The 517,089-nt window shown below is 39.1% G+C and overlaps 2 protein-coding genes, 1 non-coding gene and 3 pseudogenes across 3 annotated transcripts; 2 read left to right on the top strand and 4 right to left on the bottom strand.

Moving 5' to 3' along the window:
* The first annotated feature begins 84,070 nt into the window (after positions 1–84,070).
* Positions 84,071–443,626, top strand: STK3 (serine/threonine kinase 3). The gene is made up of 11 exons (XM_030795127.1): positions 84,071–84,272; positions 135,981–136,061; positions 143,415–143,543; positions 159,436–159,550; positions 195,470–195,634; positions 196,147–196,314; positions 288,632–288,769; positions 297,502–297,627; positions 340,776–340,968; positions 362,071–362,246; positions 442,256–443,626. The coding sequence occupies exons 1-11, from the start codon at positions 84,247–84,249 to the stop codon at positions 442,412–442,414; spliced, it is 1,476 nt and encodes a 491-aa protein (XP_030650987.1). The 5' UTR covers positions 84,071–84,246; the 3' UTR covers positions 442,415–443,626.
* On the bottom strand, positions 129,552–131,343 carry LOC105739673 (annotated as a pseudogene).
* Positions 257,431–258,015, bottom strand: LOC105739671 (annotated as a pseudogene).
* Positions 437,436–437,542, top strand: LOC115830774. Its single transcript, XR_004026313.1, has one exon. It is a non-coding gene; the product is annotated as a U6 spliceosomal RNA (small nuclear RNA).
* Positions 443,627–473,642: 30,016 nt separating the features above from the next.
* Positions 473,643–477,428, bottom strand: KCNS2 (potassium voltage-gated channel modifier subfamily S member 2). The gene is made up of 2 exons (XM_030795375.1): positions 477,111–477,428; positions 473,643–476,501 (listed from the first exon to the last, which is right to left on the bottom strand). Exon 2 carries the CDS (start codon positions 476,457–476,459, stop codon positions 475,026–475,028), a length of 1,434 nt encoding a protein of 477 aa, XP_030651235.1. The 5' UTR covers positions 476,460–476,501; positions 477,111–477,428; the 3' UTR covers positions 473,643–475,025.
* A 33,776-nt stretch (positions 477,429–511,204) lies between these two features.
* LOC115830763 lies at positions 511,205–511,357 on the bottom strand (annotated as a pseudogene).
* Between the last annotated feature and the right edge of the window lie 5,732 nt (positions 511,358–517,089).

The following is a 517,089-nucleotide window of genomic DNA, read 5'->3' as shown; positions in this document are numbered from 1 at the left end:
TGTGATCGTGGTACAGCATTAGCTGAAATTTAGCCTTGTTTTACTCCACTCCTCCCATTTTTAAATAATTTTTTGACAAATAAACATTTCTAACACTTAAGAAAAAAAGACATAAACATGAGCATAGTGGTCTGCATATAGAATATCTGGGACTCTAAACTCCCTAGTATTTAAAAGTATAATCACTGTCCTATTGTGTTTCTTATTTCTTTAGGCTGATAGGAAGATATCAGGGTTTTCCTGTGTGACAGATGATAAAAAACGTATTTTGAATGAAAGCTGCAGTAAATCTATAAACTATGATTTGGGGTCTTTGCTTAAGCATGAGATATTTGATGAGGACTTTATAATGCAACATTAGTTTTCATGCCTTCTGTCAAAAATAATTGCCTAAGGCCAGGCACAGTGGTTCGCATCTGTAATGCAGTGTTTGGAAGGCTGAGGCTAGAGGATCACTTGAACCCAGCAGTTGGGCTGCTATTGTGCCACTGCACTCCAGCCTGAGTGACAGAGCAAGGCCCCACTTAAAAAAAAAAAAAAAAGAAGAAGGAGAAGGAGAAGATGAAGAAGAACTGCCTAAATTGAAGTGGAAATATAAGCCTTTTCAGTTAAACATACTAAAAAATAGCATTTTCTTCTGGATTTTGGCTACTAAAAATAGCATTCTCTTCTGGGATTCATTAGAAAAAAATATCATCCCCATTGCTAAAAGTTTATTCAAGTTTTCTATCACTTGCCCATAAAAACCCAATTGTTTTTAAATATTTTCATCAGGACAACTTGGGACTGTATAATAGCCAAAGTTGCTCATATTCAGGTATATGTAATATAAGCAATTATGTGTTTTCATTCAGTGCATTCGATGTCATATCCTAGCCATTTCCCTGTGCTATAATGAAATTGTAGTAAACATAATTTTCATGGCCCCTTAGGGCATTAGAGTCACTGAAAGAAGACCCACATGGCTAGAACACACTGAAAGATGGAGATGCAGAAGGAGATGGTGCTAAAAAGGGGTTGGAGGCCAGAGTCTTTTAGGTTATGTTAGGGAATTTGGATTTCATCTTAAGTGAAAGGCAGGATAGTGGTGATTGAGAGGCTTGGGTTTTGGAGTCAGACTGAGTTCAAATCTTAACTCTACACTGTTCTAGTTGTCAGTTTGGGCAAATTAATTTCTCCAGTCCTCAGTTTCCTTATCTGTGAAATAGGATGGTAATCACAGGGTGGTGAAGACTAAGATAATGCACCTGTGTTATGCATGATAATCTCTGCAAAGTGCCTGACACATTGGCTATTATTAAGTGCAATGGGAAGCCATTGAAGTGTTTTTGTGTAGGATAGTGACATGACCCCATTTAGTATGTTTTTAAATGATCTCTGGTTTCCATATGGAGGGCTCAGGGTAATTAGCTAGCTGGTTATCAGAAGAGAAGGCTTGGGCCAGGACGGTGACAGTGGGAAGACACAAAAAATATTGTAGAGGAGGAATTGAGAGAGATTTGTGATCAGCTGGATGGGGTGGTGAGGGAAGAGGATGAGTCAAAGATGACTTCTAGGTCTCAGGTATGCTTGAACTACTGAGCAGATGGGAATCGCTGAGATTTACTAAGAGAGTAGCACTGAATGAAGGGACAATTTGGGGGAATGTGTATTGGGGTGTTAAGATCAAGAGTTTTGGAAATGTTAAGTTACAAAAGAGCTTAGAGACATTTAAGTGGAGATGTGTGTATCTATGGTATTGGACAAATAGCTCTAGAGCTCAGAAAAGTCTGAGCTGAAGATAAAAATTTAGGATTAGATATTTCAAATCATGGAAATGGATGAGGTCATCTAGGGAGATGGAAAGTTCATAAAGAGGACAAAACTTTGAGCCAACTTTGAGCTCTGACATTTAGATGTCAAGTAAAGGAGAAACGCCAGACAAAGGAGGGAGAGATGGAACATCCAGAAAAGCAGAAGAAAGCGCGGGAGAGGATGACATCATGGCAGCCAAGAGAATAGAGTGTTTCCAGAACCAGGGAGTGCTCAACTGTGTGGAATGTTTCTAGAGCCTTCCTGGGGCAGCAAAAAGCATCTTGTGTGTTGCAGGCAATGGAGTAAGGAAGTAGAGGGCACATGTGAAGTCTGTCCTTCTGAGGAGGGTTAGGATTGACCCTTTGTCTTCTTTACTGCCCATTCTTTCCCAGCTTGCCTATTAATGATTTATTTGACTCACAGTAGTTTCACATTTCTGTGTAGGGATCAGCTCTACTTTGAAGGCTAAGGATTTCAGACAACCGAGAAGCTCCCACAGAACACAGAAAGCTGCCCTGACCTCCCCAGCTGCCTCTATCCCAGGCCACAGAGGCTTCGGTCATCCCAAGGGAGCCAGTGTGGAATGAGGCTGCCTGAGGGAGCAGGTGGGCACAGCCCACACATCCCAGCAGTGACCAGATCTGCCCTGTGAGCTACGGGAGAATGGAATTTCAGCCTGGGAACCCCTGCTGCTCCTGTGGTTGCAAGAGTTGCAAGAAAAGGGCTAAGGCAGGCGTGGTGTGCAGTCAGAGAGCCTAGCAGAGCCTTCCAGCTCCCAGGCTTTCTTCTCTCTCTTTTTCTCTCCCCTTTCACCTCTCCCGCTCTTAAACCAATGTAACCTCTAAGCATATTTCTCTAAAGCCATTGATTAACAGAAAATGTGAAGTAATGCTGTTTGGATGGGGGAAGGAGAAGCCTCTAGTTAAGAATAGCTATAGTTAATAAAAGCTTATTGTGAATAGTAAAAGCATAGGGGCTTTACAAGTGTTACCTCACTTAATCTTCACAATAATCCTCTGATGTAGGAATCATTATCCCTATTTTACAAATAAGTAAACAGAGGCTTAGAGAGTCAAGAACTTTCCTAAAGTCATGTGGCGATAAGTGGTGGAGCTGAGATTTCTCTCACACAGGGCCCAAACTCATCCAAAGAAGAAAAAAAATTCCAGAATGGTTCACTGATTTTGTGATTAAAGATGCTAAGCATAAATAGGATGTAGCATAGTATTCATATTATTTATGATATTCATATTTATGATAATGCTAAGTGAAAAAATATAATATAAAATTATAGGCCAGGTGCGGTGGCTCATGCCTGTTATCCCAGCACTTTAGGAGGCCGAGGCAGGAGGATCACTTGAGGCCAGGAGTTTGAGACTAGCTTGGCCAACATGCTGAAATCCTGTCTCTACTAAAAATACAAAAATTAGCTTGGTGTCATGGCGTGCACCTGTAATCCCAGCACAGGGAGGCTGAGGCAGGAGAATTACTTGAACCCAGTGGGGGGAGGTTGCAGTGAGCCAAGATTGCACCACTGCACTCCAGCCTGGGTGACAGAGCAAGACCCTGTAAAAAAAAAAAAAAAAGAAAAAGAAAAAAGAATATAAAACTATAACAATCTTTAAAAAAAAAACACGTGGGAAAACAGCAGGAAAAAATATACAAAAAACTATGTGTAATGTATACATATATCAAAATATCACATTGTATACTGTAAATATACACAATTTTTGTCACTTATACCTCACTAAAGCTGGGGAGGGGAAACTATATATGTGTGACTGAATGTGGGGTGATTTCATATTATTCTACATTTTGTGCTTGTGGTAATGTTAAATTAGACTTCTTAAAAAAATGTTTTTAAAAAGCAGACTGGAGGCTGGGCATGGTGGCTCACGCCTGTAATCTCAGCACTTTGGGAAGCCGAGGCAGGCAGATCACTTGAGGTCAGGAGTTTGAGATCAGCCGGCTGGCCAACATGGTGAAACCCTGTCTCTACTAAAAAAACAAAAATTAGCCGGGTGTGGTGGCAGGCGCCTGTAATCTCAGCTACTCAGGAGGCTGAGGCAGGAGAATCACTTGAACCTGGGAGGTGGAGGGTGCAGTGAGCCAAGATCGCACCACTGCACTCCAGCCTGGGCGACAGAGGGAGACCTTGTCTCAAAAATAAATAAATAAATAGCAGACTGGAAATCAAGGAAACCAGTTTGTGGCCAGCAGGCCCTTTTGCGACTTCAGTATTTCATGTATAAATTTATATTACTAGCCAAGAGTTATTAAGCAATCACTATGTTCCAGGGATGTTTACAATAAAACAAAATGGAAATCTCCCTACAGTTTTCTAAGGGAGGTATTATTATAGCTATTCTATAAATGAGGAAATGAAGTCTCAGAGAGGATGAATAGGAAAGGCAGTAAGGAGCTTCAGACCTGGCTTTGAATCTTGGCTTCCCTCCTACACGTTAACTGGCTATGGGAAGGTTACTATCTCAGAGACTCAATAATTTCTACCTCCCAGGGTTCTCGTAAAGAGTAAATGTGATTATGCATATCATGCCCTTGGCACAGAATAAAGTACAGTTATCCCTCAGCATCCATGGGAAATTGGTCCCAGTACTCCCCATGGATACTAAAATCCAAGGATGCTCAAGTCCCTGATATAAAATGGTGTCATATTTGCATTTAACCTATGAATATCTTCCCATACTTTAAATCATCTCTAGATTACTTGTAATACCCAATATACTATAAATGCTATACAAATCACTGTTACTAATATAATGTATTGTTTAGGGAATCACAACAAGAAATAAAGTCTGTACATATTCAGTATAGATACAATTTTTTCCCAGATATTTTTGATCTGAGGTTGGTTGAATCCAGATATTGGAACCCATGGATAAGGAGGGCCTACTGTGCTTGATGAATGGTAACTGATATTAAGCACTTTGCAAAAAATTTTGCAAACCGGGGAAGGCAAAATAGGAATTCAATCCTAGGGCTGTATGAAAGCCAAGTCTAGGCTCCTTTCCCCATGAGGTGCTGCCTGGGTGATCCTATGGCATCTTCTGTGCTATCTTCCAGGTGTAACAGTAATGATCCTGACATTCTTAAATCTGCTTTTGAAATATAGTTAAAAACATAGTGCCATATTTTGTTTCTTTCTATTTATAAAAGTGTATCCGTTGCCAAAGGCCTTGGATTCAAGGGTCAGCCCCTGATTTCTCTGCTTAAGTGAGATGTGTGGGCTAGCACACTCCAACCCATTCTGGAAAGCACGCTTGTGTCTGGATCCTAGGAGAGGGGACTGGGGACTGGTCCACAGGCTGGAGATTTTGTTACTGGCTGTGGCTGAACACGTACCAGGCAGGCTGTGTTTGAATTAGCTACATGTCAGAAGGTTATAAAACACTTTTACTCCCTGTGTCCTCTTAAAAATATTTCTTTCATTTTAAATACTGGAGGAAGATTACATTATGTTTAAGATCTCTGGATCCCAAAAAGTCTTTAGGGGAGTTGGTTTTCTGCCATTTGTGTAGTTAGCCTCTTCTCTAGGTCTTCTTTCTGTATGCGTTTCTACTGTGCAGAAAGATTAAATTACTGCTAAGTGAATAATGTAATCTTTCATTCATGCTGCACATTTCTTAATGCTCTTTATAATGATTGTCAGTATTTGGTTAATTCTCATAAAACATTTTAGAGAGAGAAAAGAGTTTATGGAGCTGAAGGTTATGCCACACCTGCAGCCCCCTTTTCTGAGAATGATGACCCAAATCAGTTATTCCCCACATAAAGTGGCTCGATTATTCCCTGAGTGAAACTGACCCTGTCGTTTTGGCCCTAGCTGATTAGACCAGGGTGTCCTAGCCAAAGACAATCATGGGAAGCCAAGTATGCAGGAGGTTAAAAGCCTCAACAGAGTTTGTTGTGAAACTCTGCCTGACTGACAGTCTGTTTGACGGGAATAAATTGACGATGCTTTCACACAGAGAAGGGTAGTCACACTCTGTGGCAGGAAATGTTGTGCCAGTTCTCCATAAGGTCCGGCATCGGGCCATGGCTGGAAGTCCAGGAACCCAGAGTACAGCTAGGGACACGGAGGATGAACTCCACTCCCACAGACAACCTGGTAATCTGAGTGCTTCTTCTCCTAGCAAACCTGAAGAACATCCCTAATATTGACCCTCAGAAATAATATAATCAAGTTCCTTCTTACAGATGAGGAAAACCGAGGCCCAGAAGATAAAAGGACCACATGACTAGTTAGCAGTGCTCCTGGGGGAGAAGAGCTCTGATTTCTTGATTCCTAAAGTAGTTATTCAAGCTGTAGGGCCGTCTCGTGTTTTGATATGGTGTGGTGATCATATCAACATGCTTTAGAAGACACAAATTAATAATTGTCTTAACATTTATTCTTTATGTATGCATTTATTTAATACCTGCTAAGTGGCTACAGCTGAGCCAAAAATCCATGGGAAAGAAGAGAAAATACAAGCCTTAGCCTCCAGTCATTTATAATTGAACTGAGGAATCACACACATCAAACTCTTTTATAATTAAGTGCCAATGTGAATCCATAAAATGATGGAATAAGGGCTGTATTTACTGCAGAGGATAAAAAGACATTTTTGTTTTGTTTTGTTTTGTTTTGTTTGAGACGGAGTCTTGCTCTGTCACCCAGGCTGGAGTCCAGTGGCGCCATCTCGGCTCACTGCAAGCTCCGCCTCCCGGTTTCACGCCATTCTCCTGCCTCAGCCTCCGGAGTAGCTGGGACTACAGGCGTCCGCCACCACGCCCGGCTAATTTTTTTTTGTATTTTTAGTAGAGACGGGGTTTCACCGTGTTAGCCAGGATGGTCTCGATCTCCTGACTTTGTGATCCACCCACCTCGGCCTCCCAAAGTGCTGGGATTACAGGCGTGAGCCACCACGCCCGGCCAAAAAGACATTTCTTTTGCGTATTAAATAATAGGATTGATGGTGGTTGACCAATGTGATGCATGGAAACAACCTGTGGAGCTACCAAACTCAGAGGAAAGCGAGACTGATGGATTGGGATCGATTGGTCATGCCTGCTATGTGGATGCTGGGAGTGTGTGTTCCACGTTGTTTTCAGGTTTCTAGTGGAAGTGGATCCGTTTTGCATAGACACAGACATGGACACACAACTTTTCTTATTTCTTTCTTTCTCTTTTTCTTTTCTTTTCTTTATTTTATTTTTTTATTTTATTTTTGAGACAGGGTCTCTGTCGCCCAGGCTGAAGAGCAGTGACACTATCAGAGGTCACTGCAGCCTCCACCTATTGGGCTCAAGCTATCCTCCCACCTCAGCCTCCTGAGTAGCTGAGATTACAGGCATGAGTGACCACACCCAGCTAATTTTTGTATTTTTTGTAGAGACGGGGTTTCACCATGTTGCCCAGGCTGGTCTCAAACTCCTGACCTCAAGTGATCCAACAGCCTCTGCCTCCCAAAGTGCTGGGATTACAGGCATGAGCCATTGCACCTGGCCCACACATTTCTGATGCAAGTAATAACTCAGGCAAAGACTTGAGTGTGTATGTTTGAAGGGTAGTGGGGAGGCTGGACTTGGTCAAATCAAGAATGTGGGCAGATAACAGAGGCAGGTAATAGAATGACAAGTGGAAATTTTTAATTTTACCCTATGACAAGGCTGCTGTTTGTGAAACTATGTGAAATGAAGTCACCAGTTGAACTCTACCACTCCCCAGGAAGAGGGTGTGTTGGGACGTGAAGTAGGAATGGGGTTGAGGAGGGGATGAGATTCTGGGTGTCCCTCACTTCTACAGCACAGCACTAGTTTGTCTATTTAATACATTGTGACTTTGTATAATAACCTTTTTTGCTTTTGAACAAACAGTTTTTTGCTTTCATAAAGCAAGCTTGAAAATCACTGCTTTAAGCAATGGAGGGTCTCTGGAGAATTTTCTCTCATGAATTTGATGCTTTAGGAAGATTAATAGGGTACTAGTTTGTAGATTGGATATGAGAGGGGTGTTAGGGTACTGTTGCAATTTTCAAGTGTAAGGAGACAAAGCTCTGTTTTAGGATGAAGGCAGTTGTACCAGGGCAGAGATGATTAATAAAGAACTATTTCACGGGCAGGGCTAGGGAGGGAGAAGTAGTCCCCATCCAAGGATATAAATAATTTAAAATGAAATCATGCTCATCTCAGAAATTTGAACTCTATCAAATTAATTTATCATCTAGGCTATAAATCTTATGAAGGTAGAGAATTGTGCCTGTCTTATTTATCTGGTGCCTGGGACATAGTAGTATTCAATAAATATTTGTTCCCTAAACAAATAAACAAAAATCAGATGTAACCATTAGGATAATTTCTGCTGCAAGTAGAAGCCTTGACCTCAAATTGGCTTGAACAATAAGGATATTTATCATTTCACATACCTGAAAGATCAGAGATAGAGTAGGTTCCAAGATCAACACAATCAGCAGCTAAGTGATCATCAAGGACCCAGGTTCTCTCCCCCTCTCCACTCAGCACCCTTGGCATTCACTTCATCTTGAGGCTGATGCTTCTCATATTGGAGGATGGCTGCCTGTTGCCATCAAGCCATATGCTTCTTTGTTTAAGGACAGCAGCATAGAAAGGAAAACCTTTCCCCTAAACAGATCATGCATCCTTACTTCCCATTCCCATTCTCACCCAGTAATCAGTCAAAAGAATGCCTTGTCCTGATTGGCCAAGCTCAAATCCAGTCTAACCCTGGAGCTGGGACTAGAACCACTTCCTCTTCATACTGGAGGAGGGAGTGTTAGATACATGGACAAAATTTTAGTCTAGTAAAAAGAAATAAGGGCGACGGGTGCTGAGTTGTGTACATTTGTCAGTCAGTGTGTGGTTTGAGGACCAGCGGCCTCAACATCACCTTGGGCCTTGTTAGAGATGTGAAATCTTAGGGTTTACCTCAGGCCCATCAAACCAGAGTCTGTTTTAACAAGAGTCCCCAGGTAACTCATATGGAAATAACAGTTGAGAAATGTTGCGCCATACTATACACTTTAATCCCTTTGTGGCCCTTTACCTGGCACAGGGAGCAGATAAACATCTGTGTCTTCTTTCAGACTCAGGCGTGGAGAATGATCTTCAGTGCCATGGCTCCTGAGTTCCCATGCCATTTTGTTCCTACTTCTATTATTTATATTTATCCCATTGCATCATAGTTAGTTATTTAAAATATCTAGAATCCCCAAGCACCTCGCTTACTACTTGGTACTAAAAGGTACTCAGTGAGTTCCTATCCATTCATTCATTTATTCAACAGATTTTTATTGAACACCTTTGCTACCTGGTGCCATTCTAGATTCTGGGGACACAGCAGTGAACAAAGCAGTCAAAGACCTCTACTTCACAGAGTGTAAATTCCAATCAGAGGAGTAAGGTATTTTAAGTTACATTATTTGTTATATTAAGTATATACTTGTAGAGTGAATGAATTAATTCAACAAATATTTATTGAACACTTACTGTATGTCGGGCACTGTTAGAAGCACAGGGATGATATCTGTGAACAGAAGTCTCTGTCTTCAGTGGTGCTTACATTCTAGTAGGATTTGGGGACAGAATGAGAAATAACAAGTAGATAGGTAAATTATGTAGCATACTAGAAAACAATAAATGCTGGGAACAAACAGAGCACTTTAAGGGAGAATCAAGAATGCTGGGGCCATAGAGATGAAATTTTAAATGGAGTAGTCAAGATGGCCCTCATTGATGAGGTGACACTTTATGTTCTAGTGGGAGGAGTGAGTTTTCTGACATGTGACTAGGAGAATAATGATGTACTGGAAAAAGTTAGGATGTTGCAGCTGTGGCTCGGATTTTTTTTGGAGGAAGGTAAGATAACAAGGTAGTTTGGGCTTGTTGAATTGAAGTGATTGATGAACTATCCAAAGGAAAATGTCCTATAGACAATGAAATACGTGGGGGTGGATTCTGTTTATGAGGTCAAGGTGGATGTATTAGATTTAGGCATCATCAGGATGTAGAATTGGTTCACCAAGGAAAGAAGAGAGGGAAAAAAATTGGGGGCTCATGTCTGAGGCTTAGAAAATACCCCTTATCATGGGATAGAAGGAAGAAGATATTTTTGTATTGCCCAGAAACATCACTGGGTGATTGATTGAGGTCAGTAGTATAACAAACAAATAAACAAACCAGCGAACACATTTTACATCTTATCCTTCTACTATACTGATTATAGACAAAAGAGTATACTTGGGGAGGAAAATACATGAAGCATGGGCTGCTGAAACTTTAATACTTTTCCAAAAGGCTGTGATAAGCAAAACATTATTCATAACCATGAATAATTTGACCAAACTAGATAAGTTTGGTCAAATTGGCCAGGGTGACACAGACTGTCCAGTCCACTCTGCCTTGTTCTTGCAGCTTCTCCATGGCATCAGTCATTGAGCCAGCTGTGGGTGGAGCCACAGGCCAAGTGCGGGTACTTCACTGTCCAACCCATGCAGAGGAAACAACCTTTCTTGGTGGTAACCTTGGGGATGAAATCAGGGACAGAACTCAAGCTTTGGTTGCTTTTTTTTTAAGTTCTTTTTCCTTTTCCTTTCTCTTCCTTTCCTTTCCTTTCCTTTCTTTCCTTTCCTTTCCTTTCCTTTCTTTTCCTTTCCTTTCTTTCCTTTCTTTCCTCCCTCCCTCCCTCTCTCTTTCTGTCTCTTTGTCCTTTCTTTTTCTTTCTTTCCTTCCTTCTTTCTTTCTTTCTTTCATTCTTTCTTTCTTTCTCTTTCTTCACAAGTCTTGCTCTGTCACCCAGGCTGAAGTACAGTGGTGCAATCTTGCCTCACTGCAACCTCCACTTCCTCGGTTCAGGCAATTCTCCTGCCTCAGCCTCCTGAGTAGCTGGGACTACAGGCACGCACCACCATGCCTGGTTAATTTTTGTATTTTTAGTAGGGATAGGGGTTCATCATTTTGGCCAGGCTGGTCTCGAACTCCTGACCTCAAGTGATCCACCCACCTTGGCCTCCCAAAGTGCTGAGATTACAGGCATGAGCCACCGTGCCCAGCCGCTAGTTCCTTTTATCCAGAAAGGACCCCTATCTAAGCAATCCCAATAGTACCTGTTCTTACCTTCCTTCTCAGTGCCTTTCTTTCTTGGCTAACCATTGCCTTTATACTGTCCCCTGGTTTTCTAGAGCCAATTCTGCCTTTATTTCATTAACCCTCTCAAATATATTCTTAGAGAGCTGTAGTAAGAAAAATCACGCTGAAGTGTGAATTGCCAACGTTGTTAATAAAAGATAAGACATTTACTGGAATTCACTTGTTCATTTAGTCAACAAATATTTATTGAGTGACTACTATGAGACAAGTATTTGCTAGGTCCTGGAAATAAAGTAGTGAATAAGTAACAGTTCTGGCATTTGTGAAATACATAGTCCTAATTCGGAAAGAATTAGAGTCAGATGGATAAAGCTTATATAGTAAGAAAGTGCTAAAGTAGGGATAAATTTATGGTCATGCGGTCTTTGGGAACAAAGGTAGGAAAGGGGAGAGTGTTCCAAGCAAAGGGGACGATGTGTACAAAGGCCTGGAAGGAAAAATAAGGGACTAAGAAAAGGTGAGTGCACTGACGGGGAGGCAGTGGCATAGGAGAGCCCACAGTGGTCAGCAATAGCCAGAGCATAAGGCCTTGTAAACCCCATTAAAGAATCCGGACTTCATTCTGAGGGCCTTGAGGACCCAGCTAATGGTTTTAATCTGGGGACTGTCATAATCAGATCTGCATCTTAGAAAGATCACATTTGTTGCAGTTGCAGTGTGGAGAAAAAATTGGAGGCACACAGACAGGTCAGGAGGTAACCACAGTCATCCTGGCAGGAGTCGATAGTGACCTGAACTATGTACTGTCAGAGGGAATGAAGATAAAGGGACAGAGTCAAGAGCTAGGAAGGAGGAATTCATGATTGATTGAATGGGGTCCGAGAAGGAGAGAGAGGAGTCAAGGATGATTCCTAAGTCTCTGACTGGGATGGAAATACTCCCTAATGGTAGAAATGCAGGCATCCGTGACCTGGGTCTATAGCATAGATATTTTTTTGGGTGGAGTGCGTGCTTGTCACACTTAAAATCACATTATGCAAACAGCTGCCTACCCCAAATATTTACCTTTGAGGATGGCTCTGGCACTCATTTTTACTTACTGGCATAGGGAGTTCTTTTGTCATGCTAGGACTGGGAGTGTTTGTGGCCTGAGTACTTTCAGAGTCTAGTGAAGGACCACAGAGTATTTCCTAGAATTATTCAGGGTATTGGCAGTTTTCACCTAAATAGATGATGACTTGAGTCCAACCCCCAGCCCTCACATCATGTAGTTTCACTTTTATGCAATCTCTTTTCCCTCTAGATCCCATTCTTCCAGCCTCCTGTTTATAGTGGAAGCACTTGACAGCTGGAAGTCTTAACAGTGTGACATACCGAATTGAATCAGCTTTCTTTTACTACTGTTTATATCTGAGCACTGTCTCTCTCTCTCTCTCTCTCTCTCTCTCTCTCTCACACACACACACACACGCACACACACACAGTTTTATTTAAAGTCTGCACAACTTACAAAACTTTTAACAAAACCCTAGGCAACCTAAATTGCAATCCCTGCTATGTACATATCGAGAGTGCTATACCATAGATATTTAAATGTTATACATCTAAAAGAATCTACCTAGAAATCATGAATTATCATTAAATATGTTTTATAAAAGTTCTCATAATTTATAATGTAACAAAGGATGGTTAATGTTGCACATAAAGGGTGTTGGAGCCACAAATGAGAATACTTGACAAAGCAATGAGATTTAAAAAGAAAATAAGTGCACCTGGTCTGCCTTAAATGCTTTTTAAAAGACTCTTTCAGGAAAGTTCCTGCAAGTGAATTAAGTCTCTGTTTCTCCCGGGGCTGCCAGCACTTTCTTTGGCCAATACAACAGCTTCACCATGCGGTGCTGAGCTGCAAAAGGCATAGCACGTGGCTGTGGTCACTGCCCCAGCCCTGGCAGACTGACCTTCAGAGGCTCTTAGCTGGCACGTTTAACTGTTAGGAGGCCAGATTTTTCACTTGCGCAGCAATGTATAAGCCATTTGCTTTCAGCAGTTCCTGTTAACTGAGTAGAAGGCATTTGTAAGTCGGACAGCATGACCATCTTTCAAATTAGGCCTCTTAGTTACTGGCATTGATAACCATGCTCAAGGCTAAGACGATAAAATCATATCGTTCTTCAATTCAAGGACAAACACAATGCCAAGCTGACTGGTGTTTTAGAAGATGTATCTTTACCAAAATAATGGTTTATCAGTACATCTGTGCTTTCAGATAATGGATTGTCATGAACTCTGGCCTAAACTCCTAAAGGGTTTCATGTCTCTGGAATTAGAAAAAGATATAGTTTTATAGGTGTTTTCTTTTCTTCTTCAAGGGATTCTTGTTGCTGAATTATGTGTTCTACCAAGGCCTGTGGTGGAAGAGGGTAGGTTTGTGAATTAGAAAGGTCCAGTGAAAACTTCTATTTATGTGACCCCTGGTGGCTAGTGGGAGTGATTGGTAAGCCTAGACAATTTTTCTTAAAGGCTAATTTCCTTCTAATAACAGAGTAGCAGATTGACGCCTGGGTCTGGTTGGTGTTTCCTGAGATTCTAGTGTTGCTTGCTGTCACACACAAAAGGTACATAAAAAAGTAAATAAATGGGTCTACATTCATTAATGTATCCTCCAGATATTGTAATTAAAGGCTGTTGTGGCTGTCAGCTGCCCCATTTTGACTGCCTGTCTTAGGCTACAAAGACATGAACGAAAGCGAGGGTAGGAATTCCTGGGTTGGGGATTATAGTTTTACCAATGCAGAGAAAATGTAGAAGGCTGTGGAGAAATTGGGATGAATCAGAATCATGTTGGCTTCCTTGTTCCTTGCCAAGCCCAGGTGTCCCATTTTACTCCAGCAAGGGCCAGAGCACTGGAGTGGAAGCCAGGACAACTGGGTACTTTGTCCCAGCACAACCATGGACTCACTGGGAGATTGCACAAATTGATTCCCTCTAAGCCTACATTTCCTCAGTGGGAAAATGAAAATGCTGGACCAGGCAGTGCCAGTTTCTGGATCTTCCGGAACTAGAGGCTTTGCCTTTTAATCTTCCCCACACTGCTAGAGATGGCTGGGGTCTTCTCCTTAGACATACTGCTGGTTCAAAGCTTGCAGAAATCAGTAACCGTGTGCCTTCTTTCTTGGTAGGTTTGGAATTGACCATGTAGATAATCTCTGTCAGCAGTTCTTAAAGTGTAATTCAGAACCGGTGGAACTTGTTAGAAATGCATATTCTTCAGACCCCCTCCAAATCGGCTGAATCTGAGATTGTGGAGGTGCAGTTCAGCAATCTGTATTTTAACAAGCCCTGAATTCAGGTGATTCTGATGCATGCTAATATTTGAGACCGCTGATCTAAATGAAGTATAATGCATTCGTTGAGGGTAAAAAAAAACATTGGACTCTTGTTCTATTATACCTTGCTGATCTTGGTCACAGTTGGTATTTTTATCTTTTAAAACATGCCCAAGGACACTGGAGATAAGATGAAATTTGAAATGAGCTGAGTCAACTCTGTATGTCAAAAGGTTGTCACATTTAAACATTTCTGCTTTTCTGGTGGGGGACAATTACAGAGTGGTTTAAAATATAGCCCCAGGCCTGAGCAAAGAGAACTTTGGGAAATGTAGTTTATTTATTTATTATAGGAGTGCTTTGCAGGGGAGGGAGGTTTCTGGGAACTGTCTCCCTGGAGAGGTATGAAGTTTTCCAGGGCACCCTAGACTTGGCTGAAAGAGAGCCATTTCTGCTGTTGCTGGCAGCAGCTCTCTGTAAAAGCCCATGCATTTTATCTTTGCGTGTTTGTTTGTTCTGCCTGTTGAACACTGGCTCTCATACCATCTTGTTCTGTAATTCAAAACTGACTTTTTAATTAGGTCTGAAAAGGAATGGTTCCCAGGCAATTCCTTTACAAAACTGGTAAGGACAGTTGCATTTGCTTTGACTTGTTTTGATGTAATTTGTCTGAGAGGGCTGCAGGGTCGCTCTGTTTTAAGTTATATTGGGCTGGCCTCTCTCCTGTGTTTGTAGTGGGAGGGGAGGAGGGCTGAATTCTGCTCTTGGGAACTTTGTGGGGATGAGGAGAAGATCCTGGCAGACTTTTCTCTTTCATTTTTAGACAGTAAACTGAAATGGTTCATGTGTTTAAGTCCACCTGGCTCAAGTTTAGCTGTTTGGCCAGAGGAAAAGGCTTAACCAGCTAAATTACAGGGGCCATGGGGCCTGCCGAGAGAGCAGACTGGAAATGGTGACTGGTGTGCTAGTTCAAAATTTCCCTTTTCAGGTTCTATCTAACATAGACTGGAGACATTCTAGTTAGTTTGCATACTTGAAAACTGGGTTTCTAACCTAACTTCTCAGTAGAGAAAATTATTGCATTTTTGAATTCCTTTTTGCTTCAACATCTGGATGTTGGAAATCAGGAGGCCTGGAAATCAAGGATGCAGTAACTACCAGAGCAACCCCACTTTGTTTTGGTGGTTTACACTTTTATTTAAGATTTACTTTGGAGAAAATGTTCCACTGCTTTACAAAGTTTGAAAACCATTGATTTAGACTGGGGGTGTCCAGCCCAACCTTGGCCCTATAAATCAGGTTCTTCTACTCCCTTCTAGTCCACAGAGCAAGCCTCAGACACCGGAGGCCCTGAGACCACTCTTCCTCAGCCACTGTGCTATTTGATTTTTCCCAATAGCTCGGACTTTATTTATTTTAAGATTTTTTATTTTTGAGACAGAGTCTCACTCTGTCACCCAGGCTGGAGGGCAGTGGTGCGATCTCGGCTCACTGCATCCTCCGCCTCCCAGGTTCAAGTGATTCTCCTGCCTCAGCGTCCTGAGTAGCTGGGATTACAGGCACGCACCATCATGCCCGGATAATTTTTGTATTTGTAGCAGAGATAGGGTTTCACCATGTTGGCCAGGCTGGTCTCGAACTCCTGACCTCAAGTGATTCACTCACCTTGGCCTCCCAGAATGCTGGATTATAGGTGTGAGCCACTGTGCCTGACCCCCAATAGTTCAGACTTTAGATCCACCTCTAGCCCCACATTCAGCCATCCCTCTGCTTCCCCCCAGCATGTGAATACTTACTTGGGTCTCCAACTGTCTGGCATCTTGTCACATTGCTAAGCACCTGCTTCAGAGACAGAAAGGCCAGCGAATGTCTCGAGCCATATGTTCTCCATAGCTGCTTGGCTTTGTGGTACTTTGTCCAGGCCTACATAACAGGTCTTCTTAGTGGCGTTGTCCAGAACGGAGTCATCCCTGCTGACTGCTCCTTGCTCTGGGGTCATCTCTACTACTACAGTTTCACAGAAACCTACTATAAGTAGTTATCTCATGTACATCTATTTTCCAGTTTCTATATTTTTACAGTCATTTCAATTTCTGTGGTCTCATACTGGGGTGTGTGTGTCTGGTTGTATACTTTTATGTTTATAATCTTTTCTTTACTCCATTTAGTGGGATTTCAGGAGTAAATGAAGGCAAACATATATGCTGAATATTGTTTTACTAGAAATAACTTATATTGCATAACATAAGTTTTTATTCTGAAGCCATTATAGATTCATAGAAAGTCGCAAAAATACAGGTTGAGTATTAATTATCCAAAATGCTTAGGACCAGAAGTGTTTTGGATTTCGGATTTTTTCGGATTTTTTCAGATTTTGGAATATTTGCATTATACTTACCAGTTGAGCATCCCTAGTCAAAAAATCGAACTCCAAAATGATTCAATGAGTATTTTCTTTGAGCATCATTTCAGCACTCAGAAAATTTCAGATTTTGATTCAGGGGGGAAAATGGATGGTTGTTTCTGTACTGAACACGGACAGACTTTTTTTGGTCATTATTCCCTAAACAATACACTATAACAACTATTACATGGCATTTGCATTGTATTAGGTATTATAAGTAACCAAAAGATGATTTTTTTTTCTTTTTTTGAGGTGGAGTCTCACTCTGTTGCCCAGGCTGGAGTGCAATGGTATGATCTTGGCTCACTGCAACCTCCGCCTCCTGGTTCAAGCGATTCTCCTGCCTCAGCCTCCCAAGTAGCTGGGATTACAGGCACACACCACCATACCCGGCTAATCTTTGTATTTTTAGTAGAGATGGGGTTTCACCATGTTGGCCAGGCTGGTCTCAAACTGCTGACCTCAGGTAATCCACCCACTTTGGCCTCCCAAAGTGCTGGGATTACAGATATGAGCCACTGTGCCTGGCCCAAAAGATTATTTTAAGTATTCAGGAGGATGTGTGTAGGTTATATGCAAGTACTCCACCATTATGTATAAGGACTTAAGCATTTGCGGATTTGAGGGTGTCCTGGAACCAATCTCCTAGGGATAATGAGAAATGACTGTTTCTCTCTTTTTCTGAGCACAATATTTTTAAAGTTTTTACATTATAAAAGTAGTATAACGATGTTGAAATATCTAAAGAAAAAGTTAATACGTATTTCTTTACTCCCAGGGCAACCACTTGTAACAGTTAGCATGGGTGTGTCCTCATTTCATTCCATATTATCCTAATATTGCGTGTAAATAATTGGCCTAACTCATCCCTTACTGATGAGCATTTATATTGCTTAAATTGTTTTCCTCTTGTAAATACATTGCATTGAACATTTGTTTCAATAAATTTCAGATTTTGAGCATTTCAGATTTCAGGTTTTCAGATTAGTGTTGCTCAACCTGTCATGTGGAGGTTTCATGTATACTTCACCCAGATTCCACCAATGCCAAAATCTTACCCAACTCTAGTACAGGATCAGAATTAGGAAGTTGACATTGGTACAATTGACAGATCTTATTCAGATTTCACCAATCTTAGATGTAGTTGTGTGTGTGTATGTGTACATAGTTCTGTGCAATTTTATCTAGTGTAGACATGGGTAACCACCACTACAATCAAGATACAGGACTGTTCTACCATAAAGATTCATTATACTGCTACCTTATAGTCATGCCTTTCCCCCTCTTCTCACTCCCAACCTCTGGAAATCACTGATCTGTTCTCTATGTCTATCATTTGGTCATTTTAAGAATGTTATATAAGTGGAATCATACAATGTGTATTTGATATTGGCTTTTTTCCCACTTTGCATAATTCCCTTGAGATCCATTGGAGGTGTTGTGCATATCAATCACTTGTTCCTTTTCACTGCTGAGTTGTATTCCACGATATAGGTGTTCCACAGTCTAACCATTCACCCAACTGAAGGACACTTGAAATGTTTCCAATTTTTGGCTGTTACAAATAAATGCAATGCTTTTCTATTAAATAAAAACTGAAATCAGCCTGCTGCAGTAGCTTGCACCTGTAATCCCAGCACTTTGGGAGGCCGAGGCGGGCAGATCACCTGAGGTCGGGAGTTTGAGACCAGCCTGACCAACACGGAGAAACCCCGTCTCCACTAAAAATACAAAAAATTAGCCGGACCTGGTGGCGCATGCCTGTAATCCCAGCTACTCGGGAGGCTGAGGCAGGAGAATCTCTTGAACCTGGGAGGCAGAGGTTGCTGTGAGCCGAGATCACGCCATTTCACTCCAGCCTGGGCAACAAGAACGAAACTCTGTCTCAAACAAAACAAAACAACAAAACAAAACAAAACAAAACCAAAAACCTAAATCATAAAACTCTAAGAAATACCACAAATGTTGAATTTGACACCATCTTTGCACTTTTAAAAGAGAGGGTAAAGTTTGGCTTCCACATTGCTAGTCATTGGCAAGTCCTTGGTCTGAAGCCTCCTTTATTCACCGTGAAACATAAACTGTGCCCTCTTGAAATCAGTGCACATCTATGCTGGGGCAAGGAGGCAGGCCTGGTCTTGGTTCAGTTAATTACCCATTGATTTTATACTCCTGGTAAGACCAGACTCTGGTATGTTATGAGAAGTTTGTTCAAGTTCCTAAGGCCATTCTCCATAATAATGTGGCCAGTTACAATGAGTTATAGGTGATTTGGCTAACACATTCCTCATTGTTAACAGAGTAGTTCATTTGTTTTAGATTTATTTAATCTGTTTTACAACACCATGCCCAACCACACGGGGAACCTGGAAGATGGTATTGCAGTGTTCTTTGAGTTTTTAGGCAAAAACAATTCTCTTAACAATGGTTCCCAGCATCATAAAATGTTTTAAAGGAATTTATTCCTTTGTTTAATAAATATTCACTGAGGACATAATATGTGCTAAACACTATTTTAGATACTGGGAATATAATGGTGACCAAAGCAACCTGACATGATTACTCCCCTCATGAAGCTTATATTCTAATGGGGGAGACAAATTAATCAAATCAGAAGGAGAAATCTGAAGTTACAACTGGGATACATTCTATACAGGAGAGGTGCTATTAAATTGTATAATGACCTGATTATGTCCCAAAAGCCCTACCTCCTAATGCTGTCATCTTGGGGGTTCGCATTTCAACATATTGATTTTAAGTGGACATAAGCATTTAGTCCATTGCAATCCTGAACCAGGAAAAGAAAATTAATAGGACAGTTGACAAAATTTAAATAAGGTCTGTAGGTTAAGCTATTGTATTGTTAATTCCTTAGTCTTGATAAATTATGCTTATGTACCAAGTTGCATTTGGGGAATCTGGGAATTCTTCATACCATATTTACAATTTTGTAAAAACTCTGAGATTACCTCCAAATGGGGATTTTTTATTTAAAAAAATTAAAATGAAGATTAAAAAGGGAGCTCCCCGAGTAAGTGCCCAGAGCAATAAATAAAAATAGACTCACATCTTAGAATGTCATCGTGAAGTTTTAGAGCACCACGGATAAAGAAATATCCTGAAGACTTTCAGAGAGGGGAAAAAATAGATCACATATATAGGAATGAGAATCCTATGGGCACAAAACTTATCAATGGCATTACTGAAAACTATAAGTTACAGCAAAATAGTCTTGGTGGTAAGGGCTCAGTGACGTCATTCCTTATAGTAGCTAATAAGTGCTACCTTGGAAGATTTCCTTACTTGTCCACATTGGCTGTCCGAAGCTTACAGGATGTAGTAGTAGTACACCTTGGGGGAACTCCTGCTCTTCTCAGGATGACCCCCTTAATTGCTTCCTTTGCTCTCCCCTCCCTGTTCCCAACATGCTGAGGTCATCCCCGGCAACCCTATTTATATGTGACTGCCCCTCTGGCTTCAGTTGACTGAACTAAGGAGTGAATTTTTTATTCCAAATAGGCCATTCAATGTCCCTTCTTCAGGAATTTGGGAAAAGGATGGAGAGATCTCTCTGAGCTAGACTCTTCAGTGGAGGAAATGTTACAACTCATGGACAGTGGCATTACCATCTGCCTTAGGAACGGAGCAGCCTCTGTCTTCAAGAAAAAAGAATGGAGCACACAAGGAGGAGAAAACAGAAGCAAGACAGGTAAAGAAATGCCCGGTTGCAGTCCCTCCTCAGACCAGGCAGCAGTTTTGGTGTTGGGTTCCTTTAGATGTTTTTTGTCCTTAAAATAAATTTTTCTTTTTATTTATCTTAAATTGATGTGTTACTTGGAAACAAAGGACTTCAGTAATACAGAAGAGTGTTTGGATTTCCTTGCAGATATTTTAGCCCAAGAGAGTGATTTAGATAGTTTCGATGAAATTTTGTAATATGCTGTATTTTCCTTCTGGCAGGCCAGCCTAATCCATAAGTAATGTGATGAACGGTGGAGAATGACCTCATCAAGCCCCAATGAATGTACATTGTTGGGTGGTTTCCAAACTGAATGGTTAATCATCAGACTTGCCTGGCACTTTTTAAAAATGCAGATTCTGGACTCCCCTCTCACCCTTAGCTATGGAAGGAGAACAGTAGAGGGAAAACAGGAGAGAAATTAGTTTTGCGTAAGGGTGCCTGGATAGTTTTGAGAGATTCCATGTCAGATATTCAACTTTCTTTTAATATTTTCTCTTAAAAAAAAAACAAAAAAACAAAACAAAACAAAAAACCCTTGCTGATAACGTGCTTGTGCTTACCATAGGCCTTTTCTCACTTTACAAAGAAAGACCCATCACCATCCCAAATCAAGCTGGCCTTGGGTATGAGAACTCCCAGGACATCAAAGAGAAGGTTCCTACAAATGATGTGGTTCCCAGATAAGGCTTAGAAACTCTTATTTAGAAAACCTTATTTCTGAGAGTAAAACCAGCATTAGAAATGGCCATTTTGGTATTGAGATATTTGGTTGAGTGTGATGGTAGGAGTAATGATAATTGTTGTTTAACATCTTTCTTCTTTCATCTGAGTGGCCCTGTCCTAGTTGTTCCTCTAAATAAGGCAGCTGTTAAAGAACGCATTACCTGGTGAGTAAAAAAAGAGGATATTGGGCCAGGCATGGTGGCTCATGCCTCCAGCACTTTGGGAGGCCGAGGCAGACGGATCACTTGAGGTCAGGAGTTCGAGACCAGCCTGGCCAACATGGTGAAACCCCATCTCTACTAAAAATACAAAAACTAGCTGGGCATTGTGGCATGTGCCTATAATCCCAGCTACTTGGGAGGCTGAGGGCAGGAGAATGGCTTGAACTTGAACCTGGGAGGCAGAGGTTGCAGTAAGGCAAGACTACACCATTGCACTCCAGCCTGCACAACAGAGCGAGACTCTGCCTAAGAAAAAAAAAAAAGATATTGGTATGAAGGAGTAAATGTCAATATATTTAAATATATGTAAATATTGATTATTTTTTACCTCTTCAATTACTTATTCCTAAAATGTATCATTGTTTAGAAAGGAACCCATAAACATATACATCTACTACGTACCCACAAAAATTAAAAAAAAAATTTTAAAAAGGAAAGGGAAGCAACTATAAACACCCAAAGCAGTATAGGTGAATGATTCTATTTTAAATGTTTTTCATGACTACCCAATTTTTCAGGAATAAGCCATGGATAAATTTTTTATTTATTTTGGACTTGCTGTATATTATTACATAAAGAATATAGTTAAAATTGATTATCAAATCATCATGAAATATTTATTTCAAATATGGTCAATTCTCATCTTTAAAAATATTTTTTGAATGAAACAATTTTTTTTTTAGAAACAGGGTCTTGCTCCATCACTCAGGCTGGAGTGCAGTGGCATAATCCTAGCTCACTATGGCCTCAACCTCCTGACCTCAAGCTTCTAGCCTTCTCCCTCTTTGGCCTAATTCTCATTTTTATTTATTAAATTTTGCATATTTTCTTCTTTTGATTAATAAGAAATAAAGTGCTAGCTTCTGGTTTTTTTTTGCAATGCATACACTTTCATTAATTCATGGGGAAATTTTGATCATATATTTAAATAAAATTACAGAGTTTGATATTTTTTAAATTAACAGACTGTTTTTTAGAGCAGTTTTAGGTTTACAGAAAAAATGAGTGAAAAGTACAGAGTTCCCATATCTCTTCTTTTTTCTCCTCCTCCCAACATTTCCCTGATGATTAATATCTTGCATTAGTATGGTACATTTGTTATGATTGATAAGCCAATATTGATTCATTATTATTAACTAAAGTCTACAGTTCACATTAGGGTTAATTCTTTGTGTGGTACATTCTATGGGATTGGACAAATGTATAATGACATATACCCACCATAACAGTATCGGACAGAAGAGTTTTACTGCTCTGAAATGCTCCTGTGCTCCACCTGTTCATCCATCTCTCCCCTACAACTCCAGGAACAACTGACCTTCTACTGTCTCCATAGTTTTGCCTTTTCCAGAATGTCATACAGTTGGAATCATATAGTATGTAGCCTTTTGGGGTTGGCTTCTTTCACTTAGTAATATGAATTTAAGGTTCCTCTATGTCTTTTCGTGGCTTGATAACTCATTTCATGTTAGTGCTGAATAATATTCCATTGTATGGATGTACTACAGCCTGTCTATCCATTCACCTATTGAAGGAAATCATTGTCATGTTCAAGTTTTAGAAATTAGAACGAAGCTGCTATGTTTATTATTAACTAAATAATAATATGCTATATGTTATTGGCATAAATATGTTATTTATTAACCAAACATTCATATACAGGTTTTGGGGTAGACATAAGTTTGGGTGATACCGAGGAGCAGAACCATTGCTGCATAATTAAGAGTATGTTTAGTTTTGTAAAATACTGCCAAACCGACTTTCACACTGGCTCTATCATTTGCATTCTTACCAGCAATGAATTGAAGTTTCTGTTGCTCCACATCCTCATCAGCATTTTGTATTGTCAGTGTTTTCCATTATAGCTATTCAAATAGGTGTGTAGTAGTTTCTAATTTTTGTTTTAATTTGTAATTCCCTAATGACATATGATGTTGAACTTCTTTTCATATGCTTATTTTCCATCTGTATATCTTTTTTGGTGAAGTGAGATTTTTTCATGTCTTTTGCCCATCCTTTATCAGATGTGCAAATATTTTCTCCCAGTCTGTGGCTTGTCTTTTTATTTTCTTAATGGAGTTTGATTTGCATTCTTGGTTCTTATTCTTTCTCAAAAAATGAACACCAGAGTTTGATCAAAATAAATTTTTCAGAAGAATACTATGCCTTTTATGATACCTCTAACTTCACAAATAACCTAAAAGTTTAGTCACATATTCTATTACATTTTTACAAAGTATCAGGTTGGTGCAAAAAAGTTTTTGCTTTGTCGAAATTTGCCACTTGATATTGGAATACATTCTTAAATAAATGTGGTTATGTTATATATCATTTTAATGCATGTTTCTTACTCTTTTTTTGCTAATGAATTATTACTTGCATTTATTTTATTTATTTTTGAAATGGAATCTCCCTCTGTCACTCAGGGTAGAGGGCAGTGGTGCAATTTCGACTCACTGCAACCACTGCCTCCTAGGTTCAAGTGATTCTCCTGCCTCAGCCTCCCGAGTAGCTGGGATTACAGGCATATATCACCACGCCTGGCTAACTTTTGTATTTTTAGTAGAGACAGCGTTTTGCCATGTTAGCCAGGCTGGTCTTGAACTCCTGACCTCAGGTGTTCCACCCACCTTGGCCTCCCGAAGTGCTGGGATTACAGGCTGACCCACTGTGCCCAGCCTATTTTGTATTTATTTTTGGCTATGGAAATGATGTTAGAGAAAAACCACATTTAAGTGATTTTCTTATTCGAGTTCAAAATGGTTGAAACAGCAAATTGATTTATTATCTTGCTTAGCACGTTTGAATAACATGTTATAAAATTGATATATTAATTATCATGTTATCAATTTAATCTTTTTTAGTAATATTATATGGTACTTCCCTGAAGATATTTCTCAGTTGTTTTTAATAATGTTTTTGAGATATTAATTAATACATTAATTTGAATTGAAAAAGTCATTGCACACTGATTAATTTTTGAGAAAAAAAAGAAAAAGGCTTTGTATGAAAGTGAAATAAGGCTGATTGGATTGACATAGAGGATTAGCTCTTTAGGTTTTGTGGCAGGTATTTTCCAAGACTCAAATGTACTCTTTCCTCAGCTCCCAGTTTTGACAAAAGTATATGTAAAATGTGTTAAGAAGAGTTTACTGAAAAAAATTGAATTGGCAGAAGTGTAATGGAATTAAGATTGATATAGATATCCTAGTCCTGTCTAAATCCAGAGGATAAAACCTTATGCCTCAAAGTGAAAGAGTAACAGCTGTGGTCAGCCATCTGTATCCGTGGATTCAGCATCTGTGGATTCAACCAACCTCAGATCAAAAATATCCAGAAAAAAAGTTGTCTGTACTCAACATGTACAGACTTTTTGCTTTCTTGTCATTATTCCCCAAACAATATGGTATAACAACTATTTATGTAGCATTTACACTGTATTAGATGTTACAAGTAATCTACAGATGATTTAAAGTATACAGGAGGACGTGCATGGGTTATATGAAAATACTGTGCCATTTTATTTTAGGGACTTGAGTATCCGTGGATTTTGGTATCCAAGTGTGCATACACAAATACACCAATTTATGGCCGGGTGCTGTGGCTCACACCTGTAATCCCAGCTACTCGGGAGGCTGAGGCAGGAGAATTCCTTGAACCCAGGAGGCTGAGGTTGCAGTGAGCAGAAATCGCGCCACTGCACTACATTCTGGGCAAAAGAGCAAAACTCCATCTCAAAAAAAAAAAAAAAAAAAAGAAAGAAAGAAAAGAATTCTCTATCAATAGACTTTTTTGGTCAGGCGTGGCAGCTCACCCCTGTAATCCCAGCACTTTGGGAGTGTTATAAATAAAGTTTCAGTGCCACAAAAGAAATAGCACTTGAATATAAAATTTTCCTTTTAATTCTCAGCAAGGCAAGTTACTTCTAGAGAATGGTGCACCCTTACAGATGGAGCAATGGTGGGCGCGCACTTAGACAAGCAAGGGGAAGGTGTTCTTATCCCTGACGCAAGTGGCCCCTGCTGCTGTGTTGTTCCCCTATTGGCTAGGGTTAGACCGCACAGGCTAAACTAATTCCGATTAGCTAATTTAAAGAGAGTGACGGGGTGAGTGGTTTGGTGGGAAAAATGGTTATGACAGAGCAGGTAATCGGAATTTGTCAGTGTGGAGTAGGTAATCGGAATGAGTCAGGGTTGTGCAGGTGATTGAAATGAGTCAGGGTGGAGCAGTTAATCGAAAAAGATTGCTTTATGAGGAAGTTAAGTTTAAAAATAGAAGGCAAATAATTGAACATACTGACATATTGATTCTTTGAAAAGAAATTTAGAACTCATATCTAACAAAAGGCAGAGGCGGGTGGATCACTTGAGCCCAGGAGTTCGAGACCAGCCTGGCCAACATGGGGAAACCAGTTCCTACCAAAAATACAAAAATTAGCTGGGCATAGTGGCTCACAGCTGTAATCCCAGTTACTCAGGAGGCTGAGGCACGAGAATTGCTTGAGCCCAGGAGGCAGAGGTTGCAGTAAGCTGAGATCATACTACTGCACTCCAGCCTGGGTGACAGAGCAAGACTCAAAAAAAAAAAAAAAAAAAAGATTTTCTTTTGTTGTTGTTGTTGTTGTTGTTGTTGCAACAAATTTGGTTATGATTTGCTAACACCAGTTTGAGCAGGTCAGTTCACCCAAAACTCCGGGGCCAGTTTCTTTGTAAAATTAGACCAGTGACTATTTCTTTAGGTTTCCTCAATCTCTATAATTCTTTTATTTTATTATTGTCTTAAAAGTGCCTGGAAAACATTTTTAAAGTACTATATAATAATTATTTCAATATTTTTTTCAGTTTTTTTCCCCCACAAAACATGGAATGACTGGCCTGGGCGTGGTGGCTCACGCCTGTAATCCCAACACTTTGCGAGGCCAAGGCGGGCAGATCACCTGAGGTCGGGAGTTCGAGACCAGCCTGACCAACATGGAGAAACCCCGTCTCTACTAAAAATACAAAATTAGCCGGGCGTAGTGGCATATACCTGTAATCCCAGCTACTTGAGAGGCTGAGGCAGGAGAATCGCTTGAACCCGGGAGGCGGAGGTTGTGGTGAGCTGTGATCGTCCCATTGCACTCCAGCCTGGGCGACAAGAGTGAAACTCCATCTAAAAAAAAAAAACAAAACACACATGGAATGACTGAATTTATTAACATAGTATTACTGCTAATTTTTTTTAAGTGAGCCTAAGAGTGAAAAGTCTAAACAATCAGTCGAAGGCATTTGTTCCATCACCTTAAGCTTTGGAGTTTGAAAAGTAGACTGTACAGTCTCCTGAGCTAGAACAGAGACAATATGGAGGATGTCAGACTGCCCATTATTTTAAATTCCAGATTCACATAGAATTGTAAGTGCTGACCTAATACTGCTTTGTTATCAGAATGCCCGTTTGTATTGTCATTACATAGCCTAGATAAACCTTAAAAGACCTGTTTACTTTGAATCTTTAGTTATATGGTAATGCATGTTGTTTCCAAAACCTTTTGGAATAGATGTCATAGTTCAAAATCACAGTTATCTATCTATCTAATCATTCTAGCTAACAAAAATTACAAAGTGTGTAACAAATTCTTAGATAACCCTGCAAGGCTATGTTTTAATGGAATAACCAGGATCTTTTTGTTCTGGGCGGAACAAAATTTTCTTTATCTTTTCTGCAAGGAGTTGGCAGTTTACTCAAGGGCATTTCTAGCTTTTCAAAATGCAAATTTACAAGCACATTGCCTACATTTAAAACTACATATATTTGTCTGTTTTGATCTGCACAGCAGTTCTCAGCAATAGACAGGGTTGCTGCTGTTAGTCACATTTGGAGAAGCTGAAACAGAGAGACTGAGGCTTTCTCACTTCGCACAGCTTCTTAGAGATGATTAAGCAACAAGTTTATTGAGCTCTACTAGGAGCAAGTCATTGTTCCAGTCCTAGAAGTCAACTATAATATCCTGGCCTCAAGAGACTTCCCTTTAGACCTGGGCAGGAGAACAAAGCTTTGTGGAGCCGCAGTGTAGTGAGAGTGTTCCTGTGGTCCTTCCCAACACAAATGCCTCTCTGCCTCTCTTGCCTATGCATTTGGCTTATTATGGACATTCCTGGGCACTACTTGGCTTGCTAGCTTCTCAAATGGCAGACAGAGATCAGTGATTTCTGACTCTAGGGCAGGCTCAAAAGTCTGGAATTTAGGGACATTTCTCCTGAATACGATAACGTGGTGGCTGGATCCATTGAAAGATTAATTTCTCTTAGGTTTCTTACAGTAAGAAAACATGAAAACAATAAGTAGAATTTTTCTCTCTTGGTCTTTGACCCACTTCAAGCAGTCAAGTGAGCCTGCTTTTGTTCTCTGGTGTCATTAAAAGGCTTTTCCTTCCCCAACCTCTCAAGCCCTAGGTTCCTAAAGGTGCTGGATTATGCAAGAAGCAGAGGGACCCCAAAGACTGAAAGGGGCTAAGTGCAACAGCTGCTCCCATGTTGTACCCCAGAAGAGATTGGACATTTGATGGGAATGGGGAGCAGTGGTGCTGGGGGACCAGACTGAACACCAAGAACCACTGCCTTTGGTGCCACAGTGGAAGTTTCCTATGACTCTGCTTGGCACTAAGCATAATGGAGAGAATAGGGTCCTTCGTTTTTGAACAGACCCTGCAGGCTTGGTCAATAAGCATCTGCTACTGTGATGGCCTGAGAAATAAAGGCTCTTCTACGATTTCCTGGGTACCACATTATCCTACCCCTATCTCTACTGTTGGACTATCCAAAGGAGGAGGAGAAAACTCATACTAATCATTGTGATGATGATCTACCATGCATTGAGATATACCATATATATACGGTGTTAACTTAGCAGGACAATTTGTGAAAAATTTCACGTGGCAGAATAACGATTACAGAGTTAACTGTGTCTTGTGTTCAAGGTTGTAGGCTCATCAGCAAAGAATGAGAGGAATTTTTCCAGATCTCTTCCAACAAAGAAGCCTAGGCATTGTGTTCTGAAACCTGGATTTCTTTTAACCTCTGGGAAGAACGAAATGGTCTTTATTTATAAAGGTCTAAATCCCAAGTGGAAACTTAAAGGACTGAGCTTCTGGATTTTATTTGGCCTGAAAAATGTTTTAAGAGAATGTGACTTAGAAGCTTGTATTTAAAAAACAGAAGTTTTCATGTAAAAACTGAAATTTCCAGTACCCCTTTAAAAATCAGAAGATTTGGTAACATTCAGCCTAACTTCTCTGTGACAACAGGCGGTTGGGGATGAGCTGGAGCTCCAACTCAAGACAAGAATGTTCTTTCCAGTTTGCCACAGTACCCAAGATGCCTGAATGTCTTCTATGGTACCAATGTCCTTAAAGAATATTTCTGTCTGGCTTCTATAGATATTTGAGTTTTTGATCTCTGGTCTGGGTCTATTGATGGGAAAAGAGCTGAAAATTTCCACATAATTGAGGAAGATTGGCTCAATCTCAGAAGTGACTTCCCCAAATCTGGACAAGAGAATAGGATCTGGGACCTATCCACTGATGCTATATGGGTTTAAAGCCTTCTAATTATTTATTCAGGAAAATATGTAGTGCAAACACTCACTACGTAATGGATAGTTGTCATGTATTGATTCAAAATAAAAATTGGATCATATTGTTTACAACTTGTATTTTTAATTTACTGAATATATTTAAAAATCATAAACAAGGGCCAGTTGTGGTGGCTCATGCCTGTAATCCCAGCTGTTTGGGAGGCTAGGGTGAGGGGATTGCTTAAGGCCAGGAGTTTGAGACCAGCCTGGGCAACATAGTGAGACCCCATCTTTAAAAACAAAAATTAGCAGGATGTGATGGTGTGCACCTGTAGTCCCAGCTACTGGGGAGGCCGAGGTGAGAGGATTGCTTGAGACAAGGAGTTCAAGCCTGCAATGAACTATGATCTCACCACTACACTCCAGCCTGGGTGACAGAGGGAGACCTTGTCTCAAAAAAAAAAAAATTATAAACATTTTGATGGATAGCATATATAAATATACACACACACACACACACACACACATATGGGTTATAAAGGAAACAATGAAGCAAGACTATCCATTTGAGTTGGCCAATCTTGCTGTATTAGTTTCCTGCAGCTGCCGTAACAAATTATCACAAACTTGGTGGCTTAAAACAACAGGAGTTTATTCTTTCATAGTTTTGGAGGCCAGAAGGCTGACATAAGGGAGTTGGCAGAACATTCAAATTCAGGAAATACAGAGAACGCCACAAAGATAGTCCTTGAGAAGAGCAACTCCAAGACACCTAATTGTCAGATTCACCAAAGTTGAAACAAAGGAAAAAATGTTAAGGGCAGCCAGAGAGAAAGGTCGGGTTACCCACAAAGGGAAGCCCATCAGACTAACAGCGGATCTCTTGGCAGAAACTCTACAAGCCAGAAGAGAGCGGGGGCCAATATTCAACATTCTTAAAGGAGAGAATTTTCAACCCAGAATTTCATGTCCAGCCAAACTAAGCTTCATAAGTTAAGGAGAAATAAAATCCTTTACAGACAAGCAAATGCTGAGAGATTTTGTCACCACCAGGCCTGCCTTACAAGAGCCCCTGAAGGAAGCACTAAACATGGAAAGGAACAACTGGTACCAGCCACTGCAAAAACACGCCAGATTGTAAAGACCATTGATGCTAGGAAGAAACTGCATCAACTAATGGGCAAAATAACCAGCTAACATCATAATGACAGGATCAAATTCACACATAACAATATTAACCTCAAATGTAAATGGGCTAAATGCTCCACTTAAAAGACACAGACTGGCAAATTGGATAAAGAGTCAAGACCTATCAGTGTGCTATATTCAGGAGACCCATCTCACGTGCAGAGACATACATAGGCTCAAAATAAAGGGATGGAGGAAGATCTACCAAGCAAATGGAAAACAAAAAAAAAGCAGGGGTTGCCATCCTAGTCTCTGATAAAACAGACTTTAAACCAACAAAGATCAAAAGAGACAAACAAGGCCATTACATAATGGTAAAAGGTTCAATTCAACAAGAAGAGCTAACTATCCTAAATATATATGCATCCAATACAGGAGCACCCATATTTATAAAGCAAGTCCTTAGAAACCTACAGAGAGACTTAGACTCCCACACAATAATAATGGGAGATTTTAACACCCCACTGTCATCATTAGACAGATCAACGAGACAGAAAGTTAACAAGGATATCCAGGAATTGAACTCAGCTCTGCACCAAGCGGACCTAATAGACATCTACAGAACTCTCCACCCCAAATCAACAGAATATACATTCTTCTCAGCACCACATCATACTTAGTCCAAAACTGACCACATAGTTGGAAACAAAGCACTCCTCAGCAAATGTAAAAGAACAGAAATTATAACAAACTGTCTCTCAGACCACAGTGCAATCAAACTAGAACTCAGGATTAAGAAACTCACTCAAAACTGATCAACTACATGGAAACTGAACAACCTGCTCCTGAATGACTCCTGGGTACATAACGAAATGAAGGCAGAAATAAAGATGTTCTTTGAAACCAACGAGAACAAAGACACAACATACCAGAATCTCTGGAACACATTTAAAGCAGTGTGTAGAGGGAAATTTATAGCACTAAATACCCACCAGAGAAAGCAGGAAAGATCTAAAATTGACACCCTAACATCACAATTAAAAGAACTAGAGAAGCAAGAGCAAACACATTCAAAAGCTAGCAGAAGGCAAGAAATAACTAAGATCAGAGCAGAACTAAGGAGATAGAGACACAAAAAACCCTTCAAAAAAATCAATGAATATAGGAGCTGGTTTTTTGAAAAGATCAACAAAATAGATTGACCGCTAGCAAGACTAATAAAGAAGAAAAGAGAGAAGAATCAGATAGATGTGATAAAAAACAATAAAGGGGATATCACCACCAATCCCACAGAAACACAAACTACCATCAGAGAATACTACAAACACCTCTACACAAATAAACTAGAAAATCTAGAAGAAATGGATAAATTCCTGGACACATACACCCTCCCAAGACTAAACCAGGAAGAAGTTGAATCCCTGAATAGACCAATAACAGCTTCTGAAATTGAGGCAATAATTAATAGCCTACCAACCAAAAAAAGTCCAGGACCAGACGGATTCACAGCCAAATTCTACCAGAGGTACAAAGAGGAGCTGGTACCATTCCTTCTGAAACTATTCCAAACAACAGAAAAAGAGGGAATCCTCCCTAATTCATTTTATGAGGCCAACATCATCCTGATACCAAAGCCTGGCAGAGACACAACCAAAAAAGAGAATTTTAGACCGATATCCCTGATGAACATCGACATAAAAATCCTCAAAAAAATACTGGCAAACTGAATCCAGCAGCACATCAAAAAGCTTATACACCATGATCAAGTGGGCTTCATCCCTGAGATGCAAGGCTGGTTCAACATATGCAAATCAATAAACGTAATCCATCATATAAACAGAACCAAAGACAAAAACCACATGATTATCTCAATAGATGCAGAAAAGGCCTTTGAAAAATTCAACAGCCCTTTATGCTAAAAACTCTCAATAAACTAGGTATTGATGGGACGTATCTCAAAATAATAAGAGCTATCTATGACAAACCCACAACCAATATCATACTAATGGGCAAAAACTGGAGGCATTCCCTTTGAAAACAGGCACAAGTCAGGGATGCCCTCTCTCACCACTCCTATTCAACATAGTGTTGGAAGTTCTGGCCAGGGCAATCAGGCAAGAGAAAGAAATAAAGGGTATTCAATTAGGAAAAGAGGAAGTCAAATTGTCCCTGTTTGCAGATGACATGACTGTATATTTAGAAAACCCCATCGTCTCAGCCCAAAATCTCCTTAAGCTGATTAGCAACTTCAACAAAGTCTCAGGATACAAAATCAATGTGCAAAAATCACAAACATTCCTATACACAAATAACAGACAAACAGAGAGCCAAATCATGAGTGAACTACCATTCACAATTGCTTCAAAGAGAATAAAATACCTAGGAATCCAACTTACAAGGGATGTGAAGGACCTCTTCAAGGAGAACTACAAACCATGGCTCAATGAAATAAAAGAGGACACAAACAAATGGAAGAACATTCCATGCTCATGGATAGGAAGAATCAATATTGTGAAAATAGCCATATTGCCCAAGGTAATTTATAGATTCAATGCCATCCCCATCAAACTACCAATGACTTTCTTCACAGAATTGGAAAAAACTACTTTAAAGTTCATATGGAATCAAAAAAGAGCCCGCATTGCCAAGTCAATCCTAAGCAAAAAGAACAAAGCTGGAGGCATCACGCTACTTGACCTCAAACTATACTACAAGGCTACAGTAATCAAAACAGCATGGTACTGGTATCAAAACAGAGACATAGATCAATGGAACAGAATAGAGCCCTCGGAAATAATACCAGACATCTACAACCATCTGATCTTTGACAAACCTGACAAAAATAAGCAATGGGGAAAGGATTCCCTATTTAATAAATGGTGCTGGGAAAACTGGCTAGCCATACGTAGAAAGCTGAAACTGGATCCCTTCCTTACACCTTATACACAAATTAATTCAAGATGGATTAAAGACTTAAATGTTAGACCTAAAACCATAAAAACCCTAGAGGAAAACCTAGGCAATACCATTCAGGCCATAGGCATGGGCAAGGACTTCATGACTAAAACACTAAAAGCAGTGGCAACAAAAGCCGAAATTGACAAATGGGATCTAATTAAACTAAAGAGCTTCTGCACAGCAAAAGAAACTACCATCAGAGTGAACAGGCAACCTACAGAATGGGAGAACATTTTTAAAATCTACCCATCTGACAAAGGGCTAATATCCAGAATCTACAAAGAACTTAAACAAATTTATAAGAAAAAATCAAACAACCCCATCAAAAAGTGGGCAAAGGATATGAACAGACACTTCTCAAAAGAAGACATTTATGCAGCCAACAGACACATAAAAAATGCTCATCATCATTGGCCATTAGAGAAATGCAAATAAAAACCACAAGGAGATACCATCTCACACCAGTTAGAATGGCGGTTATTGAAAAGTCAGGAAACAACAGGTGCTGGAGAGGATGTGGAGAAATAGAAATGATTTTACACTGTTGGTGGGACTGTAAACTAGTTCAACCATTGTGGAAGACAGTGTGGCAATTTCTCAAGGATCTAGAACTAGAAATACCATTTGACCCAGCCATCCCATTACTGGGCATATACCCAAAGGATTATAAATCATGCTGCTATAAAGACACATGCACACGTATGTTTATTGCGGCACTATTCACAATAGCAAAGACTTGGAACCAACCCAAATGTCCATCAATGATAGACTGGATTAAGAAAATGTGGCACATATACACCATGGAATACTATGCAGCCATAAAAAGGATGAGTTCATGTCCTTTGTAGAGACATAGATTAAGCTAGAAACCATCATTCTGAGCAAACTTTCACAAGGATAGAAAACCAAACACCACATGTTCTCACTCATAGGTGGGAATCGAACAATGAGAACACTTGGACACAGGGTGGGGAACATCACACACCGGGCCTCTCATGGGGTTGGGGGAGAGGGGAGGGATAGCATTAGGAGATATACCTAATGTAAATGAGTTAACGGGTGCAGCACACCAACATGGCACATGTATACATACGTAACAAACCTGCACATTGTGCACATGTACCCTAGAACTTAAAGTATAATAATAATAATAAAAAGAAAAAATATATTATCCCAACGCAAAGAAAAAAAAGAAAATCTTCAAAGACAATGATACTCATTTCTATTTTCTTATAGTATTTCTGAAATGTATAATAAATCTGTATAAATGGATTAAAATTTAAAAAAAATAAAATAAAGGATTTGGCAGGACGGTGCTCTCTTTGAAGTCTCTAGTGGAAAATCCTCCCTTGCCTCTCCCAGCTTTTGGTGGCTCCAGGCAACCCTTAGCTGTGGCTGCATAACTCTAATCTCTACCTCTGTCTTCATATGGCCTTCCTTTCTGTGTTTCTCAAATCTCCTTCTGCCATTCTCTATAAGGACACCTATCATTGAATTTAAGGACTGCCCATATTATTCAGGATGATTACATCTAGAGATTCTTTTTTTTGTTTGTTTGTTTTATTTATTTATTTATTTATTTATTTATTTATTTATTTATTTTTTTGAGACGGAGTCTCGCTCTGTCGCCCAGGCCGGAGTGCAGTGGCGGGATCTCGGCTCACTGCAAGCTCCGCCTCCCGGGTTCACGCCATTCTCCTGCCTCAGCCTCTCTGAGTAGCTGGGACTACAGGCGCCCGCCACCATGCCCGGCTGATTTTTTGTGTTTTTAGTAGAGACGGGGTTTCACCGTGGTCTCGATCTCCTGACCTCGTGATCCACCCACCTCGGCCTCCCAAAGTGCTGGGATTACAAGCATGAGCGACCGCGCCCGGCTTATTTTTATTTTTTTTTGCACATTTTTTTTTTATTATTATACTTTAGGTTTTAGGGTACATGTGCACAATGTGCAGGTTTGTTACATATGTATCCATGTGCCATGTTGTTTTGCTGCACCCATTAACTCATCATTTAGCATTAGGTATATCTCCTAATGCTGTCCCTCCCCCCTCCCTGCAACCCACAACAGTCCCCAGAGTGTGATGTTCCCCTTCCTGTGTCCATGAGTTCTCATTGTTCAGTTCCTACCTATGAGTGAGAACATGCGGTGTTTGGTTTTTTGTCCTTGCGATAGTTTACTGAGAATGATGGTTTCCAGTTTCATCCATGTCCCTACATATACATCTAGAGATTCTTTATTATTTTATTTTATTTATTTTTTGAGACAGGGTCTCATTCTGTTGTCCAGGATGTAGTGCTGTGGCATAATTTCGGCTCACTGTAACCTCTCTCTCCTGGGCTCAAGGGATTCTCCTGCCTCAGCCTTCTGAATAACTGAGATTACAGGTGTGAGCCACCACACCCAGCTAACTTTTGCATTTTTGGTAGAGACTGGGTTTCACCATGTTGGCCAGGCTGGCCTCAAACTCCTGGGCTCGAGTGATCCACCAGCCTCAGCCTCCTAAAGTGCTGGGACTACAGGCAAGAGCCACCAGACCCAGCGTGAGATTCTTAATGATATCAGCAAAGACTCCTTTTCTATTTTCTCTTTCTCTCCTTCCTTCCTCCTTCCTTCCTTCCTTCCTCCTTCCTTCCTTCCTTCCTCCTTTCTTTCTTTTCTTTTCTTTTCTTTCTTTCTTTCTTCTCCTTCCTTCCTTGCTTTCTTTCTCTTTCTTTCTTTCTTTCTTCCTTTCCTTTCCTTTCCTTTCCTTTCCTTTCCTTCCCTCCCTCCCTCCCTCCCTTCCTTCCTTTCTCTCTCTCTCTCTCTTTCTTTCTTTCTTTTTTTTTTGAGTCAAGGTCTCACGCTGTCATACAAGCTGGAGTGCAATGGCATGATCACAGCTCACTACAGCCTTGACCTCGCAGGCTCAAGCTATCCTCCCACCTCAGCCTCTCGAGTAGCTGGGACCACAGGCATGCGCCACCACAGCTGGCTATTTTTTTTTTTTTTTAATTTTTAGTAGAGACGAGGTCTCACTATGTTGCCCAGGCTGGTCTCGAACTCCTGAGCTCAAGCCGTCCGCCGGCCTCGGCCTCCTAAAGTGCTGGGATTTATAGGCACGAGCCACTGCACTAGGTCCCTTTTTCTAAATAAGGTCACATTCACAGGTTCCAAGTGGACACATCTTTTTGGAGGCCACAATTTAACCCACTATGCTTGGTTAAATGATTTTCTTCTTAAAAATTATTTTTTAAAGGAGTGATTGATTTAAATTTCCAGGTCCTTTTATCACATGGCTACATGGTGGGCAGAACTGAGCTGTGGCAGAACCCACTTAGTGGCTCCTGCGGGGCTGGGGGATATACAGTAACAAATAGGCCACACACCTAAGAAACATGCACTGAGTGTTTAACTCCCTGAGCTTTGCTATCCAGAGGAAGTGGTGGTGAAATTGCAGCATTAAGGTTAATGATCTTTCTCCCCAGGTTGTGGGATTTGGATTACAAAACTCAACTGAGACTTCTTTGAGAATTGAATAGCTTCCACTCATGCACTGTCCAAGATTTCTGAAAAGTTGACTTCAATAAAAGGTATTTTATTTGGCAGACAATAAAGGGCTGTTTTTTTACAGTTTTATTTATTCTGCCTCCAGGATTATACATTGGAGGTGTAGGTGCGGTTGGCACTTGTTCCCTTTTGTATTTCAGGAGTCACCCTGACCATCTACAAGCTGGATTTTTTAAATTATTCAGATCCATGGAACATCCAGAGCCTTCACTGGTGATGAGGCTGTGTGTGGTGCTCAGGGACAGGCATCATTCTTTGAAATGGTAGGCAAGTCTCAGCAGAGCACCTAAAGAGGGTATTTCCTGTACTGTCAAAAGAGTTACCATAAATGGGAATGTTATAATAGCAGCTAAAGTTCACCAGGGGCTTATTATAGGCCTGGCACCATCCTAGGCCCTGGCATGTGCTGCATTTATTCTTTCATTTAAGCTTTGTAATAACCCTGTGAGGCATGTACTATTACTATCTCCATTTCACAAATGAGAAAACTGGGGCATGGAGAGGTTAAATTCTTGCCAAAGGTTGGTAAGCAATGAAGCTGAGATACAAACCAGTTAGGGTAGCTCCAGAGACTGTGCTCATAACCACTCTGTAATCTGCATCTTCTGATCCATTTCTGACAAAATTGTGCAGTGGGTGAAGCTGTCTCCAGCGTTTTTCCATGCCCTCTCTGCTTTGTTTTTTGCTTTCTGAGGAAGGGTAGTGTAGTAGAAAGCATATGGATGTTTTAGTCAATCTAACCCAGCTACATGAGCCTAGACAAGTTAGATAAACTTCCCGAGCCTCAGTATCTCCTTTTAAAAAAATTATTTTTTCGAGACAGGGTTTCACTCCTATCACTCAGGCTGGAGTGCAGTGGTGCGACCTTAGCTCACTGGAACCTCTGCCTCCCAGGCTCAAGTGATCCTCTTGCCCCAGCCTGCCATGGCTGGGACTACAGGCATGTGCCACCACGCCCAACTAATTTTTGTATTTTTTGTAGAGGCAGGGTTTCACCATGTTGCCCAGGCTGGTCTCCAACTCCTGGGCTCAAGCAATCTACCCGCCTAGCCTCCCAAAGTGCTAGGATTATAGAAGTGAGCCACTGCGCCGGGCCAGTTTCCCCATTTTAAAATGGTAATTATAATGACAACTTCATAGGATTGTCCTGTGGATGAAATAATATAATGTAGTGGATGTCATGGTGTGCTACCCAGATCACCCTTTCAGGATCAAGGCACTCTTCCCCTCCCTCCCCTCCTGCCAAGAGAGTTACCTGTTAACAGTTCACAACTGAGCCTCTTCCAGAAATTGCCTTCACCTGAAGGTACTGAGTCCAAAATTATGCCCCTCCCCAGGGGCATCTGGCATCTGATGACTTATCGTGTGTGGGAAGGGCAAGAAGGCCCACTCTCTTATTTCAACTTAGGACACCTCTGAAGGACCACCCCACTTCTAGCAGCTACTGGTAGGAGGATTGGTTGAAACCTCTATTGCAACTGTGCTATTCTTCCACTTTTTCCTCTGCCCAATCCTGCTTGCTTCAGTCCTCTCAGGCATTGCTGCTGAGATCACTTCCCAATGAACCTCTACATTCAAACCTCCATTTCAGAATCTGTTTCCTGGGGAGCCTGACTTACACCAGCTAATGTATACAGAACGTCTGACACATGATACACATTCAATAAACTCTGTCCAGCTTTCCTACTCACCTTCTATTCTTCCTACTGCAATGCCTCACCACCCCAAAGTGCTTGTGCCTTGGACTACCTGTTGTCTCAAAGAAATTTAGCAGCCCCACATCTTGCCACAGGGAAGCATCTTGTCAAAAGCTGGTTAGTCATGGGTCAATTAATGTCTCTATTCACCTGGGTTGAGGGGTTCATAACCTCCTAGACTACATTAAGCGGTCACAGGGTGAGAGCCTGATTCTAGAGGAGATCCAATTACACCACATAGGTAGCTGCCCACAGCCCTAGACATAAGGGGCTTTCAGAGAATGTTTGTTGTTGATGATGTAAGGCCACTACTGACCCTGCAAAATGAACACTCAGTTTGCAGATTCCAAATAGGTGGAATTCAAAAACTAGACACACTCTCTCAACAGTAGGTGCTTTGAGAACTTAAGAAAATTTGGAATTTCTGCTCCATCAGCAACATGCCTGAGAGATCTGAGCATGACGGTCTAAAAATTATAGGGTATAGATAGAGAAGAAAGCAGCAGCCACAGTGTGCAGGCAGCAACACACAGCAAGGCGGCACATGGTCCTGCATCCCAGGAATATTGCTTGCAGAGCCTCTGCCCACTCCAGACTAGAGGACCGTGTGGCCAGGAGGAAGAAACAGTCTGGGGCAGCCCCGTGTGTTGCCCTGTGGGCAGGCGACTGGCCTTGCAGAAAACCTAGTGGGCTATTTCACACAATGATCACTGCAGGGCACTAACAGGGCTTTGATACTCCACTGTGTTGCAAGGTAATATAGACTTAGATGGACTTTGATGTCCATAATGATACTCTATAGCCAATGGCATTGGCCTACTGCTATTTTAAAGGCACGTCGTATAACTTTATTAGAGAGTACCCCTGAGAAATGACCTGTGCTTTAAAAATAGCAAACTAGGCTGGACATGGTGGCTCATGCCTATAATCCTAGTACTTTGCGGGGCTAAGGTGGGAGGACAAAGACCAGCCTGGGCAACACAGCGAGACACCATCTCTAAAAATATTTTTAAAGATTAGCTGGGTGTGGTAGTGCACACCTGTAGTTCTAGCTACTTGGGAGGCTGAGGCAGGAGGATTGCTTAAGCCCAGGAGGTTGAGGCTGCAGTGAGATCATGCCATTGCACTCCAGCCTGGGCAACAGAGTGAGACCCTATCTTAAAAAAAAAAAAAGTAGTAAACTATATGGCCATTTTGGATTGCTTATGTTGGGAGGCTGAGAGGTATAAGGGAAGGAACACAAGCTCTGGCAAAATTAACCTGGTTTCAAACTGGGTCTGCTACACTCACCTAATTGTTAAGAAACTTTTTGTAGAGACATGTCTTGCTATGTTGCCCTGTCTGGTCTTGAACTCCTGGTCTCAAGTGGTCCTCCCACTTTGGCTTTCTAAAGCACTGGGATTACCGGTGTGAGCCACCACACCCGGCCTCTTCTTCTATAGTAATAAATGCTGTATGGCTTCTGTTGGTTGCCCTGCAAAAGACTCTATTTCTGATCCTTCCTGGCATCTAGGTGTGACCATGTGACAGGGTTCTATAAAGTGGGATGAGAGCTGAAGTGATACGTGCAACTTCTGGCCCATGTCCTAAAGAGAAAGGAGATTGCTTTTTCTACCTCTTCTTTCTTTCTGACTGAAATGTAGCTGTAATAGAAGGAGTAGAAGCAGCCAATATGGACCACAAAAAGCTGCTTGTTGAAGACGAAAGTAGTAATAGAATAGGCCAGAGTTTACGGTATTAGCCTTGGGCCCTTATGTTCAGAGTGTTATGTGACAGATATAAACTTCTATCTTATTTAAGCTACTGTTATTCTGACCTTTGATGTAGCAGATAAACAAGCATTTTACCTAAACTCTTAAATCTCAAAAAGTTTGCCTGTGATGTACATTTCTCATGAAGTTACCTGGGATATGCTCCACCAACACAGGGGAATCAACCGAGAAAAAGGATACGATGAGATTCAGGAAACAGAGGATTTAATACAAGGTAGAGACAATGGAAGTACTCAGGAATCTAGTTTAGTTATATGAAAACAGACATTTCCAATAGCTAGTGGCTTCAACAAGAAGAGATTTTCTCTCACCAAATGAAAGATCCAGAAGATAGCAGTTCCTGGTGGATATAGCTATTCTATAATGTCCTTAGAGATTTAGTCTTTTTCAAGTTTTGTATTCCACCATCCCCATGGTGTGCCTTTTATACTCAGGTTTACAAGTTGATTGCTGAAACTTCAGCCATCACTCCCATGTTTTAGACAGCAGGAAGGAGGAAGATTGATGACAAAATGGAATAAAATCCAGCTGATTGAGACCTTTTTTTTTTTTTTTCGAGAAGGAGTCTCGCGCTGTCGCCCAGGCTGGAGTTCAGTGGCGCAATCTCGGCTAGCTGCAAGCTCCGCCTCCCGGGCTCACGCCATTCTCCTGCCTCAGCCTCCCGAGTAGCTGGGACTACAGGCGCCCGCCACCACGCCCGGCTAATTTTTTTTTGTATTTTTAGTAGAGACGGGGTTTCACCGTGGTCTGGATCTCCTGACCTCGTGATCCGCCCACCTCGGCCTCCCAAAGTGCTGGGATTACAGGCGTGAGCCACCGCGCTCGGTCTGATTCAGACTTCTTTTAAGGAGCTCTCCTAGAAGTCCCACCCAACAACTTCTGTTTGCCATAAATTAGTCACATGCCTTATCTTATTTGCAAGGAAGGCTGGGAAATATAGTTTGCTACCCACAACAAAATCAAGGTGTGGTTAATAAGGAAGAAGGAAAGAATAAATATTACATAGTTAAATGGTTGTTTTTACCTTGTACTTTTTTCCCAAAATGTTTCCATTACTTGTGGATGGTGAGAACATGGATGGTAATGGGTTGTTTTCATTTAAAATTTTTTTGTATACTGGTTGTTTTATAGCAAATATGTATTATTTTTTAATCAACCACACAGAAATATAATAACCAACTTTATTAACTACCACATGCTAGGCGTGCTCTAAACAGTTTGTGTGGGGTGTGTGTGTGTGTGTGTGTGTGTGTTCATGAATTCCTCAAAGTAAATATTTGAGGTAGATGCTACTGTTATCTCTATTATATATGGGGAAACTGAGGTACATGGAGGTTAAGTGACTTGCCTAATATCACTCATTTAGCCAGTGGGAGAGCCAGTGTTGAAAACCAGGGAATCTAGCTGATAGTCTGCCTTCAGCTCAATGTTGTACTGCCCTTCCTAAAAGGAAATTAAACAAAGAAAATAAAACAAGAAGGCAAATGCTGCTCATATCAGTGATAACACCAGTCTCACTATTTTCACAAAGACAAGAGCTGCATCTCTATCATACTTCATATTATCTTGATGTTGTCTGTGTCAGGTAAGATCCTTGGCTGGGGGCCTCCTGCTCACACCATAAAAAAGGAACCATATCCTCCTGAAATCAAACATGTCTCCACCCAGAGGGCAGCAGGCTTGGGCTCCACTCACTTTTAAATATATTTGACATCCTTGGCAGTCCTGGCCATCATCAATACCACTTAACATATTTCCAAGGAGTCTGGTATGTTTGGGAGTGCCTCCTTGCCTCAGACTAAATTGGCCAATCCACCAAGTGAGTGCCTGAATCTCTACTAGGCTGGTTTGAACCTGTTGTGTGTACATTAAGAATGAAAAATACTAGACATCTGTCACTTCATCCAATTAAGTCCTACCTTGGTTTATTAATAGAACTAAGAGCCTCACCTAGGTCACCTGACTCCTTCTTCAGTAGATGCCATTTCAATAGATTTTGCAATCCCTCTGATACCAGCGTCCTCCTTTCTGCCTTCTCAGTTCTTCAAATGATTGCATTAACTAAAATCGCATGAGCTTGAAATTGCATTGACTGTGACTGGTGATATTTGAGAGTTCCAATGTCTCTAAAAAGCCCTGTTCAGTCTGGCATTGAGCCATCTCCAAATGAAAAACCCATTTTCCTGGCAAGAAACAATTGATGTGAACCTAGACTAACATGGTATTAAAAGGGCCAATGAATTTACATAGCTGAAGATTGTTTGCTGGAATCCCAGGTCAGGCAGTGTAAAAAATGTTTTCCCTTGTTGGATATACTGTGCATTGATTTGAGCTTAACTTGGTTTAAATTCTGGCAAGTGAGGTTGCTAGTTCTTATGTTTGGATTTTGTTATCAAAATCCTGGCAATAAATGATTTTAGCCCTATTATATTTTAACACCCTTGAAACCAATGTCTGTGTTAGCTTCCTGCATTAAGAAAGGAGAAAATGCATTACTCCAGAAGTTTCAGAGTTTCTCTTCTCAGAATCCCTTTTGGAATGAAGATAAATTTTATTTTTCACATATCTTTCCTCAATTCATTGCCTCGTAAGTAGTACCAGCTTCTCCTAATGACCTCACCTTCTTTCTGCCTTTTCTCCTTAGGGTCTGTGGACTCCCTATTCCCCACCCAGAGTGGGCCTCCAGGATTTGGGTGAATTGGGGCCACAGGTTTGAGTGGGAAAAAAGACCCCTGAACATTTACTGAATCTGGCAGGCACTTTCATTTAAATTATCCAATTAAATCTCTGTAACAAATCTCTCAGGCTGACATTCTTTCAGGTGAGGAAATTGGGACTTCAAATAATAAATTTTCTCTAGGTTCCACAATGAGGCAAGTCCATGAACAGTGTACCTGGTTCACAAGGCTGTGAATGCTGCCTCCTTAAAGCAATCTCTTTACTCTGTTCTGATTCAAAAGCTGCAAGTGCCTCATTACTATCTCTTGCCTTGTTATAAAGATGGAAGGACTATAATCATATATAATGTTCATACCAAGGTGCTGCCATTCTCTCGTAACAGAGACCTCTTGAAGACTAAATATCCAAATAAATGGGGCCTGGCGTGGGGCTCACGCCTGTAATCCCAGCACTTTGGGAGACCGAGATGGGCAGATTGCCTGAGCTCAGGAGTTTGCGACCAGCCTGGGCAACACTGTGAAACCCCGTCTCTACTAAAATACAAAAAATTAGCCGGGCATGATGGCGTGCGCCTGTAGTCCCAGCTACTCAGGAGCCTGAGGCAGGAGAATTGCTTGAACCTGGGAGGCGGAGATTGCAGTGAGCCGAGATAGCACCACTGCACCCCAGGCTGGGCAACAGAGCGAGACTCTGTCTAAAAAAAAAGTAAAAAATAATAATAATCCAAAGAAACAAAGCCCTAATAATACATTGCAAGGCGTGATATGTAAGTGATGTGTAAAGTGTTTCACCTCCCCAGACTGAGTCCTGAGAGATTTCTGGTGGAAAAGGAGATGGATTTGATTGACCTTTTAGGGATCATTCAAACCCTGCAGTGTAAGGAGCTTAGCCTTGCAGCCCCTGTCCCAGCCCTGGACAGTACCCTCTTTGCCCACTCTTGCAGCTGCTTCTGCTCCCACAGTACAGCTTATTCTTAGCCTAGTGTCCAGATTTTTTCTTTTTCTTTTGGGATAGAGTCTTGCTCTGTCCCCCAGGCTGGAGTGCAGTGGTGTGATCTTGGCTCACTGCAACCTCCAACCTCCTGGGTCCAAGCAATCCTCCCAACTCAGCCTCCCCAGTAGCCAGGACTACAGGCATGCACCACCACACCTGGCTAATTTTTTACTTAACTTTATTGTAGGGATGGGGTTTCACCATGTTGCTCAAGCTGGTCTCGAATTCCTGGACTCAAGGTGTCTGCCCACCTTGGCCTCCTAAAGTGTTGGGATGACAGGCATGAGCCACCGCATCCACCCTGTGTCCAGATTTTTGTGTGTTTGTCATATGCTGGTCCATAGTGTCCATAGTCCCTCTTCCTCAGCATTATGCTCCTAGTTCTTTCTGAAAATATAATTCATAACCTATGATCTTTCACTCCTGTTTCACATTTAAAATAAAATGGATCTCCCTTGTAAATCTGTGCAATCTGCGTGTTATCCTGTACTTACTGACATGTTCTCTTTTTTTCTGTTGGGCTATGAGGGTTGAGGGATCCACAAAAGGAAGAACAAGGTCTTCTTCCAGCCTTGTCTATCTGGCTTCTCCAGGCTTGCTGAGTGATAACTGGTCTTTCTTCTGATTTTCAAGCACACCAAGCTCCTTCCCACCTTAGGGCCTTCACACTTGCTGTTCCCTCTGCCTAGAAAGCTCTTCTTGGGCCTCTTCCCACAGCAGGTTCCTTCTAATCAACAGGTATCAGACGTCACCTCTCTGGGAGACTTGCTCTGATTCCATATAAGGGAACCACCAACCTCCAGCCACTCCATCACATCCATTTGTTTTGTTTTCTTCATAGCACTTTCCTATTTGATGTTATCACATCTATTTTGATCCTTTAAAAAAATCTGTCTTAACTTCATGAGAACAGGAACCTTTTCTTGTTCAATGCTACATCCCAGCACCTAGTAAAGTGGCTAGCACATAGTAGTAAATAAATATTGATTAATACATGAATGAATAGTGGTACTCAACACATGTTAGTTGAACTAACATGAATAAATAAATGACAGAATTTGGTTTCCCTTTCCTCTGAACACCCACAACCATACCTCTCAGCATAATTACCAACTCCTCCATATTGCAATAGTTTTATTTCTCTGAGTAGGCTTGGAGCTCAAGTAGGCAAGCACACTGTCTAATTTATCTACATATCCTTCCTAAACCCAGCAGAGTGCCTTTCACATTGTAACTTCTCAATAAACGTCCTTCCATTTTCTTGTGCCTATCAGAGCCCAAGAAATGCTGTCTGGGTTCTTACCAGTGATGTGGCCAACACACATTCTGTCCTTATACATAAGCATGGTCATGCTGTGTGATATGATTGCACAGGGTAGAAAAGCATGCCCTGCATGGCCAGCTCCTTCTATTCATGCTTCTGGGTCTCGGAGCCAAATGTGCTGAGAGGAGTCATGACAGCTATGTTGTTCATGGATAGGAAAATCAACAATGTCAGTTGCCTTGTTTCCAATAACCTTGTGCTGATTTTTTAAATGTCAACAGCTCATTGGGGTATCTTTAAAAAGCAGCCTCAGTGACGCCTAGATTCCTGTGCCCCATTGTGACTCAGCAGTCAAATCCATGTATAACTAGAGCTTGGATGATTTTCCCACTAAAGTGCTTGTTAACTTATATATAGGCCAAAATTGTCTGCTGTTTTCACTTTGCCTAGTTTATCCTTGTCATTTTGACATCTCACTCCCCATAAAAATGTAGTATCATTTTCAAATGTAGAGATTTTACTGTCTTTTCCAAAACACAATAAACCATTAAATTGGACTGACCCAGAATTGCTTCCTCAGGAAATACCACAATTTACACTTCTCCATTTAATAATGTCTCGGCCCTACTACCTTGATGTTAATTCTTTTCTCATAGTGAAACCCTAAGCTAACTCAACTAAGGAATAGCTATTGGTGTGAAAATTTTTCAAAGATTTTTCCAAAAATCAAATAAATTCATTATTTCTCCCCTTTCTCTGTAAATTTGTTTTCCTTCTGAAAGAATAGTCAAGAATGATTTATTCTTATAGACACTGAGTTAGCTTTCCTCTAACTGACATTCAGTAATCCTTAGTTCTTTTATTTATTCACATTGCTGCGAGTGTGCAGAGATCGCCTTTTTTTTTTTTTTTTCTTTTTTAGATGGAGTCTTGCTGTCTTGCTTTGTTGCCAGGCTGGAGTGCAGTGGCATTATCTCGGCTCACTGCAACCTCCGCTTCCCGGGTTCAAGCAGTTCTCCTGCCTCAGCCTCCCAAGTAGCTGGGACTACAGGCATGCACCACCATGCCCAGCTAATTTTTGTATTTTTAGTAGAGGCAGGATTTCACCATGTTGGCCAGGATGGTCTTGATCGCTTGACCTTTTGATCCACCCACCTTGGCCTCCCAAAGTGCTGGGATTACAGGTGTGAGTCACCGCACCTGGCCCAGGTATCTCCCTTTTAGAGGCTTGACCCCTCCCTCTATCCCTTCAGACAGGGAAAATAATGATTAAGTCTAGAAACTCAATTTTCAACCTTTTTTGGCTAAACATAAGACACAGGTACAAGAGAGCATTTAAAAAAAAATTACCAGATGGATGTGGTGATTCATGCCTGTAATCCTAGCACTTTGGGAGGCCAAGGTAGATGGATCCCGAGGTCAGGAGTTTTATATATATATATATACATATATATATATATATATATGTATATATATAATATACTCTCTCTCTCTCTTCTCTCTCTCTCTCTCTATATATATATATACAGAGATATATAAATATATATATATAGAGAGATATATAAATATATATATATATATACTGTAGCTGGGACTATAGGTGCATGCCGCCACATCCACCTAATTTTTGTATTTTTAGTGGAGAGTGGGTTTCGTCATGTTGGCCAGGCTGGTCTTGAACTCCTGATCTCAAGTGATCTGCTCACCTCGGCCTCCCAAGGACTGGGATTACAGGCATGAGCCACTGTGCCTGGCCCTACCTTATATTTTTAAAATTCATTTTATTACAGGATAAAAAATTGTTGTCCATTTGCACATCCAGCCATTGGTAAACATGTGAGAAAATTAGTTTAAAAAAATGAGCCTATCAAAATTATCATATTTTTCAATACCCAGTTAAATATTTCACACAGGCTTTTCTTTTCCTTTTCTCCTTTCTCCAGTTTTGCTTCTAACTGATTCTGTTATTATTCTCCTATCAAAATATTGTTACAGCTCTTTCATCAGCTTTTTTTAATCCTGTAATAAAATGATTTATATTTTTCTTTTCTTCTTATCCCCATCTCAATAATTCTGTATTTAGTTTAATTGCTTATAGCCAATAGTTGGTCTAGTAAATAATTTTAACTTGAAATACTCATTCAGCTTCTATTTTGTGGTCATTGATGTCACTCTCAGAAGTTTTAAATGGACTTTAATGCATTATTCTTTTTTTAAGAACTTGAAATGCTAGTAACTCTTAAAGAAGTTTAAACCTATTATTCACTAGCATACTTCTCTAAACAATGAGCAAATAAGCCATTTAATCTTTTTTTAAATTCTGCTCTTTTGATAGAAACTTAGTACTTTTGATTTGTTAATAAGGCAAATACATTCTCCTTTGAAAGACATGACAGGTGCTGTTCTTGTGCTTAGATTCATAACTAGAAATGCTAAGCTCCCAAGTAACAGTTTTTGAGAGGCTGGAGAATGCTCTTTTAACCTTCATTAATTGCAAAATAAACAGATCCATGAAGCTAAACCTTCAGGAATCTGCACTAGATGTTCAAAGCTTTTTAATGTTCTGAAAAGTCATCAAATACAACCCTTGGGTGGATTTGGTTATTGTTTGTTTGTTTTTAACAGCTTTATTGAGATATAATTCACATACCATACAATTCACCCTTTAAAGTGTGTGATTCGGTGGCCTTTAGTACTTTCACAAATATGGGCATTACCATAGTCAATTTTGAAACATGTTCATCTTGTTGAGAAGAAACCCCCTATTCTTTAGCTATCTGCTCTCTCACCGTCTTCCCCCTGTCCTCCCCTGCCCTAAGCAACTATTAATCCAGGTTTTTTCTTTATAGATTTCTCTATTCTGGACTTTTATATACGTGGAATCCTATGGTATGTAGTCTTTTGTGACTGGTTCCTTTCCCTTACTATAATGTTTTCAAGGTTCATCTATGTTATGGCAGTATATCAGTACTTTGTTCTGTTTTATGGTCCAGTAATATTCAATTACATAGATGTGCCACATTTCATTTATCTGTTCATTAGTTGATGGACATTGGATTGTTTCCACCTTTTGGCTGTTATAATAATGCTGCTACAAACATTTGAATACAAGTGTCTGTGTGGACAGATGTTTTTATTTCTCTTGGGCATATACCTAAGAGTGAAATCACTGGGTATTATGGTAATCTTATGTTTAATAGTTTGAGGAGCACCCAGACTGTTTTCCAAAGTGGTTGTACCATTTTATATTCCCACTAGTAGTGTGTGAGAGTTCTAATTTTTCCACATCTTTGCCAACACGTAATTGCTATTTGACTTTTTTATTCTAGCCATCCTACTGTGTGAAATGGTATCTCACTGTGGCTTCAATTTGCGTCTCCTTGATGACTAATGATGTCAACCATTTTTTCATGTGCTTATTGGCCATTTATTTGTATCTCTTTCTTGGTAAACATCCATTCAGACATTTTCTCATTTTAAAATTGTGTTATTTGGCTTTTTATTATTAAGTTGAAAGAATTCTTTTTTTTTTTTCTTTTGAGATGGAGTCTCACTCACTCTGTCACCCAGGCTGGAGTGCAATGACGTGATCTCAGCTCACAGCAACCTCCACCTCCCAGGTTCAGGCCTCAGCCTCCTGAGTAGCTATGGCATTACAGGCGCCTGCCATTACTGCATGGCTATTTTTTTTTTTTTTTTTTTTTTTGAGACAGAGTCTCTCTCTTGTCGCCCAGGCTGGAGTGCAGTGGTGTGATCTTGGTTCACTGCAGCCTCCGCCTCCTGGGTTCAAGTTTCTCCTCCCTCAGCCCCTTGAGTAGCTGGGATTACAGGCACCCGCCACCATGCCCAGCTAATTTTTGTACTTTTAATAGAGATGGAATTTTGCCATGTTGGCTAGGCTGGTCTCGAACTCCTGACCTCAGGTGATCCACCCGCCTCGGCCTCCCAAAGTGCTGGGATTACAGGCGTGAACCATCATGCCCGGCCTAATTTTTGTATTTTCAGTAGAGATGGGGTTTCACCATTTTGGCCAAGCTTGTCTCAGACTCCTGATCTCAAATAATCCCCCCACCTCAACCTCCCAAAGTGCTGGGATTACAGATGTGAGAGATGTGAGCCACTGCACCCAGCCTGAAAGCCTTCTTTATATAGTCTAGATACAAGCCCCTCAGCACAAAAGTTCTTAATGTTGACAATGTCTAATATATCTATTTTTTTCTTGTGTTGCTCTTGCTTTTGTTATCATATCTAAGAAACTATGGCTGAATCCAAGGTCATGAAAATATACCCCTATATTTTCCTCTAATAGTATATAGTTTTTGCTCTTCTATTATGTCACTAACCATTTTGAGTTAATTTTTAAAAATAGTGTGAGGTAAGGGTCCAGCTTCATTCTTTTGCATATGGCTATCCAGTGTCTCAGCACCATTTATTGAAAAGACTATTCTTGAATGATCTTGGTTCTTTTGTCAAAAATCAGTTGATTGACCCTAGATATATAAATTTATTTCTAGACTCTCTGATCCATATGTCTGTCCTTGTGCCAGTACCACACTGTCTTGATTACTGTTGCTTTGTAGTAAGTTTTGAAATTGAGAAGTATGAGTCTTCCTACTTTATTCTTCTTTTTCAAAATTGTTTTGGCTACCCTTGCAATTCCATATGAATTTAAGAATCAGCTTGTAGATTTGTTCAAAGCTGTCAGTTGAGATGATATTGGAATTGCATTGAATCTATAGATCAGTTTGGAGAGTATTAACATTTTGTTGTTGTTGTTGTTGTTTTGAGACAGCGTCTCACTCTGTCGCCCAGGCTGGAATGCAGTGGCGTAATCTCAGCTCACTGCAATCTCTGCCTACCAGGTCCAAGCAATTCTTGTGCCTCAGCCTCCCAAGTAGCTGGGATTACAGGCACATGCCACCATGCCTGGCTAATTTTTGTATTTTTAGTAGAGATGGGGTTTCGCCATATTTGCCAGGCTGGTCTCAAACTCTTGACCTCAAAGTGATCTGCCCACCTCGGCCTCCTAAAGTGCTAGGATTACAGGTATGAGCCATCGTGCCCAGTTTTGGAGAGTATTAACATGTTAACAATGTTAAGTCTTTTGATCCATGAACATGGGACATTTTTTTCATTTATTTAGATCTTCTTTAATTTCTTTACAGAATGTTTTTAGTTTTCAGAGTATAAGTTTTGTGCTTGTTTTGTTAAATTTATTGTAAATGAGTTTTTTATAATTTTATTTTTAAATGATCATTGCAAGTATATAAAAATACAATTAATTTTTGTATATTAATCTTGTATCCTGCAGCATTGCTGAATTTATTTGTTAACTGTAATTTTTTGTGGATTTCTAAGGATTTTCTATATGCAAGATTACATCATCTTTAAAAATAGTTTTAGGCTCGGCATGGTGGCTCATGCCTGTAATCTCAGCACTTTGGGAGGCAGAGTTGGGCAGATCACTTGAGGTCAGGAGTTCGAGATCAGCCTGGCCAACATGGTGAAACTCCATCTCTATTAAAAATATAAAAATTAGCTGGACATTATGGTGGGCACCTGTAATCCCAGCTACTTAGGAGGCTGAGACAGGAGGATCACTTGAACCCAGGAGGCAGAGGTTGCAGTGAGCCGAGATCGCGCCATTGCACTCCAGCCTGGGTGACAGAACAAGACTCTGTCTCAAAAATAAATAAATAAATAAATATAGTTTTACTTCTTCCTTTCCAATCTCAACGACTTTTATTTCTTTTTCTTGCCTAGTTACATTCATATTTATAAGAGATATTGGTCTATAGTTTTCTTGTGGTATGTTGGTGTGATTTTGATATCTAGGTAATATTGACCTCACAGAATGATTTGGGAAGTGTTCCTGTCTCTTCTGTTTTTGGAAGAGTTTGTGAAAAATTGGTATTCCTCATGGAATGTTTGGTAGAATTCAGTGCGGATGACATGTGGGCCTGGGTCTTTATGAGCATTACAAAAAATTACAAACTAATTATTCATTACTAATTCCTAATTCATCTTTCTGACATATAGTTCTATTCAGACTTTCTATTTCTTCTTAAGTCAGTTTCAGTAGTTTGTATCTTTCTTTTGGTTCCTGATTCTGTCTGAGCTTCCCCACTTCATTATCTCTAAGTGTTGGCAGATGTGATGAATCAGCACTAGGATTGTGGAGCACAAATGTGTGTGGCTAGATGCAAGACCTGGAAGGATTAAAAAGCAGTCAGGGGTCAGCAACCCATGGAGCAATAGAAGCCAGAATGTGCATTAGCAGAGAAGTCAGGACCAGCCATAAAATAGAGCCAGTGGGAGACTAGACTCAGAGGGAAAGTAAGAACCAGGAGGTGTGCAAAGCAAGGGAAGGAAAACAGCAATAGAAGAAAACACAGACCAAGGCTTAGGCAGACAGACCAGAGACCAGCAGTAAGAACAGAGCTCACTCCCTGGTACTGAACCAACTTCTGCCTCAACCCGAGACCTTTTCTGAACTGTGTTGAAGGCAGGAACCACTCCTGAGCTTGGTGCCATGGGACTCAAAGATACAGATATGTGGGACTCATCTGACAATATTAGGGAATGAAAGAGTGATAATTGAAATAATGTGAGAGCCCTATAAAGATCTATACAACCTGCTCAAGTCATACCCTATACCAAATTCTTTTAAGCATGAGAGCGATATCCTAGGAAAAATTAATTTAATATTAATATATATATAATTTCATATTCCTTAGAACTACACATGACTATACCAAACAATGCACAATTAGATTGACATTTTATATGTCCCAGAAAGAAGAAATTTTTTTTTTCACATTTTGGAATATAAAAGCTGAGCCTTTATTCCAAATTAATTCTCTTCCAAAAAGAATGGGTAACATAAATCTATTAAATAAATAAAAGAAGTAAAATGGAAAATATTTTTGATCACACATTTGATTAAAATATTTAGTATGATGTGTATCTGGAAAAAATGGTCCCTTGAGGAATACAAATTCCAAGTAACATGGGGTTTATTTTAAAGGGAGAAAGCCACAGCTATGCTAATAATCACTTTTAAGATTCTGTGGATAACATGAGACCCACAGTAGTATCTTACATAAACATGTAAGGAGATTTGAGAGAAACACAAAAATAAACTGTGAGAATTGCCCCTGCAAAGTTTTTTTCCACCCTCTAGCTTTTTTTAAAATCTCAAGGAAAAGATGAGAGTAGAAAAGATAAAGGAAATTAAATCGGAAGAGTGAATTGTCAACTATGTCCTTGAAGAACATATTAATAGATAGGTGTAGAGATAGATTGATTATTTGATTTATTATTAACTGGGTCAGGGTGTTTTTACTTGAAAGTCCCCAAAGCCGATATAAATTAGCTTAGCTCCAGGCTGGGCGCGGTGGCTCACGCCTGTAATCCCAGCACTTTGGTAGGCCGGGGTGGGTGGACCACCTGAGGTCAGGAGTTTGAGACCAGCCTGGGCAACACGGTGAAACCCCACCTCTACTAAAAATACAAAAATTAGCCAGGCATGGTGGTGGGCACCTGTAATCCCAGCTACTCGGGAGGCTGAGACAGGAGAATTGCTTGAACCTGGGAGGCGGAGGTTGCAGTGAGCCGAGATCGTGCCATTGCACTCCAACCTGGGCAACAAGAGCGAAACTCCATTAGGAAAAAAAAATTAGCTTAGCTCCAAAGGCAACTTGTTAGTTCATAGAATTGCAAAGTCTAAGAGATGTAGCTGAATGTCATACATCATTCTCTTGTCTTTCTGTCTCTTGGCTCTGCCTTCTTCTTCCTTTTTCTTTTTCATTTATTTATTTATTATTTAAGAGCAGATTTCACTCTGTTTCCAAGGCTGGCGTACAGTGATACAATCATAGCTCACTACAGCCTCGAACCTCTGGGCTCAAGAGATCCTCACACCTTAGCCTCTAGCTAAGTAACTAGAACTACAGGTTTGCATCACCATGCTTGACTGTTTAAAAAAAAATGTTTTTGTAAAGACAAAGTGTCTTCAAAAAAAATTTAAAAGCCTGATATGTGGACTAGGCTGGTCTCAAACTCCTGGCCTCAAGCGATTCTCCTGCCTCTACCTTCCACAGTGTTGGGATTATAGGCATAAGCCACCACGCTCAACCCCTGCTTTTTCTATTCCTCCTCATTCTCCTTTCCTCATCCTTCTCTGTCTTCTCCTTCTCCTCTTCTTTTTTTTAACCTCATGTTGCTTCATTCTAAAAATGGATTTTTCCGTGTAGTTGGGGAAGATAGTTTCTGACAAAAATGCAGTTTCATACTCCTTCGAGCTAATTGTTGATTACATTAAGGAACACACTTCAGGCCAGTAGAGCTGTAGTAACACAGAAGACAAGAGGCTCAGAGAATGGTCATATCTGAAGGCCCCTCTGACTCTGCAACCTCTGTCTTTTCAACCATGACCTTGCCACAAGAGCCTTTCTCTATACTAGTGTGGGCTCAAGGAACTTCCGCACATTGCCTAAAGATGAGAATGGCTTCAGTTCATTCGACATTCATCCACTAAACACATGCTCTTAAGCTCCTACTCTGTTTGGGCTCTGGAGTACAGAGAACAGTAAGATAGATGAGTCCCTGTCCTCATGGAAATTATACTTAAGTCAGGGCTGATGGTTGGGGGTGTTGCTTCCCTAGAATGGTGAAGGCCTCTTTGAGATGTGACATCTCAATGTGAGCACTGAGCTCAGATGCTCAAAGGTGAGGAGGTTTTAGCCATATGAAGATCACTTTCTAGGAGAGCAGAGAAAAATCTCCTAGGAGATGCCAGGTGAGCTTCTGACTTAATCACAAGAAGGAGCTGGGCATGTGAAGTTTACACACCTGCCACACTTTCACAATTGAGGCCCTCACCGTCTCTCACCATTGTGGCTGCAGTAACCTCTTGAACAATCTTCTTAATTCTGAAGGGCCCTGGAGCTGCCTGTCTAAAATGCGGCTCTGATCATGACACTCTCCTGTTTAAACCCTTCCACCGCCCCAGGTTAAACTCTGAACCCCCAGGCACACAGGTGCAGTGTGGTTGACGACCTGGCCCCTGTGGTCCTCACCAGCCTCATTCTTGCTGCCCACCATGCACTGCATGTCGCAGTCACACTGAAATCACTGGTGTTCCTCTTTCATGACAGGCCCTTTTACATCTTCATGCCTTCGTATATACTGCTCCATCACCTGAAATTCCCTTCCTTCTTTGGCCCTCGTTCCCTGTGTAATCAATACTCATTCTTGAAAGATGTCACCTCCTTTAGGAAACCTCTGACTACCCCCAAGCTGGGTTGGATGTCTGTGCTGTGCACTTGTAAGCCCCCTGAGCTTACCTTAATCATATCATCTTAATGTAATTTTCTGCTTCTTGGCTTCCTCCTCCATTAGACAGTAATCTCTCTGAAGACAGGGTCCTTGTCCTAGCCCAATACCCAGAGCAGAGGAGACTCATAGTAAACATTTAAATACAAGTGTAGTGGCATGTTGACTGTAGTCCCAGCTACTTAGGAAGCTGAGGAGGGAGGACTGCTTGAGTCCAGGAGTTCAAAGCTGTAGTGTGCTATCATTGTCCCTGTGAATAGCCACTGCACTACAGCCTGGGCAACATAGACAGACTCCATCTCTAAAAAAATTAATTAAATAAATAATAAATACATAAATCATTTTTTTAAATCTACACAGAAACCAAAGTGCAGAAGGTGAATTATAGACTTCATCTTGCAGAAAACTGAATAAATGATGTATAGGGCAAATTTGAGAAACATTTCATAGGAAACACATAAAAGTGATAAAGAGATAAAAATGAAAATTGTGAGATTGAATAATAGACACAGAAAGTGTTGAACAGCTGTTTCTTTTCTGTTTTGCAGGCATATTTTCCTTTCAGTAACCTCTCATGCCATATCTAGTGTGTATAGCAATCATTTGACCCCCTGATTCCTGCCACAGGAATGGGCCTGTAACCCAGGCTGACCACCCTATTCCTTTGGACCTGGAAATTGAACCAGGAGTAAAAATAATCCCCACCCCCACCTCCAAGGAGGGCCAGTTAGCAATTTATGAAGAGATTGATACGGACCTCTTTTGGTATCTGAAATTATGAGCTTCTAAGAGCACTTTTGTTGTCAAGCAGAGCAAGCTTACCTGAGAATTAAGCCAAAGCAGAAAAAGGATTGCTGAAAAGTAGAAAGCTGGCATCTGTCTCTATTCAGTTTGAACCCTTGCATCCAGCTATATCTGAAGTCAGGTCTCCCAAACTTCCCAGTTAGACCTAACTGTCTGGTTTACTTGCAATCATAAGATAAATATTGGTAACTAGCAGTGGAGTACAGCAAGTCTTAAGCCCTAACGTGAAGAACTGGGTGAGTTGAGGTATGTAAGTGGGAATAAGGATTCTTCTGTCCCCATCTAAGATCTGAACACTTGGATTATAGGTTAACCACACATGTTATGTTTGAGAAATCTGATCATGTGCCTTCTACAGCTAGTGCTTTAGTGACTTGTAGAAAATATCCAGATGTTGGAATAAGTTGATTTTTTTTACGCTTTTAATAATTTCTTTCTTTTTTTTTTTTTTTTTTTTGAGACAGAGTCTCGCTCTGTCACCCAAGCTGGAGTGCAGTGGTGTGATCTCGGCTCACTGCAAGCTCTGCCTCCCGGGTTCACACCATTCTCCTGCCTCAGCCTCCTGAGTAGCTGGGACTACAGGCGCCCACCACCACGCCCAGCTAATTTTTTGTATTTTTAGTAGAGACGGGGTTTCACCGTGTTAGCCAGGATGGTCTCAAACTCCTGACCTCGTGATCTGCCCACCTCGGCCTCCCAAAGGGCTAGGATTACAGGCTTGAGCCACTGCGTCCGGCCGCTTTTAATAATTTCAAGAAAATTACAGCCTTCATCAAGCAGTTAAACATACTATTGGCATATGGCTCAGCAATTCCACTCCTAGGTATTCCACAAGAAATGCAAACATGTGTCCACATCAAAACTTGTACATGAATGTTTATAGCAATATTATCATAATAGCCAAGAGTAAGAAACAACCAAATGTCCACCAACTAATGAATGGATAAAGAAAATGTAGTACATCCACACAAAGGAATATTGTCCAGCAATAAAAGGAGAAGTTCTGATACATGCTACCACAAGGATGAACCTTGACAACGTTATGCTAAATGAAAGAAGCCAGTCACAAAGCACCACATTTTATATGATTCCATTTATATGAAATGTCCAGAATAGGTAAATCTGTAGAGATGGAAAGTAGATTAGGCTGGGCGTGGTGGCTCACACCTGTAATCCCAGCACTTTGAGAGGCCGAGGCTGGCAGATCACCTGAGGTCGGGAGTTTGAGACCAGCCTTACCAACATGGAGAAGCCCCATCTCTACTAAAAATACAAAATTAGCCAGGCATGGTGGCGCATACCTGTAATCCCAGCAACTTGAGAGGCTCAGGCGGGAGAATCGCTTGAACCCAGGAAGCGGAGTTTGCAGGGAGCGCTGAGAAGGCGCCATTGTACTCCAGCCTGGGCAACAAGAGCGAAACTCCATCTCAAAAAAAAAAAAGAAAGAAAAAAGTATATTAATAGTTGCCAGGGACTGGGAGGGATGAGGGAATTGAGAGGTGAGTGCTAGGTTTCTTTGGAGTGATAAAAATGTTCTAAAATGGATTGTGGTGAGGGATGCACAACTATGTGAAGATATTAAAAAGTCATTGAACTAAGATATTAAAAAGTCATTGAACTTTACACTTTAAATGAGTGAATTGTATGGCATGGAAATTATATCTCTATAAAACTGTTTTTTTAAACAAGAAGTCTTTAACCTAAACAGCATGCTGAAGGGGAATGACATATAGCTCTGTGGAGAGGCCCTTTCTGTCTGTAACCAGCAAGGTATCTGAGATACCTGTAGGATAACTAAGAAGCAGCTGATCATGTGCATTTGGAGAAGTCTAAGGACACTATTCCCTACTTGAACCTGGAGCTAAAGTTAGTGAGAGGTAAGGCAGGCAGGTGGGAATTGCAGAAGATAAAACTGGCTGGGGTTAAGTAAGCACATAATTAGGAAGAAATATTTTTAAAAGTAAAAACAAACCAAAACAAACAACTTTTTTTTTTAAAACAGGGAAAAAGACTGGCTGTGGTAGAAGCTTGACCCCCAGGCCTCCTCCAGACACCTCCTGCTGTTACTTCTCAGCACTACAAAGGTGAGAGTAATTCTGCTACTAAAGACAACCACTGGGATGTGGTTTGAGAAAGACTACTGGATCTTGGGGTGTTGGGTCACAGCCAGGAACAATACAGTTAAACCAAGAGCAAGGCGTATGGGCACAGCATCAAGGTCTGTGGCAAAGAGAAAAAGCCATTGGGCTGTGTGTTCAGGTTCAAAAATCAGGGCCTGGCAGATCTTTGGCTTTGGTTACTAGCTCATGGAGTTGACAGTGCAAGATTCACCCTACTGCTAGGGCAGACTCCTTTTTCTTTTAGCAGCACAGGTATATGCTACAGAGTGGTGGCCACTGGAAATTGGCTCTCAGTTTTCAAATAAGAGGTTTTGTTGTGGTCTCCTGATTTACTTCATATATTGCAAAACTGAGTATTCAGGCCAGAGCACAGTGGCTATGCACAGACGCAATCATAGCGCGCTGCAACCTCAAACTCCTGGCTTTAAACAGTTCTCTCACCTCAGCCTCCTGAGTAGCTGGGACTACAGGTACTCACCACTGTGCCCAGCCTATATTTTTAATTTATCCATTGGTTATTAAATGAAGAGTCATATCTAGACCTAAAATTCTGGGACTTTAGAGCACAATATGGTGACTAGATGAGTTTTGAGGTTTCTTCTTTTGGGGAGAAAGTGAGTGTGCTTTCATTTGTGGAAGAAAAATTTGCATTGTCATGGAGGGGCACTTTTTAAAGTATATGAAAATGTGTGTGTGTGTGTGTGTGTGTGTGTGTGTAGGATCCTGAATAGTTTAGGAATGAAATGGACATCAACTCTATCTTTGTGGTTTCAGCACCTTTTGTGTTTGGGAACAGTCTCTCCACATCTAGCGGACATATGGTACATGGCCCTCAATACCCTGATTGGTCTTGGATACATCATATAATAAAACCAATTAGAATCTTTTCATTGTGTGGAATTTATATGGCTTTGGGGAAGGAAAGCCCTTTCTCCTTGTGATATTTCAAGCACTAAGTAACCTATAAGCTTGGAGCTACTGGGAACCAGTTTTGCTGCCATTTTCAAATAATCTGCCAGAAAACAAAGCTAACCCAGAGGAAAGTAAGGACCAAGGGGGGCAAAGACTTATGTATGTTTTGTTCACGGAGGCATCCCAGCACGTAGAACAGTGTCTGGAACATAGTAGGTGCTTAATAAATGTTAGTTAAATGAATAAAATCAGAACTGAAAAATAGGAAGAGAGAATGCTGGTGACATGGTTTGAACTTTTGCTTCCATTTGTTTCTAGAGTCAGCTCTATTTCTTGGCCTTCCCAGGGACATGGGTGAACAAATTTATTTTATTCTAGTGAGTGTGGCAGACACTGTCAGTTGGTTCACTCAATACTGCTCCAACCCCATACTAATGAGACTTTGTGTACATCAGAGGCTGGAAGATGGACGTCTACATTACCCATATACCTTTGCAGTGAAGATTTCTGCATGGGATGTAGCATCCATCAGATAGATGCATCTAAATGAGATTTGGAAGAGGGTTATAGGTCCTATGAGGTGGCTATTCCGGCAGCACAGTGGCAGAGGCATTTTGGTGCTTTTGCAGCAGCTGTCAGAAGCTCTGATGTCTTGTCAGTTCCTAGCTCTGTGCAACCAGCAGTGACAGCAGCAACTTCCCACTCTGGCAACTTTCTTGACCACGGCTTAAAGGCAGCCTGGTCTTTAAGTCAGTAGTGGTGCAGCAGCAGTGGTAGCAGCAACTTTGCTGAGGTAGATTTCAGTGTAGCTCTAGGAGTTCCTGAAAGTCCAGCCTCCTGTTACAAGTCTTCCAATCATTCTGCAGCAAGTTAATACGCTTTAGTAAGTATCTCTCTGCTTAAACTGGCTTCAATGAATTCTTTGGTCCACAATTGAGTGCTGATCAATTTTAAGTTGATTTTCTGTCATTAGCAACTGCAAGAGTCCAGACTAACTTTGTAGAACTTATAAAGGTAAAAATAACAAAGGAAGCAGAAATAAGAAAACATATGAGAAAACTTCCAAGTGTATGAACATAGAAAAATGGTTATTTTCAGTGGAACAATATCAGATTGGCCTCAGGCTTCTGAGCAACACCAAATACCATAAAACAATAAAGCAATACCCATAGAAACTGAGGGTGGGAGTGCTGTCATGTGTGATGTCAAAAGAATGGCATTCTCAGTTATAAAAGGTCTCAGAATTAGACCATCTATGTGTTATGTCTGAAAAGTTTCTTAAAGATGAGCTCTATTACATTGAGAGACTCGTCAAAACTTAAGAATTTAAGAATGAGGAAGTTGTGGTAGAAAAGAACTGCTGACATGTAACAAAATCAAGTAAGCACGTAAGACATAAAATTGATAAATATATTATAAAACTGAATGCAAAACAAAAACTTTGTGAAATAAATATGTGGTTTAAAAAAATAAGTAGGTATAGCTAGTAGGGTTCTTGCAAGTAACAGAAATGAACTCTAAGTAAAAAAAGAAAGTTATTAGAGGGCTATGATGTAGCCATAGAATCAAAGCAAAAACTATAGAATAGGGTCTCAGAGAGGATAAGAACCAGAGCAAGTCCAGGGATCCAGAAGGAACTAAGTGACAATCTCAAGTCATTGCCACTGGGATGCTCTGCTCCAACCATTGTCAGTTTTTGTCACGTGAAAGCAAAGTGCTTCTGGTGTACTTTGCTTATTGGAAAGTAGAAAAAACACTTCCTAGCTCCAAAGCTGTATACCAGTGACTGAAGCTGTAGTATTTCGCCCCAGCACATATTTAGAAGAACAGCTGCAATTGGAATAACCATCTGATCATGCTAGCAATAATCATTGACATTCTTTAAGACTGTGTTGGGGCCGGGCACAGTGGCTCACACCTGTAATCCCAGCACTCTGGGAGGCTGAGGCAGGAGGATACCTTGAGCTCAGGAGTTGGAGACCAGCCTGGCCAACGTGGTGAAACCCCATCTCTACAAAAAGTACAAAAATTAGCTGAGCATGGTGGTATGGGCCTGTAATCCCAGCTACTGGGGAGGCTGAGGTGGGAGGATGGCTTGAGCCCAAGAGGTAGAGGTTACAGTGAACCGAGTTTGCACCAAGGCACTTCTGCTTGGGCAACAGAGCCAAACCCTGTCTCAAAACACACACACAAACACACACACACACATACACACACACAACCAAGCTGTGTTGGGATATTTTCAGCCCCCTTGCAGGCTATGTTCTCTTCTATTTCCTTTCTTCTCATCTTATTGGCTAGAATGACATCATATTCCCATATCTGAACCAATTATTGCAAAGATAATGAAATTATTTAGATTTGGACATAGTCTAATTAAGATTTATTCTCACGTAATGGGAAGGAGTTTGGTTTCCTTGAAGCCCATGGCTGTTTTGTAATTTTAAAGTAAAAAAGGTAGGACTGGGCATAGTGGCTCATGTCTGTAATCCCAGCACTTTGGGAGGCCAAGTGGGAGGATCGCTTGAGCCCAGGAGTTCAAGTCCAGCCTAGCCAACAAAATGGGACTGCGTCTCTTTAAAAAATGAATTAATTAAGCCAGGTGCAGTGGCACATTCGTCCTAGCTACTCAGGAGGCCCTGGTGGGAGAATCACTTAAACCCAGGAGTTCAAGGCTATGGTTGTGCCACTGCACTCCAGCCTGGGTGACAGAACAGACCCTGTCTCTAAAATAAAATAAAATTTAAAAAGACATTTTGCTTAGCAAGTAAAAATAGCTATTGGATAGGTCACAAACAGTGGCATTAGTATCTGAAATTCTCCCAGGGATATATTCTTGCCTTTGATTTACCATTTTAACAGGGAGAGGAAACCCCAGGGTCTTCCATTTGGTTCTTCCTATTGCAATAATTCTTACTTCATAGGAAAAAAGTCTGGGGACTTTTGCCACTTGTGGATAATGTTTATCAAACACAGTAACTGAAAAAATCCACAGAATGAGTGAGTTTAAAATTTGTTCCAGTCAAAGTAACCCAGGCACATCCTCACTCTGACAGGTAATTCTTGGTGATTTATGTGTGCCAGAACTAGCTAGTAGCCCAGAGCAGGTATCTAAGGGTTTCCAAAAAGCCTTATTTTCTCTCATCCTAAAACACAGTTACCCTATTAAATTCCCATTAGGACTGTCTAGGAGTAATAGTCAAAGACAGGGAACCTTTGCTGTTATAACACTACCTAGACTTCCATTCAAGCAAGTGCTATGAATTTGTTAATTCAGCTCTGGAAATTGTATGAGGAGTCACGCCTCTCTACTGTCTTGCCTGATTTGCCTTATCCAATCCAGTTAGACACCCAACTGCTTGAGCCAGCACTTTAGATGCAGCACTTCTGGTAAGTGCATCCTTATCGACAAATTCAGCCCAATCTAAAATTGTGTTTCACTTTTCTTGGTTGAGTGCTTTTAAAATATATTCCCACAAAAATTTCACCAATAGTTTGTTTATTTAATGTAGCAAATCCCTGCAACCCATGCAGTGTAAAAATCTTCTCTTAGCAAAAGGACGGTTCTGGCCAAATATCCCAGGCAGATGTTGTCGTCTACTCTTGTCCTTTATGTGCTTGCTGCAGGTTCTTGCTCTGTCACCCAGGTTGGAGTTTAGTGGTGCAATCACAGCTCACTGCAGCCTTGATCTTCCAGGCTGAAGCCATCCTCCCGCTTCGGCCTCCTGAGTAGCTAGGACACAGGTATATGCCACCATGCCTGGCTAATTTTTTAAATTTTTTTGTAGAGAGGGGATCTCACTATGTTGACCAGCCTGGGCAGCATAGTGAGACCTCCTCTCATACTCTCTAATAGTGAGAACTCCTCAGCTCAAGCAATCTTCCCATCTTGGCCTTCCAAAAGTGCTAAGATTATAGGCATGAGCCAACATGCCCAGCTCAAAATAAGTGCTTTAAATAGAGCAGGTAAATTATTATAAAGCATGGTGAACAATTAAGATAATGATTACAAAGGCTCCTAACATGGAAATGGCTTATGATATAATGTTAATTGAAAATGGCAAGATTTAATTAAAAGTTTAATCAAAATATTCAAAACAATTGTGTTTTGTATGCATACCTATTGATGTACATATACCTATTGATATTATATTATTTTACTCACCTTACTACTTTCTATATTTCATAGGTTTTCTTGAATGAAGATGTCTCAGTCCATTCAGGCTGCTATAACAAAATGCCATAAACAAGAGAAACTTATTTCTCACAGTTCTGGAGGCTGGGAAATCCAAGATCAGGGCAGATTCAGTGTCTGGTGAGGGCTCACTTTCTGGTTCATCAGTAATGCCTTCTAGCTGTGGTCTCACATGGTGAAAGGGGTGAGGGGCCTCTGTTACAAGGGCACCCTCTGTCATGGGCAACCTGGTGAAACCCTGTCTCTACCAAAAAACAAACAAACAAAAAACCCAAAAAAATTAGCCAGTTGTGGTGATGGCACACGCCTGTGGTCCCACCTACTCTAGAGTTTCAGATGGAAGGATCGCTTGAGCCTGGGAGGCAGAGGTTGCAGTGAGGTGAGATGAGGCCACTGCACTCCAGCCTGGGAGACAGAGCAAGACCATCTCAAAAAACAAACACAGATATTTTCCAAAACAAAAGTAGCAATAATCTTTTTCTACTTCACTAAGTTTTATATTAAGCTTTGCAGCGTAGTTTACAACTTTTTTTTTTTTTTTTTGAGGCAGAGTCTTGCTCTGTTGCCCAGGCTGGAGGGCAGTGGCGCATCTCTTGGCTCACCACAACCTCCACCTCCTGGGTTCAAGCAATTCTCCTGCCTCAGCCTCCCGAGTAGCCAGGATTACAGGCATGCGCCACCACACCCAGCTAATTTTTGTATTATTAGTAGAGACAGAGTTTCACCATGTTGGTCAGGCTGTTCTCCAACTCCTGACTTCAAGTGATCTGCCCGCCTCGGCCTCCCAAAGTGCTGAGATTACAGGCATGAGACACCATGCCCAGCCTACAACTTGTCTTTCATAGGCTTCCTGAAGTCTTGAAGCAGCTATACAATTTCTTTCTTTTCTTTTTCTTTCTTTCTTTCTTTTTTTTTTTTTTTTTTGAGACAGGGTCTCACTGTCACTCAGGCAGGGAGCACAGTGGCATGTTCATGGCTCACTGTAGCCTTGATTTTCCAGGCTCAAGTGATCCTCTGTCCTCAGCTTCCCAAGTAGCAGAGACTACAGGCATACACCACCACACCTAGCTAATTTTTACATTTTCTGTAGACATTGGATCTCCCTGTGTTACCCCACTGGTCTCCAACTCCTGGACTCGAGCAATCCTCCCACCTTGGCATCCCAAAGTTTTGGGATTACAGGTATGAGCCACTTTGTCTGGATACAATTGTTAATCTTATGCTCTTCAAAGGGATAAATAGAAGTTGCTCCCAGTGTCAATTACATACTCCTTCTAATTTTATTTGTCTTCTCCTTCCCTCCTCTCCTCCCCATGATGACTTAAAAACATTGTTACTTTCATTTGCATTTTCCTGACTATTGGTGAGGTTGAACATCTTTTTATGTTTACTAACCATTTGTGTTTTGTCTATAAATTTATCAGTTTAGATTTTTGCCCATTTGTCTATTTAGTCTATCTTTTCCTAATTAGTTCCTTTTATCTGTTTATGTGTTCTACATATGAATTCTTTTTCATCTATTATATATATATTGCAAATATTTTTATTTCATTCTGTTGGATATCTATTTTAATTAACTTTAAAAAAAAATGTTTAGAGATGGGTCTTGCTATATTGTTGCTCAGGCTGGTTTCAAACTCCTGAGTTCAAGCGATTCTCCCACCTTAGCCTTCCCAGTAGCTGGGACTGTGGGTGTGTGCCATTGGGCCTGGCCTAAGGTAGGTATCTATTAACTGTGGTTATTGTCTTTCCTGTAATGGAAGTTTTCAATTTTTGTGTGTTTGTTTGTTTGAGACAGTCTTGCTGGAGTGCAGTGATACAATCACTGCAACCTACGCCTTCCGGGTTCAAGCAATTTTCCTGCATCAACCTCCTAAGTAGCTGGGATTATAGGCACAAGCCACCATGCCTGGCTTTGTATTTTTAGTAGAGACAGGGTTTCACCATGTTGTCCAGGCTGGTCTCCAACCCCTGACCTCAAGTGATCTGCCTGCCTCACCTCTCAAAATGCTGGGATTACAGGTGTGAGCCACTGCACCTGGCCTAGTCTTCAATTCTTATGTAGTCAAATCTGTTCAACTTTTCCTTTCCATTTTTTGAGTATTACATTTTGCTTATCAGGTCTTCTATCTCAAGTTTATAAAAATATTCCACTATACTCTACCAAAACTTTTATATTTAGGGATATTTATTTATTTATTTTTGAGAGAAGGCTTTGCTCTGTCACCCAGGCTGGAGTGCAGTGGTGCAATCACAGCTCGACGCAGTTTCTACCTCCTGAGCCAAAGTGATCCTCCCACCTCAGCCTCCCAAGTGGTTGAGACCACAGGCAGGCACTATCATGCCTTGCTTTTTTTAAATTTTTTTTTGTAGAGACAGAGTCTCCCTGTGTTGCCCAGGCTGGTCTCGAACTCCTGAGCTCAAGCAATCCTCCTGCGTTGGTTTCCCAAAGTGCTAGGATTACGGGCGTGAATTGCCGTGCCTGGCCTAATTTGTTTAAAATTTTTTAAATAAGATTTTAATTTTAGAATATTTTTATGTTTACAAAAATGTCATGAAGATAGTACAGAGAGTTCTCATATACCTCAAACCCAATCTCCCTTATTTATTAACGTCTTATATTAGCATGGTACATTTGTCACAATTAATGAACCAGTATTGACATTATTAACTGAACTCCATACATTGTTCATATTTCCTTAGTTTTTACCTAACGTGCTTTCTCTGTTCCAGGAGCCCCTGATACATTTGGGATACCCCATTATATTTAGTTCTAGTATTTCCTCGCCCTCCTCTGATCTATGAATGTTTCTCAGACTTCTCTTGTTTTTGATAATTAACCTAGAAGAGTTTTAGTCAGATATTTTATAGAATACTCCTCAACTGAGATTCATCCAATGTTTTTCTCATAACGAGGCTGGAGTTTTGTGTTTGTGGGAGGAAGATCACAGAGGTAAAAAGCCCTTCCCATCGTGTCTTTTTTTTTTTTTTTTAAGACAGGGTCTAGCTCTGTTGCCCAGGCTGGAATGCAGTAGTATGATCTCGGCTCACTGCATCCTCTGCTTCCTGGGTTCAAGCAGTTCTCCCACCTCAGCCTCCTTAGTAGCTGGGACTACAGGCACCAGCCACCATGCCCAGTTAATTTTTTTTTTTTTTTGGTATTTTTGGTAGAGATGAGGTTTTGCCATGTTGCCCAGGCTGACCGTCGTGTCATATTAAAGGTATCCATGATCAAATGACTTAACGCCATTGAGGTTAACCTTGATCACCTGACTGAGATAATGTTTCTCTATTAAAGTTATTCTCTTTCCTCCTTTTCATACTGTACTATGCAGAGGTATGAGGAAGTCACTACATATAGCCCACACTTAAGGAGTGAGAGTTATGCTCTACTTCCTTGAGAGTGGAATATCCCATTTCTCTGTTTTTAACAATTTGGATCTAAAACACATCTGGAATTTATTCTGATATATTGTCATAGTAGATATTAGGACTGTTTCTTCCTCCTCTCTTTTATGTAATAAGCATTTCTTTTGTTTGGGGTAGTTGGTTGAAATTGACAACATCCTTACCGCTGAAAGAGAGCCCTGCTGTTTTAGATCAAATGGAATTCCCATTCCTCTTTTTTTCTTTTTCTTTTTCTTTTTTTTCTTTTTGAGACGGAGTCTTGCTCTGTCACCCAGGCTGGAGTGCAGTGGCACCATCTCGGCTCACTGCAACCTCTGCCTCCTAGGTTCAAACGATTCTCCTGCCTCAGCCTCTGGAGTAGCTGGGATTACAGGCATGCACCATCATGACTGGCAAATTTTTGTCTTTTTAGTAGAGATGGGGTTTTGCCATGTTGGCCAGGCTGTTCTTGAACTTCTAACCTCAAGTGATCCACCCGCCTCAGCCTCCCGAAGTGCTGGGATTACAGGCGTGAGCCACCAGGCCCAGCCTCCATCCCTCTTTCCACACAGATTTATTCAGATAAGCCAATTATCGTTTCAGGCGTAAACCAAATCATTGCATGCTAGGGAATGGTCAAGCCGACAGTTTGAGCCAATGACAAGAAGAGAGGCTGTGGAAGCATTCTGAAAGAGGGGGTTTCTCCTTCTTATATAAAGGAGCTATCAAAATATAGTATTTTTCTCCTTTAGGGCAGTTTGGTGTAAGATTTGGAGCTTGGCAAATTCAGCAGGCGTTGAAGTCTTAGGAAGCAGCTGACACTGCCTAAGTCAGAATGAAGAGGCAGAAAAAGAAAACATAAAACAAGTGAATAAACAAAAACTCCAATGTCTTTCATGTCAGTACTGAGCCACCAACTCAAAGAAATTCCTAAAGTCTGCTCTATTTCAGGGTCTTTCAGTTAAATGGGCCCTTTGTTGAGTAAGGCAGTTTGGGCTGGATCATCAATTGCTTGCAGTATAAAGAAGCCTAACTGATGCAGAGTTATAGAAACACAGATCTAACTTTATTTTATGTATTCCAAAAAGTCACCTGTTTCATCTTAATTTATTGAGTGATCTGTTCTCTGTGATGTAAAATCTCACTTTATCATAAACAACATTTCCAGATAAAAATGGTTATGTTCTGGGCTTATTATTTATTATATATATTAATTTATCTATATCTAAGTTAATACCACTTTTTTTTTTTTTTTTTTTTGAGGGAGTCTCACTCCATTACCCAGGCTGGAGTGCATGGTAGCATGATCTTGGCTACTGCAGCCTCCGCCTCCCAGGCTCAAGCAATCTTCCCACTTTAGCCTCCTGAGTAGCTGGGACCACAGACGTGCGCCACCATGCCTAGCTAATTTTTTTTGTATTTTTGACGTAGACAAGGAGGCTTCACCATGTTGCCCAGGCTGGTCTCAAACTCCTGAGCTCAAGCAATCCACCTGCCTCGGCCTACCAAGTGCTGAGATTACAGGCATGAGCCACCGTGCCCAGCCAATACCACACTGTTTTAATTTCCATTGTTTTTTTTTTGGTTTTTGAGACAGGATCTCACTCTGTTACCCAGACTGGAGTGCAATGGTGTGATCATGGCTCACTGTAGCCTCAACCTCCCAGGCTCAAGCGATCCTCCCACCTCAGTTTCTTGAGTATCTGGGACTACAGGCGCATGCCACCACGTCCAGCTAATTTTTTGCATTTTTTTGTAGAGACTTGATTTCCCCATGTTGCCCAGGCTGTTTTCAGAATCCTGAGTTCGAACGGTCTGCCCGCCTCAGCCTCCCAAAGTGTTGGGATTATAGGTATAAGGCTGGCCAATTTCCATGGTTTTATTCCGTGTTTTGCCACCTGCTAGGGCAAGTCTCTCTTCATTGCTCATTTTTTTCAAAACCTCATTGGCTCTTTTTATGTATTTCTTTTTCCATTTGAACTTGAGAATTAACTTGTTAAATTCTGTAAAAGGTCCTTTTGAGACTTTAAAAAATTGCAGTTGACTAAATTCATAGATTAATTCAAGGAGAATTTAAAAATTTTAAATATTGAATCTTCTCATTTAGGAACATAGTATATCTTTTATTCAAGGCTTCTTGTATGCCCTTCACTATTTTTTTTAAATTCATATAGGTTTTGTATATTTTTCTTTTGGATTATTTCTATGTATTTTATGGAGCTTGCTATATTTGTGAATGCTGTCTTTTTCTTTCCCAATTTCTAGTTGATTATTGCTGATGAACTAGAACAGTGATTCTGAAAGTATGGTCTCTGGACCAGCAGCATCAACATTTCCTGAAAACTTAGAAATGAAGATTCTCCAAGTGATTTTAATGCATGCTAAAGTTAGAGCCACTGGATTAGAAAGATACTTTGTCTTTCCTGATTGTTGAAGTCCTATTTTTCTTATAGTTTGCAGTAGACAACCTTGTATTTTTTATTACTATTATTATTTTTATCTTTTTCCATTTTCCATAGAACCGTCAAGTCCAAACTTTTTATTTTTATTTTTTACATTTTTAAATTTTTTTATTTTTATTTTTTTGAGACCAGATGTCTCTTTTTTGCCCAGACTGGGGTGCAGTGGAGGTCACTGTAATCTCCAACCCCTGGGCTCAAGCAATCCTCTCACTTCAGCCTCCCAAAGCCATGGGGTTACAGGCATGAGCCACCATGCTAGACCCTGTACTTTTTTTTTCTGTTTTTAGAGTTCTTAAGGTGAAATGGTAGAATTGTTGAAATAGTTCCTGCTTTAAAGAACATCAGTTTTGCACACAGATAAAATAATGCTTTATTTTTGAAACAGCTTTGTTGAGATATAATTGACATACAATAAACTGTACATAATTCAAGTGCAGTTTATTGTACGTCAATCGTTTGATAAGTTTTGATTTATATACACATTTGTGAAGCCATCACCACAATCAAGACAATGAACATATCCATCCCTCCCAAAAGTTATCTCTTGGTACTCAGGCTCTGTGTAATCCTCTCTCTTTGAGTGTGGGCTGGACGTAGTGATTTGTTTCTACCTGATAGAACACAGAAAAAAATAATAGGATGCCACTTCTGTGATTAGGTTGCAAAAGACTGCGACTTTCATCTTGCTTGCTCTCCTGTCTTCTCTCCACTTGTTCACTTGGATGAAGCCAGCCTCTATGCTGAGTGCTGCCCTCCAGAGACGGCCACATGGCTGGGACCTGAGGGGCCTCTCAGAGGCCAACTGGTAGTAAGGAACAGAAGTCCTGAGTTCAGCACCCCTGAGGAACTGAATCTTGCCAACAACACCTGAATGAGCTTGGAAGTGGATCCTGTCCCAGTTAAATCTTGAGGTGACTATGGCCCTGGCCATCACCTTGACTAAAGCCCTGTGAGAGACACAGGGCTGGTGCCTCAACTGCAGCCTTTTGAGAGGCCCTGAACTGAAGGGTCCTGCTAAGTTGCACCTGGATTCCTGACAAAGAAAGAGCAAAAAGAAGGTTGTAATGGGGATGGATATTCCATAGTGTCAGGTTAGGGACCACACTTCATTATCTGTGTCTGGCAACTTAATGAATAAATATTGGTGAAAAGAATGTTTGAAAGGAACAAAAATATTGAAGTTTGAATATTCAGTCTTTCTCCCTTCTACTTCTCCCACCCACTGAAGGAAGGATCCTTCATTTCTTATCTCTCCATCTATGTTGGGTTAAGGAAGAGGTTAGTCTGGGCATGGTGGTTCATGCGGTAATCCTACCACTTGGAGGTAATAAGTGTTTGTTAAATGGTTAAATTTGGGGATAATTTGATATTCAGCAATAGCCAATTAATACAGATAGGAATTAATAAGTTATGTGTGTGTATATACATATATATATATATAATGTATGTACGTGTATATATATATACATTTTTTTCTTGAGACAGGTTGTCACTCTCTTGCCCCAGGCTGGAGTGCAGTGGTGTAATCATGCTCACTGCAGCCTCCACCTCCAGGGCTCTAGAGATCCTCCTGCCTTAGTCTCCTGAGTAGATGAGACTACAGACAGGTGCCACCACACCCAGGTAATTTTTGTATTTTTTGTAGAGAAAGGGTTTCACCATGTTGCCCAGGCTGGTCTTTTTTTTTTTTTTTTTTTTTTTTTTAACAGAGTCTCACTCTGTTGTCCAGGCTGGAGTGCAGTGGAGTGGTGCGTTCTTGGCTCACTGCAACCTCCACCTCCTGGGTTCAAGTGATTCTCATGCCTCAGCCTCCTGAATAGCTGGATTACTGATATGCACCACTATGCCCAGCTAATTTTTTGTATTTTTAGTAGAGATGGGGTTTCACCATGTTGGCCAGGCTGATCTTGAACTCCTGGCCTCAAGTGATCCACCTGCCTTAGCCTCCCAAAGTGCTGGGATTACAGGTGTTAGTCACGACACCCAGCCTATATTTTTAATGCCTTTACTCTTTATTTTTTTCAAAATAATTTCCATTTACTAAGCATAAATCTGTGGTGTTCAGACCCTTCTTTATTACTCTTTCTCCCCTTATTTGTGGCTAAATATAAAGAGATAGTTCAACAGTTCTTTGTCGATGGCATGTGATAACAACTGATTATATGGCAGAAAAATCTATTTTTTTACTTTTGAGTTGTTCAAAACCCTTGGATGGTGATTTATTAGCAAGGTGCCCCTGAGATAACTTTCCTAATACCTTTGACTTTGTTTCAAAGGAAATTTTAGAAGCCATAGTCATCTTACCCTCTTTCTCATAAAGACTGAGATTGAAATCATAGTTTAAATGCCTGAGGGAAATTAACCATGTAAAAGTATTCCATAGATAATTTTTTGTAAAATAATCACTTTATTAAGCAAAAAATTACCTTTTTTAAGGGAATCACTCCCTTTGGAAAGGAATTCCAAAGAAAGAGCAAAAAGAAGGTTGTAATGGGGATGGATATTCCATAGTGTAAGGTTAGGGACCACACTTCATTATCTGTGTCTGGCAACTTAATGAATAAATGTTGGTAAAACGAATGTTTGAAAGGAACAAAAATATTGAAGTTTGAATATTCAGTCTTTCTCCCTTCTATTTCTCCCACCCACTGAAGGAAGGATCCTTCATTTCTTATCTCTCCATCTATGTTGGGTTAAGGAAGAGGTTAGTCTGGGCATGATGGTTCATGCTGTAATCCTACCACTTGGGAGGCCGAGGCAGGAGGATCGCTTGAGCCCAGGGGTTCAAGACCAGCCTGGGCAACATAGTGGGAACCCCCGGTGCTACGAAAAATTTAAAAAATTAGCCAGGCCTAGTGGTGCACACCTGTAGCGCCAGCTACTCTGGAAGGCTGAGGCAAGAGGATTACCTGAGGCTGGGAATTTGAGGCTGCAGTGAGCTGAAATCACACCACTGGACTCCAGCCTGGGTGACAGAGTGAGACCTTGTCTCAAAAACCCCCCCAAAAAACAAACAAATAAAAAAGCCACACACACACACACACACACACAAAACAAACAAACAAACAAACAAAACAAAAACAAAGAAGAAGAAGGTTAAATTATTATCTTGTGTGTTGGGGGGAAGGTCTTGAAGTAATAGCCAAGGAAGGTAAATGGCCTCGATGGTAGGGTAGGGGCGGGATTGCGGGGGAGGGAGAGAAGGATGAGTATGAGAAAATGGAAGAACCTTGAGAGTTTGATGAGCAAGGGAGAAGTTATTTGGGCAGCTTTTCAGGAAAACTTTAGGGGAAAAGACCGGTAAAGAGGATTTTTGGGAAGTTTTGCTGTGTTAATATGCATACAATTCCTCCCTTGGCATTTCTGTGAGATTGTTAGTAAAAATTTTCATCTTTCCAAACTTTTTGCAATTGAATTTGAGCTTGCTTTGAATGTATCACATGCTCAGACTGGCCTTAGGGCAGCTGACTTTACTCCAGCTTCTCTCTGTCTACTAAGCATCTACCTCTCCTCTTTTTTCCCTCCTGCTCTAGGCCTCATTGCCCTGTTTTCCAACGGCATTAACTGATGCCACCACTACACATTTATCTGGGGGTATTCTTACTTCCCTAACTTTCCTCGCCTAGAAGTAAACAAGTCTTCTTTCTGCTTAGTTCAGTCAAGACACATTAGAAATTATTCATAGAGGCCACAGATGGGAATAAAAAGAAATTGAAAGATCAAAAATATATAAAGAAAAATGATTAAAGCAAGAAACATTAGTTTATAGAGTTTAGGTTTCTTATATATTTTTTAACTAATTAATTAATTTTGATGGAGTCTCATTCTGTCACCTAGGTTGGAGGGCAATGGCATGATCTTGGCCCACTGCAACCTCCGCCTCTAGGGTTCAAGCGATTCTTCTGCCTCAGCCTCTCGAGTAGCTAGTATACCAAAGGTATGCCCTACCACACCTGACTATTTTTTTTTTTTTTTTGTATTTTTAGTAGAGACACGGTTTCACCATGTTGACCAGGTTGGTCTCAAACTCCTACCCTCAAATGATCCACCCACCTTGGCCTCCCAAAGTGCTGGGATTATAGGTATGAGCCACCACACCAAGACTAATTTATTTATTTTTAGACAGGGTCTTGCTCTGTCACCCAGGCTGGAGTGGAGTGGTGCAAGCATAGCTCACTGCAGCCTCAAACTCCTGGGCTCAAGTGATCCTTCCATGTCAGCTTCTCAAGTAGCTAGGACTACAGGTGTGTGCACCATGCCCAGTTGACTTTTACATTTTTTTGGTGGAGATGGGGGTCTACATTATGTTGCCCAGGCTAGTCTTGAACTCCTGGCCTCAAGGGATCCTCCCATCTGGGCCTCCCAAAGCTCTGGGATTACAGATGTGAGTCACCATACCTGGACAAGTTTCCTTATATCAATGTAACTAAAGACTCACTATGAAAGGGCTTCATCTCATGGAGTCTATCAGATTCTTAGTGTTGGTTCTTTTCTCTTCCTTAGCTCTGTGGCTGGGTTTAGTGTCTTAGCCAATCATTGCTGTGTTTTGAGAGATCTTCAGCTTGTTCTGGAACTTAGGTTTGTACATAAAGGAAACGTTTTTTCTCCTTGTAACTACTGTATAAGGAGGGTGAATTTTATAAAATGGAAGCCATTTTTTCTTTTCTTTTTTTTTTTTTTTTTTTGCTGAGCTCCAGCCTGTTATCAGCCTGAACTACAGCACTTTTCTGAATGATAGAACTTAGTGATAGTTTATTACATACAGAATTGAATTGTTATTTTACTCTTTCATGAATATATACTCTATATTTTCAACTGAGCAGTTCTGAGACGGCAAGGGCCATATTTTCTATATTTTCTCTTCATAGGTCTTAGTTGTTGTGTTTATATAAAGTTAGTGTAGATCAATAGTTCTTAAAGTGTGATCCAGGTACCTCCAGGGGTATCTGAGACCCTGTCAAGGGGTACACAAGGTCAAAACTATTTAAAAACATGGTTTAAATATTATTTGCCTTTTTCAGTCTCCCTCTTTCATGAGTGTATGATGGAGTTTTCCAGATGCTACATGGATATGTAATGATATCATTGATCTGATGCCTAATGAAATGTGTGCTTGTGTATCTTGTGTTTTAAAATTTTCTCAGCTTTAATTTCTCAATATTGATAAACATAATCCACATAAACAAAAGCTCTTTAAGGTTCTCCATAGTTTTTAAAAGTGTAAAATGGTACCGAGACAAAAAAGTTTGAGACCTGCTGGTGTAAATAATTTATGTGTTGAACTGAAAGTGAAATCAATCTGATCTTATCTAAATCATTTTTCTGAGTTTATAGTGGGACCTGGGATTCCTTGCTATTACTCTCTGTATCAGTCAAGGTCCAATCTGATACAGAAACCACAAGAGATAGAGACCACAGTTATTTGAACAGAAAAAGTTTAATATAAAGAATTATTAACTATAACTGAGGGCTGGAGTAATAAGAGATTGGCTATTAAGAAGCAAAGACACCTCTAAAGAATATAGTTGCTATTGTTTGAATGTTTGTTTTCCTCCAAAATTCATATGTTGAAATCCTAACCCTGAAGATGCTAACTTTGGAGGTGGGGACTTTGGAGGTGATTAAGTCATGAGGGCTACCCTCATTAATCGAATTTGTACCCTTACAAAAGAGGTCTGAGGAAGCTGTTTGCCTCTTCTACCATGTGAAGACATGGGGGGAAAGATGGCTGTCTACGAATCAGGAAGCTGGCCCTCACCAGACACTGAATCTGCCAGGCCTTTGATCTTGGACCTCCCAGCCTCCAGAACTGTGAGAAATAAATTTCTCTTGTGGTTTTTTTTTTTCTCTTTTTCTGTTGAGACAGAGTCTTACTCTGTTGCCCAGGCTGGAGTGCAATAGTGCGATCTCGGCTCACTGCAACCTCTGCCTCCTGGGTTCAAGTGATTCTCCTGCCTCAGCCTCCCAAGTAGCTGGCATTACAGGTGCCCACCACTGCGCCTGGCTAATTTTTGTATCTTTGGTAGAGACAGGGTTTCACCATGTTGGGCAGGCTGGTCTCGAACTCCTGACTTCAGGTGATCCACCCGCCTCGGCCTCTCAAAGTGCTGGGGTTACACGCATGAACCACCGTGCCCAGCAAATTTCTCTTGTTTATAAGCCAACAGTTTATGACATTTTGTTATAGCGGCCTGAATTGACTAAGACAACAGGAATAACAGCTACTCCTCCCTGGGGCTGAGCTAGAGCACCCAAGGAAGAGGACCCCCAGGATTGAGATCCAGACCTTGCTGAAGAGGACACAGCTCTGTCTCACTGAATGGCAGAGAAGTTACTGTAGTGCCATGCTGATAGAACTTGCTGGAAATCTTCCCTCTGGAACTCTGCAGAAATCTTCCTCTTAGGTTTCTGGGAAAGCTGTTCACGGTGAGGTGTCTCAATGGGGGCATTCGGTAGCAAAACTGCCTGAGGGAGGAGTGGGGTGTGGTGGGAAGGAAACTGTTGGCCACTGGGTGCTGTCGCAGCTCTGCACTGCAGGAACCAAATGCTGATGAAGGTACATGTGTTGCAGGACCTGGCTGGACAATGTTGAAGTTGCCCATTTAGTAGGACCCAGAAAAGCAGCCCTGGGTGCAGGAGGCTGCAGAGGGAACATATGCCTACCAGGAAGGACACCTTTTTCTTTTGCAATGTCTCTCCAGTGCTGTGCACTGACAAAGTTTAACATCATGCCATCTGGTAAAGAAAAATTACTTAAAGGGCCTAGCTCTATTTTAACAGAGCAGTCAATGAAGGATGAATCTAGAGTTGAGAAAAAACAAAATAAAAAATGGCATACTCATTTTCTCTTATGAGAAAAGAAAAAGAGCTCAGAGTAGTAGTCTGAGCTATGTGAGGTATGCAAAATATATCAGGCCCAGAGAGTCATGAGTATGGAACTTCAGTCATGCCTCTTCCAACCCATGCCCAGGGGCAACTGTGTAAAAGCATTTTGTTCCTGACTAGCTGCCTCACCCACTATCTTTATGTTCCTGAACTTTGTGATACAAAGAAAAATGAATAGCCAATCAATAGCTTATGTTATTTCAATGTAAATTCCTGGTAACAATTTAGGAATTGCCTCTTCTTTTTTCCTTACACCCCACTTGTAACTGCTGTTCATCAGAAGGTCATTCTCAAGCTTTGGGCTGGAGTAAACTCTATACTTAATCATATTTTCTGAATCTCATCATTTAAGGTTGACATAATATATAGTTTATGAATCACTGTGTCTCTTTAAATTCCTTATATCTTACCCCGAAGGTGATGGCATTTGGAGGTGATTAAGTCATAAGGGCTACCCTCATGAATGGAATTAGTACCCTTACAAAAGAGGTCTGAGGAAGCTGTTTACCTCTTCTACCATGTGAAGACACAGGGGGGAAAATGGCTGTCTATGAATCAGGAAGTTGGTCTTCACCAGACACTGAATCTGCCAGGCCCTTGATCTTGGACCTCCTATCCTCCTTATGTTTTCTTCTTTGCGTGGAAATCCATTCATTTATCCAACAAACATTTATTCATTGATTATAATGTTCTGAGTACTTATGTGTAGCAGACATTGTAGTCTGTTGTCTAATTACAATTTCCCCATTTTTTCTAAATAATAGGATTCCAATTTTGTTCTGTTGACCTAAAGGAAGTAGTGGAGACAAAATTAATATAAGTAGAGAGTTTATTTGGGTCAAGTTGGAAGATTGCAACCTGGGAGCACAGATTCAAGTTGCCATGAATATGCACTCCAGTTAGCAGCAGTTACAAGTGGAATTTTAAAGGGAAAGAAGAGGCAGTTCCATTGCCAAGAATATATATTAAAATAACATAAGCTGTTGATTTGCTACACATTGTTCAACTATAAAGTGTGGGTTATGGTGTCTGGTGCTACATTATTAGGTACACTTATAGCTACTTGTGGCAATAGCAAGCAGTTTTAAGAGATGAATACATAGCTAAACAGGTGGTTGTGGGGGAGTAGAATGTGATTGCTGTCTCATTGGGCCTGATAATTTTTAAAGACTCACATCCCTCAGATAAAGGTTTTTTCTTTTCTCTGTTCTTCTCTGCATGGTTCTCTTTGACATAAACTTCAGGGAAGTCTAGTCCCAGCCTCAGCTCTAAGTCCACCTCCATGGGGTGAATCACAAATGGACTTAACAGGTTTTGGTTATCCCCTTTTCTTTGTCAGAGATGGGGCTATAAACCAAAAATAAAATCAACCCCCACCCCAACTGACTAAATGGACCCGCTGTTGGCCAAGGGATTCCAAAGAAACCTGAAAAACGAGTTCAGGTTATGAAGGAAATAGAGTTTAGGCACAACTGACCAGTGTTAACATTAAAATAGCAATCCTCAGATTGACAGAACAGACTATAGCAATAAGTATAGCAATAAGATACCAACTCCAAACTGCCTCTGGTCACATCACATGACAAATAACAGGCCCTAAAGGAAATCAAAGTATTTTTACCCCCAAATATATTTCTTTGAGATATTTTGGAATGGCCCTGCAAAGCTGTCTCTTGTGGGAAAAATTTACTTTCTCTAGAGAATCCTCTTCCCTTTTCATATCTTTCCCTGATCCAGGAGAGATTTAACTGGTAAATGTCTGATAAGAGACATTTACCATCTATTCCCTTTGAAGTCAGCTACCTGGAGGCTCCATCTACATAATATGAACTTTGGCTCCCATAACTCCCCTTAATTTAACTACAAGACTTTCTTTCTGCTGATTTGAACTCTTTAGGCAAAACTTAACTCTTTCAACCAATTGTCAATCAGAAAATCTTTGGATCCTCCTATGACCTGGAACCCTCTCCCTGCACCCCCCAACTTTGAGAAGCCTTTCCAGGCCAAACCAATATAAACTTTACATATATTGATTTATGGTTTTGCCTGTAGTTTCTTTCTCTCTAAAGTGTGTAAAATCAAGCGTAACCCAACCACCCCGGGCACATATTCTCAGGACCTCCTGAGGTCATTGTCCTTACATTTGGCTCAGAATCAACCTCTTCAAATATTTTACACAGTTTGGCATTTTTCATCAACATGTCTGTGACACATTTCTAGCCAGTAGGACATGTAGGGAAGTCTGCAGAGGGGCTTCTGGAATAGACTTTTCCTACCATCTTATAAAAGTTGTATTCAGAAATAAATAATTCTCTTCTGGTGCTGGGTATTGTCATGTCTCCATGTAAGGCCTGGAACATTGGTGGCCATCTTTGTCCTTTGAGGGGAGGGAGATAGTTTGAGGAGACAACTAGGTCTGCTGTGCACAGCAGAGCAGTGAGAAATAGAAATTAAATCCTAGGCCCCGCAGCCAACTGAATGGACCCCCCTAGGCCAAGGAGACCCCAGAGAAACCTTAAAAACTAAGTTCCCAGCCATGACAGGATAGGCTGTCAGACATACCTCATTATATTTCTTCCCTCGCTAATTGCCTTTAGACTTTCTTTCCTGAGTTAAACAGGAACTATTCCTTTTGAAAGACTTGCTGGACTCCTTTTTTTGTGGTTTTGACAATACAACCGACCAGCATTCCTTTCTGGTAAGTGACCACCATGGATTGGTTGTGGCTGATTTACAGAGGATGCACACAGGATGCCTCTGTGTCTTCGGTTTCACCTTTTGAAGTATACAGCTTAATTTTAATGCATGTAAATGTTAAGTCTCCACCCCAAAGTAAACATGGGACATATATAATATGCATGTTTGCTTATCGTGCATATGAGTGTCTGCCTTTGTGAATATATATATATATATATATATATTTTTTTTTTCACGAAAAGGAGGCACTGTAACCTATTGAATATGTACACTTAGCCAATCCGTCTCATTCTTCCTTCTTTAAAATGCCTGCTTCCGGTTTCTGACAGAGGCTATGCTTCCCAGATTGTGGGATGGCCAGCCTGCAGGCTGCAACCTTTTACAACAAATAAAGCTCTCCACTCCAAATTTATGAACCTTGTGATTCTTAAGTCGACAACAAGAAATGGAAGTAAATTGAAGAATTATTCAAACCTGGAAACACCTCCTTCTAGGCTTCTTGTTTTAAGAATCATTTTGAGTTGTTACTTGTAGCTAATAGTTATGCTAGACTCCTGACATGACAAATAGGAAGAAGATACTGTCCTTATTCCCAAGAGGCTCACAGTGTGGTCTGAGAAACAAGTTAAATAATAGTTTAAGATTGTTATGATAAAGGAGGACAGTGGTTAAATTCAAATGCAACATGCTAGTTTCAAACTAACTATAAAACTGAGTTAGAAAACAGAAACAGATCAAGAGAAAATGTTTTGTAAAGTTACCTCTTGAAGGAAAACATTTCCACATTTTCCTGCAAATAAAAACCTACACAATATATTTGATTAGTGATTTCTCTCTTCCCCAAACTGTTCCTTATTATAGCAGAAAAGATTAATTAACATTTGTTAATTGATATTATTTTTCCAACAAATATAAAAATGAGGCTGGGCATGGTGGCTCATACCTATAATCCCAGCACTATGGGAGGCTAAGGTGGGAGAATTGCTTGAGACCAGAGTTCGAGACCAGTCTGGGTAACATAGTGAGACCCCTGTTTCTACAAAACTCAAAAGTAAACTTAGCTGGGCATGGTGGTGGATGCCTGTAGTCCTGGCTACTTGGGAGGCTGAGGCAGGAGGATTCCTTGAGCCCAGGAGTTCAAGGTTGTAGTGGGCTTTGATTGTGCTACTGCACTCCAGCCTAAGAGAAATACAAAGTTGTAGTTTCAATGAATAGCTGCAACTAGTATGACCAGGAAAAATTTTTACCTTAATATTTTTCTATCTTAATATTTTTCTATCTTAATATTTTAAACATGATGGTGTACGTATTCAGTTACAAAGAATGTGTGCTTTTTGTTATTCAAAGGCACTGGATCTCAAATTGCAGATTTCTCTCCCATTTCTCTTAGAGCACTCAACTGAGAATTGTAATCAGCTGTTTGCTAGTATAATTAAAGTGTATATTTAATCTCGATTCCAAATGGAGCTGTTGGAAGCAGAAACAGATTACCTTTCTTTTTTTTTTTTTTTTTTTTGAGACAGAGCCTGGAGTGCAGTGGCACAATCTTGGCTCACTGCAAGCTCCACCTCCCGAGTTCACGCCCTTCTCCTGCCTCAGCCTCCCAAGTAGCTGGGAGGTGCTACCAGACAGGTGCCCGGCTAATTTTTTGTATTTTTAGTAGAGTCGGGGTTTCACCGTGTTAGCCAGGATGGTCTCGATCTCCTGACCTCATGATCCACCCGCCTCGGCCTCCCAAAGTGCTGGGATTACAGGAGTGAGCCACCACGCCTGGCCGATTACCTTACTTTCACAGTTAAGTGAAGCTGGGTGACCGTTATCTATATCTCAAATGTTCCTACAGCTTTCCTTTGTTCATGAATGCTGCTGCCTCTTATTTGCAGTTTGAATGGTGACTTCTATGCTTTCTTCCTGGAATCTTCAGGTTGGTTTTCCACAGACAAAGTAAAACAGAAGCTTGAAGCAGTTTTTTTTCTTCTTCTGAGTAATTCAGGAGAAAAACAATTCTTTTATTCAGTAACACGCAACACACCAGGCACAGTCCTGCCTCTAGGCCTTAGCACTTATTATTCCCTTGGCCTCACATTCTAACATTCCCTTGGCCTCACATTCATGCTGTCTGCATGGCACCGGCCTCCACTTCCTTAGTCACTCTCTCATTGAGGCCTTCCTTTGCCATCCTACCTGAATTTCATCCCTTCCCCTCCACTTTATTTTTACTTACTTTTTATTTTTTTGAGGCAGAGTTTTGCTCTGTTGCCCAGGCTGGGGTGCAGTAGCACGATCTCGGCTCACTGCAACCTCTGCCTCCCGAGTTCATGCAATTCTCCTGCCTCGACCTCCCGAGTAGCTGGGACTACAGGCGCCCACCACCACACCTGGCTAATTTTTGTATTTTTTTTTTCAGTAGAGACGGGGTTTCACCATGTTGGCCAAGCTGGTCTCAAACTGCTGACCTCAAGTGATCCGCCCACCTTGGCCTTCCAAAGTGTTGGGATTATAGGCATGAGCCACCACGTCCGGCCTCTTCCCATCCACTTTATATTCCCTTTTTCCATTTCACTTTTCTTCCTTACCAGTTTTCAATCTCTGACATGACCCATTAGGTACTTTTTTATCTTATTATGTTTCCCCAACCAGAATGTAAATCCCCTGAAGGCAGGGATTTTTGTCTATTTGTCTCTTTACTGATGAATATCCAGCACCTAGAACAGTGCCTGGCATACTTAAGTGCTCAATAAGTATTTGTTGACTGATCTACAGTGGAATGAGGCCCAGCTTTGGAGTCATAAAGGCCTGGATCAGAACACAGACATTCTGTTTATCCTAGGGTAACTCCTTTCACACTTTTGAACCTCAGTTTTCTCACCTATAAAATGGAAATAACTACTTCACAAAGTTGTTTTAAGGACTTAATGAGAAAATGGAGGCCAAGTGTCTGATCCTATTGGAGTCGTATGATAATTATTAGCCTTCTCCCTTTCCAAGTTGAGGAAAGACCTCAGAAATTTATTTTCTGATAGTATTCCTCCTCCTTCCACAATTCTTTATGGGCGTATCAGTCAAGATCATAAACCCTTTAGAAGGTACAATCAAATTAGTGTCAATTGAAAAGAGTTTAATTTACAAAGCATCAGTTGAGGATTGAGGTTAGGGGAACATAGGACATAGAGAAGAAACTCAGGGAATAGCAGAGAAGCCATGACACTTAGGCCCAAAGGGTCAAGGGGAAGGAGGAATAATTAGGTAGAGTAGTTTGCCTTGCAAAGAGCCATGATTCTCTGGAACACAGCTAGCCCTAGGTCACCTCACAGGAAGGGAACCAGGGCATCCAATAGTCTGACCTCACCCTCCTTTCTCCCTCAGATGATCTCTTGCTGGGTCTATCATCAGACCCAACCATAAGCCAAGGGGCTTCTGATGTCAGCCATACATATTAGCTCTCAGAGCAGAGGGCAGATGGAAAAGGATGGAGAATGAATCTGCAGGACCAAAAGGATGCTATCCAGCCCAGTGCCCTTACGATGTATCAGGCACTTGCTATGCAAGGTATAGAGAATAAAGATATGGCTCAACTTTCAATCAACTCAAAGTTGGGTTGGGATGACAGCCTAATAAACAGAACTTCAAAATAGTGTGATAAATTTCATACAAAAGCTAACACAGGGTGCTACAGACATATATACAAGACAGGTATCTCTTTCACAACTTAAATGTGACAGATAGTGGGTGATGGTGCTCGTGGTTTGACTGGGAAAGGCTCCCTGGAGATTACAGTTGGTAAAAAAATTCAGAGATCATTTATTTTCTTTCTTTCTTTCTTCCCTCCCTCCCTCCCTCTTCCTTCCTTCCTTCCTTCCTTCCTTCCTTCTTTCTTTCTTTCTTTCTTTCTTTCTTTTCTTTCTTTCTTTCTTTCTTTTCTTTTCTTTCTTTTTTTCTTTCTTTCTTCCTTTTGGAACAGGGTCTCACTCTATTGCTCAGGCTGGAGTGCAGTGGCTTGATCATGGCTCACTGAAGCCTACTAGTTGGGACTACAGGTGCATGCCACCATGCCCAGCTATTTCCTTTTTTTTTTTTAGAGATGGGGTTTCACCATGTTTCCCAGGCTGGTCTCGAACTCATGAGCTCAAGCTATCTGCCTGCCTTGGATTCCCAAAGTGCTGGGGTTGAACGTGTGAGCCACCTCGCCCAGCCTTCCTCAAGAGGTTTCTCTGATGAAACACAAAAAGATGGGAGTGAGCCTGGCACGGTGGCTCATGCCTGTAATCTCAGCACTTTGGGTAGCTGAGGTGGGTGGATTGCCTGAGGTCACGAGTTCAAGACCAGCTTGGCCAACATAGTGAAACCCTGTCTCTACTAAAAATATGAAAAATTAGCTGGGCGTGGTGGCGGGTGCCTGTAATCCCAGCTATTAGGGAGGCTGAGGCAGGATAATCTCTTGAACCAGGGAGGCGGAAGTTGCAGTGAGCTGAAATCACGGCATTGCACTCAAGCCTGGGCAACAAGAGTGAAAAAAAAAAACAAAAGATGGGAGTATGGCATGGAAGTGAAGATGAGAGTTGGGGGGGTTAGAGTGGAGTAATGTCAAAGATTCTTCTCAGCTTTAACATTTTAAATATTTAAGTTTTAAAATTGTTGTTGTCCTGTTATTTCTGAACAGTCAGACTGTGGATCTTTAATAAATGCAAACAAGTATAAAATTTTGTAGCCGGGCATTGTAGTCCTAGCTACTTGGGAGGCAGAGGTGGGAAGATTGCTTGAACCCGGGACGTTGAGGTTGCAGTGAGGCATGATCACACCACTGCACTCCAGCCTGGAGGACAGTGAGAACCTGTCTCAAAAAAACAATACAAAAAAAAACCCTTTTTCTTGTTCTCAGAATTAGAGTTTCAAAAATGAATGGTCTTAAAATAACTAAATTTAGGAAAGAATATAATGGTTTGAAAATAGTATAAGTTTATTACATAGTGAAACTTAAAATAATGCAAAAAGAGGACTAAACTAAACTTGTATTAGCTGCTAATAGTCAAGTTTAATTTGGGCAAATATTCACATTATTCAACACTCTCTTCAAATTCGTTTCCTTTATTTAACATTCTCTTCATATTTACTGTTCTAACCTCCAAGAAAATTCTATGTAACTCTACATCTTGACAATTTCTTTCTTTCTTTTTCTTTTTTGAGACAAGGTCTGCTCTGTCACCCAGGCTGGAGTGCAGTGGCGCGATCTCGGATCACTGCAACCTCTGCCTCCTGGGTTCAAGTGATTCTCTTGTCTCAGCCTCCCAAGTAGCTGGGAGTACAGGCGCATCACCACGCCCGGCTAACTTTTGTATTTTTAGTAGAGACGAGGTTTCACCATGTTGGCCAGGCTGGTCTTGAACTCCTGAGCTCAAGTTATCCGCCCATCTTGGCCTCCCAAAGTGTTGGGATTACAGGCGTGAGCCACCGCGCCCGGCCCATCTTGACAATTTCTGACAAAAACAGGTAAACTCATGTAGCAGCTGTATATTGTTATGTGAAACGTATCTATATATGGAATTTAAGGTTAAAAGTATACCCACAATATGGATGCATGCAGTGGTCAGATTACAATGGGATGAGGGCTGCTGGGATCAGGTTGGGGGAGAGGACCAAAGACGGGAGGAAACAAACTTTTCTTGAGTATTCTTCTTGGCACCATAATTTGTGACAGGCTTGCCAGGTTACCCAGTGGGACAGCTGCAAGGGCCCAGTGCAACTGCATTTGGTGCACCGAGAGATCTCACTGCACGAATTATTTTTTCGGTAATTAGATGTAATTATTGTGAAATGTAGCGAGGAGCTTGTCCACAATAAAAATCAAAGAAGAATTTCTAGAAGTATCCCTAGTACTGTGGCCTACACATGTCAAATAGCTGGGGGAAAACATAACCGATAATTATAAACAGAACTAGAGAGGGAAGCGTGGGCAGTGAGAAAGTAATACTTCAAACGGATTCACACGATGTTTGGATGTGTCGTTGGGAAAGCCGAAGAAATGAGTCAAATTGGATCAGGGCAAACCGTAGCGAGGGCAGGCGAGGGGCGGAGCTCTGGGCCAGCTCGGAGGGACTTGCCCTTCCCCAGCCTAGAGCGGCTCCGGCCTCGCCCCCTACCTCTAGCGGAACCTTCTCCTTTTCCCGGTCACGGGGCTCTGGGGCCAGCCAGGCCTTCGTCCCCGGCCCCGCCCACCCGCCGCGGCACCGGCCCCGCCCGCCATCCCAGGCCGCGGCAGGCTCCGCCCCCCCGCCGCGGCGCCCGGCTCCGCCCACCTTCTCTGGGCCGCCGCCGGAGGGGGGCGGCTGGCGGCTGGCGGCTGGCCGCCGGCGGCCGGGGGCGGGGCGGGAGGAGCCGCGCTCCCAAGCGGGAGGGAGATCCGCCGCGGAGTTACGGGAAAGTTGGTCCGAGTTCCCAGAGTTTCCCTCTGTGGTTCCCTAAGCTCGGCCGGCCGGTGCCCCGGCTCCTTTCCTCCTTTCGGCCTTCGCCGTCCACCAGGTCCCTCTCTCTGCCCCCGGCCGCCATGGAGCAGCCGCCGGCGCCTAAGAGGTAACGAATCGGGGAGCGGGAAGAAAGAGGGAAGCGGCGCCGGCGGCCGCAGGGCGGGGGTGGCTAGGCCAGGCCCTGCTGCGACCCTCTCCCCGCCCGCCGGGCCCCGAGCTGGGCGCGCCGAGGTCGGGAGGCGGGTCCGAGTGTCCCGCCGCGTCTGTCCACGGGCGAGGGGGCCTGAGGGGAGCGGGGGCCGGAGCCTCCCCTGCGGCCGGCGGGCCTGGCGCGTGGAAAGTCGGGTGGGCAGCGCCGGGCTCCCTGCGGCCTGACCTCCCGGGGCGGGTGGGGTGATCCCTCGTGGCAAGTTCACGAAGCCTGGAAGACTTAAGACCAGGGAATTATTGGTCTTCTTACAACCACGTAGACTTTTTTGTCAAATGTTTTTCATAATACTGCCTTTTGTTTTTTTTTGAGAAGGTGGTTTGCTTACGGCTTAAGGAATTAAATATTAATAGCTACACGGTCTGTAAAACATTGTGGATGTGCTGCTCTGACAGGTGTTCTTCCCCCTACCCCCTCAAGTTCAAAAGTATTTATGGATGCAAGACAGTGGGAAGTTTAAATTAGAACCCCCTCCCCCAATATAGTTTTGCATGTAAAAATAGTGCTACTTTGGTATGGTATTTACTGTTATTAATAGTTTATATTTAATCTTTGACACCTATGTTGGAAATGTGTGCATACAAGAGTGGGATGTGTTTGAGCTAATATTTGCAATGATCTTAGGAAGCCAAATCTAGGTTGTCCATTGACAGAAGTTCATAATATGCATTCCTCTCTCCCCAAGAATGAATTAACGAATTGTTTGATATTGCTAAAACATTTAACCTCAGTCTTTCATTTTTAACTTATAAAATAAGATAGTAATCTCTCAGATAGTGCTGTTGTGAAGATCAAAGAGTTCGTATGCTTTGACAGCTAAAGATCTTTAGATGAAAGGTGTGTTCAAGAACATGGGATAATTGAAAAGTTAGGAACTTTGGGAGCTATTGTGAATTGTGTGACTAGATATGTGAGCCTTGAAGCCTGGAAGCCATCTGTTCAGGTGAAAAAAGGGGGGGTCGTGAAGGCGTTTCCAAAAGGGACCTGCTGTCAGAGCCCTTGAACAAGTCAATTGATAGATTCTTTTCTAGCATTTTGTAAGTTACCTGCATTCTACTCATTGGGCACCGTTTTAATACAGTATAAGAGAATTGGGCACTTTTTTCTTTTCTGGAAGAACTGGAAGGAGCACCTCTGAGAAAACACGATAGGCCAGTTTGAACAACTCTGAATTGAAGTGCAGCTCTCTATTGATTAGCTGTACTGTAAGTTATCAGAGTTTCATTATAGGTGTAAGAGAATCCTTGCCCTTGTGAGACATTAGAGAACCTGGAGGAGTCAGGGGCAGGTGTAGGCAGTAATTCTGTGGTGATTTGTACTTTTCAAAGTGGTGTTTGCACATTTAACAGACTTATTTTTAGCTTATTCAGAGAGTCTTATTTTGAAGTAGTGAACAAAAATGCCGCAAAAGCATTTTTGAAGGCAAAAGCTACGTGACAGCAATCCCTTATATTTGAATGTCTCAACATTTTTTATAGAATTTCATATTCATAATATTTAATCACAGCAACCCTATGGAGTAGGTTGGATTATAGGCATTAATCCTAATTTATAGATGAGGATGTTGAGAGAGTTTTCCACATGGAAGGCTATGACAGGAATTACTGGCAGTTTTGCCCCTATTGATTATTATCTCCTAATAATGAAATATAGCTACTCGTTTTGAGGTCATCCTGTTTGCCAGGAAATTTAAGTATACATTATTTAAATCCTAAGAAATAGTAATCCTGGCTCTGCTACTTATTATGCTAGTTCTAAGTTTAATTTCTATGAAATGTATTGTGGGGATTAAATGAGGTGATACATAAAGCACTTGGGACAGAGCGAGACCCTGTCTCAAAAAAACAAAAACAAAACAAAAACAACAAAAGATAATGGGGACTAATTTAATAAATATTTATGTATCACAACTGAGCTTACGAAATAAAATTTGGCCAATATATTTGAAGCCCCTATGTGTTCAACAGTGTTAGTTGTTAACTGATGTTTTCCTTATTATATGAGGCTCAAAGAGGTTAAATAACTTGGTCAAGTGGAGAAGGTGCCAGAATTCTGCATCTGATTGGCTACAAAGGCTGTGCATCCTCTCGTTGTATACAATGATGGCTCTTTTTGAAACTCTCTTATCATTCCATGATGTAGTGGTCCTCTTTTTCTGTAATCTGGTCTCTGTTGCTTATTCTGCTCTTTTTTTAAAAATTTTATTATTATTATACTTTAAGTTTTAGGGTACATGTGCACGATGTGCAGGTTTGTTGCATATGTATACATGTGCCATGTTGGTGTGCTGCACCCATTAACTCGTCATTTAGCATTAGGTATATCTCCTACTGCTATCCCTCCCCCCTCCTCCCACCCCTTAATCCTTATAAAAGTGCCATTTTGCTTTTCTGCCTTGAATAACACTTCCTTAGTGCTGACTTTTACATGGCCTTATCAATGTCGTTGATGTTCAAGTATGACTAGAAGCTGCTGCTCAGTTGGCATTTTTTATTTTTTCAGGTAGGTCTTACTCTTTCATTATCCCATCTAGTTTGTCACTAGAGCCTATCAAATTTTCTATTAAAAAGTTGGTTGATTAATTTTTTCTCTTTTCTTTCTCAAGAGTACTACCCCATAAAACCCATTCCATGGTTGTATGACCCTCACTTTTGAATTGCAGCAGTACCTTCTAGCTGGACACTTTAGTCCAGTGGTTTTCAAAACTATTTTGTTTTGTTTTATTTTGTTTTGTTTTGAGATGGGAGTGGTACAATCTTGGCTCACTGCAACCTCCGCCATCCTGGTCCAAGCGATTCTCGTCCCTCAGCCTCCTGAGAGGCTGGGATTACAGGTGGGTTCCACCACGCCCAGCTCATTTTTGTGTTTTAGTAGAGACAGGGTTTCGCCACGTTGGCCAGGCTGGTCTCCAGCTCCAGACCTCAGGTGATTCACCTGCCTCGGCCACCCAAAGTGCTGGGATTACAGGCATGAACCACCGTGCCTGGGCCCCATTGTTCTTTATTTATGTTATAGGCTGTGGGTACTCCCAGCTTTACCTTTATTCACACTTGTCCTTTAGAAAAGTTTGTGTTACTTTTTGCCTGAAGAATAATCTTCCATCAAAGCCTACCTCATAAAGTATGTTTTCTGAGTACTTTGTAGCCTGAGATATTTCACTGAATTCCTAACAAGATACCCATTTGATTATATACCATCTTTTTATTCTTTTTTATTACAAAATTTTAGACATCCAAAAGATAAGGAGGGCCTACTGCGGTGGTGCACGCCTTGTAATCTCAGCACTTTGTGGGGCTGAGGTGGGAGGATTGCTTGAGCCCAGCAGTGGGAGGTTTCAGTGAGCTATGATTGTGCCACTGCACTCTAGCCTGGATGACAAAGTGAGACCCTGTCTGAAAGAAACAAAAATAAAAACAAAACAAAAAGAAAAAAGAGAACAGAGCCTAATTTAATAGATACTTAGGTATTACCACCCAGTTTAAGAAATATTAATAAAAATATTACCAATACATTTGAAGCCACCATGTGTATTTCTTCTCAATTACACTCCCCATCCCCCAAGAGGTAATTACTGCCATGAATTGGATATTTGTCCTTCCCATACATGCCTTTATATTTTTAGTATGTTACATATATATATGTGTGTGTGTATGTATGTGTGTGTGTGTATATATATTATGTATGTATGTACACATATCAGCACATAATGTTAGGCAAGGGTATTAGGGCGGGCCTTGTCACTGACTTTGAAATTTGCTTCTTCGGGCATCTTCTCCTCTGGGAGTTGGAGATTCCAGTGTGTAGCCAAGTTCAAGAATCATGACTCAGAGACCTAGGTGATTTTTAAGGCACCTCTCACCCTCATATTCATTGATTTGGTCTCTTAACAAGGTTTGTGTTAAACATAGGCAATAGATGTGGTCACCCATGTCACCGACTTGAGGTACCAGAGTAGTTTTTAGATTCCTTAGATTTTCTTAACATACCTGTCACTGAGGTCTTCAGAAGTCCTTTTTTTTCTTTTTAACTTTTTTTTTTTTTTTGAGATTGGGTCTCACTCTATCGCCCTGGCTGGAGTGCAGTGGCACAATCATGGCTCACTGCAGCCTTGACCTCCCTGGGCTCAGGTGATCCTCCCACCTCGGCCTCTTGATTAGCTGGGACCACAAGCACGCACCACTACACCTAATTTTTTTTTTTTTTATCTGTAGAGATGAGGTCTTGCCATGTTGCCCAAGCTGGCCAAAGTCGTTATTAAAAGGATTTCCCTCTGGGAAGGGAAATTCATTAAATCGTAGATCCCCAACCATTTTGGCGCCAGGGACCACTCTCGTGGGCAACAATTTTTGCACAGATGGTTTGATTGGGGGCAAAATGGTTTCAGGATGAAACTTCCACCTCAGATCATCAGGCATTAGTTAGATTCTCATAAGGAGCGTGCAACCTAGATTCCTTGCATGCACAGCACAATAGGGTTCGCACTCCTATGAGAATCTAATGCTACCACTGATCTGACAGGAGCCACAGCCCAGAGCAAGGGCAGTAATGCTTGCTCACAGCTCACCTCCTGCTGTGTTGCCTGGTTCCTAACAGGCCATGGACCAGTACTGGTCCACTGTACTGTACTGTAAAGGAGTTGGGGACTCCTTTATTAAATGATTATTAATTAGCATTTTGGTTAGATGGAATTTATTGGATTTTATTTAAAAAAAATTTTTTTTTTGAGATGGAATCTTGCTCTGTCGCCCAGGCCAGAGTACAGAGGCGCAATCTCGGCTCACTGCAAGCTCCACCTCCCAGGTTCACGCCATTATCCTGCCTCACCCTCTCGAGTAGCTGGGACTACAGGCGCCCGCTACCACGCCCGGCTAACTTTTTTGTATTTTTAGTAGAGACGGGGTTTCACCGTGTTAGCCAGGATGATCTCGATCTCCTGACCTCGTGATCCGCCTGCCTCGGCCTCCCAAAGTGCTGGGATTACAGGCTTGAGCCACCGCGCGCGGCCAAATTTATTGGATTTTTTATAGGGGAACTGCTAGCTGAGAGAAAAATGACCACATAATAGTCCAGCTTTGATAGGTAGAAAGGTAAATGGCCAGAAAACATGGGCTCTTCACCAGGTGGAACCTTCATAGAAGGGAGGTGGGTCTCTATGATAGACAGGTGGGCAGCATGAAAATATATTTAATACTTGTCAAAGAGAGGACAGAATATCACTGCTGGAGAGAGACACTTTACCAGATAGGCTTGTTCCTCAAATAGGTTATAGTGTTAGTAGTTATTTAAAATGTGTAATTCGTTGATTAAGGTATGGTTGGAGGACAGGTTAGCATTGAACAATGAAAACACTAAAAGGATAGTAAAAGAATAAGCTATTGAAGCATACTTACTCTCAAGACAGGTGAGTTCTTTAAGCTATAGTTGGATTCTGTGGCAATTTTTTATCATTATTTTTAATTGTGTGAAAGGGTAGTTTGGGGGAAATAAAATTGAAGGTTGAAGTCATATGTTAGGGTCCCTTCACGCAAATGGAAAGCTAGAAAACACTAATTTCGTAAGGGCAAATGAGTGTTTAGAAAATAGATTATTATGGAATGCAAAGCAAAGGGATCGGGTTGAGAATATAGAGGAGTTAAGTAGAAAGTACTCATGAATTCTTCAGCATGAAGAGCCCACATCAACTTGTAGCATCTGTAGCCGGGATCTCAGGCCAGGAATTAGGAATGGAGAGAGACAGCAGATAACTCTCAGCACTCATGAGTGGCAGTGGGTGAGACAAAGCAACACACCAGTTAAGTAGATGGTAGGAATATCACGAAGATATTGCAGGGAGAAGAGGGGTGGATGTCATTTTATGTGTATATTTCTAATTTATGTTTACTTGGAATGTTGGAAAGTAAAATTGTGTGTATATCAGAGAGATTGACTACCTGGAGTTGCCTTTGAGAAGATGAACTCTAAGAACTCTTAAAAAAAAACCCAGCAGACTCAGAGGATGGCCCTAGGGAAAATTTCCAATTTTAGAGGTAGGCAAGTGGACAAAATGTTCAAAGCAGTTAGTCCAAGGGGAAAAGAACCAAGCAAACAGGAGCGTCTCTGAATTAACAACTTGGTCCCTAAAGCATCTGCTGTCTTCCCTTTGGCTTTTCTTGGTTAATTTAGGGTGGCATTAACTTGATTAGGATTGCTTTAGGCCCTGCTGATGGGAACAGTAAGTTGGCTCTTCCTTCTTAGAGAGAGGGAGTGTGACAATAAAATTTGCAATAGTTCTGGTAAACAAACTTTTGTTGCACATCAACCAGAGAAACTCAGTCTTTAGTTGACTCTAGGAACACTTCAGGCCATCATATATTACGGGCTTTCAACATTAAAAAAAAAATCATTGATACAGAGACTCAGTACAGACCCACATATTTACATAAATGGGAGGTAGAGGTGGGACAATTGCTTGAGCCCAGGAGATTGAGGCTGCAATGAGCCATGATCGTGTGGATGCATTCCATCCTGGGCAACAGAGCAAGACCCTGTCTCAAAAACGTTCATTGTTTGCGTACATACTGTGAATATCGACATGAAGATTACTTTGTATTTCTGAAAGTACATCATAGGAGTATATCTTGAAAAATGACTCATAGCAAAATGAGAATTACAAAGTGTTAACATTAATGATAATTAGTTTAGGTAGTATTATTTTGAGTTCTGAATTATAGATTTATATAGTACCAGACATCTTAGTATAGAGGTGAATTGAGTAAATTTTTCAGATGTTTCTGCTATCTTGATACACACACACACACACACACACACACACACACATTTATAATTTATAATTGGCAGCTAATTTTCTTGACTCTTTGTTTATGGAACCAAGCCACATAGTCTCCTGTTCTCTGTTGTGTTGCTCTGTTCTGTTTTTTCTGAAAACTGGCTTGCTTTACTTACTGATCACTACTCATGGCAAAATTGGCATTCGGCCTTTACTTCATTCATTTCCTCATTTATTCATACATTCGGTAATTATTAATTGTTTTCCACATTCCAGATGCTCATTGGTGAGTGAAATAGGTGGGCTCTTTGCTCTCATATAACATACACTCTTGTTGGAGCTTGAGCTATGAAAGATATAAGTAGTGTGTAGAGAAAGATGGTGGAACCTGCTTAATAGGGCGGTTGGCAGAGGCTTCTCTGAGAAGGTGGTATTTAAGTTGTAACCTGACATTGAGAAGTTATCCACGTGAGTAGCAAGGGAAAAGTATTCCAGGCAGAGGGGAAAGCTATGAGAAGGCCTGGAGGTGGGAAAGAGCTTAATGTGTGGGAGGAATTGAAATGAGATCAATGTGCCTGGATTGGAGAAGAGGACAGTGGCTAGAGATGAGCTCAGAGAGATGGGCACGGATTCAATGATGCCGGCCATGGAAAGTAATTTGGATTTAAGTCAGAGCTCTGTGTGCTGTCATTAAAGGTTTTTAAGCAGGATTTTAAGCAGTTTATGTTTTTAAAAGATCCCTTTGGCTGCTTTGGGTAGAGTAGATTGTAGAGGGTTAAGAATAAACGAGAAACAAGTTAGGAAACTATTTGAATAGTTTGTGGTTTGAGATGGTAGAGTCAGTGGAGATAGAAGTTGAGAGATTTGTGATATTTTGGAGTTATAAATGAAGGACTTACTGATAGACTAGATGTGGGGAATGAGGAAAAAAAAAAGAATCAATCCTGGCTCCTATGTTTTGAGTTGAAACAACTTGGGGAATAAGGAAAGACTGGAAGAAGAACAGGTTTGGATATCTATAATCTCTTTCTTGGAATTTCATAATCCCAGGAAAGTGAATCTGATTGGCCTAAAATGTGATATTAAGTGGTTCCTTTAGAAGAGGAAGTGGGTAGGAAGGAAATGATGCACACTGATTTCTATTTTTTTTTTTTTTTTTTTTTGAGATGGAGTCTTGCTCTGTCGCCCAGGCTGAAATGCAATGGCACAATCTTGGCTCACGGCAACCTCTGCCTCATAGGTTCAAGCGATTCTCCTGCCTCAGCCTCCCAAGCCACTGGGACTGCAGGCGTGTGCCACCACACCCAGCTAATTTTTGTATTTTTAGTAGAGATGGGGTTTCACCATATTGGCCAGTCTGGTCTCGAACTACTGACCTCAGGTGATCTGCCCACCTCGGCTTCCCAAAGTGCTGGGATTACAGGCATGAGCCGCCATGCCCGGCCTGATTTCTATTTTTATCCTATTGTTTTCACTCAGAGTAGAGAATGGAAAACATATCTAGCCTTTTTTAGGTGTCGAAATGTTCGGGTGTGCAGGTAACCTGCTATTTAAAAAAAATCTTTTTATTGCAAAATAAAACATTAGTACAAAACACATGTATGGCTTGGTGAATTATTATAAGGCAGATACCTTTGTAATCACCCCTCAGGTTGAGAAATAGATCACAGTGGCCTTTCCTTATAAGTAATCATTTTCCTGACTTGTGTAGTAATAACCCAAATGCACATTGCTAGATACTGTAGGTTAGTCTTGATGATTAAGAAATAGTAAGTTTTGGCCAGACGCGGTGGCTCACACCTGTAATCCCAGCACTTTGGGAGGCCGAGGTGGGCAGATCACCTGAGGTCAGGAGATCAAGACCAGCCTGACCAACATGGCAAAACCCCATCTCTACTAAAAATACAAAAATTAGCTAGGCGTGGTGGCAGGCACCTGTAATCCCAGCTACTCGGGAGGCTGAGGCAGGAGAATCCCTTGAACCCAGGAGGTGGAGGTTGCAGTGAGCTGAGATTGCACCATTGCACTCCAGCCTGGGCAACAAGAGGGAAACACTGTCTCGGGGGGGAAAAAAAGTAGGTTGTGTTTTTTTTTTTTTTTTTTTTTTGAGACAGGATCTTGCCCTGTCACCTAGGCTGCAGTACAGTAGTACAATCTCAGCTCACTACAGCCTGACCCTCCTGGGCTCAAGGGATCCTCCTGCCTCAGTCTCCTGAGGAGCTGGGACTATAGGCATTGGCCACCATGCCCAGGTAATTTGTGTATTTGTAGACATGGAGTCTTGCCATGTTGCTCAGGCTGGTCTTGAACTCCTGGGCTTAAGTGGTCTTGCCTTGGCCTCCCAAAGTGTTGGGATTATAGGCATAAGCCACAGCACGCAGCCCAAAAAGCAGTTTTGATATGAGTTGTCACTTTTAATCTTTAGTTTAGTCCTCCATCCTTTTCCTTTTCCTGTTGGAGAACCCAGGTTGTTTGTACTAGTTTCCCAGAGTCTGGATTTTGCTGACTGCTTAATATAGGTCAATTCAACATGTTCCTTTGTCTTCTGTATTTTCTGCAAATGTGCAGCTGGATCCAGAGATGGAGCAGACTCAAGTTCAATCCCTTAGGCATTGTGATATGTGGGGTTTGGCAAGACCATGGGACTATCTTAATGTCTAATTGTCTTTCTTTTTTGTGATGTTAGTGACTGGGATGGTTAGTGGGTGTTGCAAAATAATGAAATTCTAAATACAGCATTTTGCTTTCATTTATTAATTGGAATGTTTTTATAAAAAGTAACTTCCCCCATCTTCTGTTTAGTTACCCAGTGGTATTGTTGATAAAGGAAAGACAGGATAAATGTTTGATTCTTTTATTTACGAGTTTTCAAGATAACGAATTAGTTCCCTGTCTTCCTCCAAAGGTGGCCATATTTTTTTCTTTTAAATGCCATTATGAGAAGATGGATTTAAACATACTTGATGGATTTAATCCATTGGAATCACTTTCATTGAAGAGCAAATTGTCTCATCTTTGGTTAGTGGGAGTCTCTTCAGGAGATAACATGACCCTAGCGGTTTTTGATAGTTTCCTTGTTGTCTGCTGTGATATTTGGGGCCCATCTTGTATATTTCTTGTCCTGGATCTGGAATCATCCATTTCTCCAAGAAGCCATGGTTTCTCTTAGTAAGAAGTATTTCAAGATCCTAACCTGGAGACTAATATCCTAATAACTAATATCCTGTTATTTTTAATAGCATTTTATTCATAGATAGGATAACTGATTTTTTCTTTCAAACTATGGGATATTCTGCCAAAAAATGTGATGGTACTGGTGGTTTTGAGCTCCTTTCTCTGGATAGTCTCTCCACTATACATTTATTTTCTAAGTTTGAGTCAGAAATTGGGCATATATAAATTCAAATTATGTGATATAGACTATTCAGAGCAGACTTTTATCTTTATGTTCTTCCTATTTGCTCTGGTTGCTCTTTGACCCACTATAATCCTAATACCCAGTCTCACTTTTTTCTCACCACTAAATATTTCAGATGACCTAGTGTCATTTTAAATGAAAAAGATAGAAAATAAGATAATCCAAGACAAATAACACCACTGTTGATAAGAGCAGATTTTAGGCTGGGTTCAGTAGCTCATGCACTAATCCCAGCACTGGGAGGCCAAGGCAGGCAGATTGCTTGAGCCTAGGAGTTCGAGACCAGCCTGGGCAACATGGCAAAACCTGGTCTCTACAAAAAAATTCAAAAATTAGCTGGGCATGGTGGTGCACACCTGTGGTCCCAGCCAGGAGGCTGAGGTGGGAGCATCACCTGAGCCTGGGACGTTGAGGTTCCAGTGAGTGAAGATCATGCCACTGCACCCCAGCCTGGGCTACAGAGTGAGACCCTGTCTCAAACTAAACTAAAAATAAAAAAATTAGCCAGGTGTGGTGTTTCACACCTGTAGTCCCAGCTACATGGGAGGCTGATGTGGAAGGATTGCCTGAGCCTGGGGGGTTGTGGCTGCAGCAGGCTGTGATTGTACCACTGCACTCCAGCTTGGGTGACCTGGTGAGACCCTGTTTCTACAAACAGAAAATTAGCTGGATGTGGTGGCGCATGCCTTTAGTTCCAGTGAGTTGGGAGGCTGAGGTTGGAGGATTGCTTGAGCCTAGGAGGTTGTGCTGCAGTGACTTGTAATTATACCACTTCATTCCAGCTTAGACTGCAGCTTGGGTGACAAAAAAAAAAAAAAAAAAAAAAAAAAAAAAAAAAAGTGCCGGGCGTGGGGGCTCATGGCTGTAATCCCAGAACTTTGGGAGGCTGAGGCAGGTGGATCACCTGAGGTCGGGAGTTTGAGATCAGCCTGACCAACGTGGTAAAACCCTGTCTCTACTAAAAATACAAAAAAAAAATTAGCCAGGTATGGTGGCACATACCTGTAGTCTCAGCTACTCGGGAGGCTGAGGCAGAATTGCTTAAACCCAGGAGGCGGAGGTTGCAGTGAGCCGAGATCATGCCACTGCACTCCTGCCTGGGCGACAGAGTGAGACTCCATCTCAAAAAAAAAGAAAAAAATCAATTAAAGATTCAGTTGCCTTTTTTTTTTTTTTTGATTTTTTGAGATGGAGTCTCGCTCTGTCGCCCAGGTTGGAGTGCAGTGGCGCAATCTCGGCTCACTGCAAGCTCCGCCTCCCAGGTTCACGCCATTCTCCTGCCTCAGCCTCTCCGAGTAGCTGGGACTACAGGCGCCCACCACCACGCCCGGCTAATTTTTTGTATTTTTAATAGAGACGGGGTTTCACCGTGGTCTCGATCTCCTGACCTCGTGATCCGCCCGCCTCGGCCTCCCAAAGTGCTGGGATTACAAGCGTGAGCCACCGCGCCCGGCCTCAGTTGCCTTTTTTAGTTCTCAAATCTAGCTATGGTTATTTCAGAATACTTACAATGAACTGGATTAAAATGTATGAGCCTTATAGGTGTCCATATTTCTAATAAAATTATTTCTAATTTTTATTTTACTAGAACATGAATATGTTAGGGAATTTTCAAATTTATTTTAATAGGACATGAATATGTTGAGCATTTTCAAATTTGTCTATATTTTCTGAATTTGTGATTTTTGAATAATTAGTAATTAAGAAAGTGAATGTAATAACATGTCTTAGGGATAGGGAGTATGTTGCAGTGTTTGTTAACTTTGTATAGGTTTGTTACAAGAAATGTAAAGGAATCATATCACTTTCCAGTTTATGATAAGTGGAGAAAATTTTTAGTTTATGATAAGTGGAGAAAATTCTTAGATAATAAAAATTAGAGTCCAAGGGTGAAGGAAGAAGAGAAAATTTCAGCTTCTTTTAAAACTCCTTGCCAGAAAATTATAGAGTACTTTTGGGCAAAGAGCCCAACTTAAGAGGAAATGGTATGATAGAGTTGAAAAACAAAACTTTCATTTAATTAAAAAAGCTCTTCTGTCTATTGCAGAGCATTTATTTTCTTAGGTGGTTTCAGGTCTTTATGGTGCCAATAATTAATTCAACCCCCATAAATTTAATACTGTTTTATAAAAGTAAATACACTATGAGATCATCAGATTACATCTATTTTGCTATCAAAACAGTGATACAAAGTGAAGCAATTAAGAGCTGGTGCTTTAGAGTCCGATAGATGTTGGCTCTAATCTCAGCTCTGCCATTTTCTGAAATGCAGTGGTGGGCAAGTTATTTAGCTTTTCTGTCTGAATATACTCATAAAATGGAAGTTATATACTGCCTTCTCCTTGAGTTTTGTGAAGATTAAATGAAATATTGATTGTAAAGCATTTGTCTCTGAAGACAGTTTCCAAACTGTTTAAAAAGTGTGCTGACATTGTCAGCATCTTTTGAAGAAACACATAACTTTCTTTTTTTTTTTATTATTATACTTTAAGTTCTAGGGTACATGTGCACAACGTGCAGGTTTGTTACATATGTATACATGCGCCATGTTGGTATCCTGCACCCATTAACTTATCATTTACATTAGGTATATCTCCTAATGCTATCCTTCCTCCTAATGCTATCCCTCCTCACTCCCCCCATCCTACAACAGGCCCTGGTGTGTGATGTTCCCCACCCAGTGTCCAAGTGTTCTCATTGTTCAATTCCCACCTATGAGTGAGAACATGCGGTGTTTGCTTTTCTGTCCTTGTGATAGTTTGCTCAGAATGGTGGTTTCCAGCTTCATCCATGTCCCTACAAAGGACATAAACTCATCCTTTTTTATGGCTGCATAGTATTCCATGGTGTATATGTGCCACATTTTCTTAATCCAGTCTGTCATTGATGGACATCTGGGTTGGTTCCAAGTCTTTGCTATTGTGAATTGTGCCACAGTAAACATATGTGTGCATGTCTTTATAGCAGCATGATTTATAAACTTTTGGGTATATACCCAGTAATGGGATGGCTGGGTCAAATGGTATTTCTAGTTCTAGATCCTTGAGGAATCGCCACGTTGTCTTCCACAATGGTTGAACTAGTTTACAGTCCCACCAACAGTGTAAAAGTGTTCTTATTTCTCCACATCCTCTCCAGCACATGTTGTTTCCTGACTTTTTAATGATTGCCATTCTAACTGGTGTGAGATGGTATCTCATTGTGGTTTTGATTTGCATTTCTGTGATGGCCAGTGATGATGAGCATTTTTTCATGAGAAACACATAACTTTCTAAGAGTGTAAAAAGACAATGTTCACTTCTAGTTCTAGTTGAATTTTTTAGGAAAAATCAACTTTATTACTTCAGAGCTAAACATTTGCTAAATATTTATAAAATGTTGAGCTTTTAAAAGGCAAAAGGGAGCAGGATTAAAAAAAAAAAAAATGGCCAGGCACAGTGGCTCACCTCTGTAATCCCACCACTTTGGTAGGTTGAGGTGGCCGGATCACTTGAGATCAGAAGTTCGAGAACAGCCTGGCCAACATGGTGAAACCCTGTCTCTACTACAAATACAAAAATTAGCTGGGTATGGTGTCCCATGCCTATAATCCCACCTACTTCAGAGGCTGAGGCAGGAGAATTGCTTGAACTTGGGAGGCAGAGGCTGCAGTGCCACTGCACTCCAGCCTGGGCTACAGACCAAGACTTCGTCTCAACAACAACAACAACAACAAAAACCTTTAATTTTACTAGTTTGAGGTAAAAATGTACTTCCTGTAGTTGATGTAGAAAAGATGTTTTATTTTGTGGATTCAAGATCAGACTCCATAATGTGTAATTTAGAAAATGCTTGTTATTTAATGCTAACTTTGAGACTTTGTGACATCGTTTAATAATGTTACATTGAAGGACTAAAGGATGAAAACCTTTCATGTGTTTTAAAGATGTATTTTTTTTTAACAGTATTCAAGATGAAACTGCTAGAGTAGAAGAGGTTTTTTTTTTTTTTATTAAATGGAACACTTAATTAATTTGCATAGCATCCTTGTGTAGGAACCATGATAATCTTCTCGGCATCATTAGTAGGACTTAATTTTAAATGAGATTTCACATATGAGATGAAGGATCATGCCTAGCACATAGCAGTAACACTTATGACTCATTAAGTAGCTGCTATTAGTAGTGATACAGCTACCAGCAGTGTGGTCATTAAAACCTATGCTTTAGTGGATAGGGAAATCTGCCAGAAGAGAAAAAGAGATTGACAGTTACAGAGCTGAAATCAGGTAGAAGGCACTTTATGAAGAAGAAATCTCTGTTCTCAGGCATGGAAGTTTTTTTCTCTTCTGCTGGGTTAGCACTCTTGCCAGTACCTCTTCTCCATGATTAGTTTCTTAAGAGATCTAGAGGGCAGATACCAATCGTATTAGTCTGTTTTGTGTTGCTAGTATAAAGGAATGCCTGAGACTGGGTAATTTATGAAGAAAGATTTACTTGGCTTATGGTTCTGCAGGTTGTACAAGCATGGCAGCAGCATCAGCTTAGTTTCTGATGACACTTCAGGAAGCTTTTATTCATGGCAGAAGGCATGGGGGAACAGATGTGTCACATGGAAAGAGAGAGGGACCAAGAGAGAAGAGGAGGTGCCAGGCTCTTTAAACAGCCAGCTTTCTTGTGAATTAATAGAGCGAGAACTCACTCATCGTCAGGGACAACACCAAGCCATTCATGAAGGATCCTCCCCTATTACCCAAACACCTCCTACTAGGCTCCACCTCCAACATTGGGAATCACATTTCAACATGAGATTTGGAGGGGACAAACATCGAAACTATATCACCAATTATTTTTGACGAGAGAGCTAAATCTGATTGTATAGAAAGCCTTCCTTTGTGTCTCTCTTTAAAAGCTTTTCACCAAAACAAATAACCCAAATAAAAAGTGGGCAAGGAATTTAAATAGAGATTTCTCCAAAGAAAATACATACATTGGCCAATAAGCACGTGAAAAGATGCTTGACATCACTAGTAATCAGGGAAGTGCAATCGAAACTACAACGAGATGCCACTTCATAGTCTTTAGGATGGCTAATGTTAAAAAAAAAAAAAAAACAGCAGAAAATCACAAGTGTTGGTGAGGATGTGAAGCAATTGGAGCCCTTGTGCACTGCTGGTAGGAGAGTGAAATAGTGCACCCACTGTGGGAAACAGTGTAGCAATTCCTCAAGAAATTATAAACATAGAATTACCATGTGACTCAGTAATTCCACTTCTGGGTATATACCTGATATGCTTTGGATCTGTATCCCTGCCCAAATCTCATGTCAAATTGTAATCTCCAGTGTTGGAGGTGGGACCTGGTGGGAGGTGATTGGATCATGAGGGCAGTTTCTCATGAATGGTTTAGCACCATCCCATACTGCTGGTCTTGTGATAGGGTTCTCATGAGATCTGGTTGTTTCTAAGTGTGTAGCACCTCCCCATCTGTCTCTCTTCCTCCTGCTCCGGCCACGTGGCCATGTGAAGTGCTACTCTCCGTTTGCCTTCCACCATGATTGGAAGCTTCCTGAGGCTTCCCCAAAAGCAGAGCAGAAGCTGCTATGCTTCCTGTATAGCCTGCAGAACCATGAGCCAATTAAACCTGTTTTCTTTATGCATTACCCAGTCTCAGGTATTTCTTTATAGCAGCGCCAGAATGGATTAATACAATATCCAAAAGAATTGAAAGCAGGGTCTCAAGATATTTGTGTGCCTATATTCATAGCAGCATTATGTACAACAGCCCAAAGGTGGAAGCAACTCATGTGTCCATCAGCGGATGAATGGATAAACAAAATGTGGTATATATATATGCAATGGAATATTATTCAGCCTTAAAAAGGGATAAAATTCTGATACATGTTACAACATAGATGAACCTTGAAAACATTATGCTAAGTGGAGCAAAGTACACACAAAAGGACAAATTTGTATGATTCCACTAGAATAGTCAAAGTCATAGAAACAGACAGAAAGTAGAATAGTGGTTACAAGGGACTATGGGGAAGTGGGAAATGGAAAGTTATTTAATGGGTATAGAGTTTTGGTTGGAGATGATAAAAAACGTTTTCTATACTTATAAGACTTCTGACACCAAATACATGGGATTTTCTCCCCACAGCTCTCAGCTCTCTGTCCTAGCATTTAATTCAATTTTGATACTATCTCCCTGGAGTTAGTGTCAGACACCACAGGTTAAGGACTGAGTTGTATAAGACTTCCACCACTTCAGATGCCAGTTGCAAGCCCCAGGCCTCTGGTACTTCTGACTTGGCTACAAATCAAGTTCAATCATTGGCTACAATGGTTCATTGAATGCAGGGAAACACTTTACTTACTATTACCAGTTTATTATAAAGGCACATAGGGTGAGGTCTGGAAGGGTCCCCAGTGCAGGAGCTTATGTCTCCATGGAGTTGGGGTGCATCACCCTTTCAGCATGTGGATGCGTTCATCGATCCAGAAGAAATTCTCTGAGTCTCATCATTTAGGGTTTTTATGGAGGCTTCACCCTGTAGGCATGATTGATTAAATTATTGGCCATTGGTGATTAGGTCAGTCTCTAGTCCTTCTCCCCTTCCTGGAGGTGGGGCTGAAAGTTCTGACTGTGTAATCACATGATTGGTTTCTTGGGTGACCAGCTTCCCTACCCACTCCCCTGCAGCTTTGTAGGGGCCTACCAAGAGTCATCTCATTAGCATAAGCTCAAATATGTTTGAAAGGGACTTATTATGAATAGCAAAAGATAATTCTTCCACCCCTATCATTCAGGAAATTCCAAAGGTTTTAGGGGCAGTGTGCCAGGAATTTCTTACTAGATCACCATATTATAGATGATGAAAAAGTTTGGGAAATGGGTAACAGTAATTGTTGCACAACAGCTGAATGTACGGATCACTGAATTGTACATGTTAAAATAGTAAACTTTATGTTGTGTATATTCTGCCACAAGAATAAAAAAAAGCCTTTAGCCAGTCATAAACAGCTCTCTCCTTTCTTCTGAGCTTTTCCTGAGTCTCTTCAAAACTGAAGAGACATCCTTAGCAGAAGTTACAACCTGTACACAAACTTGCAAACTGCTGTTCCAAGGTTGGAAACAGAGAAAAGAAAGAAAGAGGACCAAATATAGTCCCTTCATTTTTTCTGCGCTAAAGCCTTTTATGACTGACTGAGCTGTTTCATGTGTTTTGGTATTTGCAGACTTTTCAGAAACAGCTCCAGTCCTCTCACTTCACACTTTCTTTCCTGTTCTGCCCTCATGTTTTCATATAATTTAACGCAGATGCTTTCTGCTACTTCGTAGAGAAGATTGAAATACAGTGGCTGGTAGGAAAAGGTGCTGCCTTATATACTTTCATCTTAATTTCATTTGATTATTGTTCTACATAATTTTTGCTTCTGTCACAAGACAATTTCTTCTTCCTTTTGTCTGACCTTTGAACATGTCCCTTTTCATAGCTCTTAGGACTTTATTCCTGTAATCACACTTTTGCCCCCCAGTTTAAAAATCTGTTTCTACGAGTGTATTCTGTTTCAGCCTTCCAACATTCGCAGGCCTTGTTTATTAATGAAACTACTCTAGGTTGCAAATTAGTCATTGTTTTGGCAAGACCAGAAACTTTTTCTCTGTTCTTAAGATTCCTCATATCTGTTTCTTGACGTTTTCTCTGGCATTTTAATTCTCCTGTTCTCTGTTTCTCTGCTTTATGTTCGGTTATGAACTGATCTTCACAGTGCATAATTGACAGTGACTTTGCATTTTCTATCTTTTCCTCCTTTATTTATTTTGCATAGTTATTTCCTTGGTGAGTTTATCTACTCTAATGGCTTCAATTTGATTGAAATGACCCACAAATACTTTTGAGACTTGGAATTTTTGTACTCAGTCTTATTCACTATTTCCAGTCTCCTAAAGAACATTTGATTACTGGTCGGGTACAGTGGCTCACGCCTGTAATCCCAATACTTTGGGAGCCCGAGGTGGCTGGATCCCTTGAGGCCAGGAGTTTGAGACCAGCTTGGCCAACATGGCGGAACCCCATTCCTACTAAAAATACAAAAAATTAAACGAGCATGGTGGTGTGCTCCTGTAATCCCGGCTACTCGGGAGGCGGGGGCACGAGAATTGTTTGGACTCGGGAGACAGAGGTTGCAGTGAGCCAAGATCATGCCATTGCACTCCAGCCTGGGCAACAGAGTGAGACTCTGTCTCCAAAACAAAACAAAAACCCCCAAAACCAAAAACCCAAATATTTGATTCCTGTCTCCTTAAAGGCATTATGTTCAGAATTGAATCCTCACCTTCTACCTAATCTTTTTTTTTTTGAGACAGAGTCTTGCTGTGTTGCCCAGGCTGGAGTGCAGTGGCGCGATGTCAGCTCACTGCAAGCTCTACCTCCCGGGTTCACGGCATTCTCCTCCCTCAGCCTCCCGAGTGGCTGGGACTACAGGCACCCGCCACCATGCCCAGCTAATTTTTTGTATTTTTAGTAGAGACAGGGTTTCACTGTTAGCCAGGATGGTTTTGATCTCCTGACCTTGTGATCCTCCTGCCTTGGCCTCCCAAAGTGCTGGGATTACAGGCGTGAGCCACTGTGCTTGGCCCACCTAATCTTTACTAATTGGCGTCGTCACTTTTTCCAGTTCACATTTGGTGTGTGATTCTTTCCTCTGCTTGCTTTCCTGTATTATTTACTGTTACTTAGGTCTTTTAAGACTCAAGGTAGAGAAGTACATCGATTGTCTTCAGTAATAGAAGTTTATTGTGAGGATACGTGGGAAATGTGCATGGGGTAACATGCTCTCTCTGAGCTCCAGTGTTTTCTAATACTGGGTTGTGTAACAGGCTCCATTAACACAGGGACTAACAGCTTAGAGTCATTTGGAATAATGATTTGAGCTCCAGTGACCTTTGTCTTTGTTCAGTTAGCATGTATACTTTGCTGAAATCTAAGATTAATTGGGTCATTTTGCAACCATAAAATTTAGAATATCCCCATTGGCCCTTTCAGCCCTGGTAGGGATGCTTTTGGCCTTTGCATCGACTTCTAGCCATAAATGTGTATTTTTTATTGCTGTGGTAGCAAAACTGATTTAAGTTGAAGCAGGTCATGGTTAGCCATAAGCGTTTATATAGGAAGATAGATTTTTTTTTTCCCATAAAGGCACTGTTTTAAGTCACAGACATTTTGAGGTTCCTTTAGGTCTCCAGGAGTTAGCAAATTTGTTTTCATTTGTTTATTCATTTATTTATTAAAGTTATTTAAACAGTAGTGTGTGAGGTTCTGTGGTAGGTATTTAATGGAAATAGGCTAGATAAGACATGATCCATATCTTTGTGGAATTCGTATTCTAGCTCTAGTGATATTCTCATATAGTACATAATAATGAAAGGAATAATGAATCACTGTACTAAGTACTATAATAGAGGCAAGTGCCAAGTGCTGTGGGACCGTAGTAGACAGTGGGACTAGTTCTTTGTGTATGTGTGTGTGCTTGTGTGGATGGGTGGGGACAGTGGTAGAAGTGAGGAGGTGATTTCTTTAAACTTCCCAGAGAAGATTTTTGATTGTATGGAAGTGGTTAATTTTTACAGGCAGAGAGAAGGGGAAGATCATGTTGTAAGAGAAAATGGTGATACAGAGGTAGGGCCTGTATTATCTCATCATGAAGAGATAGCTGCTAGTCCCTTCTCAAATCAGTTATGAAGGTCTCCTACATTATCTTCATTCGTTCATTTTCCAACACAAAATTTGAATGCCTTTCCCATTCCTGTGTTCTACTGTCTATTTCTTGTGTAACATACAAGTGACTGCACACTATCTGCTTTTTATATTACAGTTATTATTATTTTTTGGAGACGGAGTTTTGCTCTTGTCGCCCAGGCTAGAGTGCAGTGGCATGATCTCGGCTCACTGCAACCTCTGCCTCCTGGGTTCAAGCGATTCTCCTGCCTTAGCCTCCCGAGTAGCTGGGATTACAGGCGCCACCAATGGCCATGCCTGGCTAATTTTTGTATTTTTAGTAGAGACGGGGTTTCACCATACTGGCCAGGCTCGAACTCCTGACCTCTGGTGATCCGCCCGTCTCGGCCTCCCAAAGTGCTGGGATTACAGGCGTGAGCCACCGCGCCCGGCCTATATTACAGTTATTGTGGGAGTTTTAAAATGTTATGTGAGAATTCAGGACCTTTAAGGAGTAGTTCACTCTGGCTAGGCTGTAGGAAACAGAAATGAGATGACTGAGAAGGTCTTAGGTTCCGCAGTTAGTTATGATTTTTGTCTTGCATGTAGTGAGAAATGATCTGCTTTTGAAATATCTCTTGAATTATTTCCCATCATTCTCACTATTTTTAGCTCAGATCTTTATCACCAGATTTTTGCAAGGAGCAAAACTACCCCCTAGTTTTGCACGTTTCCAGTTCTCTTATGAAATTTGGCTTATAGGACATTTAGAAGATTAGGAAGAAGTCCCTGGAGGAAGAATATCTTGGTTCATCTTATACGGTCAGCAGTGTTCCACCATTAGCATAACCGCCATAATTTAGCACTTCAGAATTTTATTCTCTGATTCTCTCATACCACATTTTCCTAATAACATAAATGAAATTGCTGTTGACCTAGACCAACCATTATGTAATATGGCATAGTGATTTGGAATTTAGGAAGCATAAAACAAGCTAAAAGTTCATCTGTTTAATATTTCTTGAGTGCATACATTGTATAGCACTGGGAGAAGAGAAACTACTGAATCCTATGCTCTAGAGGCTCATAGGTTAATGGCTGTAATAGTGTATTTCAAAGTAGAGATAACTAGTTGAGTTGAAGATAAGAAATTCCTGGGAACACTTCCAAAAGGATATCTACCTTGAAGAAGGTGACTATTGTGTTATACTTGATAGTAACTGATGCAACTGATACAGTCCACTTTCGTGTTTACTAGCATCCTAACAATGAGAGACACCATATTGTATCTGGGACAGGGTTTATTTGGTTTGATTCTGTTTTGCCATTTATTACCCAAGTGACTGAGGAAGTCATTTAAGTCTTAATGTTTTCTTATCTAAAAACTGAGAATATCGTAGTAACTACCAAAAAGGTTGTTATAGGGATTAAATAAGAAAATGCTTGTTTGGCCAGGTGTGGTGGCTCACGCATGTAATCCCAGTACTTTGGGAGGCTGAGGTGGGCGGGTCACTTGAGGCCAGAAGTTCGAGACTAGCCTGACCAACATGTTGAAACCCCATCTCTACTAAAAATACAAAAATTAGCCAGGCGTGGTGGTGCACACCTGTAATCCCAGCTACTTGGGAGGCTGAGGTGGGAGGATTGCTTGAACCTGGGAGGCGGAGGTTGCAGTGAGCAGAGATTGCACCACTACACTCCAGCCTAGGCAACAGAGTGAGACTCTGTCTCAAAAAAAAAAAAAAAAAGAAAGAAAATGCTTGTTTAAGTGTCAGCACAATGCCAAAACAAGAACCTAATAAATGTCAGCTACCTTTATTATTATGTTTCATTTAGCTTTTATTCATCTATCTTTCCCACTAGATTGGGAGCCTCTTGGTTATCAAGGGCTATAACTTAATTTTTTTTGTATTACCCTAGCAGGTAACTTATTGTCTACAAATTCAGTAAGTGTATATTGAATGAATATAATGGACTAATTTTTTAAAACTGATTTTATAATTTTTTGTACCCATTTTAAAGATTCATTTTAGAAGTATTAGCTTTCCTAAATATAGTAAGGCTATGTTATTGCTCAGCAGCAAAAAATTAAACGAGCAAAAAAATAAGACTGATTAATAGGTTATTGTTTTTACTATTTCTTTTCTTTTTTTTTTTATTTTTATTTTTGAGACGGAGTCTCGCTCTGTTGCCCAGGCTGGAGTGCAGTGGTGCGATCTTGGCTCACTGCAAGCTCTGCCTCCCGGGTTCATGTCATTCTCCTACCTTAGCCTCCCGAGTAGCTGGGACTGCAGGCACCCCCCCACCATGCCCGGCTAATTTTTTGTATTTTTAGTAGAGATGGGGTTTCACCATGTTAGCCAGGATGGTGCTCTTGATCTCCTGACCTCATGATCTGCCTGCCTTGGCCTCCCAAAGTGCTGGGATTACAGGCGTGAGCCACCATGCCCGGCCTGTTTTTACTATTTCTGATTGCCATGGCCAGTTTATTCATTCAAAATATAGAAGAGGCCTTTCTTTTTTCAGTGTATAAGATGATTTTATTGAATGCATTTCATGAAATAATTATTGAATCAGGCAAATAAATTTTAATTTTATTATGTGAGATACAATTTTAAAGGTTTTCCCCTAATAACAGAAAAAACTGAATGTTTATTTGAGAAACCTTATGAAACAAAAGCATAGAGAGAATCATACCCCAAGGGAAACCCTGTTATCTGGAATTCTAAAACCTTTACATGCAACAAGTATGTATTGTTCTTATTATGTTCCAGGTACAGTTTTTTTGTGCTGGGGATAAAGCAGTGAATGAAACAAAGTCTGTCAGTATTTGGTAGAAGTACACACATATGCAAACACGCACATACACACACAGATGCTCACATTTAAAAAATGAAAATGGTTCAATTCTGTACATATTATTTTGTAACCTGCCTTTTTTTCTCTTAGAAGTATATTGTGAATTCTTTTTATATCAATGAGTTTTCTACAACATGATTTTTAGTGGCTACTTGGTATCTCATGGAATGAATGTTCTATAACTAATATTTTATGTTTGGACATTCAATTTCCTTCTAAATTTTGTTATAAATAATTTACAATGAATACCCTTTTTTGTCTCTAATTATTTCTAAGAACAATTTAATTAGATTTAATTCCTATTGTTTACTCTTTAAAAATCTTTTTATTATGGAGAACTTTAAACATAGTTTAGCAAAGTAGAGAAGGTGAACCTATATGTATTCATTACCCAGTTTCAACAATTATTAATTCCTTGGCCAATCTTACATAATATATTCCCCTACATATACTGCATCCTTTATTATTTTGAAGTAATCTCAGATATATTCTTAACTTGTAGCATGCATCTCTAAATGATAAGAATATTAAATTATTACCATATTAGCATTATCTGTGGTATAATTTGAAATGTAACTTATTCTTGAAATTATAAAAAATTAGGAAGAATTTGGAGAAAATGGAGACTATTTTATGCAGAATCTCCACCTCCCCTCAAGATTTAGAAAACTTTGTATTGAGAGCTAGGAAAAAATTTTGACAGAATTATTTTTTCCTTTTTTATTTTTTTAAGAGACAGGGTCTTGCTGTGTAGTCCAGGCTGCAGTGCAGTGGCACAGTCATAGCTCACTATAACCTCATACTCCTGGGCTCAAGGGATTCTCCTGCTTCAGCCTCCTCAATAGCTAGGACTACAGGCATCCATTACTATGCCTGGCTAATTTTAAAATGTTTTGTAGAGACAGGATCTCGCTACGTTGCCCAGGCTAGTTTTGAATTCCTGGCCTTAAGCAGTCCTTCCACCTCGGCCTTCCAAAGTGCTGGAATTGCAGGTATGAGCCACTGTTTCTGGCTGGAAATTCTTACATTGAACAGGAAACAACAAAAATGAGATACAACAAGCTTACTGTTTTGAAGTGCTAGAGAATTTGGATGTCACTAAAAAAAAAAAAAGGCATATCCTAATGTGTCTGGAATTAGTGGGTTCTTGGTCTCACTGACTTAAGAATGAAGCCGTGGACCCTCGTGGTGAGTGTTACAGTTCTTAAAGATGGTGTGTCCGGAGTTTGTTCCCTCTGATGTTTGGAGTTTCATTCTTCTGGTGGGTTCGTGGTCTCGCTGACTTCAGGAGTGAAGCTGCAGACCTTTGCAGTGAGTGTTACAGCTCTTAAGGCAGCGTGTCTGGAGTTGTTCGTTCCTCCCGATGGGGTCATGGTCTCCCTGGCCTCAGGAGCTGCAGACCTTTGAGGTGAGTGTTACAGCTCATAAAGGCAGTGCAGACCCAAAGAGTGAGCAGCAGCAACATTTATTGCAAAGAGCGAAACAACAAAGCTTCCACAGTGTGGAAGGGGACCCGAGCAGGTTGCCGCTGCTGGCTTGGGCAGCCTGGTTTTATTCCCTTATCTGACCCCACCCACATCCTGCTGATTGGCCCATTTTACAGAGAGCTGATTGGTCCATTATATAGAGAGCTGATTAGTCCATTTTCACAGGGTGCTGATTGGTACGTTTACAATCCTTGAGCTAGACAAAGAGTGCTGATTGGTGTATTTACAATCCTCTAGCTAGACGTAAAAGTTCTTCAAGTCCCCACTAGATTAACTAGACACAGAGCACTGATGGGTGCATTTACAAACCTTGAGCTAGACACAGGGTGCTGATTGGTGCATTTACAAACCTTGAGCGAGACACAGAGTGCTGATTGGTGTGTTTACAAACCTTGAGCTAGACACAGAGTGCTGATTGATGCATATACAATCCTCCGGCTAGACATAAAAGTTCTCCAAGTCACCACCCGACTCAGGAGCCCAGCTGGCCTCACCTAGTGGATCCCATGCCAGGGCCATGGGTGGAGCTGCCCACCAGTCCCACGCTGTGCACTTGCACTCCTCAGCCCTTGGGCAGTCGATGGGACTGGGCGCTGCGGAGCAGGGGGCAGCGCCTGTCCTGGAGGCTCTGGCCGCATGGGAGCCCACCACGGGGGTGGAGCTCTGGCATGGTGGGCTGCAGGTCCCAAGCCCTGCCCTGTGGGGAGGTGGCTGAGGCCCGGCGAGAATTTGAGCTCGGCGCGGGAGGGCTGGCAGTGCTGGGGGACCCAGCATCCCCTTCGCAGCTGCTGGCCCGGGTGCTAAGCCCCTCACTGCCCGGGGCTGGCAGCATCAGCTGGCCACTCCGAGTGCGGGGCCCGCCGAGCCCACGCCTACCCAGAACTGGTGCTGACCTGTGAGTGCCGCGCGCAGCCCCGGTTCCCACCAACACCTCTCCCTCCACACCTTCCTGCAAGCAGAGGGAGCCGGCTCCGGCCTTGGCCATCCCAGAAAGGGGCTCCCACAGTGCAGCGGCAGGCTGAAGGGCTCCTCAAGCGTGGCCAGAGCAGACGCCGAGGCTGAGGAGGTGCTGAGAGCGAGTGAGGGCTGCTAGCACGTCATCACCTCTCAATCCCCCCTCTAAACAGGACACCCTAACTGCTGTTGGGAATTTGGCCGATGACCGCTCTAACTACTTCCTGCTGGATAGGGCCGATGAAGGGGCCCTGCAGTTGTAATGTCCTCCAGAGGGGAGCTCTCTAGGTCAGTGAAAGTGCTTAGAGAGCAGGTCAGTCCAGGGGTCCTCGGTAGAAGTTGTTAGTTGAACTCATTTGGGGTTCCATTTGTAAGACCATCTGTAGCTTGGTGGCCTCGATTCTAGAGGAAACAAATTCAACAAGAAGGTTAAAAATACAGGGTCCAAAGGCGAGTAGCAGCAAGATGGCTGCCACGGGACCTAGAAAGGGGAGAAGCCATGTTGCCCAACTCCAGAGGTTAGTATAAGAATTTGAAAGGCGTCTGATTTCAGAAGCCTTTTCCTGTAAACGCTGGGCGGCATCTTGTACTATCCCTGGCTGGTTGGTGTAAAAACAACACTCTTCCCCTAAGAAGGTGCAGAGTCCTCCTTTCTCGGCTGTGAGGAGGTCTAGGTCTTGGCAGTTTTGGAGAGTCACTGCTGCTAAAAAGTCTATTTGGGATTGTAGAGTAAGGATAGATTTCATTATGTCTTGAAAACTGTCTGAAGAATCCTTTGAGAGTGTGTGGTAGTAGGATATTGAAGTAGATAAACTGGCTATTCCGGTTCCTGTAGCAGTAGCCATTCCTAACCCTATAAGTAGGGGTGTTAGTTGTATGGCTCTGTGCTGACGGACTTGAGCTTTGAGGGGTACTGATAGGGTCTGATTTCCTGGGGCAATGTTAATGTTGGGACTTGGAAAGATTAAGGTGCAGATGACGGTCTGGTTAGTGGGGAGGCAGATAAAGGTTGACATTCCATATAAGAAGAATATACCTTGGCTGGGTAGACAGAACTTTACCCTGGCTTTTAAAGAAATAGAGTACACTGTTTTTTCTTTACTATTTCTATCTCCCTTTCTTTTTGACTTCTTCGTTGTCTCTCTCTCTCTCTCTCTCTCTGACTTTCTGTCTCTTTCTCTTTTCCCTTTCTGCTTGTCTTTCCCTGCCTCTGCCAGCAGCTTATGCTGCTGCTGTTCCCTCTCCTTCCCCTTTTGATGGCTTTGGCAATGTAAGACTGCCATCTCCTTGGGTTTTTGCACTGCGTATAATACTAATGTTTAAAAATTATTTGACTCAGTATATTTCCATTGCCAGTATAATAGGAGATTATGCTCTTCCCTATTTAATGAGATAGACAAATGATAGATGTCTTAAGTCTGTTTGTGCTGCTATAACAAAATGCCATAGTCTGGGTAATTTATAAAGAAGAGAAATTTATTTACTCACAGTTCTAGAGACTGGAAGGTCCAAGATCAAGCTGCCAGCAGGTTTGGTTGTCCAATAAGGGCTGCTGTCTGCCTCCAAGATAGTGCCTTGTTGCTATATCCTCTGGTGGTGAGGAATGCTGTGTTTTCACATTGTGAAAGGACAAGGGTGAAATCTCTTTTATTAGGGCCTTAATCCCATTCACGAGGTGAGGAGCCCTCATGACCTAATTACCTCTTAAAGGCCCAACTTTTTTTAAAGGGTCTTGCTCTGTTGCCTAGGTTGGAGTGTGGTGGCACGATCATAGCTCACTATAACCTTAAACTTCTGAAAGTACCCCACCTTTTAATACATGACATTGACGTTTAGATTCAGCACCTGGATTTTGGAGGGGACATATCCAAAACATAGCAATAGGAAAACCAGATTGCATTTGCTAGTTGCTTATTTTAAAAAGATAATTCTAGAGTATGTCTGCCTAAGCATATAAGAAATCCTCCCTCTTAACTTCCAGGAGAGGTACTTTGTGGGTGACTTGTTCTCCACAAAATTCCCAAGCAGCTAGAAGAGTGCATGCTCTAAAGGCACTCAGTCAAGAATAACATTTTTGGGGGCCTTTGATTAAAAACATTACCTTTATGATGATATTCTGAGGTGTTAAAATTCACAATATGTCAAAGACAGATGAAACTATGTACCTTATATTGTGTTTGCCAAGTCAGGAAAATAGAAAATTGTGTTGTATGTGTATTTTATATTGACTTTTAATTATGAGATTTTTTTAACTGTAAGAATTTTAAAAGTAGACAATATAAAAATTATTTAAAATTAATTCATAACTGAAAAGATTTTCATTTAAAACACCGGAAAGAGAAAGAGGAAATAAAGACAAAATGACATAAAACATGAATTGTTTACCAAAATAAATCATGTGTTTTCACTTGACCAATGCCTCACAGATTGTCTTTTTGCCTAAGTTAGTAACATTCCAATTGTTCCACATATGGAGAAAATGAGATTTGTGGACTAATAGAGAATTCTTGTGTTTACTGGATTCATTTGGGGGATCTTTGACTTATTTGTTTAAAGTGAGCCAGATTATGAGCTGCCTTGAAGCAAACTTTTAACTCCTGGAGAATCATGTAGCCATTGGATTACTTGTTTGGTTTAATATTAATGAGATTTGTTAATATAGTGCTGCCTCTATCGCTGTATCATGTGGATGGCTTCATCTTGAGCTTAGCCATGAAGGTGAAGTCTCTTTGATTTCTAAGGCACAATTGTCAATTTTTAAAAAAGATTGCTTCTCTTTCTGTAGGAATATGCTCTTTAATGGTTCACAAAATGTTCCTACTTTATTCCTTCTCCCTGCTCATTAGTCCCTCCCTCTTTTAAAATTTCTTTCTCTGCTTGGTCTATTTCATCAACCATTCTTTTGCTAATATCTTTAACTTCCTTATATCATTGTTCTGTGGCATCTGCCTGGAAAACGCTAACTCTGGACAAATTCTACTGTCAGAGTTCTGAGCAACATTGAAGAAAATACACAAACTCTAAGATTGCCAGCTTGTCAATTTCTACTAGAAAAACCGGCTGAAGTTTTAAAAGATAGGATCATTAATATTTTTATATAATAAAGTTCATGTTCTCTAAGTGTTCAGTTTGACAAGTTTTGACAAAGTGTGTATAATCCTGTAACTCACCCAAATCAAGATTTAGAACATTTCTACCACCTCAAAAAGTTGTGTTGTGTTCCTTTGCAGTCAGTTATCTTACTTTCTCTCAGTTTTGGCATGCACCTTTCAGAGTGATGTGTAATGACATACCAGAAAGGCTTCTGGGATTTTGATTCTGATTGACTTGATCTAAGCTCAAATTGGGGAGGATTGAGTTTAAAAATATTGTCTTCCAATCCTTGCACATGATATACTTGTCCTAAGGGAGAGAGAGAGAAGAAAAAGCCATTTGCTGATGGGGGAAGGATAGGAATATTTTTCATTCTGACTCCAGGCAAAAAATCATGTTTCTGATGGGCAAGTAGAAGCAAAAGCTGTCTGCCCTTCAGGTGGGCCAGGAAACCACCCGTTAGCAGCAATTGCTGATAGAGAAGCTGCAATAAGTTATCAGAAGATCTAGTTAAGATAATCGATGAGTGTAGCTGCTATAAACAACAGATTTTCAATGTAGATGAAACAGCTTTCTACTGGAAGATGACGTCATCTAGGACTGTCATAGCTAGGGAAAAGATGTCAGTGGCTGGCTTCAAAGCTTCAAAGTACAGGCTGACTTTCTTGTTAGGGACTAGTGAGGTTGGTTACTTTAAGTTGAAGCCAGTGCTCACTATCAGTCCAGAAATTCGAGGCCTAACTTTTTAATAATTGTCATTCTGACTGGTACAAATGGTATATTATTGTGGTTTTGATTTGCATTTCTCTGATGATTAGTCATGTTGAGCATTTTTTCATATGTTTGGCTACTTGTATGTCTTCTTTTGATGAAAGTTTGTTCATGTCTTTTGCCAATTTTTAAAATGGGATTATTTGCTTTTTACTTTTTGAATTAAGTTTCTTATAGATTCTAGATATTAGACCTTTGTCAGCTGCATAGTTTGCAAATATTTTCTCCTGTAGGTTGTCTGTTTACTCTGTTGAGAGTTTCTTTTGCTGTACAAAAGCAGCTCTTTAGGTTAATTAGGTCCCACTTGTCAGTTTTTTGGTTGCAATTGCTTTTAGTCATAAATTCTTTCCCAAGGCTGATGTCCAGAATGGTGTTTCCTGTTTTATTCTGGGATTCCTACAGTTTGAGGTCTCTGTTTAAATCTTTAATCCATCTTGAGTTAGGGGTCCAGTGTCATTCTTTTGCAAATGGCTAGTCAGCTATCCCAGCACCATTTATTGAATTAAGGAGTCCTTTCCCTATCGCTTTTGTCAATTTTGTTGAAGATCAGATGGCTGTAGGTGTGCAGCTTTATTTCTGGGTTCTCCTTTCAGTTCCATTGGTCTATGTGTCTGTTTTGGTACTGGTACCATGATTTTTTGGTTAAAGTAGCCTTATAGTATAGTTTGAAGTTGGGTAATGTGTTATCTCTGACTTTGTCCTTTTTACTTACAATTGCTTTGGCTATTCTGGCCCTTTTTTGGTTCCATATGAGTTTTAGAATAGTTTTTTTCTAGTTTTGTCAAAAATGATGTTGGTAGCTTGATAGGAATAGTGTTGAATCTGTGGATTCCTTTGGGCCGTGTGGCATTTTAATGATGCTGATTTTTCCACTTCATGAACATGAAGTGTTTTTTATTTTTAAGGATATTGATTTTTCCACTTCATGAACATGAAATGTTTTTCCATTTGTTTGTGTCATCTCTGATTTCTTTCAGCAGCGTTTTGTAGTTCTCCTTGTAGAGATCCTTCATCTCCTTGGTTAGATGTATTCCTAGGTATTTTATTTTATTTTATTTATTTTATTTTATTCTATTCTATTTTATTTTATTTTGTGGCCATTGTAAATGGGATTATGTTCTTGATTTGGCTCTCAGCTGGTACGTTACTGGTGTATAGAAATGCTACTGGTTTTTGTTCATTTTGTATCTTGAAACGTTACTCAAGTAGTTTATCAGTTCCAGGAGCCTTTGGTGGGGCCTTTAAGGTTTTCTAGGTATAGAATCATATTGTCTTTGAAGAGATATTGTTTGCCTTCTCCTTTTTCTATTTGGATGCCTTTTATTTCTTTCTTTTGCCTTATTGTTCTGTCAAGGACTTCCAGTACTGTGTTGAATAGGGGTGCTAAGAGTGGACATCCTTGTCTGATTCCAGTTCTCAAGGGGAATGCTTCCATTTTTTTGCTCATTCAGTATGATGTTGGCTGTGGAGTTGCCATAGATGGCTCTTACTGTTTTGAGATATGTTCCTTTGATGTCTAGTTTGTTCAGAGTTTTTCTTCTTTTTTTTTTTTAATCATGAAGGGATGTTGGATTTTATTGAAAGCTTTTTCCATGTCTGTTGGGATGGTCATATGATTTTAATTTTAAATTCTGTTTATGTGGTGGATCACATTTATTGATTTGCATATGTTGAACCAACCTTGCATCCCAGGAATGAAACTTACTTGGCCACGGTGAATTAGATTTTTGATGTGCTGCTGGATTTGGTTTACTAGTGTATATATATATTTTTTTTGAGACAGAGTTTCGCTCGTCTTGCTCTTGTTGCCCAGGCTGGAGTGCAATGGCGCAATCTCGTCTCACAGCAACCTCTGCCTCCCGGGTTCAAGCGATTCTCCTGCCTCAGCCTCCGGAGTAGCTGGGATTACAGGCATGCACCACCACGCCTGGCTAACTTGTATTTTTTAGTACAGACGGTGTTTCTCCATGTTGGTCGGGCTGGTCTCGAACTCCGGACCTCAGGTGATCTGCCCGCCTCGGCCTCCCAAAGTGCTGGGATTACAGGCATGAGCCACCGTGCCCGGCCTTGGTTTACTAGTATTTTATTGAGGATTTTTGTGTCTGTGTTCATCAGGGATGTTGGTCTGTAGTTTTCCTTTTTCTTTGTGTCTTTGCCAGGTTTTGGTATCATGGTCTGTAGTTTTCTTTTTTCTTTGTGTCTTTGCCAGGTTTCGGTATCAGGGTGATGCATCCTTCAAATGAGTTGCAGTGAGTTCCTCCTTGATTTTTGGAATAGTTTCAGAAGGATTGATAGCAGCTCTTCTTTGTACGTCTGATAGAATTTGGCTGTAAATCCATGTGGTCCAGGGATTTTTTTGGTTGATAAGTTTTTAATTATTGATTCAATTTCAGATTTCAATACTGACGTCTGCGCAGGGTTTCTATTTCTTCCTGATTCAATCTTGGGAGATTGTGGGTTTCCAAGAATTTATCCATTTTCTCTAGGTTTTCTAGTTTGTGTAAATAGGAGTGTTCATAATTGTCCCTAAGGAACTTTTGTATTTCTGTGGTATTGGTTGCTTGTCATCTTTGTCATTTTGATTGTGCTTATTTGAATCTTCTCTCTCCTTTTTCTTTTGTTAATCTAGCTTGCAGTCTATTGGTCTTGTTTTTCCTCTTAGAAAACCAACTTTTTGTTTCATTGATCCTTTGTATTTTTGGTCTTAATTTGATTTAGTTCTTCTTTGCTTTTGTTTCTTCTGCTAGCTTTATGGTTAGTTTGTTCTTTTGTTTCTAGTTCCTCTAGATTGTTGATTTGAGATTTTTCTGATTTTTTGAGGTAGGTGTTTAGTGTTGTAAACTTTCCTCTTTATACTTTTTTGCTGCTTCCCAGAGATTTTGATACTCTGTTTTCATTTATTTCAAAGAACTTTTTGATTTCTGCTTTAATTTAATTGTTTACCCAAAAGTCATTCAGGAGTAAGTTGTTTAATTTCCATGTAATTGTGTGGTTCTGAGAGATCTTCATGGTATTGATTTTTATTTTTATTCCACTATGGTCTGAGAATATGGTTGGTATGATTTTGATTTTTTTTTGAATTAATTGAGATATGTTTTATGGCCGAGCATGTGGTTGATCTTGTAGTATCTTCCATGTGCAGACGAGAACAGTATATGTTCAGTGGTTGATGGATGAAGTAGTCTGCAGATATCTGTTAGGTCCAATTCATCATGTGTTGAATTTAAGTCCAGAATTTCTTTGTTAGTTTTCTGCCTCAGTGGTCAGGCTAATGCATTAGTCAGTGGGCTGTTGAAGTCTCGCACTATTATGTATGGTTGTTTAAGTGTTTTCCTAGGTCTAGAAGTATTTGTTTGCTTGTTTGTTTTGAGACGGTCTCACTCCGATTGCCCAGACTGGAGTGCAGTGGTGCAGTTTTGGCTCCAACCTCCCAGGTTCAGGTGATTCTCCCATGTCAGCTTCCTGAGTAGCTGGGGCTACAGGCTTGTGCCACCACGTCTGGCTAATTTTTTGTATTTTTTGTAGAGATGGGGTTTCTCCATGTTGCCCAGGCTGGTCTTGAACTCCTAGACTCAAGCAATTGGTCTGCCTCAGCATCCTGCAGGGTCTTATTTTTATTTTTTATTAAATTTTTTTTTATTTCCATAAGTTATTGGGGAACAGGTGGTGTTTGGTTACAGGAGTAAGTTCTTCAGTGGTGATTTGTGAGATTTTGTTGCATCCATCACCCGAGCAGTATACACTGTACCCAATTTGTCGTCTTTTATCCCTTACACCCTTCCCACCCTTTCCCCCTGAATCTCCAAAGTCCTTTGTGTCATTCTTATGCCTTTGTGTCCTCGTAGCTTAGCTCCCACATGTCAGTGAGAACATACGATGTTTGGTTTTCTATTCTAGAGTTACTTCACTTAGAATAACAGTCTCCAATCTCCTCTAGGTTGCTGTGAATGCCATTAATTCATTCCTTTTTATGGCTGAGTAGTATTCCATCATATATATACATACACACACACATACACATATATATACACACATGTATACACATATATATACACACACACATACACACACACACATATATATACACACACACACACACATATACAGTTTCTTTATCCAGTCGTTGATTGATGGGCATTTAGGTTGGTTCCACATTTTTGCAATTGCGAACTGTGCTGCTATAAACGTGTGTGCAAGTATCTTTTTCTTATAATGACATCTTTTCCTCTGGGTAGATACCCAGGAGTGGGATTGCTGGAGCAAATGGTAGTTCTACTTTTAGTTCTTTTTTTTTTTTTTTTTTTTTTTTTTTTTTTTTTTGAGACGGAGTTTTGCTGTTGTTGCCCAGGCTGGAGTGCAATGGTGCAATCTCAGCTCACCGCAACGTCCACTTCCTGGGTTAAAGTGATTCTCCTGCCTCAGTCTTCCAAGTAGCTGGGATTACAGGCATGCACCACCACGCCCAGCTAATTTTCTATTTTTTTTAGTAGGGGCGGGGTTTCTCCATGTTGGTCAGGCTGGTGTCGAACTCCTGACCTCAGGTGATCTACCCGCCTCGGCCTCCCAAACTGTTGGGATTACAGGCATGAACCACTGCTCCCAGCCCTCATTTTAGTTCTTTAAGGAATCTCCACACTGTTTTCCATAGTGGTTGTACTAGTTACATTCCCACCAGCAGTGCATAAGTGTTCCCTGTTCACTGCATCCCCAAAAACATCGATTATTTTTTGATTATGGCCATTCTTGCAGAAGTAAGGTGGTATCGCATTTTGGTTTTGATTTGCATTTCTTGATCTATTAGTGATGTTGAGCATTTTTTCCTATGTTTGTTGGCCATTTGTATATCTTCTTTTGAGAATTGTCTATTCATGTCCTTAGCCCACTTTTTGATGGAATTGTTTGTTTTTTTCCTAATTTGTTTGTGTTTGTTTTAGATTCTGGATATTAGTCCTTTGTCAGATGTATAGATTGTGAAGATTTTCTCCCACTCTATGGGTTGTCTGTTTACTCTGCTGACTGTTTCTTTTGCCGTGCAAAAGCTGTTCAGTTTAATTAAGTCCCAGCTATTTATCTTTGTTTTTATTGCATTTGCTTTTGGGTTCTTGGTCATGAAATCATTGCCTAAGCCAATGTCTAGAAGAGTTTTTCCAATGTTATCTTCCAGAATTTTTATAGTTTCAGGTCTTAGATTTAAGTCCTTGATCCATCTTGAGCTGAGTTTTTATAAGGTGAGAGATGAGGATCCACTTTCATTCTTTTACGTGTGGCTTGCTAATTGTCCTAGCACCATTTGTTGAATAGGGTGACCTTTCCCCACTTTGTTTTTGTTTGCTTTGTCGAATATCAGTTGGCTGTTAGGTATTTGGGCTTATTTCTGGGTTCTTTCTGTTCCATTGGTCCATGTGCCTATTTTTATACCAGTGGTGACTGTGGCCTTAGAGTACAGTTTGAAATCAGGTAATGCGATGCCTCCAGATTTGTTCTTTTTACTTAGTCTTGCTTTGGCTATGTGGGCTCTTTTTTGGTTCCATATGAGTTTTAGGATTGTTTTTTCTAATTCTGTGAAGAATGATGGTATTTTGATGGGAATTGCATTGAATTTGTAGATTGCTTTTGGCAGTACGGTCATTATCACAATATTGATTCTACCCATCAATGAGCATGGGATGTGTTTCCATTTGTTTGTGTCATCTATGATTTCTTTCAGCAGTGTTTCGTAGTTTTCATTGTAGAGGTCTTTTACCTCCTTGGTTAGGTGTATTCCTAAGTATTTTATTTTTTTTTGTGGCTGTTGTAAGAGGAGTTAAGTTCTTGATTTGATTCTCAGCTTGGTCGCTGTTGGTGTATAGGAGAGATACTGGTTTGTGTACATTAATTTTGTATCTGGAAACTGCTGAATTCTTTTATCAGTTCTAGGAGCTTTCTGAGGGAGTCTTTAGGGTTTTCTAGGTAAACAATCATATCATCAGCAAACAGCAACAGCTTGACTTCCTCTTAACCGATTTGAATGCCTTTTTTTTTTTTTTTTTTTTTTTTTTTGAGACGGAGTCTCATCCTGTCCCCCAGGCTGGAGTGCAATGGCGCGATCTCAGCTCACTGCAACCTCCGCCTCTGGGGTTCAAGCGATTCTCCTGCCTCAGCCTCCCAAGTAGCTGGGATTACAGGCGCCTGCCACCATGCCCAACTAAGCTTTTGTATTTTTAGTAGAGACGGGGTTTCACCATGTTGGGCAGGCTGGTCTCGAACCCCTGATCTCAGGTGATCCGCCTGCCTTGGCCTCCCAGGTGCCTTGTTCGTAATTTTTAAATTACCATTTCAATCTTGCTGCTTGCTGTCGTTCTGTTCAGGGTATCTAATTCTTCCTGATTTAAGCTAGGAAGGTTTTATCTTTCCAGGAATTTATCTATCTCCTCTAGGTTTTCTAGTTTATGCACATAAAGGGGTTCATAGTAGCCTTGAATGATCTTTTGCATTTCCTTGGTATAGGTTGTAATATCTCCCTTTTCGGTTCTAATTGAGCGTATTTGGATTTTCTTTCTTCTTTTCTTGGTAATCTTGTTAATGTACTGTTAATTTTATTTTATCTTTTCAAAGAACCAGCTTTTTGTTTCATTTATCTTTTGTATTTTTTTTTGTTTCAATTTAATTTTTTTCTGCTCTGATCTTGGTTATTTCCTTTCTTCTACTGGGTTTGGGTTTGGTTTGTTCTTGGTTCTCTAGTTCCTTAAGGTGTGGCCTTAGATTGTCTGTGCTCTTTCAGACTTTTTGATGTAGGCGTTTAGGGTTGTGAACTTTCCTCTAAGCACTGCCTTTGCTGTATCCCAGAGGTTTTGATAGGTTGTGTCACTATTGTTGTTCAGTTCGAAGAATTTTTAAATTTCCATCTTGATTTCATTTTTGACCCAATGATCATTCAAAAGCAGGTTATTTAATTTCCATGTATTTGCATGATTTTGAAGGTTCCTTTTAGAGTTGATTTCCCATTTTATTCCACTATGGTCTGAGAGAGTACTTGATATAATTTCAGTTTTCTTAAATTTATTGAGTCTCGTTTTGTGGCCTCTCATATGGTCTATCTTGGAGAAAGTTCCATGTGCTGTTGAATAGAATATATATTCTGCAGTTGTTGAGTAGAATGTTCTGTATATATCTGTTAAGTCCATTTGTTCCAGGGTATAGTTTAAATCCATTGTTTCTTTGTTGACTTTCTGTGTTGATGACCTGTCTAGTGCTGTCAGTGTAGTTTTGAAGTCCCCCACTATTATAGTTGCTGTCTCATTTCTTAAGTCTATTAGTAATTGTTTTATAAATTTGGGAGCTCCAGTGTTAGATGCATATATATTTAAGATTGTGATATTTTCCTGTTGGACAAGGCCTTTTATCATTATATAATGACTCTCTGTCTTTTTAAAAGGCTGTTGCTTTAAAGTTTGTTTTGTCTGGTATAAGAATAGCTATTCCTACTCGCTTTTGGTGTCCATTTGCATGGAATGTCTTTTTCCACCCCTTTTTACCTTAAGTTTATGTGAGTCCTTATGTGTCAGGTGTGTTTCTTGAAGGCAGCAGATGGTTGGTGAATTCTTATCCGTTCTGCAATTTTATATATATATATATATATATGTATTTTTTTGTTGTTTGTTTTCTGAGATGGAGTCTTACTCCATCACCCAGGCTGGAGTGCAGTGGTATAATCAGGGCTCACTGCAACCTCCGCCTCCCGGGTTCAAGCAGTTCTCCTGTCTCAGCCCCCCGAGTAGCTGGGATTATAGGCGTGCACCACCACGCCCAGCTAATTTTTGTATTTTTAGTAGAGACAGGGTTTCACCATGTTGTCCAGGCTGGTCTCGAACTCCTGGCCTTGTGATCTGCCTGCCTCGGCCTCCCAGTGTTGAGATTACAGGCATGAGCCACCATGCCCAGCCAATTCTGTATCTTTTAAGTGGAATGTTTAGGCTATTTACATTCAGCGTTGGTATTGAGATGTGAGGTATCATTCCACTCATGCGATTTGTTGCCTGTATACCTTGGTTTTCTTGTTTTGTTTTTTAAATTGTATTTTTGTTTTGTAGGTCCTGTGAGATTTATGCTTTAAAGGGGTTCTGTTTTGATGTGTTTCCTGGCTTTGTTTCAAGATTTAGAGCTCCTTTTAGCAGTTTTTGTAATGCTGGCTTGGTAGTGGCAAATTCTCTCAGCATTTGTCTGTCTGAAAAAGACTGTATCTTTCTGTCATTTATGTAGCTTAGTTTCGCTGGGTGCAAAATTCTTGGCTGATAATTGTTTTGTTTGAGGAGGCTGAAGACAGGGCTGCAATCCCTTCTAGCTTGTAAAGTTTTTGCTGAGAAATCTGCTGCTAATCTGATAGGTTTTCCTTTAAAGATTACCTGGTGCTTTTTCCTCATGGCTCTTAAGATTCTTTTCTTTGTCTTAACTTTAGATAATTTGATGACAGTGTGTCTAGGCAATGATCTTTTTGCGATGAATTCCCCAGGTGTTCTTTGAGCTTCTTGTATTTGGATGTCTAGGTCTCTATCAAGGCCGAGAAATTTTCCTCAATTATTCCCCCAAATGTATTTTCCAGACTTTTAGATTTATCTTCTTTCTCAGGAATGCTGATTATACTTAGGTTTGGTCGTTTGACATAATCCCAGACTTCTTGGAGGCTTTGTCCATATTTTCTTATTCTTTTTCCCTTGTCTTCGTTGGATTGGGTTAATTCAAAAACCTTGTCTTTGAGCTCTCAAGTTCGTTCTTCTGCTTGTTTGATTCTGTTGCTGAGACTGTCCAGAGCATTTTGCATTTCTGTAAATGTGTCCATTGTTTCCTGAAGTTTTTTTATTTATCCTATTTCATTAAATATCTCTTCCTTCAGTTCTTTTTTTTTTTTTTTTTTTTGAGATGGAGTCTCGCTCTGTTGCCGGACTGGAGTGCAGTGGTATGACCTCGGCTCACTGCAACCTCCAGCTCCTGGGTTCAGGTGATTCTCCTGCCTCAGCCTCCCGAGTAGCTGGGACTACAGGCACGCACCACCACGCCAAGCTAATTTTTGTATTTTTAGTAGAGACGGGGTTTCACCATGTTGGCCAGGAAGGTCTCGATCTCCTGACCTCTTGATCTGCCTGTCTTGGCCTCTCAAAGTGCTGGGATTACAGGCGTGAGCCACTGCACCTGGCCCAGTTCTTGTATCATTTTTTTATTATGTTGAGTTTTGCCTTTCTCTGGTGCTTCCCTGATTAATTTAATAACTAACCTTCTGAATTCTTTTTTAGGTAAATCAGGGATTTCTTCTTGGTTTAGATCCATTGCTGGTGAGCTAGTGTGATTTTTTTTGGGGTGTTAAAGAACCTTGTTTAGTCATATTACCAGAGTTGGCTTTCTGCTTTCTTTTCATCTGGGTAGGCTCTTTCAGAGGGAAGGTCTAGGGCTCAAGGCTGTTGTTCAGTTTCTTCTTTCCCACAGGATATTTCCTTGATGTAATACTTTCCCGCTTTTCCTAGGGATGTGGCTCCTTGAGAGCCGGGCTGTAGTGATTGTTATCTCTCTTCTTAATCTAGCCACCCAGCAAGTCTAACAGGCTCTGGGCTGGTACTGGGGATTGCTGTGGATACCAGCACCTGATCTGGTGGAAGTGGTAGGGGGGTAAAATGGACTCTGTGAGGGTCCTTAGCTTTGGTTGATTAATGCACTATTTTTGTGCTGGTTGGCCTTCTGCTGGGAGGTGGCGCTTTCAAGAGAGAGCATCAGCTGTGGTAGTATGGGGAAGAACTTACATTGGGCTTTGTCTTTAGTTACTAGGGTGGGTAGGAAAGGACCATTAGGTGGGGGCAGGATTAGGTGTGTCTGAGCTCCGACTCTCCTTGGGCAGGTCTTGCTGTGGCTGCTCTGGGGAATGGGGATGAGGTTCTCAGGTCAATTGGAGTTATATTCCTAGGAGGATTATGGCTGCCTCTGCTGTCACGCAGGTCGTCAGGGAAGTGGGGGAAAGCCGGCGGTCACAGGCCTCAACTAGTTCCAACACAATCCAGCGGGCTTGTCTCACTCCCATTGTGTCTTCCCAACAGCACTGAGTCTACTTTCAGGCAGTGGGCGAGCAGGGCTGAGAACTTGCCCCTGGCTACTCTCTTCCTAGCTGTGAAAGCAAGTAGGGCTTTCGTTCCCTCGCCTATGGGATCTGCACACTGGATTCATGCCCTCCCAAGTTCTGGCCAGGAGACTTCAAACTGTTAAAAAATTCAGCTGGAGGTTTCCTTCTCCCGGTGGCCTTTTCCCAGTGCCTCTGGCAGCCCTCCTCAAGGACCCCTGTGAGGCAAGGCAGAAGTGGCTTGCTAGGGGAGCCAGCGAGCCCACAGGGCTTTTCCCTCTGCTTCCTGTACTCCTGTGTATTTCACTTGGCTCTTTAAATTGTCTCAGCTCCAGGTGAGGTCTGAATCTTCTCCCATAATCTAGACCTTCAGGTTCCCCAGTTGGGGGTGTGTGTTTGGGGGCGGACAATCTCCCTTTCCCACTTCCACAGCTTGGGCACTCACAATATTTGGGGAGTCTGCCAGGTCCTGTAGGAGCAGTCCACTTCCTTCAGAGGGTCTCTGGGTTTTCTTGGCTTTCCTAATGTATTCCTGCAGTCATTCTGGAGCAAAAGTTCAAGATGTGAGCCTCCACACGCTGCTCTGAGTGGGTGGTGCAATCTAGTCCTGCGTCCTGTCTGCCATGATATCTGGGTCTTGTTTTTAAATCCAACTTGCCACTTTACCTTTAATGTGGAATGTTTAGACCATTTATATTCAAGGTTAATATCGAAATGTGAGATTTTGGCCAGGCGCAGTGGCTCATGCCTGTAATCCCAGCACTTCGGGAGGCCAAGGTGGGTGGATCATCTGAGGTCGGGAGTTCAAGACCAGCCTGACCAACATGGAGAAACCCCGTCTCTACTAAAAATACAAAATTAGCTGGATGTGGTGGCACATGCCTGTAATATCAGCCACTTGGGAGGCTGAGGCAGGAGAATCGCTTGAACCCAGGAGGCGGAGGTTGCGGTGAGCCAAGATCGTGCCATTGCAGTCCAGCCTGGGCAACAAGAGCGAAACTCTGTCTCAAAAAAAAAAAAAAAAAAAAAAAAAAAAAAAAAAAAAGGAATGTGAGGTTTTGATCCTATCATGAAGTCGTTAGCTGGTTGTTTTGTAGATTGTATTGTGTGGTTGCTTTATAGGGTCTGTGGGCTATGTACTTAAGTGTGTTTTTGTAGTAGCAGGTATCATTCTTTTGTTTCCATGTTTAGACCTCCCTTAAGGATCTCTTGTAATGTTGGGTCTAGCGGTAATGAATTCTGTTAGTGCTTGCTTGTTTGGAAAATATGTTATTTTTCTTCTGCTTATGAAGCTTAATTTGTGGGGGGGATATGAAATTCTTGGTTGGAATTTCTTTTCTTTTAGAATGCTGAAAATTGGCTGGGTGCAGTGGCTCACACCTGTAATCCCAGCACCATTTTGGAGGCCAAGGTGGGCAGATTGCTTGAGGTCAGGAGTTTGAGACCAGCCTGGCCAAAATGATGAAACCCTGTCTCTACTAAAAATATAAAAATTAGCTGGGCATGGTGCCACACACCTGTAATCTTAGCTGCTTGGGAGGCTGAGGCATGAGAATCGCTTGAACCCAGGAGGCAGAGGTTCAGTGAGCCGAGATCACATCACTGCACTCCAGCCTGGGTGACAGAGCAAGACTTCATCTCAAAAAACAAAACAAAACAAAAAAAAACCATGCTGAAAATAATCCCCCTAGTTTCTCCTAGCTTGTAAAATTTCTACTGAGAAGTACACTGTTAGCCTGATGGGGTTTCCTTTGTATGTAATCTGACCTTTTTCTTTAAGATTTTTTTTTTTCTTTAACATTGACCTTGGACGGCCTGGTGAGTATATGCCTCGGTGGTGTTCATTTTGTATGTTATCTCACAAGTGTTGTCTGGATTTGTATATTATCTCACAGGTGTTGTCTGGATTTGTTGTATCTGGATGTCTACTACTCTAGCAAGATTAGGGAAATTTTTTTGAGTTAGTTCCTCAAATATGTTTTCCAGGTTGTTTGCTTTTTCTCCTTCTGTATCATGAATGCTAATAATTTATAGGTTTGAGTGCTTTACATAATCCTGTATTTCTTAAAGACTTTGTTCAATTTTAAAGGTTCATTTACCTCTATTTTTGTTGACTGGGTTAGTTCAAAAGATCAGCCTTCATTCCTTTCTTCTTTTTTCCTTTTGTTCGTCTGTTTTGCAGTGATGTGATCATGGCTCACTGCAGCCTTGAACTCCTAGGCTCAGGTGATCCTTTCACCCCAGCCTCCCAAGTAGCTAGAACTATAGGTGCAAACCACCATGCCCAGCTAATTTTTAAATTTCTTTGTAAAGACATGGTCTCAAGCTCCTTGGCTCAAATGATCTTCCTACCTCATCCTCCTCAAGTGTTGGGATTATAGGCATGAGCCATCACGCCTGGCTTGAAATTCTTTCTTTTGCTTGGTCCAGTCTATTGATAAAGCTTTCAGTTATATTTTGAAATTTCTTAAGTAAACCTTTTTCAGTTCCAGAAGCTCCGATTGATTTCTTTTAAAGATCTTTGCCTCTTATTTCCTGGATTTCCTTTGAAGTTTTATAGTATTGATTTTTAATCTTGTCTTGGATCTCTGAGCTTCCTTGCAACCCATGCTTTGAGTTCTTTCTCATTTCTGAGTGTCCTTTTTGGTTGGGGACCATTGCTGGAGAGCTAGTGTGATCCTTTTGTGGTGGCACTACATTCAGATTTTTTCATGGTGCCAGTATTCTTGCACTGGTTTCTTCCAATCTGGAGACACTGGCACTGCTAATTTTTGTAATTATTTTCGTACTGGTAGAATTTTTTCTTTCTTTTCTTACAATGTTGTTTTTTTCTTCTTTCCCATTCCCCTTCTCCTTAGGGGGTGGGAGTGGAAATAATGCTGTGTAGAGTCTTTTGGCTTTGTTTTTATAGTCCTATGTACTTCAGTTGGCAGGTTTTATATTGGACTGTGTAGTTTGGCCTATAAGCCAGTAGAAGGCGCTTACGGGTAAGAGCTAGGTGTTGCCAGTGTGACTGGGTATATATTTGATCCTTGTTTACTGGGAGCAGCTCTCCATTGCTTCAGGCAGTGGGCTGATTTGTGGAGTGTACAGTGGTCTGAGTTTCCTGCTCAGCCCTGAGGGGGCAGAGGGCAAGATATGCAGGGCTGGACTGGGCAGGTTCACCGCCAGGTCCTCCAATGGCAAGCACAAGCATCAGCGCATAGGGAGAATCCAGTGGGTAGTCACCAAGCACCCAGAGGTGTACCTGGGTATGAAGCTGGGAGACCTCCTTGGCCCTAAGTTCTCTGCACAGGGATGGGTGGCAGCTTAAACTCCTAATCCTGAAGAGTAGGTGCTCCAGATGGCTGCACATCTGCCTGGGCATGAAGTGGAAAGGGTCCCCCTGCTACCCTGCCACCACTAAGATGTCTGCAGAGGAGGGTTGGGGTGATGTAGCCTGCTGAACCAGGCAAGCAGGTGCTCTGAATGCCTGGAGATATGCCTGGGCATGAAGCAGGGAGGGCCTCCCTGTACCCAGATCTCTTCATAGGAAGAGTGGCATGGCCCAAGATGCCAATTTGGGCAAATAGGTACTTTGAATATCTGGAGATCTTCTTGGGCAATGGAGTGGAAGGGCCCTGCTGCACCATAATCTATGTACAGAAGGATGGAGCAGTTCAGGCTGCTGATCCAGGGGAGTGGGTGCTCTGAATGCCTGGGAGATCTGTCTTAAGTGTGAAGCAGAGAGGGCCTCCCTACACTAGGATCTCTGCACAGGAAGGGTGAGGCAGGTCAGGCTGCTGATTCAGGTAGGCAGATGCTCTGAATGCCTGGAGATTTGCCTGGGCACGGAGCAGAGAGGGCCCCCCTGCACAGAATCTCTGCACAGGAAAAGTGGGGCAACTCAATCTGCTAGTCCATGTGAGCAGGTGCATCAGATGCCTGGGTATCTGTCTCCATGTAGAGTGGAGAGGGCCCCACTGTACCACAATCTATGCACAGGAAGGGTAAGGCAACTCAGACTGCGGATGCAGGTGAGGGGGTGCTCTGAATACCTCTAGATCTGCCTGCATGTGGAGCAAAGAGGCCTCCACTGTGCCATGATCTATATCCATGAAGGGTGAGGTGGTTCAGCCTGCTTGTCCAGGCAAACAGTTGCTCCAAATGCCTGGATTTTTGCCAGGGAGTAGAGCAGAGAGGGCCCTGCTGCACCACATTCTCAGGGGAACAGGCCGTGGCAACCAGCCATGGCACATGCAGACCAGTTCCAGGTTGCTAAGCTGGATCTGGCTCCAAGTCTGGTTGTCCGAGAGAAACTATAGCTGTAGCAGCTCTTCTCTCATCCTTGACCTGCAGTGGAGGAGAGCACAATCCCAGCACCTACTGCTGAGGCACCAACTACAGTGTGACTGTGAAGACCTCTGTCCTGCTCCAGAGTCAGAAGCCTATGTGGACATGCTACTGGGTTGCCAAAGAATGGTTGACTTGCATGCACCCACATTTAAAATGGCGTCCTGCTCTCCATCCTGCGTCTGGGAAATGCCAGTAGCTTTTCCGAGTGTCTGTCCCTCACAGCATCTCCAAACCAGCTTGTCCCCAAGTTAGATCCAGGGCTTGGAAGAAACAAAGTGCTCTTTCTTGACCTGGGTTGCTCAGATCTCCAGTGGAAAAGTGAGTCACAGAAGGAGGCTTTCTGACTGTCTTGCATACTTGGGCTTCCCTCACTTTTATCAGTTGGATGCCATCATAGGGGCTGTTTGTGTTTGTGTGTCTTCCTTGGATCTGGGGTGTCCGTCTCAATTCCAGTGGATTCCTGTTCTCCTTTGTGAATTAAAGCTCTCAGAGTTGACCTTTGTACACTGTCTTGCTATTTCCAAGTGAATGAGGCCCACTAAAAGCCTCAATCTGCCATCTTGGAAATAAAAAAGGATTTAGAATATTCCATAATCTTAATTGAGAAAGCAGTGGCAGGGTTTGAGAGGATTGATTCCAATTTTGAAAGTTCTACTTTTGAGTAAGATGCATCAAACAGCATCCCGTGCTGTAGAGAAATCTTTTGGGAAGGAAGAATTAATTGATGTGGCAAACTTCATTGTTGTCTTATTTTAAGAAATTTCCACAGCTAACCCAACCTTTCGCAACCACCACCCTGATCAGGCAGAAGCTATCAACATAGAGGCGAGACTCTCCACCAGCAAAAAGATTTTGATTCGTTGTAGGCTCAGATGATCATTGGCATTTTTAGCAATAAAGTGTTTAAAATCTTTTTTATTTTTAATTTTTATGGATACATAGTAGGTGCATATATTGGGTACATGAGATATTTTGACACAGGCATATAACGTGTAACAATCATCAGGGCATAGTGGGTATCCTTCACCTCAAACATTATTTTTATATTAAGATATGTACATTGTTTTTTCAGACATAATGCTATTGTACACGTAATAGACTACAGGATAGTGTAAACATTTATATGTCCTGGGAAAACAAACATTTTTGTGTTATTTGCTTTATTGTGGTATTTGCTTTATTGTTGTGGTCTGGAACCGAACCTGCAGTATCTCTGAGATATGCCTATATGTCTTTCCTGTGACTGCTTTTAGTATTCTTTCTCACTGATGTTCAGCAATTTGATCATCATATATCTTGGTTCTCTCTCTCTCTCCCTCTCCTTCTCTCTCTCTTTGTGTGTTTTATCTTTTCAAGTTTGTTGAATTTGATGCATCTGTGTGGGTTTATGGTTTACATAAAATTTGGAAAATGTTTCTTCTTATTTCCCTCCTTCCTTTCCTTACTTTTCTTTCCTTACTTCCCGTCCCATTTGTTTCTTTTTCATGTGGGAGTCAGGCTTTTTGTTTCTTCCTTTATTTAAATAACATTTTTTCCTTTTCAAATGATTTCATCTTTTGTGCTGTACTGTCTAATCTCCTTTTAATCTTATTCAAAAATTTTATTTCAGATATTTTATTTTATTTTTTTTTAGCAGATAAAGGCCTTGTTGTATTTTAATGATTGATCTGTATAATCACCAAGACCAGTACGTACAGAGAAGAAAAGGGGAGCTTTATTTCCTCGTCTCTTCCTCATTGGACAAAGTCTTGATGCTCTCTTCCTTCTTGGCCTGGAGGCGCTCTTCATGGTACTTACATGCTTCCTTGATCTTAGACCAGCAGGCCTCTGCCTGGTCAGCCAGGAGCGTCTTGTGGGCCTTTGTGCCTTCAGCAGGTGGATGTGTTCCATGAGAATCCACCTGTTTTTGAACACACTCCCCTTTACCTTCAGGTACAGGCTGTGATACATGTGGTGATCAGTCTTTTTAGATTCACAGTATCTTTGAGCAGCTGATGCAGAATTCCTATTCTCCTCACCCAGGTTACCTTCTCTGGCATTTGAGTATTGGCTGTACCCTTTTTGTTTACCTATGCCCATGTACCTGCCCTTCTGGCAGGCCAAGGTGCTTTTCTGGCAGTGAGCCCAGGAACGGACAGTCACAGGCTTATGGATAATCAGCCCATCTTTGATCAGCTTCTGGATCTGCTGACAGGAGTTGGCATGGCCGATTTCATTGGTCTCATTGGTGTCCAGCCAGATCTTCTTTTTGCCACAGCAGAGGACACTAGAGGCAAGCCTCTTCTGAAGCCTTGAAAATACTCACAGCTTCTGCTGCAGCAACGAAAGCAAATATTTTATTTTTTATCTCTTACATTTCCATTTATCTTTCCCCCTACCTTCCATTTCCTTTAACATCTGTTAGTATGTGAAAGTATATTCGTAAGAGTTTTTTATAAGATATTTATCAATTTCACCACCTCTGTTGTTTCTGGGTCTGTTTTATTGACTAATTTTTCTCTTTATGAGTTATAGTTCCTGATTACTCATAGGTTTAATAATTTTTTATTTTTTTTTTGACATTGTTAATTTTACATTTGTGAATGTTGAATTTTGTTTTGCTTAAGAAGTTACAGACTTATTCTGGTAGGCAGTTAAGAAAGTTGTCTTGTGGTTTGGCTTGATGCTTTTGAGGTTAGTTTTTAAGCTCCTCTAGGGAGAATCTGGAATATCCTTTATCTTTTGGTAATATAATCTCCTTTCTAAAATAATGCTGTTCTGAGTTCTTTTCTGAATGACCTTTATATTCGTGGAGTTCTTTCAACTCTGGATAGTGGGAAAGATTCCCTGCCTTGTGATATTTTGTGATAAATTGCCTCGTCTGGGAATTTTGCTTTTTATTGCTCCCTGGTCATTTTTTTTCCCCTTAAGAAACTGGTTTTGCTGGGCTTTGAGGAGTGTTTTGTAAGTATGCACAGATTGGCATTTCATGGAAACCTCTGGATAGACTGCTGAACGTTTTCCTTGCATAGCTCCCTTCTCCCGATACTCTGTAATGGAATTTCTATTTGCCTTGATTCCTCACCAAACTCTAAGCTCTATTTCTTCAACTCAGCAAAATTGCTTGGTTCTCTTTGAGTTCTTCTTTTCCTGTGCTACAGTCTGACATAGTCTCTAGATCTAAAGCCTGGGCGATGGCAGGGCTCATCTTATTTCTTCTCCTTCTCTTGGGGACCTCAGTATATCCAGTTCTGGAATGCCTAATAGCCAGCATCTGAAAATAGTTTCTTACATTTTGTTGAGTTTTGTAGCTATTTACAGCTGACAGATAATTCTGCTTCCTGTCACACCTGGTGGCTAGAAGTGGAAGTTCTACAATGGATACTTAAACTTTGAAGCTGCTTGAACTTTTGGCAGCTTTTGATGTAGCCAAATATTACCTTCTTGTGCTTCATGACCTCATTTCTGAAATATTGATGTTTCCTTGATACGTGTTTTGTGTTTGACTCTTACTTTTTCTTAGACATTTTCTTGATGATTTTGTCTCTTCTGAAGGCTTTAAGCTATGTGCTGATGACACCAGAAATTATATTTCTAGTTCAAATCTCTCCTGAGATTTGTAAATCCAGTTGCTTACCGGAAATCTACTTTTAGTTGACTAGAATTGAGCCCATCTTGTTCCCCTGCAGACTTTTTTTTTTCCTGTGTTTCTTACCTTAGTAAATGGTATTACCATCTACTCATTTGCAAAAACAAAATAATGACATTTTTTGTATGGCAAAAAATCAAATAGACTGCAAAATTAAAAACTTATAAGTGAAGTCAAAATCCAAATGAAAATGTTTATAATCTCAAAAAAAGGGCTAGTTTCCTTTATATACAGATAAGAAAAGGACTGAAAACCCAGTGGAAAAATGAGCAGAGAACAAGCAGGTGATTTAGTTTCTTAATCATATGAAAAGATGGTCAACTTCACTCATAATAATACAAGTTAAGTCTACACTGAGCTAATAAGTTTTCATCACAGATTGGCTAAAATCCAAATAATTTCATTAAATACTCTATTGGTGGAACTGTGGGAAAGAAGGGCTGTAATGTATTACTTGTTGGAGAATAAATTGGTAAAAACTCTATGGAGGACAACCTGCTGAAATCAGTATATATGTATATATATTTATATAACATACAATTATAATAGGTAAAATATACCATAATGTAATCAATAATTTTAATAATTACCATATAGTTATTACAATAGTGATCTTATGTTATACTACATTATTAAAATTATATTATTACATGATTATATACTTGTTTGTCAGTATATCTACCTTTATATTTATGTGTGTGTGAATGTGTCTGTATTCTCAGTTTCATTTCTGGGAATTTATACATATATACTAGCACATGACTTATTCATTCATTGACTTATATATAAGGTTATATATATTCATTCATTGACTTATATATAAGGTTACTCATTGCAGCATTGTTTATCGTATCAAAAGAGAACCTGGATGTCCATAAGCAAGAGACTGGGCAAGTAAGATATGCTGTATCTCTGTAATTGAACAGGATGCAGCTGTAAAAAAGAACATTGATGCTTTATTCAGGTTGAGAAACCCTTATCTGAGATGCTTGGGACCATAAATGTTTCAGATTTCTGAATTTTTTTTTGTTTGTTTTTTGGAGTATTTGCATATACATAATGAGATATTTTGGGGCTGGGACCCAAGGCCAAACCTGAAATTTGTTTTGTATATACCTTATGCACATAGCCTGTAGGTAATGTTATACAATATTTTAAGTAATTTTCTGCATGAAACAAAGTTTGCGTACATTGAACCATCACAAAGCAAAGGTGTCACTATCTCAGCCACCCATGTGGACAGTCTGTGGAGTTGTTTGGCATCACCTTCATTTCTGACTCTGAATTTACATGCTACTGATAAGCAATCATTTTCTTATACTTGCTCATGCATAAATACTTAACTGCAAAAAACATGGCATAACATTAATACAGTGGAAAGAAAAATATGTTCAGGGTAATGAAATAGCACAGTAGCATTACCAGAATACCTGTATCAGCTTTTAAACAACAGGAACAACAAACAACGGCAGGCTTTTAGTTTTCACCTATGATGCTGATTTTTGATTGAAAGGTTACTACTATACACTGTGTGGTTTTTTTTTTTAGGTGAGAAGAAACATCAGAAGCAGCTGAGGGACCAGGAAATAGGTCCGCTAGGGATAAGGAAACATTCTGCTGGATGGCTTTTTAAAATGTTTCCTCTAGAATCGTCTGCCTCATTAACAATGGCTTGTGTCTTAGAAGTCTCTCTTTGATGTTATAAAGTGATGTTATTTCTTGTTCTGTTAAGAATGCACTCTACTTTAGTCCTAAAATAAGCCCATCACACCATGTCGTCTTCTGGCACTTTTTCTGCAATGTTAACATCATCTTCATTGTCATTACTACTACCATAACCTTGATTCAGAACCATTTCTGCTATTTCTTTTTTCTTTTTTTGAGATAGGGTCTAACTCTGCCACCCAGGCTGGAGTGCAGTGGCGTGATCTCGGCTCACTGCAACCTCCACCTCCCAGGCTCAGTCTCCCAAGTAGCTGGGACCACAGGCATGTGCCATCATGCCCACCAAACGTTTTGTATTTTTTAATAGAGACAAGGTTTTGCCGTGTTTGCCCAGGCTGGTCTCATACTCCTGAGCTCAAGGGATACACCTACCTCGGCCTCCCAAAGTGCTGGAATACAGGCGTGAGCCACTGTGCCCAGCCCATTTCTGCTATTTTACCATTGGTCAATGAATGAGCAGCTGGAGACTCCTTATCAGCGTTAAAAACTTATTTGATATCCATTTCTTCCAACTTACTGACAGACTCTGAAAAAAATTTATTTTTTAAATTTTTAATTAATTTATATTTTTGAGGCAGAGTCTTGCTCTGTCGCCCAGGCTGGAGTGCAGTCGCACGATCTCGGCTCACGGCAAGCTCCGCCTCCTGGGTTCACACCATTCTCCTGCCTCAGCCTCCCAAGTAGCTGGGACTACAGGCACCCACCACCATACCTGGCTTATTTTTTGTATTTTTAGTAGAGACGGGGTTTCACCATGTTAGCCAGGATGGTCTCGATCTCCTGACCTCGTTATCCACCCGCCTTGGCCTCCCAAAGTGCTGGGATTACAGGTGTGAGCCACCGTGCCCAGCCTATTTTTTTTTTTTTTATCTTGACGTACAGAATCCTTCAAAGTCACTGCCTTGTTCATCATCATTACTGAACATAGTTGCAAGCTAGAGATTGTGCCAGGTATGCACAACTGTGTCTTTAGATACTGTGTTCCAGTCATCGACAATAGCATATACAGCATTCTAAATGCTAAACTGCTTTTGAAAACCTTCCACGCTTATATTTCTGTTCACTGCTGCAAGTAGGCTGTTCAGAAAGTGTTTTTATATTTATTCTTTATTGATCTGAGGATACCCTGCTCACTTGCTGAATTAATGAAGTCAGTCACGTTTGGGGGAAAGTACATGGAATAAACATTATTTTTAATGAGATTTCTCAGCTGGAGGGTGAGCAGAACAGTTGTCAAGGAGTAACAAAATCTTGTAGTCATCATCCAGACTAGCTTCCCTGCAGGAAACCCGAACCACTGCTACAAAATGTTTGTGAAACCAATCAGAAAAGATGTCCCTAGTGACCCATGCCTTTTTGTTAGTCTAATAATGAACCCAATCTTTCCCACACAGCAGGTTTACACTTAGTGTGCCTTCTGCATTAGCACCTCCCAGCACAGTTACTCTGTCCACGGCATTCTTATCCTGTAGGGGCTGTAGTCAGAGTCTTTCTTGGGAACTGATACTAATCTGTGACGTTTCATCAGCATTATAGACTTGTTCTGGTGTCAGATTTTCATCAATGATGGCCTTGACAAACTTGTCAATGAATTTTTCTGCTGCTTCATGATCAGCAGTTGCTTTATCAGCACAAATCTTTAAAAAATTCATGCGTCTTTTCTTAAATTTCTGCTATCAGCCTGTTGAATATTCACAGTTCCCTTCCATTTTCAGTTCATCATGATATATCTTTGCTTGTTTCATGAGCACCATACCATTAAGTATGTTTTCTCTGCCGTGCTGACAGATTTACTCTTTCAGTACACATTTGAGATCTTCATTTTGGTTTTCTGCAATTAAAAAAAATTTTTCATTAACTTCTGTTCATTGACACTTCAGCATAGAACTTCAACAATTTATCCTTCTGTTTCTTCAGGTTGTATATGGTGGTCATTCCAACACCATGCTCTTTTGTAAGACATTTCCCACACTGCTTTCCAGTTTATCCAGCAGCTTGACTTTTTGTGCTAGAGATAAGCATAAATGCTTCCTCTTTTTCTGTCACTTACTCAGATTTTCAACATTGTCTTTATGCCACAAGGCAGAGAATAAGCAAAAAAACCCACAGTGAGTAATGCACAGTCTTGGCTCCGTGTGGGGCATCGTGGGGAACCTATCATTGGTGCGTCTGGCCTGTACCTGTGCCATTTTATTACCCTTCTTTGGATGTGCTTGGGTGGGAGAATCTGTACATGCATGGAAAAGATATGTCGGAGCTGAAGGGGGCTGGGGAGGATCTTTTTTCCTTGAATTGTGTTATGTGCTTACAGTTTGACTGTGACTCATTACATGAGGTCAGGTGTGGAATTTTCCATTGTGGATATCATGTTGGTGCTCAAAAAGTTCAGGTCTTGGAGCATTTTGGATTTCAGATTTTTGAATTATGGATGATTAACCTGTATGGAAAGATCTCTAACATAGTTTTGTCAAGAGAAAACAGTAGACAATGTGGCAATATTTATACAGAAGGGTGTGTATATGCTTCTTATATTCAAAGGGGAGGAATTAAGAATATGTATTCTTATTTGTATAAAGGTTTCACAAAAAACTAATAAAAGTGATTATTTTTGGAGGTGTTGCTGGGCACATGAGGAACAGGGCTTCAAAGAATGTTTACTATATATATATTGTTTGAGTCTTCTGAATATATTAAAATAAAATTAAAAACTTTGTAAAATTTTAAAAATTAAAAATTTTGTGAAAGGTCTTTAAAGAAAATATTTTCTTTCTTCTTTCTTTTTTAAATCAGTAAACTAAAAAAGCTGAGTGAAGACAGTTTGACTAAGCAGCCTGAAGAAGTTTTTGATGTATTAGAGAAGCTTGGAGAAGGGTAAGTACAAAAAATATGAAAGCATGTAAATAATTTCAGAACAATTTAAAAAATATTATATGATATTAAGCTTTCAACTAGAGTATATTTGTATGAATTGAATAGTATTTAATAGTAATTGAATTTGGCAGGTGATATTGAATTTTAAAGATTAGTTTGTGCTAAATCTGGTAATAGTGTTTTTTCAGAGAAAGTAGGCCATGTATATAAGGGAAAAGCAAGAAATGTGCTGTGAAATGATTTTCAAGAGGTTTGTTAGTTCATCCCTTACGGCATTCTTATTAATATGCTTGAAGGTTTTGACTTTGTTAGGCAAGTGACCATTAGGCCATCCTTTTAGATCTTGGGGCTCATTTTATTTTGGAAAAGGTAAGTAGTTGATATGACAAGAATATCTTAGGGAAACAGTTTGTATAGGCAGAAGCATAGTTGACATGGTTTCAAAATAATAGTAGAGAAACATGTCCCGGTTTGAGCAGAGAGAAAGGTAGGGAACGTTTAATGGAATGGCAAAGTATAAGAAAATTTCCAAAATAATAAAGGTATAAAACAGAATTAAAAGAAGCTTATAGATCAGCCAGAACAAGGATAAGGAAATAGAGAAAATAAAAAGGTAAAATAATAAGCTAGGCCGGGCACGGTGACTCACGCCTGCAGTCCCAGCACTTTGGGAGGCTGAGGTGGACGGATCACTTGAGGTTGGAAGTTCAAGACCAGCCTGACCAGCATGGAGAAACCCCATCTCTACTAAAAATACAAAATTAGCCAGGCGTGGTAGGGCTGTAATCCCAGCTATTCGGGAAGCTGAGGCAGGAGAATCGCTTGAACCCGGAAGGTGAAGGTTGCGGTGAGCTGAGATCACGCCATTGCACTCTAGCCTGGACAACACAAGTGAAGCTCCGTCTCAAAAAAAAAATAAAAATAAAAAATAAAAATAAGCTAAACATGATGGAAGGAATAAAATCAAGTGTATTTTTCAGTAAATGTTAATTCTCCCTTTAAAAGACAAACTGTTAGAGTAAATGAACATGTGAAACCTACCTATATTCTGTTTATAGGAGATGCAAGTAAAACAAATAATGGAAATATAAGGCTATTTATTTATTATTAATAGAGATGGGATCTTGCTATGTTACCCAGGCTGGTCTTCAACTCCTGGCCTCAATTGATCCTCCTTCCTTGGCCTCCCAAATTGTTAGGATTATAGGTGTGGGCCACTGTGCATAGCCTATAAGGATATTTCTTATAAAAAATATTATAGATAAATGTACAAATAAAAAAATAGTAGCAATATTTATATTAGATACATTAAAGTTTAAAAGATTTCAACTAAATAAAGAGATATATTAGGTAGCGATATCAAAGACAGTTTATAACAAAACGTCAGACAACATGGCAGCTAAATTTATGACAGAAAAGCTATTAGTGATGTCAGAGGCATCTAATAAAAGTATAATTGTATGGGAGATTTCAATGTATCTCTTTTAGAATTGGACAGATATAATAGAAAAAAGAGGACATAGAGGGATTAAACATTATGATGAATAAACTTGATTTTATAGAAATGTAAATATATATAAAGTAAAAATATATAAAGTACCTGTATGTCTATATAACTATACATAGATATTCTTGCAGACCTGCTTTTTTGGTGTATGTTCAAAGGACCATTGATAAAAGAAAAGTTACAAATTCTAAAAAATAAGAGATTTTTACAGGTCACATTTTCTGATTGTATTAAGCTGTTCTTGTGTTGTTATAAGAAAAATACCTTAGGCTGGGTGATTTATAAAGAACAATTTGATTGGCTCACGGTTCTGCAGACACTACAAAAAGCACGGTGCCAGCATCCACTTCTGGTGAGGGCTTCAGGAAGGTTATAGTCATGGAAGAAGGCAAAGGGGGAGCAGACGTCTCAAATGGTGAGAGCAGGAGCAAGATAGGGCAGGGGAGGTGCCACACAGTTTTATTTTTTTTTATTTTTAAATTTTTCTGAGACAGAATTTCACTTTCGTCATCCAGCCTGGAGTGCAGTGGCGCGATCGCAGCTCACTGCAACCTCCTCCTGGGTCCAAGGGATTCTCTTGCCTCAACCTCCCGAGTAGCTGGGATTACAGGTGCCTGCCACCACGTCCAGCTAATTTTCATATTTTTAGTAGAGATGAGGTTTCACAATGTTGACCAGGCTGGTCTCGAACTCCTGACCTCAGGTGATATGCCCACCTTGGCCTCCCAAAGTGTTGGGATGACAAGCGTGAGCCACTGCACCCAGCCTGCCACACCGTTTTAAACAAGCACATCCTGTGAGAACTCACTTACCATCTCAAGGACAGCATCAAGCCATGAGGAAACTGCCCCTATGACCCAAACATCTCCTAACAGTTTCCATCTCCAGCATTAGGGATTACATTTCAAAATGAGATTTGGAGAGGACAAATATGCAAACCATATCACTGATTATACTCACTAAATTAGAAATAAGTAATTATAATATGACAAAATCCACACCAACTGGAAATTAGGAAACATAATCTGAAGTAACCCGTTGATTGAAGAGGATATTATAAATTATCTATAAAACAATGAAAAGGAGAACACATGGTGCCAGTATCTATGGAATACAGCAAAACTAATTAAGAGAAAAGTTTTAGTTCTAAATTCTTTCATTACTAATGAAGAAAGGCAAAAAATAAACTTAGTGCTTACTTAAAGAACTTAGAAAAATTATGAAACATACCAAAAGAAACTGAAGATTGAATTAAAGAAAAAGCTGAAATCAATGAGATAGAAAAAAAATTAGAAATGATAAATATGGGCCAGGTGCAGTGGCTTACATGCCCGTAATCCCAGCATTTTGGGAGGCCGAGGTGGGTGGATCACTTGAGGTCAGGAATTCGAGACCAGCTTGACCAATATGGTGAAACACCATCTCTACTAAAAATACAAAAATTAGCTGGGTATGGTGGCATGTGCCTGTAATCCCAGCTACTTGGAAGGCGGAGACAGGAGAATTGCTTGAAACCAGGAGGCAGAGGTTGCAGTGAGCCGAGATTGTGCCATTGCACTCCAGCCTGGGTGACAGAGCATGACTCTGTCTCAAAAAAAAAAAAAAAAAAAAAAAAAAAGATATATGTATATGTTTGTATTATATAAGCTTTTGAAGAGATCAGTAAAATAGTTAATCCTCTTACAGTGTTGACTAAAGAAAATAGAGTGAAAACACAGAAGATTTGGAATAAGAAGGAAGATATATAGCCAGTGATAGAGAAATTATTAAATAACTGTTAATTATAAAGGTGCCAACTCATAGCGTATTATTTACAGTAGCCAAAATGTGGAAATAACTCAAATGTCCATCTGCTATCCCAGATGAATAAACAAAATGTGATGTGTCTGTACAGTGACCTTTTAGCTATAGAAAGTAGTGAAGTACTGATACATTTTACAGTGTAGTCGGACCTACAAAATATTATGCTAAGTGAAGGAAGAAGCCAGATATAAAAGGTCACATATTGTATGATTTCATTTATATGAAGTATTTAGAATAGATAAATGTGTGGAGACAGAAAGCAGATTCTATATATTTTGGAACTACATACAGATAATGGTTGCACAGCATTGTGAATGCACTAAATGCCATTGAATTGTACACTTTAAAATAGTGAATTTTATATTGTGTGTATTTCACCTCCTCCCCTCCAGAAAGGTTCCAAGTATGTTTTATACAGTGTTTAAAGGACAGTTAATTATAGTTTTTTTTTAAATGAAGCTAGTGTAACTTTAATAATCAAGACCTAGATGTACAATAAAAGGAAACTGTAATTCAGCCTTGCTTTGTTACTCATTATGGTAACTGTTCCCACCTTGTCTCAGGTGAATAGCTGTTGCCACTTCTCTTGTGTTGGGATCCTGTTATCTATTAAACTCAAGGAGCTAGTTTCACTGTTGGCATATTTGTCATCTTTCCCCTGCACTAATAGAGCTTCGATCGATGCTGGTATCCTCTGGACCCTTTTTGTCAACATAGTTAGGGAGTATGTGAGCATGACACTTATAATATGTATCCATTCTAGTATCCCATTTCGTTGAGCCTTTGATATGCTTCCTTTGGTGTGTACTGAGGCTCACTTAGCATCTCACTTAATATGGGCCACTGTTGAGTCCAGGTTTCAGTTAACTGGCTGAGTAACTGTTAGGGATACCCCCAACTGTTTGAGCTAACATGCTGAGTCTGGAATTTCTGGTCCAGACCATATCAGTCCATCAGACCAGACATTCTGGTCCATCCATATCAGTACATTTCTTCCTCTCTGGAAATCTTAGAATTTGTTCTCACACATATTCTTTAGGGTTCTGATAAAAATTGGCAAAATCTTGCAACCTTTTTAGCGTGAATAGTAGCTGCTTGGGTTAAATTTTATACTTGTCTCCCTGGTGTCTATGGGAGTTGAGTATAACTTTGGGTCTGGAAGCAGTGAGAGGTGGTGGTGGAGTGGTCTGGAGGACCACTCCATTCTCCTGAAAAGTGACTGCCTCAGGCGGTAGAGTCTTCAGGCATTGTAAGGTTAATTTTCTCAGACAGGAGGGCAGAGTTGCTTTGGTAGCAAGGGAGGCTTGATAGGATTTGGGGATTCAAGGTACTCAGATTAATGAGAATCTATCTAAATATCCTAATACCAGTTCTCTAGGTACTTCTCTTTACCGTTACATGCCTTAACTTTAACATAACAGACCTGGTGCTGATGTGAATTCAACTTGCAATGTAATTCAGCTTCCAGTAAGAATATACCTAGAGTTTGTTTTACAGAAATCTCAACCCTGTTTCTGTAAGAATTAAGAAATTCAGAAGTTTTCTGGTTCTCTCAGTCTTGAGCTGGACATTTAAGCCTTTAGCTTGCTGTGTTTGTTCTGTAACTTTTCCAGTGCAGGCGGAGGCAGCAGCCCATTCTATAGTCCTTATACTTTATTTTCACCATACATTGTATTGATACAGCTATTTGGTCTTCTAAAGCTTTTCTTAGACTCCAGGCAACTAAGGGTGATAATTTAAATAACTGCCACTGAATGCCATAGACCATCAGTATTCTATTTGTTACTTCTATTGAAGTCATTACTGTTACACATCTGTATTAGTCTGTTTTCACACTGTTGGTAAAGACATACCCGGGACTGGGCAATTTACAAAAGAAAGAGGTTTATTTGACCTACAGTTCTACGTGGGTAGGGAGGCCTCACAATCATGGCGGAAGGCAAGGAAGATCAGGTCACATCGTACATGGATGGCAGTGGGCAAAGAGAGAGCTTGTGCAGACAAACTCCCATTTTTAAAACCATCAGATCTTGTGAGACCCATTCACTATCATGAGAACAGCTTGGGAAAGACCTGCCCCCATGATTCAGTCATCTCCCACTGAGTCCCTGCCACAACATGTGGGAATTATGGGAGCTACAAGATGAGATTTGGGTGGGGGCACAGCCAAATCATATCAACATCTAAGAAAGAACTAATTCAAGATTCTCATCTTTAAGATTCTTTCCCTTGGAACCACTTCTTCTACCAAAAACTATATTGCTATCAAGGTATAGTCAGGAAAAGAGAAGCTACTCTATGTACTCTAGATATAAAGAGTTTAGTAATAAAGTTAGGAGCTCAAATGAATTGTGGAGGGGCTAGGGATGCAAAGCTCATGAAAACTGTTGCCAGAGGTTGAAGGTCGAGGTCAGCATTGAAGATCTCAGCCTGAAGCACTGAAGTGGGTGTTTCTCAAAAGCTCTCTGGGAATCTGCTGGAATCCTGCAGTCTTGAGAAACTCCCACCAACTACCTCAGTCTGCAGCAGTGGTGGCTGTTGGAAGCTCATCAGGAAGCTGCTGTGCACTTCATATCTGTCAGTCCATCTGCTACAACTGTATCTGGAGAAAAAATGCTTTCTCCTTTTGGCATTCACACATACATGTTTTTCTCACTGGCAGACTTTTAATGAGGAACCATTCAGGGAAGGGGATTCTGGGAAGTGGGGATTGCAGCTTCTCTTTCGTAGTGCTGAGGAATCCTTAGAAAGGAGTGATGGTGTTGCCTAATTGACAGTAGATGATCTAGCACTGAATTCTATGTTAGCTTTTGAGGGAATATACACACATACACACATATGGCTTTCAAGGAGAGGTACACACACATACATTCCCCCACACTCAGCCCAATGTGACTTTGGGTACCAAACCAAATTAAATGACTTCAGAGAGCCCAAAGAAACAGAGGAGAGGATAAAATGTATTTTATTGAAGTAGCCGCTTTATCACTTATTTGTCTCTTTTTCACTTATTTTAAAAGATTATAAATTTGGAAAGGCTTCTGCACAGATTTCTAATATTAGGAAACATTCAATGTCTTCCATTGGGTTGCTCTTCTTTCTCTTCTGTAGAAAAATATGGTGAGAAAAACATGATTTTGGGGGTGGGAATGTGTTTGAATTCTGGCCCTACTGGTCTGTTTCTCATCTTTTAATGACGATAATAGTGTTTTTCCTTATGAATGTGAGGGTTGAATTTCATAATGCATGTAAAATACCTAGCATAGGACCTGGTTTATAGTAAGAACTCAGTACATAGTAGTGTTTAACCTCGTTTTTAAGTTCATACTAAGATACAAATGGCTTCTTCCTTCTTTGTTTTTGCTTTTTAAAACACGTGAATATTCAGTTGGCAAAGTTCCAGGAGTTGTAGCAGAGACAGGTTTTGGGCAAGTGACTATTAGACCCTGTTCCTCATTTTATTTACCTGTGAGTTTGTAGTTTTTCTCTTGAGGAAAAGGTAATGAGAGGAACTTTTTAAAAAGAGACCTTGGATCTGTAAATCAGGTAGAAGCAGATGGCTGCAGATTTCTTGCTTCTCTAACTTTGATGTTAATGTGGTCCCCAGCTGAGGGTTTTAACTGTTAAGGTACTCTGAACAGAGGTGTGACTTTTTGATATTCTGAGGGTTATTTTCCTTGAGATCGGCCTTTTCTCCTAATTTGAGGCTTTGGCTATTTTTTAATCTACATTTCATTCTTTTAATTTCCATTTATATCTTCTTAATGCTGCATTTGTTTGAGTTGACAAAATGTGTTTCATTCATAAGAAAAATAGCTACTCATTATATGTTAACTTGATCATTTTAAGTCTGTAGTTGAAGCAGTAAAGCTAAGATATAATTAATTACCTTTTAAAATTGTTACTTGTTTACTTTGATTTTTTTAATCATTTAAATAGTGTTTTAAGCTAGAAAAGACTATCCACAGAAAACTCATAGTAGTCTTTTAATCTTATAGTTACAATGTTTGATAGGAAAAAAATAATGTCTTGGTTTCTTTTAGGTCTTATGGAAGTGTATTTAAGGCAATACACAAGGAATCTGGTCAAGTTGTCGCAATTAAACAAGTACCTGTTGAATCAGATCTTCAGGAAATAATCAAAGAAATTTCCATAATGCAGCAATGTGACAGGTATGGAGATTTTACTTCTTTGCTTACCCTTGTTTTGACAGGTTTTGCTAATAACATATAACAAAATTTATTCTTTGATCATCTGTTTAGTTTTCATTTCTTTTTCTTTTCTTTTTTTTGAGACGGGGTTTTGCTCTTGTTGCCCAGGCTGGAGTGCAATGGTGCCATCTCGGCTCACCACAACCTCCGCCTTCTGGGTTCAAGCGATTCTCCTGCCTCAGCCCCCTGAGTATCTGGGATTACAGTCATGTGCCACCACGCCCGGCTAATTTTGTATTTTTAGTAGAGATGGGGTTTCTCCATGTTGGTCAGGCTGGTCTCGAACTCCTGACCTCAGGTGATTCACCCACCTTGGCCTCCCAAAGTGCTGGGATTACAGGCGTGAGCTACCATGCCTGGCCTAGTTTTCATTTCTGACTTCCCATTAGAAGTGAGATTAATCCTTTAAGGCAGATGAGGATGGCTTTGTCAAGTGTCTTTAGGACTTACAGCTCTTTGCAGCTTTTCTGCTTAAAAGCAGAAATGAGGCTGGATGTGGTAGATCACGCCTGTAATCTCAACCCTTAGAGAGGCCAGAGCATCGAGGGTAAAGGAGCCCAGGAGTTCAAGGCCAGTCTGAGCAACATAGTGAGACTCTTTCTCTACCAAAAAAGAAAAAAATTATCCAGATGTGGTGCCTTGGACTTGTAGTCCTAGCTACTTGGGAAACTGAGGCGGGAGGATTGCTTGAGCCCAGGAGTTCAGGGCCACAGTTAGCTATGATTGCAGCACTGCACTACAGCCTGGACATTTTTAGGACAAATTTATGGATGAGAATGAGTTTTTGATGTTAAAGGGGTCGTTCAACAGTCTGTATTATGTAATCACTTTTACTAATTAATAAGTCATGTTTTATGCAAATCTAATTCATTCAACAAGCATTCACTGAGCATCCCCAGTTGACCCAGTACTGTGCCAGGATCTAAGAATGCCAAAAGAACTAAGATACTTTTTCCTTTTTGAGGGGTCAGTAGTGTAGTTGGGAAGACAAATATATAAATAAATAGCTGTAATATAGCACACTCATTGTACTGACTGGTGCATGGGGTAATGTGAAAAGAAGGCAGGGCATCTTCCTCAGCCAGTGGAGCCAGGAAATCTGGAATGCTGACAAAGAGTTAATTTGGTGAAGAAATGGAGTGATAAGGGAGAGTCAAGGGGATGACAGGTAGAAAGGTAAAAACAGCTCATTGGGGTGTACTCATCTGACAAGATTTAGAATTATTGGAATGGAAAATATGGGACAGAGAACAGAATGAAATGAGGTTGGATAGTTAAATGGAGCTGATGGTGAGAAGCATCTTATGCAATGTGAAGTAGCCTAGGTCTTATTCTATAAGGGATTCAGAGTGTATAAATTATGACTATGTTTAGCCTAAAGTTACTTAACTACAGAGGGATTTATTATTCTCCCTTAACAAAAAATCTGCTGGTACAGTAGCAACAAAGGAACAGCCATGTCTCAGGCTTCTTTTCCTGTACTCTCTCATCCTTAGCATATGCTTTGTCCTCATGCTTATTATCTCATGGCTACAACAGGGCTGCTACAGCCCCAGCTTTATGTCTACATTCCAGGCAGGAGGAAGAAAAGAAGAAGCAGGGAAGGGGCTTTCCCAGAAACCTTCAGCTTCAGTCTTATTTGTAAGAATTGTCTCATGTGTGACTTACAGCTGGTGACACAGGGTAGTCTGGACACATTGTCTCCCCTTATGAATTCAGGGCCCTGTAATTAGAGATTTATGGAAAGCTTTCTCTCCTAACAATACATAGGATCTATAGATTGTAAGCTTTTTGGCTAATGAAGTGATTGCATAATCCTAGAGGAACTTTGCTGCTTGGATCTGTTCAATTTGCTTTTCTTTAGAATATGCTGTATTTAAATTATGTTACTTATTTCCCGTAGCATGTGAAATTCAAGTGGTTATAGAAAAAAAAAGATACATTCCTCAACTGTGGTTCCCACAGTTTGATACAGAATAAGAGATGAGATAGCATAATGCTCGGCCATCAGGTAATGCTTTATACTTGCTTGATGCTAGTATTATTTTGTTATTATGGTTAAAAATAGTTCAGGGATTAGCATTGTACTTTGAGTGTTGTCTAGGAAAGTCAGAGTCGCAAATATTACTATTACATATCTCTTCCCTCAATCTTTGTAGGTCTTGGAAGCTGTCAAATCTTGTTCAGATTTCTGCAACAGCGTCTTATTTGTTCACTTTGTCTTTCATTTTTGCCTCCTGCAACCCATTATCTTCCTTGAAGCTAGAGCGTTCTTTCTAAAATGTAAATGTAATCAAGCATTCCCTGTTTAAAATCCATGGCTGCCCATTGCCTCGAGAAATCCAGTCTCCTAAGAGTGGCATACAAGGTCCTTCATGTTCCATCTAGTGCTTACACCTCCAGTCTCTTACCTGAGTTTCTCTTTTAAGTGCCTGTTTACTTGTATTCTCTATCATCTAAGTCTTAAGTTCCTTGAGTTCGGGGATTGTATTTTACTCAGTGTCCTTGGATCCTGCCACATAATGGTTACTCAGATACTAATGAGTACTTCTATTTAATAATTTCTTTTTGGGCAACTCAACTAGACTATCCAGAGGGAATTATACATTTAACATTCTAAAACCAGTTTTAAACATTCCAGACAAGCCTTTCAAATTCCTGTGTGTCAAAGGCATCATCATCTACTTAGTCTTTTAGCAAGGCTGAGAATCATCTTTATTCCTTTTTATGATACTTCTGATGATACTGAGTCTTGTAGATTTTCCTTCTGAAACGTCATCGCTATCTTTATTCTTCTCTTCATTCCTTAAGGAAGGGAACCATATATTCTTCTTTATTAGCACCTGTTCAGTGCCTAGCAGTATACTTTTTGATGAATGAATGAATGGATGTGGTATGTATGAGGAGTATGAGGAAGAGCATTACAGATTGAAGGAACCCCAGGGAAATCAGGTACTTATTCTTGTTATGCACTTTAAGCTTTTAAAGGGAAAGAAAAGTAAAGAATACAATGAGAAGGAAATGTGAATAGAATTCTAGAACTTTTGTACCACTTTATTGCTGGGGTGTAAGTTTGGTTCAATATACACAAATCAATAAATGTGATTTGCCACATAAACAGAGGAGATTTTGCAAAATTCTTGAGGGTCCTAAGATTTTTGGAATAAATAAATAAAAAATAAAAAGTTTGAAAATCACCATATTGGAGGATTAGTGATGAACTTTGGCAATTTGTATCAGCTCACGTGTATATTCAGTTTTGGGTGGGCCAAGAAATAAATTGCTGTGTGATTGAGATTTATGCTAGAAACAGCTCAGTTTTAATAGAATATCCACATTGCCTTTGTAAAAACACTATTTATATTACCCTACTAAGTTATAGAACAGTACCAAGATTGTAGTAAGATGTTGATGAAAATGATGTAATTAAAAATAGCCATTTCTTTAGTATTTTAATTATCACATGCTCGTATTAGGAAGACTTTTAAAAAGTATACCTTTAGCAATACATGGTTTTCTTCAATTAGAATGAAATTCAAGTTACTATTTAAAAAGTCACCTTTTGATTGTATGTGGTGTTTCATGCCTGTAATCCTTACACTTTGGGAGGCCGAGGTGGGCAGATTGCTTGAGCTCAGGAGTTCAAGACCAGCCTGAGCAACATGGCAAAACTCTGTCTCTAAAAAAAATACAAAAATTCACCAGGCATGGTGGCACGTGCCTGTAGTCCCAGCTACTTGGGAGGCTGAGGTTGGGAGGATTGCTTGAGCTTAGGAGGCAGAGGTTACAATGAGCTGAGATCATGCCACTGCACTCCAGCCTGGGTGACAGAGCCAGACCCTGTCCCCCCCAAAAAAAAAAAACAAAAAAGTCACCTGTCAAGCAGTATTTTCAAATATTATTCCATTTTCTTTCTTTAATTATATGATGTTGTTGATGGACACTTAGATTGATTCCATATTTTGGGTGTTGTGAATAGAACATCTGGATTTTTATAAGAAGCTTAAACGTAATGATTCAGTCCATATAATTTGTATCATGCATAGTGTTTAAGTAAGGTACAATTAGATAGGAGTATGTAGTCCTTTTTCCATTTTTCCCCTTTGGTTTTTCTCATTTTTTTAAAGTACTCTTTCTATTTTGAGTTGTGATACTAAAGGAGGACCATTAGGATAAAGAGTGTAGAGAGCTGTGAAGTGAAGATGGAAATGGAAAGGATGTGATCATTAGGTATGAGATGAGAGGAAGCCCAGAAGCCCCCACCCCCTCAAAAAAAAGAAAACGAGAACAAGATACGTCATTTTATTCGACTGAAGGCGTTAAATAGGGGAAGGGAAAAATTAATGAGACAGGAGGATGAAATGGAGAGAAGATGCATAAGAGAAAGGCATAGAATGTGGCTCATGATTGCCATGCTAGTTATTAAGGCATCGGATTTCACCTCTGCTTCCTGGTGTAGTCTGTAATTTCCTTTGTGTTTTCCTGGTTCTTCCACCCAGTGAAATTTTCAAAGACATAGCTGTTTACTTCTATTTAAAAGAGACAAAACTAACCAGGCACAGTGGCTCACGCCTGTAATTCCAGTGCTTTGGGAGGCCAAAGCAGGAGGATCACTTGAAACCAGGAATTTGAGAGCAGCCTGGACTGTGTAGTGAGACCCTGTCTGTACAAAAAATAAAAAAAATTAGTTCGGGTGTGTGCATGCTTATAGTTGTGGCTGCTTGGGAAGCTGAGGTGGAAGGATCACTTGAGCCCAAGAGTTTGAAGCTACAGTGAGCTATGATTGCGCCACTGCACTCCAGCGTGGGTGACAGAGTGATACCCTGTCTCTTTAAAAATAAAAAAAGTAGCAAAACTACAGTTAGCCCTCTATATCCCGCTTGTTCTGCATCCACGGATTCAGCTAACTGCATATTGGAAATATTGGGAGAAAAAAAGCAACAGAAAAAAACAATAAAAAAAATGCAGTATAACAATTATTTGCATAGCATTTACATCGTATTAGGTGTAATAAGTAATCTAGACATGATTTAAAGTATACTGGAGAATATGTAGTTATATGCACATACTGTGCCATTTAATATAAGGAACTTGGGGCATTCATGGATTTTGGTATCTGTGGGGTTCCTGGAACCAGTTCGCCATGGATACTGAGGGATGACTGTGTATAGAATTGCTGGTTTCCGATACAGCCTGCAAGTCCATACATTGGCTTAGTCAAAATTCTTAGGCATATGGCTGAATTAAAACTTTCTGCATTGCTTAAAATTTATATACAGGTATACCTTACTCTGTTGTACTTCTTCACTTTGCAGATGCTGCATTTTTTTTTTTTTTGAGACGGAGTCTTGCTCTGTCTCCCAGGCTGGAGTGCAGTGGCGCGATCTCGGCTCACTGCAAGCTCCGCCTCCCAGGTTCCCGCCGTTCTCCTGCCTCAGCCTCTCCAAGTAGCTGGGACTACAGGCGCCCGCCACCACGCCCGGCTAATTTTTGTTTTGTATTTTTAGTAGAGACGGGGTTTCACCGTGGTCTCGATCTGCTGACCTTGTGATCCGCCCGCCTCGGCCTCCCAAAGTGCTGGGATTACAAGCGTGAGCCACCGCGCCCGGCCGCTGCATTTTTTTTTAACTGAAGGTTTGTGGCAACTGTACTGAGCAAATCAAGGCCATCAGCACCATTTTTCCAATAGTTTGTGCTTGCTTCATGTCTCTATGTCATGTTTTGGTAATTCTTCCCATATTTCAGATGTTTTCATTATTATTATATCTGTTATGGTGATCTGTGATCAGTGATCTTTGATGTTACTGTTGTAATTGTTTTGAGGTGCCACGAACTGCACCTTTGTAAGATGGTGAACTAAATTGATAAATGTTGTGTGTGTTCTGACTGTACCACTGCTAGGCCGTGGGCCCCATCTCCCTTCCTTTCCTCAGGCCTTCCTATTCATTGAGACACAATATTGAAATTAGGCCAATTAGTAATTCTACAGTGGTCCGTAAGGGTTCAAGTGAAAGGGAGAGTCACACAACTCTCACTTTAAATAAAAAACTAGAAATGATTTAGCTTAGTGAAGAAGACAGGTTGAAAGCCGAAATAAGCTGAAAGCTAGGGTTCTTGTGCCAAACAGCTAGCCAAGCTTGAATGCAAAGGACAGGTTGTTGAAGGAAATTAGAAGTGCTACTCCAGTGAGCACATGAGTGGTAAGAAAGTGGAAGAGCCTCATTGCAGACAGTTTGAGTGGTCTGGATAGAAGTTCAAACCAGCTACAGCATTCTCTTAAGCCAAAGCCAAATCTCGAGCAGTGCCCTTACTGTCTTCAATTCTATGAAATTTGAGAGACGTGAGGAAGCAACAAAAGTTTGAAGCTAGCAGAGGTTGCTTCATGAAGCTTAAACAAAGAAGCTGTCTCCATAACGTAAAAGTGCAAGATGAAGCAGCAAGTGCTGAAATAGAAGCTGCAGCAAGTTATCCAGAAGATGTAGCTGAGATAATTGATGAAGGTGGCTACATTAAGCAACAGATTTTCAGTGTAGACGAAACAGCCTTCTACTGGAAGGAGATGCCATCTAGGACTTTGCTAGCTAGAGAGAAGTCACTGCTTAGCTTCGAGGGATAGGCTGACTCTCTTGTTAGGGGCTAATGCCTCTCATGACTTTAAGTTGAAGCCAGTGCTCATTGCCCATTCCAAAAATCTTAGGACCCTCAAGAATTGTGCAAAATCTCCTCTGTTTATGTGGCAAATCACATTTATTGATTTGTGTATATTGAACCAACCTTACATCCCAGCAATAAAGCCTACTTGATTGTGGTGGATTAGCTTTTTGATGTACTGCTGCATTTGGTCTGCAAGTCTTTTATTGAGAATTTTTGCACTTATGTTCATCAGAGATATTGGTGTGAAGTTTTCTTTTTCATTTTGTCTCTGCCACATTTTGGTATCAGAATGATGCTGGCCTCGTAGAATGAGTTAGGGAGGAGTCTCTCTTCCTCAGCTTTCTTGGAATAGTTTCAGTAGGATTGGTACCAGCTCTTCTTTATACGTTTAGTAAAATTTAGCTATGAATCTGCCTGATCCAAGGTTTCTTTCTGGAAGACAAAAATTTGTGTGACTCACTGTATTGTGATATTTGATTTATCGAGGTGGTCTGGAATCAAACCTGCAATATCTTATAGATTTGCCTGTATATAACACTAGAGTGTTACAGTGTTTTGAGTGAAACTCTCCCCCTCTTCCCTAGCCTTTAATAATCAACATGCTGGTTTAAAAACAGATGTTAGAACATCTAAATAATTGTAGTTAGTTAACTTGCTGACTAGAATGAACAACATCATGTTTGATCCTTGACAGTCCTGCACAGGATAATATTTAAACGCTAGTTTGATTGTATTATTTCCTTATATAAATTTCTTCAGGGGTTCCCCATTGCCTGGACTGCCCTTTCTTCTTTGTCACTAGTCTAATGTTTTTCCATTTTTCTCCCTAGCGTCTGCTAGTAGGCTTGTTCAGTGAATGTTTGTTGTTTGAATTACTTAAAAAAAAAGATAAATAAATGTGAATTTGAATGCATATCTATGTTAGTGGAAATAGATTTGAGTTTAGAAGTCTCAGGTCTTAAACTGTCTGAGCCTATTGGTAGGCTTTTTTTTTTTTTTTTTTTTTTTTGAGATGGAGTCTTGCCCTGTCGCCCAGGCTGGAGTGCAATGGCACGACCTCGGCTCACTGCAACCTCTGCCTCCCGGGTTCAAGAGATTCTCCTGCCTCAGCCTCCCGAGTAGCTGGGATTACAGGCGCGCGCCACCAGGCCCGGCTAATTTTTTGTATCTTTAGTAGAGACGGGGTTTCACCATGTTGGTCAGGCTGGTCTCGAACTCCTGACCTGGTGAAACCCCGTCTCTACTAAATACAAAAATTGGCTGGGCATAGTGGTGGGTGCCTGTAATCCCAGCTACTCAGGAGGCTGATGCAGGAGAATTGCCTGAACCCGGGAGGCAGAGGTTGCAGGAAGCCGAGATCGCGCCAATGCACTCCAGCCTGGGCGACAGAGCGAGACTCTGTCTCAAAAAAAAAAAGTATGCTTTATTATTACTCACATATCATGAGACCAACAGATCAAGAGACTATTGCTATGGAAAAGATATATTGTTATATATACAGCTCTCAAGAGAAGGAGGCATGCTGTGTCACAGGGGGCTCCACAGGGAAGTACCAGAGTCAGTTAGGAGGCAGAGAAAGTGAGGGGGAAAAAGTGGGTGAGAATCTTTATGTGGTTTCTGTGGGAAGGGACAGGTGAGATAGGGTAAAACAGGTTTAGGATTGGCTACTTTGAGTATTTCGAGTGGGTTCTGGGCCATAGGGCTTTCTCTGGTTGTCTGGTACCTGGCCCTGGGGCAATTTGGGCGGGGAAAAGTTGACCCTAGAGTGTAACCCTAGAGGTGGTTGGAGGTTTGGGCTCTAGATAGGTTGGTGTGCATATGAAAGACATCCTCCCATGGGAGTTAGTTTGCTGTCTCTAGGAATTAGCTAACCCTGAGAGGGGCAGTCGCTTCAGTTTTAGCAAATCCAAGCATCAAGAATACAGAAAATAAAAAGATATGCTTACTATAATCTCTGTATGGACTAACACTACTTTTTAATTGGTCTCTCTATATTCACATTTGCTTCCCTGCAATCTAGCTTTCATTCAGCAACCACAGAAACTTTACATTATGTTATTCCTCTGCTTAAAATTCTTCACTGATTTTTTTTCTGTATTTCAAATAAAGCCTAGTCTCTTTACCTTGGTTTTGAGGCCCTTCATGGTCAGGCTTCTGCCTACATAGGCAACTCCATTATTATTCTACTGTATTCTTTACTCACTTTATCCTAGGCCCGCTAATCTTTCAATTCTTTGACCATGATTGTTCTGTCTTTCAGGGCCTTTGCAGGGCAGTTCTTAGTGCTTAGTTATCTGGCTAACTTCTCGTTAAGTTTTGCATCTTAGCTTAAATGTTATTCCCTTGGAGAGTCCTAAATTAGGTCCTGTCTTAGTTTTTTTGTGTGATTTATTTATTCATTGGTTCTTTTCTTTCTTTATTTTTTAATTTTAATTTTTCTTTTTTTTTTTTTTTTTTTGAGACAGAGCCTCACTCTTTTGCCAGGCTGGAGTGCGGTGGCACGATCTCGGCTCTCTGCAACCTCTGCCTCCCGGGTTCAAGCAATTCTCCTGCCCCAGCCTCCTGAGAAGCTGGGATTATAGGCCCCTGCCACCACGCCCAGCTAATTTTTTTTTTATTTTTAGTAGAGACAGGGTTTCACCATGTTGGCCAGGATGGTCTCGATCTCTTGACCTCGTGATTCACCTGCCTCGGCCTCCCAAAGTGCTGGGATTACAGGCATGAGCCACCGTGCCCAGCCTGCTTCTTTAGTTTGTATATATGAGAAGAGAGCTACTGAGGATAAAATGGAAAGCAAGACAGATTGGTACCCATCTTTATGGAGCTTCTATTCTTCTGGGGGAGGCAGATAAAAGTCAATGACAAAGTCCTTGCAGGATGTAATAAGTGCTTTACAGTATAAAAGGTGCTGACATAGAAGGTATCAGAGGATGGCCACTGTATACATATGAACTCTGGAGTTTAAGCATTTGTTTCTTTTCCAATCTGTGGATTTTGTAATTCACAGCAGTTCAGTGGAGAAAGGACATTTTATTGTTAAAGCTCACTTATCTATTTTCAAAGGTTTTTCGCATACTCCAGTGCCTTCCAAGTCTCAGAGGCTACCATGGGATATGAATGCATTCCATTCCTTCATATGAACTAGGAACAATTTTATTTGCAGAAATGGTGAATACAAAATAAAGTCACAGCCAGTTTATCTTATAGCACCCTTCTTTTCTTGCCGTGGTTAGTAATCATATTTATTTGTGAGTTTACTTCCTTAATTCCTGTATATTCGTGCTAGTGTATTCTGTATGAGGGTCCAGATTGTGAGTGTGTGTTTTACTAGTGCATACTGAACATCTGGTCAAATGCCTGGCCCAAGTAGAGGGTCAGTGAATGCATGTGGCTGTTTAGTTCTAGTTGCTTAAATACTTTGCTGGGTTAAAGTTAGTGAGGCCATGTTTTATGTTAGAGAGGTGTTGGACTTGGATCCATCTACTTACATGGGTGTTAGATGGGCCATGAATTATTTTTTTGAAGAGAATTTTACCTTTTGCCAAAGTTTTCTCTTGACTTACTCTTATGGAGAGGTAGGGCTATGTTTTCAGGTAGCTGCCCAGGTTAGAATTCCTCATTTTCATGAGTTGTCACTTCTACCCTTAGCATTGCTGATTAGTGTGTATGGCAAGAAAAGTGTACATTTTTTTGCATGCTTTTCAGTGAACATAATCTTGAATTCATTGTTACTTAACACTTTTCAAAATTTTGAATGAGAAAATTCATATTTAAAGACTTTTTTTTTGGTGGGCATGGTGGTTCACGCCTATAGTCTCAGCACTTTTGGAGGCCCAGGCAGGTGGAATACATGAGGCCAGGAGTTCAAGACAAGCCTGGCCAACATGGCAAAACCCTGTCTCTACCAAAACTACAAAAATTAGCTGGGCGTGGTGACACAGGCCTGTAATCCCAGCTACTTGGGAGGTTGAGGCACGAGAATCACTTGAACCTAGGAGACAGACATTGCTGTGAGCCGAGATGGTGCCACTGCACTCCAGCCTTGGTGGCAGAATGAGATTCTATCTCAGAAAAAAAAAAAAAAAGAGAGAGAGAGAGAAAGAGTTTTTTTTTTTTTTTTCTGAAGGATATACAGTCTATTCACTGGTGGAGTGAAGCTTAACTCTGGGTCTACATCAGAGTCACTGGTAGAGCTTTTAAAAACCTACTGAATCAGAACCTCAAAGGAGTGTGGGCTTGGGTCACAGGTGGCTCTGATGCACAGCCAGGTGTAGGAACACTACTCCCTATAAAAGTTTCCACATAGGTGCCATACTTCAAAGGAGTACATGTAAAGAATTTTTTTTTTTATGTTTCCCGTATGTCACAGTTCTAAATCTGTATTTAGTTTCATTTGTTTGTAAACAAGCACTTTTCTTAAATGGTTCAGTGAACATTTATGAACTCCAAATACATACTTTCAATTCCCAAGACCTAGCAAAGCTGAGTGTGTCTGGAAATTTAAGGTATGAGATGGAGAGTAATCAGAGAGACGGGTAACAAGGTAGACTCTGAAATAACTTGTATGCGATATGAAGCAGGTAAGACCTTTTCCTTTGGGTAATGGAGAGCTGTTGGAGTATTTTTGTTTAACTAGGAGAGCAGAGCAGTATGATCAGCTTATTTTACTTTTGTTTTAAAGTAAGGTACCTTGTCAACTGTATGTAGCATAGATTAGAACGGGGGAGAAAACTAAGACAAGGAGACCAGTGGGGAGCAAGTCTGTGCAAGAGGTAACAGAGTAGCAGTGGGGATAAAACAGGTTTGAATTCAGGCCCTTCAGCTCCAACCACTGTTCTACCTTTGACTTCAAGACATAGTTAATTTTTTTTGTATTTATTGCCTTTGTTTTTAATATAAAATTTAATTATAATGGGAAAATTTTAAACTTTTGTTTTTTTAGATGACTGATATTTTTATTATTTATTTATTTTTAACTTTTAAGTTCAGAGGTACATGTGCAGGTTTGTTACATGGGTAAACTTATGTCATGGGGGTTTGTTGTGCAGCTTATTTTATCACCCAGGTATTAAGCCTAGTACCCATTAGTTATTTTTCCTGATCCTCTCCCTCATTCCACCTTCCACCTTCTGATAGGCCCCAGTGTGTGTTGTTCACTCTGTGTGTCCATGTGTCCTCATCATTTAGCTCCCAGTTATAAGTGAGAACATGCAGTATTTCGTTTTCTGTTCCTGTGTTAGTTTGCTAAGGACAGTAGCCTCCAGCTGCATCCATGTCTCTGCAACGGACATGACTTTGCTCTTTTTTTGTGGCTGCATAGTATTCCATGGTGTATATGTACCACATTTTCATTATCCAGTCTATCATTGATAGGCATTTAGATTGATGCCAAGTCTTTGCTATTGTGAAGAGTGCTAGTTACAATGAACATAAGCATGCATGTGTCTTTATAATAGAACAATTTATATTCCTTTGGGTATATATCCAGTAATGGGATTGCTAGGTTGAATGGTATTTCTGTCTCTAGGTCTTTGAGGAATTGCCACACTGTCTTCCACAATGGTTGCACTAATTTACACTCCCACCAACAGTATATAAGCATTCCTTTTTCTCCACAACCTTGCCAGCATGGTTTTTTTTTTTTTTTTTGACTTTTTAATAATAGTCATTCTGACTGGTGTAACATGGTATCTCATTGTGGTTTTGATTTGCATTTCTCTAATGATCAGTGATGTTGAACCTTTTTTCATATTCTTGCTGGCCACTTGTAGGTCTTCTTTTGAAAAGTGTCTGTTCATGTCCTTTGCCCATTTTTTAATGGTTTTTTTTTTTTTTTTTCTTGTAGATCTGTTTAAGTTCCTTATAGCTGCTGGATATTAGACCTTTATTGGATGCATAGTTTGTTCAAAAATGTTCTCTCATTCTGTAAGTTATCTGTTTACTCTCTTGATAGTTTCTTTTGCTGTACAGAAGCTCTTTGATTTTACTAGATCCCATTTGCCAAGTTTTGCTTTTGTCGTTATTGCTTTTGGTGTCTTTGTTGTGAAATCTTTGCCTATGTCCTGAATGGTATTGCCTAGGTTGTCTTCCAGGGTTTTTATATTTTTGGATTTTACATTTAGGCCTTTAATCCATCTTGAGTTAAATTTTTGAACATGATATAAGGGAGGGGTCCAGTTTCAATCTTCTGCATATGGCTAGCCAGTTATCCCAGCACCATTTATTGAATGGGGAATCCTTTTTCCTTTCCATTGCCTGTTATTGTCAGGTTTGTTAAAGATCATATAGTTGTAGTTGTGTGGTCTTATTTCTGAGTTCTTTATTCTGTTTCAATTGTCTGTATGTCTTTTTTTATATCATAACCATGCTGTTTTGGTTACTGTAGCCCTGTAGTGTATTTTGAAGTCGGGTAGTGTGATGCCTCCGGCTTTGTTCTTTTTGCTTAGGATTGCCTTGGCTATTCGGGCTCTTTTTTGGTTCCATATGAATTTCAAAATAGTTTTTTCTAGTTCTGTGCCAAATCTCAAATAGTAGTTTTAATAAGAATAGCATTGAATCTATAAATTACTTTGGGCAGTATGGCCATTTTCATGATGTGTGTGTGTGTGTGTATGTGTATATATAATTTTTTTATTTTTTATTATTATTATTTTTTTGAGATGGAGTCTTGCTCTGTTGCCCAGGCTGGAGTGCAGTGGCACAATCTCAGCTCACTGCAACCTCCGCCTCCTGAGTTCAAGTGATTTTCCTGCCTCACCCTCCTAAGTAACTGGGATTACAGGTACGTGCCACCATGCCCAGCTAATTTTGTATTTTTAGTAGAGACGGGGGTGTCACCATGTTGGTCAGGCTGATCTCAAACTCCTGACCTCAAGTGATCCTCCCAAAGTGCTGGGTTTACAGGCGTGAGCCACCATGCCCAGCCTCATTTTAATGATATTGATTATTTCTATCTCTGAGCATGGAATGTTTTCCCATTTCTTTATGTCATCTCTGATTTCTTTGAGCAGTGTTTCATAGTTCTCCTTGTGGAGATCTGTCACCTCCCTAGTTTGCTGTCTTCCTATGTAGTTTATTCTTTTTGTGGCAGTTGTGAATGGGAGTCAGTTCCCGATTTGGCTCTCGGCTTGACTGTTGTTGGTGTATAGGAATGCTAGTGATTTTTGCACATTGCTTTTGTATCCTGAGACTTTGCTGCAGTTGTTTATCAGCCTAAGAAGCTTTTGGGCTGAGGCTGTGGGGTTTTCTAGATATAGGATCATGTCATCTGCAAACAGGGATAGTTTGACTTCCTCTCTTCCTATTTGGATGGCCTTTATTTCTTTCTCTTGCCTGATTGCCTTTGCCAGGACTTCCAATACTATGTTAAATAGGAATGATGAGAGAGTGCATCCTTGTCTTAATGCCGCTTTTCAAGGGGAATGCTTCCAGCTTATGCCCATTCAGTATGATTGTTGGCTGTGGGTTTTTCATATATGGCTCTTATTATTTTGAGGTATGTTCCTTCAATACCTAGTTTGTTGAGAGTTTTTAACATGAATGGACGTCTGATTTTATCGAAAGCCTTTTCTGTATCTATTGAGATAATCATGTGGTTTTTGTCTTTAGTTCTGTTTATGTGATGAATCACATTTATTGATTTGTATATGTTGAGCCAATCTTGCATCCCAAAGAGAAAGCCTACTTGACTGTGGTGGGTTAGGTTTTTTATGTGCCACTGGATTTGGTTTGCTAATGTTTTGTTGACGACTTTTGCGTCAATGTTCATCAAGTATATTGGCCTAAAGTTTTCTTTTTTTGTTGTATCTCTGCCAGGTTTTGGTATCAAAATGATGCTGGCTTCATAGGATGAGTTAGGGAGCATTTCCTTCTCCTCAATTTTTTGAAATAGTTTCAGCAGGAATGGTACCAGCTCTTCTTGGTACATCTGCTAGAATTCGGCCCTAAGTCCATCTGGTCCTGGGTGTTTTTTTTTTGGATGGTAGGCTGTTTATTACTACCTCAATGTTAGAGCATAGCTAAAATTTTAAAGGCTGTACTGAGAAGTCTTCCCTGACAGTCTTCTCTTAACCTCAACAATTGGTAGAGTCTCTACGTGTTCTTTTATTGTACTTTCAATTTTTTTTTTTTGCTTATTTGTTTTTCTGTCTTATTTATCTTACGTTGGCGCCCAGCAAAATAGCTACTGTTTTTGATTGTAGCTACTACTAGATAGAAGTATTTATTTGAACAAGTTGTCCTCTTACATGCCATACTTGGTTTTTCCCTTTCTATTTGTGTACCTTTATTTATGGCCTTTCTCTTTTCTAGAATTCTCTTATCCCTCTTCTCCATCTACATTTTGGAGTTTAAACTTTTCTTTCAAAGTCTCATTCAAATCCCACTCCCTTCCACAAAGTTCTCTTTGGATGATTCCAATGTTATTTCCTCATTTGACCTCTTGTAGCATTAAAGTTGTGTTCTATTTAGTTTCTGCTGTCTTTTATTTTCTATCTCTATGCATTTTTTGAATATGGTATTCTGCCTCTTTGAGATAGGTAAGATTTCTCATACATCAGTATATGTAGTTTATCCATAATATACATTATTGCTGATGGTCATTTGTCCCTTTCTAAATCTTCCTGAAGACAGCTTGGCTATAAACAGTTTATTCTGCTCTGGAAGACGTAAGACCTCAGTTTAGAAATTAAGTTACTAATATTTTAATTCTATAAATTTAAGCGGAAAAATTTATAATTTTTTTCTCTAGAATTTTCAAAAGCCAGAATGGAAGAAAATTTAAAATAACTTTTTTGGCTTCATTGAATTATAGATTATTTTAGAGTTGATTAATATTTGACTGAATACAAAATCCTTTAGAAGACATATTTAAAATGCTTTAGTTAAAGGGAAAAATTTTCATTTGTTCCTCATGTTAAGTAGTAAGTTCTTTGCCAAAATGAAGTCTTATTTTCTTCAGAATCACTCAAAACATTTGGGCCTCTTCTGGTTTGTAATCCTGTTAAATTTCATCCATGAAGTAAAGCCTAATTATGCATAGTTGGTGAACTCCAGATATTGAGAATTTGATGTGCAATAGAAATTTACTTATTTAACTTATTGGAACATTATGAAATGTTGAAAATACTTTGTATTGGGATTAAGAAAAAAATTTCTTTGGGAATTAACTAAATTTAATTGTTTATGTATTTTCCTTTAGCCCATATGTTGTAAAGTACTATGGCAGTTATTTTAAGAATACAGACCTCTGGATTGTTATGGAGTACTGTGGTGCTGGCTCTGTCTCAGACATAATTAGATTACGAAACAAGACAGTAAGTATTTTAAAATTGTTTTGCTGATCTCATTTCTAAAGATTCATATTTTAGAATCTGACTAGTTGGTATTTTGTTACACAGAAAATAATAGCATGAAAAAAGAAAAGGTTTTAAGTGGTGTAAAGATATCTAGTAGGAGGTGTGAGAACCAGCCACATAGCTTTCTGTGACAAATTTAGGAATTACATAATTGTTTAATTTATTTATTAGGATAATTTTTGGTGTGTCACAGAAACTACCATGGTACTTCTCTTCTTCATTTGGAATCAGTGTGTGTGTGTTGTTTAATAATGTGAGTTTCATAAATTATGGCTAGAATTTTATTTAAAGTTTATAATATTCATGGTATTTACTTATCTTAAATTTTCTGTATTATAATTTGTGGCTGGTAATATTTGAAGAAATTATATATTTCTGAATTTAAAAAAATATAAAACATTTTTGTATTTATTTTCCCAAATATTGTCAGGATGTGTGAAAGTGATAGAAATATATATATTTCTATAAATTTAGCTTAGTGAAATGTATTGTTTAATAAAAGCTTTTTACGGTTATGTTTTAACTCTAAGTAGAAGTGCTATTTACAAAATTGTTTACTTTAAGCTAGTAATACATCTAGTTTATTTGGACAATTTGTATGGACCAAAGTGACCTTTTTTTCTTGAATAGGAAGAGTAATCAGTGAAATAATTTGTAATTCTGTAGCAGTAATATTGTTGTATGTTGTCAGCCATGTTTCAGTAAAACACATTCAGAAAAAATACTTCAGTCAATTTGTGGTTAACCAGAATCATTTTAAAGTTTGATTTGGGAAGTACACTGTAAGTTTATTTTACTAATTTTTTTTTCCCTGTTAGAGAAAGAAAGTAAATAGGATTTCTTTTAAGGGAAGTGAAACAGAAGGTGAAATAATCCCTGTTTTGACAGAGTAGATTAAGTGATCTGTGACATTCTAATGATATATTTTAGAATTTCTATGGTGCTTAACTAGCATTTATGTAAATCAGATGATTCTTGAGTGGCAGAACAATGCTTCAGTGGAAAGTAATTATATCCCAGTTAGAGAATTGTTTTAAAATCATTTCAGGGCTAAACTCAGTGCATTTGGTATTTAAAGTTATCAAGTAGGAATATGAAGTAAAGTGTGTGAAATGGAAAATTTTAAACATCTCTGTTTTCTTAGTTTTAAGTGTTAATGTTACAATTTTGAGTAGATATGAAGTATTTGATCCAAGAAGTTTAATTCTTGTTGCCAATAATTACAACTGTGAAGGCATACTATAGTTCTTAAACATAGGTATGGATCAGATCATTATCTTCAGAAAACTTCGTCAGTTATCAAAGAAAAGATTTTATCCATTCATATTCTTTGTTATAAGACACAGTCCACTGAACATGTTGGGGAGTCGTACACTTGGAATAACGTAGTTGTTACTCTCACACAACACGTACCCTGGGTTCTGGGATGGCATGGTAAGAGTCTAATTTCCATATATGAAAAGGAACCCAGAGCTGCACAAGAGATTGATCAGGAGCTGTAGGTATATTGTTTCTGAGTGTTGCCTTGATGACAGCTCCTGTTAAGTCTCAAGAATATTTGTGTCTTTCTTTTCTAGTGCAAGGACATTTTTGTTCATTTATTTATTATCCGAAAAGAGTACCATTATTGTTAAGGTTAATAATATAAAGATATGTAACATCCCATTTAAAAAATATCTGGATGTTGTAGGCCTTTGTTCATTGGAGTGATACTCTTGATTGTCTGAATTTCAGAAGCATGACTATTACTGACTGGCTTTCAAAAATTTGACGAGTCTAACAGTCGTCTTTGATTAAACAGGTGTAAAACTCACTCTAGTAATTGTTTTCATGGTCATGAAACAATCTTTTCCTAAGAATATGGCAATTTGTTTTTAAGAGCTTGTATGGTCCGTTGTTTTTTTGTGATCTGCTTTGTTTCTTTAAATTCTGTATACATTTTAAATAGCACAAGGAACTCTTGTTATTTTATATTGCAAATGTTTATATTTACTCATATATTTATGCTTTTTATTGTTCTTTATTTCTTTCTGCATTTCCTAGTTGCCTGAAGAATATCTGTTAGTATTTCCTTATGTGTGGTGGGTATGATGATAATGTCTTTTTTTTTTTTTTTTTTTTTTTTTTTTTTTTTTGGTGAAAATGTTACTATTTTACTTCATGTTTTCTTTTTTCCTTTTTTTGAGACAGGTTCTCGCTCTTTTGCCCAGGCTAGAATGCAGTGGTGTGATCGTAGTTCACTGCAACCTTGAACTCCTGGGCTCAAGCGATCCTCCAGCCTTAGCCTCCTGAGTAACTAGGACTTCAGGAGCATGCCATCATGCCTGGCTAATTAAAACAATTTTGTTTTGTAGAGATGGGGTCTGGCTATATTGCCCAGGCTGGTCTTCACCTCCTGGTCTCATGCAATTCTCCTGCCTTGGCTTCCCATAGTGCTGGGATTACTGATGTGAGCCACCATGCCTGACCCTCACTTCACTTCTGAACAGTATATTTGCTGGGTAAAGAATTCTAGGTTAGTGATTCCTTTTAGCCTTTTATAGATATTATCCAGGAATCTTGTATTTTGTATCCCAGAACATAATTTATTTTTATTTTTTATTTTTATTTTTGACACAGGGTCTTGCTCTGTCACTCAGGCTGTAGTGCAGTGGTGTGATCATGGCTCAGTATAGCCCTGGCCTCCTGGGCTCAAGTGATCTTCCCACTTCAGCCTCCTGAGTAGCTGGAACTACAGTCATGTGGCACCATGTCCAGCTAATTTTTTTGATTTTTTGAAGAGATAGGGTCTGACTTTGCTGCTTAGGCTCATATCCTAGAACATATTAATTATAGTCTAATTCTGTCTGCTAATCTTTTAAATGTTGATATCCTGTCGGTCTCTATTTTATATTGTTTCTCTTGTTTTTTATTGTTTTTGTCTATGCCTTGTAATCTTTGATAGAGTGCTAGACATTGCATAAAACGTGATGGAAGTTATTTGAACTTCTGAATGTTGACATATTTTACTTAAGGTTTTTGTTTCTATCTGGTGGCTAGAACTAGCAATCCTGGATCACTTTAATTCAATTGGGGTTAGAGATAATTTGAATCTGGGCTTTAGTACAGTTATTGGCTACATAATGATGTTTCTATCCATGATGGACTGCATGTAGAATGGTGGTCCCATAAGATTATAGTATCATATTTTTACTGTACTTTTTCTATGTTTAGATGTGTTTAGATACACGAATACTTACCATTGTGTTGCTGCTGCCTACAGCAGTCTGTACAGTAACATGCTACACAGGTTTGTAGCCTAGGAGCAATAGGCTATACCATCTAGGTTTGTGTAAACACACTCTGATGTTCACACAGTGATGAAATTGCCTAATAATGTCTTTTTCGGAATGTATCCATGTTGTCAGGTGACACATGACTGTACTTTTGAGGGCTGATCCTCCTTTACATCTAGGATATAGTCCTTTGGCATTATAGGGCTTCTCAGTTTCTTGGTAGGTTTTGATTTCCAGTCTTTGACCTTCTCATCTTGTAAGTCAGTCAAAAGGTCTGCTCTGCTTATTAGCCTCTTGGCCTCTGTTCCATAACTGATAGATGCCTCCTGGGGAAAAGCAGCCGTTATTGCTAGGCTCACCTCTTCCTTTTTCTTTTTTCTAATATTTTGTTTTCAGACAAAATACACTGCTCGTGTGTCTTCATTAGCCTTACCATAGACTTTTAAATGTATTTTCTCCAGACATTTTAGTTCTTTCAACAGGAGAGTGGTCTGAATTATCTAGTTTATCATTACCAGAAGTGGAACTCTTTCAAATAGTACAAGTTTTGTTATTAGCAGTTCTGTTCTGCTATGAGCAAACATATGCAAAGCTACCCCCAAAGGCTAAGGGAGCTGAGAGCTGAAGAAAGATGCTGACAAATTCAGTTTCTTATAAAAAAAAATTTATTACAGACTTACTAACAGAAATAATGTTTTGGGTAGCCAAGAGGTGGTGTATTCCCACATCCACCCTCCCCAAAATATCCTTTATATAGCAAGCTCTTTTGATAAGACATATGCAGCTGGTTACACCTCAGACTTTCTTGCTACTCGTGACCCATGGAGAGGTTAAATAAACATCTTTATGAGGGGTTATCTATGCTACAGGCATTGTTTAAAGACCTTGCTGCTGGAGCCAAACTCCTGTCATTATGGTGGTTTTGCTTCGAAATGGTGTCACTCTTGTCTTGCAATAGGCTGGTTTTTTACCTACATCTTTAATCTAGCTGGAGTTTATTTCTGTATATGATAGGAGATAGGGGTATACAGCACTTTTTTTTTTCTGTGTGGAAATCTAATTGTCCTAACACAATTTTCTATCCCTTTTTAACTGGCTTATAAGCCTGTCTTACTAAGGTTATGTATATATTTGGCTCTATATTTGGTCTCTCTGTTCTAGCAGAGATTTATTTGCCTGCTTCTGCAATAGAAATATGTTCTTAATTATATGGTGGCATGTTTGATGTTTGGGATGCAATTCCCTTTCTTTGTTTTTCCTTGATCTCTCATATAAGTTTTATTTATTTATTTATTTATTTATTATTTTATTTTATTTTATTTTTTTTTGAGACAGAGTTTCGTTCTCGTTGCCCAGGCTGGAGTGCAATGGCGCGATCTTGGCTCACTGCAACTTCTGCCTCCCAGGTTCAAGTGATTCTCGTGCCTCAGCCTCCCTAGTAGCTGGGATTATAAGCACCCGCCACCACACCCAGCTAATTTTTATATTTTTAGTAGAGATGGGGTTTTGCCACATTGGCCAGGCTGGTCTTGAACTCCTGACGTGAGGTGATCCACCTGGTCACCTAAAGTGTTGGGATTACAGGCATGAGCCACTGTGTCCGGCCTCATGTAAGTTTTAGAATGAGTTGTCAAGCTCCACAAAAAGTCTTGCTGGGTTTGTGATTGGAATTACATTTAACTCATAATTTGTGTTAACTAATATTTTCCAATCCATGATCATAGCATATCTTTGTGTTCAGTTCTTTTTTGTATTTAAATGCATTTTTAAATGCATTTAAATCTCCTTGAAAATCATTCGGCCAGGTGCGGTGGCTCACGCCTGTATTCCTGGCACTTTTGGAGGCCAAGGCAGGTGGATCACCTGAGGTCAGGAGTTCGAGACCAGCCTGGCCAACATGGCAAAACGCCATCTCTACTAAAAATACAAAAAAATTAGCTGGGTGTGCTGGCAGGTGCCTATAATCCCAGCTACTCGGGAGGCTGAGGCAGGAGAATCGCTTGAACCTGTGGGGCAGAGGTTGCAAAGAGCTGAGATTGCACCACTGCAGTCCAGCCTAGGTGACAGAGTGAAAATCTTGTCTCAAAAAAAAAAAAAAAAGAAAATTGTGTACATTTTAAATTTGATTTGCTTCTAGGAGCTTTGTCATTTTTACTGCTAATGTGAATGATCTTTTGTTGCTGTTATATTTTCTAGTTGGCTAATGGTAGTATCTAAGAATGCTATATCTTACATATTTTTGTTGTTCACCATAGCAGTTTTTGCCATTGTTACTCCTCTGACCCTGTTCCTTGATTTTACTAATTAGTCATTTGCTTGTTTTCTATTCATGTACCTTTTTTGTAATCCAGTTAATAATCCTGTTTGACATTTTGTATCATTCTTGCCTAGTGCTCCAGTTATTTCTCTCAATCTCTTTTTAGGAGTTTTATCTTGTCCTTGAAACTCATGCTTTGTGTTTGGGGCCTGTTCCTTGGAGTGAGTATCTCAGATACTGGTTTACTCATTTGCTTGTGTCTCTTTTTACTCTTGGTCATTTGGGTATGTCAGGTAGAGCCCTTGAATTGACTTTTCTTATTATTATATTCACTTAAATGAATTCATATATGATCTGTGGATGTAAAACGTTATTGACAACTTTAACCTTTATAAATCTAAAAAAAGATATAAAAACACGATCACTGAAATTGTTTTGTGCTTATCTTTAAATTGTTAATAAAAACTGTAAAATACAGGTTGAGAACAAGGTTGGATTGGTGCTCAAGTGGACCCAGATGGATGTTGTTCTGACAGCATAATCCTATTCTGATGTGAGAGCTTAACTTTATAATTCATTTGATTATGTATATACTACATATATCAACCATATTAATAGTAAGCTTTCTCAGAGTAATGGACAGCTTAGATTACATTATTAGAAACTTTTTGGATCTTGTCTATGTATAATTTGCATATTCTATTTGTATATATTTATATATAGTGAGCTTCATTTATTATAGAGAAGAAACAAAATTATGTGATGATTTAGGGAGTTGACAATAGATTCGAAATTTTTAATTTGTTTTAAGAGTAGTTAAGTCTTGGAGAACCACCTAAGTAACATATTTTTTGTGTGTGTGGAATTGTGCTTGTCTTTGAAAGAAATCTTATTAGGGATAAAGCGTTCTTGATTCTGAATTATTGACTATTGTCTATTTTCGAACAAATGTTTCCTTGAAAATTGAAAATAAAAGGCACAGGAAAGAGCAAGTCCAATTAAGTTACATGTCTTTTAAATAAAACATTTAAGTTCAAATTTTTTAGCCTGATATATAAACAGAGTTTATGTATTACCTCCTTTCTACCTGTACAGTTTCATACCTTGTCACTGTTTTATCAGGTACTTTCCAGTTCAGTGTTAAATGAGAACTGGCTTCTAGAATAAGAACTGGCTTCATATTTTGGTGATTATATGTATGCCCTTGCCTCATCCTCTGCCCTTCTTCTAGTATTATCCCTACCTCCAGTCTTTGCCTAGTGAATTTGCGTCCATGAAGGCCCAGCTGAAAATGTTACCTCTTATTTGAAAATTTGCTTATTTTCTCAGGTAGTTTGTTGTCTATTTAGTAATTCATTGATTAATTAATTGGGTGTTTATTGCATATTCACTCTTACATAAAGAAAGCACAATAAATGGTATTTTTACTGTGATGATGTTTATTTTAACTATTAGGTAGGCTATCTTTTCATATTTGTATTGGCTGTTTCATGTTCTTTTTGTGCCTATTCTTTGCTGTTTGTTGTTTCTGTTGGCCTTTTTTTTTGTCTGTTTTATTGCTTGACAGTTTGCTAATAGTTATATGAGTACTTCACATATTTTAAAAGTCATAAAACACATTATCTGATTGTCAGCATAGATATTAAAGAAGGACCTTCAAAATCTGATCTATACTTTTTCTTTGGGAAACGTAGGAAAAGATGAAGGCATAGAATTAAGTTGTGGGTTAATTGGACATATTCCAGTGATTGTAACTGAGTCTGAGTTGTAAAGGGTAGAGATTTTGTCTATTTAAGTGCTGATTCTTACTCAACATGGGCCAGATCACAGAATTGGCACTTGAGCTGGTAACGGATTGTGGTAATTAATGGTAGTGGTACTAGAATTAGGAAAAAGGTAAAACTCCTGTATTCTAGTGGGTGATAAAAGTTTCTCTGACTCTTCTGGTTACATTATGAGTAAAAATCACTGTTAGGTTAGTATTCATTGAGTCCTTTTGGTTTTTAAGTATTTGGGGCTCTATAAAATAGTATATGTGACTTAAATTTCTCATTTTTGTGATAAGACTCACAAACACAGCTCAAGTCCTGGTATCATACACATTCAGTAACTGATTTTTTCACAGTATTTTAAACTATCTTTTAAGTTTGATGAAACTTCTTTGTAGATAACCCAGCCATGGTATCCTATACTTGGGAGTTACATTTAATTAGTCAGCTTTTAGTGTTTGGGAGAAGAGTAGTTGCAGTTGCCTTTCTCCTTGAGGAGTAAACTCCTCAAGGGCGGGAGTTTTAATATATTCATAATGAAATATTCCAAGTGCCTAGAATAGCTTTTGGCACCTACAAGCCTTTGATAAATGTTGAGCTGAAACAGCCAATTTTTTGGCTTCTTGTCCTGTGAATATAAAATTACCCTACCTCTTTATTCAGTGTTATATTTTTGTGGATGAGTTATAATTTGCGTGGCTACTATTTGGTATTAATAATGTGGATTGCTGAACAACTATGGTCATATACCAAAGACAAGCCATAAAAAGTATGCTTACTAGTAACCTTGGCATGTTTGAAATACCAGAATATGTTTCATTAGTTCCCTGATTCTTACAAAAGTTATATATGTGTCTATGTTTAATTTTTTGCTTAATTTTAAAAGTGTGTATCTTGATAATTTTAACCATAGGCCTTCTGTGACTCACACAAAAGCTTTTTGTTGTTGTTTGTGTAAGGTAATATAAGCATTTTTTTTTTTGAGGAGTCAAGTGTTTTCCAGTTTTAAAAGAATAAAAACTTTAGTATATTTGTGGTAATAAGTTTTGAAGGTTTCCTGTGAAGAAATTTTTTAAAAACCAATTTATATTATATTAAATGCCATTAAACATCTCGAAACATTTATGCATTTCAAACGTATACTGCAGAGTAGAAATGCATAACTCTGTGAAATTGAAGCTCTTAAAAGATAGGTTAGATTTTTGATTAGAGGCTTTCCAAATGATCTTTACATAATTGTAAAGCTATGTCTTGACATATGGAAGAAATAGAGTCTATGTTTTAGATGTTTATTGTATACTTAAAAACATTCTAAGAAAATGCCTAAGGTTATTCTTTCCCATTTAGGCCCATTTTTTGATTTGACTACTTGTTTTCATTCAACCTAGTATAGTAGAAATGGCATGAACCCAGGCTTTCAGCAATATGGGTTTTAGTTTTGGTTCTTCTACAGACTAGTCTTATGGTCTGTAGCAAATCATTTAACTGACAAGGACTTCAGTGTCCTCATCTGTTAAATAATAAGTAACATTTGCCTAGTGCTTTACATTTTACTTGGCAGTTGATATGGTTTAGTCTACATTCCCACCCAAATCTTATGTTGAATTGTAATCCCCAGTGTTCAGGGAGGGACCTGGTGGGAGGTGATTGGATCATGGAGGTGGATTGGAGGTGATTGGATCATGGGTGCAGATTTCCCCCTGGCTGTTCTTGTGATAGTGAGTTCTCATGAGAGTGTGTAGCACTTCCGCCTTCGTCCTCTCTCCCGCTCTGCCATGAGAATTTGGTGCTTGCTTCCCCTTTGCCCTTCCGTCATGATTGTAAGTCTCCGTGGCGTCCCCAGCCATGCCTCCCCAGCCAGCCTGTGGAACTGTGAGTCAATCAAATCTCTTTTCTTCTAAATTACCCAGTCTCAGGTAGTTCTTTATAGCAGTGTGAGAGTGGATGAATATAGCAGTTTTATTTACCTTTTGGTTGAATGGAAAGGTTCAAAACACATCTATTGATTTAGGCCCAGTGCTGTTCACTAGAGGTACAAATAACTAATAAATGTTGCTGTCTTGCATTCTTCACACACTAGATGAGGTAATAGGTATGTAAAAAGCCAAATTCTGTTTTGCAAAGAGTTAGAGTTCTTTAGGAGGAAAAAAGGAGACACACATAGCCTAACAATTTAGAAAAAGTTTCATTGGAGAGAGAATCCATTAGCACAGTGGTCCTCGACCTTTTTGGCACCAGGGACTGGTTTCATGGAAGACAGTTTTTCTACGGATGGGGGTGATAGTTTCAGGATGAAACTGTTCCACTTCAGATAATCAGGTATTAGATTCTCATAAGGAGTGCACAACCTAGATTCCTCGCATGCGCAGTTCACAATAGGGTTTGTTCTCCTATGAGAATCTAATGCTGTTGCTGATCTGACAGGAGGAGGTGGAGCTCAGGCAGTAATGCTCGCCCACCCACCACTCACCTCCTGCTGTGTGGCCCAGTTCCCAACGGGCCATGGACCAGTACCCAGGGGTTGGGGACTCCTGCATTAGCAGATTCTTGAAGGAGTAGGAGTTATTGAATATAAGCTTCAAAAGGGCAGGGATTTTTCTTTTTTTGTTCACTGTTTTATCTTTAGCTCCTAGGATAGGTGCTCAGTAAATATTGAAAGAATGAATGAATAAATGAGTGAGTCAGAGAAGAGAGGGCAAAGAACATCTTGGAAGAGGAAACAATGATATGCTCAAATTTTATTTCTGTCTCTAAATATCCAGTGTTGTACCCCTAGGTTACCCAAAGAAGAATGTTCCCAGCATGTGGTCTAAATGGATTTACTTTTCTCATGCTTAATTAATTACTCAAAATCATTGCCACATTTTAGGTTGATGGCTCTATGTTAGGATCATGTTGTGATATAATTTTCTGTTTCTGGGAGTTTTTTCTTTTTTTGTTATTTTGAAAAAAGCAGTGTATGCATCTTTTATCTCTTTGGTAATATCTTTGAGCTTCTTACTCAGTGTATTTATTTCCTGAAATGTATGTGATTCTTCTTTGAGATTTTCTTTAGAGCTTCCTGATTTCTTGTTCTAATGTGAACTCATTGCTTTGAGATCGGTTTTATAGCCGTATCCTTAGAATTTCTTTTCACTTGACTCTTGGGTTAGTGCCACCATTAAAAAAAGGATATTTCCTGTTTTCTTGGTTTTTACCTTTGTTTTGTATTCTTCCTAAACTGTCTTCTTCATGATACAAGAATAAGGGGTCAATTATTATTTAAGCCTTTGCATATCTGAAAATATCTTTATTTTGCTTTTATACTTGGTTGATAGCCTATGTAGAATTTTACAGTGAAAATAATTTTCTCTCAGAGCTTTGAGACTTTCCTCCATTTATCTTCTAACATCTAGTGTTGCTAATGGCTGTCAGAGTCTTATTTATTTGTAGGTTTTTTCCCCCTCTGGAAATTTCTGGACTTTTCTTTTTATCTTGACATTTCTGATATTTCACAAGAATGTGCCTAGATGTGAGTCCATTTTATTAGTTATGCTCGACATTCAGTAGTTCCTTTTAATATATAAACACTTGTCTGTCTTCAGCTTTGGAAAATTTCTGTTTTCTTTATTGAAAGATTGAATCTCCTGAATTTGTTTTTCCTCTTAGATTTTCTGTCTCTTTTTGTCTTTTTGCCTTTTGGAGGAGGCGGGGTGCTTTATTTTGCTTTATTTTCTGACTTTTCTAACTGAACTTTTTATTTTAGCAGTTATATTTTAATTACAAGAACTCTTTTGATTATTCCTTTTTCTTTTTTTTTTTTTTTTTTTTTTTTTGAGATGGAGTCTCACTCTCGCGCAGGCTGGAGTGCAGTGGCGCCATCTCGGCTTACTGCAAGCTCCGCCTCCCAGGTTCACGCCGTTCTCCTGCTTCAGCCTCCTGAGTAGCTGGGACTACAGGTGCCTGCCACCACGTCTGGCTAACTTTTGTGTTTTTTTTAGTAGAGACGGAGTTTCACCATGTTAGCCAGGATAGTTTTGATCTCCTGATCTTGTGATCTGCCCGCCTCGGCCTCCCAAAGTGCTAGGATTGCAGGCGTGAGCCACCGCGCCTGGCCGCCTGAATTTCTTTAGAAAGGAACCCTTTCCCCTTTTTTTTGATCTGGGGATAAATGCCAGAATTCATGTAATCTGCATGTACATGGGAGCAGGGGCAGACTGGGAACAAGGAGCCAACTCTTGTTCCATTTTCTTCTTTTCAGCTTCCATGAAAAAGTGAACTCCCTTTCACTCTTGCTCTCCCTACCCTATGGTTCTAAGCTTGGAGTCCTTCTGGGGTTTACTTGGTAGATCACTTCTTTGTCTGCTCTTGGTTATGACCCTCTCCATGGAAATCCTTCCAAATTTATTGTACTCACCTGTGCCTTATATATACTCTATATGCTATCATACTCTTAGGAATTTAAATTAGTACAACTACTTCGAAGAGTAATTTGATAATCTCCTGTTGTTGAATATGTATGTACTCTAGGCTCTGTCCAGTGGTTTTCCTCCTCCTTCTGTACTTTTGAGAAATCTTGGCACAATTGTATAGTGGGGCCTGTGCAAGAGTGTTGTCACAACAGAAAACTATTAATAGAAGCATATTTAAATGTCGATCAGCGCTAGTCCCTGGGTTAAAGGATGGTTGTAGTTCTTTAGTCTTCACACTTTGTAGCTCTTTCGTGAAGCCAAACTCTGGGAGTAGTATTCTGGTTCAAGAGTACCCAGCATCCAGCTGTATAGATGAGAATTACATTAAAATACCACACAGGTTTTTTTTTGTTTGTTTTTGGTTTTTTTTTTTTTGAGACAGAGTCTTGCCCTGTTGCTCAGGCTGGAGTGCAGTGGCACTATCTTGGCCCACTGCAACCTCCACTTCCCATGTTCAAGCAGTTCTCGTGCCTCAGCCTCCCAAGTAGCTGGGATTACAGGCATGCATCACTATGCCCGGCTAATTTTTGTATTTTTAGTAGAGATGGGGTTTCACCATGTGGCCAGGCTGGTCTTGAACTCCTGACCGCAGGTGATCCGCCCACCTCGGCCTCGCAAAGTGTTGGGATTACAGATATGAGCCACCGCACCTGGCCTTTATGTCTTAAAAGTTATATAAACATTCAGTTTGGTATATAAGAGACATTTTCACTATATACCTTTATCAGGATGAGATCTATTTCTGTAATATTGGGTGGGTGTGAGGGAACACAAAATAATGGAGAAGAAATTCCAGACTGAAGAGAACAACTCTTAATGATTTGTATATTTTCTTGAAGGCTGGTGGTGGACTTGTTTTATATTGAAAATAATTGTGAAAGTCCAGTTTTCTTTAGTTACCAGTGTAAGGGGCACATTAAGACCATTCTGCTTGGTAAATTCTCACTGATTGTTATAGTTTTAGAACAATGGTTCTCAACTCCAGTGACAGACATTTGGTAGATAAAATAACAACAGACATATGTATTACTTTTATGTGCCAGGTGCTTTTCTAAATACATTATTTATATTATGGCATTTAATCCTCATGAGGATTGGAGAACTCTATGAGGTAAGAACTATTATTGACCCATTTTCCAGATGAGAAATGGAAACATATGGAGGTTAAGTAGTCATATGGAAAGAAAGGATTGGAATTATAGCTGAAGACTAGAATTGAGCTGAGAACATGAAATGTGGAGCCAGACTACCAGGATTTGAATCCTGGCTCTGCTACATACTACCTCTCTGAACTTCGGCAAGTTTTTAAACTTCTCTGTGACTTAATTTCTTCATCTGATGTATGGGACAAGATATGAGTTGTTATGAAGATAACATGTATTTAAAGAATAACACCTGGCACATAAGTGGCCCTATATATATTTGCTTTTGACATTGTCATCCTTATCCTGTCATCTCACTTAGATAGATAAAAGTGTCTGCATTTTGGACATGATCATCTATCAGATGTATTTGGGTAGAAGAATGCAGAGAACTATAGAACCAAGGATAGAATCTTAGTATTCACCGTTGGTACTTTGGTACTTTGAATTATTGTTGTTAACGAAGAAAGTATACATTCCATAACATAGACCTCACATTTTTAGGTACAGTGTTAGTTTCTTTAATAGAATCAAACCGTGGTGGCTGGGCGAGGTGGCTTAAACCTGTAATCCCAGCACGTTGGGAGGCTGAGGCGGGCAGATCACTTGGGGTCAGGAGTTTGAGACCAACCTGGCCGACATAGAGAAATCCCATCTCTACTAAAAATACAAAAATTAGCCTGGCGTGTTGGCATTTGCCTATAATCCTAGCTGCCGGGAGACTGAGGCGTGAGAATCACTTGAACCCAGGAGGCAGAGGTTGCAGTGAGCCTAGATCTTGCCACTGCACTCCAGCATGGGTGACAGAGTAGACTCCACCTCAATAAACAAATAAATAAATAAATAACCAAATAACCAAATAAATAGTCAAGCAGTGGCTATTCAAAATATACTAGCATATTTTATCCAAGTACCCTTAGAATCAATACCTTGTATGTAATAGCCTTTATGGTAAACATTTGGTTTGTTATATTTTAAAAATATGTATATGTTCTGCCTTGATGTTAAGTGCTTCTTCAAACTCTTTTTCTTGGTAAGGGCATATCAAGTTCGCATTATTATTAAGATTTATTTGGCGCTTAAAAGCTTGATATATCATTGTTAATAATAGACATCTTTTTGATATGTGTGGATTTCTGTTCAATAAAGTGCTCTTTGGGGTTTATATTTGCCTTTGTGTTATTAGATTAATTCATGTTTGACTTTCCTAATCACTTTGTTGCATGTTCCCTCTTTGTGTAACAGATACTGGTTCATACTGGATTTACAAGTCCATATATATTGAGTGCTTTTCTGTTGTCTTCTGATCTCTTTTTCAGGAATCTTTTCATGTGGGAAAGGATTTTAAAATGTGTACCCACTGACCATTTTCACAGTAGAGTATCAGTTCTCTTTCTCTGCAGATCAAGGGATTATAAGCAGCTTGTATATATATATATATTTACATATGGTGTAAGTAGTGAAAGCTTTCATTTTGAATCACTAGTTGTGGGGCTTTGTGATAGATTATTAATCTTTTTTTTCCTTGCCAGACATGTGCAATCCAGATTTCATGAAAGACAACCTCTCTCTGCCCTCTCGAATAATGGTTAAAATATTCTAGTTATTTTTCCTAATGTATGTACTTTGTGTTGAACAGAAGATTTGTGTTTTTCTGGACAAATTCCATAACTTTTTTTATTGTTTATAACCTTGGATATTTTATATTTTCAAGTCTCTTTTTTTGGGGGGGGTGGAATGAAATAGATTTGTGAGGGTAGAAGGGAGTTAACTGAGTGGCTGTGCTGTTTTTCCCAGAGTATTTTCCTCATCCAGGATACCTGGAAGCCCCAATTTAATGTATGTGTTCTTTATCCTAAGAGAGAAGGAGGGGGCAGGGAGAAATTTTGGTTGTTAAGAAGTTGGAATATGAAGCTTGATGAATGATCAGATAAAATCTTACATGTAAGCTTAAGTATTACTTTTGAGATTTAAGTATTTCAGAAATTGCTACATATTCACCAAGTTTCTCGAAACCATTGATTTTTCTGTAAAGGGTTTTGGTAACTATTGTGTGAGTTGATTATGCCATAAAAATGAATGGAAACTGAAACATCTGAGAGTTCCGTAAAATGAGAAATCCAAATGCAAATGAATACAATGACAAACTAGCTAGGGGAGGTGGTAGTAGGAAAATGAAGGCAGCAGGAGACTTTAAAAAAATGACTGTGCATGTTCCTTTTAAAAGGTATGTTTATTCTACTTTTCTTTCCGCCAATTATTGTATCCCTTTTTTGTGGGGGGAGGGGGGCCAGAAAATAGAAAATAGATCAGACATCTAATGCTGTTACACATCTGGAATAACCTCTTGCATTTCTGGAGTTAGTCAGTGGTTTGTGCTTTATACAAACCTCTTTTCCAAGAACTTCTCCTGTTCGGTATTTACTTCAAGTTTACTGAATCAGTTTCAACTTTTGGTTATAAGTTACAGAAAACCCAGCCTAAGCCAGCTTAAGCCAAAGAGGGAATTTATTTGTTCACATAACCCTTGCTCATTGCAAAGTTAGTTTGTGCATGGCTTGATTCAGGGTGAAAGGAATTACTTGAATTCATGTTTTTGTTCTGATACCTCTTTCTTGGCCTCACTCACACCAGCTCTTCCCTCAGTTACAAGATGTCTGCCAGCAGTTCCCTGGGTTATATCTTTCTAGTTGAAATCCAGCAGAAAAGAGTGATAATCTTGTGCCTCTGCATGGGTCATGTGCCCTTCTCTGAGCAAATCATTGTGGCCATTACAATGTGATTTAGTAATTGACGTAGACCTAGGTCATATGTTCAGTCAGAGCTAGGGTAGACTTGACTACTAGAAATACACGTTCTGAGAATGGAGAAGTAGTGATTTCCTAAAGGGAAATCAGAATATGTTTAGCAGGAGAAGAGCAAATGAGTGCTAGACTGGCAAAAAATAACAGATGTTTCTATATATTTACTAAACTTAAAAACAAAACACACCAGGAATAAAAGACAATAATTTAAAAACTCTAAAATAGCTCACAGAATGAATCTTAAACTGTGGAAGATACATCTGGTGACATTGAGTCAAAGCTTTTGGGTCCCCATCTCTTTTTTCCTTCTGTCACAGTAAGGGACAGTAAGGTTGGTGTTTCTCAAGGAGCCTGTTCCTGCTAGGTCAGCAGTAAATGTTTGCTATAAGGATTTTCCTGGAAAGTACTCAGTGGAAAGACCCATGGTTCCCTTTAGTCCAGGATGGCTTGATCCTGGTGTTATTTCTGGTGTCCCTGGCCCCTTCTTGCAAGAATTTTCTGACTCCAAGTGGGTACTAATGATCAGTGCTGTACTAGAATCTTAGAAGAATGAGTTCTTTTGTGTAGAAAGTGATTCTTTTTTGCTCCTTATTTAGGGTGTCCCATGGAGTGAGTATGAGTTCTGAGTGAGCTTCACATTTGCCTCTTAAAGTTCTAAGCCACAGCATTAACAGGATATGCGTTGTGGGATTAGACCATTAAAATTTTCATGGCAATCATGTGCTGCCACATTGTAATCTCTGATTAAATACAGCATACACATCACGCTCCATTACATCTTTCCTAAATCTTTTGATTGAATTATAAACACTTTATGATTTTTCCACATTATAATATATAGTCCCCTACATAGACTATGCCTTCTACCTTAACTAAGTAAATTAAGTTTACAAAGGTATTTCCTTGGCTTCCCTTATTGGTAAGTTGCCTAGTTTTCACCTTTGTTGCTATTCTTCTTGGCATTTCTCCCAGTTCTACTTCCCTTTCGTCAGTCAGGCCTACCTTCATACACTTTATTTTTATATTGTACATTCCTCTGCAGGCAGACTGCCTGTCATTGCCAGATCTGCAGTGAGCCCTTCTTCCCTGTCAGAAGCCTGACCCCATAGCACGCTGTAACAGTGGTTATTTGGAGTGATGTGGTTTAGTGGAAAGACCTTTGGATGTGGAGTAGGAAGCCCAAGTTTCAGTGCTTGGGTTGTTACTTATTAGCTCTGTGACCCTGGGTACATTGTGTAACTCCTCTCAGCTTCAGTTTCCTAATCCTAAAATTGATCTAATATATTACTTGCTTTACCTACATCAGTGTTTTCTTGTGGGAAAAAAACATGGTAAGTGTCAGAGGACTCTGTAACCTGTAAAGTTCTATACAAATGTAAATTGCCACTTTTTACTGTTAAGGTAAAAACTTTAAAAAGTGGTATTTAGTTTTAAATCACAAGTGATTTAAGAATGTATGATGTTTGTTGAAATAGTGGATATTCTTCAGCATTAGAAAAACATATTAAAAGATCATTGTGTCTTATCTTACTTTTGTTTAACTTAGGAAATCAAGAAATATAGATAAGTTAATTTTCCAGGAAATGGAAAGTTAGTTCCTTGGATGGCAAATTTCTAATTTTAACAGTTTTATATGGAGATCTTCTAAAATTGCATTGCATAATTATCTGTACTTTTAACTAGAGTGTACTTTTAACTGCTCCATTCCTTTTAATTATATAAATTATAGAGAAAAAAATAACACGAGCACATTGTAAAAATTTCAAATAATACAAAAGGGTACAAAAGAGGAAGTTAATGTCTTCACATCCACCCTTCAATTTTACTTCCTTGAGGTTATGTCAGTTAATTTCTTGTGGAGTCTTTCACCACTTATGTATGTATATCTTGTTTTACACGAGGGATTAATACCATATGTGATTTTTATACCTTACCATTTTTCATTTCAACTTCTGATATATTTTAGATACCTTCCCATACCAGTACATATAGGTCTTATGTGTGTGTAACAGAATGTATTTTTTTCAGTCTCCTGGATGAAAATGACTTCTAACTTTTTAGTGTTTTGTTGCTACAGTCAAAGCTGCAGGGAACTTTTGTACATATGTATTGGCATATTTGTGTTGTGGTCATTTGATGCATTACATGAAATGGAATTAGTGAGTCAAAGGACATGTTCATTTTTTATAACAATTTTTTGGGAGAACTGAGAGGATGCTAACTAAGCAATATATTATTCTTTAGTGCTAAGGCACTTTCCAGTTGTGGGAAAAGACTCTAGATAGTCTTTAAGACCTACCTAAATTAGGAAAGATGGATTTTGCTTTCGGCACCTTTTGGCTTCTCTGCATGCTCTGACTCTTCTTCATCTTCTGAATAATTTTGCTTAAGGTGTTCACTATTAATTCCACGACACAAGTCTCTCTAGGATTCTAAGCAAGGTTATAGACCTGTTACTACTACTCCTATTACTACTACTGTTATTTTTACGAATTATTTTATTATTAAATTCTCCACTTCTGTTTTCCTCCTTTTAGTCTTTCTCTGAGAGCCTGCTGTCAGAGTTTTCTTCCTAAAAGTTCAGATATGATCATGTCATCTTTCCACTTAAAAATATGTAGGTGTATAAAACAGTTTGGCCCTAATCTGACTTCCCATTTTGCACTATTTTACCATACACATTATGTTCAAACAAATAACTATTCACTGGTCATGCACTTTATGTATTTTTGTGCTCAGTGCCTTTGCACATGCCTTATGTATCCTTCCCTCTTTGGTCACCTGATAAACTTTGTTCACTCTTTTAGAGTCAGTTCAAAAGTCATCTCTGTGAAGCCTTTCCTGAGTGGTAGAATGGTAAGGTAGATGGTTGAGGCTGGCAGGAATTGTATCATTCAAGGCCTTAAATGTTGTATTAGATGGTTTGGATTTTAAGAGTACTGGTTCTGATGCATAATCAGCTTTAAGAGCTGCTGTCGTGGAGTGCTCCTATTGCTAATCCTGTTGTTGCAGGCATCGCTTAGTATTGTAATTAATTGTTCCTATTCCCTTCCCACAAAATTCTGAGTGTCACGAAGACAGGGATCATGTAACAGACTTTGAGTAAATTCTTGTTAGTGCCTACCTTCTACAGTTCTGTTTGGGTGTTAAATGAAATGAAACCTGTGGAGTGGCTGACTAGTAAGAACTCAATAAATGCAAGCTGTTATTGTTATCACCATTGTTAACACTGGATAGATTAATCTTGACTTGAGGAATATAGGGTGATTTCTTGAAAGAGGCAAAGTTTGATCCAGGCCTTAAAAGACTGTGTAAGGATTACATTGGTGAGTTTTGATCAATTTTTAAGGCTTTATGCAAGTGCCTATGAAAGTAAAACTTAAATGAAGTATCTGTACTTATCTGTTTATGGCATTTGAAAGGGGGGACGTATGTCTAATTTTTTGTATCCTTACTATCTAGTAAGTATTAAATGTAGAATTAATGCATCATTTTATATGCATAAGTAATTATGTCCAAAAGGTGGAGTTTAGCTAAGATTGTGAAAGACTTATTAGAAAATTAAAATTCTTAATTTTGTGTGAACTTAAAACCTCACTTGAATTCATTTTTACTGATCTAAAAACATTAAGGCAGTATATGTATTTTAAAACCATTTGTGCATGTGCCCTTGAGACAAGTTGGTGGGTGTATTTTTATCAAAACCATATACACAGTGACATATTAAATGTATCATATTATTATACTAATCATGTGACTAAAGAAACAAAAGTAACCAGAGGACTAAAGCCTATCAAAACCATCTTTTTGTTTTTGTACAATGAAATTCTTCTTTAATTTGCCAGTGAATTCATACCAATTGAAACCAGATGTAGACTTCCATCTTTTAACATATTAGCTCTGCTATAAATGTCTTATTTTCATCCCTGATTGCTGAGTATTTCATTCATGGTTTATTATCGCTCTACCACCCTTCTTTAAAAAAATACAACAGAACAGACTATAAAATGTGATTCAAAGGATTTAAAAATGACATCGCACCATTTGTATAGTGACCTAAATGAAATTAAATCTGTAATATGTTGAGGATAACCTAATTAAATCCACAAATGAAGTACTCTGTTGATAAAATATTTTGTGTTCCAATCAATGATGTCCACAAATTTTTTTTTGTTTGTTTTAAGGGATTCTTAACAGATACCACTGAAGGAAGTGTTAGCTGTGATTTGAGAATGGATCTAATGCTTTTCCATCTTGGAACTGAATTCTTACATTACCTTCTTCTATATGAAGCAGATCCCCTCATGTGTTTTCTCCCTCTTGGTGTTCTCAGTATAAATCTGACCATTTTGAAATAGTTGGGTATGGACCTATCCAGCCTCATGAAAAGTCTTACAGATATGAGAAACATACTGCTTTAAATTTTATGTCACAATAGGAAGAAGTAGTTCTCTTTGTTGCCAAATAAAAATCTAGCTACTTTTGGTAATTGGCTGTGCTTACATGTAAATGAAATTTGTTAAAACAGCTAGAGATTATTTGAAAACAAAACTCCATCTATCTAGGAAAATGACTGTCAACTTCTTTTTTTTAATAACAAAAAGTTAACATATGTCCAAATGACGTGAAATGAGCATGATATAAACATCTAGATCAGAACCTGCTATATGGTGTCCACTAAATATACGTTCTTATTTCCTTCCACTCTCCTCCTTTTCCATTAGTGACACACAATACTTGTAGAGTGCCTTAAACCTTGATACAGATATTTCTGTTGTCCAAAGTTCATTTGGCACCATTGATATTTAAAAGAGACCAAGTAAACATTTATCTTCCAAATTTGCTAAGATTTGTCTCCGTTTTGATACAAGGTTGAAATTTGGCCTATCACTTTTTGTCATTTTTCTCATTGTAGTGGAAGGAAGAAAACTGGGCCTTACTTGGTTTCTGAGTGCCATTTTATAATTGTTATATTTCTATTCTTTAGTTCATTATTTGAGTTATTCTATTAGTAATCTTTCCTTTCTCTGGATAGTGAGCTACTTTTTTTATTTAAAGCTTGATTTTAATGCCACTTCCTCTATCTGTTCCTAATAAATTGCACTCCTTTTTGGTTATGTTTCACTTTGAAAGAGCTTTTTATGGTCGTTTATGAGTTTCTAAGTCTGTATTTCCTGCTAGATTGGAGCCCCATGAGGTTAGGTTAGAGATTTAAAAAAAAATTAAATCTAGAGTAGGTGCTCAATAAATTATTTTTCAGTGGATCAGTGTTACCTAGTGCTTCTTGGAAAATACTTCTGAATTCTTATGTCACTTTTACACTCTGGTTTACATTCTGATTATATATGTGCTGTTATTCTCAGCAATATTGTAACCCCTGGGGTAATTTTATATTTGATACTTTGTTTTAATTTGCTTTTCTTTGATAATTAGGGCAATGTAATAGTTCCCATGTGTGTTAATTAGCTCTTTTTCTTAGTTTTGTGAATTTTATATTCATTTCTTAGGCCTGTTTATTTATCGAGATTTTATTTGTTTTTCTGAAGGTTTTATATGAGCTCTTTATGTTCTAAATAAATAATTATATATATTAATATCTTGCTATGACTATTTTTTTTCTTTTTAAAAATTTATTTTTTTTTAGAGACGAGGCCTCACTGTGTTGCCCAGCCTGGACTTGAACGAACTCCTGGGCTCATGTGATCCTCCCACCTCAGTCTGCTGAGTAGCTGGGACTATAGGCCTGTGCCACCATAACTGGCTATTTTTCTGAGTTTTCTAAGGTTATGTAGAACCTTGTATGTATTCTAAGCTTACGTATTTTAAGTTTTTGTGTAGACAAAACTAATAAGTTCTCATAATTCTTTCTTTGCTTTTTTTGATTAGAAACTATCTTTCCTGCTTAGTGATTTGAAACTTACTTTGGTTTTCTTCTAAGTATTTTAAAAATGTTTAAATCTTTGATTTCTATGTTTGTTTTAGCAGAATTAAGCATCTGTTTTCAATAAAATGCTCATAAAGCCACCCATTAATGTACTCAGGGTTACTCTTCAGGCCAGGTGAGTGTGCTTACTTCTACAATTCATTAACAGGTATATTTGTTTTGTTTGTCTGGCATACCATTGAAAATAATTTAAATTTGAATGCTGAGCTGGGGCACTTACTCTGTCTGATATTTTACTGCCTATTTATGGTTGGTATCTGTTCTTACTGTTGTTTACCACTGGTAGCTGTTTTGATTGGTTGGTATTGTGGTTGGCAACTGTTCTAATTAGACATTTGCTTTAATGACTGTTAGATATTTTGAATATCACCCTTAGAACAAGTCTCAAAACCCCCAATTTTTCTTTTCTTTTTCTTTTTTTTTGAGACGGAGTCTCGCTCTGTCACCCAGGCTGCAGTGCAGTGGTGTGATCTATGCTCACTACAAGCTCCGCCTCCCAGGTTCACGCCATTCTCCTGCCTCAGCCTCCCGAGCAGCTGGGACTACTGGTGCCCGCCACCACACTCGGCTAATTTTTTTTGTACTTTTAGTAGAGACGGGGTTTCACTGTGTTAGCCAAGATGGTCTCGATCTCCTGACCTCGTGATCCACCAGCCTCGGCCTCCCAAAGTGCTGGGATTACAGGCGTGAGCCACCATGCCTGGCCCCAATTTTTCTTATATTAGACTAATTCATATATTTATGTTTGTGACATCTGGCAGTGGTGGGATGGAAGTAATATTGATTGTTGAAGAAATGTGAGGTTTGCTACTTAGTAGTTGTATGACATTCGGTAGTCCATTTAATTTCTCTGAATTTGTTTCCTCATCTGTTAAAAGGAATAATAATAAGTGTTTCTGCTTACTTACTTGAGTAGAGAAATCACATAAAATATTTTTTATAAACTGTAAAGAAATATAAAAATTTAAGACAACAGTATGCCTTTATGTTCTAGAAAATATTTCTCCACCTGTTTATTGTTGTTTAAAGTGATTTTATTGAGGGATAGGAACCTTTCATTTAATAATTGAATTTAAAAGTCTTAAAGTACAGATACTGCTTGTAAGCCTTAATACTAAATTGGGTTGTTAAAATAAATTTAAATTAAGCTCTATTCATGTACTTGTATGAATGACTGGATATTGCATCATTTTTTGATTAAGGAGGATATGAAGTGAATAGGAAGACCTTGACTCTCTGAAGTAGTGGGAGGGGTTTGTTACCAAAGGGAGGAAAGCATAATGAAAGAGAGGCTGTATAAACTTCAGATCTGCACTCTCCACCTTTAACAGTTTGGAGCCAAATTCAGGTTATGCCCTCAGATATTCTTGTCTGCTTCATTAGGACTGGGATTATCAGTTTCCTTGTCCGCGTATACCCAGCACCTTGAACAGTATCAGCGCTGTGGTAGAGCCAGTCAAGAATATATTTACTGAATGAACACATAGATTGATGCCTAAATGAGTGAGAATTTTATTTAGTGAAGATTGCCTCTACATGAAGGTACTTTGATAACATAGAATCATAGAGTTGGAATGACCCTTTCAAGTCATTGAGCAAAGCCAGACAGTTCATGAATTAGTATAATATCCCTGGAAAATCCTCCTTTAGACTTGCTGTGGATTTGTCCAGTGGCTTTATAGCATTGAAATCAGACAGATCCTAAGACCCTGAAGTACAGTCAGTTTATTTAATTCCGAACATTCTTTAGTAGAGCAGTGAAATACAGAGTACAGAAGCAGAGATAACAAATCAGAGTTAATAGAAAATTAGTGACTTATTGGTTGGAAATAGTAGAATGTTAAGAGATAAAAATTGAAGTCTAGGTAACTAAAAAGGTCTGTACTGAAGTAACTAAATAAGACAATTTTATGGGCTGATGCTGCTTTTATTAACACCCCAAGCTTTTTAGTCTTTATACAAAGAGTGGAGGATGAGGACAGATGAGAAAACCTAGGTGCATATGACAGCACCACCACCTTGCCCACCGTCTGTAGTGGTCCATTGTGGTGGCCCTAAACAACACTCCTACCTCCCACTCCCTCACATTTGGCTGCATACCACTAACTTAGAAAGATTGGGAACATCAGATGAAGGTGTCTCCTTTCTTTTTGTATCGACAAGTCTGTACCCATTCATTCATTATTTATCAAGTGCTATCTCTACGCCAGGCATAGTTCCAAGCATTGTGGATACATCAGTGAACAAAGTGTTCACAAAACATTCTTGTGGACCCTTTCTAGTGCAGTACTGTCCAAAAGAAACACAAGCCACATATAATTTTAAATTTTTGAGTAGCCACATTAAAAAAAATGAAATTAACTTTCATAATGTATCGAACATATTAATATATAACAATATTATATAATATGAAATACCATATTTAATACTTACATTAAACACTAACATTTTATATGTTCAACATTAATATATTAATATCATAACATAATATGTAAATATTTAGTGGGTAATCTATGTAAATTTTTAACAAAACAGCTTGCATTCTTTTTGTACTAAGCCTTGATCTTTGGTGTATATTTTACATTTACAGCATATCTGAAATTAGAATACCCACGTTTCAAATGTTTAGGAGCCATGTGTGGTTAGTGGTTACTCTACTGGATGGTGCGGCTTTAGAGTATGGTGCTTGCTTTCTCTGCGCTGTCAAGTCAGACCATCTAGTCTGAGGCAGAGAATAAATTCCTGGAAGTACCAGAATTTTCAGATAATCCAGACTCCTTATCTATGGCCAGTAAAGCCTTGTGTGATCTGGTCCTTGCTTGTCTCTCAGTTCTCATCTAGAGCTAGTCTTCTGGTGCATTAAACTTCAGCCTTCTTTATTCAACTCAAATATGGTGAGCTTTTTCCTGAATCAAGGCATTGTCCCCCCTCAGTTTTATTTTTATTGTGCCAAGATACACATAAACAAAATTTGCCATCTTAGCCATTTTTAAGTGTGCAGTTCAGTGGCATTAAATACATTTATAAAGTTGTGGAAGCATCCCCATTATCCATCCCCCTAACTCTTTTCATCTTGTACGACTGAAACTCTGTACCCATTAAGCACTAACTCTCCATTCTGTGCTACCTCGGCCCCTGGCAACCACTGTTCTACTGTCTTATCTCTGTGATTTTGGTAACTCTGAGTATTTGATATAAGCAGGATCATACATTAATTGTCTTTTTTGTGACTGACTGACTTCATTTAGCATAATGTACTCAAGGTTCAGCCATGTTGTAGCATATTGCAGAATTGCCTTCCCTTTTAAGGCTGAATAAAATTCCATTGTATGTTTCTACCACATTTTACTTATTCATTTGTCTGTCAAATGACATTTGGGTTGCTTCCACTTTTTAGCCATTGTGAATAATGCTGCTATGAACATGCGTGTACGCTCATCGTGAGGTGAAACTTGTTCAAAAACACCTCTTTGAGACCCTGCATTTAGTTCTTTTGAGTATTTACCCAAAAGTGGAATTGCTGGGTCAAAAGGTAATTTTATGTTTAACTTGTAAAGGAATCTTCATACTATTTTCCACAGAGGCTGTACCATTTTACATTCCCATTAGCTATACACAAAGGTTCCAATTTCTCTACTTCTTTGCCAACATTTATTCTTTTCTGTCTTTTGATAATAGCCATCATAATGGGTATGAAGTGGTATCTCATTATGTTTTTGATTTATATTTCTCTTATGATTAGTGATGTTGAGGATCTTTCCACGTGCCTCTTGGCCATTTGTATATCTTTGGAGAAATGTCTGTACAAGTCCTTTACCCATTTTTGAATTTGATTTTTTTATTGTTAAGTTTTAGGAGTTCTCTATATATTCTGTATATTAATGTCTTATCAGATATGTAATTTATAAGTGTTTTCTCCCATTCTGTGGGTTGTCTTTTTACTCTGTTGATACTGTCTTTGGATGCGCAGGTTTTTTTTTTTTTTAATTTTCATGAAGTCCAATTTGTCTGTTTTATTCTTGTGTTCTCTGTGCCTTTTTGGTTGTATCTGAGAAATCATTACCATATCTGGTATCATGAGGTTTTTGCCGTTTTATTTTTTCCCAAGAGTGGTATAGTTTTAGGTCTTATGTTTAGGTCATTGATCCATTTTCAATTAATTTTTGTATATGGTGCTAGGTAAGGATCCAACTTATTCTTTAGCACACGGATGTCCAGTTGTGCCAGCACTGTTTGTTGAAAATACTGTTCATTTCCTATTGAATGTTCTTGACACTCTTGTTGAAAATAATTTGATTATATATACAAGGGTTATTTCTGGGTTTTCTACTCTGTTCCATCCATCTATCTGTCTGTGTTTATGCCAATACCACATTGTTTAGATTACTATAGCTTTGTAATAAGTTTTGAAATCAGGAACTGTGAGAATTATAGCTTTGTTCTTCTATTTTCAGTATTGTTTTGGGGCCCCTTGAGATTTCATACAAATTTTAGGAAAAGTTTTTCTATTTCTGCAATAAACATCATTGGGATTTTGATAGGGATTACATTGAATCTATAGGTTGCTTTGGGTAGCATGGGCATCTTAAAAACATTAAATTTTCTTATCTATGAAGATATGATAGGTTTTTATTTATTAATGTCTTAAATTTTTTTTTCAGCAGTGTTTTGTAGTTTTCATTGTACAGATATTTCACCTCCTTGGTGAAATTAATTCCTAAATATTTTATTCTTCAAAATAAAGAAATTCTATTTCTGTTGTAAATAGAATTTTTTTTTGTAGTTTCCTTTTCAGATTGCTCATTGGTAATGTATAAAAATATATCTGATTTTCATGGGTTGATTTTGTATACTGCTACTTTGTTGTATTTATTCTTTTTTTATTATACTTTAAGTTTTAGGGTACATGTGCACAACATGCAAGTTAGTTACACATGTATACATGTGCCATGTTAGTGTGCTGCACCCATTAACTCGTCATTTAACAGTAGGTATATCTCCTAATGCTATCCCTCCTCACTCCCCCCACCCCACAACAGGCCCCGGTGTGTGATGTTCCCCTTCCTGTGTCCATGTGCTCTCGTTGTTCAATTCCCACCTATGAGTGAGAACATGCGGTGTTTGGTTTTTTCTCCTTGAGATAGTTTGCTGAGAATGATGGTTTCCAGCTTCATCCATGTCCTTACAAAGGACATGAACTCGTCATTTCTTATGGCTGCATAGTATTCCATGGTGTATATGTGCCACATTTTCTTAATCTAGTCTATCATATTTGGACATTTGGGTTGGTTCCAAGTCTTTACTATTGCGAATAGTGCTACAATAAACATATGTGTGCGTGTGTCTTTATAGCAGCATGATTTATAATCCTTTGGGTATATACCCAGTAATGGGATGGCTGGGTCAAATGGTATTTCTAGTTCTAGATCCCAGAGGAATCGCCACACTGACTTCCACAATGGTTGAACTAGTTTACAGTCCCACCAACAGTGTAAAAGTGTTCCTATTTCTCCACATCCTCTCCAGCACCTGTTGTTTCCTGACTTTTTAATGATCCCCATTCTAACTGGTGTGAGATGGTATCTCATTGTGGTTTTGATGTGCATTTCTCTGATGGCCAGTGATGATGAACATTTTTTCATGTGTCTGTTGGCTGCATAAATGTCTTCTTTTGAGAAGTGTCTGTTCATATCCTTTGCCCACTTTTTGATGGGGTTGTTTTTTTCTTGTAAATTTGTTTGAGTTCGTTGTAGATTCTGGATATTAGCCCTTTGTCAGATGAGTAGATTGCAAAAATTTTCTCCCATTCTGTACGTTGCCTGTTCACTCTGATAGTAGTTTCTTTTGCTGTGCAGAAGCTCTTTAGTTTAATTAGATCCCATTTGTCAATTTTGGTTTTTGTTACCATTGCTTTCGGTGTTTTAGACATGAAGTCCTTGCCCATGCCCATGTCCTGAATGGTATTGCCTAGGTTTTCTTCTAGGGTTTTTATGGTTTTAGGTCTAACATGTAAGTCTTTAATCCATCTTGAATTAATTTTTGCATAAGGTGTAAGGAAGGGATCCAGTTTCAGCTTTCTACATATGGCTAGCCAGTTTTCCCAGCACCATTTATTAAATAAGGAATCCTTTCCCCATTGCTTGTTTTTGTCAGGTTTGTCAGAAATCAGATAGTTGTAGACATGCGGCATTATTTCTGAGGGCTCTGTTCTGTTCCATTGGTCTATTTCTCTGTTTTGGTACCAATACCATGCTGTTTTGGTTACTATAGCCTTGTAGTATAGTTTGAAGTCAGGTAGCGTGATGCCACCAGCTTTGTTCTTTTGGCTTAGGATTGACTTGGCAATGCGGGCTCTTTTTTGGTTCCATGTGAACTTTAAAGTAGCTTTTTCCAATTCTGTGAAGAAAGTCATTGGTAGCTTGATGGGGATGGCATTGAATCTATAAATTACCTTGGGCAGTATGGCCATTTTCATGATATTGATTCTTCCAACCCATGAGCATGGAATGTTCTTCCATTTGTTTGTATCCTCTTTTCTTTCTTTGAGCAGTGGTTTATAGTTCTCCTTGAAGAGGTCCTTCACGTCCCTTGTAAGTTGGATTCCTAGGTATTTTATTCTCTTTGAAGCAGTTGTGAATGGTAGTTCACTCATGATTTGGCTCTCTGTTTGTCTGTTATTGGTGTATAAGAATGCTTGTGATTTTTACACATTGATTTTGTATCCTGAGACTTTTGCTGAAGTTGCCTATTGGGTTAAGGAGATTTTGGACTGAGACAATGGGGTTTTCTAGATATACAATCATGTCGTCTGCAAACAGGGACAATTTGACTTCCTCTTTTCCTAATTGAATACCCTTTATTTCCTTCTCCTGCCTGATTTCCCTGGCCAGAACTTCCAACACTATGTTGAACAGGAGTGGTGAGAGAGAGCATCCCTGTCTTGTTCCCGTTTTCAGGGGGAATGCTTCCAGTTTTTGCCCATTCAGTATGATATTGGCTGTGGGTTTGTCATAGATAGCTCTTATTATTTTGAGATACATCCCATCAGTACCTAATTTATTGAGAGTTTTTAGCATGAAGGGTTGTTGAATTTTGTCAAAGGCCTTTTCTGCATCTATTGAGATAATCATGTGGTTTTTGTCTTTGGTTCTGTTTATATGCTGGATTATGTTTATTGATTTGCGTGTGTTGAACCAGCCTTGCATCCCAGGGATGAAGCCCACTTGATCATGGTGGATAAACTTTTTGATGTGCTGCTGGATTTGGTTTGCCAGTATTTTATTGAGGATTTTTGCATCGATGTTCATCAGGGATATTGGTCTAAAATTCTCTGTTTTGGTTGTGTCTCTGCCAGGCTTTGGTATCAGGATGATGCTGGCCTCAAAAAATGAGTTAGGGAGGATTCCCTCTTTTTCTATTGATTGGAATAGTTTCAGAAGGATTGGTACCAGCTCCTCCTTGTACCTCTAGTAGAATTCGGCTGTGAATCCATCTGGTCCTGGACTTTTCTTTGTTGGTAAGCTATTAATTATTGCCTCAGTTTCTGAGTCTGTTACTGTTCTATTCAGAGATTCAACTTCTTCCTGGTTTAGTCTTGGGAGGATGTATGTGTTGAGGAATTTATCCATTTCTTCTAGATTTTGTAGTGTATTTGCATAGAGGTGTTTATAGTATTCTCTGATGGTAGTCTGTATTTCTGTGGGATCGGTGGTGATATCTCCTTTATCATTTTTTATTGCATCTATTTACTTCTTCTCTCTTTTCTTCTTTATTAGTCTTGCTAACGGTCTATCTATTTTGTTGATCTTTTCAAAAAACCAGCTCCTGAATTCATTGATTTTTTGAAGGGTTTTTTGTGTCTTTATTGCCTTCAATTCTGCTCTGATCTTAGTTGTTTCTTGCCTTCTGCTAGCTTTTGAATGTGTTTGCTCTTGCTTCTCTAGTTCTTTTAATTGTGGTGTTAGGGTGTTGATTTTAGATCTTTCCTGCTTTCTCTTGTGGGCATTTAGTGCTATAAATTTCCCTCTACACACTGCTTTGAATGTGTCCCAGAGATTCTGGTATGTTGTGTCTTTGTTCTTATTGGTTTCGAAGAACATCTTTATTTCTGCCTTCATTTCGTTATGTACCCAGGAGTCATTCAGGAGCAGGTTGTTCAGTTTCCATGTAGTTGAGGTAGTTGATCAGTTTTGAGTGAGTTTCTTAATGCTGAGTTCTAGTTTGATTGCACTGTGGTCTGAGAGACAGTTTGTTATAATTTCTGTTCTTTTACATTTGCTGAGGAGTGCTTTACTTCCAACTATGTGGTCAATTTCAGAATAGGTGTGGTGTGGTGCTGAAAAGAATGTATATTCTGTTGGTTTGGGGTATAGAGTTCTGTAGATGTCTATTAGTTCTGCTTGGTGCAGAGCTGAGTTCAATTCCTGGGTATCCTTGTTAACTTTCTGTCTTGTTGATCTGTCTAATGTTGACAGTGGGGTGTTAAAGTCTCCCATTATTATTGTGTGGGAGTCTAAGTCTCTTTGTAGGTCTCTAAGTACTTGCTTTATATATCTGGGTGCTCTTGTATTGGGTGCATATATATTTAGGATAGTTAGCTCTTCTTGTTGAATTGATCCCTTTACCGTTATGTAATGGCCTTCTTTGTCTCTTTTGATCTTTGTTGGTTTAAAGTCTATTTTATCAGAGACTAGGATTGCAACCCCTGCCTTTTTTTGTTTTCCATTTGCTTGGTAGATCTTCCTCCATCCCTTTATTTTGAGCCTATGTGTGTTTCTGCACGTGAGATGGGTTTCCTGAGTACAGCACACTGATGGGTCTTGACTCTTTATCCAATTTGCCAGTCTGTGTCTTTTAATTGGAGCATTTAACCCATTTACATTTAAGGTTAATATTGTTATGTGTGAATTTGATCCTGTCATTACGGTGTTAGCTGGTTATTTTGCTCATTAGTTGATACAGTTTCTTCCTAGCATTGATGGTCTTTACAATTTGGCGTGTTTTTGCAGTGGCTGGTACCAGTTGTTCCTTTCCATGTTTAGTGCTTCCTTCAGGAGCTCTTTTAGGGCAGGCCTGGTGGTGACAAAATCTCTAAGCATTTGCTTGTCTGTAAAGTATTTTATTTCTCCTTCACTTATAAAGCTTAGTTTGGCTGGATATGAAATTCTGGGTTGAAAATTCTTTTCTTTAAGAATGTTGAATATTGGCCCCCACTCTCTTCTGGCTTGTAGAGTTTCTGCCAAGAGATCAGCTGTTAGTCTGATGGGCTTCCCTTTGTGGGTATCCCGACCTTTCTCTCTGGCTACCCTTAAAACATTTTTTCCTTCATTTCAACTTTGGTGAATCTGACAATTATGTGTCTTGGAGTTGCTCTTCTTGAGGAGTATCTTTGTGGCATTCTCTGTATTTCCTGAATTTGAATGTTGGCCTGCCTTGCTAGGTTGAGGAAGTTCTCCTGGATAGTATCCTGCGGCATGTTTTCCAACTTGGTTTCATTCTCCCCATCGCTTTCAGGTACACCAATCAGACATAGATTTGGTCTTTTCACATAATCCCATATTTCTTGGAAGATTTGTTCATTTCTTTTTATTCTTTTTTCTCTAAACTTCTCTTCTGGCTTCATTTCATTCATTTGATCTTCCATCACTAATACCCTTTCTTCCAGTTGATTGAATCAGCTGCTGAGGCTTGTGCATTTGTCACGTAATTCTCGTGCCATGGTTTTCAGCTCCATCAGGTCCTTTAAGGACTTCTCTGCATTGGTTATTCTAGTTAGCCATTCGTCTAATTTTTTTTCAAGGTTCTTAACTTCCTTGCCGTGGGTTCGTACTTCCTCTAGCTCGGAGTAGTTCGATCGTCAGAAGCCGTCTTCTCTCAACTTGTCAAAGTCATTCTCTGTCTAGCTTTGTTCCATTGCTGGTGAGGAGCTGCATTCCTTTGGAGGAGGAGAGGTGCTCTTATTTTTAAAGTTTCCAGTTTTTCTGCTCTGTTTTTTCCCCATCTTTGTGGTTTTATCTACCTTTTGTCTTTGATGATGGTGATGTACAGATGGGGTTTTGGTGTGGATGTCCTTTCTGTTTGTTAGTTTTCCTTCTAACCGTCAGGACCCTCAGCTGCAGGTCTGTTGGAATTTGCTGGAGGTCCACTCCAGACCCTGTTTGCCTGGGTATGAGCAGTGGAGGCTGCAGAACAGTGGATATTGGTGAATAGCAAGTGTTGCTGCCTGATCGTTCTTCTGGAAATTTTGTCTCAGAGGAGTACCTGGCTGTGTGAGGTGTCAATCTGCCCCTACTGGGGGCTGCTTCCCAGTTAGGCTACTCTGGGGTCAGTGACCCACTTGAGGAGGCAATCTTTCCATTCTCAGATCTCCAGCTGCGTGCTGGGAGAACCACTACTCTCTTCAAAGCGGTCAGACAGTGACATTTAAGTCTGCAGAAGTTTCTGCTGCCTTTTGTTTGGCTATGCCCTTCCCCCAGAGGTGGAGTCTACAGAAGTAGGCCGGCCTCCTTGAGCTGCGGTGGGCTCCACCCAGTTCGAGCTTCCTGGCCGCTTTGTTTACCTACTCAAGCCTCTGCAGTGGTGGGCGCCCCTCCCCTAGCCTCGCTGCTACCTTGCAATTTGATCTTAGACTGCTGTACTAGCAGTGAGCCAGGCTCCGTGGGCGTAGGACCCTTCGAGCCAGGCGCAGGATATAATCTCCTGGTGTGCTGTTTGCTAAGACTGTTGGAAAAGCGCAGTATTAGGGTGGGAGTGACCCGAGTTTACAGGTGTCGTCTTTCACCCCTTTCTTTGACTAGGAAAGGGAATTCCCTGACCCCTTGCACTTCCCAGGTGAGGTGATGCCCTGCCCTGCTTCGGCTCACACTCTCACTGCCCTGCACCCTCTGTTCTGCACCCACTTTCCGAGACTCCCCAGTGAGATGAACCCCTGTACCTCAGTTGGAAATGCAGAAATCACTCATCTTCTGTGTCGCTCATGCTGGGAACTGTAGACTGGAGCTATTCCTATTTGGCCTTCTGGGCTCCACCCCTATTTATTAGTTCTAATAGGTTTTTTTTGTGGAATCTTTAGAATTTTCTACGTATATGATCATATCATCTGTGAAGAGAGATAATTTTACTTCTTTTTTTCCAGTTTGGATGCCTTTATTTGTTTTTCTTCCCTAATTGCTCTGTCTAGAACCTCTAGTACTATGTGGAACAGAAGTATTAGGTTGGTGCAAAAGTAATTTCGGTTTTTGCCATTACTTTAAAAAAAAAAAAAATGGCAAAAACTGCAATTACTTTTGCACCAACCTAATAGCATCCTTGCATTGTTCCTGATCTTTGAGGAAAAGCTTTCAGTCTTACAGCTTTGAGTATGACGTTTACTTTGGGTTTTTTGTATATGGCTTTTACTATGGTGAGATAGTTTCCTTCTTTCATATTAGTTGTGTATTTTATGAAAAGAAGTTAAATTTAGTCAAATGCTTTTTCTCTTTTCATTTGAAATGATCATGTGGTGTCTTCTCCATTGTGTTAAGGTGGTGTATTACATTGTTTGATTTTGTATGTTGAATCAACCTTGCATTCCAGGAATACATTCCAGTTGGTCATGGTGTATAACACTTTAAGATCTTGTTGAAGTGGGTGTGCTATATTTTGTTGAGGATTTTTGTATCAATGTTCATAAGGGATATTGGTCTGTAGTTGTTTTGTGGTGACTTTGTCTGGCTTTGGTATCAGAATAATGCCTCTTAAAATGAGTTTGAAAGTGTTCTCTTCAGTATTTTAGAAAATTTGAGAAATTGAATCAAGATATTTTAATCTTCTCTTTTTCCTTTTTGTGGAGTGTATGTTCCCAGATAGCCATTCACATGGTTGGCCCCATTATATCATTTAGACTTCAGTAAAATGTCTTTTGGGCCTTCTTGAATGTCAATCTAAAGTAGCTTCTCAGTTGTTCTCTATCAGTAGCTCTCTATTATTGTCCTCATAGCAATTTTCACAGACATTTTCCTGTGTTATCCTATTTTCTATCAAATTATCCCGTTGCTTATAGATAGAATATAAGCTTGAGAGCAGTCCCTATGATTTAGGGTTTTTATGGTTGATTCTGTTACGTAGGCATGATTGATTAAGTCTTTGGACATTTGTGCTTAACTAAATCTCTACCCCCTCTTTCCCAGCAGCCCTCCTGTAAGTCAGGGGTCGGGCTGAAATTTCCAAACTTCTAATCACTTGGTTGGTTTTTCCGGGACCAGCTCCCATCCTGAAGCTATCTAGGCTCCCACCAAGAGTCACCTGATCAGTATAAATTCTGGCATGGTTGAAAGGAGCTTACTATGAATGACAAAAGACAGCCCCTGTCACTCTTGTGAGAGGGTGAGAAAACAAAGATAAAATATCTTGATTCAACTTCTCACTCACTCAGTCAATTCACAGGGTCTTAGGAGATTTTGTGCCAAGAACCTACAAAGACCAAATATTTCTTAAGATTTCATAATATCACACTACCTTACAAGGTTGTTTTAAGAATAAGTGAGAGAATGCATGCAAAACTGTTAGCACGTTGCCTGGTACAGATAGCTGTGGCGCTACTGCTACAACTGTTAAGAAGATTTTCTTTCTTTCCCATCCCTCTCTTCCTTGGCCTTCTCTACTCTCCCCCTTTTCCCTCCTCTGATAGTCTTTGCTTGTGTTTCCATTTTCCTAATCTTTCTCTGACATTTTTCTTCTGAGTTCTCAATATTAGGTCAGAAGTCCAGAACTTGGAAGGGTTAGGAGTGGCATTGGTGTAGGAGCTTCTCGCAGAAGATTCATTGCAAGCCCCCCTCCCTCATTTACTTTCCTTTATGTAAAGCTGTTGGTTTCATTTTCATCAAGAATGAAATATCTTAGGGGAAGTATCTGAATTTACTTTTTCAGAACAGATATTAGCTGTGATAGTGCCCCCCCAGTGTTAGAAGATGTGGGAAATAACTATTGTGATTCCTTATATCAGGCTGATTCTTGAGATATGTCATTTGCTTTAGGAATGATACTGATAATTTTTTTTTTTTTTTTTTTTTTTGAGACAGAGTCTCACTGTGTCACCCAGGCTGGTGTGCAGTGATGTGATCTTGGCTCACTGCAACCTCTGCCTCCCAGGTTCAAGTGACTCTCCTGCCTCAGCCTCCTGGGTAGCTGGGATTACAAGTGCACGCCATCACGCCTGGCTAATTTTTGTATTTTTAGTAGAGACGAGGTTTCACCATGTGGGCCAGGCTGGTTTCGAACTCCTGACCTCAAGTGATCTGCTCCCCTCAGCCTCCTAAAGTGCTGGGATTACAGGTGTGAGCCACCATGCCCTGCTGATACTGATAATCGTTGTTTTTTTTTTTTTTTTTTTTTTTTTTGAGACGGAGTCTTGCTCTGTCGCCCAGGCTGGAGTGCAATGGCGCAATCTCCGCTCACTGCAAGCTCCGTCTCCCAGGTTCACGCCATTCTCCTACCTCAGCCTCCTGAGTAGCTGGGACTACAGGCGCCCGCCACCACGCCCAGCTAATTTTTTTCTATTTTTAATAGAGACGGGGTTTCACCGTGTTAGCCAGGACGATCTTGATCTCCTGACCTCGTGATCCGCCTGCCTCTGCCTCCCAAAGTGCTGGGATTACAGGCTTGAGCCACTGCGCCCGGCCGATACTGATAATCTTAAAGAGAGAAATTTGATCATCCTTTCATTAGTAAAATGTGTAATAAGAGTAACAAAGCTTATTGTGGGAAGAAGAGGTTCTCGATTATTTACCCCTTTAGCATTTTCCTGGAGGTTTAGTGGTCATTAGAAAGAAGTACTTGTGGCTAGGCATGGTGGCTCACACCTATAATCCCAACACTTTGGGAAGCTGAGGAAGGAGAATTGTTTGAAGCAAAGAGTTCAAGACCAGCCCGTGCAACATAGTGAGACCCCCATCTCTACAAAAATAAAAATAAGTTAGCCTCTTGGGGTGGCATGTGCCTGTAGTTCTAGCTACTCGGGAAGCTGAGGTGGGAGCATGGCTTGAGCCCAGGAATCTTAGGCTGCAGTGAGCTCTCATCACACCACTGCACTGTAGCCTGGGCAACAGAGTGGGGTCTCTTAAAAACACACACACACACACACACACACACACACACACACACACACACACGGAAAGACATACTTGATACTAGTGCTGTTTGGTAAGAGTTTATCTAACATGGCATTTTAATTATGGTTTTAAAAATATTTCTTTCCAGTTAACAGAAGATGAAATTGCAACCATTCTTAAATCTACATTGAAAGGACTAGAATATTTGCACTTTATGAGAAAAATACACAGAGATATAAAAGCTGGAAATATTCTCCTCAATACAGAAGGACATGCAAAATTGGCAGATTTTGGAGTGGCTGGTCAGTTAACAGTAAGTTAACTTTAATGATTTTCTAAACACTTGGCTAATTTGTTCAGATTTGATTATAACTAAGCTTCAATTACTTTTCGAGGGGGAATGGAAAGAAATGTGTAATTTTAAAATTTTTGTGGAGAAGGAACCATAATTGAGCCAAATTTGAGTATTATTTAATTTATAATTTAGGGTGATTGAATATGAAAATATATCTTATAATCAAAATGCTTAAATGTTCTAAAAGGGAAGCTACGTAGCTCATTTCTCTAGCTTTTATCATTATAGCGCTGTCTTTAATGACTGTGTTTAATGATGGTAGTGGGGATAAGTCACCTGTGGACTCTTGGTTATTTTCAGAATTCGGAATTCCTAAGTATGTCATAACTAGTTGAAATTTTAGCAAAATAGTCAATTTCTGATATAATCTGTGGCGTTGGAGGTTTTAACATTTTTTAAAAGAATGTTTGGCATACAGATTTCCTTTGTGCTTTTGTAGTAGCATTTATGGCTATGTAACGTTATTGCAGGATACAATGGCAAAACGCAATACTGTAATAGGAACTCCATTTTGGATGGCTCCTGAGGTGATTCAAGAAATAGGCTATAACTGTGTGGCCGACATCTGGTCCCTTGGCATTACTTCTATAGAAATGGCTGAAGGAAAACCTCCTTATGCTGATATACATCCAATGAGGGTAAGAAAATAATGGTTTGCTGAAAATGTTAGCCTTATATAAGTGTTGCAGTTTTGTAATGCCAGTGTAAGTAAATATAAATTAAATAAGTTCATTTAAATATATTCTTTTTAAAAATGGTAAAATTACCTCTTAAAGATTAGTAACTGTTAACTTCTCTCTTCTGCATTCTTAATTGTGAGAAGAGAACTGAAGGCTTTATATATCTCTACCATCACTGTTCTCCTCCCCCAAAAGTATACCTGTAAAATTTTTGCTTGCTTTTCAATAGAAGAAAGGGTTGGTAAATCCTCTTTGCTCTTCAGTTTATTGTTTTCTTGATTGTGGTAGTGAAAGAGTTGGAAGTAATCATTTCTCACTTTTTTACCCACTCTGTAATTTATACCTTACTGTGTTTTTTTTTTCTGCCCTTTGTCTTCTTTGGTCTGAGGATGGTATTAAGCAATCCTAATTTCTAATATTACTATGCACATATAAAGGAATTCGGCTAATTTTTTTTAATGAATGCTTACTGAGAAAATGGAATTCCTTTTTTGAACATCATATGCTTCTGTGACCTCTGCAGGATAATTTTTGAGTTTGAAATATATATCTTGCATATACAAGGCTAATTGCCTATGTTTCAGGGTTTCTAATGATATACTTTTTAGGTTTATTACTATGTGAATCATATAGATAAGTTCATCATCATAGATAGGTACACTGATCTTTGTATACTTATTGCCCTCTAGTGGCTGTAGTTATCTCAATAAGGATGTAGGAATGAGGGGAAGAGTGTATGTATGTGTGTATTTGTAGAAAAGAGAAGGTAATGTCATGGTGGTTGGAGGAATGTGAAGTAAATAGGAAGAGGAAGAATGCATTATTTTAGAATATCTGAAGAAGAATAAATTGGAATTACATCTGATATTATAATGCTATTATGGGTTAAATTTTGATAATATAGGTAACAGTGTATTATACAGAAAATATTTAAAAATCTATCTGCTGTATTGAAACATTTTAAAGAGAGATTTTTTTTTTCTTTTGAGACAAGGTCTCACTCTGTCACCCAGCCTGGAGTGTAATAGTGCGATCATGGCTCACTCGAGCCTCGACCTCCTGGGCTCAGGTGATCCTCCCACCTCAGTCTGCAGAGTAGCTGGACTACAGGTATGCACCACCATGCCCAACTAATTTTTTGTAGAGACAAGGTGTCGCCATGTTGCCCAGGCTGATCTCCAACTCCTGGGCTCAAGTGATCCGCCCACCTCAGCTTCCCAAAGTGCTGGGATTACAGGAGTATGCCCAGCCTAGAGTTCTTTGAGTAATATAATTGTATACAATATATACCATCTTGCTTGTGTATATAAATTCGTTTTGGTAAATGAAAGATAACAATGCATCAATTGTTTGAAAATTACTTGAAAAATAACAAGGTCAGCATAAAAACAGGAACACAAAGTCTTATTTCATCTCTGATCATTAGTTATCTGTGGTTCTTTTAGTTAGGATGTTTGTAGGGTGATCCTCAAAGTAGGCGTATTTGAGTTTGAATCAGTGAGGTTTACTAAATTACCCAAGGCAACCTAGTTAAGTTCGAGAGCTGGGATTTAACTTAGGACTTCCATTATTACTATTCTGCTTCTTCCCTGTGTAAATCTTATTTTTCCAACCAAATAGTTCAACATGTTAAATTTGATCCTGTGCTCAGATAGCAGAGAATTGTAATATGTGGCTTCTTCCTTTAAGGATCTTATAATATTACCTGAGAGTTTGAATGAATACATTATAGATTATTAAAAATATACCTTAAAATAATATTTCTCTTAGAAAAAAATATATATATTGCAAACTTCCTAGGATGCCTTGCTCACTGTGTGTTTTTTTTTAAATCTAAATCCTACCAAATTTTCAAGTCCCAACTTGGATTTTATGCCTGTATAGAGCCATTCTTGACAGCTATCGCCCAAGTAAATTTGTCTTTTTCCTCATATTTTGTATATAGGCAATTTCTTCACAGTCCAGTTCTTTCGACAGTTAATCAAGTGTTGCCTCGTGCATTTCCAAATGTAATATAGTTTATTTCCTATTTAAATGATATCATTATTTAACTTTTCTTGTGTTTGTGAGCTGTCTTACACATTAGAGTATTGAACTGCAATTATTGGAAGCTGTTAAGATCATGTAACAGATATAGTTTTATCACTGGTAACAAGTACTGCCTTTTGTTTTCCTTGAAATGACAGGTTCACTTGGTTCATTTTTGAGAAAATGTCTGTCAAATACCCAAGTCTGTGTAACCTTAGTTTTCTGTTAGTTATTCTTCAAGTAAAAATGATGTTCTTTGAAAAGAGCCTTGTAGTTTATTTAGCTTGCAGCTCAGTCACACAACTGCTTTTTTTCAGATTATTGTTGTTCTTTGATATGTGGGGAAGTGCTTTATGCATATTTTTCATTTTGTCAATGTAGAATATTAAAAATACATATTCAAGTGTAGAAATTTAATAAAATTAATAAACTTTACTGTTTCATCAAGGTTTACAGTAGTTTGGTGGGGGATATAGTGAGGGCAATGAAAGAAACAGCTGTCCAAGAGAGAAAAAAAATTGTTGAGGGCCCAGCTAAAATTGGTAATTGAGAAAGTATAGTGTAATTAATCCTGGTTTGTGGGCCTTCCTGTGGTACTGTGCTCTGCTGTGCAGTAGAATGCATTATGGCCTTGATATGGAGGGTTTGGGTTTTAATGAATGAGTGTCTTAGAAGGATGGGGCTACAGGGAATTTAAGGACGCTGCTGAGAGACATTTCAGGGGGTTACTAACAGGGCACAGTCTAGAAAGAAAAGAGAGAGTGTAAGGAAATGGGGTGATCAAAGAATAGATAGTGTTCTCCATGCTTGCTGCATAGCAGTCATCTGGGGAGCCCTACCCTAAACAGATTAAATCAGAATCTCAGGAGGTTGGAGAGGAGATAAAGTGGTAGTTAAGATATGAGAAAGCTGGTAGGATATGACACTATGGTAAGTGAGTGAAATATTGAAGTTTTTTAACCAACTTTTTTTGTACTGTAGTAATTTTGTGAAATAAATATTTTATCCCCCATTGGGTGGATTGGATGAAATTGATAAGATTATGTTATTTAAGATGATGTAACTTGTCAGTGGCAGAACTGAGATATGAACTCAGTTTGATCTGTGTTTTTGCCTAGACACCAAAGAAATATCCTCTGTGTTAATATCCCAACTCTGTGTAAGTGGAAGAGCGGCTAACAAAAATAAGACATTTAACAACCATGTAATCACAATATTATAATTACTAATTTAAAATTTGAACCCTCTAAGTTTTCCAGAGTAGCAGGAAATATGGACAGATTTCAATTTTTAATGTTTTATTTTCCAGCCATTTTTTGGTAGCCATATAGGCTAATGAGATGATCAATAATCTACAAAGTTGCCACAATGAGGCAAAGATGTGATTGACACGAAGACCCCACAGCTGATACAGGCAAAAAACCTGATAGTTATTTTAATATAAGTAAATGATACAATTTACTACATATACATGGCTATCTAGAACAAAGTTAGAGACAAAGTTAGGATGTGGTGGGTGAGTTTCCCCAGCCTCCATCTGTAGTGGGGTGCCCAGCCACTGGTGATACTGCCTAATTGGAGTGAGGATTCTATCCAGTCTTTCTGAAATGCTTTGCAGTCATCCTCACAGTTCTAGCCCTTTCCACTATGCCTGCCCACTAGCTGTATATAATTAGGAACACTCCAGAACAGTGGTGCTGCCTTCTAGACTGAGTGAACTGGGATTTGGTTTCCCAGTCATTTTCTCAGCCTTTTACCGTGTTTAGGCACCAGGCCTGTTTGTCAAGTAGTCTTGCTTAGGCCAGCAAAAATTAGGGGCAAAAAGAGATACCTTGCGCTTGGATAATTTAGAATGGAGTTGCTTCTCCTTAAGTGGCCACAAATTAATACTGTTTTTCACTGATTAAGGTTTTTGTAGGACATATATTTAGGGTGTCAGCCTGAGGGATATGAAGAACTTAAAGATGGCACTAAATTAGAAAATGAAAGTGGTTAAATTGAAAATTTGCAGTCATTTGAGAATGGGTCCTTCAAAGGTGTTAAGTCTGAGGTCATTTGTTTTATATGCTTTAGTTTATCAGTTTGTCAAAGATTGATATTTCTTTTATCATTCCTGAGCAGAATAAGGAGTATTTGGAATATAGATGTTCAAGGAGAAATTTTCTAATAAAAAGAGCTTTTAAAAACACTGGATTTGTTTGATGGCAAGGAGTTAGCCAAATTTGTTAGTTTTGATACAACTTTTTTTTCCCCCCAAAGAAACTTGTAGTATATGTAAACCGAATCTTCACTGTGGTAGACAGTAATGATTATCTGTTTAGTAAAGGGAAATGATGATGTACACATTGAAACATATAAAGCTTTTTAAACAGGAGAGGGATAAAAGTGCTTATAAATTTACATTCAGCTATGAGATTAAAATTAGTGCGTAGTGGCAAATGGGAGTAAGTCTAATCAGAATGTTAAGTGAAACAAATTTTTTTAAATTAAAACTCAGTTTATATTTTTATAAAGTTAAATATGAAACCACCAAATTAATTTTGATCAGTGAGATAGAATAGTTAAAAAAATTTAGTTTTGAATTCAGTTAACCACATAATTTTGAGGAGATCAGTCTTCTCTCTTTCTCAGGCCTTTAGGAAGTGAGTGTGAGAGAGAGAGAGAGAGAGTGTGTGTGTGTGTGTATGTGTGTGTGTGTGTGTGTGTATATATATATATATATATTTTTTTTTTTTTTTTTTTTTTTTTTGAGACAAAGTCTCGCTCTGTTGCCTGGGCTGGAGTACAGTGGCCATCTTGGCTCACTGCAACCTCTGCCTCCCAGTTTCAAGCCATTCTCCTGTCTCAGCTCAGCCGCCCAAGTAGCTGGGATTACAGGTGCGCACCACCGTGCCCAGCTAATTTTTTGTATTTTTAGTAGTGATGGGGTTTCACCATGTTGGCCAGGCTGATCTTGAACTCCTGGCCTCAAGTGATCCACCTGCCTTGGTCTCCCAAAGTACTGGGATTACAGGCGTAAGCCAGTGCACCCAGCCTTAGGAAGTATATATATATATATATACACACACACACACACACACACACACACATATATATATATATGCACACACACATATATGTGTGTATATATATATATTAAATCAGGAGATGAGTAAATAGTATCATTTCCTTCCTTCCTTCCTTCCTTCCCTCTTTCTTTTCTTTTCGTTTCTTTTTTCTTTTCTTTTCCCTCCCTCTGTCCCTCCCTCCCTCCCTCCCTCCCTTCCTTCCTTCCCTCCCTCCCTCCCTCCCTCCTTCCCTCCCTCCCTCCTTCCATTTGACACAGTCTCACTATGTCACCCAGGCAGGAAGGAGTGCAGTGGCACAGTCACAGCTCACTGCAGCCCTCAACCTCCCAGGCTCAAGCAATCCTCCCACCTCAGCCTCTCAAATACCTGGAACTACAGGTGCATACCACCACACCCAGCAAATTTTTGTATTTTTTTCCTTGATGGTGTCTGGCTCTGTCACCCAGGCTGGAGTGCAGTGGCGCCATCTCGGCTCAGTGAAATCTTCGCCTCCCTGGGTCAAGCAATTATCCTGCTTCAGCCTCCTGAGTAGCTGGGAATACAGGCGTAACCTGTAAAAAACCTTTGTGTTTGCTTACCTGTTGTTCAGCATAGGGAATGGGGTAAGGAAAGAACTGTATGGATCAGTCTGTGGACAGCAGGAGAAGTACCTGATGATTTCTTGAATCAGGTGAAGAAAAGAAAATAAAAATCAAACTAAGAATTTTTACTTCTATGCAATGCAATACTGAATGTTTATAACTTTAAAAAAAGATGTGTAAATAAATAGTGTATTTTGGAAGATTTATGTCAAATGTGATTTAAGGAGATAATTGGAGGCACTTGGCAATTTTCTGGAAATTTAACTCACATAAAGCATGACAATCTCTGTTTAAGAGTAAATTAAGAATTATTTTAGCCTAAAAAAAAGGTTTCTATCTCTGTGTCCTTACAGTACCTACTTACAAAGAAAGGAGCCCTGCAGATATTTTCAAATATAAAGAGTTATTTTTGATGAATGATGTTTTCAAAAATAATGTTATCCTTTCCTGAGGAATCTTTTCCTTAACCCACCATATTTTCCAACTGGCTCCCGCCTCCCTTTTTGGAGAAACATAGCATTTAAATAGGTGCAACAAATGCTTTAGTATAGGTAGCGTAAAAACAGACATGGGTTAGAAGATCATTCTTTATAGTGCATATCAAAAAATAAAACACAGTAGTTCTCTCCCATTGCAAATCACATGGTACTACTTTTTTCACAATCAAATGATTTTAAAAAAAGAGACAAAAAATGTGGTTATGTCCACATCTAAAGAGTGAACAATTAGTTAACCATTTTTTAATACTTAAAAAAACCCAACACCAAAAAAGAGGAAAGAATCCGTGTCCTCCTTCCTGCTCAATTAATAATAAAATTTGCTTGAGAAATTCTGGAAAACTGATTCTCTGTAGTGGTGAGACTTGAGTAATACCACACCCAACACACTTAACACACCTTCCATCTCCCAGTCCCTGCTGCATAGGTATTCGTAGATACCTTGGATGTCTTAGTGTATGTGCAAGTGTATTTGTATGACACCACCTCTTGGAAGATTCCTTGCAAGGATTTAACACAGGGTGAATGGCATAGAGGAGTATCTTCATTTAGCCTGGGAAGCCAGAAGTCTGAAATCAAAGTGTTGGCAGGACTGTACTCCCTCAAGAGGCTCTACGGGATAATCTATTCTTCACTTTTTCCAGCTCTTGGTGGCTGCCTGCAATCCTGTTTTCCTTAGATTGTAGTTGTCTTACTCTAATCTCTGCCTATGTCTCCATATTGCATTCTCCTCTGAGTGTCTGTGTCATTATCATCTTCTTTCTTCTTTCATAGGGTCTTGCTTTGTCACCCAGGCTGGAGTGCTGTGGTGCGAACATGGCTCACTGCAGCCTCGAATTCCTGGGCTCAAGCAATCCTCCCGCCTCAGCTCCCCCAAGTAGCTGGGACTACAGGCACAAGCTACCGTGCCTGGCTAAATCTTATACTTTTTTTGTGGAGATGGGGTTCACCATGTTGCCCAGTCTGGTCTTGAACTCCTGAGCTTAAGCAGTCTGTCTGCCTTGGCCTCCGAAAGTGCTGGGATTACAGGTGTGAGCCACTGCACCCAGCCCTATGTCCTCTTTTTTGTCTACCTACCTCAAATTTCTCTCTGCCTTTCTCTTATAAGGGCACTTGTCATTGGATTTAGGGCCCACTCAGGTGATCCAGGATGATCTTCTGCTTTCAAGATTCTTAACTTAATTATATCTGCATAAATTGTATTTTTCCCCCCAAATTGTGTAACATTTAGGGGTTTCAGAGATTAGGATGTGGACATATCTTCTGAGAATGGCCATTTTTCAACTCGCTACACTCCCCATAATATGTTCTCTTCTTTCAAATAGAGAGAGAAAGAAAATTTAAGATTAATAATTATGTATAATTTAAGATTAACAATTATATAGTATAATTATAATTATATAATTTAGGATTATAATTAAGATTAATGAGTAATATATAACATAAAATTTATCATTTTAACCATTTTAAAGTACTCTATACAATTCATTGCCATAAAGTACATTTACATTATTGTGCAATCATTACCACTATTTCTAGAAATTTTTTTATTATCTCAAACTGAAACCCTGTACCCATTAAACAATAATTCTCCATATCCTCTTGCCCTAACCCCTCACAACCAGTATTCTACTTCCTGTCTCTATGAGTTTGACTATTCTAAATATCTCATATAAGTAGAATCATACAGTATTTGTTCTTTGGTGTGTGTGTGTTTTATGTAGCCTAATGTTTTCAATAATTTATACAAGTCATAGAATGTGTCAGTATTTGCTTCCTTTTAAAGCCTGAATAATATTTCTTTGTATGTATATAGCATATTTTGTTTATTCATTCGTTGATGGACACTTGGGTTTCTTCCTCCTTTTGGCTTTTGTGAATAATGCTACCATGAACTGGATCCACAATCATCAATTCAAGACTCTTTAATTTTTTGAGGAACCTCCATACTGTTTTCCACAGCAGCTGTACCATTTTACATTCCTCCCATCAATGTACAAGAGTTCCAGTTTCTTCACATTCCTGCCAGCACTTGTTATTTTCTGTTGTTTTTCTTTGCTAATGGCCATTGTAATGGGAGTGAAGTGGCATCTCATTGTGATTTTGATCTGCATTTCTCTGATGGCTAGTGATATTGAACATCTTTTCATATGCTTATTGTCCGTTATGTATATCTTTTGGGAACTGTCTATTCAATTCCTTTGCCCATTTTTTTTTTTTTTTTGAGGCGGAGTCTTGCTCTGTCACCCAGGCTGGAGTGCAGTGGCACGATCTCGGCTCACTGCAACCTCCACCTCCCAGGTTCAAGCGATTCTCCTGCCTCAGCCTCCCGAGTAGCTGGGATTATAGATGTGCACCACCACGCCCAGCTAATTTTTGTATTTTTAGTAGAGATGGGGTTTCACCATGTTGGCCAGGATGGTCTCGATCTCTTGACCTTGTGATCCACCCGCCTTGGCTTCCCAAAGTGTTGGGATTACAGGTGTGGGCCACCAAGCCCGGCACTCCTTTGCCCATTTTTAAATTGCGTTTTTTGTTTAACCTCTCTCTAGTACTGACCTGCTTGTTTTTCATTGCTGGTGAAGGTCTCCTACTCCTTTAACTTTTTACTTCCTGTTTATTGTCTTTCCCGTTGTCCCCATATCACTTTCTGCATCCCAATTATAATACGCAGTCTGAGTCCCTTTGTATGTCTTCTTTGTAATCACTATATTGAGAGATCTTTGAATCAGAATGCTTTTCACTGTTTCTATGCAAATGACTTAGTTGTCCACCAAGTAGAGGATTATTTTTATTTAATCATATATATGTACTTTGCATTATGCAATAGATGTGTTCTGAAGAAGTTGTGTAAATATTTAATAATTGTAAATCAGCATTTCATATTCTTTGGAAATTATTTTTTTAAAATATTTTTTCAGAGTTTATATTATTTAAATTTCCATTTTTATTTTAGGTTTAGTGGGGGTACATGTGCAGGTTTGTTACAAGGGTATATTGCATGGTACTGAGGTTTGGGCTTCTGCTGATCCTGTCACCCAGATAGTGAACATAGTATCCGATAGGAAGTTTTTCCACCCTTGTCCTCTCTATCCCTTCCTTCCTTTTATAGTTCCTAGCATCTATTGTTTCCATCTTTATGTCCATGTGAAGCCAGTATTCAGCCCCCACTTATAAGTAAGAACATGCAGCATTTGGTTTTCTGTTTCTGTGTTAGTTTGCTTAGGACTATGGCTTCCAGCTGCATCCACATTCCTGCAAAGGACATGATCTCATTATTTTTTTATGCCTGTGTTCTGTTCCATTGGTCTATGTGTCTATTTTTGTACCAGTACCTTGCTGTTTTGGTTACAGTAGCCATGTAGTATAGTTTGAAGTCAGGTAAATTGATGTCTCTGGCTTTGTTCTTTTTGCTTAGAATTGCCCTGGCTATTTGGGCTCCTTTTTGGTTCCATATAAGTTTTAGAATAGTTTTTTTTTCTAATTCTTTGAAAAACGATGATGATAGTTTGATAGGAATAGCATTCAATCTGTAGACTGCTTTGGGCAGTATGACCATTTTAACAATATTGATTCTTCCAACCTGGGAACATGTAATGCTCTTCTATTTGTCTGTGTCATCTCTGATATCTTTTAGTAGTCTTTTGTAGTTCTCCTTGTGGAGATCCTTCACCTCTTTGGTTAGGTGTATTCCTAGGTTTTTTTTTTTTTGGTAGGAATTGTAAATGGCATTGTCTTCTTGACTTGGCTCTCAGCTTGAACATTATTAGTGTATAGAAGTGCTACTGATTTTTGTACATTGCCTTTATATCCTGAGACTTTGCTGAAATCATTTATTAGGCCTAGGAGTCTTTTGACAGAATCTTTAGGATTTTCTAGTATACAATTATATTGACAGTGAAGAGAGATAATTTGACTTCTTTTTTTCCTAGTTGTATGTCTTTTATTTCTTTCTCTTGTCTTATTGCTCTGGCTAGGACTTCCAGTGACATAATGGATAGGAATGGTGAGAGTGGACATCTTTGTCTTGGTCCAGTTCTTAAGGGAATGCATCTAGCTTTTGCCCATTCAGTATGATGTTGGCTGTGAGTTTGTGATAGATACCTCTTATTATGTTAAGGTATGTTCCTTTGATGCCAAGTTTGTTGTGGATTTTTATAATGAAGGAGTATAGGATTTTATCAAAAGCCTTTTCTGTGTCTATTGAGATGATTATATGGTTTTTGTTTTTAATTCTCCTTATGTGGTAAATCACATTTACTGACTTGCATATGTTGAATCATCCTTGCATCCTAGGAATAAAGCCGACTTGATTGTGGTGAATTAATTTTTTGAAGTGCTGCTGGATTTGATTTGCTCATATATATATATATATATATTTTTTTTTTTTTTTTTTTTTTTTTTTTTTTTCTTGAGACAGGCTTACTTTGTCACCCGTGCTGGGGTGCAGTGGTGCTGTCATGGCTCACTGCAGCCTTGACCTCACAGGCTCAAGTGATCTTCCTATCTCAGCCTCCTGAGTAGCTAGGACTACAAGCATGTGCCACTGTACCTGGCTAATTAAAAAATTTTTTTTGGAGAGATGGGATCTCAATATATTTCCTAGGCTGGTGTCAAACTCCTGAGCTCCAGTGATCCTTCTGCCTCAGCCTCCCAAAGTGCTGGGTTTATAGACGTGAGCCATTCCACCTAGCTCAGTGTGCTAATATTTTGTGGAGAAATTTTGTGTCTTATGTTCATTAGGAATATTGGCTTGTAATTTTCTTTTTTTGTTATGTCTTTGCCAGATTTTGATATCAGGATGATACTGGTTTTGTGGAATGAGTTAGGGAGGAGGCCCTCCTCTGTGATTTTTTGTAATAGTTTCATTAGGACTGGTAGAATTCGGCTGTGAATCTCTGTCTTCGGGGGCTTTTGTTCATTGGTAGGTGTGTAATTTCTGATTGAATCTTGTTACTTGTTGGTCTGTTCAGGATTTCTGTTTCTTCCTAGTTCAATCTTGGAGGTTGTGTGTTTTCAGGAATTAATCCATTTCCTATAGATTTTCTACTTTGTATGTATTGAAATGCTCATAGTAGCCTCTGAGCATCTGCTATATTTCTGTGGGCTTCGTTGTGATGTCACCTTTGTTGTTTCTGATTGTGCCTATTTGGATCTTCTCTCTTTCCTTTTTTAATCTAGCCAGCAGTCTGTCAGTTTCATTCATCCTTTCAAAAAACCAACCTTTTGTTTCATTGATCTTTTGTATGGTTTTTTTATTCTCAATTTCATTTAGTTCTACTCTGACTTTACTTATTTCTTTTCTTCTCCTAGCTTTGGGTTTAGTTTTTTCTTGTTCCTTTAGGTGTGAGGTTAGATTGTTAATTTGAGATCCATTTTCTTGATGTGGGCATTTAGCACTCTAAACTTTCCTCTTAACACTGCTTTTGCCATATCCCAGAGGTTTTGGTATGTTGTATCTCTGTTTTCATTTTTTTCAAAGAACTTTTTGATTTATGCCTTAGTTTCATTGTTTACCCAAAAGTCATTCAGGAGCATGTTGTTTAGTTTTCATGTATTTATGTGGTTTTGAGAGTTCCTCTTGGTGTTGGTTTCTATTTTTATTCCATTGTGGTCTGAGAAGATACTTGGTATGATTTTGATTTTTTTGAATTTATTGAGACTTGCTTTATGACTGAGCATGTGGTCAATCTTTGAGTATGCTCTATGTACATATGAGAAGAATGTATATTCTGTGGTTGTTTGGTAGAGTATTCTGTAGATGTCGATCAGGTTCAGTTGGTCAAGCATTAAATTTAAGTCCAGAATTTCTTTGTTAGTTTTCTGCCTTGATAATCAGTCTAATGCTGTCAGTGGGGTGTTGAAGTCTCCCACCGTTATTGTGTGGCTGTCAACATCTTTTCTTAGGTCTAAAAGTAATTGTTTTCATAAATCTGGGTGCTCCGGTGTTGAGCGTGTATATATTTAGGATAGTTAAGTCTTGTATAATTGAACCCTTTAAAAATTATATAATGTTCTTTTTTGTCCTTTTTTACTGTTGTTTGTTTAAAGTCTATTTTATCTAATATAAGACCTCTGTTTTTATTTGTTTTCTGTTTACCTGGTCTTTCTCCATTCATTTACTATGAGTCTGTGGGTGTTGTTACTTGTGAGATGGTTTTCTTGCAGATAAAAGAAAGATGGATTTTGTTTGTTTTTTCCAGTTTGCTACTCTATGTCTTTTAAGTGGGCTATTTAGGCCCTTTATATTCAAGGTTAATATTGCTATGTGAGGTTTTGTTCCCATCACAGGGTTGTTAGCTAGTTGCTTTGTAGTCTCAATTGTATAGTTGCTTTATAGAGTCTGCGGGTTATGTGCTTTATGTGTGCTTTTGTGTTAGTAAATGTCATTCTTTTGTTTCCATGTTTAGACCTCCCTTAAGCATCTCTTGTAAGGCTGGTCTGGCAGTGATGAATTTGCTTAGTAATTGCTTGTCTGGGAAATAACGTTATTTTTCCTTCATTTATGAAGCTTAGTTTGGCAAGAAACGAAATTTTTGGCTGGCATTTCTTTTAAGAATGCTCAAAATTGGCCCCTAATCTTGTCTGGTTTGTAGGATTTCTGCTGAGAAGTCTACTGTTAGTCTGATGGGTTTCCCTTTAGAACAGGGGTCCCCCAACCCCTGGGCCACAGACTGGTACCGGTCCATGGACTGTTAGGAACCGGGTCACACAGCTGGAGGTGGGCGGTGGGCGATCAAGAATTACAGACTAAGCTCTACCTCCTGTCAGATCAGCAGTGACATTGGATTCTCTTAGGAGCATGAACCCTTTTGTCAACTGTGCGTGCAAGGGATCTAGGTTGTGCAGTCCTTGTGAGACTCTAACTAATGCCTGATGAACTGAGGTGGAACAGTTTCATCCCTAAACCACCCCCTCCAACCGCATCTATGGAAAACTTGTCATCCACAAAACCGGTCCCTGGTGCCAAAAAGTTTGGAGACTGCTGCTTTACAGGTCATATGACCCTTTTCTCTAGCTGCCTTTAAGGTTTTTTCTTTTGGGTGACCTTGGATGGTCTGATGACTATGTGCCCTGGAAATAGTCATTTTGTGTAGTATCTTGTAGGAGTTATCTGGATTTCTTGTATCTGCATGACCCCTCTAGCAAGATTGCGGAAATTTTTCTGAATTATATCTATCTTCAGATATGTTTTCCAAGTTGTTCACTTTCTCTTCTCTCTCAGGAATGCCAATAAGTCACATATTTGGCCATTTTATATAATCTCGTATTTCTTGAAGGCTTTTTTCATTTTTAAAAATTATTTTTATTTTTATCTGACTGGGTTGATTTGAAGAACTGATCTTCAATCTCTGAAATTCTTTCTTTTGCTTGGTTTAGTCTGTTGTTAAGGCTTCCAGCTGTATTTTGAAATTCCTCTAGTGAATTTTTCAGTTCCAGAGGTTCTGTTTGGTTCTTCCTTAAAATAACTGTGCCGTCTTTCGAATCTTAGATTGTTTTTCTGTTTCCTTTGTGTTGAATTTCAACTTTCTCTTGGATCTTGTTGAGTTTCTTTGCCATCCATATTCTGAATTCTGTATCTGTTATTTCATACATTTCATTCTGGTTAGGATTCATTGCCTGGGAGCTAGTGGGATCTTTTGGAGTACAAATAATTTTTAATGAATCTTTTAGTAACGAGAATGACACTCTTGAAATTTTCTGCCATGTAAATGTGTATATTCTCATGATGGGACAGTCTCATGTTTTCATCAATACTAAATTTAATCATTAATATTAAATTATTTTTGATTTAATATTGTTAAAATGCAAGAAATGCATATTCTAATGTAAATGCAATAAATTTGGCCTTGGGACCAGTTGGACAGTATCTCTTCTCTCCCAAATCGGTTGTTTTGTGTCAGAGAAATTAAATGTCATCTAGAGTGCCTTCCTGTATTCTTTTACTCCCTTTCTCTTTGCTTTATTTCCTTCCGTAGATACCTGGTGCACACTTATCAGGTACCACTTGAGCTGTTAGGAAGTAGTAGTAAGCACAGCAGACATGTTCCCTGTTCTTTTGGAATTTATAGTTCAGTGATAACTAGCATTTTAATGTTAGAATCATTTAGATTTCTGTTTTATTTAATAGGAAAGGGTAGGTAAGAGTTTTGTTGGTTAGAATAGAAAGCTATACACTGTAAAACGTTTATTCAGTTATATGTATATATTATCTCAAATTACATAAGATCATATGGTTGTAGATAAAGATTTTATTATTTTGTCATTACATACTTTACTTGCATTTCTCCCTTGAACTTACCCTTATCTTCCCTTTTTTCTTTTCTTCCTACTGTTGTCTTTTCATTTTTTTGTTTCCTGACAGGGCCTGTAGGCGAATACTCTCCCCTCACCCACCTCTCTACCTTTGGCTTCCTTTGCTTTCTCTTCCCCATTTTTTTTTTGCCTATTTTAGGTGATAACCTTGATTCTGTTAACCATACTTTCACATCATCCAAGGATCCAGAAGAGTGGGAGAAATGGGATCATCAGGGAATTTCATTACTGCTTCCAAGACATGGATTTTTACTCCATTTGAAAGTTAGAGTTCTCTGCTTTGTGGTCCTGATACACATTGAAGGGTGGTGGTGGTACAAGGCATTCTAGACCCTAAATTGGGGATTAAGGTTTATTACAGTGACAGTTTCAACATATTTTTGTCTTGTCAGAGTTATTATTCTTTAAGACATGAACAAGTGAAGAGAATAAACAGGTCTCAACTTCTCTTGATTAAGCCTGCTGGGGTCACCCCTGATGCTTACACAGGAAAGAGGCATTCCTGCTCTTCATCTGTATTCTAACCTTGCTGTTGGTATTGCCAAGTGCTCTGTACATGATTAGTTTGGTAACTATTGAGGAAGCAATTATCATTTTCCTACTGACATACAAATTATATAAATATGAATTATAGTTTTGGAGACATGTTTCCATTAAGTATTGCTTAGAGTAATACTTACTGAGAAAGAATTATACTACATTTCATCTTTTTAGGATTTTAATGTGGGATACTGACAAATGCAATATTTCTCTGTATTTGTGTGGGAGAATTTAAAGGAGATGAGTTAAATTGATTTATTAATGATTGAAAGATGACATTTACATTTCAGACTTTTAAAATTGTGGTCCATAGTAGAAATATTTTCACAGTGTGACCCATTATGCACATGTGTGCAGACACACACACACACATAAGTGAAACAAAATATACATGAAACCATACTTATTTTCTTTTTTTGTGATTCACTCTGACTTCTGTTCTATCACAGTATTCTATTCTGTTTCATCTTTTCATTAAAAAATGTGTGGTCCAAATCCATTACATTGATTTTATGACCCAGTAATGGTTTGTAACTTGAATCTGTAGAGCAATAATTACTGAACCAGGTGTTGGAAATCCAAATTCTAACAAAGTCCGAATGCCTCTGTTGTTGCTACATAATAATGGTGTGACCTGATGTTTGAGACTTGTGAGGCTTGAATCAATTTTTGTTATCTCTGAATTAGTTATAATGGACCCTCATCCATCTACTTCATAGAGTTCTTTTTGAAGATCAAAAGGGATAGTGTATATGAACAATACATGTAAAATACTACGTACTGTAGAAATATGAGCTAGCTTTACGAAGTTGCTTTTGAAGTAACATATTGAGACTATAAATTAGTTCAGGTTCTTACAGAAGATGCCCGTTTAATATTTACTATTGTTACTTAAGGAACTTTGGGCCGTGGAAGGATCAAGCAGTTGTTTTTCATCACCTGATTTTGTTGTAGGACATTCAGTAGGATGGGAGGTATTGGGATGTTACGCAGTACCCAAAGGAATTACTGTTTCTGTGCCTGAACCTGCTTATTGACACTTTATTGCTAGCCAGGGGAGGTTGCCGAAAACTTTTAAGTTCTTGCTTATGGCTGCTGAGATGTCTTCTGCAGCCTCTACTGGAAGCAATATGAAAATAATGAGCCTATTAGGACTGTGATGCATTTTATCTTTTCTAATGGTGAAAAACAGTTAGTTTTTACTACTTCATTTTTACCTATACTGCTGCTAGCCCAGTAATGGAAACCATGATTCACAAGAGGGTAGAATGAGCTGTTTCTGGGGCAGAGAATTCAGTCAGCACATCTTATGAAATTGCACTTAAATATTGATGTTTGTGCAGGTATGTATTTTTCTGGTAAGATAGTTCATAGTTTTCCATCAAATGAAAATAATGACTCCTTGAAACAAGGATTGATTCCTTGATCCAAAATAACTGAGAACTGTGGTTCTTAATATCAGCGACCCTCAAGAGGGTATCTTGTTACATTGTGTATTTAGGATAGTGTTTTGTTTACTATTTTCTTTATCATAGCATATTACAATTCTGCATTTCAATCTGGAACCAGATGCAGATTATGATGTCTTCCTCCCGTAATCTTTCTACTTCTGGAAAGCGTAGTTTTAGATAAGTCTAATTATTGTTAGAAGTTCCTCATCCCACTGATTTAAAAAATCTTTTCTTTCTTTGAATTCTCATATCACCTTATCTATAATTTTCTTATGGTACTTTTAAACTTACTGCGTATTATCATAGTTATTTTGATATAGTTGTCTTATTTCCCTACTATATCTAAGTTTTAAATTCAAGTATGTTCCATCTTTGTGTGTCTAAATAAATCTAGCAGATTCTAACATAAGCATATGCAATAAATATTTTTGTTGAATATGTACTTATTTCCTTTCCTATCTCAAAGATACTTCTGTGATGTTAATACTGAAATCTGGTAAGCTCAGATTTTTCTTTCTTAAAATAATAAGTGTTGTACTTACAACTTAGAATAAGAATCAATGAAATAAATTAAAAAATGAAAGTAATTAAATGCTAATCAAATTCAACTTGAAAGAGCTGTCATCCCTCACAGCTTGCCTTTCAAACTTTTACTTAGCACAATTTATTTATTTAACATTTAAATTTTAAATTGATATAATTTATATTATTTATTTCTTTTTTGGCACTTTAGTTCCTGTTCCTTATTAGAGATCAGAAAAATCAGTAGTGGGTACCCTTAATGTTGGCCTCAGGATATAGTAGCTCTGGTTTGCTAATTGGGGATGAAAACTGTTTTAACAGACAACTGTTAAGCCGTATTGAAGATTTATATCTTAAAAGCAATTGTGTGGACTTACTCTGTTGGTCATAGTAAGTTTTATTTTATTCTAAGCCAGTAATAGTAACTGTTTGTGCCAGAGATTTAAGCTAGCATTTATTTTAGGAGACATAAATAGCTAGGTGTGCATAGGGTAGGAAGGTGAAAGGAGGTATACTGAGGGCAGGTATTTACTCTAATTTCATGTGTATAACCCTTAAAAATTTACATTTTTGGGAGGAAATGGTGTCTCTATCAGGTTTAAATTTTGAAATTGTACGTGGATTGAAATTTTTAAAAAGACAAGACATACCTGACTTATAAAATAAATATGCATTTTGGTTAAATTGCTGTAGAATAGAATTCAGCTGTCCTAGAAGACTATATTAATTACAGATTAATTATTTAATTATGTTAACTTGGTTTTAAGTATAACTTTTACATGAATAGAACCATCTTTATTATATCTGGGATCATTTAATTGGCATAATTAAATGTAGTTGTGCTATGCAATGCAAGGTAAGAAATGATCAGTGTGACTTTGTAAGCATTTCGGTAAGTGACTTATAAACTGAAGGTCACCATTTTAATTGGAATGCCCATGAATCTCTTACATTCTGTAATCAAATGAATGATATCAAAGAAAGAAGTAATTTAACATAACAATTGTGGCTTACACTGAACATATGTTCCTGTTAATAAGTTGCATCATGATCTTTAAGGACTTGTATGTAGTTAGTACATTTTGGTTCATTTGATATCCATGGTTTTTCTTCATTTTTATTAGTGAGTTGTTACAGTGGTTAACAAGAAATACACAGATTTAAGTTGCAATAGTTTTCCCAGGGTTATATGATCTAACTTCACAAGCTTCTTGAACATATGTAGATGCTTTTCTATTTTGCTTTACTTATGATATACAATTGATATAGGCAAGCATGAAAGCTTGGGCAGATTTTCATTGCTTTTTCTGGATCTTGCTCAGGTTCTGTGGTATTTGTGTAAGGCACAATTTTGTTACTTGGGAATGCATGTTGAAATTATCATGTGCACTATTTTGCTGTAGGCCCGTTGGCACTGCCACAAAGGTAATACACTGCTAGTAGGCCATTTCCTTGTCGACTGCATTTACAATTTAATAGAAATATTACATGACTTTTTAAACAAGTGTTTTGGCAGGGAGGAAATGGCAGATTCCATACAAACAAGCATAGCTTCCTTTCCTAAACCACACTCCAGCTACTCAAGAAATTGTTGATTTCAAGTTTGGGAGTTTAGGGGTAGAATGGGAAGTCAGGTTGAAACAGGAATAACATTGATATTTACTGTAAAATAGTTATATATTTTTAGCTGCTGAATTTCATTACTGTATAGTTTGAGTGACACTAGTATATTTCTGAATAAGTGCTGAAATTATTTTCTTAAACATTCACTTTAATTATTATGGATATGTAGTAGTTGTACATACTATTTTTATACAGTTCGTCTGACTGGCCTTGTTTTGATTGATTGAAAAGGTCAGGACCACCAGATAGGCTTTAAGACTTAAAAATTATAAAAAATTTATATTTTTATTTTTTTGTACAGTTTTGGCTTTGCTGTGTAAATTGGTCCTTCATGACACTTGCCTAAGTTAAGCTCTACTTCTTTTATGTCAACTCTTATTGTATCTTGAAGATGAATTGCTTTGGGGGTTAGAGAGTATAGAAAGGTGGGGGTTAGAGGCTGGGTGCAGTGGCTCACGCCTGTAATCCCAGCACTTTGGGAGGTCGAGGTGGTTGGATCACAAGGTTGGGAGTTGGAGACCAGCCTGACCAACATGGTGAAACCTTTTCTCCACTAAAAGTACAAAAATTAGCCATGTGTGGTGGCACACGCCTGTAGTCCCAGCTACTTGGGAGGCTGAGGCAGGAGAATCGCTTGAACCTGGGAGGCGAAGGTTGCAGTGAGCCGAGATCATGCCACTGCACTCCAGCCTGGGTGACAGAGTAAGACTCCGTCTCAAAACAATAACAACAACAACAACAACAACAACAACAAACAAACAAAAAGAAAGGTGGGGTTAGAAACTATAGAAGGAAAATTTGGTAGACTTATTAAAACTGATGTAAAACGTAATGGATTCCTACCACATCTTTTGATCAGTTTTTTTATACTCTATTATGTATTTCAAAACTTGAAAGGTCATATTTATAATTTTTTATTTGGAAGTTATTCCATCTTATTCCTCTGTTATTTTATTTAGTTCTCTGGATCTTAAATCGTTTGTAGTTTTGGATAAAATGTTGCCTTCTTTAATTCCAAAGTAGTTTGTACTTTTAGAAACTGTCTACAGAGAAAAAAATTGTGCTTTACTTTTCAGCCTTTATTGTTGCTACATTCTACTTTCTAGTATAGATCCCAGCTTTGTCTTCTGTAGGGAAAGAGAACAGTTTATAGTTAGTTCTTTCTCGTTTTTTTCTTATTGCTTCTGACTTCTTAGCCAACTTAACCTGGCAGCTGTAGTAAGTTATGCTGCTGCGGTGTGGTAGAGACTGGCATTGAGTGTGTTCTTATAGCCATCATAGCATCGGCTTTTGTTATTTTGCATGTTTCAGTTTGTTGGTAATGGACATATGGACATCATATGTTCCACAGAGTAGTGTATGAAGCCAATTTGAACTGTTTCCATTTGCCTCAAGTTCAATCATGATATTTATTTTTCCATGGCACTTACCCAGATTATCCATACCTCCTGCTTAGCTCTGTCACTGCCACCATGGACTGTATTTCTTCTGATTGCCTCCATTTTTTCACAGTATCTAATTGCCTTTCCCCCTTAGTTCTGTCTGCACAGCATTGATTGATGTTTATAAAAGATCCAAAGATCTTTCAGATAGCAGATACTCAGGTGCATAGTAGTATGATATTCAGCTAGTTTTTTGTTTGCATAAGGAAAGTTATATATCCAGTTTCACAGACTGGAATTGAATATTCTAGTGGAAAAGTTAGAAGAGTAACAATATGATTTTAGACAGTTTTGCTTACTTTTTAGTACCAACAATAACAGCAATATGATCTCAGGGTACCTTACCTTTGTTATAACAAATCAAGTCATAATTTTATTCATAAATTTTGAAGCTAAGATCCTAGATGCTCCCTTTTAGGCTTGAGAAAATATGTCTACATTATTGTTTACTATAGCTGTTCTTCAGCTCTCTCGCCCTGTGCAAAGTCACTTAGAAAGTAATTGATTCTCAGAATATGAATAAATTTGTTGCTATCATTTCATGACATTAATTGAGCCAACTGTTACTGTAACTGAGAAGCTGTGGGTTTAAGCTTGTGGATTCACTGGAATGCATTTATCCATTCAGTAGATATATATTGAGTATATATGTGTTTGGGACTGTTCTAGGTACTAGGGATGCAGCAGCAGGAAAAACAAAGGTAAAAATTTCTCTTTATTGAGTTTATATTCTACTGAGGGAGGGAGATAATATCAAAAATAAATACATCATGTGTCTTAGATAGTCATAAGTGCTAGAGTAGAAAAAATAAAACAGGGAAACGAGATAGGAAATTTCAAGGGTAGGGTGGAGTGGTTGATGTGTTGTGTTGGATTGCCAGTGAAGGCCTCATTGAGAAGATGATACTTGAATAAAAAGCTGAAGAAAACGAGGATATCTGGATGTAGAATATCTAGGGAGAGCCAACTTACTGCAAGTTCTGTGATGCTGAAGTGGGAGTGTGCCTGGTGATTCCTGGTCCAGATCATAGGGCCTAGAAGGTTACAATCAGTGCTTACACTTTTATTCTGAATGAGACGAGAAGTCACAGGATTTCTAAGTAGAGGAGTGACATGAGAGCCAGAAAGGTGGTAAGGGTGGAATTACGTAGTTAGGAGACTTTTGCATAAACCAAGAGATGACGGTGACTTCTCTTGAAGAAGCAGTGAAAATAGTGAGTAGTTGAATTCTGTTATATTTTGTAAGTGGATTAACAGGATTTGCTGATGGATTAGGTACATGAGAACACTGACAATGCTGAAAAGTTACTCTGCACAGCTTTGGAAGATGGTCCTTTCCTAGTCTATCAAAATATAAGCAGGAAGGCAGAAATGGAATGAAATATAGAGTTTATTCTTCCACAAAACTCAACTATAAATGTGATGCATGTTTGCTGTAGAAAGGAATAAAGGTGTAAAGGAAGAAAACAAAGTATAAGGAAGAAAATAAAAATACTTGTACTGCCTCAAGATTTGACATTAACATTTTGATATATGGGCTTCTGTGTACTTTGTGTATCTGCTGTGCCCATTAGTACATGCTGGTTTTTAACCAAAATTGGAATCATGAGATTACATTGTTTTATAACTTTCTTTTTTTCCTTTATCACTACATCTTGATCACTTTCCCACATCCTTAAGTTTTTGAGCCTTAAAATATTTTAAAAATTGCTGAAGTGAAATAATCTCATATACATTCTGTTTTTATGATCAAACTTTAAAATGTATGGTTTCTTTAAGGCAAAAGGAAGCAACTTATGCAAAGAAGCCATTACTAGTCATTAATCCTAAAGTTTAAAAAAAGTCCATGGTTTTAATTTTTCATACTCATAAATTATTAAATATAAATTATACTTTTTAAGAATTTAAGTATTCTGAAGTTTTAATTTAAGGTGTAGCATATCAATTCTCTATGGATTTCATTTTTCTGTTTCTTTTCTACAAATTTTATTTCCACATAGAATGTTAAGAACTCTCTATTGGACGAGATTATTGTTTTTTTTTAACCTTAAGAAACTGATATTTAGTTGCATTTGTACATCCTATCTTTAACTTTGTATCAGTAAGCAGTCTTAACCAGCTGAATGATTACATCAAGCCGAAATAATTAACCATATCAGAAAACATGCAATTAATAATGAACAGATTGTTAGATACTTCCTTCTAGCAGTACAATCATTTTGAAAAGAAAACATTCTAAATGTTTTTTTCATTTAAAATGTATTGTACCTGCCAAAAAATACAAATGTGGTTTTCTTAACCTTGGACACTGATATATACATGTGCAGTAGGGAAGCATACGTCTGTTGCCAGCTTCTTAGTTACTGGGGTAGGCAGAATTGTTCTCCAACTACCTGACTCCTTCTGCAACCTCTTGTGCTGATGGTATTCATATAAAATGTAAAAAACATTTTCAAATGTTTTGCAAAGTTTCAAGAAGAAAAGTTCTGAAAAATTCCTAGGAGAGGGAAGAAAAAGGGTGAAGGCAGAATGACAAGTACCCATATTTGGAGATTTGGTGGAAGGAGATAATAGAGACCAGAGAGTAAGAGAAGAATTAGGAGAGTTTCAGCTAAGGGAGAAAATAATTTTAAGGAGATTGTGATTGATGACCTTTTACAAATGTTTGTCCTCTTCTCCGTCTCTATCTCCATCTCCGTCTCCTTCTCCTTCTCCTTCCGTCTTCGTTCCTTTTCTTCCTTCTTCCTTCCTCTTCCTTCTTCCTTTATCTTTCTTCTTCTTTCTTCTTTTTTGCCTTTATTTTGGGTAGTATGAATAATAGGTTATCAGATTGGAGGTCATGGTTAACTTTCAGGAGTGTAATTCAGTCAAGTAGTGGGCTGAAGTCAATTCCTGGGGGATCCAGAAATGAAGTTTGGTAGCCAAGAAGAGGAGTAAGTTGGGTGACGGGGGAGGGGGTGGTGGGGTGCGTTGAAATTTGAAGGTTTCAGAGTCCAGGAAGATTTTAATAGCATGAGGAGACTAGTCTGATTTTAGAATGAGATGTAGGACCCAGAGGAGAGGATTAAAGATGTAAGGAATAGGGCCAAGGGTGACAGATAATGAAACAAGGCCCCAGTCAGGTAGCAGGGAATGTGACTGAGGATTTAAGTCTAGTCATCAACCATGGGGAAAATAGATTTAAGCATACTCTGTCTATAACCTGCTCCTGGCCTGGGCATCAAGTGTTATATTTGAAGAGCTCACTGCTTATTAATGCAGAAGCACTATCAAGCATTTTATATGGTTGCCAGACTTAGGCAGGGCCAGTGGGTTGAAAGGCAGTAATACTTTGCTAGGCAATAATTGGTGTAGGGGTGCTGATTAGCTATAGTGGTGGCTCAGTTGCTTACAAAGTATTTAGAAGCGTCTGAGCAACTAAATAAATATTCTGATCTGCCTTAAAAATAATTTAGAGTGAAGCTAATTACTGAAAGACCTTAACCAGCTTTTAAAAATATTGTGGAAATAAGCATAAATTCACCATTTTAACATTTTTAAGTGTACAACTCAGAGATGTTACATACACATTTACACTGTTATATAGCCATCACTACCATCCATACACAGAACCTTTTTTTTTTTTCCTTTTTTATTGTGGCAAAATACACTTAACAAAATTTACTGTTTAACTTTTTTTTTTTTAAAGACAGAGTTTGACTCTTGTTCCCCAGGCTGGAGTGCAATGGCGTGATCTCAGCTCACTGCAACCTCTGCCTCTCAGGTTCAAGCGATTCTCCTGCCTCAGCCTCCCAGGTAGCTGGGATTACAGTCATGTGCCACCACTCCTGGCTAATTTTTGTATATGTAGCAGAGACAGGGTTTCACCATGTTGATCGGGCTGGATGGTCTCTAACTCCTGACCTCCGGTGATCCACCTGCCTCGCCCTCCCAAAGTGCTAGGACTACAGGCGTGAGCCACTGCGCTCCGCCCCATTTAAATGTTAAGTGGCGTTAAATACTTTCGTATTACTCTGCAACATCACCACTATTCATCTCTAGAACTTTTCATCATCCCAAACTGAAACTCCATGCCTGTTAAACAGTTACTTCCTACTACTTTCTCCTCTAGCTTCAAGTTACAACTATTGTATTTTCTATTTCTATAAATCTGACTATTCTGGGTACCTCATATAAGTGGAATCAAGAAATATTTGTCCTTTTGTGTCTGGCTGCTTTCATATAGCACAGTGTATTCAAGGTTCATTCATCTCGTAGTAACTACCAGAATTTCATATCCTTTTATGGCTGAATAACATTTCATTTATGCGTACACATCATTTTGTTTATCTGTGCATCTATTGATGGACACTTCGATTATTTCCACCTTTTGGCTCTTGTGAATCGTGCTATGAATGTGGACACACAAATATTCTGTTTGAGTCCCTGCTTTTTTTTTTTCTTTTTTGAGACAGAGTCTCGCTCTGTCACCCAGGCTGGGATGCAGTGGCGCAATCTCGGCTCACTGCAAGCTCCACCTCCCGGGTTCACGCCATTCTCCTGCCTCAACCTCCTGAGTAGCTGGGACTACAGGCTGCCTGCCACCACGCCTGGCTAATTTTTTGTTATTTTTAGTAGAGAGGGGGTTTCACTGTGTTGGCCAGGATGGTCTCGATCTCCTGACCTCGTGATCCACCCACCTCGGCCTCCCAAAGTGCTGGGATTACAGGCGTGAGCCACCACGCCCGGCCTGAGTCCCTGCTTTTAATTCTTTTAGGTATATACCTGAAAGTGGAATTGCTGGATCATATGATAATTTCATGCTTACTTTTTTGAGGAACCACCATACTGTTTTTCCATAGCTCAGCCATTTTTTTTATAGACATACAGATAAGATGGCATATAAAATGCATAATATTTGTATTCAAAGATTTATGGAACTCATGACGTGCAAGAAAATTACATCTTTAGGTTGAATCACATTTACATCATTTCAGGAAGCTAGCTGACTTATTTGTTTAAAGATCTTAACAGAAAAAGATAACGTATATTTTTAATATAACAATTCTTATAGTTGGAGAGTTCTTTCTCATATGTAGTGTAGTGTAGTGTTATTAACAGTCTTTGCATGTTTGATATAAAATCTGTACAATGCTTTATTTTCCACAAGCCTTGTTCATTTGAACTACTTTTATTCATGAAGCACTTTATGTATATTTTTCTTTACTTGTTAAAACATTTGGCTGTTTTAAGGAGCTTGACCTAAACTCTGTGCTTTTGAAACAGTGAAGGCTACATGCATCATGCCACTATTCTTTGACTGCTGTCAACATATGTTTGAAAGTTTATTCTAATAATTTAATTTCATATTAAAATTAATGACAGTTTTCTCTTTTGTTGTTTATAAATGTGTATGTGAAATGTAGTTACCATTCCCAACAGGAACTTTTGGTAACACATTTAATAGAAATTTGTAAGATAAACATTAGGCATGACAAAGAAAACAAAAAAACAGCCTTCTTCTAATAGTAAAACAAATATGTGAGGCAAAGAAATGGAAAATATGAATTATTCTCTTGTTTTTGAGTATTTCATGAGTTTTCTTTTGAGATATTAGTAGAAAGTGCCTCATAGTCTCTTCTAGTAGCTTTTTATTTGAAGTGAAGGGTTTTTAGACTTGACCTTTTGGCCACTATAATTATTTGGGAACTGTGATCTCTTCATTTGTTGACATATTCTTTAAACTATAGTATAAATGTGTTAAGTTTGATATATAGAATGCTTTTTTATTTTGACCTTTTTTTGCCTCAAAAAAGGAAAATGAATTCATTGATTTCTCATATCCACAAATCTAGCCCTATGATTTTGTCTTTTTTAAATTTGGTTTCTCCAGGCTGATCCAGTTCTAAATTCCATTTTTGTATCCCATTATGAAGATGTTTTCTCATTTTTTTCTGATTCATCCCAAACTGAACATTTCATTGAGTTTATAAGTATGTGTGTGAGTCTTTTAGTGGTATTTTATATATTATATTATTTAAACAACTGAATGTAACAATATAATATTTATAATTTGTGGGGTTAAATTTACAAAATAATTCTTTGGTTGTCCTTTTGCATATATTTTCTTCATGCATGTCATCTCTTTATTTCCCAGATAGTTTAACACATAAACACTGTATGTTAAAATAACATAACTTGGATGACATGTAGCAGTAAATGTACAAAATAAATTTTTAGTTGCCATTTTTCATATGTATTTTGTCTCTGAGTGTCTCTTTTGGAGGAAATGAGAGTTCCTTGTAGATGAATTACGTAATTTCATGCTGAATTTAAAAGAAATAAATTGTTAAAGTGAACACTTAAAAGAAAACATAAACTCCAAACCTATGTATATTTATTTTAATCTTTGGAATGTAACATAGTATTCTACATATTTACCAGTTTATGTGGCATTGATAATTATTATAGTGTACATTTACTGAACGCATTTTGTATCACTGCTATTGTTCTAAGTATTTTTTTGGATGGTGTTAATAAATTGTTTTTTATTTCTTTTTTTAAAATTTGAAATTATTGAGATGAATTTCATATAACATGTAATTAACCATTCTAAAGTGAACAGTTCAGTGGCATTCAGAACTCTTATCTAGTTCTAAAACATTTCTTTCACTCCAAAATACAGCCCGGTACTTCTTAAGCATTTTATCCCCATTCTCCATCATCCCACCTGCCCCTCCCCACCCCTCCCATCCTGGCAACCACCAGTTTGCATTCTGTCTTTATAGACTTATATATTTTATCTAAATGGAATCATGCAATATGTGACCCTTGTGTCTGGCTCCTTTCACTTAGCTTAATGTTTTCGAGGTTCATTTATGTTGTAGCACACATTTTATTCCTTTATATGGTTGTGTTCTGAGTATTTTTTGTATACTAACTTATTTGATTCTCACATCAAACCCTATTTTGTGGGTGTTAGTACTGCTTACAGATGATAAAAGTAAGGTATAGAGAGAATAAAGAACTAGCAATTGGTAGAACCAGGATTAGAACCCAGACACTGGACTTTATATCCTGGTCTTATGACCTAGATGTAAAATAGTGTTTTATTCATCCTTGTATAAAGTAGATCGTAAGTATGACTGAACAAAATTGAAAAGGGAATTATATAACATTGAGGCAACTGGAAAAATTTAGGTTGAATAGCTGAGTGCCTGGGCTATGAGAAAGTTTAGAAGCCATAACCAAAATATATAATACCAAATATTAAATATAGACATTATCTTTCTGATATTTTTGATATTTTTGGAACTAAATACCAAAGTCAGTAAATGTGCATTTTTTTTTTTAAAGAAACAGAGCAAAGTGTCATAGCTTCTTCTTGAATCCCTTGAAGTATTTCACAATAATTATATGGCTTCTCTGTATGTAAAATTTAAACCTGCATAAAAAGTTCTTCGTGACTGCCCCCCACTTCCACTAAATAGTAATAACTTGATGGTTATTTGGCAGTTTTCCAGAATTCTGGTCATTAACTGTATTGCCACCTAACTTTTTACTTTTTTCTTTGAGAAAAGTTAAATCATCTTAAATAACCCTTTACTCTTAAATTATATGGCTTTGCTAATAGGAAAGCATTCTTTTGATTTACTGAGGCAATTGCTTTGAAACCTTTGGGAAATAATTGTTTCTTTACTTAGCTGAACTTTGAGTACAGGAAAACAAAACAAAACAAAACCCAAACCTCTTTCTTTTCTAAATGTGCTAGTGCCTGTGGAAGAGATGGTGATGTTGTTTAAGTAATTAGCTTGAAGACATGTAGATGAGAGATTTTATGTAAAACAAATTTTTGAGTCATAATTTTATTGTAATATCAGATATATGATTCCGTAGAAAAGGTCTTTCCCAAAGCTGTAAAACAAAACAAAACAAAAATTCTTTCTTTCCCATACGAGGTTTCCCTCTGTCGCCCAGGCTGTGGTGCAGTGGCGGGCTCATAGCTCTTTGAGACCTCAAGTCCCTTGGTACAACACCCTCCCAACCACACCCCATAACCCCCTCCCCGCCAGCACCCCTCCCCCCACCACCCACCGCCCACCATGCCTCAGCCTTCCAAAGTGCTGGGTCTACGTATTTGGGAGGCTGAGGTTGGGGGATCACTTGAGCCCAGGAGTCCAAGATGAGCCTGGGCAAATTTGAGAGACCCTGTCTGTATTAGTTCGTTCTCATGCTGCTATGAAGAAATACCCAAGACTGAGTAATTTGTAAAGAAAAGAGGTTTAATTGACTCACAGTTCCACGTGGCTGAGAAGGCCTGAGGAAACTTATAATCATGGTGGAAGGCACCTCTTCACAGGGCGGCAGGAGAGAGAATGAGTGGCGAGCAAAGGGGGAAGCCCTTTATAAAACCATCACATCTCATGAGAACTCACTTACTATCATGAGAACAGCAGGGAGAAACTGCCCCTGTGATTCAGTTATCTCCACCTGGTCCCACCCTTGATACCTGAGGATTATTACAATTCAAGGTAAGATTTGGATGGGGATACAGAACCAAACCATATCACTGTTATCTACAAAAGATTTTTTAAAAAGTATCCCAGTGTGGTGGTATATGCCTATGGTCCCAGCTACTCTGGAAGCTGAGGTGGGAAGATCTTTTGAGCTCAGGAGGTTGAGGCTGCAGTGAGCCATGATGGCACCACTGCGCTCTAGCCTGGGTGACAGAGCAAGAGACCCTGTCCCAAAAAACAAAAACAAAAAACCAAAAAACACCCAAAACTAAAAAATTTATATACAAAAACCTGAGCATATTTCTCAAAGAACTGTGTCAGTGAGTTCTTAAGCATTTTGTTTTCATATAATATAAAATATTTTATTTCCTGCTGTCTTTGTATGTATACAAATAACCATGTTGCTAATTTCTTCGTTGTACGAGCTTTTATGTAATTTATGGCATTTCCATTTGTATGTAGCTGTAATGAACTTTGTCTCTGCTTTGTTCCTTACCATGGAAATGGGTTTTTTCCCCCTCAGATGGATTCAGACAATAGTTTTGGGTGCTAAGTCTTCATGTAAGGAGTTAGCCCTTCTATTTACAAAGGCTATCCTTAATTTCATAGATAATGTTTCTGGAAGTTCAGCCATTGTCAGAATGTTATAAGAGAAGGTTCTTATCCCAGAGAGCTTTATTTTACATTCTCTAATTTCATTTTGCCTTATCAGCAATATATTTTTAGTGTGTTATACATGTTATTTATATTGACTTTTCCTTTAACATTTAAATAGTGTTGATGCAGGATTTTTCTTGGCCCCTTTGCTGGGCTTGCAGGAGCAGGTGCCCCATCTACTCAGCCTGCCGGGCCGCATCTGGCTTGCACTCCAGTGTGGATCCCACAGCTGCCACAGTGCAGTGGATCCCACTGCACACTTAGCCCCCGCATTCAGTGGGTCCCGAGTTCTTGTCCCGTGTCCAAGAAGAATGAGGTCATGCTGACAATTGAAGGATGAAGAATTTTATTGAGTGATGAAGCAGCTCTCAGTCTAGAGAGGGGACAAGAAGGTGGTCTCTCACCCAAAGTTGGGTCATCTCTCTCAGTGTGGCTAGATCTGGGGTTTTTATAGGCACAGGATCGGGGGTCCTGTGGGCCATAGGTAGTATTGGAAAAGGCAACATTTGATTGGTTAAAAAGCATTATTCAGAAAGAACCAGTTGGGAAAGAGCAGGCAAACAGAAATAGAAGTTCTCTCTCTGGGTCATGGGTTTTAGGCTGTTTTTGGCTTGAAGGTGGGGTTTCACCCTATCTGACTAGGATTTGTCTGCTTCCTGTCTCTATCAGTGTTGACTTAATATTTAGTGAGCTTCCATTTGAGCCTAAAGATGTTATATTAAATCTAATGATTTTTATTTGCATCTAGATTGTTGCTTATCATGTATCAGTACTTCTTTCCTGAGTCCATACTTCCTTCATTTTCTTTCTTTTCTTTCTTTTTTTTTTTTTTTTTTTTTTGAGACGAGGCCCCACTCTGTAACCCAAGCTGGAGAGCAGTGGTGCAATCACAGTTCACCCCTTGAGCCTAGGCACCTGCTCGCCTCAGCCTCTGGAGTAGCTGGTACTATAGGCACACACCACCATGCCTAGCTAATATTTGTATTTTTTGTAGAGATGGGGTTTCACCATGTTGCCCAGGCTGGTCTCGAACTCCTGGACTCAAGCAATCCACTTGACTTGGCCTCCCAAAGTGCTGGGATTTACAGGCATGAGCTACTGCGCCTGGCCTCTATTCATTTTTATATACAGTGTTGTGAATACTAATTTTCAAATATTTGTTAACCTGAAACCCTTCAAAAGGGTTGAAAAGTTATCTAAAATTACAGTTATCTACCACAGATATAGGTGGAGAAGCTTATGGTGGAAGAATGCTAGCAGCTACAGCCTTCTGAACATCTCTTCATTTTATCAGTGAGTTATTTCTTCTATCATGTGAAAGGGATCTTTAATCTTTCCTGTGTTTGGGTATCTTCGAAGGGCTAGGCCATAAGTAGGAGAAAGGAGGTAAGTAAGGTGAAAGGAGAAACAGATTTGTTTGACACAAGTGTTGTAGGGACTGATACTTTGTTACCCTCAGTTGTGTAACATGTTGCTTGATTCTGTTGAAGACCCTGTATTCCAGGTGTTCGTTGATTTTTTTGGGGATACTTCCTTGACGATCTGTATGAAGCACCCTGAGAGAACATGTTAGAACATGTAGTTTCTCTAAAAATTCCACTTTGAATTTTTGGAAGACTGCTATGTATTAGTCAAAAAATATTTTAGATAAATTTCTTTCCCCTGCCTTCTTATTCTTTGACTAATTAGTCAAATGTATACAAAGGGTGTCTTCCTGTATTTGAACCAACCAAAAACACACATCTGAACTGTCAGCTAAGGGGTAGGCTTGGTGTTATGATCAATTAGAGGAGTCTTGCTTCTAGAACAATACCTACTAGAACAATAAAAAAGTCCAAGTCTTTTTTTTAGAACTGTTTATATGATTTAAAAGACAAGATTAAGGGGCTGGGCGCAGTGGCTCACGCCTGTAATCCCAGCACTTTGGGAGGCCGAGGCGGGTGGATCATGACGTCAGGAGTTCGAGACCAGCCTGATCAATATGATGAAACCACATCTCTAGTAAGAATACAAAAATTAGCCGGGTGTGGTGGTGCGTGCCTGTAATCCCAGCTACTCAGGAGGCTGAGGCAGGAGAATTGCCTGGAGCCAGGAGATGGAGGTTGCAGTGAGCTGAGATCACGCCATTGCACTTCAGCCTAGGCAACAGAGTGAGACTCCGTCTCAAAAAAAAAAAAAAAATTAATTTGGCACGTGTAATCAAGTAGCAGAGGCAGTTTGAAAGCTGAACACAACTGAAATATAATTGGAATTATATAGAAAACATGTATTTCATATTCTTAAACAAGGTTTTAATTAAAGTAAAATTGACTCATCTTTTTTTGATGTGCCTCTGAGAAGGAAATTTGAAACACACTTCAGTTGATGGTTGGCTTTCTCTGACTTTGATTAATCACTTTCAAAGTAAGCAATAGATGAGTATAGTAATTTTATAATTATGCACAAGTGAGATTATTTTAAACTGTAACTGTAAAGGAAGTTTTATATTGTTCAACATTATATAATGCTGTTTATTTTTCTTTTACTATTAAAATACATGTACTAATCTGAAAAAAGATTTTATATTATTTTTATAAATACAATTTAATGGGGAAACTTTAAGCTAGAAATATTAGTTTCAAAGACATTTGTCTATTAATACTGAAACTTTAAGCTTTTTTGAAAACTAGTTGATGAAACTAATAAATATTGGAAAGAATCCAACTAGTGGAGCTGACTCTAAATTATGATTCCACACTGGTGAACCAACTTGTGCCTCCCTAAAGCACTGCTAAAAATAAAACTTCGAACTGTCTGAAAGATTTGAAATGACAATGGAATTTGATTATTCACAGTCAAGATAAAAGGACTCTCCTCAGTGCAAGATTAAATGCCCCTAAAAGTTTAGGAAGTTTTCACGTGTCAAAACTGATACAAAGAGAAATTAATTCTGTTTAAATTAATAATACTGAAGAATGTACACCTCATCTGACCTGTATCTAGAATCCTCACTGGATAAGTATTTAATCCATTCTGAAAGAATCTTGAACAGTTTTATTAAGAAGAACATCAACCAATCTGCAATATTACCTATTTAAAAATTTCTTAAAGCTTTTAACAAAATTAAGTGCATTTTGTCACTGAAACTGTATTAAACACCTGAGAAAGTGTCTAATACTCTAATGTGTTTTTAAGCATTGATTAAGTTTATATGGTGAGTCACTTGCTTCATCATCTCTTCTAAGAATAAAAATAAGTGCTATTTAATGGTAGAAACCAAGTATTTATACTCTTTTCATTACCAAAATAAGACACAAAAATTAATGGATTTTTTTAACATTAAAGATTATAGTTCAATTAAGTTTATGAGGAAAAGTTAAGATTGTCATGTTACTAATTGTATCACTTTTTCCTTATATGTTGTGAATTTACATTTGTTTTATACTTCATTTTTTATTTTTAAAACAGCATAGGCTCAAAACAAAGTAAAATCTTTCAGAAAAGACTATCAGAATCTATACTTGCTCTCTTTTCTTATTTTGACTTGCCTTTTATACATTCAATTTTTAAAATGATGCTGCATATTTAATGAAAAATTTTTTTAAAAGGAAGTGTTGCCAATCAGTCAAAATTTGTTACAGTTAAAATTTGATGGTCTACAGACAATTTATAATCCTTTTCTTGTTGTAAAATATTGTCAAATTTATAGTAGTATCAGTTAGAAAGTTTATGGAAACATTGTTTAAGGTGGTTTAAAATAGAAGTAAATCTTTAATTTGAATTTGATGACACCTGTTTTCATTTTGTTCCCCGGGCAACACTGCTAGTACCAAAATTGCCCATAGACCACCCTGGTTTTTGAAAAGAATGAAATCATTCTGTTTTTTAAAAATTTTATCCTTTTACTGACTAAATATTTAAACAGAGTTATAAAACATCTGTCAGAGTTTGTGAACTCATGTTGGAGTAAAAGAGTTTAGGACACATAATTGGAAGTTTTGCATGAAAATTCCTGAGTAGTTTTAGTTTGTCTTTCTTAGTTATGCTGAAGTTTTTATTAGAATTAAAATTAGAAATTAGAAAAGTAATTGACAGCAACAATGGGAAAAATATCTGGACTCAGTTGTTTTGGAAAGCTATGCTTGCTTTCCTTCAGTTATTGACAATTGAGATTTTTAAAAAAGACAATATGATCCTTTTTTCTGGAAGGCTCTGGGCAGTCAAGATATATGAATTAAGGTTTATACTGTTGAGACTCCTGTGAGAGTGAGGTAAAGCTGACACAAATGTTATCTTTTCTAGCATTTTTCCACCTGCTCTGTGATTGATTCATGTGTTTGGGACATTGTAAAAGGTCATTATTGTATCTTTTTTAGTTGTGGATAATTGAGACTTAGATGTAATAAAACAAGTGGCTGAAAATTATTAGTTTTTCATGTCCAGAGACCAGAATTGTTTATAATAGGCAAACTGAGCCAGACATGTTAGATCAATGTGTATTCTTTTGATAATTTCCTTCATCAAATGGGATTTATTCCTATGTTCTCCAAAGGAAAGTTTATATGGGAAAATTTTGGTTTACTTTTAAAGAATTGGGTATATAGACCAGCAAATCTTTGTTTTATTTACATTTGCCTTGTGTGTTAAGAAATATAGGTTATATTCTGTTATAGAAATATTTATGAGGCTAAATCTCTACACTCGATTAGGTATAACTGTATATAGAACTAACAAAGCCACTAAATATTTAACATCTATTACAAGTAATATTCTGCTGCTGTTTTTTACTATAAGATTACTTTTTCTTACAGTAGATACATCATTTTTCTTATTGAGAAGCATGTGGCTGAATAATTACCTGTCTACCCCTAAGTTTTCTTATATATTACTTTATTCTATATGTTACTAGGCTAATATAGAAAATGTCCTTGGATGAATCGGAATACCTCAGTGTGATTTTTTTTTTTTTTTTTTTTTACATTTACAAAAACCATCGTGTCAAGGTAAGGAGATTATTCTGGTTTAATATAATGCCATTTGAATGAGGAGTCAGTTTTCTTTCTGGATAAACCAGTTATTAGGTGAAATTTACTTCTTGGCAGTGTCCATCATTTAAAAGGGACTGGAAGAACTCATGTTGAAGTTTCCTTAAAAATCAGGATGGGCCAGGCGCAGTGGCTCACGCCTGTAATCCCAGAACTTTGGGAGGCCAAGGCGGGTGGATCACGAGGTCAGGAGATCGAGACCATCCTGGCTAACACGGTGAAACCTCGTGTCTACTAAAAATACAAAAAATTAGCTGGGTGTGGTGGTGGGCGCCTGTAGTCCCAGCTACTCGGGATGCTGAGGCAGGAGAATGGCGTGAACCCGGGAGGCGGAGCTTGCAGTGAGCCGAGATCGCGCCACTGCACTCCAGCCTGGGCGACAGAGCAAGACTCCGTCTCAGAAAAAAAAAAAAATCAGGATGAGTACTAGGTGTGGTGGTGGCTCATGCCTATAATCACAGCACTTTGGGAGGCTGAGGTAGGAGGGTCACTTGAGTCTAGGAGTTTGAGACCAGTTTGGGCAACATAGTGAGACCTTGTCTCTACAAAAAATAAAATTAGGTGGGCGCAGTTGCACATACCTGTAGTCCCAGCTGCTCCGGAGGCTGACGTGGGAGGATTGCTTGAGCCTGGGAAGGCTGAGGCTACAGTGAGTCGTGATTGTGCCACTGCACTCCAGCCTAGGCAGCAGAGCAAGACCCCATCTCAAAAAACAAACAAAAAGAAACCTTGATGGTTTATGTAACCAGCTATTTCAATGGGGATACAACCCTCTGATGACATTTTAAAATTTTGGCTTCTGCTTCACAGGATAAATAGTGTGGTGAAATAGAAAGAACCGCCTTTGAAGTCAGACCTTTAGTTTTAGCATTTTGTTCTGTCTAATACTATCTCTGTGAAACACGTAATGTAATCATCTGTAAAAAAGATGTAATACTTTTCAAGTTTGTTTTGAGAGTTAAATGAGAAAGGTAAAGATAGTGTTTGACATACACTAGGAAGTTAAAGTTAGTGCACATACATTCTTACACTTTTCATTCTTTCTGGGAATTTGCCTTCTTAGTGCTGAGTACCTTGGCAAGAAAGCACAGTACATATCATGATAAGAATGTTGTGTCCTAGTGGGATTTAGGGTAGGAATTGGGATCCATGTTTCTAAGACTGTTTTTAGTTAAACTACTTACTATACCTAGATACTTTTTTTTTTTTTTTTTTTAATTGAGACAGAGTTGTGCTCTTGTTGCGCAGGCTGCAGTGCAATGGTGTGATCTTGGCTCACTGGAACCTCCGTCTCCTGGGTTCAAGCAATTCTCCTGCCTCAGCCTCCTGAGTAGCTGGGATTATAGGCAGTACTTCTAAGAGAATCCTCAAAGCCAGAGATCATTCTTTCTCCTCTTAGTCACTTGTGCTTTCGGTGAACTTATTAGTTCATTTTATCTCCTTTTCAGTTAATATGGAAGGCATTTCTTATGCATAGTAATATAAAGTACCCTTGAAGGGAACACCTTATAAGATGTCGTTTTATATATCCAAACTAAATAAAGTTGGGCTAAAGAGTCAAGACCTAGTTCTGAAGGAAGCAAAGACAATCTGCCTAAAATGTAGAATATATATTGTTTGGCATTGTACAAAAATAGTATTATTAGTCTGTATTTATGAAATATTTTCAAGCTTAGCAAACAATTCTACATAAATTATAATTTTTAAATTCTCACAGATCGTTAACCCTATGAGATCTGATAGGAACTGTGATTGCCATTGGACAGATGAAGAAATGAAGACCCAGACCGGGGTAGCATCTGATCATTCATATTGCAATCCAGGATTGCGATTAAGTGCTGATCCCCTTTTTTTTGGTGGTGGTTAAATTTTCATGGGACTTCATTAGTGAAGTGATTTAAGAGTCAATCTATAGCAGAATACTACTAAAATCTCTCTTCAATTGGATGGGAATCAGTAGAAAGAAATGGGGACAGGTTTGGTATGTAGATATATTCATTAATGAATATAGATTTATCTGAGTGGTGTGTTTTGTTTTCCTCTGAAGAGTATACTGCTGGTAACTTTTTGGGACTTGGACATGTCATAATAATTATAGTAATAATAACACCTAAACATGTAGAAAGTTTTTATTGTGCATGAGGCAAAAGTGTGATACGTGAATTCTAGTCTTCTCAACAATCCTTTGAACAAAAGGTACTATTTTTGCTCTATTTTATATATGAGGAAAAGTTTGATGTAAAGGAGAAAGTATTAAAGACTGTGTAACCTTTCTCCCACCTTAGAAATACAACTTGTGTTCTCATTGTTCAATTCCTACCTATGAGTGAGAACATGTGGTGTTTGGTTTTTTCTTCTTGCAATAGTTTGCTGAGAATGATGGTTTCCAGCTTCATCCATGTCCCTACAAAGGACATGAACTCATCCTTTTTTATGGCTGCATAGTATTCCATGGTGTATATGTGCCACATTTTCTTAATCCAGTCTATCATTGTTGAACATTTGGGTTGGTTCCAAGTCTTTGCTATTGTGAATAGTGCTGCAGTAAACATACGTGTGCATGTGTCTTTATGGCAGCATGATTTATATTCCTCTGGGTATATACCCAGTAATGGGATGGCTGGGTCAAATGGTATTTCTAGTTCTAGATCCCTGAGGAATCGCCACACTGACTTCCACAATGGTTGAACTAGTTTACAGTCCCACCAACAGTGTAAAAGTGTTCCTGTTTCTCCACATCCTCTCCAGCACCTGTTGTTTCCTGACTTTTTAATGATGGCCATTCTAACTGGTGTGAGATGGTATCTCATTGTGGTTTTGATTTGCATTTCTCTGATGGCCAGTGATGATGAGCATTTTTTCATGTGTCTGTTGGCTGCATAAATGTCTTCTTTTGAGAAGTGTCTTTCATATCCTTCGCCCACTTTTTGATGGGATTGTTTGCTTTTTTCTTGTAAATTTGTTTGAGTTCATTGTAGATTCTGGATATTAGCCCTTTGTCAGATGAGTAGATTGCAAAAATTTTCTCCCATTCTGTAGGTTGCCTGTTCACTCTGATGGTAGTTTCTTTTGCTGTGCAGAAGCTCTTTAGTTTAATTAGATCCCATTTATCAATTTTGGCTTTTGTTGCCATTGCTTTTGGTATTTTAGACATGAAGTCCTTGCCCATGCCTGTGTCCTGAATGGTATTGCCTAGGTTTTCTTCTAGGGTTTTTATGGTTTTAGGTCTAACACTTAAGTCGTTAATCCATCTTGAAATAACAGGAAGGGGACATCACACACCAGGGCCTGTTGTGGGGTGGGGGGAGGGGTGAGGGATAGCATTAGGCGATATGTCTAATGTTAAATGACGAGTTAATGGGTGCAGCACACCAACGTGGCACATGTATACATATGTAACAAACCTGCATGTTGTGCACATGTACCCTAAAACTTAAAGTATAAAAAAAAAAAAAGAAATACAGCTTGACATATAGCACATTATACATTTTTAGGTCTGTTGGAAATTTTGTGGTTTCAAAGGCTTCATAACACATTTGCAAAACCATAGATAGAGTGTTATTTAAGCTTTACTTTTCCATTTTAAAAAACTCATTTTCACTTTTTAATCCATGGTGTTAAAAAAAATCCCTCCAATACTGTTAATAAGACAAAAGAAGTTGAATACTCAAGGCCTACATATGGATCATAGATCATATTGTTTAATTTGCTGCAAGATTACTTGGGAATTCCACATCAGAATTTGAAAGAAGCTCATTTTCTGGTTGTAAAACTTTTGGGGAGGGTCTCCATTTTTTTGCTGGATCCCACTTTCTTGAATAAAATATTTTGAAGAATGAACTACAAAAATTAAGAATTACATTAGTATATTGATTTACTTATTTTTACTGATTACAAAGTAAAGATTAATTTTGGTATTTCAGTTTTATCAGATTATTAATTTTGATGTTTGTTTTTGTTATAGATAGTAAAAATTGAACAGCTTCTCCATGGGTCTCTTAATGTACAACCTGCTTCATCCTTTCATTCATTTTTTTCAAACATTGGTTAAACACTTACTCCATGGCAGGCATTTTGTGCATATACTAGGGACAAAAAATAGAAGTAAGAACAATTTTTATGCTTAAGAAGCTTACAGTCTCTGGGATAAATACACAGCAAGCAGGTGTTTATAGTACATTTTGGTAAGTACTGTGGTAATTATGACTAGAATCTATGAGATGATATAACTCAGCATTATTGGGAGTTAGGGTGGGTGTAGGTATAGGCACTGAGTCCTGAAGACTGAAGAAGTAGAGATGGGGGTGTGCTACAAAGTAAGGTTTTTCTAATCAGAGAAGGTGAGCATGTATAAAAGTAGATGTGTGGTATTCTGGGATCCTAAATAGCTCTTAAGGGCTGTAGCAGAGAATGTGGGTGTAGATTATTTATGTATATGGTGATTCTAATACTGGAGACAGAGGTAGTGGTCATGTCCTGACCTGTATATTATTTGGAAATTTAAATTTTTCCTCCCTGAAGATTATGGGAGGCCGCTTGAAAATTTTGAGCAGAATGGTGGGATCTGATTTTTGTTGTTGTTGCTATGTCACTAATGGCATCAGCATAGGAAAAGGATTAGAGTGGAGCAGGACTAATGTTAGGAATACCCATTAGGAGGCTGCCAATAATCCAGGGGAGAAATGATGATACCCTGGATTAAGGTATTAGCTGTGGTGATAGAGAAAAAGGGACAGGTTCCAGAGATATAAAAGAGGTAAAATAAGATGTAGTTAGTATTTTAAAACTCCACTGAGCTAAATGATCAAGTTATAAGAGCACTATATGCCTATGACATGTGAGGGGTAGTTCATCTACCAGAGATTTGTTTTGAAGCATTTCCTTGTTTTCAAAGAGGCTGTATTTCCTTTAGCTATCTCTATTCTAGAAGTGAAATATAAAACGTACTTCTTGAAACAGGTTCAGTATTTACCTATTGAATTGTAGCGTGACATTTTAAAAATTGTAATTTATACTTATGGTAGGAGTGCTCTAAAGAGTTACAAAGAAAAAGAAAAAATACATTTATACTGTCTTTTACGTTTACCTGTATAGTTACCTTTGCTCTACTCTTGATTTCATTGTGTGGATTTAAGTTACTATCTAGTGTCCTTTCATTTCTACCTGAAGAACATCCTTTTTGTTTTTTGCAGGGCAAGTCTACTAGCAATGAATTCTCTCAGTTTTTGTTTATCTGGGAATGTCTTAATTTCTTCTTCATTTTTGAGGAGGGAGAGGAAGTCCCAGGTAGCAGAGGTTTCTACAGTGATGATGGGAAAGTGAAGAGAAGCGGGAAGGGAAAACCTAATGTGATATCTTGACTGACAAATACTGGATGGAAAGTTGTATGTTGCGTACTGATTGCAGTGGTGAAGGGCTTCAAAGCAAAAAGTCTTGGCTTGGAATCCTACAACATTGGTGGGAGAGGGGTGAATGAATATGGCTAAGGGACAGTTTTAAGAAATAAAGTTGATAGTGTTTGTCAGAACTGATATGGAGAGAGCTGCTATATCACATTCATTGGGCATCAGATATTAAAACCTTTGGCTTCCCTAAAGTTGTAACACATAACATACATGTTTTACCTGTAAGATGTACCATTTCTTTGCCTGTAAGAAAAATTGTGCTACAGATCTTCCATTTTTACTTTACATTCTTTTAAAAAGCTTTTATTTTTAATTGTGGTTAAAAAAATAAAATTTACCATCTTAACTGTTTTTCAGTGCACAGTTCAGTAGCGTTGAGTGTATTCAAATTGTTGTACAGCAGATCTGCAGAATTTTTTCATCTAGCACCACTGCAACTCTTACCTATTAAGTAACCACTCCCCATTGCTTCCTCCCTCCAGCCCTTGGTAACTACCATTCTACTTTATGTCTCTATGATAATTTAACTACTTTAGATACTTCCTGTAAGTGTAATCATAGAGTATTTTTCTTTTTGCAATGGGCTTATTTCACTTAGCATAATGTCCGTAAGCTTCATCTGTATTTAGCATGTGATTTTCTTCCTTTTTAAGGCTAAATAATATTCAGTTATATGGTTATACCACATTTTGTTTATCCATTCATCGTCTTCATTCATTTTTTTTGGTTTTATTTTTAGTATAGATTATCTTTCCTTTTTACCCACTAAATTTCTTTATCTCTAGGCTTTAGCTTATTTAGGGACATAAACCATTTGCCTGGTTTGTTCTTTGGAAGTCATTTTATTTTTTGTTTTTGTTTTTATTTTTATTTTATTTGTTTTTTTAAGCTACTTCCTACCAAAAGGATGGAAGTCATTTTAATTGTTATATTTTCCACCTGTTTTGCAGCTGTATTGCTAACTTATATATTGCTATGTTAACTATACATCTAAAAAACTTTGAGTTATTTTATTAGTTTTCTTAGATATTTAATTGATTGGAAGTGTTTTTAAAAAACCTTGGAGTTTGCTAGTTAAATAATCATCAACAATGTAGCTAATAAATTCTTTTCTACTAGCATGCAAACTCTACACTGCATCAGTTCAAATTATAGCACCTAATGCTGCCTCAAGGCTTGTGACATTATAACTTTTCAACTGAGCAATGCTTAATTTGTTATGAAAGTAAAAAAAAAGTAATTCCATCAAAATTGTGTTGCTGACATCTGTTTCTGATAAAATTTTAGTAATATGATAAGAATTAAAAGCATTGTGTGATTACTGGTTTCTGATTCTCATGATAGTAAACTGTAGAGGACTTGTCTTTCCTTTGTGAATCATTTGTATATGTAAGGTGTTATTAAGTCCAAATGGAAAAGAAATGTGGTGCTGAGAGACATTAAAGCAATAACTGAGTTTCTTTTGACACTAATCTTCTGAAATATCCTGTTAACATTTGTTAAATAAGTGATATATTACTCCTTGAATTTTGCGAAAATAATGAAAAATTGTATGAAAGAATTTTTAATACAGTCATGCGTTGCTTAATGATGGAAATACATTCTGAGAAATCTGTGAAGAATATCATAGAGTGAACTTATACAAACCTAGATAACAGAGCTGTCTATACACCTAGGGTATATAGTATAGCCTGTTGCTCCTAGATTACAAACCTTTACAGCATGTTACTGTACTGAATACTGTAGGCAATTGTAACACAATAAGTATTTGCGTATCTAAAGGACTAAAATGTCGTTAATGCAGTTGTTAATGCAGCGCATATTGTATTTAGGGCATAATTTTTTTCTAAAGCCATATAATATTTTAACATAAACAGGTCAGTGTGTTTGACCCATTTTTTAACTCTGTAACATGTGGAATTGTCTCATGTTAACATGTGGATTTGTCTCATTAGTAATTCTTAAATTACTAATATTGGAAGAAGAGCTATGACCTTTGAGATCAAAATTTATTTGGAGGTAATGAAGTTATTTAAGAATGCTCTTGAAACCAAACTGGTGGTGAGAGGGAAGAAAGCAGTTCAACAGGGGGTGACTGAAAGGAAAAAAAAAGGCCTAGTAGGGAAGCGTCAGCAAAAAGAGTCAAAGAGCAAGGAAAGAAAGAAAAATGAGGTAGTTAACAGGAGGTAAAAGTACTAGTATTGAGAAGAGAAGAGAATGAGGGCTTAAAGGGAGTAAGGTTCTTAACTTCTTACATAGTTTGGGATGGTTGCCTTTTGATCTCTCAGAACTAGGAACAGATATGTTTGCTTTAGTTTGCTGTTGTTGCTGAGCAACTTTGTCACTGGTGCATCCACTAGGGTTATTGCAAGCATGACCCTGCAGATACTAATCTCAGCAGCACTCCCTTTTTTAGTTAACTCCATAGCCTCCCCTGCCTGACTTGAATCAAGCGTATTTTGCTCCAAAGCTCATTTTTTTTTTCTACCGCACAGTCCAGCTTCAATAGGGAATTACTTTTTTGCATTTACCGTATATCCTATAATTTTGCTGAACTTATTTACCGTAGAAAATTGATTTTCTTGGATCTAATAGTCTGTGCACATGCCATCATCCAAATTCATATTTTCAGCAGCTTTATTGAGATATATTGACATATAAAGACTGTATATGTTTAAGGTATACAGCGATGTTTTACAAATTTGTATTTTATTTCTTCCCTCTTTTCCTATTGTGTGACTTTAGGGCAATATACTGATTCTCCTAAATTTTACTTTCTTTATATATTAAATGGACACAATAGATTTATTGGAATCACAGGCTTATTGTAAGGACTAAATGAGAAATTGTGTGTAAAGGATCCATTACAGTGTTAGTACATAGGGGTGGTAGACAGTTATTCTAGTTTTATTTCCATTTTTATTGAGAATGTGTCTGTGTTTCTTCACTTTATATAATTCTAGCATTTAGTTTTAGAAACAAATTTTAAGAAATCACATTAAGATACTCTTAATACCTTTTTTTGCTTTTTTGCATTTTAATCCTGAGTACTTTATCTGATCAATTCTTGAGTGATAAGGTGATAAAACTTAAACATTTTTCTATACATGTGAGGAATTGTTGTTTCAGCCACATATTTTAAAGTTGAGTCTAAGATTATAATACAAATATTTTAATGTATTTATATCTATTTTTCATTGAGTTTATAAGATTTGTGGTGGCTTTTCTTTTTGCTACGAATTCTATTCTTCCATATAACCCTGTGGGTCTCTCTCCTGCCCTCATTTCCTTTCATTATCTACTGAAATGGCATATTATCAGAGAAGCAAGAAAACATAATGGTTAAGAGCTGGACAGCTTGGTTCTACTACTTACTTGCTGTTTTACCTTTGGTAAATCAACTCGTTTGTGCCTCAGTTTCATCAGTTATAGCATTTTTATTTTAATAGTCACTACCTCGAAGGGTTGTTTATGATTGAATGATTTGATGTGTGTCCAGTACTTACCACAGTACTTGGCACTTAGAAAGCACTATATATGGGTGAATGGCCATCACTGTCAAAATCAGAGGTCGGTCTTGACTGTTATGTATATATTATAAAAGATTTTCCTTTCCTTGCCTTACTTTTTCTTAGCTCTTCTAACCATTTTATATTTAATTAATTGATTCATTTATGTGCTTATTGTGGTCTGTCTTTGTCTGCTGGAATATATGTGTCCTTTAAAGGCAAGGACTTTTTTGTCATGTTGTATCTGTCTGTATTACATAAATTCTTATTAAATAATGAATGAATGAGTGACTCAACCAGTATTTCATCCACCTTTCAGAGTAAAGATATTTTTAGATATTCGAAGATTGACAGAATACAACTCTTATTTGCTTCATTTGAGGAAAATACTTGAACTAACTCTAACCAAACAGTAAATGAATCAGAATTGAGGCCTTGAAAGATTATGAAGAAGAAACAGTTATAACCAATAAACCTTTCAATATATATTACCAAATCCAAATGGATAATGATAGAGTGACTGGAAGCATACTAAATAAGAATTTTTGAAATAAAAAGGACATATTAATAGCCTTTAACTGAAAATAATTCTGCATGAATTAAAGAATATCAAGTAGGGTTTATCAAATTGAAGAAGGAAAATTAGATGATGATAATGGATTCTGAAAAAATTGAATAAAATTCAACAGCCTTTCTTGAGTACATAAATATAAAGTATATAAAAAAACAAACATTTTAACAGTGGAATGCTAATGTTGTTTCTAATAACAAGTATGTCCTCTATTATCATTATTATCATTATCATTATTCAGTTTTGTTCTAGCATGTTCAATAAGGTAAAAAATGGAATAATCTGTATGAACATTAGAAAAGAAGAGGAAAAATACATTTTATTTTGCCGATATGATTGTATGCTTATGATAGCCAAATGGTACCAGTAAAATATTATCAGACTTAATAACATAATTTGGTGAATAGTTGTATATAAAATACACAGAAATTGGTAGCCTTTCTCAGTGCTGATAATAATGTTATTAAAGAAAAATTGGAAAAAATAATCAATTAAAAGTAGTTTCAAAAACTAGAAAATCCTTAGGAATAAAGTTAACGAAGGAAGTACACTTCTGTAGGAAGAAATTTGTAAAAATCTAATTGAAAGACATTACACTGGAATTGAAATGAAGGAAAGAGCATGCTGGCTTTATAAAATATGTTCCCAATTCTTATGATATTGTGTTGCCATGCAAAAACTATATCATAATAATCTTTTACCGAAAATTACTTAAAAGTTAATTATAGTTCTAGTTAAAATTCCTTTATGGTTTACATTGGAATTGGGTAAAATGATGTTCATACTTGTTGACTAAGAAAATTAAGGAGAAAAAAGTGAGAAATGAATAGCTTTACCAGATGTTAAAATAAACCCTAAAGCTACTGTAATTACAGTAGTCTGCTGGGAATTTAATATGATAAATGTGAAAATTTGAGCTCAATAGGAAAATGATAATCATGCTGTCAGAATTATCTATTCATCTGAAAGAAAATTGAATCTTTGGTCTCTTACAATACCTAAATAAATTCTAAGTGTACTAGAGACTTACATGAAAGAATATGAATTCTAGACTATATGTGTGAACTAGAAATTGGGGAGAAGTTTCTAACCAACATAGGAAACCCAGGAGCTATGAAAGAAAAATCTAATCATATAATGATTTTTTTGTAACTTATGTGTGGGATCTCACTAGCAGCAAACTCAATAGATAAGCGGTAGGTTGGGAAAAATATTTATACTTCAAATTACAGATAAATGGTTGATATCTATGATATTAAAAAAACTACAAATTAGTGCCAAAAGACAATCCAGTATAAAAAACAGAGAGAGATGAATAGTTGACAGAAATGCAAATCCCAATAGACTAATGACACATAGGAAGATGATTAATAGTACTTTAGGATATGCAGATTAAAGTAACATTGAGTTGTTTTTTTTTTTTTTTTTTTTTTTTTAGACAGAGTCTTGCTCTTGTTGTCCAGGCTGGAGTGCAGTGCACAATCTTGGCTCACTGCAACATCTGCCTCCTGGCTTCAAGTGATTCTCCTTCCTCAGCCTCCCAAGTAGCTGGGATTACAGGTGCCCACCACCATGCCCGGGCTAATGTTTTTTTTTTTTTTTTTTGAGATGGAGTCTTGCTCTGTCACCCAGGCTGGAGTGCAGTGGCACAATCTTGGCTCACTACAACTTCTGCCTCTGGGTTCAAGTGATTCTCCTGCCTCAGCCTCCCGAGTAGCTGGGACTACAGGTGGGTGCCACCACAGCCGGCTTATTTTTGTATTTTTAGTAGAGGTGGGGTTTCACCATATTAGCCAGACTGGTCTTGAACTCCTGATCTCAAGTGATTCACCTGCGTTGGCTTCCCGAAGTGCAGAGTTTACAGGCTTGAGCCACTGTGCCTGGCTGAGGTATCCTATATCCAAAGTTAAAAATGTTATGGCTTCACTCAATATTGGTGGCAAATTAGAGCAAAAGGCATTAGTGGTAGAAATGTGACATTTACTTCTTTTCCTGGAAAGCAGTTTCAGCAGTTTTACCCCTAGAATTTATCTCACAAAAATAAAAGCATTAATATGTAAGGATATATGCATTTTTTAAAGCAAGGATCTTTTTGCAGTATTTTTATTAGTGGTAAAAAACTCGAAACAAGGTGGGAAAAGTTGAATACATTTGATACATTTTGGCCTTGTAACATGCAGCCATTAAAAAGAATGGAGTTCTGTGTATACCAATTAATGCAGTTATATTCCACTGTTTGCTATGAGATGAGAAAAATAAGATGTGAAGAAGTATATATGGGGACAACTTCATTCCCCAAGAAACAAAATAGAATTTTAAATCTCTACATATGTTTGTACATGGTTATTTAAGGATGGAGAAGAAGGTATGGAGTGATACATATCAGGTTGTCATTGTTGGTCACCTGGAGTTGTGGAGAAAGGTAGGGGAAAAATCAAGAATGGGAAAGTAGGAGGGATGGAAAAAGATTCAATAGTTATAGGCTTGTATTTGAATAAAGCCCAAGTAGAATACTGACAGTGCATTAATAAAAGGCATTGAGGCAAAAAAGATACCTCTTGATACACACAGGATTTATGGGACACATTAATGGTCTAGAGTTGTATTGTAAAAGGTATGTTAGCCACAATTTATTAAGGAGGAGACATTAGATAATGACATCAAGGCTGGGTGCAATGGCTCATGCCTATAATTCCAGCTACTCAGGAGGCCTGGGTGGGAGGATTGCTTGTATCAAGGAATTCAACACCAGCCTTGGAAACATGGCATACTGTGTCTCTACAAAGAAATACAGAAATTATCTGGGCGTGGTGGCACATGCCTGTGGACCCTGAGAGGCTGAGGTTGCAGTGAGCCGAGATTGTGCCACTGCACTCCAGCCTGAGTAACAGAGTGAGACCCTGTCTCAAAAAACAAACAAAAAGAGAACATACTATGTATTTATTATATTTAAAGATAGTCTAGTATATTTTCATGTATTCAAATTTTTATTCAGTGTCTACTCTGCCAGATACCTTTCTAGGCATTTGGGATATATCAGAGATTACATCCTAGAAGGAGGCAATAGATATAAAACAATATATAATAAGTAATTTATATGGAATATTAGAAAGCCGTAAGTGTTTTTGAAATGATTAAAAAAAACTAGAGTGTACAGTAAGAAGGATAGAGGGAGTTTTGGTGGACAAATTTGTGATTTTAAATATGGTGGTCAGAGCCTCTTTGGGAAGGTGATATTTGAGTAGAGGCTTGCAGGTATTGTGGGAGTAAACCACACATATACCTGGGGAGATCATTTTGGGCAGATGGAATGGTCAATGGAAAGCCCTTGTATGTTTGGAGAGGCAGAAGGGAGCAGAGTGATCTAGGGACAGTGAAGTAGGAGATAATGTCAAAGAAAGACGGGAAGTAAGGGAGGTGATGGAGGTAGGTGAGATCAGGAGTAGTGCCTTGTAGACAGACCCCTGGCAGGCCTTGAGCAGCAGAGTGATAAGATCTGATTTACATTTTTAAAGGATTACTTAGGTTTTTGTTGAGAATAGATTGTGGGGGCGCGGTGGGCAAAGATAGAAGCAAAGAGGCCAGTTGGGAGGCCTCTGCAGTAATCCAAGTGAGAGATGATGGTGGCACGCGTTAGATTGGTAACAGTGGAAGTGATAAGACCTAATCAGGTTTGGATATATTTTGAAACAAAAACCCACAGACTTTTTTTGACAGATTGGATGTTGTATGTAGAAGAAAGAAGAGTTAAGTTAGCTGGAGAGAATTATCATAAAACAGAAAAAGGCAGGAGGTAAAGAGTGAGAGAACAATTGAGAGGGAGGGAGGGAGAATAAGAACCTCAAGAAGCAGGAGTTTAACACAAAGAAATGTATCTCTAATTTTGGTTTATAGCAGGTTTGTGTGTTTGCATGTGTATGTGTTTGTATGTATTAGGGTTGGGGTCTTTCTGTGCTAAGTAAGTCACATCTGAAGCCTGCTGTCTTCTCTTTTGCATAGGCTAGCTCTGAATAGAGTCACTACAATTAAATAGAAATAAACAATTGAATAGATAATAGATAAAATACAATTAAACAATTGAATAGATAAGTGGGTTATTAATATTACAAATATTAAGATACTAAGTGAGAAAGGAAAACTGGGTGTTTTCTGGGAACTAAGTCAAGTACAAATTGAAACCAGTGTGGAAAGTACAGTCAAGAAGGGAATGAGATAACAGGAATTCTTGTCTAGAAAGGGGAAGACCAAGGAAAGGAGGTAACACTAGCAATGAAATAGTTCACTATAGTGATAGCATTTGAAAAGTTATAACCTTGAAGAGTTTAGTCATAGCAGTCAGAGAAAAGACTGATGTCCAGCTGGCTGGCTGACTTTTTATTTTCCCACACATTATGTCATCTACTGTTAGTGTTGATTCTTAGCAGTTTAGGGTAGACTTAAAGTTTGTTTGGAAAGGTGCAATTTTCATTTTCTTGAAGTTGACATTGAAAAGTGATGAAACACGACTGGGCATGATAGCTCACGCCTGTAATCCCAGCACTTTGGGAGTTCGAGGTGGGTGGATTGCTTGAGCTCAGGAATTCTAGACCAGCAACATGGCAAAACCCTGTCTCTACTCAATATCTGTATCTGTATCTGTATCTGTATCTATATCTATATATGTATATATATAAAATTAGAAAAGTAGTGAAAGTGTTTTGTAAAATCAGAAATCTCATTACATAATTATTCTTCATGTCGTATTTACTCATTTATCTATTTTATTTAGTCAGTCAGTATTTACTGAATATCAACTCTGCATTCAAGCACTAGGAATTAAAAGATGGATGAATCAGACACTCTGTCATAAAGTACCTCACAGTTTAGAAGTATGTCATTATGTGAATACTTGAAAATATCATTTCGATTTTCCTCATAGATTCATTCACTTTTGCTACAGCTTAATATATAATACAGTGTTTAGCAAGAAAGGGTGTCTAATATAAAATGTGCCATTTAGTCTATAGCAACTTTATATACTTTAAAACCTTATTAACTCCACAGAATTTGAGACAGCAATTATTTCTTAGGCCTTATGTGTTCCTTTAAGTCAGAGATCCAGGTTTGACATATTTTTGCTAGACATTCTGAAAATGTTTTGAAGCTAATATTGGAGTCCCTGTATGTTTAAGGACTCTACTGAGTGGGAGGATGACCATGCTGCTAAGACATTACTGGTGATTTTTTATTACAAGTTGATATTTAAGTCTCTCCTTCTAGTTCTGCTGTTTAAATGAGTCTGATTCAGCAGAGCAAAAATTGAAGTGTTTTAAATCATGTTGGTACTCGTAATTGTCCATAAACAATCAGTTTCAACTTAATGAACTCCCAAATCTTTGGTACACCAAGGGTTGTATAATAACTGTTGTAATCGGTCTTTGTGGCTGCATCTTTAAATGTTGGAAATGAGACTTTAATATGAACATGCAGTAAATCTTAACCACAGAGGCACACACAGGTCCCAGTGTAATGTGGACTGGGAAAGAGACACATGTAAACAGACATATTCTTCATCTGAATATGTGGAGCCATACTTCCATAGAATTGCATTCAATGTTTATACATAGAGAGATGGCATTGAAAAACTGCTGTTTGTACGGGTTTACTGCGTATTTTGATCTCTAGGTTATTTACTTCTAAGTGTGTAGGGATGATATTAAAACATGCTGGTATCAGTTAATTTAATTAAAATAATAAAAAGTTATATAAGTGGGGAGAAGTCATATGCCTTCATTTACCTTAGGAGAAAAAGATTGTTGAGTAGGAATATATTAATATAATAAATAGTTTTGGATAATAGATTTTTTTGTTAAACATAAAAGACATGGACAATTTAAAGCTTAAGTTATGATGTGGCATTATAATTTCTGTTGCATTTGGGACCCTTTATTCATGTGAATGTCCTAAAAATATTTGGTCACAGACTGTAAATAACATAAGGAAATCAGTTTTCTCAGAAGCTTTTCTAAAGACTTAGAAATATTAAACAAATGCATTCAATACAATGGATGCCATAAAGCATCACATAAAATCTTAATTTAAATTTTTAAATTTTTATTTTTAATAAAAATTTTAATTTTTAATCTATGAATTGCTCTCTCAAAAGATTATGGGTTTAATAACAGTTTATTGAAATGAGAGCTAATAGATGGGTCTATACAAGTTTGGTTTCATTCATACTTTGATTTTCATTCTAAAGAGCAATGAACAGAAGATTGTTGGCCAGAGTAAGGAGGCAAACATTTTATAAGAGGGGAGGTTCAGTAGTGCCAAATAATATAAAACATTGCTTTAAAAGAAGTCTTTAATTGAATTATTTATCAGTGATGAAATTGAACTTATACAATTCCTCTTTAGGTTCCAAATAATGAAGTTCATTTAGTAGTATTATTATTATTGTTATTATTATTGTTGCGTTGGGATCTTTCTCTGTTGCCTATGCTGGAGTGCAGTGGCGTGATCATAGTAACTACAGCCTCAAATATCTGAGCTCAGGAGATTTTCCCACTTCAGCCCACATAGACCCGAGTAGCTGGGACTACAGGTGCATGCCACCACACCCAGCTAATTGTTAAGTTTTTCGTAGAGGTGAAGTCTCAGTATGTTGCCCAGGCTGGTCTCAAACTTCTAGGCACAAGCGATCCTTCCTTTGGCCTCCCACAGTGCTGAGATTATACGCATGAGCCACTGTGCCTGGCCACAAAGTTGATTTATTCATTCAACAAATATTTGTTGCGCATCAGCCACTTTTCTATGAGCAGGATATACAGCCTTGAGTGAAACAAAAATTCCTGCCTTCATTGTGTTTATATTCTGGTTGGGTTAGACATAATAAATGTAACACATACATAAAATATATCATTGAATGGTGATTAGGGGGTATGAAGGTCTGATTGTACTTTTAAATGGTAGTTAAGGATGCCTTGTTAAGAAGGAGGTATTTAAGCTAAAGACTGAAGCACACAAGGGAGTGAGCCATCTGGGGTAAGACTGCCTTGGTTGGAGGGAACAGACAGTACGAAGTCTGTGTGAGATGGGAACATGCTTGGCTCTTTGATTCTTAACCAGAGGCCAGTGTGGCTGGAGTGAGCCAGAAGGACATTAATAGAAGATGAGGTAATAGGGATAATAAAGGTGTTACAAAGATCTCAAGGTAAGTTTATTTTTTATTTAATTGTGCTTTCATTTATTATTTTTTATTTTTTGAGCTCTCTGTCGCCCAGGCTGGAGGGCAGTGGAGAGCAATCATGTCTCACTGCAGCCTTGATCTCCCAGGCTCAAGTGATCCTCCCACCTCAGCCTCTGGAGTAGCTGAGACTACAGGTGTGTGTGCCACCATACCCAGCTAATTTTTTAAACATTTTGTAGAGATGAGGGTCTCCCTATGTTGCTCAAGCTGGTCCCAAACTCCTGAGCTCAAGTGATCTTTCTGCCTTGCCCTCCCAAAATGCTGAGATTACAGACATGGGCCACTGTGCCTAGCCTAATTGTTCTTTTAGAAATAGTGTCAGTCAAATGGACTTGCCATTGAAGATTTATAAGAACACTGTGCAGTAGATTTAGTTTGGATGTCATTATACTTGAGATTTTGTTCATTCTTCCATCCGCCTGTCTATCCATCTGCCTGTCTGGGTTAGCAGGCTAGATAATCATATGTGATCCTGTTTTCAACAAGGATGTGAACTGTTTTAGATCAGTTTACATATGTATCTACATATAGGATGGTTAAAAATAATCACAGAAGAGGAATTAATATCCCTCAATATTAGATGCTTTATGGGAGTGGGCAGCTATGAGGTAGAGTGAAAAGATCCTTGACTTTGTGTTCGTATGGATTTCTTTTACATTCCAGGCCAAATGGTGTACAACCTTGAGCAAATTATACAATCTCTCCCACCCTCAGTCTTCACATGTGAAAAACTGGGTAATAAAAATACTAATCTTCTAAGGTTTAAGCCTTAGAAATAATGTTATATAAAGGGTATACACAGTGCCTCTCCTGCTGGAGGCACTTAATAAATGGTAACTAATGTCTTCATGTGAATAAGAGATAAGGATGGTAAGGATAATTATTAATATTATTGTTGAAAATATTTTTAAAATTTACCATCTTTACCATTGTTAAGTGTACAGCTCAGTGCCAATAAATGCATTTATATCCCTTTTCCCTCCATTTCACTCCTCCTTCCCCACTCCCCTTCCTGGCCTCTGGTGATGGCAAGTGTACTCTGTATGTCATGAGATCCACTGGTTTGAGCTCTCACATATGAGTGAGAACTTGTGATATTTGTGTATTGGAATGGTAGGGATTATTGAGGCCCACAGTTAACCTAGAAAGTGTATACAAGTTAATTTTTTAAATTGTCATTCTTTGAGAACTTTTCTTGGCTACTAAAAAGTGTCAACATGTAGTGATTAGAATTTTCCCTCCTTTTCCATTAACTCTCGAAGATGCTAAGGGGACATTAATTATGAAGGTCTGTAAAGCAGCACCTTGATTTACCTCTAAGAAAGACAACGTAGAGTTAGATATAAAGCTGTGTTACTGTCTTGGGCATATCTGTTCTCAAGTTGGAATGCCTGTGTTTGATTGTTAGAGGCAGTAACATCTGCCTCAGAGGCTTCTTCCTTTCTACTCTTCATGGCACTTTATATATGCTTCTGCTACCATTTACATATGCATATTTTAGCATTATATGATAAGTTGCGTTGAGGACTTTTTTCTTGCCTTGAATAGATTAAATCTTCTTTAAGTAAGGGGTAGTATCTTCAATTTTGTATTTTTGGTGTGGAGCACAGCACGGGGTTGGTAAATTGGCAATATGAGGGCAGGAATTTCTTATTTCTTTTGTTCACTAATATATGTTAAGCACTAGAACAGTGCTTGGCCCATAGTAGTTACTCAGTATATATTTGTTGGATGAATGAATCCTGTATGCCAAAGATAAAAGTCTTAATATTTAAGAATGTTCTTTTGGCACTATATTGGTTCAGATTTAACAAAATGGTGTAGAACTGATTAATAGGTAAATTCCACCAGAACTTGCAGTCAGCCAACACCTTTGCTTTAGACTGTCTCCTGTTTGGGAGGGCAAGAATTTAGCTAATTTGGATCTTGAGCTTAATAAACACGAACATGGTCAAAAGTCAGTTAGCAGGAGAGAAAAATGGAAATAAAAGATCTAAGTATTTTGCAGATTCATTAACTAATCTATGATTAATTAATCCTTAAACATTTTATGTTAGTAGCCACTAGAAAGGGAAATCTTCTTGTGGAGAAGATATAGTGCTGGGAAATTTGTAAATTATAAACTACAAAGTTAAAGTAGTAAATAAAGGAAATTAGGAAATGTATTTAGAAAGCCAGTGTTATATATAGTATTATATTTTTATAGTATATAAATACATATTACTATAGTATATAAATGCGTTATATAGTCTGTATTTATAACATATAAATGTAGTATAAATAAACCTATTATACTCTTAAATATTTAAGACTGGTAAATAGTTTGATCATCCTTTTTTATGTTTTTTCAGTGAGCTAAAAATTAGATTTTATAGTTAAATTCCATTATTTGAGCATATGTTTTCTTTATTAGAATAAAAAATTGTAAAATGTGGTAATATTTATAATTATGCTTATTATTTGTTAGGTATACTGTATTTATATTTAAGGAAACATGAGCAAATGACCAAGAATAATTAAATTATATTGGAATGTTCCTTTCAAGTAGGTGCTTTGGAGTTTTAAATTTAATACTTTAATAATGAATGCAAATTGTTAATTATTGTATTGTTTATTGGTACAATGAAAGTGTTGAAGATATTTTCATAAGAAGAATGGTAGTATAAAATAGATTGAGAATAAAATCAAAGTTAATTGAATATTAGGAACCCTTCACTAGTATATCATTAACTTTTGTGTTTTTTTATATCACATTTTTCCACTAGACTATAGAACTACAAAAGAATATATTCTTCCTTGAAATTTTGCCACAATTTTGTGTATAAAATTCTTTTGAATAAAATGAATATGGAGGTCAGGTGCAGTTGCTCAAGCCTGTATTCCCAGCACTTTGGGAGGCCAAGGCAGGCAGATCACTTGAGCTCAGGAGTTCTAGGCCAGCCTGGACAACATGGTGAAAACCCGTGTCTACAATACAAAAATTAGCCTGGCATAGTGGCTTGTGCTGTAGTCCCATCTACTTGGGAGACTGAGGTGGGAGAATCACTTGAGCCCAGGAGGTCAAGACTGCAGTGAGCCGTGATCGCACCACTGCACTCTAGCCTGGGTGATGGAGTGAGATGCTGTCTCTGAATGAGTAGAATAGAATAGAATACGGAATATGGAATAACATGTAACAAATAACAAATAACTGCTGCCTCAGCTTCTCAAGCAGCTGGGATTGCAGGCATACACCACCACGCCCAGCTAATTTTTGTATTTTTAGTAAAGATGGGGTTTCACCATGTTGGCCGGGCTGGTCTTGAACTCCTGACCTCAGGTGATCCATCTGCCTCAGCCTCCCAAAGTGCTGGGATTACAGGCATGAGCCACTGCGCCTGGCCAGCAACCAAAATATTTAAATTGAACAAAGGCGTGTCTTTGTTTCTTGCTATGTAAAGTTAAGAAACACACCTTCACGTTAACATGGAAAAACACTTAAAAAGATATGAAAGATAACATTGACATCAGATGAAACCTGGTTGTAAAAGCATAATAAATTATTACTATATGCCTTTGGTTTTGAAAAGCAAATAAAGAAACAAAAAGTAAATTTTCCCCAAAGCATTAATAGTCATGAAGCTTATTGAAAGTAGTAAACATTATGAAAACTTGTTGTGTGAAGCTCTAAAAATTCCCACACTCCGGGGACTGTTGTGGGGTGGGGGGAGGGGGGGAGGGACTGCATTAGGAGATATACCTAATGCTAAATGATGAGTTAATGGGTGCAGCAAAACAACATGGCACATGTATACATATGTAACAAACCTGCACATTGTGCACATGTACCCTAAAACCTAAAGTATAATAATAAAAAAAAAAAAAAAGAAGAAAGCTTTCACAGTGTCGTGTCATTTTCAGTCAAAGAAGAGCACATTTCAACATTGAAACTGAGTATTGCATTTTAAAATCCCATCTATTTCAGGAGGATTAATATCCATATTGGACCAGGCATGGTGCCTCATGCCTATAATCCCAGCACTTTGGGAGGCTGAGATGGGTGGATCTCTTGAGCCCAGAAATTTCAGATCAGCCTGGGCAACGTGGCAAAACCCTGTCTCTACAAAGCATACAAAAACAATTAGCTGGGTGTGGTGGCATGCGCATGTAGTCCCAGCTACTCAGGAACCTGAGGTGAGAGGATCGGTTGAGCCCAGGAGGTTGAGACTGCAGTGAGCCGTGATCATGCCACTGCACTCCAGTGTGGGTGACAGAATAAGATCTTGTCTCAAAAAAAAAAAAAAAAAAGAAGTATATCTCCCTATTGTAATTTTTAGAGTACTGTTCCTACAGACTAGTATAACTGTTGCCTTTTCACAGCTTTATGCGTAGTTGTTAGAACAGTAATCCTTTCCCATAATATGTACTATTATATTTCAGACCATAAGCCCATTTTAATTATTGTTAATTTTTACTTAATATTTACTATATTTGCTCTTTTCTAAATAGTAATTAGTACATTAAATAAGATTTTTACATAACCAATATTTCACTGTAACATTATTTCCAAGCTTTTGGGAATAGTGCTTATTGATTCAATGATATGTAAGAACTGTCCTATAAATAGTTGAGTAAAACTGACATTTTAAACTACCCACTCTGTGCTCCATGTTTAACTCTTAATACTGTTCTCATGCTCTGCCTCACTGCTGCCTGTCTCTTTGCTGGTGTTGCTGTCCTCTGTCCTTTGCCTCTTGGTGGTCTTGGTTTTCTCTTAATATGAACAAGCAATGGGAGGAATGGTGCTGCTGTTTCTTCCATCTTGGTCACAAGCTAACCTCTACATTTTTGTCTAAAGAAGTCACTTTTATTCACTAAGTGCTTTCTATTCCCATTCTGTTTCAGTAATGCCTTGATTGGTTGTGTCACCTGTGCAGTAGTTGAAAATGGATATGAGTACACAATTTCAGGACCTCCCTGCTTCCTTGTAGATCATTTGGCCGTATGTAAGTGATTTAACAGTCATGCAGTCAGAATTGTTAGAGTAAATAATTTCCATCTTCATTACTGTATCTTTGTATTCATGAACACTTGCAGGAACATAATATTCTTCAGTTAAATTTAGGCAAGTTTAAAAAAATTAGGCTAAATAGGTAACAAATTTAAACATCAAGCTAGTTTACATATTTGGAGACTTCCATTTTTGTAATAATGGTGAATGAATAATTTCTTTTGAGTATTTTTTAATTTAAAATACCAACAATTGATAAAGTGTAAATTTACTTGAGGAATTAATGTAGGTTTTTTGTATGAAAGCAGTCTGATATCAAATTACGATTATATGTACATTTTAACTTAGTTACATTATAACTTTCAAAAAATTTCTTAGCCAAAAAAATTAGCAGAGAGTCTATTATTTATTTCTAGAAACAGAACTAAAGTAGCATGAGTAGAGAGTTTAAAAGGAATAGTAAAACAGATTTCTTTACATGATAGATTATAAGAAAATGTTGGGTGCCAGCACCTAATAAAATATTTTAAAATAATATTGCTTTTAGTTATGAATATTTCTGTTACTTAGTTTATCATCTACCTAATTGTATGGTGGTTCAGGTTGATTTGAGATTGCAGACATTGATATTGAAACTTCATAGCTTTAGACCATCTTTTTTTGTGTGGGTTTGTGTCAGCTAAATCATCAGTTTCATTTGCTCATTTAAAACTGTAATACATAAAAAATATTGGTTAAAAATGATTATTATACTTTTTTAGACATTGTGCAGATTCCATTTTAGTAGCTCTAAAATAAGACATTGGAGTTGAATTAGGGGAAAACTGATATTATGCAGGAGTGCTGTCCTCACTTTCACCAGAAAATGTATTTAAATTGGAATTTCCAAACGTGAGAAATCTGAAAGGAATAAAAAATGCTAGTCCTTAATGTTAGCCGTATGGTTGGTGTTAGCCAAAATGAAGTTCAGGCTGTGATGCTCTGTAGCCACTGTATGACCTACCCAAAGGCAATCAGAAGTCACTCCTTTCTTCCTTTTTTCTTTTCTTCCTTTTTTTTTTTAAACTAATTGGCCCATGTTTAGTTTACTGAATGTCATCTGGACTCAGTAAAAAGCAAGTGACCTGCATTGAATTAGTGTAATTGTAATACAAACAGAATATTGCATAGTTTTGGTCTTATACAGGAAAGGAGAAAGTAGGAAAGATTTTTCTGTTTGATAAATAGAAACTGAAGATACGGGAATCCAGGCCTGGTTCATACTTGATTTTACCTTTCATGTCTCTTTGTAAGATCAGTATTTGGACTTTTAGGCATTTTTCCTCTGTAAAAAAATATTGGTTTTCATTTTGAAATTTACTATGAAAGAAGTCTGCTTTTTGTAAAAAAAAAAAAAAAAAAAATCTTACAAATGGTGTATATTAAGTCATGGATCTAATTCAATCATAAGAAAGTTAGCATTGTCCAAAACGGAAGTACTTTATGCACTACTAGGATTGTCAGGAACTTGGCATATTATTTTACCTTTATCATGACCAATATTGCAAGGACATTTTCAAATGCTATTTTATTCGTTTTGGATAGTTTATATTTATTACATTCTGTGTCAGATGGGTAATAGCTCCATTTGCTAAGGGGAAAAAAAGAGCTGACAAATTTAAATTTCATTTTAAATAATATGTTTTAAATTTTAACTATATGACTTTGGTCTTATAATTAATTAATTTGATTTTGAAAGTGTCATTTTGAAATGGAATTATTTGGCATCCTGAAATGCATATTCTGTGTAACTTATACTCTTGTAATAGGACACTACCAGTACAATAACTATAAACAGTTAGATCTTCCTATTATAATCTTGGCGTGACTTGTACTTTTTGTTTTTAACACATATTTATTGAAATATTTCTGTGATTTTTAATTTAATGTTGGGCTTTTCCACTGGATTGCATGTCTCAAGAGAGCAGGTACTGGGTCTTCCCTTGTTTTTAACCTGATAGTCCTTAGTGCCTAACACAATGCCTGGCATATAATAGGCAGTCAGTAAATGTCAGTTAAATAAGTGTAAAAATGAATAAGGAAATTATTTACATTTATTATTTAGATACATACTAGTATCTAAATAGTATCCAAGTACTGAACCGTCTAGTAATTGCTTATATAGTATAATTGCAGTGGAAGAATCCTAGCTTTTCTACTTGCTGGTTGTATTACCATGCCCAATTTAAGCTCTCCATGTCTCACGTTTTTCCCATATGTACAGTGAGAATAATTATAATCTTTATCCTGAGGAGTTGTTATGAGGATTGAATGAGGTAATTCATGTTTCCTTGGGGAATGCCCCACAGAGTTAATTGGTATTATTATCATTGTTGTTCTGTTTTTTACTATTTTGGAGGTGCTTTGGAATCATAGAAGGAATGTATGGCTTTATTAGGAAGGGTTGTATTAGGGAAAGCATAAAAAAATAGGTAATGTACTAAAAACATATTGAAAGATGAATAATTAGACAGTGCCTCATGGCCAAAGGTAAGCCATGCTGAGAAGAAGTTGTACTTTATTTTGTAAGTAATAGGGGAAAGATTGGGGTTTGAAGTAGGGGTTCAGCAATCTGCATTTGAACAAGCCTACCAAGAAATTCTGATGCATGGTAAAATTTAAGAACAATTGTTATATGTACATATTTATATAGATGAGAACTATTGTTACATGTACATGTTTATACAGATTAAAAATGTACAGATGTTTTAAATAATATTACTTTTAATTCTGTGTGTTTTTTTACTTAATAATGTAGTCTAGCAAGTTTCTGATCAGTAAACTCAATTTTCTCCTACATGTATTGTAAAATTAGAAATATTTCCTGCTAGAAAATAGTTGTCTTCAGATTAAGTTAGTGACCAAAAGTATTCTTTATCCACTTGAAAAGAGGTAGCATAACTTGATGATTAAGATCATGGGCTTTGGAGCTAGACTGCCTGGGTTCCATTTTCAACTCTGTCCTTTATTTGCTGAGTATTTGAGGGCAAGTTATTTAACCTTTCTATCCCTCAGTTTTCTCATATATAAAATGGAGAAATACTTCCTCATAGGGTTTTGGTGAGGATTAAAAGAAATAATTTTTGTAAAGCTACTTAGTACATTGCCCCATACATAATAAGTGCTATATAGAGAAAATGTAATAGTAACAACAACAATTACAACATATGATAACATGAATGTATCAAAAGTTATATAAGTAAAGCATTTAACAATAGTGCTGAGATAGCCTAAGCACAGCATGCTTATTGCTTAAAAAGTCCTAGTTAAAAGGCCATATACATATGCCTGAACTTTGGGGCCTCATTTTACCCTTTTCTGGCTGTAATATTATAGAAGGGTATGCCTCTTCCTTCTTGTTTTTTTTTTTTTTCTCCTACCCATCACTTATTTCCTCTCTGCTATGGAACTTTACGGGCTCACGTGCTCCTTGATTTAGGAGACAAACAATTCTCCTTTGGGAGAATGAAAAAACAGTGAAAACAACTTGGGGATATTGGATATGAATTATCTCAAAATAGTATAGAAAACGCATGCCTGTAGTCCCAGCTACTTGGGAGGCTGAGGTGGGAGGATCGCTTGAACCCAGGAAGCGGAGGTTCCAGTGAACTGCTTTTATATGTGGCTCTGAAAGAAAGGGGTAAGACAGCAGTAGAGAATTGTTCTCTACTGCTGTCTTACCCCTTTCTTTCAGAGCCACATATAAAAAGACTAATGGATACTTGCTGCTTCCATTTGCCCACTTGCCTCTCATTTACCCCTGAACAGACTTTGGCTGTGTCTTTCCTACCACTCTACTGAAATTATTGACACCTTTACTCGTATTTGGCATTGGTAACCATTTTCTGTTTGTTAAATCTCTTACCTTTTTTGATTTCTAGGATATCACCATTCCCTGGCTTTCCTCCAGCTTTTATCTCTGTCTTGAATTCTAGACTTATTTCTAATAACCTGCTTATATAATTTTCTTTTCTTCTTTTTTTTTTTTGAGACAGAGTCTCGCTCTGTCGCCCAGGCTGGAGTGCAGTGGCGCAATCTCGGCTCACTGCAAGCTCCGCCTCCGGGGTTCACGCCATTTTCCTGCCTCAGCCTCTCCGAGTAGCTGGGACTACAGGCGCCCGCCACCACGCCCGGCTAATTTTTTGTATTTTTAGTAGAGACGGGGTTTCACCGTGGTCTCGATCTCCTGACCTCGTGATCCACTCGCCTCGGCCTCCCAAAGTGCTGGGATTACAAGCGTGAGCCACCAAGCCCGGCTATAATTTTCTTTTCTTTACTATTTTGAGAGAATTCAAATCCAATATCTCCAAGTTGTTTTCACTGTTTTTTCATCAGACTTGTTTCTCCGTTTATATTTGAACCAACTACATATTTGAAGCAACTGGTTAGATGGTGGTGCCATTAACCAAGAGTATCCTCCATCTGTCCAATCTTTCGCCTTTATTTTTTATTTTATTTTCAGACAGGGTCTCACTCTGTCACCCAGGCTGGAGTGCAGTGGCACGATCTCCACTCAGTGGAACCTCCGCTTCCTGGGTTCAAGTGATCCTCCCACCTCAGCCTCCCAAGTAGCTGGGACTACAGGCATGCACCACCACCCCTGGTTAATTTTTGTATATATATATATTTTTTTTTCTTTTAGAGACAGGGTTTCACCATGTTGCCCAGGCTGATCTCAAACTCCTGGACTCAAGTGATCCGCCTACCTTGTCCTCCCAAAGTGCTGGCATTACAGGCCACTGTCCTGGCCCAATCTTCTGCCTTTAATCAGTCACCAGGTCCTGTTGATGTTTCTTTCCTTCCTTCCTGGCCAGCTCCACTGCCACTGAGCTGATTCAAGTTTTCATTATTCACTAGTTCCCATCTCTGTAACTTTCTTAATATCTCTCAAGTAATATCCGCTTCTCTTCATCCACATTTTTATTTTTCCTTCCAGATTTTTTTAATACTCCACATCACCAAATATTTTATTTGGAATCGAGATTAAAAGAACATTTGACAGTTGTGAATGTATGTTTATTCTGAAACTTCTAGCTAGTTGTACAGCTAACCCTTGACAACTTACCAGATTAATTTTACTTTATTTCTTCAGTCCTGGGGTTTTTTGATGACTTCAAGTTTGGGATCTTCAAATTTGAAGTTAGGGAATGTATTCATGTCTGCTTTACTGTACACTTGCTTGAGCTTAAAAAGCTTCCTCTCTGGCTCCTGCTGGTACTCTGGATCAGTATCAACAGATCCTCCAGATGTCTGTCACTTAGATTTGTATTCTCTAACCTTGTACGTAAAGAGTTTCTGTACAGGTTCAAGTTCCTTATTAAACGCCACTGCTGTAACACCAATGTTCCTCCGCAAATGGACTGAGACTGCTGACCGAAAGACAGAGGAGAACCTGAAGAGCCTTTGGAGAATCGTGCTGATTCTATGTTACTTGCACTCAGTCCTGAGCTGCCAAAGCCACCACTGCCGCCATCATTCTACCTTCTTCTGGATCAGTACCAACCGATTTAATAATCTGCAGTCTCAATCTCCTTTCTAAAGTAAACTTCATGTTGCTGCTAGATTGATCATCTTAAATGAAACACAGCTCATATTACTCTCTTACTTAAGATCCTCCCCATTAATAGCCAAATTTTTAAGGGTGTCATGTAAGGCCTTGGGCTCTGCATACATCTTTATTCATGTGATATTTCCTTTCCTTTAGCCATACTATCATTTGTAGGTAGCGTTAGGTTTACCTCTGCCCTCTTCTCAAGTGTTACTTTGTGCCTGCATTTTCTCCCATCTTTTTTCTACACATTCTGTCTTGGGAACTTTTCTTCTGGGCTTCCTTTGCATCCTGTGTACCCCAAGATCATAGAAGTTGTCATTTTCTATTATAGTTTATATGACTTCTCTACCACATTATGAATTTATTGATAGCAGCATGTGCAATTTTTATTTTGTGTCTTCAGTATCTAATACTATGCTTTATGACATACTAATTATTAAATAATGATTAATACATTTATATACAAATTTGGGGTACATAATTTTCATTTGCATTTTTTAATAACTGGGAAGGTTGAGGTGGACATATCTATATTTAATAAACCTTGAAGGAAAGAATATTATCTCTCTCTTATCAGTGAACAGCTTGAGTGCTACCATGTGTTCAGCCGTGGGTGAGGCACTACATGAATGAAATCAAAATACGAGGGAAGGACTGGTGTTATAAATTGCTTTTTCTTTGACAAAACATTATTCAAAATAGTTCATTTTATACTCATAATGCATATATTTTTAGTGCAGTTTAGTTTTAGGAAAACAAAACAGATCATTTAGGTTAACATCTAAAATGTTAATTTTGAACTTTACTGACTATAGTATGGCACATGTCCAATAGAATCTGTTAAAAATTTTCCTCTGGGTCAGATCTAAGTTGAGAAGAATGAGGTAACTTTAATGTGAACCTAGATTGTAATGCAGTCTTTCTCTCCAGTGAATTGCCAAATTCACAATTCCATTTGTATCTGGAATTGGGGAAGCTGAGTTTAATATGGATGTTTGCCAAGTTAGCAAATCTTGGCAAGATAGTCTTATTCTCTGTGCTTAATTATATAGTTTTCTTATAAAGTTTTTCACATGTTCATTTGTAGGTATCTATTATTCTCTTAAGGTGAGTTCACATGGTTGCCAATCTCTCATTTATACTTTATTCTTTTGGTAGTTAATCATTTACTGTCAAGCTTTCTATCTTTCTTAGAAGACTACATTTTTATTTTTACATTTTTATATATTACCACTAGTGATCCAGTTTTGTCTCTTTTCGAGGTTTATGGATTTTGAGCAGTACAAGTGTAAATCCCTCAGAAAGGCCTTGGTATATTAATTTATTTCATATTTATTGAGTGCCTGCTCAGACACTGTTTTAGGCACTCATACATAGCAGTGAATGAAACAAAGTTCCAATCTCTTAGGTCCCTATTTGTAGTGGGGAGAGACAATAAATTACACACAAAAAACCTGGTGCGGTGGCCCACGCCTGTAATCCCAGCACTTTGGGAGACTGAGGTGGGTGGCTCACCCAAAGTCAGGAGTTCAATACCAGCCTGACCAACATAGTGAAACCCATTCTCTATTAAAAATACAAAAATTAGGTGGGTATAGTGGCACACACCTGTAGTCCCAGCTACTTTGGAGGCTGAGGCAGGAGAATTGCTTGAACCCAGGAGGCGGAGGTTGCAGTGAGCCGAGGTTGTGCCACTGCCCTCTAGCCTGGGAGACAGAATGAGACACTGTCTCGGGAAAAAAACACAAAGAAAATGAAAACTGTAACATATCAGGTACTGATAACTGCTATGAAGAAAAAGCAGGATAAGAGGGATACAGAATGACAGATACGTTTGTGATATTATATGGAGGATGGTCAAGAAAAGCCTGTCTAATAAGGTGACTTATAGTAGAGATGTAAAGGAGTTAAGTAAATGAGCAATGCAGATTTCTGGGGAAAGAATGTTCTAGTCCGAGGAAACTGATGTGTGACTGTGTTTGATATTTTAGATACAGTAAGGAGGTTTAAGTGGCTGGAGCTGGATAAGATGGTGAAAGAAGTAGGAGATGAGATCAGAGGGATGTCAGGGGACCAGATCACTTAGAGCCTTCATAAACCACGGCAGGACCTTTAACTTTTACCCTGAGTGAAACAGGAAACCATTGCAGGGTTTTGAGCAGAGGAATGGTATGGTCTGATATGTGATTTAAAGGGCTCATTCTTCACTGAGAAGGGATTGTAGCAGGACAAGAATGGAAGCCAGGTGAATAGTGAGGAGGTTACTTCTTCAGTAGTCCAGGTAAGAGATAATGGTGGCTTGAACCAGGGTAATAAAGGTAAAGTTGTTGAGATGTGGCCAGATTCTGCCTATTTGTATTTTCTGATTATCTAAATGTGAAATGTAAATGAAAGTCAGCATTTTTGGCCTAGGTTTTTGGCTCAGATATCTCGAATGATGAAGATAAGAAATGATGTTAAACATATTTATAGTTAATGTGTTTTAATAAAAACAAGAAATATTTTCTATATGTCAGGTTTATCTCTTAAAACGTTCTGCTTTGGCATCTCTCATAACTAGAAAATCTCATCTTCATACTGTTTCTTTCTTTATTATTATTATTATTATTTTTTTTTTGAGATAGTCCCTCCCAGGCTGGAGTACAGTGGTGCCATTAGGGTTCACTGTAGCCCTGATCTCCCAGGCTCAAGTGATTCTCCCACCTTGGCCTCCCAAGTAGCTGCAACTGCAGGCATGTGCCACCACCCCTGCTAATTTTTAAATTTTTTTTGTGGAGATGGGGTCTCATTGTGTTGCCCAGGCTGGTCTCGAACACATGGGCTCAAGCAGTCCTCTCGCCTTAGCCTCCCAAAGTGCTGGGATTACAGGCATGAGCCACTATGCCCAGCCGTGCTGATTCTTAATACTTAACATTTTATTCTCTCAGTACGTGCTGTTTGTTTGGTGCTTGGTCCTGAACTCTTTTTAAAATGTGGTTTATATTGTTATTCAAATATAGTGAAACTAACAGGTCAGGAGACAACTGCCATTGAAAAGATTGATACAGTTTCTAAGTGGAGAGGGCATGGCACCTCAGACAGGGTGGCATATATGCCATGCCACATAGTGCTCATAGGGAAGCACCAGGGTTGTTTAGGAGGCAGAAATAGCTAGGGAAATCATGGGGGAGAGCCTTTATCATGATTTTAATGAGAAGGAACAGGTGAGGCAGGGTAAGGAGGCTTAGAATTGGCTGGTTTTAATAATGTCGGCATATCCACATATAAGAGCAGCCCCCAAGTTGTTTGATACCTGGCCCTGGCATGATTATTAGAACAGGGGACTATTCTAATAATCTTCCTTTCCAGTTTTTGTCTTTGTTTCCTCCCTCGCATTTATTTTCATATCAGTAGCCACAAAGGGGAATCTTGATGGTATGACTTTACCTAGATCCCTCTAGATTAGTAAACTTTTGGCTGTGTTCTAAAGTAGAACTTTTAGAGTTCTAAAGTAGAGCTTTAGGGTTCCCCATATTTGATTTGAAGTTCACTTGATTATATGAACTAATGTTTGTGAGAGGAAGGAAGGTGGGTGTGTGGGGCCTCCAGTTTTTTTCATGCCCCTTTCAATTATTGTGGGTTTAAGAAAGTATTCTGTACTAGGGTTCCATGTATAAGTTCATTTGGAAAGTAGATTTCACTGCTCAAAAGTTGGTAAACTCTTGTAAATAACTGTCAAGTTTCATTATTATAGCATGATTATTTTTTTCTTCTGTGTCTAGGGTAATGGGCCTACCAGCTGAGCCTATCATACTAAAGAGATTAGTCTAATTTTGTGTATGAAGTATTTGAGTCTTTTCTGAGTCAAATAATTTAGCCAAAGTCACAAATCTCTTACTGGGGGAAAAGAGAATTGGTATAATCTGTGTCTAAAAATCCATCAAGTTACCCTAAAAAACTATCACTGTACAAATTCCTCACTTGGCCTTCACTCTTGCTGTCCCATCCAGGTTTCCAGCCTTCTCTCAACATCCCCCTATATAGACAATTTTTCCTGCTAAACAAGATGATTTAACATTTTCCAAACCTGTCGCCTTGGTCTACTTTATTCCTTTACCTTCATCACTGTCTTCCATTTGTAGGCACATTCCTTTTTTTTTTTTTTTGGAGTGGGGAGGGGAGTGGAGACAGGATCTTCCTCTATTGCCTGGGATAGAGTGCAGTGGTGTAATCATAGCTCACTGCTGTCTTGAACTCCTGGCCTCAAGCTTTTCTTCTGCCTCAGCCTCCTGACTAGCTGGGAGCATAGGCACATACCACTAGGACTGGCTAATTTTTAAAATTTTGCTTTTGTAGAGATAGTGTTGTGCCCAGGCTAGTTTCTAACTCTTGGCCTCAAGTGATCCTCCTACCTCTGCCTCCCAAAATGCTGGGATTACAAGTGTGAGCCACCATGCCTGCCTGTGTATTCCTTTAACTTAGCAAGTGTTTATGAAACACCTGCTTTGTGTTGGGCACTCTGCTGGACTCTCGAATGTAGGGATAAATAAAATTCTTTCTGCTTCAGGGAACCCTCAGGGTAAGGAAAGCCAAAAGTCTAGCATGAGTAATCTACAGAGTCTTTTAAGAGTACTTCACATCAGATGTGTCTAGTAACATTGTGTGGCCAGACCAAGTGGTTGGGAACAATGGTAAGAGATGAGCCTGGAAAATTGAAAAGAGAGGAAGGAGGCCATGAGCGAAGGATTGTGGAGAGCTTGTATAAACTGGAAAAATCAGGGGCAAGTTCTGTCTTAGAATTTCCAGAAATTCTAATTCTGTCAGTAGTAGGTATCTTTAGTTTTATGTAGAGTTGTTGCATTACTGGACTGTGTTTTAAACAGATATAAAACAGATACTGAAGGAGAAACTAGAGACAGGAAATTAGTTACATGTTTGTTGTAGTATTCTGCTGAGCTGTTTGCTTAGTGCCTGAATTTTAACAACCACAAATATTTGTAGTATCAAATTATCTTATATATTTTCTCATTTGATGTTAAAACAATAGTGTGCTGGCACAATTAGATATCCACATGTATAAAAATGAAATTAGACTCCTACCTCATACCATATAAAAATGTTAATTCAAAATGCACCAAAGACCTAAATTTAGCAGCTAAATCTGTAAAATTTTTAGTAGGAAATATAGATGTAACTCGTAGGCTTTGATATGTGTGTGTTAGCTTGTTTTTGCATTGCTATAAATAAATACCTGAAGCAGGGTAATTTATAAAGAAAAGAGGTTTAATTGGCCCACAGTTCTACAGGTCATACAAACGTGGTGCCAGCATCTGCTTGGCTTCTGGTGAGGCCTCAGGAAGCTTTTACTTCCTGAGGCAGTGGGGGCATGAGTATGTCACATGGTGATAGCAGGAGCAAGAGAAAGAGGAGTCGTCTCAGGCTCTTTTAAATAACCACACCTTTTTTTTTTTTTTCTTTTTTTAGTGCAGTGGCATGATCTCGGCTCACTGCAACCTCCACCTCCTGGGTTCAAGCAATTTTTCTGTCTCAGCCTCCCAAGTAGCTGGGATTACAGGCACATGCCACCACACGTGGCTAATTTTTATATTTTTAGTAGAGACAGGGTTTCACCATGTTGGCCAGGCTGGTCTTGAACTCCTGACCTCAAGTGATCCACCTGTCTCGGTCTCCCAAAGTGCTGGGATTATAGGCACGTGCCGCTGTGCCCGGCTAATTTTTGTATTTTTAGTAGAGACGGGGTTTTACCATGTTGGCCAGGCTGGTCTCGAACCCCTGAGTTCAAGTGATCCGCTGGGCTCGGCCTCCCAAAGTGTTGGGATTACAGGTGTGAGCCACTGCGCCCGGCCTATGATGACTCTTAAGACTTGAGTCCAAGCCACGTAGCCATTAGAGGTGGCATGGAATGTTTTTCCAGGTATGAAGTGGGGACAGAATTTTTTTCTCTCTTCTCAATCTTTTCTCTCTATATTCTGTACTCTTAAATTGTTTTATTCAACAAACATTATCTTTTGCATACTAAGCATTGCACCTGGAACTGAGGATACAGAAAGCAGTGTGGAGCTAGAATCACTTACCAAAATTCTGAAGTTTCTAGTTTGGGAGGCTGTTTGGTTGGTGATTAAAGAGAGTGATGACTCCAAGAGGAGGAAGATTGGTGAGATCAAGAAAATTTCTTATTTCCCCATGCAGACTTGCATGTAGTCTTCCTTTGTTCCTAGAGGCTGTTCGAAAGAATACCTTATCCTTATTGTCTCTACTTTATTAAAATACATTTACATTCTTTTAAACTTCTTTTAAATTGTTTCTTCATATTTGCCAGAGATCACTTATTATCAAATCCGATGGCCTCATCTCAGTCCCCTTCTTACCCCTGACCTCCTAAAGCAGGGCCTTTTTTCTGTAAAGGGCCAGATAGTAAATATTCTAGTCTTTACAAGTCATATGGTCTCTGTTGCAGTCGTTCATCTCTTCCATTATAATGTGAAAGTAGCCATATAGACAGCACATAAGTGAATAAGTGTGGCTGTGTTCCCATAAAACTTTATTTACCAAAACAGTAAGCTGGTTAGATTTGGCATGTGGGCCAAAGTTTTCCTGATCCCTGCTCTGAAACATTTGATTGTCTTTCTATCTTTTTTGGGAAGGGAGGGAAGAGAGTGTTTCTTTCTTCAGTGATACTTTTCCCCCTTTTCTCATTGAATGGCACCTTTTCCTGTATAGTCAGTTTTTCATGTGATTCTATCTACAGCTATTTTCTTGCTTTATACTCAGGCTTCTGTTAAGGCTTCTAGGCTGCAGATTCTTTCCCCACTTCTAACAGGAAATAACTAAGGTGGAGAGTTCACTCCTGCTGCTGCCTTTATGGCTGCCTCCTTTTTCCCCACCTCCTTTTATCAGGGGACCATCTTGGGGGCAGGGTGAGGGGCAGCCTCTGTAATAAAGGGAAGAGAAAAGAGAGTCATTACCATGACCTGGTAGATGGTTCTGAACCACTGTTTTCAGGGTTATAGTAGGGTAGATTGCTTCCTCATGTTTGCTATCATAAGCCCCCCACTTCAGCATCCTGTGCAGGCCTGTATACCTAAAAAGTACCCTTAAGTGTATCAGTGTAGCATTCTGAGCTGCTGTGGATGTTTTTTTCTGTGGTGGTTGTCTGTTGTCAGTTAGGACAAACACTTCTTTTTCTTCCTCACAACTTTAAAATAGGGAAGAAAGAAAATCTCCTTGCCTCAAATTATCCCTTTTCCATTCTGCCTGAAATTTTGCCAAATAGATTCATTTCAATTTTTAAGCCAAACACACTTGGGAGGTTTAAGCACAGATGAGAGAGTAACTGTTCATCCTGGCATCATTATGAAAAGGCTTAATCAGTTTGCCTTTTCCCTTGTTAAACTGAGATAGACTCAGTGGAAGTTTTAATAGGTGGGAGCAAGGGAAGAAAGGTCAGAGAGAAACATGGCACTTTGGGCTTTTTCTGGGAGTGGAGCCAGCAGTGAGAGCTGGGGTTTTTGGGCTTGTAGAGGTGGGACTGGGAGAGGGAAAAGGGAAGTGGGAGGATGCCCAAGACAAATGTCAGTTTTGAAAATGTGCCTGCTTTCCAGATCTTTGCTCTTGTTTTCTGCCTTTCTTGATCTTTACTACAATGATGAGTGTGTGTGTGTGTGTGTGTGTGTGTGTGTGTGTGTATGTGCGTGTTGTCGGAGAGAGGGTACAGTGGAAGTGGAATAAAGGAGAAACCAGAGGTAATTTGTCAGTGATCCTCAAATAGCAGTAAGGCTCGCAGCTTAAGCTCTTTCTTTGAAGATACACTGCTACCTAATGACAAGGCCACGACCATTTAGCTGGCTTTCTTTTTTTGTTATGTTTCTCTGTGGTGTTACATATAAGAAGTAACTGCTGATTCACACTCAGCAGTCTTCTCTGGAGGTTTTTATTTTAATTACCCATCTTTCGATCCTTCTCATTTTCTTGGGTTTAAAATTCAACTGGACTTCATCCTCAGGCCATTTAACTTATTTTTCCTCCTGTTTTCCGGCTTGTCAGTATCCTCAGGCATTCACTTTACTCCTCTATCTAGCCAAGACTCTACTCTGTCACTTGAACCACTTTCTTTTTTTTTCTTTTTTGAGACAGAGTTCCGCTCTTGTTGCCCAGGCTTGAGTGCAGTGGTACGATCTCAACTCACTGCAACCTCCACCTCCCAGGTTCAAGTGATCCTCCTGCCTCAGCTTCCCAAGTAGCTGGGATTACAGGTGTCTGCCACCACGCCTGGCTAATTTTTTGTATTTTTAGTAGAGATGGGGTTTCACCATGTTGCCCAGGCTGGTCTGGAACTCCTGACCTCAAGCGATCCACCCGCCTTGGTCTCCCAAAGTTCTGGGATTACAGGCATGAGCCACCGCACCCGGCTGAACCACATTCTTTTAACTCCTTTTTTTCCTTCTCTTTTTTGCTGTATCTTCCTAACAATGCACCAATACTAGACTAATCCCATAGTCATAATTATAGTAGCTATTATTTATTGTCTACTATCTGACCAACTCTCTGATAAAGTTTTACATAACTCTAAGACAACTCTAAAAGGAGTAGATATTATTATTGGCACACTCTATGTAACTATCATTATTATAACTCTAGATAACAACCCAAGACATAGCTACACTGATAGAGCTAGGTTATCACTCAGACTTACAGAACCTCAAAGGTTTTTACCTTTCCCATTTTGCTGTGTTCCTCGTAACCAGGCTGCTTAACTGCAATTATGTAACTGTGAAGACTGATGCCCCCAAAAGATTGATCTCTAATCTGAAATGGACTGTTGGCAATCCTTTCACATGTTCCCCTACGCCTACCACCTCAGTCTCTTCTGGGTCTGTTGCAAAATTTCTTTATCCCATTTCTCCTTGGTCTTGTCAGACTTGCTTTCTGGTCCAAAGAAAAACTGGAGACTATTAGCAGTTCACTGTTTCTGTCCCTCCATCTAACTTAATGTATTGGTCTGTTCCTGCTGCTATAACAAAATGCTAAAGACTGGGTGATTTAAACAACAAAAGTTCATTTTCTTAGTTCTGGAGTCTGGACTACCAAGATCAAGGTGTTGGCAGGTCTGGTTTCTTCTGAGGTCTCCCTCTGGCTTGCAGATGGCTGCCTTTTCTGTGTGTTCTCACATGGCCTTTGGGTTTTTGTTTTTGTTTGAGGCAGGGTCTTGCTCTGTCTCCCAGGCTACAATGTCATGGCGTGATCACAGCTCACTGAAGCCGCGGCCTCCTGAGCTCAAAGGATCTTCCCACCTCAGCCTTCTGAGTAGCTGGGACTGCAGGTGCACACCACCATGCCTGGCTAATTTTTGTATATTTTGTAGAGACGGGCTGTCGCTATGTTGCCCAGGCTGGTCTCAAACTCCTGGGCTCCAGTGATCTGCCTGCCTTGGCCTCTCAAAGTGTGGGATTACAGGCGTAAGCTACCGTGCCCAGCCCTGGCCTTTGGTTTTGAATGTACACATTCCTAATGTCTCTTCTTCTTCTTATAAGGACACAAGTCATATTGGATTAGAGCCCCACCTTTATGACCTCATTTAACCTTAATACCTCTTTAAAAGCCCAATCTGCAAATACAATAACATGGAGCATTAGGGCTTTGACATAAAATTTGGTAGTGGTTGTGGTAGGGGGACAGGACACAATTCAGTCCATAACAGTCAATATCTGTACTTTTCCTTCCCTCCTTTATCTCTTTTTTCCCCCTCTCTTTCTTCCTTTCTTCCTTCCCTTTATTTTTTCTTCCTTTGTTTCTTTTTCTCCTCCTTCTCATTTCATTCTTCCCTCCCTCACAATATGCTCCATGTAGAGGAAGAGGGTTCCTGCTCTGCTGAAGTCCAATCTCTTAACTGTATTCTGTATCCCATTCTTTCTTTTTCTTGTATTTTGGAGCATTACTTCATCATTTGTTCACTCTCCCATTTATTTTCTTCATTTTCTTCTACATGGGTTTTCTTTTATTGGTATGTAAATATACTACTTCTCAGTCATTATTACTACTACCGTTGTGTTCTATTATGCATATTAGTACCACGTAATTGATTATTATAAGATGTAACAATCTAAATGCTATAGAAGTAATCCTTCTGATTTTAAAAAGGGAAATAGTACAGGTTTTTGCAATTTCAGAGCAATTTCTTAGTTTGATAGAATGTTTCTACCTTAATGTTAAGCTAAAAATATACTAAAACTATTGTAATAAAAGTTTAACACATTAGGATAGATGAACACATAATTTCCATCTACTTCTGAGATATAGGAATGTGTTGATTACTTTAAATGTAGCAATTGTAGGGAATTCTCTGCCAAGTTATAGAAATCTATGTATTAATATACTTCTTGAACTAGGTCCTCGATAATTTGATTTTTTACAGACCCTTGAGTTTACCATGATGAATTGTCATTGCAATACTTATTTGCACTTACTATACCAAACTTCAGTTGTGCTATATCATTAAAATTTGTTACTTTTAGATTGCTTTGGGAAGCTGTATATTATAGTGTAGCTGTAGGAAATTTACATACAATGAATGAATGGCAATATAATACACATTCTTATGTTTATTTATAAGCCATAACTAATCCTATTTAGTATTTGGTTTATTGTATTCAGTGACTAATAGAATCAGGTAAAGTAAACCAAAAAATCCAATTTTTTTTTTTTGGAGATGGAGTCTCGTACTGTCACCCAGGCTGGAGTGCAGTGGCGCAATCTCAGCTCACTGCAACATCTACCTCCCCGGTTCAAGTGATTCTCCTGCCTCACGAATAGCTGGGAACACAGGCATGCACCACCACACCCAGCTAATTTCTTTTAGTAGAGACAGGGTTTTACCGTGTTGGCCGGGCTGGTCTTGAACTCCTGACCTCAAGTGATCCACCCTCCTCGGCCTCCCAAAGTACTGGGATTACAGGTGTTAGCCACCATGCCCAGTGTCTGATTTTTTTTTTTTTTTTATGTAGAATTTTTCATTTGACAGTCTTTTTTTTCTCAGTCACAGATATATTTTAATTTTAGTTGCAACAAGAAGGTTTTTCTCATGTGTCCACAATCTGTATCATCTGGCCATGTGGAGCGTCTTATGTAAGCAATTACCACTGATTCTGGGACTAGCTATATAGATACGTTGCTTTATTCAGGGTCATAGTATTAAAAAAAACAACACTCTGAGCTTCCACCTTAAGAACATACAGACAGCTGGGTTGTTGGGTGGGGAGAGTGCCATTCAACTGAATCAATGTAATGCACCATATTAACACACTAAAGAAGAAAAGTCACATAATGTAGAAAAAAAAATCTGACGCAATTCAGCACCCATTTACGGTATTGAATGATCTCAGAATAATAGGAATAAAGATAACTTCTTCAATTTGATGAAGCATACCTATAAAAACCTTTCAGCTAACATCATAATTAATGGTAAAAGACTGAATGTTTTCCCCTAATATTGGGCCAACAGGAATGATGTTCACTCTCACCACTCTTACTCAGCACAGTACTGGGAGTTCTTGCCAGCTCAAAAAGGCAAGAAGTGGAAGGAAAAGGCATACAGATTGGAAAGGTAGAAATGAAACCATCTCCTTTTGTAGATGATATGATTTTCTACGTAGAAAATACCAATAAATAAACTCATAGAATTAATGAGTAAGCGCAACAAGGTTTCAAGATGCAAGATAAATATATAAAAATCAGTTGTTTTTCTATGTACATTAACAATGAATTCATGGACATTAAAGTTAAAAATGCAATACCATTTACAATTGCTTAAAAAACAAAAATATATTTAGAAACTTTACTACTCTTTTTGTCTTTTTTGTCATTTTGGAAGAGGTTTGTCAATTTCTTGTGTGTGTTTTTTAAAATAGCTGTTTGTTACATTGATATTTTTAACTTTTTTCATATTTTAAATTGTATTGATTTCTACTCTTTATTATTTTCTTTCTTCTTGTCTTGCATTTATTTTTGTTCTTCTTTGTCTAGGCTCTTCAAGTAGGAGCATGTGTCCTACAAATTTTAATAGGATTTTTTGTATTTTCATTTTTATTCGGTTTAGTGTATTTTTTTTAATTTCCCTTGAGACATCGTCTTTGACATGTAGATTATTTGAAAGCGTGTTCTTTAGTTTTCAAGTGCTTGATTTTCCTATCATGTCTCTGTTATTGATTTCTAGTGTGATTCCATTGTGCTTGGAGACTCTACTCTGTTCAGTTCTTTAAAATTTGTTGATGTATGTTTTATGCCTCAGTATATGTTCTCTCTTGGTATATGGTCCGTGATTACTTGAAAGTAATAAGTACTCTGCCGTTGTTGAGGTGGGGTATTCTATAAATTTTGTTGATGGTGTTGTTGATTTCTGTATCCTTGCTGATTTTCTATTATGTCTCTTGTTGTTAGAGGATATTGACGTTTCTAATCATAATGGTGAATTTATCTATTTCTCCTTTCAAGTTTTAGTTTTTGCTTCATATATTTTATAGCTTGTTGGTTGGTGCATACACATTAGTGCTTGTTATGTTTTCTTGGTGAATTATGTCTCATCACTACGTAATGTCCCTCTCTGTCTCTGGTAATTTTCTTTGCCGAAGTCTCCTTTATCTGTTATTAATATAGCCACTTCTGCTTTCCTTTGATTATTGTTTACATGTTATATTTTTTCCATCATTTTTCTTTCAACATGCCTGTATTTTTATATTCTAAGTTTCTTATATACTACATATAATTGAGTTACATTTTAAAATCTACTTTTTCAGTTTTTGCCTTTTAATTGGCATATTTAGGCGATTTACATTTAATGTAATTATTAATATGTTATGGCTAAAGTTTTGCATTTTTTAAATTTCTGTGTTTTTTTTGACTTCCTGTGGGTTACTTGAATTTTTTTAAAGAGTTTTCTTTTGATTTATCTATAGTGTTTATGAGGATATTTCTATGCAAAACTTTTTGGTGGTTTATTTTAGTATTATTCTATATGTACATATATTATCACAAGGTACTGGTAAAGCTGAGGCTATTTTTACATTTGTTTCAATTATTTTCATGATTGTTCATTGAAGCATTTTTTTAAAGACTCTTAAAATATTTGTCAGATACTTCTGACATGTCTTTTTTTGGTGTTAACTTTTATCTTTTTTGTTTTTTTGGTCAGTTTGTGATTTTTTTGACTCTTGATCTGATGAGTAATTTTTGGTTGAAAACAGGACCTATTTCCCCATTATGTTCTGAGACTCTGGATCTTATTTAAACCTTCTGTTTTAGGTGAATGTTTATGACATTACTTTAGGAGGGGAAGAGAGCTCATCACTGCCAGGTAGAGTTTGTTGAAGTCCAGATTCCCCTTTCAGTCTCTGTTGCCCTACTCAAGTAGCAGGAGTGGCTCCTCATTATTGCTGAGTCAGAGTGGGGATTCTAGCTCTCCGTGTGTAGTCTGTATTGTATTGGTGCTTACCTGATTTCCACTGGTTAGTGAAAGTCTTAATTTAACTTTTTTCTAGTCCTCCTCAGTGGGTATTGGGAGGGTCACCTCATTGCTGCCAGTTTGGAGAGGAAGTACAGGTTCTACTTGATGTCTACTGACACTGCTGGGGCAGCTGTCCTTTCACTTTCCAGAGGGGTGAAATTCTTGGCTCCCTACTTGGTCTTTTTTCACTATGTCAGGAGTATTGTGGGGCCTTGTTATAGTCTCATGAGGATAGAACTTTAGGCTGTCCACTAGGCCTTTCTGACATGGTTAGAGTGGGACTACAGTTTTTTCTGTGGTGTTTGGCTGACATAGAGTGAAATTTGCCTAAAGTTTTCTTCTTTCCATGGTGTTCTTCTCTTCATCTTTTGGGCAGGGTTTTGTTGGAGCTTTTTTGTTTGTACCTGTTAGCTTTTTCTGGTTGTTGGCTTCTCTGTCCCCAAGTGTGGAATATATAAGGGAAAAAGAAAATCCAGGGAAGTCATCAGTTACGTTCCTTGGGTTCCAAGATCCCTAGCTGTTCTGCCTTCTCTCCATCTTTCGTGTGTGTGTGTGTGTGTGTGTGTGTGTGTGTGTGTGTATGTTAGAATCTATATATGGATTGATATACACATAGAATTGATATATATGTATATATAGAATTCATATGTGTGTGTGTGTATATATATGTGTTTAGAAACAGTGGTCTTGAACTGGTCTTGAATTCCTGGTTTCAAGCAGTCCTCCCCACTCGGCCTCCCAAGTGGCTGGGATTATAGGCATGAGCACTGTGCCCAGTCTGGATCTTCATATGCTTGTTTATTCATAAAGTCCATGGTTTTTGGTTGTACTTAATGAGAGAAATAGGAAAATGTACATCTACTCTATCTTCCTAGAAGCAGAAGTTACACATAGTTTTTAAACAGCAATGACTTTCTAATTTATGGAATTTTAGATGAAATATAAAATATAGTGACATACATACACATATATAAATATATAAATGTCTATTATATGTATATTTATATATATTTTATATACTATATATGTATTTATTTATTTAGCAAGGGGAACAGTTTGATTGTTGTTGCCTAGAGTTGGCCCCTGAATTAGTTTTCCTAGTTTCTCCCATTCTATTTATGAACTCTGTCTCTAAAAATGGTAAGTTTTTATTCCCCAAACTTGTGCTAAATGTAGTGGGAGTTTGGATCCATACTGTTTGATTCATGCAGTGATTTTTGACCCTTGGTACACCTTACACTCATATAGGACATTTTTTTAAAAACCAACCAACCTAGGCCTAGACAACACCAGATTCTTTGGGCTGGGTTCAGGGAATAAGCAATTTTAGAATGCTTCCCAGGTGATTCTAAAATGTAGCCAGTATTAAGAACCACTGGCATAGAGTTTGGAATTGGATGGTTGCTTGTGAATCTTAAGGTTTTCTTAAAGAAATTTGGAGTTAGAAACTAGTATATGAATATTTTTTATCATTTTAATTAACTTATGGTAGAATCTAAGGGTTTATTTATCTGGCAATCATATTTGGCCAAGGCTGTAGATTAAGCCCTCTTTTCCCTAGGCAAGAAAATGAGGGGCTATGTTGACAGATTTCTTTTCTTTCTAAAACTTACTATTTACTCTTAAATTTCACACTAAATTTCTGAGATCTATTTTTTTTTCTGATTGTAGACTTTGATATATATATATATATGTCTGTGTGTCTTTTTTAATTATAAACTTTTCATGTTTTCAGTTGTTTCTTTTTTGTTCTTCATATATTTTTGGTTGTTAATTTTTATTTTCTTAATCCTAATTTACATTGACTTCTATTATAGATTTTTGTGAAATTGATTTGTACTGGGCATTATACTGTTTGGGGACCAGAGCCTCACTTATTGCATCATATTCTTGCTATCTTAGGACTAGTGTATTGTTTTATCATGATTCAATCGTAGGAGCTCTGTGCTGACCTCTGCTTGTTTAGCTTTAACCCAGTTCTTTGTATCAGTTTGAGTTCATAGGCCTTTGTGTAAACATCTGCTTAAATTTTGTAGTCTCTATTAGATATGACTGGATTTTGAATGATGTGTTCTTTATAATGAGCATTTTTATATTTTACTATGTTTTGATTACTTGATTAACTTTCACAGATTCTATAACAACTTAGTCTTTGCACTTTTGTTGTAAAGTGTGACATAATATTTTAACTCGAATCAGGATGATTTTATGCTAAATGATAATTTTGAGGATAGTATGTCAATTATAGACACTAGGCCCGGGTAACTGGAGCCTTTGCCCAAAGATCATGCCCTGCATGGGCCATGCTACATCCCTGTGCTAGAGCCCATAGTTTTCCCTCCTAGATCATGCTCTGCATACCCAGGATCCCAGGATTCCCCATTTAAATGGTCCTGAGCCTATGCAGGCATCTTCCCTGCTTTTCCTCATTAGGACAGACTGCACCAGGCTAGGGATAGACAAGACAGAGCTATTGCAAGAGTGGCATATGGTGATGGGGGCATTGGGATAGAGCTAAGACGTGTGTGCTGCACTGTTTTAGGAGTCAGAGGTGGGAATAGAATAGAAAGAAAATCAGTGGATGCTATTGATGTACTTTGGATTGAATTGAATTATTGTTGCACTTTAGTAAAATGAAGCTAGGCAGTATTGCATATAATATTCTGATCTTTTAATAGTACTTCATGGTGTTGAACTTCTTGTCCTTGGAACTCTTTTACCAGATGATACAAAGGCTTCTAATGACTAGTATTAATTTATTTCCCTAATCTTATGGTCAAATTATACTAAGTTACATTACATGAATCTTTTGTTCATTATTTCCTTTTTTCCTATTTTGTAATCATATGTTTTTTTTCTGTTTTGAAGCATTTTGGTACATTCCAGATAGTTCCTTTGGATGGGGGTATTGGTTCTTCTTTCTGGCTTTTAAAGCTCTGATTCATTTTCTGTTTTATTCCTAAGATAAGTTACTATGAAAGTTTTCTTCCAGAGTCTTAATTTTTTCATACTTCTGAAATTGATAATACATGCAATTAGTTTATCTATGTCAATTATTTCTTTTTTTTTGAGACAGAGTCTCGCTCTGTCACCCAGGCTGGAGTGCAGTGGCACGATCTCTGATCTCGGCTCACTGCAAGCTCTGCCTCCCGGATTCATGCCATTCTCCTGCCTCAGCCTCCCGAGTAGCTGGGACTACAGGTGCCCGCCACCACGCCCGGTTAATTTTTTGTATTTTTAGTAGAGATGGGGTTTCACTGTGTTAGCCAGGATGGTCTCGATCTCCTGACCTCATGATCCATCCACCTCGGCCTCCCAAAGTGCTGGGATTACAGGCGGAGCCACTGTGCCTGGCCACTGATTTCTAATATTTTGTCTTCCCTTAAGTTTTCTGATACATTCAAGGCAATTAGTTCATCAGCTTTATTTTTCAGTCTGTTTTATTGATGTTTTTGTACTGTCTTCTTATTTTTCCCAAACTTCTAGTAGTTGTTCTAGTATTTTTTCCACATAGTCTTACCTTTCATTTTGTTCTTTTTATAATATGTAAATGTTTATGATCCATTATTTATTGTTATAGAGAATGCAGTGTAAAGTATACATTGTACCATATTTCAGATGAGATACTTTATTTAAATAGCTGAGATAAAAATTTCATGGCTTAAAGTGGCATCCAAACCATACACTTCTTTTTTTGAGGAGTTATTATGCTGTTAAAATGCCTAGAATTATTCTAAAATTAAACATTAAAAGGCCTTATCTCAAAACTTATTTAACATTTAAAATATTATTTTATTCACTATTCTTAGTAAAGTTTCACTCTTATTCCATTATTCTGAAATATATAACTTAATATGCTTTGTTATTGGCAGAGCCCTCTTCTTTGTCAGGGCGGAAATTTAGGTAATCAGTGATGTAGTATGAGCATAATGCTTGCAGAAGGGGTGTGGTTGTGTATTTTCTAAGAAAGATCAGTTGGCTACCCAGACAAGATCACAGAGCAGCATTTATTATTCAAAGACCGATCTGCCAATGTAATAAATATGGAACTGTCTCATAGGATGGACTTAAATTAACCAAGTTCACTGGTATACAAATCAAAATTCCAATTTATTACTTTAAAAATAGGTATTTAACCCTCAAGTAAACAGATATTCATCACCATATTCTCTTCTGAAGTCAGTTTTACATGGGAATCCAAATTTTGACCAGAAGGCTGTGAGGTGAAAATGGTTACTAGAATAAGGTGATTAGTTGGATGATCTTATTGACTGCTGCATCAAGCTATGCTCATTAGTGTCTACCACTTGAATTTATCTATTGCAAGGACCAGGTATATCCTTTAGTGGTCCAGGGCATCCTCTTCTTGGACAGAATGAAGACACATTACCAATTTCATTTCTCTGGATGCTCTTTTGATGTCTTGTGAACCATGTCTCTTCATTATTTTTTCAGGCATATTAAAATACAGTTACTTAGAAAAAATAAACCATATACCAAATTTTATCTGTGTTAAAATTTCAAATATGTAAAAAAGTAAACAAATTAGAAGGACATAATATAAAATGAAACAAGTTTGTGGTACTGTTGCTGGTGAGCATGTGTCAAACAGGAGAAAATATTCCTGTTAGTTTCCCTGGTTTGCATTCACTATAGAATAGTGGTTTTCAGGCTTTTTGGCCTGAGCAGTCCTTTTCACTTTGAAGAATTGAGGATTCAAGAGCTTTTATTTATATGAATCAATTACTATTTTCACAAAAATAATGAGTGGATAGCTTAATAGAAGATAGTTGAATTTTTTTTTTATTTGTGAGTGTTGTAACACATTATTTCAATGGAAATGTATGAAAAAAATCTGGTCTAACACATATGTGATATGTGATTAAGATGGAGCAATATTCTAATCATTTTTTTTCTGGTAATTATGATATTCTTCCTTTGATACTACACCAAAATTCAACAGTGATAGTTTTCTAAAGATTAATTCCATTATTAGAATCTGAAACCATAGTAGTGAGTTTTTCTATTTTGTTACATTAAAATCTATTTCTCTATCTTGTACTTGGAATGGATCTTTATTCATATGTGAATGGGTAATGTCATGTATTTGTCATTTGGAAAAATCAGAAAAGTTTCTAAATACTAGAAAACTGTTAAGTTCATGGTGGCAGATAGAAGCTTTTGAAAATTTGACTTTTCAAGTGAAAGCTTAAATTTTATAATTGTTATCAAAAACCATCTGTGTTTCCATGATGTCATAGGTTCAGTTGATTGATTTTTGAGAAAATGTCTGCCGAATATCCAAATCTGAATAATCGAAGTTTATCTCTCAGTTTTTCTTTCAAATGAAAAAGATGATTCATGAAAAAAGCTGTAGTTCAGCATGCAGTTTAATCACAGATAATTTTCCTTGAGACAACCATTATACTTCATTATGTAGCAGGTATAGTTTATGCATATTTCTCATTTCACTACAAAATGCTAAAAAGATGCTAAAAAGAGTATTTTTTTAAATCAAGGATTTTCTTAATCAAAAGTGTCTTTTTTGTGAATTCACAAATTCAAAAAAATTGTGAATGCATGACAATGAAGAATACAATGATTACAGTTTTGTTCCACTGTCTTCATTGGTGCTAGGGAGCAGCAATTTTATCTGTCATTGCTTTTGTACCTGTAGTGCAAATGTCAATTGAGAGAAAAAGGAAAAGAATGGCTTAGTGTTTTTTTGAAAAAAAGATTTGACTTGGTAGATCCCTGAAAGGGCCCTGTGAAGGAGTTCATGAGCACCTCGAGAACCACAACTGTAGAGAAAAGCTGTTAGAGAAACAGTATTTTTCACCTTTGTCTAAAAAGTGCTTCTTGTATCACTTGCTTATCAATTTCACTATTTTGCTATATTTGAAAAACAGTGAAAATACATTTGAATACCACCTGAGTTACAGTATTCTATTTCAACACAAATTGAATGTACTGTGGTTCTGTTCTGCTGCTACATCCAGAGTTAGCTCAGACCCCACAAGTTCAAGGGCATGATCCCCAACATGACCACTCTTCAGATACCAGCTACACTTCATTGGTCCCTAGTTTACCCATACTTCTGACTAAATGGCTATACATTCAGCAGTTCCTTTGATCCCCTCAGGTTTGATAACATGCTAGAATGACTGGCAGAATTCAGGAAAGAACTATACTTAGAATAACAGGTTTATTATAAAGGATGCTAATCAGGAGGACCAGTCAAATGAAGAGACCCATATGATAATGTCTCAGAGGGAACACAGAGCCTGTGTGAATTCGTTTTGTAGAATCAGGACATGTGAATGTGTTTGCCAACCAGGAGGCTCTGCTAAACCTAGATGTACAGAGTTTTTACTGGGGTTTCATTAAGTAGTAATGATTGATTAAATCTTTGGCCATTTGTTTGAGCTCAGTCTTTAGTATCCACTCACCAGAGGCCAGAAGCTAAATATACTAACCTGCTAATTACATGCTTATTCTTTCTGCTGACCATCCTGTATCCTGAAGCTATCTAGGGGCATGGCATGAGTCAACTCCTTGTCATAACAAAGACATTTCTATCTCTGGAAATTCCATGGGCTTTTGCAGCCTCTTGGTAAAGAGCTTCAAAAGTGTTCAGAACACTGCAAAAGAGAAATGTTGTGTTGGACTTCTAGGGAGGCTGGGTAAAGAGATCTGATTAATACTCTATATTGCCATTCCCTTCCCCTTTTTTTTGAGTTCTGGAGTCAGTGTGTGGTAATGTTCAACCACCCATCTTAAACCATGAGGTAAACTGGAAGGTAGAGACCACATACTGATGGCACTACAGCAGTATCATACTAGCCTGATACTGCCCATTTATGGAGATAACAGCTTCTTCAAGCAGTTCTCTTGTCTCAGCCTCCCAAGTAGCTGGGATTACAGGCACCCACTACCATACCTGGCTAATTTTTGTATTTGTGGCAGAGATGGGGTTTTGCCATGTTGGCCAAGCTGGCCTCAAACTCCTGACCTCAGGTGATCTGCCTGCCTCAGCCTCCCAAAGTGCTGGGATTACAGGCATGAGCTACTGCACCCGGCCACAAACATATCTTTCATGGCCAGAGCAGAAGGAAGAGAGAAAGGGGGAAGGTGCTACACACTTTTAAAACAACCACATCTTACGATAACTCACTATCATGAGAACAGCACCAAGGGGATGATACTAAACCATTCGTGAGAACTCCACCCCCATGATCCAATCACCTCCCATCAGGCCCCACCTCCAACATTGGGGATTACAATTTGACAGGAGATTTAAGTGGGGACACAGAGCCAAGCCATATTGTACTTCTAACCTAAAGAGCTGTAAGATAATAAACTTGTGTTGTATAAACCACTACGTTTGTGATAACTTACTACAGCAGAAATAGAAAACTAGTATAGACGGATAGCTGGGGGCAGGGGGAAGAGAGAGGGAGGAAGTAAGAGAGGAAGAAGTTGTTATCACCGTAAATGGGCAGGCGGATGTTGCAGTGAGCCGAGATCATGCCACTGCACTCCAGCCTGGGTGACAAGAGCGAAACTCTGCCTCAAAAAAAAAAAAAAAAAAAAAAAATGATGTGCTTGCTTTCCCTTCACCTTCCACCATGATTGTAAGTTTCCTGAGGTCTCCCTGGAACAGAAGCTGCTATGCTTCCTATACAGCCTGCAGAACCATGAGCCAATTAAACTTCTTTTCTTTATAAATTACCCAGTCTCAGATATTTCTTTATTGCAGTGTGAGAATAGACCAATACAGAAAATCAGTGCCAAGGAGCAGGGCATTGCTATAAAGATACCTGAAAATGTGGAAGCAGCTTTGAAAGTGGGTAACAGGCAGAGGCTGGAAGAGTATGGAGGGCTCATAAGAAGACAGGAAAATGAGGGAAAGTTTGGAACTTCCTAGAGACCTGTTAAATTGTGACCAAAATGTTGATAGTGATATGGACAATGAAATCCATGCTGATCAGGTCTCGGATGGAGGTAAGGAACTTACTGGGAACTGGAGCAAATGTCACTTTTGTTATGCATTAGCAAAGATCCTAGTGGCATTGTACCCCTGCCCTGGGGATCTGTGGATCTTTGAACTTGAGACTGATGATTTAGGGTATCTGGCAGAAGAAATTTCTAAGCAGTAAAGTGTTCAAGAGGTGACCTGGCTGCTTCTAACAACCTGTACCCATATGCATGAGCAAAGAAATGATGTAAAACTCAAACTTGTATTTAAATGGGAAACAGAACATAAAAGTTGAAAAATTTGCAGCCCAGCCATGTGGTAGAAAAGAAAAGCTGATTTTCAGGGCAGCAGTTCAAGCCAGCTGCAGCCATTTTCATAACTAAAAGGAAGGCAACAGTTGAGACTTGGGAACCCCAGTCTAGATTTTAGAGGAGATATGGAAAAGCCTGAATGTCCAGGCAGAAGTCTGCTGTAGGGCTGTAGCTTTCATGGAGAACCTCTACTAGGGCAATGCAGAGGGGAAATATGGGGTTAGAGTCTTCACTGGAGTACTGCCTGGTGGAGCTGTGAGAAGAGGGCCACCATCCTCCAGACTCCAGATAGAGCTACCAATAGCTGGCACCATGCACTTGGAAAACCCATAGGCACCCAATGCCAGCCCATGAGAGCAGCCTCAGGGGCTGAAGCCTGCAGGGCCATAGGGACAGAGTTGCTGAAGGCTTTGGGAGCCCACGCCTTTTATCAGTGTGCCCTGGATATGGGACATGGAGTCAAAGGAGATTATTTTGTAGCTTTCCAAAATACAGTGTCTAACACAGATCTCACTAGGCTACATCTGAAGTGGTGGCAGGGATGCTTTTTTATCCTAGAGTATCTCAGAGAGAATTTGTTTCCTTGCTTTTTCAAGCTTCTAAAGGCTGCCCACTTTCTTTGGCTCATGGCCGTCTTCCTTTATCTTCAAAGCAGCATTATTTGAAGACTGCTTCAAAGCAGACTATTCTTCCAAACTCACATCTCCCTCTGACTCTCCTGGCTCCCTCTTCCACTTTTTAGGACCCTTCTGATTACATTTGGCCTGCCTAGATAATTTAGGATAATCTCTCCACCTCAAGACTTTTAACTTAATCTTATCTTCAAAATCCTTCTTGCCATGTAAAGTAACATATTCACAAGTCCGGGGATTAGAACGTAGACATCTTGGAGGGTGGGGGCGTTATTCATTCTATCTCTCTATATCATCTTTCCCTCCTTCCCTTCCCTTCTTCCCTTCTTCCTTCCTTTCTTCCTTCCCTTCTTCCTTCCCTTCTTCCTTCCCTTCCTTTCCCTTCTTCCCTTCTTCCTTCCTTTCTTCCTTCCCTTCCTTCTTCCCTTCCTTTCCAGGCCCCACTTCCAGCATTGAGGACAACATTTCAACAGGAGATTTGGAGGGGACAGATATCCAAACTCAAGTATCCATTGGTGTTCCTTGCCTGAATTGATCATTAAATTACATTGAGGGTGCAATATGTTGATACTCTATTTCAGTTACTGTGTATTTTTAGAATTTTTCTATAAAGAACAGCTTTTCTTAAACTCTTTGAAAAATGTTGTTGTAGGCCAGGTGCGGTGGCTAACACCTGTAATCCCAGCATTTTGGGAGGCCAAGGTGGGCAGATCACTTGAGGTCACGAGTTCAAGATTAGCCTGGCCAGTATGGTGAAACCTTGTCTCTACTAAAAATGTGAAAAATAGCCAGGCATGGTGGCGGGCACACGTAATCCCAGCTACTTGGGAGGCTGAGCCATGAGAATCGCTTGAACCCGGGAGGTAGAAGTTACAGTGAGCCTAGATCGTGTCACTGCACTCCAGCCTGGATGGGTGACAGCGAGACTCCATCTCAAAAATAAATGGGTGCAGCAAAACAACATGGCACATGGATACATATGTAACAAACCTGCACATTGTGCACATGTACCTTAAAACCTAAAGTATAATAATAAAAAAAAGAAAAAAGAAAAAAAAGAAAAAGAAAAAGTCCCATTTTAAGAGCAAAATAAATAAATAAATAAATAAAATAAAAATCACTGTAGACTAATTTTTTTCAATTTGTTATAATCAGTTATAGTCATTATTACTATTATTGTTTTGATGCTCAAATTATCCTAAATTTGGTTATTTGTATGTCCTTTTGACATAATACCATTAATCTTTGAGTGTTTCCTTACCTTCTGACCTAGCAAGATACCCAAAGCTAACCTTGTGATTTTCCTATTTTGACCTTTGAAATTAGTCGTTTCCTCAAGGAGCATAGGTTTCTTTTACTGGGGATTGGCATTTTAGAAGCCAAGATCTTGATACCAGGTGTGCTCCTTGTTACAGATGTCCACTACCTTTAGATATATTTGGTACTTCCAAGTTCTTAGGCTTTTTTTTTTCCCAGTTATTTGGAGGGAATTGATGTGCTTTTTACTGATGTCTCAGATCTTTTGAGTCAGTTATGACTCTTTCATCTGTTTCTATTTCCAAAATTTTATTGCTATCTCTTATTTTCTATTGCCCTTCTCTCTTTGGAGGTTAAGCCTTTTTAAAATTCTTACTGTACTTTAGCAGGATTTTGGGGAAGGAGTTGAGAAATCGGTATGTTCAATCACCATACTTAACTGGATGTCTTTATATCAACACTCTCAATATAAATTTCGATTTTACTGTGGAGAAGTACTATGCCTTCTCCACAGTAAAGTTGACAGTTGACATACAAAACAAGTGATTGTATAGTCTATTTGGGTTGCTATAACAAAATACCTTAGACTGGGTAATTTATGTACAAAAGATATGCATTGCTCACAGTTCTGGAGGCTTGGAAGTTCAAGATCTAGGTGCTAGCAGATTTGGTGTCTAGTTAGGGCTTGTTCCTCATAGAAGGCACCTTCTTTGTGTCCTTATTTGGCAGAAGGGATTAGATGGTTCTGTGGGGACTTGTTTATGAGGTCATTAATTCCATTCACAAAGGTGGAGCCCTCAAGACCTAATTGCCTCCCAAAGGCCCTACCTTCTAATACCATCACATTGGTGATTTACTTTGAACATAAGAATTTTGCAAGAGACACAAACATTCAGACAATAGAAGACACTCTTGCCTTCAAGTAGTTTCCATGTTACCCAGGGTATTTAGAATGAGTTTATAACTAATCAGAGTACAATATTAAAATATGGAAAGTTCTGAAGTTGAGATATTAAAGAGTGATAACACTTGTCTTATATTTTATATTTTAGAATAGTGGTTCTCCATGTTACTCACATATTAGAATTGCTTGGGAGATGTAAGAAAATATTGTGCCTTGTCGTCACCCCGGATCAGTTAAATCAGACTCTTTTATGGCTGATACTAAGTTCTACAAGTGCTGAACTTCTGATGTGATCCAGTTAGTATTTGAGTGATTTCTTTCTTTATGGGCAACAAGATGCCTTTGGCTCACCTCGTAATTTCCCTGCCCTACATCTGAAATAAGTCAGTTTCTCTCACAGCTCCATGAGGCTTCAGACTTCACAACTGAGAAGATGCTGGTCTCCTTTCTATGCTTCACTGACTCACTCATTCTTTATGACTCAGCTGAAATCTCATCTTCCCATACCCATTTAGCTCACATACCCATTTGGGCTAAATCATCCTTTGTAATACCTATTGCTCACATGTATTTGAGCACTTAACACTATTTTATTAAAATGATCTGATATACATTTTTATATTCCATTAGACTCTAAATTTCTTGAAGAAGTTAATATATTGCAGGTATGGATACATTTATATGCTTACAAAAGTCATTTGAACTGATCATAGGACTTCTATCTGAGAGAGTGAAATTTATGATAAAGTTCTTTAAGTGTTGGCTTTTGTTCACTTTTGCTTTTCTCTACAGCTGTGTTTTATGATATTGTTGAATTGTATTAAAGGGATATTATATTTCAGTCTTGAAAGATGGTTAAGATTTACAATTGATTGTATTGGGATTTAAACAGTGCATGAATAAGAGGTGGTTTGAGGCAGACTGGAATAGGTGACAGCTTAAGGGGTGGTATCAAATGAAGCTTTTGCAATTGCAAGTATAATTTTTAAATACTTTTAAATATATATATATATATATATATTTTTTTTTAAAATAGAGTCAGGATCTCATTGTGTTGCCTAGGCTTGTTTTGAGCTCCTGGGCTCAAGCGATCCTCCTCCCTCGGCCTCTCAGCTCAGGGACTACAGGTATGAGCCACTATGCCTAGCTGCAAGTATAATTTTTTTTTTTTTTTTTTTTTTTTTTTTTTTGAGACAGAGTCTCGCTCTGTCACCCAGGCTGGAGTGCAGTGGCGCAATCTTGGCTCACTACAAGCTCCGCCTCCCGGGTTCACGCTGTAAGTTTTAAAAGTTAAAAAAAAATTTAAAAACCATCATAGTAAAAATAAATTTTAAAGACACTTGTACAATCTTGTACATAATTGCTGCTATGAATTGACAGTTTAAATTTTTAAGATTCTATACCATCTTTTAGTTTTCATTGCTGCGTACTAGTCATTTTTATGTGAAAGCACTCTTTACTGTTTTACTCCCTCATTTTTATTTTTTAAGAACTTTTTTTCGTGGTTTTGTAATTCACACATTTGTCAGTTTTTATGGCAATATGTTATTTTATGTTATTCATATATAGTTTACTTAGCACCTTAATTGTTTCGCTTTTTTTTGTTATTCAGTTTTCCACTGTTAGAGACAGTAAAACTATAATCATCTTTGTTACAAATACTTTTCCATTTTTTTCTAGACTGAATGTGTATAACAGAGCCTTTATCTTAAAATAAAATTATGTGCAGCAGAAATTTGATGGAAACAGTGGTAATGTGAGGTAGCATATGCTAAGGAGTCAAACTTGAGTTCTAATTTTGATATTCACTTTACTAGCTGTGTGATCTTGAATAAGCTAGCTTACTCTTGTGAGCCTCAGTCGTAAAATTAGGTTAATAATAGCTCACATTATTGAGCATTTACAATTGTGGCAGGCACTATTCTAAGTGTTTTACATGTATTAATCTATTTAAAGTTCCGAACAGCCCTAACATTCCCATATTAAGATGTGGGAACAGAGGCATAGAGTAGTTAAATTGGTCAGATAGTTACTAATAATGGTGCTGTTATGTACCCAGTGCCGTCTAGAGCTGGTTCTCTTATTTGCTTTGTACTTCCAGAATACCAGCTGCACCCTCTCCCTTAATTTGGTTTCTAGGCTGGCACATTGGCCTTTCTTGGCCAGATTAATGATTGCTACTGGAGCTGGAGTGAATTGTGAGTTCATGTTCCCAATATTTTAACTCTGTGCTTACTGTGGAAACTTTATTGCAGGAGAAAGTTTCACTTTAGATTTACTATTCTCTTCAAAATTTCTGTATATTTCATATTTGCTTTTGAGGGAGTGGTGATAAAAATTTAGATTCACATTTTTTTCTTTTTTAGACGGAGTTTCCCTCTTGTTGCCCAGGCTGTAGTGCAATGGCGTGATCCTGGCTCATTGTAACCTCCGTCTCCCAGGTTCAAGCAATTCTCGTGCCTCAGCCACCCGAGTAGCTGGGATTACAAGTGCCTGCCACCACACCTGGCTAATTTTTGTTTTTTGAGAGAGACAGGGTTTCACCATATTGGCCAGGCTGGTCTCGAACTCCTGGCCTCAGGTGATCCACCTGCCTCAGCCCCTCAAAGTGTTGGGATTACAGGTATGAGTCACCGCACCCGGCCTAGATTCACATTTTTATATTAACATACAAAAGGCCTTTTCCTGTCCTTCCTTCTTTTTCCTCTTCTCCACCCCGTTTCTAACTAGCAATTTAATATGCGTTTAGTATAATTTTACCCTTCAATTGCTAGGCAGTTGGAGTGCCAGGGTTTTTTAATACCTGGTAAAGAGTGCCAGGGTCTTTTTATACCCACTAAGGGACCTGATAAACATCCAGTTCAACCTCCTTACTTGAAAAAAAAACAAAATGATACTAAAGCCACACAGTCAGGTAGTGATTTAGGACTCAAGCCAGTTTTTCTGACTCATGTCCAGTATTGGCCTCATCACATTGTTCTGTTTGCTTTTATTTGTACTGTCTTTTATAAATTAGTGTAATTACTTTATTTCCTTTCCAGAAATTATTTTTAAATTTTATTTAGCTTGTTACCTGTGTATTATGTTTGCTATCAGGAAACAGCTATATTTGTTTACTTCTTTGTAGTTTTATAGTGTTTTCTCATCCTTTATCTCATTTATTTGTTGTGAAGATAACCTTTTGCTCATGTATCTGAGGTTCTTAAATAATAGCATGAATTTCTTTGTTATTCTGGCATGCCCATCACTTCTATACATTCACAGACTCAGCTGCTATAGATTCAGACATGTGTTGACTCATTCCACTGAGATTATAAAGTTCAGTTATCGTAGCTTCTCATTTTCAGCCCTTTCCACATCTCCTGGGTACTCTTGCAGTCTAAGGCATGACATTTCAGGCATGAAGATAATTAGGTGTTTTGAAGCACCTAGATTTCTTGGCTTCTTAAACTACTTGTGATCAGAGTAGTTCTTTTAGAAACATAATCAGAGGTTTGGTATGTAGTTAAGCAACACATTGTGTAGAAACAAACACAAAGATAATCATGTCATTTATTTTACTAACATTCTTCAATCAAAATGGTGTTAGAGATAAGATAAATTATATGGCTGTAATGCATGTCCCTGTGATTTGGTTGGTGGCAGGGGAATGAATTGTTAGTCTAAAGTGAGCCACTGATTGCCAAAACTTTCTATAGAAGGGGCCTATTACCTAATCAACTCATATAAAACCTAGAGATTCTTAAGAGGATCCTCTGTGGTTCATTATTAGGTTAAATTAGTTAAATTAGTACAGTAAGGCTGGCAAGAAAATCTGTTATTGATGATCTAACCTTAAAAAATGGAAATAAATGGTATAGTGGTTTTCCTGGAGACATTTTGGTGTAGATCATACGCTAAGACTTACTTGTTTGGACTGTATGCTCGGTGTTCATGCTTGTTCAATGCATATTTTAGGGTAGAATGTGACATTTTAGGTTCACTTTATGAGAGTACTGGGTAAATAAGAGTTAGAGTTAAGCTTTTTATCCTTGGGTTTCTAATAGCTACTGCTAAGGTGAGCCTTATATGTTAAGATTATCTCAAGATAAGACTGCAACTCATTGCCTCAAAGTTCAAAGGAGAGCATTGGCTTCAAGGACATAAATCATTGTGTTATACACCAGTTTACAACAGAAGTGCAGATGAACAATATTTATCTAGACAATCTAGTATAATTTACCTGCAGTTTGAGATCAGTCTATATAGGGGCTTATGTAAGTCCTTTGAACTGTTTTGCAGAGATGAGAGTTCAAATTTATTTTTATTCTCTAGTTGGAAGTAGCAGGTGGTTTTGTGTGCTTTTTCCAGCAGCTGCTTTTAACCCCATTTTACTCATTTTTTAAAGCCTTATTAGGTTCTGCCTCAACTGTGGAGCTTTCTGAGATTAATTAGGTTATTTGCAGGCAGAATTTCATTGTCCGGCACTCTGTTGTTTGCTATTTGTTTCATATGTGTTGTTTTTTTCTCCACAAGTTGACTGTGAGCTCTGGGAATCTGATATATGTATCCTATTTTAAAATCTGTAATAGCCAGGTTTATAAGATCTGATATTTAAAGGGACCATCACATAAAGTAGATAATTGAGCCAGGCTAGATAGGGCTCATGAAAAGGAAGAACATATGTTCTACTTTAAATGAGTCTAATTACAGCAGATTCATACCTTGTGGCAATGTGAGATTGATTTTGTCGGAACGAAATAGGTCCACTGGCACTATTTGGCCTGTGGCCCTTTGTTTTGATACCTCTAAATTATAGCATTGTTCTGAACACACAAAAATGCTTTATAAATATTTGTTTGATTGAAAGATATTTATTGTTTTGTAATACTGGCTACACTGCTTTTGAAAAACTGTCATAGATGTAATATGTTTAACATGATGTGAGGTATATAAAAATATTCTAATCTATTAAAGAATTTACCTTTTTTGAAAGAAGATGCATATACTGGTAAAAAGATTGACTCTTAACCTATAATCAACAGACTTGGATACTGAGTCTTTGCCGCTGTGTCCACAGAAAGTCCGTTGGATCACTTTCCAAGTTAGAAACCAATGATAATGCATTGTAGTAAATGGCTGCATATTCTGAGGGCATTCAAAAGAATGATATAGGGAATTATTAAAATACCTGAGTGCCTTGCAATTTAAGGTACCTATTTCTTATTTCTTGAATTCTGGAGTAATTTTTCATGCTTCCTTTTTTCACCTTTTCACCTCTCCAAAATAATATTATTAGTGGGTACTCTTGGTTCCTCCTTTGAAGTATCTCATGCTTCATTTCTTCCATTTCATTCCTGTAGATACTATTCTAGTTTGAACATTTTATTACTCATGTTGGGACATCTACATTAACTCCCTAACTGACTTTTGTATTTCATATTTAGAATGTCTTCAGGTTTTTGTTTTTTTAAATCTACTTCTTGGGTCATAAACATACTCAGATTAAAAGCAAAAACAGGCCAGGGTGACTATCTAGAAGGCGAGAGATGAGATGGACTCTTTTAATGGCTTTTGAATTTTGAGCTGTCTGAATGTATTATCATTACCACTAAATTATAAGTACAGAATCATTAGTAATAAAGTAGTATATTACCTTTGAAATTTTTCATTTGAAATTTTGACTCATATTTAAAAAGAGAAAATCTTGGTTCTATCAAGTATTATTTCAAATTATAGCAGTAATTTTATTTAAATATTCTGGATTGCAAAAGCAAATTGGACTCCTACTACCCATTTTAAGCAGCAATGCTTATATAAAACTGAAACAAGAAGTAAGTCTAGCATGTAGTAGCAAAATTTGGGAATATATCTGTTTAGGGAAAGTCCTTAGTGGGTCAGAAATGCAGTCTTCTTTAGAGACTGATAAAAAAAAGTAATAGGTAAAATAAAGAATGATGTGCTCAATGAGCTACAATTCAAATAGAGGAAATTTAATGGGAAATGATTACATTAGTAGCAGATGGACTGGCTTCCTGAATTTCAGTCTTACTGGAAATCCTAGAACAGCTTAAATTTGTTTTTCAGATTTAGAGTCTGATAAGAAGACAGATAAAGAGATTTGTTTATTTGATTGTGCTACTGTGATTCTTACTGTCTTTTGGATATTTCATTTGTACTAGGCTATTTTTATGATTCCCACAAATCCACCACCAACATTCAGAAAGCCAGAACTTTGGTCCGATGATTTCACCGATTTTGTTAAAAAGTGTTTGGTGAAGAATCCTGAGCAGAGAGCTACTGCAACACAACTTTTACAGGTCAGTGCTTGTGCCTCGAAGGGAAGGATGTGGTCTTCATACCTTTCAGCTTTCTGACATTGGCCAGAATTGCTGTGTGTTTCTAACTGATTTCTAAAGGTATAAACCTCCCCTCCCCTCCTGTTTGCTCTCTTCTTTTCTTTCCTCCCCTCTCGTCCCCTCATTCCCCCCAGTGTCGTTTTAAAACAAAATTTCCAAAGCATTTTCCTTTCAGAAAGGAATCTTTGTCTTCGTAGTTACTATTTCTCATGGTTTGTTTTCTTCTGTTCCTTGACTCAACATTTATCCTTTGACTTTTTGCTCCACTATAAAATATGTAAGTACAAGATCCCTGGACTCCTTGAAGAGATTATCACATTGTAAATATCAGTTACAGGATTATCTAAATGAAGAGCTTCAGAGTTTCAATTTTTTTTTGATAGAATAATTTTAAGTAGACTTTGTATCCAGAATGTCAGTAGATTTTAAAATCTACCTTAAAATTTAATGCAAATAGAAATAATTTAATATTTATAATAGGTGTTTGTGAATCTTAATTTCCCCAACAGAATAGCCTTAGAACTTTCAGCTAATAATGTCTCACATTAACAAAACATGATATTTGCTAAATGATTTCTATTGTTAAGTGACAAAAGGATGAAAAACATGGTTCTTGTAAAAAGGGACTTCCCTGTCTCTAAAAGAACCATTGGGTTAAAAGAACAAAAAAAGAAAAAAGGAAAAAGTAACTTTCCAAAGTCCCATTTTTCCAAAAGGATGTGTTGAGGCGTATGGAAAACAGGCTTTTAAGTATAATGTTTATTGTTATGAAAGTGTAATTTGGTACTCAATCTCCATAGATGCCAGTACAGCAATATCTATTTAAAATAAAAATCCATATATTCTTTGATCCAGCAATTGCACTTCTAGGAATTTATTCTACAGAAATATTTAACCATGTGTGAAATAACATATGTGTAAAAATATTCATAGAACATTGAAATTGTAAAAGATTGGAAAGATCCTAAATATCTGTCAACAAGTTGGAAACAATTTAAAGTCCAAGAAAAAGAGTTATTGGAAAAATACACCTATGTACACACAACATATATACATATCTTAATGCTTATAACAGAGTATCTCTGGAAAAATAAGCAAGAAACTGGCCTCCAGAGAAGATAACTAACTATGGATGGGGCAGGACTGGGATGGAGACTTGCTTTTTGATGAATACTGTTTATGAGACTTTTGAGATTTGGGTTATGTGCAAATATTACCTTTCAAAAATTAATGGTTAAGATGGTAAAATTTTATTTTTCCACAAAAATTGATTAAAACATTTATTTTGAAATATTGTCAATATTCATTTGAAATATATATGTATGTGTTATATATGTATATTATATGTGTGTGTGTATATATTTTATTTTTTATTTTTTTGAGATGGAGTCTCACTCTGTCACCCAGGCTAGAGTGCAGTGGCACCTGGCTCACTGCAACCTCTGCCTCTCGGTTTCAAGTGATTCTTGTGTCTCAGCCTCCCAGGTAGCTGGGATTACAGGTGTGTGCCACCATGCCTGGCTAATTTTTGTATTATTAGTAGAGACAGAGTTTCGCCATGTTGATCAGGCTGGTATCGAACTCCTGACCTCAAGTGATCCGCCTGCCTCAGCCTCCCAAAGTGCTGAGATTACAGACATGAGCCACCGTGCCCGGCCCATGTATTTTTTGAGATAGGGTCTCACCGTATTGCCCTAGCTAGAGTGCAGTGGCATGATCTCACTCACTGAAACCTCTACCTCCCGGGCTCCACCTATCCTCCCACCTCAGCCTCCTGAGTAGCTGGGACTACAGATGCATGCCACCACATCCAGCTAACTTCTGTCTGTTTCGTGGAGACAGGATTCCCCATGTTGCCCAGGCTAGTCTCGAACTCCTGGGCTCAAGTATTCTGCCCACTTTGGCCTCCCAAATTCCTGGGATTATAGGTGTGAGCTATCTCACCCTACTGAAATATATATGTATTTTAAAGTAGTCCAAAGGGTACTACCTTTGGACTCCTAGTATCCAGTACTTAATACACACATATTAAAGTTAATATGTGTGTATTTAACCTAACAAACTTCTGATTTGAATTTTTTTTGGGGGGGTAGGATAATTATCTTTGGCCTCATTAGAGTCTTATTTGGCAGGAAGCCTAGAAACCATTCTGTCTCTTCAAGGAGTTTTGTTTGTCTTATCTGTTATGATTTAAATTAGCTGTCCCCAACCTTTTTGGCACCAGGGACTGGTTTCATGGAAGACAGTTTTTCCATGGATGGTGAGCAGAGGTGGGATGGTTTCAGGATTAAACTGTCCTGCCTCAGATCATCAGGCATTAGTTAGATTCTCATAAGGAGCATGCAACTTGGATCCCTCACATGTGCAGGTCACAATAGGGTTTGTGCTCCTATTAGAATCTAATACCACTGCTGATCTGACAGTAGGCAGAGTTCAGGCTGTAATGCTCACTCACCTACTGCTGTGCAGCCCAGTTCCTAACAGGCCAAGGCAGGTACCAGTCTGCAGCTGGAGGTTGGGGACCCCTGATTTAAATCATAGTTTAACTCTCAGTGGACAATCTTATTACCAAATTTTAGTTGACATATATCTATAGCTTACATGTGCATATTATACTATATTCATTTCCAGTAAACAAAGAAACAATATTTAAAAAGAAATTCCTGATGGATTTTAAAAATAGTGATTGATTTTCTATGACACAGATAGATTATTGTATAAATTTTTAAAAATCATAGAAGGGAAGGATCCTTTGAGATTATTAAATTGAAATTTTAGTAGTCTTTAAAGATAAATTAAAACCCTGGAGATGTTAAAAGACAAGGTTCAATTTCAGTCTATTAGCACTGGAGTTCCTGATCTAAAGATGATCCTTATACCTGCTGGTGGGCAGCCTAGATTCTAAAGTCAGTAACTGGCCAGGCACGGTGGCTCATGCCTGTAATCCCAGCACTTTGGGAGGCCGAGGCAGGTGGATCACTTGAGATCAGGAGTTCAAGACCAGCCTGGCCAACATAGTGAAACCCCGTCTATACGAAAAATACAAAAATTAGCCAGGCATGGTGGGGCACGCCTGTAGTCCCAGCTATTTGGGAGGCTGAGGCAGGAGAATCACTTGAACCCGGGAGACAGGGATTACAGTGAGCCAAGATCGCACCACTGTGATCCAGTCTGGACAATAGAGTGAGACTCTGTCTCAAAATAAATAAATAAATAAATAAATAAATAAATAAATAAATAAATAAAGTCAGTGAGCAGTCTTCCATGATCTCTTCCCTTTGTGTCAAGTTGGAAAACAGAAGTACTTACAACGCAACTTCAAACAACTGTAAAGACAAAGACAGTGTCCTAGAGGAGTGTAGAGCAGTAAGAAAGAAAGGACTCCTGTTCTACTCTAAACATTTTTGACAAACTAGTAGAAAGGTCACACACACACCCCAAAAACACACAAAAAACTGAAGTTATATTTTTTGAGAAATGAAAGACAAAAATGTTAAAAAATTACAATACAATGTGGAAGTTACATTCATGATGCACAGCCTATATGATTAAGAAATGTAAAAGTAGAAGAATGGATACGGTAATCACAGATACCTCATACAGAAGAAACAGATCATTTTAGGGAGGAGAAATGGTATGAACAATATGAACAAAGACACAAAAATGGGAGATGTATTTTAGAACACAGTAAGATCTGCTTAGCCAGAACAGAAACACCAGTTAGAGAAATGGTGTCTGAGTTTAGATACAGACAACAGTGAAGCAAGAAGGGTATTCTGATGCCTAGGATGAGATGCCTCAGTTTTGTCTGAGAGCCACTTTACTTACATACATAAACAAGAGAATGTAAGAAAAGAATGTCTTTGATAGCATAATATTGCAACAAAGTATAGAAATAGAATGAGGAGGCACTGTAATAATACAGGTGTGAATTGTTAAGGACCTGAGTTTAAAAAAATAGTTGCCAAAATAGAAAATAGTAAATCTGATGAAAGAATGAGAAGGATTTAGTGACTGATTATATATTAACAGAAATGAGAGAAGACCAACACTACAGAAACTAGAAACCAGTAGAATTACATTTCTTTAACAAAGTATAGAAATTTCAAACTACATTATACTTTATCTTCTCAGGGGAATGTATAAACTACCCTTCTAAGCTGCAGTTATTTTTAAGAAAAGCCAATATACTTATCTGGTTCATCCAATTTACCACAACCTTGCTTTTATGCAATTCATTGTGAATTCACTATAGCGTTATGCTACAGTTAGTCTGTAGAGCTTAACATTCTTAATCTCAAAATCTCAATATGTCCAATTTCATTTGTACTCACGCTTTCCCTACATAACTGCTGCAGACATGGTTTTGATCAACAAAGAGGAACTGGCTAATAAAGTTAAAACGGTACATGAAGAGCAAGACCGTATTATTTGAGTATTCTTGAGTCAGAAGAGAAGTTTTATCAGAGAAATTGCCAAGTTTTTAAGTACAAGTGCTCCTTAACTTACAATGGAGTTAGGTCCTGATAAACCCCAATGAAGGTTTAAAATATTGTAAGTCAAAAACGTGTTAAAATACACCTATCCTAGCTTAGCCTAGCCTACCAAAAACGTGCCCAGAACACATACATTAGTGTAGTTCAGTGTTTTGTAGACACAATTGAATGTGAAAACACAAAACACAATATCCAAAAAATGCTGACAACACAGTACACTATAGAATATTGGTTAATTACCCTCATGATCGCATAACTCACTGGGAGCTGGGACTTATTAATACCTCCATGCTCAGCATCAGAAGAGAGTATTGTACCACATATTACTAGCCTGGGGAAATATCAAATATCGAAATTCCAAGTATGGTTTCTACTGAATGCATATCACTTTTGCAGCATTGTAAAGTTGAAAAATCCTAAATTGAACCTTTGTAAATCAGGGACTATCTGTATATTTTTAAAGGCATTTTAAGATTATCGGGGGGTAAAATTAAAACTGCAAAGCAACGTAAAAAAGAATGCAGAAAAAACAAGATGGCAAATGTAAAACATTCATGGTAGAATATTATGTAAAACATTTATGTTTTACATAATGTAAAACAATTGTGATAAAAATGGCATTAGCATATAATTATATACTAACATAAGTGGTTAATTTCTTTATTAAATAATATTTAGTTAAGTACTAAATGGTTCACTTAGTTCATAAGATAAATGCAACTCCATGCTTTCTACATGAGATAAACTTACAAACTTACATGAAATCCAACTCATGTTTCTATATGAGGCATACTTAAAAGAATTTGGGTTAAAAGTTAAAAACAGGCAATGAAATTTTAATAAAATATGAAAAGATACTATGAATAACATGATCAAAAAAGCAAAATTGACAGCAGAAATCAGTAAATGAGGAAGGAGTCACTTAATATTGATAAAGAACATAATATAAAGGAAGATATAGTTATAAATTTGATAGATTAATATAGCATTGTATGTTACAAATTAAAGACATAAGAGGTTGCTCTAAATAAATAAATTGGGATATTTTGATATTCCCTTTTCAGTCACTGAGAAACCATATAGGCAAAAAATAAAGATAAACATCATCTGAATTATATAGTGATTGATTTAATAGAAAAATCAAATTTTATGTTTAATGAACAAATTACATCTTTTTATTAAGTGCTTAGAAAAGTATATGACGCCAGTATGAGACAGAATAATGAAACAGAATTAAATGCCCAGAAATGTTGTATAATATGCAAAGGAAACTAGCATATTATGAAGATAGCATTTCTAATCAGTGAGGGAAAAACAAAGTAAAAATGGTGCTGAGATAACTGCCTACCTTTAGGGGGTATTGGGAGGATTAACTTAGATCTTCACCACAGAAACACCAAAGTAATTTCCAGATAGATTAAGGTCTTAAATGTTAAAAAAACAAAAACAAAAAATGGAAATAGGGAAGAACTAGGGGTTAATATAGGAGAATATTTATATATTCATTCCAGTGCAATACAACAAAAGAAAAATGGATGATTTCAATACATATAACTTAAAAAATGGATGAATGGCAAAAAAGGGAAACTAAAAAATATATATATAATATTTATGTCAGGCAAGGGGCTGATTATATGAAGGGTTTTGTAAAGTATTTCAACAAGAAAAAGATGAATGTACCAGATTCTAAAAGGCAGTAAAGTTTTCCTATTTCTAAATGTGTTTAAAATAAAAATTAAAGAGGGTGAGGATTCTTAAACAACCTAAAGTAATGAGAAGACAGAAATTACCGCAGATCAACCTATCACATTCTTGATGATGTATTTTAAAAATTAAGACTGCTTGAAAAGTTTATTCTTTTAAAATCTGAAATATTTCCTCTTAAATTTTGTTCATGTTCTGAATTATCAATTTCTAAACTGATAGAGTTCAAAATTAATGATTTATACAAAAACACTTCAGATAAAACAAGTGCTTAAAGTGAGTTGAAGAAGGGATTTCTGCTGCTGGACAGATTGAGTAACCATATTTTTCTCTATACTTCCTCATTAAAGTACAGCTAAAACCGTGGACATTATAAGTATATAAAACAAGCATAAAAAGACTCTGAAAGGTGGAAAGAAGGCAGTAGACTGCTAGAGATGGTGGGACCCAAGGAAAGACATAGCTGTGAGTTCCCTGGGGATTCTTTTTACCTCATTTATCCCACACTGGGTAGTGGAGAAGCCAACAACCCAGAAACAACATTGGACACAAACTAAAAATAAAAACCTGCTCTCTCAAGCAGAAGGACGGAGAAATGGACAGCCTAGTAAGACAGAAAACTTTCAGACGATAACCATTCTACTCTAGCCAAACACCACCAAGAAAACTATGGCCTACCCCGGTCACCAGCAAAGGCTAAATGGAGAACCTAGACTTCCATCCTTTTGAGGCTGTCCAGTCCTTCTGAGGTGGTGTCAGAGAAGACTGAGTGTCATGCTAAGGCATTCGTCTCCACAATGCAGTGTAGAAAGGATCCCCTCCCTAAGTGGGGAGTGCCAGTGAAGACCATGTGGGAGCCTGGACTTATACTCCTACCAGGCAGTAATAAGAACCCAACAACCTCCCTGTTGGAGTAGGGTCAGAGGCAGTCTGGTGAAGGGTCAAGACTTTCACCACCAATCAGCTAAAATGAGACTACTCCCCACAGTACCAGTACAGGACTCTGGGAGAACCTGACCTCTCACCCTTATCCATTAGTAACAAGGAGCCTTCCATAGCCCAGGCCAGGAAGTGGAACACAGTATTTGCCCCTGCATTCACTTAGTCGCATATAACCACCTGAATGGGTTAAGTTGAGAAATGTAGGATCCAGTTGGGCAATTGTCGGTCCAACCACAACTCTATTTTTGGTGTATGACCAGGAGTCTCTACCACAGATATGTTAATAGGACTTAATTTATCTGGTAAGATTAATCTATAACTTTTCTAAAATAATTTATTGGTTCTTTACAATTGATTTTAGTATTTCTGTACTCTGAAAAAGTTCTTTCTTATAGTTGTCCCAAATGATATGTTTGCCATTTTAAAGCCTCTTTCAAATATCTGTTCCTTCTTCAGCACAATTTTTTTTGTCTTTAAATATATTTTTGTGTTCTATTGATGTTTATTAAAATAACTCAGGGCTGGGTGCAGTGGCTCATGCCTGTATTCCCAGCACTTAGGAAGGCTGAGGTGGGAGGATCACTTGAGCCCAGGAGGTTGAGACTATAGTGAGCCATGATTGCACCACTGTGCTCGCATCTGGGCAACAGAGCAAGCCCCTGTCTCAAACAAACAAATAAACAAATAACTCACTCAGTCACTCACTCACTCACTCACTCACTCACTCACTCACTCACTCAGGTCACTTTTACCTGATGCTGTCTACTGACATATAACTATGAAAATTACTGAAACTGATTGCTGCCCCAAATTTAGGTTATCTATCCGAAATTATAACCTTTCACTCTACTTTCTCTCATGTCCCTCCTTCTCAATAAAAAGAAATTCAAAACCTAGGTCTATTCTGATAGTTTTCCTTCTCTTTGTCAGAATAGTAGAGAGCTTAGCTATTTTAGCTAGATCAGGGTGATATTTTTAAAAAAGTGACAAGTTATTTTATATATAGTAAAGAAATTAGGCAACATTCATTTTCTGAAAAAATATTTTTGTCTTGGTTAAATTACTTAAGATACAATAAAATAGAAAATATGTTAAAGAAGTAACAAAATAGTTGCTCTCCTTTTTGCCACTGATTTTGGCTGTCAACTTATTAAGATTAATTAAATTCTGTAACTCAGTACCAAAATAAGTGTATTTTTATGTGTAATATAATCTGTAATCGTATTTTTAACTTAATCTTTTTTACTCCTAATGTACACTTCCTTTGGACAATTAGGTCTTTGAGGATAATATAGTTTTATTAACATGGTTGCATTTTTGTATGTGTGCTTTAAGTTTTTTTTTTTTTTTTTTAAACAAGCCCCAAAGCAAATTCTTTATTTCTAGGCAGTGGCCATACTTTCTTTTCTTAACCTATACATTTAATTCTAGATGAAAAAACAATCATTGAAGCCTGTTATCCTGGTTAACATTTACATGTTGTTTTAACATTTGTTAGCTATAATTCAGAAAAATCTTTTGAATTTATACCATTGAATTTTACTTTTTTAGCATCCTTTTATCAAGAATGCAAAACCTGTATCAATATTAAGAGACCTGATCACAGAAGCTATGGAGATCAAAGCTAAAAGACATGAGGAACAGCAACGAGAATTGGAAGAGGAAGAAGAAAATTCGGTTTGTAATTATCTTCAAAAAGTTGATTTTTTTCTTCTGAGTTATTTTTCTATAATTCTGTTTCTTTAAATATATTAAAAGCACTTACTGTTTTACTATACAAGTAAGATATGTTTTTTCACTGAATCTCAAAATATATTTGGGTTTGCATTATATGTTTGCTATCTTTTTCTGATGTCTTAAGAATTAGTGATTAGTGGAATGTAATGTTGATAGGATGAACTTGCACAGTACCTAGTATCTAGTTGATACTAACTCTGGGTTTGTTAAATAAATATTGTCTTGAATTTGTACAGTTTTGTGTCGTATCTTCTGGAATTTTCTTTTAACTGGTCACCAGCTATGCTGTAGATAAAGCGTACCATAGCAGAACAAGAGTTGCAGGTGGGACATAAAAAGGCCTAGCATATTAAACTAGCCATTAGTTCCTTTTACTTTATGTTGATGTTACTACATTTAAATAACGAAATAAAATAATTATATTTATTTACCACATTTTGTAGTGTCTAATACTTTTTTTTTTTGAAACAGAGTCTCACTGTGTTACCTGGGCTGGAGTACAGTGGCGCGATCTTGGCTCACTGCAGCCTCCACCTCCCGGGTTCAGGCGATTCTCCTGCCTCAGCCTCATGAGTATCTGGGACTACAGGCGCACACTACCATGCCTGGCTGATTTTTGTATTTTTAATAGAGATGGGGTTTCACCATTTTGGCCAGGCTGGTCTCAAACTCCTGACCTCAAGTAATCTACCCACCTCAACTTCCCATAATGCTGGGCTTACAGGTATGAGCCACTGCACCTGGTTTGTAGTGTCTAATGCTTCTATCCCTTGCTAATTATTTTTTGCCTTTGTGTTTCAAGTTATGTATTTTTTTCTGGATAAAGATATAGAGGAGAATAACCCTTGGTATTCAAATAGTCATAAAATCTGAAAACACAGGTATTATTTTATGTTTTACTGATTGAAAATGTATTTTGTAACAGTATGTTCTCCCATAAAAGTTCATTTTAAAAATCTTACAGTTTCTGTATACAAATGGAATTATTTTGCTAAATTAAATTCAGTTTTAATTTCAGAGACTGGTTATCCAATTGGGAATTCTTTTGAAATTCTTTTATTCTTTTTACCAATTATTAAACCTTTTATCACATGGTAGCCCAGGACAAGGAGAAATGTGCATCTTTGTAGAGCTGATTTATAATCATGTTCTTTAGATATGCAGCTACATGAGTTATTTATTTGGCCGTTGTCATGGACTACCTAGTGAGGAGATACTTGAAGCCTGTATTCCAGACTTAAAATCTTTCACCAATGAATTCATTACTTAGAATTTTAAATAGTGTCTTCAAAAGGTATTTTTTTCAGGTTTGTCATTGTGCATTAATTCTACAAAGATAAGTAGGTGATATGGGAGATGTAAAGACCCTTGGTTCTTGCTCTCAGGGGGTTTCATATTTCCTACCCTGGATTCCTGTGTGATGGTAGGTAAATTTAGTTTCAGATTTCTCTCCAGTTAATGTTTTTAAATGTTAAATTTTTGTACTTGTTTCTTGTGGTTTTGAAGGCACTTTATCATATATTATCAGTTTTTACTACTTTTTAAGACTTTGTTATAATAACAGTCATTTTGGTTTCTTTCTGCCCCTTTGGTGATCTCTTTCTTCACTATTTTTCTTTCCTTCGCTGAGCTTAAGTCACACTAGTCTTTCAGATTTTTAATTTTTTTTTAACATGCTTAAGATCTTTCCTTACTCAGGGCCTTTGCATGTGCTATACCCTGTACTTGAAACACTCTTTTTCCTTAGAACTCTTGGAGTGGCTAGGTTCTTTTCTTTTGAGTCTCAGCTTTAAATATCATGTACCCCCAAAACATAGCACCTTAAAACAACACACATTTATTATCATGGTATTTGTAGATTGCTATTTCAGGAGGGTCTTAGGTGATTCGTTCTCAGGATTTCTTATGAGATTGCAGTCTAAGTGTTCGTCAGAGCTGTAGTCATCTGAAGGCTTGACGAGGGCTGGAGGATTCACTTCCAGGATGGCTCATTCAGGGGCTCTCAGAGTGAGTGGTCCAAGAGAGAGAACAAAGAGGATCTCTCACTGTCTTTTTTGTTGTAGTCTCAGGAGTTAACTACTGTCACTTCTGCCACATTCTATTTATTGATTTTTATTTTATTTTGTTTTTGAGACCAAGTCTCGTTCTGTTGCCCAGGCTGGATTGCAGTGGCATGATCTTGGCTTACTGCATCCTCCACTTCCTGGGTTCAAGCAGTTCTCCTGCCTCAGCCTCCTGAGTAGCTGGGACTGCAGACTCATGCCACTATACCCGGCTAATTTTTGTATTTTTAGTTGAGACCGGGTTTCATCATATTGGTCAGGCTGGTCTCGAACTGGGTGTAACACCTCCAGGTTACTTTGGGTGATCCACCCACCTCGGCCTCCCAAAGTGCTGGGATTACAGGCATGAGCCACTGCACCCGGCCCATTCTAGTTTTTAAAAGCAAGTGAGTGGTGGAGCAAGGAGCTCCAAGAATCAGTTACCTCCACAGAAGCAACTATGTTAAACTGGAAAAAACTGACAAACCAACTTTTGCATAACTCTGGAATCTGACAGAAAACTTACAGCATCCGGGGGAGTGCCAGATTTTGATAAGAAAGCATTATGACATTTTTGCTTATATACCTAGTATCCTTTATTTTCTAGCTTAGCAGCAGCTATGGGGCCAGCAAACCATATTCCCGGTGTAGCTCACTGGTGCCAGGAGGGGGACAATAAGATCCTTGGTCTGAAAGAAAATCGTAGTTTTCGTTTTGACCTGTCTGGTGGTTCCCTAAGGGACTGGTGCAAATACCTTTGTTTCAGCCCCCCATGAGCTAGAGCAACTTCCTGGTTGGTATCTGTCAACCATCTAAATCTGCTAGAGCTAGTAAACAAATTTGGCAGTTTCAGGGTACAGCATCAACCACAAAACTCAGTTGTATTTCTAGGCACCAGCAATGAAAAATGTAAAAAGGAAATTAAGTAAACAATGCCATTTATAATAGCATCCAAAAGAATGAAATACCTAAGGAATAAATTTAACCAAGGAGGTGAAAAACTTGTATAATGAAAAGTACAAAACATTGCTAAAAGACCTAAATCATTAGAAAGACATCTAATGATTTGTCTTGTGTTCAGAGATTAGAAGACATCACATTTTGAAGATGGCAGTACTCCTCAAATCAATTCACAGATTTTAAAGATCCATTTCCAAATTACAGGTCATTTTTTGCAGAAGAGGAAAAGTCAGTTCTCAAATTCATATGGAATTACAAGGGGCCCCAAATAGCCAAAACATATCAAAAAAGAAGAACCACATTAGAAGACTCACACTTCCTGTTTTCAAAACTTAATATGAAACTGCAGTGATCAAATCAGTGTAGTACTAGCATAAGGATAGGTATATAGACCAAGGGAATAGAATAGAAAGTCTGGAAATAAACCCATAAATCTATGGCCAACTGATTTTTAACAGAGTTGCTAAGACCATTTAATGGGAGAAGAACAATCTCTTCAACAAATGGTACTGGGACAGCTGGATAGCCACATGTAAAAGAATGAAGTTAGACCCCTATGTCTTATCAAATACAGCAGCCTTTTAGTATAAGATCTGATTGGCTGGATCAACACCCTACGTGTAAGAGCTAAAACTTTAAAACTCTTATAAGAAAACATAGGGTTAGTCTTCATGACTTTGGATTTGTCAGTGAATTCTTAGAGAATGATACTAAAGCAGAAATAACAAAAGAAAAAAACTGAACTTCATCAAAATTAAACATTTTTGTGCATAAAAGAATAAATTATCAAGAAGTGAAAAGACAGCCTGTAGAATGAGAGAAAATATTTACAAATTATGCTTCTGATAAGGGTCTAATATCCAAAATGTATAGAAGCTGGGTGCGGTGGCTGATGCCTGTAATACCAGCACTTTGGGAGGCTGAGACAGGTGGATCGTCCGAGCCCAGGAATTCAAGACTAGCCTGGGCAACATAATGAGACCCCATCTGTTTAAAAAAAAAATGCAAACTGTATAGAGAACTCTTACAACTTACAATTGAATTATAGGCAAATTGTTGGTTACCAGAGACCAGGACAGGGCCCAGTTGTGGTGGGCAGGGGGTGGGAAAGAAGGAAGGATGGAGAGCGACTCCTTAATGGGTACAGTGTTTTCTTTTGAGGTGATGAAAATGCTATGATACTAGATAGAGAAGATGGTTGCACGTTGTGAATGTACCAAGTGCCACTGATTTGTATACTTTAAAATGGTTAATTTTTTGTATATGAAGTTCACCTCCATTAAAAAAAAAAAAAGTCACTAAGTCTGGCCTGCACTCAAGGCAATAGGAATGAGGCTCCACCTTTTGAGGGGAGAATTGCCAAAGAATTTATGGTTATGTTTTAAAACTAGCTCAGACTGTCCTCTGGCTGCACATTATTTACATTCCCTGCCCATGCAAAATACACGCACTATCCCATCTACTCCAAGTATTATTTCTTTACAATATCGGCTCAAAATCTAGAATGTCATCTTCTAAATTACATTCAGATAGAGATAATGTTCCTTGGGTCCAGTTCCTCTCAATCTGAAGACCTATAAACAAAAGAGGTAAGTTTCTTACCTCACCCCCACTGCCCCGAATAGCCAGTGTACAATGGTGGGTCAGGCATAAAATTATATCATTATAGGTAGTTCTGTTTAAAAAAAAGGGAAGACAGGAAGTACACATGAGTCACTATTCCATAGCAGTTTTGAAATCCAGCCAAGCAAATGTTAGAAGTTTCTTCATTAAAACTAAATTCTATTCCTACCTCAGGATAGTTTTTCATGGCTCCTTTCTGTGTTCTCTGAGTTTTTTGCTCTGCCCACTGAGTTCTTCCTTTTTCATGGAAGGTAGCCTGTGTGTTGAGCTAGATACTTTTCTCAGCCTGCTTCCTGTGGTTAGAAATTTTGGAGTCCAAAGCCCTCTTTTCATTTCGTGCATCTCTGTGCTATGCAGTCAATGCTGGTAGTGTTTCTGCCAAAAACACTTTGTGGGTCTCCTATAAATCTCATTGCAGCTTACTCCATTAGAATAATCTACACTCTTACATTTTGTTGAGATAATTGTTTCCCTAATTTTGGCCTCTTGATGAGATTGTGCAGGGACAATGCCTTTAAGCTTCTTAGAAGCCCTGTTGAGGAACTGCATGGATCTGTCAGAAATCTTAACAAAGGATTTTACAGTCACCTTTTCAGCTTGATATTTAGACCATAATTTCCTGACTATTGCCTGGATTTGAGCTTTGCTTGCAAGCTGACTCATAACTGTAGCATGGTTTGCTGTCTGTAAAGGCTGGAGATTTACAAAATCGACAAGTCTCGGTCCCTCTTTTGTTTAATTGTCATTTCCTAAGCTTCTTTCTCTCCTTTTGTGTTTGATTATAAGCACCAAGAAGAAAGCAGGCAACATCTTAAATGCTTTGCTAGACCACCCAGTTCATTAGGTACATTTTTTACTTTTCCGGTTCCTATAGCCAACAGTTGATATGGTTTGGCTGTGGCCCTACCCAAATTTCATCTTTAATTATAGTTCCCATAATCCCCATGTGTCGTGGTAGGGACCTGGTAGGAGGTAATTGAATCATGGGGGCAGTTACTCACATGCTGTACTCATGATAATGAGTGAGTTCTCATGAGGTCTGATGGTTTTATAAGGGGCTTTTCCCTCTTTGCTTGGCGCTTCTCTCTCCTGCTGCCCTTTGAAGAGGTGCCTTCTGCCGTGATTGTAAGTTTCCTGAAGCCTCCTCAGGCTTCATGTGGAACTGTGAGTCAATTAAGCCTCCTTTCTTTATAAATTAACCAGTCTCAGGTATTTATAGCAGCATGAGAATGGACTAATACAGTAAATTGGTACTGGGTAGTGGAGTGCTGCTGTAAAGGACTTGCCTTGTCTCAGATGAGATTTTGGACTTGTACTTTTTTTTTTTTTTTTTTTATGCTTTAAGTTTTAGGGTGCATGTGCACAATGTGCAGGTTTGTTACATATGTATACATGTGCCATGTTGGTGTGCTGCACCAATTAACTCGTCACTTAGCATTAGGTATATCTCCTAATGCTATCCCTCCCCTCTCCCCTCACCCCACAACAGTTCCCAGTGTGTGATGTTCCCCTTCCTGTGTCCATGTGTTCTCATTGTTCAATTCCCACCTATCAGTGAGAACATGCGGTGTTTAGTTTTTTGTCCTTGTGATAGTTTACTGAGAATGATGATTTCCAGTTTCATCCATGTCTCTACAAAGGACATGAACTCATCCTTTTTTATGGCTGCATAGTATTCTATGGTGTATATGTGCCACATTTTCTTAATCCAGTCAATCGTTGTTGGACATTTGGGTTGGTTCCAACTCTTTGCTATTGTGAATAGTGCCGCAATAAACATACGTGTGCATGTGTCTTTATAGCAGCTTGATTTATAATCCTTTGGGTATATACCCAGTAATGGGATGGCTGGGTCAAATGGTATTTCTAGTTCTAGATCCCTGAGGAATCACCACACTGACTTCCACAATGGTTGAACTAGTTTACAGTCCCACCAACAGTGTAAAAGTGTTCCTATTTCTCCACATCCTCTCCAGCACCTGTTGTTTCCTGACTTTTTAATGATGGCCATTCTAACTGGTGTGAGATGGTATCTCATTGTGGTTTTGATTTGCATTTCTCTGATGGCCAGTGATGATGAGCATTTTTTCATGTGTTTTTTGGCTGCATAAATGTCTTCTTTTGAGAAGTGTCTGTTCATGTCCTTTGCCCACTTTTTGATGGGGTTGTTTGTTTTTTTCTTGTAAATTTGTTTGAGTTCATTGTAGATTCTGGATATTAGCCCTTTCTCAGATGAGTAGGTTGCAAAAATTTTCTCCCATTTTGTAGGTTGCCTGTTCACTCTGATGGTAGTTTCTTTTGCTGTGCAGAAGCTCTTTAGTTTAATTAGATCCCATTTGTCAATTTTGGCTTTTGTTGCCATTGCTTTTGGTGTTTTAGACATGAAGTGCTTGCCCACGCCTATGTCCTGAATGGTATTGCCTAGGTTTTCTTCTAGGGTTTTTATGGTTTTAGGTCTAACATGTAAGTCTTTAATCCATCTTGAATTGATTTTTGTATAAGGTGTAAGGAAGGGATCCAGTTTCAGCTTTCTACATATGGCTAGCCAGTTTTCCCAGCACCATTTGTTAAATAGAGAATCCTTTCCCCATTTCTTGTTTTTGTCAGGTTTGTCAAAGATCAGATGGTTGTAGATATGCGGCATTATTTCTGAGGGCTCTGTTCTGTTCCATTGATCTATATCTCTGTTTTGGTACCAGTACCCTGCTGTTTTGGTTACTGTAGCCTTGTAGTATAGTTTGAAGTCAGGTAGCGTGATGCCTCCAGCTTTGTTCTTTTGGCTTAGGATTGACTTGGCAACGCGGGCTCTTTTTTGTTTCCATATGAACTTTAAAGTAGTTTTTTCCACTTCTGTGAAGAAAGTCATTGGTAGCTTGATGGGGATGGCATTGAATCTATAAATTACCTTGGGCAGTATGGCCATTTTCACAATGTTGATTCTTCCAACCCATGAGCATGGAATGTTCTTCCATTTGTTTGTATCCTCTTCTATTTCATTGAGCAGTGGTTTGTCGTTCTCCTTGAAGAGGTCCTTCACATCCCTTGTAAGTTGGATTCCTAGGTATTTTATTCTCTTTGAAGCAGTTGTGAATGGGAGTTCACTCATGATTTGGCTCTCTGTTTGTCTGTTATTGGTGTATAAGAATGCTTGTGATTTTTGTACATTGATTTTGTATCCTGAGACTTTGCCCAAAAATCTCATTAAGATTTTGGGCTGAGATGGTGGGGTTTTCTAGATATACAATCATGTCATGTGCAAACAGGGACAATTTGACTTCCTCTTTTCCTAACTGAATACCCTTTATTTCCTTCTCCTGCCTGATTGCCCTGGCCAGAACTTCCAACACTATGTTGAATAGGAGTGGTGAGAGAGGGCATCCCTGTCTTGTGCCAGTTTTCAAAGGGAATGCTTCCAGTTTTTGCCCATTCAGTATGATATTAGCTGTGGGTTTGTCATAAATAGCTCTTATTATTTTGAGATATGTCCCATGAATACCTACTCTATTGAGAGTTTTTAGCATGAAGAGCTGTTGAATTTTGTCAAAGGCCTTTTCTGCATCTATTGAGATAATCCTGTGGTTTTTGTCTTTGGTTCTGTTTATATGCTGGATTACATTTATTGATTTGCATATGTTGAACCAGCCTTGCATCCCAGGGATGAAGCCCACTTGATCATGGTGGATAAGCTTTTTGATGTGCTGCTGGTTTCAGTTTACCAGTATTTTATTGAGGATTTTTGCAAAGGGGATATCACCACCAATCCCACAGAAATACAAACTAACTTCAGAGAATACTACAAACACCTTTACGCAAGTAAATTAGAAAATCTAGAAGAAATGGATAATTCCTCCACACATACACCCTCCCAAGACTAAACCAGGAAGAAGTTGAATCTCTGAATAGACCAATAACAGGCTCTGAAATTGTGGTAATAATCAATAGCTTACCAACCAAAAAGAGTCCAGGACCAGATGGCTTCACAGCCGAATTCTACCAGAGGTACAAGGAGGAACTGGTACCATTCCTTCTGAAACTACTCCAATCGATAGAAAAAGAGGGAATACTCCCTAACTCATTTTATGAGGCCAGCATCATCCGGATACCAAAGCCTGGCAGAGACACAACCAAAAAAGAGAATTTTAGACCAATATCCTTGATGGACTTTTACTTTTGAGTTAATGCTGGAATGAGCTAAGACTTTGGGGGACTGTTGGAAAGGCATGATTGTGTTTTGAAATGTGAGGACATGAGATTTGGGAGGGGGCAGGGGCAGAATGATATGGTTTGGCTGTGTTGCCACCCACATCTCCTCTTGAATTGTAGTTCCCTTATTCCTCACGTGTCATAGGAGGGACCTGGTGGGAGGTAACTGAATCAGGGAATAACCACCCCGTTCTTGTGGTAGTGAATGAGTTCTCAGGAGATCTGATGGTTTTATAAGGGGCTTTCCCCGCTTTGCTCCGCAGTTCTCTCTCCTGCCGCCCTGTGAAGAGGTGCTTTCTGCCATGATGGTAAATTTCCTGAGGCCTCCCCAGCCATCTGGAACTGTGAACCAATTAAACCTCTTTTCTTTATAAATTACCCAGGTATTCCTTCATAGCAGTGTGAGAATGGACTAATACAACAGTATTTCTAAATTTTCTGCCACCACATAAGAATCTCCTTTTCTCCAGCTTTCTAATATTTCCCTTACCTTCCTAAAACTTTCTTAAAGGCCATCAGGCTTCTGACAGTTTTTTAATGACTCTTTAGGCTCTTACTAAAACTGTCTTCAAAGTGCTTCTAGCTTCTGCCCACTGCTTAGTTTCAAATCCAATGATACCAAGTCATTTTAGGTATATGTTACTTAGTCCTGTCCATATTCAAGGTGAGGGGAATTAGTTTTTGCTTTTTGAGGGAGAACTGAAAATATTATGAGCACTTAAAAATTATGTCAGGTTTTTATGATTTTTTTTTTTCCTGAATAAACATTCATTCTCTGGGGCAGAGCTTAGTGTTTCTGGGTAAAACTCTTATGGTCTTTTTTACTGAAATTATAAGAAAAAAGTAAAAAGTTTGGAGAGTCACACATTGAGCAATATTCACACGCTTTGCTTCAGATTATTTTTTTCAGGCATTAGCTTCCATTTTGAGGTCATTTTATCCGTTGTTGCCCTGCATAGAAAATATACAATATGTACACACACTCTCACAAGCTCTTAAAAGAACGAGATAGGCAGAATGAATCTGAAGTCTTTCTACAGTTAATGTATATCCTACATTGCCGTTTATTTTTAGCAACTTTTAAAATTAGTAGATATAATTTCTCAGGAAAGTTTATCCACATTGAAGGCTCAGAATCTTACATAGTTTATATCATTTATTCCTTTGGGATTCTTTTGTGAATTGGCTTAAATTGGATTACATACACAGTTTTAAATAAAACACCTAATTTATCATAGACTACACATCTCTTGATGTTCAGTAGGACAATTTATTTCATTGAAATGATACTCTTTTTCATAAAAGTAAAATATTTTTTATAAAATTTACACTCATTTTTGACTAAACACAAAGTTTAATCTAGGTTGTGTATATAAAAAGCAGGCATACAGGATTTGTGCAGTTAATACTAGTTTATCTCTAGTATTCAAAATGTAAGCATGCAGTTTGGTAATTTGGTAGTTACACAACAAGCAGTATTCATTCTTATGTATTTCTTGAACTTAGTTGATGATTTTTAAAATACTAATTTATAAGTTTGCTGGTATGGCTTATTGAAATATTGTACAGGTACTTGAATGAGTTTTTAAATATTTATACAGTAAAAGAGTACTTGTTTTTAAGTAAAACAGCAAAGCAAATATTCTACATGTGGTACATTGGATGATGATTTTCAAAGCAGAATGATGTTAATTGAATTTATAAGATAAGGCATACAATGTAGCATTGACATGCTATTTTTAAAGCACTTTAAAAGACTGATAAGGAGTTTAGAAGAATTGCTTTGTCACTGGAGCTCAGACATTTCTTAAGGATCACAATGTTAAGTAAAATACAAGGAGTTAAATGGATGTAGAAGAATTTTAAGTGAAATGTTGAGCAAAAAATGGGATACTTTTTGATGTTAAGCTTGAATGAAGTCTTTTCACTTTTATGCATGTATCAGGTCCTTTACTTTTATCTGAAGAAAGGTGTTATTTGACTTCATATTAACTTATTAATGACTCAAAGAAAAGAAGTCTAATTGGTCTTAGACTATGTCTTAGAGCTTCTGTCCTTGGAAAAGAAATGAGGACTTTCTGGTGACCTCTTATGGTCTGAACTCAGAGCTGTTCAGGTTGTGGTCCTTAATGTCTGAATAATGGCATGTTCTCTTTAAACTTGCCTCACTAAAGCAGTTAATTCTCAGCATGGGTGTGGGGAGAAATGCCAGGGTGCTTTGAATAACCCATTCCCCTCAGGTGGTGATACAGTTTCAGGTGAGCATTTCTTAGACAGAAACGTCCCCCCCTTCCCCTCTTTCCCCTTACGCCTGTTCAGTAGGGAGCTTCAAAAGTCTACTTTCTTTTTTCCTTTGAGATGGAGTCTTACTCTGTCGCCCAGGCTGGAGTGCAGTGGTGTCATCTAGGCTTACTGCAACCGCTGCCTCCTGGGTTCAAGCGATTCTCCTGCCTCAGCCTCCCAGGTAGCTAGGGTTACAGGCGTGTGCCACCATGCCCAGCTAATTTTTGTATTTTTAGTAGAGACAAGGTTTTGCCATGTTGGCCAGGCTGGTCTTGAACTCCTGACCTCAAGTGATCCACCCGCCTCGGCCTCCCAAAGTGCTGGGATTACAGGCCTGAGCCACTGTTTCTGGCCAAAAGTCTACCTTTTGAGAACCTTTTGAATTAGGTAAAGAATAGAACAGCAGCAGAATTAGCCCAAGTCAGTCCAGAAGCCTGTAATATACTTAGTTGGTAAAAGGGAGGTTGCATTATCTAAAAATAGATCAGACTATCTGGAAGTGAATTCTAGTTCTGTTCCCAAATAACTTTATGTCTTTGGGCAGGTTACTTAACCTCTCTACTTCAGTTTTACCATCTGCAAATAGAGTTGTTATGAGGATATAATTATATATATACACACCTAGAACAATGTTTTGCACATAGTATACTCAATAAAGTTTAGCTTTTGTTTTTATTAATGCCACTACTTACACCATCACTACTGCTGTTGTAACATTTGGCCAGGTTTTTTGTTTTTGTTATTGTTCTGTTTGTTTAGTTTTCAGGGTTTTTTTGCTGGTTGCCCCTACTGGTTTTGCCCTACCTTGTGGCCACCAAAATAACATTACTGATCTGGTGTGAACCGATATAGATTCAATTTTTTAAAAAACATTTTAAAACAAATTTTAACTGGTCAAATATGTTTGGAAGAGTTGGTAGATATTAAACCTAATTTTAAAATTAAAAATAAATATATTTGGGCCAGGCACGGTGGCTCACGCCTGTAATCCCAGCACTTTGGGAGGCCAAGACAGGCTGACTGCTTGAGCCCAGGAGTTCAAGACCAGCCTGGGTGACATGGTGAAACCCTGTCTCTACAAAAAAAAATTTTAAAAAACCACAAAATTAGTTAGGCTTGGTGATGCATGCCTATAGTCCCAGCTATTTGGGAGCCTGAGGTGGGAGGATGGTTTGAGCCTGGGCAGTTGAGGCTGCAGTGAGCCATGATCATTCCACTGCACTCCAGCCCGGGTGACAAAGTGAGACTCTCTTTATCTCTCTGTCTCTCTAAAAAGAAAAAACATATATATTTATGTATTTATTATATATTTATATTTTTACAATATATATTTTTATATTCTTTAATATTTTTATTTTTATTAATATATATTTGTTCTTTACTGGCTTTCCTAAATATAAGTATATATATGTATATTTGTATACATATATTTGAAAATATGTATAAATATACATACACACATATATATATTTTTTTGAGGAAAACCAGTAAAGAACATTTACTTATTCTCATTCCTTTACATGATAAAAAGTAAATTTTATTTAATAAGAAATATATCAGACAAAATTATTGACCACAAATTGAAAACTTGTAAAAGAGTTGATTACTTGTTATTTCTAATTTTTCCTATGTAATCACAATTAAAACAAATTCTTATATAGTTATAACTGTGTAAATACTGTTCACTTATATCATATTATGATTACATGTTATTTCTTTTTGTGATTTTCAGCACCAATAATTGTCTCGGTTTTTGTTACTGTTGTTGTTTTTATAGTTTTCTAATCACTAGTTTGTTCCCAAATGCTATATTCCCAAACTCTCTGCTGGAGTTCTGAGCTCCTCTGTGTATGTTCAAACACAATTTATTAATGCCGTACTTTTTTTTTTTTTTTATTGATTCATCCCTTCTGTAGTCTTCTGTCCTTTACTAATTGGAACTAATTGCTCTTTAGGAGTGTTGAGCAGCTGTCATCCTAAGACTTCCTTTCAACATCAACCTGTGGAATGTCCTCTTTTTTTGTTCTGTAATCTCTTTATCCCTGATGTTGTCTTCTGTCTTTCTTGTTTTACTTCCTTATTTTTATGTATCATATCTCCCAGTAGCTTCCTGACATCAGCAGTTTTTTTCATTCCTTGCATATCTGACCATGTCTTTATTGTACGTTTACCCTTGATTGATTGATTGGGTGTAAAATTTTGGATTGAAAATAACTTTCTTTTATAATTTTGAAGACCTTGCTCTTTTTCCTTGCTTAGCAATAATGCTAATGAGAAGATAGATGCCATTTTGATACCTGATTCTTTGAATGTTTGAATATGGGAGCTTTTTGGATCTTTACATTGTCCCTGTTATTTAAAACTTTCCTAATAATGTGCCTTGGTATACATCTTTTCCCCATTCATCGTATGGAGTGTCTTTTGACTTTTTAAATCTGGAAACACCCTTCAGTTCTGTGTGATTTCATGTTTGCTATTTCTTGGTAATTTTCACCGTCTCTCCTCTCTTTCTGTCTCTGGATCTCCTTTTATTTGGTTGTTGAACCTTTTAGGTTGGTCTTTCAATTATCTTTTCTGTTTCCTTTTCCCTCTTTTTCTCTTTTTGTTCTTCTGAGATTGCCTCAAGTTAATCTTCCAAACTTGCTATTTTTTCATATCAGATATTTAATGTCTAAGATAGCTTTCTCTTCTACGTTATTATTTCATTATTATCATTTTGAGTTATCTTTTGCTCCCTGCCTTGTCTCTGTTTCTTTTGTGTTTGTTTTGATCTCTGACATTTCACTTTATGGGCTGTCTTCAAATGTATGGGGATTATATTTGAGAGAAGCACTAAAATTACCTCTGGCAGCTCTGTGTGTAAGAGTGGAACTAACTGACCAGCAAATTTTGCTGTAAAAGATGTTAGGGTTCAGTACTCTGGATTCACATGCTTCTTGTGACTTTTCTCTTTGCAAGCTTAAGTCTTACTTTTGGTCTGCTGAGTTAGCTACTTACATATTTATCTGTTTTCTAACTTCCAAACATTTTTCTAGCTTCCAGATTTTTGACATCTCCCATATGCTGTTGTCTTTTCCCTGTGCTGTTCGTCTTTTTGGGTTTATCATTTTCTGTGGCTTTATTTTAGTTTTGAGAGGGTTTTGAGAGGGATGGGCGTAAACCCATGTGTTCTAATCTCCGTTTTGATGGGAGCTCCTGCCATTTGTAATTTCTTGGAGTGTTCTAAAATTATAATTTTTATTTAATTTTTTAAATCAATCTATCTATCTATCTATCTATCTATCTATCTATCTATCTATCTATCTATCTATCTATCTATCAAGACAGTCTTACTCTGTTGCTCAGGCTGGAGTGCAGTAGTCCGAGTGTGGTGGAGTGCAGCTACTCGGGCGACTGAGGCAGGGTTCAAGCAGTTCTCCTGCCTCAGGCTCCTGAGTAGCTGGGATTATAGGCACCTGCCACCATGCCTGGGTAATTTTTGTACTCTTAGTAGAGATGGGGTTTCACCATGTTGGCCAGACAGGTCTTGAACTCCTGACTTCAAGTGATCTGCCCATCTCGGCCTCCCAAAGTGCTGGGATTACAGGTGTGAGCCACCGTGCCTGGCCTAAAATTATAATTTTTGATATTGAGTTTGTAATATGATCTCTTTATAAATCTATAAAACCCTCAATATATTTCAGTGATTAACAAACTCCTTGAGTGAGAACAATTCAAAGAAAAAATCATAGTTTGTTCAATTCTGATTTGTTTTAGACAAGTTGTCAAACAAAGCGACAAGCAGGGAAGGGAAAACTTCTGTAAGGTAGCATTACAAGGAATCAGGACAATTAAAGCAAATCATACCCAAATTTATAGTTGATTAGAATAGAAGTAAATGGTCCAGGCATGGTGGCTCATGCCTGTAATCCTAACACTGTCCGAGGCCAAGGCAGGTGGATAGCTTAAGCTCAGGAGTTCAAGACCAGCCTGAGCAACATGGCAAAACCCCATCTCTACCAAAAATTCAAAAATTAGCCAGGCATGGTGGTGCTCACCTGTAGTCCGCTACTCAGGAGGCTGAGGTGGAAGGATTGCTTGAGGCCAGGAGGCTGTGGTTGCATTGAGTCGAGATTGCGCCACTGCAGAGCTAGACCCTGTCTCAACAACACAACAAAAAGAATAGACATAAATGATATTTTTCTTTTTCTTAACCACTGGGTCTTTTACAATAATTTTGTCTAGGTGGTGGAACAAAAGTACAAGCTTGGACCCCTCGTTATCTAATTGATACTGTGCCTGACTTAAGGTGTATCTGTTAAGTCAAGGTTGTTGCATTGCAACCTCTTGTTATTTGTGTTCATAACTTAGCTTGGTTACCTTTGGCCCATGAAACTTTCTGGTTCTTTTCTTTTTTTCTTTTGCTTTAGTTTGAGGGATTCATTTGGCCATTACCTACTTTGTTGTGGTACTGGGGAGTTGACTTTCTTTTAGGATATGGCAGAAAGTTTTAGATGGATATTTTGCTGTACCAGTTGTTTTCAGTTGAAATTTTTCTCCATTCTTTTTTCTCCTTTTTGATTATTTCATGGATGAAAGGTCTTTTCAGCATGATGAGAGATCTGTATTGCCAACTTTTGCTTCTGATTTATTTTCAGCCCAGAGGACCTGTATTCTCTGGCAACTTTTACTGTAGCTGTTTCCAGTCCATACTCTGGATTGGTCCTTAAGCAGTGATGGGGCAAATATGACACAGAGCAAGTTTAGCATTGGACCACTGAAAAATTTCATAAAGCTAACTTTTTAGATAACATAGATCAAATTTTTTGTCTGATTTCAAAATTTCAGAACTGAAATTCACTGCTACATTAAGGGAGAGATTTATATTTCACATCAAGTATTGATACTTGGGTCTATTGTGTGTGGATCCTGCATTCTTAACATAATTTTCAGAAAATGTATGGGTTATAACAATATAAAGAAAAATTTCCAAATTTAATTTACTTCTATCTAGTTTGGCTTATTGCAGTTGGGGAAAAATTAGGGGCCTAAAATTAAATTGCCATTTTCATCAATTTATAATGTGGCTTTTAAAAAGGAAATGGTATATGATAACCATTACAAGATATGGTATGTTGGTTTTTAAAATTATAGTGCATACACCTGTGCCCTGGGTAACTATTATAAACAAACCTTTTAAAATATTTTTTATTCAAGAAAAGTATGGAGCATGATTGGAAATAGTGCCTTATGAATTTGATTTTTATACCTATTATTGAAAAAGCTTGTCTGATGAGAATGTATCTTGACAAATTGACATGTTTTGATAGGTGGTGAGGTAATTGTACAGATTTCTAAAATTAAATTGCAAACAGAGATTTCTGTAGAAGGTTAATCGAATATCAAAGTTTTTGTGTTAGTTTAAGCATTGCTAAATATGACGAAGATCTTCTTTTGGCATTTCTGAGCATGTGATATAAATTAGGTGTTGAGATGGGTCAACTGTATTACATAGTAAGAATTTGTTTTCTGGATATTAGTGGAAGATATTCCCAATCTTTAGTATGAGTTGATTAATAGATCTGTTTGTTCATATTTACTCTAAACACTTGAATTGCTTATGGCAAGTCCACCTTTAAAGAGTATGTATTAACAAAATTGCTCTTTCTATGCAATAAAGCTTCAAAATGCAACATTTTGTTGTTACCAAGGAGCATTCTACAGTAGTGTTGTGTATGATATGAAGCAAATTTATGGGAATTGTCTCGGCCATATGAAAGTTTAAAATATATTATTGAATAAAAGATGCTATTTTGAAAATAGAATGCACTTAAGTGCGTTTTTTAAAAGCATATACATATTGAAATTTGTAAAATATTTTTAAAATACTCTGAAAAGAGACTGCAAAAAAAATTTTTGGTTAAGTAATGGAATACAGAGTTCTTGTCAATATAAAAATTGTAGACATTAATCACTTAAAGTTTATATGCTTTATTACCTCTAATAGAAACATGATTCTTTGGGATTTGTGATACTCAATATAATATGTAAAATATTTAATAAATTGCTAGATCATTTGAGCTTTCTCTTTGTGGTAGTGGTGGCTTTTGGAAAAAACAAACAACAATGCTTGATTTTTATTCTGGGAAATTTCTCATTTAATTGTTATAGGCTAGGGCCTAGGCATCAGGATTTTTTTAAAAACCTTCCTAACAGATTCCATTGTGTGGCCTGGGTGAGAACCACTGACTTACGGGTTGTAGTGTTGGGCCTTGTGATAAAACAGATAATAAATATTTGCTCAAATTAAAAAGCAAATGATTTTCTCAATTTTTTAAGTTAACTTTTTATTTTTGAATAGTGTTAGGTTTATAGAAGAAATAGGAAAATAGTTTAGAGAGTTTCCATATACCTCCCACATTCAGTCTCCCCTGTTAACATCTTATATTTGTATGATACATTTGTCTAAATAATGAACCAATATTAATACAGATTTGAAAGTAAAGTGCCTATTCTTTTCAGATTTACTTAGTTTTTACCTAATGTTCTTTTTGTGTTTTAGGACCCATCAAGATGCCGTATTACATTTAGTCATCATGTCTCCTTAGGCTTCTCTTTTTATAAAAAAATTGATATATAACAGTTATGCATATTTACAGGGTAAAGTGTGATGTTTTGATACATGTATACATTGTGTAAAAATCAAATCAGAATATTTAGCATTTCCATCACCTCATGCATTTATCATTTCTTTGTGGTAAGAACATTCAAAATCTTCTGCCATTTTGAAATATACAATATTGTTGACCACAGTCACTGTACTATGCAGTAGAACACCAGAACTTACTCCTCCTAACTGTGATTTTGTATTTATTGACCAATCTCTCCCTACCACCCCTAGCCTCTACAAGCCTCCCCTACCTCTGGAAACCATTTCTACTCTCTACTTCCATGAGATCGGCTTCTTTTTTTTTTTTTTAATTTTTTTTTTTTTTTTTGTGATGGAGTCTCGCTCTGTCGCCCAGGCTGGAGTGCAGTGGCACAATCTCGGCTCACTGCAAGCTCTGCCTCCTGGGTTCACGCCATTCTCCTGCCTCAGCCTCTCCCAGTAGCTGGGACTACAGGCAGCCGCCACCACGCCTGGCTAATTTTTTGTATTTTTTAGTAGAGACGGGGTTTCACCGTGGTCTCGATTTCCTGACCTCGTGATCCGCCTGCCTCAGCCTCCCAAAGTGCTGGGATTACAAGCGTGAGCCACCGCGCCTGGCCTGAGATCGGCTTCTTTAGTCTTTCTGTGCTTGGCAATTTCACATGGTATATATATATACCATAAAAATGAATGAAATTTTGTCATTTGTGGCAAGCATGTGTTTACCTGGAGGACGTTAAATGATATAAGCCAGGCACAGAAAGGGTTCATAATGTCACAGCTTCTCAGAATGTCCTTGTTTTTGATGACCTTGAGAATTTTGAGTAATAATGGTTAGATATTTTGTAGAATGTCCTTCAATTGGGATTTTTTTTTTCTAATGATGAGACGAGGCTTACTGGTTTTTGAAAAGACCCGGAGATAATTATAAGTCTCATCACATCAAGAGTAAATTATTCTGTCAACATGACTTACCACTGTTGATGTTAACCATGATCACATGACTGAGGTAGTAGCATGTCATGTTTCTTTACAGTAAAATTATTATTTCTTTTCATACTGTACTCTTTGGAAGGAAGTCACAGTACACAGCTCACATTTAAGAAGTGGGGGGTTATTCTCCACTTCCTTGAGGATGGAGTATTTAGAATTTTTTCTACGCAGGAGATTTGTCTGTTCTCCCCATTTACTCAATCATTCGCATCAGTATTGACTCATGGTTATTAGTTTATATTTTGGATTATAATCCAATACTACTATGTTTATTCATTTATTTTGCTTAAATTGTTCTAGCTTTGACCATTGGGAACCTTTTGTTGTGACTCCTTTGTCCCTATGACATATCCCCATCATTGTGGGGTTTTGTTTTGTTTTTAGCGCTTCCTTACTCTCTGACACTATAAGATATTATAGGCTCATCTTGTATATTTCCTGTTCCAGTACTAGAATAAGGAGCCTACTTCCTTTTACTGGAAAACTGTAGGAAATCAATATTGGATTCCAGGGGGACTTTTTCTACTGTGGGATGTTGTTGCTTCTGTGCCCTCTCAGCTTATGAGGCAAGGAGATATATGTGTGTATACTAACCTGTGTATATACGCATTTATAACTATATATGTAGGCACGTGTGTGTGTGTATATATATGTATGTGTATACATCTGTATCTGTATTAAACTAAACATTAATTTATATTGTTGTGTCTGACTCTAATCCATTATTATTCTAGATGGGTCCTCTTGCTTGTTTATAACCTACAACTCCGATGGTAAGAAACCTGGCTCCTATCATTCATTTACTAAGTTTCTCAACTCCAGTATACATGTATAGTGGTTTCAGAATTCTTAACCCATATGGAAAACAACATTATCAGTTGCAGTGCTTATGTATCATTTCTTTTGTCTTTAGTCTAACAGAATTCACAGTTCACTTACTCCAAAGTTACTTAGGTTAGTACCTTTTCTTCTCACCTCCTTCAATGAAGTTGTTTCAATACATTTTTAACACAGTTACTTTTTTTTTTTTTTTTTGCCACATTCTACATTTCACCCTGGGATCCCCTGACCTCCTAAATTATTATTTTTTTAATTTTGCATACATTAGGTTCACTCTTTTTGTTATTGTTGTTGTTGTTTCTTTTGAGACTGGGTTTCTCTCTTTAACCCAAGCTAGAGTTCAGTGGCACAAACATAGCTCACTGTCTTGAACTGTTGGGCTGAAGCAATCCTCCTGCCTCAACCTCCCAAGTAGCTGGGACTACAGGCACGCACCACCAGGCCTGGCTATTTTTTTTTATTTTTTGTGGAGATGGGAGTCTTACTATATTGCTCAGGGTGGTCTAGAACTCCTGGTCTCGAGGGATCCTCCTGCCTCAGTAGGTTCACTCTTTATGGTGTAAAGTTTTGACAAACACATGGTATTAGGCATCAAAATGATACATATGATGCACTGTAGTGTCAAACAGAACAGTTTCATCACCCTTAGAAACAATCCATTGTGCTTCACATAATCCACTCTCCCCCAACCCCCTTTTAACCACTGATCTGTTTACCATTTATAGTTTGGCTTTTCCAGAATATCATATAATTGGAATCATATATTATGTAGCCTTTTCAGACTGGCTTTTTTCACTTTATAGTATGTTTTTTGTAACAGTCATCCATGTTTTTTTTGTGGCTTAATAGCCCATTTTATCACTGAATAGTATTACATTGTGTAGATACACCACAGTTCATTTATCCACTAACTTATTGAAGGCCATCTTCAATAGTTACTTACTAGTTTGGGGCAGTTATCAATAAATAAAGCTGCTGTATACATTCATATGCTGGCTTTTATGTGGCTATGTTTTCAGGTACATTGAGTAAGTATCTAGGATCATAGTTGCTGGATCTTATGGTATGTTCAGCTTAGTAAGAAACTGCCAAATTCTTTTCCAAAGTTGTATCATTTTATATTCCTACTAACCAAGGAATGAGAGTTTCTGTTGCTGTGCACCAGTAGTTTGTATGGTCAGGGTTTTTGTTTGTTTGTTTTTGCATTTTAACCATTCTAAAAGGTGTTTAGTGGTATCTCGTTTTAATTTTCAATTCCTTAGTGATGAAGATGTTGGGCATCTTTTTATATGCTTATTTGCCATTTATATATCTTTGGCAAAGTGTATGTTCAATATTTTCCCCCATTTTTAAATTGTATTGTCTATTTTCTTATTGTGAATTTTTAAGAGTTTGTGTATTTTGGATACGAGTCCTTTATAAAGTATGTATTTAACAAATATTTTCTCCCATTTTTGATTTGTCTTTTCATTCTTTAACAGTGTCTTTAACAGAGCAGAAATTTCTAGTTTTTAGTTTTTGCCTTTTGTTTTTTTAGAGACAGGGTCTCACTCTTTCGCACAAGCTGAGTGCAGTGGATGATCATAGCTCACTGTAGCCTCAAACTCCTGGTCTCTAGCAATCCTCCTGCCTCAGCCTCCTGAAGTACTGGGATTACCAAGCATGAGCCACCATGCCCAGCTGAAGTTTTTAGTTTTATTATGACGATATCAGCTTTTTTTCATGCATCATGCTTTTGGTGTCTATAAATTCACTACCAAACTCAAGGTCACATAGATTTTCTCCTGAGTTTTCTTCTATAGGTTTTATGGTTTTACATATTATATGGGTCTTTGAAGCATTTTGAGTTAATTTTTGAGAAAGCTGTAAGGTCTATGTCTGGGTCCTTTTTTTTTTTTTTTTCCATATGGATATCCAGTTGTTCTAGCACCATTTGATTAAAAGACTGTTCTTTCTCCGATGAGTTGCCTTTGTGTCATTTTCAAAAATCTGTTGACTATATTTGTGTAGGTCTGTTTCTGAGCTCTTTATTCTGTTTCATTGATATATCATTGATATATATGTGTATTCTTTTGCCAGTGCTATGCTGTTTTGATTACTGTAGTGTTATAGACGTTTTAAGATTGGACACTGAATCTTCCGATTTTCTTTTTCCTTTTCTTTTCTTTTTTTGACACGGCATCTTGCTTTGTTAACCAGGTTGGAGTACAGTGGCAGCAATCACGGCTCACTGCAGCCTTGACCTCCTGGGCTCAAGTGATTTTCTCACATCAGCCTCCTAAGTAGCTGGGACTGTAGGCGCATGCTGCCACATTTGGCTAATTTTTGTATTTTTTATAGAGACGGTGTCTTGCTGTGTTGCCCAGGCCGGTCTGAAACTCCTGGGCTCAAGCAATCCACCCACTTCGGCCTCCCAAAGTGCTGGGATTACAGGTGTGAGCCACTTCTCCTGGCTAAATTTTGTTTTTCTGATTCGGTATTGCCTTGTCTGTTCTAGGCCTTTTGCATTTCCATAGAAAGGATCATTTTGTCAACATTTCTAAATGAGCTTCCTGGAATTCTTATTGGGATTGAATGAAATCTATACATCAAGTTAGGAAGAAGTGGCATTTTAACAGTATTGAGTCTTCAAATTCATGAACATGGGATGTTTCTCAATTTATTTAGATCATCTTTTATTTTTTGCATCAGTGTATACAGATCCTGTACATGTTTTAATATGTTAGACCTAAGTGGGTTTTTTTTCTATTGAAATTTTTTGTAATTTCAAATTTCAGTCGTTTATTGCTGGTATATAAGAAAGCAGTTGACTTTTGTGTATTGCCCTTGTATCCTGTGACCTTGCCACACACACTAATTTTTACTAGTTCTAGGAGTTTTTTGTAGATTCTGTGAAATTTTCTACACAATGATGTCATCTGCAAATATAGTTTCTTTCTTTCCAATCTTTATAACTTTTTTCTTATTGTACTAACTAGACCTCAGTTTTTTTTAACTTTAATATGTTTCTGTATCCTCACTATGTTTCCTTAGCTCCCTGGTTCAGAGGTTATATATTTTTCCCATTTATAAATGTGGGTATGGAAGAAAAATAAGACATGGTAATTGCCTACAAGAAGATTGTAATCTAATGAGTGAGACAAATAAACTGATAACTGATCATAATGCAATGTAACAAATGCTGTGATAGAGGTACGCATGAAGAACAGTAATTGTTTTATTGCTCTTGGTTTTCTTTTTACTTCCCTCAAAAGGCCCCTTCTCTGCTTGTTTCTTTAGTCAGCTACATTATCCCTTTCTTCTGGGCCCTTTTTCCTCATTCAAAAATATAGTTATCCTTTGACCATTTAAAAAATAAGGGAAAAAACAACAAATTATTTACAACTAAACTTCTTGATAGCATAGTCAGAGCCTTTGTTTTTTCACTTTGCACTTACACTGTGCCTCTTACACTGTGGCTGAAGTATTCTGCAGCGGTATTCTCTCCAAGGCATATTTCTCTGTAAGATGAGATCACTTTAGCAGTTATTTAATTTGAGATGTCCATAGGTCATTTAAGTCATTTTGTGTGGCAGGCAGTTGGATATGCCGGTCTGAATCCCAAGGGAGAACTCAGGCAAATTAGGAAATCAGTGCTTTCTGCAGTTGGTAGTTAAACCATGAGCATAGATTGGATTGCTCAAAAAGTGTTTAAAGAAAAGTGTAGGTTGCTGCTTTTGTCTTGACATCCTAGCCATTACCTCCTCTGGAAAGAGGAAGCCTTTCATGGGGCTCCTCCAGGCTTCAGTTAGGCAAGTGCTCCTCTATGTTCACCACAGAATACTGCGTTTAGCTCTGAGAATATTTATCTCACTGTATTCGTGTATTTTGTAACTCCCCATTAAACTATACATTTCTCAAGGAAAAGATTATACCTTAGCACACTTGCCTGGCACACAGCAAACATTTATTACATAAATATTTAATTGGTAAATACTTATCAAATCAAGAAACACGTGTATAAAACTGTTTTAAACAGACTTTGCCTGACATTTACTCATCATTAAGGATAGTGCCAGCCACAAAATCATCAACACAGAATGTATTTGCATTTAATAATTAATAAGGTGTATACTTGCACATGAAGTATTTCTTCAGCAATGCTTAAGTCAAATGTGTGAAAAATATTTGGGTTGTGGGGGAGATTGTTTTTTGTTGCCCTAACATTTTTCTGCTCCAGAATTTCATTTTTATCAGGAAGTTCAATGACGTAAACTGTATGTTAAAATCAATATTGTTACTTTAGCATGTTTCAAGTAGTCTTCTTTTGAATTGTATGTTTTGGAAATTTTCTAAAGTTATTTTACAAAATTATATCTAAGTTTATGTAGGTGATATTTCTGTTGTTAAAATTTAAACAGTAAAAATACAATTTATATATTAAAAATTCTGTTTACTACCAACAAACCATAAAGAACAACAACAAAATTTCTGCTTACTTTTAAAATACTATCATAATGGAAGAGAAAGAAAGAATGAAGAAAAGAAAAAAATCTTTTTAAAGACCCTTTAGCCCTTAGTTGTATTTATTCTAAGAACATAAGATATATACAATCATAAATCTTTTCATGTAAAAGCAATTTAGAATGAAGTTTTGATAAATTAATATGAATATTCATTATTTACTTTTGTATACTTCTGTCAATTTTGTGGAATCACCACCTGTTCATTGAGTTCCTGCTATTATATGCAAGTGGAGATTACTGAATGTGAAAGACCTTTGTTGTCCTTGAGGAACATAAACATTGCTTATATAAAGGTATCAACATGACAGTGGTTATAGTATTTTTAAATATATCACTTTTTAAAAATTTATCAAGAAATCATTAGCCTATTTCCGAAAGCTATTGATGGTATGTTAGTTAATGTAATAACCTATTTTATAAACCTATTTGTGTAAATCTCCAAATAGTGGAATTTTAGTCTTTTGTCTTTGGTTCCCTCTTGTGGATGTTTTATAAACTGCTTGTAAGAACACAACAGTTTTTAAAGGTGTTATTCTTATTTTAAAATATTTGATTTTATAAGTTTCTTTATATTTTGTCAATCCTTTGACATGCTTTTGGCTGTGAAAGAAAAAAGAAATGTCATGGTTAAGGTTGCTTTTACTTTTAATTTACTCTATTGTATATTAGTATTGTGCATAGGAGATGTAAGATAATCTTTCGTTTGGAAACTTCTATAATGCCAAAAACTTGTACAGTCTTGCATCATGGAGCCTCTGAAGTCCTGCCCACATGCCTTTTCACCATTTAGGCTTGTTATACTGATGAATAAGTCTTTTATGACGTTTGGAGATCCTGAAAGCTTTGATGTAACTTTAAAACATGCCTGTGAATGTGCAAAAAGTTAGGATCCATGAAGTTTCTGTTTGCTAAAGACAGGTATGTCAAAGACAGCAGCTGTATAAGCTATTAAGCTGATTTTGTAGTGAAAGGGAAAGACCACCTACTTACAGCAATGAGAAGACAGTTAACTCTTTTTATAGATTTTCAGATACTGTAAATCTTAGTTTTTAATGGGTGAATACCAATTTGTTACTTTTTTCAGCCTGTCAGACATTGAAGTGGCACTTAAGGGCAGCTATTTGAAAGAGAATATTTTTGATGTTTTCTCGGTAATTTTTAGCTCAGTTGGATCAGAGCTACCAGTTGACCTACTGTGGGCAATTTCACTTGGAACATAGAAACAACAAACAGGTACAACCTTGTGTATTGATAACAAGGACAATGGGATAACTGCTATCCTTTTCCAGAGTTGGAAGTACAATTTCAAGGTAATGCTCTGTTGGGTCACATCAGTAGTTTCACCTTGCTATAGGAAAGAGTGTTTTTAGTTTAGTAGGCATCTTCCATGATTTGAGACATACAAGCAAATGTACAATAGTACCCTTTGATTTTTACCTTTCTAACTCAATGATTAAAATATATTTATCGACCTAGGTTAACATGTTAGCATCAAGCAGTCACCAGCCCCCGAATTCAGTTATGCATGGGGAAAGAAGTGAAAGATTCTTACCCTAGTTTTCCCCAGTTTTGTGCTCATCTTGCAGTTGCATTGGACATGCCTTGTTGATTTCTTACTTGATGGGAAAATGAATAATTAGATTTCATTTCCTTGATCATGTGGTCAAGTGACAAAGTATAGTAAGTCACTTTTTGATTACAAATAACTGGTGTTATCTATTTTATTCGAATTAAAATCTCTCTCAACTTTCTCTTTAGATTCAGTTTGATCTCTTTAGGTTCTGAATATTGGAGTTATTGTTGATCCATTATATTTGACTGCCTAGAAACTTTCTAGAAAATGTTAATTCCTCTTTGGTGATTTCTTTCAGATTCAGCTTGTCATTTCTGTTACTATATGACCCTTTTTAGTACAGGCTCTAATTAATTATCCTCAAATCTGGATTCTAGTAATAACCTTCTGATCCTAGTCCTTCTCCAGTCTTTCTCTTCTCCAAATCATCTTTTAGTTCCCAAGGTTCCTATCACTCCTTTGCCAAGCACCTTATGCTGGGCTCCCAGTGTTCAAAGCATCCATAAGCTGTAGGACATCCCCTAATTCAATCAAACTTACTCATTGCTTTCCATTCTAGCTGGAATATTTCTGCTTTTGTGCTCAATTTTTTTTTGCAGTTTAGAATGCCACTGTCTATTCTTCCCTAATCTTACCCCAAGATCCAGCTTTCTAAGGGGACTAAATTAATTTTAAGGAGCAATGGCATCTTAATTCTGTTGTTTGTTCTTTCTAGCCATTCTCAGTGGCTTGTTTACTCATGTGTTTATCTTTGGGATAGTGAGTTCATGTTTGGCTAGATTTTATCTCTGAGAATGGTGTGAGTTGAGGGTTCAGTATGCATCCCTGTAATATGGATTTGTATTTGTTTCTATCGGGCACCTGGGGTGCTACCTTACTGGGGCTATATTTGGTTAACCTCTCAGTTTGAGGTTCCCCTAGAGCGTGTGAGTGATGTAAAACTGAAGGCTTAACATGGTTATAAATTCTAAAGGGAGGCTTCCCAATCCCTGTCTCCTACCTTACCTAGCTCAGGTGAGAATTGTCATCTCCGTTGCCACTGGGTAAATTGTTTGTTGTCTACCCTTTTGCTGGGGATGTAGACTTTCAAAATTCCCAATTTTAAGTGAAGGTTTCATTTCTAATTTGGAAAGAATCCAAAGACTTGCCTTTTCCCTTTTATCTGTTAAAATATAAACCTTATTTAACCACTAATCCCCCACCCCCATCATCACATGCCTCTAAAGAAGCCCGCAAGTTAGATTTGGCTTATTACCATAGCTCTGTTTTGAGCCCTTACTATCTTGAAAACTCAGCTATGTATTTATAGTATGTTTGTTACATTTATTGTTTGCTGTTTAATTAGCACCTTTAAGAGGTTTTAAAAATATTTAGACCACTATAATGCACCTTTTTGTATAATTATTTCGAGTATATATTTTACACATTTTTTTCTGAAGAATATTTTTTTCTTGCTATAGCAGAATGCATACTCGTTAGAATTGTCCAATTGAATGAAAGCCATTAAGATCACTGCTCTTATACTGATACTATACTGTTATGTGATTGCATGTGCAATAAAGAAGTGTTTAATGTCATTTTAAGAAGAAAAATAAAATTAGAAATTTTCCGTTTAGGACACCTGTTTAAGGAGTAGTCTGTCTCACTAAACAGGTATTCTAACTGAGAAATATTCTATTTTTATATTCTAAACATTTTGAGAATATAGAAACAATTTTATATTCTAAAGTATTTGTCTTTTGTGACACTAATGACAAATTAATCTCACAAATGACAAATACTTTTTATCCTTAATTCAGTCAGTTACTGAGTATTTAGAAAATGCTTTAAGGTAGCAGATATTACAAATATCTACTAGTAGATAATGCAAAATCTCTGATTATTTCTCAGACCATTTTAGCATAAGCCTATCTTAGCAGTGGAGTAGGATTTCCTAATAATGTTTTCAAATATTTGTATTCCATGTGGATTTTATGATTCATAAACTGGATTATCATCAGTGCTCTGTTTGCATTCCTGGCACATGATGGCCACTGATTGAAAATGCTATTGTATTCCTTACTGGAATTGGCTGCCTTCTACAGTGGGGAAGCATCTGTTCTGCAGACCTTTTTCTGTAAAGTATCAACATGTTTTTCTTCTGCTTTTCTTTTGTGAGGAATAACAGAGTATATGTAAGTGAAATATAATTTTGAAAAAACATAAATGTTTCATTATAAAAATATAAAAAGTATCAAATGAAATTATAATACTAATCTAAAATATCAAGAATAAGTTAAGAATTTTAAAAAGTAAAAGCTGTGGCTTAAAAGTTTTCAACACCATCACCAAATTATAAGTGAGTTTTCTAATTTCGTTTAACTAGTTATCATTCCATCTGTACTTTATTAATTTCTATTTGTGTGTCACCCTCTCATTAGTGAATTGAGTGTTCATGCTATTTTTATTGCTATTTTTTACTGTCAATTTGTAAATTAGATTAGCATTCTTTAGCAAATTGACTACGTAAGTAAAAATAATATGCAGTAAGATCAATCCCTTCCAAACTTAATTCAATGTTTTTACAATTTTATCTAAGCCAATTGTGTGAATCCAGAGGTTCAGGCTTTATTGTCCCTTTGTAGATTCAACTCTAATGTAGAATATAGGGAGGCTAAGGACTATTTTATACCAATCAGATGTTATGTTTCTTGTTAAGTTTAATGGTCACAGCATTGAATCTCACAAGGATAAGAGACAAATGACTCACACAAGTTAAAATAGACTTAGTGTTTTGGGAATAAACTGGTTGCAACCGTGATAAAATAAGATATTCAACCAGCAGATTTGAAGAAAGGAACTGATAGAAAATCATCTTCATCTCTTTAGTTCGGAAAATGAAACATGTTCTTGCAAACCTGTAGCATAAGTTAAATGGGCTTAAGAAATGCTATAGATAGTTTAAAAGGCTTACATAATTAGAAGGTAGGTCTTAGGCTTTAGAATTAGACCTGCCTAGAATTCTTGCTTCTCCACTTATTTGTTGTATGACCTTGGACAAATTATGAAACCTATTTGAGCCTCAGGTTCCTTTGCCTAAGAGGAATAATAGCACCTCTGAGGGTTAATAAGATAATTTTTTTTTTCCCCTTTGAGATGGAGTCTCACTCTGTCTCCCAGGCTGTAGCGCAGTGGTGTGATCTTGGTTGACTGCAACCTCCACCTGCCAGGTTCAAATGATTCTCCTGCCTCAGCCTCCCAAGTAGCTGGGATTGCAGAAACGTGCCACCAAGCTTGGCTAATTTTTTGTATTTTTAGTAGAGATGGAGTTTCACTATGTTGGCCAGGCTGGTCTTGAAATCCTGACATCAGGTGATCCACCCACCTCGGCCTCCCAAAGTGTTGAGATTAAAGGCGTGAGCCACCATGCCCAGCCGAAAGAGAATTAAAAAGACGTTAGCATAGTGCTTCCCACTCATTGATAAGTATTTTTTCATTGTTAAATAAATGATCAACTGAATAATTCTAGTTAATGGCATTATTTCCTGTCCCAAAGTATAATATCTTTAACAGCTATTCTATGTTTTATAATAATAGCATTAAGTTACTAGAACCTCATAACATTGTCTTTCGTTCTGTGTTTTGGCATTACCTCATAATGAGGGATTTAACATTCATTCAATGAATTACATAATAAGAACATTGCTTTTTACCAGACATCAGGAATACAACTGTAAACAAGATCTGGTTACTGCCCTTATAGATTTGAGAGTCTAATGGGGGATTTAGACAAGATAAGTGGATAGACAATTACAGTACTGTTAAATCAGCATAAGTACAGAGTACTATGGGAATACAGAGCCATGACACCTAATTCAATCTTGGGGTGTCTGAGCTGAGAAGGAATGTGTCTGAGTGTAGTTCTAATGTAAAAAGTTGTTGTAAAACACTCCATCCAAATATATCTGTGTGTGTTAAATATATAGTCTACTCATCTTTTAAGAGCTAACTCAAGTTCAGCCTCCTCTGTGAGGCCTTCTTCACTTTCTAAAGGCAGAGTTAGAGGCTCTACTCTTGGTATTCCCATTTTACTGTCAACACTTTTCTTGTAGCACTTAATAGATTGTCCTGTAATTTATTGTTCACATGGTAGTAGATTTCCCTTAGATCTCAAACTCCCTAAAAACTGAAATGGAATTAAACGATCTTATTCATCTCCAATGTCTGGTGTACTACTTGATGTACAATAAATGCTTGTTGGATCATTAATAAGTGAAAATATAAATTTATTTATTCATTAAATAAATATTTATCAAGTACCTACTGTATGCTAGGTGTTTTATTTATTTATTTTTTTGGCATTGGAATTGAAGAAGAATTTATTCTTCAAAAGCCACTCTACATTGAATACATACAATGAACAGCAGGTAATTATGGAAATTAGCATGACTGATGAAAAAGCCATGATGATGGTAAGGACTGTAGAAGTGTGTGTTTGGGGTTACAACAGTTTTCAATATTTACATTTGAATATCTTACATATTAGCATAATTTTTACTTCTAAATGATAGTGCATAATTACTACATAATTCTTTTTTTATGGTTGTTTTTTATTTTATTTTATTTTATTACTATACTTTAAGTTTTAGGGTACATGTGCACAATGTGCAGGTTTGTTACATATGTTTACATGTGCCATGTTGGTGTGCTGCAGCCATTAACTCGTCATTTAGCATTAGATATATCTCCTCATGCTATCCCTTTCCCCTCCCCCCACCCCACAACAGTCCCCGGAGTGTGATGTTCCCCTTCCTGTGTCCATGTGTTCTCATTGTTCAATTCCCACCTGTGAGTGAGAACATGCAGTGTTTGGTTTTTTGTCCTTGTGATAGTTTACTGAGAATGATGATTTCCAGTTTCATCTGTGTCCCTACAAAGGACATGAGCTCATCATTTTTTATGGCTGCATAGTATTCCATGGTGTGTATGTGCCACATTTTCTTAATCCAGTCTATCGTTGTTGGACATTTGGGTTGGTTCCAAGTCTTTGCTATTGTGAATAGTGCCGCAATAAACATAGATGTGCATGTGTCTTTATAGTAGCATGATTTATAGTCCTTTGGGTATATACCCAGTAATGGGATGGCTGGGTCAAATGGTATTTCTAGTTGTAGATCCCTGAGGAATCGCCACACTGACTTCCACAATGGTTGTATTAGTTTACAGTCCCACCAACAGTGTAAAAGTGTTCCTGTTTCTCCACTTCCTCTCCAGCACCTGTTGTTTCCTGACTTTTTAATGATCACCATTCTAACTGGCGTGAGATGGTATCTCATTGTGGTTTTTATTTGCATTTCTCTGATAGCCAGTGATGATGAGCATTTTTCATGTGTTTTTTGGCTGCATAAATGTCTTCTTTTGAGAAGTGTCTGTTCATGTCCTTCACCCACTTTTTGATGGGGTTGTTTTTTTCATGTAAATTTGTTTGAGTTCATTGTAGATTCTGGATATTAGCCCTTTGTCAGATGAGTAGGTTACGAAAATTTTCTCCCTTTTTGTAGGTTGCCCATTCACTCTGATGGTAGTTTCTTTTGCTGTGCAGAAGCTCTTTAGTTTAATTAGATCCCATTTTTCAATTTTGGTTTTTGTTGCCATTGCTTTCAGTGTTTTAGACATGAAGTCCTTCCCCATGCCTATGTCCTGAATGGTATTGCCTAGGTTTTCTTCTAGGGTTTTTATGGTTTTAGGTCTAACATGTAAGTCTTTAATCCATCTTGAATTGATTTTTGTATAAGGTGTAAGGAAGGGATCCAGTTTCAGCTTTCTACATATGGCTAGCCAGTTTTCCCAGCACCATTTATTAAATAGAGAATCCTTTCCCCATTGCTTTTTTGTCAGGTTTGTCAAAGATCAGATAGTTGTAGATATGCGGCATTATTTCTGAGGGCTCTGTTCTGTTCCATTGATCTATATCTCTGTTTTGGTACCAGTACCCTGCTGTTTTGGTTACTGTAGCCTTGTAGTATAGTTTGAAGTCAGGTAGCATGATGCCTCCAGCTTTGTTCTTTTGGCTTAGGATTGACTTGGCAATGCGGGCTCTTTTTTTGTTTCCATATGAACTTTAAAGTAGTTTTTTCCACTTCTGTGAAGAAAGTCATTGGTAGCTTGATGGGGATGGCATTGAATCTATAAATTACCTTGGGCAGTATGGCCATTTTCACGATATTGATTCTTCCAACCCATGAGCATGGAATGTTCTTCCATTTGTTTGTATCCTCTTTTATTTCATTGAGGTTTGTAGTTCTCCTTGAAGAGGTCCTTCACGTCCCTTGTAAGTTGGATTCCTAGGTATTTTATTCTCTTTGAAGAATTGTGAATGGGAGTTCACTCATGATTTGGCTCTCTGTTTGTCTGTTATTGGTGTGTAAGAATGCTTCTGATTTTTGTACATTGATTTTGTATCCTGAGACTTTGCTGAAGTTGCTTATCAGCTTAAAGAGATTTTGAGCTGAGATGGTGGGGTTTTCTAGATGTACAATCATGTCATCTGCAAACAGGGACAATTTGACTTCCTCTTTTCCTAATTGAATACCCTTTATTTCCTTCTCCTGCCTAATTGCTAGGTGTTTTAATAATGAGGATTAAGAAGTTAAAACAGTCTCTTGTCTTCATCAGACTTACATTCTAGTGGTTGTTAAGACCAGGTATAGACTGTGAAGAATACCGAATGGAAAATGATGGAGGCTTTAGTTTTGATTGGTGGTCAGAAAAAGCTTCACCGAGGAGGTCACAGCTAAATAGATACGTGAGTTAAATAAATTATCAAGCTGGTTTATGGATGAGCATTCCAGTCTGAGAGATCAGCCAATTTAAAGGCTCAAAAGGAAGAACATGCTTAGAATACTCAAGAAACAGCAAAGGAGGTCAGCCTGGTTAGAGCTTGGTGAGCAAGAAGGAATGTGATAGGAGATGGGATTGGCAGATATTACTAGATGGGATAGGCCAGATCACATTTGGACATGATAAAGGTTTTGGATCTTATTCTAAGTGTGATAGGAGGCCAAATGCAGAGTTCTTAGCAGGAGAGAGTAACATGTCATTTTTCTTCTGAAGGGATCAATCTGCCTATGTGAGTGAGACTAAAAGGGGCAAAAATGGAAACAATAAGAACAGTCAGTAGGCTATTTTCATGCTCCAAGTGGGAGAAGATGGTGGCTTGGACTAGAATGGACGGAATAATTTGTATGGGACTCTGGGAATAGAAGGTTGTCATATAAGCTTTTAAAATTGTAAGCTTGCACCTCAAACTTAAGCATTTGAGTAGATAAAAATTTAAACATAATTCAGGTACATGTATGTAGTAGAATAATGGGCTAAGAAATAAAAGAACTTGTTTCTTAGTCCCAGACCTACTTTTAAGTAGGTGTGTGACCTTAGGGAAGTCTCTTATTTTCTGTGGACCTCAGTGTTTTCAGATATAAAATGACAGTTTGAATTAGTTTCTCTCTAACTGTAAAGGTCCCCGATTTTATAATTCCATGAAAAAGTCAATATGTATTGAGCGTGTCAACCTAAATAACAAGGACTCTCTAAAAGAAAGTAACATTTATTTTAGAATAGGTCATTGCAGTGCGAGTAAAGGTGCTATAGTAAACAATGTGCATATTCGGGGGGTAAAGGAAGACAAAGGTTTTTAAGGAAAAATGGGGAGAATTGCATAATTGTTTTGATTTGCTTATCCTTGTGCTTCAGTCTGTGGTTGGATAGGCAGTTGCTGGGTAGATGTCCTCGCAGTATTTTTCATGTAAGATTGCAATGGCCTTTGTGCAAGATGGTGGTTTCGGCATTCTTTTGAGATAGCTTTTGCTATCAGGCATTTATGCATGAGGATCATCTCTTTATGGCTTTACCTTGCTCCATTTGTCAGGGTTGGTTTTTGTTTGTTTTTGTTGTTGTTGTTGTTGTTTTAAACAGAAATGACTTCATTTTGATTCTGACAACTTTCACAAACCCTTACTGTGTTTTGAATACTGAATGAAGCACTTTAGTGGATTCAGAGGTACTCTAAGACATTCTTGTCCATAGGGTACTTATATTTATAAAAGATTTTGCAAAACAGTTGCTTGCAGTATGAGATCATACATTGAATACAGAAGTGTCTAATGCAGGTTGTAAATTCTATGGAAGTTTAGAAAAGAGAATAATTAACAAAGACTGAATTAGCCATGGAAGGAGTAGATACTTGATCTGAAACTCGGTAGGATTTAGTTAAATGGATAGAGGGGAAGGATGTTCTGGATAGAGAATAGGACGTACACAAAGGAAATCTTTAATGAGCACAGCATCATACGGAGTTATGGCAAAGAGAGATTCAGTTAAAGTCCAGCCTGCCTGTATTGGAGGTTATATGAGCAATGGGAAAATAGGATTGGTCCATAGAAGACATTGAAATTTAGGCAGAAATGTTTAGCTTTAATGAAGGCAGGAACTGGGAGCCATTGTAGATTCTTCAGTAGAATGATAGAAATAGTATTCAAGAAAGGTTAGTATAATGCCATGTACTTTGAGGAAGGTGTGAAACTACCTTGTTCCAGGTAGCATGCAGGCATTTTGCTTACCTTTTTATTTAATCATTAATCTTTGGAGACAAGGATCCTATGCCTCATAAGTGATTTGAGTCAGGATTTGAACTAATGTCTGTCTGACTCTAGAAAGTTAGACGGGAGCGTCCTCAGTCAGGAAGCATTAGCTGCAGTAAACCACCTATGAGGTAGTGAGGATTATACCCAGTAGCAGTGGGAATGGAAAAGAAGACATGGAGCTAAGAGAGAATTTTTTAAAGAACTAGTTGACTGATGCATGTATAGGGAATGAAAAAGAAAATAAGTGTAAGAAGACATTGAAGTTTTATGTAGCAAGTGAAGATTACCATGCTTTGTGGTGGTTGTTGGGGATGGAGACAGATAGGAGGGACTGCAGAGATAAATGAAATAATATCTGATTTGGGACTGTAAAATTTTAGACATCATTAAATATTTACGTAATAAGTAAAGACATAGGAAAATTTCAGGATTTGAGGCTCCTCGACTTATTAGATAGTTGAAGACATGAGAATGAAGAGGTCTTCTAAAAGAGAAAGGATTATGAAAGAAGTGCAAATGACTTTGAGACCTAATGCCCAAGCTTAGCATGTAGGTTTAGGAAGAGGAAAGGTATCAAACAGCTGTCCAACTATTGTTATATTATACAACCCAAGTTGGTGAAACTCAACATTGATGTTCTCAGATTTGCATTTTGACCTCTGCCAGAACTAGATTTTGCTTATATGTTTCTACTAAAAATGGAATAAATATAAATGAATTTGAGTGCATAATCAAGTTTTTCTAAATAGCAGATTCTTTGGTCCTTTCTTTCTTTCTTTCTTTTCGAAATGAGGTCTTGCTCTGTCACCCAGGCTGGAGGGCAGTGGCACCATCATAGCTCACTGTAGCCTCAAACTTGAGCTCAGGCAATCCTCCAGCCTCAGCCCATCAAGTAGCAAGGACTACAGGCACACCACCATGTTCAGCTAATTTTTAAATTTTTCGTGGAGACAAGGTCTTGCTGTATTGCCTAGGCTGGTCTCAAACTCCTGACCTTCTGCCCTGGCCTCTCAAAGCACTGGGATTATCAGTTGGTCTTTCAAACAGGATTTGTTAATTTATTTTTATGACCCTATTCCAGTATATCTTTGGTGAATGTTCTAAAGAGCACTTTTAATTTGTACTTTTATTACTGACTTGATTCTTCTGTGAAACATTTAAAAGCTGAGATTTCACGACAAAAGCACAGGCAACAAAAGAAAAATATTGATAAATCAGACTTCATCAAAATTAAAAACTTACATCAAAAGACACTATAAATAAAGTAAAAAGCACACAGAATGGGAGAAAATATTTGCAAATTATATCTCTGGCAAGGAATTAATATCCAGAATTTGTAATAACTCAACAACAGAAAAACCAAAGAACCCATTTTAAAACGGGCAAATGGATATTTCTCCAAAGAAGATATACAAATGGCTGATAAGCATGCGAAAAGATTGCTCAACATCAGTAGTCATTAGGGAGATGCAGATCAAACTACAATGTGATAACACTTCATGTTCATTAGGATGGCTATTGTTTTTTAAAAATGGAAAATAACAAGTGTTGCCAAGGATGTGGAGAAGTTGGAATCCTGTGCATTGCTGGTGGGAATGTAAAATGGTATAGCCACTGTGGAAAACAGTTTGGGCACTTAAAAAATTAAATATGAAGTTACCATGTGATCCAGCAATTGTACTTCTAGGTAGATACCCAACCGAACTGAAAATAGGGATTCAAACAGATACTTGTAGGTCAATGTTCACATTAGCACTATTCACAGTAGCCAAAGGTGTCAACAATCCAAATGGCCATCAACAGATAAATAGGAAAACAAAATGTGGTGTATTCATACAATGGAATATCATTCAGCCTTAAAAAGGAATGAAATTTTTCTACCACAATATGCATTAATCTTGAATGCATTAGGCTCAGTGAAATATATTGTGTGATTCCACTTACATGAGGTATCTAGAATACGCAAATTCGTAAGTACAATGGAAATTATGAATTAGTACTATGGTATAAATAGTAGTACTCATGAATTTACCTATTCTAAATACCTCATGTAAGTACAATAGAGGTTGCCAGGGCTGGGGAAAGGGGGGATGAAGAGTTCTGTAAATGTATAATGGTGGTGGTTGCACAACATTGTAAATGTATTTAGTGCTACAGAATTATACACTTAAAAATTGTTAAAATGGTGAATTTTATATATATGTATTTGTATATTTTGCCATAATTTAAAAGAAAAAGCTAATGGCTGTTTTACAAGGTTATAGACATCATTATGCCCATTATAATAGTGTCAATGTGTTCTGTCTTAAAGGTGCTCTCTTTTATATGTTTGTTTTGTCATCATATTCTTTCTTATGCATTTGTTGATAGTTTACCTATCTTAATCCTTATTTTATTTTTTATTTTGTGTGTGTGTGTGTGTGTGTAACAGTTTTATTTTTATTTATTTTTATTTTTTTATTTTATTATTATACTTTCGGATTTAGGGTACATGTGCACAATGTGCAGGTTTGTTACATATGTATACATGTGCCATGTTGGTTTGCTGCACTCATTAACTCGTCAATTAGCATTAGGTATATCTCCTAATGCTGTCCCTCCCCCCTCCCCCCAACCCACAACAGTCCCTGGAGTGTGATGTTCCCCTTCCTGTGTCCATGAGTCCTCATTGTTCAATTCCCACCTATCAGTGAGAACATGCGGTGTTTGGTTTTTTGTCCTTGCGATAGTTTACTGAGAATGATGTTTTCCAGTTTCATCCATGTCCCTACAAAGGACATGAACTCATCATTTTTTATGGCTGCATAGTTATTCCATGGTGTATATGTGCCACATTTTCTTAATCCAGTCTGTTGTTGTTGGACATTTGGGTTGGTTCCAAGTCTTTGCTATTGTGAATAGTGCCGCAATAAACATACATGTGCATTTGTCTTTATAGCAGCATGATTTATAGTCCTTTGGGTATATACCCAGTAATGGGATGGCTGGGTCAAATGGTATTTCTAGTTGTAGATCCCTGAGGAATCGCCACACTGACTTCCACAATGGTTGTATTAGTTTACAGTCCCACCAACAGCGTAAAAGTGTTCCTATTTCTCCACATCCTCTCCAGCACCTGTTGTTTCCTGACTTTTTAATGATGGCCATTCTAACTGGCATGAGATGGTATCTCATTGTGGTTTTCATTTGCATTTCTCTGATAGCCAGTGATGATGAGCATTTTTTCATGTGTTTTTTGGCTGCGTAAATGTCTTCTTTTGAGAAGTGTCTGTTCATGTCCTTCGCCCACTTTTTGATGGGGTTGTTTGTTTTTTTCTTGTAAATTTGTTTGAGTTCATTGAAGATTCTGGATATTAGCCCTTTCTCAGATGAGTAGGTTGCAAAAATTTTCTCCCATTTTGAAGGTTGCCTGTTCCCTAGAAGCTCTTTAGTTTAATTAGATCCCATTTGTCAATTTTGGCTTTTGTTGCCATTGCTTTTGGTGTTTTAGACATGAAGTCCTTGCCCACACCTATGTCCTGAATGGTATTGCCTAGGTTTTCTTTTAGAGTTTTTATGGTTTTAGGTCTAACATGTAAGTCTTTAATCCATTTGGAATTAATTTTTGTATAAGGTGTAAGGAAGGGATCCAGTTTCAGCTCTCTACATATTGCTAGCCAGTTTTCCCAGCACCATTTATTAAATAGAGAATCCTTTCCCCATTGCTTTTTTGTCAGGTTTGTCAAAGATCAGATAGTTGTAGATATGCGGCATTATTTCTGAGGGCTCTGTTCTGTTCCATTGATCTATGTCTCTGTTGTGGTACCAGTACCCTGCTGTTTTGGTTACTGTAGCCTTGTAGTATAGTTTGAAGTCAGGTAGCATGATGCCTCCAGCTTTGTTCTTTTGGCTTAGGATTGACTTGGCAATGCGGGCTCTTTTTTGGTTCCCTATGAACTTTAAAGTAGTTTTTTCCAATTCTGTGAAGAAAGTCTTTGGTAGCTTGAGGGGGATGGCATTGAATCTATAAACTACCTTGGGCAGTATGGCCATTTTCACGATACTGATTCTTCCAACCCATGAGCATGGAATGTTCTTCCATTTGTTTGTATCCTCTTTTATTTCATTGAGCAGTGGTTTGTTGTTCTCCTTGAAGAGGTCCTTCACATCCCTTGTAAGTTGGATTCCTAGGTATTTTATTCCCTTTGAAGCAATTGTGAATGGGAGTTCACTCATGATTTGGCTGTCTGTTTGTGATTGGTGTACAAGAATGCTTGTGATTTTTGCACATTGATTTTGTATCCTGAGACTTTGCTGAAGTTGCTAATCAGCTTAAGGAGATTTTGGACTAAGACGATGGGGTTTTCTAGATATACAATCATGTCATCTGCAAACAGGGACAATTTGACTTCCTCTTTTCCTAATTGAATACCCTTTATTTCCTTCTCCTGCCTGATTGCCCTGGCCAGAACTTCCAGCACTTTGTTGAATAGGAGTGGTGAGAAAGGGCATCCCTGTCTTGTGCCAGTTTTCAAAGGAAATGCTTCCAGTTTTTGCCCATTCAGTATGATATTGGCTGTGGGTTTGTCATAGATAGCTCTTATTATTTTGAGATACATCCCATCAATACCTAATTTATTGTGAGTTTTTAGCATGAAGGGTTGTTGAATTTTGTCAAAGGCCTTTTCTGCATCTATTGAGATAATCATGTGGTTTTTGTCTTTGGTTCTGTTTATATGCTGGATTACATTTATTGATTTGCGTATGTTGAACCAGCCTTGCATCCCAGGGATGAAGCCCACTTGATCATGGTGCATAAGCTTTTTGATGTGCTGCTGGATTCGGTTTGCCAGTATTTTATTGAGGATTTTTGCATCGATGTTCATCAAGGATATTGGTCTGAAATTCTCTTTTTTGGTTATGTCTCTGCCAGGCTTTGGTATCAGGACAATGCTAGCCTCATAAAATGAGTTAGGGAGGATTCCCTCTTTTTCTATCGATTGGAATAGTTTCAGAAGGAATGGTACCAGTTCCTCCTTGTACCTCTGGTAGAATTCAGCTGTGAATCCATCAGGTCCTGGACTCTTTTTGGTTGGTAAGCCATTCATTATTGCCACAATTTCAGAGCCTGTTATTGGTCTATTCAGAGATTCAACTTCTTCCTGGTTTAGTCTTGGGAGGGTGTATTTGTCGAGGAATTCATCCATTTCTTCTAGATTTTCTAGTTTATTTGCGTAGAGGTGTTCGTAGTATTCTCTGATGGTAGATTGTATTTCTGTGGGATCGGTGGTGATATCCCCTTTTTCATTTTTTATTGCATCTATTTGATTCTTCTCTCTTTTCTTCTTTATTAGTCTTGCTAGAGGTCTATCAATTTTGTTGATCTTTTCAGAAAGCCAGCTCCCGGATTCATTAATTTTTTGAAGGGTTTTTTGTGTCTCTATTTCCTTCAGTTCTGCTCTGATTTTAGTTATTTCTAGCCTTCTGCTAGCTTTTGAATGTGTTTGCTCTTGCTTTTCTAGTTCTTTTAATTGTGATGTTAGGGTGTCAATTTTGGATCTTTCCTGCTTTCTCTTGTGGGCATTTAGTACTGTGAATTTCCCTCTACACACTGCTTTGAATGTGTCCCAGAGATTCTGGTACGTTGTGTCTTTGTTCCCGTTGGTTTCAAAGAACATCTTTATTTCTGCCTTCATTTCATTATGTACCCAGTAGTCATTCAGGAGCAGGTTGTTCAGTTTCCATGTAGTTGAGCGGTTTTGAGTGAGTTTCTTAATCCTGAGTTCTCGTTTAATTGCACTGTGGTCTGAGAGACAGTTTGTTATAATTTCTGTTCTTTTACATTTGCTGAGGAGAGCTTTACTTCCAACTATGTGGTCAATTTTGGAATAGGTGTGGTATGGTGCTGAAAAAAATGTATATTCCGTTGATTTGGGGTGGAGAGTTCTGTAGATGTCTATTAGGTCCACTTTGTGCAGAGCTGAGTTCAATTCCTGGATATCCTTGTTAACTTTCTGTCTTGTTGATCTGTCTAATGTTGACAGTGGGGTGTTAAAATCTCCCATTATTATTGTGTGGGAGTTTAAGTCCCTTTGTAGGTCACTCAGGACTTGCTTTATGAATCTGGGTGCTCCTGTTTTGGGTGCATATATATTTAGGATAGTTAGCTCTTCTTGTTGAATTGATCCCTTTACCATTATGTAATGGCCTTCTTTGTCTCTTTTGATCTTTGTTGGTTTAAAGTCTATTTTATCAGAGACTAGGATTGTAACCCCTGCCTTTTTTTGTTTTCCATTTGCTTGATAGATCTTCCTCCATCCCTTTATTTTGAGTCTATGTGTGTCTCTGCACGTGAGATGGGTTTCCTGAATACAGCACAATGATGGGTCTTGATTCCTTATCCAGTTTGCCAGTCTGTGTCTTTTAATTGGAGCATTTAGCCCATTTAAAGTTAATATTGTTATGTGTGAATTTGATCCTGTCATTATGTTGTTAGTTGGTTATTTTGCTGGTTAGTGGATGCAATTTCTTCCTAGCCTCGATGGTCTTTACAATTTGGCATGTTTTTGCAGTGGCTGGTACCAGTTGTTCCTTTCCATGTTTAGTGCTTCCTTCAGGAGCTCTTTTAGGGCAGGCCTGGTGGTGACAAAATCACTCAGCATTTGCTTGTCTGTAAAGTATTTTATTTGTCCTTCACTTATGAAGCTTCGTTTGGCTGGATATGAAATTCTGGGTTGAAAATTCTTTAAGAATGTTGAACATCAGCCCCAACTCTCTTCTGGCTTGTAGGGTTTCTGCCAAGAGATCAGCTGTTTTTCTGATGGGCTTCCCTTTGTGGGTAACCCGACCTTTCTCTCTGGCCGCCCTTAACATTTTTTCCTTCATTTCAACTTTGGTGAATCTGACAATTACGTGTCTTTGAGTTGCTCTTCTCGAGGAGTATCTTTGTGGCGTTCTCTGTATTTCCTGAATCTGAATGTTGGCCTGTCTTGCTAGATTGGGGAAGTTCTCCTGGATAATATCTTGCAGAGTGTTTTACAACTTGGTTCCATTCTCCCTGTCATTTTCAGGTACACCAATCAGACGTAGGTTTGGTCTTTTCACATAGTCCCAAATTTCTTGGAGGCTTTGTTCGTTTCTTTTTATTCTTTTTTCTCTAAACTTCCCTTCTCGCTTCATTTCATTCATTTCATCTTCCATCACTGATACCCTTTCTTCCAGTTGATTGCATCGGCTCCTGAGGCTTCTGCAATCTTCGCGTTGTTCTCGAAACTTGGCTTTCAGCTCCATCAGCTCCTTTAAGCCCTTCTCTCCATTGGTTATTCTAGTTATCCATTCGTCTAATTTTTTTTCAAAGTTTTTAACTTCTTTGCTATTGTTTTGAATTTCCTCCCGTAGCTCCCAGTAGTTTGATCCTCTGAAGTCTTCTCTCAGCTCGTCAAAGTCATTCTCCATCCAGCTTTGTTCTGTTGCTGGTGAGGAACTGCGTTCCTTTGGAGGAGGAGAGGTGCTCTGCTTTTCAGAGTTTCCAGTTTTTCTGCTCTGTTTTTTCCCCATCTTTGTGGTTTTATCTACTTTTGGTCTTTGATGATGGTGATGTACAGATGGGTTTTTGGTGTGGATGTCCTTTCTGTTTGTTAGTTTTCCTTCTACCAGACAGGACCCTCAGCTGCAGGTCTGTTGGAGTTTACTAGAGGTCCACTCCAGACCCTGTTTGGCTGAGTGTCAGCAGCGGTGGCTGCAGAACAGCGGATTTTCATGAGACCACGAATTCAGCTGTCTGATAGTTCCTCTGGAAGTTTTGTCTCAGAGGAGTACCTGGCCGAGTGAGGTGTCAGTCTGTCCCTACTGGGGGGTGCCTCCCAGTTAGGCTGCTCAGGGGTCAGGGACCCACTTTAGGAGGCAGTCTGTCCGTTCTCAGATCTGCAGCTGCGTGCTGGGAGAACCACTACTCTCTTCAAAGCTGTCAGACAGGGACATTTAAGTCTGCAGAGGTTCCTGCTGAATTTTTGTTTGTCTGTGCCCTACCCCCAGAGGTGGATCCTACAGAGGCAGGCAGGCCTCCTTGAGCTGTGGTGGGCTCCACCCAGTTGGAGCTTCCTGGCTGCTTTGTTTACCTAAGCAAGCCTGGGCAATGGAGGGCGTCCCTCCCCCAGTCTTGCTGCCGCCTTGCAGTTTGATCTCAGACTGCTGTGCTAGCAATCAGCGAGATTCCGTGGGCATAGGCCCCTCCGAATCAGGTGCAGGACACAATCTCCTGGTGTGCCGTTTTCCAAGCCCGTTGGAAAAGCGCAGTATTAGGGTGGGACTGACCCGATTTTCCAGGTGCCGTCTGTTACCCCGTTCTTTGACTAGGAAAGGGAACTCCCTGACCCCCTGTGCTTCCTGAGTGAGGCAATGTCTCGCCCTGCTTCGGCTCGCGCACAGTGCACTGCACCGACTGTCCTGCACCCACTGTTTGGCACTCCCTAGTAAGATGAACCCGGTACCTCAAACGGAAATGCAGGAATTACCCGTCTTCTGTGCCGCTCACGCTGGGAGCTGTTCCTATTCGGCCATCTTGGCTCCACCCTCCCTTAATCCTTATTTTATAAGCAACTAGCAGCCTTCTACTTCATCAGTTTCTGTTGCTTGATCTTTAATTACCTAAAGCTTTAGGTTATTTTGAATAATTTTCACTCTTAAAATAACATTTGTATGTATGTCTTTATATTAAAATCAGTACTAATAGTATTTTTTATAAGTATTAAAACTATAATATATTCATTCTCTTGTTAAGAATTAAGAAATCCAGCTGTCATAGAGAAGTCTTCCCTCATTGCAGTATTTTGCTTGCAGGATGAAGATGAGCTGGATTCCCACACTATGGTGAAGACTAGTGTGGAGAGTGTGGGCACCATGCGGGCCACAAGCACGATGAGTGAAGGGGCCCAGACCATGATTGAACATAATAGCACCATGTTGGAGTCTGACTTGGGGACCATGGTGATAAACAGTGAGGATGAGGAAGAAGAAGATGGAACTATGAAAAGTATGTGGCTTTTTTACATTGAATATTAGTTTTCTAATTTGAAAGGATACTTTTATAGGAACCAAGCTAGTTCTGTGTTACTTTTTATAGCCAATTGTGGAAAATTTTGTTTCTTAGATTTATGTAACAGTAAAAAAGAGTATGGCACGAGTCACCTTTTTAAAATTATATTTTAATATAGCAGAAAACAACACATCTTCAACTTAGAGTTATAGAACTTTTTTCTGTTGAAGGTTGCTAACCTACAGCTTAATTTGCAAAGTATTTGAGAGAAAAAGATAGTGTTCCTAACATTTACTTTCCCAATTAAAAAAGTGAACCTAAAATTATCTTTCAGTAAATTCAATAGACTATTATTTTATGTTGTCCAAATTATCAGTTAAACCACAAAGAGCAGTGCGAGCTATGGGAAGAAATAAGGTGGGAAAATAAGAAACACTAGAAAGAGGGATTAAGAGGCAGGGATGCTCATACAGGAGATTCAGTTCCATGAATATTTACTGCTGCTTATCATATGTGAGGCACAGTGCTGGGGGTGCTGCAGTGGCTAAAATGATGATCAAACATTCTCTCTGACCTCTGTTGCTTACAAAGTGATGACAATAGGAATGCTTTCACAGACTAGCACTTCTCTTTTTTAAAAACAGTTTTTTAAGATACTGTAGTTAACATCGTAGATCATTGTGATTTCACAGTTATAGGCAAAAACGAATTTTCTCTTAGCACCAACTGACCTTTTTCTTCCTGTCCTGCTCCTACCCTACTCCTGTGTGGTTAGTGTCAAAGTCTAAGCAAGCACTAGGCTGCTTTCCACTGAAGAGTATTGCCTCTCAATGGCAGAAAAGCAGAATTACATGGCTTCTAGCATTGTAGAACCTAGAAAATTGTAAATATTCAAGTGATTTGCTGGTACTGCAAAATGGATACTGGAATTTTCTCTCAGATACTCCCTTTTTGCCCACCCTTTTCTTTTTGCTACTCCCCCATGAGGTCTGACCCATAGCTTCAAGTCACGTGGTTCATTACTGCTGCTTTCTTCACATTTCCTAGTTCTGTGTAGCCCACTATGGTTGCATATGTACTTTGGATAGAGAGGATCATGAAGCACAAAATGTAATAGATTGCTATATTGCCATAATCCTGGGGGTGGAGTATGAATTTTCTATCTCCTGCCATTGGTGGGTCTTCTGTGCCTTTTTCCTGGAAAGCAGCCTAAATCTTGGATTTCCTGAAATTCCTAGCTGGGCATCTGACTAGAGTAAGTTTTCTGCATCCGTAATGTGCCTGACTCCACTGCAGAGGATGGTCTTGTGGCCTCCAGAACCAGCTAGTGTTAGGGCACAAGTGGACCACAAAGACTCTGTGGTAAAACAGTTAACACATTTTTCATCCACATGTAATATCAATTTTCCATAAGCTGACATAATTTTTTAACTCAAATTTTATGATTCTTAACAGATCAATTAGATCATTGAGTGCTTTTTTGTGTCTTTAGGGAGTTACTGAGTTCCTCATGAAGCTATATAAACGACTTTTCATGCAGTCATATAGTTGAACATCAGCATATATATAGTAGTTAAGAAAAATGAGTTTTTATAGAATCTAATTCATTTAGATTGTGGTGTATTATATTTCAAGGAAGAGAGAGTAATGATGATGTTTCCGGCATCATACTTTAAAATTATACACCACAGAGTTCTACACATTTTGTGTAGTGACTTTTAGGTTTGACATCCACAAAAATCAATATATGTTATAATTTTGTTATAACTGATTGTATACGTATGACTTTTTGTCACAGAGATTTTATTGAAAACCAATTTTGAAGTTGAGCAGATAGTGGTTTTTATAGCTGCAGTTGTTTTATGGACCTCAGCAAATTTTAAATCCCATGAGCCAACTTTCTGTGTTTTTTGTTTCTGCAAGTTAGACATCATTCTGTAATGTGGGACTTCACTGTTTCCAAAATTGTACTCAAGTGATGTTAGTATAACCCCTAGGGATTGTCATATTGTAGTACAGCAGTAGTAAAGAATGTGAAGAAGTTATTGAGGGAAGACTTACTTTTTCTGAAACCACATAATTATTGTAGTTTTGTTTTTCTCATGATCTAAATCTTTAAAACTTCTTAAATTAGTTGGTATGAGATCTCAGCTTATGTCACATCAGTCAAAGCCACATTTGCTAATGTGTCTTCAGCATTTTTGTTCCCTAATAAGATGATAGCAGTATATTATTTTTGGTTTTCTAAAATCTCTACAATGTGTACTGAAGATTCAGATTTTCATCTCTTTTTCCATTGGAGTTTCAAGTGAGTTGCCTGATTTAACATCCTTGTCAGTTTAAATTATGTTTCCACTTTCTCTTTTATACCTTTAACCATGAAGCTAGAAATTATGGGCCTATTTTCCTTACCTCTAGGAAGGAAAATTACCCACAGACCCTTTGAAGGGAAGTGGAGAAAAATGACAAAAAATATTTTGAAATTTGATCTACCTTCTAAAAAATGGACATGGACCCTATGGGCACGTCCCAAGGATAACTTTCCAAACCTGTTTTTAGCAATGATGGCATTATTTTTACCCTCCCACTTCCAGTCTTCCTATTCAGATATCCCTAAGGCCTCCTCATTCCCCATGGAATGTCCAGGCTTTAGCTGTGTCACCAAGATCCTTCACAGTCTGGCACTAGCCAGTATTTACATGTGGGTCTCTACTTCTTCTTTATGGATTATGCTTTATCCATACTAGTCTGTGCCAGTTGGAATTCTGAATGCTTGACACTGGGTAAAAGCAGGTTGGTTGTCATTCAAGAAAATCAACTTAGGATTTCTTATCCTGGAGTAGATTAGGACCAGGTCAAGAATCTGTGTCATCAAATTGATGGGGTAGGAGAGATTATTTCATCATGGATGACTCTGGGAGAGTAGTAGCTTCAGCAAAGACAAGACTGGGGCTTTTTAGTTTGTTCAGCTCAGATCTACTCAGTTAGCTCTGTTTTTATGGAGAAACTTTCTGATCTTACAGAGCTGTGGCTAGATTGGTAGCACTAGTTGCCCTGGAGGGAAACTATCTCTTATGGGTATCTGAGGAAGAGCCATATTTTCCAGCCAGGTTTTTATTTTTCACGTGTGTATCTGTCGTTTCCCCAGATAAGTTACGAAGTTTGTCCTGGTAAGAATGCTGTATAAATCTCCTCTGCTACATAATAGTACATGCTCTTGGAATATTGGTTTCATGAATGAATACTAATTACAGTAGAGTCAGAGTCAAGCTGTGTGTGTGTGTGTGTGTGTGTGTGTGTGTGTTATAGTAGAATTTAAGATACATAGCTCTGGAAGCTAAGAGAACCTTCAGGTAAATCTCCTGCCTTAGTAAGATACTTTCTTTTCAAGTGTTCTACCATCCCTGCTTCTCATTTCACCGAGCAGACCCTCTGAAAATGTGTTCCTTAAGATACCCATTCAGTGAAATTCTCTGATAAATATATATAAATAATATACAGTAATCAGAAGTATTTGGGAAATGCATATTTATCCTAGAGATAAATTATTAGAGAACTACAGTATATATTATTAACTTATTAAATGCAAATAGTACAGGAAGGAAAGAGTTTAAAAATTACATTACCCAAGCTTTCCTTCACTTATTTGACCATGAAAAGCTTTTAATGAGGAACATATCAGTGATTAACATCCTGTGTAATAAGTATCTGAGAAACACATTTTGGGAAATGCTATCACGAGAGCCCTCTAGTTCCCTGACCCTAGTTCCTAGTCTGCTTTCTTTTTATTAGCACACCCTCCCTTCACTTCTATATCCAGCTTAGAGGCTATATTTCATTATTTCATTGCTTCTGCCACTCTCTTATATTCTAAACTCCTCTTAGAGGCTATATTTCATTGCTTCTGCCACTCTCTTATATTCTAAACTCCTCTGTCCTAATGTCTTGTCTTTTCTGCCTCTCCTGGAAACTTTGATATGGTCCAGTCTCAGTGTTCATCTTCTCTACATCTTTACCTGGCTATTGAGTGCTGCTGGAGATAATCTTCCATCTGCACAGATGAGGGCTACCAGATCAAGACCTTCTGCCCCATTTGGGCCCTCAACTTTCCTGGAGGCATGTGTTTCTCTGTTCAGCAATTCCTCATTCTACAGAGTGGCTAGTTTAGATCTTCACTAAATCTCTTCTTGCTACCTCCCATCGCAGTTTCAGTAGATGACGTTGCTCCCTACTTTATAGAAAAAAATGAAATGTTATCATGCAAGTACCTAGAGAAGCTGTATAGGTGTTTTAAATGTGGTCTTTGGAATAAGGTTGAAAAATTGAGTCATTCTTAATTTCCATTTCTTTCTTCACCCTTCATGGAAGTAACATCTCATCAGTTCTGCCCCCTAAATATCCCTATCCTCTTCTCATGATCTCTGCTTGCATTTCTTTAGTGCAAGTCCTCATAGTTTCTCACTTGTGAGGCTTCTAAACTGATCCTCTGCCTCCAATCTTCATTCCTTACCCACCATACAGATTTCCGCACATTTCTCTTCTGCTTATGCCCTCCCAGTGACTACCAATTTGCTTATAGGCTAAAGCTCAACACCAGTTAAGAAGCAGTATATGCTCTGGTTCCTACTTACCTTTCTATTCCCTCTCCATCCTTCTTCCAGCTTCTCAGCTCTTACAGAGCTTTTTTACCTTTGGCCACTTGCAATGCCCAAATCCTCCTGTGGGATTTATGCTTCTTTTGCTAAATCATGTTCACTCAGGCTCAGTTAAGAGGTTGCTTCCTCTACCAACTCCAGGTTAGGAATAAGTGCCCCTCTAATAGGCTCCCATCTTACCCCAAGCTTTCACTCTTACAGCACTGTCGTGCTTTATTGTGAGCGTGTGCTTTGGTTTATTCCCCACTGTATTTTTGATACCTAATACAATACCTAGCACTTGGTAAGAGTTCATGAAATGTTTTCTGAACAAATGATATGGTATAGTGAAAAGCATGGGATGTGAAGCCAAATCATTTAGTAATTGTGTTGCTTAATTCTGTCTGAGTTTCAGTGATATATATTTGTCTCTCTGTTGTGTGTATATGTGCAGGTGTGTGTATTAGGTAAATTCAAAACGTGCCTAGCAGTGTTTTAAATATAGTTGATAATCAATAAAGGATAACATTCATCTGTCCACCCTATTAATTTATCCTTCCAACAACTTGATAAGAGGGAGCATCTGGGAAGCCCTGAGCGTTGTCAGCCCTGCTTCCCATGCAGTGACAAAAATCATATCTTCCTGGGACCGGAGATACTGAGCTATCAAGCAACTCTGTTCTTCCCACAGCAAATTCTTGCCTCCACCTTTCCCAGCCTCCTCCAAGACCTTGCTCTATCTCTCTTTTTTTAGTAAGCTAGTCAAAGGGGCTTCTATAGAGAATGATGATCTCCAAAATGAACTGAGTAGCATCAACATGAATAAGAGGGGTTTGAATGGCAAGATGAGCAAATGCTAGAGAAGTACTCGGCGCACTTGGCATCTCCTGACCAAGAGTATGTTTGATAATATCTATTGATACGACTTGAGATGAGAGAACTGTTTTCCACTGTTTGTGAAATTTGATGTCTCTTTGAGAAAATGAGGAGAATGTCATGGAAGTATAAAAGTACATTTACATTTTATTTTATTTTATTTTTGGAAAGGGAGAAAAAGGTGAATTTCTCAGGTTATAGCTGTTTTTAATTGAGCTCCTACTGCAGGCCAAACACTGTGCTCAGGACTTTGTATGTGTTATCTTATTTACTCCTCACAAGGATCCTATAAAATAGCATTTCACTACCATTTAGCACTAAGGAAACTGACTTGGGAATGTTGTCCAAGATATCCTAGCAAGTAAGTGATGGAACCAGTATATAGACACAGGGTTGACACTAGAATCACATCACTACTTTGGGGCCAGTGAGCTCAATGTCCCTCTTGGGCAGGATTCTAGAACATTTAAGAGTCCGTTAGGAAAGATCGGGATCGTTATAAGTCAGCATAGATTACTGAGAAGAAATCATATCAGAATAATATAATTTCCTTTTTTGACAGCATTGCTAAATTTCAAGGTCAGAGAAAATGCAGAGTTTGAATATTGTATCTTAGGATATTAGGAAAGTATTTGACAAGGTCTTTCATGATATCCTCGTAGACACTATGTAGTGTGACCTAGCTGGTGGTCCTGTTATGAGAGTGCAACAGTTATACTCAAATGTGCTTATATCAGTGAGAGTTTATTGGAGGAAACAAACTACTCTAGGTATTCCACACACAAAGAAATTTAAGTCAGAGATTGTATTAATGTGTTCTCATATTGCTATAAAGAACTACGTGAGACTGGGTAATATATAAAGAAAAGGGGTATAATTTGCTCATGGTTCTGCAGGCTGTACAGGAAGCATGGCTAGGGAGGCCTCAGGAAACCTACAATCATGGTGGAAGGGGAAGGGGAAGCTGGCACGTCCTACATGGCTGAACAGGAGAAAGAGCAAAGGGGGTGGTGCTATACACTTTTAAACAACCAGATCTTGTGAGAACTCAGCCACCAGACAGCACTAGGGGGATGGTGCTAAACCGTTAGAAACTACCCCCATGATCCAATCATCTCCCACCAGGCCCCCCTCCGGCACTGGAAATTAAAATTCAACATGAGATTTAGGTGGGGACATAGAGCCAAGCCATATTAGAGATGTAGAAGTTAAGAAAATCAATGGAAAGGCTAGAGGAGAAGGCTGTGTAGCATAGGCTTCAGGAGTGACTCCCACAACACCACAAAAGTGTGCATATAAGGAACGACTACTACTGCCACAACGAGGAATAGCAATCCAGAGGCTGCCACAGGCGCCGTTGAGTTCAGTAATACAGATTGAAATCAACCGTCACTGCTATTTAGGGATTAGAAAGCTACTAAATATTACTGCAACCACTCCTCAGTACCTGTGAAACTGGTGACTAGATGCTAGAATGCTGCTGTAAATAATCAAGCCTCCATGACAGGGCTTGCAAGAAGGAAATAACTAAACTAGCAGGCATATAGCTTCTGTTTGCTTCCCCCTCCACCCCCACCCCTGTTGTGAAAGAGTGCACTTACCCAGAACTCTAGTTGCAAGGAATTCTGAGAAATGTGGTGTTCAGCTCTCTAGCCTTTGTGATACAAAGGCTCACCAGGGGCACATGGCAGTGGTTGCTAAATTTCAGTCGACTACAATGTTAAATAATAAATTGTTTACCAGAAGATTTCTCATTTTGTGATGCAGGACCTCAGCCTCAAGCCCTGGCTAGCTCAAAATTTTTCATAGAAACTTGGTTGAAGCTATAAGGTGAAGGTCCATCAGAATTGCAAATAACATGAAGTGGAACAAAATAAAAATATGTTATAGGATAGAATGAGGATCCTAAAAGATCACCACAGGCTGGAGCAGTGGCCTTGATTTACAAGATAAACCCTGCTTTGGGGTCCAAATAACCAGCTTCACAAGTATGTATTGTAACAGTCACTCTTCAGAGATGCTGGTCTGAAGACTGGAGCAGGGCTTGGGCATCTCTGCTTTTAAAATACATTTTTTAAAATTTAAAAACTCTACAAGTGCTTCTGAAGTGCAGCTAGGACAGATAACCACCTTTTTAGAACAAGGAAATAAACGACTTCCCTCTGCTCTCAGGAGCCAGAACTCACCTGGAGTATTGTGTTTAGAACTTACCTGGAGTATTTAAGAAGGCTGGAGATATACTGGAGCACATTGAACGGAGAGGCAACTGGATGGTGATGTAGGTGGAGACCATGTTGTATTAAGAATGGGTAGAGAGGCCAGGCGCGGTGGCTTATGCCTGTAATCCCAGCACTTTGGGAAGCCAAGGCAGGCAGATCACCTAAGGTCAGGAGTTCGAGACCAGCCTGGCCAGCATGGTGAAACCCCGTCTCGACTAAAAATACAGAAATTAGCCAGGCATGATGGCGTGCACCTGTAATCCCAGCTACCCAGGAGGCTGAGGCAGGAGAATCGCTGGAACCCAGGAGGCAGAGGCTGCAGTGAGCTGAGATCGTGCAACTACACTCCAGCCTGGGCGACAGAGCAAGACTCTGTCTCAGGAAAAAAAAAAAAGAATGGGTGGAGAAATAACCAGTTATGTTTAGGTTGTATATTATTTACTTATATTAACCTTTCATGAATGTTTATCATTTCTTAAATACTGGGTTAAATAATATTTACTAAATATATATTTTAAAAATGTCTTACCTGTATATGCCTATAGTATTTGTTGATTTTGAAAATTTCAGAGTTTATTTTGGACAGCACATATATGCAGTTTTACTTAATTAGTAAGAGAAAGCAAATGAAGTTCTGCTTTAGCTTTTTAGGAGTTACTCTGGAAATGATACTAGATATTAAGTGGCGGTTTAGGAGAGATACCAAAAAGAGAAGACTGACTCTACTCCCTGGTTCATCCATTGTTCCTAGACAAAATTGTTAAGTATGAGGCAATTTGTTTTGTTCTGAGCATCTACTTCCATGCCGTATTCTTTGCTTAGTAATATCTTTCTCTCAGTTCTCATATCCTTCCCTTCCTTCCTTTTTTCCCCCAAAATCTGTTTTGGAAAAAGACCAGATACACAGGAATAAAATGCCTAATAATGTTTAATGTTCATGAAATACATTTTCCCCCAGAATCATACAGCCTTGAGCCAAAGGAGTAAATCACTAAGGATGGAATTTTAGATGCCAAGAAATAATTGGCAAGGGTAGGAGAATGTGTAGGGGAACTACTTTCTCACTTACCATTCTTTTATGAAAAACTGTTGCATTCCTCTTTAACTTAGGAGGTTAATGTTGCCCGGGATATGAAAATAAAGGTGACAACAATAAACTACAGGTCCCTCTTGCAGCTGGGTGCAAATACCCATCGTATTTCTGGGCAATTAGAAATCGTTCATTTTCCTTTACAGAAGTACGAGGAATCCAGGTTAGGTGTGGCTGCAGTGGTTTGGAGTTCCCTGGGCACTGAATATAGTCTACTATTCTGTGTGCTCTTGGTCCATGGGATGTTTAACGAAGTATAACCCAGCTCAGACCTGCTGGTGTATGCATTTTGGTTGTAGGATACCTCTTTTATTACCACAAAACACACACAAGGATGTAAATATTAGTCTTCCCTGTAAAAATGAAAATCTCTTTCCTGTACAACAGGCCTTTGAAGAAAGCATTTTCATAGATACACACAGTGACCATTACAATATTCATTACTCGCACAGGAAATCCTTCCTTTTATTTAACTAAATCTTTGGGCTTCAATTTTTGTTTCCTTCTATTCTGCCTTCATTGGAGATTGAAAACAGCTGGTCACTATTTTCTGTGCAAAGAACCCTTCATAAATGCTTGGATACTTATTAAGTGCTTTCTCAGACTTGACTTTTCTTGGCTGAATAATTTCAGTCTGTTTAACCTTTGTGCAGGTATTATTTTCTAAGCTTTTAAATCTCTTATGAATAGTCCGTGGACCTTCTCCATGTTATGTTTATCCTTCTTTGTTTTAAAACACAGTATGGTGAAGTTCAGGAAAAAACTGATGTCAGTAGCTTCTGTGTTAACATCCTGGTTTTTATATGTATTCACTATACTCTTGGCAACAAATTAAAGGACACATTTCCAAGGTCATTAATGAGGTGGAACCACCCACATCTTAAAATATTTTTAGAAGAACAAATTAGGTAATCTTCATAAATCTCTTTGATGTTGACACATACTTTGCTAAAGTTATGATTGTTATTTTATTCTCTAAACTTGAATATCTTTGTCATAATCATGCTAAGAAGTTAAAAATTAAATAAATTATTTTGTTAAAGTATTTTTAAAAATTACTTTATATATTTAAATTTTTATGAGGACTTTTTACTTATTTAGAAGATGTGCAAATTAGGAAACTTAATGAATAATTGTGGGTGGACTGACGTATTTTCTATGGTATTATATTCCTCACAATTTAGTTTACTTGTAAATGTTTTGGGGATGCATGAAGGAGATGAAAAGCAACCTTTTTCTTTAAAATTTCTTATCCACAAAGAGAATGAATGATAGTTACTTTATTCTTTATTGCTAATAGGCTTTTAGTTCCATGAGCAACTAGTTGAAGGAATTAGGACCAAAATTGAGGAACTAGGTAATTCCGAACGTTAAAATTATTGTTAAAATAAAATGTTTTTGTAAGCTGGGGGTCAGAATTCGGCTGCAGCTGGAGAAATTGATGTCAGTTTTATGTGATTATTCTTTCTGTGCTTAAGAAAAGTATTTGCCGTAGCAACCACATCACATATGACAGTGGTTACTATCTTGAGATTTCCTGCTTTATTTTCTCACTGAAGAGCCTAATATTTTTTTTAAATAAGTTATAAGTCAGAAACATCGTCCTCTGTGTCCCACTTCTGTGAACATGTATCTCCCTGGAGGCTCAGCTACACATTGTGGCATGTGTTTCATATTGTGTAGTTAAACATTACTGGGCAATTGCAGCTGCCCCCTCCCATTAACTTTTAAAACAAACCTAACCTGTTTTCCTCTTTAAAATTTTTTTAAAATTTTTTTAAATCTTTTTTTTTGTGTATGACAAAGAGATACTCTAAATGTTAATACTAGGTTTTAAATTAAGCAATGGAACAAACCTGCACATTGTGCACATGTACCCTAAAACTTAAAGTATAATAATGATAAAATTAAAAAAAAGACTTACAAATAAATTCTTCTGAATTAAACCTCAGAAAAAAATTAAAAAAATAAATTAAGCAATGGAAAATATTTAGAAGTATAAGCATATATATTTGAATAAAAAATTAAGTGTAAACATATCTTGGTTAATAGTATCTTGTTATAAAATCATCCAAAAAGAAAAATCTAACAGAATAGACTCCTTCTTTTATTTAAGTTACTTTTAAAACTTCTGTTAACTCTCTGTAAGAATGTTTATTTTTATCTTAGGAGTGGGTTATTTTTAAAATTTTTGAGTATGGAAGCCAAAAGGCATTTTGCCATAGGTTTTTTAGGTCAGCCTGTAAAAAAAAAAAAACCTTTAAAACTATAATGTATCTGAAACGTAGTGATATTTAAACTACTCTGTATAATAGTGGACTTCAAGTTTGAAACTGGGATGTTTCTGCAGTAAAACCGAAGATTGCTGCTCCTTGTGCTTCTCCCTACATCCTCCATTTGGGAATAGAAATGTATCAGTTAAGGACTGAATTTGACTGTATGTACCAATAAACCCAAATAACAGTGGTTTAAACAAAATAAGATTAATTTCTTTTCTCATTTAATGAGAAATCCAAAAGCAGAGTATCTGGCACTGGCGGAGTGAGTTTGTGATGTCATTAGAAATCCTTTCTGTGACACCATCTTTAGAGTATTATGCTTGTTCTCCTGCCTGCAGAATAAATGCAGGATCTCTAGCCATCAAGTCTGTATTCCAGGAGTAGAAAAGAGCAAATAACAGAAAGGATTGTGCCTATATCAAGAAAACAGAACTTTCCTAGAAAACCTTACTTGATTTTTTTTAAGAGAAGGGTCTCACTCTGTCATCTAGACTGGAATATGGTGTTTGTGATCATAGCCCATAGCTTATTGCAGCTTCAAACTCCTGGCCTCAAGCAATCCTCCTGCCTCAGCCTCCCAAAATGCTGGGATTAGAGGTGTGAGCCACCATACCTGGCCTAAACCCTTATTTTTATGTGTCATTAGCCAGAATTGTATTACATGGCCACTTTTTCCAATGAGATAGATACTTTTTCACCCCTAGTCAGAAAGCTAGGGATTATAGATATTAGGGAGCCAAATTTTTCACTTTGAGATACTACGACATTAGTGGTGGCTCATGTGACTTCAGTTAGAAGCTCCTGATTGGGATGTTGTCAGGAGCACGCACAAGACTGTTAGGGTTGGAAGACTGTTGGGGTTGGTAGATTCCTGGAATGAAATTTCCTAGTAATTTCCTTTCTTTATTTAATCAACACCAAGGAGTAGTCTGCTTCTTCCCTTTCTGTTGCTACCTCTTCTCTCTAATCAAACTGTTTCTTCTCTGACTCATTGCAGAAAAGAACATTGTCTTTCCTTCAGCCTTTTTCTTATTCTCCTCATTTCTAAAGGAAATGCCTGCTCAGCCCATCTTTCTGTTTTGAAGGTTTTTCTAGAAGATTAAAATTTCCCCCACTTTATTCTTTGTAGTGAAAAAAGCAACTTCTGAGATTTTATTTTTCTCCTTCTCCTTCCCAGTATGTGCTGCTACTCTTAATATGTAGGTCATATTAGAATAGGTGCTCTATAAATGTTAGTTTCTGGTAGGAAAAGATTAGTTTTTAATTTACTCCAATAATGGTTTGGGTGAATTTTCTCAGATACAGAGGTCCAAAGTAAGAGTCAGTGGTATATCAAGAGAACCCTGACTGTTTATTACAGCACTGGGGAGTTTGTAAAGATTCTGGGATGAAGAGTGTCTTATCTCCGAGTTAAGGAGAAAACAAGACCATAATGAGAGCCTCGGCAGTGAAGCCAGTGCTGGATGAAAAAAAAAAAATTAATGAAAGCAATGTGGTCCTGGCTTGGTGTGGAGAGAGGAAGATGATCTGGGGAGGAACATAGGTCACAGAGTGCTGTTGTCTTCACTGGATTAGTAGTGCCACAATGCATGCTTTTTATAGTTTCTATTGTTTTTGTTTTGTTCTTACCAAAGCACCTACAAATACTAAATTTACTTTTTAAAGAATGCTATCTAGAAATACGCTTCAGTGAAACCTTTCTATTCATTATCAAATGCAGTTGATAATGGTGGTTTAGGAGTTTCTTACTTTTACAGCAGTTAGTTTCTAAAGAAACCATTTTTCCTCTCCTCCCTGATTCTGACTTTCCTTGACAAACTTGATAACCCTTATTATATAATACTGAATGTTAAAGTTTTCAGTTGTATTTATGTGTGTGACACATTTTAAGACTTCTTGATGAAAACAGAACTTACAACTAAATATATAATTCTCTTACAGAATTAATCTTCCCTTTAAAAAGAAAAAGAAACAAAAAGAATATTGAGCAAAGAATTTCTTTAAAGGATTATCCCCCTTCTCCCAGCTTTATGGTTTGATTTACTCAATTGGTTTATAAAAAATATGTGTAAGTTGAGTTATACTTGTAATTTTTTAAAACTTACAAAATGGGACAGAAATGGAGAATAACAGGTTAAATTCCTAGACTCTATTTTGGTATAAGAGGTTACCATGGGAACCAAGTTTCAATTCTGAATATAGAGAAATACGTCTTGTAATGATGAAGCCTAGAGACAAATCAAAGATACTAAAAATCTGCTGAAAATGTTAATGGAATGTATGTGTCCTATCTAAATGTCAGTAATGTAACTCATCAAATTAACCAATTTCTATTTTTGTTGTTGATTTCAGGGAACAAAGTTGAAGATGAACACCATAAACACCATATCTTTATTTTTAGCATAGTTATTGATCGTTGAAATATTACACCTTCTCTTCTATATATTTTGTTCATTTTTAACATACTTGTAAAGTCTGTTATGACAGGAAATCTAAAGGCAGCCTTGGCCATTATCTTGCTGAACTGTCCCTAATGCGTTTCTTTTTCATGAGCTTTGAATGTGAGATACGAGAGTGTTCTAAGTTCTAAAAGTTTACCACAAATATTGGTGTTTTATACTATCTTAAATTTGATAGACTGTCTCAATATCTTTACAGTGGGTACCATTTGGGTCCCAGATGTCCTGTCACATTTATTTTCTAGCCATCTAAATCTGGAACAGCTGTAATTAGGGGATTGGTCCTTAGATAAACAGTTGTGTTGAGTCTTTTTCTGTTTTTCCACTGATGCATGCATATTCTGAAAATCAGGTTCTTTCTGACTCTACTGGGATAGATCATTCTGTTATTACTTGCATCAACCTAATAATAATTGTAGTAGTCACAATACTTTCTCAAATACGTTATCAGCAGTGCACCAATGCTAGTAATGAAATACATATAGCGTCTACTAATTCAAAATTAACGATGAAAAACCATGTAACATGGCTCCTGCTGTTGTTCATAGATATTGAACATCTGGGTAGACAGTCAAAAACACAAATTGATAGAGTTATCTGTGAAATTATTTAGGTAAAGGATTTGGAATTCTACATTAGGGAACTTATGGTTTAATGAAAAGTAAAGATGGAAACACATTTAAAAGACATAACTCAGCCAGGTATGGTGGCCCACACCTGTGATCCCAGCACTTTGGGAGGCCAAAATGGGAGGATTGCTTGAGTCCAGGAGTTTGAAATCAACCTGGGCAACATAGTGAGACCTCATCTCTACAAAAAGTAAACAAAAATTAACCGAGTGTGATGTTGCATGCCTGTAGTCCTAGCTACTCAGGAGGCTGAGATGGGAAGATCGCTTGAGCCCAGAAGGTCAAGCCTTCAGTGGGCAGAGATCATGCCACTGCACTCCAGCCTGGGAGACAGAAGGAGAGACCCTGTCAGTCAATCAAATCAGTCAGTCTACCCACCCATCCATCCATACATACATACAACATACTCATAGGGTAAAAATAAAAATTACTTTTACCAATAATTATATTATTCACACATTTACGTTGTATCGTAATCATTCATTTAATCAGAGATTAGGCTTAACCATCAAAACACCCATTAGAAAGTAAAAAAGGCCTCTGGATAGATATTAAAAAGTAAGATTACTTGCAAATAAAGATCTGCACATAGAGAAAAACTTAGTTATTTAAAAAAGAGTAAATAACACAAAACCACATAATTAACAGGATCTCTAAGATACATTTCTATACTCACGTTCATAGGAGCATTATTCAACAATGTTCATAGGAGCATTATTCAACAAAAGTGGAAAAACCCAAGTGTTCATTGACAGACAAATGGATAAGCAAAATGTAGTATATACATAGAATTGAATGTTATTTATCCTTGAAAAGGAAGGAAATGCTGACACATGCCACAACATGAATGAACCTTGAGGTCATTATGTTAAGTGAAATAAGCCAGTCATTAAAAAACAAAACAAAACAAAAAAAACTTTAATGGATTACACTTATATGACGTATCCAGAGTAGTAAGACTCATAAAAACAGGAAGTAAAATGTTGGTTGCTGGAGGTAGGAGAAAATGGCGAGTTGTTCATGGGGTACAAGAGTCTCCCTTTTTCCAAGGTGAAGATTGGTCACACAATACTTCATGCTACTGAATGGTACATTTTTGATGGTAATTTAAAAAATTTTTTTTATTGTGGTAAAATACATATAACCTAAAATTCACCATATTAACCATTTTCAAACATAAGCATACCTCATTATTGCAATTTGCTTTTTTGTGCTTCACAGACATTGTGTTTTTTACAGATTGAAGGTTTGTGGCAACCTTGTGTCAAGCAAGTCTATTGGCACAGTTTTTCCAATGTTATGTGCTCACTTTGTGTTTCTGTGTCATAGTTTGGTACTTTTCACAATATTTCAAACCTTTTCATCATTATTATGTCTGTTACAGTGATCTGTGATTGTTGGTCTTTGGTGTTACTATTGTAATTGTTTTGGGGCACAACAAACTGCGCCTATATAAGATGGTGAATTTAATTGATAAATGTAGTATGTGTTCTGACTGCTCCACCAGCAGGCCATTACCCTGTCTCTCTCCCTCTCCTCAGGCCTCCCTGTTCTCTGAGACACCACAATATTGAAATTAGGCCTATTGATAACCCTACAATGGCCTCTATGTGCTAAAGTGAAAGGAAGAGTCACACATCTCTCATTTTAAATGAAAAGCTAGAAATGATTAAACTTAGTGAGGAAGGCATATTGAAAGCTGAGACTGGGTAAAAGCTAGGCCTCTCGCACCAAACAGCCAAGCTGTGAATGCAAATAAAAAGTTCTTAAAGGAAAATAAAGGTTCTACTCCAGTGAACACATGAATGATAAGAAAGTGAAACAGCCTTTCCCTTTCTGATATGGAGAAAGTTTGAGTGGTGTGGATAGAAGATTAAACCAGTCACAACATTTCCTTAAGCCAAAGTCTAATCCAGAGCAAGGCTCTAACTCTGTTTAATTCTGGAAGGCTAAAAGAGGTAAGGAAGCTGCAGAAGAAAAGTTTGAAGCTAGCATAGGTTGGTTCATGATGTTTAAGGAAAGAAGCTATCTCCAGACCATACAAGTACAAAGTGAAGCAGCAAGTACTGATGGAGAAGCTGCAGCAAGTTATCCAGAAGATGTAGCTAAGATAATTGATGAAGGTGGCTACCCTAAACAACAGAATTTCAATACAGAAGAAACAGTCTTGTTTTGGAAGATGTCATCTAAGACTTTCCTAGCTACAGAGGAGAAGTCAATGCCTGGCTTCAGAGCTTCAAAGGACAGGCTGGTGGTGGTGACTAAGTTGAAGCCAATGTTCATTTACTGTTTTGAAAATCCTAGGGCCCTTAAAGTTATGCTAATTCTACTCTGCCTGTGCTCTATAAATGGAATAATGAAGCCTGGATGACAGCACATTTGTTTACATTATGGTTTGCTGAATATTTTAAGCCCACTATTGAGACCTACTGCCGAGAAAAAAAGGTTATCTTTGGACTGTTACTGTTCAGTGAGAATGCACCTGGTCATCCAAGGGCTCTGATGGAAATATGCAAGGAAATTAATGTTGTTTTCATGCCTGCTAACACAACATCCATTTTGTAGCCCATAGATCCAGGAGTATTTTAGACTTTCAAGTCTTATTATTAAGAAATACATTTTATAAGGCAATATCTGCCGTAAATAGTGATTGCTCTGATGGATCTGGGTCAAGTAAGTTGAAAACCTTCTGGAAAGGATTCACCATTCTTCATGTTATTAAGAACATTTGTGATTCACAGGAGGAAGTAAAAAGATCAGCATTAACAGGAGGTTGGAAGAAGTCCATTCCAACCCTCATGGATGACTTTAAGGGGTTAAAGACTTCATTGGAGGAAGTAACTGCAAGTGTGATGGAAATAGTGAAAGAACTAGACTTGGAAGTACAGCCTGAAGATGTGACTGAATTGCTGCAATCTCATGATTAAACTTGAACAGATGAAGAGTTGCTTCTTATGGATGAGCAAAGAAAGTGGTTTCTTGAGATGGAATCTACTCCTTATGAAGATGGTGTGAACATTGTTGAAATGACAACAAAGGACTTAGAATTTTCCATAAACTCAGTTGATAAAGCAGTGGTAGAGCTTGAGAGGATTGACTACAATTTTGAAAGACACTGTGCTGTGGGTAAAATGTTATGAAACAGCATCTCATGCTACAGAGAAATATTTTGTGAAAGGAAGAGTTAACTGATACAGCAAACTTCACTGTGGTATTATTTAAGAAACACTACAGCCACCCCAAATGAGACTTCTAAGCAGCACAGGTGCCTCTGCACTCTCTCGTTATTCTCCAGGGTTCTCCCAGTCAAATCTTAGCTGTTTATCTGCTGCCTTGGTCTTTTTTTGTTGAGAGTGGACTAGCACCAGGCCTCTCTTGTCAGCCATCTTTCTGATGTCACTCCTAAACATAACTTTTAGAAAACCAAATACCGCATGTTCTCACTTACAAGTGGAAGCTAAATGATGAGAACACATGGACACATCTGGGGAACAACACACACTGGGGCTTTTCAGAGAGTGGAGGCTGGGAGGAGGGAGAGGATCAGAAAAAACAAATGGGTACTAGGCTTAATACATGAGTGATGAAATAATCTGTACAACAAACCCCCATGACACAAGTTTACCTATGTAACAAACCTGCACATGTACCCCTGACCTTAAAAGTTAAAAAAAAATTTTTAAGAAATTTGACGTTGTGAAGGCAAACAAACAAACAAACAAACATAACTTTTATGTGCACTGGGAAACCAAAAAATTTATGTGACTTACATTATTGCGATACTCTCATCATTGCAGTGGTCTGGAACCAAACCTGCAATAACTGCGAAATATGCCTCTATCTAGTTCAATGGTATTAATCTTAAGCACTTCCATAAAGTTGTGCAGCCATCACCACCATCGATTTCCATAACTCTTTTCATCTTGTAAAACTCAACTGCTGTACCATTAAACACTGACTCCCCATTTCCCACTCTTCTTAGTCCCTAGCAACCACCATTCTGTTTTCTGTCTCTGTGATGTTGACTACTCTAAATACCTGACATAAGTGGAATCATACAGTATTTTGTTCTTTTGTTACTAGCTTATTTCACATAGCATAATGTCCTCAAGGTTCATCCATGTTGTAGCATGTGTCAGAATTTCCTTCCTCACATTTTGCTAATGGGCACTTGGCTTGCTTCCATGTTTTAGCTGTTATGAATAATGCTGCAATAGACATGGGGTTACAGATATCTCTTCAAGACCTGGCTTTCAATTCCGGATATATACCCAGAAGTAAGATGGTAAATTTTATCTTATAAAAAATTTTTTAAAACACATAAGGTGAAGTCAATAAAACCTTTGTTTTGATATGGCAAACCATTTTATGGCAATGAGACAGAATTTTTTTAATGAATAAATATCACCATTACCACTCTCTCTTATAACCTCACTTAAGCCGTCTCACCTAGGCTCCCAATCTGTCAAATAACACACATAGAGATCCAAAAGCAGGGAGAAAGGAAAGAGGAGATAGGAACACCTGTCAGTTCACTCTCCCTCACCCCACCCTTTTGTTTTTTGACGTTTGTTTAAGGATTCCGGACTCTGATTTGCCACATAAAGTAGGCATCAATTTAGGCTTCCCTCATATTTTTAAAGACTAAAAATAAGTCTTAACATGCATTCTTTTGACCAAAATGACCTTAAAGCTCATCCCAACTAACATTGTTACTTGGTTGTCATAGTAGTAACTGTAGTTTTAAACTGTGCTAGGACTATTACAAATGCAACCTAGGTTGGTCAGATGACTGTTATGAGTATTATGTCTCTTTTAGAGGAACAGTGAGACTAGAATGTCTCCATAGGCAAGTAAACAAGTTGGTGATGAATCTGAAACATATATCCCATGAAGGGAACTGGGGATGTTTTATATTAAAAATAGACAGCCAAGACAGGAGCCATTACCTCTGTCTTCAGATATTTGAGGGACAATTATATGAAAGAGGAATTTATTTGGAACATGAGTGTAAATTACAGAAGGAAAGATTTCTATTTTACATTTTAAAAATACTTTTTGTAACTTACAGTTGCCAATCAGGGTCCCTTGTGCGGAGGGACCCTGTAAAATTCTTAAGAAAGTAGTTTACTGCCTGACCAACATGGAGAAACCCCATCTCTACTAAAAATACAAAATTAGCCGGGCATGGTGGCGCATGCCCGTAATCCCAGCTACTCGGGTGGCTGAGGCAGGAGAATTGCTTGAACTCAGGAGGCAGAGGTTCCAATGAGCTGAGATCGTGCCATTGCACTCCAGCCTACACAACAAGAGCGAAACTCCGTGTCAAAAAAAAAGAAAAGAAAAAGCAGCTTACTTTCTATTTGGAGAATTATATGGGAAATGCCTTCTTGGTGGTCTCTGGTACATTTATTTGGAGCCTCGGGGCATTGAGGATCCAATTTGAAAACCGCTGATCAAGACCAATATAGCCAGATTAAAAATCTAGTTATTCCAAATATTTATTTCCTATTTAGTCATTCAGTATAAAAAATGAAGAGCCATTGAAAGATTCTGAGCAGAATGACGTGTTTTGGTTTGTGTTTAGAAAGGTCACCACGTTGACAATATGGAAATTAAAATCAAAACTGTGATATTGGAAGCAAGGAGACTAGTTTGGAGGCTGCTACAATGGCCTAAGCAAGAAGTGATTAGAAGCTAAACTAAGACAGTTGCAATGATAAGTAGAGAAAAGGGGTTATAGTTAACTGTACTGAGAAGTAGAATTAAAAGACCTAATAATCAGTTTGCTATGGTGGGAAGGGAGGAGTCTGAATTAATTCTCAACTTTATTATTTTGGGGATTGAGTAAATAAGGTTGACTTTAGTGGAGATAGAATATGTCAGGGGAGCTGTAGGTTTGAAGGGAAAGATCTTGAATTTAGTTTTAGAACTGGTAAATTAATTGGCAACTCACCTCAGATTAAGTTGTCTAATAGCTAGCAAAGTTAGTTATGGAACTTAGGAGCAAAGCCTGGGCTAGAGAATTAGTGTTGGGAGACATGGATGTAAATGTGGCAGGCAAAGCCATGGAAGTCCAGGGGCAGAGGGAATCAGAAAGACTGAGGAAGCAGTTTGATAGATATAAGAGGAAACTGAGTAAGTTCTTATAATTTCTTTTTTAATTTTTTTAAAGTTTATGTGTTTCATATATATATATTTTTTAATTTGAACAGGGTCTTGCTCTGTTGCCCAGGCTGGAGTGCAGTGGCACAGTCATGGCTCACTGCAGCCTTGACCTCCCAGACTCAAGTGATCCTCCCACCTCTGTCCTTGAAGTAGCTGGGACTACAGATAGGTGCCACCACACCTGGCTAACTTTTTGTATTTTTTATAGAGACAGAGTCTCACTATGTTGCTTAGGCTGCTGGTCTTGAACTCCTGGGCTCAAGCATCCCTTCCACCTTAGCCTCCCAAAGTTCTGAGGTTACAGGCCACCATGCCTAGCCAAGTCCTCATAATTTCTTACAGCTGAAAATGTACAATAACAATAGCAATGCAGGCTTAAATGCAAAGAAAAAAAGCCCACCAAAAACACTTGAGTTTTTAAAATTTACTTTCTTTGAGAAATTTGAAATACAGCTGAAATGATTTTTAATAAAATTATGATAATGATTTTACTAAACTTCTGAAATGTTTCTACAATCTAAACATTCCAGACCTTTGCCTAATCATCAGCTTAATTTTTATTTGTTCTGGATATTTTTTAATTCTTATTTTATTTCACTTTGTTCTTTATGAAATTAATTATGTTGGCCTTGAATCTGACCAGTGCAAATTTATTATATGGCTTCATAAAAAAATCATACTTCAATGAAAATACTTCCTTAAATGTAAGAACTTATACCTTCCTTATGTTCTTTGTTTATCTAAGGAAATGCAACCTCACCACAAGTACAAAGACCATCTTTCATGGACTACTTTGATAAGCAAGACTTCAAGAATAAGAGTCATGAAAACTGTAATCAGAACATGCATGAACCCTTCCCTATGTCCAAAAATGTTTTTCCTGATAACTGGAAAGTTCCTCAAGATGGAGACTTTGACTTTGTAAGTACATTTTAATTCTTCCATTTATGTTTTATCCTTCTATATTTTATCATCAAATTTAGAAGCATAGTTCATATGTATATGAACTGTGTGTATGTATATACAATTATAGACCATATGTTAATATTCATTATACAGCCATATACATGGATAGAGGAATTGTGAAACTGTAGCTTGCTTATAGAAATGTACTTGCAGAGAAATACTTTTTTATAGTTAAATCAATCATAGCCCAAATTTAGATAAATATTCAGGACTCCTTAAAACTAAAAATGACAACTATTTTAAAAGATATTTTCAATAATGCAAATATGAGATACTTCTGACATTCAGTAAGCTCAGTTGCCAAAATTAATGAAGCAAAGGTATTTATGACATAGAGTTTGAGAATTTGCTTCAATTTTTAAAGTATATGAGTTGGTTTCTATTTGAGTAAGTGTTAATTCCACTTGGTTTCTCAGAAATAATAGTGCTATTCTGTACCTAGGAGCATATAAACTTCAGTATAAAACTGCCTTATCACCTATTTTGTTACATTTTCTCATTATTTCTTCTACCCTCGTTCTTCTTACTTCTTTTAAAGAATGCATAAAATACAGATGAACTATTTTAAAGTAACTGTTTCCAGAACTTGAGAGAGTAAATTCTCAAAATGAGTTATTTGATGGAGTGAAAATTTTATGGAGTAAATTTTTACTTAAGCACATTTTAAATAATAATGTTACTTTTGCATATTGTTCTGGAAGTTTTTTTTCCAAACAAAATAACTTTATAATCCTTTATAGTTTTATTTATTAATAAACGTATGTATAAGTCAATACAATTTTAGATATATGTAAATATGTACATTTTTTAAATTTAAGAATTTTTAAGTAATATTAAACCTTTTTGCTTAGACAACATGACTCTAAATGCTTTGCGATTATAAGTATTTTAAGTACTTTTTTCCTCAATATTGTGATTGCGTTTTTAAATAATCAGATAATAAAGTTTCAAAATCTATCCCCAATAAATTTAGTACTAATTGCTAGCAAATATTAGCAGTATAATTCACAGATTAGCTTGCAAGCACCATTGCAATATCTACTTAATATTTTTTCAATATTGTAGTAAGCAATTAGAAAAATAAAATCAATACGTCTTTAGTCTTAATAAGATTTCATTTTAACCTATCTACTTTTTTAAAATTATAAATTATTTAGAATGCTGACATTTAAGCTTTAAATTATTCATGAATATAATGAATAATGTAGAGTATTTAGCCTCAAAGAGTTGTCTTGTGTCAGTTGGAATAAATCTTTTTTTTTTTGGCATAAATTTAAGGGTACAAGTGCTGTTTTTTAAATTTACATGGATATATTGCATCATGGTGAAGTCTGGGCTTTTAGGGTAACCATTACCCAAATAATATGCATTGTACCCTTTAGGTAATTTCTCATCCCTGACTCCCTTCTTCCCCTCTCACCCTTCCAAGTTTCCATTGTCTATTATTCCACACTCTGTGTCTGTGTGTACACATTATTTAGCTCCTACTTATACATGAGAACATGCAGTATTTGACTTTGCTGTTTCTGAGTTGTTTCACTTAAGATAATAGCCTCCAGTTCCATCCATGTTGCTTCAAAAGATAAGATTTTATTCTTTTTTATGGCTGAATAGTATGGAATACATCTTAATGGGCTCTGAGAAACCATTTGAAATGAGCTACAAAGTAATGAATAAATTATCATGGTTAAGAAATGGCAAATAAAATGATTTAATTTTGCTTCAGTTAATCTTTCTACCACCCCAAAATTTAATGGCTTAAAATAACAACTATTTTACTTTCATCAAAACCACAATTTTGTGGGTTAATAGTTTGTCTAGGTTTATCTAAGTGTTTCTTCTGCTGGGCTTACCTGGGGTTTCTTAAGTGACTGAAGTCATCTGCTGGTTTGAATGGGGCTGAACACTCTCTCTAAAATTACTTCACAAATGTGTTGGCAATTGTGCTAACTATTGGCTAGGTCATATGATCTCATCAGGCAAGCCTGGGGTTTTTACGTGGCAGTAGTAGCCTTCCAAGAAGGTGAAAACAAGGTTGTAAGGCCTCTTGATGTCAGCATAGGATCTGCACAGTATCCATTGATAATAGCATCAAAAAGAATGAGATACTTAGGAATAATCTTAACCAAGTAGGTAAAAGAGTTGTACACTGAAAACTGCAAAAATGTGGGTGAAAGAAATTAGACATCAGTACATGAAAAGACATATTCACAGATTATAAGCTTTAATATTGTTAGGATGTTACTATTGCCTTAAGCAGTCTACAGAGTCATTGTTATCTCTGTCAAAATCCTAATGATATTTTTTGCAAAAATAGAAAAAACTCATCCTAAAATTCATATGGATCCTCAAGGGACCCTAATTAGTCAAAACAGTCTTGAAAAAGAAAAACAAAATTGAAGATCTCATGTTTCCTGATTTCAAAACTTACTACCAAGCTACTGAAATCAAAACAGTGTGGTACTGTCAGAAAGACAGACTTGTAGACCAATGGAATAGAGAGCTGAGAAGTAAACTTTTCACATCTATGGTCAAATGATTTTTGGCAAGGGTGCCAAGACCATTCAGTGGGGGCAAAGAAGCGGCATTTCAACAAATCATGCTGGGAAAACTGGATATCCACATGCAAAAGAATGAAGTTGAAGTCTTACTTCACATCATATACAAAAATTAATTCAAAATGGGCCAAAGATCTTACAGTAAGAAATAAAACTAAAAACTTATTAGGAAATACATATGAGAAAAACTTCGTGACATTGGATTTGGCAGTGATTTCTAGGCTATGACACTAAAAACAAGTAACAAAAGATAGATAAATTGGACTACATCAAAATGGAAAACTTGTGTGCATCACAAGACACTATCAACAGAGTGGAGGGCAACCAATGGAATGAGATAAAACATTTGTAAATCATATATATGATAAGAGGTTAATATTCATAATGTATAATGAACTCCTACAAATCAACAGCAGCAAAAAAACCCCAAACAATCCGTTTCAGAAATGGGCAAAGGGGCCGAGCATGGTGGCTTGTGCCTGTAATCCCAGCACTTTGGGAGGCTGAGGCGGGTGGATCACCTGAGGTCAGGAGTTTGAGACCAGCCTGACCAACAAGGTGAAACCCCACCTGTACTAAAAATACAAAATTAGCTGGGGTGTGGTGGCGCATGCCTGTAATTCCAGCTACTTGGGAGGCTGAGGCAGGAGAATCACTTGAACCCAGGAGACGGAGGTTGCAGTGAGCCAAGATCGCACCATTGCACTCCAGCCTGGGTGACAGAGCGAGACTCTGTCTCAAAAAAAAAAAAAGGGCAAAGGGCTTAAATAGATATTCCTCCAAAGAAGATAAGCATGGCTAATAAGCACATGAAAAGATTCAATAATTATCATTAATCATTAGAGAAATGCATATCAAAACTACAATAAGATACTACACACCCATTCGAATGACTATTATCAAAACACACACATAAAATAACAAGTGTTGCTGAAGACAGAGAAATTGGAACCTTTCCTTGTGCACCTGCTGGTGGAAGTATGTTGTAGTCACTGTGGGAAGCAGTATGGTGGTTCCTCAAAAAAACTAACATAGCATTATCACATAATCCAGCAATTCTACCTCTGGGTATGTACCAAAGAAGTGAAAGCAGGGTCTCAAAGAGATAGTTGTACACCCTTTTTCATGGCAACGTTATTCACAATGACAAAAAGGTAGAAGCAACCCAAGTGTCCATTGATGGATGAATGGATAAAAAAAATGTTGTAATACGTAAAATGTAATATTGTTCAGCCTTAGGAAAGAAATTGTACAATATGCTACAACATGGATGAGCACTGAAGACATTATGCTAAGTGAAATAAGCCAGGTCACAAAAGGACAAATGCTATATGATTCTACTTATATGAGGTACCTATAATAGTCAAATTCATCGAGATGGAAAATAAAATGTTGGTTCTCACGGGTGGGAAATAGGGAGTTATTGTTTAATGGGTACAGAGTTTCCGTTTTGCAAGATGAAAAACGTTCCAGAAGTGGATGGTAGTGATGCTTGTATGAGAGTGTGAATGTAAATACTGCCACTTAACTGAACACTTGAAAATGGTTAATTTTGTGTTATGCATTTTTTGCATTAAAAAATGGCTGTAATTTAATGCATTAAAAAATGCGTAAGAGAAGAGGGGAAAGAATTTGCACAGTGTCACTGTTGTCATAGTCTGTTGTCAAAATATGTCAGAAGTCTAGTCCTAATTCATAGGATATGGAAATAAATTTCACTTCTTGGTGGAAGGCGAAGTCACATGGCGAAGGGTGCTGTGAGATGGAAGGAATAATTACAGTACACTTTGCAGACAGTCTAATAGGGTGTTAATTAAAATTCCACAGAAATTAGAATGTTGAATTTAGGAAATTAGAGTTCATTAATGATTTTGATAATGACCATTGCAGTACTCTACTTTCAGATTTTTCACATACACACAATTTTTGACATGTAGCCTTCTACTGTCTGTCTTAGACTCATTTTAGTTTTGTGAATCTATTTTTCCGGTGGCTAACTCCTGAAAGTAACTTTTGGAAACATTTTTAGCCCCTCATAGATTTTGTAGTCATTCTATCTGGAAATTCCAAAATTTGTTAGAAAACATTAAGCTAATTTAACAAATATTTTACTTTGGATTGTCCTAGGCACTGTGGGTAAAAATAAATTATACTGATTTATTAAGAAGACAAGGTATGAATTAATGAAGTGGTAAATTGTAATCCAGAACAATAACTCAGACATTGCCATGTGGTTTTGAATAAGAGGGAGATTTGGTGAAGGCTGGAGTTATATATGAAATTATAATGTGGAAGAGGACTTTGTCTAAGCATTGATAAATGGATAGCAGAAAGAGAGAAGGCAGGCACTACAAGGAATGATGTGTAATAAAAAGCTTAGCAGTAGGAAAGCATAATCTATATTGGGTGGCAATGAAATAGAGACCTTCAAATCTATGGTAGTTAATTTGGAAAAATACGAGAGAGAAAATGGAAAAGTAGATCCGGATCAGAGGGTGAAAGCTTGCAAGGTTACAGAGTCTGAATGTTTATTTAATAGACAGTGGAAAGCCACTGAAGGTTTTAAGTTGGAGGATGACATGATGAAAAGTATCTTAAGAATATTAATAGTGAAGATAGCATGAAGGATTGATAGGAAGAGACTCAGGGTAGGGGAAGTTGGTTATGTGGCACAAGCTTAAAATAATATAGGAATAAAATTGAAAAGAAAAGCAAGAATGAGGAGGAAAGATTAACAGAAATAGCTGACATACTAGATTGAAGAGTACTATTTTGATTAGTTAAGGTGAGGAACCAAATGATAAATGGTGACAGTAACAAAAAAAAATAAACGAAAATGTTCCACAGGAGGAAAGGGATATCAAGAGATCATATGACTGGATCCAATTTTTGCAGAGTTATTTATTTTTGACTTATATAGGGCAGATAGCCTTAAAAAGGGAATTGCGGGAGGGACGGAGTGACTAGAACAGTTCTTCCTTTCTCAACGTTTATTACACCTGTCAACTGGAACTGCTCAACCCTCTCATCACTTTGAGGAAAGTGGAAAATGTTTGTAATCGCCACTGAGCGGAATGGAAATGGAAATAAATAAGAGATGAATAAAGGAAGCATTGCCAGAAGATGAACAAATAATTGCCAAGAGTAGTAGTGAGTATGGCAAAAGACAAGGAAAAGCGTGGAAGGGGGGCAAAGAGAGAGTGGTTAAAAGAAGAAGCATAGGTGGAGCACAGTGTAAGTGATTTGGTGGACTTCTTTGCTCACAAAATGGGGAAGTGGACTAAAAGCAAAGATACCAGCTGTTAATGAGGGAAATCTGGTCTTATTAATTCCCTCATCTATTAGTTACAGAATGTTAAAAAATGTGACTCATTAAAGTGTAAAGCATACTAAGGTTTATGTGTTTATCTTCCCTCTTCATGATGCATCTCGAGGCCACCTTCTAGAAGAGAACTGTATTTTATGTAATTCCCAAGTCTATTTGATAGAAGTTGCTTAAAATAAGCCAAAGTTGTTTTGACTATATTTTCAGGACAGAGAAGGCTTCATCCTTCTGCCTTGAGGAAAATGGGTTCTAAGAAAAAAAAAAATGAAAGAGAATACTTTATTATCTTTTGAGGTACTCAGAGCAGATTCCTAAAGGACAAAACTTATTCAGAAAGGCACCTGCTATACAGATGTGCAGGGTAGGAAGCATTCCTTGTCTTAAAGCCTGTATGCAATAGAATTTGTGTACTTCCTTTTAAATCGTTAGCATTTGTCTTTGGGATTTTCTGTGGATTGTCTCATGTTATGTTCCTGAATGTAAGGAGATGATAAAAGAATTTATGATGTCACCAAATTGGGGATTATCATAAAAAGATAGGAGATAAAATATATTTGGGCTAATTGAATTATTTTTAACCCTACCGGAAAAAAGTTATGTTTAGGATGTGCCTATGAAGATTTCTAAAACAAATGTAAAAGGCAAATCTGTTTATTATAGCACTAGTCTAATGTTTCAGTTTTTGTTAGAATTATTTCCAAACAGCCTTAGCATCCAGATTGTTTAGTGTTAAATAGAGAGCATGTAGATAATGTTTTGCAGAAATTACAGTATCGTATTTAAATAGATATATTTTGGGTAATGTAAAGATTTTGGAATAAGAACAAAAACTTCAAAAGCCATCTGTTAACCCACTACATTGGTTCCAAATTTTAAAAAAGAAAGAAATTGGATTGACAATAATTACTAGTATAAGAGAAATTAGGTAAATCAACCATTTTTGGTTTTGACTCATACTGAACTGTAAGTTAACATTTCTTAATTACTCTGATTCTTAAATATTTATTCAGTTGGTGGTGTTCTTTTGAGCTAAGGGACACAAGAATCCTCCAGGGCCACACTGAAGAAAAAGTCTCAAAAATTGTGGCAGAGAAGGGAAAAAAACTAACTTTGCTCTCCAAGTATAAAGTTGCCTGGGGCTTTCCTAGTTTTTCCACAGTCCTACCTTTGATGCCTGCATTAGCAAGTGAGTATGATTACAGGGAAACAAAACAAAAGTCACTGTTGCAAAATGCAGAAAACAGTAAAGAGTTGGCAGAGAAAGTACCAACCCTGCTGCTGGAGCTGCCCATGGACATTTTAGGAATCTTCACTTGTTCTGCAGAAATGTTTCTTTCTCAGGATCTTTTCACCCTCCTCTATAGCCAGCAGCTGTGAAGGAGTGATAAAGAAACTGGAGTAGCCCCTGAAGAGGAGCAGGGCCACCCCTTTAGTAAGCCCTCAGCAACACAGTCCCTGTAGACAGCTTAAGGTAAAATCCTAAGCCAGCAGCATTTACCAGTTGTTTGTTTGTTTGTTTTACCAGTATAGCAGCATGTTATCTGCTTTGTTTAAATGCAGGTAATGTGTCTGGTTTTAAAAAAGATATTGGCTTTAGTTTTCCTTGTAGTGTACTCCTTAGTCAAAGAACTGCTTGTTCTCTACAGTCCTTAGTTCTGTGGACTGAGGAAACCACTTCAGTTGAGTGAAGTATTTAAGCATATTGTCATCGATTAGCTTTGCATTAATTAAATGATTATTGTCAAGTATTTCCAGATGTTTGCAAGAGTATTAACAAAGTATGAAAAGACAACTATAGATATTTCAGATTTATTTCTTCTAGGGTAAAGAAGAAATAAACACACAAAATCCCAAATGTTCCAGTGGATAGCTTTGGATAGGAGTTTATGATTACAGGTGTACATGTGGCATGAGCTCAAGTGTATGTGGCACATTGTGCTTTCACTACTCAGTCATTCCTTGTAGAGCCAACAGGAAATTAAAATTAATGAGAAGCCTGCACTTTGAAATAGTTGCAGAATTCTTGACTATTTCAGTCCTTCGCCAGCTCACGAAATCTGTGCTGGCAGTCATATCCAACAGATGGTGTGGCGTGTGCACAGTTGTGTCATGTGATTGTCTAGGTCCATGTAGAATTTTTATGAGGTTTTGACCATCCATCTGCTGAGGCATTTAAGATAGTCATAACCTTTGTTTTGAAAGGAAAGTGACCTGCTTCAAAGATAAGTGTTTATGTACAAGTAGAAAATAATAATTTAGTCACTGGGCAACTAAACTAGATTTAATTGATTCTGTGGTAAAGGCAATGAAGATTTTAGTGTCTCTGAACTGCTGCACTGGTTTTTAAAATTTTTTTCTTTAGTAGAATTTAATCCACTTGGCTATCTGAGGTAGAATGAGCGTTTCACTCATTGTGGTGCTGTTTAAGGCTTCCATAATTTCGGAAATTTTTATTTGGTGGTTGTGTCTAGGCAAAGTCTACTGAAACATTAAGCTAATTCTGCTTATTTAGGTAATTAATACCTTAAGTTAAAACTCATTATTTCATCATTTCCCTTACAAATTTAAGTGAGCAGGCCTGTACTTATTGGATTAATTAAGATAGAAAGCACAGGTGCAGTATGTGGTTTCTTGTCAACATGTTATAATTTATTAAGATGTTTAAAGCACATGGCAAAAGAAAAATGGCTTACAAAAAGAGCTCCAAGAAGCACAAACTCTCCTCATAGTAGTTTGCTCTTTTTAAAATGTCATTTATTTAGAAGATTACATTGAAAAATTGACTACTCTACATTTTAAAACAAGATATTGTACTCCAAGCTTATGTTGTGGCTAATGTTGATGTCTAAGGAAGTTATTTTGACTATGTGGGCTTTCTATTCATAACCCAATTTTGGATATGTAGTCAGTAAGCACTGGGGAGTATTGGGGTGATTACATCAAAAGAGATGTTAACTAATAGTGGAATTTAGGATTAAAGAGTGGACAATGTAATTTATGATCTTCTAATTTAAGACTGATACCCCAACAGTGTTTACCTCTTGAAATAAATAAAGCATTCGATTTCAAAAAAGTTTCAAAAATTGATTGAGGAAACTAGTAATGCATATATCGGGTTGTGTTTTGATGATGGAATAGTTTTGTACTTGAACTGTCATGAAATTTCTTTAAATCTAAAATTATTTTTGTAATTTTATACTTAATTCAGGCTTTCTGAGTATGCATAGTAGTTCACTATCAGAAATCTTTCCATAACTGACTTCCATCATACTTCTCATGTCTATCTTCCACAGTTAGAAGTATGCACATCATTGTTTGGGGGCCTATCATATTTGTTGGCCTACCTGAATTAATGCTGATACCTTTTCCTCCTTCCTGCCATTAGGTTGGTAGCCTTTTCCGTAGTACCTCTCATTCATAACAATAGAAAGCCCTCATTAGGTTGGTTTCTTCATGTTGGAAGACTTTTCAGTAAATAATAGACTTTTTTTTTTAAATCCAGAATCTAGTTGTCTTGATTCAAAACCAAAGTAGTCTTGTTTTGTAATTGTGTTCATCAGTTGTTGAAACACCTTTCCAGAACGATAGACAGATCTTAAGGAGATAAGTGAGTGAGAGGGGCATTCAAACTAATGTTGTTTCTCATAGCAGATGAAAGTATTTTTGAAAAAAGATACCTTACTGATTTATTTTAAAGACACATTTTCATGGTTCTTAACAGACCTTTTTTTCTTCATGAATTCAGTAATGGTGCAAGTTGAAATTTGATATGCAGTATAGTATTATTAATTATTAAGGCATCTTATAAAAGGCTCAGTAACCTGGGTTGGAGTATCAAGTTTCATTCTCATAGACCTTCAGTTTAGTTTTTAACTCTCTACCTTAATGTGAGAATGCAAATGAAACTACCTAATAGCCAAAGCTACAAATATATAAATATATAAAAAGTTAATTATCGGCCATATTCTTGTACTAACTAGTCCAGTGGAACGACTAGTGAGTTCTGGATTATCTTTGCTAATGAAAGATCTAAAATTGTCATTTTAATGCCTATATTCTTTGATGAAAAGAAATGTACTAATTCATTAGAACTTCAGTGATGGTACAGAATTCCTGAAATTGCCTTGCTTTTGGTTTTGACCATTTAATCATTTTTGTTCTGATTATGAACATTAAAATACTTTCCCCTTAGCGTATCTATATAAGGCACAATAGAAATAAAGTGCAGATAATTTCCCCTTGCTTTGTGGAACAGTGAATTATAGCTCAAGTCTGCAAATAAATTCTATTTTCCATCTTTTATTATAAAATTAGAGGTATATTCTTCTAGAAAAAATATTCTTCAAATAACTGAAGAAGATTATTAAGTTATATGTAACCCTTGGGTGTCTAGTAGTCATCATTTAGTAGCAGCTCTTTCGATATGTGGAAATTCATCTTTTTTGTTGTCAATTTTTAAAGAATTTTCCAGAATTAGTCAACCTGTGGTGTCTTTCCATATTGTATATCAGTTACTTTCACCTGTAAGAATTTCCTCCTTGTTTGTAGTCATTTATACTTTTTTTTTCCTCTTGACTCCATATTTAAACTATTAGGCTTCTATTAATTTGGGCAACTATGCCACATTTTGCTATGACTCATGATAGGAGGCTGTTTTAAGTTGGAAACTTCAGCATCTGAAATTGTTTTTCTAAGTAGCCAGTCTTTATATTGAAAATGGTGTGTGAAGTTTTATCTACATATATAATTATATGGCTCAGAGGGTGTCCTGTCCTTTTGTTTTGGCTAAACTAATAAGTATTGGCAAAAACAACAGCTGACACATATTGAGATGTTAGTATGTGGTGAGTACTTTTTAAAGCACTTTCCTGACAATGCAGGAGATCCTTTACAGAAGGTACTATTATTATCCTTAAAAAAAAAAAACAAAAAAAAAAACTGAAGAAGCTAATGCACAGAGAGATTAAGTTCAGTGGTTAAAATCTCACAGCTTGTAGGTGGTAGAGCAAAAATTTGAACCCAGGAAATCTGACTTAAGAGTTTACTTTGTACTATTTAACAATGATACTACCACTAAGCCTTTAGTGAAGAGGTTAGCCTGAGCCAGAAGTAAAGCCATCAGTCAAGAGAAAGAGGAGATGCATAAATCATAGCACTGAATCCAAACTCTGGGTAGTAGCAAAACTGAAGCCCATTCAAATAAAGTAGGAATACAGACGTGGGGCAGGCAGAGGTGCGGGGTGCAGACTGAGTTGGCTTAGCCAGCAACACAGAATGCTATTTGCACATTTCGGCTGGGTCAGAGAACAGGTCCTAAAGGCAACAATGTCTGCTGAACAGGCTAGTATTGGATATGATGCAGTAGTAACCTAGGTGGTAAAGGCTTTAACTGCCAAGCTGAGGCTTCTAGGTTTAGCCGTAATCCTATGAGTAATGGATAGCTAATAAAAAATTTTTATGAGGGGAAAACTCTTATCAAACTCGTTTCTTGGTGTCAAAGTGAAGCATAGAGAGGAACTGGAGACCCTGGAGACCTAGGATAACTGGATTAAAGACTGTTGAAATTGTTAAAAGTGGATTAAAGCAAAGATAGTGGAATTAGAGAAGAGAGTCTACATTCTAGAAATCATCTAGATTAGATCATTTAGAATCATCTGGATCTGATCATAGTTTTATATAGAGGATTAGGGTGAAGAAGAAGGTTTCTGATTTAGATAATTAGATTGATGGTTTTGCTATTGTTTGAGGTAAAGAATAGAAAAAGGGAAGAGCAGATTTTAGAGATTGGGTGTGTGTGGAGGATAAGCTAACAAGATATGTTGTGGATGTATAAAGTTTTCAGTGTCTGGAGGACATATAAATCTATTAGATAGTTGAAACTACAGAATGGAACCATGAATTTGGGAATATTTGGCGTGGAAAAAAGTATATGAGATCAACCAGAGAGACCCTTGAAGAGAGATGATAACCAAAAATGAATTTGTAGGGTATCCCAAATGTAAGGTGAGTGGGGCAGGAACAGTGAGCAGAGGCTGGCTCTATCTACCCATGGATATTTTTAACCAAGCTTAAATGTAGGCAGATTACAGCTGTCACCTGAGGATTTACCATGAGTAGGATTTCACTGTTATTTGTGTGTGTGTGTGTGTGTGTGGCGGGGACAGGGGGAATGTGGGGCAGGTATCAGTCTATGCTTGAACGTAAAGAATAGTTTTAGCTATCAAGTTTTTTGTTAGCAGTTTTTTGAGCATTCATCCTACTACAGGGTGTAAATAACTTTTAAACAGTTACAACTCGTTGGCAATATATCTGAAATTGCTTTTTTTAAAAAACATACTTTGAATCATGCTCTTTCTAATCTTCCTTTTCTGTCTCTTAACTATGCCTTTGGACAAATGCTACAACTTTTTGGTCACTTTCGGTTAGTAAAAGTCTGGGTAGTTTAAAATTTTAATCTCAAATTTGATTTAAGTCTCACTTGATCCTTCCCCACCCTACATCTTAGAGTAGACCACCTAAGTGGCCTAAGACAGTTGACATGCTTTCTCCCCTCCTAGGTCTCATTCTTGGAGAGAGAGGGGGAGGAGGCAGCATGGAGGAAGGACAAGAGAGGCAGAGGTCATCATCTGAACGAACGTGGTTATCTGAAGATAGTGGGTCTCACTCGGGCATAATCTGGTTCTAACTGTTGCAAAATGTCTCTGACAATGTGATGTTCATGTGGTTGTAATATGTGGTTTTCTTGGGATGATAGCTTTATCTTGGCTCCCTTTATCACTGAGCTTTTCCTCAGAAATGGGTAGCTATATCTCCTTTCTGTTCCGTAAGTTCAAACTCCTCCCCCTCTCTAGATGGGGCATTGATGTGTTTGACCAGCAGCCCTTGCTTCTTCCCCAGTCTCTGGTTCTCTCACATGAGCCATGGGAGTCAGTGGTGTTCTTTTTCCAGGGTCTCAGGGAATTAGTGGGTAGATAGGGGAAATGTGAGAGGTACTCTCCGCTTCTCCCCCGCCCCCCTAGGTATACTGTTTCTGTGGCCTATTAGGTCTGCTGCTGCAGGCTGCTCTACCCAAGCCTCCCATCTTCAGAAATCTCTAGATAAGAAGTAGACAAGTTTCTAGGCCAATATATTTTCCCCTACTTCTAGGGACATATGCCAGGTCATCTATGAACACTTCAGCAGGCTAAATTCTACTCCACTGGCAGCACCAGGGCAAGTTTGCAGGTTCTTTATTCAGTATTCAATCCAGCTGGAAAGTGAGATGCCAGTCTCCTCTTCTTGCAGGAAACCACAACATGTCTTTGGTGTAATATCTTGGTGCTGTGCAACTTGGCTTGAGTGAGGAAGCTCCTATGACAAAAACTGCACCCCAGTGCTCCTGATGTACCCTTGCCCTCTTATGTAGGCTGGGTCATGATTTGGGAGTGGTGGGGCTCATTCAACCTCTGAGTAAACTCAAGGTCGGCGATTTGGCCCCATTTGGTTGGTGGCTGTCTTCAAGATAGGTGGTGCTTGTACATTATTTTTGTCTTTGTTGTGAGCCTTAGTCTCACAATTCAGGGGACAGTTAAACACTTTCAGTCAGCATTCTTCTGTAAAAATAAACATTACTGACGACTGACATTTTAGAGCATTTCATGTTTCTTTCTCTACAGAAACATTTTAGTTTATTTGTTCCTTCATTCATCATTTATTCAGTAAACATTTTTTTTGTGACAGCCTTGTTGCATGCCAAGCACTAGGCACTGCCAACTTAAGCAAATTGCTGCTCTGGAGGAGCATTTGGGTATAGACATATGAACACTTAATTATTTTACCCATAGAAAAATTGACCAGACACCACTGATCTGGAAAATCAGGTTGTAGTGAAAATAACCAGACTTAGAAATAAAACCATGAAAGTGAAAATATGAAATTTTAATAGAAGTTATTTTTTATTGAACAGCAATGTCTAACATTCAGAATTCATGCTATCTAAGGTTACAGAATTTCCGGTGGTCCTGGGTACATAGGACCGTGTAATCACATGGACCAGACCAAGAATTCTTATAGATCATTTACTTAAAGATTTAGTTTTAGGTTTTTTCAAGGAAGGAATTTAAGACAATAATGTCTATTTTTACTAACTTTTTGGGAAGAAATTTTTAGCTTCATACTAATATTTTATTAAGTGGATACTGCTCACATGTGGCACATATTTTTTATGTATTTAGTTCTTTGTGTCATCTAAAATTCTAAACTGAGACTTCTTCAAATATTATACTTAATCTTGTATCTCCAAAGTAATATTTTATACTTTGTCTATTTGCCTTAAACAAGTTGAGTCTAAGGCTTAACTGTGAAACAGAATTGATGCTAAGGAACTTAGAACAATTCAGACCAATCAATTACTATAGTCTCTATTTATTGTTTTATTGTTCTGAAAGTTAAAAACAAATTACATCTAGATTACAAGCTAAAGGTTGTTTTAAAACATTATGCAAGTGGGATTTTTTTCACTTCAGTTTCTGTTTCGTAACTAAAACATTAAAACAGTATCCTTGGCAACAATTTAATACATAACCTCTAACTTAAATGAATATTTCTTTAAAGTTACCTTTATTTTGTAATTTAAGGAAAACCTGTTTTATATTAATATTTAAAAAAACAAGCATCGAAAAATAAAACCAGCTCCTGAGGAGAGGGGAAGTATTTTTATTTTTTATTTTTTTTAATTTTATTATTATGATACTTTAAGTTTTAGGGTACATGTGCACAACATGCAGGTTTGTTACATATGTATACATGTGCCATGTTGGTGTGCTGCACCCATTAACTCATCATTTAGCATTAGGTATATCTCCTCATGCTATCCCTCCCCCCTCCCCGCACCCCACAACAGTCCCCGGTGTATGATGTTCCCCTTCCTGTGTCCATGTGTTCTCATTGTCCAATTCCCACCTATGAGTGAGAGCATGCAGTGTTTGATTTTTTGTCCTTGCGATAGTTTGCTCAGAATGATGGTTTCCAGGTTCATCCATGTCCCTACAAAGGACATGAACTCATCATTTTTTATGGCTGCATAGTATTCCATGGTGTATATGTGCCACATTTTTTTAATCCAGTCTATCATTGTTGGACATTTAGGTTGGTTCCAAGTCTTTGCTATTGTGAATAGTGCCGCAATAAACATACGTGTGCATGTGTCTTTATAGCAGCATGATTTATAATCCTTTGGGTATATACCCAGTAATGGGATGGCTGGGTCAAATGGTATTTCTAGTTCTAGATCCCTGAGGAATCACCACACTGACTTCCACAATGGTTGAACTAGTTTACAGTCCCACCAACAGTGTAAAAGTGTTCCTATTTCTCCACATCTCTCCAGCACCTGTTTCCTGACTTTTTAATGATCGCCATTCCAACTGGTGTGAGATGGTATCTCATTGTGGTTTTGATTTGCATTTCTCTGATGGCCAGTGATGATGAGCATTTTTTCATGTGTTTTCTGGCTGCATAAATGTCTTCTTTTTTTTTTTCTTTGAGACGGAGTCTCGCTGTGTCCCCCAGGTTGGAGTGCAGTGGCGCGATCTCAGCTCACTGCAAGCTCTGCCTCCTGGGTTCACGCCATTCTCCTGCCTCAGCCTCCTGAGTAGCTGGGACTACAGGTGCCCACCACCACGCCTGGCTAATTTTTTGTATTTTTGGTATAAACGGGGTTTCACCGTGTTAGCCAAGATGATCTCGACCTCCTGACCTCGTGATCCGCCCGTCTCGGCCTCCCAAAGTGCTGGGATTACAGGCGTGAGCCACCGCGCCCGGCCAAATGTCTTCTTTTGAGAAGTGTCTGTTCATATCCTTAGCCCACGTTTTGGTGGGGTTGTTTGTTTTTTTTCTTGTAAATTTGTTTGAGTTCATTGTAGATTCTGGATATCAACCCTTTGTCAGATGAGTAGGTTGCAAAAATTTTCTCCCATTCTGTAGGTTGCCTTTTCACTCTGATGGTTGTTTCTTTTGCTGTGCAGAAGCTCTTTAGTTTAATTAGATCCCATTTGTCAATTTTGGCTTTTGTTGCCATTGCTTTTGGTGTTTTAGACATGAAGTCCCTGCCCATGCCTATGTCCTGAATGGTACTGCCTAGGTTTTCTTCTAGGGTTTTTATGGTTTTAGGTCTAACATTTAAGTCTTTAATCCATCTTGAATTAATTTTTGTATAAGGTGTAAGGAAGGGATCCAGTTTCAGCTTTCTACATATGGCTGGCCAGTTTTCCCAGCACCATTTATTAAATAGGGAATCCTTTCCCCATTGCTTGTTTTTGTCAGGTTTGTCAAAGATCATATAGTTGTAGATATGCGGCATTATGTCTGAGGGCTCTGTTCTGTTCCATTGGTCTATATATCTGTTTTGGTACCAGTACCATGCTGTTTTGGTTACTGTAGCCCTGTAGTATAGTTTGAAGTCAGGTAGCGTGATGCCTCCAGCTTTGTTCTTTTGGCTTAGGATTGACTTGGCAATGTGGGCTCTTTTTTGGTTCCATATGATCTTTAAAGTAGTTTTTTCCAATTCTGTGAAGAAAGTCATTGGTAGCTTGATGGGGATGGCATTGAATCTATAAATTACCTTGGACAGTATGGCCATTTTCACGATATTGATTCTTCCTTCCCATGAGCATGGAATGTTCTTCCATTTGTTTGTATCCTCTTTTATTTCATTGAGCAGTGGTTTGTAGTTCTCCTTGAAGAGGTCCTTCACATCCCTTGTAAGTTGGATTCCTAGGTATTTTATTCTCTTTGAAGCAATTGTGAATGGGAGTTCACTCATGATTTGGCTCTCTGTTTGTCTGTTATTGGTGTATAAGAATGCTTGTGATTTTTGTACATTGATTTTGTATCCTGAAACTTTGCTGAAGTTTCTTATCAACTTGAGGAGATTTTGGGCTGAGACAGTGGGGTTTTCTAGATATCCAATCATGTCATCTGCAAACAGGGACAATTTGACTTCCTCTTTTCCTAATTGAATGCTCTTTATTTCCTTCTCCTGCCTGATTTCCCTGGCCAGAACTTCCAACACTATGTTGAATAGGAGTGGTGAGAGAGGGCATCCCTGTCTTGTGCCCGTTTTCAAAGGGAATGTTTCCAGTTTTTGCCCATTCAGTATGATATTGGCTGTGGGTTTGTCATAGACAGCTTTTATTATTTTGAGATATGTCCCATCAATACCTAATTTATTGAGAGTTTTTAGCATGAAGGGTTGTTGAATTTTGTCAGAGGCCTTTCCAATCAATAGAAAAAGAGGGAATCCTCCGTAACTCATTTTATGAGGCTAGCGTCATCCTGATACCAAAGCCTGGCAGAGACACAACCAAAAAAGAGAATTTTAGACCAATATCCTTAATGAACATCGATGCAAAAATCCTCAATAAAATACTGGCAAACCGAATCCAGCAGCACATCAGAAAGCTTATCCACCACGATCAAGTGGGCTTTATCCCGGGGTTGCAAGGCTGGTTCAACATATGCAAATCAATAAATGTAATCCAGCATATAAACAGAACCAAAGACAAAAACCACATGATTATCTCAATAGATGCAGAGGGGAAGTATTTTTAAAACACTTGAGCTTCTCTCTTCAGGTTCTGTGTTCAGATTGATAATACATTTCTAGGAGAAAGTGGATGGTATTTATACACCCATATATTTCCAGCATTTTTAGGAAACTATTATTTTAATTCATGGTAAATTATAAAATGAATTAGTAACAATGTAGGAGAAGGCATTCAGGAAACATACCAGTTCATACTCAATTTCATATTGATGTACTTAATATATTTAGCTTCTTGTATTTAGGGTAGCATCAATTAGCTCTCCTTTAAGCGAAAATGTTCTAAAATGCTTAGGTATGACTATGTATTTAAAATATAGTCTTTTTTAAATTTTAGAATAAAAAGAAATTTAATATTTTTAATCCTTAATAGATGCAAATTATAGGTGTACAAAATATGTAGTAGCTACTCCTATGTTTAAGATTCAGTATCTTACATTGTTATATTTTTTAAGTTACGGGATATGTAAATACTGAATTATTAGATACTCCATTTAAAGTGATTCAAATTCAAAAAATACGAATAAGCATTTGTCTCAATAGATTTTATTCATTTATTTAATAAGAACCACTTTTGTTTTAATTAATTTTCCAGAACACGAGAAAATATTAATAAGGTATACACACTGAGGTTAGAATATGTTATTATTCATATTTTTGAGACCAATTTAGGATTACTTGGTTTAAGTATAAATTAATATTTAATGTTCTAATTTTATATTTTTTTCTAGAATAACACACTAACAAAACTCCTTTTTAGTTTTTAATGTTTCGTTTGTTCAACAGAAGTATTTTGAGTGCCTTCTATGTGCCTTTCACCTCCCTTTAGAAAGTAATGCAGTCAAGGGATCCACTTGTAAAATATCTCTGTATTATCAATTGTTTCACCAACCTTACTCACAGGGTATTCTATTTTACGTCAGTGTTAGGCTTTAAGGTCTAACATAGTCAAGCTGATTTTGCCATCCAATCAAAACAAATGCTTGCAAAATTGAAGCAAACAGCAAAATTTTTCCTATTCCCAGCTGCGCTAGCTAGTTTATTAAACTTAAAACATACTTATTTATAAGAGAAATTTTTAAATTGATATATTTACCTTCAGTCTGACATTTTCTTGTTTGTTCAAATGAGAATTCTAGTTGTAAAAAGGACTGCATTTAAATATTTTATAGAAATTATTAATAGTGCAAAAGGATACTAGTTCATAATATCATTGAGAGCAGCTGTGAATAAATCATAATTAGTTAGGATTTATTTACAGTTTTAAAAAAAACCCTTTGATGTTACAGGGGCTGAAAATGAAGGCAAATATATGGGTGAGGGTAGGGAGCAGGGGGCTGTTTGGCCTGGTAAAAATTTTGTAACTATTTGCAAAACTGATTAGGAAATTGGAAGGAGAAAAAGAACGCACATAACTGCCTTCAGACATAGACAAAAATAGGACTTGCATATTTGTGGCATGCCTCTGGATTAGGCATTAAATTAAATGTGACTGTTAAATAATACTTAATAGCAGCATAACAAAAGGGGTATCTACTGTCTCTAGTAATTCTTCTTTATAGAAATCCATTACGTATTAGAATAATATGTATGTAAACATCATTCTTTTATTTTGCCAGTTTCTGCTTTGATTTATATTTGTGTGTAACCCGGACACCAGTATTGATAGGATCATTTAAAAGCTTAGAGCTTTTCTTTTTTAAACCTTTCTTTTGAATTTATTCTAAGTTACCATTTAACAAAATACCTGATATTGAGTCCTACAAAATTTCAAAATAGAGAACTTGTTTTTATTTAAAAAGAAGTGATTTGAATAAATGTCAATAAGCATTAGATACTATATTTTAAATAAAATGTTAGTAAGTTTTAGAAAAGTATTAGATTTTCACATATATCTTTGTTATTGAGGTAACTTATGAGTAGAAAAATAGAATTTTTAATAGAATATGGTAGGTGAATCCTTTAATATTGGTAAAATAAGGTTTATTTACAATCTTGTTAAACAGCTATTGGCCATAGTACTTCTCTTTCTGTGTATGTCTTATTCCTCAGTGTATACTTTAATTTATGATAAGTTTAAAGTTTAAAAGTTTTAATCTGTGATGAACTCTAGGCTTAAGTTTATGGTATAGTTTATTTTATACACTGTTCTTAAAAAGCTATTTGATTACTAGGTAGGATTCTTTCAAGTAAAAATGTAAATGTCAAAGTAATTCTCCTTAATAAAATAATTCCATTAAGATGTTTTCATTAAACTTACCAATGTCTTAATAATCTGCACAATAGTCATCTAAGTAAAACTTGTATTTTTGTAGTTTATATAAAACAGCCTAAGTATTTTAATGCTATGAATCTAGATTTTTAAATGAGTACACTGTACATTTTACATAGACACATCTATTTATAATTATGAGCATAAATTATAAATGTAATTTCTGAGATGCTTAAAGATACAAAATTTATATTGTTATACCAGTCTTAAGAGTGCTTAGGAAAACTTTAAAGAACCACCCAAGAAACTGCCATTTAATTCTGTCTAAATATATTTTGTCCAAGTTAAGAGAAGGAAAGATATTTTGTTCATATAATTATTTTGCCTTCTGCAAGCTCCCTTTCATCATATGCTGAATCTCTAGCAGATTAGATCATTAAACTTTTCAGATGAAAAAAAAAGATAGTGGGGAAAGACTAGTTAGTACCTGATTGGGCAAATGTGGGTCGAGTTTTGAAAACCTTTTTATTTTTTTAGATCAGTTTCCCTGAGTTTTTGTTTACTCAATTTATAAGGTATGTAAGAATACATCATTAGTTCTTACCTTGACCTTTCCTAAATCTTTTGCATCATTAAATAGAACAAGGCTATACGGTTAAAGTATTTATTTGAAAGCTTTTTAGAATCCTAATAATTTTGCTTACTTTAATTAATTTCTGTCAAATTGTGATAGTAATTGTTAGTCCTAAATTGTTAAGAACTTTATTTTAAATTTGTTTTCCCATAATTTTCCCCAAAATTGTTTTATTTTTTAAGCAATCTAAAACATAACCAGCCACAGCCACATAAAAATTTTTAATAAAAACTTTATTGAGATATAATTCACACACCATATAACTCACCCATTTAAAGTGTGTAATTCAATGGTTGTTTAGTACATATACAGTTTTGTAGCTGGCACTATAATCCATCTCAGAATATTTTCATCATTACCCCAAAAAGAAACCCTGTACCCACTAGTAATCACTTCCCATTTCCTCCCAACACCCTTTTCTTTTTCTAGTCCTAGGCAGCCACTGGTCTACTTCTTGTCTCTGTGGATTTGCCTGTCTTGACATTTTATATAAGTAGAATCATACAGTATGAGCCACAACTATTCCTTCTACCTTTCTAGTAGATAGGTGATTATTAGAGCAGGATGACTGTAATATTGCTGTAACTTAGGAATTTGCCACCTATGATAATAGATAACATAAAGTGTTTCCTGAAGCAGTATAGATAAAAACTTGAAGTCTGAAATAAAATATTTGTGATGGATTCATCAGGACCTTAAATACTAGGGTAGTGCAGTCTACTTCCTATATACTAGAAATCAGTTATACGTAATACGTGCCTGGCACTGTCCTAGATATTTGTGATATAGCAACAAATAAACCAGACAAAAATATCTACCTTCACAAAGCATATACTGTAATGGAGAAAACAGTCAATAACCATAATAAATTAGTAAATTATACAGTTTGCTAAAAGACGATAAGTACTTTGGAGAGAAAAAAGAACCACATAAGGTAATGAGTCCGGTGTTGGGGGAAAGGGCTTGCAATATTGAGTAGAGTGGTTGGAGAAGGCTTCATTGAGAAAGTGACAATTGAATAAAGACTTGAAGGAGGTAAAGGACCAAGCAGGGAGTGAGCCATCCCGATATCTGAAGGAAGAACATTCCAAGTAGAGGGACCAGCAAAGACTCTGAAGTGGAAGCTTCCTTTGGTGTGTCAGGGGAACACTAAAGTGATGCACTGATTTTGGGGAGCTGAATGAGTGAGGGCCAGAACATAAGAAGATGAAGTTGGAGAGCAGGATAGGGAAGTGGTAGGGTGCACCAGATGGTAGGCTTTTGAAGGTATTGTAAAGATTTGGGCATTTGTTCTAAAAGAAGTATGTAGCCATAGAGAAATAACTTGATCTATAACTGAGTGACTTTAAAAAGTTTACTCTGACCACATTTCAGAATTGATTGAGTGGGGCAAGGGTAGAAGCAGTCATCCGGGCAAAGAGCACCAGAGACAGTAAGAACTGGTCAGGTTCCTGATAACTTTTTAATATATAGGCAACAAAATTTTATAACTGATTGAATATGAGAATGAAAGATCTGCGATAATTCCAAGGTTTTTTGTTTGAACAACCAGGATGGTGTTGCCTATAACTGAACTGGGGAAGACTGTGGGTGGAACTTGTTGGCTGGGAAGTTCTTCTGCATCCAAGTGGGCATACCGAATATACAGTTGTGTGTCCAAACTGGGAGTTCAAGGGAGAGTTCTAGGCTGGAATGTGTGGTAATCAGTATATAGATGGTATTTAAAACCATGAGACTGAATGGGATCTTCAAAGGACTCTCCAAAGAAATGAGTATATGTAGAGAAGAAAAGGGGTCTGTATTCATTTCCCATGGCTGCTGTAACAAAGAAATGAGTATATGTAGAGAAGGGAAGGAGTCTGTATTCATTTCCCATGGCTGCTGTAACAAATTACCACAAATTGAGTGGCTTAAAACAGTAGAAATGTATTGTTTTACAGTTCTGGAGCCAGGAATCCAAACTAAATCTTACAGGGCTAAACCTGGGTTTCAGCAGGGCCACACTTCCTCTGGGGAAATTTGAACTAAGTGTTATGAGGCTAAATCATGCTATCAGCAGGGCTGCAATCCCTCCAAATACTCTAGCAGAGAATCTCTTTTACTTTTCAGTATCTGGAGCTGCATTCGTTGAGTCTTTGGTTCTTTCTCCATTTTCTTTCTTTTTTTTTTTTTTTTTTTTTTCTTGAGATGGAGTCTTGCTCTGTTGCCTAGGCTGGAGTGCAGTGTGGTGCAATCTCAGCTCACTGCAACCTCTGCCTCCTGGGTTCAAGCAATTCTCCTGCCTCAGCCTCCCAAGTAGCTGGGATTATGGGCATCTGCCACTTCACCTGGCTAATTTTATTATTAGTAGAGACAGGGATTCCATTCCAAGATGGCCAAATAGGAACAGCTCTGGCCTGCAGCTCCCAGTGTGATTGACGCAGAAGACGGTGATTTCTGCATTTCCAATTGAGGTACCTGGTTCATCTCATTAGGACTGGTTGGGCAATGGATGCAACCCACAGAGGGCAAGCCGAAGCAGGGCAGGGCGTTGCCTCACCTGGGAAGCGCAAGGGGTCAGGGGATTTCCCTTTCCTAGCCAAGGGAAGCCGTGACAGACTGTACCTGGAAAAACAGGATGCCTTCACCTAAATACTGTGATTTTCCAGTGGTCTTAGCAGAAGGCACACCAGGAGATTATATCCCGTGCCTGGCTTGGTGGGTCTCATGCCCACGGAGCCTTGCTCGCTGCTAGCACAGCAGTCTGAGATCAACCTGCAAGGCAGCAGCCTGGCAGGGGGAGGGGCATCTGCCATTGCTGAGGCTTGAGTAGGTAAACAAAGCAGCAGGGGAAGCTCAAACTGGATGGAGCCCACTGCGGCTCTGTAGACCCCACCTCTGGGGGCAGGGCATAGCTGAACAAACTGCAGCAGAAACTTGTGCAGACTTAAACATCCTTGTCTGACAGCTCTGAAGAGAGCAGTGGTTCTCCCAGCACAGTGTTCGAGCTCTGAGAACAGAAAGACTGCCTCCTCAGGTGGGTCCCTGACCCCCGTGTAGCCTAACTGGAAGACACCTCCCAGTAGGGGCCAACTGACACCTTATACAGCCGGGTGCCCCTCTGGGACGAAGCTTCCAGAGGAAGGATCAGGCAGCAATATTTGCTGTTCTGCAGCCTCCGCTGGTGATACCCAGGCAAACAGAGTCTGGAGTGGTCCTCCAGCAAACTCCAACAGACCTGCAGCTGAGGGACCTGACTCTTAGAAGGAAAACTAACAAACAGGAAGGAATAGCATCAACATCAACAAAAAGGTCATCTACACCAAAACCCCATTGGTAGGTCACCAGCATCAAAGACAAAAGGTAGATAAAAACCACAAAGATGGGGAGAAACCAGAGCAGAAAGCTGAAAATCCTAAAAACCAGAGCATCTCTTCTCCCCCAAAGGATGGCAGCTACTCACCAGCAATGGAACAAAACTGGTCAGAGAATGACTTTGATGAGCTGACAGAAGTAGGCTTCAGAAGGTCGGTAATAACAAACTTCTCTGAGCTAAAGGAGGATGTTCGAACCCATTGCAAGGAAGCTAAAAACGTTGAAAAAAAATTAGATGAATGGCTAACTATAATAAACAGTATAGAGAAGACCTTAAATGACCTGATGGAACTGAAAACCATAGCAGGAGAACTACGTGACACATGCACAAGCTTCAATAGCCTATTCGGTCAAGTAGAAGAAAGGGTATCAGTGATTGAAGATCAAATTAATGAAATAAAGTGAGAGGACAAGGTTAGAGAAAAAAGAGTAAAAATAAATGAACAAAACCTCCAAGAAATGGGACTATGCGCAAAGACCAAATCTACATTTGATTGGTGTGCCTGAAAGTGACGGGCAGAATGGAACCAAATTGGAAAACACTCTTCAGGATATTATCCAGGAGAACTTCCCCAACCTAGCAAGGTGGGCCAACATTCAAATTCAGGAAATACAGAGAACACCACAAAGATATTCCTCAAGAAGAGCAACCCCAAGACACATAATTGTCAGATTCACCAAGGTTGAAATGAAGGAAAAAATATTCAGGGCAGCCAGAGAGAAAGGTCGAGTTACCCACAAAGGGAAGCCCATCAGACTAACAGTGGAACTCTGGACAGAAACTCTACAAGCCAGTAGACAGTGGGGGCCAGTATTCAACATTCTTGAAGAAAAGAATTTTCAACCCAGAATTTCATATCTAGCCAAACTAAGCTTCATAAGTGAAGGAGAAATAAAGTCCGTTACAAACAAGCAAATGCTGAGAGATTTTGTCACCACCAGGCCTGCCTTACAAGAGCTCCTGAAGAAAGCACTAAACATGGAAAGGAACAACTGATACCAGCTACTGCAAAAACATGCCAAATTGTAAAGACTGTCAATGCTAGGAAGAAACTGCATCAACTAACGGGCAAAATAACCAGCTAACATCATAATGACAGGATCAAATTCACACATAACGATAGTAACCTTAAATGTAAATGGGCTAAATGCCCCAATTAAAAGACACAGACTAGCAAATTGGATAAAGAGTCAAGACCCATCAATGTGCTGTATTCAGGAGACCCATCTCATGTGCAGAGACACACATAGGCTCAAAATAAAGGGATGGAGGAAGATCTACCAAGCAAATGAAAAACAAAAAAAAAAGCAGAGGTTGCAATCCTAGTCTCTGATAAAACAGACTTTAAACCAACAAAGATCAAAAGAGACAAAGAAGGCCATTACATAACGGTAAAGGGATCAATTCAACAAGAAGAGCTAACTATCCAAAAAATGTATGCACCACCCAATGCAGGAGCACCTAGATTCATAAAGCAAGTCCTTAGAGACCTACAAAGAGACTTAGACTCCCACACAATAATAATGGGAGACTTTAACACCCCACTGTCAATATTAGATCAACAAGACAGAAGATAAACAAGGATATCCAGGACTTGAACTCAACTCTGCACCAAGCGGACCTAATAGACATCTACAGAACTCTCCACCCCAAATCAACAGAATATACATTCTTCTCAGCACCACATCACACTTATTCCAAAACTGACCACACAGATGGAAGTAAAGCACTCCTCAGCAAATGTAAAAGAACAGAAATCACAACAAACTGTCTCTCAGACCACAGTGCAATCAAATTAGAACTCAGGATTAAGAAACTCACTCAAAACTGCACAACTACACGGAAACGGAACAACCTGCTCCTGAATGAGTACTGGGTACATAACGAAATGAAGGCAGAAATAAAGATGTTCTTTGAAACCAATAAGAACAAAGACACAATGTACCAGATTCTCTGGGTCACATTTAAAGCAGTGTGTAGAGGGAAATTTATAGCACTAAATACCCACAAGAGAAAGCAGGAAAGATCTAAAATCAAAACCCTAACATCACAGTTAAAAGAACTAAAGAAGCAAGAGCAAACAAATTCAAAAGCTAGCAGAAGGCAAGAAATAACTAAGATCAGAGCAGAACTGAAGGAGATAGAGACACAAAAAACCCTTCAAAAAATCAGTGAATCCCCAAGCTGGTTTTTGGAAAAGATCAACAAAATAGACCACTAGCAAGATTAGTAAAGAAGAAAAAGAAGAAACAAATAGACACAATAAAAAAATGATAAAGGGGATATCACCACTGATCCCACAGAAATACAAACTACCATCAGAGAATACTATAAACACCTCTACGCAAACAAACTAGAAAATCTAGAAGAAGTGGATAAATTCCTGGACACATACATGCTCCCAAGACCAAAAAACCAGGAAGAAGTTGAATCTCTGAATAGACCAATAACAGGCTCTGAAATTGAGGCAATAATTAATAGCCTACCAACCGAAAAAAGTCCAGAACCAGACAGATTCATAGCCTAATTCTACCAGAGGTACAGAGAGGAGCTGGTACCATTCCTTCTGAAGCTATTGTAATCAACAGAAAAAGAGAGAATCCTCCATAACTAATTTTATGAGGCCAGCATCATCCTGATACCAAAGCCTGACAGAGACACAACCAAAAAAGAGAATTTTAGACCAATGTCCCTTATGAACATCGATGCAAAAATTCTCAATAAAATACTGGGAAACCGAATCCAGCAGCACATCAAAAAGCTTATCCACCATGATCAAGTGGGCTTCATCTCTGGGATGCAAGGCTGGTTCAACATAACGCAAATCAATAAACGTAATCCAGTATATAAACAGAATCAACGAGAAAAACCACATGATTATCTCAATAGATGCAGAAAAGGCCTTTGACAAAATTCAACAGCTCTTCATGCTAAAAACTCTCAATAAAGTAGGTATTAATGGGATGTATCTCAAAATAATAAGAGCTATCTATGACAAACCCACAGCCAATATCATACTGAATGGGCAAAAACTGGAAGCATTCCCTTTGAAAAGTTGCACAAGACAGGGATGCCCTCTCTCACCACTCCTATTCAACATAATGTTGGAAGTTCTGGCCAGGGCAATCAGGCAAGAGAAAGAAATAAAGGGTATTCAATTAGGAAAAGAGGAAGCCAAATTGTCCCTGTTTGCAGATGACATGATTGTGTATTTAGAAAACCCCATCATCTCAGTCTAAAATCTCCTTAAGCTGATAAGCAACTTCAGCAAAGTCTCAGGATACAAAATCAATGTGCAAAAATCACAAGCATTCCTATACACCAATAACAGACAAACAGAGAGCCAAATCATGAGTGAACTCCCATTCACAATTGCTACTAAGAGAATAAAATACTTAGGAATCCAACTTACAAGGGTTATGAAGGACCTCTTCAAGGAGAATTACAAACTCAACGAAATAAAAGAGGACACAAACAAATGGAAGAACATTCCATGCTCATGGATGGGAGGCATCAATATTGTGAAAATGACCATACTGCTCAAAGTAATTTATAGATTCAATGCCATCGCCATCAAGCTACCAATGGCTTTCTTCACAGAATTGGAAAAAACTACCTTAAAGTTCATATGGAACCAAAAAAGAGCCTGCATAGGCAATACAATCCTAAGCAAAAAGAACAAAGCTGGAGGCATCACATTACCTGACTTCAAACTATACTACAAGGCTACAGTAACTGAAACAGCATGGTACTGGTACCAAAACAGAGATATAGATCAATGGAACAGAACAGAGCCCTCAGAAATAATGCCGCATATCTACAACTATCTGATCTTTGACAAACCTGACAAAAACAAGCAATGGGGAAAGGATTCCCTATTTAATAAATGGTGCTGGGAAAACTGGCTAGCCGTATGTAGAAAGCTGAAACTGGATCCCTTCCTTACACCTTATACAAAAATTAATTCAAGATGGATTAAAGACTTAAATGTTAGACCTAAAACCATAAAAACCCTAGAAGAAAACCTAGGCAGTGCCATTCAGAACATAGGCATGGGCAAGAACTTTATGACTAAAACACCAAAAGCAATGGCAACAAAAACCGAAATAGACAAATGGGATCTAATTAAAGAGCTTCTGCACAGCAAAAGAAAATACCATCAGAGTAACAGGCAATCTAAAGAATGGGAGAAAATTTTTACAATCTACCCATCTGACAAAGGGCTGATACCCAGAGTCTACAAAGAACTTAAACAAATTGACAAGAAAAAAAAAACCATCAAAATGTGAGCAAAGGATATGAACAGACACTTCTCAAAAGAAGACATTTATGCAGCCAACAGACACATGAAAAAATACTCATAATCGCTGGTCATTAGAGAAATGCAAATCAAAACCACAATGAGATACCATCTCACACCAGTTAGAATGGCCATCATTAAAAAGTCAGGAAACAACAGGTGCTGGAGAGGATGTAGAGAAATAGGAATGCTTTTACACTGTTGCTGGGAGTGTAAACTAGTTCAACCATTGTGGAAGACAGTGTGGTGATTCCTCAAGGATCTAGAACTAGAAATACCATTTGACCCGGAGATCCCATTACTGGGTATATACCCAAAGGATTATAAGTCATGCTACTATAAAGACACATGTACATGCTATGTTTATTGTGGCACTATTCACAATAGCAAAAACATGGAACCAACCCAAACGTCCATCAGTGATAGACTGGATTACGAAGATGTGGCACATATACACCATGGAATACTATGCAGCCATAAAAAAGGGATGAGTTCATGTCCTTTGTATGGACATGCATGAAGCTGGAAACCATCATTCTGAGCAAACTGTCACAAGGACAGAAAATCAAACACCACATGTTCTCACTCATAGGTTATGACTAAAACACCAAAAGCAGTGGCAACAAAAACCAACATAGGTTGGAATTGAACAATGAGAATACTTGGACACAGGGTGGGGAACATCACACACGGGGACCTGTTATGGGGTGGGGGGCAGGGGGAGAGATAGCATTAGGAGAAATACCTAATGTAAATGACAAGTTAATGGGAGCAACAAACCAACATGGCACATGTATACACCTATGTAACAAACCTGCACGTTGTGCACATGTACCCTAGAACTTAAAGTATAAAAAAAAAAATTAGTAGAGATGGGGTTTCACCAAGTTGGCCAGGCTGGTCTCAAACCCCTGACCTTGGATGATCCGCCTGCCTTGGCCTCCCAAAGTGCTGGGATTACAGGTATAAGCCACCACACCAGCCTTCTTTTTCCATTTTCAAAGCCAGTGATATAGCATCTTTTCTCTCTTACCTGTTTCTTTTTGTTTTCTTTTTTTGGTCACATGACCTTTTTCTTTTGTGTAAAACCTCTCTGCCTCCCCTCTTCTAAGGACACTTGTGACTGTATTGAGGGCCCACTCAGATAATCCAGGATAATCTCCATATCTCAAGATGCTTAAGTTAATCACATTTGCAAAGTCTTTGCCATATGAGATAACATTTTCAGGTTCCAGGCATGAGGGCATGAATATCTTGAGGAGCTTACCACAGTCTGCCCTCTTGTCTCCAAGGCTTTACATCTATCTCACATGCAAAATATTAACCCCATCCCAATATCTCCAGAAGCCTCAACCCTTTTCAGTTTCAACCCAAAATCTCACCTAAATATCATCAGCTCAGAAGTCCAAGATCTCATCCAAATCATCTAAATCTAAGTTCATCATTGTATATAATTGTAGGACACACATCAGCTAAGCTTTCTGCCACTATGTAACCAATCTCCTTTCCTCCACTTTCTAATAAAATGTTGCTCATCTCCTTCTCAGCCTCACCAGTACCATCTTTACTGTGTTTATATTTCTACCAACATTCTGCTTATGATGATATATGTGTTCTCCAAGATGAATTAGGATTTCTCTACCATGCTCCTTACTTTCTTCTGAGCTGTTACCAGCAGTGCCTTTAATGTTCAGATTTCTACCAAAAATCTGTTTTAGGCAATCTGAGTATTTTCTATCATGCACTTCCCACTCCTTCTAGCCTCTGCCTACTGTCAATTCCAAAGCCACTTTCATATTTTTAGATTTTTGTTTTTGTACCACCCCACTTCCAGGCACCAAAATCTGTATTAGTTTCCTATGGCTGCTATAACAAATTATGACAGACTTACTTGGTGGCTTAAAACAACAGAAATTTATTCTTTTATAGTTATGTGGACCAGAAATCCAAACTAAGTCTTATGGGGCTAAATCAGGGTTTCAGCAGGGCCACACTTGCTCTGGAGACTGTAAGGGAGAATCTAAGAGTTTCTTGCCTTTTTTAGTATCTAGATCTGTATTCCTTGCATTCCTTGGTTCATAGCCCTTTTCTCCATTTTCAAAGCCAGCAGTGTAGCATCTTTTCCCTCTGACTCTGTTTCCAAGGTTGTGTTCTTCTGTTTGAATTCCTATCCCGCCCTCTTAAAAGAACATTTAGGGCCCATCCAAGTTAGTCAGAATTATCTCCCCATTCTTAGGATCATAAGAGACTTAATTTAATCACATTTGCAAAGTCTTTGCCATATGAGGTAACATTCAGAGATTCTAGGGATTAGGACATGGTATCTCAAGGGACCACTATTCAGCTCACTGCATGGTTTAAGGACTGATCCCCAGGGCACTCTAACATTGAGAGACTGGGGAGAAGACAAGGAATCAGCAAAGGGGACAGATAAGGAACAAATCAGCGAAGTAGGAAAATAACTAGGAGAGTGTGATATTCTGGAAGCCAAGAGAAGAAAGTGTTCTAAAAAGAGGTAGTGATCAGCTGGTTCAGATTTTGTTAATTCCCAAGAAAGATGAGGACTTATAATTTACTATTGGATATTTAGCAACAAGGAGGTCCTTGGTGATCTTGATAAGAGCAATTTAGGTTCAGAAACTCTTTAGGTGCAAAAGATCCTCCTTTTTGCTCCAGATAATGACAGAAATTATTACAGTAACATGAAATAGTGACTTATTTTATGAACAACATTTCTTGGAGGGCAGGGCCATGTCATGCTTTGCTTAGGATCTAACACAGTGGGAGTGTTCACCCATTCTCCTATTGTATCACTCATGGTAGAGAGGACATGTTACTGCAGAATGGAACACAGGAACTAGCTTCTGGGATCTCTTCTCATTAGCAACTTACTGAGAATTCTCCTCTCCTCTTCCTGCCTCAGCACCATCCGACACCCACCCCATCTAGGCCATAGACATAGGGAAAAACTTGATGATAGGCATTTTCTCTACCCTTCTACCCCTGCCTCAGTCCAGATCTTCATGTCAAGATTTAAAGTCAGAAAAGTTTGCAGCATTATTCATAATAGCTTTAAAAAAAAAAGGTAGAAACAGCCCAGATATCCATCAATTGATGAACGGATAAACAAAATATGGTATGTTCATAATATGGAATACTATGAGGCCGTGTAAGGATGAAGTGCAGATAACACTTTATTCCTTTCACTATTATGAATAATGCTGTTGTGAACAATTTTGTACAAGTTTTTGTGTGGACATCGTTTTCCTTTTTCTTGGGTATACCTAGGAGAAGAATTGCTGAATAATATGGAAGTGCTATGTTGAGGAACTGTCGGGTTGTTTTTCAAAGTGACCGCACCATTTTACATTCCCGTCGGCAGTGTATGAGGGTTCCAATTTCTCTACATCCCCGCAACACTTGCTATTGTCTATCTTCTTGATTATAGTCATCCTAGTGAGTATGAAGTGGTATCTTGTTCTGGTTTTGATTTGCATTTACTTAATAGCCGATGATGTTGAGCATCTTTTTGTGTGCTTATTGTCCATTTGCACATTGTCTTTGGAGAAATGTCTATTCAGACCCTTTGCTCATTTTTAAATTGGTTATTAGTCTTTTTATTATTGAGTTGTAAGAGCTCTGTGTATATTCTACATACAAATTCCTTATCAAATATTTTATTTGCAACTATTTTCTCCCATTCTGTGGGCTATATTTTCACCGTCTTGATGGTGTCCTTTGAAGCACATTTTTAAATTTTGATAAAGTCTAGTTTCCTTTTTTCTTTTTTTACTAGTGCTTTTGGTATCATAGCTAAGAAAATTATTGTGTAGCTCAAGATCACAAAGTTTTACACTTACATGTTCATCTAAGAGTCTTATAGTTTTAGCTGTTACATATAGGTCTTTGATCCATTTTAATATTTGTATATGGTGTGAGATAGGAGTAACTTTGTTCTGTTGCATGTCAATATTCAGTTGTTCCAGCACCATTTGTTGAAGATTATTCTTTCCCTCATTGAATTATCTTGGCACCCTGCTAGAAAATCAATTGACTGTAAATGTGAAGATTTATTTTTGGATCCTCAATTGTGTTCCACTGATCTATATGTCTATCTTCATGCCACTACCACACTGTCTTGATTGCTGTAGCTCCATAGTAAGTTTTGAAATTGAAAAGTGTGTGTCCACCAACTTTGTTCTTTTTCAAGACTGTTTTGGCTTTAAAAATTTTTTTTATTTTGGTAAAAAAAACATAAAATTTACCATTTTAATCATTTTTAAGTGTACAGTTAAATAGTAAGTACATTCACATTGTTATGAGACAGATCTCCAGAACTTTTTCATCTTACAAATCTGAAACTTTAAACCCACTAAATAACAACTCCCCTTTCCCATCAGCCCCTGGCAACCACCATTATCCTTTCCATTTCTATGAATTGAACCATTTTAGATACCTCATATAAATGGAGTAATACAGTATTATCTTTTGTGACTGGTTTATTCTACTTAGCATAATATCCTCAAGGTTCATCAATATCGTAGTGTGATAAATTTTGTTCCTTTTTTAAGGCCGAAGAGGATTCCATTATATGCTTTTACTATTTTGAATTCCTTTAATTTCCATATGAATTTTAGGTTTAGCTTGTCAATTTCTGCAAAGTCAGCTGGGATTCCGTAGGGATTGCATTGGATCTCTAGATTCTGTAGATGAATTTGAGGAATATTGCCATCTTAATAATATTGTCTTCCAAGCCAGGAACATGGGATTATGGTTTTCAGAGTATAGGTTGCATACTTCTTTTGTTAAATTTATTACAAAATATTTTAATAGTTTTGATTGTAAATGGAATTGGTTTTCTTAATTTCATTTTTGTTTGCTCATTGCTGCTGCATAGAAATACAATTGATATTTATATACTGATCTTGTATTCTGCAACCTTTTGGAACTTGTTTATTAGTTCTAATAATTTTTTGGTGAATTCCTTATGATTTTCTACATGTAAGATCATATTCACAAATTGAGATAGTTTTGCAACATTGTATTTTAATACATTAATTCAGCAAATATATATTGAGGACCTGCTCTGTGCTAGGCACTGTGCTCCATGTTGGCAAAATAGAGATAAAAGGCATAAACTCTGCTTTCATGAAGTTTGCAATCTAGTTGGGGGTCAGATCTTTAAACCAATAATAACTATTCAGCATTATAAATACTGTGATTGAAAATATATAAGGTGCTATGATAGCACAGAGAAGGGCTACTAATTTACACTGTGAAGAATTAGGGAAAATTCTGAACATGAGTTTTTACAAAGTTCTGGACCATTTTGTAAATAAGTAGCCATGGTTATGATAACTTGTCATTTCAAGGCCAAAGTGACTATGGATATTTAAAAATTATTGTGTAGTATGAACTTCAGCTTTAAGATTTTTAAGTCTATCAAAACTTAAGCATATTTGCATTAATAGTGAGACAAAAGTACATACAGATGTTTGATTTATGTAGTAAATCTGTTGCTATAAAAGCATATGATCACATTTGGAAAATCGCTATTGCATGTCTTGGCAGTTTGTTAAGAACTAAAAACTTTAAAAACTAACTGGTGTTTTGATAGATTAAGTTCAAGGCCACCTTTTGTTTAAATGATGTTTTGTTTTCTGTAATTAGACCATGCTAGGTGAATTAAGTATGTAATTAAAAACAGAAGGTTTGGCTAATTCAGAGTAAATGAGTACAAAATACAAGGTCATTATCCATCTCTAGTGAGACTCCAGATGAACAGTGCACATGGAACTATTTATAAAACATTTTTCATGGTCAGAGCTCCTCTAGGTTGCTGTCCATGGCCTTTGAATTAAGTATTCACAGACTTTCAGAAAAAAAATGTACCTGTAATATAGAAATATGATCCCACTTAAGGTGCTCATCTGAGTGGAAAACCAAAAAAGTTTAGAATCTAATCTTCTATCCCAGATAGAAAAGGTAAAATGTATTCCTCCTGTTTGAAACGTGAACATTTACTATGTTGCTTGGCACATTGAGTTGATGGTTAGAACTGTGAAACTTTTGAGAGTCCTGACTCTCATTTGTTTTCATTTCATGCAGCCTGGAGATGTGCAGGCAAAATATCCCTAATTTAATCTGTTTCCTCCATGCTTAGTCACAGTGGGTGACATGGGATGGATTTTTTTCTTCTGGAAAGCCTGGAAAGTATTTTATTTGAAATATATTTTCTTTTATAGTATGAGAATGTGCAGCTTTTAGAAAGCAGGTGTTTAATTTAGTGGTTGGATTCATGAAGAAAGTTTGAATCAGTGACTGGAAGCACAAAGCTGAACCTTCTCTTAGCAGTCCCTTCACAGTTTGGGCTCCTGGTGTCTCTCCAGTTTTTTTCTGCTGTTCTCTCTTCCACAGTAGCTGTGCTTCAGTTTTCCTGGGCTTTTCCAGCATCACCACCACTGTCTTCATCCACTGTCTTTGGCTTGCCTTTCTTGGCACTTTTTAAGGTTGGTTTCCTCAAGCAAAAAATGGGTTAGGTCTCCCAGTAAATAATGTTTTCATAATCTCTCTTTTTTTTTTTTTTTTTTTTTTTTTGAGACAGGGTCTCACCCTGTCACCTAGACTAGTGTGCAGTGGCACCATTATAGCTCACTGCAGCCTCGAACTCCTGGTCTCAAGTGATCCACCCACCTTAGCCTCCCAAAGTGCTGGGATTACAGGTGTGAGCCACTGTGCCCAGCCAATGTCTATTTTAATTCCCTAATCTAAGCCAGTTAAGAAGTTAAGATGCCCATGCAAACAATTATAATGCAATAAGATCATTGTTTAATGGAAGAGTCTTCAAAACTACAGTTAGGAATATATAAGGAACACTAAAGTTCACCTGAGAGAAAAGGGATGCTGTTAGAGAAGTTAGCATTTAAACAGATCCCTAAGAATGAGTAAGAATGTACCAGATAGACAAGTGGAAAAAATGGTGCTGCAGTATTTACAGAAGGACTAGCCATAAGAAAGCATGTTCAGTGTTGCTAGAGCATGAAATTGAGTTGGAAAGTGGTAGAAATGAAGCTGGAGAGTAGGCAGCAGCATTTATACCTTACAAGGAGATTGGGAGTTGAGCTTATGGATAACTGAAAGCCATTGAAAAATTATAGTGAGCTAACCCTCTTGAAACAGAATTGCAAGAAATTGAGATTGGAAGTAGAGAAATCATTAAGGGGATTGTTGCAATATGACATAGTCCAAATGAGAAATGAACAAAAGCAATGAAATTGATATTAGGGGACAGTTTTGAGAGAATCTCTAGTCCTTAGTGATTAGATCTTGGAAGTAAGAGAAAAGAAAGATCTCAGATAAGTCCCAGATTACCTGAATAACTAGGCGAAGGAGAGGAGAGGGGCTGGTGGATCCATTCAGTTTAAGGAATAGTGACTTTTTAAGGTGGAATATGATGAATTCATTTTGGATATATAAGTATTGTCAGACATTCAGAAAGAGCTGCTTCTTAGACATAACCAGAATTAGAGTTCCACAGAGATCTGGGGTAGAGATTTCTGGATTATCATTTTTTAATTGGTATAGTTCATTTTTTAATTGGTATAGTTCAAGTCATCAGTATAGAGGGAGAATAATATTAGACTGAGATGGGTCCCTGTGGAGCAACAACAGAGAAAGGAATGTGACATCTTAGATACTAAGGGAGGAGAACATTTCAAGAAAGAGGAGATGAATGTGTAAAAAGCTTCAGCAAGATCGAATCATATGAGAGCTAAAACCCGAAGATTGGATAAGGTGTTACGGAGATCAATGTTGCTTTTAAGTGAAGCAGCCTCCATGAGATGGTGATGCCTAAAGCCAGACTGCTTCAGAGCGAGAAGTGAATCAAGGAGGGAAGAAGTAGACTTCTTCCTAGAAGTTGCTTGTGAAAATAAGAGATATAATAGTTAAAGGAGAACATAAGATTAAATAAACTTTTTATTTTATTTTATATTGCTTTTAGATATGAAATGCTTGATGATTTTTTTTTTTTTGAGACAGGGTCTTGCTCTATTGCCCAGGATGGAAATGCAGTGGCACAGACACAGTTCACTGCAGCTTCGACCTCCTGGGCTCAAGCGATTCTCCTGCCTCATCCTTCCAAGTAGCTGGGACTACAGGTGCACACTACCATGCCTGGCAAATTAAAAAAAAAAAAATGTAGAGTTGAGTCTCACTATGTTACTCAGGCCGGTCTCGAACTCCTGGGCTTGGGCAATCCTCCCGCCTTGGCCTCCCAAAGTGCTGGGATTACAAGTGTGAGCCACCATGCCTGGCATACTTGATGATTTTTGTATGCTGAAAGAGCTAATGGCAGGAATTGGAGGATTGACTGAAGATAGTCAATGGAATGAAGTTCCTAAGGAAAGAGGAGGGGATGGGACCTAGAGCACTAGTAGAGAAACCACATCTGGACAGGAAGAGGGAGAAGTGTTACTCTGGGTCAAAGGAATTAGAGGATAAGAGTGGGTGCAGCCTTCAGGGTGTGGGTGACACCTGATAATTACTCCCCTCTCTTTTTATCGGTTCTCTTGCCAAATATCTAGCAATTTCAAATCTTAACTGCCATTGTCGGTCTCCTTGATTTCTCTAACCATAAAATCCATTCCATTCCTGCCAAAAAAAAAAAATACAAAACACTGTTTTTATTATCACTTCTTTACCACACTGAATGTTGTTCCCTTTCTTTAAACTATTTCCTTTTTAAAATTATTACTATCTTCAGCATATTTGCATTTGATTTTTAGGCCTTTCTCCAATTTCACACCTCTTCTAGATTAAATTAGTTCTCCCCCATGTTCTCTTTCCCATTCCAGCTTCACAGAATTAAATATACTTTTAACACACTCCTGACAGGCAGAAAGACATCATTTCTTAAAACTCTTTAAATCCTGCCTGCCCAGAAAGATCCTTTTGGAGTAAATCAGAAATTGTAACTTAATTTAAGATACCATATTTTACTGCTTGCTCTGTTTTTACTTCTTTTCTCATTGTTCTCTGCAACTCCCACACTGTCTGCTAATTTACAGTACTGGAGAATTTAGAAGTATTCATTTGCATTATTTAACAATTATTAGTGTGTCTCATTGAGCTTTTTGGAGATGCTTTATGAAAATTTAATAATAACGAATGATGTACTGATTTCACCAAAATCATGGCTTAGTCTTCTAAAATATGATGTTTCTATCTTAGCCAGTAATTTACATTCCTTTTATTAGTAGTTCTATTTTAGAATTTTTATTTCTGGCGTACATTTGAGTGCTGCCTTTTATGTTTTGTTAAAGCATGTAAGTGGAGATCAGTTGTGCCTTAGTTTTGCTTTTGTATTAAAAATATCTTTTATCTAAAAAATGAGTAATAGCTAAACATAAGTAACATAAAAGGATTTCTTTTTATAGTTTTTAATTACTTTATTATAAGTATAGAAAAGAAGGCTTTATATGCCATTTTTAGCCTTCCTGTATTAATACTGTCCTCCTGGTTTTTAATTCGCTGTTTGACCTATGAACCCATATCCTTTAGTATATTAACTGATAGTTTTAGAATTTCCTAGGTGATGAGGTTGGGCGTTCAAGACCAGCCTGGCCAGCAGGGTGAAACCCCATCTCTACTAAAAAAATTAGCTGGGTGCAGTGGCACACGCCTGTAATTCCAGCTACTTGGGAGGCTGAGGCAGGAGAATTGCTTGAACCCAGGAGGTGGAGGTTGCAGTGAGCTGAGATCGTGCCACTGCACTCTAACTTGGGCTACAGAGTGAGACTTCGTCCCCGCCCCACCCCTGAAAAAAAAAAAAATTTCCTAGGTGAATCTTCCCAAATTGTTCCTATACCTGCTAAAGAATTAAAAATGAAACGAAAATGTTTTTATACTCATTGCTAAATTTAAGTCTGTATAGACAAAAGAACAGATATTGGTTTCATCATCGTTTACTTGAAATAACATTTTTTAAAAATACTACCAAATTACAAAATAAGTGTCTGATTATTATAATAAAAACAGAATACTTCTGTCTCTCTCTCTCTCTCTCTCTGTCTCTCTCTCTCTCTCTCTCTCATGTTTATTTTGTGTAAGCAAGAAAAGAGGGATGGAAGGATGCCACTAGGCAGTAATAAATGGCTACTTTTAGAAGATAGAGGTAGGAGAGATTAGCCTTTTCTTTATATATCTTGCTATATTTTCCACTTTTGTATGTGAAAAATACACAGACAACATAAAGGAAAAAAGTAAAACTCTGATCCCTTCTTTGAATTACTGTCTAACCCAGTAGTTTCCAAACCTGCCTCTATCTGAATCATCTCAGGAAGATTTACTAAAAATCAGGCCCCTGATTCTGAAACAGAATCTCCAGGAATGATAAAAATACTAGACTAGTGGTTCTCAAACCTGTGGGCCGTCAGAAATCACCTAAGAAGCTTTTAACACGTCTAGATTCGCACCCCCACGAACAGGGAATTTCTGGCTTGTAAATGGTTTGTGAAACTTGCAGTTGGTTTTTTTCAAAAGCTCCCATGTAATTCCAGTGACTCACCAGTTTTGAGAACCATCCATTTAATGATTTATTTTCTCTGTGCCAGACACTGTGCTGGATGCTACAGTGATTTAAAAAATTAGCAAAACACAGTTTTTGCCTTCAAGGAACTTACAATATAGTTAGGGATTGGGGGTTGGGACCAGTGTAGAAACAGATGAAAGACTGATACAATGCAGCTGTTTTATGGGTTAAAATAGGAAAATGCCCTAAGAAGTAAAGTCAGGGGTGGAAAAAAGAGTGTCAGCTATTACCTCTATTATTTAATATTGTTTTGAAAGTTTTGTCTAATGCAGTAAGACAAGAAAATGAAGTTTAAATATTGCAAAGGAAGTGAGAAGTGTCATCATTATTTGAAATTGAAAATACAGTTATCTAACTAGAAAACCCAAGATAATCAATTAACACTTACGAACATTATTAAAAGCATACCAGTAAGATGATGGTCAATTAGAAAATAAATTCAGAAATTAGTGTTTCCTCTATGCCAGCACAGACAAGTATGTGTTTAAAGATCCTACTTATAATAGCACAAGTATAAATAAAAGATCTGTAACTAAGGAAACTTGCCTCAAGTTTAAGCAAGTAAACTCTACGACTAACTATAAGAAATAAACTATAGAACATAAGGGACATAAAAACAGTTTAAGAAATGGAGAAACATCTCATATTTGTGGGAATAATGGGGAGAGTTAATGTTTTAAAGTTATGCATTCCCTACCCCAGTTGCTGTCTATTGATCATTAATACAATTCCAGTTAAAATTTCAGGTTTTTTTTTCTTTTTGCCAAACTTGATAATGTGTTTCTAAAGTTCACTTAGAGGTGTAAACCAAACACACTTTCGGAAAAAAAAAAGAAATAATGTGAATTAATTGCATAAATGAATATAAAATTTTTTTTCTAAAGCCACAATAATTAAAACAGTCTAATAATACTAATTCAAGATATCAGAATAAATAAAAGTGGAATTTTTAGTTATTAGGAATAGTTATGTTCAATAGCATCTATTATTGAATGTGTGGAATCATGGTGTTGGTACAATCAGCTAAATGTGGGGAAAAATAAATTTCATGTGGATTAAAGGTTAAGTGAAAGCAAAAAGGTAATAGAAAAAATATAGATGGATATGTACATAATCTTGATATGTGGGAAGACTTTTTACTATATAATAGTAAGGGCAGAAACCACTTTTTAAAAAGGTTTATTACATAAAGATTTTAAGTTACTGCACAACAACAAAAGTAGTAACTAAATTGAAAGGTAAATTAATTGGGAAGAGGTATTTATAACATGGTATTCACACCCTTAATATAAGAGAGCTCTTACCAATTAATGATAAAATTAACTCCTGATATTGGGCTGGTAAGGCATAGAGAACATGTAAATTTAAACTTTCAGAAGAACAATTTCACCATATGTATTGAGAGCTTCAGAATGTTTTCATATTCTTTTTTTTTTTTAACTCTAGTTCCATGACCGATTATGTTTTCATATCCTTTCATTCACTTCTAGGAATGTAATCTAAGGAAATAGATATGTGCAAAAGATAGTTTTTAGGGCCTTTTTGACAGCATTGTTTAACAAAAATGGAAAAATCAATTTCTGCCTCTAGAGCCCCACTCCTTCCAGCTCACCACTCACCATGCCTAGGGTGAGGCTCTCAGTTTCATGGTCAAAGGTGGAGGCATCTCCACTCCAGGCAGCAGGTTGGAGAAAGGGGTGAAATGGGCATGCGTCAGCCATCTTTTGAGAAAGGTGCCCAGAAATGGCCATATAATGCGGGTCAGTACTTGGTCGTAGGGCTACACGTAGTTGCAATAGAGAACGAAAGTGTTGCTTTTATTCCGAATGACTGTATGCCTGGCTAAAACAATATTTCTGTGGAAGAAAGGTAGAATAGATATTAGGGGATAGCTACCAATGTACCATACCACTTCTCTGCATTTTCATCTTAGTTTTGCTGTTATCTTTAGGACAGTGTCTCCTCTTTCTCATACCCTGCAACTACATATCTACCTTTAGTATCAGTCACTGAATTTCTGTCAATAGGTCATTCTTTGAGACATGATGCATTTTTTTCTACCCAAATACGGGAAATTAGTTACAGTGCCTAGCAGATGATGTTATGACTACTAAACATTAGCATTGGCTTATAACATTAGAAGTAGGAAAAGAATAAACTCTAGATTTTCCCATCTTCCTTTCATTTCCTCCCTACCCTACCCTAGTAACTAGGAAACAGTTTTGTTACCACTAGGGAGAATAGTCCTTGTACCATTGTCTATCTTTTAATGCATTTAAGGCACTGTACAAGTTATAAAACTGCATCTGAATCCCACCCTCAAGGACATTTTTTTTCTAATTAAAGCATTTGTGCCTTATTTTAGGAAAATTATTTTCAATGTTTTATCTCAATAAAATGACTGCACTTTTGCCAGCAGCTCTATCAGCATAAGTCATTTGATGAAGCCATGCTTCACCATTCTGCACAGGTTATCTGGAGAAGCCATGTCGCCCAGTCTTTAGTATTTCACAGCTGTCACTCACAGACTAGTTATGCCAGAGAGGAAGAGAAGTGGGAGAGAAAGACAGGTGCTGCCATCTTTTTCAGTTTTGTAACTTTTCCCCTTAGGATGCAGTGCCAGCTTAATGTGTATAGAGAAACTCTAGTATTCTGACAGTTACACCAAAAGTTGTGCCGATTCTTGATCATAGTTATTAGCCATTACATTGAATGGGAGGCATGAAGGACATAAACATTCCCATTGTCTAAATAAACACACAGATTATCTAAATTAAGTAACTTGGCTCATGATCACACACCAAATGAATGTTGAAGCTCAGATTCACATCCAGGCCTGTCTAATTCCAGAGCTTATTCCCCAACTATAGTGATTGCTGAGTCCCTACTAGAGTGGGGGACATGAGGATTGTCTTCATATATGTGAAAGATGGTCAGATGGCCACAGGATTATATTTGTTCTGTGTAACTACAGGGGGTGCCCCTAGAGCCACTTCATTTTTAGTTAAAAATAGAGGCAACTTTTAACTAAATGTTAGAAAACACACTTTATAACAAATTAATTTATAAGTGGAATGGAATGCCTTTTGAAATAATGATTGTACATGACAAAAAATTCAGACTGAGTTTTGGAGGAGACAGGGTAAGTAGTAGAAATTATTGGACCTGCAGACTGGAGATATCAATTCAAATTGCATCTTGGCCTTGAATTAGCTATTTAAGTTTCTGAGTTTTCATTTTCTAGTGAATTAAGTGAAGGAATTGGACTAAATCACCTCAAAGTCTCGTTGCATTTAGATAAGTGCATGCACATTGTATGTGCTCAGTAAATGTTTGTCACATGAATAACACAACATAGTCCCCTCTGTCCTAATGCCAGTGCCAAATCCTTATCCTCCCAGCTCAAAGTAATCTCCTTTATACTGTGTGGCACTTCATCTGTATACCTCTCATCAAATTTATTACCTTCTACTTTATAGTGAACTTATGAGACTCAGACCTTCTTGGTGATAAAATCTATATCATATTATATTCTCTCATATTCCCCACTAGGCCTTATGCACAGTAACTATTCAATAAATATTTGTTGAATAAATTAGGTAAAATTACTTGATCCATGAAAAGATGAAAAAATAAACATTTTTGCAATCATAGTTTTATCTCACTTTCTCGAGAAAGAGGTTATTTTGCCTCTTAACAGCAGTAGGCAAATATATGCAAACAGTCTAAACAAAAGGTAAAGAATTTTCAACCCAGAATCTCATATCCAGCCAAATTAAGCTTCATAAGTGAAGGAGAAATAAAATACTTTACAGACAAGCAAATGCTGAGAGATTTTGTCACCACCAGGCCTGCCCTAAAAGAGCTCCTGAAGGAAGCACTAAACATGGAAAGGAACAACCAGTACCAGCCACTGCAAAAACATGCCAAATTGTAAAGACCATCAAGGCTGGGAAGAAACTGCATCAACTGTTGAGCAAAATAACCAGCTAACATCATAATGACAGGATCAAATTCACACATAACAATATTAACTTTAAATGTAAATGGGCTAAATGCTCCACTTAAAAGACACAGACTGGCAAATTGGATAAAGAGTCAAGACTCATCAGTGTACTGTATTCAGGAAACCCATCTCACATGCAGAGACACACACAGGCTCTAAATAAAGGGATGGAGGAAGATCTACCAAGCAAATGAAAAACAAAAAAAGGCAGGGGTTGCAATCCTAGTCTCTCATAAAACAGACTTTAAACCAACAAAGATCAAAAGAGACAAAGAAGGCCATTACATAATGGTAAAAGGATCAATTCAACAAGAGGAGCTAACTATCCTAAATATATATGCACCCAATACAGGAGCACCCAGATTCATAAAGCAAGTCCTTAGTGACCTACAAAGAGACTCAGACTCCCACACAATAATAATGGGAGACTTTAACACCCCACTGTCAACATTAGACAGATCAACAAGACAGAAAGTTAACAAGGATACCCAGGAATTGAGCTCAGTTCTGGACCAAGCGGACCTAATAGACATCTACAGAACTCTCCACCCCAAATCAACAGAATATACATTCTTTTCAGCACCACACCACACCTACTCCAAAATTGACCACATAGTTGGAAGTAAAGCACTCCTCAGCAAATGTAAAAGAACAGAAATTATAACAAACTGTCTCTCAGACCACAGTGCAATCAAACTAGAACTCAGCATTAAGAAACTCACTCAAAACCACTCAACTACATGGAAACTGAACAACCTGCTCCTGAATGACTACCGGGTAAATAATGAAATGAAGGCAGAAATAAAGATGTTCTTTGAAACCATTGAGAACAAAGACACAACATACCAGAATCTCTGGGACACATTCCAAGCAGTGTGTGGAGGGAAATTTATAGCACTAAATGCCCACAAGAGAAAGCAGGAAAGATCTGAAATTGACACCTCAACATCATAATTAAAAGAGCTAGAGAAGCAAGAGCAGACACATTCAAAAGCTAGCAGAAGGCAAGAAATAACTAAGATCAGAGCAGAACTGAAGGAAATAGAGGCACAAAAAACCCTTCAAAAAATTAATGAATCCAGGAGCTGGTTTTTTTGAAAAGATCAACAAAATTGATAGACCGCTAGCAAGACTAATAAAAAAGAAAAGAGAGAAGAATCAAATAGACACAATAAAAAATGATAAAGGGGATATCACCACCGATCCCACAGAAATACAAACTACCATCAGAGAATACTGTAAACACCTCTACGCAAATAAACTAGAAAATCTAGAAGAAATGGATAAATTCCTTGACACATACATCCTCCCAAGACTAAACCAGGAAGAAGTTGAATCTCTGAATAGACCAATAACAGGCTCTGAAATTGAGGCAATAATCAATAGCTTACCAACCAAAGAAAGTCCAGGACCAAATGGATTCACAGCCGAATTCTACCAGAGGTACAAAGAGGAGCTGGTACCATTCCTTCTGAAACTATTCCAATGAATAGAAAAAGAGAGAATCCTCCCTAACTCATTTTATGAAGCCAGCATCATCCTGATACCAAAGCCTGGCAGAGACACAACCAAAAAAGAGAATTTTAGACCAATATCCTTGATGAACATCGATGCAAAAATCCTCAATAAAATACTGGCAAACCAAATCCAGCAGCACATCAAAAAGCTTATCCACCATGATCAAGTGGGCTTCATCCCTGGGATGCAAGGCTGGCTCAACATACGCAAATCAATAAATGTAATCCAGCATATAAACAGAACCAAAGACAAAAACCACATGATTATCTCAATAGATGCAGAAAAGGCCTTTAACAAAATTCAACAACGCTTCATGCTAAAAACTCTCAATAAAGTAGGTATTAATGGGACATATCTCAAAATAATAAGAGCTATCTATGACAAACCCACAGCCAATATCATACTGAATGGGCAAAAACTGGAAGCATTCCCTTTGAAAACTGGCACAAGACAGGGATGCCCTCTCTCACCACTCCTATTCAACATAGTGTTGGAAGTTCTGGCCAGGGCAATCAGGCAGGAGAAGGAAATAAAGGGTATTCAATTAGGAAAAGAGGAAGTCAAATTGTCCCTGTTTGCAGATGACGTGATTGTATATCTAGAAAACCCCATCATCTCAGCCCAAAATCTCCTCAAGCTGATAAGCAACTTCAGCAAAGTCTCAGGATATAAAATCAATGTACAAAAATCACAAGCATTCTTACACACCAATAACAGACAGAGAGCCAAATCATGAGTGAACTCCCATTCACAATTGCTTCAAAGAGAATAAAATACCTAGGAATCCAACTTACAAGGGATGTGAAGGACCTCTTCAAGGAGAACTACGAACCACTGCTCAATGAAATAAAAGAGGATACAAACAAATGGAAGAACATTCCATGCTCATGGGTAAGAAGAATCAATATCGTGAAAATGGCCATACTGCCCAAGGTAATTTATAGATTCAATGCCATCCCCATCAAGCTACCAATGACTTTCTTCACAGAATTGGAAAAAAACTACCTTAAAGTTTATATGGAACCAAAAAAGAGCTTGCATCACCAAGTCAATCCTAAGCCAAGAGAACAAAGCTGGAGGCATCATGCTACCTGACTTCAAACTATACTACAAGGCTACAGTAACCAAAACAGCATGGTACTGGTACCAAAACAGAGAAATAGACCAATGGAACAGAACAGAGCCCTCAGAAATAGTGCTGTAGATGAGCTACAACTATCTGATCTTTGACAAACCTGACAAAAATAAGCAATGGGGAAAGGATTCCCTATTTAATAAATGGTGCTGGGAAAATTGGCTAGCCATATGTAGAAAGCTGAAACTGGATCCCTTCCTTACACCTTATACAAAAATTAATTCAAGATGGATTAAAGACTTACATGTTAGACCTAAAACCATAAAAACCCTAGAAGAAAACCTAGGCAATACCATTCAGGACATAGGCATGGGCAAGGACTTCATGTCTAAAACACCAAAAGCAATGGCAACAAAAGCCAAAATTGACAAATGGGATCTAATTAAACTAAAGAGCTTCTGCACAGCAAAAGAAACTACCATCAGAGTGAACAGGCAACCTACAGAATGGGACAAAAATTTTGCAACCTACTCATCTGACAAAGGGCTAATATCCACAATCTACAATGACTCAAACAACTTTACAAGAAAAAAACAAACTACCCCATCAAAACGTGGGAGAAGGATATGAACAGACACTTCTCAAAAGAAGACATTTATGCAGCCAAAAAAACATATGAAAAAATGCTCGTCATCACTGGCCATCAGAGAAATGCAAATCAAAACCACAATGAGATACCATCTCACACCAGTTAGAATGGTGATCATTAAAAAGTCAGGAAACAACAGGTGCTGGAGAGGATGTGGAGAAATAGGAACACTTTTACACTGTTGGTGGGACTGTAAACTAGTTCAACCATTGTGGAAGTCAGTGTGGCGATTCCTCAGGGATCTAGAACTAGAAATACCATTTGACCCAGCCATCCCATTACTGGGTATATACCCAAAGGATTATAAATCAAGCTGCTATAAAGACACATGCACACATGTGTTTATTGTGGCACTATTCGCAATAGCAAAGACTTGGAACCAACCTAAATGTCCAACAACGATAGACTGGATTAAAAAAATGTGGCACATATACACCATGGAATACTATGCAGCCATAAGAAATGATGAGTTCATGTCCTCTGTAGGGACATGGATGAACCTGGAAACCATCATTCTGAGCAAACTCTCACAAGGACAAAAAACCAAACACCACATGTTCTCACTTATAGGTGGGAATTGAACAATGAGAACACATGGACACAGGAAGGGGAACATCACACACCAGGGACTGTTGTGGGGTCGGGGGAGGGATAGCATTAGGAGATATACCTAGTGCTAAATGACGAGTTAATGGGTGCAGCACACCAACATGGCACATGTATACAAATGTAACAAACCTGCACATTGTGCACATGTACCCTAAAACTTAAAGTATAATAATAATAAAATTAAAAATAAAAAAATAAAAATAAATAAAACTTGTTCAGACAGGGCATTGACACTGACAGTAGCCACCTCAACTCAGCTTCACCTACTGAAAAAAAATCTACTAAACAACACCTGGAACTCATTACATTCTTTCATTTGAGTTTTGCTGCCTTAACGTTGTATCACACTGAGAATCTAAGTATTGTCTGGCTTTCTTTCAAGTATTGTTTCCTGAGAAGGTATTTGCCTAAAATTCATTCATACTCCTCTAATCTTTCTTCCTCTCCCCTCACCTCCCCTTTTTTCTTCCACCATTTCCTTTGGACTTTCACACTCCAGAATTCAAATGATACCACCATGTCCTAGGGGGTTGTGTACTATAATTTATGTGGTGAAGGACCTGGTGATTTGATGTGAAAATAAGAAACCTTAAAAGTTGTGAGTAGCCTGGTTCACACATCACCTCTGTGGAACTTCATTGAACCCTTTCACCACTTTTACACGGTCTTTAGTGGCTTTACACACACCTTATCCTCTGTGTTTCTGTTGGATCTTACTCCTAGTATAGGTCAAGTTACATCAGGTCGTTGTCACTTTTGTTGTTTGTATGTCTGATTCCCCAACCAGCTTGGGGCTGCATTTTATTCTTTTTATCATTATGTGATGTTGAATAAATAAGTCTGTGGACATGAATTATCTAGACAACTTTCTGTATTTTTCTCACAGGTTTTTTCCCCCCACACAGGCAAGTGCATTATTCCTATTTTATAGATAAGGAAACTATATGTTAAATGAGTAAGAAACACGCCCAATGCCAAAAGGCAAATAGTTGGAGGAGCCAGAATTCAAATCTTTACCTGGGGCCTAAGATCTTTTCCTTATGTCAGCTTGCCTTCAGAATGTGTCTTTCGGTCTGTTTCCTTTATCTAGTTTTCATTGCTACTGTCCTTAATCTACGCAACATTACCTCTTCCTTGGAGCTTTGTCATGGGTGGTATTCTGCCTAACTGTTCTTTTCCATTTCAACTCATGAGTCATTATTCTGATCATGTCATTCACTTTGAGAAACCTTTTATGGCCCCCTACTTCTATAATATAAATGCTAAATATTTTGGTTTATAGCTAATAGTCTCCAAAATCTGCCCCCATCTACTTCTCCAGCCTCATCTTCTATTCCTGCCTTCTCTGTGCCCCCTAAACTCTAGTCTTGCCTTGCCACTTCATTATCCTTCACATGTACATGGCAGCCTCCTACTTCTTTGTCTTTACTTGTACAATTGTCTGTACTATTTCCTTGTGCCTTTCTGTGCTATTTTCGAGCACCCTTCATTCCTGTGTTGCTAGTTGAAATCTTACCCAGCTTAAACCTGTCTCTTCTGTTAAACAGTCTCCAGCCCCACCAGTGGTAATTAATTTTTTTATCTGTGTGCTGCTTTCAAATTGTAATTACTTGTGACCATGTATGTTCTTGATAATGCGTTGGAAAGCCTTTGAGAAGAAGGACTGTCTTCTGCTGACTGTTTTCTAGAGCTTCATACAATTCTTTGTTCATAAAACACACTCCATAAAATTTAGTTGACTGAAGTGAATCTGGCTTTCAGGGCAACAGTAATGGTTCTAGATAAAATTCAAATTGACCACTTGTATATGGATTGTCTCCTGATCTGCCACTAGAGCATTAGATTTATAAATAATTTTTTTTTTTTTGAGACACAGTTTCCCTCATTTTGCCCAGGCTGGGGTGCAGTGGCACAATCTCGGCTCACTGCAACCTCCGCCTCCTGGGTTCAAGTGATTCTTCTGCCTCTGCCTCAGCCTCCCAAGTGGCTGGGATTATAGGTGCGTGCCACCATGCCTGGCTCATTTTTTGTATTTTTAGTAGAGATAGGGTTTCACCGTGTTGGCTAGGCTGATCTTGAACTCGTGATCTCAGGTGATCGGCCCACGTAAGCCTCCCAAAGTGCTGAGATTACAGGCATGAGCCACCGTACTGGGCCAATAAAATTCTTCTAGATAAATCAAATGATGAAGTTTACTTTTCTCAGGAATATCCAAAAAGATCAGATTCATTGTGTTACTCAGTATTTTGTATGCTGTAATATGTAGTTTGTGTATATGTATTATACACATGTACATATGTGTATAATACATATAAATATTATTTAAGTCATAACAAGAAGATCTTAAAATTTTGAATCTTATATTTTCTATTATATATAGTATTTTCTAATCCTTATTAACTGCACCATTGAAAATCTAGTTCCAATGTTTTCTTTATATTTACTTTTTTTCTTTTCTTTTTTCTTCCCCAAAGGTACCTGTCTTTATAGTCACTTTGAAAAAGAAAAAGCATAGTAAATGGTGAAATTGTTTAGTCACACTGAAAGTACATATATTGATGTAAAAAGTCCATAAACTTGCACTATTATATTCTAATTTAATGTAGACTCTTCACTCCCTTCACTTCAACAGATCGCAGTAGTTTTCCCTAGTGAGTTTGGTAGCTGGGGGTTCAGAGTCAAAAGTGAACTTACACTATTTAGTACATTTTTATATTGGTATTGTTTGAATTTTTTCATTTAATGTAGACTACTTTTATAACTTCTAAGTGAACAATAAAATAAAATACGTTGGTGTCCCTGCTCAAAGTGTTAATAAGGATACTTTGGTATCAAACTAAAACTATTTTGAATGACAAAGGTTAGTATTTCCCCCGATTTTTGTAGGAAATAAATTATTTTCTTTGTTTAAATGGCTTCCTGGTCTTTCTGAAAAATTGTGGGACTTAGACTAAAGTGGACTGTATTAAGTCTTTAAGTCATGGTGGCACATATGTTGGAAAACTAAATCTCATTCAGTCTATGTTCAAGGCCAAATCAGTGGAGGCAGCTCTTAAAGGGTAGTAAAAAATTGACTTAATTTTCACTGAACAGAGGTGGCACTCTTAGCTTTTTGGAGACTGTCCTACCTGTCTGTGTTCAAACACACTCCAGTGTTCTGTTGTATAATTTAAATCTATGACACCTAGCAGCTGGTCTTAATCACCATGGTAAACCATTTCTTTTGAGCCCAGACCAAATTATGTACCAATTTAAGATACCCAAGAAAATTCACCACACCCTAAGTTAAATTGGTTATCCCACCTTTTACTTCCTTATCTTTTTTATGGACCAGGAAAGTTGTCTTACTGAAACAAAGTTTGTTGAGCCTTTAGAATCTTGGTTATTTTAAGGTCTTTTTAAAATTTTTTCACATGGTCCAGCTGCCAGACAGATTGTACATCAATTTCCTGCAGCATTTGGCAGGCCTATGTATTTACTGCCTTAAAAACAATTTGAATTTATTGATTTTGAAATTTGTGATTGCTTTCTAAAGTTTTCCCTCCCCACCCCCATCTAAATTTACTTTGGGGAAAAAGGCAAAACAGAACACACTGGCCCATTTTTATGCCAAGACTTTCAGGGAAACATTTTATGTGATTAATATTGTGTGGCTAATCTGGTGTAAAAAATCAATTTTCTCCATTTTAACTTATGAGAGCATGACCATCCTGTATGAACTATTTAAAGATCCTGTGACATCACTAATCCAAAATTAAGTGTTTGTTGCTGCCTTTATTTATGTGTGTTATATTAATCATGTAAGTTAATATTGGGCCCCATTTCTTTACGAGAATTGAATTACATTTTGTCAGCAGATCCGTATCTTTTCTACCATGGCAGCATCCTAGCCTTGACTTGAGCAAGCTGAAATTAGTGGACTCTGGACTTGGCCCAGCTCAATGAAATACATAGTTCATGGTACCTGGTGGCCATTTTAATAGGTCTGGATTCAGTTAGAGAGCTTCTCCCTTATCTGTCTATTCCTTTAAACCCATTTGTCCTGAAAGATTGTTCTCTCTCACTAATAATCAGAAAAGAAACAACATTATAAAATCTGTATGCTTTCATTCCGTCAAATTCAAACTGTTTTATAAAATATTAGACTATTTGTTACTAGGTGAGTATATTATTCTGAAAGATTTAATGTCAACACTTTGGGGAATCGAGAAGTACCTATTTGTAATGCTTGTACAATACTCTATTATCCTTAGAATTATAGCACCTCACAAATAACATAACTTCTACCCAGGGAATAATTGACTCACCATGGAGGTCTGGCTCCCTGCCTCATTAAATCTTCTAGAATTGCTGGGAGGTAGCTAGCAATTATTCTTCCCTCTGTTTGACATATGTGGAGAGTTAGGCACCAAGCAGTCAGAGGTCATGCATAGAGTCTCTAAGGGAGTGCTGTTTGAATATTGGTCATTGAATCAAATCACTGCTGAGCAAACGTTGAGACAACTTCTGAGGGTCATCTCATAGGGGACAAAGTTACCTAGATGCGAGAAAACATGTCTTTATCCATCCTGGCATTGCTAATCCCTGCCCTCATTTACAAATTGTATTTAATACTTATATGTATTTTTTATCTTTACGTAGTTTATTCACAAGATCCATAAAAAACATTTGACTGTCTCTTATTTGTCTTTCTTATTTAAAAGTTGGTAAAGAACATTTAGAATGAGCTATGTAAAATTGTTTTGAGAACATTTAGCTTTAACTTCAATTGTTCTTGGGAATCACAGCCTTCGGATTCATTTTTATTCAGGGAGAAATAATGCTTTTAAAGCATATAACTGATCTGGAAGAATGCTATATTGTTTTATCTTCAAGACTTGCATGTTAAAAATTCACCTGCAGGTTATTTTCTTTTTAGAGCTCCTTGGGAAGGTGAATGCTGTAATGAAGTGACATTAGGATATGTTTATATTTATTTCAAAGTGTCAAGATGGGCATGCTGGAAATTTGAATTCCTTGAATATGAATTCCTTCATGACCTTTTAAGTTAATCTTTGATGCCAGCTCAAGGGAAGTGTGAGAAACATGAGAATTCAACTAGCTTCAGCTGAATACGTGTTACACTTCAATGACTAAATTTTTTTAGTATGGAAGGTTACTAAGTGACAACTAAAGGAGAAGTCTGATTATCAAAACATCGTTCTATCCTTGAAAAAATACCAAACAAACGTATGCCGACCAACAATTTTTCCAGATAATGTTCAGAATTTATGTTAAAAAGTCGTATCTTGAGATTATAAAGTCTAGGAGGCTTACCAAGTTTTTTTTTTTTTTTTAATTTCAATAGCTTTGGGGATACTAGTGGGTTTTGGTTACATGGGTAAGTTCTATAATGGTGAAGCTGGGCTGCTAGTGTACCCGTCACCCGAATAGTGTACAGTGTACCCAGTAGGTGATTTTTTCAATCCCACATCCCCATTCCGAGTCTCCAATGTCCATTATACCACTCTGCATGCCTTTGCATATCCATAGCTTAGCTCCCACTTATAAGTAAGAACATGCAGTATTTGGTTTTCTGTTTCTGAGTTACTTCACTTAGGATAATGGCCTCCAGTTCCATCCAAGTTGCTACAAATGATGTTACTTTTTATGGCTGAGTAGTATTCCATGATATAGATATACCACATTTTCTTTATCCACTCGTCTGTAGATGAGCACTTAGGTTAATTCCGTATCTTTGCAACTGTGAATTGTGCCACAGTAAACATACAAGTGCAGATGTATTTTTTATTAAACATCTAGGGTAGCTATTTTTCATTAATTCATTGAACATTTATTCCTTGAAAATATACTAGATGCAGTAATGGACAAACTAGAAAAAGTCCTAGCCCTCATTCTAGCATTTATCCATGTGGATTTTCTAGCAGTGGTTGAAATATACCAGAATCAAGTGACGTTCTTTTCGTATCAAAAGATACAGTTAGTATCCTGATATACCTCCCCAACAAGAATATATCAAAATGTGGAGGAAAGAGAGGGGAAGGTATTTTGAATAAAGCTCTTCTGGCTAATTTTTCTCTTTTTTCAGTATAAAAAATTTTAATGTATTCAAAAAGCTGAAAAATAGTACAATGAACACTTAACATTTACTACTTAGATTCAACAATTTTGAACATTTTGTTATATTTGCTTTGTGTGTATGTATATGTCTATGTGTTTCCCTGCCAATTTTGAGGCAAGAGCATAGCCTGAAACTTTCCCCCAAATAGAGTCCCTCTGATGTAGTAGGCTATTATTAATTTTGTTTGATTTCACTGGGAGGGTGGGAGGACAGTCGTGTACAGCATACCAAGGTTGGATTTCTTGTCAGTAGCCTCTGTAGTAATTGTGATGTATGCTGGTCAAGATTGTTATAGAGAGATATTGTCATTGGTGTTATCAGATACAAGTTTGAATTCAGTTCCATGGTCTATTTGAAGAGGTTTTTTTGTTTGTTTGTTTGTTCTTGGTGAATGTTCTTGTTTTTTTTGAAATCATACTGTGGCAGCTAGGCAGGTGATATGCTTCCCCCTCCAATGTTAGTACAATAATCATTCACTGTTTGCATGCTCTTTTTACATCCATTTACTTTAACCTGTCTGTGCCTTTAAAGTGAAGTGTGCTTCTCCTATCTCAAAAAGTTTAAAATATTGTTCCAGGTGTCTTCTGGACTTCATATTTTCTAAAGAGAAGTCTGATGATTCCAATTGTTGCCCTGTATATGTTTTTTTCTCTCTGTCTCCTTTCACAACTTTTTTATTTTTGGTTTCTATCAACCTAGGCATTTATTTTTGTGATTGATGTTGTTTTTAATCTTCTTTACAGTTCACGAGCTTCTTGAATTTATAAATTTATCTCTTGCCAAATTTAGGACTGTTTTTAGCTATAATTTATGCTGATGTTTTTTCCCACCACTTTCTCTCATTCCCCACCTTCTGGGACTTCAGAGGGTCCTGAAACACTTTCTTTTTAAATTTTTTTCTCTCTCCTCTTCAGATTGGGTAATTTTCACTGACCTTTTTCCAATCAATTTTTTGTCATCTTCATTCTGCTATTAAGCCTATCCAGTAAGCTTTTTATTTCAGGTATTGAATTTTTCAAGTTTTAAAGCTCCTATTTGTTTTTGTTGTTGTTATATTTCTAGTTTCTCTGCTGAGATTTCCCATTCTTTTCATCCATAATGAGCATATCTTCTCTTACCTCAGCAGTAATTATAGCTGCTTTAAAGTCTTGTTATTTCTGATATCTGGGTCGTATCAAGGTTGGTTTCTGTTGATTGTCTTTTCCATTGGGGGTGGATTGCATTTTCCAGATTCTTCTTATGTCAAGTAATTTTGGATTACATCCCAGACATTGTAAATGTTTTCTTGTGGAGGGGGAAGAATGTGTTTTTGTTCATTCTCCAGAGACTTCAGTAGTTGGTTCTTGTATTTTGTCCACAGTTTATTATCTGCAAAAGAGTTAGTCTGTTAAGAACTTTCTCTGACCTAGCAAAAGCTGAACTCCTGATACACTTCTTCATCTTCCCCCTCCCCCGCCAAGACGGAGTGTTGCCCTGTCACCCAGGCTGGAGTGCAGTGGCACAATCTTAGCTCACTGCAACCTCCACCTCCCTGATTCAAGCAATTCTGCTGCCTCAGCCTCCCGAGTCACTGGAATTACAGGCACCCACCACCACACCCAGCTAATTTTTGTATTTTTAGTAGAGACAGGGTTTCACCATGTTGGCCAGGCTGGTCTCTAACTCCTAACCTCATGATCCGCCCACCTTGGCCTCCCAAAGTGCTGGGATTGCAGGTATGAGCCACTGTGCCCACCCGCTTCTTCATCTTTTAACTGCCTGTCAAGCTTCCTGCTAAACTACACACCTGTGCTATCACGCAGAAAGATATTTTTTCATGTCTTCACGCAGGTGGAGTCAGAGCTGCCAAGGGTAAAACAGTGATGAAGTATGTCATCCTCACTATGACATTCTTTTTCCTGTATCTTCTCCACTGCTACCTCTTACATGCACTCTTGTCACCAGTGATGAAAGGACTTAGATGTATTTAGCAGCAAGTACCACTGCCACCTCATCAGGAACATAGGGAGAGAGGAAAATCGCAGAACAAGATAACGACAGAAGCTGGTAAATATAGCGTATAAGAGCAGATAGAGAAAGCTCTGGTGGCACAGATGTAGGCATGTGGTGCATGAGCCCAAAGAAAACTAAAAATGAAGGAGAGACAAAGGGTAGGGAGCCACCTGTGCCACCTTTGTGCTAGGCCCTTTAACATCTGTGGTCTCATGTAATCTTCAGAACATCTCTGTGACATGAGTTTATAGTATTTCCACTTTATTTGAGAGGCTCCAAAACTAAAAGAACTTCAATGATTTTCTGCAAGTTAAAAACCTTTATAAATGGCTAGGCAGAAAAGAAAATGTCTTTTTTCTTTCCTGCAGCTAGTTTTAGTCATCTGAAGTCCCTCTGCAAACTTGAGGGAGTAGTAAGGATTTTTCTAGGTTCTGCCAGCTTCCTCAGTGAGTACTCCAGGCATCTAGCTTGGAAAAGTTGGCTAAAATGCTTCACTGCAACCCTCTCGCATGTTTCAGTTCTTTGCTCTGCTCAGGAGGCCAACTCAATCGATCTTAAGCCCAAGCTTAGTTTAGGTAGGGGAAACCCTTCTCTACCTCCCAACTCCCCTTCTTCCACCCCACTCCCAAATCTCAGTCTACTTCCTGATGGCCTTTATAAACCAGCGCCTTAAGAAAAAGAGTTTGAGTACTCTTCAGTAGATACATAGGGATCACCTTGTCAGTGAGGGGCAGAGTATTTGGGTTGGAATTCTTCCTTACAGATTCCTCTCACTTCCTGACTTCCATTCCTCTTGTCCTTGTGCTCACTCTCAAATTTCCACTACATTGAGTCATGTTCACAGAGAGCAGCATGTGACCAAGAGCCACTTGTTTCTTCCACATATAGCCCAAGGGTCTGTCTGAATTCAGGTTCTTTCCTCTGTTTAATTTTCTTCCTATACCTCTCTTTGCTCAAGACCCTAGAGTAGACTGCTGGTTCTCAACCAGGGGTGATTTATTTGGGTTGTCCAAACTTGGGGGAAGCTACTGGCATCTTGTGAGTAGACACTGGGGATGCTGCTAAACATCCTACAAAGCACAGGACAGCCCCTCACAATCAACCAGGGGTGATTTATTTGGGTTGTCCAAACTTGGGGAAAGCTACTGGCATCTTGCGAGTAGACGCTGGGGATGCTGCTAAACATCCTACAAAGCACAGGACAGCCCCTCACAACCAAGAATTACCCCTGACCCCACCAAACGTTCATTGGTGCCAAGACTGAGATGCCCTGAAACAGACTCCTGAAGCCTCTTCTGTGTGTCCTTTCCCTTCCCTCTCCCTTGCCTTCATTAGGGCCCCCACCAAGTGTGACGATTATGCTAGGCTAGCCATTGAAACCTTATACCACAGAATTTCAGCTTCCCAAGCCCCTCGAGCATTTCAGAGCTGCAGGGGTGGCCCTTTCTGGTGGAGACTGAGATAGGAAATGGCTGAATGAATTGCTAATGGACATTTGGTGAAGGACCCATGAGTGGGATTTGCAGAGGAGAAAAGCTCAGGAACCCTTAATTCTCAGCCATGGACATTGAGGGTGCACCATGGCTGCTAGGGAGTTGGGGTTGAGAAAGATGTTTTTAAAGGATATGTATGTGTTGTAGGTGAGGTGAAATTGTACCTTTACCAGTTTTTAGGGTATTTCAGCTGGGCCTAAGAATTAGATTGACATAGATAGATCAACAGGAGAAAAACATAGAAATTTATTTAGTATGAATTTTACATGGCAAGGAGCCTTCGTAAGGAAATGAAGACCCACAGATGCAGTTAGAATTGAAAACTTATATACTGAATTTACTACTCTTTTGGCGAAAGAGTAGTAAATTGTGAAACTGTAACAAGGCAGAGGAGCTTGGGCAGAGTAGGTAATTGGGCAGAGAAGTAACAAGGAAGATAAGGGTTAGCTTAACAAGGTTTGTTTGTACAGATTTTCCTCAGTCTCAGCTTCCCGTCCTTGATGATAAGAATGATGCTTTCCTTCTGGTAGAGGGAGGCTATCTTTCACACAGGAATTTCATTTCCTGCTTTTATGAAGAAGAAAGATCAGAGTGTTCTTGCAGTTGATGTTTTTCAAGTACCTTTTACTCAAAATAGTCAGTATGCCAGAGTAATGTATTTTGGGGTGACATATTCTAAACTCCATTGTTGTAAAAGTATTAAGCCTTGCATGGTTGTAGTGGAAATCATCAAGAGTGATTTAATTTATGGATGTTAGAGAATTTGGAAACATTTTGGGTTGACTGTGTAAAAATAATTTTGGCTATGGCTGTTTTTGAAATGAAATTAATTATGAATAATTACCATTTGCCCAGAATCTATTATTCATGTCATTAACAAAGCCTCATTAGTTTTGTGGTAAGTTTTGTTTTATTGCAACACTAAAATCTGTTCATGCATTTGCCTTTTTCATTTTATAACATGATTGTCAGCTCTCAACTGAAAAAAGGGTGGGGAAGCAACATTGGTTCCACCTGGAATCAGCTTTTTTTCCTTTTTCTATAGGAATGAAAATCCTGCTTATCAGGGGGCCACACAGCCAGAACATTTACCCATAGCTGTCTAAGACTGCCAATAAATATAAAGTATAACTTTATTACAGTGACCCCATGTCAGTTTCCTTTGTAATTCTGATTAGTCCTGATAATTACCTTGGACTTTTCATCACCTAACCAGTAAAAACCCAAGTCTGCCCAATATTAGAGTTTGTGGGGCAATAAAAGTCTCTGCACTGGACTGAGTTGCTCCCAAGATTTCATATCTGTAAGCAAATCACTGCCTGATTCTCACCTTCCCTGCATACCTCTGGTTTTGATGAATTATCTGGATAAAACAGAGGATATTATATGTTGAATACACAGGTAACATTAAACTTTTCTCCTCTAATGTTTTGAATACAAACTTCCAGTCTACACTTAAGTACATGTTGGAGTAAAAGTCAAATCTTGATGTTTTCTCTGCCCAATATACCTGCCTTTGCCTTGAAGTGTATCTAAGGCCTACATAGAATTTATAGTCCTAAATAGTTTGCTTTAAAGTGAACTAGAACATTGTGATACTCTGTTTACCGTGTTTGATTATGACAAACTGTCAAATAACAATTCAGTCAATGAATGGTGCTGCTTGTGGGTGAGCTGAGAAGGTCATAGGCAGAAAAAGCAAGAAATTCTAGAGGAGGAACTAGCATAATTTGTTTCGCGTCTGGCAAAAGAATGGAAAGGTTGTCACTGTTAAATCTGCCATTTATAATTCTCAAAGTTTTAGCTCATAGGAGCATGGTGACAGTGTCTTGTTTCACTTCTTTAAACTTGATGCTGTCTTTTGTCATAGCGTAGATATCAGATGATGCTTTAAAAAACCTCCTTAAGAGAGTTGTCTATTTTTATTTTTAAATATTTCAAATGGATGGTGTTTCAGCTTAGACCTCATTTTTGTAATAGTACATGGAGTCTGTTCTTTAACAAATTGTGTTCAATCTTATTGTGGATTAATATTCTGATAATATGGTTTTACTTTCTAAAAATCTAGTCTTCAGAACAGTCTAGCAAAAGATCTATTGTAGTCAACTCTAAAATTGTTTTCCTGGTGCTTGAGAATTAAAGGCTTTTGAAGTAAGTTAAATAGGCCATCTCTGTTGTCACTGCCTCTTGTATAACAATGGATGTTCTACATTCTCTCTTCTCACCCCTGTTCTTGGTGCTTCTGAGCAAGATCATGCACACACTTAAGCACAGGCCTTTCAGGTGCATGAACCTGAGAGTCCACAAAGCTTCCGGCTCCTACTCAGCATTAAGATGTCAACCATAGAAATTATGGTCCCTAATAAGGCTTGAGAATTGTGCTAGCCAATGAATTGATTGAGACATTCACGTCATTGGATATGGGTATACAGATGAACTCAGATTTCAGGAAACTTCATCAGAGTAACATCTTTAATTATTAATATTGACTCATTTTTCTGAATATGTGTATGTCACAGTGATGACAAACACTAACAAGTTAATAAATACAATCTTCACTAGTGGTTGTTGCCATGTAAGATGGCTCTTATTCTTAAAGCAATATTAATGGGTTACAGATTGGATGATGTTAGGCACCTGCTAAATTTGGGGATCTAAAGAAGGCCCAGTCCTCTATTCAGGTATCTCACATTGTGCTGTTCTATTGTGGCAGAAATTTAAAAAATAATTGCAGTACAGTGATAAATGTTATAACAGAGACATATGCAAAATTATCTTTAGGTGTATGGAGAAAAAAGTAACTCAGTCTGCTTACAGGGAAAATTTGACGAGGAAGACTTTATGAAGATGACATTTAAGATCAGTCCTAAAGATGAGTAGAACTTCATCAGGCAGAGATGAGGGAAAGGATATTCTCAGTAGAAAGAACTGTGTTAACAAAGTCTTGAAGCCAAAGTGGGGAGTGTGGAACAACATTCTAAGCAAAGGAAAGGGATGTAATCATTTAATCCCAACCTCTTAATTTTTGGACCATTTTACTCCCAATTCAATGTGCAAAGAGCTTGGTGAATCTGAGAAACTGAAAGAGAATCAGTCATGAGGGAAACATAGGAGTAATGGCTAGAGTAGCACAAGCTGAAGCTGCAGACCTAGGCAGGATTAGATTCAGGCAAGGCCGCATTCGGATTTCATATGCAAGAAAGAGCCATTTCAGTATCTTAGGGACAGGACATGATCCAGTATATATTTTTAAACAATAATTCTGGCTGCTGTATGGAGAGTGAATTGGAGGGGAGCAAAGACAGAAGGAAACTAGTGAGGAAGCTGTTGAAACAGTGCGCTCAAGATAAGAGGGCTTTGACTGGGGAGATGACAGCAGATGAAGAGGAGGACATCGATTTGACATATCTTGGTAAGTAGTATGAACACCACAAGGCATGGCAACATTTGAATATGGTAGGTTCTTAGCATTTGCAGCTAGTTGGATAGCAGAAGAGCCATTTAGTGAAATAGGAAAGGTTAAAAGATAAACAGTTTAGAAGGTCTCTATCAGATATGAACGTATTGAGTATTGCAATACCCAGGAGACTTCTAATAGAATTGCTAAGTTCTGGAACTCAGAAGACAGATATATATTAGATACCATCAGATAGATGGTATTTAAAGCCCAGGGCATGTATGAGACTGCCTAGGAAATGGAGTATATAGTAAAAGCCCAGAGTCCTGAGTAGTTCTAACATTTAGTAGTTGAGAAGAAGCCAATAAAGGAGATTGAGAAATGGCCATAAATTTAGGAGAAAAGAGAGCATGGTGTTGTAGGAGCCAAGAGAGGGAGGTTTCAAGAAGGAAAGGTGTGGACAAAGTATCAAGTACAGCTGGAGGGGCAAAATAAGATAGAAACTAAAAAGAATTCATTTAACTTTGGCGACCTAACAAGAGGAATTTGGAGAGCATTAGGGGATCAGAAGCCAGTATGGAGCAAGTTGAAGTTTGATTGCCAATTTAAAATATGGTTATTGTTTTCTCCATACTTTGAGAAGTTTGACTTTCTAAAGGAGAAGAGGGATGGAATTGTGACAACTGGAGGAATGGCCTTGAGTCAAGGCAGGGTTTTCTTGAGATAAGAAAACACAATAAAAGTTTAAGATGGGAAATATCAGAAAGTATATCATGTTGATGCTAAAGACAAAGAGCGTTTGAAGATGCACAAGAGAAAGAAGCTAACTGTGTAGATAAGTTTCTGAGAAGACTACTTTGGGGCGATCCAGCCTGTAATCGGAGGCAGATGTGCGAATTCATTACAACAGGGGGTGTAGAAGATGGGTGCAGCAGGAATGTTTGTAAATGGCATTGCTTATATTCAGAAAGAATTTCGGGCTCTTGTGATTAGAATCACAAGATGTTTTCTTTTAAACAAAAATAATAACTGAATTTCATAGTACTTTCAAAATGTTCTTCATCTGCCGTGTAAAGGCTATTATTGTCTCTCAGTGATCTCTTAGGGATTATAAAAGAGTAACAAATTTTTGAAGGCACTTTACAAACTTAAGTAATTACAAAAATGCTAAGTGCTTTATTGATCTTAATCTCATAATTTTTGGACCATTTCGCTCCTAATTCTGGATTTTATGATCCATACTTGTTCTTATTCACCTTACTATAGCTTTTCATGTTCTGATTTTCATTTTGTTATGTGGGTTTTGCTAGTTCAACAATAGTAATTACTGTTGAATTATAATATTTATTGTAGATAAAGCAGAAATAAAGTAAAATTTTATTTTGGTTTATTGTGAGAAATCTTTTTTTTAAATATTACGTGACAGATGATAAAGCCTATGATAGGCTAATTCATAATGCATTCAGTCGTTTGGAACATCTTGGATTTTTTTTTTTTTTTTTTTTTGAGACGGAGTCTCGCTCTGTCGCCCAGGCTGGAGTGCAGTGGCGCAATCTCGGCTCACTGCAAGCTCCACCTCCCGGGTTCACGCCATTCTCCTGCCTCAGCCTCTCCGAGTAGCTGGGACTACAGGCGCCCGCCACCACGCCCAGCTAATTTTTTGTATTTTTAGTGGAGACGGGGTTTCACCGTGGTCTCGATCTCCTGACCTCATGATCCGCCCGCCTCGGCCCCCCAAAGTGCTGGGATTACAAGCGTGAGCCACCGCGCCCGGCAGAACATCTTGGATTTTGAGAGAATTGTGTTATTTAAGGAAATGACATCATTCTAAGCCTCATTAATCATCTATAAAGTTAGGAATAATGCCTATTTACAGAATTATCTGCCCCATTTCACAGCATTATTTTGAGGTTCATGTGATACAATGTATGTAAATATGCTTTGTAAATTGTGAAGTACTGTAAAATATATTATGATTTGAAAAATATTAGGTCTCAGGCTCTGTGGCCAATTATAAACGTCCCCTCTCCACCATAAGGTGTATGTGAGTAAACATTCTAGGAAATGAACACTCAACTGGCGTAGGGTTTTAGTTTAGTTTTTAAGCATCATTGACTTGCAAGTGTCTATACTAATCTGAATCTAATTTAAAATTTTCAAGAAGCCATCTCTTTTTTGGAAAAATTTATTATGGCCGGTAAACTATGTATATTTAACTGCATTGTATAGTGTTTTAAGAGTGCCAGCTCCGAAATTCACTTCCCTTGGATTCAAATCCTGGCCATATTTTTTTATTAGCTAAATGTCTTAAAGTTCAAACTCTTGGTGCCTCTGAAAACTTAAACCCTGAAAAATGGTGATACTAATAATACTAATTCATAGGATTATTGCCTATTAAATAACAGCATAGTGTCTGCCAGTGGTAAGCACTGAGTGCATGTTAGCTATTATGTACATATTTATAGCAATATGAATCTCTCTATATAAGAATACTTCTTGTAAAGTAAGTGCCTGCAAAGAATTAAATTTTAAATAGCTAAGTACCCACCAGATTTCTTCATTTAAGTAGCTATACCCATGGGATTTTAAACACATTCAGAGGAACATTTTCTCCCTTAAAGCCACTATAATAACTTAGTTTTTTGGGTGACAGATTTACACCTAGTAGGTAGTTGCCCACCTACCCATAGCCCAGCAGTGCTATTGGTGATTCCTTCCTTGTCTAGAAAGATTTTGAATTACAGACAGCCCCAGGCATATGATGGTTCCACTTATGGTGATATGAAAGTGATACACATTCAGTAGAAACGGTACTTGGAGTAATCGTATAGCCACTCTTTTTCACGTTCAGTACAGTATTCAATAAATTACATGAAATATTCAACACCTTATTATAAAACAGGCTTTGCGTTAGATGATTTTGCCCAACTGAAGGCTAATGTTAATTGTTCTGAGCATGTTTAAGGTAGGCTAGGTTAAGCTATGATGTTTGGTAGGTTAGCTGTACTAAATGCATTTTAGACTTAATGATATTTTTAGTTTATGATGGCTTTATCAAGACATGACCCGATGGTAAGTCTATGCATTTAAAAAGAAAAAAGAAACCAGGCCTTTTTTCTTAAAAGGCAGAAAAATCTGCAGTGCCAAATCTGGCCACCAGAGGGTACTGTATAGCCAGCGACCTAGCCCTCCCTTAGAGGTTGAAACCTTGCCCTTGTGCGAGGGGTTCAGTGGATGCCATGATTCATATCTGTAGAGCTCAATGGCTTCATGTTTCTCAGTTTCCGATACCATTGATCTGATAGTGGCCCAACTTCCTGACTTTTCAGGAGCCAGTGATTGAGCTGTAAGCCCCCATCCTCTACAAACCTGTAAACTCTCTGAGCCAGTCAAGCTGTAACTTCATTCACCCCTACCCTTTTCAGAAGCCACCTGCCTATTCAGAAGGCTTCGGTACATCGCAGTTGATTTAGGATCATTTAATTTTATTCTGTTGTACTGCTTCCACTTTTACTGCTCTCCCTCAGGTATTCTATCAGTTAATTTCTAAGTGGGATATAAAAGATTTTACGAAATCGTTACCAAATATTCAACACTTGGTCACCCTGCAAGGTTAAAATCCAACACCTCTTAAGAGTCAGTAAACAGTGTCTTGTTTTTTATACTTAGAGCAGAGATTTACCAAGGGTTGGGGAAGCTTATGCTGTCACCCTAGCAAAATTGTCTAGGAAAAATGTCATCTTTAAAATTAGTTGATATAATTAAGGATGACACTCACTAAAGACCAATGAAAGACAGTTTCTGGTCATTGAAAAATTAGAAGATAGCTAACAGAATCTGCAACTTCCTCAGTATTTAAGAGTCATCTCTCCCCTCTTTTGACAGCATGGTCCAGCACAGCTGACTATTCTGACTATAGAAACAACTGTGAGAGTGAGGGTGGCCTACTTAAAAGGCCTTGTACTGAGTACGAGTGAGATGAGGCAGTGAACACCCCTGTGAGAAGAAAATGATTAGGACTATGACTGTCTCTCACAACTGGGGTAATTAGAAGAGATCTGTGGGTTGGCAGTGGCAGGGCTAGGGTGGACCTGACAGAGTCACAAGATCATGCACTGTGGTTAAGAGAACTGTAGCAGGAAGAGATTCATTCAAATGGACATTCCTAACTGAAAATAGGCTAGAAGAACTTAGGTAAATCATGGGTATCCAGAAATGGGCAGTGTTGTGTGGACCAGCTTGCAGTGTTTTTGGCAGTTTGAAGGTAATTTCTTTGCATGTGGTATTTTTCAAAATTAGTTGATCATTTCTGGTATTGCACCGCTACTCTGACTCTAATAATGGAAAGTTCACTCACAGTGTTCTTGTCTAAGAATGCTTTGGAGAATTCTAGGATCTGTTAGTACCAGGTACTAGCAGCTCAGCACTAGGTCTGCTGGGTCATTTATTTCAGATTGAGAGTTACATATATTGTATGTGAATATAAACCAGTTTCAGAATAATTATCCCGTGGATATGCTCTTCCTTGAATAACAGTGTATGTCAGTCAGTTACTAATATTTTTTGGAAAGTTCCTGAAGAGCACATTGAATTCAGCAGCCACATAGCTATGTTATTACTTTTTCCACAGGAGGTAAACCAACAATATGTCTTTCATTTGGTCAATAATTAAAGATGCATTTTTCCTTTTATCCTTATTAAAATGGACTTTTAAAGACTGAACTGAAATTTCATCTTGTAAAATAAAAATGTGAAGATTTACTAGCAAAACTACTCCATATTAATGTATATTATTCAAACCAGAGCTGAAATTCTGATCCCCAAATTTCCACTCATGACCACAGTCTCCTGGCTTCCCAGTAGGTGTAAAGTAAGATCAGCCATTCTTTGTGCTGTCCCCCAACCTCAGTTCTCTGCCTCTACTTCCATGTCCACATTAGTAGTGAGGCCACTCAGAAGGCAGGTGTCTGGCTCAAGGGAGGATAAAACCAAAGCCTTGCTGCCTTTGTGAGAGGTGCAGCTTGGTCCAGCCCCAGCGTTGAAGACTTGCAGGAACATTTGGGAACACACTCATTTTGCAAGGTATTATTAGAGATAAAATTTTGATGCCATGTTCCCTATTAAATTAGTCGATACCCAAAATCAGTTTTTAAAAATCTAATTTGGTGCCATTCTCAGACCCCCCGCCCCCAAAAAAAAGCCTTTTTGGACCATTCGTGTATTATAATCATCTAAGTGTGAAAATTTTAGTTTGTAATCAATGTTTACTCAGCCGTTTGGAAGTAACAGTGGCATATTACTTTCTCATCTTTCTTTTTTTTTTTTTTCTTTTAAGATGGAGTCTCGCTCTGTCACCAGGCTGGAGTGCAGTGGCGCGATCCTAGCTCACTGCAACCCCCGCCTCCCGGGTTCAAGCGATTCTCCTGCCTCTGCCTCCCGAGTAGCTGGGACTACAGGCATCCGCCACCTCGCCCAGCTAATTTTTGTATTTTTGGTAGAGACAGGGTTTCACCATGTTGTCCAGGGTGGTCTCAATCTCTTGACCTCATGATCCGCCTGCCTCGGCCTCCCAAAGTGTCAGCATTACAGGCGTGAGCCACCATGCGCGGCCCTCATCTTTATTTTCTGTGATTTCTGCATATTAGTTGCCCAGTCTAAAATGATGACATAACCCACAAACACTGTTGTCCTCTCCCCAATTCAGAAAGTTGAAGATTTGAAACATTTACATTTGAAAGTTGATTCTTCCCCCATAAGACACATCTAAGTTAATAATTAGCTGGACTTATGTTCATTTATTCTCATTCTCTACCTTCTTTTACCTTAAATTTATAGCATTTGTGAACATATTTTAAAACAAATATTAATGAAAAGACAATAGAATCTCAGTTTCATTCAGGTGACAGTTTTGCTTTTAAGTTTGCACAAGACAGCTTATTTATTATTAAGGTAGACATCAATTTTGCTTTTTAAACATTTTCATAAGAGCCGCCTATCCTTTTTTCTTGTGTCCTTACAAATATCTGTATCTCTTCGTGGGTGTTTTAGTTTAATTTGTACATTTGTCAGTCAGTAGCTGGGAAAATTAAATATTGTTTCAGCCGCAAACCATGCCATTCTAAAATTGAGAATGCTAAAATGTTCCTTTTTGGTACATTTTATCCTCTAAGGCCCATGTGGCAAGTGAGAATGCAGAACTATGATCGAATTTATTTTTGCTTTTTAAGTGTTTTAGAAACATTTTGCCATATTTTGAGTTTTATTGTTTTAAAAATAGTTAACAGACCACGATTCTTATTCTGAACTGTTTTAAATGAACTGTGGATTTAGATGCTTCGAAACTAAAATATGAGACTCTTGTTTATTTCTAGATGTTGCTTCACTATTAAAAATTATCTATTACAATCTAAATTGCATGATTTGTGGGTTTTAGCTAACCTCTTTCATTTTAAAACACTTTATAGATTTTCAAGAAACAAATATTTACATTTTTATGATATGAAGATAGTATAATTTAAATTGTCAGACTAAGGATTGTGATGTCAGTGAAGCAGAAAATTGTGACATTAGTAAGAATGATGCTCTTCTAGCACACTTCATTCCATGCATGTTTCCTCAAAGAGTCAACTATGGTATTTATTATTGTTTTGGAGAATTTTTTTGAGAGAAGCCATTTTTCTAAGAAAAGGATGAGCCCCTTATTATTGAAATAAATGTATCATCAGACATGCAGAATAAACATGTAGTGAAGCATGAAACTGTCCTGTAGTAATATTAATTAAACGTGCTGAAAAAATACCCTTATCTTCGCAGATACTCATTTTGCTTTACTTCAACTGCAAATTTACCAACTTGATGCCACACACACACACACACACACACACACTTTTTAAATAAAGAGTTAATAGATGTGTACTATGACTTCGAAAGGGACTTTCTGTTACCACAAAATTGTTAGTAGAGTCCACAGCTGAAAACAGCAGGTGTTAAGTACCTAATATTCTAAAGCATGCCACTAACAAGTGAAGCCAGCCACCTCCCTCCAGTGATTACTAAGAGACCCACCATTTTTCATTCATTCAATAAATATTGATTAAGCACCTACTATGTTCCAAGCAGTGTTCTAGGCACTAGAGATGTAGCTGTTTACTAGACAAAGGCCCTATCCAAATGGAATTTATAACCTAGTGGGAGGGGAAGAAAATAGTTCTCTCCTTACCTCAAGTCAAATAAGGAGTCTTCCAGAGATCCATTCACAGAGAATGGTGGTGCCTGCAGGAAAGGGATACCGTTACCTGGTACTCCAGCAAGGTGCTTACTGAGCTAGCTGATTCTGTATACCCACTGGTGTGCCACTAAAGGCAGAGCATTTAGTTCCTGGAAGTTTGGAAGGTATATTAGCATAGACACTGATAGCTGCTTCTCTCCCAAAGATTTTTGTAGGTAGGAGACTTCTGTAGGTAGAGCCGAGGCCTGCGGGATAACTAAGGACCATTAGAGTAGTGACCCTTACCTTCCTTGGGTCCCACTAGTCCCTGGAGAGTGTAGAGAACTTCCATGATCTCTTTACTCCAAAAGAGGAGGTCAGAAGTCATAATGCTGCCCAGGTGGCTTTCAGGTCAGAGGAGACACTATCTTAACTCAGAAAAGATGTTGGGCAGTCCCTCTATAAAAGGGGTGGGCACTAGGATAATACTAACCACAACATCAGGAAATACATACACACGCTTTCTGTGTACAAACCACTAGTAAACAAACAAACCAGAGCAAGACCAGGGAAACATGCCCCACTGACAAGTCACCGTTTACATAATAACATCCTGTCTCCTTCCTGCTTCCAGCACTAGAGGAACTAGACCTTAGAAAGAGACGGCAAGAAGGTTCTAGATATAGACATCATCCTTCCCCACTGTAAATTGGTGCAAGCTCATGCTAAGGGAAGGGACAAAATTTGCACTTAATAAGAGATTGAAGCTTATAATTGGTCTGGACTTGTAATAAGTAAAAGTGACCAGAAATCAGTGAAATCATCCCAAGATTTACTGTGGGATATGTCAAGGAAGTCTGGCTTTGCATAGCCGAAAAGAGTGTAATTGGAGAAATATTAAATTACTTTAAGTTTATATTATTGCTCCACAGAGATTTGACTACCCAGCAAGCTAGTTACAGATATACTTTAACCACTGTTGTTTTTGTAATGTTTGTGATCTTCCATAACAAATATTTGTCATATAATGTTTTTCTTAAATTGAAGTATAAAAAGAAAATTAATCACTTAATTTGTTAACCTCTTATTCATGGCGTCATTGGTGTTTTAAACTATTCAAAGTGCTAATCAGAATCGCTGAGATAAGAAATCAGTCAAAGGTAATACAATTTTTCATCTGCCCTTAATAGATCCAGAAAGATTTAATTACTGGTTAGTTTTGAGTTACTTAGATTTTGTTGTCCTGGGCCTAGAATGTTAGAGCTGCTTACAATATAGCAGAAGTGTGCCCAAATTAAGTTTTTCCTGATATTTTTAATAAGCAAAGCTACTTACCAAAAACGGAAAATGCATACAAGAAATGAGTGCTCAGCTGCCAATTAGGAATGCAACGAAAATTTCATCATTCCTTTTTTAAATGGGTGGCCGAGATTTCTCCAAGACAAGATAATTATAGTAATGCTCATCAGTTTATAACTCCTGCACTAGATTCAATGTAAACACAGCACCAAACCAACTGTGGAACAGTCTGAACAGACATAGGCAAAGTCTCACTGGAATGTGAAGGAGACATGTTTTATTGGTTTTGTCAGGGTATCTCTCTTTTTATTGATAACATTAGGAAATCTGTCCCAAAGGGCTATGTAGAAATGTGTTTCTTTGGCTAAAGAGCTGGTTAAATAGAAAAATGCTTAATTAACACATATGCACTTATTTCATATGGCCAGTGATGGCTGAAATACTTGAATAGCTTATAAGTAAAATGCTTCACCAGGCACAATCTGACAGGAAAGGTGGGATTTTTAAGTAATTTTTCTATTTTTAACCTATAAACAATTTGTGAAAAACCTGTTTCACATGATCATTGGATTTTGTAGTGCTTTTGTAGTTCTTGGGAAACCCATGAAACAGCTATCAGTAGACTCCAGTTCAAATGTATGTGGGTTAGATGTTGCCTTTGAGTGCCTACATAAGCACCTCTAGCTGAGACCTAGGGTGGATCATTTGATCTCTCTAAGCATCCTCACCTGTCAAACGGGGTTGGTGATATCTGCCCCCTAAGGTGATTGCTAGGCTTCAATGACTTAGTGTACAGGACCTTAGGATAGTATTCAGCATGTTGTAAATAATCAGTAATTGGCACTTTCTCCTACTCCTTCACTGATAATTCACAAGAAACTGTATTCTTCCTTTTCTTTGGGAATGAAAATCTAGAATCCTAAGTTTCTTCTAGGTGCTGTGAAGTTAAACAGCCAAAACAGAATGATTCATGGTAGTTTCCAGTTGTAATCCCAGAATATTTTTAGTTATTCAGTCAGCTGAAGACCTGGGCCTCTCAGCTCAGAACAGAATAAATAATGTCTGTTTGGGGAAGGGGAGTCTGCCAATAGATTTGATGTTAATGCAGCTTTTAAGATCACGTTTTTACAGTAAGGAATTCAGCTTTTCTCCTATAGTGTTAAGTGTCAAGTGCCTGAAATTATCACTATCTTATTTTTGTAAATGCATATTTTAAATGTATATATAGGGTTTTCTTTAAACAGGCTTCATAGTAGTTTGGATTGACTAGAATGCTCCTTTTTTGTATGCTTCTCAGTGCCAGGAATTAAATCAGGAAAATGCGTTAATATATTAATGTTTTCTTTTCTTTTTCTTTTTTTTTTTTTTTTTAACTTTAAGTACTACCTGTTATCCCTGTGGCTCAGCCTTATGGGCAAAAGGCCCCATGCCTGTTTATGTATATCTAAACCAATCAGTGGACCTGACTGGATTTTTACTAGTACTTTGTTGTGTTTCCTGTCCTCATTGTTAGTAAAATGTGTGGCAGCCTCCATCAACAGTGTTGTTTTCTAAAACCAAACAAGATTCTGTTCAACACAGTAAAAATTTCAGCTAAAATGGAATATTAAGGGAAAAAAGGGTATGTTGCTCCAGGCCACAAAAAACTCAAAGCAGTCTCTGAGACATGCACTGGTAAATTTTAAAAATGCTATAGGCAATTCAGCATCAAAATTGCCATAGAAAATTCTTATTGTTAGCCATTCTGTTGATAGTTCATATTAGAATTGCTAGCAGATGGGAAAATAGATGAGTCAGGATACAGTATTAGCAACTCATATTTTTTTAATCACAGGCCGCTAATAAGGTCTGTAGCATCTGCAAGATTTATTTAAACAGTTGCTGGGAAGAGTTTGTTTTCCCAGTAAACACAGCAAACCTTAGGATTCTCTTGATTGACTGTTTGACTAAATGTGTTAACATTAACATGTAAGACCATTTGCTTCATTGTAGTAGTGTCTCGTTTATTTTGACAGACTGATTGTTCCAGCAACTCATAGAATCATTAGGTCTTGAAATGTTATTACATTGATGTATTCAAAACCTTCATACTCCTGTTTCTGCTATTTGAGATTATGACTTCTTAAAAATCGCTCATGTAATTAGGACTATTTTTGACAAAACAAAATTATATAGAAATCTTAGTGTTTTTCCCCAGAGATTTAGAGATGAATTATTTTATGAAGTAAGTTTTATCACTTGACTGTGATATTTTAGGTTTTTATAGTAGACTAGATATGTAAACTTAAAGGAAGTTCTAATTTTACTGACAACTCTTTCTGATCAGTAATAAGCAGACCTTCAATACTTCTTATAGAGTTCAGAAATAATTCTAATTATTAAAGGTTTGAAATGTAGAATTATCAGTGAATTGATTTAATCTTATTTTCCACCCTAACATCATATCACTGAGTTTTTTGTGCTCCTGTTTTATATAAGAGCTAGTAACTGAGTTATTAATTTGCGTATCTTTTACTTGGTTTTTTTTTTTAGAGATACTGAGAAATGTCATAGTTTTGGATATTGATCTTTCATCTCCTGAATGAAATCAAGGGCTATCATTAACAAAATGAGTTTCTTATTTAAGCTGTCACTATTTAAGCTGTCAAACTATATCAATTTACAAACAAAATGTTGACTCCTATTAACAAGTAGTTTTGACCTTTTAATTTAACTAAAAACAATATTCATCCATCCATCTGATTATTAGTGTTAAGAGGTTTACAGTTTTTCTTTAAAGTCTTTCATTTGGTGTAAACAATTATCTTGTAAGAGCTGGGAGATCCTAGTCTACTAACTGATCTAAAGCTTAAAGAAGATGGCATAGACCTTTCACTGAGCTTCTGCTCTTTATTTCATTTGAAAAGACTGCTCTATACAAATGTCATATGCAGGGTTTTCTATTCACTGTAGCCTTCATAGCTGAATATTTAAAAAAAAAAAAAAAACAATTTTCCTTTTGGCTCAGGTTGACAACCAGCAGCACACCCCATTTTTGGTGACTTAACATTTTTGAACTCTCTGACAGTGCTAGATTAAGAATATCAAACTTGATCCCTTTGGACTTCTATCTAAATAACTTTTGCTACATGAAACATGACCAAGCTTCCAGTGAGACTTCATATTAGACAATTACTTGTTTTGAACTTGCAGAATTTAAAAGTATGTATGTCCTGTGATAGAAAGCAGTTAGCATGTTTCCACACTCTTCTGCCTTATTTCCTCTTCTCTCTCCTACTTTAAAATCACCTAAGAAACTCTGTTAGGTTTTAATGAAGGAAGCCCAAAACATTGCCATTTTTAATTAATGAGGTCTAGTGAGTCAGAAATGGATACTTTGAAACTATTGTAAATCGCCCTCCCCAAGATTATGAGTCAAAATGGGTGATGGCTCTTGTTTCCTTCTGAACAAGGCAAGAGAAGGGTCTTGTACCTGAGCTAACTGCATCCCTTTATAACACTTATTGCTGTCTCACAGAATTGGTTACGTTGATGGTCCAGTCAACACACACACACACACACACACACACACAGAGGGAGACAGGGAGAGAGAGAGAGAGAAGGAGAAAAGAAGAGGAGGAGGAGGAGGAGGAGGAGGAGGAGAGGAGTGGAGAGGAAAGGAGAGGAGAGGAAAAGAGAAGGGAAGGGAGAAGGGAGAGGGAGGAAGGAAGGAAGAGAAGAAGGAGAAGAAAAAGAAAAGAAGAAGAGGAGGGGGGAAGAAGAAGAGGAGGAAGAGGAGGAAGGAATAAGAAGAGGAGGAAGAAGAAGAGGAGGAGGAGGAAGAAGAAGAGGAGGAGGAGAAGAGAAGAAGAAAAAGAAGAAGAAGAAGAAGAAGAAGAGAAGAAAAGAAGAGAGAGGAGAGGAAGAGAAGAAGAAGAAGAAGAAGAAGAAGAGGAGGAGGAGAAGAAGAGGAGGAAGAGGAAGAGGAAGAAGAAGAAAGAAGAAGAAGAAGAAGAAGAAGAAGAAGAAGAAGAAGAAGAAGAAGAAGAAGAAGAAGAAGAAGAAGAAGAAGAAGAAAGAAGAAAGAAGAAGAAAAAATTGGAATTGAAAAGCTAAATCGATAAATTTGGGATTTTCTCCCACAAACTTTGATACAAAAGAACAACTGAGTGCCAGTGTAGTATAATTGACCCAAAGGTCAAGTCATGTCTCTTGTCATAAACCAAGAGTGTACTTGAGCAAGCTAGCTCTCATTTCCTCATCCAAAATAAGGAAGTTAGAGTAGTTATCGCTGAGGCTCTGTTCTGCAGTGAGATTCTGTGAATGTTCATCTCATAACTCAATTTTATGCTTCTGTTAAACAAATGACTTAGTCACAATGACTTTTAATAGTCCCAGATCTCAAAATATGTTTCTCTCAGGCCCATACAAGTTAATTTAGCTGATCTTATTTTAAACTCTTTTATGGAAATGGATTTTTTTCTCTGCCCTTATTTGTATGTCTTGCCCCCGATGTTTGTCCTTTCAATTGTCCAGGAAAAGCAAAATTTTCTGGGAGTAGGACAGAAGCTTCAGGTAATGAAACAATATCATTCTGAAATTCATCTTCTTCATTATGTGTTTTTTCAGAGATTGTGGGTCCTGCTTCCACTGTCTTTGCATTCTGGTTCTTCCTCTTACTGCATGTCAGTTAATGTATTTATTTAACCAACTATGTGTCCTTAATGCATGTAAAGATGCATGTCCTTAATGCATGCCAAACTACAATATCTTCCCACAGTGCTGAGGCTTAAATATTCGAGAACTACTCTTAGTTGTGCAGGTTCTATTTTATTATTAACTTAAAAACTGAATTTTATTAAAGAGAACTAGCCTAAAACACACTAAAGCCATTTCCAGATCAGTTATTCCTTTTTATACATTTGTTCACATACAGTAAAACTTACAATGTATGCATATTTTAAAATTATTCCATTTACTGAGTTGACTCACCCCATTATAAACTCCAAGAAGCATAAATCAGATTTGTTACTCCAACATTGCATTGATTTTGGAATTAGTAAACCAGCCTATAGCTATGGTAACACAGCTACTTTGTGTTTTAAGTATGGTAGAAAGATGACAAGTGACATTTCTTTCCTATTTATAAAAAGAAATTTTAAAGATTTACCACAAACTCTGTTGATCCCATAAACATAATTCTGAAGTGATTTTTCTTCCTTTTCGTAAAGATTTTCAGGAAACCTGATTTTAATGAAGGGAACTTTTGTCAAAATAACACTGATATTAGGAAATTCAGCTTTTTCTTCTAATATCCTTGTTAGCTCAAAAAACTTTTAATTTGGATTAGCGTTTTAAAAGGATAAAAACTATGATATTACAGGGTCATTTAAATCACTATGAGTCTCATTATCTGGTTTGTGAATCTTTTTACTACTAAGGCATTGAGCAGTTGCAGTACTGTTTTTCGAGAGATTGAAAAGGCCACTTTTGTCACATTTTCCTTCCAAAAGCATTTTCATGCCTGTGGGAGGCTTGATAGCTAGAGAAACACCAGGTGTTAAATACATGTTATTAGGGCATAATCAAAGCCAGAAGCTTATGTCTATAAATCATACCCACTGTCTAAAAAGTGAAAAATTTTGCCAGCCAACCTCACTTTTTTTGTCTATGTGACACCATAATTTAGAGGTACTTAGAAACCTACTGATATTACTGTTCTATTAATAAAATGAGAAGAGTCTCTGACCACAAATGCTTAGTGTGAGTATTATTTTCTGTTGGACACTCTCTCAAAGATTGTAAGATAAGGGAGAAAACCTTCTTTCCCTGGATAACCTACTCCTCATCAAGGGTTTCAGTTACAGTCTAAATGCTGATACTTCCCTAATTCTCTGTCTTTTGCTTGGATCTCTCTCCTGACCTCCAAACCCTGAATTACAATCCATATCTGTTGTCTCCACCTTGGTGCCTTGCTTATATCTCAAACTCACCGGTACTAAAATTAATTTCATTAACTACCCTACCTTATTAATAGTTTCGATCTCTACCCCATTACCCAAGCTTGAAGTCAGAATCATCCTTAACCCTTCCTATTTCCTGACCCTTTATACTCAGTCATTCAACAAAAACAGCCCTACCAATTCTACTTTCAAATATCTCAAATCCCTCTCTTCTTAATCTCCACTTTCATTGTCTTGGTCCAAGCCTGACCTTCTCACTAGACTGTTGTGGTAACCAACTAATAGATCTTCTTGCCTCCATTTTTTTCTCCCATGGCAATCCATTTCCTTTACCTGCTACTGGAGATATTTTTCTAAAGTTCATATGTGATCACATCACCATTTATGCTCAAAATGACTTAGCATTTCTTTCTTGTCACAGAAGTTCACAGCAACACACATAAGGCCCACAGCAACTTGGCCTTTCCCTCTTTTTCCTGACTCATCTTCTATTCATCTTCCTGCATGGATCCTTCTCTAATCCCAGCAGTCTGTTTGATATCTCTAAAGATGCCAGACATTCATGTGCCATATCTGTTTCTACTCATGCTGTTTTCCTTCTCTATCCTATTTCCCATTTTATCATCTTACTCATCCTTCAGCGAGTTAGCTGTGCATGGGCCTATCTTGCCAGCTAGATTGCAATCTCTTTGTGGGAGATAGAGTGTTTTACTCATCTCCGAACCTACTATGCTTGGTCCGTAGAAAAATCTCAATAAATATGTCAGTGAGTACTTTGAAGTTCTCTGACAGCCCACCTGAAGACCTAGCTATATATGTAGCTTATGCAGAAGTCAGATTTCCTGTAAACTCAACCTCATACAACCACAAAACTGAAACCAGATATTTTTAAAATAAATACAAACACTAGAAACAGATATAATGAGCTTCAGCACTAAGGCCATGCTCTGTCTTTCCTCAGACAGCTTCAGGATTTCACTCACAACCTATTCTTATTTGGGGTAATGCCTTATGAGGTTGTTTAATTGCTTTTCTGGTTCCCGATAGATGAACATACTTGCTGTAGAGATAGGAAGGGTATATGTTCAATGATGGCCATGAAGAGGAGCTGACAGAAAAGCCAAAAAAGGAGTGAGATTTAATATGTAACACAGATTATTAATAAAAATAATGATAACTCATATCAAGGAAACTGTTTTAGATTCTATGTCCTCTGCTTAGAAGGCAGTATATTCTGTGGAACACTTTATAAAGATTTTCTGTTCAAAACAATTGAGACAGTGCTTACTTCAGCAGCACATATACTAAAACTGGAATGATACAGTGAAGATTAGCATGGCCCCTGTGCAAGGCTCACATGCAAATTTGTGAAGCATTCCATATATTTCTACCTAAATGAGAAGGAACCAGAAAAACAATTTGGGCAATATGACAAAACAGGGTTCTGTAACACTCCTGAAAAGATCACATTAGCTCTCCAGCAATTGATCTAAACCAACATGAAATCTTTGAAATATCTTTTTATAAAGAATTCAAAAGGTTGATTATTAAACTACCAAAGGAGATACAAGAGAAAGGTGAAAAACAACATAAGTTTGAAAAACTATTCAGGATGTGAATGAAAATTTTTCTAAAGAGGTAGATATTTTAAAGAAAAGCCAGTCAGAACTTCCAGAGTCAAAAGACACATTTAAAGAATTACAAAATGCAGCGGAAAGTTTCAACAGTAGGCTTCCTTCTACAAAGTAGAAGAATTTCAGAGCTCAAAGACAAGGCTTTCAAATTAACCCAATCGAACAAAAATAAAGAAAAAAGAATTAAAAGAAATGAACAAAGTCTTCAAGAAATATGGGATTATGTAAAATGGCCAAACCTAAGAATCATTGGTGTTCCTGAGGGAGAAGAGAAAGCAAAAAGTTTGGAAAGCTTATTTGAGGAAATAATTGAAGAAAACTTCCCTGGCCTTGCTAGAGATGTAGATATTCAAATATAACAAGCTCAAAGAACTCCTAGAAACTATATGATCCAGCAATTCCACTGCTGGGTGCGTATCCAAAAGAAAAGAAATCAGTGTATCAAAGAGATAACTGCATCCTGTGTTTGTTGCAGCACTATTTATAATAGCTAAGATTTGGAAGCAACCTAAGTGTCCATCAAAATATGAATGGATAAAGAAAATATGGTACATATACACAATGGAGTACTATTCAGTCATAATAATGAGATCCAGTCATTTACAACAATTTAGGTGGAACTGGAGATCACTATGTTAAGACCACTGCCCATGGTCTTGGGCAGCACTACCACTGTGGCTTTGCAGGTTACAGCCCTCCTCTCAGCTGCTTTCACAGGCTGGTGTTGAGTGTCTGCAGCTTTTCCAGGCATATGGTGCAAGCTGTCAATGGATCTACCATTCTGTGTTCTGGAGGAGAGTGGCTCTCTTCTCACAGCTCCACTAGGGAGCACCCCAGTGGGGACTCTTTATGGGGGCTCCAACCCCACATTTCCCTTCCGCACTGCCCTACCAGAGGTTCCTGCAGCAAACTTCTGACTGGACATCCAGGCATTTCCATTACATCCTCTGAAGTCTAGGTAGAGGTTCCCAAACCTCAATTCTTGACTTCTGTGCACTCGCAGGCCCAACACCATGTGGAAGCCACCAAGGCTTGAGCTGAAGCCATGGCCCGAGCTGTACCTTGGCCCCTTTTAGCCATGACTGGAACTGAAATGGCTGGGATGCAGGGTGCCATGTCTCAGGGCTGCACAGAGTAGCAGGGCCCCTGGGCCTGGCCCATGAAACTAATTTTCTTCCTAGGCCTCCAGGCCTGTGATGAAATGGGGCTGCTGGCAAGATCTCTGACATGCCCTGGAGACATTTTCCCCATTGTCTCGGCTCCTCATTACTTATGCAGATTTCTGCTGCAGGCTCGAATTTCTCCCCCAGAAAACGGGTTTTTCATTTCTATCACATCATCAGGCTGCAAAATTTCCAAAATTTTATGCTCTGCTTACCTTTTAAACATAAGTTCCAATTTCAAACCATCTATTTGTGAATCCATAAAACTGAATGCTATTAAGAACACCCATGTCACATCTTGAACACTTTGCTGCTTAGAAATTTATTCCACCAGATACCCTATCATCTCTTTCAAGTTCAAAGTTTCACAGATCTCTAGGGCAGGGGCAAAATGCCACCAGTCCCTTTGCTAAAGCGTAGCAAGAGTGACCTTTGCTCCAGTTCCCAGTGAGTTTCTCATGTTCGTCTGAGACCACTTCAGCCAGGGCTTCATTGTCCATATCACTAACAGCATTTTGGCCAAAACCATTCAACAAGTCTCTAGGAAGTTCCAAACTTTCCCACATCTTCTTAACTTCTTCTGAGCCCTCCAAACTCTTCCAACCTCTGCCCATTACCCAGTTCCAAAGTTGCTTCCACATTTCCAAGTATCTTTATAGCAGTGCCCCACTACCTTAGTGCCAGTTAACTGTTAGTCCATTTTCACACTACTATAAAGAAATAACCCAAGACTGGGTAATTTATAAAGGAAAGAGGTGTATTGATTCACAGTTCCATGTGACTGGGGAGGCCTCAGGAAATTTACAATCATGGTGGAAGGTGAAGGTGAAGCAAGCCTGGACCTTCTCACGTGGTGACAGGGGAGAGCAGAGTGAGATTGAAGAGGAAGGGCCCCTTATAAAACCATCAGATATTGTGAGAACTCACTCACTATCACTAGAACAGCATGGAGGGAAACTGCCCCCATGATCCAATCACCTCCCACCAGGTCTCTCCCTAGGCACATGGGGATTATGAGGATTACAATTCATGATGAGATTTGAGTGGGAACACAGCCAAACCATATCAGTAAAGTCTTAGGTTACAAAATCAGTGTATACAAATCAGTAGTACTACTATATACCAACAGTGACCAAGCTGAGAATCAAATCAAGAACTCAACCCCTTTTATAATAGCTGTAAAATAATTAATAATAATAGTAATAGCAATAAATTACCTAGGAATATACTTAGCCAAGAAGGAAAAGATCCCTACAGGGAGAACTACAAAACACTGTTGAAAGAAATCATACATGACACAAATGGAAATACATCCCATGCTCATGGATTAGAAGAATCAATATTATGAAAAAGACCTTACTGCCCAAAGCAGTCTACAGATTCAGTGCATTTCCTATCAAAATACCAACATCATTTTTCACAAAATTAGAAAAAAATCCTAAAAGTCACATAGAACCAAAAAAGAGCATATGTAAATACATGTGTGTGTGCACATGTGTGCATGCATTTGTGTGTATATGTGTGTGTATGTGATATTGAGACAAAGTTTTATCACTTGACTAAGATTTAGGTACTTCATTAATTTACTTTCGTGAACACCTAATTCCTTAATAATGTTAGATAATGGTTCTCTAATATCGCAGGCCTGTTTTTCACAAATTTTACATATTGAAAATATAAAAATCTGTTAAAGGAAGAAAATTTTTCTTCTAAGTAGTTTCTTTCTCTGAGTTCAGTCTATTACTGCAATACAGTATTTATAAACTTGTTGGCAGTTTGCCCCAGTAAAAGCAGTACAAGATATTTACAGGAATATCTTAATTCAGAATTAAAGTAATGGTAATTGTTTGCTTTATATATGTTAGTTCTTCTAATCTTAGAGTAACCCACTCCTTTGGGTCATGTATTCTTATTCGTATTTATCTATCTACCTTTACGTCATGTTATTTGCAGTATAGTAGGATAGTTTCTTGGTGTATGTACAGTCTCTAAAGTCTAAGTATTTTTTGGAATATCTAGGGACATGAAACTCATGCATAAAAATCAATTATAAAATAGTACATGATTTAGAATCAAATACTGAATTGTGTTGTTTAAATTATGAGTGTTACATAGAAATTTAGAAATGGGAAAGATTAACATGGGCTGAAATAGAGATGATGTTGAAGAACACAGAAGTGGAATTGGATCCTACATAGACATAGTTGGGCATGTCTTTCTTGGGAAATGTGGTTGTGTGGTATACATTGGCCTTTCAGTGTGGCCATTACCGATGTGTACAGTTCAAGTTTGGAGTTTCCCTGTTTGTCTTATTCTGCATCCCCACGGTGATTTGAACAGCACTGAGAATGTAACGGATGCAAGATCACTACTTGGATTAAAAATCAATGGAGAAAGTATATAATACTACATATGATATATAAATATATCTTTTATGGCATAATATTAAAAGCTAGGTTCTTTCATGACATATGACTACAAAATAACAGGGCTGATTATTAATATACATACCAGAACTTCTTATGCACCGAAGTGAGTGGCATTCATCTTCAAAGTCATCATAATGGAAGCCTGCATACTCTTCTCCGTAACACTGTCATTTCTCAAAATATTTTTGGAACTCCTTTTTTGAATTTCCTTCAGAGAGTCTATGACTCATTCTTTTCAGTATCCTCAGAGTCTTTTTCAGCTAAGAGTGAATTTGGTTTTTGGAAGCAGAAGTCACGATAGGGCCAGGGATGGCGAGTAAAAGGATCTGCTGAGAAATGCTACTTTGGATGACTATAAGTAATGAGTATTTTTCCTAGCTTGACTCATAAAATAACGAAAGGCAGTTATCTTCTTAAAACAAAAAGTAAGTTGCAAGTTTTATCATTTTAAAACCAAGCCTGAGCTGGGTGCAGTGGCACATCCCAGCTACTGAGGAGGTCAAGGCAGGAGGATCTCTTGAGCCCAGAAGTTTGAGACCTTGTGTCAAAAAAAATAAGAAGAAGAAGAAAAGAAAACCAAATCTGGATTACTCTTACATAACTGTCCTACTCCAGAATTGATCATGGCTTCCTGCTTTTGGGGCCCCACCAGGCCTATTCAGCCTTACTTCCCGCCCCCTACCACAGTCATCTTCTTTATTAAGCATTTAGTAAAATGGAGGATAGAATGGTTAATTTAACCTTTATTCAGTCTTGTCACATTCTTGGGTGATCTCTGCAAGTATTCATGATTATTGTAGCACATTAAAGTGTCATTAGACATTAAAGTGTTGTGGATAATTTCATTGTATTGATATCTTTGTTCTATATCTAGTTGAAAAATCTAAGTTTAGAAGAACTACAGATGCGGTTAAAAGCACTGGACCCTATGATGGAACGGGAGATAGAAGAACTTCGTCAGAGATACACTGCGAAAAGACAGCCCATTCTGGATGCGATGGATGCAAAGAAAAGAAGGCAGCAAAACTTTTGAGTCTAATTTCCTCTCTGTTTTTAACTATTCTGGAGACCAAGAAACCACTAGGAACTGAAGGAATATCTGGATATTTTTAATCCTAAGATTTTGCCCTACAATTAGGCAGAGGTCAAAAACTGACAATGGTACATGCCCAGGTAAATTCCCAAAAGGCAGAATTGACAGTTGTATCTGCTGTGCATTCACTCTCAGATGAGGAGAACAAAAGAAGTGTATTCTCTTGTTCTGGCAGCTGCATACCAGCAATAACACTGTGTTATGAAATGGATTTTCAAGGTTTAGAGACCTTGAAAATCCAAAGCTATTGTTTAATTGTACAGCACTGAAGGGCTTTATGTTACAATATTCTTTATTCCTATCTAGTATACTAGGCTATTTATTGTATCCCCTTAGGTAAACTTATTTATTTATGCTGTTTTGCTTTGTTTTGTTTTTTAAGGACAAGATCAGGATAGCTTTGGTGAAGGTAGGGTCATATTAATATGATGATAATGTGCAACCAAATTATACTTTCTGCAGGGAGCTATGGGGTACATTCCTTGATTTCCAGGATAGTTTTCCAAATAGGAAAGCAATAATGGCAATAGTTCTCAAATGGGCTAGGCCTTTTTTATATTGAAGCAATAATTCCATTTTTACCCTTTGAAATTTTGTTTTTTTGATTTTTGATATTTGGTACAAATAGAACTATATATATTTAGGTAAAATAGATCTATCATGTTTAAAACCAAAGAAATCAATGGAACCCTTGCACAAAAAAGTGTGATAAATATTTTTAAATAAAAACTTAATACAAATTAATTTGTTAATATTGTTTTATGTTTTATGTGTAGATCTAATAGCTGAACTGATTCAAACTGTAATAAGCTCATCAATTTCATTTCTGTGAAAATGTACTCTATTGTCACAGGATGTTTCTCTTGATTTTATTCATTTCCTGGGACTTGGTAAACATCATGTGCCGGATGATAACCCAGTAGCAAAAACATTTGTACTGAGTGGTACAAGCCTTGGGGACTGGAAAAAAAAAAAGATTAAAACCATTAAAAAGAAACTCATTTTTCCGCTGAATGAACATTTGTATGATTGCATTGGGACCAGTCATTTCCTAAGCTACATATGGCCATCTTGACAGTGTTTTTTCTTTTGTGTGTTTAATTATTATGTGTAAATCATAAAGCCAAATAAATTTCACCGTGCCACCCAGCACATTTCGTTTCTGTATCTTTGTTAAAACTCATGACCTGGACTCTGCATTTTCCAAGCAAGGGACGTATATTAGTTAGGACAGGCTAGATTATGCAGTGCTGACAACCCTCACCCTTCAGCGGCTTCACATAATACAGGTTATTCCTCACTCTTGCTCCAGGCCCACCCCAGTTTGGCAGGGCGCCCTGCTCCTATCATCCACACCCAGGGACCCGCTGACAGGGCCTCAACCATCTGAGATATCTGTGGTCACCACAATAAGGAGAAGGGGAGCTGGAGAGTTTCATACTAGCTCCAGCCAGCAGTGATACATGTCTGGTTGGCCACAACCCAGTATTCAGAATTAGTCACATGGCCACTCCTAACTTCGAGGGAGTCAGGAAGAGTAGCATCACGACGTAGCTGGAGGGGAGAGAACAGGAAAAGCTGAAGAGTTCACTAATGTCTGTCACAGAAGGTATATTGTCTCTGGAAAGCTTCCATTCCTTTTTAAAAATGGTATTTGTACCCTAGGTAATACCTCAAAGTGTCATTTGTCTCTACCCTGTTGAGCCCTTACAAATAATAAATTGTATAATTGTATACAAATTATAAGATTATAAAAAGAGTGATAAGTATGAAACATACAAAGATTATTAAAAAATGAAGAACTGAATTTACAATATATGCTTCAGCAAATCTATACTGGAGTCTGTTGGGGACAGTTGTGTGAGTTGATCAACTGAAACACCCTGCCCTTTTTTCTTTTCCTAATAATTTTTCTTTTTACTAACCTGTTCGATACCTTGCCTGATTTGATGGAATCAAATGACTGATTTGCTGTCATCCAAGCAAAACCACCTACATGACATGGACAAGAAACCTATGAAGATGATTTCTCTTCAGTTTGCTAAATTAGAAAATGTATGCAAATTAATTCAGCGAGGCCTGTTAACCACTCTTAATTCAATCTCAAGAGTCCTCCTTTTAATATGTCAAATGTTCCAATCACATTGCAATTTTCTGCAGTTAGACTTTATATCCTATTATATCTATGTCTATTTAAGTGTATGTACACAAATACATATATTTAAGAGAATTAAGAGGAATGGGCATTGTTTTATTTTAGAGCCCTAGGAAACCCCAAAACATTTTAGGATGACCTACTTTTAAATTTTTCCTATCTTCTTACTCTTTGCCTCTACCAGTCAAAGGAATTTAAGATATGTTTTGAAGAATCACAAGCCGTGAAAGAGATCTGCCTGGGCGCAGTGGCTCACACCTGTAATCCCAGCACTTTGGGAGGCCAAGGCAGGCAGATCACGAGGTCAGGAGTTCAAGACCAGCCTGACTAACATGGTGAAACCCCATCTCTACTAAAAATACAAAAATTAGCTGGGCGTGGTGGCACGCACCTGTAATCCCAGCTACTCAGGAGGCAGAGGCAGGAGAATCGCTTGAACCCAGGAGGCAGAAGGTTGCAGTGAGCCAAGATCGTGCCACTGCACTCCAGCCTGGGCGACAGAGCGAGACTCTATCTCAAAAAAAAAAAGAAAAGAAAAGAAAAAAAGAAATCAAGTCTAGGCCAGGCTTGGTGGCTCATGCCTGTAATCCCTGTACTTTGGGAGGCTGAGGCCAGCAGATCACTTGAGGTCAAGAGTTCGAGACCAGCCTGACCAACATGGTGAAACCCTGTCTCTACTAAAAATACAAAAATTAGCTGAGCGTAGTAGCAGGCGCCTGTAATCCCAGCTACTTAGGAGGCTAAGGGAGGAGAATCGCTTGAACCCGGAAGGCAGAGATTGCAGCGAGCTGAGATCACACCACTGCACTCCAGCCTGGGTGACAGAGTAAGGCTTTGTCTCAAAAAAAAAAAAAAAATCTTCAAGTCTAATTAAGCCTTGATTAATCATGATGCTTAGGAAAGAGAGTTTTCTAGTTATTTTAATGAGTTTAAGAAGAAACCTATTTTAACCTGGTTGCTGGGTACTTGCCAAAAATAGGTAAGTATACTTTTCTGCACACCCCATCCTTTAATAAATACAGTATCGTGAATGTAACTGAAGCTAGTGAGTCAGGGTTTCATCTTGCTGAAAAGCTAGCATCCTTGTATATATTGTCCTGTAGATGACAAAGTTTTTTCTTTGGTGTAATGAACTTAGATGACTCATTTCTACAGACTTACAATACACTTAGCTTATTTTAGCAGAAATAGTTTTATGTTCAAAGTATGAGCTAATTTGGCAAATACAAATTGGAGAAGAAAGTGTATTCAAATGGATTTCAAAATAATGACACCTGTTATTCGGGGCACTTACGTATGTCAGACACTTTGATTAACAACCTTAAATACATTACTTACCTGCTGTTATATTTTTCCTCTGCTTATTTACTGAATCACCCCCCCAGTGTTCAAGATCATGCTCTACTCACTGAAGGATGTGCAGTTCTGTAACAAATTATATAATACATTAATAAGATGTTTTTTAACTTAGTCACAGGAAATCTTTTCAAATTACTGATTAGCATTCAATAGGATTGCTATTTTCATTTCCTATCCTGTATGTTAAAGATTAATGATTAAAATAAATCCTGAAAATACTAATGACATTCTAAGTAGAATATCATTAAAGAAAAATAATTGGAGTCATATCGCATTACTAAACCATTATTAGGCATAGGCATTTAATTAGATATTTCATCAAAATGCAATTTTGGAGCACCAGGTTTTTTTGTTTTTTGTTTTTTGTTTTTTTTTTTGGCATGAAAGACTAGGAATCTGGAATCTAATGAGAACTATTTTTCTTTGCCGTTTAGGCAACATGGTGGGACCTGGACCCAAGGAAGTTTTACAAACCCTGGTTGGGCAGTCTGATGCGACTGAGTGGTGACTTCCAGGGAGTCAGTCAGTTTTGCCCTGTTCCATACAAACCATCTTCAACCTCAGCCAACTACCTTCTACTTCCTTTTGGGGTCCCAGAAAGACTCCAAGAAGGAAAGCAGAGAACCAGCTCATTTCTTCCACCAATCTTAGAAAAACAATTCCCACTTCATGCTCTTCTCACACTGGACCACATCATTAGCCAGACTCCTTGCCACCACTTTCTTCACTTGATAAAGCTACCTAAATAAAAATTAGGATTTTTTAATCGCTTTTCTGCTCACAGAATTTTGCCAACTTGAGAATGAACTCTGTCTCCTGGCATTCAAGACCTGCAACAGGCCTCAACTGATGTTTATGACCTTATCTCCATTATTGTTTTATTTGAGCCCTTTCCGCCAACAAACTGAACTGCTTCCAAATTCTCTATATGATTATTTTATTTATGGATTGTAAAGTTCTTGATGGCAGAGACTTAGTGTTTATCCATCTTGTTTATACTAGATATAATTTGGTATTAAAGTTTCATTGAACGCCATGAGCTCAAACAAACAAAAAAAAAATTGTCATTAATCATACAGACTGTCTTTCTCCTTGGCATCCACATAATCACCATAACAACAATAATAATCATTTTGTGAGCATCTACTAACCCATGCGTTTTTGATGCACCGTCTCAAACCTCCACAACAAGATGCATATTCCCTTTAGTGAAAAGGAAAGGGAGGACTGAAAAGAAAGAATTGGAGAGATTAAATGAGGTCACACAGCTAGTTAATGCCAGTAGTGGCCTTACACTCCCATCTGTCTCTAAAGTCTTTGCATTTCCACTAGACCACATAGCCTAATAAACAGGAGGTCTGGCTTTAGAATGTTAGACAGGGTTGCTGAGCCTGCTTGCTGATGGCTCTTCAGTTACAACTTAAGACCGTTGTTGGCTGACTTTACCTCTTTCACATTTCAGTGGAATCTATATTTTCTGAAATGACATCCTTCCCACATGTAGAAAAAAGATGCAGGGTGCATGTATTCAAGCTTCCAGGATGAGTTGTACAAGAAGATTTTTTTCTTTTATTATTTTAGGATATACGTGGTGTTCTTGTCCCTTGAAATCTATGTTTTGTTGTAAGTGATAATGTATTATATTCTCTCCCTTATCGGTCTTTCTTTGATAATGATTGCATTAGAGAAACGTTAATCAGCATGGCGGAAGGAGCCTGGCATCAGAAATTAAATGATCTGGGTTCAAATCCCAGTTGTTCTTTTGGACTTTTGTTGTCCTGGGCAAAAATAACCATTTAATCATTCTGTGTTTCAATATCTTCATCTGTAATACAGCAATTGGGAAGATCAAATGTTCTAGGACATGTACAATATTTAGCAAATTTCTTGACATATGACACGTAAATACTAAATTAAAAAACAAACTTTTAACTCTTTTTAGTTTAGTGCCATGTTTTTGCAAGAGTGAACAAGGGGGCTCTGTTCCTTGATAAGCAAGCTGATTGTTAACTTCTAAAGTGAATTAGAGTCACCTAGAACCCAGTTAGGCCTTCTCGTAAGGGCCTGACCTACTCTCTGTTGGTGATTTGCACTGAGGAAAATCTATCATGCTCAATTTTTTAAAGTATTCTCTTTATACACAGAGCAAAGAAAGTTGTGTATCTTATTCCATTTCATGTTGCTATAATGGAATACTTGAGACTGGGTAATTTATTGAATACCTGAGACTGGGTAATTTAAAGAAAAGAGTTTTATTGGGTTTATGACTCTAGAGGCTGGGAACGTCAAGAACCATGATGCTGGCATCTGGTTGGCTTCTGGTGAGAGCCTCATACTGTGTCACAGTGTGGCAGAGAAACAAAAGGGAAAGCGAGTGTGTTTGAAAAGGGGTAAATATGAGAGGACACCTTTCTTTAGAATAGCCCATTCACGCAGAGACCAATCCATTTCCAGGAGAACTAATGCAGTATCAGGAGAAAGTCATTAATCTATTTTAACATCCTAATCACCTCCTAAAGGCACCTCCTCCCACCACTGGTACATTGGCAATTAAATTTCAACATGAGTTTTGGCAGGAACAAACACATCCAAATCATAACATTATATTATGCTAAACTTTCCCCCTCTTCTTTAAGATGATTATTGTAAGGATATTGTTAAGGCCAGCATAAGTTGCCCCATTTGTGATGACCCATCAGGAAATATCAAATTTATGTCCTTAAAGTTTTGTTTCACTGAAGTTTCATCATTCTTGGTCCTTACAAATATGAACCATGTCATTGACTTGGCCTCAATTTGCTTTGGTCCGAGGAAGTTCAAAATTAAATTTATATTTTAATAGTTTGTAGGATTCTATGCTCTATATATCTACATTTCTCTGATCCTATATTTATAACAACTGAAAATATCTTTTTAAAGGAAATATCTGGAGGCATGGGTTCTTCCACTAAAAAATATCCGATCAACCATGTGTAATCTTTATATCTTCTCACAGCATTCTTGTGAGTGTCGAATACGGCAATATGTATCAAGATGAGTTGTAGTTCAGTTGCTGGAATCTTCTATATGGGAGTATTACCACCCAGGAGGAAAGGGAACTCTAGAATATAAGGTTCCCAGAGACTGAGATAACTTCTCCTCTTCTTCTTCTGGAAGGAGCCAAGATAGAGAACATCACAGTACCTTTGGCCCTCACACCTCCTGTCCTCACAACCTGTTTTCAAATCACATTAACACAAAAACTGATTCAGGCTTACCAGGCAAGCACCTTTCAGTCCCAGGTCAGCCAACACATCAGAAAGAATTTCTTATAAAAAAATCTACCTCTCTGTATTTTTCCATTTTTACTATTCTATTCATAAGTTACTTAATGTTTTCTATAGAAAGAGAAGGATATGAAGGAAAAAAAAGATGAGAGCAAAGAAAAATAGTTTTCGGCATGATACAAATGACATTTTAACCAAAAATTACAAAGCTATGTCATACCCCATGTTTCCTCAACAGAAAAGTGAGTCTATGTCATTTTATGAGACACACTAAGAATTAATAAGTTCACATTTTTTCTGGTAGAAAATCCAATGCCTGCCTATGTTTAAACCAAGCAACAAGTTGTCTTTTAAATGTTTATAGAATGTCCAAGGTGAACTGTAATTAGTTGAGTGGAAGCTAAATAAAACCTGATACTAAAGCACTGAGCTTTTAAATATTCCCTGATGTTCGGTGTATACCGACCATGTTAGATAGGGCACTCCTGCACCTGTGCATTTTTCAGCCTTTCCACTTATTCTATGACAGCTTTCTTTCCCATTTGGAAAGAAAATATTCTTGGCAAAACATTTGAATGAAAAGACATAATAGCACTTGGAATGGAAGTCTTCGATGTCAAGGAAAAACAAGGTACATGGAGGAATCTGAAATGTGAAATTGTTTCATTATTAATCAGTGTGCAAATTCATGGATTCCTTCTCTGTTGTCTTTCCATAAAGTATATAGGAGTTTATTTTAAAAACACACCAGCTGATGACCATAAATCAGTTTGCATGCTTAGCATGTCATCTTTGAAAATTATATGTGATATTACAGCCTGATAGTAATGAACGAATGAACTGGACCTTTAAAAGTTTCGGCAAAGCTTTTCGATTCTGAGAGTAAATTAATTGCTTTAACAAGTAAGTAGTGATTTGGAGTTTGATTTGAATTTGAATGTGTCAGGCAGTCAAAAAAGTCCAAGCAGAATGTTTTTAAAGTTCTTAATGTAAAATTATTTCAATTTCACAGTAATCTAATGTGTTGCTAGTTTTTTAATCTTGTTCAATGAATCCTGGTGCCTTGCTCAGTTCCCTGACATTCACCTACAGCAAAAGATAGCAAACATATATATAAAATATTGTATATATTTTACAAATATATACAAATACATGCAACATAATGTATTGCAGTATGTAGATACAATATATATAGTATTGCAATGTATAGATACTATATATATAGTATACATGCAATACAATATATACAAATACGTGCAACATTTGTCTGTGGTATTCATTTCTAACTTGCCTGAGAGAAAACAATTTCTTCTGACAGAAAAGGCCTATCCTTACTCTGTCCAATAAGAAGTCAATTAATTTCCTTAGTTCTTGAGGTTGTTATAAAAATATAAGAAAGTTTATATCTTTTACAGATTGGAAGTCCTTTGAAGCTCTGCTGCCTACCTTACTGCATGGCCATGAGTGAGTTCCTTAATCCTTTTTATAAGTCTCACCTTCTTTTTTTAACCTTCTATTTTAGGTTTGGGGTCACACGTGAAGGTTTGTTACATAGGTAAATCCATATGTCATGGGGGTTTGTTGTACAGATTATTTTATCATTCAGATACTAAGCCTAGTACCCAATAGTTATTTTTCGTGTTCCTCTCCCTCTTGCCACCCTCCACCCTCAAGTAGGTGCCAGTGTGTGTTGTTCCCCTCTATGTGTCCATGTGTTCTCATCATTCAGCTCCCCCTTATAAGCAAGAACGTGGTATTTGGTTTTCTGTTCCTGCGTTTGTTTGCTAACGATAATGGCTTCCAACTCCATCCATGTCCTCACAAAAGACATTATCTCATTCTTTTTTATGGCTGCATAGTATTCTATGGTGTATATATACCATATTTTGTTTATCCAGTCTGTCATTGGTGGGCATTAGGTTGAATCCATGTCTTTGCTATTGTGAGTGATGTAGCAATGAACATTTGCGTGCATATGTCTTTATGGTAGAATGATTTATATTCCTCTGCATATATACCCAGTAATGGGATTGCTGGGTTGAATGGTAGTTCTGTTTTTAGCTCTTCCCACAATGGTTGAACTAATTTACACTCCCACCAACAGTATATAAGCATTCTCTTTTCTCTGCAACCTCGCCAGCATCTGTTATTTTTTGACTTTTTAGTAATAGCCATTCTGCCTGGTGTGAGATGGTGTCTCAGTGGTTTTGATTTGCATTTCTCTAATGATCAGAAGTCTTACCTTCTTTATCAAGCAGAGGAGACAACCTCAGAGGGTTATGAAAAGTAAATGAGAGATGCACAGAAAACCATTCAAATACTACCTGGCACCCATGAGTACCCATGACTTGCACTTTCGTTACTCATCAACGAGCATCTATTAAGCACCAACTATGTGCCAGTGTCTAAGCTAAGTGTGAAATACAGAAATAAAGGCAGCTTGGTTCCTACCTAAGAGCTGGTGCTTATAGCCTGGTACAGGGCATGGACACCCACGTGTGGTCATTGCAATAAGAAAGATGTAAACAAAGCCCTACAGGAGTAGGAATAGAGGAAGTCTTCACTAATGAGATATGTGAACTGAGTCTTGAGGCATGTAAGGCAGGAAAGGGAGAAAGGCACTTTGAGGAGGGCAAAGCATATATAAAGACAGAGAGATGAGAAAGAATGTCTAGCATACCTTTCAGTGTCTGAGAAAGTTCATTACACAATTAAAGCAGTGAGGGTAGTTTGTCTTGCTTACTCTCTCTGTCCTGCAGTTTAGGAGAGGTCATGGAATTATGTGGTCTGTTTTTGTTTTTGTCTTCCCAAATCGCTGAATGTTTTCCAGATAAATTAACACCAGTTGGAGCTAGCCTATTTTCTGGTGCCTTTAGATACTGGTCACACTCAGCTGTACTCATTTCTACTATTTAATAAATATCTAGAAATAGTGATGTCGGGCAGCTGTGGAGCCAAGATGGCCAAATAGGAACAGCTCCGGTCTCCAGCTCCCAGCCTGAGCGACACAGAAGACGGGTGATTTCTGCATTTCTGTTTGAGGTACCGGTTTCATCTCACTAGGGAGTGCCAAACAGTGGGTGCAGGACAGTCGGTGAAGCGCACTCTGCGTGAGCCGAAGCAGGGCGAGGCATTGCCTCACTCGGGAAGCGCGAGGGGTCAGGGAGTCCCTTTCCTAGTCAAAGAAAGGGGTAACAGACGGCACCTGAAATATCGGGTCAGTCCCACCCTAATACTGCGCTTCTCCATCGGGCCTGGAAAACGGCACACTAGGAGATTGTGTCCCGCACCTGGCTCGGAGGGTCGGTCCTATGCCCACGGAGTCTCGCTGATTGCTAGCACAGCAGTCTGAGATCAAGCTGCAAGGCGGCAGCGAGGCTGGGGGAGGGGCGCCCGCCATTGCCCAGGCTTGCTTAGGTAAACAAAGCAGCCAGGAAGCTCGAACTGGGTGGAGCCCACCACAGCTCAAGGAGGCCTGCCTGCCTCTGTAGGCTCCACCTCTGGGGGCAGGGCACAGACAAACAAAAAGTCAGCAGGAACCTCCACAGACTTAAATGTCCCTGTCTGACTGACAGCTTTGAAGAGAGTAGTGGTTCTCCCAGCACACAGCTGCAGATCTGAGAACGGACAGACTGCCTCCTAAAGTGAGTCCCTCACCCCTGAGCAGCCTAACTGGGAGGCACCCCCCCCAGTAGGGACAGACTGACACCTCACTCGGCCGGGTACTCCTCTGAGACAAAAGTTCCAGAGGAACTATCAGACAGCTGAATTCGTGGTCTCACGAAAATCCGCTGTTCTGCAGCCACCGCTGCTGACACCCAGCCAAACAGGGTCTGGAGTGGACCTCTAGTAAACTCCAACAGACCTTCAGCTGAGGGTCCTGTCTGGTAGAAGGAAAACTAACAAACAGAAAGGACATCCACACCAAAAACCCATCTGTACATCACCATCATCAAAGACCAAAAGTAGATAAAACCACCAAGATGGGGAAAAAACAGAGCAGAAAAACTGGAAACTCTAAAAAGCAGAGCACCTCTCCTCCTCCAAAGGAACTCAGTTCCTCACCAGCAACGGAACAAAGCTGGATGGAGGATGACTTTGACAAGTTGAGAGAAGAAGGCTTCAGATGATCAAACTACTCTGAGCTACGGGAGGAAATTCAAAACAATAGCAAAGAAGTTAAAAACTTTGAAAAAAAATTAGAAGAATGGATAACTAGAATCACCAATGCAGAGAAGGGCTTAAAGGAGCTGATGGAGCTGAAAGCCAAGTTTCGAGAACAACGCGAAGATTGCAGAAGCCTCAGTAGCAGATGCGATCAACTGGAAGAAAGGGTATCGCTGATGGAAGATGAAATGAATGAAATGAAGCGAGAAGGGAAGTTTAGAGAAAAAAGAATAAAAAGAAATCAACAAAGCCTCCAAGAAATTTGGGACTATGTGAAAAGACCAAACCTACATCTGATTGGTGTACCTGAAAATGACGGGGAGAATGGAACCAAGTTGGAAAACACTCTGCAAGATATTATCCAGGAGAACTTCCCCAATCTAGCAAGGCAGGCCAACATTCAGATTCAGGAAATACAGAGAATGCCACAAAGATACTCCTCAAGAAGAGCAACTCCAAGACACATAATTGTCAGATTCACCAAAGTTGAAATGAAGGAAAAAATGTTAAGGGCAGCCAGAGAGAAAGGTCAGGTTACCCACAAAGGGAAGCCCATCAGCTGATCTCTTGGCAGAAACTCTACAAGCCAGAATAGAGTGGGGGCCGATATTCAACATTCTTAAAGAAAAGAATTTTCAACCCAGAATTTCATATCCAGCCAAACTAAGCCTCATAAGTGAAGGAGAAATAAACTACTTTACAGACAAGCAAATGCTGAGTGATTTTGTCACCACCAGGCCTGCCCTAAAAGAGCTCCTGAAGGAAGCACTAAACATGGAAAGGAACAACCGGTACCAGCCACTGCAAAAACATGCCAAATTGTAAAGACCATCGAGGCTAGGAAGAAACTGCATCAACTAACGAGCTAAATAACCAACTAACATCATAATGACAGGATCAGATTCACACATAACAATATTAACGTTTAATGTAAATGGGCTAAATGCTCCAATTAAAAGACACAGACTGGCAAACTGGATAAGGAGTCAGGACCCATCAGTGTGCTGTATTCAGGAAACCCATCTCACGTGCAGAGACACACATAGACTCAAAATAAAGGGATGGAGGAAGATCTATCAAGCAAATGGAAAACAAAAAAAGGCAGGGGTTGCAATCCTAGTGTCTGATAAAATAGCCTTTAAACCAACAAAGATCAAAAGAGACAAAGAAGGCCATGACATAATGGTAAAGGGATCAATTCAACAAGAAGAGCTAACTATCCTAAATATATATGCACCCAACACAGGAGCACCCAGATTCATAAAGCAAGTCCTGAGTGACCTACAAAGGGACTTAAACTCCCACACAATAATAATGGGAGATTTTAACACCCCACTGTCAATATTAGACAGATCAACAAGACAGAAAGTTAACAAGGATATCCAGGAATTGAACTCAACTCTACACAAAGTGGACCTAATAGACATCTACAGAACTCTCCACCCCAAATCAACAGAATATACATTTTTTCAGCACCACACCACACCTATTCCAAAATTGACCACATAGTTGGAAGTAAAGCTCTCCTCAGCAAATGTAAAAGAACAGAAATTATAACAAACTGTCTCTCAGACCACAGTGCAATCAAACTAGAACTCAGGATTAAGAAACTCACTCAAAACCGCTCAACTACATGGAAACTGAACAACCTGCTCCTGAATGACTATTGGGTACATAATGAAATGAAGGCAGAAATAAAGATGTTCTTTGAAACCAACGAGAACAAAGACACAACATACCAGAATCTCTGGGACACGTTCAAAGCAGTGTGTAGAGGGAAATTTATAGCACTAAATGCCCACAAGAGAAAGCAGGAAAGATCCAAAATTGACACCCTAACATCACAATTAAAAGAACTAGAAAAGCAAGAGCAAAAACATTCAAAAGCTAGCAGAAGGCTAGAAATAACTAAAATCAGAGCAGAACTGAAGGAAATAGAGACACAAAAAACCCTTCAAAAAATTAATGAATCCAGGAGATGGTTTTTTGAAAAGATCAACAAAATTGATAGACCACTAGCAAGACTAATAAAGAAGAAAAGAGAGAAGAATCAAATAGATGCAATAAATAATGAAAAAGGAGATATCACCACCAATCCCACAGAAATACAATCTACCATCAGAGAATACTACAAACACCTCTATGCAAATAAACTAGAAAATCTAGAAGAAATGGATGAATTCCTCGACAAATACACCCTCCCAAGACTAAATCAGGAAGAAGTTGAATCTCTGAATAGACCAATAACAGGCTCTGAAATTGTGGCAATAATCAATAGCTTACCAACCAAAAAGAGTCCAGGACCTGATGGATTCACAGCTGAATTCTACCAGAGGTACAGGGAGGAACTGGTACCATTCCTTCTGAAACTATTCTAATCGATAGAAAAAGAGAGAATCCTCCGTAACACATTTTATGAAGCCAGCATCGTCCTGATACCAAAGCCTGGCAGAGACATAACCAAAAAAGAGAATTTCAGACCAATATCCTTGATGAACATTGATGCAAAAATCCTCAATAAAATACTGGCAAACCGAATCCAGCAGCACATCAAAAAGCTTATCCACCATAATCAAGTGGGCTTCATCCCTGGGATGCAAGGCTGGTTCAACATATGCAAATCAATAAATGTAATCCAGCATATAAACAGAACCAAAGACAAAAACCACATGATTATCTCAATAGATGCAGAAAAGGCCTTTGACAAAATTCAACAACCCTTCATGCTAAAAACTCTCAATAAATTAGGTATTGATGGGACGTATCTCAAAATAATAAGAGCTATCTACGACAAACCCACAGCCAATATCATACTGAATGGGCAAAAACTGGAAGCATTCCCTTTGAAAACTGGCACAAGACAGGGATGCCCTCTCTCACCACTCCTATTCAACATAGTGCTGGAAGTTCTGGCCAGAGCAATCAGGCAGGAGAAGGAAATAAAGGGTATTCAATTAGGAAAAGAGGAAGTCAAATTATCCCTGTTTGCAGATCACATGATTGTATATCTAGAAAACCCCATTATCTCAGCCCAAAATCTCCTTAAGCTGATTAGCAACTTCAGCAAAGTCTCAGGATACAAAATCAATGTACAAAAATCACAAGCATTCTTGTACACCAATCACAGACAAACAGAGAGCCAAATCATGAGTTAACTCCCATTCACGATTGCTTCAAAGAGAATAAAATACCTAGGAATCCAACTTACAAGGGATGTGAAGGACCTCTTCAAGGAGAACTACAAACCACTGCTCAATGAAATAAAAGAGGATACAAACAAATGGAAGAACATTCCTTGCTCATGGGTTGGAAGAATCAATATCGTGAAAATGGCCATACTGCCCAAGGTAATTTATAGATTCAATGCCATCCCCATCAAGCTACCAATGACTTTCTTCACAGAATTGGAAAAAACTACTCTAAAGTTCATCTGGAACCAAAGAAGAGCCCGCATCACCAAGTCAATCCTAAGCCAAAAGAACAAAGCTGGAGGCATCACGCTACCTGACTTCAAACTATACTACAAGGCTACAGTAACCAAAACAGCATGGTACTGGTACCACAACAGAGACATAGATCAATGGAACAGAACAGAGCCCTCAGAAATGATGCTGCATATCTACAACTATCTGATCTTTGACAAACCTGACAAAAACAAGAAATGGGGAAAGGATTCCCTATTTAATAAATGGTGCTGGGAAAACTGGCTAGCCATATGTAGAAAGCTGAAACTGGATCCCTTCCTTACACCTTATACAAAAATTAATTCAACGTGGATTAAAGACTTAAATGTTAGAGCTAAAACCATTAAAATTCTACAAGAAAACCTAGGCAATACCATTCAGGACATAGGCGTGGGCAAGGACTTCATGTCTAAAACACCAAAAGCAATGGCAACAAAAGCCAAAATTGACAAATGGGATCTAATTAAACTAAAGAGCTTCTGCACAGCAAAAGAAACTACCATCAGAGTGAACAGGCAACCTACAGAATGGGAGAAAATTTTTGCAACCTACTCATCTGACAAAGGGCTAATATCCAGAATCTACAATGAACTCAAACAAATTTACATGAAAAAAACAACCCCATCAAAAAGTGGGCAAAGGATATGAACAGACACTTCTCAAAAGAAGACATTTATGCAGCCAAAAAACACATGAAGAAATGCTCATCATCACTGGCCATCAGAGAAATGCAAATCAAAACCACAGTGAGATACCATCTCACACCAGTTAGAATGGCCATCATTAAAAAATCAGGAAACAACAGGTGCTGGAGAGGATGTGGAGAAATAGGAACACTTTTACACTGTTGGTGGGACTGTAAACTAGTTCAACCATTGTGGAAGTCAGTGTGGCAATTCCTCAGAGATCTAGAACTAGAAATACCATTTGACCCAGCCATCCCATTACTGGGTATATACCCAAAGGACTATAAATCATGCTGCTATAAAGACACATGCACACATATGTTTATTGCGGCACTATTCACAATAGCAAAGACTTGGAACCAACCCAAATGTCCAACAACGATAGACTGGATTAAGAAAATGTGGCACATATACACCATGGAATACTATGCAGCCATAAAAAATGATGAGTTCGTGTCCTTTGTAGGGACATGGATGAAACTGGAAAACATCATTCTCAGTAAACTATCGCAAGGACAAAAAACCAAACACCGCATGTTCTCACTCATAGCTGGGAACTGAACAATGAGAACTCATGGACACAGGAAGGGGAACATCACACTCCGGGGACTGTTGTGGGGTTGGGGGAGGGGGGAGGGACAGCATTAGGAGATATACCTAATGCTAAATGACAAGTTAATGGGTGCAGGAAATCAACATGGCACATGGATACATATGTAACAAACCTGCACATTGTGCACATGTACCCTAAAACCTAAAGTATAACAAAAAAAAACCTAAACTAAACTAAACTAAAATAAAATAAAATGAATTCATTTTCTCTTACACACACACACAAAAAAAATAGTGATGTCTGCAGAGGCTTGCTGAGGTTAGGTGTTGGGGGAAAACGGGCAGAGAGAGGTAGATAGAGAGTTGGCAACAGCTTCTGAGGAGACAGGTTTACATTCAGTTCCTCAAATCAGTTCACTAGCTGCATGCTCTGAGTGAAAAGCTTATCTTCTTTTTGTCAGCAGTTTTCTTCTTGAGGCCATCAGCATTTCCCATTTTTAATTAAGGCAATTTACAAAGAAGGATGCATAAAACATAATAAAATAGCCTAAATTAAGAACAAATGAGAACAGATATGACAATGAGAAAACAAAAGTAGAGAAGCAATCTGGAGCCATGAATCATATTTACAAAAAACTGCTGACTGTGAATTTCGTGTGCAGCTTACTAGAAGCCAAAGTGAAGATGGAAACCAGGAACCGTTTACACTGTCTGGCTATGCTGTCCAGTACGGTAGCCACTAAACCCTTGGAATGTGGCTAGTCCAAACTGAGATGTGCTGTGGTATAAAGTATACATTGTATTTCACAGACTTAGCCCCCAAAAAGTAAAATATCTCAATAATCTTTTATATTTATTATGCATTGAAATAATAATATTTTGGATATGTTTGGTGGAAATATATTATTAAAATTAATTTCATCTGTTTTTCTTTTACTTTTAAAAAATATGGCTACTAGAAAATATAAAATTATATATGTAGCTCCCATTTGTAGTTTGCGTGACATCTCTATTTGACAGTGACAGTCTATTAGCTAAACGCATCCATCAGCTGATGAATGGATAAATGAAATGGATATCCATTCTGGGGAATATGATTTAGCAATAAAAAGAAATAAAATAATGGGGACAGGATTTTTGGGGGAGGTGATAAAATTGTTCTAAAATTGATTATGTGATGGTTGCAGAACTCTGAATATATTAAAAACCGTGGAACTATATGCTTTAAAAAATGAATACATTATATTAAGCTATATTATAATCATAAAAGTAAAAGTTTTTGAACTTCAGAAAACAAAAGATAAAAGTATACTCTGTTGCTTAGAAGAAAGCCAACTATTCTTAGTACCAAGATAAGAAGTGTCTCTCTAATGGCACCCATAGGGAAGCATGCCGTCAAAATTGAATTCAACAGCAATATTCAATTATCACTATTCTCAGAGTAAACACAGGGGTAACTCCTGCAGGCCCATCTTTTGTGATGTTTTTAATATTTACTGGTGGCTCAAATTCAGTTTAGTAACTCATGTGCAAATGGTTCCCAAATTATTGCCTTTGACCCAAACTTCTTAAAACTTCACATCTGCATTTTTAATGTCCCACACGTACCTCAAGTTCAACATGACCAAACGCCATTCCCCTTGTATTTTCTGTCCAGTTGGTGCCACCATCTTCCATCCAATCACTAATGCTAGAAACGCGGGAGTCCCCCTGGAATCTTCATTGTCTTTCACCCCATGCCATTCTACCTCTGCCAGTTCAGTCTTCCAAGATGTTCCCAAATCTGTGTCCTCTATTCTCCCTCCACTATCCTTCAGGCTTCATTGTCTCCTGCCGGAATATCGCAGCAGCCCCTTAACTGGGCTCTGTGCCAGGCTTGTTCCTCCTCAGTCGATCTCACCCTGCTCCATCTGCCAGCACGTGAATCCAGGATGCAATGAATTTCCATCACATGCAGGATAAGGGTCATTAAAGCCTCTCTGACCAGGGCCTCACCTCCCTCTCCTCATCTCTTGACATTCCTTTAAGTGACCTACATCTGCCTAGCTCCTGCCCACCCTCCTGAAATTGAGGCAACCACGTCTTACTCATCCTTTCATCTTAGCTCAGGGACACCTCCTCTGTATACCCAGATATAGATCACTGTCACCGCACTTTCCGTATTGCATTATGGTATCTACTTACTCTTCTGTCTTCTCTGCTGACTGTAAGCTGCCTGAGGGCCAGGACTGCGCCCACGTTTTCCTCATCTCTAGCACCAGCACAGGCCCTGACAAAGTAATGCTGAATAAACGTTTGTCAAATGATGGATGGAGGAACCATAGGTAAAATAAGTGTGATTTAAATTTTGGATCTAAGCAAATGGTTAAGAAATCTTATTTATTTATTTACTTATTTATTTACTTAGAGACATAGTCTTGCTCTGTCACCCTGGTTTGATTTCTTATGATGCATGTCTTCAACTGTCGTGGAATTACAAATTAACACACTTTAAAACTACATTTAAAATATGCAGTGGTGTGATCTCGGCTCACTGCAATCTCCGCCTCCTAGGTTCAAGCGATTTTCCTGCCTCAGCCACCCGAGTAGCTGGGATTACAGGCACCCGCCACCATGCCCGGCTAATTTTTGCATTTTTAGTAGAGACAGTGTTTCGCCATGTTGCCTAGGCTGGTCTCAAACTCCTGACCGCAACTGATCCGCCCATCTTGGCCTCCCAAAGTGCTGAGAATACAGGCGTGAGCCACCGTGCCCAGCCTATGGTTAAGAAGCCTTAGAAACCCAATTTTTAACTGCTAAATGCCTTTGCTTGCCTCCATGAGGACACAGATTGTGTCTATTTTGCTCATCATTATGTTGCCACTGTCATTCAGTGTTTGCTGGAAGGGTGGTTGGGAAGACAAGCAACCTTATGAACATAGATACAGGCAGAGAAATGCATTGGAAACAAACTGCCATTCACAAAATCATACCTGTTATCTCCCAAACCTGAGTTAGATTACTCAATAGCCAATACCCTGAAAGCTTGGGAAGCATTTATTTTGGCCTTGAACAAATAATTATCCAATTGAAAGTGAAAATTTAGGTGACAAATACTGCTGTATTTCCTGAATCCAACTATATTGTCAGGCCTGAAAGAATATACCCCAGTTTCTAAAGGGAGAGACATGAGTTTCTTTATTGTCTTATGGAATGAAAATAGTCACATCTCTGGAGTTCTTTAGAAAGCATGTCTAGACCATTTAATTCACACAAAACAGACAGATGCATCACATCTGCTTTACAAAAATGAGAAAAACAGAGTCTGGGTTTTTTTTTGTTTTTTGTTTTGTTTTGTTTTGTTTTTTTGCTTTAGCTAAGAGCCAGTTTAATTTTTATTCCTATAATTCTGTGGTCGTTGGTACAGAAATCTGTGTGAATATTGAGGGATATCTTAATAGTCTCAGGGCTTCCTGCACTGTGAGGACCCAACCACAGTACTAAAAAGTGCTTTATAAAATACATACAATCCTCAGTTGAGGTGTTGAGAAGATAAAAACATACTTGCAAGCAGCACAGTTAATGCAATAATATATCTTTTTGCTACCAGTTCTAGTTCTTTATTTTATACATTTGTTATATGTGCAATTACTATGCAAAAATCAAGGATGAATGACAGACCAACAGCTACCACACAGAGATAGTGGAAATGATATTATTTGTAATGCTGCTAAGCCGCAACACTGAGGAATGAGTTTAACAGTAAGAAGTGCTCAGTCTGCTTCAGCACACGTGCAGATGTAGGAACAGACATTCTGCTCTATCCTTATTCCTACACTTTCCCTAAAACCATAATGTAAAAGGTGAGGGCCTGAAGTAACACACCTTGGTGGTTTTATCTAGCGTTTCTGGAAGTGCCATTGGTGCTAACATTTCTTCAGCAAACATTCAGGGAAACTGTGTCTAAACACTTATGTACCAGAGATATTAAGATGATTGGAATATGGCCCATGCCTCGACCAGACATAGACCTGTAAGTTCCGAGTGCTGAGATGAGGGATAACAGGAATGGATGAGGTGCTTTGGGAGCTTGGAGAATTGGAGAGGGGAAGGCTTTTGTTTCAGTTCAGGGAGAGGGGCTGGGGGCTTGAATTATGATAGGGCAGTGGTGTTAGAGAAGAGAGGGCAGATCCCAGAACTATTTAGGAAATTGAGCCAATGGAGCTGGTTCACTAAATGAATTTGTGGGACAAAGAAGAGTGAGAAGACGAAGTTAGCCCTGCAGACTCAACTTGGGCCACCCCAAAGCAGTGATGCAGTTTATTGGAATAGGAGTGGGTTTCGGGGATGCGAGAATGAGTCCAGAATTGGACGTGTTGAATTTTAGATGGCTATGGGATATGCAGGAGCAGGTATCCTAGGGGCAGCTGGAAACATGAGTCTGGAGCTGGATGAGAGAGGAAGACCTGGAAATGAAGACTTAGTAATCAGAGGCATGGATAGAAAGGCCCACAGGAGCCGTGCCAAGTGAGGAAACAAAAAGGGAACAAAGATAAAATTTTAGGGGGCAGTGGAGCAAGAGGGATGGCCAGCAAATTTGGCAACAAGCCAGGAGGCATGAGATGGAGTTGGAAGCCAAGAGGGGAGACACTTCAAGGTGGAGATTCTCCACCACTGGTTATAGTACATAGTAGATGCTCAATAAATAAGTGAGCATTGAACAAATAAATGTAGTCAGTAACTACTGAGTTTCCATCTGACTTGAAAACAGACTTTATGTTTGTGCTAATTTATACTACAACGGTGATGGCTGTTGGCTTTGGAGCCAGAAATGAGTGGGCTAGAACCCAGCTCTGCCACTTGCCAGTCAGATGGCCTTGGACAAGGCACCCAGGCCCAAATGAAGATATTGCCCACCTCAGTAACTGATCATCAGAAGGAGGTGGCTAAATAAACTTTGATACAACCACACTGTGCAGTTAAAAAGAATGAGGTTGATTTTTATGAACTGATATGGAAAAATATCTCTGAGTGATATTGAGAAGTTTCCAGAACAGAGCAAGCTGCAAAAGCATTTTTCAATTCTCCGGGTATAAAGATGTGTCTATTAATTCATAGAAAGGTCTGGGAAGACATACGGTACACCAATGCAATAAGAGTAGTTACTCTGGAGCGGGGACTGAGTTTAGAGGGCGGTGGTCATGTGAGTTTTGAGTTCTCCCTGTAAGGTTTGATTTCTTTGATTTCAACTATTGTGGGATTACAAATTAACACACTTTGAAACTGCATTTAAAATATCTACCTTCTAGTGTTGTGGTGAAGACTAAAATGCAATGACTCTAGACTCATTGCTGCACAAAGGATGCTCCGTACATACACTATATAAACCGTACCTGGTAAGGACTCCTGAAAAAGGCAATGGGAACCCTCATTTTTGAGCATGGGCTCTGTGCCTGGCACTTTCTTCACAGTGACCTTCTCTCTAAGGTAGATGTTAAATGTGGCCTTGGGATACATCTCTGTGCATCCGATTCCTCATCTACCAATGAAAATTATACTAGAACCTATTTTGTAGGGTTTTTGAGAAAGGGAAATGCATGGACATGTGCTTAGTGAATGTTAGCTATTAATGTCATCATCCTCCTCCTTAGATTTTAGCTGAGAAGACAAATGTTCAGAAAGATGATGTTACTTAACCGAATTCTCACAGTAGTAAATGTCTGACCTAGAATTTTAATGAAGATTTATGTAAGTTTTTTGCACTGTACCACTGGGTAATGGTACACACACACACACACACACACACACACGCTTATGTAATAAAATTGAATAGAAAACTGAACCAGGGACAGGGGATTGGAGAATGAGGAACTATTGTTTAATGGGCACAGAGTTTTTGTTTTGCAAGATGAAAAGGGTTCTGGAATTGGATGGTGGTGATGGTTGCACAATAATGCAAATGTACTTAATGCCAACAAACTAGACACTTAAAATAGTAAATTTTCTGCTATTTTATCACAATTAAAATTTAGAAAAGTAAATTTTAAAAAAATGGAAATGGGAGAAATTATTTGCCTTAAGACTGCTAGCCTAGGAGCTGGAGCTGGAGCTGAAAGGCCCTGCCTATGTCCGGGGCTCTCACGGCCTCTGGCCACACTCTCGGTCTGGATTCCTGCCATCTCCCAGTCCCCAACCTTTTGTCCATCTGTGCCTCTCAGGAGGGCCCCAGGAGCAGCCTACCCTCAACTCTGTTATCCCTTTGGGGCTAGACTGGCCCCCTGGAGCAGGTTTGATGCTGGCAGCAGCTATCCCTGGTCCTGCCCCCAGGAATCAGGATGCACATCCTCCCTCTGATATCCCTCCTCTCCCTGCAAGGCTTAGCTCAGGCATCACCTCTTCCCTGAAGGCTAGAGAGGTGCCGTGTTGTGCCCAGTATCTCACTGCTAGTGCATGGCAGATGACAAATGCACACTGCAAGCTCTTCTTCCCACACCAGCACATGCGCTGCCAGCTTCATTTGAGATCCAGCCAGTGAACCGCAGGGCTGAATCGGTATGCAGACTTCATTGTGCTGAGCTGGCCACAGAGGATACATTTAAATGAAGGGCTCAGGTTTGGGTTTGCGGTTTAGGTTTTGCTAGAGGATCAGCAATGAGACATTAATTAATGTTAAGCCTATCCCTCTAACTAGTATAAAGTAATACCTGCCGACCCAACTGTGTGCGCATGTAGTGACCGCTGCTCTGATGCCTAATAGTGTCTGTGCTTTCCACTGAACCCTGCCTCAGAGGGGTTGGGGGCCTATATAGTGATTCCTTTTGACATTATTCACCTGGGAACTGGTTCATGCATTAGTCATTACCCGAGGGGAATATCTGGCAAGTTTTCCTCAGTTCTGGATGTCATTCAGAAATGTGCCTCTCAGGGAAGCTGTCCCTTCCAATCTCATTGTTGGTGGCATTGCCTGGCGAGCATGTCACAGGTCTCCAGCCTGGGAGGCTTTGCTAAGGATGTCGGTGCCCTGAAACTCCTGACTCTTGATGCAGCTATGTACCAGGTCAAATCTACTCTGCAGGAACCCGCAATTTATCCAGAAGGGCAATGATAAGGCCCTTCTGACCTTGTTTCATTTATTATTTGTCAGCATTTATTCTGTGCCAGGCATTGTGTTGGGCACTGGAGATAAAATATCCCTGTATCCATGGAGCTTCCAGACTAGCGGGGGTGACAGACATCACCCAATAAATAAAAATGACAAATTACAATAACAGCTAAGAAGGAAAAGCATTGGATGCAGTGAGACAACACGAGGGAGAGACATTGGCTGGCAGAAAGCAGAATTTAAATTGGAAGGAGTGCAGAGAAAGCCTGTCTGTGGAAGTAATGTCTACCGGAGCCCTGGAGGGCAACTGTTTCCATCCCCTTCTCCCCACGGGTGGGGCTGTCCCCTTCCATTCCACCCCCATGTTGACAGACACACACAGAGGCACAGACACACCCACATGCATACACTCAGACACATGGACACAGAAATTCACACACAGACACATACACACATGCACACACAGATACACACAAGACTCACAGACATCCATATGGCCACACAGAAACAGACAGACATCCAGGCACACGGACATAATGGACACACAGACTCACAGACACAGAGACCCACATACACACACATAGATACACACATGCACACAAGCACACACACACATATGCATCTCTCAGTGACATGTCAAACCTGCTCCTGAGGGGCCATTTCACCTGAGGGCACCCACAGGAAAGTTGAGGGGAGGCACTGAGGGCTAGGGCAGCCAGCACAAGGCCTGGCAAATGGCTTTGCCCTCAGCGAAACAATGGCTCCTGGTTGATGCGGTTCCACATCTTGGTTCTTCTCCTGGCATTGTTTGCTGAGGCCAGCACTCCAGTCTCTGAATATGTAACATCTGCACATTCCAGTTTCTAGGCATCAAGCTCTTCCCTGAAATATCAGCACGAGTGAGTCCTCAGACTCGGGAGCTCCTTGCAGGCTCTAAAGCTCTGACACACATCTACACATTCTCATGGGGGCTCAGGAACAATGGGAAGGTCGGTAGGATATCTCAGTCTGACTGAAAAGGCTTTAAACACACACACACACACAAACATACACACCGGAGGGCTTTGTAAAAAAATGGGGAAGCTACTGAATAATCAGTGATCTCATGTTTTAAAATTGGAAAATTACATAGCAATATATTTAAACTGTGCATAAAACCTCACCATCCTCCTTCTGTGCCTCCAATCACTGGCTCCCCGGTTCCCAGTGTAGAGGAAAGGCCAGGGTGGAATTGGTTTGCCTCTGGGCCTCTGTCAGCTCCCACCAGCCCCTCTTTCCAAAAGCAGCCCTCAGTCCCCAGCCCAGGAGAGGCATGAAGAGAGCTGCCCAGCTTTCCTTCAGCAGGCGGTGGGGAAGCCGAGGGACACCCTTGGTTTTGTGGATTGTGGTTTCCCTCCTCTCCTCCCACATTCCCACAAAAAGAAATGCAGAATCCAATCCTGTGATGGTGGCCTTTGTAATGACCGACTCTGGGTGCAGTGGGTTACAATGTAGCTGCTCCCGGTGGAGTCAACCCTGGTCAGACCTACAAAGTTTGCCAGAAAAATCAATACAAAGCTGACAGATCAAAAGTGAGTCATGCCAGTTCTCCTCTTAGGAAACAGTTAGATGGGTGTCTGACTGCTAGCACCTCAGTTCTTTTCATAGTAGGTCTGAAAATAGCTCAGAAGTCTTTAAATGTCTGGAGACGTAGGCGACAAAAAGAGTTTTAAGTGGAAAAAAACCTCCCCAAGAACCCCAATTCTGTTCCTGCCACACATACCCCAGCCCGCCCACTCATGCCGTGTAGGCTGCATTCCTGGGTGCCCAGGGACTGCTGGGCAGATGGACTGGCTGCTGTGGGAGGCCGATAGTCTAGGGCCCAGGCCCGGTCATCCCTGGATGGATGATGAGCCTGGTCATCCAACCTTCAGAGGCCCAGGCCCTTTGTGCTGCCAACTCTGTGTATCCCTTGTTACAAAGCTCTAATGTCTCTTCTGCCTGTGCCTGGTTGCCCGTTGAAAGGCAACTCCTTCCTAAATGGGCCCTTTTCTGTCTTTTAGATAGAGCCTTACTGGGACCATGCAGATTTTCCACTTCCTCGGCTGTGGCCCTTGGCATCTGCGGTTATATTCAACAGGAGCACCAACGGTGGCCAAGAAGTCACTAGTAGGTCTAAGACACTGGAAAGAGAACGATGAGCCTGGTGTGTGTGTGAGGGGAGTGGAGGGGTTGCAGAAAAGGATGGGTTGTTGGGGGAGAGCCTGGAGATGAGTCTGTTGGGAATGAACATGAGTTAACACGGACAGAAGTGGGGTGAGAGCCTTAGAATGGATACAAGGGGACCTATGTGCAGGATACTGAGGAAAGTATGGGTGACACCTGGTCCGGTGGGTGCAGGAGAGGAGACGGAGGCACTACTGCAAGGGGCACCCCTGAAGTAGTGTTTCCCCATGAGTGGTCTGAAAGCCACCTGAACCCAAGTCACCTGGGAGCCTTTAACTGCAGATTCCTGGTTTCACCTCAAGAGTCTGAATTTGTAGATGGGTGATGCCCAGAAATCTACATTGTGAAGAGCTCCCCAGAGGATTCTGCTGCACAGTAAAGTGTCTCTCAAGTCTACACTGCTTGTGACTGTGCAAAATGCCCTTTGGATTTATTTCCCTCGCATCTAACATGGTACTTGGCAATTACTCAGCTGCCAGTAAATAATCAATATTGTGAGTAAAGTAATACATACATTGGGAGGATTCAAAGATGACTGAAATTTTAACCCGAAGGGCCAAGAACACTGTGGTTCCATTGATAAAAATGAGGAAGAAGTCAGGAGGGAGAGCAAGTTTGGAGTGAAGGTGGGAAATTCCATTTTAGAGAGGGTGAATGCCAATGCACATGGGTGACGTGTGTGTGGGGCTCGGAGTGAGGGCGTCAGGTAGGAGACACAGGGGTCCTTTGCAGCTGGGTTGAGGCTGCAGTTGGATAAAGGGTGTGGCAGGCTCCTATGGACAGTGCGGCTGTGGACAGAACTGCGGGGGAAATGGAAGAGGGAGGGGTCAGAGGAGAAGGAAGAACCATGGGGTGATGGGAGGGAAAAGCAGAGCCCGCAGCACACAGTGCCCCAAAATCACAAAGGAGGGAGTTCCCGGGACTTACAGGTTGATCTGTGTGGCCAAAGAATTCGGGGGAGCTTGAGGACAGGCCACTGAATTTGGCTATTAGGAAAGCACTGGTGACCATCAGGACAGCAGTTCCAAAAGGGTGGTGGGAACAGAGGCCGGTCACACAGAAAACAAGGAAGTGGCAGGAGAGGAAAGCCCAGGTCGCCAGTAGAGATCACCCCCCTAGGATTTCTCAGGGGAAAGGAGAGAAACAGGTTGGCAGATAAGGAGTCAGCTGAGAAAAGCAAGGCTATGGCCTCACTCATCCCCAAGGGCCCCTTCCCATGCCAGGCTCCCTCAGGGTACTGCCTGGCCTCCAGGCCTCCCTCTGCCCACTGCACACCCCCTCTGTGTATCCCAGGCACTCGGGCAACATGGCTCTGAGTATTCCCTGTCTCTCCAGGTGACACCACCATCCACCCAGCCACCAACCCAGCCAGAAACCCAGAAACCATCCTCCCCTCCCTCTCCCTCATTCCACATCCAGTCACTGATGGAGTCCTGTAGAGCCGCCTCCCCGCCCACCTGCACTGCCCCTCCTCCCCACCCCACTCCCTTTGTATCTGATCTATACTGTGACCATGACCTCAAATCAGCCACCTGTCCCCTCTCACACTTCCAAGCTAATGCTAGAGTCACATTCTGACAACATTCATCTGGTCAGGATATCTCTACCCCGGTGACAAAAGAATGAAGCTCAGGCTCTTCAGATGGCTTAGTTCTGCCCCCCATCTGCACCTTGCTTCTCTCTAGACTTACTGACTTCGACGTTCTGCACACATGCTGGTGCTTCTGCCTCCTTCTCTCTGCCTATGCAGGTCCCTGTTACTGGAGGAAAAGGTTTTTTCCTTTTCCCTTCCCTCCACCTGCCCAGCCCTGACTCCCAGCACCATACCCTGTTGGCTGGCTCCTGGAGTCCTCCTTCTGTTTGTAGCCGAGAAGTCCTGTCTTCACAAAGGAAACAGTTATTCCTCTTTCCTTGTGTCCTCATTGCCCCCTTCATCCAAAAATGCTTCCAGTGGGCTCCTGTGCTCTCTATTCTACCAGATTGTGGAGCCCTCTGGCAAGCAGGGATGGGGGCCAGTCCAGGTGGACAGCAGTGGGAGCAGCCCCAGCAATTGTTGCCCCCAGGAGGCCTTGCTGGGCTAGGAGCACGCTAGGTTAACTGGAAATAAAATAGACTCAATGGAAGGCCTAGAACAATGTCACTAGACACTGCCTCTCTTTTTGCTCTCTGCTCTTTTTCCTTCTTTCTTCTCTGCCTTTTCCTTTATTCACTCTCTCCTGTTCTCTCTTTTTTTCTCTCTTTCCCTCCGATTTCTGCTTTCTTCCTATCCCCTGTTCCTTCTGTAGGGCCTTACACAATTCCAAGGCATGCCAGCCTTCTTCTCCCCCTCTCTTGTATCTCTTTCCCCTCCCTCTCTTTCCCCTCCACGGGTCTCTGAGTCCTTGTTTGCATCTCTGTTCTGAATGCATCAGCTGCAGCTGCAGATGGCAGTCGTTTGCTTGGGAGAATTTACCCAGGAGGATGGTGCTATTGACAAGTGAGGTCCCAGAAGGAGGAAAATACTGCAGAGTTTCAGACCTGCAGCATTGACCGGATGTAACACCCATGTAAGATCCTTGGGTGGAAATGCTAGTTAAAAATTCTCCTAAAAATAGGAGATAATAACCGTGTGCATGCAACATTTACGTTGTTCCCTCAAGGGGAGGTGTTTGTTTTTCCTTTTAAGATGTAAGGCATCTTAGCCCTAAAATACCCCCTGAACATCCATTTATACCCTTGCTGCAGGGATGGTGGCTAAAGGGGAGGAGCTGAGCTACACCCCACTTGATGGAACGCAAAGACTGTAGTGAGGTTGGAGAGCAGTGCTGTGCATCCTTCCTCAGCCTTAACAAGTGCAGGGCAAGGTTAACAGATTTCTACACCATTTTGCTGCATACACAGACAAGGCCACCTGCAGATGCCACCACTGCTCAGTGTGAGTTGAGTGTTGGATGGGAGAGCCATCTGCTCCATACACCTCAGGGCCCCTTCTGGGACCCAATAACCTCATGGGAACAGATAGGGGATCTCCTATCCTTCACAAAGGCAACAAACCAAAATGAGCAGAGTTAGCCCTGAAGTCGAATGGGATCTTGGTGATTTTCCTCTGCCTAATGATTGTTAATAGCAGGAATCTGGATTCAGTGTACATAGGCGGAAAGAGTGGAAATCCCAAAGGAGACAGAAGCTGATGATTTTAAAACTTGATTCACTTGGATCAGAACCTAGCTCAAGCATTTTCCTGATTGCATTGTCCCTGCAACTGTCGTCTACTGTGGCTGACTGCTGAAGAGGAAATGAAACCAAATAGAAGGTTGTTTGTAAGCAATCTCTCTGCTCTTCTTAAAAATAAATTAGGGATATCGGGATTGGCTCATGGCTAGAATGAGGGCATAGAGAGACATGCAGAAATTCTGTTTTTATATTGAGGTGAAGAAGTGGGTAGGGCTTTAAGGATTATCTAATCCAACCTTCCCATTTTGCAGCAGTGGAAGGTGAGGCTTGGAGAGGCCACACGTGTGCCTACAATCACAGAGCTGAAGGCAAAACCCAGCAGAACCAAGTCAGCCCAGTGGCCTTCCTACTGATTCACCATGGCCTTTGGACCGGCTCATACTCAGTCTATTTTAAGTAGTGCCAAGAAGTGTCTCTATGTATCCCCCAGCAGTATTCATGCCCAACCAGCCAGGACACTCAGGGTTCCCTAATTTACTATTAGGGAGCTACTTCAGCAGCAGGGAGAGTGGCACTTTGGGACAGGGTGGGGCTGGCAGGGCAGGCTGACAGAGGTGCTGAGCAGGAAAAGTGTCAGGAGGAAAATCCTGCAGGGGTGTCTGTTTCACAAGAGTTATATGAATACAGGACCATTCCTTCTACAAAGGAGGCTAGTGGTTTGAGATCCTAGAAAACCAGGACTCCGCCTTTACAAAGAATAAACAACAGCTTCTCCTTCCCCCAAATTGCAAAAAAAAAAACAAAACAAACAAAAAAAAACACCCAGGCTTTCTCAGGAAATCCGGTCCCCAACTTTGAATGCCCTCCTTGTTTGCTACTGCATATGTAATTGAAGTGCCTCCAAGAGATGCAAATAATTTTTGTCTATTTAATCTGCACACTTCTTGAGGCTGGAGTCCTGAGTGTGTCAGTATTACTGCCCATTCCCGAATCGAGGCACAGAGATGAAAGTGCAGCAATCAGACATAATGGTTCAGTGCAGCCTGCGTCAATGCTTGCACAGTAGTGTGTTAATGAGTGTTAAAACCGACATCTCAAATACGGCGTCCTCAATTTTAAAAATTACAACTCTGTAAGAAGTCATGCTGTTAAAACACACAAGAAATACCAGTTAAGCCTTCAAGTAGCTAACACACAGCCTGTACAGATCACCCCTATCCCAAAGTGCATAACAACTTATTTTCTTTGAAATGAGGCAAGAATTAGCAGGTAGTTCAATTATTTGAGTGCTAAGATAAGTAGAAATAACAAATCCAAATGTTAAATACCAATTACTACCTTACAAGCTACAAATCAGCTCGGCATTACAACATGCCCTTCCTCACAAACCCAAGAAATATGGGGGTTTGGCAGAAAACACAAACCTATAACCAATATGCATTTGTGCAACAGACGTGTCACTTCCCAACCCAGCACTTCCAAAATGCGCATCACAGATATCAAAGCCTGGCCCATATATTTGTCCCAATGGCATAGAAAGCAATAACCTTCAAATGCTGGGAGTGATACTTCTCTCAAGCTCACAGCTGGAAACAAGTCATCTCCAGTTTCTACTCTGTCCCCCTAAAGGAGGTTTACAGGTCAGTCTGACAGCCTGGTTACCAAAGATGTCACCTCATATTTTTACAGAAAATTAACCTGACCCTCCCTGGTTAGCTTCAGGGACTAAAAGAAACTGCTGCTTAGATGTTATCTAGCAAGGTCAATCAAAGACCCAATGGAGAGCACCTGTAAACTTCACACCTTAGTGAGACTTTAGGGGAGAGGAAGAGTATTTCTCCCTGGGTCACCATTCAGTCTATATCCCTTGTGGGAATTAGCTCCAGGGTTCAAGCCAGCCGGGTTGTTCTCTCTCCCACTTATCTGAAACCACCACTTGAAAAACTCAATGTTATTGGGATATTCTCATGCTCAGAAGTGACCAAAGGTCCAGTTGGGCAAGATAATATTTTATATAAGTATATATGTATGTACAAGAGATGTTAAAAAGATAGTCTCTAAAGCACGTTGGGATTCCTCCAATGAAAGGCACCAGATAAATGCAAGTCATTACCAAAAAGAAAAGTCAAGTTTTCCAGCTTTCACATCTGCAAAGGGTAACCACAAGGGTACCTCTTTTTTTGGTGGTAAGCCTTCTTGTTTAGAAAAATCTTCATGAGAGTGACTAAGTTATTCTGCCTCCTTCCTTGCTTCCACTTTGCATAAGCTTCCTGGTCAGCGGCCATGGATACCAGGCTCAGTGACCCAATACCATCAGCCTTGGCAAACTGATCGATCCTCATAAGTCTGTACCACTACCTGCCTTCAGTGCAGCTGGGGATGATTCTGTAAACATTATGCCTTCCAGGGCTGGAAGCACCAGCCAAATCTAAGTGTTCCATGTGCAAATTCTGAAAAATAATCCTGCTCCTCTGATTCAGTGCCTGGTTGTCTCTAAGTCATCTCACTTTTCCTGATGCTTCAGAGACATGGATGTAGACACTAGGAGGCAGCCACCTCCCAGCCTCCCATGAGCCTCCAGTCCAATGGAAAGATTTGAACTGGGGGCTCCAAGACACAAGTGGCTAGTGAATTCATTTAATAAATCACCCACATTGTAGTAGCCATGACATCTACAAGAACACAAAGCTTTCTGATAAGATCCTTGCCACACCTCCATGAGGTAAGTATCATCTTCAATCAACTGAAACACAAAAGGACCTCTTAAGAAGAGGCCCAACCTTTGGATGAAAAGCCTGGATAGCTCCATGCTCAGACCCCTGGGTTCTATTGCCTTTTCAAAGATGGAACAATAATGAAAGCCACCTGGAAAACCATCAGATTACCTTAAAGATGATGGAGAAGAATTATCTTATAGAGGAACCCAGGTTCCCCAACACAATGTTATGTGCTGGTTAACCGAACAAAGGAGCAGGAGCATTTTGGAGGAGGAAACAGCCGTCTCCCTTCGATACAAGTTTGGAAGCTCGAAGGTCTTTTGAATAGCAGTAAACTTTTCAAGTTTACAATTTTTTATGACATTTTATGAACTAGCAGTTTTTTATTTTACAACTCTTTCCTTTCTCCTGGCCTCTACCCACTCGCCCCCAATGAAAGGCAGTTGGAATGCAAGTAAGAACTGCAGCGTTTCAATCCTGGGTAAGCCACACCACCTTCATGCACGTCTGTATTTTGAGTACATGATTCCATACCACCAGGTTTCCATGTCATGGCAGGAACTCCAGGGCAATCATAGCATCATATACAACATACTATATCCTAGAAGCAAAATTATCTGAGTAAATTCTGCTTGGAAATAAAAGGGCTCTCATTTGATGAGCTTTCAGAGCAGGCAACAAAAGTATTTAAGCTACTGCCCTTGCTAGCAACCCAACAACGTTCACCTCAGGGAGACGATACAACAGTAAACTTTTTAGTTGAGGAAGACAACACGACCTTACTCCTAAACATCTTAAAAAATAAATATTTCAAAAACATGCTAATATCTTAGACACAGCAAAGTTTGGTCAAATTTCCTAGATCAGAAACCTCATCCAGAAATACATTTCTCTACAGTCACCCTAGGAAACAAGGAGGCTTGACCATGAACCAAGAGGCTCAGCCTGCACCAACTTGGCTTTAAGCACCCTAGGGTTTGGACTATTTAGCTGAAGCCCCTCTCCCTAATGCATCTGTTCTTGGGGAAAAAAATTCTATCTTCACTGCATGTTTAACTAAGTAACATTCTCTAAAGAGTGACATTTATGAGAAGAACATCAGTGTACATCGTTCTAAAGATGATTGGTGCACCCATGCAAGCCACGGAACTACAGATCATTTATAAAAACAACTTACAGACTTGCATTGGTCAAGTCTGCTTAACTTTGCATTCTCTTTGTTTTGGTATTAAAACTAAGTGAAAGCAATGGATAAAGAGCTGAGATTTTGTTTTCACATGACTGTGAGCAAAATTTCATGATATCCTTGCTGACCTCATAGATGCATTTCCACTGGACAGACCTGTGGGGGCTTTTTGTACAGAACTCACACGACAACCTCAGAAACAGGAGCACGACAACTCATAGACAGTACTGGGCCACAAGCACTAGAATAGCGTACACGATGGACAGAAAAATTAGCATTCTGGGTGTACTCATCTGGCAAAAAGGTGAACATTTTATGCCCATGATGCAAAGACCAGTGAGTGTCATTTCATGGAAAGGTGCAAAGGCATGGTGTCAGACACACCACCCTCTAAAAACGATTCTAAATACTGTAAAAGAAACCTGGGTGCATATCCCATGCATCTCTCCCCTCAGGGGCTGGGCGTACTCCTTACACCATAACCATAAGGTGCCTGGGCTGTGCCAGAGGCACAAGAGGCAGCTCAGCAATGTGGGGTGGAGGGTGACAAGTCCTCCCGGCTAATGTAGGGAATCATTTAAACTGAGTTCACTTGGTGAGCTCCTGCTCATGTTCGTCAGGCTTGCCATGAGGGATTTAACTTTATGGGCATAATAGTCCCTTAAATTGACTGAAGGGACCTCCTTCATTCCATCTCCAAAGTCACAGCTGCGCATGGCACTCTCAAGTTGCTTTTGGCGCCGGTAAAAGTGGGAGAACTTATTGAAGATCAAGGTGATGGGCAGGACCACCACGAGGATGCCTGCCAAGATGCAGGCAGAGGCAGTCAGCTTCCCTGCCGTGGTCCCTGGGACCACATCCCCGTACCCCACTGTGGTCATACTGACAGTAGCCCACCACCAGCAGGCAGGGATGGTGGCCAGGCCCTCGTTCTCCTCCTTTTCAATGGTGTAGGCCACCACGGAGAAGATGGAAATCCCCACGGAGAGGTAGAGCAAGAGCAGCCCTACTTCTTTGTAGCTGTATTTCAAAGTGGCCCCCAGGGAGCGGAGGCCAGTGGAGTGCCTGGCCAGCTTTAAGATGCGGAAGATCCGCATCAGCCTCAGGACCTGGGCCACCCTGCCCAAGTTGGCTAAAGTAGGTGTGCTCTCCACCACCAGATTCACCACCAGAGTGATGTAAAAGGGGACGATGGACATGAGGTCAATAAGGTTTAGGGCATTCTTGAAGAACTTGAGGAAGTCAGGGGCCACAGCAAACCTGGCCACCAGCTCAAATGTGAACCAGGCGATGCCAAAGTGCTCCACGATTTCGAACCTAGGGTCCTCGCCGGGGTTGCCCTGGCTGTCAGGGATTTGGAAGTCGGGCAGGCTATTGAGGCACATGGTGATGATTGACCCCATCACCACCAGGATGGACAGGATGCTGAAGACCCTGCTCAGCACTGAGTAGCCGGGGTTGTCCAGCGCCAGCCACAGCTGCCTGCGGAAGTTGCCGAGGGGCTGCCCATCGAACTTGGAGGCGTCGTTGTAGAAGGCAAGGATCTCATCGAAGGAAGACGTGGTGCTCTCCTGGTCACTCTGCTCGTCCCACTTCTCCTGCTCGGGCTCTACTTTGCGGCCATGGTAGCTGTAGCTGCAGCAGGAGTCAATGAAGAACTCGTTGATGCCCCAGTACTCGATCTCCTGGCTGAAGGAGAAGACACACAGCTCGGCCATGACGTGAAGCTTGCCGGTGTGATAGAAATGCAGCACGTAGGGGAAGAGCTCAGGGTTGCGGTCGAAGTAGAACTCCCGCTGGACGTCGTCGTAGTCATCGCAGAGCTCCAGAATGGCCTCGCGCGAGTGGCAGAGCAGCAAGCGGCCCAGGCGCGTCTCGGGGAAGCGCAGCAGCGTGTGCGAGCGCAGCCTCCTCTTGAAGCCGCCCACGTTGATGCGGATCTCCCCGTCCTCGACGTTGGCCTCCGACACGTCCCACAGGCTCTGGCCGGTCATGCTGGAGGCGCCGGCCGCCCGCGCCGCGCGGGGGCGCTACACCTGGAAGCGGAGGGAACAGCGTCGGCGAGAGCGCCGTGCGCCCGGGCTGGGCCCCCTCTCCCTACCCATTTCTGGCGGGCCCAGGCCTCCTGGTGGGTCTTGGGTGCTGAAGGGCACTGGGCTGGGGCAAGAGTTTGAGGGGTCTGGCCCCCTCCCAGGAAAGGCTGGGGGTGGGTATGTTTCTATTAGCACGGCTCCACCCCAGGGGTCTCGGTGGGCGCTTTGCGCGTGCGGGGTCGCGTCCGCTCGGCTCTGAGCGCCCAGGGGGCAGCGTGCTGACCTTGTCCATGGGCAGGCCCGGGAGACGCCCCCGCCCGCTCGCCGCAGACAGGCGGGACCGGAGCTGAGATATGCACGGGCAGGGCCGGGCCGACACGGGGGGCGCGTAGCTTTGGGTGGTGGGGGGGATGCGCTGGAGTCTGGAAACCCGGGCCGCGGGAATGAGGGGGGCGGCCCGGCCTCCCCTGGGTCCAGATCCCACGCCTGCAGCCCCCGCTTCCCCGGCCCAGGTCTCCCCGCCGGCCTGGCGCTATGCCCCGGGGCCGCGTGCGCTGCGCCTCACCCAGCGGGGCTGCCCGGGCTCGCCCTGCGCATTCTGGAAGCGCTTACCTGGGAGCACGGGCGCCCGCGGCCGAGGCCGGCGGGAAACTTCCCCAACCCGCGGGCGAGCATCGCGGCGGTGGCCGCTGCCTGCTGGCGGTGTGTGCGCGGGTGCGAGTGTGTGCGCCCGAGTGTGCGCCCGGCAGGCCGGCGGGCGGGGGCCGCCGAGCGTCTCCTCCCGTCTCGGGCCGGGCACGCCGCCGCCGCCGCCCGCAGCTGCGGAAGGCTCACAGGTGGCTGCGTGGTCCCGCCGCTCGCGGAGCCCCCTCTCCGGATCCGCGCGCCCCTCACCCGCCGAGAGAGGCAGGAGCCCGCGCCGCAGTCGCCCCGTGAGCCGGGGCGGGAGCAGAGCGGGTGTGACCGGGCGCCGGCCCTGCGCGGGGCGCGGCGCGGTGGTGCTGAACGGACAGCTCCGCGCACCTCGGCCGCCGCCCGGGCCAGGAAGGCGCAGCCGCCGCCGCCGCTGCTTCTCTGCGCTTCCCCGGCGCGTCACCGCGACCACCTTGCGCCCCCGGCTCGGCGCGGGGCCAACACCTCTCCCTCCCCCCGACCATCCCCCGGTGACAGCTGTTATTATCACCACCCCCAGGGCGCAGGCAGGGGGCTGCCTACGGTGACCTCTCCCCGCTGGGTCTGGCGGGAGCTGGGCTGGGAAATAAAGGGCGGCTTGCGCGTGTCCGGGGACAGGGCGGGACCCGGGGAACTCCAGGTCTCCCTTTTTAGGGACCTGAAGAAAAGTTTCCCGAAGCCCGGGGGTGGGGTTGTTGGGGAACAGGAGCTGGAGGGGAAAAGAGGGGGCCGGGAAGTACAAGGTGGAGATCGGCTTAGTACGCGGGGGGCTGGAGCGCAGGCCGCACGGCGGGGGCGGGAGTCGCTGAGTTCTGGTCAGGAGCTCTGTGTGGGCACCGTTTGTGTCCAGGCCGGTGTGGTGTGCGGGCTGTGCGGGACTGCAGGGCGCTGTGTGTGTATGTAGGCTGAGGACAGCAGGACTTTTCAGTGTCTGTGTGTACCGCGTTCATTAATATGGGTCCTCTGTCGGATGGGAAGATGCGTCGGCACAGGGGGGCCCTGGGACGTGTGTCAGCGCAGTGTGTGGCATGGGGAACCGTGTGCTGTGTGTACAGTGTGCCGTGTACAGTGTAGTACTCTTGGGACTGTGACGGGCTCATGTGTGTGGAATATGTTGAGAGCGGTGTGCTTGCCGACAGTGGGGACTAGGGGGGTTCGAGTTGGAGTGGGGACTGGTAGATGTGCTGAGGATCTGTGTCCCCATTCCTAAGAAGATTTGTGGCCCAGATCTGAGCTCTTGGTCTCCTAGGATTGTCCTTAAGGCCCTGCCTACTGGGCTGAGCTGAGAAATGAACCCAGTCCCTGGGGAGTCTCCTCCCTTTGGTCTTTCTCTGTGGTGTCCACTGTGGAGCACCGTGGGTGTGTGAGCTTAGCAGGGAGCTGGCGTCTACATGTCTCCGTCACAAGTCCTGGGAATGCCTTTGCAGGGTGGCTCTGGACTCATGGTGCAACCACCACTGCCACAGTGGGAAGCACATTCTTTCTTTAGGCAGTCCTGGTAATGCCGTCCCAGCTGGAGAGGTGCTCTGTAGCTCTGGAGGGCTTGGGGCCTCCTTGGAGGACCTGGAGAGGACCCTTAATCTGACTTCGTATGGGGGCTCCTGCATCCAAGTCTGACCCATCCCTGTGACCCACTGGCTTCTGGACATGTGTGTGGGTGTGAATGCAGGTGTGTTTCCTGCTAAGAGGGCTTCACACCCATGCCCCTGCAGGCCTCTGCAAATGTAGGGGATTCCACAGAGGCAGCCACATGGGAGAGGGATAGTAGGGTAGTGAGGGCCACACACACTTCCTCTTTCTTGTGTTTGACCTTTCCCCAGGCTTTGGGAAACTTTTCTTCAGGTCCCTAAAAGAGGAATCCAGTCCTCCGTTCTGCCCTACCCTCAAATACACACAAGCCACTCTGTATTTCCCAGTGTGTTTGCGTGTGTGAGAGTGTGTGTGTGTGTGTGTGTGTCTGAGAGGGAGAGAGGGAGAAAAATCTGATCTTGGTTATTCTTGTCTTCATCTCCCTTTCTTTCAGGGTCTGTGTGTGGAGAGCAGCCTCTGTCTAGGTCTGCTGGGTCCATCATTGGAGGTCTGTGGCTCCCGCACACCTGGCTGCAGTCTGGGAGCCCCTGGATCTCCTTCATCCCCATGGGGGTTCTGTGGAGAGAGTGCCGCCCTTGCTGAGGGGGTGTGTGCTTCAGTGCATGTATAATCCCTGTGTCGCTGCCTCTTTCACCCTTTTCCAATCCCCCCTTCCACACTTTGGGGGTGATGGTGGCTGCAAGGTGTCTCTGCTGCAGGAGCCTGAGCAGCAGCACCTGGGGGACAGCCTTCATGGGCCCTGTGGCTCTCCCTAGCTCTCACCCTATCCTTTCACTACAAGCTTTCTGCCTTCCAGCCCCTCCAGAGCTCACAGCCCCCTTCTGCTTCACCACCACATGTCTGTGTGTGGCTTCTGCCACATGTCGCCATTCCCAGCCGCTCCCATTCCCTTGGCCTTGGCTCCTGGCTATTCTGGTTTAGCTCAGTGCATAAATCACCTTTTTCTGCTGCATTTGGAGGGTCCTTCCTTCTACACATACTTGAGTTTGATTCCTCCAGGGCTTTCCTCCCTCCGCTGCTTCATGTATCTGCCCACCTCCTTCTGTTCCTGTCTGTTGTTCTTGCTCCTTCATCCTCTGTGGTCGTGGGAGATTTCACCCATGGAGAGAGAGCCCTCTGCCTTCTGTTTTTCTTTGTTTCCCCCACACCCACGGCCACCCCACCTGCAGACCAGGCTCTGCCTGGGCCCCTGGGGCTCTCACCCTCCCATCTCTCTAACAGAGGCCACTCCTTGCCCCTCTCAGCTCTGCCCCTGCTCCTGCCAACAACCCGACCTCCTACCTTCCTCCCTCTCTCCCTCCCCCTTGTCCCCTTCCCCAGCTGAGAGAGCTGTGCCAACATGCTTCCAGCTACACTGGGGCCCTGTGTCTAAGCCTGCCCTTTGATAGCTCTTCCTGTGAGTCTGGGATCAGGGACAAGCCCCCCTGCTCACCTTTCCTTGAATGGCAAAGTGAACTTGGAGCCTGCAGGGAGAAGCCCAATGTGGGGCACATCAGTTATTTCTTGGAAAGGCTGAGGCAGAAGCTCTGTGGGTCTGACAGATGCCTTTGCAGAGGGTAAGTGTATGTGACAGGCAGAGCCACTTGTTTATTTCCCAGTCACTGTGCTGAAAAGAAATGGAGCCGTCTCCCTCCTTCTATACCAGGGAAGCTGGCTTTGTTTATGGTTTATTTAGAGGTCTGAGCCCTGATCTTAAAATACAGCCACCTGCTCCAGGCGCAGGTTGAGGCCTGCCTCTGGGCTGGCCTGGCCTGCTGGGAAGATGGTGAGGGAGTACAGGGTTGTAGGGAGAGGCACCCTAGGAAGGGGGATGAAGAGACCTTAGTCAGTGGCCCAGATCCTTGCACCTGGTCGACTGTTATCTCTGCCTTCACTGCCAATGCTGATATCTCAGCTGAGCCCACACATCTCAGACTCAGCTTTTCTCCCCCTGACAGGCGAGGGGGCTGCACTGGCAGCTTGGCTGAGGGAGCTGCCTGACCTACATTCCCCACTGCGAGGAAGAGTTGGGTCCTTGACCTTCCCCCTGGGGTCTCGGCATAGAGGTGCCTTCCGCCCTGATGGACTGAACAGTTCACCTGTCTCCATCCTGCTCCCCACCAGCCATCCTCCCCACAGCAGCCAGAATGTCTTTTAAAAACACAAACCAGGTCATGTCATTCCCTCCTGAAAACCTTCCAGGGACTTCTCATTGCACTGAGAATGAAAACCATCTCCTAACCACAGCTCCAAGACCCCCTATGATACACTCTGCCCACCTCCCAAACTTCGGCTCACTGCTCTCTTCTCCACCAGCTGTGCTCCAGCCGCACGCCTGCTTTGCTCCCTGTACAGGGCCTCTGCACTATCACACTCCCTGCTTGGCATGGCGGTTCACAGGGCAGGCCCCTTCTTGCCACTCAGGTGATTTAAATTTCACCTCCTCAGAGAGGCCTGACTCCCCAGTCTAAACTGGAGCCTTTGGTCAGTTTCTCTTGTTGCGTTCACAACACATATATTAAATAGTTATTGAATACATGATTGGATGATGAATGGATGAGGCCCCAGCTGCTATCTTAAGTTATTCTGTGCCTGCCAGAGTCTTGGCCCCAACCCCTTCCTCCTGATGCATCAAGAAGGGAACTGGATGGGGAGGGAGTCACTGTGCCTGGGGCTGTGGTCTGGAGCCCTCAGGCTCTGGGGTGCTCTCCTGAGCAACTGATCAGCTTAGTAGATCTCAGCCCTAGCTGCACATTCGAATCACCTAGGGAGATTTTAATTTAGCCAATCCTTCTGGATGCCTTGGGCCTCACACCAGGCCAATTAGATCAGAGTCTCTGGTGAGGGAAAATCAACATTTCTTAAGCTCCTAAATGATTCCAAGGTGGAGCCAAGGTTGAGCCCCTGAGCAGCCTGGCTTTGGGGGTGCGGATTGAGAGCTGTGCGTCCATGAGTCTGCACCCGGCGGTCAGTCTCAGGGATGGGGGCTGCGTCTCACTCGGTTTGGCAGACACCCACCCACTGCCGCAGCTCTTAGGGCAGGGCCTGCCTGCGGTGGGAGCACTGTGAGGGCTGAGTGCCTTTGTAGTCGCTTCCCTCCATGCCAGACTCCTAGATGGTTTCCTGTGCCTGCTCCTCCCAGAATTCTTTACCTTGGAAACAATTTGAGATTAGGTTCCGTCACAGTTTCTCCTCCTCCTTGGAAGAGGATCCCCTCCTGAGCCGTTTTGATGTTGATGGTGGAAATGGGGACGGAGGACAAAGGAGCTAGCCAGCCTATCTGGGTGGCTTTACAGTAGCAAGGGCGCAGGGGCGCTGCTGGGGATGGAGGCAGGCCTGGAGATGAGGGAGGCAGGAGAGGGATATCCTGGAATGAGGGAAGCCAGGTCTAGGCCCCAGTGAAGTTGGAGTCGGGGGAGGGGAGGGATTGAGAGGAAAATTGGAGAACAAAGGATTTTAGAAGTTTTGCTGCACGTTAAAAATGCAACTCCTCATGAAGTGTTTTCTCAGGAGGCAACAGTAAATGTTTATATGGCTTTTGCATTGTTCCTGGATGCTGGACCGAATTTGTTTTATAGGTGAGTCCTTGCCTGGGCCATTTGGCTTTATCTGCAGAGGCCACTCCCCCGTTTGACTACAGCCCTTCCATCCCTGTGTGCTCCCTGGAGGCCAATGATGAGGGAGAGAAGGGTGTGGTTGTGTCTGAAGGGCTTCTCTAAGAGGCCTTTAATGAAAAGGGGCCCAGGTCCTCCACATCTGGCCTGCACAGGGCCTACACCTGTGGGGTTGGAGCCCTCAAGTTCCCTCCTCTGATGCCTCCTGCTTCAAGTTCCTTATCCTTGGGGGGGCTTTTCACCAGCCCCACTAGGCACTGCTCCCTTGGGGGCCCTTCACTGAATTCCTCAGGACATCCTGAGACAAGACTGGGATAATTTATTTTTTATTTATTTATTTATTTTTGAGACAGAGTATTGCTCTGTCACCCAGGCTGTATTGCAGTGGCACGATCGTGGCTCACTGCAACCTCCACCTCCGGGGTTCAAGCAATTCTCCCACCTCAGCCTCCTGAGTAGCTGGGACTATAGGCACCTGCCACCACACCCGGCTAATTTTTGTATTTTTAGTAGAGACAAGGTTTCAACATGTTAGCCAGGCTGGTCTCAAACTCCTGACCTTAAAAGTGATCCACCTACCTCAGCCTCCCAAAGTGCTGGGATTACAAGCATAAGCCACTGCACCTGGCCCAAGGTTGAAATAATTAAGAGAAGTTTGATTAAATTTAAACTTAGAGTCACCACAAGGGAAATGAACAAGAGGATAACATGGCTGCAAGGGTAGGGGCAACCACCTCCCTCCAGGGACCTTCTCAGCCTCAGGGGTCTGGCCATCTTTCCCCTCTACCCTAGGTCCTCCTGAAGCCCACTGTGCAGAGGTTGAGGCCCAGGGACCCAGAAGCTCCCTCTCCTTTGGCCTCAGGCATATCCTCTGCAGTCAGCTGTCTCTCCTCTCCTGAACTTTCCGTGGGAGGCTGACAGCTGAACTGAAGCCCCCAGCCCCTCTCACTGGCCCTACCTTCTGGGACCAGTGGGATGCCCGGATCACAACAATTCACCCTGAGGCCCTCCAGTGCGTTCAGGGAGTGGAGGAGCCTCAACCACCACCCACCACAACAGGTGACCAAGGAAGATGAAGATAGCAGAGAAAATGAAGAGCCAGCCCCGCACCTTGAAGCTAGCTGTCCCAGTCCTGCCCTTAGCCCTGAATCCTTGGGTGAAACATTTACTGTCTCTATGCCTCATTTTCCTCATCTTGAAACCTATGAGAGTCCCAAACTTATAAGATTACTGTGAGAATTAAAAGATGCATTAAAGAGCTATACACCAAGGCCTGACACATAGCAAGTGCTTAAAATGTTAGCCATGATGAGTGCCAATTCCTGAGTGCTTGCGGTGTGTCAGCCCTGTGCCAAGCTCTCTGCTTGCCTCTTGCCCTCGCTTGGGTACTATTATTACCTCATTTAATGATGCCCATTAAGTGGGGTGTTCAGACTCAACCATGTCTCTCTGGTATCCAAATCTGCCCTCAACTGTCTCAAGTAGGTGCAGGACCAATTAGGGTAGGCTAATTGCTGTAACAAACAACCCCCAAATCCCAGGGACTTAACATAATACAGCAGTCCCCCCTTATCTGCAGGGAATACATTCCAAGTCCCCCAGTGGTGCCTGAAACTACAGATAGTACCAATCCTAGAAATTTTTTTCTATACATACATACCTATGATAAAGTTCAATTCATAAATTAGACACAGTAAGAGATGAACAATAACTAATAATAGAATAGAACAATTACAACAATATGTCAATGTCACCACTCTTGTGCTTTAGGGCCATTATTACAAAAAGGGTGACTTGGACATCACTGTGGCCCTGAGACATTGATCTGATAACCAGTGTGGCTGCTAAGTGACTAAGGGGAGGGGAGCACCTGCAGCGTGGATTCGCCAGACAAAGGGAGGATTGCTGTCCTGGATGGGACAGCAAGAGATTTCACCATGCTACTGAGAAAAGCACACAATTTAACATTTATTAATTATTTCCACAATTTTTCATCAAATACTTTCAGACTTCAGGTAAATGAGGCCAAAGAAAGTAGAACCTCGGACAAGGTTGGGGGGCAACTAGAAAACGGTGATTTCTTGCTTGTGTTATGGTCCAGTTGGGTGTTTGGAAAGCATCTTCCCCACATGGTGATTCCAAGATCAGGATCCTTCCATCTAGAGCTCTGCCAGCTCCCAGGGCCCCAGAATCCTTTCCCGGCATCCTCTGTATTAAGTTGAGCAATAAGGGAAGAGACAGAGCATGGACAATGACACAAAGATGCTTTTGACGCCAGGTCTGAAAGTGGCAGACTTCACCTCTGCACATCCCCTGGCCAGAACTCAATCATATAAAACCACAGGGTGTTGAGATTATAGGAAGAAGCAGATCACAGAAACTGGGGTCCCTGGCATTCTCTGCTGCTGATGGATGAGCAGAAGCTGGTAGACATCCTGCATCCATTTCTCCCAAGGTGGAGACAGGGGGAACAGGAAAGTCCTCATTGCTATCCTTGGCTGGAACGACCTCACTCCAGGTCCAGGATGCAGCCCAGGATGCCCGGGCTCTCTAGGAGTCCTGGCTGGCACTGAGAAATGTTCTCTTAGCCTTCAGTAGGACTTTGTTTTCCTTTTCTCAGAACAAAGTCTTCCACTGTGAACTTATCCACACTGCATTTTAGAAGAAGGGTGTCATTCCACGTTCCCACTGAAGCTGGAGGGGTTTGTGCAGAAGAATGTAGTGAGGGATTTTAGGTAGATCACAGACTCTTTTTTTTTTTTTTTTTTTTTTTTGAGATGGAGTCTCGCTCTGTTGCCTATGCTAGAGTGCAGTGGCGTGCTCTCAGCTCATTGCAACTTCCACCTCCTGGGTTCAAGTGATTCTCCTGCTTCAGCTTCCCCAGTAGGTGGGATTACATGTGCCCACCACCATGCCCGGCTAATTTTTTTATTTTTAGTAGAGACGGGGTTTCACCATGTTGGCCAGGCTGGTCTCGAACTCCTGGCCTCAAGTGATCCTCCTGCCTCGGCCCCCCAAAGTGCTAGGATTTCAGGTGTCAGCCACCGTACCTGGCCAGATCACAGATTCTTGAGGCCAGAAGCCAGACTTGGAAGCTACGGAGCCAGGACATACATGCAGTTGGTGGCGGGATGCTGCAGTCCCAGCACAGTGCTGCACACAACACCATGCAGGCACCAAGGGTGGTGGGAGGTGCTTGGAAGCTACTGCTCTAAATGCACTGACTGCATGTCTTTGTCTGCAGGTTGTGGCAGAGTGGAGCACAGAAGGCTTGGAAAAGCCTGGCTGGTATAGATGGGAGGGAGAGGGCAGGGGGAGCTATAACATGTAAGAGTCTAGAGGGGGCAGAATTCACCTAGACATGGAGTGGAAGCTCAAGGACCCCTGCTCCAAAAACCCACCCCGCTCCTCCTCCCTTGACCTCTACTCCTTCCCTAGGCTGGGAAGTTGTGAGAAATCTCTCAGGGTAAGATCCCTTTCAGTCCTGGTCTGTTTGTCTTTATCATGCCCAGCTGTCCACCCTAGGACACATTCCAAGCTCCCAAACCTCCCTCAGTCCAGAGGTGCTCACAGCTGCTGCCCCAGCCCTCGCCCTTCTGCTGTGAAAGTGACACCTGCCCACCCACCTACCCATCCTCCGCCCATCGATCCATCCATCCATCCACCCACGTACCTATCCCACACCCTGGATGACTCTGTGGGCTCCTGTTTCCATGGTTACTTCCAGGGCCTGAGTTGGCTCTGGGTTTTCTGAAAGTTTCACCAGCTCTAGGCTATTCCCCACGACAGCTTTGTTGCTGGACCCAAACCCTGGATAGCTTCTGAGATACCACGCTGCTTGTAGCTCTCCCTACCCACAGATCAGGCATTGCCTGCAGATTGGTCCATCAAAGTGATCAGCTTTCTGGACCAAAATAAAATCAAGACTGGACACAGTGGCTCATGCCTGTAATCTCAGCACTTTGGGAGGCCAAGGTCGGAAAATCACTTGAGACCAGGAATTTAAGACCAGCCTGGGCAACATAATGAGACCCCGTTTATACAAAAAAATTTTTTTAATTAGCTGGGGATGGTGGTACACACCTGTAGTCCCAGCTACTGGAGAACCTGAGGCAGGAGGATTGCTTAAGCCCAGGAGTTCAAGGCTGCAGTGAGCTACAATTACAGCACTGCACTCCAGCCTGGGCAACAGAGTGAGACTGTGTCTCTAAAAAAAATTAATTTAATTAAAAGCTCTCCACTACTTGAACAGCGAGGCATTCTGGAAGGAGAATGCCTGGGGGGCTGCCACAGGAAAGCAAGTGGAAGTTCCCAGAGATAGGCAGGTGCTTGGCTGGGACAGCCTCTTTGTAATAATAACAAAAGCTAGCATTTATTGGGCGCTTACTGTAAGCCAGGCACTGTTATAAGGATTAACATCTAGTAACTAGGTTAATCATCACAACAACACGGTGGGGCATGTGCTCGGATGATCTGAGGGGGAAAAAGGCACAGAAAAGTTGAGTACCATGTTCACGGTTACAGAACTCACCAATGATAGAGCCAGGATTCAAGGTAAAACAGGGTGGCTCCAGAAACTTCGTTTATTTATTTATTTATTTATTTATTGAGACAGAGTCTCATTCTGTCACCCAGGCTGGAGTGCAGTGGCACGATCTCAGCTCACTGCAACCTCCGCCTCCTGGGTTCAGGCAATTCTCCTGCCTCAGCCTCCTGAGTACCTGGAATTACAGGTGCACGCCACCACGCCTAGCTAATTTTTTGTATTTTTAGTAGAGACGGGGTTTCACCATGCTGGCCAGGCTGGTCTCAAACTCCTGACCTTGTGAGCTGCCCACCTTGACCTCCCAAAGTGCTGGGATTACAGGCATGAGCCACCGCACCCGGCCAAAACTATGTTCTTAAACATTGCATTCACTGCTTCTCTACAGCCTTCCACTCCCCCACCCCTGGGATTCTGGAAGTTTCCCTGAGTCATTTTTTCAAGACAGGAGGTTCCTGAACACCTCCCCAGCACTCAGCTCTGCTCTGAGCCCACATGTGAGAAGCCCCCCTTTCCATTCTAGGCCCACTTGGGAGCAGCTGTCAGTTACTCAGAAGCCTGGAAGGGTCACAGCTGTTCTCAGGAGGAGTCCCCTGGATTCTGCCATCTGGCTGGTCTGTCTGTGGGCTCTGGAGGATTCCCCCAGGACAAAGCCAAGCTGCAGCTTGTCCTTAGAGACCTTCAGGAGGGTGGGAAGAAGCAATCCCATCAGAGAAACCCAGCTGAGGGAAGACACAAGATGTTCCCCACGAGTGACAAAAAGCCAATTCGCACCCTTCCCTGCAGCCAAAAAATTAAGCTAATTTTTCATTTCTCTGCTTACGTGTGACTCAACTAAACATAGGCATCTAGGAATGCAAACAATGACTAGATTTTCTAATTTAGGGCAGTTTAATTACATCTTGCTAAAATGACGGAGGCTCTAGGTATTTTTATCATGGTAGAAAGCTCTGTGACTGGGAAAGAGGAGGGTGGGGAACACAATGCTGGAAGCACCTCTCTCCTGACCCTCTCCCACCTGCACTGGCCTCCAGGCCTGCCCAGCGGAGTGTGTCTCCTGAGAGAAGGAGCGGTCCTCTCTTAGGGTTCTAATTTCCCCTGTTCTTGTTTATATTAAAGGAACATGTTTCCTTACGATTAGCTGGGGCTAGAAAGAAAAAGTCCAAATCACTTAGCAAAAAAAAAAAAAGGTTCAAACACAAGATTATTTTTGAGAAAAATTTAGACTTCCCAGAAGTTTAAGGTATAAATATTAAGAAACCAAAATAAAAGATATCAAAGGTAGAGTCTTCTAGTGCATCTTGCTCGCCCAAATCCAGCTCTCAGCCCCTTCTGGGCATATGGAAGGGTGACATTTCCCTGGCCCCTCTTAAGTTTGGAGGAACCATGTGGCTTGTTCTGGGCAATGAGCTGTGACCTGAGGTGACAAGTTGCATATGGGCCAGAGCATTGAATGGCCCAGCTTGTGTGAAAGGCTCCAGTGTTTTCTCCCTCTGCTGTGGAAGTACATGTTGACATGATGGTGCCCCAAGGTCAAAGCAGCCTGGATCTCGGAGCTACCCGATGGAGTACAAGTGCCCTAGAGTCTCTGGGACCTGAAGTAGACTTTGTGCATTCAGCTGGGTCACATCACTGAGATTTGAGGGGGACTGGCTGTCTCCTATGGCAGAGTCTCTCTTACCCTGATGAACAAATAATGCTTTTGTCGTAATCACTGTACAACAATACCACATTATTTTAATTATATTAGATTACTTTGGAATTTCAAAAAGTCATCTGTTCAGTTAGTCTGGAATAGGATGAAGTTTACTTTTATTGAGTCCAGAGAAAATTGTTGGAGAACATGTTTAACCTATTAAAGCAAACTTTCTGTGTGCAGATGAAGGCTTTAAAATTTACCCACATTTCAGGGTAAAGATAATGGCAGCCTCTCAGAAGAAAAGGGGTCAGAATAAGAGTGGGATTATATTTCTCAAAGAATTGTGGTTACAGGCACGTCCATGAGTGGGAAGCAGACTCTTAGGAGGGAATAGAGATGGAGTGGTTGGGAAGGAGATGAGAAGACGTTTGAAGAATTTTAAGAAGGTTTTCTGTGTGATGTGCTGCCACATCAGGAAAGCAGTCATTATAATGTCTTAGATAAAGTAATGCCGACTACTATCATAAACAAAAGTATCGTGGCTCAGTCATGATAGAATTTCACTTCTTATTCACATAGAGTCTGTCTTAGTTGATTTATGCTGCTATAACAAAATACCTGAGACTGGATAATTTATAAAGAACAGAAATTCCTCATGATTCTGGAAGCTGGGAGGTCCCAGATCAAGATTCTGGCAGGACTGGTGTCTGGTGAGGGCTGCTGTCTGTTTCCAAGATGGTTCCTTATTGCAGCAACCTCCAGAAGTGGAGACGTTGTGTCCTTACATGGTGAGAGGGTGGAAGAGAGTGAACTCACTCTATCAAGCCTAATCCTATTCATGCAGGTACAACCCTCATGATTTAATCACCTCCTAAAGGCCCCACCTCTTTGTCACATTGATCATTAAGTTTCAACATGTGAATTTTGGGGGACACATTCAGATCATAGTAGAGTCCAAAATATTTGTTCTAAATTAGTGGGCATCTCTCCTACAAGTGATGATTCCGGGACTGGGCACCTCCCCATCTTCAACACATCCTTCTAATAGTGCAGAGCTCACTTACATCAAGCCAGGAGAAGGAGAAAGGGAGTGGAGATGGATACAGGATGTTTTTATAGTCTAGGCTGAGAAGTGGCCCACATCATACCCACTGGCATGTCATTGGTCAGAACACAATCACATGACCAATCCTAGTTGCAAGGGAGGCTGGGAAATTTATCTACCTGTGTGGCCAGGAGGAAGAGGAATCAGGTTGGGTGAAGAGCTAGCCAGTTTATGTCACAAAAGGTCCCCACTGTTTCGAAGTTGGGTTTGAGTATGCTTTAGCAAGCAACCCAATGTGGAAAGAGCTACAAACAGACCCAGCTTTGTGTAGGTTCTACTTGTGGGGTGGAGGGATGAGTGAGACTTTGCCTAAGGCACAATCTTCTGTTTCTTAGATTAAAATAATAATCATGACCTGACTCTCAGAGACACCTTCTGGGATTGCCAAGTTGTTGGAATTTTAATATAAACAAGTGTAGGTGAGTCAGTTATAAGCACCAAATAGCATGGGAAAGCCTGAGAGGAAATGGTAGGCCCTATTCTGGTGTCAAAATTACTACTTTATTTTATTTTATTATTATTATTCTTTTGAGACAGAGTCTTGCTCTGTCGCCCAGGCTGGAGTACAGTGGCACGATCTTGGCTCACTGCAACCTCCGCCTCCCAGGTTCAAGCAATTCTCCCACCTCAGCCTCCTGAGTAGCTGAGAATACAGGCATGCACCACTATGCCTGGCTAATTTTTGTATTTTTAGTAGAGACGGGGTTTCACTGTGTTGGCCAGGCTGGTCTGGAACTCCTGGCCTCAAGTGATCCACCCACTATGGCCTCCCAAAGTGTGGGGATTACAGGCATGAGCCACTGGGCCTGGCCAAAATTACTCTTTTAGAGAAGAATATGGTTTTCAGATCTCAGTACTACACACAGAATCAAATAAATATAGGGCTCTGTGAACCAGTTAAATGGTGGATGCCTACGAAAACTCCCTCTTGACACACCATTACTGGCTTGGGCGGCCCCATCTGGGAGGGGTTTGTGGGTGAACCCTGGGGCTCCCGCCCTCGGAGAAGTGGATGACGATGGGCTTCCTCTCATGGGGTCAGGCATGACCTGACCAAGGTGCCAACTCTTCAACAGAAAAGAACGGTGACTTTTCTAAACCAATTTGTGGTGCACACTATACAGTTCCTCAACTGCTTTTCTATGGTTTGTGAGGAGAAACTGGCAGACCTTTGTCTTTGTATCCAACAAATTGAAACAACTGTCAACATTTTAGACATAAAGTTGTCATCTATCTCTGACCTAGATGATGTCACAGTTGAAGTATCTCCTTTAAGTGTCACTAGTGTCACAAATGGACTTCAGCACATTCTGAAGCCACTTCAGAGCAGTTACAGAACAGTACACAAGACTCTGGACCCCAGGAAAGTGAGGGATCAGCAGGAAATAGCTTAACTGTAGCCAAGGATCCAAGATATGCCAGAGATCTCAAAATAGCTCAAGTAGGTGTACCAGCGATGGCAATCAGAAACAAAATTAGGCCAGGCGTGGTGGCTTGCGCCTGTAATCCCAATACTTTGGGAAGCCAAGGCAGGTGGATCACTTGAGTTCAGGAGTCCGAGACCAGCTTGGCCAACATGGTGAAACCCCGTCTCTACCAAAAAATACAAAAAATAACCAGGCGTGGTGGCACATGCCTATAATCCCAGCTACTTGGGAAGCTAAGGGAGGAGAATCACTTGAACCTGGGAAGTGGAGGTTGCAGTGAGCCAAGATCGCGCCACTGCACTCCAACCTGGGTGACACAGTGAGATCCTGTCTCAAAACAAAAACAAAGCAAAACAAAAAGCAAAATGAGATCAGAAGGACTAGTCCCAGACCTTCCTGAGAGGCCAGATGCTCCAGTGCCTGATGGTGAAAGTGAAAAATTATAGAAGAAAGTTCAGATAGTGAATCTTCTTTTAGTAACTAAGCTTAATTTTGATAAGAATTACATATGCATATGTAGGGATACATTTATATTCTATGAGAGAGAGCCTGAACTGTAACTTTTAGTCATAAAAACATCAAATGGCCACATACACGTCCACCACCGAGCTTCTTCTATGTTAAAAAAGTAAAGCATTTATAACCTGAAAAACAAAAACCCTCTCTCTTGAGATTGCAAATTGGACATTAGCACATCCAATCCTGATAGATATGCGACTGCTTTAAGAAGCAGGAGCTTTGTGCAAGGAATGAGGAGGTCAATGATAAGGATAGTTGGACTCATTCACATTGTTGCCCTGCTCTAGCTGGGACCAGCTCCCCAGGAGCACCAGCTACTGTAAGTTTGGCAATCAAGTTGGCTTTGAAACTGTTTATACAAGCTGATTGCTACTAGAAACCTAAGAAATTCACAGGAAGTTCCATGCAAGGAACCAGAGAAAAAGGCTTTGAGCTGTGTTAGTGGCTCCATTTGAAGGTTTCAGGGGTGGTATGCAGCAAAGGCAGAGGAAAGATGTTATTAGATGAGGACCTGAACAACGGGGGCTGTTTGCAACTCTAACACCGCCAGATGTCTGTTGTAGTGGCCAACCACCTCACTGCCCTAGAGACAGCAGAGGGTAGAGAGCAGGTTAGCTAGGACTTATGTATTTAATTCATAAGTAGGAATCTGTTACTGGCACAAATATTTTCCTGTGTTGTGGCAGGAGGAGCTACTATCGCAGGCAGCACCACAGGAGCAATCGAAGCTAGCTTGGATAATGAGAAGAACTTGGATCAATCCTTGCGGGAGACAGATCAGCAACTTTTGGCAAAGAGTGGCTGTGCAATTTGAGAGCTGATTTTAAACTGGAGGGGCCTTTTGAATTCCCTCTGTTGATGTGGCTAATCAAGCCCAAGGAATAAAAAGAGGCAAAATGGCAGCTTCTGCAAGTGAGATGGAATAATTGAGTTTAAACTAGGGCAGTGGGCTGGTTTGGGGGCTGCTGTATCTTAAGCTGAGAAGCAAGATGAATGGGAGAGCAGCTCCCTTGGTCCCACTCAGGGGACACCTCAGATCCAGCCCGGGACTTAGTACCCCCTGATTTGTCCCTCGAGGAGTGATGTTGGTCACACATAAGGCATTTCTCAGGCCTCAGCATAAATGAGACAGTGTCGCCCCCCTGGGTACATTAAATTTTGGAGTAAATAACTTGTGTTTTATTTGTGGCAAGAAACAACATTTTAGCTTGTAACTTGGAGTAAATGTGGTCTGTGGATATCGCCAAGGGGCAGAGTCTTTCGTTGGAAAGGCTGGATGTTGTGCTCAGATGTTAGTGATGTGGCAGGGGCAGGGCAGGCTGCAGAGGCACCAGATCCCATCGCCTTAAATCCCCAAGGCTCCACACTCTATAGGGGAAGAAGAAAGGAGAAGCTGGGTTGAATGAGGAGACGTATTGAGTGTTGTGAGGGGGCCCATTGGCCTTAAGTGAAGATGTTTTCCTGTGAATATGTTTCCCGCATGCTTCTAAAAGGGAGTTGTGCAGCCTAGTTGTTGGCTCTGGAAGAGTCGTAAGGTGATAGATTTTGTTGCATTAAATTCAAAGCACAGGCCAGTGGCTTCCTATGAGAAGAGCAGTTAGAGCAATGCAAAATCCTTGTGCCACATCATGAGAAAACCCATCTCCAAATCTTCATTTTTCCTCAAGGATTTAGGAGTTGAATGTTTATTTCTTTTGACTATGCAAGAGCTGAAAAGGCCATGAGGACACTCAAATTTATGTGGGTTACACTTAGTAGGCATGTACAAATGGGCATGGCTGGTTGAAAATAAGCCTCATCTAAGTGTTGAAACCAATTGGTCAGACTTTCTGGGGGGTGGTGATGGATGCTTTGCTAGTACATAATTCATTGCAATAAGGACATGTTGTTGTCAAGAATACACTGCTAGAAATTATATTCCCAGTCTTAGGACTTTGAGCTGTACCAAAACTCCTATTGATCTGAGGGTAAATTATTAAATGAAAAGAAACACTTAGAATCCACTCTTCCCCTTTCTTCTCTCTGTTAGCACCTGTACCATCTGTGAAAGATTTTGTTTTTGTAGACACGCATGTCTGTGTGTTTGTGGAGGGGATACTTTCTGGAGGTGAGGAAAGATGTAAGGAGGATGATAGAAAAGAGCAGGGAGGGTCATATTATAGACATACTTAATACTGTTAATTCAATCACACACTGTCGACAAGAGAGATGGTGTCAGTGTTCTATCAACCATATCAATTAGTGCCAATTTGGTTATTGATCTATTTCTTTATATATCCACCCATTTGTAAATGTATATCTAACTCTCCAAAAAAGCATCTGAGTCAGCTGAAATGTATTTTATCCCATTCCTCCTTCCTTCATTTATTCAACAAATATTCGTTAAGGTCTTACCGTGTGCTCATGAAAATACAGCTTTGAGCAAGGCAGATAGATAAAGGGTCACAGATAGGGCCACATGTTAGGGATGCCTGGGGGTCCCCAATCTGAACGGCAGTTCCTAGCTCTCTATTTCATTATTTCCAGAAGTAGATGAAGGCGAGAGGACGGCGTTCACATGAGTCCACATGTGTTTTCACTAGGGAGGGAGGGAGTGCATTTAGTGTTTCCGCTGCTCCTTGGCCTGTGGACTCTCCCAATTTTGATTTGCACAGTGTTTGAGTCAGATTGCCTTCTAAGATCTTCCAAACCAATTTTAGCCAGCTGGTTTTTAATGCAGTAACCACCAAAATATTCCATTATCTCTAGATCCTTGGTTTTTAATTTTTCCCCTTTCTAACAGCCCAAATTAGAAATAATGTGGAAAAACTTAGGAAACACAAGTGCAGAAAAAATAAATAAGACCAGTTCAATGGCCTTATATCCTAAACAAACTTGATTGTTGGACCTTGGACTGGGGTCACCTTTTTCCTCCTGGGCACATGGCACTCTCTGGCTGAGGAATGGACCAACGAGGGTATTTGAGAGACACAGGTCTTCCCTCCAGCACCCAGCCTGGCCAGAAGGCATCTGGCAGGGGAGGTGTAGGAGCCTGCTCTGTGCTCTAAGACAGCTGGGCATGAGTCAGAATGGACTTAAGGGCAGTGCAAGCCCCAGAGCCAGGCTGATCATATTTTTCAAGACTTAAAATGGAAACACATGGTTTGACACATATGTTACAACGGGACAGAGAATCTGGAATTAGAAAATTCACATTGCAAAATTCACATTGCAAGGTGTGGTAGCTGGGTCCAAAGTGGGATTCAGAGAGATGTGAGGTTTGCTTTTGGTTGAACTGATAGCCCATCTGTGGAACTCTGAGCACCTGTCTATGGACAGTGACATGCACAGGGCCTTTCCTGGCCAGAGAGCATGGAAGACGTAGATGGCAGAGTTGCCTTGGGAAGGAAGAGAAGTAGAGACTGAAGGATGCAGGGAATGGCAGAGGGTCAGTCCCTCACGGGCTCCTCGTGCAGACAGAAGGCTTAGAAGGAAAGCCAGAGGGGCCGCTGTTATAAGGAGGTTGAGGACACTGGTATAAGCAGAGGTGCTTTGAGGCTTATGGACTAAATGTGGGAGACACTCTTCTTCTATCTCTGTATGGAACTCAGCATTGCTCTCACGTCTCATGGGCTGGTGATTTTAGATGCTCCAAGACATGGAACCTCTCCTACCCAAAATAATCAGCATTCTCCAAGGGGCATCATCAGCAGTGAATTCTGAGAAAGCTTCAACTGAGTGGACCGGGGCATGGGGCTGAGGAGACCATTTGGGGTTGAGAGATCCTGTGTGAGAAGAGAGAGGCAAGTAGAGGAGTGCAAGGTCAGGGTGTTCATGAGGTTTAAACAAGGCGAGCAGAATCACAGAAACAGTAGAAGACCGCATAGCAACAGGGGACGTTTTCTTTCAAACTCAAAATTGGGTCACATGGTAGGAGACACAGCTGGATAATAGGATAGAGTATCTGAATCCAGGACTGGTCCAGAAAAATGGCCAAAGCTGTGTCAGATTAATTTAATGGAAGGTTTCATTTGATTAGATTCCCAAGCCCTGGCTATGCATGCTCATTTATCCAGCCTATTGTCTAAGCAGAATGGGAACCCACAGTCAACTTGATAGAACAGCAGAGCGCTGCCAGCCAGCCTCTGGCTTTGAATTCTTTTTCTGATCTAACATTTTAAGGAGGATGTGTCAGGAAGGCCTATTTAGAATATAAATGATTGCTTAAACTCTTTTAAAGGCTTTAAGAGTATATTTTAATCATTGAGTCTTCCCTTAAGCCCAGCAGAGTATTTGAGAATAAATTGTTGTGCATTTGAGTCAACCAAAATTGGGTAGACTTGCTGAATTTATAAGCCTTTCTCTTCTCCTGGTCTTTCTCATGGCCGTGGCAATGTGCACTTCCACTAGCTTGTGAAATGCATATGAAGTATAATTTTCCCCAAATTGATCTATTCTACACCACTGAATCTTAGCCATTGCATTTTTATGCCAGAATCAAATTTAGCTTATTATTATTGTTGTTGTGGAAAATAATTATAATCCTTTAATTGTCACAATTTTATAAGAATTCACAAATGTTATTTAATTCCATCCTCACTATAACACTGAGGACCAAGGAGAAGGGGAATCATCATCTGGGCCTGCAACTCCAAACTACCCCCTTTTTCCAAATGGCCAATTGAGGTTCTTAAAGGCTGGGTGACTTGCACATAGCCACACAGATCTAAGCTGTGCAAGCAGGAAATGTGGAAGCTCAGGGGAGCTGCCCTGCCAGTGGTGAGTTCTGGTCTCATCAAGTGCTCTCTGCAAAGCCGATGAAGTGGGTTTGATCATCTCTACCTTGCAGGCTCACTGCGAGTGCAATGGACATGCAGGCGCCAGCACAACGCTAGACCCGTGCCAAGGGCTTAGTTGTTCCCTTTCTTCCCCCATATCCAAGTGATTGCAAGTTCCATTTAGAGATTCTGAAGCCCACTGGTGCTGAGATGTGACAGCATAAAGCTTTTCCCTCAATCAGCCTGGAGGCTAAGGGGCTAGTAGTCATACCATGCATGCGCACACACACACACACACACACACATGCACACATCTGAGTGGGCTAGAAGGTGAGCTCCTCTCAGGATTTCAAATCTACAGCAGGTTAAGAGGAAGACAGCTCTTCCCCATCAGCTACTGTTCTGGTCTCTAGAATCAGCTCCATAAATATCCCCACCCTCTCTCCACTACACTCACATTCATGGCAGTCCCCTCTTCAGCTCTAAACTTTACAGCTCTCTAAATCTTTGCCTTTCAAGTCGAGCTGGTTCTCACACCTGCCTGCTGACTTACACATGGCATTTGGCCTCCTCCAGTCCCAGTGACTCTGCTGGGTGTATCCTCACTCCCTCCCTGTCCAGTGCTCCCTTTGCTCGCGGGTTGGTGAAGGACGTAGGAATAGCCTGGAACACTCTCTATTTGAGCCTTGCACTCTCTTAGCAAGCTCAGCTTGAGTCAGGAAGGGTGGGGATCACAGGATGTCACCACTGTGGCCACCTCTTCCAGGCTGGACTCCGGGGTGAGAACCTTTGCCATCACCTGGTCCAACTTCCTTTTTTTACAGAAGGGAAATTCCATGCTTAATTCTGGACTTAAACTACCTGAGCAAGATGTTTTCATTCATTTGTGGCAGGATAACTGGATAAACATCTCTTATTTACCCCTCCTCAGGCTCCTCTGGAAAGAGAGGTGCCCCATCTGGTTTCAGTGAGGAATTAAATTCGGAAGACTTAACTGGAGCCCTTTTAGCCAATAGCCTGCAGGCAGATGTCTGGAGGCACTGGTTCCTGGTTCAGGGACACCAAGGCTGGCTCGTGGGTGACTGTCTCAGTCTTTTCCTCACACTGTCACCTCATGTTTTCAAGGGGGCTGCTGTACCCCCAGGCATGTGTCTGTATATCGCACAGGAAGAAGGAAAGTAAGGACATTGCCAGCAAATGTCTTACATCTCATCAGCCTATACTGTGCCTCCTGACCACTCCTAACTGCAAAGGATGCTGGGAAAAAAGAGCATTGTAGCTTCTCCAGCCTCTGTGGTAGGCGTAGATAAGGGATTAGAATTGGGTGTTACTGAATCAATGTATCAGACACTTCTCAGTCAGGCTAGAGCCAGATTTAACTAGATTTAGAAGGAAAAAGTATGTTTCTTTCACCTGCATGTAATGAAGGAAATCTATGCCCTTCATACACTTAATAAACCTGTAAGTCTCTACTATGGGCAGGTACTGTGCTAGCTAGACATTACAATGTGTGGGGGCAGACACTGGGGACCCCTAGACGGGGGAGGTTGGGAGTGGGGGAAGAGTTGAAAAATGATTGGGTACTATGCTCACTACCTGGGTGATGGGATCATTTGTACACCAAATGCCAGCAACACACAATTTACCCATGTAACACACCGGCACATGTACCCCCTGAACCTAAGATGAAAGCCAAAATAAATAAAATAAGATAAGATAAGATAAATAAAATAAAATGCCTGAGGGGAAGATAAGCCAATATTCAGTTAGCAAATACTTACTGGATGTTTATTGTGTGTCAGGCCCTGGAGGATTGGAGAATGAAGATGCATCCTTGGTTGCCCATAGCACCCAGTCTACTTTGGAACAAGAGTAGTGTACAATGGGAACATAGAGGAGGGTGCCAAATTCAGATGGTTAAAAAGAGTCCTCCTGGTGGAGGTGACACTGACCTGGGTCACCTTATGATATGGTTTGGCTGTGTCCCCACCGAAATCTCATGTTGAATTCCCATGTGTTGTGGGAGGGACCCAGTGAGAGGTAATTGAATCATGGGGGCAAGTCTTTCCCATGCTGTTCCTGTGATACTGAACAAGTCTCACGAGATCTGACAGTTTTAAAAAGAGGAGTTCCCCTGCACAAGCTGTCTCTCTTTGCCTGCTGCCATCCATGTAAGACGTGACGTGCTCTTTGCCTTCTGCCATGATTGTGAGGCGTCCCCAGCTATGTGGAACTGTAAGTCCATTAAACTTTCTTTCATAAATTGCCCAGTCTCAGGTATCAGCAACTTTATCAGCAACGTGAAAATGGACTAATACACCTTAGTATCACCATTTCAGGGGAGGCATCTGTATTTCCTGACCCACTGCTAATTAGGCTCTGAGGCGTCTAGGTTCTAGGCCATGACGGAGGGCATCTTTCCAATTAAGTTACATTCCATGCACAGTGATTGAGTTCCTACTCTATGCTCATGATATTTACAACTAAGAAGAGAAGAGAGAATAATAATAAGATAATAATAATAACAATATTACCACCACCACCATTTATCAAGGGCTTACTATGTGCCTACGTGCAAGACAAGTCCTAAGCACTTTATGTGTATTAACTTATTTAATCCTCAGAACAATCTGGAAACGTGGCATCTCCCTACTCATCCATAGTTGTCACCCCTCTCCTAGGGGCACCATCAGAAGTGGATTCTCAGAAAATTTTAGCTGAGCGAGAGAGGTTGGGATAAGGTTATGGGGATTAGTAGACTTTCTGGGGACAAGAAGTCCTATATGAGAACATTGGGGCAAGAACAGGAACTGTTGGAATATTGACATCTCTGGGGTCAAATAGGCAGGATTCATTACAGAAATAATAAAAGGCTACATAGCTACAAGGGCCTTTTTTTCACCCAAACTGAAAGTTCAGTCATGTGGTTGGAGGCATGACTGGACAATGAGACAGGTTATCTGTATTCAGGACTGGTCCTTAACTTGATCGTGGGTTTTATTTGATTGACTCTGTCAACCCTAGTTATTGTGTGCTTATTCATTCAGCTTATTGTTAAGCAGAATGGTAACCTACAGTCAACTTTTATTTTATTGATTTATTTTTGAGACAAGGTCTCACTCTGTTGCCCAGGCTGGAGTACAGTGGTGCGATCATGGCTCATTGCAGCCTTGACCTCCCAGAGTCAAGCAATCCTCCCACCTCAGCCTTCCAAGTAGCTGGGACTACAGGCATGCACCACCATACCCGGCTAAATTTTTTTTTTTTTTTTTTTTTTTTTTTTGAGACAGAGTCTCGCTCTTTCGCCCAGGCTGGAGTGCAGTGGCATGATCTCAGCTCACTGCAAGCTCTGCCTCCCAGGTTCACGCCATTCTCCTGCCTCAGCCTCCCGAGTAGCTGGGACTACAGGCACCTGCCACTGCTCCTGGCTAATTTTTGTATTTTTTAGTAGAGACGGGGTTTCACCGTGTTAGCCAGGTTGGTCTCAATCTCCTGACCTCGTGATCCACCCGCCTCGGCCTCCCAAAGTGCTGGGATTACAAGCATGAGCCACCGTGCCCGGCCATACCCGGCTAATTTTTGATTGTTTGTAGAGATGGGGTCTCACTATGTTGTCCAAACTAGTCTTGAACTCCCAGCCTCAAGTGATCTTCCCGCCTCAGTCTCCCAAAGTGCTGAGATTACAGGCATGAACCACTGCACCTGCCCTACGGTCAACTTTTAAAAAGCCAGCAGGAGCATGTCCCATAGAGAGAGGCTAGAATAGAACTCTGAGAGACAGCATATAGTTTTTCTGGCAAAAGGACAGGGTTTGAGGAAACTATATTCACTGTAAATGGAGTCAATATCACTGAAAAGACTGATCAACAGAGGATAAGCACCAAATTCAGTACATAAACTCTGCCTCAATCTTGGACTGACCTCTGAATTATGCATTTGTGGGGATTTGAGCTGCCACCCAGGAGACAGAATATGCAGTGTGAGTTCAACCAAGTCAACTGCCTACTGAAACAAATCAAATAAAACAAAATCTGCATATATCCCCATAGCCATCCTAAGCAGCCAGTGTCATTTCTCTTGTTTTAGAGGTGGTAGTAGCAGAGGCTGAGGGTGCCCCACCATATCCCCTTGGCACTTACCAGAGCACTGGAGGGCACTGGAGGTTTGGAGGATGAAGATATGTCCTTGGTTGCCTATAGCACGCAGTCTACTTAGTAACAAGGGTAGTATGCAAGAGTAGTGTGTGACTCTGCCTGAGGCTATCTCTGGTGGCTGGAGCCTGCTCTACCTGTGCATAGGGCAGGCCAGAGGGACAGAGATATGATCCCTGTCCCCCTCCCCAGGGGCAGTCCTCAAACAATGACTGGTGGGAATTGGTGGATCAATATGCCAGCTCCTTTGCCCTGGGGTTAGGGAGATGGGGGATAATTCCAGGACATGTATTTTCCACTGCCTCTGAGTTCCCCAGCAGGATTAAGCCTCTGTTTTGTCACTGGCTTGACAATGATCTTTCATTGGCTTACTTCCCTTCCTTACCTGCTCCCCTGCTGGGGCTTCCTGGGATCACCTCCCGATTAAAACACCAGCACCAGAACCCCCATCTTAGAGGGTACTTCTATGGGGGAAACAAAACTAAGATGATGGGGAAGCCCAGGCTCAGAAGAGTTAAGCAAATTATCCTGGGTTCAAGTAATTAAGTGGCAGCCAGAACTCAAGTCTGGGGCTTTTGGATTCACAGCCTAACTTCTAAACGCCTACCCTGAGCTGGGAGTGTCTGACTCTCTGGAGTCAAAGGGGACCTCCTGCAAGTCAGGCCCACCTTCAAGTGGATGGCTACGAGTGTGGTTGTGTGGTGGGGAGGAGTCCGCTGCCCTTGGCCTCCCTCAAATGTCAGCAGCTGTGGGAACAGCTGGAGACTGATAACTCAGTTTTTACTTCTTCACAATTAGTGCAAGGCCCAAGAAAGTCATCAAAGGAAAGGTCAGGCCCTCCCCAGAGGCTGCTCCTCCTCTTCTGGGGCTGTGGTGCCCCCAGTGTGGGGTCTCCTCTCTCAGCCTCTCACCCAGGGTTTCTCTGGAAGGGTCAGAGCAGATGCTAGTCCCCTGGGGCTCTGCTTGGAACATGTGCTCCTCAGTAAAGGTTGACAGAGAACATACTGCAGGCTCCTCCCCAGGGAAGGGCAAGTACCACCTGGCAGAGTCTCTTCTAGGGCTGAGGGAACAAGCACAGACTGTTCCCAAGGCATGTCCTCCTCGCCTGGATGGCCCTGCACAGATGAGGCCCTCAGGAGTTGGGAAAAACACTCCCTGGGAGGAGGAGGCAGATGGTTCATGCTGAACTCATGGGAGACCACCCCAGACTCCCAGGACAGCAGGGCCCCCTCTGTCCCGCAGACACGGAGGCAGAGGAGAGCACCTATCTGGCTTTGCTCTGCTATAGTGGGGACACAGAACCCTCCCTGTTTCTCCCGTGGGGCCCAGACTTTTGCTTCCTTTCAGAAACTCAGCCTCACCAGGAATGAGCCAAACACAGACTCCAGGGAGCTCCGATCCCTTGGACTCTCTGAAAGAGGACACAGGAATGTGTTAGGATGCTAGATCTGGCTCAAGATATGCAGGCCAGGATAGTCTGTCCACAGTAGTGTGCAGGTCTGGGGCAAAGATTCTGCTATGGCTGAATGGTTTAGAGGCAAGTGCACCGGCCTTATAGTTGGGTGGGTCTGGGTTCAGGTCCCTGCTCTGACTCTCCCCAAGATCCCTTAGGAAAAAGAAGATAAGGATGTGATGAGGATGCTACCTTTGTATAATTGCTAAGTACTTAGTAGGTGCTAAATAAATGGTAAAGCTGTTATTAATACCAATTATACCTGGGGAAGTGTAGAACAGCTAGGATAGTATAATCTTATGTATATAAAATTGTATATAGATAGGATGTTTACCAAACATTAATAGTGGTTATCACTGGGTAGTGGGATTTGGGGGTAATTTTTACTTTCTTCTTTTATTTTTCTGGGTGTTCCTTGAATTTTTTTTACAATGCAAGCACACAAGAATAATTGCTCATCTGTAACCTCAATTGGCTCCAGTAAAGGCTGGATTCTTGATGTGCTGAAGTGTGGAAGTCTGGGATTAGGCACTTGAGGGAACCTGAATTACTCTTCATAGCAGAGAGAGAAGAATGTGGGTTCCCAGAGCAACCTGAAAGGAGATGAGACTGGGAAGAGGTAGGGGAGAAGAGGGAGCAAGTTGACAAAATCCCACATGGTCGGCAACATAATCTTAAATCTCCCACGTGGTCTACTACCTACTCAGATGCTTGGTGTGAGTGATTGTTGTTGTGGAACATGAAATTGGAGCCACATTTCACATGTTGTGTGGGATCAGACAGAGGCAGCATCTGAACACATATAACCCACAAATGAACAATCCATTCTGTTTTTCCAGGAATCAGCAGAAGTCTTGGAAAGCCTTGTGAGTTCCACAGGACACAGAATTGCTTGAGCTTGAGCCAAATTGTCCCTGTTATCCATTGCTACATTAAAAAAACACTTCAAACTTATTGGCATCAAACAACAATAATCATTTATTATATCTTTCCAGGTTCTGGGGGTTGGCTGGGCTTCACTGGGTGGCTCTTGCATGGGGCCTCTCCTGCGGTTGCAGCTGGAGTCCCAGCAAAGTCTTCCCCGTCCACATGTCTGGTGTCTGGGCTGGAAAGGCTCAGGCAGCTGGAGCTGGAGCAGCTGGGGCTTCTTGCAATTTCTCTCCATCTCTATGTGGTCTCTGCATGGTGCTGGCAGCCGGGCATCTTCAGGGGGCTGGACTTCTTACGTGGCTGTCCATGGCTCCTAAGGTGTGTGTCCTGAGAGAGAGAGCCAGGTGGAAGCTGTGTGGCCTTCCTGACTTGCTTTTTGGAAGTCGCACAGTCAATTATATGCACTCTATCAGTTGGAGCCGTCAAAAGGCCCACCCAGATTCAAGGGGAGATGACACAGCCGCCATCTCTCAGTGGAGGAATTGCAAAGTTCTGGAATGAACATGTGGGATTGAAAATAATGTTGTGGCCTTATTTGGAAAATACAGTCTGCCACAGGACATTTCACAGATGTTGAGGGGCAGGGCAGTCCTCAGCTGATATCTGAGTTACAATCAGAAAAAAATAACAAAACTATTTTCTTAAAAAAAAGACAAAATATTAACTGAAGTAGACTTCAAATCAAATCTAAGATTATTTAGAAGAACATGGATGAAGAATAGGGACTTTTATTGTAGCAGATTTACTGGAATTGGCTGTGAAAATCATAATGAAAATGAACAAGCCAGAAAGAAAAATGTTACTCTTTTGTTCAAAACTTTCTGGATGGAGCCAGCAGTGCTGGAAATGGAACAGGAAAAGCCTGGAAGAGGGCCCAAGGGTCAGAAGGGTCAGACCTTGGCTGTTGGCAGGGAAGGCAGGGATCTGCGTGAGAGAGATTGCTGAACTGAGATGTTCAGGGCAGAGCCCGGGATGGGTGCAGGGAGGGACAAACCTCAGCACAGCAGGCACCTGCTGTGTCTACATGTCACCTGCCTCTGCTACACGTGTGTTCCCTCGTGGTGACACCTGGGGGCACAGCCTTGGGGCCCGGGAATCTGTTGCCTTGCTCTGGGCTTCAGTAATTGAGTCCAGGGCTCACAGGCTTGGTCTTCCTTTCATTATGGAATCCCTGGGCTTGGACTTCAGTAACCACCTCCTGCAAACGATGGCCCTTCACTTCAAGGAACTGGCTCCCTCTCTGGGGCCTCTGGCTTGTCACTGACTCTGCATTCTCAAGTCTCTACAGTCAGACCTGGAGTCCCTGAGCATGGGTCTGGAGGGATCCTGAGCGTCATTTGGATTGGAAAGCAGCTCTTGCTCACCACCAGGATCTGATGCGTGGGTAGCAGCTTCTGTCAAGAAGGATCATGAGGTTGCATTTGGGCTCAGAGGGGAAAAGGGCCTCAATCAATGGGCAGTGGAAGGTGGAGTGGTGATACAAGTTTGCAAACACTTCTGAACTCTGTTTTATCTCTGGGCAGCAATTGAGGGTGACCCTCCCGAAGCACGTGGTCATCTCTCCTTTCCTCCCAGATCTCAGGGCTGGCATTCCATGGCCTCCTGTAAGCCACACCCCATTCTCTACTGCTCTCAGTTGGTGACATAGTGGCCAGTTCTTGCTCTGGCTTCCTTTTGGAGATGGAGGGCAGTAGATCGGCAATTCATTCTCTTTAGATGAATTATCTTTAGATGAATCACCCCCTTGATCTTCTTGAAAAGACCTCAGAGATCGTTTAATTTTACCCCTTATTTTGCAAATAAGGAAACTGAGGCTAAGAGAGATAGAAAAGATTTGTTTGCCAGTCTTCCCTTCAGCATCTCAACAAGACTTTGCCAAGGGGCCCGCTTGCGGCATGGCACAAAACCCCCTTCCCACTGCCAATATCCCCCCTCCAGCCTCCTTCCCTGCCATGGCCAGGCCACGTGGAAACTCATGCCAAAGAGTGTCAACCGGGAATGTGTCTTCTTTCTTGAAATACGTTATGGATCAGCAGGCAGCCCCCTCAAGACCCCAGCAATGAAGCTCACTTGAAGCCCGGCACACAGTAACCCAGAAACATATGTGGTGAGCAATAACAGTCATAAATTTTATGAGATTATGTGTTCCTAATGTGAGATTTCAGGCTGATCTGTTTGTTGAGTTATGCCAAACTTCAGCATGATTCAATCAAGTTGTGCTTAATCTTCCCTTATTTACTCTGGGTGGGGGTGAGTCACGGAGTGTGTCTCTAGTCCAGTCTGCTGAACTAATTTACCCCAAGGATTTTGATGGACTGGTGATTTGTTCTCTCCGAATATTCAGTTTATTTGCTTATAGCATTAGACGAGGTCTGGATTACATGCAGTGAACGTCTGTAGCCATGCTAGGGACCAGGACCTCTTTGGAGAGTCCACACTAGAGACAGCGAGCACCTTGTAGGTTTCACAGTTTCCTTTCAGTCAAGGCCAAATCATGCAAAATATTTTGTTACCTGTTGATGAACTCATGGGATTTAATGCTGTGGCCTCTTTATCACAGAGAAAGGCATTTTGGCCAGCTCCCTGCATCTCTGACCCTAGGCGGTGTGGATCTGGAAGAAACAGGGAATATTGCCATTTCCTCCAAAGATGTAAAAGCCTGGAAAATTTGCCCGAGGCTGGGAGTGACTCCAGCTGCCAAGCATCTCCATCTCCCAGTGTCCAATTTTTGGCAGCCTTGGGGGAGATGGGAGCATGCAGATGGAATGCGAGGTCTGTGTCCTCAATGCCTCATCTCAGTGCTCTGAGGAGATGTCAAGCCCCCTAGGACTAAGAGCAGTGAGGCGCAGCCTGTAGTCTGATGATGAGAGTTTGGGATCTCCTGCCTTCCATGGGATGGGAGAATTGGGGGTTTTGGCCTTCCATATTTGAGGCTAGAGTGGAAAGGGTTTTCCTTGATTTCATCTTTGATCATGATGCCCACTGTTCCAATTTGCTCGAGACTGAGGGGTTCTCAGGATGTGGGGCTTTCACAGCTAAAAGGGGAAAAGTTGTGGGAAACTAGGAGAAGTTGGTCACCATAACTTTGATGTTCCTTGACTTTGGCAAGTCATGCCCTAAGATGCATCCAAAGCTTTGGGTAAGAATGGGAGGGTCACTCTTTCCTTCCCAAGTAGCTGCTGCATGGCCTCGGGTCTGGAAACAAAGATTCCCCATCCACCCCAACCATTGTAAGAGTGAAAGTTTTCCTGCTCAGTTTCCCAGACATGTGATGCTCTTCTCTCTCTGCTGAGGGGTGGCAGCAGGTTTTCCTGCCAATGTGGGGCACTGGCATGCTGTTAGCCCACACTAAGAGATAGGGAAGCCCACAGCTTGCTTGGTAGGTTGTATTAGTCCATTCTCACACAGCTATAAAGAGCTACCTGAGACTGGGTTATTTATGAAGAAAAGAGGTTTAATTGACTCACAGTTCCACAGGCTGTGCAGGAAGAATAGTTAGGAGGCCTCAGGAAACTTTCAATCGTGGTAGAAGGTGGAGGGGAAGGTGGCACGTCTTACCATGGTGGAGCAGGAGAGACAGAGAACAAGGGGGCAACTGCCACACACTTTTAAGCCATCAGATCTTGTGAGAGCTCACTCACTATCATGAGAACAGCATGGGAGAAACCACTCCCATGATGCAATCATCTTCCTCCACGTCCCTCCTTCAACACGTGGGGATTACAATTCAACATGAGATTTGGGTGGGGACACAGAGCCAACCCATATCAGAGATGAATAAGCAGAAGCAGTTTCTGAGGCTGGACATCAGCATTCCTGAAACCTTGATAATCTGAAGCAGTTCTTTTCTTTTCTTTTTATTTCCTTTTCTTTCTCTTCTTTTTTGAGACAAGGTCTCACTCTGTTGCCCAGGCTGGAGTGCAGTGTCGTGATCACAGCTCACTGCAGCCTTGACCTCCTGGGCTGAAGTGATCCTCCCACCTCAGCCTTTCAAGTAGCTGGGACCACAAGCACATGCTATCCACCCCCTCACCCAGCTAATTTTTTTATTTTTTGTAGAGACAGGATTTCACCCTGTTGCCCAGGCTGGTTTTGAACTCCTGGATTCAAACAATCCTTCCACCTCGGCCTCCCAAAGTGCTGGGATTACAAGCATGAGCCACCACGCTTGGTCCAGAAGCAGTTTCAAGCTAATTGTAAGCTGGCAGCAGGTTTTGGATTTATCTGGGGGACAGAGGGATGGGGGACTGTGTGTGCGTGTTTTCTTTCTAGGAGTAAAACTCAGAACACTATTGTGAACTGTTTGGTTATAGGGGTAACGTTCAGATTCTGTTGCACTCTGGTTAAAAGCATGGACCCTGGAGCCAGACTCTGTCATTAATTTGACCTTCAGTAATTAGTGTAACCTCCTTGAGCCTTAGTTTCCTTTTCTATAAAATGGGCACAATAGTGAGGTGGCTTCAAGGATTAAATTAATTAATATTCACAAGGAACTTAGAATACGGCCTGGTAGATAGTAATTACTCAAAAAATCTTACCTATGGTACTAGGATGAAATGGCAGAGTCAAACATGTTAAATTAACTTTGTGCAGTCATATATGAAGTTGCCTTGGTTGTCATCAGAACTGCACACCAGCAGACAGCGTGGCTGCTTGTCACTTCAGCCAGATGTTCTCACTGCATCTCTCATTCTGTCTTGCCACCCGGTCACTGCCTCCCAGGGAGTGGGAGTTTGAGTCTGGACCTAAGTAGAGGCTGTGGAGTTTGACAAAGTTTTATTGAAGGCCTGGATTGGCAGAATATCCATGCAGAAAAGATCACTGGCCACTGGCCATCAGACATGAAAATTCCAGGATCTCAATGGCAGAGGCCCTTCATCAGGGACCACTCCTGGCTGGTCTCCTGCCTACCATGCTGCAGGGCAGACTGCCTCCTCCCAAGCCATGGCGTCAACCACCCCTCTTACCATGAGTCCAGATGCCAACAACCTTCCTTCTTCTTTCAACAGGAAGAAAAGCCTCCACTCTCACCCCATCTCCCAGTCGACACAATAAGCATCTGCAGATACACAATTGCTTTGGATGCTTCTTAGGGCAATATGTTGAATTTCAGCTCTTGTATTATTTTGGATATACATAGCATTAATTTTACGTAAAACATCTTCCCAAATGAGTCCTGAGTAAATAAACTTAACAGCGGATGTTTTCGAAAGCTTACCTTTGGCTTGAGTCTTATAATCCTTGTCTTTATTAATATATCAAAATTTTCTAAAGAATTGGATAGAGTCTCTAATTGAGTTTTTAGTGCCATAATGGCATAAACTCAACTCTCCCATCATGCATTTGACAGTGTTTCAAATTTATGTTTGGTAAATGTGTTTTTAATACACAACATTGCACTGAAGCTGAAAGGCAGTTGTATAGATCTGGATGATACAAAAAAATTCGGTGGTGTCAGAAGAGATTTTTCCTGCACCATTCACTACTAAGATTAAAATATCTAGTCAAGAAAGAGAAAATGCCCTAGAATCATTTCTTAGAATCATCTGTTTCATTCTGTCCTGTTTTCCATGCATATTTGCAACATTGCGATATTCAAGGCACTTCAAATTATTTTATTCTTGATTGGTTTTGTAAGTGGTTTACTAACATTGTTTATAATCCTTCCCCAGTTGTGACATTTGCTGGAGAAAAAAGTCCCCAATATGTTTGCATATAGAAATATTTGCATTTTGAGAATCCACAAATCCAACAACAACAACAAAAAAAGTTATCTGTTCTATATCTGTCAGGGGTTGTGTCTCAAACACATCAAGGTTGTAGCCAAAATAATGAATAATAGTTAGCTCTTTTTACCTTATTCAGACTATTTCACTCACTGCATCTGCTACAATTTTAATTAGTTTTGTATTTCATTCTCTAAATAGGTACAATATTATTTAGTGTCAACATTTATATTATGCAGAAACATTCTGCCATAATATTATCAAATTTGGCTGTGGCTTCTGCCAAATGGATAAAATTTCCATTATCATGTGCATGCTCACAAAGTTTTTTGGATGCTCCTCTGAACACTAGATCTTGCTTGCCAAAAATTAAACCATGTAAAATCTGCAGTGAACAACAGCACAATAATTTTTCCTCATTTTTCTAATGTATTTGCAACATTGATAGTTTTTTTTTTAATCAGATGTCAGCTTTTCAATACTGTATTAGTCAGACTGGGTCAGGCAATGCTTCAGTAACAAGCAATGCCAAGACCCCAGCAGTCTGACACAATTGAAGTAGATTTCATATTTGTGCAATACCTGCAGCAGGCCCGGGTAACTTCAAAGGCAGCTTCACTTCATGGCCTGGCTCAGAGATCCATGCAGACAGAGACATCACCACCCTGTGGCTTTGCCATCTGGAACACACAGCCTCCTCAGTCCGTGTGGCAGGCGAGAATAGTGGAGGGTTCTGTACAAACATTGAAATGCTTCAGCTCAGAAATGACAGGATCCCTGCTGCTCACTGCCGCATTGGCTCCACTAGTCATATTTATTCTCTCTATGGCAAGGGGAGTGAGCAGAGATGTGTAATCTTCACACTTGCCTGGAAGAAGAAGAGAACCCAATATAAGTAAGCACCAGACTTCTTTCTTTGCCACAGTAACTTAGTATTTGTTGGTGTGCTCTTCACTTTCTTCATGTGTACAAAGAATATGTGATAAATGCTGCAAATGCTTTGCAGTCATTTCTCAATTTTTATTCTTCTTATCCCCAAAGAATTGGAAATAAAGAATCCTTTGAGGATGAATAAAGTAAACACAATCTACCAATATTTTTTTCACTATTTGGAAGAATTCATGTGTAACAAATTTGCTAAAACTTTCTATTTCTGTTTTATTTTATTTTGTTTTTTTTCTAGAGATGGGGTCTTGCTGTGTTGCCCAAGCTGGTCTCAAACTCCTGACCTTACGGGATCCTCCTGCCTTGGCCTCCAAAAGTGCTGGCATGACAGGTGTGAGCCGCTGTGCCTGGCTGAAAACTTCCTATTTCTAATGTCTTTTGGAAAGTTGCAATCTCTCGTTTGAGTTTTAAAAAAAATGCAATCAGAGTAGCCTTGGATGTAATATTAAAATTACATAGTCTTTCTGGCTCCAACCACATTGTCTCCATAAGACCTCTAGCCTTTCATCTTTCTCCTAAATATTTCTGGAAGTCCCTGAGATGGTTTTAAGAGTGCTTCTCTAGCCACTTCTCCGGGCTCCTATTTGCTACATTCTCTTCCTGCTTTGGCTCCTCCTGCTACTTGAGAGTACTGAGACCACAGCAGTATCTCCCAAGACACAACCTTATCCTGCTGCTCACTCCACCCCCATCCCTTCCTGTCTCCATCCACCGACTGACTGGTACCACTAAAGCCTTGTACTCCAATATCCCAAGAAATGGCAGACAAATAGCTCTCTTAGTGCTCAGCCTCTGCAGTGGCTAGTTAGTACTACATAATAAATGACTCAAAAATTCAGTGGCTTAAAACAATAAGCATTTATTTTGCTTATGATTCTGTAGGTTGACAATTCAGGCTGGAATTAGATGGGCTTCCTCTTGTATCTGTGGCCAGCCATGGGTCAACTTTGCTGACCTTGACTGGATTCATTCACCTGCCTGGGGTCTCTGTTGGGAGGTAACTGGGCTAACCAGCTCTGGCTCCCCAGTCTGCTGGAGGATAAGAGACCTCTATATCCTCTTATCTTCCAGTAGGCTGGGGAGCCAGAGCTGGTAATAAAAGTCCTCTTATCCTCTAGTAGACTAGCTCAGGCTTGTTCAGGTGGATGGGGCAGGAATCCCAAGCAAAGGGCAGAGGCGTGTGAGGCCTCTTAAGGCCTGGGCTCAGAACTGGCAAACATCACTTGTATTAGATTCTATTGGCCTTATTACACTGAAAGTTACAGGATCAGCCCAAAGTCAAAGAGATGAGGAGTCCACCTCTTGATAGGAGGAGCTCTAAAGTCACATTGCAAAGGGTATGGACACAAGGAGGAGTGAAGGACTGTTGCCATATCTGTACCCTTCCACAGCCTCTCCTTGGAATTGAGGTGGCGATCCATAGGAATTGGGCTGAGGACATTGGAAAGACAGGCCCAGGCTCACTCTTAGTCATCCCTAACTCTGGTACTGGTCTGTAGACCTTGACCATGTTCAGACATGCCAGTACCCTGGCAGTGAGCTTAGTCCAAGTTCAACTAAGCCCCAAGAATGTGTGACTGCTAAAGTTGACCTGGGAATGGGGCAAGGGACCTTTCAAGAAGCCTCCTGAGTGCTCTCTCCTTCCTAGCCTCCTGCATATTAGTGTCACTTCCTAGAACTGTCAGAGGCAAGTAAGTTGCCCTTGGGTGAACTCCCCCTCAGAGGGAAATGGCTGCAATCTTTTTCAATTAGCAATAATCGTGCCTCAGATAAACCTCATTGGCTATGATACTGCCACTGCGCAAAGCTAATGGCTGCAATCTTTGTCTCCTGAGTGTCACTAAGCGAGGGAGGGAGGGAAGAAGAGAGGCCCATCTGAGTGCTAGGTGCTGCCTCCCTTTCTGAACTGAAGGGGGGATCCAGGATATAGCTGAATAACAGGCAAGGGTCATAGTGATGTTTTTCTGTGTGCCAGCTGAAGTGGTTTCTGTGCCTACCTTTCAGTGCCAACCCATGAAGAGGTACTTGGCTTCATGGACAGGAGTAGGAGTGGAAAGCCCCCGTCAAGTGGACACGATGACCCTACTCAGGAGATGAGTCCTAATTCCAAGTCAGATTGGAAGGAGTAGAAACTAGTATCATGTTTCCTCAAGTGACATCAGGCCTCCAGTTTCTCTAGGGGTTCCTGGACCCCAAGGGCAGGCATTAGCCACTGATGGGGCAGTCTGAGAAAAGAGGGCCTGCTGGGAATGTCCTAGACTGGGAGCTCCTAGGGCATGGGGTCCCAGAGGACACTGAAATTCTCAAAACTTCTTTTCATCTTGGTATAACACTCAACAGAAGATAAAAATGGGAACAATTCATCTCGGTTTTGGTGGGAGGGGAGCCCAGAGCATCCCCAAGTCAATGCTGCCTGGGCTGGGCTTTTCTGATGAGGGGCCTCATGCTACCTTTCTTCCTCACTAATATGGGGTATTGTTTAGGATGAAATATGGAAACAGGTGTAGAAGCAGTTTTAGAAATAGGAAGCATTCCATGAATACAGTGTTTTTGTCATCTATTTGTTCATTTATGACTTGACTACTTCCAAACAGAATTTGAGGCAGTGTAAAAGATTAATAGGATGAAAATAAGTCCCCAAATGACTATCACAGAACTGCAAGAGAAAGTCAAGTAATAAAAGGCATGGGAAGAGTCAAATTATATATTTTTAAAAAAAACAGACTCAGAAAGATTTCTTTTATTGAGTATAACATTTAGTTCTTGGGGGATAAGAGGAGAGATAGACAGGTATGGAGATGACTAATGTTTACTAAACACTTCCTGTGTGTCAGACACTGCAATTAGATTGTGTGAACTAAATCATGTTTTCTGAGTTTTTCAGTAACCAGAGTAAAAAGGGGGAACTATCAGTTTCATAAAATAAACCTGTAGAAATTCATCAGGAAACTACCTTTACCTGACTTTGAGTTCTAAGATGAGTCTTTAGGCACATCTTCAGAGGCACATATTGAAGAATGTCCTCTAAAACCATTCTATTGTGTCCCGGTTCTAGTTAAGATGGAGTAAGCACACTCTACCCTGTCTCTCCCAGTGAAATGCAGCTAAAAACCTGGAAAGACTGCACAAGACACTATGCAAGGACGCTGAAGAGCAAATAGTAATAGGCAGATTGGGGAAAAAAGACACAAATTCGGTGTACCCTTAAACTGGTGGCGAGTTTACTTTTTCCCTCCAGCTTGGACTTCAAGGTGGGTACAGTTGTGGGAGGTGCACAGCAGAGTAGGGTGACCAAAGCCCAGCTTTCTGACCAGAGAACTGCAAAGGGGAGCCCCAAGGAGTGGACAGGTAACAGAGAGATCATGGAGAAGGAGACTTATGGGAATTGACCACATAAAGGTGTTTATGAGCTGCAGGTCTCATCCCTGAGCTGCACATGTGTGGATCTGATCCCCAACAGCAGAGAAGCACTAACAGATAGACCATTGCCCAGGTCCCAGACTAGCCACTAGGGGAAGCACATAGGGGCAGAACTGAATAGCACTGCAAAGACTCTGAATTTGAGAACAGAATTGACACTGGAACTACAGCCCACAGAAGGCAGGTTGGAAAGTGAGGCCTGAGCTTAACCAGGTTCATTGCCTGCTAAGACAAAAATAGCAACATCCTTCATAGAATTTCAGCAAGACACAAAGTCTCATAGTCTAATAATCAAAATATCCAGGATACAATTCAAAATTACTTGGCACATAAAAAAAACAGACAAACCTCAACTTGCATGGGAAAAAGCAGTCAATGGATGCCAATGCTTAGATGACACAGAGTTAGAATTATCTGACAAACAGTTCAGAGCAGCTATAATAAAAATAATCCAAAAGTAAGGGCGAATTTGCTTCACATGAACAGGAAGAATAGAAGGCCTTAACAAGGAAATAGAAAATATAAAGAGAACAAAATGGAAATTTTAGAATGTAGAAATGTAATCATAACCAAAATAAAACACATGGGATGGACTCACTAGCAAAACTGAGTGACAGAGGAAAGAGTCAATGAACTTAAGGATAAATAAATAACCATGACCTAATCTAAAAAACAGAGAAAAAAACCATAGTGAATATAGATTTAGAGACCTATCACACAGCACCAAAAAGTCTGACATTTAAGTCATTGGAGACCCAGAAAGAAAGGAGACTAAGTGCATTGCTGGAAAAAACAAAAAACAAAAAAAAAAAACTTGAAGAAATAATGCCTGAAAAATTATCAAATTTGGTGAAAGACATAAACCTACAGATTCAAGAAATTGAATGAATCCCAAACAGAATCAACCCAAAGAAATCCATACCCAACCACTTCATAATCAAATGGCTAAAAACTAGAGACAGAGAAAATCTTGAAAATAATTAGAGAAAAACAACATATTACTTATAGTGGTATAATTCCAATGCTTGAGGACTTCTCATCAGAAACCCTGGAGGCAAAAAGAAAGTGGCACAACATTTTTCAAGTGCTGAAAGAAAAGAATTGTCATTCCAGAATTCTATATCCAATGAAAATATGCTTCAGAAATGAAGGTTAAAATAGAAACATTCTGTGAATCAGAATAAAGAAAACTAAGAGAATTTGTTGCCAGTGGACATGCTCAAAAAGAATTGCTAAGGAAGTTCTTCAGACAGATGAAAAATGATGCCAGATGAAAACTTGGAACATTGAGAATGGAGGAAAAGCAACAGAAATGGTAAATGACTGGAAACAGTTTATTGAAAATGCAAAGGTATTCCAATTTTGGCTAATTTTACATCAGCCCTGAGGGTACTCCAAGGGCATATGTTAACCGCAGTTCTAAAACTCAATGCTATGGGGAAAGGGGGGCTCATGCAGAAAGTGAGATCATGTCAAATCACATCCCTCCTCTGCTCAGTGATATCCCATCTCATGGACACTTCATAGTTTAGCTGTCCGGCTCTTCTGCCTCCTTCTGGTGGCTTTGGCTCATTTGGGGAGGCAACCATTCCTCTTCCTGTCTCTAACATATAATCCAAATAGAAGCTTCATCTCACTTCCTGGCTTTGGTGGTTGGTCTGGGGGTGGGCACTAGATCAAGCCAGACCAATCAGAGTTCTCTAGGACTCTTGAATTGGAACTAACCAGGGAGATACGTGGCAGGAAGCTGTCCACAGGTATGCTTGTTGTCACACGTAAAGGGTTGTCTGCATGCAGTCATAGGGAATGAGAGGACAGCCAGTCCTCCCTGGTAGCAGTCATCCTTCAGGGCTAGCACCACCCATGCCCTTCCTGTAATTTGACTATGTGAACTTGTTAATTTATCTTCAATTAAGCTACACTGAGTTGTGTTTTCGTGACTGTTAAAAGAGTTCTGAATAATTTTTTATTTGAAGCTTTAGCTATCTTGTAATTAAGCATTGTGCTAGAATCTGGTGGAGGGGAGAATAGATAAAGAACAGAGAGTCCCTGTTGTCAAGAGTCCTTCAGTTTAGTTGGGAGAAAATTTACCCAGAAATGTAATTTCAGAGTGCCAAGTGAGCATTACAGACAATATGGGCTATGAAAAGAAAAGGGAAAAAATTGTTGTGGGCTGAAGTGATTCAAAATGTTTTCATGGAGAAAGTGAAACAGGCTGGAGGTAGAAGGAAAGGTGAGACATCCATAGGATGACAAGAGAGAGGAGAATATTCTGAGTAAGGGGAAATCACTTGAACAAAGGCAGACAATCAGCCATGCTTGAGAGAATCATGGAGCTTGGTCATGGGAGATGGCTTATATGGTTTACAAAGTGCTCTCTTATTCATCATCTCATATTTTCACAATGACTTAACAAAGTGGTATATTATGATGTTCCCACTTCACAGATGGTTCTGAGCCATTCAATGACTTTCTCAGGAACATTAGTAAGTGGCAGATCTAGAACTTAAATTAAATGTTTTTGTTCAAGTGAAAGACATTGAATGTCAGGTCAGAAAGTAAATTTTTCATTATAATGGCAAAGGACATCAGCTAATATTTGACAACAATTTCTTAATATTGTCAACTAGTCAATCAGCAAATTATCCAGTCTTTTAAAATTTTTTGACATGTTTGAATCAAGATCAAAACAAGGTTCACAAATTGAATTTAGTTGGTAAGTCCTCCAAGTTTCTTTTAAAATCTCTAGATTCCCTTCCCTTTTTTTCTTGCAATTTATTTGAAATATTCTGGATTTTACAGACTTTATCCCAATAGGGTCAATTACATATTCTTTTATCTCTTGTATTTCCTGGAAACCATGGTTAGATCTTGGGGCTTGATTAGATTCAGATTCATTTTTAGAAGAATACTTCATAAGTGGTGGTGTGTGCTGCCAAATACATCACATTAGAAGACATGCAATGTTTGGTCATCTCTCTTTTCGTCATCTTAACATTGATCATTGAGTTCAAGTATTGTCAGCTTGATCCATTCATTATGAAGTCTCCCATCAGTTATTCACCTAAGGGTTTTAGCAGCCACTAATATCATTGCCTAGTTCCATTATAACAGTGGGGGCTACAATATGATGACACCTAATTCTATCTCTTTCTTCATTTATAGGCTAGAATTCTCCCATAAAGACCATTTGCACATCAACTATTTGGCTACGTGAAGAGGTAAAATAGATGCTTAATTCTTTCTCTTTATTTGTAAGTTTTCAGAATACTGAAGTAGTTATCTAGCATATTCCAAAGGTAACTGATTCGTTTGTTTTATTATTATTATGGACTCACGTATTTTAATATTTTTGATATGTTTCAATGCATTGCAGTTACTGTCCATTTCAGTGCTCAAATTGTCCCATTTTGGTCAATGGGAACCCCTTCAAGTTGGTTTCTGGGTCATTATGATATGATTGCCATCGTCTTTGCTATCTTTCTTGGTTTCCAGACTTATCTTGAATATTCCTGCTCCATAGCTGACAAAAAAAAAAAAAAAAAAGGCCATTTTACAAAGAGCTCTGGTTTCTTTTTCTGGGAAGTAGTATTTAGAGACAACAATCTGGGCCCTGGGGTGCTCATTGTTACTAGGTAGGTTGTTGTCTCTAGGTTTTTTTTTTTTTTTTTTTGAGATGGAGTTTCGCTCTTATTGCCCAGGCTGGAGTGCAATGGCACAATCTCCACAACCTCTGCCTCCGAGGTTCAAGCGATTCTCTTGCCTCAGCCTCCTGAGTAGCTGGGATTACAGGCATGCACCATCATGCCTGGCTAATTTTGTATTTTTACTAGAGATGGGGTTTCTCCATGTTGGTCAGGCTGGTCTCAAACTCCTGACCTCAGGTGATCCGCCTGCCTTGGCCTCCCAAAGTGCTGGGGTTACAGGTATAAGCCACCATGCCCAGTGTCTCTAGGTCTTTTAATCAGAGAAGGTAAATACTTTTTCTTTTAAAGAGAAAATACATCATGGACTCATGCTTAGGGTTCCAATTCAAGTTTAAAATGACATGGCTTTTACTTAGCTTCTGTGACTTTATATTTGTATCTATTTTCTCTTATTCTGAAAATCCTTGGTCCTAA

This window comes from Nomascus leucogenys, chromosome 16, assembly GCF_006542625.1.
Source record: "Nomascus leucogenys isolate Asia chromosome 16, Asia_NLE_v1, whole genome shotgun sequence".
Lineage (NCBI taxonomy): Eukaryota > Metazoa > Chordata > Mammalia > Primates > Hylobatidae > Nomascus > Nomascus leucogenys.
This window is presented reverse-complemented; position numbering and strand designations above follow the sequence as displayed.

Coding starts and splice junctions, on each gene's coding strand:
- STK3 (XM_030795127.1), top strand. CDS start 84,247: ATGGAGCAGCCGCCGGCGCCTAAGAG. Junction 288,770..297,501: donor CTGCAACACAACTTTTACAG/GTCAGTGCTTGT, acceptor TTACTTTTTTAG/CATCCTTTTATCAAGAATGC. Junction 297,628..340,775: donor AAGAGGAAGAAGAAAATTCG/GTTTGTAATTAT, acceptor TTTTGCTTGCAG/GATGAAGATGAGCTGGATTC.
- KCNS2 (XM_030795375.1), bottom strand. CDS start 476,459: ATGACCGGCCAGAGCCTGTGGGACGTGTCGGAGGCCAACGTCGAGGAC.